The sequence below is a fragment of the Musa acuminata genome, chromosome BXJ3-8 (genome assembly GCF_036884655.1).
Source record: "Musa acuminata AAA Group cultivar baxijiao chromosome BXJ3-8, Cavendish_Baxijiao_AAA, whole genome shotgun sequence".
Lineage (NCBI taxonomy): Eukaryota > Viridiplantae > Streptophyta > Magnoliopsida > Zingiberales > Musaceae > Musa > Musa acuminata.
In genome coordinates, this window is record NC_088356.1 from 660,635 (window position 1) to 1,229,812 (window position 569,178).

Genomic DNA, 569,178 nt, shown 5'->3' on the forward strand with positions numbered 1-569,178 from the left:
ATCTTGCCCTAATGGTTGCTGTCACCATGGAAGAGGTGGTCCTTCCAATTTAACATGAAAAATTTCAACCACTTTGGAGTGATGAGTACTTTGGAAGACCCATTGAAAGAGCCACAAACATTGTGCCATGCATGAAGCTAAGCTTTTCATTCGGAACAATCTTCTTGCAATCTTCTTGAGCAGTTGAGAAGCTGCTGTGTGAGAACTCGGTGCATTCTTCTCGTTTGTTTAGACATCCTGCACCGAGCATAACTCAAAACAATACAAAATGCAGTCACCAACCCAGCAAACTGTATGAAGCAGCAGTAGGAAGAAGAGGAAGAGCAGGAGAGGCAACCGAGTGGGTCCTCATGGAAAGCCACCCCATGTGCATCTCTTGCTCTGCCCTTTTTTTCTTCTTCTTTTTTGTGTGGGTGTGTGGCTTGGCTTGGCCGAGAAATGGTGGCTGTCACACCGCATTGCAGATCTAGTTTAGGAATCAATCCATTCATCACATCACATGATCACCCCAACCCTGTGACTGTCTCCTGTCCCCCTCCACTAGCCAGCCCCATTTCAGCTGGTACTTGTTCTCTTCCCCCATCCACCTTAATTGTGTTTCATCTGACTCGATACTCACTAGGAAAAGCAGCAGCTCAGGTTAAACACATACTGGATCGAGAAGGGAAGAATTCCATCATACTGTGGCTGCTTTAAGTTTGGATTAAGAGAAAATTATTGAGGCATGATTTATATCAACAGTATTTTACCTCAAAGATGCAAACATGAAAAAACAATAATAATAGAAGAAAAAAAATGGAGGAGTATATTCTCATGAGTGGCTTGTATGACCCACAAAGGAAAGAACAAAAGAGTAGGTCATGGCCATGCCCCTTCTAGAGCTGTGTAACATGGGCATCATCTATCATGAAGTGGAGGAAAGGAGTTGATATATGTGGATTTAAAAAGGCAGGGCAGAGGCAGGAGGAGTTTGCAGCTGCTTGACATAGTTGAGGTTTCTTGGGTGCTGCATAAACATTTAGGATTTGGAGCAAAGCTATGAAGATCTTGTTCCAGTGTCCCTGCTGCTCTTGCTTCTGCTTCTTGACCAAAGATAGCAAATCAAAGGAGGCTGAAGGAAAGGAAGACTGAGAGCAGTGAGTTGCTGTACCCTTTGTTTGGCTTCAGATTATGTAAAAAAGCAAATGCTTCAATCTATGGATTTATATTACTAAAGTTCCTGAAAATTATTCAGGTTTTATATTACCTTTTTGTCTTTCTCGATGCCTTTCTTGTGTGAAATGCTGCCCCCCCCCCCCCCCCATCTTCATCTTCATCTGCTGCTCGACTGATGCAAGAAGAAAAAACCATACGGTCTGAGCTGAATTTGGCAAGTCTGAATTCAACATGTGATGATGTTTCTGATCTTCCGAGCAAGCTATGCATCTCATGCGTTTAAGATCCTCTAGGAAGCGCTTGATCCACGCATACTCCTCTTTCGTAAATTCTTTTTTCCTGTCAGGAATTCAGAAAGCAGCATTGTGATGACGGAAAGGAGAATCAAATGTTCAACAACTACTGAAATTGTTCATTGAAAACCTTCGAGGCTACTACATGTATCAGACATGAAGGATTCATCTACCCAATTTCACACAATTCCAAGCCTTTTGTGGCTAAATTTCATGCTGTCTCTCTGCAAGGATGTTGTTCATCAGTGACACAAACCTATCAATGGTTTACGATTGTAAAAGTTAAGATTTCCTTAAATCTAAGTCGACAACAAAGGTTAACATAACATCTCAGGGAATATGACCAAAGGAAGATCATTGAATGGTTGAAATAGAGCAGATCACAGGGAGTGTTTTGCTGGCCATAAATGCATGTCTCAGAAATGAATAGTAAATCTTGACAAAATCATTATGAATATCATCTTAATTAAACAGATAAATAAATAAACACTGTTGCATTTTGAGAGTGCCATATGGTTAGAGGATTTTAGATGCACACAACAGTGTGTGAATCTCTGGCAAACAAGACACAGAAAAGAGGTACAAAGCATAAATAAGATCAAAGCAGCAAAAGGTATGTAAAAGGAATATTTCTGCCAAAACCATCATCATGGAGTTAAAGGTAAGGAAAAAGATTAACCAACAGGATGATGCACTAAGTTACTCTAAAGAACTATGTAAATTAACACAATTCACATATCCTAAAACTTAAAATCTCACTTGAGGGTGTCATATGCCCAATCCGGATGAGGATTACATTAGATCGCTCCGAAAACCCGTCTCGACTTTGTATACGATGACATTCAAGAAAACTACATTGGTGATTGACATCGAGGAAAATTAATGTTATTGGTTATGTTGCATATAGGCCAGATCTCCACTCCATAATCTGCAAAATTTGCATCAACTTTTAGCTAATGAATCTTGTTCGACTGCTGAAGTAAGTTCAGTGCTGCAAAAGGAACAGCACACACAGTGGATTGCTTATTTTAGACACTCCAAGGTTGCCTCTGAATAGAATCGAAGGAGTGTGGACTGATGACCAAAGTCAGTAGATTGTCACTCCGTTTCATAGAAATTCTAAACTGATTTATAGAATCATATTGGAATTCTGAGATAATTACTTTGCTACAGACTTCACATATAGAATGCAATACGATGGAGATTTGTTGCTTAGATGGTAAAATCTGCAATGTAAGATCTTATATTTTCCAAGTCCACAAGTGTAGCAACATCTGATGATATGCTAACATCACATTTGGGAGTAAGTAATAATGTAATGGCAAAGCGCATGATATGCGTATATCAGTGCGTAAAAAGGACATGGCATGAAATGGAAAGGCAAAGTATAATGTGTGTGACATGATATGGACGTGTTAAAAATACATATGATTTGATACAACATGAAAGAGAAAAAAATATGAATAGACATATAACATGAACACGTTTTATGTGTGATAATATAAATTAAATTGATTCATCTTTACATTGTCATAAATCCCATCGGAATTGATTATCGATAGATATTAACATAGGATAGCAGATAAGATTTCTCCAACTAGGAAATCTCTTTATTCTGTTGAGAGAAATCTTCTATTCTGTTGAGGAAAATCTTCCCTCCTAAACTGTATAAATAGGAGAGGGACATATTAATGTATTCAAGCTAAAGCTACTTCAATAAAAACTTCTTCAATAATTATTCTTATCTTCTATTCAATAATATGATTATAATGAATTTTTATGCTTAAGACAAATAGAGAGGATTTAAAATTTCATTCGTTAAATTTTGTATAAAAGGGGAGGAGACTCCTTATATTTTTATATCATATCCGCTTGATGTTTATATCTTTCTTTTTGCAATTATATGGTCTAAATAGAACCTGGATTAAGCCCAACTATTGAAAATATATGTAGAATTGGTCATATGCAATTTAGGCTATCTAAATCATAAATTATTAGGTCAATTAGGCCAATATTTTAGCACAAATAAGTTATTTTAAATTCTAATGAATTTGTTCATCACAATTTCACTTGATAGTACAAAATAATCATATCTGTATCACTCTATACCTCATTTATTCTATTCAATTTGAGAATAGAAAAAGTCTATGTCATTTTTTTATTTCAAAAAAATTGCACCTAGAGTTTATTCTATAAAACCGTTGGATAATCAAATCAATACTTTACTCTTTCTATATATGTTGCGATTGAAAAAAACATATATAGCTTCCCGAGAAGGCTTGTTATATGTGATAGAAGAGTTTCAACTATTTCCATGATAATTTACTTTTTCTATTCAGAATCTCTATAACAATTTATGAATCAAATTGAACTTGGATACGTCTAAAGGATTTATGCTTTGCCCGATGAATATTGGATTTTGATGATGAAATCAATTGATGAGTTTACGATCTAATCTATATTTTGAGTGGCGTAGAGCTAACTTCGATCAGAAAAGATAAATCGAGTAAAACAGGAAATTGGGCTGGAGTGAACATGTCAGAAGATTGGACGTCGGTCGGAGGATCGATCGATGTGTCGGTAGAAGGACTTCATGTTGTAAGTTCGGGCATCGGACCAAAGGATTGGACATTACACCTAGGAGATCAAAAGTTGTGGGAGGTCAACATGCCGATTGGGTAATACACCAAATAAGAAAATGATACGCTGAAGGATCAGACGAAGTATCGAATGAACCAATGACATGCCGGACAATATAGAATTATAGTCTCGTAATCGGTTATCTTAATTGGTCGTAGTTAGTCGTAATTAAGTTGGTCTTTAGTGTAACTATATCAACTTAACTAAGGACCCATTAGGCCTGAGTTAAGATTATTTTAGGCCAATATTCGATCATCCAAGATTAGATGATGATCAAGAACACACTTTTCCAAGCTCTCAAGTGATGGTATCGTCAGGGTGATGGTATCGCCTGATGACAGTACTGTAGGTGATGATACTGCTCAGCACAAGTGGTGGTACCATCAGAATCCAGGAAATCCGAGATGTGATTTTTTTTACTTCATTTTTTAAGTCATTTGAGGTTTATAAATACATCAGTTATTTCTCCTTGTCATTGTTGCTTCGAGACTATCGGTCATGATTAGTGGTTGTTTTGTTTTGTTAGGTGAATCCATTTTTTTCATTGATTACAAGAGGACAATATTACGTGGAGATAACAAAGAAGACCTCTGCTCGAAGGAATTGACTAGCTACCCGTCTCTTCTTCAAGAGTATCCTAGTGAGTCTTATCAGGCACAAAGGAACCAATATTATAATTAGGTAGCATATAAGTTGTTAGCTTCTTAGGTATCCATTCAGTAGAAGAAATATGTCTTGTGTAATTTCTAATAACATGTCTAAAAATATTAGAAGATGAATATAGTCTTTAACATCATTAAAAAAATAAAAAAATATCATGGAGCTATGAAGCAGTAAAAAATTTAATACACACTTTTGTAAATCCATTGTGCTCTTTTTTACTAGTATAATGGAATTAAAAATTTTAGATATCTACTACATGTATAAGGGAAGGTTAAACAATTTTACCCAAATTTAGATATCTACGTAGTCAAAGATTGTTGCTCTCAAGTATAGCAAACAAAACAATGGACTTTGATACGACAGTGGAGGAAGATACACTTATCAAAGTAGAGAATCTAGAAAGTAAAGCTTCGATGAAGTGCGACGATGAGATGATGAGGTTGAGAAGTTGCTTGGAGAGAAACCGACCGAGAAGAGGAAGGTAGCAAACCCATTACCAGTGTGGTCCCGATTGCAAGTGGCATCGTGAGTTGCACCACACCAATAGGAAAAATCTTGAGTTGTAAGATAGCGAAGAAAGTATTTGCTATTACGCACGACAAAAATGCTCGTATCTCATACCTCATTTATTCTATTCAATTTGAGAATAGAAAAAGTCTATATCATTTTTCTTATTTCAAAAAAAAATTGCACCGAGAGTTTATCCGATAAAACCCCCTTCGATAATCAAATTACTCATTTGTTACGATTGAAAAAAACATATATAGCTTCCCGATAGAAGAATCAAGTATTTCCATGATACTTTACTCTTTCTATTCAGAATCTTTATAACCATCTATGAATCAAATTTAACTTGGATAAGTCTAAAGGATTTATGCTTCACTACTTGTTGAAGTTTGGATTTTGATGATGAAATCAATTGAAGAGTTTATAATCTAATCTGTATTTTGAGCGACGCAGTACTTCGATCAAAAAAGATAAATCGATTAAAGTAGGAAGAATCCGATGTTGGGTTAGAGTGAACATGTCAGAAGATTGGACGTCGGTCGAAGGATTGATCGACGTGTCGGCAAAAAGACTTCATGCTGTGAGTTCGGGTATCGGGCCGAAGGATCGAACATTACACCAAAGAGATCAAAAGTTACAGGAGGTCAACATGCTGATTGAGCAATACGTCGAATGAGAGAATGATGCGCTAAAAGATCGAACGAAGCGCCGAATGAACTAATGATATGCCGGACAATATAAAATTTTAGTCTCATAATCGGTTATCTTAATTGGTTATAGTTAGATCGTAATTGAGTTGGTTTCGGGTGTAACCACGCTAACTCAATTAGGAACTCATTGAGCCTGAGTTAAGATTATGGTCCCGATTCCAAGTGTCATCGTGACTTGCACCACACCAATAGGGAAAATCTTAGTGGTAAGATCGTGGAGAAAGTATTAAGCAGAGAAAGGTAGCATTATAAGTGATGATGGAGAAACCCCTCCTAGCTAGCATGGTTTTTGAACGATTAACGATGTCGTAGCATGGTTGATGCTCATTGCAATTCCTCGTGCCCTTCCAAGATCATGGACAGTGGGCTACCAAACGGGGGGGGGAGAAGTCGTCGGACAAAAGAGAGAGAGAGAGAGCTTTAGCAGAACTCGTGCTCGACTACAAAGTAAAGAGTGTACCAATAACAAGCATAACCATTGACGAGATCAAAGTAGCTACGTCCAAGTCTATAGATGCCTCGCAAGTGGTCTCTATTAGGACTCGTGCCACTTTAGACTGTGATAAGTGGCTTCGTAACCTTTTGACAAGTGCGTGTCGTATATCATCATAAGACCAATGTTTTAGGTGTATTCTTCTTAAGAGATTTATGCTTGATTCGTTGTGATGACTATAGATGAACCTCGTTGCTATGATCTAATATTATTTACAAATAAATATTTATAACTAAATTAGAGAAAAATATTTAAAGAAGTATGCTAATGCTTTTTTTTATTTTCTAAAGGAGTTTTCTTCACCTAAGAGAGAGAAAAAAATTCAGAATATTATACCATGAAATTGACATGAGTGTCTAATTTCATTAGGTCGTATATAGTCTTTTTTATCTACTTATCGAATCTGTTTAAAGATATAATATTTTAATTTTACGATATATGTGACACTTCGATTTAATCCAAAGTCGACAAAGACTATGGTTGATTGATGGTCCTCTCTCTCTCTCTCTCTCTCTCTCTCTCTCTCACACACACACACACACACACACAAACCAAGCAAGTTTTTGAGTGCAGTTTGGTGGATGTTGGCTGAAGTGATGTTGCTCCAATTATTGTAAGGTCGAACATTTATCTTGTATCTTTATATAATTGAACGGAGCGTGTGAGGTATGAACACTTGAAGTCCCATGTCTCTCTCTATCAATGTCACACTCAGTGTGTGTAGTTAGTAAAAGATTATTGTAGCCCATTGAGCTTACAGTGAAATTGAGGCAGTGCATATGTTCCATATCCAATCATCACAAGTTTCTTTGCCATCACCATGCAAAATGCATTCCATGCACTGGTCATCTGAGTCTTCTACAAGTCAATTTGCTCTTTCAGATTCATCAGCCTTTTGCTTCTGATGTGAGGTGTGACCCACTCATCCAGCACTTAATCTTCTTTTCCTCTAAAATGGTAAGAAAGTCAAAATATGTCTGAAGGGCTTCATGAATTCTGAACATGGAAAATGTCTGGTTTGTCAACTTGATGCATTGCATGTTCTCCTTCCAATAAAAATATTGATGCTATGAGTACTTCACATACATTCAAAGAGCATGAATTATTAATCCAACATGCTTAATATCAAATTATTGGATCATTCGAATCCAACTCGGAAGCTGTTTAAGCTATCTCTTGAAATAATTAGTCTACTAAAACTTCATCAACGTCACATTTTCCTATGTGGACGCGATGGAACGGTGGTTGAGTAAGTCAGCAACAAAAGGCACACCAAAAACAACGTGGAGAAAAGAAGAGCGCTGTTCTTGCACAACATACACACCAACACAGAAGATGGAGGGAAGAAGAAAGAGTGCCTTCGGACTGACCCCACTTGTCCATGTCCTTATCCACCGGTAGCTCTCTCGGAGAAAGAAATCTCAACCACACGCTGTTCAAATCCACGAGAAACATGTGATATATATACATCAGCCGACTAATATATCGTTTACTTTGGACTCTTTGACTCGGTAGCAACAAAACTTGCCACGTTTCCGTGTACTAAAATCTAGACACATGCATGCATAAAACGCTTAGTGGCTGCCGCTGGCAGTCCCTATCGATCTCTCTCTCTCTCTCTCTCTCTCTCTTTCGATACGCGACATGCCTCGCCCGTTTTCCTCGTGCCATCTACTTCTCTCCATCGCTTGCCACCTTTAAGAATCCATCTCTCGGTGTTCCTTGTTGTGTGATCCGAAGGAGATCGACGAGCGTATGGTGTCGGAAACCATGTCGGGTGTCTCCTTGGAGCATGATTTCCTCGGCATCGACAGTGCCGGAGCTGCTAAGAAACCCATCATGGAGCGAAAGAAGTCCTTCCGAGGTACATCTCTCTCTCTCTCTCTCTCTCTCTCTCTCCTTCGAGTGAACATCTAACCTTGTGTCGGGCCATCTCAGAGCTTCATGGCGAGATCTCGAAGATGAATCCGAATGTCATAAAGAGCGTGATCGCCACCTCCAGTGCAGCGGTGGGGAAGAGAAAGACGCCACTGCCGGTGCTGAGCTCCGCTTCGAGGTAGATAAGGTTCACAAATTTGTACTATTTGCTATTTTCTTCTTTGTCGAGGATATATAAATAAAGAAGCATGCATGGGTTTTCCTTTCAGATCAAAGATGGAAACTGCTCCTGCGGTGGCTCCGTTCACCATCTTTTACAACGGCGCCGTGGTGGTGTTTGATCTTCCACGAGAAAAGGTCACTTGAAGTTTCCCGCAGCTTTTTGAAGTTTTATCTGAAATCGAAATAATTGTTTGATAATTATGGACACAGGCAGAGAATATTCTGAAGCTGGTGGAGGCAGACAAATTTGGCGACCTCGTTCATGCATCCAAAGAGCCTGCAGTGGACGAGGAGCTTGACGTCAATGGAGGTATAAACCATACGTTTGTCATTTTCTGCCAATACACACAACTGAAACTAAAAGAACAACGAGAAAGGGAATTAAATGAGGATGTGATGCCATGAAACGGAGGTATGTTGAGCTCATACTTCATGGCGGTTGGTGCTTTGGTTGTCATGTTCACTGTATGACAGCTGAAACCAGCAACAAAGACTAGAGGGAACGCACTGATTGTTGTTGATGCTATCTTTATGTTATTCGGCGTTCCGTTTCTTTGTAGATTACTTGTAAATGAACATAATCAAAGCTTCGTTCACAAGAATAAGAAGTTTACAGTGGTTTAAACTGGTGATTAGTGTTTGCACAGATTCTTATCACTAGTTTTCTCTCGTCTTTGTTATTTATGCAGGATGACAATAACGTCGACATGATATGTGTGTGAGGGTGGTCGAGAAATGGACATGGAAAGGAGCAGTGGAGAAGCCGAAGAACATGATGATTTGTCATTGATTCTTCTCGTCAGTGGTAAAAATTATGTACTATGGGAGGAAATCGAATAGCGAGAAAAGAGAGTGAATACTGTGGATTTGCTTTTAGTACTCTCCTCATGATTTAAAGGAGTATTTGATATTGATGTCCATGTAAATCCCTTGCTGTTTGATCATAGATCAATTTGCTTGAGCTCTTGTTATGGAAACTGAAAGAAAGAACTCCCAACTATTTCTTGCTTATCTTGTTGTCTTCCTCTTCCTACCTGAAGACCATGAAAACCCGATTCGGACAGCGAACATGTACGTCCTCTGTGCATGATCAAGCATCCTACACATCAGCGCGGATCGTACAGCAACATCGAACACTGCTCTGCGCTCGTGCATGCATAAGCGGCTGCCCGTTTATGATCCATATGTTGAAGTTCACAGAACAGAAAGAAGAAGAAAGCGAGAGGGGGAAATATCCAGCGATGAAATCAGACCATGAGAAGCAGCTCGTCTTCATAGTTCTGATAACCCCCATCCGAGGGGTTTCCCCTCAGATGATGCGTGCTGTGCCTTGGAATCATCTGACCTCTCCGTATCACTCAGAGATGTTCTTCTTATCAACTCAATTCTTCCAACTACTCCTTTATTCTCTATTAATATATCTTAGATGCGTAATACAACTATCAAGCATTCTGGAAAAGTCTTCAGAGATCTTTTATGGTGCAAGAGTGCGAACTACCACAAAGGAGCTGACTTTACAACTTCAAACAAAACACCGATACCTTACACAAGATAATATATACACTATTGATATGTACCTTTTATGTCACTAGAGGTCCCGGTGAGAGCGAGTTGCTACCGTCAAAAATATTACACCAAAGAGATCAGAATTTAATCATATCTATAATATATTTTACCTAATTAAATAGGACCACGTAATCTAATGATTGAAGCATTCTATCAACTCATTAATTATTATATTCATCAAAGGCTAAATTTCTTTGAAAGTAGGTCAGTGTCTTCATAACTTTATTTATTATATTCATGTCATTAGGTGAATCAATTTAATTATTATTATTAATTTTATAAAATCAGAGAAAAATGTAACATATTGCTAATATTTCTTATAATCTTCATCCAAATTGGAAAATAGCATAACGTGTGTTTTTCAATTGTAAACCTAAAACTTTCAATTCTTATTAGAAAAAATAACCATTCTTAAATAGATCAATCAAGATAAGGGTTCCAATATTATACATTAATTTCAATAATTTGTACATCGGCTCTACATTAAGCTACGAAAACATATATTTGTTCTCATCTCTATCTAAATAAATTACAGAGATAATCGAAGGAATTAATTTGGTAGCACAAATTGTGAGGAAAAAATGCTTCGAAAAAGAAAAATACTCCTCAGCTCGCGAGCAAGTTTGTTTGGTCGAGGTGTAGGCCTCGGACCTTTCCTCTAGCGTCAATCTGATAAGGGATCAGATCTTGAGCCATTCCTCTAGTGCCAATTTGAGAAGGACTATTTGGTCGATCAGCTATTGGTGCAACTCGTAGGCTCACGAAGAATTGTCCGAGCGTACCCGTATAGTTTTATCCTTTCAGAACATATAAACTTCAAAAAGCACCTCTAAAGGTAAAAGATACCCGACAGACTTATAAGCTCTGAGTTTTCATACTCCTCGTGGAACTAAATAATTTTATCAATAATAAATTAGAATCCCGATGTAAATAAATGGTCTGTGATGGAATCTTGAGAAGCAGATTGGACTCCCTACACTTAATATTCTTCAAATTATATCTATCACAAATCGGCTCTCTTCTCACATGCTCTCTTTAACCTGTTCCGCAGGAACACCCGATCCGAGAGCCGCTCTCGCTTTTCTTCGTACCCTCCCTCCCCGCATCCCAGGCTGTTCTCGCCATCAGCTTTTCCATCGATTTTGGGGTTCCTCTTCTGCTTCGTATCTGCGGCGTTCCTGGCCGAGAACTCAGGTGATCGGGGAGGATGTTGGACGTGTCTGGGGTTCAGAAGGAGTTGGCAGAGTGCAACCGGAACAAGGCCATCTCCGGGAGGGGGGGAGCCACCTCTCCGGCCCCGTATCCACCCCCTACAAGGGCGGCACCTTCCACATTGACATCCGTTTGCCGAGTACGATTCCCTTTCCCTTATTCTCTCAACAAGAGAAAAAAATGACGAGTCGTTAGGGGTTCCTACGATGGTGGAACGGATCTTATGACGGTTTACTTTTGCTGCTGTTTGTAGATTTATTATATTAGTTTCTTGATGCAAGGCAATGGTTTAGGGTTTTTAGAGTGGTTGGTGTATTGTTGCTTCTTGTAAGTTGAGAGAACTAGTTATATAACAGAATATATAATCTGGAAGAAGAATGTACAAAGCCCTTGTTTTGTTTCAATGATAAAGAGTGTATTTGATGACCATGTCGTGTAAATAATGGAGGGATCAAAGAGGGAAATGGTTGAAATTATTAAGTAACAAGACGAATACCACAAAACTTCTTAGTGTGCACAATCATGCAAATTCAAACTAATAGTATGTGTTATGTCTACTTTTGTTGGATTGATCATCCGTAGTATATTTGAAGTTGTAGCAGGAGCCATATGAGATTCAACAAGGAGAAAGTGACTCGTGAAGTGAAAAGTTAATTTCTCAGGAAAAAAGCCAAACAAAGAGACAACCTTGCATGTCCCTCCAGGCTGCCAAACATAGAAGAAATCATTCAAGTAAAGCATTTTCTAGTGGCCAATGAGGGTCTTGTGAATCCTTTTTCTTTTTCCTGCAAATGTTTTGACTTTTTCCTCTCCAGGTTAAACAGAATTGTCAAAACTTTTTTTGACGGTTCCCTCTTCATTTAATCACTATCTAAATAATGTGTAATAGAATCTAAGCCCCATTTTATGAATCTTAAGAAATATGATAACTTTCTAGTGTCAATGTGCCTTTACAATGGTGTGCAAGAAGAATAATGATGTCAACATGCTGCTGTACGCGAGAACTGATAGGAGCTAAATCTTTGCCCATGGATATGGCATTTTCAGCACCATCATTACAGTAGATCAACCTATATATAAGGTGTGAAAAATTCGTGATAGCAAGTTGCTGCAATTAGGCCCATGCTGTATTCTATTTGCATTTATATGTCTTTATAATTCACTTGTCCTAAACTTGCAGAATTTGCCACTTCTGCCACTTTCGTACCTCCAACTAAGAACTTATTTCTAACAGTTTATGAAAAAATCAAGTTGTGATGTTTATTGTAATTTGGGATATCTTTGGATATGTTCCAATGAACTTTTTCCTTATCTTCCTCAAACTGTAGTTCAAATTTCAGTCATTATTTTCCTTTTAAAATCACCATGATATATAAGGATCTTCAAGTTTTATCAACTTTCAGTGACATTCTGTCCTTTCTCAAAGTAGCAGGGATTGTTTGGACTAGAATTTGTGAGCCTAAATTATGACAGCTATTGCTTAGTTTGTTTTTGTACTGTGTCTGCAAGTCAAACTAGATACTTCTGATTAGTTGGCAAGAACTATCATTTAATTAGTACAAATAGGTCTTTCTTAAACAGAACCACTGCCCCTACACCTGCTAATGTTTTCTTCAAATTGTCACATTAGGTGTGTGTATTGATCTTGGAGATCAAACTGCAATTTGATGGGTATAGCAAAGCGTCTAGGTGGGATAGTACATGTTCAAAATTTTAAATTCTTTTAAAGTGGGGAGGGCATCCGGTAGCTGAGCCAAAGGCAATCAGAAGCCAACTTCAATTCGTGTACGCAAATGTTTTCTTTCAAATAGATGGATTTCTCTTCCTAAATTGACCTTTAAGTAGGGGTGAGTCTGTTTTGGTTTTCTGACTTTTTGAGTCAAAGAACCAGATTGTGGAAAAGAGGGCCGTGATATATAGCAGCACTGGCTTGCATTATATATTTTTTTTGAATCTTTGCATTTTAGTGTGGGCCGATGAAACACCGACTATCCAAAGTCCTGCCTAATAGCTTATGTTGATTTGAGAATTTTCTCTAAAATGTCGACTAATAGTTAAAGGACCTCATGCCCTGTAAGAACCAAGTTTATTCAGAACTCAACTTAGAATGAAAAGCATTTTAGTTTGTAGTTTTGGTTATTTATGTAGAAAGCAAACGGGACATGATTTTTAGTGTTGCATGCACTCTCTTAAGACTTTGTATAAAATATTTAAAATGTTTGTATGCTCGTATGCATCAGGCACAAAAATGATTATGGAGATACATGTATGCTTTACTTTGCATGAACATAAATATAACGTGTTAAGAGATAACATTTATAGCATATATGCATGCATCATAGCCGTAGGTCCTTGTCTTTGTCCTTGTTTCTATGAGTATGATGCATGCCAGATTGGCTTTTTTTTTACTGTAATCATATGATATCTGGAGTTCTCTATTCAAGAAAATGTTGCTAGTTAATGTTATGCTTCCATGTTGTTTCTACAGAGATTATTACTTCCTCTGGTTCCTTAATACACAAAATAAATTATATCTTTATACATTCAAATTAAAAACTGATGTTGGTGGTTTATGTATCTGCAGTTGATTATTCCTTTGAGCCTCCTAAAATGTGGTTCAGAACTAAAGTTTGGTATGGACATTAAATGTTTGGACGATTTTCTTGATTCATGTTTTATTATGCTAATTTCTAAGCTATTTGATTTATTACTAATTTTTTGTGTTCTTTACCTGCATGTTTGAGTCAAGCTATTCCTCTTAGTTGCCCCATATGTGTTAGCATGAGTGCATTTTCAACAAAGTAATTGTGCTACATTATTGAATTTCTTTTTTCATTTGTTAGTGACAACTACTATACCGTTTATAAAATCTTTTCTCAACTCACTTGATAACTCAATATAAAGTAGTGATCTCAATGATAGAGGTGATAGGACAACTTAAATTCGATAACTTAGCATTTAGCAGGTGTCTGTAATCGGATTGACAATCTAATTTTGGTTTTCTTTTAGATATGTGTGCATCATACACTGACTTTTTCCCATGATCAATTCTTATTAATTGATGTCATCTGCCAGTCTCTTGGTAGGTTGACAAGTAAATATATTTTCTTTATTGTTTTATGAAATGCTTTTTTTGTTTTGGTTGATCAAAGCTGAACATGTTATTGTTCAAAGATGAAATGAGAAGTTTAGTTTTTGCAATGAAATTCATGTTTAATATGAAGCCAAGGCAAAGTTGAAAACACCATTGTGTTTCTAGAATAGGTGGTCTCAAGGATGAGCTTTTCTCAGAGAAAGCAAACTGCTGTAATCCTAGTCAAAAAGCTTGATTAAGTCGAGCCTATATTTGTTTCGATTAGTCTTATTTATAGTCTTAGAAAGTAAACCAGATCAAGAGTTTAGATGTTGCAAGAAACAAGGACATAGAGATCTGATGGGATTTAATAATATTCATTTGTTTCCCTCTCAGGAGATTCCTTTATTGAGTCAAGTTCTATTGGTCTTCTATGTTTTTGAGTAGGTGGTGTTCTGTGTTCATGAATAATATACGATGATTTTGTGATGAAAGAATCAATGTACTTTTAGCTGGCGTTAGTTATCTTCCTTCTCTGATGTGTTCTTTGTTTAATGTACTCTGTTAGCTTCAGTTGTATTGTTGCATCAGATCTTTTGAGGCAATGGTGTTGCATCATACTGTTGTTGCCTATATTTCAAACTAAGTTCAAATGTAGATCTGGATTAACTATTCACTCTCAGACCTCAGTGTCGTTAGCATTTGATGGTAACCTTTAATTGAGTGTGAGAGAGATATATATAAAAAGGAAAGGCTAGATGGAGCGGGTGGGAGAGGAATAAAATTGTGTGTAAAATAAAGACAGCTATGAACATGGCACATCACATGTGTATCATGGATGGAAGAGAAGATTGCTTCATATAATCACATATCATTAAGTAATGAGAATTGTTTTAGCCTAAACAACAAATTAATCCTTAATGTTCTCGGAACTCAGTATCGGATATGCCACATCATATATGCTACATTATAGATTGCATCCTATAATCACATATCATTAAATGATAAGAATTGTTTAAGCCTAAACAACACTAATTTTTTTGTAAATTAATCTTTAATGTTCTCAAAACTATGTTTTTTCATTGTTGATCTTCGGATTTGTTTTTGATAATTTTGTCGTTATGATCCAAATCCCATGGCTCATCCTGGCAACCTAATTTTTCTTAGAGTCGTAAGTATTGGTTACCTCAGCTCTATGACTTGCTTAGCTTTTATGTTAATTAAGGAATGAACTTTAGGCACTTTTATGGCTTTGGGAAAGTTCCCTCCATGAAGATTGGAAGCCCAAACTGGAAGTAACTTTCTTCTCTTCTTATATTAGCCAACTCAATTCTGATCTGTGGATTTGTATTTGATAATTTCATTGATCTGATCCAAATCCCATGGTTCATCTTGATCCCGATCCCAGTCTTACGAACCCTCAGAGATTTATGAGTTTCTTAGCTTCTATGTTGATGAAGGGATGAACTTGAGGCATCATTGTGGGTTTGGCAAGTGCCTGATGCAATGTTCATAAGCCAAAACTGGAAGCAACTTTCTTTTATTCTGATCTTGTTGGGGTTAGACATAGATGAGTAATTTCCTTAAGCCAATCATAGTACTCGAACTCTATATCTAGCATATGATACAATTTAACTTCAATAGTTTCAGACAGAGCTTTGCTGGATTGATCCTCTCAGGTGAAGGTTAGTTTTTCTAAAGTCAAAGCCTTCTTTAGCCTACCTTTGTCCCCTTCATTCGACCTCCATCAAAACCCCCCTTCCATAATAGGTTTTTGTAGGACCTGTTTTTAAGAAGATCCAAGGAACTATTGGATTAGGTAGCATTCAAGGAGAAAAGCCTTTTAGTTCTATAATTAGCAAAATCTCATATATATGATTCCAGAAATGATTAATCCTTTTGTTTGAAGGTAAATGTACCTACATGATTTTGTTATTATGTTCAACCCAGGAATCCTATTACTATTTTGTGACAAGAATTATATCTTGATTGTCTTTAATTACAGGTTTATTGTACAATATGATATCATGATATTTTATTTTATTTCAAGTAGTTTTTGCTTTAATTAATATTAATCTCTTTGATGGAATATTAGAATTTTAGTAGAAACTTATTTTATGATGCTTCTATCATGGCATATATTGCGGGAAGTTTCTTTCCAGATGTCTTTTGCATCATATATTGGTTCTAGCATGAGAAATATAAGGGTTTTTGCATACTATTTTCTTGTGTAATATATTTGACAAAAGTCACACCACTTGACTCCAGAAAGTGGACTAAAGTAACAAGAACTTTCTGGCACCAATCACGCCTACATTATTTGTTGAAGGCACCCAAACATTAGCAGTCAACATGGAGCAATCTGCTTGGACATTCGGAAGGATCAGTGGAGCCCTGCCTTCACGTCGAAGATTGCGTTGCTTTCTCCGCAAGCTCTACTGTCAGCACCTGAGCCGGACGATCCCAAAGATGCAGTTGTCGCACAGCAGGTCAAAGAGCACACCTGTGTGTGTATGAAGACTGTTGCGTTCTTTTATGTTATCACTTCTATTGATGTCATTCTTCTGCATCGAACAGTACCTGCGTGAACACCCAGCCAATACGATAGGAGAATAACTGTTGGCATCGAAGAAAAGGTACAAACAGTAGATGAGCAACTGTTCAGTTTTAAGAACACAGGTGATTGGAATCTGATACCTGCTTTCTACAATGGAATCAGGATTTAGCGAGAAGCACGCTGGGGAGCAGCGTCAAAGGCGACGAGAATCAGGCTCTCGAAAGGCTATGCTCCTACTAAAACTCGCGTCTGTACGGTGAGACACTCCACCATCATTCGTTCTCTAAACTTTTCTGCCCATATCAGCCTGTTTCGACTATTAAGTGTGCATTTTTTTTCTTTCACAGGTCAATCATTCTAAATAATTGTTTCAACACCTAATGTGGTCAAAGTAGTTGAGATTATCCAATAATTGTTTGACCCACTACTACTGCTCGGAAGCTACGTCTGCACATTTCACATCTTTAGCAGCCTTATCCATCTAGATATAGTACACGAAGCAGGGCTTTCGATAATGATGTTATGGTTTAGGAATCAAAAATTAGATCGGAGAGAGCATGGTGGGCGCTGGCATGCAGTGGTTGATGGCTGTTGTGATTGCCGTCCACCATGGATTTCTTGATGAGCCAGCCTCGTGGAACAACGCAACAAGGACGCTCTTATCTATTTGGCGGGGAGTAGCATCAAAAAGGTACCCACACGGTGCCTCGAGCTAATCTTGTCTACTTCGTCAGCCAACTGCAATAATGTGATCCTTAATGTCTTAGAAAGTAGACGTCAGGTGGCCTGCAGCAGTACAACCCATGAGGCATGACGCTTGATGTTGGGTGGTACGAATGTCAACAAGTGTTTTCCAGTCTCTCGTAGCTCACTCTTACCTATTAATTGTCGATTGACAGGTGCAAGAAAAAATAAACTATTTGTGAACAGAGACCATATCGAAGAGTGCCTCTCGGTTCACGATTTCAACCTTGCTTTTGTTTCTCGTGTCAAAGAACAGTAAAGAGAGGCGTTTATTTGATGTACCGTTGTCAAAGGGAGCATCAACACCGATCACAGGACGATAGCAACATCCTTCATTAGATGGGACGTTTCCACTGACAAGTGAACTGCCTCGGGAAGAAGACAACAAGGATGGAATTGGGTTGGTTCTCCAGTCCTGCCTACCAAACTAGGAAAATTGAGGCCATGACTTTGGAACCCAAACACTTTACTCAGTTACAACTCGGTACAGTAATTCAATTTAATTACATAAACTTAGTGTGAGAGTGTTTTTTTTTTCATACAAATTTTCATCTATTATTAATGAGTTTGTATTATTAAATAAACTTTGGGGAAGGGTTTGTATTAATGAGTCAAATATTTATGAGCTATGCAATTTTCATCTATTATTAATCTAAATATTGGACAATCATAAATTAAGTAATTTGGTTGGAGTATTCTTGTTCTTATTTACCCAATCCACATGTATATATATATATATATATATATATATATATATATATATATATATATATATATATATATATATATATATATATATATATATATATATAACCTCCAGAATAAATTATTTTCTTATCTATTCCTCTATATTGAAGTTTGGAATATATAACATTGATAACATTTTAGATATTTTACATATACTTTTAACTCAAACTAGTTAATTTAGGATATAAAGATTATAATAAATAGAAGAATATATATGATAAATAATAAATACAAATTGACTCAAACAAGTATGTTATTTTCGAAGGTTCTAACTAGCTTAGTTGATAAAGATTTTAATAATATATCATAAGGTCTTGGATTTAATTCCTGTTTTCATCATTTATTCATTAAAATAAATATATGTTATTTTCAAACTTAACAACTGTAGATTTGCAAACTTCCCATCTCTTCTATTTAAATAGAGTCAATGGAAGAGTTGGTGAATACCAATGTGAAATGTAGTAACCAATAACCTTTGTGAGAACATTTTACCACACCATTACATGTAGTATTCTTCTTTTATGGATACGGAAACGTCCAAAATATGTCCTCTTATCTCAAAACAAAACAAAAAAAATGCAAATTAATGAGGATTTGATTCATGTTCAATAGGAGATACAAGCATTAGAACAACACCTGGTGTAACTCTAGTTGCTTTCGTTCAACCCAACCCAAATTGACTAGCTTTTTGTTTTATGTGCTAAATGGTCAACACACCATTTTCTTAAGCTAGTCAACATAAAGCATGTGGATGGCAAGGAAAGATGATGGCATTCATTCAAAGGATAGCGCTTTTGTTGGACCTTTTCTTCTTGTTGATTGATTCTAAAGGGCTTCAAATGATAAGACCGAAAAAAAGAAAAAGAAAAAGAAAACCTTCTAACCTCCAAAGAAAGTGCTTCTAGAAGAAGTTTACAACTTGGTCTCCACACAAACAGTGGAAAATAGATATTTATAATATTTTATATACTTGCCAGGTATGAAATAACATATTTATCATTATAATATTTTTAATGTGCAGAGGATATATATATCCTCTGCACAATAAAAATCCTCCATCCTTCAAGACACTATAATCATTAAATTCTGCCAACAAAGTGCACTTTCATTAATATTAATTTATTTAAAGTATATATATATATATATATAATATTTAATAAGATTTTTAATTTTAAGTATTAGTATTGTACTAATCATATTAGTGTTTCGAGCATGAATTCATTAAAGCGTGTCAATTTAAAAAATAAAAAATATTAGATATAAAATATGTACCATCTTATACTTGGTATACACGAATACATTTGATCCTTTCTTTTGTTCCTACCTACTTATATGTGATATTTTAAAAAGTGAACGCCTTTCTATAAGGTCAGGGGAAAGAACGAGGAAAATGATTTTATTATATTTCTAATCGAAAATAGAATCTATCATAATAATAATTTTTTATTGAAACGATACTTATGAAAAGATAAATTTCTTATCTTTTCTTTCAACTCAGATCAAGGTGACTAATTCGAACCCATTGGGTAAAATGAGAATATCTCCCATATTCAAAGTTTCATTTTTACCATTAACAAAAACTTGATTTAATTACTTATCAAAAGTGATTGGAATATGATATATATATATATATATATATATATATATATATATATATATATATATATATATATATATATATATATATATATATATATATATATATATATATATATATATATATATATAATCAACTAGGAAGAAATACGAACATCACTCAGTTGTAGTATTTTGTCCGTTGCGTTGTTGACATTGCACCATTAAAATGAGTGGGTTTGCATGACGTATTCGGACGTCTGGTCAAAAGATGGTAGTTGGGCCGAGACAAATCGCAATCAGCACATTGTGTGCCAGCTATGTCCGCGTTGACTTTCCCAAGTGCGTTTGACTCTTAACATGCCATCAGCATGCAAACTGAATCATAACACATTGATTGTAGGGAAACCAGAAAGAAATTAATCGTCCCATGAAGAATAATAATTCATTTGTACTTTCTTACTAATAACTATTTTATTTTTATTTTATTTTTGAGGCCGTCCGACTACCAAACATAACAGCAATGTCCTAAATCAAATAAATTCTTAGCAAGTTTCGATGAGACTTATGTTGGATATATAAGTCATACACGATTGACCTCACGATGAACATATTTTTCCAATTAAGTCTGTCAGTATCCTAAGATGATTTATTTTGTTTTTGGGGCAAGTAATCGATTAATTTTCATAGTATTTATTATTTCCTAATGATGCCACCGCGCCAAAGCACCTCCCGCCACACGTGTGAAGTCGGAGAAACGACCTCTTCCGGTTTGGTCAGTGGACTGCTGCCTTCTCTTCTTGGACTTTCTTCTCTCGATTCTATCCCCCGTTCCATAGGAAATCACCGTAAATACCCTTTCACCACGCTATCGTGCATTATACGATGGTGTTATGATCGTAATTAGATCTGAAAATGAGTCCTATTTGTGTTCCCTGCAACTCCCGTTTAATAGACGAGATACGTATCTGAAACTACCGCTTCTCCTTCCCGCTTCCATTCACAGGAGCTCCGGCGGTGACCGGAACCCGGTCCCCACCCTTCCAGCTTCGAACGAGCCCCTCTGCGGCTGCGCTACCGTCACCTCCCGCCCGCATGAGGGCCCAGTGACCACCATGGGATGCATCTTCGGCAAGTTCACCTCTGGAGTCGGCCTCTTCCCCGTCGTTGCTCCCCACATCACCGCCGCCTCCACGTCCAGGCCCCCCGCGGCCTCGGCCTCGGCCGCTGGACACCGGCACCCCCTCCGCGCCCCTCCTCCTCTGGAGCCTGAGCCCCCTCGCCGCCCTTTCTTCATCCCGAACTCAGCTGCCGCCCCCCCCGCGTGGCCGACCTGGCTCTCTGACGCCGCAGGGGATGTCCTCGCCGGCTTCACGCCCCGTCGCGCCAATTCGTTCGCGATGCTCGAGAAGGTCAGCGCTTCTGATACTATCCCTTGGGGAAAAAAATTTGCTTCTTTCGAGTTGTTGACCAGAAATCCGATTCTGTGGCGGTTGATTTGGGTTGCTAGATTGGGTCGGGGACGTACAGCAATGTGTACAAGGCGAGGGACCCGGTGGGGGGGCGGTTGGTGGCGATGAAGAAGGTGCGGGTGGAGGACGTGAAGGCGGTGGACAGCGTGCTGTTCATGGTGCGGGAGATCGCCCTGTTCCGCCGTCTCGACCACCCCAACATCATCCGCCTCGAGGACCTGGCGGTGTCCCGTATCCCCACCACCCCCTCTCTCTACCTGGTCTTCGACTACATGGAGCACGACCTCGCCGGCCTCACTGCGCTCCCTGGCGTCCGGTTCACTGTGCCCCAGGTGTGTTGTCGTTGATCCGATCAATCCAAATCCCCAAACCCCCTCTCGTGTAATTTCCTTAACAATGTTAATCTCGACATAAAAAAGTAAACTTTAGGGTTTTGGGGGTGCCTATTGCTATTCTTCGTGAGCTTACATTAGAAAGATAGACATTTTCGTCCCTTTTCCTTTCTCATCATTTACACCTCTTTTCTGTTTGATGAGAATTCGGAATTCTTATACTTTGAGTGGGAATTTGAAACAACGATCCAGCTGTCCTACAAGGATTAAGCTTTGTAAATTATGTTCATGATGAGCAAGTTCCTGATATGATCAGAATGATGGCATTCGATATATCCGAAGAGAATTAACAGAATAAGTTATTTGATGAAAAAAGAGGGAGGAGGTCCAGAATCTTGTAGCCTTTTGGTGGTTTTTTTTTTTTTTTGAGTTATATTTTCATTATTTTGTTTGAATTCATCATCAATTTATGAGATCATACATGCTATGTGTTGTTACACACAATGTGATAACTCTTTGTCCCTAACAGTCTTGTGTTCCCATGGGCAATTGGTCTGACTGGGACTGGTTTTACTTCCAGGAAACTAGTGTCAATAGGTTAGGCAAGTCATGTTTACTTGATATTGTATGTATTTTGGTCTCAATCATGATGGTCCCAAGTGCAGCTTTGTTGACTTGATTTTGCTTCCTTTGGTGCCAACAGTTCCAGAAGCATGACCATTTCAAATGGGCAACATAACATGGTTTCACCTGCTGAGATCACCATTTGACTTCAACATATGGGCTTTTCTTTTTCTAGGGTCAAGGCTTCGCCTCGTGCCTCTGGTTTCATTATGGCAAGAGACCAAATAGCACCAAGTTTAACAAGGAGGTTTCCCATAATCATTTCTTAATAGATACACAGATGGCATTCTCCGGTAGACAAGTGACTATGACAGACATAAATTTATGCTTCATTCTTCTAAAATATATAATAACAATGTAGCCGTCCTATATTGACCCTGAAAAGCTGATCCATTTAATGAATAACTTCACTGAATTTTGTGAGAGGTACATAGAGTTGAGGAGATTATAATCCATTAATTGGTGATTGATTGCTCTTTCAATGGAGTATTCATTAAGAGGATTTTTCGCCCGAAACCAAAGTTTTCTAGTTTCATTTTTTTTAATTTTATTCATTAAATTCTTTGTTACAGCTTCTTTTTTTCTTTGTTTGTCTTAATGGCAGGTGAAATGCTATATGAAGCAATTACTCTCTGGTCTTGAGCATTGTCATAGCCAGGGTGTCTTACACCGTGATATAAAGTGTTCAAATTTGCTACTTAACAAAGAAGGAATCCTTAAGATAGCTGATTTCGGGCTGGCTACTTTTTTTGACCCGAACAACACAAAGCCCATGACAAGTAAGGTTGTGACCCTGTGGTACCGTCCTCCGGAGCTCTTACTCGGTGCAACTCGGTACGGCGTTGGTGTCGACCTATGGAGTGCTGATTTTGGCAGAGCTTCTCACTGGGAAGCCAATACTTCCTGGACAGACTGAGGTAATCCATTATCCCAATAATAATTATCATTGTTGGAGAACTCATTAGCAAGGAACTATCGTCATACATTTTCTGCACTATAGCTGAACTATAGAGACTGGCACTAGAATGTGTTTAGATAGAGCTATTTGCTCTTCTGCATATTGTACTTGGTCATTGATAATAATAGTTTATTTCTTTGGACTTAATGTCCATCTGGTTCGCGGTCCGTTTTACCCTTGTTGATGCTAATGTAGGTGGAGCAGTTGCATCGAATCTTTAAGTTATGCGGATCTCCATCAGAAGAATACTTTGAGAAACTAAAATTACAGAAGACGACTTCGTTTGGATCATACAAGTGTTCTATATCAGAAACATTTTCAGATCTTCCACCTTCCTCGGTGTCTCTCATTGAGAAACTTCTTGCGCTTGACCCACTTGAAAGGGGGTCAGCTACTTCTGCCCTGAACAGTGAGGTTAGTATCTATATTTTCATGGCTTTTAATGTGTCTATTTTCTCTAGCATAAGAATATCACTAGATGCATAAAATGTGTAGTTTATTAAAAATAATTAGGGTTATGTGGTGCATTGTTTAGGAATAATAAAAACCTAGAATTATTCGGAGTTCTATCACTAGTATGACAAACATATAGGAAGGCTTGCTGAAACATTGCGAAAGCTACTTCCTTTGTATGACTAGTCAGGAATAACTTCTTTTACAAGCAAAACAATTTGCAACACAAGTAAACCAACTAAGAAATTAGTTTTGGTCTAAAGGCCTTGAACTCATTCCATACGGCACTTGAAAAGCCTTGAATTCAATCTATATGTGACGCTTGACAAGCCTTGAACTCAATCTATATGTGGCACTTGAAGAGCCTTGAACTCAAATCTATATGGCACTTGAACTGTAAACCCAAATTATATTATTATTATTTAACTAGTGTACTAGTTTATGATAATTGTTGTATCTAGAAATTAGTCATTTTTATCCAAGAATAAGGATAATAAATTTGATGGCCTTGCACCATTTTTTAGGGCATTATTAGGGCACAGTTGCTTTGGTAAAAGAAAAAGAATCTCATTGCTACATGTTCCTTTGTAATTACTGTGTAGTCTCTGCTTGCAGTTCTTCAACATAGAGCCCTATGCATGCGATCCATCTGAGTTACCGCAGTACCCTCCAACCAAAGAAATTGACAGAAAATTGAGGGAAAACAGAGATAGAAGGTGAGCACTATGTTCTTGATGATTTATACCAATCAACACGTTCTGTCCAAGAACTTATATATGTAAGCTTTGTTTATGAACAGGAAACAAAGAACTAATGCAAAAGAAAACGGTGAAGCCACTAATAGAATCCGATTGCGTAATCGAAGTTACAGAGGACCAGCAGCTCCATCAACCAGTAGCAAAGTGCAAGCAGAACTTGATGTGAGTATTATTCATTTTTACAATCTGTTTTATTAAGTTGCATGTCAAATATGAAGATCTTCATGCCTACGATACCAATCTGAGGAAGCATGATGATTTTGCTTAATTTATTTGCACAAATTATTCATGTTGATTTTTGAATCCTATTATGTTAACAGTTCTTCTAAGGACCCTCTTGTGCTATTACTTCATTAAAGAATCTTCATGTTTGTTATTGGGAATTTCATGATTGTTTATCAACATTGAGGCTCAAGTATTAGTAGGCTATCTAGAAAAGATGCAATTAAATAGGTGAATCAGGCATCAGATATGATATGTTTATGATTTCTTGGATTGATTTTGGGGAGCCCAATCGACATGGTTAAAACGGGTATAATAAAATGGTATCATACTATGATGTGGTATCATACTCACAGAGTTAGGAATCAGTATAATAAAATGGGTATGGGCTCATTAGAGAAGCATTAGCATTATCTAATGTTGCTACTCAACATGATTGGTATAGGAACATATGCAAGCGCAACAAAATTCTGAGCACACCATGAAACAAGAGGAGAGTGGAAACAGATGACATAATTCTAACTTGTGGAACATGGATTAAAATTATCACCAAAATAATTTAAGCCCACAAAAGGATTTAGATTGTTATTGTTTTGCATTAATGTCTACGGCATAAATCTCATGTTTAAGTCTAAACAGATCAAGGCCTCAGACGGTAGAAAGGTTAGCCGAAACACTTGTGGTAATCATGTTTTGCCTTTTAGTCTTATCAGTGTTCCATCCCTTTGTTTTCCCATCTACAGCGACGGAGATTGATGACTAGTGCTAGCGTTGCAAGAGCCGAGAGGTTCCCACCACCACATCTTGATGCAGCAATTGGATTCTCACTTGATTCGTCCCATGCTGATAGAGAATTTACCACAGTGGATGACTTATTCATGTCATCAAATGTTGTGCCACGGAGAGTAGCAGATGTAACAAGGGAAGATGGAGGTAGAAGAGACCATAACACGGTTCATGCTGGTGTTATCGGTGCAATCAGGCCATACCTGATGGGGAATCTGACAGATCTCGGAAGGAACAGTAGAGCACACCAGAGCAGAAGGGAATCAGCTGTTGCTGCTGCGGCGAACTGATGTGGTTGTGTAGCTGAGAAGTCCATCTCATCTTGCCGGGCACAGGCTGCAGTTCTCGTTCAAATGTCAACTTTAACAAAATGAGGTAGCCCTTCATGGTTTTCCACTCGATGTCTAGCAACATATTAACTTCTCGAAATTGTACTGACAGAGCTAAGGACATGTACAGCCTTCTGTATTTGTTTTTGTTAACTTTCTTCTTTTTTTTTCAGAAAAATAGAAACTTTGTTGCTCCTAAAGATAAATGTTTTCTCATTGTATTCATGGATCGCATTTGCAATAAAAAGAGTGATTCAGAAGCACACCTGCTGTCATCATTTGAAGTAGTTTCAATTAAATCTGATTGTTTTCATGGTTTTCTCAAATAGATTCCTGATTATTATCTCGAGGAAGCCTTTATTCTCTGAAGTGTCCGATTAAAATTGTTTTTTTCTTTTGGGGACAAGCAAGATGGGTTTTAATTTTTTCTGTTAAGCGTCATGCTGATAAACATGACTGATAATATTATCTGTCTTTGACAAATCTTCCTTTTAAAAGTTGGGAATATATTCATTTTATTTTCTGAGGGAATAAAATATTATCAAGAGCTTTGCCAATAAGAGGGGAAAGGTTGGTAGCACATTGACCTTTCGGAGGGAGATTCAGTTTTCCTAACTCGAGTTAGCAAGCCTGGTTTAGTCAACTCCATGGTTGGTTCCATATTCTTATAGGCTATTGTTTTCTCTGTGGTTCTCGAGTGCTATTATTTTCCATGGTCATCGGCATAATGATGCGATCGATGCATGGCATTAATCAAAGCTCGGTGTATATCCTGATGCTCATCATCGTCCCATCTGAGTACATCAGTTAGAAGGTATCACTTTACGGAGATCAAACGGTTGAGACCTCATCACTATTATAGTTGTTGTTTGAGTTACAAGTTAGTTGGTACATTACTACGAGTCTCAAGATTGAGTGGTTAATATCTTGTTTTGATAAGTATTTTTCAAAAAAAAGCTTACAAAATATTAAATAGTGTACAAGACTTTCAAATATGTATAGGAATTTGATATCCTTATCGTCATTTGGGCAAAATGTATCAACTACTATCCAATAAAATCTTACCATCTCTGGATTAAGGTAAAATAATTTTGTATTCTTTCTTGCCTCCTTCAACTTCACTTTCAAATATGTATCCGACGCCCTCTCTCTCATCCACGAAGGACCCCCGCTGGCTAATTGGTCTGGTGATTCAAGTAGTCTTGAGATGATGATTAGTCAGTCACACCTGACAATTGGACCTTTATTCATTAACTACTTTCCATGAAGACACCACAGTAGTGTGAAGCATCCAACCACACCTCGGCATCATCCTCCTTTCCGAGAAGGGTTGTTACTAAGAAACCAAATAAGCTCGACAAACAACTATAGATTGTTTACTGAGGTGATCATAAAACAAAACTAGTATAAGTTGGGTTTGCATGGAATTCTAGTGCAAGTCATTTTGTGACCGCTAATGCCACGTCTGGAGACAAGTGAATAATAAAAAAAAGGTCAGGGAGTATAAAGGCAACATTCTTCATACAAATCAGTCCTCATTCGATAATGAACTGCTGCGACTCCATGCTGCAATCATCATTTTGAAAGGAAATAATGAAGCAAATTTTTCAGAGAATACATCTAGTAGTCAGCCAAAGAATCAAACAAGACATTAGTTTGGTGCTCCTGAGGTGAAGAAAAAGTCAACTATAGATGAAATTTTGGTTGACATTTTATATGCTACATCTGCCTTTGCTATAAGCAACTGATGAACCAAACAAAGGCACCTTTACTAGTGAACATAAATGACAAAATTCTTAATAAATGAATATCAATACACTATCAATACAGCCGAAGATGTTTCTTGTTTAAACCTGCCCTCCCTCTTCGCCCTACAGTATTATCATTAGAATAATGCTACAGATAGAAGGTGGGACTTTGGGGATAAACTAGGAATAGACAGTTTACTATGTACACAAACCATATGACACTGACCATGTCAGTTAGCTCTCGCCGTCCTTCGGATGATACTATAATATGCCCAAATTATGAGAACCCTGCATGCAAGATACAACAATCGTTAGCTGAAGAGAAAACTTTTCCATACACATCATCACATAAAAATCTACGGTTTGACTCTTGGTCCTCTATTAATTAACTTATGCAGTTCAACATCTGACATCATACTATGAACCTGGTTAATGGCAGAATTAATAACTTGATTAATAACTTAATCAATAGTGGTTTCCTCATAATCACACTCTTTGACCAAAAGATAATGAAACCCACAACCAAATTTTCTGAGTTCAGTCCAATATAAGGATGATAAAAGCTCTCCCAGAACTCAGGCTGCAACTGAATGACTCCTTATCACCCTCATCCCCCAACTTTTCCTTTCTCATATAATCATCACCAAGTCCTGTGACTCTTTTGAAAAGGAAAAAAGCAATAGAATAAAAAGATATCAACTAGAATTTGTTCCACTATTCATTGCCAAATCTTTTACAATTTAGAAACTAACTGGACCAAAATAAGATCTAAATTAAATAAGCATTTAGAACAAAGATGAAATTCACCTAAAAATCCTAGTCAAATAAACAACACAAGATGAATTTTACATATGGGTCTGCTTCATTCACACAGTAGGACATGATGGATTTATTATCTATTTGCAATTATTTTGAACAAAGCTAACCCTAGCAATTTGTTGCCCGGACATGGACATTAGAAAGTGATGCGGATGCATAACCAAGTGTCCAATTAGCGAGGGCTATGTCGATACAAGGATGCATATGGGAATAAGCTAAAAATCAAAACGATGCTTATGTCGTAATATTGCAAGAATGTGAAACATTTGAGTTAAAAACTCATGGAGTACTCTAATCATAAAAGATCAACTTCTTATTTTGTTTGTCATTTAATACTGCTTACTGCAATTAGAACATCTCACAATTGCCTTAACTCATGGATAATTGAATGTGTCTAATGCAGCTTATGGGTGTAGAAATAAGACCCACGTACTAGTGGAGTCTAATCTTAGTTATGTGTTTAGCTGTCAAATATTTTTGCAGAATCTTGAAATCGGTGTTTATTCACCGCTTGTCAGATATAACTGTAGTAGATTTTAGTATAATTTGGAGTCCAATGTCATATAATTCAGTTTTAAATTCTAAAAGACTTAAAAAGTTCTCTAAGTCCTTGTCTAAGTGACATAAAGTGATGAGCTGTTTATGATATAAAAAGGGGAAAAAGCCTTTCATTTCTTTTAACACTTTTTCTTCCATGCTCTCTGACCAATTAGACCTTTCTGCCATGACAGTAGTCACTTGCTTTGTAAACTAAATATAATAAAAAGGGAGAATCATTTCTGTCATATCATACCTTGAAACCTTACTGACAATCCAATATAACAAGGAAGTATATCAAACAATTGAGAGTTCCAAATATTCAAATCACAAGATCATTTTATCTATAAATTGCATCATCAAAATGCCAAGCAAAAAATAATTAATTAGGTAACGCCTCTAAGCTTGTGGGCAGTACTTCAAAAGAACAATGACACTAAAGAAAAAAAACCAGTAATTGGAAAAAGAACGTGAAAACATATCACAAGCTGTAACAAAAAATACCAGACAGGTACCTCAGATATTAAAACATAAACTCATATGCCTTCTAGGAAACTATCCCCTGACCTTAAGGTTTTGCAGCTTGATTTACTGAATCTGAAGTCGTTGATGCTGGTCAACTAATTGTCAATGTTATAGGTGTCAGAGGAGGTGAAGAAATATCCATGGTCATGTTCTGACTTATAGGAACTTCCACCAACTTCAACTGTTAAACTAGGAGTTCTTTGACCACTGGAGGGTATAGAAAAACTGCGAGTCATGGCACCTGGGGGAGTAGGTAGCGGCGATGCCATATGCGATGAGATTGATGGTAGCTTGTTGCTTGCATGATGCTCGCGACCTCTATACACCAAGGGACCAGAATGACCAATCAAACCAGAAGGCCTCACAGGTTTCGCTGAAAAAAGTGGAGGCCGAGGAAGCTCATGAAGTTCATTAATTCTTGGTGATGATATAGGAGGTGAGGAACTTAAAGACAACTTTTGAGCCGCACTAAGTTGAGGTGTGATATGAGTCGGCATTGCAGAAAATCTTGATGGATAATCCACCGTAGACAAGGAACTAGCTGCTGAAAGAGTGGGCTTGTTCGGCAGTGTTTGGCTTGTCAATGGGCCAGAGAAAGCTTGTCTCTTGATCTTTTTAGCATCTGAAGGATTCTGTGCAAATTGTGACGTAGAGAGCTCTTCATGTAAGGAAGTTGGTCGACTGAGAGGGCCACTATTAATGTTCTCCTTAAGTACTGAATGTGCTTTAGGAAACCTAGTTGGGCTTGGCAGCAGAACATCTCTGGAATCTTTTCCAAGCATATCTGGCTGCAGAGGTGACGAATGATACAACTGTGTTGGGAAGCCACCCTTGTTTACTATTTTAGATGTAGAAATTGTATTATTTGAGCTTGCTAAAGATGAGTTCTTCACATCGAGTGGTGTAGGTAGAACATAGGTGTGATATTTCTTTGTTGATGCAGGACGCATTTGACTTATTCGTTCTGAAAATTCAAGCTTCTTATCAGCCAAAAGAGGTTCTGACATACTCACACCCCTAGGCCCCCTATTGACATAAAGGTGATCTGCTTGGCTTCTATCCAAATTTTCCTGCAAAGAAAAAGTATGTCAAAACACTTAAAATAGAAAAAAATGATGAACAAATTACATAAGAAAAGTGCTTATTCTAAAGATGACAGCTGCTCCAAATACAAATAGAATAACAATAAGATTTCACTTGTACAAATTCCTCTATATACAATTCAATGTTTCTTTACAACTGCAAACTAAGAGAAGTTCCAAAACTTGCAGATACTGATAATATTGTTTAATATCAACTATATGCTTATACACTTGAGAACTCGAACTGTAGCAAACACAGTGCAAGAGAAATACAGAAGTCGCACAGTCAATATCATCTAGATATTGAGTGGCATGTAGAGAAAACCAAAAGACAACTTCAAGCTGCTTAGTGTGTTTTAAATATAATACCCTACTGCAAGAGTGTGAGAAAAATTTATTCCTATGTTTACTTAATGAAGACCCAGGTTAGTGCTCCTCTGTCTATTGGTCATCATCCTTTGCATGCCAAGATAAGCAAATCAAGGTAAGATAAATGACTAAGGTAGTAAGGTTCATAAAATAAAACAAGATATGTTAAAGAAGTCATGCAACCTCCTTGTGCTTCGCCACCTCAACATCCTTGGAGTGTCATTTCCCACTTTGCCCCAAGGGTCTCATTAGATGTAGATGCTTTTATGGAGTGTCATTTCCCTGCTGTTACCTTCAAGGAGATTAATTCAAAATTTTGTTTGATTTCCCTACCAACGTTAACAACCAATGATAGACTGCTATGAATGTGAAAACAGATGGTGATCCACAGAGCATTGTCTCTCGTACACCTTTAGGCAAATAAAGAGGTACTTCTATAAAGATTGATGAACAAGTTTGACCCCTCTCCCAACTTACAAGAAAATTCCATCGAATTCTGACTTCCCTCTGGCCCAATAAAAATGATGTGATAAGATCTACATAGAAAGTACCTCTTTATTTGCCTAAAGGTGTACGAGAGACAATGCTCTGTGGATCAACATCACATCATTATGACACCACGTGACTGATCCAATCCTTGAGCTTGTCGACGTGCCTCCAGCAACTCCCTACCTAGTCTACAATAACCGTAGGTTTGTTTCTTTCCCAAGGCTACTACAACTTGAACCAAGCTCTTCAATCAGGGGCTTGCTCTTGCAATGGAATAAAGCCAACTCCTCTGTCTCTGGTGTCATGAACCCCTGACCCTAAGATTTCTGTCCATTTTTTGGAAGGGGATCTTAATAGGTCCTCTAATAATTTATTTTCTTGCTCAGACTACTTCTAGTCACTTGGTTGCTGGAAGGTCGCTGATAAGCATAAAACCCCCTTCTCTCTTTCCAGTCACATATCCTTACCTGCAGTTAATTCTTTTTCTTCACTACATTCAGACTGCACTTTCTCATTGAGATTTCTTCTTTCCTCCAAAAAGTTCTTGTCTTGGAATGCTCATGAGATAGGCCAATCTTGAAAGAGACAAAACACCCGATGTTTTTTGCCTCCAGGAAACAAAGTTATGCAACTCTGTTTCTACCATTCAGCACTTCTTTGGGAGACACTATGACTGGATAAACAAAGAAGAAATTGGCTCTCTAGGAGACACTCTAAATGGATGGAACAAATCAACTCTTGGTAAAGAATGACATTAATTATTGAATAGATAATCCTTTTGTGTTAGTTAAATCTTTTTTATCATATTTAGAATATCTAGCTATGGAATAGATGCACACTGGTGTTTATAGACCCCATTAGACTCAGCCTCTCCAAGAATTCCAGGTCAAGTTTAACACCACACAAACCTAGGCCTTCCAATTTTGAGCATTGGTGGAGATTCCCGTATCATCAGTAAGATCTCCTTTCAGAGAAGTTCTGTTCCACCTGAAAATTCTGAGATGAGAGACAAATGCCTCCATCAAAAGTAGCTTCCTGGTTCATCTATCCAATTGTATGTTCACCTGGTGCAACATGATATAGTTCAAATGCTTGTCAAATTCCTCATATACCTTTCATGGGACCTAGTTTTTTTATGATGCCCCCACAGTTCTATGAATCAAATCTACCAAAAAAGCAAGTAATTTCAGGTTTAGACATTTTTTGCCCCAGATAATTAAGCAAAGCGTATGCGCCAGCACTAGAACCATCTTCAGCTACTCAGGTCAAGCCTTTTAAGATCTGGAAAATCGAACAGAAGCATTTGATAAAGAAGAGGACAGCTATATTATTTCTAAAGACCAAAGAGAAGAAAGAAACTGAAAGTCTTTGATGGCTAAAGTATATAACTGCAGATTCAAAGTCATTGTCTTAAAAGAGAAAAGAAAATTTTCCATACTAATCCCTGTTAGAGAATGATGAATAAAGCCTTCCATTCCAGAATCCACAAAGGAGAATACTAATGGAAGATCTCTTAGAGATCATACAACTTTTGTTTTCATAACCAACCACAATAATGATGACAAGTGATGATATTTCAACTATCTGAGGCTGGCTACATGAATCTTCCATACCATCGATCTTTGTGTAAGGTAATACTCCTAGTAAAATCAAAAGCATTCCAATCCTTCTTTTTTTTATGTTACTAGTAAAGTGTTCTTAGATCTCCCTATCTCTCCTGAAACCACTAATTCTAATCAAGTTTTTTTTTATAGCAAGCATGTTGCATATTAACTAGGAATCTGTTCTGACAAAAAAGTAAGGAATCACCCCTCCTGTCCAAAAATTAGCAAAGACATTCACTCAAACTTACACTGCAAGATCATGAGCCAGCATTTTGGATTCTCTTGGGACGTAACTCCACCAATTACAACATCAAGTCAACTTCTCTAATTACGACATCTAAAATTCTTATTTGATCATGTACATAACATGTTTATTGGTTCTCCCTCATTCTAACCTTTATGAAAACTATCACTAATTATTCATGAATAAAAACATTTTTCTTTTTTGATAGCATGCAATCCACATCAATATTTGCATCTCAGTTATACCTATTTCTTGTGCATCTTGCTTCTTAATTCTAATAGTCCAATCTATAAATCATGGTTTTAAAATTGTCTTATAAAATATTTCTTTTATTCTAAGGGCACATAACTCTTGATGCTACTCTCCAATTTAATCATCCTACTTTTACTGTTATTTAATCATCTAATATAAAATCAGTATCTTCATCAATTTCTCCTTTCTAATTTCATACATAATTCACATACATACATCCCACTTTTACACTATGAGCAACGTCTGCGTCAGTCACTTCTTTCTATTTTCATCCCCTAATTCATAAACATACCTATTTAGATCGTGCTTTAAATATCAAGGAATCACAAGTGGCTGAAAAAATGGTTGTAGAAATAAAAATAGTTAAAATAAATATAATAAATTAAATCATAATTACTTGCTTGTTGACTAAGCATTTGGACCTCAACACAAACATCTGCCTATGTGTTTAAGAACTTAAGATGATTCTGATAGCAACACAGTCCACAATAAATAAATCAGCATACTTTTTCCAAGTATTATCTAATGTACATCAAGGACTATAAATTAAAGTAATGTCTTCGTCTGCGTAATGAGTAGATCAACAATAGACATGTCTGACTGTATTCCAGAAGTAATTGGTAAAGAATAACCTTACTGTGTTGACTAGCTTCTTGATTTTGCACATTGTATATGTAGAGCTTACATTTTAGGTGCCTAAGTTCGGTAACAACCTTGATTCTTGCTGGCTAAAGACAACTTATAACAGGTTGAGATATAATCCTACAGCTGAAGTTTGTAGACTTCATATTTGAGAAATAACTTAAACCCACAATTAGCCACGTCTTATAGAAACATGCCATAGAGGAAGCAACAAATGGAACGTGCATATGTTGTCAATCTATCTACAAGATGACATATGATGATTAGTTCTCATTATCATTAGTGACAAAGTTAGGATCCCAGATATAAGAATGTGAAAGTGCTATCCAAGTGCTCATTTTCAGTTGTATTCTCTCCTATGATTCCTTTTTCATTAATTGAATATTAGAATGTGAAATTATCTACGTAGGGAATGATCAAGCTTGATTTTCAAAAAAAAAATATGCATTTCATTAGCTGCAAAGAGCCTTTTTTATTCATTTTGTTGCTTAATAGTAATGTAATTGCATTAAATTATTACAGTTTTGGTAGACATATACAATCTTAGGCAGAATTGTCAGACTGTTGAGAATCTTTCTTGAAATTGGTAGAGACTAGGAGATTTCCCAAATTGATCTAATTGTAAATTAAATCTGCAAAATATGTTACCACCAATGAAACAAACAATAAAAAGAAAACAAACTCTGCATATTTAATAGGGACCAAATCCACTTAAATACTACTTGATGCTATTTGAATCTTACTGCAGATAGTCTGAACTTACAAGTATGGAATTTAAACCATAATGGTTGGACACATTCATGTTGCATCTAAACAACTGAACACTAAAGGCACCAAGGTTTTAGTTCCAAAATAATATTAATTTAAGATGTAGTTGATACTTGTTTATATTTAATATTTTGATCACCTCTCTTCAGATGTATGACTTCAACAGTTGGGTTGAAGATACCTACAATGTTCCACAAATGCATGAAATATACAGGAATCGACCAACATATATTTGTGAATACAATTCCTAATGGCTCAAACAAATTGTAATGGAAGCTATAATGGTTCTCTACTACAAAAAGAATTTAAAATTAATTGCAATAAAAAAGATTATGATATGAAATATCCTACTGTACTAGAAAATAGAGTTTAGTTAACGCCATTCCCTGCATAAAGATTTGACATATACTATAGTATTGGCTGAAAAGCACAAAGGCAGTGCAGGGCACCTTAGAACTTGTTTTTTTGACGTATTATGCAAGTAGGTCAATCAAAGTTCTTGCTTGCTCAAACATTATTGACAATGAATGTGATACACTGGTTTTAGCCTGCACCTGCCAAGAAGAACTTAAGATCTTAAGGAGAAATTGAGTTCCATCACACATCAAAATCTCATGTCTCTGCCAATCTTTTTCTCCCTTTATTTTTAAACCAATTTTTTTTCCTTATAACCATTATTTTTTTCATAATCTGTTTTCAATTTCTCATAAATTCCCCTTCAGACTACACCCTAAAGCTGCAAATCGGGTGGTCAGGTTCGGTTGAAAGTCATTCCAAAGCCAACCCAACACTTTTCTCAACCTTATCCAACCTAACCTGTTATTTGGTTGGAATCATTCCAATCCTAACCCAACCTAAGACTGAGTTGGGCTGATCTTCCGTTTGGTCAGGTCATTTTGAGTTGGGATACTCAGGTCATACACAATCAAAATACATGAGGTCAAAAGCTTAAAGTATAATAGTAACATTACATATTGTTTATATTATTTAGTGTAAATCAATATTTTAAAATGGGTTCAGTCTGTGTTAAATTAAGATAGACTAGATTTTATATAACAACCCAACTAAGTTCATGTGTGCTCAGGATTCCCAACTTAAACCTGACACAAATTTTAAAATAGAAGGAAAGATATCAAACTTTCTCTGCTACAATCCTTAATGTAGATGAGATCAAAGTGTTCCTTAGCTTCCAGAAGTTAAGGATATACAGATATCAGGAACAAGCATATGAGCACTTGACCAAATCCAAGTCACGAGCACCATCTCTATAGCTCAGGATGGGCTCAGGCAATTAAGATATTTAGCCACCCAGGCCAAGAGGTCTTGTTATGCAGAACTTCAATAGCACCAACTCGAGAAAGCAATCCTCCAGGGTTGTCAATTATCCTATGCTATTATTCAGTGAAAATTAATAGTGGCTCCCACAAGGTTTCAAATCTCAACTCTGTCGACATGCACCCAAGTATTGAAATATAGCTTGATGCTGCTACAATGCCATTTATTTTTATAATTTTATAATTTTATACTTTTATTCAATGATACCGATTGATTCAGGTTGGTATGCAGCCTTACATACTGGTACCATACTAGTCTGGTAGGTTAATGAGACCAGTATTAGACCAAGATTATCCTGGTCTCAAATGCAATTTCTTTTTTAATTCTTTAGACCTATGAATAAATTATATTACAATATCTTCATTACTCTCAATAAATTCATTTTTTCTATTATATGCCTTTTTCATGTATAATTTTGAAAGGTCCCAATATTACTTCCAAGAATCAATACTGCACCGAGAAACTTTTTTGTTCATTAATTTTTCTTCACATTTATGTTATACTATGATCAAAATTAAAAGTCAACAAAACCTAAACTAAAATTTCCAAAACATTTCAGCTAACGACTAAGAAGCATGGACACATGCTTTTGGCAGTCGTGTCCTTGTCCAATACATGTCGAACACACGGACACACGTGTCGGACACTCGCATGCGATGTTGCATTCACATGACCCTCACATGAGGGTCATATGCTTCGCAAGAAAAAAAATTTGGAGATCGTCACAAGAAAACATATACAAAGTCTATCTAGAGATTGTTAAATATTATTTGATGTACTCGACCTTTATTTTGGATACTTAAATTTTGATGATTTTAATTATTTTAGTTTGTACTATGATATTTATTTGTTCAAATTGCTGAGTTTATAAAACTTATGTATAAATACTATAAAACTCATGTTAATCGAATATCATATACATATACATACATACATACATACATACATACATATATATATATATATATATATATATATACACATGTGTCCTTGTCGTACCCGTGCACTAGTTTTTTTTTAAATGACATGTTGCCATGTTCATGTCATGTCGTGTCCAATGCATGTGTATGTGCTTCTTAGGCTGACCATTTGTGTGAGAAATACACCTACATTCATGGATGTGGAAGCATAGGTACACACAGATGCAAAACTGATTCACGTTGGCTTAGAGAGACGATGCATAGCCAGCATTAAATGGAATTGCATAAAGAATATAAGACAAAAGGAAGATATTTTATGGTAAAAATTAGGCCCAAAGCAGACAAAGATCTCACCTCCATTGACATTCTAGAATGAGAAACAGCATCTTGACCATGGCCATTTTGTCCATAGTCAAAACTCGCCACTCCATCATCATTGACATCATAATCATCCACCTCCTCATCTGTGTCATCATCCTCAAGACCAATAAACTGATAGTCAATATGCTGTTGTTCAGCAATGACTTTGACATGTGGCTCTACCATCTCTAGAGACTTGACTCCTTTTCTAAAGAAATTTAACTGATTCAACACAGGAAAGACCTATCAGTTCGTGGTTCCAGATAATGATAAATTTGACTGAGTTGAGAAAACAACCTGTGCTGCATGGTGCCGAGTAGCTTGTGTCAAGAGACTTCGGGATTGTCCTTGCTTTAGTGATTTTAAGCGGAATACAAAAAAAGTTGCCTCCTCTTGGAAATCTTCTTGAGCTGTTTGCAACTGTTCTGAAGTAAAATGTTCAACTTTCACATTTCTCAGTGTCCCCTTTTCTCTTTGTGTAGCTATCATGGACCTATACAAGTCCCTGAAGAAGGTAGACTAAATTTGAGACAGTGGTTTTATAAAGTGTAGAAAAAAATAAATAGATAAGTGTATTAGCAATTTAGCATCACACCTTTTCTCATCACACTGACGTTTCATGTCCTGTATTGACAAATATTCCCATTAAAAGATAATTAAGACTACTTGTGGAGAACATAAATTTTGCAAGCTAGACAAACTTTAAAGAAAAAAATGCAGATGCTTTAATAATGTCATAACTCATAACCAACAACATGAAGTTTTGATGGCTTAAAACATATGGGATAAGCAGAGTAATGAAATATAAGTTTATTGCACGCAGGCTATGAAACATCAGAAAGGCAATCTTATTTAGAGCATTTGCCAATAACTTGTATGAAACAAACAGTCCACAGACTCACCACAACGAAAATTAGCATTTTTTTATTTTAACAATTGATAAAACTTCAACTAGATGTAAGGAGGTTAGAATATAAATGTTCTAAAAAATTTGAAGTAGCAACCTGCTGGGAATTATTAGGACTTGTTACTTATGATGTGAAACTCTTTAGACAAGGTTTTTTCAATGCAGACATAGAGCTTACCAAAAACCTAAGCTTCTTCCAAAACCAAGAATTAGAAATAGAAGTGGAATTGAAGGTGTTTATATTACAAATATTGCTCTTTGCCAAAGAGAGTTCATTTAGAATGTGCTATGATCCGACGACAGTTGCGATCATGGAGTCACGGACAGCAACAAAAGAGGAAGACTTGGAGGCAGCAGGATAAATCGTTGACGACGAAGACAGTGAGAGAAATCGGCGGCGGCGGACACAGAGGGAGAAATCGTTGACGCAAACGCAAAAGGAGAAATTGTCAGTGGCGGAGGCAGAGGGAGAAAACGCACATTTAACCGAACTCGATTGCCTTATATCAACTAGGCGCTCGCCCAAAGCATCCAGGCGGCACCTTATTAAAGTACGCCGCCCGACCCTTATATGAGACGCCCGGGCCTCGCCTCGCCCCAGTGCCTTTTTAAATCATTGGTATTAGTGCGAAGCATGGAGAATGTCAGAACTTCTAATTTCACCACTGAAGATCGATTATCGTATTATTGCTCAGAGAAATAAGACCAACAATTACCATATTGTTGTTGGTTGTAAGATTCTCCATAATACAACGATTGTGAATACAATGAGTTTCGCTCTGTGCCTACGTCGTGTAGGCTCTCTAGCATCTACTCAAAATAATTCACTGCCTTCCCCTTCCTCTTCCTCGTGGAGCTCCATGATCTGAATATTGGGTGGTATATATAAAATACTACTCATCGGTCCATGCACCACCCTCAAATTGTGTAGACATGAGCATCGACTCCCAAGCGTCATCGTCATCATCAGTCGAGGAACTGCTATCCATATCGTTGCCATGTCTCTGGATCGAACGGGTTGTTGAATACGACTGATAAGGTGTCTCACCATCTGATTTAATTCTTTCTAACAATGCGACTGATGCTACCGTCTTCCCCTTTGCCTTTGCACGTTGGGTGGACAACTGTGGTGGAGGAAAGGGTTTAAAAACCATTTCCTATGGTTCTAATAGTCAAATTGATCGTTTGAAGTCCCGAGTTATTTAGATGTTATCATAATTTATCAGAGGTACTGAAGTAATGAATAATTTCAAAAGTTAGCAAAATCTGTCAAAGATAACCAGTGTAATTTCTAGTTTGTTCAAGAAGTCAGATTTCTGAGTAATTACTGAATTGTCAAAGAAGTCAGATTTCCGAGTAATTTTGTGTTGTCGGAGATAAAATCTCAAGTAAATTTTTGCATTGGTCGTGTACCAAGTCATTGTCAGAGAAGTCAAAGTTTCAAGAGGTCGTGAGAGATGTCAAAATACTAATAGTCCCAAATATGTCAAAGTTTCCAGAAAGTAGTCAGATATGCAACAAACTGTAAGTTTGTCAAAGCTGTTAAGTTTGGTACTAACTTGTAAAATTAAATTTTGTCAAAATCCTAAGTGGACTCCAAAATTATAAAAATTTGTTGGATATGGACCTCAAGGGACATTTGAAAATGTAAGATCCATCAAAGATTTTTACAAGGTTGCAAAATCCATCAAGGGCATGGACATTGCAAATAACATGAAAGACTATAGAAAAGACATGAAATTTGCCTTTCCACTACATAAGTGAATAAATTATCATATTTCTTGTAATGATTAATATAAGCTCTGTCATAGAGTTGCAGAAGCATTCTTGCCAATTTCAGTCAACTAGACCATCTGAATTGACATTTTATTCATATAATAGAAAAACATTAATTTACAATCTAGAGCACATATGTTTTTTTAATGTCTACAGTCATGTGCAAAAAAAAAAAGCAAAATGGACAACTTACATTGATTTTTTATATCTTAAAAAAGATGTCAAAAAGATATGCTTCCACTGCCATACTTCATATATTTGCAAATAAGACCATTGACCAAAAGATATTCTTGTGCATGGATGTGTTCTCCAGGTATAACTAGATTAATTGCTAAAGAATATCAGGTGAGCAAATCACCCATTTTTCCATGGCATATATGACTGCATGAAGATTCATGTTTGCAACGTCCTTGCAAGAAAGCACCTTAATTTTGATCCTTTTATTGGCATATGATACAGCAAAATGGTCTACTAGTGAGAACCATAGATGGCACAAATCCAATAAACATGAACTCTGTAACAACCATTCCTATGTTGATTAATTAGGTCTCTCCACATCATTGAGGCAATATATAGCAACAAGCCAACAACTCCATGAAATAACAATTGCAGTTGTTCTCAATCTCAACTCATTCTCTATACTAGTCCGATCATAACATGTATCATGCGCACCTGAACCAACTAATTTTCAACCATGCTAAATCATACAAAACTGACAACTGAATAAGAAAAACAAATGCATAAACGATTATGAACTATATCAAATAAATCACCATTTTCTCTCAAATAAAAGATAAGTACAACAGTGTAACCTCGACAGTTTGAAGCTCCTTGAGAAGAGACTCTGATGGGGTTGTTATGGTCTGGATGATATGTGTACGCTAAAAATAGAGAGAAGTTAATTATTGCACTTTAAGTTTGCAGATGCAGTTTAAAATTTAAAAAATTAATTGCCAAAGCACGACAGACAGGACTCACATAACCATCGACAAGTTTCTGAAGTTCGAACTGTGCTTTTCCAAGCATTAACAAAACTCTACCTGAATGAATTAAAAAACTGCCAATTATGACATGTAAGTTACTTTAATAATCATAACAAGATCAATTAATCACACACTTTCCAAGATTTTATAAAAAGCTATTCTAAAATAAAATACCATGTGGATAGATACAGTATCTAATAAATTGAATGCCAGGATGATAATGAACATACTCAAGCAATTAGAGAAAATATATTAGTCAGAGCTCCTTTCACAATTAAGATTGCTATGAAGTTCTAAGTTTAGATGAAATAAATTGAATGCCAGGATGATAATGAACATACCCAAGCAATTAGAGAAAATATATTAGTCATAGCTCCTTTCACAATTAAGATTGCTATGAATTTCTAAGTTCGGATAACATGACCCTTACTATGATCTACAGATTAAAAAAGAGGTAAGGAACTATTCGACACACTTACCACTTTCTTCATCATCATTTAATGCAGTTTTTTCAAGAAGACAAGCACCCAGTTCCCGCAAGGCTTCCGAGAACTCTGAAAAATACACAAATGTCTAAAACAATTCCTTGGTATCCTTAAAAAACTGAGTAAACAAAGAATGACCTTTACACAAAAAGATGAACTGCTTTGACAAACAGATACCTTAAACATCAATTTTCGCAATTCTAACAATATGAGATAATAAATATTCCATGCTGTTATATAAGTTAAACTCAGCTAACTTGGAGCGAACATGTACTAGATAGACAAACTAATTTTCAGAAAATTCAAATGAAGGTACCCCTTGCTTTTTAAAAATTTTACTTATTATAACTGAGAAAGTTCAGTTAATTAGCATGTATAAAATGCACAACAATGATGATTGTATGCCACTTAGATATCTAGTTATTTACGGCCATATTTTCATGAAAAAGTTAAAATTCTAAAAAGAAAAACAATTACAAGTAAAGTATAAGAATAAACTATTTTTATACGTGGAACATGATATCCAGAACAAAATAATTGACATGACATAAAGCATTAAAGAGTGGTTCCACCAACAAGGAAGGGGGAAAAGAACAGAGTGAATAAATAGGAAGAGAACCAGAAAGATAATCAAGGTAGCAAATCTACAAAAGCAGCATGCACTTATTATTGTTTAGATATCAAAAGAACAATTGAATGTTGTAATGCTGATATAAATTGTGACATAAAAAATTCTACCACAATATGCTAAACGCGAAAAGAGTTTTGATTCATAACTAATTAATAAGTATCAGTTGTTTCTTCAGATTTAAATGCCTTAATTAGATATAAGGGGAAAAGCATATAAAGGTCCCAATGGACAAACTTTTAAAAGCCACATAAAGATAATGGATATGGTGATGGATGGATGCAAATGGATAATATATTTAGACAAGGTGTACAAGGATGGCAATGAGGTAGTGGGGTCATGTTATCATAGACTTTCTTGGAATTTCCTAAGTCGTGAGACCCTCTTGCGATAATTGTCGATGAGGAGTCAGCCCAAGTGCAACCTCACACAGGTCTCAGAGGTCATGTAAAACAAAAAGTTGATTGGTTTAAAAAATAAGTGGCAGACAAGTTGCAACAACCGAAACAAATGCACACACTCAATCAAATTAACACACATGGAAAGCAAAGGGAATAGGACTTTGAACAGTAAAAAATATCCTAAGTCTAGAAACAACCATTTAACCAAGTGTACGATCACTTGGCAAGCCTACGCACGATCAAGCTCAAGTTTTCCAAACTGATCACTAACACTATACCAAAGTCCCATCTAACCCTATGCCACACGAGGCATTTTAGGATTCTAAGAAAGCTGACGTTTTGCATGATGTGGCTACCTCAAAGAAATCAATCTGTGACACACGAAAATGGGGTCGTTTTGGCCCTTTTGGTTGTTTGGCAAGTGATCACTACACAGCCTTGTGGACTGTCTTGGCCTAAAAACCTAGGACAAAACACACACGAATAAAGCAAACTACAAAGCTAAAGAAAATAAAAGCTACAAATAATCCATTGAAGGTGTTGTGGGAGCATGGCGACTGTCTGTGACATTCCACCCCACTTATTCTATCAACACCCTCATCCATGATTGCTGGTAAGCAACAATAGCTTCTCCTAACGCCCACCTGGCTTTAGTTATGGAAAGTTTGCTCTCACTACATTAGGTACTCGACCTACTTTCCTCCATTAGATAGCTTCGTCGTGTGTTCCGCCAGGGTGCCTTCAACTTGCCTTTCATGTGATTCTCACATAGGGGTGGTCAAGTTGAGACATTCCTTAATACGTCTTGTGGATCCGAATTTGTTGGGGTGGCACATGTCATGAACTTTGATCTAGGTCAAAAGTTGCAACCAGTAAGATACATTGCCTATTTTGTTAATGACTGAGAAGGGCCCTCAATATTGGTCTACCAATCCATTGTGCAGTTTTACCTAAAGAACCAAAGGGATACTAGTTACAATCTTACCAACATAAGTCACGGACCCAAAGGCAAGGTTCTAAATACCGTACCACACCGGTGTACCAATCAGCTATCAGCACGATACGTACCGAGCTATAACAAGCTATACCGAGCATACTGACACACGATACACTAAGGTGTACCGATTTACCGTCCATACTAGACCTCTATCGAACCGATACATAACGAGCCATATGGTACGGTATTGCCAACCATGCCCAGAGGTCACCTTAAATCTACCCACTTCACTTTTTTTACGACCTTCTCCAAGTATGCCCATGCAATACAAAATGATATGCTGATGGGCTACTTCTGATGCATCTAATCACCAAGGTATGAAGAGTCAATGGTTGTCCAATGATGATTTTAAAGGGGCTCTTGTTGGACACGAAGTTTCGATGTACATTGTAGGAGAATTGAGCTATAACTAAGAGTTTCACCCAATCTCATTGACGAGCACTCACATAGTGCAAAGATATAGATCTAGAAGGGAGTTTATTCACTCAGTTTGGTTATCCATCTAGGAGTGAAGACTTGTGGAGTAGTATAGTTTGGAGCCCAACAACTAGAACAACTTAATCCAAAATCACTACAAGAACCACACATCTTGGTCGTTGATAATATTGTGCAGAACTCCCCAAAACTTCATCACATTCTTCATCAACAAAACTTTGTCGTCACTTCCACTAGGCAATGTAGGGGTGCAATAATGTGTTGCATATTTTGAGAATCGATCGACTACCATGGCTTAAGTCCCCCAACTATTGGTAGGCTAGATATGAAGTCTAAAGATATTATCTCCCACAACCTCTCTAGCATAGGCAATGACTCCAGAAGACCCAAGTATCACTTGGAAATCATCTAATGGCACCACCATCATGTTGTGCGTCCACTCGACATCCTGACCTTGATAGGAGTCATGGGACCCCATTTGATAACCCAAAGATCATGGGACCCCATTTGATGGGAATCATGGGACCCCATTTGATGGGAATCACTTGGAAATAAATAACAGTAAATATAGGCTGCAAAATTGATTGAACAAGGGAATCTTCCTGTTGTTACTGTAAAATTGCAGAGCAACACTTTATGAATAGGCATAAGATACAATAATTACACAAGAAAAGAAATAATTAGCAACAAATAAGAAACACAGAAATAATAAGATGTAGAAGCTGAACAAGAGAACGAAGGTGAGACAAAATCAACCCACTTTAGAGTGATCTTGGTAGTTGAATCTATAGAGATGGGAGTTCAAACAATTCCAACAGACTATTTTGCAAATATCATCTCATTTGAACATCATGTTTGTTGTCCTCGAAGTTGGTAGTTTACTTGCTGCAGCTTCTAACCTGTAATAAGTTTCTGATTTGCATCTTTTGTTTTTGGGTATTATTTTGAAAAAAGAACAGAACCTTTAGCCGCTGCCTTGATTGCATGAGAGCAAAATACTTGTTTTTTGTTTTATTTTATGCAAACTTATAGGTGTCCAGAACCCATAATGCTATTTTCTAGACATACAATCAAAGTCTATCAAGAAAACCACATCAGAGAACACCTCTTCATGAGAATTACAACAAAAAATGATTCTTAATCACCATCGATTAGGCTATTGAATTCTGATGAGAAATTGGGTAAAAAGATGTGATAACAAACAAGACTGCAATTTCTATACCCCCGACAATTATCAGAAGGAATTGAAGATAAGTTTTTAGTTGAACAATTCCTCAGAAACCATCATAAATGTTGATAAACGCTCCTTCAAGTAACTCAGTGTTGAAACAGAGTACCAAAAAAAGAAAGAAAAAACAAACCCACTGATTTGAAGGAACTTATCAACAAATAAATGGTATAAAATCAAACTTATTACCATATGCGCTATTTGCAGTGGCGGCAGCAGCAGAAAGTAAGCTATCATAGCAGTTCTTCATGTCAAGCATGTCCTACAAAATACAAAGCACCAAATTTGACAATGTTAGAAAAATGCAACCAGGAATTTGTTTCTGATTAGACTTTCACAATTCAGTAAGAAAAACAAGCATCATTCATTGAGTTGTGCTCAGTGTTGACTTTCTCAACTCTGGAGATAAATTGTAGCATGCGACTAGCAATAAACAGCTCATAGAGTAATTATACTACCATGTATTTTTTTTTCTTTCTGCTGATTTGTTTGATAAACAATCATTCTATGAGGAGTCATGAAAATATCAAAAGGATAAAAGAGCCAGATAAGTTCTTATGATGGAACCAAAGAGCTATTACGTCGCATCAACACATTTAGACTAAAAACATACTGATGAAACTACTGAGAAAGAAATCGGATCTTCTTAAGAACAAATGATAGATTGAAAAAAATTCGTCCGAAATAGATTCCGTGTCTCCTGTTCTGCATTTAGGTATCATTCGGTTGCGGCTATACGTACCAAGGAACCAACAACAGATGGGAAAAAGCAAAATAGAGAAAGGTACAATCTGAGATAACTAACAGTAAAAGCAAGAATACATTTCATAAAGGGAAGGGTCGAAAGGATAATTATAATCCTTGATAAATCAACACTTTCTAAATCAAAATGAAGAAAAGTTTATCAAAGCTCCTCTTCTCAATGAAGCCGAAGTACTTTCTTCAAAATAGGAAGAGGCGTCGAAGGAAATAATAGCAGTAGGAAACGAACCTGGGAGGCCTGGAGGAGCTCGTCCTGGTGCGCTGGAAAACGGGCATTCCTCTTCTCCTTTTGGTCATGCTTGTGGAACGCGAAGCCCCGTAATTTCCTAAGCGACGATTTCATTTCTGCCCCTTTTCTCTATCTTTCTCGCCCGGTCAAAAACACACGATCAAAGCCCCTTTCACTTTCCCCCTTCCTCGCCCGACCAAATCGATCGATCAAACCAAACAAGAGCAAATCCCATCTCAAATCCCTAACCGGAACAGGGAACCATGGGGAACAAGAAACTATTCGAAGAGAATAGATCGAACAATAGCGAAAACAAACGAGGGTGAATCTAAGAAACCCTACGAGAGATCCCAAAGAAATACGAGAGATGGATCAAATTCCGCAGAGGGCGCTCTCTCGCTCCCATCTCCTCTCCTTCTCTTCTATTGGTTCCCTTTGGTTGGTCAATCGGAGATATTTTATAAGGGAGAAACAAAAATAAGGGAATGTCGCGAAAAAGAGAGGAATACGAAGGGAGAAAGAACGGGTCCTCAACCGGCCCGATCGAACCCGTCCAAGTTTGAGTCGAACCGGTCTCACGCAGTTCAACCGGTCACATTCGGCTTGAGAACATTGATGGGATACGCCGTCACGGGATGTCAACGGTCCTCCTTTGCGGCCGTCCGATGGCGGTGTACGTTCGCGGACTGGATCCACTTCAACGTAGCGTAACCGTCCGTTTCCAACAGACGTTCGATGAGGAAATCGATGGGTGACGGCTGGGCACGACGTGTCAGCATATGATTGGCTTAAAGAGCGCCGGTGACGAGTTTAGTCGAGGATTGTGTCGTAGGGGATGGATGGATTTGGCTGGGAAGAGAGGATGTCTCCGGCGACGTCGATGCATATCAGCAAGAAAAGTCAATGGTATTCAAGTCCATTTATGCCGCTGATTTGAATGATGCTGCACGATTCTAAGAGATTGGACGAAGAATTCTAAGAGATTTTTTATGAAAGAAACTTTGGTCATACAAGCTAGCCTTAATGCTCTTATCTGATTTTTTTTTTCCTACTTCTTAACATTCTACTCGCTTCGGTCAAAAGGAAATATATTTTTTCTCGACACTCTTTCTAATTAGTTGAATTTTTATTGATTATCTTTATAAAAACAGTCTGGTCATTAGCATTTTGGCTGCATAGTTAAATGATTTTTTTTTTTTGTTAAAAGTTGTATCATAGGGTTAGAAGAATTGATGATATATATCAAATAAAATCTTAAATTTAAAAAAAAAATTCAAGTAAAATATTTTTTCTAAGTGATTATCCTAGCCTCATCCCTCTTTGCTAGACGCACACAACAATAAAGGTACGCATCTCTCTAAACCAAATAGTAACGGAGTAGTTCTTGTTGCCCTTACATGAGCAAGGTGTAGGCAATAGCGATAACTCTCACGGCCCTTATCATTCTTGCACTAGCAAAGACACAAATAACATTGCCCATGTGAGAGAATGGGACCAGAAAATGATGGCAGAGCGAAGGGAGGAGAGGGCATGGATGAGGGCAGCAACAAATTTACCGTAAAAAAAATGACGTACGTGCTTAATGCCAAGGGTGAGGGTGTAGAAGGAGAAGGGGAGGATAAGAGGGTAGCAACGAAGAAGTGGTCAAGGAGGCAAAGGGCAATAGCCGCTCGACGCCATGGATGAGGGGAGAGGGGGAGGGGCTCGCCATCATCGATGCTAGTGGTGCTGTCGTTTGTCATTGATATCGTCCATCACAAAACTTTAAATTATTTTTTTATCATTTATTTTTATATTTTCATCGATAATAACTAATATTGTTAGGATAAATAGGCCTAATCATTTCACTTTCGTAATTACAAATATATCAATATAACTTTTTAAAGTATATGGATCAGAACACTAAAAGCAATTAACTACATAGAGTAATATATAGTTAACCCCAAAAAACCATACACAATAAATCTACTCATAAAATCTGCTAAATTATAGTCATAATAATAATCATAAATGCGTGAGAAATTTTACCTCTTATAAATATAATGCAAATATAGGGAGAACAAAAACCTCTCGTCCATATATACCTTTGTGTATATAAATAAAAATAAAAGAGGATTTGAGAATCATCTTTATATAAAAAATAATACACGAAACTCGATATACTATTAGTCTATGATGTGTAGGACATTCAACTCTCAATCATCATACAAGAGGAGGTAAAGATTCTAGGTGTCGGATAACATCCAATCAAAATTAATTTCAATTCAAACATGATCGTTAGAAAAAATTTTTTTTGTACACCATGGATTTTTTTTTAGTATATTCAGATGTCTTATACAAAATATTGTATGAAAGTTGCATGTTCTTTGAAACTTCTACCTTTTACCATTTTGCTAATGAGTGTTTACTATTAAAACACGACTATATAAAGGGATTTTCTTGTATCCAAAGATTTTGATTAGTCAATGTAAGTCGAATCAATTTGACTCGAGTTAGTCTCGCTTGGTCCAAAGCTCAACTAGACTAGCTTGGACAAGTTGAACCCAATGCTTGACTAGGCTAAGTTAGGCTTAAGCTCTTGCCCTTATTTGGTCAAAGGAAAAAGAGCCCTTCTACCCCCTTTAGAGGTTTCAACTTGTAACCATTTTATTATATATCAAAGTCTTTAGTATCAAAATACAAACTCTTTTTCGTAATTTAAGTATACATAAGACCCTTTTTTTTTTTTGTACTTATAGTACTCTACATAATTCATTTTTTCCATTTATATACGATGTATTAATCTAAATAAAAATAAATATCAAAGATGCTTGACGCATACCAAAGTATTCTATTTGTATATGATGCATCCACTAATTATCTAAAAAAATCATATGAAACATCATATGCATTCCAAAGTGCCCAATTTGCTTGTGATGTGTCCATTTTGGATAAAAAAAAATATTCATTTGTGTATGATGCATTCTCCCAAAATAAAAACAAAGCATATAAGTCCTAAACGATTGTCAAAGCATATCTTTTGCTCATTATGTGTTCGCCCATGATAAAAAAAAAACAAATGATGCGGTTGATGCATTCCATTTTCATGCAATATATCCGAAAACATTTGAAATGACTTTTACATCCCTTTCACATGCAATAATATAAATCATTTAACACATCCCAAAGCATCCCCTTTATGTATGATGCATCCCCTAGTGGATAAAAACAACTAACACACCCAATGCATGCTAGAACATCCTTTTGCGTATAATGAATTCTTCTAGAACAAAAAAAATTAAAAAGATATAAACAAAACTCTAGTTATTCGACAAAAAATACGATACAAGATACGTGTATCTTCTATCCTCAAACCAACGTAGGATACAAGATAAATATAGTTTTTTATGGCCTATTCTCCAAGTTTCGAATACTCAATGACCTCTCCTCTTTGAAACGTAATTTTATCATTCTCTAGTTTTATTTGGAATATTCAAGCAACTTGTTATCTTTAAGACGATACCTGTATGGTATCTTGCGACAATATCTCGTAACACTCGTATGTCCTACGCTAATTGATGTCCTACGGTTCATGCAATGCGGAGGAACACGTAAACCAACAAAACCACATTCACAAGTCGAGCGAAAAGCTAATCGATGTCCTTGCTGTTCTATCGAAGTCTGTGAATCATTAAACAAAACTTTTCCTACTTGGATTCCACTGACATTAATGTTGCACCAGCTCAGGTATAAGCTTGAGCAGGAACGAGAGCTCGCGCTGCGAGAAGTCGGGTCTCGCTCTCACCTTCACCTGTCTCGCTTCCACTACTGCATCAGACAAGCCTTCGTGTTCTTCCGCAACCGAGGTTGGTGTGATGAAATCTGAAACAGCCTCCGTTATCTCCTCGACGAGATCCACGATTACACCGTCGATGCCCATCAGATGCTGCATGTAGACGGCTTCAGGAACATTGCTGCAAATGTAAAATCGAGGAAACCGAGTTCAGAACAAGCAAATGCAACCGAGATCGGAATGGTTTAGACTGCATGCATCGCCGGGCATACTTGAGGTGGCCATAAGTCAGGAGGGAAAGGTTGGATGCTTTGATGCTTGACACCGCTGATGGGTTTCTGAACACTCCTTTGACGTCGGAAACGATGCCTTGCAGGCCACTTGCCAGGCACAGCTTGATGGCCTCGTCCAGTGAGTTTCTTCTCACATCATCAGATGTTTCGGTGCCTCCAGTGGTAAGGAAGAAGACCTGGTTCCATGTCACCGTTAAACAGCTCGTCTGCTTAACTCTTCAATTATCGAATGCAACAAAATTATCTACTTACAGGGTAGGCAGTCTGGAGTTTCCTCAACAGCTGTGCCGCGTCAGGTTGAAAGGTCGAGAAGATGATGGGTCTACCGTTTGCATGTTCGTAAACGACCTAACGAAGACAAGATAAGTCGCGAACATTCGACAGGGCCAACCGCTTAAACTTTCTTCGGAGGGAGAGGATACCTTCAAAACCGCCTCAAGAGCATGGGTAAGATCTCGAGCGAGATACACCGCGTGGTCAATGAATTTGAGCTCGATGTTGAAGCCCAGACGCGAGTCGATATTCTCGAATGCCTCTTGCAGCGTGCAGAGGGAGTCGTCGTCGTCCACGTTCCACTTCAACACTCTCCCGTCGTCGGTTTTTCTGAGCAATGATTTGCCAACCTGGGAGAACAGCAGCACGCCCCTTCATGCATGAAGAATCTCATGCAACATGTCACGAGCTGCAATCTTGGTTCGAACAAGTATACCTTGCCGGGCTCTCGTTGAGGACCATAGGAAAGGAATTCTTCCAAGTAAAGATCGGTGACGTGCTTCTCCAAGATTTTGCCCTGCAGGCGCTCCGAAGCCAAATGATAGCACAATAAATGCATTGACTAAGACAAACAGAAATAAATATGGATGAAGGGGAAGAAAAAACGTACAGAATCTTCAGTGAGGATGATATCGTCGTGGAAGATGATGGGGCAGTCATCCTTGGTCACCTACAAAAATGACACTTGATGGTTGTCTTCTAAAGTTCTTCCTCAGCTAAACTTTCTTTTTATTGAAGAAAAGCAAAAGAGACGAAAACAAAAAACAAAAAGATCAGTACCCAAAATTTACATGCTAAGATCGATCTATAACATGGACTAAGACATAAAACTGCCAACGCCGTCAACTCCAAACCAAAACCTACTTGATTGGGTTGCAGCCATGGGAACCATGGAGTTTTAAGGGGAAAAAAAGATCGGACCGGAGAAAAGAAAACCGGTCGCGTTTCGAACCGGGGGGAAAACGAAAGAGGTAGCCGATCAGATCACGCGAATCCAAGCGTCGTTAAAGATTGGCCCCAGCGATTCAGGAGATAGATAGAGAGAGAGAGAGAGATGGTAATCAATTGTACCTGGACGTCGAACTCGACGAAGTCGATGGGGAAGAGGGCGGCGCGGTTGAAGGAGAGGAGGGAATTCTCCTTCACGGCCCTCATCCGCAGGTCCGCTGATTCCAGCGCGTTCATCCCCTTCCCTCGGTGCCCCAGCACCACGAACCCCCGCGCCGCCTCCCTGGGAAGAAGGGCGGCCGCGGATGGAGTCTCCGGGACCTGGTGGAGGCTGGGGACCTCCATCACGTGCACGACTTTGAGAGCCATTGTTAAGCCGGCCGGACCGCTCTCTCAAACTCCCTAAAGATTCGTGAAATCGGACGGACGCTCAACTGGTCGTGAGAGACGGAAGCGCTGTTTTAAAGGCGGACAGGGAAGAGATGGCGGATTGCAAGTAACGGCGGCGTCAGTTGTGGTCGCTTACTTGTCAAAGCTACCTTCCCTATTATTGGCTTGGAGGCATGGACCGGTCGTGGGTCCCGTGGTCCTCCAGCCATGGAGAGTCTTAATAGTTGGGAATCTGATCTGTTCCCGATCTGATCCATCGACGCGTGCATTTCGTGGATGTGGAAGCCGCCTGACCCGACGCCACGTCACGCCGCCATGTACGTTTCCGTCTCGCACGAAACTTGAGGAGGGGGGCAACGACAAGGTCCGCGGGCCGTGGGGGAATGAGGTGGCGCCTGCGTGTCGAGTTTTTGACTCTGACAAAGTTGACCCAGGTAATCAACACGTCTCCCAAAGCTTTATTTGCAGGTCCACCACATCAACAACATTTATTGAGGTCTTTTGGGTGCACAAAGCTGGCTCGGTCGAGAGCTGAAGTGGACGACGCATCATCTGACGACGTAGTTGGTGGCATGATGTTGTCCGAGACAAAGAGAGTGAGTGAGTGGTCACACAGTCGGTGCCATGGCCCTTGCCAACGTGGGAGAGGAGACGCGAGGCTCATCTGCGTTGTGGACGACAGCAAGGATTCAGCTTTGGGAGGAGGTGGCGACTATTCCAAATAATTGTGGCACTTAACGCGACATGCGCAGTTGTTTTCATCCTCGTCATGATTGACGCAGTGCCGTGGACGTGGCAGCCACATCTTGTTTTGTCTTTTTTATGAGTTGGGGTTTGAATTGAACAACCTGGCATTATTAGGGTTTAATAGAGATTCAATTGAACAACTCGTTATATATTTATTAAGATGTACCTATCTAAATGTTATATTCTTAATATTTATCCATTATTAAGATGTACCTATCTAAATGTTGTATTCTTTATCTATTATTAAGACACACCTATCCAAAGGTCACATCCGCTCTCATTGATAAATATAATAATTCATATCAGATTTGTCTTCCTCATTGGCCGATTGGATTTAAGTCATTTATCTGATCATCATTAAATATCATTAATCTAAAAGTCATTTTGATCATGTTAATTCTAATATTCTCTTACTTTTATGTCAAATTTATCGGTTAACTTAATCAATAAAGACCCTGATAGATTATCCTAAAGTCATGATCTCATATCTCACTTTCACCGCTTATCCTTTCAGAAAAAAAGATTATTATACCAAATCTTTCATATAATTATTAAACTTATATATTATTATCAAGTAAATAACTAAAATGAGTTATGACAATTATAAATTATCAAATTGACATATTTCCTTTCATATATCATAACATTAGTTTTGTAATTAATATGACTCATAATGATAGTTTTACTATGGTTCAATAGTATTTTTTAATTATGTCAACTTTCATCTACTTCAATCATGTAAATAATATAGAAATTGTGGTAAATCAGAAACACAAAAGTGAGCTCAAAGTGTGAAATGATCCTTTATAAATAGAACATGATATAATTTAGATTTCAAATAACTCACATCTAATATAAGGTAAGTTTTCGTTTACGTGTTAATAGTAGTATCCGAGTAATTAAATCTCTATGCTTAGTTATATATAGATTCTTTTATATATTGCAAAGCCCTTATATATATTTTTTCAAAATTATATATATATATATATATATATATATATATATATATATATATATATATATATATCGATACATTTTTTTTATAGAGCAATCGTTCAATAATTACATGACATCGATACAGATGTAAAACAGTCCTTATTTAAAATACTCTTCTCATCCACAATAATCATCTGTGATCTCCGAACTTATTTAAAATATAAAAATTAAGATATTAAAAGTAATTAAATATGTAATTAGTTCAAAATATATTTTCCATTGGATGAAACTAAAAGATGCCATTATTGTCTCGAGAAAGAAAGTGTCGATATCGATGCTATTCTCATCCTTTTTCATCGTGATATAAGGGAAGGGATAGTAAGTCAGCGTTGGAGCAGGAGCAGTGGACGCGGGCGCTCCGAGAGTATACGAGGTCTGGAAGGGAAGAGTAAGTCAACGTTCATCTGTTTCGTCGAAGTTTGACCGTCGCTTCTCGAGCTTGTTGTTTGGGGGGTAATTAGGGTTTTCTCGTGATTCTTGCGTAGGAGAAAATAGATAGCTTGACCAAGGCTGCATCTATCTTCTATGTTTAATATCTAAAGTTTCTCTCTTTTCTTTTTCGATTTTATATATTTGAAGAAGATATTGGCGGTTGGGTCACCTGCTCGCTCCTGTATTCTGTCCTGACAAGAAAGAGAAGTTGGTACGGGATTTGTGGTCTCCTCTAAAGGCAATCAGTATTTCGTCTGCAAACATAAGAGATAAGTTGGAATGTGAATTTGAAGTGTCATCTAATTTCTAGTTCTACACCTTGTGTGTGAAATTTAAGTTTCTCAATTTTTGACTTCGTTTGATTGCCATCTAAAATGAAAATCCAAATAGAAACCCCTGTTGTGTATGATTCTGTCAGTAATTTAATTCAGTACCAAGTTCCTTGTTGGTTTTGTTGTGGTGTTTAGTTTTATGATGCTGTCTTATTAATGCGTTAGTTTTTGTATAGTTAAAAAGGAGGGAGGAAACAATTTGCAGAACAGTTCAACTCATTGTTCAGCATTGCATTTCTGTAACATGGTATTCGTTATTGGGATGCTTAATTTCTGTGAACGGATTGGTCGTTCTTCTGCAGTGCAATTCCATTAGAACAACCATAATGTGATAACTAGGATGCTTAATTTCTGTGAGGTCTACTCTGATATATACTAGACAGTGATTTACAACAACAAACAAATACTACAATTGTTCATACTACTCACTTTGTTATTTCATGTTACTTTCAAAGAAAAAGCAAATCAAGAGCACCTTATGACCTACAAAAGGCTTCGTATATCCATTTGGTTTCCTGTTTTGAGTCTCTTGAATAATTGCAGCATCTGAGAAGAAACCAATCTGTATTTATGGTGTATTTACCATGATAGCCTGATACAATACGAACAGAGCTGACCCTATTTTACCATTGGAGAACTTTTGAGTAGATTGAAGATGTCATTGGTGTATCTACGGTCTAAAATAGAAACTTAAAGTTAAACTCTTGGGATTCTTTGTATTCGTCCACAAGCTTTTGTCAATATTTATTGTTGTTTTTCTTTTAGTTTTTTGTGCATCAACTTGCTTTAGTCTAGTAATCATTTTATCGAGAACCTTAAATCCATGACCTTATCTTTCGCGCATTTAGTTATACCATAGCTAGGGTTTTCACGTACTGGTTCTACTTGTACCATTAGGTCCTGTATATTATCTTATATGACTTAGTTTAATTCCTTTCAAGCTCATCCTATATTTTGCTTGGATTTACAGTGCCATAGTAGGTACACCAGAAATCCTTTATTCTCATCGGTTTTCCTTTTGTTTAGTCTTCTGTTGCCTCATTTGCCTTTTCATTATCATTTTATAATGCCTAGACCTATTATTACTTTCTACTTTCTAAATCTGGGTTTTGTATCGAATGCAAAGGAAATATTGTGAAAGAGCAACTGCATTTTCCCTTTCTATATTTTACCAGAAAGGATTCCTTTTATGATACTTATAGGTGCCATTGATATGGCTATGGCAGCATGCCACGAAAGTGTAAAGAATGAAAATAAAGGGTGCAAGGTCTCGGGAGGTCTAGATTGGTGGTGAATGAAAGAAGGAAAAGGAGTGAGAAAAAGAATGAATAGAAGGAAAAAGAAAAAAAGTTACAGAAGAATAAGAGTGGTGAGAGTCTTACATGTCTTTCTAAATTAAGATTGGTGGTGCCAAAGGATCACTGACAATTAAGAAAGCTTATTTGCCTATAAAGCCGAAAAAGGGGTAATGCTAACACTAACCACCATTGAGAAATTGAACCAAGATGTATCATGGTTATTCAGGTCAATACTCTTATGGAGGCCAAACCCCAAGAGAGTGTAGCCTAACACTGCCTAGCTTACCCAATTAACCTCATATATAGTGGGAGTAAATGATTTTTTTCTGAAGTTTTGAGCTAAGCCTAGTACCAAAACCAAGTTATTGTCCCAAGCTTGGTCCTATATATTCTTCGACCTGTGTGCAAGTCTTTGTGGGTTGTTATATTGTTATTGTATAAGTACATTTTGCGTGTAATGAAATGTTGTCGATAAATTTGAATTGATATATCATGTAAACGTTTAAAAGACCTCTCATGTTTGGGATTTTAGAATGGTAAGTTTAGTTTTCTGACGATATGAACTTGTGGTAAATGGTTGGTTTTGCGATTGCATAGATTCTCACACTGATGGATTTATAAGTGTGGTTAATGTTTTGTTAAGTTGGTTTTGAGTTTCTTGAATTATCGAGTGATGTGATGTATGATTATAAACTGCACAGGTTATATATATATGAATAATATTTGAATACTTTTCAGTGTCCTCAAATGTTGGTTTGGATCCTGGATTGATGTTGGTCCTATATATATTTTTACTTGTGCAAGCCCTTGTTATTTGCATATATGTATCCAAATAGAAGGAATTATGTTTCTATGATTTTGTTTGATAATATTTTGGTTAGACAACTGATAAAAACTTTAGACACTGTTATGAACGAAGACCTAATCCGTACAACAACAGAGGAGAGCTAACCTGTACAACAGAGGATCGCATATTGGTGGAGAATTTCAAATAGATTTTCTTTATGAGCATTCCTCCCTCGAGGAACAAGATCCACGCAAGGGAACTACAAGAACAAAGATTTCAACCAAGTTCTGGAAGTGGAGGTTTCATGAGTCCAAACAAAGCAGAGGCGACGGGTAGGAAGCTTGTGACTTGGGATGAATTAAAAGCAGTCACACAGATTCGTGATCTTGAAGGTCTACGCAATGCAAAGATGGAGGACTGCATGGATGATGACCTTGGTGAAGCTTCACCAGATATAACTAGGGGAATTGCATGCTGCACTGCACCATTGGCCTTCCAGTTAGGGTGAAGCTGGAAGCTGGGAAAGAATACAGGAAGTAGGTCAGGCAGTGGGTATGGTACCAGCAACATGGCTGCAGGAAACTTGCATGGCACTCAGACAGTGACATACTTGAAAACAGGGTTCTTGTAGATGTGGGATGTGCATTAGGATAGGCCTGTTGCTCTTAATAAGATTTGATTTGCAAGCAACCCAATGTATATGTAAGTATATATAATGTTTGCAATTGTGATTTTATGAAAAGTTTTTATTCAGTTGGTCCTTTTTCAGGTTCATAGTTTTCTTTTCTTTTCTTTTTGTCATCCAAGTGAATTATATACTGAATTCATTATGTGGCCAGGTTAATTTTTTCTTCAATTTTCTGAATTCATCATGTCTAGACCATATTAGCATGTCACACTTTGCCTTGATCACTGCCTGAAATATATTGGAATATTTGTTCATCCATTTTCATGGGCTGAAGAAGCTTGCACTGAGTTGGTTTCTGTATTATATTTCTATTTCTCCCAAGCTGAGGAGAAAATATTGTGTTGGTTACTGTCAGCTTCTGAGTGTCCTAACTTGACACCACTCCCTTCCGACTTTTTTTTTTTCTTTTCCTTCTTGTTCTGTTGCTTTGTTCTTTCTGCTTTGTGATTAACATGAGTTTGGGCTTTGAATCGTCTCCTTCATCCACCACTGAGATGTTCCGTGTCGCATCCAAACACCATCCTATGTGAATCACCTCTTGGAAAAGTAGAGGCATGAGGTGCATCCTTTCATTAAACAGGATTCCAACATACACATTGTGAAAGTAATACTACCTTTTGAAAAGTTGAAATATTAGGTACATTCCTGAGAAAAACAAGATTCAACATACCTGTCTTTTTCTATGTACAATGACTTTATTGAGAATATCCAATGAATTGTTTCTAAGGCTTCAACTTGCAAAGTCATTAAGTTTTTTTTTTTTTAAGAATATACGTTGAAGACGGCATTCCATCAAAAGATTTGTTTATATTTTACGGTTTGTTTCTTGACCATCGTGACGATGGTTTACACAAGAAACTCAAATTTTAATCTCACTTTTAACCTGACCGAGACACTATAAAATTTGTGATATATATATAAAACGAAATCTCATGATAGGTTTATCCTCCGGCTCAAAAGCGGTTGAGCTGAATCGCATGACAGGCCTATCCTTCCGCTAAAAAACGGTCAAGCTGAATCCCATGACAAATCTATCCTCGCGCTCAAAAGGGGTCGAGCCGAATCCTATGACAGGTCCATCCTCCCGCTTAAAAGCGGTCGAACCAAACCCCACAAGAAGTAGTCCTACTTAAAAGCAACTGAGCCAAACCCCTTAGGTAAACAATCCATCGCTCCAACTCAAAGCGAGCAAATACTCCCACGGAGGGGCATCATTCACCTCACGATAATCGAAACGAACCTACGACAAAGCAACACACGCATCACATAAGCATAGAGAAAGTGACGTCCTTCAAGTAACTCCATTCACTGTTCGAAAGAGAGAAACATGAGCTTCCTTCTCGTTCATTAGGAAGGTAATCCTAATATACTCTCTTTTAACCCTCGTTTATAATAAGTAAGGCAATCCTAACAAGCTATATTCAACTCCCTTTATGACGACCGTCTTCTCTTTCTTAATGATAGGACATCACAAATTTCTATATCTTTGGGGACTCTTTATTTCAAGATCTCAATTACAGCATGCCCTAGCCTTCCTAACCATCTCTGACATCTCGAGCTACGTGTCTGCATTAATGACGGACAACAATCTTCTCTCTTAATTCCTCTATTGCATAGGGTAATGCCTGTGCAAACCACTCGATGCCCAAGTATAAAAATCATGCCCTAGGCCAAGATGGGGCTAAGTAGGCAATAATCTCTCTATTATCTCATTTACACACTTGATATTGTTATCTTTCTCCTCCTTCACCTTGCACTAACTTAAGTATCAGAGGTGTCAAGTCGGGAAGCCTCCTGGTGCAGACCTATCGTGCAGGACTACCGACGACCAGGAGACGACCCCGTCGTCATGAGGCAACCCTATGACCGGAGGACGATCCAAATAAACATGCAGTAGGGAAGATCCCCATTCCTCTGCCCTACTTCTCGGCCTCTAGGTTAGATCGCCATCGGTGATTCGTCTCCTCAGCGGATCATCTATGTCGGTTCGCTATGTCGGCTCCCCACGTTAGCAAGAGATATTAATGCACTTTCGATAATAAACCAGCCAAGTCAACTCACTAATCGATGGGACACATGACATAACAATGACATATCAGTACCTATTAACAAGATGGTGATAGCAATTACTAGTGACTATTTAGGTTAATTGCATGGTGGCCGCATTTGACGGGGATCATAATAAATATGATTAAATGTGATGATATTATTGTCCCCATAATAGTCGTGGTGGGTTAAATGATACATGAACGTGATAATATTGACAGGGATAAGACCACAACGATAACGTTAATGTAGGTGATGACAATGATGAAAAGGATGACAATAATGGCTTCGGTGTCGTGTGAGATTATATATCATATCGATGAATAAAGATATATCTTAAGATATATTCAAATATTATTATAAATCTTAAGATATATTCAAACATGTAAAAAGAAACTAATCTTGGAGGATGTGAGTTAGACGAAGGATTTGATCGTCCAAATTTCAATTCCAAACCAACTCGTTTACGAAAACCAAAGTTATGTTTTAATACAATAGGGAATGTCAGATTCCTAAGAATATATAAATTTTATTTTCTGTAGCTTTTTCTTTCGTATTTTTCTTTCGTATTTTGTGTAGATTTTATTTCGTATTTCGTGTTGAGATTTCATGTGCTCGATGAGACGAAGAACATAAAAGCTGTCGTTGCTCAAAGAGCATAAATTAGTCTCAGTTCATCGACTGATTGGTAGTCCATAGTTTTGGAAGCTGTACATGTTTTGACCCCCCAGAAGTAGTGAAAGAAACTTCAACCAATCGGTGCTATACTCCACGTCTTGTTTCCGTGAGAAACGCATGTCATGTTCTTTGATGTCGGTGCCTCGACAACACATTTCTTGCTACTCTATTCCTCGTTTCAAGTCAACCCTTCTTCTACGCAGACTAACTTCGTGCTACTATACACATGCACAAGTATGCATGACATCATTACATGAATCCTAAGGTTTGCGCTCTTCACGTTTGCTGTCTGGAGTCTGCTTACTGCCTGCGTTCTCTCTTCTTCAAGGAAGACATCTTTTCTTCGTCGATTTTGAATGCCATCACACCGTCATAATTGCATCCGGACAATAATCGAAGAGGATCCGGACGTTTTTGGCAGAATCACCTTCTCGAGCGGCAAAAATGTCAAAGCTCTTTTTTAGGTCAACCGTTGTCATTAATGAGCCACTCGTTGATTTCAGCTGCCGGCCAACCATCAGGGCTACGGAAAATGATGGGAGCTATCATGCTGCAACCGGCAAAGCTCGCTCAGCGCTGACTCCAATTCCATTGGTCCGTCCCGATGGAGAGTGCTGAGTTCTATCAAAATCTTACGGTAAACCATCAAAGTTCTTACTAACCAAACTAGTTGTTGACACGTTCGCCTATCATATCCTTTCACTTATTAGAATTAGGGGCTAAAGAGAAAATTTTGTGTTAGAATTAGGCCATGACAGGTATCTGTGGTTCAATAAATGAGACTTTGGACTTTGCGTGTCTTTACGAAAAATATGGAAAGATGGAGCTGAAGTCAAATGTGGTCTGACGTTGCGTTTTGAGGTGCAAGTAGGCATCGCGTGTGGTGATACTCTTGCAGCACTTGTTTCCATCTCGAATCGTCTTCTTCTTCTTCTTCTTCTTCATTATCAATGTTTTGGGAGTGTGGAGGGACACGACACTGTGATGGAAGCATGCATGTGGTGCATCGCGAGTCGCCGGTAGTCGTGGGAGAATGCTACATGCTCATGCGAACCTCATTCACACATGGCTCACATCGTACGTGCCCTCCAGCTCAGCTGGCGTAAGTGGAGCCCGTGGGGTACAGCAGTCTTCGTTGGTAGTTCCGATGGTGGCGGCTTGGATACCTCGGAGCACATTCTTGGCCATGTTGTATCGACTTTTAAAGATTCGAAGCTTCCCCCATATGCGGTGGGCTTCACATGGGACCCACTGTTCTCGATTCCACATCCTCTCATTGGCGTGTAGTGTCTGCGAGAATGATGTATCAGTGTACATTTATCCGTTTGTCGTTTTGTAGGCGTATGCGACAGCGTAGGATAGATAGGATGATGAGTAGTGCGATACACACAAGCAACGACCACGTGCAAAAGTTGTGGCCTAACTCGATGTTGTGATTGGCGAAGTTTTCGTGCTCCTCATCATGGCTCAATCTGATGCCGCGTCACCTCCGTCGACACTGTGTGGGATTTGGCTTGCAAATGGCACCACCACTCACCACTCCCCATTACCACGCAGGATGAGGAGGAGGAGGGAGACAAGAGGTGGCCCACCACTTGACTCTGGCCCATTCATTATTGATGTACGGACGCCGTACTGCCGACCGGCAGGCGGCCGTGGGTCCCGAAGGGAGAGGGGTGTGGGGTGCATACGCCGCGGGACGGGTGAGTCACGCGGTACGCTCCCATTGGCCGGCGCCAGTCCGGCCCCACCCCCAACCGTCCTCTGCTGTTGACCGCTACCGGGGGGGGGATCTATGCTACGCGCTGCCTGCCTCACGGTACGACTAGAGGCACGAGTCACGGTCGCAGCTCGCGTGTGTACCGTCACATGGTGACGCCGTGTAGTGTACCCATCACGCGTCTCGCGTTCATCCGTCGTGGCTTACGTTGCTGACATCATCCATGATTTACTTGCGTGCTATGTATCTCATCTACGGAGATGGAGACCGATCGAGCTTAGTCAGATTCCTCGCCGGAAAAGTAAACGTTCGTTATACGACACCGATTGAGACCGGATGGGTTAACCATAGAGGGGAGCCGAGCCAAGAACCCTTTGCGGTCTTACCCTCGAGCCACCAACCAGTACACGCGAGTTGGTGATGGAGATTGTGTCTTGGGGGATGCTAAGCTAGATTGGATGTCAAAGAGTACTTGCTGCGTTTCATGCATTTGCGGGACATCAAATCCTAGAGTTGACTAGTCAAACGTGGAAACAGACCATCTTAGCAGACGACATTGTTTGGTGGACCACGATAAGGTAGGCGACCAACAAGGATGCGCCGCATCAGCATGGCTTCACCAAGATGTCACATCGACGGCAGTGGGCACGAGGGGTGGGTAACTCACTGGGGTTACCACAACCTAGGCTAGGACGACATGAGAAGGATACAGGTGAGGAAGAGGTGGTCCAAGGTGGAGGCAGTGGCAGATTCCTTGTAGTGCCAAACTTGGCTCCAGCTACTGTACCTTTCCCCTCGGCCGCCTTGCACGCCCCCTCGCAAGAGGCACAAGCCGATCCCATCCTTAGTGGGCTCGCGAGGGGTTGCCAACAGCTGTTCTCAGGCAAGCATGCAACTTGGGCACGTCACGCTGGATCAGATCGGCCAGGGAGCACCTTGACAACTTGGACGCCCGCCCTCTTCCATGCGTTGGGAAAGTTCACGAAACAAACACGAAGCAGCAGAGTACACCATGTCGGTGTGGTTTAGGAAGAAGAAGGGCTTAAAGGCAGCTGCAGCTGCGGCAAGTTGACGAATGGCGGAGGGAGAGGAGGCTCCGCGAGACTTCGTCCTCAGAAAGTTAAGTCTGAGCTGGATCAGGGGAAAAGATCGGAGCTACGGGATATGGTCGACCCTTATCCACATTGTTGGGTTGAGTAGGGATTTGGCAAGGCCACAGAAGCATGCACTCGGGGCCTCCTCTTAACCACCCTTCCCTTGTTCGCAAAGAAAAAGGACGGCATGCATGCCTTCCATCCACATCCCACTAGTTCAAGTGGCCACATTATTGTTCTTGAACCCTCCTCCATCTTCCGAACCCCTGAAATGGTACCGAGCAAGAGGGATAAAGAGATCCTCAACATATCTATGGTCAGTAAAGGAGGAGGACAAGTGGTCCAGTGCAGGCAAGTAAGTTCAGCTGAATGATATGATGCTTCTCTCACGGTCTCATGTATCCTTGTCACAGAATGATGACACATTACAGTCCCCTCGTCATGAAAAGAAAGGCCTAAGCAACAACGCCACCACTGCCTATTCTTGGCCAACCTATGCATCTAAAGCAAGCTCAATAATGGAACAATGTAGAGAGTATGGGCAAAGCCAAGTGGAAGCCAGAGGGGGAGTTCAGTGCTTCCCCTCCAAACAAGTCCTCGAGCCTTCCTCTCCGTGGTGGCACTCTGCTATGGCCGTCAGGACGTCTCCTACACAACAGCCACGTATCATAAGTCCAGCCTTTTCTCTCTCAAGAAAAAAGGAAAAGAAAAGAACGTGTGTATGCCAATCGTTAATCCGTGTCATTAATGGCATGCTAAGTAAGCACGATCAACTCGAGAAACTTCACGACTCAAAAAGCATGTGTCGTCCATCGATTACCAAACAAAGCTTTTCCGCTTGCCACGGTTAGTGGTTTGATATGTGAGAAGAAACACAATTCTCAGCCTCCGAGGCTGACGAGGCTGCCAGCCGGAGTCACTAAGAAGTCGTAGTTTCGCTCAAGTATGGGTGGAAAGGCAATTATAATTCGAGTGTTGAATCTGCTACCTGCAGCATTCCATGAATTGTGCTACATGGAAACCTTAAGCAAGCTTCATTCCACCAGGTCGTCAAATCAGATGATCTGCTAGCTTTCGTGCTAAACGCTTAAGATGGAGCACGAAGAATGCTTTTTTAGAGATTCCGAACGCTACTTGACATTTTTGCACTTCTTTTAGACAGCCATCCAACAGTAAGATATACCTCAGGAGAACACAAAAGCCATCTTCCAACATCTCCTGATTTGATCATGGCGCCTTGCTGTGACTGGGAGAACAAAAATTCTATACCCTTTCGATCCCCCTCTAATGGAAGGTGGCCATTAACTTCTGGTCCGTGGCGAAGTCGAATTTGTTCATGGATTATCATTTCACAGAGTAAAATGCCAAGCTGGAATCGCAGTGCCTGCCTTCAACTGGCAAGTCTGTTTCACAGGTTCACCGTGGAGAATATCAACGGAAGTTCTTATTGTCTAAGAGCCAGCAAATTGTTTTGGACTAGGCGCGGCATCTTTTGTTGGTGACAAAGAGAATGATGTCAGTAATAGGAAAGATGAGATGGGATTTGCGGGAATATGCAGGTCCTTTTCACATGAAATTGTGAGGACCAAAATCACAAGAATCTTCCCAGTTGTGAGGACTAATGCCTGTTGCCACAATATATGGAAGTCTACAACTGCATGCTTTCGAAAGAAACAAAAGCAGCAGAAGGGATAAAATAAAAAATAAAGAATGACTTACTGCTTCCTTGGTTTTGATCCTACAAGTGGTTTCATGGTTATTGGCTAGTGAGCAAAGCTTCCTCCCAACCGAAGATCTTGATAGGAGACCTTCCGATCCTATCTTTCTTTTCTTAGTTTTGCAAGGAAGCTATCCCATTTTCCTCGAGATCTCGTCCTTCTCATTTCCTAGCGAAAGTTAGCCGCGTTTAATTAGCTTGTATGTGAGATTCTGCAATTGAGAAAGAACGTCGATAAATTTGGAAGACCTTAGATTCTAGACTAAAACCAGTGAAAAAGATAAGATAGCTTTATGGATGAGAATATGATGGGACTATATACCATTATAGCCAAAACAAATCTCTATCATCTTCCTACTCCAATTAATCTTTCTAAATAAATGACTCGATGCTTGCTTTCATACTAATCAAGCAAACACTAAGGTGTAGAGGAGAGAACAAAAGGAACAAGTCTGTGCTTCTTGTCCCGCACCACGTCGAAATAGCATAGTGTATATGGCTTCGAGGATAAGAAAGTAAACACCAAAGAGATAAGAGGGCACACCACCAGGTTTTGGCGGCAGGAAGAAAAAGGCTAGCAATTCTCCTGGCAAATTCTGGTAAGATTAATGCCGTGGGTAAATGGGATGGACAAGTATCATGTCCGAACCAAACTCGCACAGGAATTGAAGAAAGTTCAAGCATTAGACACTGGCTAAAAAGTATTTGACAGTGACCTTTTCCAGTTACATTTTTGGGCTTAATATGAGAACAGTATTTGTCTGTTTATGATAATGACAGTATCAGTATGGTCTCAACTCAAATCTGATTCTGTCTTCAATGCCTGTTTACTGTTTAAACATATCAGAATTTTGAATTTCCTTTTTAATTTTTAAAGTGATAACATCAATCTGATGATATCTTTCTTCACACCTCATGGTTCTTGTGGTTTGTTTAGCCTCACATACAACAACAACCATCGTTTTCCTTCTTTGTTTCCATCTCCTTTTTCCTTCTCATCTCAACTCACTTGTGGACCAAGCTTAGAAACTCTCTACGTACGAGCTACAGTAAGAAAAAATGTGTTAGCAATTGATTCCGACACAAGTGCAGCCTTCTATGACTTGCACAACATGTTTTCCTTGGCTTCGTTATTGTCATGGTTGATGGTAGCGTTGCTTCACGACGACTGAGCTAACAACTAAAAATAGACTGCTTCCCTAGTATTAATTTCATTTAGTTGAGACACTATTCGAATTCACTTCTTTAACTGTTCATTTCTATGATTATATATATTTTAAGTATGATTTGTCTAATATCTTTATGATAGAATTAAACATGTCCAGATATCATAAAGAGATTCATTATATCAAGAGGTCAATGCATTAAAGACTTTCTGATAGAAGAATAAATCAAATTTACTATTGATTCTTGAAAGAGTCTATTGGAGAAGAGTGATTGGTAATATCTATGGAGACTATATAAGCTCCATGTGTTAGATCATGGAACATATAGTTGTCTAAGATTTTTGAGTGAAACATGAAATATTTTCATCTCGTCATGTTCTTCCTCGCATTTCCAACACAAAAATGTCCTTTTTTTGACGTTGACAGTGACATCAAGTTGTGACATTCGATCTTGTTTCTGCTTGCTGTTTACAAGTTTTATACGTGCGATGCCACGACTAACTGCAGTTCTAGACAGTGACGACCTGTGCCTTCCCACTCACATGTGTGAAATACTAATGCTCATCGCCCCCCAGCTCTCCTATAAAATGGGCCTTCGACCTCATGTTCTGAGCCAACATACACACAGCAATTGAGAAGGAGAGGAAGTGGAAGACGGTTCTTGTCTTTCTTCTTCTTAGTAAGGGGGGGAGAGGGAAAACCCTTGCTCGTGCTTCATTTCTAGAGCTCTCCTCGACGAGAAGATGGCTGGCCTATCATTGCAGCACCCTTTGCCTTTCGCCTTCGGCATGTTAGGTGATCGCCCTTTAGATCTTCTCACCCTCCTTCACTCTCATCATACCATGCTTCTAGTGAAGTCCTCCGAAACAATATCCGAGTCACCCATGTACCAATTATTTCTCTCTTGCCTTTTTTCCTTATGCTGTTCATGTAGATCGTCATTAAGTTTCCTCGTTCTTGGTTGCTCGGCCTTTGTTTGTCTCGCTTCAGTGGGAAGTCGTATCGGGTTCTATTCATTCGGCTCTGTCTTCTTTCTGAATGTAGCTACATAAAGTTAGGATCGTGTGATGCAGTGAGGCAGCCACAGTAGAAGTTCTGGAAGGGGAATTTGGTGCATGCACTCTTGTGAACTACCTACTCTTCTCAGTGCTGCATGTGGCATCCGGCAGTGATGCAATGCTCCCGTCATTCTCTATTTCATTCAGTAAAAATAAATATTCGCAAGCCAACCACAACTAGATTTACTTTTGCTATTGCTTCTCCATATCATGCTTTTGACCTATTTCCCTTGCCAAAATCCTAGTGAGTCTATGCATGCGGATCATCATATTTATTCTGCTGCTCCTTCATGCATACATAGCCTTTTGTTTCATGGCATATTACTGACAGCGACGAGATTTGCAGGCAATCTCATCTCGTTCATGGTGTTTCTTGCCCCGATGTAAGCATCACCTCTCGAGTTCTCTTATGTTTCTGTGTGCTGATTCATTTGTGTGTGCCTGCTTGTAATCTGACGCCATCCTTACCCTTTATACGCAGTCCTACGTTCTATCGGGTTTACCGGAAGAAATCGACGGAAGGGTTCCACTCGGTGCCTTACGTTGTTGCGCTCTTCAGTTGCATGCTGTGGATCTACTATGCGTTTGTCAAGACCAATTCGATGCTCCTCATCACCATTAACTCCTTTGGGCTGTTCATCGAGACAATCTACATCACCATCTACCTCATCTATGCCCCCAAGAAGGCTAGGGTTAGCGATCACGAACACATACATCTCTATATATAATTTCTGAAGGCTCTAGAAATTTAATCTTGCGCTACTCGATCTTGAGTTGCAGATCTTTTGCATCCAAATATTCGTCCTCTTGGATGTGGTGGCGTTCGCTGCGATCGTTCTCTTGACTCAGCTAGTCTTTAAAGGCTCCAATCGCGTGACAGTTCTCGGATGGATCTGCGTTGGCTTCTCCATAAGCGTCTTTGCTGCTCCATTGAGCGTCATCGTAAGATCTGAATCAGTATCTCGTTCGACCTATTGCCTCGGTGCAGTCTTTCTGTTCGACTGACGTTCGAAACTGAATCCAATGTGCAGAGGCTCGTTATCCGCACCAAGAGCGTGGAGTTCATGCCATTCTTCTTGTCCTTCTTCCTCACCTTGAGCGCGATCGCCTGGTTTGGCTACGGTCTCTTCACCAAGGACATATACGTTCAGGTAATAATGAAGCCGGACGTCGCTCTCGTTTCTCTTCGTTCTTGCTTGAACACTTGGTTCTCTCGGCAAATGCAGCTTCCAAATGTCTTGGGGTTCGTATTTGGGATTGCACAAATGCTGCTCTACATCATCTACAAGAAGAAGAAGAACGTCGTGGTGGAACCAACGGTGCCTGAGCACATACTCAAGATCGCGGAGCTGATCACGACCCCGGCATCGGAGTTGCAGGTCAGCATCGAGGAGAACGATCGCAAGAAGAAGGGCAACGAGGACGGTGAAGGCGTAGACAACGGAAAGACGGCAGCAGCAGCAGCAGCAGAGGAGGGGATTGAGATCAACGCAGTGTGAGGCATGCAGGCCGGTCTCGAACGAAGATACAAAGAACATTGAAGATGTCATATTGCATCACCCCCACTCCTTCCTTTTATCGATTCCTCTACTTCATAGGCGCCTTAGTTCTTGCTTCTAAAGATTATGTGTCCGACTACTTATATCCCCAGAAGAAAAACAAACAAGTGTAGTGTGTCCATGTATCATCATCGCAATAATAAAGTGCCTGCCTTTTCTTTCTGCCATTAACCGGATTGATACCAGCGCTATCTATCTTAACTCCACCTTCTGTGAACGACGACATCTTCTACCGCTTTCTTGGAAGAACAAAGAAGCTGATGCAACATCATCACTCGGCGAGGAGTGATGCATCGAGTTGGCAGATGAAGGTGACAAGTGCTTAGTAGCACTCTCTCAGTGCTGACATGATCTAACTATGTGTCCCATCCCCCGCTTGTCATGGTTCTCACCAAGCACTGTCCTAATACAAACTACGATACGACTGTAGTAGTTTATATTCACCCCAACTAAGACTACACCAATGTGGACACGAACACAGTCGTCCTCTTCTCGTCGGTGTCATCTTTAGTTTGGTCCAAACGACAGGTTGACCTTGGAACTTCTCAACGAAACCAACGGAGCTGAGAAGTCTACGGCAGGCACATGACCTTGCGTTTTGACTTGTGACCTCGCCACCTAATTACAACATATCAAGACGGACGCGTGCACTCAACCTTTAAGAGGGCTTCATGCATGAAAGGTTGACTCCGAAATCCCCACTCGCCTGCAGTTTCACGTAGTGCTTCCAATTTGAATTGGTTTCCTGTCGTGTCTAATATGTTTCGCATGACAAAAACTTTTGCCATATGATTTGTCCAGTAGTAAATTATTTCCATACGATACTCGCATCGTTTTCATGCGCGATTTGATGAGAACTTCCTGCAAGTATTGCTCGATAAGTTTGAAATTATCAAGTCGAAGTTGATACATTAAACCGTGCAAGTTGACGACCACCTTCTTTTATTGCTTGATAGGTTTGAAATTATCAAGTTGAAGTTGATGCATTAAACCGTGCAAGTTGAAGATCACCTTCTTTTATTGCTTGATAGGTTTGAAACATGAGACCAATAATGCCACTTGTGTTGTCGGAAATGGCCAATTCCTCGTTGAACTTGTGGCCGACATTAAGGAGAGTGTGTTAAGCTCAGCTGGCAAATTGCGGCTGTTCTTTGAGTGTTGAGGCTTCCTTCTGTCACCGGACATTTTCCTGTACGAGATTTGGACGAAGACTATCGAGGAGTATATTCCTTTTTCTTTCTACACGAATTATTGAGAAAATTATTTTATTTTATTACTTTTTATTCTCCTCAAATAAATGCTCTGTCTTTCTGTTTTTCCTACATATTTGTTGTCTCCAAAATGTTGATAACAATAATAATATTATATTTTGTACTTTCATAGAAACGCTGCAATCATATTAAACGATAATATAATTGATGTAGATGTCAATTTGCATTTTTATTTCTAAACTAATAAGAATATCTATCAGAGACTAAGATTAGTTTATATTAGATTTTCAATCAATTAAAATATCTTCATAGATATGCCATAAATAATGTAACCATATTTTTTTAGAAATATTTAAATGAATGAAAAATGAAACTTTAATTGTGAAAATGATAGTGTGAACCAGCATTACAATCATAAACTTTTTATCTTGATCAAACAGGGTGTGAAGATATCTAAAAGGTAAATTACATTAAATCCAATACAAAATAAATTATTTAAATATTAAAAAATTAATTTATCTGACATAATTGTCCTGATGCATATGAATTTTTTAGAGATAAAAAAGAATACTTTTTTATTCATCAAAATATCATTAGGTAGTTCTATCCTAAGGAGTTTTTGTTTCCTATTATGAATTTTAAGCTCAGTTTTTGATGATTAGGAAAGGAAGTAAAGAAAAGATACGTGAGAGGGGTGGAGAGAGAACTAAGAGTGTTGAGTCCTAGGAAGAGTGAGCACCACCCAAAAGAGAGAGAGAGAGAGAGAGAGAGAGAGAGAGAACAAAGATCAATGGACATAAACTCTCTTAGATAAATAATTAAAACTTAAATTAACTGTATTTATAAAATCGATTTGATTTGATTTTATTTTAATCCAAAAATCATGTGATCAATTCGATTTTTTTATAATAATAATAATAATAATTAATCCAACAAGTGAATCAGACCAATTCCTGATTTTTTTTGGGGAGTCCGGCCATCTGATTCTAATAATTATGTCGTCCACCGTAGTATACGTATAAATACCATTAGAAATGGATTTGATTCGTATGGTTCTCAATTCAAACCTATTTGTGATTTGGATTGGAGTTTCAGTCAAAGAACAAGCCAATCAACAAGCAAACCCAAGTATTGATCGATCCTTGTGCTTTGAGGCTATACAAACTCTTAAAAAGAAACAAATAAAAGTTGATTAAACCTCATATAGTCTTGGATCTTAGATCATAATTCATAGAGTGAACTTGCATTTTCCTTCCTCATCACGTCTTTCAACTAAAATCCAGATTACTCGGATAGACTACATTTCTTTAGAGACTCCAAGTTAACACACTCATTATCCATATAATTCATTATTGCAGGCTATATGGATTTATGTTATGTTTATACAGTTTTATGCTAATTGTCAAATGCCTAAATCATTTTACCAACATATAACAATTCCAACCATCACGCCTCTTTAATGTTGTGCATAGCGTCTTACAAGTAAAAAAAACAACAGATACTAAGATCTCGTACGAAATTTAGACAAAAAGGAATTGCTGACAAAGATGCAGATACCGAGGTCACAGAAAGGGTTACCATTTGGAAATGACAATAAATGTCATGCCATCAAATTATGTTATAAAAATAAGAAAATTTTAATGGTAAGAAAACAGTGTATCAAATTATATAGGTAGCAGCCAATTCAATTTCACTGTATCGACCGGTATTTACCAACATGCAGATCGATATTCCAGTACGGACCGATTTCGACTTCAGGGCTTATCCACTGTAGAAAGCTCTGTAGCAATCAAATTTCTTGGGTTATCCACTGTTATTGACAGTTAAGAAAAAGACTGAGACGGGTCTGTTGGTCAGCTTAGTTTTTCTGTTGACTTAGTAGCTTTACCAACCTCTAAGAAATAGAAAAGCAATTCCACAATATTGCAGAAATTATTTGCTATGAACTGGACAGCACTAGTCTATGTGAAGTAATCTAATATCAGAACTTTGCAGTGCAATATTCCAAGCAATGAGATGACATAAGTATACACCAAAAAAGCCAAACAAGTCATCTACTGCAGCATTCTTTCTCGTGTACTAGAAAAGGTCAACTATGGAAGAACGAGTCAGGTTACACGGATGAGTAAAACCATCACATTATGATGAAGACACAAGTCATCACGAAGATCACAAGCCATGCCAAAGTAGGTGGTCTTCAAACTTTCTGAATACACCTCCATGACATGGCCGGTGCTCGACAGCACTCGATGGAATCGTGAATCTATTAAGACATGACACACATTGTTTGGAAGCTGCATTGGTCTAAGCAGAAGAATCAACTGACAAGATGATAAACTCATAAATGCAATTCATAATATTATCATCATTTTTTTAGGTAATTATAGTCTTGAGTTGGTAAGGTATGAGTTGTAGGATAAAGTTAAATAAGTAAGAGGATGAAGATCATCTAAATGGCCGAAATTTCTAGGAAATTAATTACAGTTTAGGTCAGTTGAAGGATAAAATGATCATAAATAAGTTCTTGATCAGTGGTGTTAGCATCTATTTGAGTGCATTAGCAAGAAGTTCTCCCTGACCTGATTTTTGTGACATGCTTCGCATTGATTATAGCTATAGAGACACAAAAACATGAGACTAAAATAAGAGATGATTAGAAAATTCTCAATACCTTCTCCATGTCTTGCAAAGATTGGACCATTAAGAGACTGCTTTCCTTCAGCTGTCATGCTAAGCCAACCATATCGTCTGTCAAATCTTCTTGAAGCTTTCTGTTCTATGAAAAATGACAACAAAAGGTTCAAAAGAAATTTTCTATTATTAGACAAAAATATCAATTTTAAATCTGGCTGTTAAGTGACTGGAAAAGGTACTCAAAACAAGTGAATGGGCCCCTGGCAACAAAATGACACTAGGAAAACACGAGCCTACTCTGTACCATCATCTACTACAACCAGGAAATTAACCAAGAAGTTCAAATTTTCCTACAGAAAAACCGAAACATAGACGCACCTTCCCACTCTTATCAAAGACTACAGTTGTTGAGGTATAAATTATATACAGCACTCATCGAAAAGTAATATTTGCTCAACAGAAAATTTTTTATAAGGTAATCATGTTCTCCATAATATCACAAAAGGGTAAATTGAAGGCCAAATTTAATTTTCACTCAAGATGTATAGTTCTCACTAGCATGCATGCATTGCCACAATGAAATTTATCACTCAAGATAGCAGAAACCAAAACACAACATATGTATAAACAAGCACATAATACACCTATTTTTCTCAATGCAAGTCAGTGCTCATAATTTTACTGGCATCGTCGAATCCCTGCAGCATTGTCGAATCCCTGCAGTAATTATTTTTATTTAAATTTTTAAATTTTAATTCAACTAGGAATCTTATTCTGAGTCATGCTCAGAATCAAAATTCAGAGGTAATCCATGAAACATTGTCTTAAATTTGTTTTGTGGTAATATAGATAGTAACAAGAGGAACTATATATATTTTAATTTATGACTTAAATACATATTTACTGTTTTGTTCTTGTTGTTGTATGACTTTTATATATTAATTTTTTTTTCTCTTCTCTTGTCTACTTTTCATTTCTTTATTTACCTCTCTCTCTCTCTCTCTCTCTCGGAAGCAGTGGTACTCTTCTTCTAATGACTACTCTCCTTATTCTACTTCATTTGTTTGCTTCTTTATTAAAAATAATATTGGTGGAATAAGCCAAACCTACCAGAATCAACCAAAATTGGCTGATTTCAGCCTGAAGTGTCAAGTTTAGTCAATCTCATCTTATTCTCACCCTGTCTATAAAAGTATAGCCAAGTCAAGACTCAAAACTTGAACCAGCAGCTATGTTGTATCTAGTAGACATGGCAGTGGGGGAACAAAGTGCCAAGTCCAAGCATCAGTAAGACTCCTAAATTTAGATAGACGGTGCCTCTTGGGTTAGCAAATGTGAAAGAAAGAAAAATTATCATTAAAAAAATATAAGCAAGATAGGATAAGCACATGGTCTATATGGCATACGATACCAGTGTTGGATGGCTATGGTACGTTGGGTAAAAAGAAGCTTAACATGCCAATATTACATTGGTATGATCGGTATACAGCATACTGGTACAAGGTTGACTAAAAAATGCACATTCAGTTACAACCTTAAAAAATTATGAAGGTCTAATGGGATAATATGAACATATTTGAAAAATACCTGTTTAGCAGAATTTGATAGTGAAGTGTTAGTGCAAACTAATTTATGTAGCTATATGTGGAAATTGTCAGCACAAAGGACAAAAACTAATGGATGAATTCAAATTTTTATTAGCTTAAGAAGAACCAAAAGAAAGGTGTAATATATAGTAGTTCGGCTGTCAGTAACACAAAATACCTAGAAACGATTGGTGAAATAAAAAAACATTTTGTATAACAGGAACAATGTAAGCAACTTTGCAACATTTTAGATGACATGCATTATGTTGGTGCTAAGATTTGTACAGACATAGCATGCTATAGAGCCATATCTATGCGTTCATACATCATATCATACATGGGTTGCAACATGCAAATATGCAATAAATCTTCAATCTGAAACTGAATCAATCGACATACTTCAAGGAATTTTTAGGAACTAATCCAGGTATGCCTTTGACAATAAGGGTTTGAGATCTCCCATCTAGCTTGATCTGTTGAAAACCTTAATTTTGCACCTAAGTTGAGCTTGATTTCTGTTGTAAGGTCAAAAATTGCTGTTGAATGAAGATATGAAGCTTTATGCAACTTACGCTACCTAGTTTAGCAAACTGGAGAAAATTTAAAAGAGATATTGGTATCTGGTGTTATGTTGCAAGTACAATAAAAATTTAATGCAACCTTTTCAATAATGCTCTCCCTAATGAGCTCTCTTTATGCTATCATTTGCCCTGCACGACTTTCCCTCTACTTATATTTCTGATTGATGACTTCTTCTTTCTTTTTGAAAATACTATGCTTGCTCCTTTCAGCCTCTGGATCCTATAGTGACCATCTTGGTGTACTTATTCCTGCAACTCTATGGTACAATTGATGCCTCAGTTTGCATCTCAGTATTTGCACATCTCGGTTGATAAATATACTTAAATTTCCTCTCCAATCCATGCTATATCGAAGGCACTAACTTCTTCATGAAAGGCCTACAAACAGCCTGGCATTTGACTTAGTTTTCGTATGCAGTGAAGTCCAAGAAAAAAACTTGTCAATAAAAAATCTAGAAATGTCTGCTTAGATGGTAAATATGAAGTAGAAAAGGAAGCCATTAAGAACAGCTAAATATACCTCGATGCTGCTTATGGTGGAGTCTCAACAGCTAATTGCTCTAATTGTACCCTTAGTGTGATAATATACTGCCAAAGTTAATGAATTTGGAGATTTAACCAACACAAAAAAGAAAAAAAAGATTGCTATAAGGTTGTTGAATTGTTAAACCATATGCAAATTTAAAATCTTAGGAACACCAGGAGAGAGATATTAGTTGTTATCTAGAGGTAGCCTCTTTCTAGAGAGTGATTAATATTCCTAGTGTGCAATAGGATGGCTCTAGCGTACATCTAAAAATGATGGATGAATTATCATGACAACTATAGAAGTTGGTCTGTCTGAGAACAACAGGCTGGACGAAATACTTACATGTACGAGCTTTGTTTGATTCTGTTGTCTAGGAGCAGCTTCCAACAATCTTATCAAATCGATTTCAGTCTTGCTGAGACCCATCGCGAATACCTAAGAGCAAAGAAACACATCATAAAGAAAGGGTTGGTACCAAACTATTTAACAAGAACGATGCAAAACTGAACTTTGACGAAGGAAAAGAACTTTTTTTCTCTTGAAATCCTGCATAAAATGAGGAAAATAGCATCAAGATCTCTGATCCAAGATCGACGGAACAATTACCCAATGAAGGGTTTCAAATAGCAATAGAGGAAGGCAGGCTCTCAACTGAGCAGCAGACAGATGCAACTGACAGCAACCAGAGAAGTTTTGGTGGGAGAAACCCTAAGGTCTTCGCTTAGGGTATTCTTCGCACAGTACAAAAGCAATTGGTGGAATCGCTCTCGACTGAGGTCTTCTCGCCGATGCGAGAGCAAATCCCGCAGATGTTACCTTTGATGGGACGCTTGCTCAGTCCATTTAATTTAATAATTTGATAACTTATTTATTTATCATCGTGTAAAATCATTATTTCTATAAAATTAAAGTAACATCCTTTTAGTTCCTATAATTTTGATCTTAGATTTCTTAGACTCTTATTTTTAAATCATGTCTAAAATAATATATATATTTTTTCAGAATATAACATAAGTCTTTACCGTCAAGTCTAACTTAATAAACGTTAGAGTCCATGTGACATGTTGATTCATGATAAATTATTAATATAATAATATATAATTTATTTTTTAAAAAAAATTTGAAATATTCATCAATGGCGAGAGAATGCGTCGTGAAAGCGACCATCAGCAGCAACATCACATCATTATTGCCTAGTAGGGTGTCGGAAGCACGTAGCCTCTTCCATGCTGACGACGAGCTCAAAAGTTTTCAGTATTGTCTCAGGTGGGTTTGCGTCAACGAATCCAATAGTAGGTATACAATGGTCTCCTAGCTTATCTTCCTCCACCTATGCGTCTTCGTCCTCATCACCTCTCACTTCCCCATCCCCCCATCACCCTCACCTACCGCGCCTATGATATGGTGGTCCAACTCCTCCTTACCTCTACCTTTGACTTCTCCTACCTTTGTCTCTTCGCGGGAGAGATGACTTATAAGGTATTGTAACTTATATGTATAATTTTTTAAACTTAAATTATATATATAATTATATTAATAATTTATCATGAGTTAACATATCATAAATTCCAACGTTTGTTAACTATTTAAATCAACTATTTTGATTTAAATATTATGAGTCAATATACCACATAATCATATTTTGATATAAAAAATATCAACAATAATCACTATAATATTATCAAATATTTAAATCAATCTTGATAAAATTACAATAGATCATGATAAAATTGCATCGTATTCTTAGGTTTAGTGTACGGTATCAAACCCAATCCAATTTAAGCATGAGGGGAGAAGTTAGAATGATAGTAAGATCGATCATAAGAGAAGCATATGGCTGCGAGACGTAGAAAACTTTTACGATTTCTTGCACCAAACCATTATAAGAAAAGAAATATTTAAATACTATTTTTAGAACAGTTTTGCATTTTCTTGTAAAGGTAATATACCTTAAAAAAAGAAAAAAAGAAGGAAACCAATAAGCATACTTTGAAAGCAATCTTCAATGTCTAAGCTTCGAATGCTGGTCATAACTGGTCAAACCCAAGAACCACATCAAGCCGGAGCGGCCGACGCATCACGGTCCGGTCCAAAATAGTCACCTTACCCTCCTCACGTGACAGGTGAAATGACCCCCTTTTGTACCTTCCTTTCAAACAGCTTCCCGTGAATCTTTTGGGGATCCAAAGTCGAGCATCCTCAAAAGAAAGGAGAGCAATTCCTTCAGTGGCTTGAGTCCACTAAAACACTGTGATCTCTGCCTCCCAATCTCTGAGGGAAGAGAGAAGAGAGAAGAGATAGGGGAAAGAGAAAACAAGCACAGAGAGGCAGAGAGGCAGAGAGAGAGAGACACGAGATGTTCCTGTGCTAAAGACAGCAGCTGCACGTACAATATATCTTCTGATTCAAATTCTTTATCAGCGCCCCGCAGGACGCAGAAAAGCTACTGTCAACATGTGACCCGCAGCAAGCTTCCAAATCAATCACAAGCCCCCGTGAAGCAACACCCCTCACATGTCCTTGTTTCCTTCGCTTGGCAATCCTCGGTTGGCTTCTTCGATCATATGAACCGGAGTGGTAGATCTCGAAGAACAAGAAACCTCTTGCTTTGTCCATCACACCCCCGTTCGCCATGAATCCAGCGACCCTGGTGCTCTTGATTGCGGCTCTTTGCACCGATTCCCTCTCCGCTGAAGCTCTTCCGCATCGCATTCCTCACATCACCGTGCTGGGTGCAGTCTACTGCGATACCTGCGCCTACAACAACTTCTCCAAGAACAGCTACTTCCTGCGAGGTAAAACCCGATGCCATGTCTCGTTCCCTCCTGCGTACGTCATGTGCCAGCTTCGTTCTCTTCTGGATCCCACCACCAGGTGCCGAGGTGCAGATAGACTGCAAGTTCGTCGCCAACTCCACGTCGAGAGAAGCGATGTCGATCACGGCTGACAGAACAACCGACAGATTCGGAGTGTACAAGCTGGAAATCCCCCCGGTGGACGGATTCGAGTGCCGAGAAGGGCGGGAGATCAAGTCCATGTGCCGAGCCAGCCTGAGCAAGAGCTCGTCTCGGCGCTGCGACGTCGCGGGCTTCAGGAGTTCGACTGCGCACGTCGCCGTCAAAGACAGGGAGAGCAACGTCTGCTACTTCAACCTGAACGCATTAAGCTATAGACCAGCCCGGAGAAACGTGCCGCGGTGCGGGGCTAAGGAGGCGGCCATGTCGAGTTTCGCAACTTCGTCCTTCATCTTTTGGCCGATTCTTCCACCATTTGGAATTCCTTGGCCAAGTCTCCCGTTCCCCTTCTCTCCGCTGCCGTTTCTGATCCCACCATCGCTTCCCTTCCCCTTCCCTCACATTTCGTTGCCCGATCCATCCTCTCTTCCTTTCCCCATCCCATCTTGGCTTCTTCCTTTTCTGAAGCCACCGTACTTTCCCTTCCAGTTTCCTCCCATACCTTTTCTAACTCCAACTCCAACTCCAACTCCGACTCCCCCTTATTCCTCCGGATTTCAGCCTCCAGCTCTCGTTCCATCATCAAAACCTTGACGCACCTTGTCCTCCTCAGAGAGGTGTCGCAATCCGGGAGAAACCAAGCACTAGTTAGAGACATTTTTGGAGGTTAATTAGCAGCTTCTTGACGAATTTCTTTCTACTTTTTGTATCCGAGGACAGTGTGTGAGGTAGCTGATCATTTGGGATCAGTAAATGAAGTCACTGGGTGTTGTTGAAAGAACGTCTGTGGTCTTGCGATCAGCTTTTGCTTTGCTTCTCGGTTGACACCGCCAATATCTCAACTCTCACATTAACCAAGCAAGAGACGTTAGGCAGCGGAAAGTATGTAATGAATGCTCAGTGAGAACCCCATAATGAATTAGAACTGAAAGCATAATACGACTACAAACGCATGATAAGATTTAGAACGACAATGAACTAAAATCTACAGCCGATAGACAACGATAATGAATTTACAAGCATGCTTTGTGAACTGAGAGTATAAAATACAACTCAAAAAGGATAAACAGATTACCTACTAGTGTTATGCAATGTACACGGACTTCTCATGAAGAATGAGAGGAGGTGAAGATAGATAGAAATGAGCTTTTCTAACCTTCAAGTCTGATGACCTTCCCTTTAGGCATCTGGTTGACATGGAATGCGGGATTTGATCTAATCCTTTTCCTTGCATCCAGAATGTGGTGTTAATAGAACACGGTTTAAAGGATGCGTCGTTTGGGAAACGCTTTTAAGCTTGAGAACAGAGGATGCGTGGGGAATGAGTCAGATGCTTCTTTGTTGGGCAGATGGCCCATTATTCAGCCATATGGGCCTTTAATTATCCACAGCCCATTTTAGTTTTCTCTCTTTTTATTTAATTTAAATCCTAATTCATTTAACTAATAGAAAGAAGAAGTAATAGATGTAGTTGCATTTGATGGAAAAAAAAATAAGAGAGAAGGAAAGGGAATAAGATAAGGATAATACAGAGGTTATTCTCAATCATTTAGGCATTGTTCTCATCTCAGATTAGATTAGATTTATAGTGAATTCTTACAAAGGTTATTCTCAATCATTTAGGCATTGTTCTCATCTCAGATTAGATTAGATTAGATTTATAGTGAATTCTTACTGTGATCACTTGGAAAGATTTTGGATATTGTGCACGATTATGCAATCCTTATATCCCAGTTATTCTCTTGTTACTTGAGTTTTGGATAAAGATTTGTACTTTCATTATTTTTATAGTAGATTTTCTCTGGTTTACCCTTGATTTTTACCATTGGAGGAATTTTTCACATAAATCTTGATGTCGTATTTGATTATAATTTTTATTTAATTCCGCTATATATTACGATATACTTATATTTATTCATATATATATATATATATATTTTATCTCATCACTTTTTTTTTTTTTTTTATCTCATCACCTTCCGTATTCGAATCAAACTTTAGTAGACAAATTCATGAATCTTTTATCATTCGTATATTAAGTAATCAAATTGGAGTCTTTAGTGTATCGTACCGATTCGACAAATTTGAATCGAATTAATGACGAGCAATTCGAGTTTGGGTTTCGACAGCAATGTTCCTTACTTCTCTTCCCCAATTTATCATCTGTCTATCTTACTTTTTCGTCAAAATCTGTGACATAATTAGCTGGCTTCATTTAAGGTATATTGTCGTAGACAACCCTATTAATATGATGAACAAGCATTTATCTATCTATCTATCTGTTCCAGCTCAACAAGTGTCAATGAGCATTAAAAACCACAGCATGACATGTTTTTTTTATATACTTTTGCATGACCTTTTTTTCTCACAAAAGAAAACAAATAAATACATGGCGGTGTTTATAGCCACGCCAACCATGGTTTATGGTTTTGGTTGGTAACGAAGTGCGTGTGAGTTGACAGAATATCATATTCATAAAAAATATAATCATATTTTTATCATATAAAAATTTTAATACTAAGAATTAAAATCAATTATTTGATTTTATTTTTTAATATTATATATATATATATCTTTATCTTTTGATATCATTTAGAATATATTTATTTGATCTGTAAACATATATTCGAAAGTTATCATGTAATAATTGTGTCAGGAACTGAGTTTGATGGGCTAATTAACCTATCAACTTTGTTTGGTCTAAACCATTGACCAAAATGCTTAAACTAAAATTGATAATAATATACTCATCGTATCATTATAAATCAATTTTAATCTTATCGTGGAACTAATCATCGTGTTACAAATTAGATCCAAGAGTATTGGAAAAAAAATAAAAAGTCATTTTTTATAGTTAAAATCATACTTTATAGTATTTAAAAAAATAAAAAAAATAATTATTGAGGGCTTGAGAAATTAAAAAAATTATAGGGTGATAATAATAAATAGAAGTTTTTTTATTTTTTTTATTTTTTTTTTAAAAAATAAAAATAATGATAGATAGTTATTTAGATTTTATATAAGTAAAATATGTTAATTTTTTAATCATTTAAAGGTATTTTTTTGTTTTTTTGGGGGGTATAATCTTCGTGACACTGTCTTGGCGTGTTCCCACACATCTGCCACCCGCTCGGCATTAAAAGCCTCACGCAGCGCCTCATCAATATCCCACCTCTCAAACCACCCTCCCATCTCTCTACATATCCATCTCCTCCTCACCAGTTGCTCTCTCACATTAAACGTCAGGCCCATCATGGCTGGGATCTACTCTTCCTCCCTCCTCTCCTGCCTCCTCCTCCTCCTCCTCTTGTGCAGACTTGGTCCGTCCGCCTCGGACGACTCACTGCAGGACAAGTGCGCATCGGACATCACCAAGTTGCTTCCCTGCCAGGACTACGCTAGTGGCAGCAAGGAAGAGCCAACGAGCGACTGCTGCAGCTCGGTCAAGGATATCCGCGGCTCCCAACCTGTTTGCCTCTGCTATGTCATCCAACAGACGCACTCCGGCTCCTCCGCCTTCAAATCCCTCGGCCTCAAGGTTGACAGGCTCGTGCAACTCCCCACCGCTTGCAAGCTTGCCAACTCCAGCGTCAGCGACTGCCCCAGTAAGCTACACTATACCATTTACGAATCCTGTCCGTGATATGATCTTGCTATGTATTTATTATTAGCATGATCAGTTCCTCAGAGCATGATTCCTGCCTTGTGATGATATGTTTAAGAGTATTGGAAAACCCTCAACTTATCCGAAACATATTCAAGTCGAGTGGCGAGATCTATCATCTTCTTTAGGGTTTTAGTGCTTCTGGATGCAGGTACAAGTGTAGTTCCTTTGGTTGGGACTGCTTTCAGGCTTGATCTACTTGCCCTAAATTTAACATCCGACTTCCAAATTAATCAAACTATTCCCTTTCATATAGTTCTTTATTTTCACAAATGATAAGTGGTAAAGATGGATTTTGATGCTAATGGTCTTTGGGGTGATCTCCTCTTACCAATTAATGTTAGAGTTAATCCCAATAAATTTACCAAAGGGTAATTTGACAACCTAAAAAAAGACAACAAGAACATCAAATTTACATGGTTCGATTAATTGACCTACATCCATGGGACGAAAGATGTTCCTAGATCATAAAACATAAAACTACTAAATAAAAAAAAGTCTAAAGCAAATAATTAGATTTTCTTGTGATGCATCTGACTTCAAAGCTCAGGCCCTTATTTATAGTTTAAACAGGAGATACAAAACTTGATTTTCTTGATGTGGAATTATGTGGGACTTGTCAAACTAACAATTAAGCTAAATAATATCTCCTCCTCGATTATTAGATATGATTTTGTATTGAGTTTGATAGAAAAATTTTCGAAGAAGATTCTTTATATGTAAAAATTATTAGACAAGATTTACAGTCTTCAACCTGTGATAAGTGTGTCTATTTTAGTCAATATTTTAGATAATTTGTGGTACTTGGAAAACACGAAATCAAGGAATCACACAACTATGTTGCAAAGATCTTTTAAGACTTCAGTGGAATATTATTTAGTTAACGCATCAACCGAGGATTTTGCTCATAATTAGGTTAGTTATATGTTTTTAATTTACATGGGGTTCGAAGGTGTCAGCTAGTTTAACCGATAAAAATCTTGATAGTTAGTTTATCGTAAGGTCTTATGCTCGAATCCTATCTTCACCATTTATCTGGCAAATAGCATCATACGATTGATAAAGAATTCAAGTCAAAGAACCATATGGAAATCTGAAAGGGTAACAGTAAAAGGACTTACAAACAAGGAAACACAAAATTGATTAAATGGAAACTTAATTACAAATAAGGGAACATAAGAAAGCTTCATTTACTAGTAAGTTCTGCAGTAGTGATGATATTTCCCTCATTGTTTGCATCCACACTTGGTCTTGGCCAATTCCCTCTTTACTTTATTTATAGTTCCTCCTTTTACTTGAATATCCATCAGGTATGATCTGTCCTTGTAGAACTTCATATATCACCAAAGAGATCAGATAATGGTCATGTGTATACCTTCTCATGCATTGGATGGGGTTTTCAGTAAATACTGCAATGCTAAATTCATCAAAGGAGGCATCACTAGTTGAAGATTAAGCTGTCTAGTTATTGCTGCTACCAATAATGACAACAACAGTTGTTGACATGGATGTTAATTTTGCTCCAGTCTTGCAGCATCATGTATGTTTGGTCTGCATCTTCCTTCTCACTCACTCTCTTGTGGTCCTCTTTTTTGCCAGAGCTTCTCAACTTGTCTCGGAGCTCACCGGATTACTCTATCTTCACAAACATTACGACAGGTTGGGTCTCGTAAGATCTACACACCTTTAAGGCTAATCCCAGCAGTGGCTTCAGATCAACTGCATCAACTAAACTTCCTTCTCTTTCATGTTTGTCGCATCGCAGCTAATACCACCTCCAGTGGATCCGCAGATGCGGCACCTTCAAAAGCATTCATCCACAGCATCTGCCTCTACGGAACCTTTGCGATTGGATTAGTCACAGCTACCTTCTTATCTATTTTATCTTAGCAGCTGAATCAGTTCCAATGATCTTCTTAGTCGTTCATGTTGTTGTTGTCGTCGTCATTCAGTTGTTGATGTTTCAGCCAGAGCAAAACAATCCGTATTTGTTCAGATTCGGACTTGGATTATGACTTTTAGGAAAAAAGACTCTTTGCAGCAGTTGATTATATATTCTTACAGCATATGTTTTCATGTTTCAAGTTGTGTGCAATGAATGCATGAGCATCAGAAGCTTGTTTATCTTCCTCCATGCATTTCCGACGATGTTATGAATCAAACAAGAGCAAGTTTTTGCTTCTTTCTTTGGGTTTCAATAGTTTTCTCGATGCTATACTATTACTCTCCTAGCTTTCTTGATGCTATATACTATTTGGCATGTCTTGTAAAACACAAATCCCTTAAAACGTGATATTATCACATTTGTATGCTTCGATACAACAAGCATGTGAACTTTAAATGATCATAAATCATATACTTTGGAATACTTGGTGGGTAGTTTGCGAATCCTTACCGTGAGGAAGTCGTTTAGATGTTGAATCTTGATATGCATAAATGTCTATGTGCTCTTGTCACTTGACAATACTCTGTAAAACATCATGAGATGTTTCTTTCTCCAAGAATATGTTTGTTAGTTACATTCACTATTGACACTTATAATGATATATACTTCTGTGCACCAAATAAATGTCAAAATTATCGAACAACAAAGATGATATTTTTCATTCATGCATCAACATATCCATGCTTCACAAGACATTACTGGGACTTCATCATTAATTAATGGAAAATGTATCATTCATGATTTGATAGGTGAAGAACCTCATGATATAGTTGACAATGAATGCAATGCACTCTACCACTCAAGTTGACAAAGTGATTTATAATTTTAATGCAGACAAGTTCTTAAAACATAGTTCACACTATGGATAGACTTTGACATGTCCTACGCACTTTGTGACTGATTTATTGACGACCTTCTATTCAACCGAATAATCTAAAAATCGATCCGCCTTAAACAGGACTTCACAAAATGACAATAATCATCCGCCTTAAATATGTAACCAAAAAACAGGTAGAGTGCCGTACCTGAAATTGCATCCCTTGCATACAATAATACATCAAGTGTCATATAAGTAGGACTTTACAAAATGGTTACCAATAAACATCTGCCTTAAATAAAGCATTTAAGGCTGGATTAGGTAGTGTTTAAATAATCATCCACCTGAAATTCTAAAACGTTTGGATGTAGTGTTTAAATAATCATCCACCTTTCTATAAAGTGTTTTGAGATTCTCAGTAAATATTGCTGGATTAGCTAGAATTTCAAAAGCTCAGTTAAAATCTAACTATTCTAGAGTCAAGTCTTTCCTAGACTACAACTACCAGATAAAGTAAATCAGGGCAGGCAGTTTATATCTTAGAAATAGCTCAAATCCTGGAAAATAAAAATAAAAAAAACTAATTATACAGTCAAATAGAGTCATGCTAAACCTTGACTTTTCATATTACATCATAACTAGACCTTCTAGAAGGTCTTCAATGATTCAGGACTTTGGTTATATCACCAGTTCAGCCTCCAACCAAAAGACAAATGAAAAAATGGACAGTATCTAAATAACAAGGATAACAAGCATATGTCTCAACTAGCAACATCGCAAGATAGATGAAGATGTCTACAAAGTTTGTAAAACTAGCATTACTCCAACAAAATCACAAGAAACATATTCTTCAAGTATGACAAATAAACTCCAAGTAGATAGCATGAGGCATTCACGCATGGCATGGATACATAGCATCCTAGACATCTACTTCTCAGGAACAATAACTATTTTAATGTCAATGTAGCCTGTTTTATGGATGATTACTTCAAATATGAATATTGGGAAAGAAACTCAATTAAACAGAAAATATGCATGGCTAACAAAACTCTTCTAACGTAATCTTTTCAGAGATATAATGAATCTCATTAAGCAGCAGAAAATTCATGAATGGTAGGGCCATACAGTCCACTTCCATTTTGTAAATCTGGGAACAAAGACAGTAAAAACGAAAAACCTTTTTAAGCTCTTCGGGTACAAGGACACCAAAAAGTTCAAACTGAGATTAACAAAACACATTAAAGAAAACAACCTTTGTTCAACGTAAGGTTGTAAAGCAATTCAAAAGAAACAGAAGGAAAGAAGGGTTGAAGATTTCTCTAAATTTTTTTAAAAAGAATTGAAACATGATCAATGCGGTCTTCGGAGCTGGTGTACAACACCACCCTTCTAAAGCAAACAGCATCTACAACAGATTTCCAACTACCTACCAACAAGTAATAAACGGAATTTCTCTTTAATTGATAAGTTTTATATTTCTGTTACAGAAATATAAAACTTACCAAGATGAAATGGCAGAGCACCTCACAGCATGCTTCCTTTCACAACAGTATCATAAATAATTACTGGGTATTAATCTCTTAGAAATTATAAATGTTGTCAAATTTGCTTTAAAATAAAGACTCTTTTTTGTAGTAATCCATTTTAATTAAAGCTCTAATTATGCAGTACTATTTTGATGGTTTTCTATACAAATTACTTCATAAAGCAATAAGTTGAACAGATTCAATCACAAAGTTTCTCCTAGTCACAGTCGTCACTTATAAATCATATAAAGACCTCTGGAAACATTATGAATATCACAAAAAAATCTTTAAGGACATAGGACAGAAACAATGCAGAAGCCATTTCTGTTATAATGTCACATATGCCAATGTAATCTAATGGGCCATCAAGGCAACAAGTATATATTTCAATGCAATCTTCGACCTGATCCTGGCCCCATGGGAAAGAAGGAAAATTTATAAATACAAATGGAAAATAGAAAGCAGTGGCATTTAATATACAGCTATGTGCAAGTCATTTGAGTATGGCCCTGAGCTTAGCAGTCTAGAAGCTCCAGCCTACAAAAGAAACACAATTTTGAGCTTAGACAATTGCTTATTAGCTACAGGCAGGAAGTATATACCTAGTATGTCTGAGAGCTATCTTTGCATCCTAACAAACTTCTCGTCAGAGTTGCTTGATAACAACCATCACAGATTATCTCAAAAAGATCATTCATCTTGCATCTTAGTCATAGTCACCACCAAAAAAAAAGGTTGTGATACTATCCAGCTTATTATAACTTTGATATTTGTGACTACAGCTTATCTATCTGTTCAGCAGCTTTCATTACTGCATCTGTTTCCACCTCTGTGACTGCTTGAAGAAGCTCCAAAGGAGTTGCTGCTGGGTCCAACTCATGACAACCTTTTGGAGCATTCACTGCTTCTTCACCTGTCAGTGAATAAGATGGCACTTGATGTGAAAAACGAAACATCTCTTCCTTCTGTATCCTTTTTACTTCCTTAGGATCCAGGTGACGGTGGAACACTGTTTTAAATCCAGCCACTTTCACTAAGGGGATTACAGTTACACCCAGTTCTTCACTATAGTCCTCAAGTACTTCAACCATGTCATACTTGTAAATGACATCATCAGGAGTATGCTCATTCCATTCCGGGGACCAGTTTCCATAGAGGACCCAGATTTCACCTTTCTTGGGAACTATTTTGATAACACCGTGAGAGCCCTTTTCCCACCTAACCTTGTGAGAGAAAATATTAATTGTTTCATTGACCTCATATTTGCCCACCCTGAAATCACCACAGGTTTTTGCAAAACCAGAAGCAATCCAATTTAGAGATCCAAATTCGCTGTTGGACTTTGAAGTGAGAAAACTCATGCACACTTTGAAAGGAGTGAAGGAAATAATTTTCTGAATCAGTGCATAATGACGAGGCATACCATCTTCATCATAAGTGGCCCACACCTGATCACTTTCAAAAGATTTTTCCGAACGATCATTATCAAAGTCATGAAAATCTGAATCAGGAACATCCATTGACATCGGTTCATTAATCTCGTTATCTGAATCACCAGGATGTTCATTTATTAAATTCTTCTCACCAATACATTGTTCGGCATCATTCTTAGATTTGTTCAACAATTCCTCATCGGTAAAATCACCATGAACCGAATCCTTTATCTTTACTTTGTCATCGTTGCTTGGCTTTTGTCTATTTTTTTCACTTTCTTTCTCTTCTTTTCTTTCTGTGGTAGAAGAATGCCACTCTCCCAATTTGCTATGAATTACTAACTTCGTCTTCTCAATCAGCATGTTTTGGATGTCCAAATGTGTAATATGCTGACTGAACTTGTTTTCCATAGCACTCATTCTAGATTTGGATAACTCTACAGAAACTCCATCGACACATTCGACACCAGAAACACCATTATGTTCCTTGCATAACCCTCCATTATCATTCCCAACATCATCACCATTGCCCCTTCTTCTTTTGTTAGGTAGACTATCACTGGAAGCAGCATTGCGCTTGACAGAAGCAATAATGTTCCTTTTCATGGCACTATTCTTCCTGCGAAAAGCCTCTGCTCTTTTGGCTGCAGCTTGTGCCTCTTCACGCTCTCTCCTGACTTTCTCATATGTTTGATGGACAACATTTGCAGCCTGTGCAGCAGCAGTTGATGAAGCAGTTGCACTTGCAACTCCTGCTGTTCTGGAAAAAACGCCCCACTGGAAGTTTTGGTTATTATATGAACCCAGATTTGCTCCATGTTGAAATACAGAAGCTCTCATGCCTGAAAAGCTAGAGTTATTTCTCCCAGGACCATACACATTTTTGGTGTTATGGCTAGAATTCTGGTGAAACTGCCGAGATGCAGCCCAAGAAAAACTAGGTCGACTTGTGGGAAGCACGGTCTCCGATGCTAGGAAAGGTTCATGACAATTTGGGCAAAGAAGCTTGTGATTGAGATACAGACGGAGATATTCATACTGCATCTTGCAGCGGTTGCAAGATGTCCAGAATGTATTGGATTTTGGCAGCTGAGATGAAGGATGGGCTGTAGCTCGAGCTGCATTACTGCTATTCTTTGGGCCTCGTACCCTTGATGCAGCACTCTTGGCAAAATTATGGAAGCCATTGCTGGTCTTAGGAATAGTGTAATTTTTGGCCTGAGAGTACCTCTGACAGTATCCTTTAACATTAATCTTCTGGTCATAGATCATTCTCCTTGACTTATCTGACAGTACAGCCCACGCCTCTGAAATAAGCTTAAAGGCACCTTCAGCACCAATCGACTTGTTCTTGTCAGGATGAAGCTGGAGAGCCAACTTCCTGTACTGTTTCTTCAATGTGTCTTCGTCTGCTGAGGGATTTAAAGATAGGACTGCGTACCAGTTCATCTCGCCAAACACTTTGCTCTCCGAAGCCAGATAAACATCTAACGTTGCTATCATTTGACTGATGCCCTCCAATGCAGGAAAGAGATTCTGTGCCTTGGTGGCAAATTTCTTGGCACCTGATACATCCTCGGCCATGAACTTTCGTTCCGCTATCTCTTTCGCTCTGAAGGCCTCATCTTTATTGCATTCCATTCTGGAAACTTCTTTACCTGACACAAACCTTCCTCCCTATTAAATCTCACCACCTAAGGCCAATTAAAACGTAGTGTTCAGCTCCATAGCAGCTAGAAAACATTCCTTAAGAACATACTCTCCTCCGCCTGAACAAAAGGCAAACAATGAGAAACACAACTGAAAAGCACGAACACAGCATTGCAGGATTTTCAACCATGAAGTCCTACTGCCCGCCAACATTCATCCTAAATTTAACAAAACGAAGCCAAAAATTTTATCAAAATTCAATTTTTAATTTATTTTTAACAACATTGTTGCCGCTAGGAGGACGTGCACGAACCCCAAATCCACTGACATTACGAAGAATTGAAAGATTTTGAGTTGAACCATCTTCGTGCCTACCAGAACCCTAGCGTCGACAAACTCCATACTCCCAAAACACCATAGTCAAACATGGAAACAACCGTCAAGTACAAAGCAGAGGAGCAAAGGCAAAAGCTTCAAAAAGAATCCGACAAAAGGCTTAAAGAGCAACGCAATGGTCAGAGCCTAGGGTTCTGGAAGCACGGAGCAGCGATCACTTAGTAATCGGTTCTCCCAGAAGGTGGGACGCAGAAACCCTAGACGGCTCAATCTCCGGCCACCGGGCGCGGCCGGAAGCAAAATTTGGATCAAAAGCGAACTGCAGTGGAGCAGAAGCGACCGAGACGTTACCCGATTGGAGAACTCCCATTAATCCACGGGAATTTGAATTGCGAGGGCTGAATGAAAGCAAAGCAAGCTGTTCTCCTATTCTTCCCCCAAGTCGAAAATTGAAATACCAACATGCCCAAGAAGAGCAAAGGGAAGAAGAAGAGGCATTTCCTAACTCAACCCCAACTGAAGTTAAATTTTAACCCTAGTTGTGAAGAAAAGGAAGATTCTAGAGAAACATTTAATAGGTATCTATTTTTAATGATAAATAAAGTTGAAGTGCATCTATTTTCTATTTTAGTATTTAATTTTAAAGCGATGAAACACTTAATACTCATTTCAAGCACAAAATAATATTTACTTTAATTATTAAGCATATCCTATAAATAGGTCAAAAGCATCGTCGGCGAGTGGAACTAAAATAAGTCCGTTTTGGTCACATGTTTTCCACGTGGGAACAAACCTTGAGCCTCACTCACCCTTGTAATTCTAGCTGGAGTTGAAAGCTCTTTATGGATGCCTATTTCCATCCTTGATGATAATAATTGGTTGTTTGAGAATCCTAATTTTTCTCTTGAAGATGTTCAAACATCTTATATCAATGATTATTCCTCTCATTTTGATATTAATATTTATAACAAAATTATTAGAATTATTAGAATTTTCCTTTTTAAGGAAAATTCTACAATCTTTTTTGAAAATATCTTAACATTCCATTTCAGCATAGAAATGAGTGATGGAGGATGACTAAAAAATAATAATAATAATAAAAAGATACATATATTTTAAATTAAATGATATATATGGAGTCAATGAAAAGCTATTAATAAGGTCAAATTTAACTATGCTAAACCATTGATCTTACTTATTCTTAGGTTGAAGCTTCCTCCTATGAAGGGTCGAATGAGGTTAGGTATGCTCCTATCAAATAGGGTAAGCCTAATTTAGGTTGGGTTAGGCTGAATATTGATATATTTTATAATTATATTTAAAGTGGCTTATTCATGTCTCATAAATATTCTAAGTAATCTGACCAAGCTTCATGCCAGATGTGATGGGATTTGTTAACATTACCTTCTATAATTGTTAATAGATCGGAGAAAAAAAGCTAAATTTTAAGTGAGATGTAGCACTGTAGGTAATAAAAAAAAAGAGTACAAAATCTTTTTATTATCCCTTTTTTTTCTTCTATTTATGATCACATTATTTATATTTTCTGATATTATGATAATCAGATGTATATGAGATGTTTAATCAGCAAAGTTTTAGATTAGAATCATGAGGAAATCAAGGGAAGGTGGTGGCACAATGTTTCAATTGGTACTATAAATTTCCTCAAACTTAATATTTCCTAAAGAATTTAATAAGTCGGAGATCACCTCAAAAATTTTCTTTTTTGCCTTAATATAACACACATCGAGTGAATCATATTTTAATTATTTTTTTACACTTTAGTTGATTTAATATTATGGACGTTTTGATAGTTCTTTTTTCTTTATAGTCTTTTTTATGCATATAAAAAACTGTTATTTTTTAAAAGCCTTATTTAAAAGAAAACTTAAATCCCCTTTCGAAAAATAATCAACTCTTTTGATTATTTCTTTTATTTCATATTATGATAACTATGTGCCTAAGGTCAAGATTGACGCGGGACATTACATCAACTTGACATTTCGGACCCGGATACAACAGTCGCTAGCTCCCACGCTATCCGATATTGTACAAGATGGTGTTGCATAGCACAGAGCTGCTCCGAAAAGACGGGAACGGTTCTGCACCAACTTGTTCAATACCAATCTCCGTGTGGGTGACTATGCACATTCGGAATCGGATCAAATCGTACTGAAGCCTTGATCCACAATAGTTTCCTTATGCTCGTTCACGTCCAAAAGAAATCCTAAAACTAATGTTCTTCGTTTCAAACATGCACGAGGAAGATGAATGAGCATTAAGGCAACTGAATTCTTCTTTTCAATCTTTCTTCAGAATTGCTCGAGTATGTGTAGAACCTAATATCAAACTCCATAGCTTTTATAAAGTCCAAGCACTGGTCAAACTCCGGAAACAATAATATGCTCTTTCAGCAGTAATGAGTGTGTATATATATATATATATATATATATATATATATATATATATATATATATATATATATATATATATATATATAGAGAGAGAGAGAGAGAGAGAGAGAGAGAGAGAGAGAGTATTACATGTGCTTCATCACAGTGTTGACTCGCGATTTCCATAGAGGTGGGCATACACGACTTTGGTCCTGTAAACCAAAATGCTGCTGAAGATAACTGCAACAACGCAGAATCCAGACATCAACAGGGAAGAAAGAAAGAAGCACTCAGTTCCGTCGCACTCGAGTGCCTTCTCCTCGCCCAGACTTGCTCCGGTGAGCGGCGAAGCCGAGTTGTGGTGCATCCGAGCCTGTCTTGATGCTTCGTAGTCGTACATGCCACTGACGATGACGCCGGAGAACACCAGCGAACCAGCTGGATTTGCCACCGTCAGAAAGTTGTACAGTGCTCCGAAGTTCTTCAGACCAAACAGCTCCGAGGCCGCCGCCGGCACGATCGACCAGTGAGCGCCGTATCCGAGCCCGATGAGCAGCGTCCCGACGTGCATCGCCCCCGGCCAAGCCAACGCAAAGCAAAGATGGCCTACTGCCATTAAGACTTGAGCTACTGCCAGTGCCGCAGGCCTCGGGTACGCGCGATCCCTGCTCAGATTCACAAGCGTAAGAGATGTAAGACCATAAAATTACGAGCGAAGCATTGTGGAATCTGAAGAAGAGCAACATTTCAAGAACTAATTGAAGAAAACAGCAGATGAGAAGAATTTTATTGCATTGACAGCAGCAAGTGCAATGGAGAAGGCATTACCTGACGATAACCTCAGACACATAGCCTCCTCCAATTCGTCCGAGGAAGTTCCATATGCTGATCATGGAGACGAAGATGTGAGTGTCCTCGTACCCCAGAGACTGGCTCATCTGCCCCAGGTTATCGATCACCGTCAACCCGGATCCTGACCCCAACAAGAGAGAGAAAAATAGCAACCAAAAGTCTGCTTTGATCAGTGCTTGCAACAGGGTGAAGTCCTCCCCCCTGTGCGGACCTCTTCTCCTTCTCACCCTCACGGCTCCTTCTGCTGCAGCTTGGAAAAGCCTTGCCTGTAGCTGCACGATTCGCTTCTGCCTCTCCGATTCAGGGAGCGAGTCGACTTCCATGGGCTTCTCGTCTTCCACCTCACTCAAGATTACCTCTGAAGGCCTATCTGATCCATCTCTTTCTCCTTTCTGATGCTCTGGTAAGAGACACTCACGAGCGAGGTCAGGTTCGTCGGGATAGAAGGTCATGAGCACAGGTATTGCAACAGGGACTGTGAGAACAGAGAGCAGTATGAGTGTAAGCAAGATCGTAACAGCTGGGCTCAAGTCAACCATATCCTCGAGCAGCATGACACCCATTAAATAAGCAGCGAGGAGCAAGCAGACACTATAGATGAAGGTGAAGCTCGAAGCATCGGAAGACCGCACTTGTTTGTGGCCTCCAACAGGTCTAACGATGAACATCAAGGCGATCACCACCATGGCTGGCCCAACTGCGAGCATAAAGATCAGAGCCGCGTGATCCGGTGTGTGTACGATGGCGTAGATTTGGGTTATAATGGCACCACTCAGGCCTGCAAATCCCTTCAGAATGCCCACGACGGGTCCCCTGTTCTTGGGGAAGTTCTGCACACAAGAAACTAGAGCAGCAGTATTGTAGTACGTCTCCCCATTGTTGCCAACAAAGATGAGGATGCACATCTGCATCAGGAACACCAAACATACATCAACTCGACACACCAGAAATCAACAAAAGCAGCAAGATCGATAAGAAATAAAGCATGGTACAGTTCGGGAACTGCAAGTGCAGAAGATTTCGGCTATCACAAGAACAGCATCAAACAAATGGATTGATGAACGTAAACCGGCAAAGAGTTATTCAGATTATGTTCACCAGGAAGAACACGCGGATCTACTGAAGAATTCAGATAGGATCAAATTAAGAATCATAAGATATGTTTGGCAGAAAGGATACCGAATCTGACTTACCACCCACAGAGGCAAAGCCGGCACTCGCCCTGTCACGACGAGCCAAACCAATCCGTAACCGATCAGATTCTGCAGCGCGCCGATGAGCAGAGCAGCCCAGAGGGGCAGGACCTCGCAGAGGGTGCCGGCCAGGAACCCGACGCTGTCACCGAGGTCCTTGGCCACTCCTAGGCCGGCGATCTGGCGCTGGTTGTATCCCAGGGAGCTCTTTATCACCGGTGAGATGCTGCCGAACAGGTAGCCGATCCCTGCCCAAGACTGCATCCACATTGCCGCCACAAACACCAGCCATCGGTTGTTCAACAAGGACTGCAGCCTTCCGCGGAACCTGCTCATCGTCGCTCACCTCAGTAAGCTGAACGAATCGAACCAAAGATGAGACCTTTGGCCCTTATCAACGGTGCCTGGACCAGAGGCAGCAAGGGAAAATGATCGTGTCGGATGCTATCTTCCTTTTTCGTATTCAGATTAGTTATTCTTTTCCTTCCTCCTCGGTCATTGCATTTGATAGCTTCGGAAGAGAAGAAATCCGGGTGAGAAAAAAAAAGAAAAAAAAAAAGAAAAGTTGGATCCTTTGCTTCGTTTTATAAGCTCGAACCTTTCCCTTTTTCTTCCTATTTTTCTACTTTGTTCGTGATCGAACAAAGAGTTCGCAAGCGAGTAAAAAACAGAGGAAGTTTCGGAAAAAAGCTCTACTCGTCTTGCTCAGAAGGGATAGCTAATGTGAAGAGTTCAAATCGATTACAAGCAGAACATAATTCCTTGTTTCCTATTCAACTATTTCATCGGAGCTCGCTATATCTAATCCAACATTTCCAACTTATCTGTTTCACCAATTCCGAACCACTTCATCGTCGTTGCATCCGAAACGTGTTACCTCCTCCAGTTATAGCAACAGAGAGAGAGAGAGAGAGAGAGAGAGAGAGCATCTACTTGTCAGTGCATGCTTGAATTGACAGGAACAAGTTTGCCTGTGAGCTGTGGCGATATGATCCTTACACCGCTTGCTCCCTCTTGATTACATCGCACAAAGAAGCCACCTGCGGCTTCTATCCACGAAGACTAACATGCCTCGGCTACTGTAGAGTATGGAGCAAAGCAGTACCGCTGGAGTGAGTTGTGTGTAGAAGCTTGCGCAGCAACGAAGCTGTCTGTAGGGCACATTAATGGTCGAGGGATTCGGTACTTTCCTCGCTTCGTTCTCTCTAGCCTGGGTAAGACGTAAACGGAGAATAGCCAAAGCTATTTCTCGGTGAAGATGATGTCATGCACCCACACCCGGGTAAAGATGATGATGATTGATTGAGGTAGAATGTGGCGGCGGAGAGATACGTCCTTGCATCAAATCACGAGGTGGTTCGGTGATGTTTGGCTTTAGCATCACAGGGTATGTATGATCCACTGTATTGTTTTGGACTATTTGTCTGAGGATGACACACTAATGTTATCTCTTCGTGATCTTGGCAATCAAATTTTTGATTTATGTAAATGATTATCTTGTGATCATTTGATCATATTTTATTTATGTTATTTATTAAAAGAGATCCCGTTAGGATTTTTTTTTTCTCACACATCAATGAGACGATATATCTCATGATTTATTCTATTTTAAGTATCAAGTCTATCTTAATTTTAATTTATTAAGATTCAAGTCGAGCTTACAGATTGAATATCAATATAAATCAAAAGCATAAGATATTAAGTTGTAGATCATACTCACTATAAGTCATTTGATTACATCATTTGATTATTCTTACTCTACATACATAAATATTTTCACTAAGCATCACTCTATTTTTCTCAACTTTACAGTATTCATTCCAATATTTGATCTTTGATGTGTAATGACTATATCAATAAAACATTAGTTTTAACGTATATATTTAGATTTAATTTATCATTTTTCAGTAAAATCGTATAGATATACCCATCATTCAAAGCGAATAATTCTGCGCCAAATAGTATTTTGGAAAGAGATCCATAAAAAATGAGTCGTGATATATCATTCGTTTGCCGTGTTGTGGCCAACACCATGAAGACCCCGAACAAGTAGGACCAGAACACAGGTAACCCATCAAGTATTTAAATCGATTGATGTTTAGTACACAGGTGTCGTATCATTGTTGCTATGGTCACATGAAATCTGGATCAGACACTTTTCATGGTTTGCATTAATCAGTACCACTAAATTAATTGTAGTAGAAATATGGTAGAACTCTTAATAATATGAACGAAAATAGAAAGCAAGAATAAGAATAATAATAATAATAACTATATTGTTATTGTGTTTTACAATCTCTTTCTGAGATCATAAATTGCTGGTAACAATCAGCACTTCACCAAATATCAGCAACATGCAATTATTTATGCTAATATCGGCAGCTGCATCATAAGATGGATAAATATGGATGCATGGTTATATGTAAAGCATATGAACAACCAACAGTCATCCAAGGGAACAACATGTTTTTTTCATTATTCGACTTTTCGAAGATAAAAAGAATTATATTTTGCAGGTAAATAAGTAAACACCAAACAAAACCAGGCAATAAAAAAAAAAAGGATAAAAGAGAAAGAGGAAGGTTGTTAAAATCTTTTACTTAAATTTGATATGTGTATCTTTCTATTTTTTGTATTAATTTTAGATGTCAATTAGGATAAAGACATGAAAAAGATTTTAATGCATATTATGGGTAAATAAAAGAGCAAGGCTGTTAAAATCTTTTACTTAATTTTTATACGTTGTATGACTCTGTTTGATACTAAACTTATTGTAACTCTAGCAATAATGTCTAGAGACAACATTCGACGCTTGCTTATCAAACACATGGATGATGAAATCACATTATCAATATAAAATTATTAATCTAAATTCAGTGACATCATCATTACGTCATATATGATCCTTTTTCTCTCAAATAAAATCTCTAATTGGTACAATGATTTAAAAAAAAAATTAAATCGACTTCACCAAATCAAACATCTCATTTTTAAGTTTCTTGATAATAGATTTTGATAGGGAATTTAGAAATAGATAATATATGTCATGTGTGATGACTTTTTATATTTCGATAAGAGAAAAAAAAAAAAGTCAAACCAACATAATATTATTATATATATATATAAATTAAAATAAAAATGACTGGTACATCTTATATTCCCATTTGTGTAGGAATTCATGTCACGTAAATGTGATCAGAACATGGAAATTATGGCCAACAACAATTGAGAATATATATCAATTTTTGCATAATTAATCTTTAGATCAGCAGCCATCAGGAGGGTTGAAATCTTGAATGGACCAGAAGAAGACTGATACTGAATCAAATATAAGACAAGAGCATTAAAGGGATGGATTTCAAAGAAGATCAAAAGATCTAATTGGGATAGGATTCAAGATCAAGAATGTTGAACCATCTAATTAAATTTTCAAATGGAAAATTAGGATATAACTATGGTTATCATTTATAAAGCGAAAAAAAAAGGAATGCAATAAATATCATACTTAATATTTTAATGCAAAAAAAGGAATTCAACATCAAGAATGTTATCATTTATAGATAAATTTCGAGTTCACATCAGCAAATTAAGCTCATGGGTAAAACTGAGCTAATTATATTATTATCTCTTTATAATTATTTTTTAATATTTTAATTTATATTTAATATTTAATATTTTAATATTTTACTCTTAATAATTAAAGGATCTTAATATCGTATAAAGATCGAAATATTAAAGAAACTAATTATAAGAGATAATCTATAATTAATTTGATAAAAATATAGGATACGATATTATCCTAAATATGATAACACCTGATATCTTAATAATATATAATCGAGACCTCATCAACTTAACAAAGAGTTAGTAATGATCGACACCTCAACGATATGTGATCAAGATGAACATAAATATTAAATAATTAAAAGATATTTACACTATATTAAATTTTGAACGAAGAAAATAATTATCAATATTAAATAATCGAGTATTTCAATACTCGAAAACCAAAGAAACGATTTGTTTGTCATTCTCCAGTAAAAGTAAAAGTGAGTTGCCAAGAAAGCTAATAATTAATTAATTATTTATTTAAATCCTCTTAATAATTTCATTTGAGGAGGGGTGGGTCAACTTTTGGCTGTGCGAATCATGTGAGGTTTAGTAGGGAATGATTCCATCGACTTGGGTTCGACAGACCCCATTTCATCCTGGCTCCTCAGGCCGCCACCTCAGCAAGAATCGGCGCACTTAGAACCATATGTAGAGAAACGTGGCTTCCACCCTAACAAGCATATCCATTAACCCCCTTCCCATAGTCGAATTATTCTTATTTTATTTGGTAGACGACCCCCTCGAATGCACCAATTATATATACCCGAGGTAGTCCATCTCTCCGACTCCTCCGCTCTTTGCGTTGGTGTTAGGATTCGTGCTTCTGATCCGATCCGGAGATGCGTGGCGGCGACCAGCAATCACGGCTCCTCTACGAACTCTGTGCCCTCCTCCTCGCCGCCCTCCACTCCTCTCCCCATGACGCCCCTGCCACCCTCTACCCGCCCGGGCCGGTGTCGCCAGCGGGGTTCGCGTCGTTCCTCCTCGGGGCGTCGCTGGCGATGATGCTGGGCGGGTCCCTGACGTTCTTGATCGGGTTCCTGCTGATGCCCTGGGTGATCGGCCTCTTGATGCTGTTGTATGTCGTCGAGATCGTCTCCAGTTTGTCCGGCTTGGGCAGGGCGATCGTCTGCCCGGATGCCCCCCTCATGGATCAAGGAAGTGTCAGGTATATATCGCTTTCTTTCTATTCTTTTTCACATCTTTCTTTGTTTCTACGATTGACTGTGGTATCTCTCCTCATTTGCGTCTGTTATGCCCTATTTGTTTGTCTCCGTTTTACTGTTTATAAGCTGCGTCTTGAATTGGAAGTGTTCTGACCTTTGGTTGGATTGTTCCATAATATGTTCACTGAGGGTCTCAAATCCTCTTTTCGTATATGGATAGTGTTAGTGTCAATTTTGTTCGTCAACTGGAGATGATGAAATTTATCCAATCTGTATTTTTGAATATAGTCGTATGAATCGGGAAGAGTTCCACTTTAAGATAAGGAATGATTTGAGTTCCATCACTTGAGGCGTTAGGATAAGGAGTTCCACTTTTAAGTCGTTAGGTGACTTGATCGGAGGTCAGTCATTTTGAGTTTGAAAAGGGTTCAGTCGTCTGATCTCCGCTCGAGTCCTACAAAACTTGTGGTAAGGGCATGTCCAATAATACCCTTCTAACTCAATTCGTGGGGTCAAAAATACCAAGGAGAGTTCCAGAGTTTAGAACATGGAACATGTATTTGTCATCGATTATAGAGTATTAAGTGTTTTAATGCGTATGTCATGCTGATATGGCACTCCAGGATTTACTAGCTAATCGTATTCTATGTGTCGAATTCAGATTGACTGTGAAAAGCTGACATATCATTTAGCGCTCCCATTGCATTTCTGGGTATGGGTTTATTTGTGCCGGAGTACAATATTTATCTCGGGATCCTGATTGTTATTGCTTGCATAAAAAATGGTTAAGAGGTGTCTCAAATGCTTTTGTCATGGGCAGATCCATCGTGCTCAAGAGATGCTAGTGCATCGATCACATCGAATGTATGTGTATGTCCTAAGGGGACACATTGCACATTGTAGTTGCCTTTTTTAGTTATAGTGAGCGCATTGGGCACTTTGGATTCTTTTGTTTAAGATGGACACATTAGGTGCAAGGAGATATTTTGCCCGATTATGACACATTGAGGTGCTACAAATTCCTTTGTTCGAGATGGCCAAATTGGATCAATTTTGTCATCTCGAGTTGTTGGCTGTACTATGGAATTCTGCAAATCTTATTGGAAGATATTGGGGATAGTTTCTATAGTGCTTTCACCATTTTTCATGAATATGTGATGTTGCTTGATGATTCGGTTAAAACTTTACTGATCTTTATGAATATATCAATGATTTTAGACCCATATCTTTGTGCAATGTGAATTAGAGAATCTTGACCATACCATTGCACAAGGATCTAAAAGAATCCCAAATTTCCTCTTTGGTAAAGGGATGTTGCTTTGATGACCAAAGTTGATACTAGAAAATAGAAAGAAACTTTTGATGGGTGAAGAGGAGGGTTTTGATCTCTTAGGTCTCAAATGTGATTTTTTTTTCCTTTTAAAGTTGTATAGCATTTTCCTTTTGATAGTGAAGAAATCTTGTAGGAGGTATTTGCATCTTGTTTTTTCTCTAGTGGTCTTCTACAATCTGTTCAAGAACATTGAAGTCCCTGCGTAGAGCATGCATCTCCGGATACCATTTAGACGTAACTCTATCTGCAATCTTCTTGAGTAGGGGGGATAATCTTAACTGGATTGAAGGCAAAAGAAGAGGACAAATGTCAATAGTAATTGAGCTGACTATAACGTGTCATTTTATTTTTATGCTTTTATATGATCACAATTTGATCTTTAAAACTGTTCTGTATGACATCAAGATATTTTTAACGAAGAACTCTGATATAAGAGATTTTAGAAAAAAATAATGTGACTTTGTTCATAAAGGTGGTTATAACTCCCATAGGTATAGCATTAAACAAGTTATATAATACTGAGAAAATATAATGAAATAATAATTTCAATATTCCAATTATTAAGTATACTATAATGATTTCCACAATGATATGAAAAAAAAATGTAGGAATGGGAGCATCATGACATTCGATGAATTAGTTGGTACTAAAAATGTCAAATATTGTAATGAAATTTCCATTGGTGAAAAGAATTTGCTACTTGAATCACAGAAGATGTTTTTTGACCAATAACTACGTGAACACATATTATATCTTATTGTGCATTGGAACCCATGGCTGTGGACTTGGATCCATTTCTATGAAACATATTCTTTACCAAATGAAACCCTCGAGCATATGAAAAAACTGGAGAAATGCTTTCGTTGTTGCTGAATAAGAAGTCACTGTGCTTTAATTATCTCAATATTTGATCAGATTTAAGTATTTGATGGTTTTATAAATTTTAAATAGTTCTTAAACCTTCTGTTTTCACAGTAAGATTTTAAGATTACAAGGGATGAAACCAATTCCTGATTCTTCCTCTAGCGAATGCAATAGCAAGTTATAAATGTACAGATTTGTGTTGGATCGGCACAGCATAAATAGGAAATTGATGGAATTTAATAGTTTTGAAATTTTATTATGAGTTAGCATCTAAAGCTTGTGATTCTAGGGTACACTTGCAAGAACCAAGGACTTGTAAGATGGCTGAAATATTTACAAATTGAACACAAGTAATAGGATCAGACTTCATGTTGTCTGGTATTAGGTGGACTCGGTAAATCAAGTCAAAATATTGATAAAGTGGTTAATTCTGTCTTATTTTTAAAATTCATTGATGCAAGAAAATCCGTATCTCATAGGACAAAACCCCATGAATGACCCCACTGAAGGGAGAGCGCATCTACATATATCCACAATCTGAGGCAAAAGAAGTAAAATATTCAAGCCGAGTAAATCTGGAAGAGATGAATAATTATGCTTACAGCATGAACGAAGCATCTTGCAAAAAATAGACCCACAGCCTGGGTTAAATATAGACAAATCCCTACGAAGGTAAATTTGGATCATCACAAAAGCAAGAAGAAACATTAAAAGGATTTATTGAGTAAAAAGATGCAAATGGTCACATTTCATTTGGTTTGACTTATGTGACAATGCTAATTACAGGAATCAGACATCATGAAACGTGATTGGCTGATCACCTTTTTGGTATCAGTAAATTTGGATCGTCAAGGCTGTTACTAAGTGATAATATTTAGTTGACGACAAGTAACACTGTGATGATTGCATTAGTGATGGTATGTGGATTATGTAATTGATAGTTCTGTGATTGGAGCTCTTTTTTGGGTACAATTTACTTGCTAGATTGTTGTGTCATCTTGGAGTACCTAATAAGAACCCAAAGTAACTGTTTTAGAGGGTGACTTGGTTCTGTAGTACATTGAGTTCCCAAACAGCATTGTTGGTTACACCTGAAGCAGTACATCTGAATAACTTGAAAATGTATCAACTGATAAATGAATTAACATATGTTTGATTTAAGTTTGTGAAAAAATTTCAAATGCAACATGTTCTATATTTCAATTATATGACAGCTAAGAAAAAATATAATAGACTGATCGGAAGGCTTTTATGTTTGTAGTCCAAGGTTGTGTGCTACTATGATGGAGTTAAGGCTCCTAAAGCGGATAGCATCTAATTTTTGTGGCTGAATCTAAATGATTTAGTTTGACAGTGTTTTTACTACATGTGTTGCAATCAGTCTGAATTTACTGCTTCTGCCATATTCTGAAAATTAAGAAAGAATAGTTTCTTTATAGAACTGTTGTGTTCTATAATCATCTGCACTGTTGTGTTGTTTGTTGAACTGCAAGTGGTACTTCAGGAGGATAAATGAGTTCAACCATACATGTCTGTAGCTTCAGATTTAAATTGTGAATATTTAATGGCAGCACTAATATCAGGCCATCATACTGTTGTACCACCACGTCTTGGAGGAGAAAAGAACAATTTGTGCAGATATTATAAAAATGATAGACATCGACATGGAGTAAATGATTGCAGTTTGCATTAATCAAGCGGTGTTTAGAATTGCCTAGGATTTGAGGCATAGATCACACTTCAGAAAACAGTCATTAAAGAAAAGGTCGGTGATGATTTATCGGTACAACTTTTTTGACTTCATGGTTACTAATGCATTGGCCTTTCATACGGGAAGGCTTGCGATTTCTTAGCCTGATCAGGGAAAGAGTTCTGCGTTCTTGTACTTTATTTATTTATCAATATTTTTCTCATTCATCTGATCTTCCTGATGATTTGGAATCATAATACAAGTAAAAAGATTATCAAAATGAAAATAATCAAATTTTCTTTTTGATCGAAAGGCTTTTTATTCAATAAAATAAGCATAGCTTGCACAAATGTCCTCTCGGCATGCATTTGTTTTCACATGTTGGCATTATTTGACTGCTGTGGCATTATTGTTTTTGGAATTCCCTAATTATAATATATTTATAACGGACTTTTTTTCTTTCTTGGGCAGATCAACTATTTTCGAAGCTGCCAATTGATTAGATTTAAAACGACAACTGATTGTAGAATAGCCTCTCTTAGTTCCTGCTGGATGCCGGTAGTTATTGCTGGGCAAGCATGGATGTGATCTGTACAAATCTAAACCAGTCATAGTATCTGCTCTGCCTGGGCTGATATATTTGTCCTTGTGTTCTCTTAACTACCATGTAACTGCTATTGCTCCTTTGCTATTTTTTTTTTGTTTTTTGGAAAACCACTTCTGCACTAGTTGGTATGTAAAAAGTTGCACTTTTTTTTTTTCTTATTTTTTTGGAAAGGAAATCTATTAAAGCTTAGGCAGGGGCAACAAAACCAAACAGGTCAATCAAACTTTCTACCCTTGGGTTCATCACAAATTAGTCAACCTATTATGTGCATCTTGGTTCGAACTATAATGCACATGAACAAAAAGGTTTTTGGGTCCTTGAATAGTCAAGTCTTCTTACGAAAATTGATTCATTCTATATCCTTGATGATATACCTGACACTTAAAAAAGTAAATGATTCAAGATTTAAAAAGATCCATCACAATGGATGTTAGTTATATTTGCAAAACCTTGCTAGTTGAATAGTCTCCTGAGTGAGTATACATCAACTCCCTTCAAGCTTGTGAAGAACTCATAGATAGTCATCAAGGGTTTTCACACTGGTGTAATGGTTGCGATGGTGGTTCTCATTCCGGTTTATCTATCGAAAGTTCCCAAAGAACATTAGCTACAGAAACCAAGAACACCTCTTTCTCAATACTATCATTCCTTGAGCTTTCCACCAACTAGTGTCCAATATACCAATTATCAAAATCATTAGTGTCTAGGTGTAGAAAATTTGCTAATTTATCCCATAATTGTCTTGCAAAATGACACTGAAAAGGATATGTCTTGCAGATAGGGGCATAGTAGGTATTTGTGAGCAAAGAATGCTAGCAATCAATATAATATGAAATAGGTAACATATTCCACATTATCTTCCATATGAATATTTTAATCTTGGGGGTAAACCTTTACGTTCCACAGCATCATCCACCTAACTTAACTAGTGATCACTCACGTCTTGGGATCTCTCTATTTATTTCTATTTATGATAAGATTGGTAAGGGATTCATATTCAAGAAGAATCATCCTAAGATTATCATGAGTGTTAATATTCCCTTTGAAAGCAATAAAAAGATAGGGAAGTAATGTTAGTCTAACTAACACTATTATAGGCTTTAGAGATGTCAAGTTTCAAGATAACAGGAGGGATTTTGTTGTGCGACTTGAATAGACTATATGCTAACTTATTAGCAATAAGAACGTTATCATGAATATATTTGTTAGAGATAAAAATATATGAGGTTTAGTCAATAAGTTTATCAAGCAGGGGTGGTTTTATTCTATTAGCAAGTACCTTAGAATTTTATAGAATCATATTGCATATGACAATAGGTATAAACTCCTCAACTTTGAAGTAATTGACTTTTTTTTTTTTTTTTTTTTAAAGTATAATGACAAGATAAGTTCTACCCAAGCATTCGAATGATTAAGAATGGAGCCATGCTCTTGAAAATTGAAAACCAAAAGACCGGGAGTCATTGATTTTATCCAAAAAGCTAAAGTGAAATTTAATATTAAAACTATTAGTATTGAGATGGTTGGGTTGAGGATATCTTAAACAAAGAAGTTTGAGATGTCCTTTTATTCGATGATAAGTTGGCCCTCACCGTTGAGAATGGAGTGAATAAAGTTTTTATGTTTTATATTCTATTAGTGAGGGTCCAACCATCTTACGTAAGTAATGACACGTGTGACATAATATGAATTTTTTTTACTTTATATATATATATATATATATATATATATAAAATATGAGAATCAGATCGTGATGAGATCATAATAATAAGAATGATTCGTCTTTAAATATATATCATAAATAATCATGATCATAGGTTACTCGAGAAGGTCATCGTGATAACCGGATATACTAGTGTGTTATATACCCGTCCATATGATGGAGGTAGGTAGTCTCATATCTATTTGTATGGAGACATTAGAGATATAGTGCAGGTGCTCATTGGAGAATGAGTTCATCGATTGATTTGCTCACGGAATATTGAATGGTTAATGATATCTCATTGTTATATAACGTTTATGTTGTCTCAATGGTTAATGATACCCATTTATATCTTTTTATATATAATCTCTCATAAATTCTGATAAATTTTGTTCCACGCTCTTTACGTCTATCTAAAAAAAAAAAAAATTAAAGCTCTTAATTTTTTAATTTATTTTTTAAGAGATGAAATCCTTAATTTACAAGGAATCCTTTTCCTCCGATTGAAATTTTTTTCAAACATAAAAATCCTTTTTGAGCCAATCAAATTTTACTAAAAAAGAAGTTGTTGCTAGTGAATAATTCCAATAATACAACACTCAATCAAAACATCATCCGTCCGCTTCACCCCAAATGGACCAACACAAGTAGCTTTGAAGTCCACCACACCCAATCAGCCACGTCCTCGGTCGCTGAATCTATCCAACTAAGCCATTGAAAACCTGATCATCGATCTGTTCCTTTCCAAAGCAATCAGTCTTTGGACGAAATTAATTCTCAGCTGCATGTAATAAAAATATTACAATATTATTATCAGAAACATAAAAATCATGGCGACAACGAGAGCGACGAGATGTTGCAATCCTATGCAAATCGATGGACCAAAAAATGGAGAACAGTTGTGGTCTCTTAAAACAATGCCATTTCCTTTTCATGGCAGGGATGCATGTGAACACATTTGCATTAGTTTCTCCGACGAGGACCGATCCCTGCGTCCACTGTCGCCCTAACGGGTCCGCTACGTATCCATGATAGCTACCTTCTCCTGCGAGTTTGTGTTGCAGCTGTCCTCGTTGAGGTTTCTGCGTGCAGCCCTTCCCCCACATCTCCTCCGCAACAGGAACGTCTTTTGTCTGCCATCTCATGAGGTGGACATTTCTGCATGCATTTGTCATGCTGTGTGAACGAAACATCAGATTCAGCCAGAATATTTCTTTCACAGGCTCCCTTGCGGCTCTTGCGAGAAAGACGAGTACTCGATGGACAATTATTAGCACGGGTGCGTACGAGAATATTTCTCGGGCACTTGCGACAAGGATGAGTGCTTGATGAGGACCCACCTCATCCTCCATCATTAGCTTCGCCTAATCGGTGGAGTCTGCTCTCACACGCAAGATTAAAGTCTAAGTAAAACAGTGGTAGGTTGGCACTGAGAACTGTGTCTTCTTTATCATACATCCGTTCTCTAAACGAACGTGTTTTGAGGAAAGCCATGAATCCGGTGAGTGTGATGATAGATGCAATCATTTTATTTGCTCGTCGTCGTAGAGAAAGAATCCTAGAAATACTAGAAAAAAAGAGAAGAGGCTATGCCACATTGCCACTTGTGTTTAGAGTGAAGGATTTGAAATATGTGCATATAAATGAGGAAGAAAATGATGAAATAACTGCTCTTTTCTGCTTATTTTATTTCTTTTATGCTCATCTTTTAGCATGAAGTTTTACTGCTCCAATCTTATAATTCCTAGTGTGAGGAGATTTGCTCGAGATGCTCCAATCTTATAATTCATCTTCATCAAGATCGATGTCGGATGAGGTTCTGATCGTGATCCTTTAGGTATTATTTAAATTAAAAGAGAGGAATGATCCAACCTCATTGACTAGGTCTTGGTTTACTTATTATTATAGTCGATCCACTAGCATTTATAATTAGGAAGACTATTTTGTGTAATAAGAAAAGTTTTAAATATTTTTTATTTAGATTTTGATGACTTGATGGACCGTAGACTTTTTTTTTTTTTGTTGACTAAAATGCTATGTGTCAGTTCTAATATGAGGAGACGAACATTTCCCCTGTCACCTATCCATTAGTGAAAGTGTTTGAATGAAACTTGATATTTGCTGTTTATCATGAACTTAATTGATTTTACCTAAATTATGTGACACATTTACGTATTCATTCACAAAGATCAATCTTTCTGAAACCTCCTATGATTTCTTAGGATTTACAAAAGAAAAAAATGGATCAACAAGTAATCATTTCAACAAACACTTTATAATCAATATAAATTACAATAATAGATTTCATAAGTTCTAAACATTCATACAACAAAAGATCCAAAATAATACACTATATAATAATCTATCCATTCATTCTTCGTTGTTCTCGTAGGTCAACGTTAACATCAACCAATTCCTACAAAGACCTAACTACTCTTGGACTAGAAAAAACCAAACAAACCAACCAACGTAGGACTTCGTTGGATCTAATGGCCAATAAAAAAGTGTTAACAAGGAAGGAGACCAAGTGTGAGATAGAGAGAGATGACAAGGGCTTTGAGTAAAAAACAGTTTGAAGGCTTTTATTTCCTTCTAATCTAATCTAATCTAATCTAATCTAATCTAATCGGTGACTTATGGTTAAAATAAACTCCTCAAGTATCACGTTGGCTTAGAGATAACTAAAACAAATATGCACAATATCCGTGATAGAAATTTAAGAATCAAAATACTTTTACATAAAACTAAACATATTTTAGGTTTTTCTATATGTTAATAATCTTTTATTTTAGTACATCTATACATTCTTGCTTGATATAAATAAATTAATTGTTAACCATGATTTGAAGTAATTAATCAACATTTTTCTGACGCCATATTGAAACGGATTTTAATAGATACACTACATTAACATTTGTAACTCCATATATATATATATATATATATATATATATATATATATATATATATATATATATATATATATATATATATATATATTATATGTATACCTTAATGCAAATAAATTGGGGTATAAATATGCAAATTCTAAAATTGGAAAGGATAAATACGTAAAAAGGAACCCATTATAATATATGGAAGTGGTTGTGAAGTAACGATCGTCAAAAGTTAATGCAGACTTGGGTAACCATCCACTTGTCGACTCTCTCTGTCTCCCGCCGTTTCTGTGTTATTTCTCAGGTATAGGTATTAAATTTGTATTTGTTTGAGACCCTTCTGCCGTTGCCGTCGTTCTTTCGTCTCTTCTGCTCTGCCCCTTTAATTCACGTTTAGAAGAGAGAGAGAGAGAGAGGAAGAGAGCGAGAGGGGGGGCGAATTTAGTTGTTTTGTGTTGGTTTCTCCTTCCTCCGCGCTTCTTCGGCGCTTCCCCTTTGCTTACTCACCGAGTCGGTAGACCACTGTTGGACTCCGCTGTTGTTTCTGCCGTCGGGATTTGATTCCTTTCCCCGCAGCTTCAGCTCCCTGCGATCGGATCCGAGGCCGACTCCCGGAAGCCGAGGATGGGTATGATCCAGGCGGGTTTGTTCCAATTTCTTTTTCTTTTCTCTTTTCTTTTGCTTTTAGGCTATGGCTGCTCCTGTAGGTTTCTTATTTCTGCGACGAATAAGAATTTGAGTGGAGTTTGGTGGATACTATCGGAACAGGAACTTAGATTCTTCTTTGTGAATGGTTTGGCAAAGATATTGATTCCTTAAATAACGTCGGTTAACGTCCAAAATTTCGACTTTGTGACCTTTTTGCGAATTGGTGCTCATCTAGTTCGCCTTCTTTTTCACTGAACCGTGGATCACAGAAAAAATGGTCCTGAAAATTCAAGCTATGATCGTGCTTCCGAGACTATGGATGTACTTCCTAGTTCTGCTTCTACTGCTTTTGAAACGGTCAATGAGTACCTAAATAGCTTGAATTTTGCATGTCTTTGATTCTTTTCTACTTAAATTAGGGGATCGATTTCACTTTGTTTCCTGAAATTTGATTTGTGTCATTGACATCAACCTACCTGAGTCGATGCAGTTTATCTCTGCGCATCAGCTGTTGTAATTAGTAAGTGACAGAATGCTTATGCGCTGGACGGTCAACTGGGGGAGAATACTTAGGTTGCTGAAATGTATAACATGTGAAGTCAATTAAATCATCCAGCCATCGTGTAAACATTCCAACAGAATTCTGACATATAGGCACGGTCAGTCTAGGTTGGCACTTTTTTGCTTCTTGCATCCTTCACTCTTTGGGGACTTCTGTTCATGCAAGCTGATTGAGTACGTACATATCATCAGCATCTCAACAATTCTTTTAGATAGGTCGAGGATGTCAAGTCAAATTAAGGAACAAGTGAAATTAGATTCATAATTTGTGGAACATTTTAAGTATTTTGTCATAATTAGTACGGATTGACTGAATATTGGGATTCTTCAAACAAATATAAGTTGTTTTCTCTCGTGTTGTTACAGGATTTGATATAAATAAGTTAAGTGAAGAAGCCCAGTCCCGGTGGTTGAAGCCTGTAGAAGTTTTATATATTCTGCAGAATCATGAAAGTTTTAAGATCACCCAGAAGCCTCCTCAGAAGCCACCTAGTAATGCACATACTCTTCCGTATCTTATATGTACATTATGATGATGTGCTCAAATAGGGTCATCTTCTAACTACGTCAGCACGGTGCTGATTTGATTTCTTCTGACAGGTGGTTCTTTGTTCCTTTTCAACCGTAGAGTGCTTCGTTATTTTCGTAATGATGGATACTCGTGGCAGAAAAAGAAAAATGGTAAAACTGCTCGTGAAGGTCATGAGCGTCTTAAGGTATGTGTTGATAGCCTTTCGATATATTGATGCTTTTATTTTATTTTATTTCAAGTTCTACGAGAAGTGTTTTTTCATAATAGAGCCATAAAGTTTCTGCAGAGTTTACCTTGTAGTTTATCCTTTACTGGTCATACTTAGCTTGTCTCCTGTCGTATAGCTGTTTATTGAAAAAATAATTTATAAGCAAAACTGTTACACAGCTTAAAGATTTAGCATCTCAGCCCAAAATTTTATCTTCTTCAATGCCGATTTAAAACCTTGTAGAAAATAGAAATAACTTGGATAGTGCCACCATATCTATTACCTTTCAATGAGGTAATAGATATGGGAGTTAATTTCAAATATACCTATTAATCTTGCATTGAGGAATCTTTTAGACTGAAACAGGTGATAAGGACCTACAACTCAAAAATTAACATGAAATTCAAGCTTATTGAATTATACTGAGGTTTCCACAATGAGTACCTCCATAGCAAGGTTTCGGATCTCGACCATACCAGTCTGAATCAGTATTTACCGGCATGACCAAGTATTAGTGTTAGAATATATAGCTTAACATCAGCATGATACTGTTTATCCTTGTTTTTGTTATTATTTTATTCAATGATATCACACAATATAAGTTAGTATACCGGTATTGGACCAGTCCAATAGGAGTATCAGATCAAGATTTAAGTTCTTTCTTCATAGTATGAAACTTATACATAGAAAATAGTCAGTACTCAGCAGTTATAAAATCGAGTTGTGTGTTTGGCACTAGTACCATTTTTAACATATCACAGAACTTATTACAGTTCTTGTTAGTTTCCTTGTCCTTTTTGAAAGAACTAGATCCATATCCATGTTATCATCTGGGGTCAAGTTGTTATTCATCTTTCTTCATTCTTTCTGATGGAAAAGTTCTGATTTAGTTATAATTTTATTACCATTTAGTTAACAGCAGTAATACTACTGTTCTTGATGTGCTTTTTATACATCGTTCTTGTTATATGTCCTTTCATGGCTAGGTTGGGAACTCTGAAGCAATAAATTGCTATTATGCCCGTGGAGAGAAAAATTCTTGTATTCAGAGGAGGAGCTACTGGATGCTGGATCCGTAAGATTATCAACTCTAAGTACATCTGGAGAACTAGAACTATTACTATTACCTCTCCTTTTGTAATTCTCATCTGGATCCTGCATCATGATAATAATATCTAATTTTAGCATAAATAGGATCTAATAATATCTGATTAGCTATTGCCTATTATGAGCAATCTTCCCTGAAACATGAAACAGTTGCCAAAGATTTAGATACTAAGTAGTAATGAATACAGGCCCATTTTTGTGATAATACTAAAGAATGCCTCATTCTATGTTTGGTATATTGTGTCATATGAGGTTGGACCAGTCAATATTGATCGGTTTGGTCAGTATCTGAATCCCTAATGAATATCAGATGACGTAGATGCATTGATATGTCAAATCTTGAAAACTTTGGTATTATATGACGTATATCTGACAGTAAAAAAATATATTTTGGGCACATATATTATAATGACAAATCTTGATGTTACTTAATGCTGTTAAAAATTTGTAATTGCTTATCATGATAGATACTAATAATTAATAATGTGCCATCACTAATTCATTCATTATGAAAGAAATGGAGATATATTTATTAAAGAATATAGAGAAATAGAAAGTATGATTCAGTATCTAAATCCTTAACTTATATTGTATGATAAAGATGTATTGATATGTCATATCTTGAGAAAATTTGTTACTAGATGACATTAATCTGACAGAAAAATATTTTAGGCACATTTATTATAATGACTATGCTTGACATCACTTAATGGTGTTAGAATATGTAAATGCTTATCATGATAGATACTAATAATCAATAATGTACTACTACTGTCTCTAATTTATTAAAGGATGAATCAATATGTGAGGCTCATGTCGATGTGGAATCCGAGAATAGTCAATATACACAATTTTATCTCTATATTCATAAAGAGATTATTTCTAAAATAGTGTGATAAATTAAATATGTCTGTACACAGCCCATCCCTAATTTATTCATCATGAAAAAATTGTGATGTAATTCTTGAAGCAAAGATTTTAATTTCGAATAATACCGTCCGTACTGCGCGGTACGTATCGGTCCACCAGTAAATTGGTACACGAATCGCCTACTACCGGGCGGTATCAACCTAGCTACTCCTTGGCTGCGGCGAGGGAAGAAGAAGCGTCGAGGGAGAAGAGGGAGAATGTGCTAAAAGAAGAGGGAGAATCTGGAGAACCTCGATGCTTTCCGATCCGACACCACCCTCCCCCGACGATCCTGATCCAGAAGGTAATGGAGAGGCGACGGCTTGGCTTCTTCTTTGTTGAAGGCTGGAGATACCTGCCGCCTTCGTCGCATTCCTCACCGAAGGCCGAAGGCGTTTGTGGCCTTCGACACCTTCGCCAAACGCCGTAGATGAGGAGAAGATCTGTCTTCTCCTCGTCTGACGCGATGAGGAGAAGAAAAGGAGATGACATGGCCGAGGTAGCATACGCCTCCTTTTTTTTAATATTATATATATATATACACACACCGGCCGGTACACCCTAGCATATCGGTCGGTACGCTTGTACCGTATTGTATCGAGCAAAGCTTGAAACATCGGTACGATACGAAATTATGAATTTTGTCTTGAAGAATATGGAGAAATATTTTTTGATATGAAGTAAAAAAGTGGCAATTAAAGAAGAAACAATATAATTACTTTGCATGCTTATATTCTATTTACATTATAAGTTAGTTCTGGCCTTTTAACCCCCAAATAAATCCAGTGTTACTTGGACACTCAACTGGACCTGAGATGTATTAACTGTGTTGGATGTGGATCCAAATGTTGGATACTCATCAGTCATGACTTAAATTCAATTTATAAAGTGAAGGAAGTGGACTTGTTCAGCATTTAAGCTTCTTTGAGTGCCATCTCAAAAGATTTCACATTCTCAAAACATTGATACAATAAGCATCATATACAATCCATCAAAGTGATATCTTTTTAAGCTGCATTGGATACTCAATTATATGTTTGACTTTCTCATTTACTTATCTTTTTAAATCTCAAAAAATGTCATGTGCCTGTGAATATAATCCATATTTTGATACTAATTTTTGGAATGTGGATTATGGCTTCATGACTTTCCACAGACATCTTTGAAGTGAGAGGATTGATAGATAGTTCAATGGCTCTTCAATATATATGCATCTTGAAGTCTGTGTTGACCGTTGATCATGGCTGACCAAGTTCTCTAGATATCATGTTAATAGTGGATTTTCTTTTTTATTTTATCTTCTGCTTCAGGTTTCTCCTCTCTGTAAGGTCAACTGTGGAGTTGTTGTTCTGCTAAGTATATTTTTTCCTTTTTTGTTCATTGGAGTGATCAGTTGCAATTTTTGGTTCTGGAATTTAGCTTGGGTGTGGATGTATATAATTCTGTGTACACTCACTAGTCCTTCAGTATATAATTTAGCTTGGGTGTGGAAATATATAATCATAGCCGAATTTGCAACTGTGACAACATCCTAGCATAGCCGTTCCTCTTTATTCTGGTAGAAGTACCAATCTTTTTTCATAATTGTATTTTATTTTCACTATATATGCTAGTTTACATCCCATGGTGGTATTGTGATTGAATTCATGGTTGTTTCCTTCATACTTCACTAAGAATAAATAACAAGATAGGACTAAGAGCTTTACTAAGTTTGAATAGCAACTCAATGGGTAACAGCCTGTGGTACTAGAACAAATTCCTTTCTATTGAAGTTACACTAGTTGGTTGAACTGATTTATTGTCTAAACTTGATCTGGTTTTGCAACCATATTGCTGTATTCACAGAATTTTTATAGTGTGTTTACTTGTGTTCAGGGCCTACGAGCACATAGCTCTTGTACATTACAGAGAAATTATTGAGGTTTGTTATATTTTCTGCACATACTTTTTTTTTCCGTTGTTTAAATTATAATTTTCTGAAATGAGTAAGGTAGATGATAATAATTTATTCAAAAAAAGAAGCGAGTGAACTTAGAAGGGGTCTCAGAGTAAACACTTCATCATAGGAGGCAATCAAAGATCAAAATGTCTATTCCTCAAGCATGCAGCTAAGAGACAACCTATCCTTTAGCACTCTCCTTGGAGACCTATTTTCACATTTTTCTGTGAACCTTTGCATGAATTCTGAAATGCTACTTGATCAGTTGGTTATGCTCTTCAGTTTTCAATTGTTCTACTTAGTATTGGTGGTGCTACAGAGTATCAAATAAAACCTGGTCAATCCTGTGAATTTGAATTTATATAATTAAATTACTTGACAATTGGATTAGATTTTGAACATTATATGATTATTTGTATCTTTGTTTTTTCATTGGAAAAGGTGGCAGGGCAAATGAAGTTATGGGTTCCGTAACCAACTGGAAAAAATATATTATTTTTATCCTATACAAACGGGAATGAAAAACAGGTATACCTTTTCTAGAAATATGGATGAATGGAAGTTTAACTCCTAAGCGAGTACTTTCCGATGATTCTTATGATTTAATTGGTTTATTTATCTCTTCTCTGCATGAAGAGGAAGAGGATGTTAATTCCAAAAATTATAAAAACAGTATACCCCTTTCAAATAGGTTAACTAATCTAAACAAAAACAAAAAAGAAATTCCATTGAAATTTATTTTTATAGACCAATTAGAATTACCTTCTAGTAATTGTTTCAAAAGTCCAATATACACAAATTCTTGGACCTTTTGAATAAGAGTAAAGAAGATATTATGAGAATTGAATATTTTCACATAGAAGATGTAAAAGAGATATCAGAAACTCTACAAAAGCATTTTGCAATTGATTTACTTAAAAATGGGTTTTCATTTAAAATCCATTATAATTATTTCATCTTCTTTTTCTATTTTTCTTTTTTAATAAAAATATAAGGAAATATTTATAAAGAAAAAGAAGAAAATTTGTTTTTAATCGTTTTGGCACAAACCATATTTTTGTGGAATGATCATAATCAAATTAATGTATCTAAGGAAGAGGGATTTATATGTGAAAACAAAATGTGAATGACTTCAAAGCTTTCTAGCTGTAGCCCTCAAAATGATTATGAGTACAAAATGTGAATAACTTTAAAGATCTCCAGTTATAGCCCTTAAAAAGCTTCCTAAACGTCAGGTCAAAAGTATATCTATGAGATATCTGAACGTTGAGTGCAAGCAAAATATTTTTCATTATCGAATGAGTTGAGGGTTGAGTCTACTATCAACTGGGCTGTCATCATGAAATCTATAAATTCATTTTGATTCTCGAATTTTAAAATATGAATACAGAACTTTCTAATAATGGTCCTCAAAATAACTGGAAAGATATTAGATTAAGATCAGCTTTTATGAAGATTATTTAGAGCTCTTCTGTATTCTCTAAACTGAAAGTCGAGTGCAAATTTTCTTACATAAATCATCATTATTATTATGGTTCTCATTCCCTCTTTGACGTTAGCATGCTGCTATGAAACAATGTTTAGTTGCAACATCAAGTGATTTAACTATAGTTTTCTGTGCAATCTAGGGAAGAAATGTGCCTGAATCAACCTCAAGCATCTCAAATGAATCTTCTTTGACATTGAGATATGGTACCAGTGTCAGTAATGATCAAGCACAATGTTTTCCTTCTCACACTAGTGAATTTAATGAACCTTGTCAGAATTCGTGCAGTCCAGGATCAGTGGAAGAAGTTAATTCTATATTTGATAGAGGAAGTAATGGAACAACCCTGTTAAATGGAATGGAGAGATCAGAATCTTGTCACGAGTTACGGCTGCCAGAGATCAATATAGCACTGAGAAATATTGAAGAGCAGTTAAGTTTAGATACTGATGATGAGGATAGTTTTGTTTGCTCCAAAACGGAACTACTTCGATGCAGCAATCAAAACGTGGAAACACATGGTTTACAGATTCTGAATCATGAAACAAGAAACCCCCAAGAGGAAACACATCAAAATTCATTTGATGAATTTAAACAAATGTCAAATGGTCATATCGAAGATAGCATGCATAATCTGTTGAATAATTCAGGTATGTGTTGTTTGATCTAGTTGGATAAGTTTTGATTGAAATTTCTCTTGGTTAAGGTAGGTAGGTATATATTATTTGGTGCTTGATTAACTTAACTAAAGAAAATAGTTCTACACAAAAAGAAAATTTTATCAGAATTTAGGAATCAATCCTTTTGCCCTTTATTAACTTAGTTTAAACTTTAAACATTTATCAGCGAATGATTTAACTGCCCTTTATGATAGCTATTCAAATTTTGAATTTTTTTTTTATACTAGTCAATAACTATTAGCAGTTGATAGTTTTCTTCACTATATGAACTTGTTGCTGCTTTTAGTTATATCTTTACAAAGAATGAATTCCCCAATCATGAAAATTTTATTTAACCTGCCAACTAGCTAATATTTGCATATTATAAGCTTCTGAGTTTGACATTGACATTTTATACCTTAAAGATGGTCTAGTTCCATATGATCGATGATGGTTTTGTTTTTACCATTGAGCATCAGATAATCTTAGATGGCTTCATGGATCTCCGTTTCAGCAAAGCTATTCTTCTGAAGCAGATTATTATGTAGCTAACCACAGTTGTATGAAGCTAGGGACGGATGAAGCTCCCATTTCAGCTGAAAATAGTGCATTTGCCTCCTACCATTCAGATATATGGTATGAGCAGAGTCAATTTGAAGTGCCTTTTGGAACAGAACCGAGTTTGACTGTGCCACAAGGACATCTGTTTACTATACGTGAAGTCTCTCCTGAATGGGCATTTTCTTCTGAGAATACAAAGGTATTGATGAAGTCGATTCCATGACATTATGTAATGTTGTGCAAGCATGCTAGGAGTTGGAAATGAAAAATCAAGATCCACAGGATATTTTTCTCATTACAATTGTGGTTACATATATATGATGATAAGTATTTAATTTAATCATGTTTAATTATGTCTAATTGTACTAACAATATGAAAGGACCTAGATAATGAAATAATGATGCAGAATATGCATAGCTACTTTCATGATATCTTATGCAAGAACAAATTATATGGCAGGAAGTGTCACAACCTGGGCTTGATGGCCTAACTGACCTATCAACTTCGTTTGGTCTAAACCATTGATCAAAATAATTAAGTTGAAGTTTATAATAATACATTCATCATAACTTTATAAGTCAATCTTAATCTTGTTCACTTTCGATATGGGATTAATCGGGGGTGTTACAGGAAGTGTCTCAATATGTAATAAGTTTATTACTTTATAATGTGTACTTTTAAATATTCAATTTTGTATTAACATCTTAAATATAGTATAATGTAATTCAGATGTAAGAAAATATGAAGAAAGATCTAATACATTTTACTTCAATGTTTTATTTATGACCAAATTTTAATTTTTTGCTATTATGACATATTCCAATTATTCTTTATTTTGTATACATAAACAATTGAGCATATGAAAAATATTTGGAATTGCTATCCTTTTCTACTACCAGTTGGTTTGAATTCTCATCTTTAAGAGAGTAATTTGTTAGATAATATTTCTTCATTTCATCTCAACTGGATATCATAATATTGCAGGTTTTAATCACAGGAAACTTTCTTTGCAGTCCTTCAGAGTGTGCATGGGCTGTATTATTTGGAGATATTGAAGTTCCACTTGAAATTGTTCAGGATGGTGTTTTACGTTGCCGGTCTCCACAGCATATGGCAGGAAAGGTCAAACTGTGCATTACATCTGGCAATGGGAAACCCTGCAGTGAAGTACATGAATTTGTATTTCATGAAAAGCAAGAAAGAACAAGCTCCAGTAGAGCCTTATCTCCAGCGGATGCAATAAAAAGCTCCAATGAACTCTTGTTGCTTGTCAATTTAGTGCAGATACTTTTCTCTGGACATAGTACTGTAGTTTCTCAACTGGAGCGTGAACAAGAAGTCAATCCTTCATGGGAGAAGAAAAGACTGAAAAATCAGTTGGAGTTGATCATTGAATCAATCCTAGTTGAGTCAGAGCCTCCAGAAGTGATAATAAATTTAGTTCTGCAAGAACTATTAAAGAATAAATTGCAGCATTGGTTAACATCCAAACATGAGGGCAATCCTGATGAGGGTTCTGTGTTGTCCAAGCATGAGCAATGCATCATACACATGATCTCTGGCTTGGGATATCGGTGGGCCTTACACCCAATTCTTAACTCTGGCACGTGCATAAACTACCGTGATTCAAATGGATGGACTGCACTTCACTGGGCTGCTAGATTTGGAAGGTGACTGAAATCAATGAAATTATTGATTCCCTTAGACTGACCTAGAAATGACATAGTCTGTCAAAATAATTTAAAGGAGAAGATATTGACCTAAATCATAAAATTTCAAACTAACCTCTAATAATTTTGCAGGGAAGAAATGGTTGCTGCACTGCTTGCTGCTGGTGCTTCAGCTGGAGCAGTCACAAATCCAACCTCAGAAGATCCAGCTGGCAAAACACCAGCTTCTCTAGCTGTTGATAATGGTCACAAAGGTCTTGCTGGATATCTTTCAGAAGCTGCACTAACTACTCATCTTTTTTCTCTTACAACTGAGAAAACAAAGATTTTGGAAGGGTCTGCTTCTATGGAAGCTGATAGAGGTGTGGACAACATATATGAGAGAAGGGCCCACTTGCAAGGTGGGACGGAGGATCAGCTTTCACTAAAAGATTCATTAGCAGCTGTCAGAAATGCCACTCAAGCTGCAGCCCGTATACAAGCAGCCTTCCGTGCCTATTCTTTCAGGAAGAATATACAAAAAACTGATATACTTCAAGGCATATATGATATATTTCCTACAGAAGTCCATGGACTTTCAGTTGCATCCAGGTCGCATAAAACTCTTTTTGGTTATCATGATCAAAAGTTTGATAAAGCAGCTGTATCAATTCAAAAGAACTATCGACGTTGGAGAAGACGCAAAGAGTTCATAAAACTGCGTGTTAATGTTGTGAAGATACAGGTTATTGAACTTTTCATTTTTATCAATTCATAATTGAGTTATCACTTGCACAAAATTATTGAACATAATTTTTATCCGTGGAAGAAAATTATGTTATTTGTGTGTGTGTGTGTGTGTGTATATATATATATATATATTGTAAAATAAATATGACCAGATTATTTAAAGTTCAAGAATCTTAATTCCTGATATTAGTTTGCTAGAGAGATTGGCACTTGGAGGTAGTAACTATGGAAATATAATTGTTTGTAAATCAAGTCAATTATAGTGCATCTGAGGCATGAAAATTGATCCTTGTACATCATACTTTTTTTTATCAAATACCAAGTTCTTAAACAATGTTGTACCTGAGTTTAGTGTGCTCACAAGTTTTCAACCCATTGAGAAGAAAATTAAAACTGGAATCTAAAAAATTCTTGCATCTTCAAGTTGGACAGAGTACTTGATGGTTTTTTAGAACTTTTAAAATCATTAACATGGTAAATTATTTTAGTTAAAAGGATGGTGAGTATATACTAGTTGGTTGCCCTTTCATTAAACTCTCAGGGAGTATGTGTCACTTGGTGTCGCATTCATTTTATTTTCTGTTTTCATTGGCAGACTCATGTAAGAGCTCATCTAGCAAAGAAAAAGGAGAAAGAATTTCTTTGGAGTGTTGGTATACTAGAAAAGATCATGCTAAGGTGGTATAGAAAAGGAGTTGGCTTACGAGGGTTCCGAGCTGAACTGGAACCTATTGATGTGGAGGAAGAAGATGACGTAATCAAGGTTTTCCGCAAACAAAGAGTCAATAAAGCTCTGGATGAAGCTCTATCAAGGGTCATATCTGTGGTGGATAGTCCTGAAGCACGGTTGCAGTACCGCCGGATGCTCGAAACCTACCAACAAGCTAAGGTATAAAAGTTAATATTCATATAACACCATATGCTTTCCCAACTGCTGTAACAAACTCCAATGTGGAGGTGGTGATATACCATTGAACCAGCATGAAGAATGAAAGGTTCACATATATCATGTAGTATGAAATTTTGCATTGACCATTTCTATTGGAATATTTTAACTATACTATCGGATCTTAATAGCTTTGTCAAAAACCAGGTGATTAGCTTTGACATTGTGATTGCAACCAAAGCACTAGTGTCTGGGCTCTATTAGAGTATATAAGCCACATGTTAATGTGGATTTGTGCTAAGCAAATAAGCAGATTCTGTTTTCTCTTGCTGTTGTTTTCTTTATTTAATTTTCAGTTGAGACAAACATGTCCTTGGAGGTCTTTGGTTGCACAAATCATGAGCCAATGAAACTGAATAATTCTTAGTTGGGAATCGAGAATTTGAGGTCCAGTTATTGGTTCTTATTTCCTCCAGAAGAATCCTAGGAACACTTTGATGGTTCTCAAAACTGTCATAGGGATCCGATTTGCAAACTGGTTGGCTAGGTTAGCAAAAGATAACAAATATACTAGGGTTTGGGTTGGGAATCCTCCAGCAGAGCTGGACTTTTTGGTTCACTCAGATGTGAACGATGATGTTTTGCATAGTTCTTCCTCTTTTGACTAAAGTTTAATTTTTTTCCTTTTGAAAAAAAAACTGTCATAAATGTTTTATTGAAACTATTGTCTACCTATTGAAAAATGTAAAGCACCTTACAGAGCAAGTAGCGAAATACAAATTCATGACTGCTGCTTCCCATGTTCTTTCCATCTATTGGTTCGCATATAACAGAGCTGACATCTTATTACGAAGTTTTCATTTTTACCCAAAAAATTAATTGTGTTGTTGGCAGCGATATCTATGACAACAGTTTATCTTTTTGTGGTCTGTACATGGATGATAACTTATGCCTTTTCCTTCTCTTTCTGTGCAGGCTGAGCTAAGTCAGTGTGGATAATGTAACCACAGATAACTTTGAGCGTGGAAATACCATTACAACATATTTCACTTACCCGAGAAGATCGACTGAAGTTGATCAAACATGTAGATATCAGTGTATGTAATAAAAATGGCATCTTTGTTCCCCAGCAAGGCAGTAAGCTCTTCATTTTGTTAGTGCAAATGCATTCTAGTGGTTGTGATGTGTATAACTGTTTACATCAACATATGTTTGCTTGTTAGATTAATCTTTGTATTAACGATGTGTATATTTATGTTCTCTCAATTTGTATAACCATTCTACAAAAATGGATTGTAGAATATTATAACACTTTTAAGTGATATAGAATATTATCATGTGAATTTGTCTCTCCTATCCTCTTCACAACAGTATCAGTTAAAAAGATTAGCTTATAGTAAGTACAAGATTTAGATGGTTGTTGTTTGGAGATGCCAATCTTCTCAGTATCTTAAGATTTCCTTTATCATTCAGAACTTCATTATCTGGCTATCATGTCCTTTTCCAACTATTCAATGATGTGAACTTTCATAATTGTGGTTCTTAGAAAATAAATTATTGCAGGGATGGAGAATGAGCTATGCCAGTTAGAAAATTAATTTTATATTTTGAATGCTCACCGAATTCGTTTTTTTTCCTTCTTCTTCTTTTCTTATTTCCTTTTTAAGTTTCCTTGAATGTGAACATTGAAGAAAGTACTTAGCATAAAAACAAAATTAAAGGAAAAAAAAAAAAACATGAATCACCACTAAATTAACAAAAATGTGTTGAGCTAGCAAACAAGATTTAGAAGAGGGTCGGGCCTTGGAAGAATCAAAGCAGCATGCAGTACAAGGTAGGATGACAGACATAGGATGCTGCCCTTGTTCCTGCTCTTAACATGTAATTTATATGGATGTAGCTGGTGCCAACTTGTTATAATTCTTGTGTTTCATGTCTTTTCAGGTACCTCCAACGAGTAAAGCACGAAGTTTGGATGAGAGATCGATGTCGAGCAATATGATTCCTTACATGCTTCAAGCAACAAAGAAAGAGATGAGAAATAGTCAAACACTCCCACATGTTCAACTTGCAGGGTATATCTATCTTTTTTAGTATATACAAATATTCTAAGATGGTGATTGATCCAATATTTTTTAGGAGGAGATGTTCTTTGGATTTGTGGAGGGAAGCATGACATGTAAAAGGAGCTACAGCTCCTGTTGCTATGTATGACACCTTCTCCTCTGCTAGTGCTCATTTTCGTGCTTCATTTTATTCTCTTGAACATGATGCTTTATCATAGATCACCAATACTTACAGTGGGCCACATGATAAGTTTTCTAGGAAGCAATTATCACAAATAATAATAATAATAATAAATGCCTAGAAAACAACCTTCCATCAATAACACCAACATCCACCTTAATTGTGATTAATTGGTCAACTTACTTCTATCCCTTAGTATAAGCAACTGGATAGAGTCATGGCCTCATGATACTTTAGTGATGGAGATTTTGGTTATGTGAGACACTGATTTGAAAGTTACATTTGAGCCACCTAAAAATTCAAGAAATAGTTTAGTTAATTATCTGCACAAATTATTATGTATAAACATATTCTTAAAGGGATGAATTTGTTTGAAAAAATTTACTTTTGTATCATCTATATGTGATATTAGTCTATAACATCGGTGGCTTCTATATTAGTAGCTTCATGATCGATTTAGTAGAGGGTGTGTGTTTCATCCAAATCCTGATAGTATGTCTAAAGATATAAACATCTCATTGATTTTTAATTATATTTCAGTCTAATAGCATAGTCTTTAGCATCACTAAGTGAAAAATTACAGGATATCAAGGAGATTTGAAGTAGTCGAAACTTCAATATATATGCTCCTTTTTCTTAGAGAGCTAGTCCATAACTAAAGGTTTCCCAATACCAATAGTAATAGAGATGAAAATTTTAAGAATCGATGTAAGTAAATAGAGAATATTTGAATAGTTTTACCCAAATTAAAATTATAAAAGAAATTGATCCTCTCAAATTGAAAATCATGATCCTAAGATCAAAAGAATTTATTTTGAATTCTAAGTCTCAAAGTAGAAAATAAAAAATCTAGCATCCATCAATAGAATTTTCAAGAAAATAAAAGTTTTACGAGGCTCAATTCTTGAAAGTGAGGACGAGAGGTCTAAGAAGGAACAAAATACAAAATACGATTTAGGAACAAAACAAGACTCAACATCATCCAAAGAGCGACATGCGAATAACATTACAGTATCACATGAGATGCATCTGTGCATGGTAAAAGGTGAGACCATCCGTCGAGACCAATAAAATCTAACTTGGAGGAGATCAACGGTGAGGAACAATCAGTGATCACCACAATCACTAATGAGGAACCTCTACGAACAGCAAACAGATATAGAAGAAAAATTATTTTTATTTATAAATAATTAGATTCAGAGGCTAAAATTTTAAAAATTATTTAAAAATAATAATGATTTATTTAAAGAACTTATAAATATGGTAATTAAATAAGATGTGATAATTGATACTAATAGTGAAAGGAGAGAGAGAGAGAGATTCTGAATAAATTTTTACTAGAAAATAAGAATAAAAATTTAAATAATGATGATTTATATTAATATATTACCTTGTACATATCTCAATGACCAAAAAAAAAAAATTCCTATAATTAACCTCACATTGTTGGAATTTGGTTTATGACAGGACAATATCACAAAGAAGCAATTCTTGGTAGAGTTTTCCTCAAACAGTAGTACTAAGGAGTAGATTTCCTAAACCATTATATTTTACCAAATTATTTCTAATTAAATTTAGATTCCACATCTATTGTATAGATCTTGCCCTCATCAATAATCTAATAATCTGATAAATTAAGAAGAACATGATTCCTCAATCAGTGCACTCACCAATTCCTAATCGACAGGCCTTAAAGTATCTATCGGATTCATCAAAACAAGATTAAAAAAAAAAAAAACACAGAAACATATAGGAGAAAAATAATTGCAAAAAACTAAATTTCATCATAATTTAAAAGTCATAAAATATCGATTGCCCTCACTAAAATGCCTAAAATATATAATAACTGTTTCACTTCCTACACATGAAGAAAAAAAAAATTATCCCAATCTAAACAAAACATATCAGAAAATTGTCATGCTTTTCCTGAGTAATTTGTGGCCTTTAACAAACTCTTACCCAAAACCTAACTTAATTCACCTTCTCCACTCTAATTAATTAACACCAGCAATAATTATATTTGGAGCTTTTCAAGTGAAATCCACTGCCCATTTCAGAAAACCAACCAACTTTTCTAGTTGCAAAAAATCTGGCCACAGATTCTCTTACCTGAGTTAGTTACAACCGTTTCGATTCATCGGCAGTAACCGCCACAGTTAATAGATTCTCAAATCTATCGTTGCATATTGCGCGGAGATGGTCTTTGTTCTTGCAAGGATACTGTTAATAATATATGGATGGTCTTTTATTTCCTTTGGACTAACACAAATTAAGCCACTAAATCTGGCCTCCCATGGTGGAATCTAAGACGACAACCTTCTTGCCTAATCCTAATGAGGAGTTGGTCAAGACATTAATGTGGTAGGGGTGGATCAAAACTCATAGGTAAAAGCTTTGATTTCGTTGTTATGATTCTGGTGTGACTTCAATCCTACCGTGTTTCCACCACCAGATGACGCCCTTCTTCCATGGAAGGCAAGTTTCATGTTGGTGGTATCTTCCTTTGCGGGAGTCTACTCCGAGTCGTCCACGTCGGGATTCGTATTCTCAATACAAGTCATAGATACGATGGTTGCTTCTTCTCCGCCTATAAGAGCGCCTTCCTTCGCCGCTCGCCTTCCCCTCGGCCTCGCTGCGAATTCGCAAAGCGACGATGAACACCAGAAGGGCCTCCCAATGCCTGAGACCCCCAACGCAGATCAACGACCACGCGGCGTGCAGGAAGCCGTGCAAGAGGAGGCGAGGGCCGCCGACTCTTTCGCAGGGTCTGGAACCCTGCGCCCGGAAACGGCCGTGGTCTTCGGCCGTGCCGGCGCCGGCAGCGACGGAGGAGGAGAGCGTCGATTACTTCGACGGGCTTCCGGATGATATCGTCGTGTCCGTGCTCTCCGAGCTGAGCTCCTCCGCTGATCGCCCGTCGGATCTTATAAGCGCCCTTTTGACGTACGACTACTAATCTGGCTCTTTTTTCGCTTCTCCGACATGTTTGATAGGCTAAAATTTGAATCTTTGTTCGATATTGTGCATAAAAAACTGATTTTTGTAGTATCCTGCGGCAGGTGTAAGAGATTTCATGTTCTGGGGCACCGCCCTCTGGTGTTGTCCAAGGCCGGGGCCAGCTGCATCGCCGTTCGAGCCAAGTCATGGTGCGATTCGGCTCACAGATTCCTCAAGCGGTGCGTGGATTGCGGGAATCTCGAAGCGAGCTATGTTCTTGGGATGGTATGTTTCTCGGTGAACTTGTGGTATTGGAAGTGAAGAACGTTTGGGAGTTGGATTCAAGTTTTGGTTTTTCTTTGGAATCAGATTCGGTTCTACGCTTTGGAGAACAGGGGGAGCGGCGCGGCGCTGATGGCCAGGGCGGCGATCGGATCGCACGCCGCTGCGCTGTATTCGCTGGCGATCATCCAATTCAATGGCAGCGGCGGGTCCAAGACTGACAAGGATCTGCGAGCTGGCGCCGCCTTGTGCGCCCGTGCGGCGTTCCTCGGACACGTCGACGCCCTCCGGGAGATCGGCCACTGCCTCCAGGACGGCTACGGCGTCCGCCGAAACGTCACCGAGGGCCGCCGCTTCTTGATTCAGGCCAACGCCCGGGAGCTCGCGGCCGCCGTCTCGTCCTGGCCCGCGTGGCAGGAGCAACGCCGCCAGGCTACCGCAGCGGCGGGCATAACGTTGCCAGGGTGCTGCCCGCTCCTCAGCGACTACGGCTGGAGCTTACCGGCCCCGGAACCGCATCCGGCGAACCAGTTCCTGGCGGAGTGGTTCGGGGCGAGTGCCGGCGCGGCGGGCGAGGGTCTGAGGCTCTGCTCCCACCGTGGCTGCGGGCGGCCGGAGACGCGGCGGCATGAGTTCCGGCGGTGCTCGGTGTGTGGCCTCGTCAACTACTGCTCGAGGGCGTGCCAAGCCCTGGATTGGAAGCTGTCGCACAAGGCCAAGTGCAACCCGACGGACGGATGGGCCGCGGTCGAGGGCGGCGCTGCCACCCACTAAAAGAGAGAGAGAGAGAGAGAGAGAGAGCAGTGTTCTTGCCACTTTTTACATGGCTCTTCTTTTTTTTCCTCCATCCATAGGATTAAGCTTACTCCCAATAATTCAGGTTCCATCAATCTCTCAAATATTATGGCTGTTCTAATTCAATCTGAGGTTTCCTTATGAATATATTGTGATCCCTGATCCTTAAAAGGATCACCATGCTAGAAGCAAGATTAGAGTGAGAGAGATTGCATTCTCATATAATTTCCACAGATAAAGTGAAGAAGCTTCCCTAATTCAAGATTGATCGCTGACAATTCATGACATCTGCATGTAAAAAACAGTGAGGTTAAGGAGACGGTGGAGCTACAAGGAATCCAAAGCTGGAAGAGAGATCAGCATCCAATACTCCCACAACCCACCAACCTCTTCTTCCTCCTCTCCTTTAGTTATCGAGGTTATTATTGTTGGTGGTCAAAAGAAAGAAAAACAAAAAAACAAAAGGTGGGATTTGGTTCCCAGCCAGCTCAAAAAGCCAATCCAACTTCCCCATGGTCTTTCCTTATCTTATCCCTCAGTGAATTCAGCTCCACCAAAGGGTCAGCAAGTGGGAGTGGTGATGCTTCTTCTACTTGTGGAGCTCAGTGATGAACTGATGGGATGTGAGATGCGAGGGTGAGCACTGACGCACCCCTCTTTCAGATTCTTTCCCACCCACCTTCCCGTGTACTGTCCTCTGCCTGGCTGCTTTTTTCCTTCTCTCTCGTTCCTTGTGTTCTCTCTCGTTTCCTTTGGACTATTCTCGCATGGCGATGCCACCAGTTTCTTTCATGGATTAATTACAGAGAGAGACAAGAGGAAATGAGTTGCATGTTCTAATAGGCCTACCGTGTCAGAACTTTATTTTATTGGGTATCCTATGTGAAGTATACTGTTGACTTTGTCTTCCTACTTAAGAATAATGGATTCTAGCGTTTTAGGTGTTGGCATAGAAATCTAAAGGCTGTGTGACAAGATGAGGGCACAAGGTGGAGGAGGATGGAGGAGGGCGTCCAAAGGTGGGAAGGTGGTGGTCAGTAGCAACACTATCATGTCGCACACCATGACATGAATACTGTAGTTGGAAAGAGAAAGGGTAGTGTGTGTGCGTCTCTCATGCTTCTGTTCCGTGGGGTTGAGTTACAACATCCAAAGTGCTTCCACCCATTCATATCTCAAAGTCCTTGATGAACACAAGGAATCACTAGCCAAAGTACCTTGATTGCAACCATGAACAGTAAATGTTCTCATCACTTAATTCTTGTTATCTCGAGGATAAGAATTTTTTCTAGGGTGCATTTGGTAACATGAAAAATGGATCAAGGATTGAGAATTAGAATTGGCTTTTTTTCATCATTAATATTATTTTGTCAACATCGAAATCCTTTTATCTTGTATATGCTTAGACTAATAAAAGGTCCATAATTACATAATTTTGACTTACAATTTGTAAGGGTGATCACTCTCAAATTTACAATTCACTGTCATAATCTTTATATGATCATACAAAGAAAACGCTCTGATTATATAATGATTTTTACGCTGAAGGAATCGCAAGACATTTATGTATTAGAGATATTTGTGAGTCAAAAATTAAAAAAAGAAAAAAAAATATATTAGAGTGTTTATTAAAATCTTCAATTATGTCACACATAATAAGCAATTTATCTAATTTCTTTGTGGAATAATAGAATACTTTTTGAAGTAATATATACTTAGAAATGTACTACACAATATTGAGTTCCTACTTAAGCTTTCAATTGTAATTATATGCAACATATTTCTTTTGTAATTTTTATTCTTAAAATCAAATTAATCTCTTGAAAGTTACATAACAATTATGTAATTCCCATCCTAATTTACAGTAAAGATTCAATCTTGTTTTAATCATTAAAATAGACCTATTGTGATTCAATGGTTCATTAAGAAGATGGCCTTTTTTCAAAACAAAAATAAAAAAAATATAAGGCAAAATTAAGCAAAGAGAATGTGTTTTTCTTCAAAAAACACACTAGAAAAAAAATATCATAATCTTTTATCTTATCTCCATTTTTGTTACAAATTATAAATTATGTAACACGACGATCTACTAGCTTATCATGTTCCTTTGCTCCACCTTTATTTACATTAGGCTATATAATTCAGGTTATAACCATATGGAAAGAATTCCTTTTCTTCCCAAATACTAGTCAGTAGCTATATGATGTCATTTGAATTAATTTCAATAATATAACTTTTTCTATAGTTCAACCAAAACATTCAACATTAATTATATACTAAAGATCATACATGTTAGTAAGAGAACAAGAAAACGACTAACGCAAGAGTTAGTGTGATGGCAAGCGTGAGAAGGTAAGAAAGATCTCAATGAGCATGAGTAACACTTTGGATGAGGGGGATTTAATGGCACCGAATTAATGAATGAGAAAGCGACATATGATATCTATAATGATCATTTAGTTGCATCACCCACAAATCTCAACTATGTCATTTGATGTTACAACTCAATGATCAATTTCGAACATAATTGTCTATCTTGTCATCGATATATCTCAAGTGAAATAGTGCTCAATTACTCACTTTATATAACCCATATGAGAGACCTATCAACCTAACTAAGTAAAAGGAATGTATCTCCTCAATATTATTCAGTTATCATATAAAATTTCTCCTTATGTTTATCTGTACTTTTAGGTACTAATTTTATTCTCAAGGAACACATAATTTGTAGACATCTATACTCTACCTCAATTTTAGTTGCCTCGACAAAAACCAACTCTATATCTTATGAGGAAGCCATCTTGAATCGACTTGTTCCTATTTGTTTAATATTTTGATTTGTCATATGTCTCGGATTGATCTTCAAAATTGGCTCCATCCAATGATTTTTTAGAGAGGTCAATTATTTTTATTGTAAAAGATTTAACTAATAAGATCTTAAAATCTTTACCCAATATAGTGCTTGCTAAGGCTGAGATTAGTGGTGATATATAGTTATTGCATATCCAGTTTACAAACAAGATTAAAACAAAAAAAAAGGTTTAACATAATAAATAAAACTTGGAATTCCTTATTCTCATGAATGGCAATTGCCTCTTTCTTCTAAGCAAAGTGAATTCATCATCAAGGCAGAAACTTTTCCATTACTAAGGGGGACCAACAGTGCATAACTTGCATGTTGTTGAGCAAAACCATTCATCTCAATCTCACAAGTAAACAAACAAATGCCTACCATGCTGATTCAGTCACTTGTGTTCCTTTGATACATCTTGTAAACTGATGCCATAACAAAACCATCCACCATAAAGGATGACCAACTCCCATTTGGGTGTAGTAACACCACGGTTGCCTGAGCAAGATCTCCTTTTTACTTGCTTCAAGCTCTTGTTCATTGATAAGACACAGATCATAGCTATGACCTAATTAATACTATTTAATTTGTTTCTGCAAAAAGAAACATATTAAAAACTCTTCAGATTATTATTATTGTTTAGGCAGGCAGATCATTGTCTTGGTAAATCCACCTGATCATTTAATTTTTGGTGGTCAGGTGAGCTCAACAAATGGCCACCAGTTAGCCTCCTGAACCAACCATACCTACCAACCATCTACTGGTCTTTGTCCTGCAACAGGAGGTCAGTCATGAGCTACCACCCCTAACCTATCGTTAACTAATGTTTTGGCCACCCTCTCTCTTGACTCCAAGCGTGATCATGGGGTCACAGGGTTAATGGCCTCTGCGAGGCCAATGGTGGGTGCAGTTCTGTATCCTCCTCAGTCCTATCACTGACTTGCACTGCATGTTAAGAGCAAAGAGGGAAGGACCAAAAGAGGTGGCATCTCCGAGTTGTGTCACCTAAACTTAGAGCCCAAGAAGGACCCCATGTCATGCAAGTCTTGATGCCCAATTAATCACCTTCCTTCCGGGTTCATCCTTGGAGTGAAGGATCAATAAAGACCCAAGTCAGTGAGTTTGGTGCGGGGGAGGAAACCAACACCCCATGTTGCACACCAGCAAGCCTTTACTGTCACCCGAACAACCACCTCATGATGCTCTCATGGTGTTTCCACCATCATTATTAGCCCTTTCTTCGACGGACCGCCGTGTTCCCGGTCGGGCCCGATGGATGCCGATGCCATGAGGAGGCGAAGTTATATTATGACCTGTTCTTAGAGTTAGCTTTGCATGGGAGCATGATACCTAATCTTCCTTTATGGTGTCCCATAATGGCATGCTGAAAGAGCTTCAGATTCAATGCTTCAGACTCGCACAGGATCCTGCACACTCCCATGATTCCCATTTCCAGATTAGAGTAAGGGAGTAGGTGTCCAAATAATGCAGCAACCAGTGACACTTTAGTTGGCTAATAGACCTTGAGTTTATTGGAAGGGATGAAGATCCTCGTGATCCAACTAAACACAAGTATAAACAAAACGATGGTTGTCATCAGAAATCCTGCAAGCTTATTATTGCCACATAATGATGTAGTTGAACTCTGCAAATGGAAACAAATCATGTATCTTGCCCAAGTAAAAAATTGATATCTTATTCCGACTGCAAGCTGGAGATCTGCATTGCAGAAATCTTCGGATCTGTTGAAGGTTGACTTTAAGATCTTATTCCACCGGCGCTTGATGTTGCCAATCCCAACTCCACAGGCCCCATGTCAAAAAGTTCCACCACCTAATGTCTCAGTTGTGAGGCACTTCCGAAGGTCGAAGAGATTTCCCGCTCTTCTTGTGAGAAGAAGAAGCCAATGGAAATCTGGGAAAAGAATATATATTCTCATAGTGTTTGTCCAGAATTTAGCACCTCTCTTTCAAGACATAATAGTTTTTCTGGCAAAAATGAAGAACAAGAAAATAAAAGAACGGAAGTGGGAAATTCTAACGATGATTGATATATAGTTTTTTGTGTCTTCCATGTTCTTGAATCAGCTTCTTTTTTCTTCTTCTTTTCTCGTTTCACACCTTTTGAAATGAATTTATTAACTACATATAATGGACTTTTTACTCTCACGTTGGAGCTAAATATAAATCTAAAACTCAAGCTAAGAAAAGTATATGTTTTGATGTGAATGCTTTCACTTGTATGTTGATTACAATCGAAGTAGACTCATCTGGATTTAGTTGTAATCTATCTAAAACTGGGTTGGATTGGATTGTTCTTTATTCGGGTCATCGGATCAAAGTTGTGGATCCAGTATGCGGTCCAATTGCGTGCCCGGCCCAATATTAGTTGTTCGGATCGGGTTATGATCCGTTTTTGAGTTGGATCGAATAGGAGGATCATTCGTCATTGGGTCGTCGGATCAAAGTTGCGGATTTCAATCCAGTCGTCGCAGATTGGGATCTGTTATCACTTGATCCATTTATGTGCCCTGCAAAACTAGGCCCGCTAATGCCACACAAAAATAAAAGTAATGAGAATCTAGTCGGATCTCGGGTTACATTGGTTGAACCAATAGGTCAACTCAAGGTTCGTCGTACTACCGACATTTCGAACGATATCGGTGTATCGGACGGTATATCAAGGCGTACCGAACGATATACCCTGATGTACCGAACAATTTAATACCTTTTTCATATAGCAATGCTACAGTAGTACTGTGTAGTGGTACCGAGTGGTCCGCATACCAATAACCTGTTGAACCGGTACGTACTGTCTGATACGGACGGTACGCTTCGGTATGACAGATCTTGGGTCAACTAGTTGGACAGGAGATTTAATATTCTTAAAAAATAAAAATAAAAAATATATTTCGATCCTTTAAATCCAAATCATCGATGGTCGGACCGGTTGAGATCCGATGGCCGATTTTTGGGGCCCACCAACCCGTCCGGTCCGGTCCAGTGCGGTCCAGATTTAATAACCAGAACAAAACCCTAAGGGTCATGGTGCTCTGGTTCTCTTAAATCCCCTGAATCCAACGAAAGCCCGATGGAAGGGCTTGTCGTCGCCGAGTTCGTCATGGGAGACCGAGAGGAGGAAGTGCCAAGGGTAGCGGAGGAGCTATCGGAAGATGAGGAGGACTCGTGGTCCTCCGAGTCGGAGGTGGGAGAGGCTTTGGACTGGCTGGACCTGAGGGATGGACCCGACGGCGAAGGCGCGTCGGCATCCTTCTCGCTCGCGTCCTCGCATCGCCCCAACGCCCACGGCGGCCTCCTCTCCCGGCCCCTCCAACCCCTTTCAAACCGCAACCAGAAATACTCCACCCACATCCGGGCTAATCCTTTAGAGGTGTCTTTCGGTCTCCCTATTTTGAGTATATTCTTTCTCTTCTGTTGATCGATTTGTTGATGGAAGCATCTCCTTCGTTGGCAGAATGGTAAAACTTTGGATTGTTATGTCGTTTGGTTGAATTTTCAGTAGAACAGTTTCATTTTTTCCCGACAAATTTGCTTTCTCCAAAGTTATGGATGTGATCGTTCGATTATGAAGAAGTCCACAGCTTGAGGTTGCCTGACCTTCAATCTGCATGTGTTGACTTTTTGAATTAGTTTATTTCCCTTTTTTTGTTTATTGTACTATTTGGTCTTGTTTTTTAATCTTAATTTCTTCTGTAACGCAAAATGTTTGTTTAGGAATGGGAAGGAAGAACGGACGTGGGCATGTCAAACTCGGTGACGACTGCAATTAGGGACAGTGTTCGAGATATGGCGATAGGTAGAACAAGGAATACAGAGAAAGCTGACAGGGCTACTGTTGAGCAGGTTAGTGTTTCGTTAGTCTTTTTTTTTTTCCTAGAGAAGAATGTAGTCTATATATCTAAAATTGAATTTAAATATTTCAATTTCTATGTCAACAAATTGAAGTTTTGACATTTTTTAAGCATATGCTTACTTATAGGAGGCATCACTGCATTATTTACGTTTCCAGGAAAAGAAAGCCTATGATTTGTTTAAGTTCTTCAATATTTAGGATTTTGATCATCCAGTTTTGTAAAAGTATTGTGTTTGAAGCAATGGAAGGTGTTTGGAACTGTGACCTCGTGCTTTCCCCTTTTTATGTGAAATATCAGGAAAACATCATGTTACATGTTCACAACATTAGTTTAGATAAATATAGCCGATTTTACTGCTTTTTAACTATTCAAGTGACTTGTGCTGATGGCGTCAAGACATTACTTAACTTTTGAACTAGCAAAAGGGTCCATTTCTTGGGAGTATTTTCCTTCCACTGTTGTTCACATTTGGTACTTTTCAGTTTTGTCTATGGAAGGAGAATGATTCCTATTATCTGGTTGATGTGGACCTAAAATGGACAACATCTTGGCTTTTGTCTGGTTTTACTTCTCTTGAATATGTTGTTACTGCCACTGGATTCTTCTGGGCAAATTACCTGTTCATTTGTCATTCTGAAACCTTGTCCTGATTGGTGCTCTGGATTCTTTCACCTTCTATTGCTATTCTGGTGATACTATGTGTGGAGTATGTCTTCTTGTCTCAGAACTTGCATGTAATGCCCAATCAACTAACTATATCGTTTCTACTTTTTACTAGCCTTTCATTCTTCTTGATATCTGCACTTGGATGAACTATCTCTATGTCTGTCTTGAGATAACATCTCTGATTGGCAGGCCATTGACCCTAGAACTCGCATGGTGTTGTTCAAGATGCTGAACCGTGGAGTCTTCCATGATATTAATGGCTGCATATCTACTGGTAAAGAGGTATGTCTTTAATCTTGAAACTTATAGTATTAAAATTTGATTTTTTTTTGTGTCTATTTGAATAAAAAAGGAAACAGATGGACATGTAGAACTTTGGAATTGCTGCTACAAGACAGAAACCATACTTGCAAGATCAGATATGTGTCAAGTTTGGCTAGGGACAATACAACCGATATCGGCAAAATCACTCAACTTGAAACTAAAATTATAAAAAATCATAAACTGGCAAAGTAATAAAAATATCAAATATAATTTGGAAATATTAAAAATTCTTATACCCCCATATTTCCTGACTTTTAGAGAAGACATTAGATCAAAATTTAAAAGATAAAAACTGCCTAAAAGATTATAAAAAAAAATATATAATAAATCATTACAATCAATAAATATTTGTTCGTAAACCATTCATATTAACTGTATCAGACAAAGACATATATAAAAGATTCAAAATTTGTGCACCTATAACTTATTATAGCAATGGAAACTGCAGTTGCTTGGATGTCTCTGAATCACAATACAGATAAAGATAAAGCAAAGACGAGAACAAAATTCTTTGAAAAGAGTGCTTGTGGAAGCTGAAATTTATCATGAAAATGTATGATATTTCATTTGTCTAGTATGGAACCTATTTCTTTAATAGGTTAAAGCTACTCTTTGTCCTGCCCTTTCCTCTTCCATTGTCATTTTCTCTTTATTTATTAGTGATGAAGAATAAGCCTCACAACGATGGTGGCAAACCACGTTTTATGGTTGCAATGAATAGAGAATGAATTAATAACATCCTCTCCTTTGTTTCACCATGATCTAGGTTTTGTTTTTGACCTTTTCCACCTTGACTTTCTCTTTCTTTTCCTTCCCTTTCACAGCTCTCCTTTTTTCTTACTTTGAGACAGTTGAATTGCTTAGAATTGGCCAAAACCAGTGTGTTTGACTGATTATAGGTGATTATGTCCGATTTCCAGCTATAAAACCAAGAATGGTTCCGTAATGAGATATTACAAATATGGATTAGGCATATCATATATGATGACTATGATAAAAACCTAGTAAAAGGATTGACAGTCTGTTTATAAATAATCTTTCTAGTTCTAGAAATCCTAGATAGCATGACTTTTTTTTTACACAGGCAAATGTTTATCATGCAACAAAAGCTGATGGTCAGGAACTGGCAGTGAAGGTGTACAAGACATCTGTTCTTATTTTTAAGTAAGGAATATCTTAGACTGAGATCTTGTTACATTTGAGTTTTATTTTTCATAGTGCTTTTTCTTTGCGCTGAAACTTCAAGAAGGTTCGGTTTTGGTGGTCAATAATAATTTCTGATTGGTAAAAATGTTCCTTTGTATGATCATAGGTATATTCAGTAATTATTAGCTATTTTTTTAATTCCATATGAGAATGATAATTAGATTATGGTGCTCAAGCTGAAACGTTAAAATTAGGAATTTTTGAACCATTCTCTTGATCTACAGTTTGGATGCATGAGCCATGAACATACACCTTGAAATATCAAATGATTTCTTCAATTGCATCACTCTTTAGATGACAACAGTTAATCCTTAAATGATACTTGTCTAGAGATGCAGATATTTAAATTTGACATTGAAATAGAATGGCACATGCCATAAGTGGTGTTGACACTAAGGTTTGCCATTGCGCACAAACTGGTATATATTGGTCAATATTTGTCACAAGACATGGATCGCCATTTTTCAAGCAGTCCAAGTCCATTACAGGGTTTACCACCTTGATAGTCCAGTGCTTTTATATTTTTTATTTAGTGCTACCTCTCTCTCTCTCCCTCCCTCTCCCCCTTTCTCTCTCCTTGCAATTTCTCTTGCCTCATGCTCACCTCTCTCGTGTTGCTTGCTGTTCCTGCCACCCACCACTGTCAGCCCACTGGATGCTCCGCCTCCTCCACCCTTTGATACTGTGGTATGTACTGGCATTATGTGTCAGAACCATATTTTTCAGGCCATGGACTGGCACAGGCTTGGTATCTGAAATGGGAAACTTTGGTTGACACATCTATCAAGGAGAAAAAATTTCTTATATCAGCAAAAAATGAAGTTGTAATGACTATAAGTATTCATAAAGGAGTGATTTTTCTGATTCAGATGGAAGCAGCCTAGTCATGGAACAAATGAGCTGCCAAATATAGACTTACATCATTTACTAGGATCCAGTAATTGCCTGATTGTTTGAATATAGGATAGTGTGTTAGTTAATGAGGTTGTTTTGATACCATTGCCACATTGTCATATAGGTGAAAATGGGAGCCATTCATGTACATAATTGTTTATGGTGTCTCTTGGATTTACTTTGTAATATTTGAAGATTCCCCTTCATGGTCATTCATGATTATATTTTCATTGTTTGGCTTCAAAATGGTTCAGTGTGCTATAACGTGCTCTGCCTTTAAATCTACGTGAACTGTAAGATGCTTATCGTGTGATGGTTGATAAGCAGTTAGGAGAAGAAATTGAATTTTTTGGTATATAGTTGATGTTTACATTTTATATATTGACATCTGTTTAGGAGGCACTTCTATGAATGGTTTAGAACCGAGATATAGTTTGAAGTACAGTCATCTGTGCACAAAGCCTCAAACTATTGTAAGCACTTACTATTTGTCATATAACAGCTCTTATTATTATTTTCTAACTGCAGAGATAGGGACCGATATGTACAAGGGGACTACCGTTTCAGAAATGGTTACTGCAAGAACAACCCTAGGAAAATGGTAAAGACTTGGGCAGAAAAAGAAATGAGAAACCTCATGCGGTAAGAGCCTTCCTATTACTGTTGATATGTATTATTCTATTTAGATAAATTGTGCACTCTCTTAACCATATATATATATAAAATAAATTAATTAAATTAGTGATGTCAAAGTAACAAAGCAAAATCATGTGGATATTCCCTTGTTACTTTGTGTGTGGCATGCTGCATTGCGTCATATTCTAAATAAGAAAGAACAAGACAAGATGCATAACATGAAGCGGCGGAAATCTAAAGATAGCTGGGTGATATTTTTTTTGCAGAAATTCATTAATTAGATTTAGATCCTAGTTATGTAATAATTTTTTCTGGACTGGCAACTCTATAGCTGTTTTATTTATGAATGCTCCTCTGTCCTTGTAGAGTAAAAGCTGCAGGAATTCGATGCCCGACACCATTGCTCTTGAGGCTTCATGTTCTGGTCATGGAATTCATAGGTGTTTATATTTTCTTCTGATTTTTTTTCTTCTAAAGTTGCAGTTGTCAGAATGTCAAATCTCTTCTTTTATTATTATTTTAGTGCTGCTATTATGATATCTCATTTGCTTTTCATATTGATTTAATATTTTTTTAGTTGGTTAAATATCGCAAACATCATGAATAATTGTAATTAATCCTAATTTGTAATGCAGGAAAAGCAGGCTGGGCTGCACCTCGCCTTAAGGATGCTGCATTGTCCGAAGATAAGTTGCACGAATGCTATGTGGAGGTATCTGTCATAATCTGATGTTTCTGTATTATACTTATCAATTGCTTCACAACATAGAGCATATTATCGTCTAGCTGTTGCTACTAAATGCCACTTACAACTTTTTAAAACAAGCTAACAGTGGTTTTAGAGAAGCAACAAACTTAGTTGTTTACATGGTTCTTATATTTGATCTACAATGTTACTTCTTAAATTCGTGTAATATAGAAGTGCTTTTGATGATTGTGCTGATCATCAAATTTAATATTTCCTAATCTAAAAGAAGCTGCAGGCTAGCAGTTGTGAAAATAATTATCACCACTCATTTTTCAGATTATTACAACAATGCGAACATTGTACCAGAAGTGTAAATTGGTACATGGAGACTTAAGTGAATACAACATACTTTATTTTGAGGTAAGTAGTTTCTGTTCCATTAAACCATTCTCATTACCATCCTAAATTAGTAATAAACCAAGAATATTCATATTTTCCTTCTTCTCATTTTGTAGGGTCACTTGTACATAATTGATGTTTCCCAATCAGTAGACCTTGATCACCCTGGTGCTCTGGAATTCCTGAAAGAAGATTGTGTTCATGTTTCAGTTAGTAATATGCTTTGATGAGTTGCCAAGCCCCTTTTGTGCCTGTCTGATATTTTAGAATTGTGCTTTTATTCGTGTTGGTTGCAGGATTTTTTCAGAAAAAATGGAGTGTCCGTAATGTCTGTCAAGGAATTACTTGACTTTGTCATTGATGCATCTATTGCTGATGAAGATGTGGATGATTATCTAGAAAAGGTACTTCTATGCCCTATATAGTTAATCTTTCAAAAATTGCCTAATCAGTGCCTTATCATCATCATGTTTGTGGAATAATTTCAGATTCAGCAAATGGTTTTAGAAAGAGGAGAGACAGTTAACCAAGATGAAATTGCACCTACTGTGTTTGTGCAGGTATCTTATCATCCTTTCTTTTTTTTTTTAACGATGCTGGTACTTTATGTGTTCATGCAAAGCATGGCATTAACCAAGCAAGTTCTTGGTACTGATATTTATAATTGCTGCTTAGATATCCCTTCAAATTTCACATGATGCATTCCTTGTTTCTTCAGACAAAACGTGATGCATTATACCTTCACATACTTGTAATATCATACATAATACATAATGTGATGACTATGAAAATACATTGTTGTTGCCTCATTTTTGTCCCATTCTTACCCTTTTAAGTCCTAGATTAGTCAGAGGCCCAAATAATCGAATCACCTTTGGCCTGTGGGATAACTTAATTTAGGTGCAAATATATGGCTCTTCCTATTTCAACATAATTTCAGTAGTAGGATTCATGATGATTTGTGTAACTCTGCTGACTTGATCTTCACTTCCTGTTGCCTGTTATTCGCATGTTTCACTATTTCAAGACCGTTGACTATGTTAAAAAGTGTGAGGAGGATCTAGTTCAGATGGCCATGCTCCAACGGCCGTCGTTGGCATATCAGCTGAAAGCAGAAGAGATTTATGATCAACCTTTGCTAGGATTTGTACATACTAGAAATGAATGTAACCAACAACATCAACAAATCTCAGATAGAGCAAATGGTCCCTCAAATTTGTTAGAGGATAAGCAGACAGAACGACCTATCCAAGGCACTGTTGAAGTCGGAACCGAAGATGAATCGACGTCTGAAGAAGATACCGATGGGGATGGTTCGTCGTTTGAGAGCGAGCACGAGATGGGCCCGGAGGAGAAAAGAGCTGCTCGGAAAGAACACAAGAAGAAAGTTAAAGAAGAGAAGAGAGAACAAAGGAAGAATAAAAAGTTCTCCAAGGCTGAGAAGAAGCGGCGAAAGAAATTGGCTAAAGCCAAGTGTCGAAGGTAACTTCTAAAGACAAGTATAACACCATGCTGCGATCATTCTTCCATGTTTTTTTGGTAAGAGTTTGTGTTCCATGTGGTGTTATGCTGAGCTGTTTATTTTTTTCCCACTTTGGTAGAACAATGAAATCCTACTTTTGGTTTCAAGAGATAGAATCTTACCAAAAAAAAATTTATCATCTAAACTTTCAGAACTCAAGTATGAGACAATTACTTGATAATTTTTTCTTCAAAGGCAACATTCGATTTCCGAGAGGCAGTGTTCCTTGGGCTTGACGAAGTAAACCCATCCACGAGAGGGGAAGTCTAGATGGTAGGGTTCTCAGATGGGGCAGAGAAGGGAGAAGGATATGATGATCATTTGGTAGGAACAATGAAATGCTTCGAAATCGGTTGGGAAGAAGAAGGTGAAGTAGTAGTAGGTTAGAGTGGTATGTCGACAAAGTAAACTCTCTTTTTCTTTTTAATTGCTAAAGCATGAATGTGTGTTATCAAAGAAATGAATAATATCAAGTTCGATCACTTAATGAATAATAGTCTTAAATTTAGACAACAAAATAATCCATATTCCAAATCAACATTTATTACAATCAATTGACAACTAACATAAAACTATATCAATAATGATCTTAATCAAATTTCGATGATGATGATAAACAAAAAATTTCATATAACAAAAATTAAATATTTAAGACCTACAATTTTATTGTTGTTATTATAATATTTTAATCCATCTTTAGTCATCCGATCAATGGTTATCCACCCAAAATGATTGGGGTACAAATTACCCTTTTTTAAGACTAAATAAGAGGAAAAAAAAAAAAAGAGTTCCACAGAGTCAGTTGGAAACACCGCACTAACGACCAGAATATTTTGGAAGCATTTATCAACTTAGGGTAAGCAATAGTTGTTCATGGCCACTACTGTTTCACCAGCATTGTCAGTCTGCTGTATTGAGATTACTCAGAAATGCCAAACTTCGGCATATTGCAAATAGAAACCTCTCTTTATCAATATGACAAAAAACAAGACAAATGCGCCTACTAAAGCAAATGATGAATTGGACTTGAGATGATTTTTGCCACAAGGGAGCAGCAAACTAGAAAGCTGCACCCATTAGTATTCTCCGACAATCACATTAACACTGCCTTCATGTTCACTTCATGATCAATTAGTATGGTAGAATCTTCCCCTTGCAGATGAATAAAAACATCCGACATCTTTACCTTGGAGGCGGGGGAGGACCATGTGATTTGGCCAATCCAACCCATACGACAATACCAACCGCAAGAATTACCCAGCCAAGGATGTCGTACTTAAGGTCACTGCTCTTCTTCTTCTTGGGTGCCTGAGATTTAACAGCAATAATCAGAAACTGCAAGCCTTACTAAACTTTCATGAGTGTGTTGTTTGAGAGGACTACAAACTGGAGCTAATCTCACAAAACTTGAGCAATCCCTTTGAAAAAAAAAATTAGAAGGGGATAGAAGATTCATTTATACTAACTCAATTCAACATAAAAGGACCCCTATCAACTCATTTATACTAGCAAATAGAATTTTTCTATAAAAAAATAAAACAGAGATTATGTTGAAGTCATAACATGCTGTCCAAATCTGGTCCTGGTTAACTGAATAGAGACCGAATATGATAAAAAATTATTTCCTAATATCCTGATAAAAACATCTCTCTCTCTCTCTCTCTCTCTCTCTCTCTCTATATATATATATATATATATATATATGACCTATAGCTAATATCATATGCCCCTAACTTCTAAATATTTGACAATATCCAATTTTTTAATTAAATATTGCCCAGTTTTCTTTATTTTTTTTATCAGCATAGAAATGGCTCTATTAATCTAATCATGATTGCAAAGACACATAACATAAGAAAGAAACATCTACTCCCCACTTTGTCATTCGATTAAGCTTCGAACTCGCTCATGATACTACATTAGTTTTGACGCATGTTTTGCAGTGTTAATGTACAAAATTGACCACAAATTTGAGATCACCCTATTATTCTAACTCCCGGTTGCTGGTAACAAAAACATGAAAAAGTGCAATGTCTATAATATAATTCGCTATTGATTATATTTGAATTTGGATATCTCCCATGAAAGCAATGTACATCATCAACCCTCATAAGGCCTTGTGTTGGTGGGAGCCTTGGGAATTGGGCTGCCCCTGTAATCAGTTGGGTCCTACATACATATAACTTGACCTGACCCAGAATATATGCTACAGGAAATGCTTTCTTTAAACGGGATGGTAATGACAGATCTTTTAGAAAGACGTAAGCGATTGTGCATGTATTCTAGAAGAAGAATTGCATTTCCTTTTAGCGGATTGTATTTGGACATAAGAAACTGCATGGGCAGTCTGGGTGCATATTGGTTAAAATCAAATCTGGATGTCTGTCTAAAGCCCAAGTGAACTAGGTCCTGTATAATTTGACCCATTAAAAGAGAGAAATTTTAAAATAAAATCACGGTGAGATTTATCAAAATAAAGTCTTTCATAAAAAATTATAGTCATGGTAATGCTTTAAACAAATCCAAATCATCAAAAATAGACAAAGGCAGTAGGATATATCAGTTCTTGTTTCACCAGCAAAGGATGAACTACTACAAATTTGCACATTGAAACTGGTGTTTTTAAACAAGGGGGAATTCAGCAGCTTTATAGTCTTGTTTCACCAGCAAAGGATGAACTACTACAAATCCAAATTATAGTCTTGTTTCACCAGCAAAGATGACTATTAGCAGAATTTACCAGACACCAAACTGGTGTTTTTAAACAAGGGGGAATTCAGCAGCTTTAAAAAAAGAATAAATCATATCATTTGCCCCCCACATCAGACCTCACGTAAAGAACTAATCTACATGTTAAAGTACTCAAACGTGCAGCATAAAAGCAAAAACATATTACTAAACATGAAAAGTGTTGAAGAAAGAAGAGAAAATATCAAGCAAAGATGATACTGCATTTATCTAACTAGCAGGCTGACATGCTAAAATGTACTACAAAAAAAATATTTTCTTCAGAGGAGCACAACAGTACCTTCACATTTGAAGCTGAGGTTGTTCCCTGTGAAGCCTGTTGACTTGCCATCTGCCTTTGGAGCTCTAGATGTAATTCAGGTGCCTGAGGAAAACGTTTAGGCTACCTTTCAGATGAAGATTGTGGGATGATACATATACTGACTAATCTAGAACATGAAATAGCATTTCCTCATACCCTATAAAGTTAGCCATACATCTCTATTCAGTTTTTATTTCTCAATAAGCATGACAAGCAATCTCCAACATGCGACAGACTGATACAATCAACAATCAGAATAAGTATATATTAACAGCATCTCCAAATGTGGAGTTTCTAACCAATAAGAAAAACAACCACCGAAATTAACAAACTTAACAATGGGTGAAAGAGAAGAATGGAAAACATGACAAGTAAATTTATATCTAGTTCTGAACCAAAGAATTTTATTCCGTTATCAGAAGACAGAAACCTACCATTGTAAAGTTCCATATATCCATAGATGTGCAAAATAATTAAAAGACAACTTCAAGGCAACTTGTTAAAGAAAATTAATGTTGGAATTATTTTAGAACTTTAGAGGGCTCTATAATACCATAAGTTGTTGCAGAGATGAAGAAAGAAGCCAAATAAAACTAATCTTGGGCTTTATTGGAGATTCTAGGGCTTTACCGAAGATATAATCCCTGCAAATAAATTTGATCATAATTGAAGATCAATACAAAGAAGAATATTTATCAATCAAGTCCCAACAAAAGGAAAGATTGTTTGTCAAAACAAATCTGAAAATGTATCTTCCCCAAAGAAGCCAAGAAAATCTGATTAGTATGTTGGATATATTTCCTTGATTATATTCTTTCCTTATCCTTCTTGTACATTGGGTATCTATAAAAGGGGGGAAGGTATTGTAACATGGAATATAAAATACTGGCCAAATAAATGATATTCTTTGTCTTCCCGCATTACATGTGGGTGGCCTGAAGTGATATCCAAAAGCCAGAGGAGATCAGGTATTTATCCCTGATGGGGCAATGACATCATTGACATGTGTTAAAGTCCAAGTGTAAGACTTCCACCTTAGCCAGTTAATCCATAAGCCAAATGAGTGATAGTTATCTTTTGTCTCATGTAATTTTCCTTTTTCTATCCTCGAACTATAAAATCCTAGGAAAATGAATATCTGCTTTTGTCCAAGAGCTTTCCATGCATCGTCCTGCATTATATTGATATCAAAGAATGTCTTTTGAAATCCTTCCACAGCATTTTGCCACATCATGTTGGTATAAAGTTTGTAAATTATCCAAGATATACTACCATTGAAGCTGATCCACATTTCAATTACATGAACCTGAGACGTGTTCCTGCTCTATAGAAGGGTATGATGAAGGAGGTATTTTCCTTTAATGTTCAAAATAATTTTATTTATTTAAGTTGCTATAGGACAACTGTCTCTGAGCTACTTGCCAGAGTTGGACTATAGAAGATGACCGGAAATACAAATCTGGTTAAAGATATCTGGCAACAACAAAAAAGAAAGTAGCTAACTAAGAATCTGATTAAACAACTAGCAGAACTCATTAAACATCGAATCCTTTTGGCTTAGTAAGCTAAACTAGATCAGCATTGCAAGTAACAGATAATAAATGATGAAAAACCTTGCCTATTATGGAATCTGCTAGGGTGAAAGTAGGTCAGATTACAACTTTACAAAATCAATTCATTCCAAGTGGAACCGGACAGGGTTAAAAAAATGAATTTTCACCACATTTCATATTTGTACCTAATTTTGCTACCTGAAAGGCTGAAACATTTTGATATGAATATGGATTTGGGTTTGGGTTTAGTTCTACCCATTTATGCATATCAAAATTGGTCCTACCCAGTCCCCACATAGCAGAAGTCATGTGCACCAACCTACCCTTTTTATCTAGATATCTAAATGTTGAAATATAGTACAAAGGGTTAAATAAAATCTATAGTGACCAAAGCAAAATATTCTTGTTTGATTTTTTTCTAAGCACAATATTCTTTCTTTTCTCTGTCTTCCTTTCGATCGTTTACAATTTTCCTTATGGTTTTTGTACCCAATAAGCATAATTCAGAGGTTTGAACTAGTATCCTACATATTGGCTGGGAGTGTATAAAATTTCTCTCTAGCACTTATGCAATAACTATCTCAAATGCAATTTAAATCCAGATCTATAATATATCTGATTCATATCCATATATGTTTTAAAAATACAAGGTCAAAAAACTTATATCCATCTAGTATGGCTATTAGAATTTATGCAAGATGAAGTGGACGGACATGGTTCTTCTGATATTCGATCTGCATCCAGATTGTTTTTACCCCTAAATCCACTGGATTAAACAAAAACGAAATTCCTTGAATAATTTTCAAAACATTAATGATGAATTATTATGATTAAACAAATGATGAAGTTGCGTGGAATTTGTGTGGTAAAGATCGAAGCAGGACATCCACAAGAAACATTCTCCCATGACAGAAATTGTGTGGAAAGTTGAAGTATGTTCAATTGTAGATATCACAATGAGATACTACTTTGAATTAATTTGTGTACATGTCTATAAACAAGATTCTAAAACATGCTCTCATTCCAAGGAAACACATATTACCAAAATTTATCATGTCAAAACTGACTTGTTCCCATGAGTATTCAATCATTAATGACAAGATCCAACTACCAAAAGACATCTTATATTCAACATTGACAGTCCTGCATAATATACAGAATATTGGTCATATCCAACTGCTCGCGAAAGAAACAATAGGATCAATATTCTATCCCTGACAGAATGGCTACTAATTATATGCCACTGAAGAAGAATTTAACAGAGAGCTTCCACAGCAATATACAGTCTTCAATATAACATATGCCCTTTCAGTTGCTTCCTCTAAATAACAAGGAATATTTGTTTACAGAAAAAAAGCAAGAACCTATAGATGCCACCGTTGTGCAATGTGAATATTAGAATCAGTGGTACAAGGATGGATAGAGAGAGAACTAATAAAATGTTATTAAAAGGAAATTAAAAAGATTTGAATGTTCGTAATTAATTAGGGATATTTCCATATTCAACTGACTTCAAAAAGTTGGAGTATTAAGGCTTGTTATTGTTGTTGTAGAAAAAGAAAAAAACAAACTATATAGTACACATTTAATGCTTAATTTCACACCTCAAACTAGTTTGTGCTATTTTAAGTAATAAATACAGAATGACCAGGTATCTCAATTGTGCAGCATTCCTGAGGCACATTAGCTCATTTCCTACACAAGTTTGATTTTATATATATATATATATATATATATATATATATATATATATATATATATATATATATATAAGGTAAGTTTTACAATTCTGGCACAAGAAGGATATCTGGTTACCATCAAAACAAGAATTTCTTTTATCACTCTACCTCAGACAAGAAGCCAGAACCACGGAACATAAGAGAAAAAATAACTTCATAGAACCAACTATCCTAATCGATGGCTGACAAGGAAAAAAAAAAGCAAATGCTGAATAATATAAGTAAAATAATTCTGTGAACCAATTGACACAGTATTGTCTCAGTATATGCAATTGATTATATATATATACCTTGGATGACAAATCCAGCGATTTAAGATACAACTCGTTTCCAGGATCCTACAAGAATTTGAAATCTTAATGCACCAAAACAAGTAGAAATACTTGAGAGAAATGACTGGATTGGACTATTTGTTTGTGCAAACGTTACCAACTCCAGAGCCTGTTGGAAACATTGAGTTGCCTTGTCAAAATAACCCATAGCTGTCTCGCGATCCTGTGTGAAGAATGCATGAGAAGTATGGGCGTTTCCCAAGCACCACAGAGTGTCATGCTTGCTCGGATTCACCTCTAAGGCTGCCTCCAGTTTTGATATAGCATCTGCAAAGCACTCAAATTCGTGAAGCCGAGATTTCTCTTCCCCCGAATCAAGTTCGCAGAAAGCTACTTTCTTATCGCATCTGTCAGGACGAATCTGTTCTAACATTAATATTACGAACCTTTTACCATCTTTATGGAGTCGTCACCGCTCTGAAACGAGGACAACTCAAGAAGCGCTCCTCCCCACCTCGTGAGATTCTACGAGAACATAAACGTGATTCCATTACCAAGAACTCCGCAAGGAACAGTCAGGAACACACAAGAAATTTGGTCTCGGAAGCACCAAATAAGTCGAGACAGCAAATGACGCCATCAAAACCGATCATTCCAAGCGCCGAAAGCCCCAAACACACGGGCAAGAAGAAACGGAAAGGAAGGAAAGGCGTCGCGACTCACATCGGCATCGAGGGGGTTACTGGCATAGGCCGCCTCCGCGGTCTTGCGGGCGTGCTCGAAGAAGAGGAGCCGATCGAAATCGTTCTGCTGCAAATCCATGGGTGGCAAACGACCGAGAGGAGCAAAGGCCGACGCAAAAGATCACCTGAGCCGCCCCCTCGCGTGGGCGCTGCGCTCAAGAGGGGATTAGGGTTTATCGAAAGAGCGGCGAGAGGTCAGAGGTTTAGCAAGTTTCCGGTTACAATTTCAGTGGGGCCGCTCGTGACGCCACGATGACGGCGGCCCGCATCGGTTGGGTCGGTTTATGAACGGTTATTTTTCCAAAAAAATAAAGATATTAAATTATTTATATAAATTCGAAAAGAAAGAGTTGACGACGAAATCTCGGCGGTCAAAATCATCTCCCCGATTCTATGGTGACGTCATGTACGAGCTTTACTCGCAGTGGTGTTTACATCTCTACTAATCCGTTTGAAGCTAATCACATTACATCTCTACTAATCACATTAGCTAAGACAACAATGAATATATTTAAGATTTTAAATTTTGTTTAAGATTTGTAATGGTTTTTAGCCTCCTTTAGGATAAGACACCATACATTGTACTGTTCACACATATAGAAGAACATAGATACAATAATAATAATAATAAGATCAATGCATATCCTAACATTAACATCGATCATCAAAAGGACGAGATGCAAACAGAGTCAAAGCCTCATTTCATCCGTCTTCACGTGAACTTTCTTCCATGTTCTATGAGGCCGAAGACACTCGTTCGTACGTCAGTAGATCAAATTTGTTCTCGTTAGAGACGTCGATGACTATGAACCGATGCTGCAAAATCTCCCTTCGTAGGATGAGAAGAAACCTGAAGGAGTTGTGGGGGGGGCAAAGGGACTGCATTACAAATCGCAAGGCTTTTGAATGAGACCTGCTATGCTTCTTCTTACCCTCCTCTCAACAGCAAGATGTGCAACAAGAAAAGCATGAGAACCATCTGGATTCTCCTGCAGCCGGAGCTTCTTTTGGTGTTCCGGTCTGCAGCGGGAGCTGCTCTGCCTTCTCTGGCTGCAGTGGGTGTCCAGGTTCCCCCTTGAACGAACCACTTTTCCTTTCACCTGTCAATCTGTCTCAACATTCTTTAGTTTGATCACCCAAATCTAATTCCTATTTCGCAGCTTCATGTGCAGCGTAGTGTCAAGAAGGACGAATTGAAGTGCATGAGAAGAGATCGTACATTGGAAACGCAAAGGATTCAGCTGAGCTGCGAGATAAGCTGGGGGGCAATGCTGCTTGCTCAGCTGGACGCCGCTCCTTGTGAGCATGTTCCTCGGCGTTCGCTGCCTCCGCTGCGGCCTGTAGCGCACCACTTTCCGCGTGGACCGAGTAGGATGCCATCGGACTGACGACATTCTCCTTGGAGAAGCTGGAGTTCCCTACATGGATGCTGAACAACGACTCGTTGGAGGCCACACTCCACTCCATCGGAGTCGTCGACTTGGATCGTTCGAAGATGGAGGAGGGAATTCGATTCGGGTCGGCCGGATCTGACTTCTCCATTACCTGAACCGGAGGAGACTGCCTCGGTTCGAGAATGTCGGATTGAGGTAAACTGATGTCAGTAGGATTTACAGAATCATTTGCACTTGTAGCTGCACCAGCTTGAGTTGCTTGTCCTCGAGGGATGTCTCCATGTTCAGGCAGTGGGGTTGACATGGTGAATTCAGCTTGGTCCGACCGGAAGAACTCCTCCTCCGATGATGACTCATCAGAAGAGGTGGAAGATGTTTCTTTCCTAGTGTAGGCTGCGCGTGTTAATCATCCTCGGCGACGGTGATGTCGATGTTCGGTTCCTCAGTCGAATGTTCTTTTGCTTCGCCCTCTGACCTTCTATTTCTACGGCACAGCACACTACTCTCTCTGCACAAGTTCAAATACTTGGGTCATACGTACGCTTGGCAAGACATGAAATAAGAATAAGATGAGGTCAATTAACAGATTCAATAGCAGAAATAATGTGCAATAAATAAGAAGATAAATCTCCAATGTGTTTGTTCCAATGCCATTAAGAATCATATCATGCTTGACTAATATAAATACAGTATGTTTAGAACATACGTTGACAATGCCAAAAAGAGTTGGTGAATGAGCAAAGGAGATTTATTTGTCTTCGACATAATCTTGGAGTGCAAAAGGGATAAATCGAAAACAATGGACTTCTTCAATCCTCGAATCATTATCATGAAATATTGCTCAAGAACAATCCTGAAATAATTGATTGGAGAATCCAAGACTTGTGGATCCACAACAATCTTAGAATCGATCTCTGTCGAATTAGCTAGCTGCTCAGGAAACAATAACATCTCTATCGACCCTCATCACCTTTCAAACAAATCGTTAGGAAACATGAGCATGCAAACGCAAGTTTCTCCATCATGCAAAATAAGATAAGATATTATCAAAGGTGCTGCGAATCCATGAAGAAGAGAGAGAAAGAGAGAAAGAGAGAGAGAGAGGGAGAGGTAAACTGCCATTGTACGAACCTTCAGATTTAGGATCAGAATCAGGAGTTGGACGGTAAAAATCACAGCTTTTTCGCTACTTCTCATTCTTCGTTCGACGACAGGGAACGAAATGGGAGAGGGGGGAGCGATAGAGGGGAGGGGGAGGCCGAGCGATGCTTCCGGTTCTGCTCTTGGGGATCGGATCCAAGATCACTCTGTAGATACATATCTTACAAAATAGTTGGTTGATCTGATCTCATGCTCGTCTGTCGATCTCCAACCGTCGGCTGCGGTAGCGGGTCGACCGTAGGCCAGCGTCGTGTAGCAGATCCGCTGCGGGGCCCACGTCAGCGGGAGACCCGTGGGACCCGGACCTCCACTAGAGAATTTTAAAGGTCGCAATAAACCACACGATGAGAATATATATATATATATATATATATATATATATATATATATATATTCCTTATTTGATCAAATAAAATCAATTTTATTTGATTTATGAAAAATTTCACTAGTTTCATATCTAACACATTCCTGATCCAATAATAATGAACATCAATATGTTTGATTTGAGCATAATATATGGAATTCTTACTAAGATCAAAAATATATCGCAATGGATGATAATATCTCTCTCTTGCTTCAACTCTAACCTGAAATGACTCTTGAGTGATGTTTCAATCATTAACATAATCTTTCTTGTAGTATGTTATGATTCAGAATCAAGAGTTGGTTGTTCTTGAAATTTAGATTTATGATCCGGACTGACAATGATACAATTTTGATGTTCTCCATGAACACTATAATCACATGTAGTCGAGCGCTTTTCGTATATAATTTCTTCAATTCAAACATGACTAGTTGGAATGAATACAATCTTGACAACTAAAATCTCTTTTTCCTTTGTCAACTTCGCAGTTGACTTGGTTGCATTTCATTGGTCAATCTAAGTATCTACTTGTGCTTCATAAACATTGTATATTCATTAGCAAAGTAATTTATGTAAGGCTGATCTATCTTGATAGTTCAGCAACCAACTGTAGTTGCTCTTGAGGCAGCATCGATTCTTGCTAATTACCAACCTCCAAGAGAAGAATTTTGACACCTATTCTTGAGGTTCTTGGACATCCCCCCCCTTTCATCATGAGTACTTTGTTGTGAAGAGGTACCTTTGATCATTGTAATAAGAGAATCCTCTGCAAGAACTTGGGAGCCATTTCTCATTCATGAGATCAAGCAACCTGCAGTCTGTACCAGAGATCATCCATTATAACATCATCTTAGCTTCAGTGTGAGTAGATAACCACTTCTTCCCTTTTTGCAATCATGACTTTCCAACATTCATTCACAAAATAATTTTTTAAGCCATCATTATCTGATCTATCAGCAGAGATCAAGTTGAAATAAAGTTGAAATAAGAGATTCAGAATGTGTGTCACATTCTTGAGAGCAATTTATATGTCTGAGACAAACATCACCTAGACTTACAACTTTAGCAAAATGCCACATTGCCACTAACTAAGCCAATAAAAGAACTCCATGCAAAAACAGCCAAACAATCTGTCTGAACCAATGACGACCAAATTGTTATTACAGCTCTACTTTTTCTCAACAAAAAAATGTCATCTACTATTCAAAACATTCACAAGCAGCAAAACATCACCTTCCAGCAAAAGCCTTCTCATATTACTCCTATGAACCTCCCCTTGAACCCTCTAAATATAGCAAAGGCTTATGTAAAACCTTTCTGACATGTAAAACAGTATCGAATTTCCTGCATCTGATTGTGGCTTTGCCTGGAAGATCAATTCGCATAGTAAATTATACAAGAAAAAAAAAATCCTTCATTTATCTGATTGCTTGTTGTCTACATAGGGGCACTATCTGAAAGTGCTTCAGTTTATTCAACTGCTCTTGATCACTTTAATACAACCGGGAAGAAAACCATTCTGATGTTACAGTAAGGGAGAAAAAATTGTTCACTCATCTTGGAAGAGCTCAGTTGGAATCTATATCATAAGCTTATCATCATGGATTGCAAATTACGGACCAATATATGTACACATGTAATCAATGTATACTTCGGCCCATCAAGTGTTGAGAATTTTTAATTCCGCCAGCCAGTGTAGACTGTCATCGTTTTTTACTCCACCAGTCCGGGATTTTTAATCTCCTGTTCCGATGTACTGCAAGATTGGCTGCGGGAAGTTTATGCCGGATTTGCCGCCATATCATGTTCACAGCATCTTCCTCTCTAGTTGGGTATTGGAACTCATAGTGGTGAGAGATATTCTTCAGCCTCCTCCACATTAATATCCACCTCTCTTTCTGGATCTGCCGGAGCTGACCCACCATGTAGCCAGGCCGAAGGGCTTCTTCCGCAGAGAAGAAAAGGGAGAATTCACTGTAGTCAATCTCATCCTCGAAGGGCAGCTCAATCCGGTCACTCACAATTACAGGGACACAGTGACTTACGATGGCATCAAACAGACGGCATGACGAAGGAGTGTCCCCAGCAGGGTGCAGACAAAACTTGGATGACCGCATGCCTTGCGAGGACTGGTATATCAGAAGCAAGAGAAGTTAAATATATTTATTGGGAATAAACACATAAGAGACTTCAGAAATCCATCAAACTACAAAAACAATGATCATAGATATATTTTTGCAAGGAAAAACATATAAGGCGAACAAGATATGCTACCAACAGTTTTTCACATGAGAACCAAATAAAAGTTCTAATAAAAGTGCAAGCAAGGTTTGCCGTACCGGACTGTACCGCCCGGTACGGGCGGTACGTACCGGTCCGACAGGCTAGCGGTACGCGGACCGCCCTATACCGGTCTGCCCGTAGCAGTGCACTGTGCTCGGTACACCTGGGTGTACCGCTCTGACACGGACTTAGCTGGTTTTGCCTAAGTCGTGCGGCACCCTTGCGTGTCCGTCCGCAAAGGTCAGCCTCCCCGAAGACTCCCATTGTCCCTTAGGACCAACAAAAGAGAGAACAGGCAAGAGAGAACGCCTCAATTGGGATCCACAAGCAAACATGTCCGAAAAACACTTCATAGACAATGCAAATTACAAACAGACTTTACAAGCTCTGAACAGTGGCACAACAAAGGGTAAAATGGTCCATTACAGACCGAAAAGCTCTCGCACGTGTCCACATGACACAACCTTTATTTACAAGCCTAAAGAGGCCACCACCCAACTAAAATGGGACTTATAAGCCTTCGGCCGCCCCTTTACATTCTGTACAGGGCATGAACATGCCAAAAGATACGGACACACATAAGCATTACATCCAACATCTTGTTGAGAAGTTTGTCCGTGACATTCTCCCCCACTTATCCCTTCGACGTCCTCGTCGAAGCCTTTGTGAACACTGCAACTCTTCGCCTTTGCTGAGTCTTCAATCTTCTGCTCCAGCTGCAATGCGCCTCCTGGCTCCCAGCTGCTCTCCGCTGCTGTTTTTGAGTAGTCGAACCTTGATCCGCCATGCTGCTTCAACTCACCAATGACTCTGACTCTGGTGTGGGGTTGGCTGAGTTGTGTTGATCCTTGTTGATTCCTGCGGATCTCCCAGATGAAGGAAAAGACCATCTTTACTGCGCCAGTCTCTCAAAATTCCCACATGCTGCTTGAACTGGGTGGATGCTTGTTGGAGCTTTAACGAGCATCGCCTCGCAAACTTCTGAAGTTTTTGGGTCCTTCCTCCACAAAATCTGCTCATTGACTCTTCTTTCAGTTAGTTGTCACATCCAAGTAGGTTCGCATCACTTCCGCTTTCGATTGGCATTTCGTTGGGAAATGAAGCGGACAATCTACTCTCAGTAGCACTGATCACCGTTGGTGAGGATTTGACAACTATTGTCTTCCATTATCTTCGAAGGGTCTTTGAACTTGTGCAGAGCTCCTCTGCTGGATAGATAAGAGAACTGGGGTACTCGGTTTCGCCCATTCTCTTAAGAGTTGAGAAGGCAAAGGTTACTTGACTTCGCCCGCCTCCTCGAGGTTGTACTTCATGCATCGAGCTGGTTACTGGCCTTCGCCTGCTCTTTGCTCACACTTCTGAAGCACTTGAAGTGTTTGCACTCCTTGCGTTGAGTTAGTTACTGTGATTCACCTTCTCAAAGCCATTGAACTTCTGGAATGCAGGAAGTTTCCACCCCAACTTGGAGTAATTCTCTGATAGATGAGGTCGCCTCTGGGATTGTACCGTCTTCTCCATCAATCCTGCCGCCTACTCTACTGAGTAGCAAAGGTACAGCACCGCGTACTGCCTGCTTCGTTCCTTGGTCGTGCACTCTTGCATGACCCGAAGTCCTTCACTTACGGCAATCTTGATGAGAAACTTGTTGACACCGGTCTTACGAAGTTTCTTGGCCTCTGCCCTTCAGCCTTGTCTCGGTACTTGGAGATTGCCTCTGCATGCTCCACCTCCTCGGCCCCTTTCACGACCAAACGCTCTCCCTCCGTGAGAGCAAGGGATCAATGACTTTCACGGAAGTCCCGCCTCTGCGGTACCATGGCGCTGCCATGCCCATGGCCCTACTATCCGTCTCCTCGCATCTGCATCCCTTTTCTTCACGATCAGTAGATATGTCTCTGTGGCACTCCTCGGAGTCCACCTCCATTCTGACTGATGCTTGATTTTGGGTAGCTAAGTCCCTCTGGACTCGTCGTCGCTTCCTCGCCCCTTTCGACCTCCTGCTTCAACACCTCTGTGTTCTCCAAGCAGTCTGTTTGGTCGATGGAAAGACAGACTGCAACTCCCATGCATGGCCTCCGCCATCGCGTTGTAGGGTTTGCACCAATTCTGTTCTCCTTAGCTTCCTTGGTAGCAACGTTCGCTTACTCGACCTTGTCCTCTGACTTGTCGGGCTCCCTTAAGCGAATATGAGCTCTGGAGCAGTCCAACTCTCCAGCTGCTTCGATCATACCTCTGCATGATCAAGTCCCTCCCATGGGACTCACTGGTACTTGCATTCGAACTTTTCCCTTGGTGGAACCCAGCCCCCATATGCTGATGACCAAGGTTTTCATCCGATGCAAAATTCGGTGCACGCCCGAAAGACCCGCCTCTGCGGTACCATGGCCTTCACTCCTTGAATCCATAGCCCTTCTTGCCGTCGTGTTGTTCACCAAAGCGGAGCTCCCAGTAGCTCCCGATCATACCTCCATATGATCTCATCCCTCACGGGACACAGTCGTGTGTATCGCATTGCCACGAACTGTTCCACCACGATCCGCTGCACCATGTCGCCTCCTGGTGACATCTCCATTGCATTCTGATCCTTATGGAATAAACTCGAATTGTGAACCCTCCATGTGTGGCCTCTGCCAATACATCGCAGGGTCTCCTCCACCTTCGATTTTGTTCGCTCCTTTGGCAATCGACCTTCATCCACCCACTCTTGGGTCACACCTAGATGAAGCACCGCTCTAGGACAGTCCGTCGCCTAGTAGCTCCCGAAGTCCACCGACTTCACTGTAATTTGTGCACCATTGTCTGGATCCTGGGCCTCTGCCCCTACCAGCACAATCTCCGCTGCGCACCGCTTCCTTCATGGCAACTTCGAATGACAACACTGTGGCATATTCTTCAAGAGTACCCGCCTCTGCGTCCTCTTGCCCCGTGCTAAGGCCTTCTGAACTCAACTTCACCTCCGCAAATTGAGTCACCTTAGTTCCTTCATCAAATGCTCCTCCGAGATAAGGTGCATGTGCCCCGAAGCTCCCTTTGTCTTTGGCACCACGCAAGATGAGTCCGCTCCGTCAGAATGAAAGACCCATGGAACAACATGATTCTACTCTTGCCTCTGCAAGAGTTCATGTCCTTGACCTCTGTCTAAGGAAAGCACTGTGCCTCTGCTCCATGTTCCAACTTCTATGCTGGCTCCCTTCATGCGGCTTGGGTACTTCGCCAAGTTACACCCAAGTTGCTCCGCTCCTCGTTTCTGCATTGAGTCGATGGTGGCCCTCGCGCCCACCATTCCACGGGTCAGCCCTCCCTTGAGTCCGATCTCCACATCGACTCCAAGTGTGCCTTCATTTAAGTTGCTTCAGGTCGCTCCCCCACTTAATCTCGCAATGCATCCACCAATGCATTCTCTCGAGCGAGATCATGCGACGACTCCTCGCCGCTTGCTCAGTCCATCGAGCTTCGTGGAGTTGTTGTTTGTTGAGGTACTCCTCCTCAACATGTGAAGTCCGTCTCACATGATTCTCCCTCTGGAGAGCTGAGACTTATCCCTCCTGGATAACTATCCCATTGGAGCAACATCTCTCTTCGTTTCGAAGACCACCATCCCCTTGGACTACTCCGATCTGCTGAACAAACTGTGCATTGTTCTGCCTCCTGCAAACGCACTTGCTAGATTGCAACTCCCCGTCAATACAGCCCCCACTGCACCCCTCAAGGCCTAGCAACATGCTGAACTCGTTGCACACTTCAGCCTCCTACGGACGTATCCTTCACATGCCGAAGAGAAAGTTTCAATGCTCCATGGCGCCGAGTCTCGGCCGCCTTGGGATGGCCACGAACATTCCGTCGTCCGCATACAAGCCCATGCATGAGTACCAAATTCTTCGAGTTAGCAATTCCCCTCACCTCTGTGAGCTTTGCATAACTCTTCTGGTCGTTGAGCAACTCATTCCACCTTGGATGGTCTCATTCTTGCCAAGCGCCTCGCTTGCCTAGAGCACCATCAAGTATAGTTGTCAACGTTGAGCCGTAGCTCAAACTCAGCCATCCCAACCTTTATGTGCTCCAAATTCTTCCAAGCTTGCCTGTTCTCGTGGTGCCTCTTGCGCGAAGGGTTGGCCATTCCTTTGAATGCCAATCTCAGATGCCCGCTCCTCGAAGCGACTCCTTTTCCCTACATCTCCATGCCCGTTTTCCCTCAAACGGTCGCGCGTGTGCTGACTGCCCTCAACGCAGCCCCGCTAGGTCCCCCACGTTTGCATGTCAAGTGTTTCTATGAGTGCTTGTCCGGCTCTGATACCATATGACACGGACTTAGCTGGTTTTGCCTAAGTCGTGCGGCACCCTTGCGTGTCCGTCCGCAAAGGTCAGCCTCCCCGAAGACTCCCATTGTCCCTTAGGACCAACAAAAGAGAGAACAGGCAAGAGAGAACGCCTCAATTGGGATCCACAAGCAAACATGTCCGAAAAACACTTCATAGACAATGCAAATTACAAACAGACTTTACAAGCTCTGAACAGTGGCACAACAAAGGGTAAAATGGTCCATTACAGACCGAAAAGCTCTCGCACGTGTCCACATGACACAACCTTTATTTACAAGCCTAAAGAGGCCACCACCCAACTAAAATGGGACTTATAAGCCTTCGGCCGCCCCTTTACATTCTGTACAGGGCATGAACATGCCAAAAGACACGGACACACATAAGCATTACATCCAACATCTTGTTGAGAAGTTTGTCCGTGACAGCTCGGTACACCTGGGTGTACCGAGCGGTATACCGTACCGTACCGGTACCGAGCCCGGGTCGAAACGCCGGTACGGTACGGTACGGCGAACCTTGAGTGCAAGCATGCCATGAATACAAACTAAAGCTTAATCTTAGGAACAGGATATGGGCAGAGAAAAAAATCTAACAAAATTTATTTACAATAAGAAAGGACCAAATCGTTTTTTCTATAATATATACTTCATACACAAATCAGAACTACACTGTAACTGAATAAATACCCTCATACATCAGGAGCTTACCAGCCTAACTAGATTAAGGACTAACAACTAAGGTGATTTAACAGTCCAAATGTAGTTACCAAAGAAGATATAACAAAGTCTGCAGCTTACTGCTTTTATGCCTTCGCCAGTGGCAAAGCTATCTTCATACAGCACATCATCATATTCTTTCAAAATCTTTGCTAGTTTGGAACGAACAATTCCTTCCTGTACAAATTGCAAGAATATTTAATGAAAAACAAACATAAAGGGCTAAAGAACCAACTTAGTCAGTAGAGGCACACTGAAATTGATGCAATCTGAAAATAATAATAAGACTTACATCCTTCCTAACTGTTCTTCCTCGAAAGAAAAGTAGAGTAGGACGGGATTCAAATGGATCAGGAGGATCATCTTCCAGATAAGAATCCACGACATGCACATAAGGTCCAACAACATCTTTGCCAAGGAAAGCTAAATTCCTGGGATATCGCCCAAAATCTGCCACCACAAGAATGGATGCATTCACCTGATCCCGCAGAAATCTGAAAGCATTTGGGTGATGCATGGGGATTACATGGTCACGACCCACAGAGCGTTCCCAATATTTGGATTTCCTTAAAATATCCAGGAGGTCAATCTGCATACAAAAAACATATAGGAGATTACAAGAATTTCTTTTCCAAGGAATAGTACTATGATAATGACAGAAAATCAAGCAGTATATGGAATTGATATAGGCTTCTATTTTCTTTTCCAATAACACTAATATCATCTATATGAAAACTTAGGATGAAGATATCACCTCATCTGGATCAAAGAATTATGAATGAAAAACAAGTCATAAGCAATTAAGCTTTTGTTTGTACCTGCTGGCTAAGGAAACTCTGATTCATAAATAATATTGAAAAGAGAATTCAACACATCAAAATAATAGCATATTAATTACCTAACATTTTCTACCTTCTCATTAGCATTGCTGTGTATGAGGCATACTGCAGAAAACAGGTAAAAAGGTCAAATCTCAAAATTACACAGCTGACTTAAATATTGTTTAAACATTCATCAATTAGTCTACTGAGCTCAGGTTCCATAAGATAAAACAAGGCTCAATGCTTCTGTTTTTCAAAATATCATCACTAATGTTAAGATCATGCAAGTTCTCAAAGACAAATTTGACTTGAACCATCAAAATGTATCAGATACAGTTTCTTCAAATTAAGGCACAGATAGACTTTGGGTCCTAACCACATATTCTGAACAATAAGCCTATAATGGAAAAGTTCAAGGGCATCCATAAGTGCTTAGTTTGCAACAGGCATCTTAAAGGTGTGTTGAGTCTTTTGAAACGATAAGGCTTGAAGAAAATGTTCGAACTATCAAAATGATAAAGCTTGAAGCTCTGCAAGGAGCTTTCTACATGCTTCGTAGTTCCTAGCATTGCCATAGTCACATACAACACAAAACCAGATGTCTCAATACTACAACTTAGTTCCAAATCACATTTTATCCTAAATATTAATTCTATGATTTAACTTTTACAGTCGTGTAATCATATTACACTAGATAAACTTATCCTCAATTTACACTAATGGTATTATCCATTGGCCCAAAAAAATTTCAGCAACTAAACCAAACACAAAACCTTGCTTAGGACAAAGTAAACCTAAACCCAAAAATGCCAGCAGAAATTAGCAGCATAGGAACCAATTCCAGTTCCAAATTACTGTGACCAACAAACTGTCACTAGAAGGAACTCCTTTGGGATTGAAGGCTAGAGCTAAACACTTTGATAATTTCCAATCTCATTAACGAAACCTCCTGATATAAAAGGTAGGACTTGAGTAAATCACAAATCTAACAGACTATTCTTGGAAGGGTTTTAACTAAGGTTTTAAATCTCAGTCTGTCACTGTTTCTATAATCCACTAAATCAGTATGGTACCAGTGTCTTGAGGCAGCATAACATCGAATGCCAGTAAAATAAGAAGTAAGAAACTGATACCGACAAGTATCAGACTATATGATCCGCAACTGGCCCTTTATTCGAATGATAAAATACCGGTCCATCGGAAACCCATATTTGAAACGTTGGTTCTAACATTATTAAAATTCCAAGCTTCATTTAAATTCCGTAAGTGTCAAGTGTCCTGTTCTTAACGTTCAGAACTTTAGTAGGTTCCTTGAGAATCAAGTAACGTGAAGACGAAGATTCTAATTGGAAAAGAAAGGGAAGGCTAATATAAAATAAATTTAAGTCGGTTCCCGATAGATACTCGTTTGTACTTTACCCAATTATCAAAGATTGAACAAATATAACGTAACTACCACTAGGAGTCCGATGAATCTCAAGCAAAATTGGAAGACACAAAAAACCGAAGCTTTACCTGCAGCTGGCGATCAATCTCAGTATCCGGATCAGTCATGTTATGCCCATGGGTATTGAAACTAAGCGACGAGAAGAAGGGCACGAAGAAGACGTCCGCCACGTCCCCATCAAGAACCCTAACCGCCTCGGCCCCCTCCCCGCTCCCGCCAGGCATTAGCGATACCATCATCCAGTACTCCACGCTGTGTTGCTTCTTGAGCCCGGAGGTCTTGGGCCACGGCGGGAACCCGCCGACTCCCTCCGCCGCAGGCACCTCCCGATGAGCGCCGCGACCGAGCATCCCGAGGTTGAAGCGGCGCGGCAGGTCGTACATGAAGACCCTAAGAGGAGGCGGCCGGGCCCCGCCTCCGATGTCGGAGCAGCGGGGACGGAGGGAGGCAGAGGATGGGAGGGAAAAGGAGGAGAAGGGAGATCGGAGGTCAGAGGAAAAGAAGACGGAGAAGGAGACGAGAAGGAAGAGGAGTGCGGCGACGGAGGCGATGGCTTTGGTGTTCGCCATGGGAGATCCCCTCGCTCGAGGTCCGTGGATGGGCGAATTGGGGGAGCTGCATTAACGTGAGCATGTGGCATGATTATAAAGTGCGACGGGACACGATGTCCAAATCGCTTGCTTGTTGTCATTTGCACGAGTGTTTTTGTTGCCGGAAGCAAAATAACTGCAACAAATCGCCAAGAAAACAAAAGTAAATTGCCAAGACTGTCTGTCTGAGAGGAGACACGCTGATGGTAAGTGTTCAACGGTCGATAATTTCGAATAATTCACAATAATTTTATTTACGGATCATTTTGCCGCCTACTTACTAAAATCGTATTTATTATAGTTATTTTTAAAATAATTTTAGATTCAGCAAATAAATCATTTCTTTTTGTGCTTAAAAACCCTACTTTCCATATTTAATAAGGGTTTAGGACATGAAATCTCAATTGATAATATATATATATATATAAATAAAATACCTTTAAGAAAGTGATTTTTCATCAAAATCCAATTTGGGTTAGAGCAGTGGAGTATTACACAATATTTTTTAATAGAATTATTTTGGTTTATAGTATTTTTTTTTTATCGTTGAACATTATAATTAGATAATGTCTCATAATTTTTTATAAATTTAAATTAATTAAGGCTAGGTTATTCCCTTTTTCAGTATGATTATAAAGTTTTTATTTCAGTAATTAAAATCACTATAACCCTATATAAAAACATTATAACATGTTCAATTGAAACAAAAAAAACACTATAATAGTATTTAAAAAACATTGTAATCAGTTTGGTTTAACATCAAACCAATTTGATTGATTCGATTTAGCTGGGCTTCGGTGGAAAACTCAAAACATATTAATATAAATTTCATATGTTTATATTTTTAAACGGTATATGAGAAAACAAATATATCAAAATATAATATTTTGAATTATTAGATCATCATAAAATAAACTAAAACTTATAAAAAAAATTAACCTAATCATAAGACATTTAAACACTAATTCGCTTAACGTTAGAAAATGATGTTTAAGAGGATCTAACAGAGTATTACAAGATGATTTAATAAAAGCCCGAGTTGACCACATATCAGTAGCTGTCAAAAGAGTAAAGAAGTGCTCCATTCGAGGAAACATTGCCATCAACCACTCAGCTAGATACATCAATGTTATGAGACGTTCAAATTATGTTGGCAGATCAAGAATCAAGGAAATGAAGACAATTTTGTGAAACTTTGATAACCTCGTACAAGCTAGATTATAACTCTGTAAACAAAAACCAGCCACCCAGAACTCCAAATTATGAGAAGTTCAAATTATGTTGGCAGATCAAGAATCAAGGAAATGAAGACAATTTTGTAAAACTTTGATAACCTCATACAAGCTAGATTAGAACTCTGTAGACAAAAACCAGCCACCCAGAACTCAAAATTTTAGGCAAGCTTTGTTAGCTAGACTTCCATGTAATATATGTCAGAAGCCCAATCAAACATGCTCTCGATACAATATCATCACAGAATACTTAACCTTTGGTGTGCTGAAAATGTCAACACTGCTTCACAGTCCAACAAAACAATGCACGGTTTATTCATAAACATATCTGGGCTTCCAGATTTGGCAGTCAACTTGGGACTTAACCTGTATATCTGATATAAAATAGCAAAGTCTTCCAACCAATGCATTAAGCACCACCTCAGCTTGCTTCGATATTCTTACAGACAGGGAGACAATATGACGATGAACTGGCAACGGCATGCAACAAGATTTGCAATTATGATACTTGATCAGGTTTTAAAAAGCAATTATCCACCAGCAGCTGCAATCACAATTAGATTTTTCATCCAGTAAAAGTGGTGTCTGCTTCATTCTGATCAGCTGCTTCAAGGCTGCACAGCTTCGAGAAGCTTCTCATAGACTTGTCTTGCCGATAAGTCCTCAATCTGAAATAAGCTGCAAACTCTTAGAATATGCACCACATGAGCTTTATGACTCAAGTTCTAAGTTTGATGCATGTTTGCACAATTCAACAAAAATTGACTTGCAATTCTTTTATTCAAGTGAGACGTGTGGCATTTTAAATCACAAGTCAAATCGCCTAGAAATGGAAATGACCGCCACCTTTATATCTGATCTACTAATAAATGAGTAGACATCTTACAGCTCCAGGTGCAAGCAACCAAATGGTCCGATTACATTGACTCTGGTATTCCAAAAGGTCTTTGTTATTATAAATTTTATACAAGATGATTAATGAGATTCTTCCTGCATATTTAAAGCTCACAATACAATTCGCCGAAAGTAGCAGCAGACATCAAGAAAGTTATAACTTACAATGAGAAGCTTTGATTTATTGTTCCAACCTCTCTGAAGGGTCATTTGACTCAATCTTAAGCCCAACACCTGTTCAGGAAGCAACTCAGGAATGAATTGTATTTCAAATAACAGAAATCTTTATAAGAAAAGTTAGGCCAATAAGATCATCTGATGATATTTTAGCATTCCAAGGTATACTGCACACGTGTGTTTGTTCGTGTGTGCATGAGAAAATGAAGCATAGAAAAGCCAACCTTGCCCATGAATTCTAACAGCTCACTATTAGCTTCTCCTCTGGCAGCTGGAGCAGCTACAGTAACTCGAACATCATCAGCATTAACTCCTGATGAAAAATATTAGTAGTTCAACATGAGTTAGGACTTACTCTGAAAGTTATGGAACAGTTCAATGAGGACAAGATTTTGGATATGGAAAGCTTTTTGGTAATCCAATGCAAGGGCAGGTTCTAAATATATAGCACAGAGAAGCAAAAGCAGAAAATCAGAGTACAGTATACAAATACATGTGGGTTCAAGTCCTGACACATTATCCCCCTCTGACAGCCAGTAACCATGTTATATTTTACATCATCCAACTGCAGTCAGGATATCATGGATACGAAGCAACCCTGGGCAGTTGACACACCAGTAGCAAAGATTTAAATCTCAATCTGATATTGGTTCTATGAATCTAAGGATCAGCAGAGTAATGGTACACCAGGTGGTATACCAACCAATAATGCCCCATATCACAAAAAATCAATAAAAAAGAAATGCTGCATAGCAGTTGGTATGCATGGTATTGACTGGAATTTGAATCCGTCTATAGTAAATTACATCAACTAAAGATCAATTTGGATAGAGAAGAAAGACTTAGTATTCTTGGCAAGATGCATTTCTTCTTTCGATTCTTTTAAAATTTAATGTCAACATTTTTAATAATCATTGAGTTGTACGACTTCTTTTCCCTCTGTTTATCAAAAGCCCTATGTGGAGGTTGAAAACACACCAGCAAGATATTAAGTCACTAGAAGAAATTATACTGTTGTGACCATAGGGAAGAGGATAATGGAAAAGGGTTCAATGAATGTAGACATTAAGGAAGCAAATGATGGAATCAAACCTTAATACTATTATAGATCTTATGGTTTCAAAATAGCTTACCTTTAAACCCCTCAGTTTTGGGCATCCCATCAATGAAAAAATGGAATTTGGTACTCCAGATCATAGGGTATACCTGTTTAATGGACTGAAAATACCTCAAATTTGAGCAGAAAATTAAAAAACATACTGTCATTACTATGATACCAACAGGTTTGAAGGACCAAGAAGGGGAAAAGAGGTAAAATAGAAGAGGATAGACAAAGATGAAGAGAATTATATAAGGAGGAAGCATCAACTTGATGGAAGTCTAAAAGGTTCTCCACCAACAGATGTGGGGCCTGCCTCAGTGACTTTTACCTGCACAAATAGGTTATTGACACTAAAATATCTCTCAATTTAGTCTAAATTATTGATGCTTGCCCATGACATCCGTATCCCTCTTTAGGCCACAATAAGTTGGTCAAAATTTGTTTCACATGGGTAGTGCTTAAATAGGTGCTCCACATCAAAAGCGCCAAAAGATCATTCTTCTTTTGCTTAAGAGGAATCATCTCTCTAGTTGTGGGACTGCAAATTTGTGACACTAATACAACTCAAAATACGGAAAATAACAGAGATCATGCCCAAGATCAAATAATAGTTAACCTCAATGGCAATAAAGTGATAAACTATATGCTGCATCAACAACATAGACAAATAAGCAAACAAGATATTTACTTGTTATTGCTGAACGTTGTGCACGGTCTTCTACTTCTATTGCAACTTGAACAAGACCACCCTCCAATTGGGATATGCAAGGGGGAACAGGAGCATCCTGCAATTATTTTGTTTATGTGGAAAAATGCTGTTACAAAAGGATGATGAAAACTAAAACATTGTGTTGCTTCATGCAAATTATTCACAATGATCTCAGAGACAGTAAATTTAGCTTTAATAAAAAATGAAACAAGCATGCAGTGTCATAACTGCCAAAAGGACACTTCTCTGAACACAAAGTAACAATATAGCCTCCAACAGATGTAAAATCAAACATGACATGAAAGTCAAACCAAATTCGAGTTCTGGATTCACCTAAAGAACTACAGTATAAAGATGTACAGAATGAAAATTGAAAAAGGTGAAAGATTTGCTACAAAGAAACAAAACAGTTTCAAGGTTGTAAAGAAAATTATAATTTTTTGAGAGATAAGGAATCAGACTACAGTATTAAAAAGCAAAACCAGGTATGGAAATAAGTATGTTAATTTTGCAAATCAACAGTGTAACACTCACTTAAGAAGACATTACTATATATAAGTTAAGTTCCCAGTTTCTTAGCAGACTTATCACATACATAAACACTTCAAGATAAAGATGAGCTATGTTAATTTTGCAAATCAACAGTGTAACACTCACTTAAGAAGACACTACTATATATAAGTTAAGTTCCCAGTTTCTTAGCAGACTTATCACGTACATAAACACTTCAAGATAAAGATGAGCTTAATCTTTGTCAAAAAAAAAAAAGATGAGTTGAATATCCATGCCTAATTCAAGATTATAAACAAAATGGCACAAAATGCAGTAGACAAATTTATTCTGCATATGTGCAGCAAAACAAAATAAAAAACAAACCGCATAGGATGAAGAAAAAAACAGAACGTTCAGCAACCAAAAATTCAAATGATTATATCAAGCTGAATTATGCAAATGGAGCTAAGCATCATAACAAGTAGGTTCAAAATTTAATCAGATCCACCCTCCCAACGAACAGGTTAGTGACAGGTTGGAGAAAATCTTTTAGACCAAAGCACTGCTAGAGTTTGAGAAATTTCAAAAATCATCCAGCAAAGAAATTTTTTTCGTGGCTAGAAGAATATTAATAAAGATTTTTTCTATCTAGCAGTTTGAACTTTCTTTGGCCTTTGTTTTTTTTTTTTTTCATTTCTTCCATTAATGAATAATTATTTCATGAAAAATTAAATAAAATCTAAAATTAAATTCCAGGAAATAGGCTTGCCTGGATTAAATTAAGCTGAACCAATGTCATACATTAACCAGATTGATAAGTGGACAAATAATTCTGTTATGTTCAGGTTGCCAAATGAACACACTAGTTTGAATACTTAAGAAAATGATGGTATTCGAATTATAACAAGTGATATTAGACTCCATAAGGCTGATATTATACAGAATTAGGTCAAAGATTCAAAGGTATACTTTTAGGGGTTTATTCACTATCTGTACAGATCATGTCTTTGAATGAATATAACCACTCATAATTTCAGATTATGTTATGATCATTATATTAAACAGTTTATATGGGTACTAGATAGAATAAAAAATGACAAGACATTCACAAAATCACCAAAAGATCAAAAAAGTTCATAAGAAGTGCCAAATAAAGCTTGAGATACTCAAAATCAGCAAATCTAGCCCCAAAACATTGTTGGATGTGGTCTGGATTTTCCCAGTGTCAAAATCACCCACATCAGTAGCACATTCTTATATTTTGGAGATTCACAAGGAAGCCCCATCCATTCATAACTCTCAAGGCCTGATTATGTGATGCAGTGAATAGTATATTTCGTCAAAAAACATCATTGTTGTCCAAACAGTAAAATTTGCTGTAGCTGACCAAAATATTGAAGTTCAAGATCAATCGTGGCTGTAACCATCCATTCTAGACCCATCCAAAACTTAAAAACTTGTCATATTGAACAATATTCTAGGATTTCACTAATGGCATCACATTTATATACTCCAATAATATGACATACAGAGCAAGATAGCCAGAGAAATAAAACTGACATATATTGTAAGGACAAGAATAAAAAAATAAAAGAACCAGTACTAGTGGTAGGAATAAATATGTCATAACAAGGTAACTAAAAACTTGCCTGTGGGTTTGTTTCTGCAGCAACTGAGCTCAGAGCACCATCAACAATATAAATGAAAGTGGCATGCTCCAAAGTTTCTTCTGAGCGGTAACAGACAAAAAGTTCACAACCAGTACAGCTCATGCGAAATTGCTTTTCTAATTTTCCTTCACCACTGCAATGAAGATCCATATGCTCCATAAGCTCATGATCATCCATATAAAAAAAAAAACCAGAGTTTCAGGTATTGACCAGCAGAAGCAAGTCACAGAAATATTATACTCGCCAAGAGAATAGGAAGCCACCAAAACTTATAACCAAGGGGAAGAGAATAAAAATGAACCCAATCACTACAATGAGAAGCGTTCCATTCTGTAGGGGGATCAAATTTATGAAACATTAACAAAAAATAAAAAATAAGTGGACTGGCATAAGAAGTAAATGATATAGATGCCTCACACTTCGAATTTCAAACTTCAAAGCTATACCATTATTGATACATTTGCAAAAAGCCAAATCTATGCAAGCAATGTTAAGCTTAAAATTTTAATATTCTACTTAAGATTTTAATTAGTGTGAAAAGTAAAGTTGATAAATTAAGACTGCAGAAAGCACATACATCATGGGAAAACCAGTAGATAATAGGTCCTCAATCAAAGTTATATATGTATCGTGCAAGACACTTCAGATTTTCATTTAGTATTCATGATATATAAATATACTGTTGTTAGCCCCTTTTGAATACATTCATAGGTCTAACTTTTCTGGTTTCTGTTGACAACTTCATTGTGAAGCTAACCCACTGAAATAGTCTGTACTTCATTAAAGTGGTAGCTTAGTCTAGATTTCTCAATTATAAGCAAGTTTAAGATATGCACACAAAAGTATCATCCCAGTAAAAATACAGACCAGTAAGAACTATGAGATAGAATAATAATCGTTAAAAGACACAGAAATCAAAGTACCGTTTTAGAAGAATTTTTCCTGCCTCCTTAACATTGAGCCTAGCAAGATGTTTTGTCTTATCCAGCACGTGTGCTTTGTCAGTCTTGCGCTTTGGCATTTTCTGCAATTGAGTATCTTTATAACAAACACATCAATATAAAAGACTACCAACAAATTGATCTAATGGGAAACTGCAAAAAAAGAAGGGACAATTTTCTATGATATTTTAAGTTTTAACAACAGGTGGATTTGAGAATGGGACAAACAAGAAATCCAACAGCTGAAACCGGTTTTAGATACAGGAAACATGGAGCACCTTAGATATACAGATTATAATTTTATACATTCGTGTCAAATTTATTTTCTTTTGACCATTCCAATGTCAAGGGAATTGTAGATGATTGCTTGTTGGTTAAATGACCTTAAACTAAGAAAAACACAAAAGTCATGCAATATTCCTACTACTTTAAATGGACTTTTATGTTGTCTAAACTTCTCATTGCTAGTAATTTAGCAATAGATGTATAAAACTCCAGTTAGGTTTAAAGCAAATATGATGCAAAGATAATTTTTGTGTGCCTCTTTTTTTTTTTACCTTAATATGCTTTGAAGTTACAGTACCTAGGGAGACAGAAACATTTTTACAGAGAACATGGGTTCTGGACAACAGTCATCTAAGAGTTATTCAGATGTAAATTGGCAACATACTGTAAACAAAGAACTAGTAAAGTCACCACATTAATCAAACAAAAGTGTCAACATGTACCCATCACCCCTTCGGAGAAACAAAGAAGAATGAAATTACTGAGTGATTCTTTAAGTAGACAAAAGCTCTCTGAAGAAATTACAAGATTGGAGGATGTGATATGTTGTTCTCTTACTTTTTGACAAAGATAACCAAGCTACCAACAAACTTTGGATCCATGCCCAATCCCCCAATATAAATTTCTGTAAATATAATAAGCTAAAAATAGTTACAAAGCCATATCTATTTTTAGCTTTGGACAAACAAGCTTTTTCTCAAAGTACACATACTTCCAATAAAGCCAAACTAGTGTGCAAATGCACTGGTCTGCCCCTCAAACTCCAAGTCATTCAGCACACTCATTTTTACCTCATGCATGCCAAAGGAAAAGTATGTCAAGAGCCCAGCAAGCCGAAGATATCTTGCTTCAAGGGCCAAGTCAGCCTAAACAAATATGGAAAGTACTTAATCACTTGTAGCATGAAATGGATGTAAAAATGTCTTAGCATGAAATAGGAGACAGCAACAAAAAGTGATAAGAATCCGAAATATGGAATGCTACAAGCATCAAGACATTCAAAAGAATCACTAGCCTTCAAAATCGAGAGCCCACGTTTTCCAATAGAATTTCAAGTTGAACACAAGAAATTGTACATCAAAACATCACGAATTGTCAACAAATTTAATACGTTAGAGAGGAACATAATTATCCACACTCTTAATTTCTTCTTCACCATCCATTTTCGACATCGTTTATCAAGAAAAATAGAACTTCTTTAGGGAACAAAATATGAGAAACTCATCCATTTTCCACTTCGTTCAACGAGAATAAGCTCTCTTAGTGGGAGTCATCGATTTAGAAGCAGAACCCAGAATCTTGGAACCAAAATGAGTGGTCAAGGGCGATGAGGATCGGAAACCCTAGGAAAAGAGAGCGAGCGAGGAAGGGAAAGAGCGGACCAGTGATGAGGACGTGGGAACTGCAGTGCTTGCAGTAATAAACGAAGAGATCGGAGTTGGGCCCGTCCGGCGCCGCGTCCTCGCTCGAGTACGTGTGCGTCGTCCGCTTCGGCATTCTTCGTCTTCTCTCTCTCTCTCTCTCTCTCTCTCTCTGTGACAAAAGGCAAAGGGAGACAAGGGAGCGGTGGGAGAGGCTTTAAAGGATCGAACCGGGCCGAGGCAATAGAGAACCGGGCCGAGGCATTGACAATTTAATTTTTTTTATTTATTTTAATAATATTAAAGACTATTATGATTGAATTGAAAGTGGATCGAATGTTTGTATTATAATATTTTTATATATGTCTTTAGGAATTACAGAAAATATGTTTCATATACTAAGTAAATTCTCAAGAAGCTAATAACTTCTACATAATATTATATTTTTTTATCATTGAAAAAATGTTCTCACCTTACAGACTAGCCAAATAGTCACTTATTACGACGGACAGTCTCAAAATAATGATAACTAAACTTTTAATGGATTCGGGGCTCTCGTTAGTATCGATGTGAGCGATGATTTTAAGGCGAAGATGAATGATAGCCAAAATTTGATATTTCAAAATTTTTATTTGATTTAAATATCCACTCTCTTACTTCTTACATTTGTAAAAATTAATATATATTTACTAGACAATTATGTTAATTTTTATAAGGTAATCGAAGAAATTTGACATGCTTCTCTTGCTAACCAAAGTGGATAATTTTGCACTGGTATATTTATCCTTGTTCAAAAGTTATGGTCATGTAAGTTTCTCAAGAACAATTCTTCTTTACTTTCCTCTATCAAAGCAAAACTTTATGCTATTCAAAATGATCCTTTGATGAGTCTACCCATCATATCGAGTAGCTTCTAGGGTAAGTTGTAGTGGTTATTGGAAGAAATATTATCCTTTGTCATGAGATTATGCATAGCTATCAAATTAAAAATGAAGCTCCCAGCATGAGTTTGAAGATAAACTTACACAAAACATATAATCCTTTGGTCACTTACCTAGTTTTTATGGATGATCTATTTATTTTCTCTATATTAATATATCTTCAGCTGCTATACATAATATTCTCACTAAGTTTGTAGAATATTTTGGGCTTTTTGTATATCTACATAAATCCAATATTTTCTTTGTAGGTTGCTCTAATGAGCTAAGCATTCTATTTTAGATCTTTTCAACATGCCCATTGGATTTCTACTTGTTAGATTTTTTAAAGTTCTACTATCCATGATTTTATTGGCTCTATTCTCTCATATATCTAAAGCCATAAGAGCATATCCCTTTCTTATCAATGGTTCTCAAAGGCAAAATTATATGCTGGTGTTCTTCTTTCTTATTTCCTAAGGTAGTGACCCTTGAGTAACTTATGACTCGAATTTTTTAGAGAAGATACTCTTTTAATATCCAAAAGAAAAAAATAGTCTTGACATTCATAATATTCATACCCTCCATTAGGTTTTATCTAATGTGATATTTTTAGACCATTGCATTCAAGAAAGACTCTATATGGATTAAATAATTTTTTATTAGATATTTAAAGTAATAATTTATTTGGATATTATATTTATCACTCATTGCTTATTAGAATTTTAAAAATATCCTCTATAGTAGTGCTAGCTAATCTTTTATCTTACGTCTTATCGGTGATGCATCTCACTTGTTATTATATATATATATATATATATATATATATATATATATATATATATATATATATGTAAATGAATTCTATCATAATGTAAACAAGTCACTATTAATATATTTGTCTTAATATGCAACACATTCAATGTTTTAGGCTATAACCTTTATGATTGCCAAGGAAATACAATAATAGCTATTTCTAATAATTGTATAACTCAAGAATTCATTTTTTGTCATGAATTATAGGCTATTCATCATGATGTGTTAGAGGTGAACACAAATCCTTCAAACTTATCTAAGTTTAGTCTAATTAAAAGATTGCTATAGAGATTCTGAATACAAAGACTAAAGTATTATGAAAATGTTGGACTCTTTTATCACAAATTATAAGCTATTTTCATGATACAATTTTTTCTTTCTTTTAGTGGAAGATAACCATATTTTTATACTAGTTTGTCTAGTCTACCGTCCAAGTTACAATGATGGAGATATTAGCTAGGATGTATTTACACAAACATTTTGGTATAGTCTCTAATTAGGTTTTAAGTATAGAGCATCGCCTCACTTATTTTGATAACTTTATTATTTTTTCAATACTTATTTTCATCTTTCAATTTCCTATACTTAACGAACATGTCGAAGGATTATCATTTCAAAAATATTTTATAAAGTGATTATAATATTATTTTTTATCTTTTGATTTTGTCTATCAATCCCACTATCACACAAATTCAAATAATTATATATATACATTGCAAAATATTTGATAAAGTCTATTTGTTGTGTTTATATTATTTTAAGTTAACAATAGATGGATAATCAAGAATTTCTAAATGGATACTAAACGAAAAAATGTCAGGAACAACAAATATATTATTTTCATACCTCGGAATGATAGAGATTTAAGAATCCATCAATTTCAAGTCACCACAGGAGAAAATGCCATACCAGAGTGAAATAAATCATCATAATATTTATCTATCACAGACAACCCGAATCTCCAATTTCGGCCGGCCGCAATCCGGTCGAATATGTGGGGTCGAACCAAGTGGGTGGGCGACCGGTTCGACCGCACGCGTGCTATTAAACTTATCCGCGGGTGAGTATACCTCTGATCCCGCCTATAAATAGGGCTTGGCTGAATCGAGATTTAAAGGAGCGGAAGGGAGACAACATAGCACATAGGGCAATGTAAGCTGTTTCAACTGTGATGTTTCTCTTTGTCTTCGGGTTTTTTCTCTGCTGATTTGCTTTCTTGGTTTGTGTTTTCCTCGCGACCAACAGGAGGGCTTCGATCAATCGCCCTCCGACGCCCGATCCCGATGAGGAGCCCGAGAAGGAACTCACCCTTCAGGAGATGATCAATATCAAGGTATCGTGTTATTTACTCCCTATCTCTGATGAATCGCACTATAATCCTTCGAGGAAATAGAGAGGCGAAGGAAAGGATGGAAAAGAAATCGAGGTTTTAGAGTTTTAGGTGGTGCTTTTTGCTCTTCTATCGGGATGACTAGGAGTTATTTGTAGAAATTTGGGCTTATTGATCAGCTGGTTTGGTTTTCTCTAAGTTGATAGAGAGTGGGGAGAAGGAGAAATTGATGGAGCTTCTGAGAGAACGGCTGATCGAGTGTGGATGGAGGGATGAGATGAAAGCCCTCTGCAGGTTTGAACTCTCTTTTCCTTTGTTTGCATATCTGATATGTCGAATTAAGTGTTTCTTCAGAAAACATATAGCTTATAAACAACGGTGACTTCAATACTCTTCGTCTGGTAGGGCATCTTTAGGTACAAATTCCTTAGCATGCTCTGTTTGTTATTGTGTCGACTCTGAGGTGCCTCCGGTCATCTATTGTTACACATGTTTGTTTCATATCCTTTACTTTGCTCTTTTGTGATGGAAGAAGGTCATACACCTTTTACTTTTCTTATTAGAGTCAAGGATGTAATGTACATAAACGATGTTGGAAGAACAAGAACTATCTGTACCTAGGATTATATAAAAAAAAAAATCATATATTTGAACTGGAACTTTATTTTAGTTAGTCTACATACAGTCTTGAAGAAAGTCTGTGGACTCACCCTAGTGGTTTATTCCCTTGGTCCCCTTGTCTACCCTAGTATTATCATCTCGCATAGGTGCTTTTATGTCATTCTCATGGGCATTGTTCCTTTGGAGACTTCATTAAAGTAACATATAATTGAAGAACAAGAGGGTCTGCAGCAGCATGCTGGGCTTGGTCTGGAGACGAGCATATGGGAAGTGTGCATGAGTTGGAACTATACTGGATAAAATAGTCCTGAAAACCAGTGGTGACATATAAGAATGTAAAACAGTGACTGAGGAGGTCTTTAAGCAAGGGGTCCTTGCTGAATGGTGCAAAGAGAGGATCTTTGTTATCTTCAAGCTTAGACGAGATTAGGTTAAACGACCCAGAAAGGGTTGAACTTTTTTTTATTTACTTTTTTTTTTAGCTATTTCTTGTTACATGTAAGATACAGATGAAAAATATTTAAACATGTATTTCAGATTGATTTCAGTCTTTTTGCAGAAGGTATCGAGCATTCACGTAGTCTTGAATGTATAACATTACTTTGATCCTAATTCCAAAATTTCACATTTTCCTTTCAAATGTTCTCACTTTGTGAAAATTACATGGTTAGCTACTTTAAATAGCTAAACGTAAATGTCTGTTTATACACGATCTTCGTTGTCTTTAAATTGATTGTGTAGCCATCGTGAAACATCATATGTTTCTACATGAATGTGTGGGCTTCTATGGCAGAAAATGTTACCTCAACCTGTGTTTTCCACAAGAGAAATTGAATTTCTTAGCACATAATGAAACAGGAGATATTTTTCCAAAATGTTGTGTGTGCTCTGGAAGCTTCTGATTGATCCCTAAATTAACCACACTAGCTGCTTTGTCAACTTGGTGCCAGAGCATGGGCAGATCTTACTAGGTGACATTAGAATGTTCTCTAACCAGTTTAACTATTTTAGATTAGGTTTTTTTCTACATGTGGCCGTCCATGTGCATTGTTATTTCATTATTCTAAAATAGCACTTTCAAGCAAACAGCCAAGGTCCCACATGAGAGCTGTGTGGCCATGTTGGCAGACAAATATTAAATGTGCACAAAAAATGACTAGGAAAAAGACCAACATCACTATCGAAAAAATGAAGTACAATAAGTGTAGCATATTTTGTGCTCATAGTATGAGTATATGTCAGTCGAGTTTTGTGTTTTTAAAGAAAAAAAAACTTATTTTTATAACCAATGATTAAGTGTGTAAGATTACAATTAGTATATTTATGAACCATATATCTAAATGCTGTAATTTAGGAGCAAAGGAAGGAAGACAGCAACATAGCAGCCACATTTCAGCCATCTGGTCATCATTTTTTTCCATGTGGCCTCTTATCCATTTAGTTCATTTGTTTAACTATATATGGATCTGTCATGCATGGATGCATTTGCAATCTGTATCTATATTTCTCAGAATTTACGTCTACGTCTGTTTGTTATAAATGATACAAAAAGTTGATACTTGTCTTTCTCCAAGGGCATATGCCAGGAAAAAAGGAAGAAATAATGTCACAGTTGATGACCTTGTACATGTAATCACCCCGAAAGGCAGAGGTGAGCATTTCTACGAGGAATTTTTTTGTCATTTAGTTAAAGGTTCTCCATGTACAACCTTGTCTTATCTGGTGGTTATTCTGCAAAAGCTTGTGCACTTCAAGGTCTGAGCCAGGAATGCAATTTCTGCCTTGAGATCTTTTGATCAATGAACCCAAAAAAAATCATGTATCCATCTGTATTATTCTTTTTATTTCATAAGAGAAAATTAATTTTAAGTTAGCTTTTGTTACTTAGCAGACAACAAATTTGTTTTTGTTAGACTGTCATGCATTCATAAATTAATGAAAAGCCAATATGCTGATTGATTGTGGAGTTTGAAATGGGGAAATCATCCTTCATTATTAAGTCTTCGGTTTGTCTAGTTGCTTTTTATGGATTGTTATATCCTGTCAAATGTAGCATGGTTGGTTTTCTTGTTGTGCTAAAAATAGATATATTTTATTATGTACCTGTAAAGAATGTTGTGATCCAGTAACAAATATCTGTGCTTATTAATCATGCTTCTAATATGGTACTACAACCGCTGTACCCTCTTCAACTTTGGTCATGACCACTATGCGATATTATAATTTCACATTCTTCTTCTTCAGAAGGCTTAATGAATTCATTATTTAAGTGATATGGTTACATCACTAGTCATGTTTACACTTTTTTTTTCCAAATCTTTACACTTTGCCTTGCTGAAGATACACGGTTCAGTGAAATCAGATCTTCTTTAGCCAATATCCAATTGGTTTCTTTAGGAGTTACCTTGTTGAATTATTCATTTATGGCGTTGTTTTCTTTATACTTCAAATTCTATCCATTGGGTGCGTGCATGCTGTCTATAAGCAGCTTTAAAAAGTTGGTTCACACGATAACCTTGTTGAGCATGCTCTATGATGTTTTGTATAACTGTGATGATAACTTTATTCTAACAAAGAACAGCGACCACTTTGCTTGATGTCTGGGTGAGTTGCTCTGTTAATCTGGTAGCAGAGTGGTCAGCTCACCCCTCATAAGACATTTAAATGCGTTCCTTTTATGCTTATACAAATTTGGCTGTGCCTGTGATGCAGCATCGGTGCCAGACTCGGTGAAGGCTGAACTGTTGCAGCGAATCCGATCTTTCCTGACCTCAGTTCCACTTTGATTTGCTTTGGACTGGATATATGCTGATAGGTTAAAGTAGTTCTATCAGATGAGATTGCCACTCCTGTAATCTATGAAACTTGAAGTGTGTCGAACCTACAGGTTTGTTAGTTATCGTGACTCATACATGGCTTGTAACTGTTAGTCTTTCAGAATATTACGGGGTCCCATTATCTATAAAATGTTTTCTGTGGAGTTGAAATGGGTGGAAAATGTTAATTAGCTAGAGATTAACATTACTTTTGTGTCATAATAAGTGTCATAAGTAGTAACTTACAGTAAGTAGTGGATCCTATATGAGTGTGTAAATAGATATGCTAAACTTGAGGATCGAGAAAGATAAGGGGCCAAACGAATAAAGAAACAAATTTAGTCAGTACTTTAAAATAAAAAGGAGAGAGAGGAAATATTAAAAATATCATTGATTCTGGTCTCCGTCAGACTCACACATTGTCCAAAGCTCTAAAGAACTCATACTTATGCATGAAACAAGCAAGGTCTTTAAGATCTTTTGATTTTTGTTTCTTGTTTCTTTTCCAACTAGTTAGTCTTTCAGGTTGTCTTATCATTGAGCCTTGCACGAGGCAATATCTCTATTTTAATCAAAATTATTTAGAAAAATCAATATTAATCACTTATCTCAATAATAGAGTCATTATCAATTTATTCTAATGGACGACAACGAGTCGAAGCCATCACAATCAATTTAAACGTCATAATTATCTATGTCTCTTCATCATTATCTGGCTTTGGGTTGGGTTGGGTTGGGTTGGGTTGTCTGCTGTGTTCATATGCATTAAAAGTCATAATTATATCTTGGTCATTGGTTAAGTCTTTTGGTTAGTGGGTCATTGGTTGGTAAGTGGATCAACCGATCCAACTCTATATTACGTGAAAAATATAAAATATACAAATAATATTTAATAAAAATTATAAAATAGAAAGAGGATGATAAGGAATATAATAGAGTTTCTTCATCTTTATAATATAATATAAAAATATTAAATAGTTTGACTAAATGTGTCGAGAATCTTGTTCTCTATTTTTTTTTTATTTTTTTTTGTGATCCGATCGAGATGTCTGATCCGAGATTTATCAATATGTTATAAGCCATCATAAATAAATATCACTTTCAGGTAGTAGTAGGTCGGAGAGACAACTTGGCATGGCGATTTAATCTGGACGCTGTTCTTAATGCATCCGTAAAGTTGGGTGAGGCTTCATCCTCAAAATGATGTTAATTAATGCCATGCAGCAGCGAGTCAGTCGCTATTATCTTTAATATTCTCATATTTTGTCATATCCTAACACTAAGGTGGACAAAAGAACAATCTGCAAAGTATGCCAACAAATATGTACTTGAAAGCATTACTAAGTTGCAGTCTTCCAAATGATACAATGATAACTAAAGGATCATTTGTGGCACTTTGTTGCCATTAACAACTTGTAGTTCTTGCAAGGAACTAAACTTCAGATTCCCTTATAAAGTTGATTGTAACTTGATGGTATAGTTTGTTAAACTAAAGCATGCTCTTTAGTTAATATATGGAAATTTAAGAGGAGTATTAATCAGAAATTCTTTGATCAAATCAGCTCACAAACTTCATGCTGAAGCCTTTAATGGACTGATAAGAGCTCATGAAAGACTGAATTGGACCCTCTTTGGCATGTATTGGTTTGAATTATTGTTGAAATAACAGTTGTTATGACGTTTTGAGATTGAATGCACTCCTGCTGCATCACAACCTTCATTCCAAGAAAAAAAAAAAAAAAGTCAAATTATAGTACCCAAAATAATCCCCATTAGATATGACTTGAGACTTATGATGTGAATTACTTACTCACCATCCCAAGAAAAAGAAAAACTTATAGGTCAATCAATGCTAGAGCAGAGTGACCAAGCAAAAAAAAAAGGTTCCTCATCATTGTAAGAATGAAAAGAGGAAGATGAGAAAGAAACTTGGTGTTTTAGTCCTACTCATTCTGTGTACATCATAACTGGATGAAAAGTCATAATCAAATCAATTCTATAAATTAAGAAATCTAGAAATGTCAAATCATAACAAGTACAAAAAAATATATATATGATGATCATATCAAGGGATATAAGATCCCTTTTTAACATAATAACTTTGACAATCATCTTTTTTTTCATCAATAGTTTCAGCAAAATGCAGAGTGCATCTCAATGTCTGTTAACATATGATGCCATGGAATGGGTGCCATGCCCACCCCCATAACCTTTAAATCCATTGAAACACGTTTCAGTGCCACTGCCAACTTCATCTTCTTAAACATTCCTAGATCCACTCAAACAGGTGACTCTGGCCATTGCCAGCTTCATCTTGACTATATTCCCCCTATCACAAAGGATTGTAAGAGTAGATCACACAAAAGCAGCAGTATTATTAATATTAATAACATCATTGTCGACGCCCAAGGCTTCTATCAATATACAGTTTTGTCTTTCACATGAAAGAAATCAATCCTGAATTCCAAACCATCTTAATAGGATCTGAAATGCACAAAGGATGTTTGTGCATCAGTTGGCAAACAGTGTGTATGCTTTGATGGATTTCGGTGAAGACAAACAGAGGGGTAAGTAAGAAGGAAAGAGGAGAAAGAAAATACAAGAGAGAAACGATAAAGAAATTACACACAACTGTCAGAGTTGCTGCGGACTGCATGCACAGAGGAGGAGGCTGATGATGCCAAGTGGAGAATCTTTCTTATGTTCAGCTTTATCAAACTTGCCAGAACAAGGGACACTTGCAATCTCCTCCTCTTCCTCCTGCATGGGGCAGCACCCTTCCTGACACCAAGTTTGCCCTACACTGCTGCTCGAACTACAACAGAAATGGGATGACACTTCTGACCTACTATACTTATATTACAACAGGAAGATGTGTTGAACCATGGTTTGCTTCTTTGACGTTTTAAAGAACGATGTTGTCGTTCCATTGGAGAGGGTAAAAGAAAAACTTTTATTTAGAGTTTCTTTTTTTTTCTTTTAATTTTTGCGTAGATATTTAGTCATTCACATTCCAACACTCAATTCTTATTATTGCCCGATGATTGTAAATGACTAAATGTTGGCATATGACTAACAGGTGCATCAAGGGAAAATAAAAAAGAACTTGCCAGTACATGTTAGTACACCACAAGGGTGCTCACGTGAGAACTTTCGTGAGTGAGACGGACGTCAGGTCGGGATAGGTCGTGAGAGTTGCTGCCTATTGTTGCATCGCTAGCCCCTACACTCAAGCCAAGGTCGAGAAGAGTTTTCTTCGATCTTACCCCTCCAAAGCTTAAGTTAGAATTGAGTGGAATAAGAGTCGGTCGAATATGTTCAGCCCCACAACACTGGTCGGGCAATCGACATTTATACCTGTACATGGGAGTTGATCGTATGGGGCGGGACGACGCTATATGGTGTCGTCCCGAGCTTCCTAGGGCGGCTTCGTACTCGACGATGCTATCCCGAGTTTCTCGAGGCAGCTTCGTACCCGACAATACTGTCCTGAGTTTCTCGAGCCAATGTATGGTGGCCTCTTAAATCTTTATTAATGCTGTCAAAGGATATGTTAACAAAATATGCCCCATCAGTACCTATAAATTATACGATATACGAAACAGAATTTAATTTTGCACAATACGTTGACTTTTGCGAGTACTTTCCCACGAAAATACATGTTAGCAAGATAAATGAGATTTTAGCTTACTATATGAAATTTATAATTTGATATATATATTTTTTTCTAAAAAAGAATTAAAATTAGGAATTCAATAACTAAATGACCTTTGCGTGCTTATTATAAAATATGGAAAATAAGGTGGAAGTTTTCTGAAATATGGATAAATTAATTTTTTTTTTTTAAGTTTGAAGGTTCTGTGTTTGTTTCAATGTTAAGAGAATCAAATTAAATTAGTCAATCAACCATCTTAGCTATTAAATATTTTGATTATCGATAACAAGGTTTAGGATTACTATTTATCCTTAAAAATTATAGTTGAGGTTATTAGTCATTTCCTAATAAAAAACAATCTTTTCCTAATCCAATGATATTTCATAACACACTCCTTTTGAAGCTCGCATATATATATATATATATATATATATATATATATATATATATATATATAATTTAAAAATAATAAAAAACCAGGGACACAGAACATATTCTTCTACCAATAATACGAAAAGATAATAACTTAAACCTTATTATCAATTAATTTATTATTGTATGTAATCTCGCGTTTGTTGAAAGGAATATTACGTGGTTGCGAAGATGAGAAGGGTAAAATCGTAACTTACTCGATCAAATTGACAACCGCATGTTTGTGGCTCATTAAATCGCCTCCTTTTCCTCTTTCTTTCTCTCTCTCTTTCTCTGGAATAAAGCAAAGACGCGAACGGCAGCGCAGAGCTGTCTCCGCCTCCCTCCACTCCTCTCGCCGTCTCCAAGGAAGAGGTAAGTAAGAAGAAGGCAAAAGAAGAGCTTTTAAGGGCTTCGATGGCTTCTCGAGTGGCGTTCCGGCCGGAGCCTATCCTCTGCTTCTCTCCCGCGAGGAGCAAAAGGAATGCCAGATCTTCCAGGGTCTCCATGGCCTCGACCATTCGCTCCTCCTCCGCCACCAAGTGAGATCCTTTCCTTCTCGTGATCTATCCTCGCATTGGATTGAACGCTTTGACGCTCCTTGGTGCTATTTCCCCGATCTGGTCTCTTAATTTCCTCTTGCGTGAAAGGTCTGGCTCGGGCGATTTGGATGCATCCAACTTTTTAAAATTTTCCGGGTTTAGGTCTGTAAACTCTTTTTTGATTCAGGTTACTACTTTTTCTGCTGTTTCTCATTTGTGATTGGTGGAAAGTTGGCAACTTTACTCCTTCCATGCTATCAAGATGCCATTTCCCTTATCTTTTTCTTTCCGTAGTCGACCTATCGGTGTTCCCTTTCTTTTATTGGGTATTAATTTGGGTTTATAGTTCTTAATGATTTTTCGGCACCGGTTTCGTGTTGAGTTCGTGGCCTCAATTTTGTGAAATTTAGGCGTTCTCCTGCCTTAGAAGATATTTTAGCGGTTTCCCCTTTTTGTTATTGTCAGGCGACATATTCGTTTTCGCTGGAATGACGTGTTGTCTTTCTGTTTTCATTGTACTCTAATGATTAGGAAACAACATAGGTTAAGCTTTTGTTGAAGTTAACTGATATAATTTCAACTGATCTTGTTAATGGTGATAAATGCGTGGCCTCGCGATTCGGAATGGTTAGCGTGTACTAGATGCAGATTTCTCGTGGCATGTCAGAATACGTCTTGAATCTATTCAGAATATATGTGTTCTTGTTCCTATTTAATGAATATGCTTCGTTTTTTATTTTCTTAGTTATTCTGTTGGGTCGTTTTGGTTGGTAATTTAATTGCACATGGCCAAATTAACACCTTTTAATGTGTATTCTAATCAAAAGAATCCTCTTAGTTGTCCACAACAATGCTTCCTGTACTGATCCTAACTTCTTGGATGCTTATTATAGCAATCTCTTCATGTCACATCTGTCTTTGTTCGAGATTGAGAATTATTGTATACCATATGAACAGGAACGCAACTTTCAAGCACTTATGGAGACATGATCGTTCCATTAGACAAGTCTGAATCTTGGCATAAATTTGCTTGTGTTATGTGTGATAGATCTCAAAGCGCATGTCTCTGTCTGTCTTCATGCATATTTTTATTTGTTCAATCATATTAAAAAAAAATTGTAGCCAGTGGTTCTAGCTCAAAAGAATGAAATAATAGGTGAGACACCTTACATCATATACTTCTTGTGAAATATGCTTTGACATTTCACTTACCAGTTCTAGTTATGTGGAAAATTTATCTTTACCGTAACAGCAAGTGCATGCCACACATGCAGAAAAATATTTTGCTAGGATAAATACTTGATATGAGATCAACTGGGCACATTCTAGCATAATATCTTCTTTTGTTTCACAATAAATGTCACCTTTCTTCCATTGGCAAATTTGGACATGTGTTGCAGTCAAAATGGTTGATAATGTCATGGTTCACTTTTTCTTTCACGCTCAATCCGAACCATGAATTATCTTCAGCACCAATTTTATAGATGACCAATTAGGCTGCTCCCACAGTGGTAGGTCTTTGTTGGTTTTAACAGTTTTTATGTGTAGGAGCCTGCAATTTGTTAACAATGTTATCATTTGTCGTTTTACACCCTTAAGTCCTTTATTACATACACCATACACCAACGAAACAAGTCGTGGATTTTTTGCACTCGTAATGATGTTATATTATGAGTATAATTGCATTTATATGGTGGCATGCCATCCATATTGTAGTCCAGACTAGAGGACTTTAGAAAGGTATGTGACCTTTAGAGGATACTCTTCTTTTCTTTCAAGAATATTGTACAATCTTTTATTTTTTGGAATCTTGTACATTGTTAATTATAGTAATCAAGCCTATTATATGTATAACATTCAAGCTTGTCCTCTAACTAGGAAGTCTAGATGACTTTTGATTCCCTAAACCAAAAAGATACAACTACTAACCAATTTACCTAGAGATTGGAATTTTATTGAAACTCAAATGCTCTCTATGATCATCTTAACTGAGCTTTAAAATGATTATAGGAAAAATATGGTGAAAATCACTACAGAAAATTTGCTAAACCTTTGTCAACTCTATAAACAAAAGCCATAAGCAATTGACTTGTCCCAAATAAGCCAAATCTGATAAAAATTACCCCTTGGATCATTTCTTTTCTCCTTCCATGCAGAGATCTCATCGTTGACATTTTTGATGCTGGAGCACTTGGTAATCCAATTCAATCACTGAAATACAAGAATGAATACCAATGGTACATGAATGCTTAAATACATTATATCTTTGAAGGAATATGGCAGATCTAATTCAATCTTCCTGATTAATTTTCTGATTTTATTGACTTCAGGTGGAAAGGAAGGGATGGATTCCTGTACCATCATCAAGAAACAATCACTTTAATAAATTCCAGCTTATTTTGTTCTAAATACTCTACTAAAATAAAAAAATTGATGGGCTGTGATTTTGAGCTACTGCATATGTATCCTTGAAAAATCCAGAAATCTGATATACGCCCTAGGAAGTTGCAAATGCCATTTCCTTGCACTAACTTTCACCAACTATCAGTACTTTATCTTTAACTAGAAAAATTATATTATGTTATTTCTTAGATTGTCCTAATTGCCTCTGTTTATATGTTCCTACTCATCCCCATGCTTCTATGCTAACCCTCCATTGTTCTAGATTGGCTTGTTTGAATTCACTGCTTGCAGTTGATCTTATCATCCATCAATTTGACTGCCCAAACCTTATTTGCTGCTGTACTTTTGGATCAATTCAAGTTTTCTTTTAGTAATATTACAGGAAGACTAGTGGATCTTCAAAGAAAGAATGAAACTGAAGGAAAAACAGAAGTTAGAACTGTTGGTGCTTGTGAGATGGAAAGATCTGAGGAAAAATATCATAAGGGGTAATATGATAAATTGATTGATCTATATTTATTTTGGGACAGTTGATTTTGTGGCAGACATTTGTTGAAGCTTTTAGTATTTGTAGGAGATCACATGATGTCCTCAATTTTGTCCAGGTAAATATAAAAGTAGGTTTGTTTCTAGGGGTACATGCATTGGCCTTGTGCTTGTGGGGTAAGAGACTGCATCCATTGACCTACCCATATCTTGTGTTGGCAGGAGCCTCATCCAGAGATCTACTCTTTTAACTTGTAGGCATGCACCTAATTTTGCCTGACGACTAATATCTTTGATGATAGTACCTCTTGTCAGAATACCTGCTTTGATCTTTATCTTTGTTATCTGAATTTGTCTGGGAAGGCATTTTTCAGTTTGATGGGTGACGATATTCATATTAAAGCTTATGCTTTTCTCTTGTGCCTTACCAAGCATCCCTTTGACAGACTCTCTTCTTAGGTAAATATCCTCAGGTGTTGTATCAACCATATAGAAATTCTTGACGCCCTTCACTAGACTGTCGATCTCTTATTTCATTCTACGTTAGTACCATGTCTGGGGAAGGACCAGTTGCCATTTCTGAATTGACATGAAAGGATTAAAAGTAGGAACATGAAAGATTCTGAAGCCAACTGATGCATCCTGGGGATACGGCAATCATACTATATGCTTTAGAGGTCAATTATTGATAGGTCATTCAGAGCAGCAGCATAGTTGCTATTATGATAGTAAAAAGCTTTAGATACATTATTAGAAAAAGGAAAGAATTAAAAGAAAGAAAGAAAGAGGGAGATGCAAAAGGTGCTCTGCTTTAGAAACAGAGGAAGTTTGAGAGAAGATATATGTGACCTGAAAAAGAACACTTTCTTTCAGAATTTGTATGGCAGCAAAAACCTATATTTTCATATTAACTGGATGACCCTTCCCATCAAATAGCACAACTAGTTATTTTTGAAGTCTTAAAAATTTAACTATATATCTACTATGTACCAAATATGGACCCTTATCCAAATTCAAAGGCCCCTTACTAAATTATAACAAATTCATTGGGCAGTATCAGAAAGGAAGTAGAAAAAAAATTGATTCTACATATTTCAATTTAGATTCTAATCGAGGAAGTCTGGATTAAATATTCAGATATGCGTTTGTGCTATTGGACCATGACCATAAGTTGGTAGACAAAACTAATGTAAACTAATATATTATAGTTGGTAAGTGAGCAATTTTAACTTGCAGCAAATCATTCTCTCTATTGAAATAATCAAACAAATATCATCAGGGCATCAATCTTATCTGTTTTAACTAGGTGTAACAAGTGACTTTTTTCCCATATGTGTTTGGAGAAATTAGAAACTAAATATTTGCTTACATACTGTTATCAGTTCTGTTTTGAAGTACATACTATGAGTTCATTGACATTTTCCATGAACTGACTACTTAACTGTTATCTCTGTTATAAGCAAAAGTTTAACCTTTCGGGATCACTCCTCTGTTTCTAATGACTGACTAGTTGTTTGATTTGATAACAGAAGTTGTTGCTTATAACTTGAATGTTATATCGGGATGCAAAGAAATCTTGCATTTTCTAGAATCTTCTATTGATGCGAGGAAAATGACTGATGTACTTGTACTACTCTTGATTTCATGAGACTATGTAACATAATCATGACAAAGTTGGATAGTTTATATATTCTTTTGTCCTGCAATGAAGAAAGCATCCTCGGTAGTGTATCTGTGATCAACCTCTTCACTTCATTGTATATGATTGTTATTTTAAGAACATCACAATCATAATCAGAAGCATTTACAATTTGAACTTTGGTGTATTCTCTTAAAATATTTAGACTTGTCTCCTCTGTGTTTTACTTATTCAATACTTGGATGGTGGCAACTGTTCTGTAATATTTACACTTTCCGTTTTCTTGAGTTTTTAATGTATACTTGTCCAACTTCCAGCTTTATGTGTGAGTAATTTATTCAATGATTCTGTTTCAGAACTAGAAATTATTACTTCTCAAGAATAGTAATGATACTTACGTGAATTGGATATGATGAATTTACTCAATAATATTTTAGGCATCATGATCAAGAATCAATAATCTGTGTTCTGAACAAATTTTGTCTATTCTTCTAGGGTTGAGACTCCAAGAAAGCCCTTCACTCCTCCTCGTGAGGTACATGTCCAAGTCACTCATTCCATGCCACCTCAGAAGATCGAGATTTTTAAATCATTAGAGGATTGGGCAGAAAATAATATACTGGTGCATCTGAAGCCTGTCGAGAAGTGTTGGCAACCACAGGATTTTCTTCCTGATCCTTCATCGGAGAGTTTTTATGAGGAGGTTAAGGAATTGGGTGAGCGGTCTAAGGAGATCCCTGATGATTATTTTGTTTGCTTGGTTGGAGACATGATCACTGAAGAAGCTCTTCCTACATACCAAACAATGCTAAACACTCTCGATGGTGTCAGAGATGAGACAGGAGCAAGTCTTACGTCTTGGGCTATCTGGACTAGGGCTTGGACTGCGGAGGAGAACAGACATGGAGATCTTCTCAACAAGTATCTGTACCTGTCTGGAAGAGTGGACATGAGACAAATTGAGAAGACAATTCAGTATCTTATTGGTTCAGGAATGGTAAGATTTCTTTACGTTCTATGTTGCTAATGCCTTCACTGATTTTTAAGATTTTTAATTGGGGTGCATTCCTTAACTAAAAAGAGCCATGTTGATAAAAGAAATTGAACCAATAATCATGAAACTAATATGAATCCTACATTTATTGAGATGAGGCCACCTTACGAACTACTGCATTTAACTTTTGAGACCCATCATACGTAGGTACGAGGCTTTTCACCTTATTGTCCGGAAAGAAAATAAAAAAGAACCCCTAAATTTTCTAATCAACTGCTTTTCTCCCCAAGTTGATGAGTAGTTGATCATCAAAATGGCATGTCCATCCGTTGCCTAGTGTTTTGTCGTGATTGCTTTGGGATTTGAAAGTGCTTTGGCATTTGCAGGATCCTAGGACGGAGAACAATCCATATCTTGGTTTTATTTATACCTCGTTTCAGGAGCGGGCAACCTTCATATCCCATGGGAACACTGCCCGGCTTGCCAAGGAGCATGGTGATCTCAAATTGGCACAGATATGTGGAATCATTGCATCTGATGAGAAGCGCCATGAGACTGCATACACTAAGATAGTGGAGAAATTGTTTGAGATAGACCCAGATGGCACTGTTCTTGCATTTGCCGACATGATGAAGAAGAAAATCTCAATGCCTGCTCATCTGATGTACGATGGTCGTGACGATAACCTCTTTGAGCATTTTTCGGCAGTTGCCCAGCGGCTGGGCATCTACACGGCCAAGGACTATGCCGACATACTGGAGTTCCTTGTCACAAGGTGGAAAGTAGGTGAGCTAACTGGCCTCTCTGGTGAAGGGAATAAAGCCCAGGACTTTGTCTGCACTTTAGCTCCGAGGATCCGGAGGCTTGAAGAAAGAGCACAAGGGAGGGCCAAGAAAGCACCGGCCATACCTTTCAGTTGGATCTATGACAGGGAAGTGCAGCTATGAGCATCAAATAGAATGTTAAATCGTCCTTTCGATGCTGTCGATTTGCTATTTGTGAAAGTAACTTCAAGTCCATGTTTTGTTTTTCTTCTGTTCGAGTAATGGATGAGTTGGGAGGGGAGCTGTAGATTCTCTTCAAGCTATCAAAGTATCATCTTATGAGCAGGTGTTTGCTGCATAAGTTGGTTTTACAGAGATGGACAGGTTCATGTCTTTATGCTTTCTCTTTTGTCCCCTTTTTGCCCATGGACAAGTGCTGTTGTTTGTCTGAGTGGAATAATTGATGCATATGAAACATAGCCTTTGCTCTTTTCTGTCATCTTGTTGAACTTAAAATGTTGTGTATGTTTAATATCCACAATGGCATGTCATCATTGAGCACATCAATTCCTTTTTAGAGTGACTGCCAGTATTTTTACATAACCAAAGCAGGATGGCCTACCAATGCTTTCACCAAACCAAACCAAACCAAACCAAGCCAGAGTGGAATTTTTAAATTGATTATTGGTAAATTTAATTTTGGAAAAGAAAATTTGTGTGAATGGGGGGGGAGTCATGGTATTTATTTGACCATGACTTGAAGCTTAATGTGATTCAAACATAGGTGTTTCTCTGTTTGATTTCCAACAACATATTTATTTTAATTTTTCAAAATAATAATTTGTACCCAATAAATACAAATGCACACCATTTTTTTTTATTAACTATAATTTATCTTATTTCTAAGGTGGAAGGATTAAGCACTTATTTTATTTTTTATTCAATAATGATAAATATTTCTAAAGCAAAAAAACAACTTCTCTTCTTACATCATAATGTGCAACCTTTTTATGTCATCTTCCAAAACCATCCATCCTAAGCAACTTTTTCAACTATAGTTTGTCTTAATTCTATAGTGGAGAAAGGTTTGAGAACACTTTCTTCTTTTTTTTTTTTTGTTCAATAATGATAGGTAGGAGAGAAGCTTTTATTTCTCTGTGCAACACTGATAATTATTTTCTAAGAGCAAAAACAAACTCTCTATTTGCAGGTTTAAAGCCACCTACATTATCTTCTCTCCTTGTTCTGAACTATATGCGCATGCATATATATATCATGTTGTGTTTATGTTAGGACCCTTTTTATAAGCTTTTGAATAATGTTTATTGAGTCTGGTTAGTCTAGTTGTTTATTGAGTCGATTTGGTTCAGTTAGAGTCAAGTAGAGGTTTATTTAATATTTATTTATTATTAGATTTCAAGTCCTGATGGACTTTGGGTGGAACTTTATAAATAGGGATGTAACTGCTTCTTTTCAGTAATCAATGAAAAATAATATTATGTCTTTGGACAAACCCTAGGAGGTCGATCCCCTCGAAGTGATCAAGGAGGGCCGATCCCCTCGAAGAGATCAAGGAGGGCCGATCCCCTCAAAGCGATCAAGGAGGCCGATCCCCTCGAAGCGATCATTATCATCCCCATTTTTCCTCTTTCTTCCACGATAAGACTTTAGGGTCTTATCATTTGGTATCAGAGCCTACGATAAGACTTTAGGGTCTTATCATTTCGTATCAGAGCCTACGATAAGACTTTAGGGTCTTATCAGTTTCCTTGTGGAAGAATGGACGAACACTCTGCTCATAGAAAATATGAGAAATTTGTCACATTTCCGGCAAATTAAGTGCTAGATTTGTAAAAGCAGCCTCACAAGTGCCATTTTGGCACTAAAAAGACAGACAAAAAAGTGATAAGGCACAACAGGCAATCAGAGATGCAATGCCAAAATCACCCGCATATGGATATAGTAATCTGAAGCCAATAGAAGCAAAAAGTGAGGGAAGAAGAAAACATAACTAAGAGTTGGGAAGAGTTGGATGATATGTTCACTTAAGAAATTGGCGAATTCTCGGAACACTTGCAAGACTTTAATTCAACATTTTATCAGATGAAACATAAGACAATCGCTAGATCGTCTCAATAATTTCACATCTAGCTTTGATAGATTTGTCTCAGCACTCAAAAGGCAAAAGAACCAAGTTTCTGGGTGTGCCAATTCATGCTGTTTGTGCAGGCACTCAAGCCATGGGAACTTTCCCACATACTGAATGAAACCCGAAGACTCATAAGAGTTTTGGTGTGAAATCAGATTGCGAAACAGGTACAGCTGCTTAATTATATTACATACAGCAGAAAAAAACTTCAAACACATTTGGGAACATTGATCTTGAACTTAATTGGACATGATCTAATAATCAAACATGTAAAACCATCAAGTAAGAATTCAGGAACACATAAATGGGATTAGTAGGATGCTCTTGCAGCACAAGAAAACTACACCTGAACTTGCACTACTTGGATGATGGAAAATACACACGATGAAAACTTTTCATGGTAAGTTGCCTCCTACAAGTTGGGCATTTCTTCTGTGCCTGAACGGAGGCTTTTATGCATTTTAGACAGAAAATATGACCACAAATAGTTGATGCTGGCTCAACCAATACATCCATGCAGACAGGGCAGGTGAAGATGGGTTCCCGTGTAAGTACCTTAACAGGCTCCGGTTTGGATTTAATCACATTCTTTCTCTGCAATTTCCAAGTCAGAATCTAGTTAAAATCTTTAACTACAAGTTCGATCAATAGAAAGGAGAAACAAAAGGCAGATACACAAAGGAAAATAAACTTTTTATGGTTGTGGAGGTGGATAACTTAAAAGTTATTGATTAAGCAACTTATGTTATGACCAGCAACTGAATCACAAAATATGCGTTGCAGCATCAGATGATAGTATTCCAGTAACTATTTATGCCACAGTTACCTTAGAAAGGTCAAAGTATCCCATCTACCTATCATAAAAACACTCAGAGAGGACTATGCTCTTGCACCAAGTCCCAAGAATCATTCGTTCCTACAATATTGTTGAAAAAAATATTCATAGAGAACTATGTTCTTGCATCAAATCCCAAGAATAATTTGTTTCTAGAACATCGTTTTTCCAAGGCAATGTGATATTTAGACTAGCAACAACCAAGGAAACCTTCATCTCCTAACAGAAAATTCAATTTGATGCAGCAAGAGGGATGGTTTACCTTCAAGCCAAGGTATTTGATTTCTCATCAACCAGACCATACTGACTGGTTCAAAAAATTTACTGGTACAGGCATGAACCAGTATGCGGACTGCTCCATTTAGCGTAGTTTGGTCCGGTCTGAATAAAAAAAAATACTTAGGTCTCCTTCTCTTAGGGCTCACAATTAACAAGTCCTCTCATCTCTATGCTTGAGTGGCCACTTCCACCCAATCACCTGCCACCTGCCCATCAACCTCTTTTATGATACTTACCCTCCTAAACCTTTTCTCCTCTCCTCTTTCTCCACTGCCTCTTCTAGCTCCTCTTCTTCTTCGTCCTCCTTTCCCTGCCTTCTTCCTCCTTCCTCCCTCCCTACCAACACATCGGTACCCCGATACGTTCTAGTGTACCATGTGTTGTTATGTCAGAATGGATTGGAGCTGTAATGGTCTGTCCATTGACCAGGATGGGTCTGATACCCAAAATTGAAAACCTTGCTTTGAACCATATATAAAATATTACCATTTACCTTGTGATCATAAAGATAACTTTGACTATGCATTTTTATTGTTTAATCTTCTTCCTTGTTGATTCCCAGCATGACATTTAATTGTTGACACCAACAAAGACTTTGTCACATCTTTTCAGAAAATGTGAATCTTTCAAGATTTATCATCGAGCTAGGTTGTAACTCCAAAGTACAAGAATCTTGCTTGGTTCCTCTTAACTTGATTTCTCACATAGCCCTCAACCGAGTTCAAGAAAGCGAAAAGATTCACACAGCCAAGTTCAAGTAGTCAAAAAAGAATGGCTTCTTCTTCTTCTTATTGTTGTTACCCACATACCCACAAAAGGTATACATGCCTTCGCTGGACCGAAGGGAAAAGATTCACACAGCCAATTTCAAGTAGTCAAAAAAGAATGGTTTCTGCTTCTTCTTCATATTGTTGTTACCCACTTACCCACAAAAGGTTTAAGATTCAAGCCTCCACTGGACCAACAATTTAATAAGTGACAATACACCAAAAGGCCTGACAATAATTTTCTTTTTTCAATTGTAAAGGACTTTGTTCAAAATGCAGAAGTCAACTTATATGGTTGAAAGATAACCAGTGTTGGGCAGTTTCAAACCATACCAAGTACCATTATGGCAAACTTGCAAGGGCATCGTACTGGTTTGGCCACCGATTGGTGGCACCGGACCGAAATTTAAAACCTTTTCTACATGACATCTTTCAGATTCTTGTTTGTAGGAATTTCACTAATTACCAGTTGCATAGCAGCTGCAAATAGGGAAAAGGTCCTGACTTGAACCCTTTTACAGGACAAATTTAATAATCTTTTTTTTTTGTGTTAAGAATGCTATAATAGCTGATGTGACACCACTACTGTTGCAAGGATGCAACATGCGAACCATCTTGACAAAAGACAGAAGAGACTACTCCACAATTTAAGCACATAAGGATTAGCATTTGGTTTGGACAAGTATTTGGTTGAGGGCATGTTTATGAATGATCCAGGTTAGTTATCTAAGCCTAGCATAAACTTGCTCTGGATAGCAGGCCAGTTGTATTAAATCTTACTTGCTGAAGCACTCAAAAGTAGGTTACCTCAATCGATTAATTATTTCAGTACTTGCAGCATGACTGCATGACTAGCAAAAGATTGATGAACTACGAGTCACATGCTAGATATGATACTAGGCCTTCTCATCCTATGCATGTCAATTGAAGTGCCACAAGACATTTAGATACTGATAATCAAAACTATATACATATCATGTTACAAATTTAATAATGCAAAGGGTGAGACGCTAGTGTCTTCCTGGGGAAACAACTACTCATTACCCTTTCTAACATGCTACTCTTATCGTTCAACATGGTCTATGATACTGCTGCACCAAATTCCTTCAACCATGCAATATATTGATCAGAAACACCAACCACCCAAAATGATGCTGATAGAGTTTCCAGTCCTTCAATTAATCAACTGTCACATGATATTCCAACAATGGAGCTTCTCAAGATTCATATTACCATGAGAAGATTCTGAAAGAAAAAGAGACAAACATCATGAAGCCAAAAACCAAGAGAGTAATTCCAACAATTGCTATTCTTGCCTTTCACTTAATAAAGAATTAGGAATAGATGCATTGATAGACAATTAACTCAAAAGAACATACTCAAAGTGATTTGAGAGTTTGAGTGGGACTGTGGGAGCAGATGTGAACTAAGTATGACTATTCAATTCTTTATTACATAAAGGGGATAGAAAACCTGGATAAAGATAGCTAATGAAGTGGATTGTTTTCTCAACAAGAAGCATGAATAAGCTTCTAATTAATCCCTTGAGACCTGTAACTCATAAGCTCAGAATACATCCTTTATTGAATGAATTCCAATGAACTCACAAAAGAGTCAACTCAGCTAAAATGAATACCTCAATTCTTTCTCCTCTTTTTTAATTTTGCATTTTCAAGAAATGCCACCCAGAACAGAATAAAAGAAAACACAAGGTTCATAACCAAACGATCAAGTTCCCTGACTCCTAACTAAACATTCAAATATATGTAACTTATGTTCTTGCGAAAGCAATTCCATTTCTTAAACCCAGTATAGAAAAATGTGATAACCTATTGCCATCTGTACAAAAAAAGAAGAGCTCATTTCATGAATAATGATTATTAGCATAATAAGAAGTCAGAAGTTAAAAATATTAAAGATCATTTAAGGTGTAGTCTAGTCAAGTGAAGAACTTTGATCTACTAACCCTCCAGAAAATAAGCAACCAATGTCATTTAGATGAAATACAAATCGATTAAATTGTTTACCATTATAATAAAAGAAATAATAGATAGATAAACAGAAAATTATATTTAGTATTGCAAAGAAAAATACAGAACAAACACATTTACCTTGGCATTATGCTCCTCTTCCAAATCAGGATAATGATCACAATCAATAGCTGTCCTGCTCATCGAACTTCTAGCCCGCTTATTACGAGTGTTCATAGGTGATTTTGCCACTTGTTCCTCTACAATAATGACTTAAAAATGGACAAATGTCAGGCTAACACCAGTAACTGGATGAATAACAGCAGATATGACAGTAATAATAGTAGACACAGTAACAATAGTAGACATTAAGAGCAGACCAATCAAATTTCTCAGGATGTGATGTTTTTCTATATCATAATTTGCAGGAATATACAATTCAGTATGGATAAGAATCTGCAGTAGCCAAAACAATTTCTTTGATATCTTGAGATAGATCAACTGGGTTGCCAGAAACAAAAAGGGGCTAAAATCGGCTAAAGTTACCTAGGTCCTAAACCAATAGTGATTGGTTCTTCATGATTCGAACTGACTTGTGTAATAGAAGAAGTTAAAGATGAAGAACGAAGAAAAGCTCAAACTATACCTTACCTTAGGGGCCAAAGAACCGCTAGATTATTTCACCACCTCTCACCCCCATTTGATTATTTTTCTAATAAACAAACTACTCCCTAAAAATAAGCCACATAATATTGATAACTATCAAATCATCAGTAGATATGCTTAATATTGATATATATTAATAACAACCGCACGAGTCCTTTATTATCACTTCGATGCGGTTGCTACAGTACAGTTTTATAAGTTTCTTAACCTTTTTATTTTTCTTTGATTTTTTTATTTATAGTCTAATAGTTAGTATTATCTTTTTTTATTTTAAATAATTTTCCAACTTAAATGGGAATCCTATCCAGCCATTTGGATCATCACTAAGCAGATCACACAGGCTATACCAGGATAATGTCAATATTGTGAACCTTGAAACAAAGAGAATCACCAATGTGCTTTTTACCTTGGAAAATCCTTCAAGGAACTTGTCATTGTCAATGGGTAAGACATTGATACGATAATCATTATCAGTTTTCTTTTCAGTGCAAAGGTACATTCTTGTCCATCATAATCACCCTCATGACATCCATCCTCCTCATGATGTACAATATTATTTCTACCAAATCAGTAAATCTAGGAAGAGACAGAAAGAGAGGAGGAGTTGGAGGACAGCCAAAGACCAAACATCGAACAGCTAAAAATATTCAAAAAAACTATTAATAATTACCTTTTACATACATGCAAAAACTTTCTTTATATTGCCTACCAAATAAGCTGTTTTATTCAGTTTGGATTTTAAGATAAAACATTCTGATTACAAGATTTAGAAAATAAAGATAGACTGTACACTTCTATTTCCTATTATTTTCAAACCAGATCAAATCAAACGTCACAAATTATACAATGGCTTATATTGTTAATTTTATATTATGCTTTAATTCCACCGATCACCTTTAGTCCCTCTACTTGATTCATTGTCCACAACATTCTCATTTCCATATGATCACACAAAAATAATGTCAATATACATCACAAGAATGCTAGATATTAAGTTATTCAACCATTGAAATTGATCAATATAAATAGACAGTATAAATAATCTTCAAGTGAAACCAAAGTACAACATTTCTGTGTGGTTGAGTAACTCGCCCTCGTTGGTCAAATGCCTCAGGAGTCAGGCTACTACCTGACAAAATAGTTTTTTCAAACAGTAAATATCATGTCTCTAGACAAAAAGAATGTGAGACTCACAGCTTAAGAATGTACTGTTTAGCCCTCCAGATTCATTTATCCAACTCACAGATCATTAAAAAACCTGTATCAATCCTTCAACCCAAAAGTCAAATTTATTTCAGATTTTGACACAATAAATTTCTCTCAGTACAACCTATTGCAAACCTCAAATGACATCATTTTTGCCCTTATACAATTGATGTTTACTTCTAAACAAAACAAATATGAACTTGAATTTAAGAAATACTTTTAACTTACTGACGATGTCAAACACTTTTAATGATCTTCTTAGATGTGTATGACGATTAAAAACTTAGTATTTCTTTAAAATAATATCTATGCACAAAAAGCAAAAGGTCATTTAAGAAATAAATAACCACTACAGTATGAATAAATGATTCTCACAACAAAGAAAATTTTATTTTCCAACTAGCACATGCCTCAGTTTATTTGATTCCCACGTACAGCAGTTTCTGGCATATACTGACCTGGTTGTCTCAAATTTGTTTCCAGGTCTTCCTCTAGGATCATTGTCACAGGCTGGTTCCTTCTGAAGTGATTCCTCCCCTAAACCGATAAGAACAAAAATCAAATGAAGAACAGGGGAAAAGATAAGATAAAGAAATAGATCGAAACAACAATCAGCCAAGTCAACGTAGGAGTTACAGCATGATGATAAAAGAAATAACAAAAAGCATAAAAAAAACCCTTAGAGTTAAACAAAAAAATATCATAATGTTAGCGAATATCATGCTAATATATGAGGGCTTTATACTATAACTTCAAAGATTAGATCAAAGTCAAATCTGCTAAAAGCAAATAAGTGTTAGCTTACCTAGGAACTCAATATACAACATAATATAGTACATGACTGCAAAGATAAGAACATTGCTCAAATATCCTAAAAACCAAGTTCTTCAATCTACTCAGAATGATGCAATTTACAGTACACAAAAGTACACAATAAATGTTCAAATATGATAAAAGCAAGCAAGAGTTTCAGGCTACACAGGAATTCAAATACAAAAGAGAAAATTACAAGAAAGTTGAAAAGACAAAGGTAAGACAGTTAAACTCCAGAGATAAAATAAATATTCTGATGCTAAAAGCAAGTGTCTTATCTTACGAATTCAAATACGACAGAAAAGATAATACAATTCTGCATAGACAAGTATTCGTATATAATAAGCCAAGAGACTAGGAATTACCAGGGGTAGCCCTCTCGAGGAAGAAAGAGTCACGACCTCATCCTCCATCAATTCTAGATCAATAAAATCACTGTGTGAACGGTCACTTGATGGTGCAGAGGACCCTTGCTGCTGTTCACTAGCAGGGCTGGGATGAGGAACAGCGGAAAAAGATGTTCCTCGAGAAATCTGTGGATGTCTAGAGCCAGAAGTGCCATCACACTGCTGGCACTCCACCGGAGGAAAGTTCAGATCCAAATTCGGAACCATCTTAGCGTGGATACCATCCCTCGCGTGCCTCTTTGAACCCTGCCTTGATGGTCCAAGGGTGCTCATGTTCTATATCAATACAGTAAAACCTAAATTTCCAAAAGCATCACAGCATAAAAACCAATCCAAAATTTTCATCGAAGAACAATTTGTGCAGAAGATAGAGAAAAGACAACTTTTTTCGCCTATTGTTTTTTTTTTTTTTACAATTGGAATAACGGGAAAGAACAGCGCCAACACTAATCGTATAATCGATAAAGAAAATCCAAATAGCCCAAGTTCTTCTCAAGAAAAATTTCTCAAAACAAAGACTCGAAATCTACAAGAAGATTAGAAGAACAAAAAGAGAAAGGCATGACAGGCAAGAAACAAAAAGGGGCAAAAGAAATTGAATCAACGAAATAACAAATCCAAACGTGAATAAAGACAAAATCTTAAAAGATTCAAATAAATCCCAAAACGAACTCAGATTTCGCCGGAGAGAAACACGGAGAAATTTCACCCACCAGCACCGATCGAAGATTCGGGACGATCGGGCCGAGACAAACCGGGGCGCTGTTCCCTAATTCTTCCCTAGGGTTTTAGCAGACGATCGAGATGGATCGAGGAGCTGCGAAACGGAGAGGGCGAGACCAAAAGTTTGATATCGTGCTCATCCCTGCTCACGTCGCCGGTTATATAGCCGGTTCCGTGCCAGACCGTTGGGCTGATGTGAGCGCATACGTGGCCCGGTTTTTTGCGGTCGCTGGATTTGCTCCATCTGGACCACCTCATGAGATCAACGGACCATATTGGCGCAGGGCATACACGTCGAGTGGTGGATGGAGGAGCCTGCAAATCCTACGGCTCTCGTAAATTTCACAGATACGACATTTAAAATAATAATAATAATAATTTTATTTAAAATCTTTTTTTCATCTATTTAGTATTCACAACCCCTTTAATATTGATAATATTTTTAAAAATAAAAAAAAATATAATTTTAGTATTTATATTATCGATTTTATATATTTTTCCATTCATTCTTCTCAATAATCTCTTATTTTATCCTACACCCTATTGTACCCCTAACATTTATCTTCCCTTTCCGTCTGTCTTTTTAAAACTCTACAGGGGTTTCTTCGTCCAGGTTGTTGCTTAAATACAATTAAAAAGATTCATCTATTCCTTTCAAAAGATGATGAATACATAATTATTTATAAAACTTCTAAATCCCAACTCCTAATAGTGTTTCTACTCAAGACTCTTACTTCTAATTAACTCAAATGCTTTTCTAAGAAGCAATCTTCAAACTAATTCTAACCTTAGTCGATCTCTTCACTTCTTTAATAGGGATCGATTAGGTATATTTTACATGAAAGTCCTAACACCCACCTACAATAATATATTGATCAATATCAACTAAACAATCGGTCGATGGGGTTTTTTCCCGGCAAAGAAATCAGCAATTGTAACCCAGTGATGGTGATGGAGTGGATCAGATCAAAGAAGTGACAACCTTCCATCTTGCCCGGCACATACAATTCAATTGGAATTCCCAAACCAAAACTTCATTAATTGCTTAACAAAGAGCATCTAACTGCTCGAAGAACTATTTTCATCCACGATGCAACATGAATCTGGTGGATTTATGATACCAACTCATGAAGACACATTGAGATAATCTGCAACATTGTGATCTTTGTAGTGTCACAGATAAGAGACTGGACACAAGCAATGCCATATGACCTACTCTCCATTGTTTGATTACTATCAGAAGGCACAGCATAAACAGAGATTGCACCTCTGAAGAAATCCGGCACACACAAGCAACAACAAAGTGTGTTGTTCCTCTAGTGGTTATTTACAAGACCAAAGCTTCATGATCTATTAAGGAGCTCTTTCTACTTTCTGCACCAGTGAAAGCACCAACAACCCTGTCAAGAGAACAGAAGAAAGAGGATGAGAAATATGTTGATCAGAATTCTACCAATAAACTCAATTTTTACATGTTTTATACATGAAATTGACATTCTAGCAAGCAATGAATAAATTTGGTTGAGATTACCAATAAAGATAGGCAGGCATGCGAAGGCTAAAACACTTGAATGGCTTTAACAACAAACTAAGGTTAAAAGTTGATATTTCAGGGGTAGAACGTGCCAAACTGTTACTCATGACTATATCTTCATGGGCTTTACATACCAAGGAACGGTACTCAGAAATAATATCTGAGGTCGAGTAGTATTTAGGCTGCCTCTTACTATATCATATGGAATTATTGGGGTGTCACAATCTACTTTAATAAAAATCCTGACAGCTTAATCAGATTTCTACATATGATTCTCGACATGGAGCTAAATCAAGACAACTTCCATCCACACTATTTTTCGCATAACTTAGTAATGTTACTCCCGTCGTTAGACTTAAGATTGACCACGTCTTGGATGCCAAGCTAGCTTTGATTATGTTGACTCACACAAACAGGCTCATTCGACTGCTCTAACAGCATCTACAACAGTCAAAAGATCCACAAGCTTGGTTAATTACATAGAACAGGTCTTTCAGGCATGGTACTTAAACCCAAGTTATCAATTGTGAATTATCAAGTTTTATAGACAAATTAATTTTTTGTCTTTCTAGTCTTAAAATTCACATCCTTTTAAGTGGTTTATCTTCACCAAGCCTTTCATGTGAAGTATGAACTAGCACCACATGTCAAGACTCCACATGAAGTAAACAAACTGGAATGGCATTTGTTGGGCACATTTAAGTGGAGCATGCAACACTTGTATGATGAGCAAGTAATAATAGTTATTATACCATCCATGAGAATTTCAAATTTTGATGATTTACAAGATAGATAAGAAGACAAAGATATCAGCGGTTACATCTCAAACCTGAATTAATCAATTTATAATGATTAAAGCAGCTATTCCTGAAACATGAACTGGATGCAATGCTCAAGATGCACACAGATTTGAATATTTAGATGGAAACTAATTTAACCATGACGAACGTCTGATGTGAACAAACCAAAGTAGGGTGTCAAGTATTTCATGTTCAAGTGTCTAAAAGTCTTTTAAGACCAATAAGAATTCTTTCTCTTAAACAACTATCTACTGTCTATCTCAGCAAAAATGATAAACTATCTACTGTTAATCTCAATATTAAAGTAGATAAACCGGAATATACAGCACCCAGCCAGTATCAGCACCATGAGTATTGAAACCATATAAAGAATTCTGATGAAAATTTTAACGACAGACATATGCATAAGAATATATAAAGTCACATACTGAGGGCTCATGGATGCTATCATGATCCTTGTCATATGTCTTATCGCTTGATACTTGAGAAACTTCAGCTGACACTCTTTGTTTCTCTTCCATCACACTGTTAAATATGCGTGAATAACCATCAGCTGTAGAAGGATTGCTCTCATCCCAGTCACCAAACTTGGGAATAGCTGACCCCTTGCTCATCTGCTACAAGAAAGATCCACTGGTATGAATTTGACTATATACATTTTGTCCCAAATTATCAATTGAATGAAACGTTAAACTTACTATTTTATCATATTGAACACCAGTCATCCTCAATTTTCCTGCAGAGCTCAAAGTGACCGCACGGCTACCTCCTGACAATCCTTTGGAAGAAGAACATGCACCAATCTTCATATGATAATTGGGATGTGTTGGAGAGTGATTGACTCTGTAATCAGATCCATCACATACTCTACCAGTCCTTTGATAATCACCTGAAGTTGTTTGATGAAGTGAGTCTAGGGTGAGTTTGTAAGCCATAGAATTACGATGGAAAGGTGAATCATTAAGTTGATGAATACCATCTTCTCCTCTTAAATGTAGCACACCATTAGCTATTGAATAAGGTGAAGTCCCAAGTGATGGGGCATGAACTGTTGGCATCTCTGTATGAAAGGCATTGGGGTTGTCATAATGATGATTCATTTTCTTTGCTTCCAATTCACTTCTTTCCCTGAGAGCCTTGTCAAAAAACTGTGAGTAATTAAGACCACCATCACTTCCCCAATTTCCAAATTTAGGAATATGGGCATGTTGCTGCAGTAAAAGAGAACAAAAGATGATTATTTCTTCCGGGATGAGAAGATCAATACAACAAACAACAAGCCATAATGTCCCAGCAGATAAAGATCTATCAACCAAAAACTACCATTTTAAGTAGAAATGGTAACAGTTTGGGTCATTGTTCAACCAGTTGTAGTGCTATAAGTCAAACTAGTTGAGGTGCTTATATGTACATGACTTTTGGTCAATAAGAATCAGTGTGTAAATCTTAGTGACAGAAAAATGGAAGCAAAAACAAAGTATACCAGATCTTGAAAGTAATCAGAGCCACAATACACCCATTAAATTCTCGTCTTAAAGACTTGTCTTAGTTTCTTAAATATCATAGTCTCCATAACACATTTTTATCAAGGTTTAAGTTTCTTTCCGAGACCCACAGCAGTCCCTGGTTGGCCTGCTGTAAATTTCAGAGTTCAAAAGAGCTACATTCATCCAATAAATCTTTCTACAAAATTGGTCTGAGGTCATTAAAGCTACATTGGTGGATAAGCAGAGGTGTGATGCCTCGAGTGAATGTGAATCACAAACTACACCTGCACCATGAGCAGGAATGTGGCTCACCGGAAATTTTAGAGGTGTGGAGCTTGTAGTGTATGTAGACGTCCCCTTGGATTGGCATGATTCAATTTACAATATTTAATTTCCTTAGTATATCTTGTATGCAGAAAATCTAAAATTAAGAACCAATACCAGTTGCAAACAGTGTCTAGAATACTAACTTTCATTCATTCAATGACGAGAACAAAAAATGCAAACACAACCCTCACAATGCATCTAAAATCCATTATCTCTGTTTTATAAACATCAAACCTAATTTCACATGCACAAATGACTAGTTGCTTATAGATAATTGCAGAACCACCAGACTTAACCCGGCAACAACCATATGATTAACATGAAAGAAACAACTTCACGCTGAAAAATCTTCATCAAGAACACAACATATGCCAGAAAGCCTCAGAGGAAACACTAAGTTTTCAAGCAAGTCTAGAGTTCAACTCGACTCTTACAACTAGCACCTGGGATAGCAGGTTTAACAACTTAATCTAGCAGGACTGCTGTGATCATAACAAATGCTCCCAAGAACTTCCTATTTCTTAGCCATCATCATGGATATGCAAGTTGTCAACTGTATTCGGGTGTCCCAATTCGTGATCGGTGCCAGACAATGAATCCCCATCAGAAGAGGAAATTGGAAGGCATCAACACCAATCGCTAACTCGTTATAAAAATCATAAAGCTCGAATTCAATCCCCGAGGAAGCAGCACATTAAAAGTCGAATTTAACTGATAGAAGAACATACACATTAAACTTGAAATTTCACATGATATCCGGAGAAATCATAATGAGAGCGAACCGAAGAAAAGATAAATAATGGTGCCACCAAACCCTATCGATTGTGCAAAGACTAATCAAGAACCTCCTTGATACCCAAAAAAGAAGTACGATAGATAACATCAACAGCTCTCTTGTAACAAAAAAGAAGTCGAAAACCCTAATTATCTGCCAAAATCGGGACTTTTTATCATTTCCACCAAGAGTTTGAATCAGGATAACATCCTAGAAGGCGTTCAAGAGGCCAAAAGAGCACTCACCGACATTTCCTGGACACGCTTGCCGAAGAGCCGAAAAAGAGAAATCCCTTGAAAGGCTAAAAGGCGCCTTCTTTTCACTTCGGTGGACCTCGTCTCCTTCCTTCTCGGCCTGCAAGGGGCAGAAAATTTCGTCAGAAGATAAAAAGGCCACCTTCAGCAGCAAAGCAGAGGCGGAGAGTGAATCGTTGACTTGGATGCCACCGCCGACTTGTTTGACCAGGCGAAGACTTGGACCTTTACTATGTCCGTTTGTACTTTATCGAGAGGCAATCATCAGAGCCAAGAATGGAACGCAAACCTGAAATAGCGATTACGTGATTTCGCACTCTTGCAGACACCCATGGAGAAGAGCTCAGATTCTTCGCTTTCTAACAACAACAACAAAGAAATCCAAGTTCGAAATCCGCACTCTCAAGAAAGACTCGTATGTTTCTGGGTAACCTTAGGATGTCTTCGACACCACACTCACCGCAGAACCGATTTATGGAGAAACAAAGGGGGGGGGCTGAATCCATTAAAACATACTCGGTCGGATACGGTCTTGAATCCTTTCCCTATTTGAATAAGGAATCCTTTTCTCCCTCCAATATAAAGATCCGCCGACCGAACAGATAATGTATTATTATAGCATATATTTACCAAAATATAGGTTAAGCACTCTTAAGTGGGATTAATATATTAATTTGTTTAAATAAAAAATTATGTTCAAAATATTAAAAGTTAAAATACTTTTAACATTTTGTTAAAGTTAGAGAGAAATAAAGATTTTAATTTTTGGATAAACATTCAAATCCCATATATAAGTGCTCTTGGAAGATGCTTTGTCATTCAAACCCCATCTAGGTTGCTAGAAATATATAATTTTTTTTTATTTTATAAATAATTTTTTTTTTATTTTATAATCTCATATATGAGTGCTTATATGTCATATTATGCTAAGAGGATGTCATCTACAAACATTAGATGGATAATTTTATATCCTTTAATATTGAAGAGATAAATACTTTTCTTAAGCATAGAGGATGAGAGAAGATAGAAAAGTGATCACTAATCTTGTAGGTCTCCTTTCTACATACATACATACATACATATAGATACATATAATATGATATGAATCATGTACTCGTTAATTTTTATTGTTAGATTATATGGTCCTTTATAATTGAATAAGATTTTATGCTTACACCATCAATTATTCTATATTATTACAAGTTGTTGTGCTGTGCTTTGAGTCTTATAGTCATACATATGGTCAAGGATGACTAAGTCATCAAATGATCACTGTAATGACCAATTTTAAGCTCATAATAAAATATATGCACAAGTTTCCACTTAATAATATTATTTGTAAGGTCATATAATGGCTTAATCATGGACTATATCTTAGAAGCACCATTTAAAACTGCTTTGAGATTTTTTTTAGAATCTCATAAGTTATTTTATCTTATCTTGGATTAATATAGTTCAAATTAGAAGGTGTCAATTAATCCGATTGATAAAGATTTTGATAGTATATATATATATGTATATATATATATATGTATATATATATATGTATATATATATATATATGTATATATATATATATGTATATATATACATATATATATATGTATATATATATATGTATATATATATATATGTATGTATATATATATGTATGTATATATATATATATGTATGTATATGTATATGTATATATATATATGTATGTATATATATATGTACATATATATATACATACATATATATATATATATACATACATATATATATATATATACATACATATATATATATATATATATATATATATATATACATACATATATATATATATATATATGCTGTCTCCATCACTTACCTTTTGTAAAAAAGAATAATTTAAATTAAAGTATAACATAAGTATGTCAAAAATAATTCTGACATAAAATATAATTAAAATATTATTTTAATTTAGAAAATACAATGTGCATTCATTTATAGATTACAAAAAGTTAACTTGATAAAGTTATAGCCAATTGGTAAATAAAACTAGATTTTTTGAACACTTAGGAACACCCAAATCTTATTTAAAACTTCAAGGATGTGAATTTGAGGTTTGAATGACTGTTAACTTACTTTTCAAAATTTTATATTTAATTTTCACATCATTTGATATTCCTAAAAATTTATTATTATTATTATTATTACTATTATTATTATTATTATTATTATTATTATTATCCTATATATATATATATATATATATTAAAATAGGGCATCTCTTTTGTATATGAAAATTCATAAAATTTCACTGAAATTTACTCTAACATTTTTTAAAAACTATTTTTAATTATCTATATCCACTAAGATCTTTCTAAGAAACGTAGGGTTCCAAATAAAATTATTTTGCGTCCTACAAAGTCATTCTACCAATATTTATATAGAGTTTGACTTTATTTTCATACTTTGTTATCTATTATGGCAGCTGACTAAGATAAAATTGATATTAAATTAATTCTACGTTAAAAAATGAGAAAATGGTTTTTTTCCCCTCAATTAATCGCCTAAAAATCTACGCGCGTGACAATTGAAAAGTTCGGTACGGCGTCAACTTCCCGCGACATCATCCGATCAATTAATCGGCACGATTGATCGCCGAGGAGATGACCTGGCCAAGAGTCGGGAAACGCGCCCCGCTGTCGTAACGAAAGAGAGGTCCGTCGCTGTTGTCTCCCTCCACGTCGACACCTCTCTAAATCGGTCGTGCTTTTATTAGACTCGTTCCAAATGCCTCGCCTCGGCCTTCCCCCTTCTCTGCTCGAGCATTCCATCGGAAGCGAGAAGAGGTAATCCCTCTCCTCCTCTTGGCTTTACGCTTCTATTTTTCCTTGCTTAAACCTTTAATCTTGTGGCAAGTGTTGATGCGAGTTTGGCTTAACATGTAAGTCATGTAAGAATCGTTTTGTTCTTTCAAAGATCCTGTTGGAATTTGATTCTCGCAGATTCTTGCCTTTGTTTAAGTAGTGCAAGTCTCAATCTTGCTGCTGTTCCTTATGGAATTGGGGGGCTAAAGGTGTTAATGTGAGACATGAGGGCTTCCCTTTAGCCACCACTGATGTTTGTGGAGAATCTCGGGGTTTTGTTGCCATGAAGCTGGATTGTGTTCACTCTAGATACGAAATTTGATGTTTCGGAAGAATGTCATGGTTTTGTTACTTTGGAATTGATTCTCTACATATTAAGGGTTGATTTGATTTGCACCTTTCCTTTAGATTCTGTCTCCTATATTTGATTCCTTCCCTCTTGATAGAGCATGTGAAGCTAAGCCTATCTGGATCCTTGCTTTTGGATTTTGCTTGTGTTATAGGTCCTGTAGAGATTTGAGGATGGGTCACAGATACGGGGAGTAGCCTGCTAGTGTGGGGAGCTTGAGCCTCACTGCAAGTGATGGAAACTCTTCCTGATGTCTACCCTTTAACAGGGTTACAAATTGGGTAAGCTGCTTGCTTTAATTATCGAGTCCTGAAATTTGGAAATTGTTGCTCATCTCCTAAAACATTTTTCTGCAAGAAGTTAGATTTTGCTTATTCTTGGACTGCTCTAGCCCAAAATTCAAATTGGCATATGATAGTGTTATTCTATCAAGTTCTTTTCTAAAGGATACTTCAAATAAGAGTTCTACTTAAAAGTTGAAACTTTTTTTGCTTAAAAAAATACTCTTTCCTTTAGCTAGTCCTTGGATTGCTTGTTTCAAGGAAAAAGTTGCCCTCAGATTTCTGTCCAGACGGCATACATGCGCTTCATCTTGATGGATAGCGTTCATGAACGTATACCTAATATGGATTTTTCCTCAGGGACATACAGTCCTATGTGTCTCAGGCATTCTTATATGTTGCTCCCTTAAGCAGAAGACTCCTTGTTATGGTTGATAACCGGCCCTGGTCAGAGAACAAGCAGTCTAGCTCAACAAGGATATGGCAATTTATGGTCACAAAGGTCTGCCCTATTCACCCTTCTTTGTTGGCACTTTCCGCTTCATTTCAAAGGATCATCGCTCATTTTGCTACTTAACTTTCAGTATAGGATGTCTCCATTTATGAACACTAGGGTAGCACAAAATACTTTAGATTTAGGAAGCAGATGTGACAGTCATGATGGTCATCAGTCTTACCATGATAAATCCAAGAAGTTCTACCGATGGCTTCGTTTAATGGATTCTTCTAAATTGCAAGAAAAGTACTTGCATGCAGTCATGAATTTGAGCAAATCACTCCATGGCTTTATAGTATTTGAAGTGGCATGGAAAGATGTGCATGGTATCAATTACCTAAATGAACTTCAGGTATCAATCATGTAACTCATCTCTTTGTCATGTTGTTATCTTTAGTTGATAGGAGAGTTATATCTTGTTTTCAGACAGATACATCTTTAGCACTGGAAGTGAGAACCATGAAGAAGTGGGAATTCTTTGATCCCGAGCATGCCTCAAGTTGTATATCACATTGGTTCTCAGACTGCATATCGGAAACTCAATCACTCAAGGACTATCTAAAAAAGTTGACTGACCTGGATCTTCAAAATTCCAGTTCGCGATCCTTATCTGGTCTTGAAGATGTTCCACATGAAAAAGAATTCTCAGATGCACAAGAGACTCCCTTCAAACCGAAAGATATGGACACTGATGGAAAAGGACTATGTAATAAGGAAAGTATCCAGTATGAGAATGACTATATTCCTGACCAAAAGTTGTGCACGTTAGTACCATCTGATGAAAAGAAATCATTGATGGACATAGATGCGAAGGATGATGCTCTTATCTCACCTACTAATTATGCTGATACTCTAATACTATTTCGATTTAATGACAGTTTACTGCCATTCAAGCTGAAGCAAATTATCATGTCTGATATTAGGCTTCTAACTTTGCTCGAGAGTGGTCTTCCTTCATGGGTTATATTTTTCCATTCCTATCCTCTGTTCTGTCACTTCTATCGCCCATGGATGCGGCTTCTAGTGAAGACCCTTCATGTATTGGTATCATTGGTGACAGTCATCATTGGGTTTTATGATTTGTACAAAAATGTACCTCTTTTAAAGGCCACAGCAGCTCGCCTTTGCGGTCCACTTTTTGATTGGATAGAAGCATGGGATATGGTTACTCGGATACAGTACCTTGGGACAATATTTCTTCTCCAAAATGTCCAGAAGAGCATTAATTGGCTTCTAGTGATGGCTCGTACAATAAAAGCGATACTAACAGTGATATCAAAGCCATTATTTGGTCCACTTGCAGAAATCGCAAGTTTCATCGCTCCTTTGTGGAATGTGTTTGCAGATATTGGTGGGCTATTTTCTTCAACTATATGGTCTTCAATGGAATCCTTGTACAATGTGATCACCGCTCTTGCTGAGGTTTTCTTGTGGCCATTTGAGGTTGCCTACATATATGTCTGCACTACAGGTACGCCACAGCTACTCTATTTTTTTATCAATTTTCGTTTCATATTGTCTTATACAGCTAAGCTATTTTGAGTATCATTGTCTTCTTCCTCTTCCAATTTCAGCAACATTGGTTTATCCGATCTTTTGTTGCATCTGGGAACTTTGTATTCTTCCTGCTCGTTGTGGTATGACTTTGGCAAGTTGTGTCCTGTCTTTACTATCAAAATCATATTACTTGCTAAAGGATATTTGGGAGACTATCAGTAGCACTTTTGAGTTTTCATATCTATCAGAGACGGAACAAAGTACATTTGATAGCTCAGTTTTGCAAGAGCTATGGAATGATCTCTTTTCGCAGGTTTGCATCTAAACTGTGATTCATCAATTTGATGTCTTGATATAAAAGAATTGAACAGAAGTTTCTTATCAGGTTTTTCGAGCCATTCGAAGCATCATAAATGGTCTTCTAGCATTTTTTATTTCATGCAACCGGCACCGCCTAAGGTATCGACAAAATTTCATTCTGCCTTAATAATTTTATTTGGGCTTGATCAATGCTGGGTTGACAATAGAGGCATATATCCCAGTGTCTGTCGTGTCATAGCTACTAGACGCATGGCATAACAGTTTCTTCCTTTTATATGTGGAGGATGGATGGTCGTACTTATCGTTCTCCATTGCATCAAAAGCCATACCAATTGATAAAATGATAAGTTGGGTGATCAAACGTATACAAAATCTGGCATTTGGTCTTATAAACAAGTTGTAAGAAAGATCGCTAGACTTGGCATGTCTACTCAAATTCAAACCTTGGGTGCTAGCCAAAGCCACATATATGCGCTAACATTTGGCAAAATCTCGGAAAGAAGGGGTAGAGTCCGTGTGTTTGATCTTTTGACCTGCTTTTATACCATAATAGAACTATAGTCAGATAATCAGTTTTCTACTAGCTTATAATGTTGCTACAAAAGATTCACCTTCCAAGAATTCAAACAGCTAGTTCTATTGATATAGTGAACTTACAATTATCCAACTTTTCAAAGCAACTTCAATATGCTTTTGACAAAGACAACAAACATAACAATGCTAGATTGAACATTATTGGATTCCGAGTTTCTTTAGGAACATTTAATAGTGAATTATCAAAATTTATTTAGCTATGAATTTACTTTCAATAAATCTCATGAGTAACTCGGTCCTAATGCAGCTTGTACAACCACATGAGCGCATTCCTTCATCACTTAGCTGGCCTCATCAGAATGACACCTCATAAACGGCATTGTGGGGAAGCACGACAACTGGAGCATAGTCATCAGGTAATTGCCAGATTATCTGTGACAATAAGCAAATAGACCAGCAATTCATACTTCAAATTTGTTTGCTCAACATAAAATTCTGCCTAATCTAATAACAAAATCTATTTTATTTCAGGAAAATCATCATGAATGTGATCTCTGCAAGTAATTTCCTCCACTTCCAAGACACTGTGCAGTGAATACATGAACTGTGTAGGGAACCTATCAAACTATGCGTTGGACCTGCAATGAGCAAAACGTGTACCTTCATTTTAGATGTAATGCTGCATATCTGTACCTATGCATGTAAATACTGCATTTTTTACCTTTCTTCTACCATGTAGTAGTTACCATATGCAGATGTCAAAGTCTTGTAGCATTAGAATTAGAACAGTGCATAAAGAAAAATGTATATGGCACAAAGAAAAGTGGATACAGAACATTGTAAATGAATAATAAATGCAAATAATCCATTTGATTTGAGTTCACAAAGATTATGTGATAGCAATGATCATTGTATTTCACAATATGCTAGATGAAAGTATTACTTTCAAAACTACTGGTTGGATTGCTTTTGAGCTAGAATTTGTATCTCTGTTCAATATTGGTTTTGGTGACTAATTAGATCAATATAGTACCAGTATATAGGATGACACATCGATCCGTATCGACTGAAAATGATTTCTATGATTTGTTGCCGATCTATGATTGGACTGATAAACATCATTGGTATGAAGTGGTATGACTTCCTTGTTTTTGAGTTTTGACCCTAATAATATATCTAGATTTGTTTGTTTGATAATGTGATTTTACCATATACATCATGCACTAAATATCACCTATTCTTTTCATCATATACAACTATCATATAAGTATGTTCTTGCAACATATGAATAATAATAAAATAATAATAAATTTCTATATATTTTTTTCCCAAACCGCACAAACCTTCATTGCACACCCACCATAATTTTCCATACATAGACAATCAACTCTTCTACCCGGTAATATGCCTACATTATACATAGTTTATACTACAAATATATATATATATATCAATTTGCTAGACATATAACTAAAAATGACAATTATAGACTATATGTAAGTGTTACCTTACTTGTTCTTATAATAGATTGTTCTATACGTCAACTTATCATAAATAAAAAGAGCCCACTGATTCTTCAGTGAAAGGATTAGGAATAATGTGGCATGTACTTCAAGTACAAAGTTAAGTGGGAAGTTGATTAATGGGATAGCTACGTAAAATCATCGGTCATTATCCCTTAGTCAAAGCTTTGACTAACATATCGAGATAGTGACCATCCATGATGATATCAAGTTGGCGCTGATGTGGATACATCACCTTATAAAGTATTTGATAGGATGTGATCTCGGATTGTCATGTGTGAGACCCATAATCAAAATTTAATCAATTACTTCTATATTTTTTAATAAAAATAAAATTAAGGATAAATTCTAAAAAGAAAACCCTATAAATTATTACAGAAAGCATCAACTTTCAAAAATTTTCACAAAGAGCTCTTTTTTCATAAATGATGATTTTGCCCTATTCACTTTTATCGTTGGTCACCTCCACATATCGACCACGCTAGTCCTAGCTACCTCTACTGTTAGCTAACTCTACACTGACCACGCTAATATGATCTTGCTTACAAGAAAGAAGAAATGAGGGAGTCGTTGTCAAAGAAGGAGGGGACAATAGGAAAAAAAGGAGGAAGGCCGACGGACAAAGGAGGAGGGGGCCATAAGCGATAAAGGAGGGTGGGTAGGCCCGCATTTGGAGGCCGCCAAGAGCACGTGATTATTCGAGATAAAGAGGAATGACGAATCCAACAAATGTGACGATATAGGGCGGAGGCGATAATGAGTCCAACAGATGTGACAATAGCTCTAGCTAAGATAAGAGTAAAATGATTAAGAAAAAAATGTTTTATGAACATTTTTAAAAGTTGGGTCACTCTATAAAAATTTATCAAAGTTAAGATTTTTTAAAGCATTTGGACTAGTTGTTGTATACAATAAATTATTTTAAAGCATTTAGACTAGTTCTTGTATACAACAAATTATTTTTAAGAGTCAAAATTAGTAAATATTTTTTTAAAAAAATTAAAAATAAAAAAGGTTAGAGACCTTTTAAATTTATTTTTAAGTATCTTAAATATTTTTATATTTTGTTTGTTAAATTATATAAATAGTATTATTATTACATTACTCTTAACTTTATAATAAGATAAATTGTTTTAATTATTTTTTTTTATTTTTTTTATTATATTTAATAAATTAAATATATACAATATTATTTTTAATAAATATGAATGTTATATATATATTTAAATTATTTAATATTATTTATTTTGAATCGATTTAAATTTTAGATTGATTGAACAAATTAAATTGTCTTAGTTGGTTCATTAAAAAGATGAAAAGAAAAAAATAGCAGCATTTAATGGGAGTGAAAAGAAAATGGCTTTTAAGATTTAAAAAAAAAACTACTAAAAAAATATTCTTATCGTTTTGAAAAGATAGTGAGTGTTATAGTGAGACTTTTCGAAAGTTAAGATATTAATTTTTTTTGGAAAGAAAAATTCCTTCTTTTCAATATAGATAAGATCAATAGGGAATCTCAAACTGGCAAAAAGAAAACACACCATCTTTTCGTACGACTGCAAAAAGAGAAGCGAAAATAGCATTTTACACTTCCCCGTGCCTCCGATCCAACGGCCTATCATTTTCGACCGAGAGATCGTGACCGTCCAATTCGCACATCGGAGGCGCGGAAAAGGCGACTCCATCGGTCACCTTCCGTTGGTCCGCAGGATTCCCCACTACGGCGGACGTGAAAACTTTATGGATTCGGACTCTGAATACCGCCTTTAAATCCGCGGGCTACGCATCTCGCCGTCGCTCGACCTCCCCTCCCTCGTCTTCTCCTCCCGGTAACCAAGGTTGGGAAGCCAGAGATCGATAGAGGGATGTCGGGTGCGGGGCAAGAGGAGGACAAGAAGCCGGCGGATCAGTCGGCGCACATCAATCTCAAGGTCAAGGGGCAGGTCCGATACCTTCCGTTTCCTCTTCTTCGCCCCTTTTTCTCTGTTTTACTTATCTCCGATGCAATGGATTTCTTTGTGCTATGTGATCTTCTGCTTTTTGGTTGCTAGCCTGAGGATTCTGATGTAGATCATCTCGCCTTTTTCCATTAAAAGATTTGGTGTTTCGTTGGCGTATTGAAGCGTGGTTGTTGGCGATGGAAATCTTCGCCAAAAGATTTGACGTTTTGTGAGTTGCTTGGGTCTTTGGAACGATGCTTATGCTCTTATTCTAAATTTGAGCGGCCCAATGCACTTGGCTACTGCCCATGAGAAGGTCTACTGTCAAATTAAGTCTTGAACTTGAGACTATGGAGTATGCTGGATCATATCAATTAGACATGTTCTATATCTCAAGCTTAAATTCTTTTACTTCCATTTCGTTCGTGACTGTTGCTTTTCGTTTCCCGAAAGAAAAAGCTGACTCCTTTCAAATACTCTTAACCCTATATTTAGAACTGTGTTTTTCATGAATTCCTCAGTTGCTATATAGATTTGTCTCGTCCAATGGATTGGGGAAGAGTGTATTAAGTTTCACAAAGCTGATCTTGGTTCACCGAGGACATTGATATGTCAACGAAAGTAGTGGGTCTGCAGATCCACTGATTGAGTTTTATGCTGGGTTTCATGTAGGATAGAGTGCGTGTGCGGTTTCTATCTTATCTTCGGTTGGGGTTAAACAACATTAAGTTCAGAGTAATAACAGAATTTAACTGGACGGACTTGATATTTAAGAAATATAATATGTTGATATAATTGAACGAGGACATATTTGGTAGGTGTTCTAATGCATGTATAATCTGATTATTAAATACTTTGTTGTTCCACCATAATTGTCGAATCTATGTGCGTAAAGATCCATGTAGGCTGGCCTGATGACCTGGATTCTTGGCTTCTTGTTGTTGGACAAGTTATCCAGTCTTGTTGACCCACTTGTCAATTATGCAATAGAACTTTCAATTAGTTAGAATATATTGTTGATCCAATTGAAACTTGGCCTTATTTTTAAGTGAAACTTCATATATAAAGCCTGAAGAGGCTAGAGTGTATGTGCAGCTGGCAGAATTAGGTAGGTGAAGAAGGGAAGTTCATTGAGTAGTGGTTTGTATCTAGGAACCTTGCTTAGATCTTATGTTTACTACCTTCTTTGCGCAAGAGATTTAACTTTATGATGCTGCTTAATAATATATGTCAAACAAAAAAATGGTGGAATTATCTGAACATATATAAAAAAACCATTTTTAATTTTAATCTACTGCAATTTTTTTAGGATTTATGGCACATGTATGTGTCAACATCTTTGAGGACAAAATAAAAAGAGTTTGCAAGAGTAGTGGCCTGATTCTCATATGTTCCATCCATGAAAGTATCAAAAAACTTTCTCAGTTTCGCAAGAAAAAGTGCAGGCAGTTTGTTAACATCTATGATTGCTTTGAAAGCATTATGTCAGAGGTCTTGGTATCAGTGTGAGACTGAGCACATTGAGGACTATGTTAATCAGTTCATTTATTTTGTATCATGTTATTCTTCGAGACAATTTGGTTGTCATCAACTGTTACATGCTAAGTGTTTGAGGCAACTCGTTGCTCCAATAAACATAGTGGTCAGTATTTATTGGAGCCTTCCACTTTTTGTTTGATATTTTGGGGTGCTAGAGAAGTCAAACATTAGAATAAGATATATAATTTTTTTGCGTTAAACTCATAAAAGAGTGTTGTACTTCAAAAATTGCAGAAACTACAACCAACTGATGTCAAAATTACAGAAAACACACTGAAGGAGATTGTAGAGCCATATTTATTGAAGATGCAGAAAATTAAAGATAGATTTGTTTGTGTGAATTCACATTATCATAATTAACTGAATGTTCAAATACATGAATCATATTGTAATCTAGTTCTTTCACATCCATTTTTTCCTTTGTCTTATTTAAGTTTTAAGAAATTGGGTTAACAAGTTTGGCAGTAACTGGATATCTTCTTAATATAGACACCAAAAGCATCATGAATTGGATATATGAGCGGAATCAATTTTCCAAATGTGACTATTTGTGACTAACTATGCTTATGCCTGATATTGTGATTTGTGTTATAGATTTAAAGTTCTATAAGTAAAATTAGTTATTAACTTACACTTTTAGGTAGTAAAACTGATAGAACTATTTGGGTTTCACAAATAGTTATCAGAATCGGATTGGAGATTGACCCAAGTCAAGTCTTAGCACATTGGATTCTTGATTGGACAGTTGGGACAATTGTTTGGACCACAAGTTTCTTATTTTCTGAATAATATAAAAATATATTTATTAACTAATATGAAATGTAAGAATAAGATTATAAAAATAATTTTATAAAGAGCAAACACGTTAAGAGGGTGAGAGAGATAAAGATACTATAGTTATCCTCTCTTCCATCCATATAAAGAAAAGAAGACTTAAACAAATACCCTTTAGAATTCAAATATATTTGATAATAAATATATATCGAGAGTGTTTAAATCTTTCTAAGGCTTAAATGGTTTACTTAGTAAACCAAATCAGTTTAGAGTGAATATTTATTTTTGTAACTGTGCTTGAAATAGATATTAATGTATAAGATTTTTTCTGTCATTATAGCTATACTTGAAACAAAGATTAATGTATAAATAAATTTTTTTTTTTAAGTAGTAGATTTGATATAGAGATCAATATACAAATGAAGGAAAAAAAAAAACAGAGAATACTAGAATTGAGATAGGAATTAATGCACAAATGTAGTAAGAAAAATAACCTTATACAAAATTAAATGGATGGGCATAGACCTTTTGAACACAAAACAACCAGTTACCATATGAACTACGTGTTGGCAATTCGGGTAAATTTTAAGATTATTTGAAAATTTAGGGTATCTCAGTCTTTTTACAATCTAAATGATCTAACTAGTGGACCAAACCAATCAGGGGTTTGGTTCCTGGTTTTTCCGGTCTGACCAGTCAGTTCGGTCAAGTTTAATATCTATAGTTTGCCTAATAGTTGCATACCTTATCAGTGCAAACAAAAAAAAAATTATTTTCAAGTACATGTATATTATTCTTTAATGACTCTAGAAACAACTAAATGGTAGGGACATCTTATTTTTTACTTTGTGCCTGTGATGTATGGTATTTATTTTGTTCTCCCTTAAAATTATATATTACAGGAGCATTTTGTAACATATCTTGATTTTGATATATAGATATGCTTTCGTTTTTCTAAAAAAAGGTTATTCAGTTTATGTTTGACCGCTATGAACTTCTGCTAAAAGTTATTCATATTACCACCTGAAGTCTCTCCATTTCCTTGTTCTACCACCTTGATTATTTGGATGAATATTAACCGACACCACATGGACTGATTTTTCTAATCTTGTAGCATGAATTTTTGCTATGGAGTGTCACATCAAACATCTGCTAATTGCTTGCGGGTCTTGTGTTCCTTAGGATGGAAATGAGGTTTTCTTCAGGATTAAGCGCAGCACTCAGCTGCGGAAGCTCATGAATGCCTACTGTGATCGCCAATCGGTGGACTTCAATTCCATTGCTTTCTTGTTTGATGGCCGTAGGCTAAGGGGGGAACAGACTCCTGATGAAGTAACTGATCACTTCGTTATACATCTTTTATTCTCAGGTGATTTCTTCCATAATTATTTTACTTGGTTCTTGCAGCTTGAAATGGAAGATGGTGATGAGATCGATGCCATGTTGCACCAAACTGGTGGTGGTGGTCTGCTGTGCACAGAGATCACTATGTTCTATTTAGGCTAAGATTAAGAACTCTGTAAAGACAGACTAGCAGCTACTGGACGTAATGATCAGTTTTACAGTGTGAACTACTACTATTTGTGGATGAATTAATAACATAACAGAGACAAGAAGTCTACGTTTGGGATGTTGTTATTTCCATTCTCCTTTAGTAGTTGTTCTTTTTGACTTATCAATACCTTGTTCACTTTAAGTGTGATTTGGTGCTAATAATTGATCTTAAATAACTCATTGATTGTTTTTTTTAATAACTAATGATTATTGAATACACCCATCGGGGCTGTTGTTAGGCATTCGCTTTCCGTCATGAGCGACTAAAAACTATGTTTGAACGAAAGCTGATATGGATTATTGTTTTCAGTAAGAAGCTTCTTGGATGATCCGAAAGACATTGTTGATCGATACCGATATGATACATGTCGCGCTTCCTCCTGTCTGTCACGACGGAGGGACGGCCATAGCGAGACAAAGGTTTTCCCATAAAAGCTTCCTGCAGAGCATACGACGACAATTTGATTAATGCCACTGGGGATAGTTTGCAACAATTGGAAGCTTGGGAAGGGAACAGAGCAGTGGGGGGGATACTGGGGAAGTGGGGCCCTGCGTCCTCGCTGCTGGCGAGATAATGGGGAGGTATGGATCCACGTGACGCGTCTTTTGACCACGCCACGCCCCGTCGCGGTAAAAAGCGATGCACGTCCCAAAACACAACACAACACAACACAACAAAAGAGAAGCAGGACCTTCTCCACCTGACCATTCCGTACTCACGTTCCCAGCTGTGTGACGACTGGACAGCCATCATGTGGACCCCACGCGTGGTCGCCGCGGCACCGTTCCGGGTACTACTTGGGTGTCGGACGAGGCGTATCAGGACTTTCGAGACATGGAAGCGTGCTTCGCGGGGCCCACTTCCCCCCCCCCCACGCCTCCTCGTCTCCCCCACCATTCTTCTATCAACGGCAGCTTCTGCCACTCGGAGCTCACGCGCTAATTCGGGTCTGTTACGCAAAGCCCCGGATCCGATTAGCAAGTCTCCCAAGGGTAAGGACTCGATGCCGGAACTATCGGATCCGGACCATGCCCTGAACCCGTTAACCGAACGAGTCCGCTCCGAGTCATGGATGGGGTCAGGTAACGGAAATATTGGGTTAGGTCGGGAATCCCGGATCCTGCCGGACCAAAAACCAGCCTAAGATTTTACAAAATATACCAGAATGCCATCGTGGCTCAAGCAGCGCTCATCTGAGACAAATGGCAATGATGTGAATTGTCGCGAAATGTGCGCTTTAAGTTTGATCCAAAAAGGCCATTACCCATTAAATCAAACACAAATCATGTAAATTAAGTCGCTTCTCTTTCTCGCCCATTTCTCACCGCCTTCGAGAATAATATTCATTTACCGTTTACCATTTTGGATTATTTTCCAATTTTGTTTTCCTTTTTTAACATTTACTCTCTTCCATCAACCGATCCATCCACTGGTCGCTGTCAAACAGAGAGACTGAGTGAGAGAGAGAGAGCTGAGACGGAGAGTGATGCTACCTGCAATCCCGGCCAATTTTTGTTGATATTCTTATCGTGTTTGATCCTTCGATTGTGATCGGTAATGGGCTCGAGTCGTTCTGGGGTTTGAAGGCTTCGAATCGGAGGACGATGGAGTTCGAGGATGGCAATGGCAATGGCAAGACCAACAAGTGGGTTTCTGTTATGGGGTTTTCTTTTCTTCTATGCTTTCTTGCTTTATTTGTCGATGGTACTGTTTGATGGAACTTCAAGACAGAGATGGTTCGAAAGGCGATGCATGATTTGTAGCATTGGCGGTTCCTTTCCGGGTTGGGGTTTTCCTGTTTGGTTTTCCGATCTTGGACTTCTTCTACCGTTGATTCGCCCCCCCTGGTAAATGGATCGGATGAAGATTGAGATCGGTGGTTCTCGCGATGTTTTTTTTTGCTGCGATCGTTTCACAAGTTCGCGAGTTTTCGATGTACGGAATATGTTTGATTCGTTTGTTCCTTTTTTTTCCCCCTTTTTTAAATTCCTTTTTTCGTCGATCCGTATTTTACGAATCAGTCGGTACATGAGAAATGTTGCTATTTCGATTCTCACGTCCTTCAAATCCAAGCCCTTTCCCTTGTTGATTCATCCTTTATAGTTGTCATCAACCAAGCAGTTAGTTCCTGCTGATCTTCCTTCCATTTACATTGATCTTAAGGTACAATTTGAGTATTTTACCTCTTGTAGATGCATTAGAATTTACCACGTTGTTTTTGATCGTCTTTGTAGCTGTGGGATGTGGGAGTGGCAAGGAGATGAATACAGTCTTCAGAGAAACACGCGAAATGGTTTCTTGCTGTCTCATAACTGTATTCTCTAGAGGACCTGTCATGGCTTTGCCTCTCATGGTTTTCTATTCAGCAGAATTCTCTCACTTGTTCTGGGATGAAGTATGCCAAAATGAAGATGATCTGTTATACATGCTGGATGAGCATACTCCCATTAAAGATTGTGCAGATCTGGGACACCAAGTTTCTGATGTTGGAGGTACAATTATCCTCTGTGATGCTTGACTTTGTAAATTACTGAAAATTTCATAATTAGGGGGAAGTTGTATTCAGATGAAACTACCAAAGGTTTGGAAGAATGCAAGGATTCTAATCAACTTAAGAGGAGACGCACGCTCCAGTTCACTACTGATACCAATGAGGCTGCAAACGACCAAATGACCTCTACAGTTTTCAAATCTAAGGTTGACTTTGTTATTTACTTCTCTTATTTGAAGGAATTTTGTTAATTCGTTTTAAGTTTATGATAACTCAATCATATATTTATTCAGTTGATGGAGAGCTCCATGATGGAAGATGGGATTTCAGAGAGTTTAGAGTGCACCACACAGTGGACTTTGGGCTTCTCAGGTTTGTAGTCTTCTACTAATATGAAACATTCAAGTCCTTTAAATAGTTTTTCTAAGTCTGTGCCTTTATTAAGATGATAGGTCTGCCATCAACTCTGACGGGTTGGATCAGTCATCAGATGGGTGGCTAGTAGATTACCTGAATGAAAGCGAGACACATTGCAGCCCTGATGAAAAGTCTGCCACTTTAATGCTCTCAATTTATCATGCTCAGCCACCATCATTTTTATTTTAACATGCATTTCTTAATGTCATTATCTGGCTTCCTGCAGGAACAATATTGTAGCCTTCAATCAGCAAGTTGATATTTCTGGTTGGTAGAACATAAACTTCTGCATGTGTTGCAAACATTGTGTTGATATTTACTGATTTAAAGTAATTTAATTGTGAACATAATTCTTTTTCCAATACTAAGACATGATTGACTCTGAGAAGTCTATCTCATCATTAGCTTGTTACTTTTCATGTTTCTATCCAGAGTTCTACAATGATTCACCTGCCATGGAAACTGACATGGTGCCAGAGACTCCTGCTCCAGCACATCTGAAATTCTTTAATGGTGTGCTTGGTACTTGAGTTTGTTCTTCTATTTTTGTTGCTTATGCACACTTTGGCTTGTATAGTCATATATTGTTTTCAAAATTTACTCTTAACCAGTATGTTTATTGACCTTTTCTCATATCAGGTAAAATGTCATATATCAAAGGGCCAAAAAAGTTGACTACCTCAATTGCTTATCCTTTTGCTCTTATTAAGCCTTGTGGAGTTCACGGGGATGTGACTTTGAAGGACATAAATCAACGGATTCTTGCTCCACTGCCATCAAAATCAAAGCTTAAGAAGGATGAGGATCCATCCATTTCTTATCCAACCTCGGCTTTCTCTGGGAAGCCTGTGGTTGTCAAAACAAAAATACGCACTGAAGGTGGACAAGGTAGCATTACAATTATGAGAACGAAAGGTTGAGTAGATATTTGATAGTCTTTTGAATATTTTGTTTGGCCTTGCTCATGTGTATCATCATTTGATGGTTTGCATGGTAAGTACTTGCCAAGTACTGTAGAGATGCTAGGCTTTTTGGAATCTTCTTGTGGTGTTGAATTTGTCAGTTGGAGTTATTTGTTGAACTTGTTTTTTGGGGCTTATTTTTCACACTTTCAGGTGTTATGTAATGACAGTTGTTGTGCATCTAATGATAGGAAACTTTTAATGTGTTACATGTATCTATCACCTTCTACTTGAGCTGTTTGAGTTGAACTTTCTCTAACCGATCTGAGAAGCATTGCATCAAGAATATTATCGACATTGTAGGATGTTCTTTGGTGCATGAGTTAAATGTGGTTTGCTTGGTTGCATTCTCCCTATTGCAGGAAATCTGCTTATAGCAATTTTCAGATAAGTTTTCTGAATTCAAACTAAGACAAATGAAGATACAAATATCAAGGAAGCAGATTCTTCTGTGATAAAAATTCACTGGTCATCTTCATCCGGTATCGTTCAGTTTTCACAAGCAATAAAACTATGTTTTTCTTATCATTGTCAGCTTCAGAAATTGCCCTTAAACCAATAGAAAAAGAAACTTGTTATGTCAGTTTTGGTGGATTTTTGACATGATAAACAGTAGGAAAATGTATAATTGATTTTGCTGAAAATTGATAGCAAAGCTTGTGAATTATGAGATGATAACGTGGTGCATGGAATATGGTCTGTTATACATGTTAATGCTATGCTATAGAGACAAGCCTGGTATTACTACCTTATCCGTGGTAGCTAAACATCTTTTCTCAGGAATGTTTTCAATTATCATCAAACCCTTCTATGATTATGTATTTATGTTCAGTATATTTAGAGTGACATAAAATGTAAAACTGAAAATATGTTTGATCTTTGAAATTTCCATTCATTAATATTTCTACAATGATCAATGCCCTGGCAGTGACTTGGGGAGTGATTTTCTGTGTTACTGATTCTTGTAGGTGAATTACTGAAAGAGTAATATGGGGTTTGAATTTTTCTAGTACGTCCATTAATATATCTTTATCTTTGTTTTAAAGTATCATCTATCGGTATGATGTAGACATATTCAGTTTAGGTCTACATTATTCCATTTTAAGTTTGTGACATGCTGAATGCAGGTTTCAGGGGTGTTCGCATTTGTTTGTGACTTTTGTAGTGTTTCTATTGTTACTTTTAGAAGTTGCTTTTTAGTATCTAGTATCTGGACTTATACTGATGCTTGGGAGCCTTGCTTTATGTATAATTCGGTTTAAAATTTGAAGTCATTATGATTCAAGTTTAGACATTTTAGAGGTATCTTTACATAAGTTTTTGTTGAATTACAAATTTGCAATACAGGATTTTTTTTCCATAAGTTGAATTAGGACTTAAGTAAATGTATATATAAACTGGTATACAACGTGTCATATTGGATTTCAGTTTGATGATTGAAGGCTGAAGTTTTGTTGGACAATGATATAGTATCTCTCTGTTTAGTTTTTTTCATTTTTTCTCTTTTCTTTTTAATCATTCATATACAATGTACTCCATGTTCAATTATTTTGATCATAATAATGAGTGGTCCTCCCGTTGAAGCCAATGAACCACTGTATCCATTAGTTATCTCAGAACTACATGACCTGTGGGATTATAACATTCGTAACATTCGATGTCATTATGTGCCGGATAGTTTGTATGTCTAAGTTGAATGGGACAAAGGATTTTAATATCATACTAAACTCTTTGCCAGTTGTCGCTTGGACCGGTTTGTACGTCAATACAAATATATAGCAATTAGGATTGGTTGGTGTTAATCAGGGATAAAACAAAATGGAAAAAAAGGATCGCGGGGAAAACAGTTTTGTAGCAAGAGAAGTAAAAAACTTTTACAGCTACTGGATCAGAATTCTCATCAAATTGGAAATGCAAATTATTCTAATTCTTCTTGTCTCCTCTTCTCTCTTCTTTTGGGACCTTGAACTGAAAACACAAATTTTAGAGGTCTTTATGAACCTTGATTATTAATTTATACTATAGACCAGTTTCAGGTGAACCAAGATACAATTATAGAGGTTTTTATGAACCTCAATTCTAAATTTATACCATAGACCAGTTTAAGGTGAACCAAGATACAGTTTATAGGTTTTAAGGTCATGCAACCTGGGGTTCACTGTTAGAATAGGGTGGTCTGCATACTGGTCCATTATTGGATTGGTACATACTACCTGATATGAATGGTATACAATGGAATTGAAAACCCTGCATGGGATGGAAAATCTATGTGAGATAATGGAGGAAATAGTGTGCTGAGAATCTGATGGATGAAGACCGCCTAGCCAGTGTGCCAAGAACTTGTCATTCTTTTTGAGGTCATTTGTTTTGTCAAAAGTGAAATCACTTCATGAATACAAGTCCGAACAAATGAATCTGGAGGTGTTTATTAGTTGAAATTCAAGTTCCAATGGATCCTATGTTGTACTGCATGGAATTTTCATAAGGCAATAGTGTGCTGAATGGTAAATCTGTGTGAGATAAGTCAATAGTGTGCTGAATGCTATACAATGGAATTAAAAACCCTGCATGGGATGGTAAATCTGTGTGAGATAATGGATGGAATAGTGTGCTGAGTCTGATGGATGAAGATCACCTAGTCAATGTGCCAAAAACTTGTCATTCTTTTTGACGTTATTTGTTATGTCAAAAGTGAAATCATCTTTTGTTCATCAATGCAAGTTCAAAAGAATAAGTTCTGCAGGTGTTTATTAGTTGAAATTCAAGTTCCAATGGATCCTATGTTGTAGTGCAAGGAATTTTCAGAAGTCAATCCCATGTTGGTTTAGTTACATTGATTTTATTATTTAAGCATGGGTCTGGTCTTTGGTAATATTGGAAATGATTATGTCAATTTAGGTTGGGTTGATTTCAAAATCTCTGGGTTCTTATCATTAGGATAGGTTCATTTTTTAAAGTTTGGCGGACTTATTTTTTCGAAGTTGCAAAATCTTTGGGTTGGCAGACTGATTTATAATTGCCTTTCGATGCAAGTATCTGAGTTTGGCAGATTAAAATAAATAAATGTTTTCTGACTCTCTGGAACTGTATTTTGGAGTTGGGCGCTATCTAGCTTGAGGTCAAGTCTAATGTAGTAAGCTCTTTCCAAATGTCAATGGCTGAAGTCTGTCTCCACTTTCATAGTGCTAAATGCTGTCATATCCACTTTTGAATGATGTTCACTCTGTATCTCATGTTTCCACTGAAAGCAACTTTTTTCCCGGATAAAGATGTTGAATGATGTTCCTCTTTGCAAGAGTCAGAAGAAGCACAAATGAAAGATTAAAGAAGCCTTTGAAAGAAGTGTTCATTGTGGAAGATCCAACCTAGTCATAGAAGAGGTTATGTAACAGGAAGTACTACAAGGAGATCCAGGATCAAGCAGCAAGATGCAGACCATTCTTGATGAAAAGTTAAATGAACTATCAGGTACAACCGATTATTGAATTCCAATGGTATGTGTTCATGGATCCTTTTTCTTGGGCATTTGCTACAGAAGATAGATGCTCTCATGAACATTTGATGGTGAATTCTGTGCCAATGTTTATGCTGAGAGTAGTTCAAATCAAACAGTTCGAGCATTGGAATTCATTATCTGAGTTTTATTGTTTAGTGATAGGCTTGGGTTAGGAAGATCACAAGGACATGATTCTGCACAGCAGAGTTAACTGATACAAGATTGGTTCAGGTTATGTGGAACAGAATATCTTCCACAATGGATTTTTGTAAGTGAAACCTGCTTTGTGCTGAATGATAATGTTGGACTGTTTACTGCAATTCACGATATTAGATTCTGATGCTGAATAAGTAGGACATGATTTGTAACACCACAAATTCTTTGTTATGCTTCGTGGCTTAAAGATTAAATAGCTTTTGAGCAGCATAGCATGAAATTTTAGCACTTAAGGTCCCCTTACAGACCACTGCTTAATGCAGATTGCAGTTTGTTTTTGCTGGTAGGGCAAGATAGGTCATATTTGCAGATATTTGCTTGATGCTTGAACTTGAAGATGTGTGCTTGTACTTTGACCCTTAAGAAGAATACAGGCATAGGCTTTCCTATTTTGTTTCTGCATGTAGGTAAATAAACTCTTGGTGGTGCTAGAGGCTTATGACCTAATCTGAAGGCATCAGCTTGCCAGCCACTACATATCTATCCATGTTTGTTTTCTAATTTTTCAACTTGATTTCTTCTTTAGTTCCTAGTGGAATAAAAGTTCAAAACTGCCTAAATGATATTTTATCTTGTTTAATTTTTCATCAATGCTATGCTTCTTAGGCATTCAATTTAATACTTTTGCTTCTTCTTTGGAAGGCCAATTACCGAATATGGATTGTTTAAATTGTAGATGTAAATGATAAAATAAGCCTTAATTCAAGGTACATATGTGCCAAAACTGTTTTGCTGTTTTTTGTTGTTTGAACTATTCTAACCTAGTCTAAAATTTTTGCACTGCAACATAACTACTTTTGTCCATTTAACATCCAATTTGGAGCTTCTGTTTATTCTTTCTTAACCTTCAATATTCATGACATACATTAACTAGATATTTAAATTATTTCAAATTTTCTGGTAAATTTTGACTCTTTTCTGATAGGACTCAAAAGTTGCATGGTGATTTATGATCGTGTGCTTCTCTCGTTTGACTGACACTTGATGCTTATAGTGATAACATCTCTCTGTCTTTGTCTCTGTCTCTCTCTCTCTCTCTTTTATTTTCCTTAAGGGTTTTTATTTAGTGAACTATTTATCTCTTTTTCTCTTCTTTCAGTGGTTCTTTTGAAACTTTTGGCTGGTCTGAGAACCCTCTACTTCTCTCTCATGAGTTAGCAAACTAGAATAATTTAAGGTTTAGTATCTCAATTGTAAAACTAAGTGCGTGATGTAGGAAGCATTTTCCATATTTAACATGGTTCTTTTTATTCCTCTCTATAAATCGCCATCTCTTTTTTTTATTATTTATAAGAAAAAGCTACTTGTCAAATAATTCTTGTTGAGTTAATGCTACAGTAAGTCGAGCTTGATGCTGGATCCATTTTGCAGAGCAAAATTTATTTGGTGTGGTTTTTATATACAAGCTTAGAAGTTTTGATTTCTTGACTGTTATCTGATTTGTACTCTTTTTTATGCTATCTTCTTGCTTTATTATTGTCATTGATCGATGAGTGATGCTGAAGTCCATGTTAAAAACGAGACATGGTTGACACTAATCGTTATTAATTACCATGGAAGCACACTATATCTGTACTCTTAGATTACATGACATTCATTGTTATAATGTTGGATTTTGCTTGTTCAAGAAATTTATCGGTTCTCGTCACACAAACTTAATACTATTGAAGGCTTTGTCACGCCGGATCGCCTACACCCACCATTATTGTTCTTGTTGATTCCGGGGCAGATTAAATTTGTAGTTCATCTATATGCTCTCCTGATAGAACCCTTTTCTGGATGAGTTGACGAGAACCAATTGTTCGATCTGGTTCCTAGTCTTGAAACCAGATGGACAATTTGTCACTTAAAATTTATAAACAATTAGGAAAAGTGATATAAACTTATTATAATCATATTATTATAGTTATTTGGGTAGCTATAACATTTATCATATTATTATTATAACATTTATCGTATTAGTAAAACAATATGACATAATAACATAAGTTATCATCAGACTTTTGCCACTTAACTAACAGGTAGTTGTACTAGCTCATTTGGAGTCTATAAATATTTCATAAATTTTTGCTTAAGTACAACATGAAAGTAGAACAAAAACTCTTAGATTCTAAGATTATAATCTCTTAAAGTGTAGAGTCCCTCATCCTAAAGTTTAGTGATAATCCTAAAGGAGATGTGTGGGAGAACACTTTCAAAATAGGGGTGTGAAGATTTTCTCCTAAGCTTGTGAAAAAGAGACAGAGTTATAAAGATAGTTGATCTTCACCCGTTGAAAGAATATTAATAGTAAAAGCCGGTGGCCTCGAGTGAAGAGGAACCGAGAGTGGATATAGGTCACGACGATCGAACCATTATAAATCTGATTTATATTTACTTTATGCTTTTCATTTACATTGCAAACTGATTTCTTACTCTCACTACGATTACGAATGTATTTTCAAGTTAATATCTTTTCGATATGGGCTTTATCGAATAAAATTTTCGAATCATTATAATTTTTACGAAAGCACTAATTCATCCCCCTCCCCCCTCTTAGTATCGATTTCGATCTATGAAGGGGTGATGTAGCAGGAGATAAAAGGAGGAATAAGTGTTTGAAGTTCCTACAAAGGATGTCGCTACGAAGAGGAGCATAGGTTACTCTAGCCCCTACTATCAAAGTGGGGAAAATGCCACCATCGTTTGCCATCATCGCTACCACCTACAATAAAGGTTATATTTGTTCATTGAAATCATTACTTTTTATCTTCCTTACCTTTAGATTTAAATCCAACCCAACCCACAATCCAATTCAATTCATTGAAAGGATTCGATATGAATCAATTCAATCTAGACCGAACCAATTCAATCAAGTTTGAATCGGACGGATAACATTAATAAAAAGGGTCGAACCAATTAGAATGATATTTTTAAAATTTTAAACAAAAGAGGTACCCTAGTAAATAAAAAAAATATGGCAGCACAATATGATAAAGTTTTTTCTCAGTAAAATACCTTTCTATGTATATATAATAACAATACAGATATAACATTAATAATCTTTAGGTTCCAATACTGAAACCACCAAGTCAAGTCTTATTAGTATTATTATTTTTTGGCACATAAAGTTTATCATTTCATTTGCAATCAAAATAATGTAGAAATCAATTGAAAACAAACTTACAAGAGAGAGATATGTGCACTTGACATGAATCAGAATAGTGAGCTCTGGATGAGCATGAGAGAAACCCCAACAAATAAATCAGCATCCAACAATGTGCTCGTTAATATAATATATTAATCCCCCATAATGTGTTACATAATTATTACCAACAGATTATTCTCCCATCTTCATGGATTATAATAACCCAGCAAAAATGACATCAAATGGGACACCTAACAACAGTTTTAACACATCATCAAATTAAATTGGACACTAATCTCCGCTTCCTTATATCCTAACAAAAGAAATTTGCTGAATTATTATTATTATTATTATTATTATTATTATAAGAAGGCGCAATTGAGAGAGAAAGATAAAAAAAAAAGAGTTTTGATGGCAATCGAGAGAGGAAAGCTGCTAAAAGATGTCGAGGATCTCGAGGATGTAGCCATTGCAGAGGGGGCAGTTGCCGCGGCTGACCCACAGCTCACGGGAGCAGAGGCGGCAGAAGGTGTGGCCGCAGGGGATGAACGCCGCCCCCTTGTGACGCACCATGCACACGCAGCACACGTACAACATCCCATCTCCGGCCCCCTCCCCCTCCTCCTCCGCCACTTCCTCTTCTTCCTCCTCGTCTTCCTCCTCCTCCTCCTCCGCCTCTAACCCTTCCTTTCCGCTTCCGCCCCATTGCATGTCCAGTAACGCCATTAATGACATCCTAGCCGGCTGCTCCCCTCCCTCTCCCTCCCCGTCCCCCTTCTCCTCCTCATCATCATCCTCCTCATCATCATCATCATCATCATCATCATCCTCCTCCTCCTCTTCCTCCTCCTCCTCCGCTCGCGCGGCGGCCAGCGGCGACGAATCGTAGGTACCGCCAGGAACGTACTTTTGGCCGCCGCCGAACTCTGTGTTTCCTCCTGCGCTGCTGACCGCGGCCGCTTTCTCCGAGGCCGCCGCCATGACCGTGGGTTCTGGGACGGGAGGCTCGGAGTTCCGAACGGAGACGGAGAGAGAAACAGAGCGGTCGCGGACGGGGTTGGATCGGGAGGAGACGACGAGCTCGGGGTCGGAGATCGGGTACGGGTTCCTCACGGAGACCGAGCGGGAGACAGAACGGCCGAGGAAGGGGCTGCGGCGGGAGGGGACAACGAGCTCGGGGTCCGAAATGGGGTGAGGCTGGGCCGAGGACGCCGCTGCCCAGGCTGCGCCGGCGCGGCGGATGCGGTCCCTTAACGACTTCCATTTGGAGCCGCTGCCGGAGGAATTCCCGCCCGCGGCGGCCGCATTCGCCTCGCGCACCTGCTGGATGACGTCGAACAGCCTCCTTCCGCCGCCGCGGAGGCCGCCTGAGGCCGTGGAGCTTTCCCTCTTCTCGCACGTGATAGCCACCGAATCGCTGCTCTGGCGGCAAGATTGGTCGGTCTCGTCCTCCTCCCGAACCTTGACGTGGTCTCGGGGATCGGAAGAATCAACGTTGGACAGCTGCTCCGACATCATCATGCTGCGCGGCAGCTCCCTTCCTTCCATTCCAAGATCAGATTTTTACCAGAAAACCCCGAAAAGATTAAACCTAAAGTCGATTTCCAGCAGACACAGAGTACAATCTACGACAGAAGCCCAGCGATCGAGCTCGAGATCCGGGGATGAAGAAGCCTGCATCAAACAAGATTGCATCTTTGCCGACTCAGTCCGCGGGCGAAGACCGCCAACATCGATAGAGCAGGCGTCGCATTGTTTTCCTCCGAGACCAAGAGAGCAGCCAAAAAATCCGATCTTTTCATGATCCAACAACAAAGACGACATTAGGAAGAAGAGCAAGGAAAACAAAAGAGTAATTGGCGAGAAAATCGAACCTTACCGAACGAGGGAGGGGATGAGATGTCGAGAGTGTGGCCTCTTGGGGGATCGTCGTCGAACGATTAATCCAAGTGCTTCTCCGTGCCGTCGTCTTCTTTCTTCTCTTCGCTGTCGTTTTAAATCGTGCGGGCAAGAGACGTACACCATCTCACTCGTCCTTTCTCTCTCTTCTCCTCCTCCTCCTCATCCTCCGCTGTGGCTGGTGGTGGTGGAGGACAGAGTTGTCGGGGGACGGGAACGGGTCTTCCGCTGTGCTCTTCTACCGGTTCGCAACGATCAACATACGAACCGATATTACTAGCCGTTACGGCCGGTGGCTGCATCAGACGTGATTGCAGGTGCACGATGGACGGTCATTAAAAGTGCTTTGATATATATAGAAAAATGTTAATAATATTTTTTTCGAAATATTAAAAAGATTAAAAGAGAATAAGTCGAAATTGCGTATATATCGTTGTAGTGATGAAATTGCAATCCGAATATGGAAAGAGAGAGAATGAATACGTGGCAACTAAAAGACTTATATATATCTCATAAACTAACTTTAGGTAATTAGTAAGTAGCGTTAAGAGTGGATTTTGGCTCATCTAATCCTTTTTCTTAAATTGGTCTCAAGGTTGAACTCGTCGAGTTGAACATTCGAATGGACAAGTCGGATAGATCGAACCTAAGTTATTTAGTATCCCTTAGCATACCTATATGACGTATCTTTTAGTATACCTATATGACCTCTTTTATAGTGGGCGCGGGGGAGGAGCGCGTTTATGTGATATTACCATAACACATCAACGCGCGAATCATAATGCAACTGTTCAAATTTTCGACGGTGAATTACTAGAAAACCCATTCGACCGACGGTGAAGTTAGTATTTGTTCAGTTGCTACTGAGTATAAAAAGTATGTAAGAACAGTATTCATTTCAAAGTTGGAGAATCAAGTCATTCCTAGAGAGATCGCTTTGTATGATGTGCAACCACTGGTTTGATGAAATCATACTATCTCAAGACAAACATATCAGTATGTCCAATGAACATTTTTTTGCCATCTCCGAAAGCTAGAATAACATATTTAGTAGGTTTTGAGTAGACTCGTCCAGTATGGTAGAACATAATGGCCATATCGCAATCAAACTTGGGAATCATCAGAGCACTACGAGGCCTTTAAAGTCCCAATCTATCCGATGTCTACTTCTTTATTCTACTGTTTCAGATAGAAAAAGGAGACAGATCTATGATGGCAAATCTCAAGAGTGAATCTGGATTTACTTTTTGTGCAAGTGCAGAGAAAAAGCAGTACAGAATCTATAGATATTGTAGACACCCAATCTGAAGCCCCTTTTCTTCACTGGTCATCAAAAGCTAAATTTAGTGGAATCAAAAAGGCTAATGATCTGAAATCATGAAAAGAAAGAACCAAAGTAGAACAAGAGGAACAAGATCACATGATCATGCACAATGGGTCAAAAAGGCTTATGCAACACTTCGGTTTCACTGTTGCAATGCAGTTGAAAAGTCACAGCAGAACAGTACATTAAATAAACACTGCTATAATAATGTGTTCAGAGATTACTTGAGAACTCACTGCCAGAGAACCAAGATTAAAACATACAGCATCATTCATCACCTCAGATCTTGAACTCATCAAAGAAAGCTGGAGTTAAATGTAACAAGGAAAAGAATGAATTTACTTCTACAATCTTGTTATTACCTATGCTTCTCTTCAGGTTTTGTCAAAAACAATCTTGTTATTACCTAATCAAGGCTCATCTGTCAGCTCACAAAGTTTACTTCTACAAAGGTTCCCTGACAACAACTAATAGAATTTGACCTCAAGCTACAGCCAGCCAGCAAGAGTAAGCAAAGCATGAAAACACTATGGATTAATTTCCTTTACATGTAACCTTATTCAAAAGACCAGATTGATTCAGCTCATTGAGCTTAATCAAATGGAAGAAAGGTTTCCGGATTTCTTAATAAGAAACTTCCTAGTAAATTCAACTGCTCATCTCTGATGAAACAGGTTATGGTTGTACCGGTGATGAAAATGTGCTTCGTGACTTCATCGCCTAATGCTATCATGCTGTTAAAACATGATGGAAAAATAATGACAGATTTCTGCATTTTGTCGGAACAGATTTCAATGACCAAGTTCCCTTCAATAGGTTTAATTCTTTGAGGATGCCAACATGTAAATGCCGGTTTCCTGCTTGAGCCCTCTTCACACTCCAGAGGACACCAGAATGGATTCTATAAGACTTCTTGTGAATTAAACAGCAAGCTCATTCACATCATTTTAAATTGAAAGCCTTCCAAGAGTTAGTGCCGACGACATCAGCATAACAAACAAATTCCAAGTCTCATAATTTCTGGAGGGAACATTAAGGACAAGAAACCACTTTTCCAGGAAAGGAAAATTTTAGAGCGATGCTAAGTTTACAAGTGAATTTGTAGAAAGCTCGGTGGTCCTTATAGTGATCTAACTGAGCTAGAATGTCACCTCCACATATAAAATATAAAATCTACCATTTCATTTTACTACAATTAGCTTAGTTGTATGCATCCTAACTTCCAATATGATACATGATGATAAGGATTGTGTTACTTTGAATCTCCTCAATCACATACCTGCAGATCAGACATCTCTGGTGACTGTGTCACCGGCCTCTTTCATCTTGACCTCCTTGAGCATCTTTACAACCTCGAGCATGCTGGGCCTCTTCCATGGCTCATCAGCTGTGCATGCCCGGGCAACCGCAAGCACCTGCATCATCTGCTCCCTCCAAAGGCCACCAGTTGACAAGCATGGATCAAGCACCTCAGCCTCCTTTCCCTGCCCTGCCATCCACCTTACCCAACCAACCAAATTTCCACCACCTTCCATTTCCTCTTCTCCCGTTGGAGGCCTTCCTGTCAGCAACTCCAACATCACCACCCCAAAGCTGTAAACGTCTCCTTTCACGGTGGCTTTCATTGTGAATCCATACTCCGGTGGGATATACCCCAATGTCCCTGCTAGATCAGTGCTGACATGCGTCTCGCATGCACTGATTATACGTGCAAGACCAAAATCTGAGACTCTTGGCTCAAAGTCTCTGTCTAGCAGAATGTTACTGGATTTCATGTCTCGGTGTATGATGTGAGGCACAAAACCATGGTGCAGGAAGGCAAGGCCACGGGCAGATCCTAGACAAATCTTAAATCTTACAGGCCACCTGAGCACATCAACAGCATCAGCTCGGTTCCTCAGCCATATCTCGAGGCTCCCGTTTTCCATGTACTCGTATATCAGGAACCGTTCATCACCAAAGACACAGTACCCGAGCAGTGGAACAAGGTTCTGGTGCTTCACTTTCCCAATTGTTTCCATCTCAGCCAGGAACTCCCGGTCACCCTGGAACTGGCCTCCTCCATAAAGCCTCTTGATTGCAACCATGCATTCCTCAGGCAGAACTGCTTTGTAGACAGTGCCAAAACCACCATCACCTACAATGCGAGCCTTGCTAAAATTCTCAGTAGCTCTCAAGATATCGCTTAGAGTTAGCCGCAGCAGAGCATGTTCAAATGTGGCTACATTGATGCTTAATGGTTCCTTCAACTTCTTTCCCAGTAGCTCATCACTGGAGGCTGGCTCAATGATTGCTGAGTTGGCCTTGTCAGCAGAGACATGGTCCAAAGACTTCTGCCTCATTGCCCTCCACCTAAGAAAAACAAATAGCAGAGCTACCAATCCTATAGCTGCACCAAGAGTAATACCCCAGACTGAGCTTTCAGTTAGTGTTGGAGATGGTGGATAAGGTACAACAGGAGAGGAAAGGATGTGGTGTGACAGACATGAATTCACTAAAGCACAATCCTCTGAGTACCTGTCTAACTTGTTACCAGAAAAGTTGACAAAAGAAAGTCCAGTGATACCACAAATGCCACAAGGGATATCACCAAGAAAATCATTGTCAGACAGGTCAAGATAAGTCAGATAATCAAGTTTGGAAAGTGACGATGGCAAACTTCCAATGAGACTGTTGTTATGGAGATCAAGGACTGCAAGGGAGGTCAGATTTGACACTGACTCCAATATTGCACCATTTAAATTGTTGTTGCTGGCATTGAATATCAGAAGGGAGCTTGTTCCCCTAGCAATGCTGCCAGTGAATGGGATTGGTCCAGAAAGTGAATTCTGGCTTATATCGATATCTGTTAATGTCTTGATATCAAATATAGACTTTGGAATGGAACCAGTCAGCCTGTTGGATGACAAATTGAGCTTCACTAAGCTTGGGAGCATCAAACTCAAGTCACTCGGAATGAGATCATCAAATTGATTGTTTGACAAGAGAAGACCTTGGAGGTTCTGCAAGGGAGAAAGCTGAGCAATAATCGGACTAAGAATTGGACCGCTAAGAGAATTGAATGACAGATCAATGAAGGTCAGGTTCGTTAGGTCTGCCAGCTCAAGAGGGATGCTTCCATTGAGCATGTTGCCTTGCAACCTTAGTTCCTTTAACACGGAACAATTCTTAATGGCTGCAGGAATCTGACCTGTTAAACTATTGTAAGAAAGATCAAGCATACCATAATGCTGTGTGAACTCTGAATCAGGGAAAGCAACCTGCTGAAACCCAGCACAGATCTCACAGGGAATATGACCAGAAAGTTGGTTGTTAGACAAGACCAAATTGTCAAGCAACTTCAGCTGAGATATGGCTCCTGGAATTGAACCGGTCAGATTGTTCGAGCTCAAATCCAGTGCCACCATGTTTGTGCAGTTGAAAAGCTCTGGTGGTATCTCTCCAGATAATTTATTTCCATGAAGAGACAAATTGGTGAGGTTGCACAAATAGCCGATTGATTTTGGTATAGTTCCTTCAAAGAAATTATTGTCCAGTTGTAACCTCTCCAAAATGTCACTAATGCTGCTTGGAATGTGACCATTAAGCTGATTGTTGCTCAAAGATAATTCCAGAATGGTCGGAGATCTCCACAGCTGATTAGGAACCATTCCAGAGAAGTTATTCTGTGATAATTCCAGTGTCACAAGGGGAAGCTCACCCAAATAGCCTGGTATTTCACCATACAAGTTATTCCCCACTAGGACCAAATCAGTGAGATTAGAACATTCTTTGAAAGTTTTCTCAATGCTGCCAGTCAGTTTATTCTCCGATAAAGAGAGAGACGACAAAGACTTGGCATCACATATCTTTGGAGGAATCTCTCCTGAGAGTTGGTTGGCATCAGCAGAGAATGAAGTCAAAAATGGCAGATTCAGTGGAGGCAAAGATCCATTAAAAAGGTTCTTGCCCAATCTTATGGAATTCACCATCTTCCAATTTGAAATCCAGGTGGGAATGGGACCTTCCAGATGATTTCCTTCTACGATAAATGTAGTAACAGCATCTAGTCCAGCAAGGCTCCCAGGCAGAGGACCTGAAAAGAAATTGAATGACAAATCTAGGATCTTTAGATTTTTGCAGTTTCCTAGCTGTGCTGGTATAGACCCACTTAACCCAGCATCAGCAGCAACCAGGTACATAAGGTTCACCAAATTTCCAATAGCTTGCGGTAGTTCCCCTTCAAAATTGTTCTCTGAAATGTCTAAATTTGTCAAGTTTCTCAGGTTAGAGATTTCCTCAGGAACAATTCCTGTTAACTTGCAACTGTGGACAGAGAAAACTTTGAGCATCTTCATGTTGCCAATCTCTACTGGAAGACTCCCAGTGAAGCCATTCAGTCCCAGCCAAAGTGATTCCAAACTTGTCAATTTCCCAATAGTACTTGGCAGAGCTCCTGTGAAGCTGTTGGAAGAAAGGTCGATGGTTATAATATTTCCAAGTGAACCAATGCCAGGAAATATGGACCCAGACAGCTCATTTCCGCTAACGTCCAAGTGCAAGAGTCTCCTGAGGTTTTCCATGTTGTTAGGTAGTGGCCCAGAGAAAGAATTCGCGCTCAAATCCAGATACTCCAGATTCTGTAAGTTCCCTATATCAGGTGGAATACTACCTGAGAAAGAATTCCTTGAGATAGAAAGCTTTGTGAGACCTTTAAGATGTCCAACTATAGTGCTCAAGCCTCCAGAGAAGGAATTGGTGTCAAGCACAAGTTCCCTGAGCATTTGCAGGTTTGCAAGTGAAGAAGGAAGGACTCCAGATAGATGATTCTTGCTTAAGTCCAGGGACTGTAGATTTTGCAGATCTCCAAATGTTTCTGGAATATGACCAGACAGGTCACAACTGCTAAAGTTCAGTAATCTGAGATGTCTGAACTCCCCAAGACAGCTCGGGATTCGTACGTTAAGGGGCATGTAAGATAAGTCTATAGCCTGGACTGTTGGACCAGCACAAGTTATGCCTGACCAGTTGCATGGAGTTTCCACATTGAACCAGCTAGATAGGAATATTCTTCTTTCAGCAAGTGAATCTCTGAGAGTGAACAACTTCTCGATATCACCAGTGTAAGTTGCATCCGAGATGGGCATAAAGAGAATGAGGATGATGAAGAATGAGAAGGCACGAAGCATCTGAGGTTTCTTTCCTCTTGTTGACATCCTACGCAGATAACTTGCTAATTCCAAATCGATAAAGTCTGATGTATAGAGGACTTCAGCCTCTAGATTTAGGAGGCGCTATCTGGATAACTAAAGCAAAATACATTCAATATGATGTGCACAATACATTCCTTCCCTTTCTAGCTAGCTGTTTAGATCATAATTTGTAGAGGAAAGAAAATATGCAAAAAATTCAAGAAGAAATCCATAAGAACTACCAAACTACTGCAACTAATTACATCGTAAAGCCACTATGTTTTTCTATCATCTTAACTGAAATAATTAACTCTTGTAGCATGCATTGTGAGCATACAGGAAAACTATGAAACATAGTTTGAGGAAGGGTAATATATAGTCTAGTACACAAGATAATGTGTGAGCAAAGGTAAATCAATGAAACACATATATCCATCTGCAAGAATCTACTGGATGGCTAACAAGAACTCACTTTTTAGTTTGTTGACTCAGCCATTCATCCGTAAAGAGATTTATTTAGAAATCCCACTAATGAAATAATGCAATTTTGTTGTCTTCCTCAATAAAATGTTTGAAGTAAGACAAATATACAGCTTAGAGGTTAATTCATGTTTTCAGAAGAAAGCAAATATCAAAACTTCGACTAGGAAAATCAAATACATAAGAAAGAAAGATATGCAGTAACGACAACAAGGAAAAAAAAACCAAACATGAGAAGACGACAACATTACCATTTAATTTTGCTTCCAGAACTTAATTTTGAGCTTGGACATACAAATTCATCAACAGCCCCGTTGAACAAGCCTCATTCCTGAGAGTAAAAAGGCAACAAAAGAGTATTGAGTACCATGTACGAATTGAACACCTGCAATCACCATCATCTAGCTTCAACAGTGCGCAATGGATATGTAGGAATCCACTACCATGACTACATACAAAACTAACATAAAGATGGCATGGTAGAGACCACCAGTTAAGCGAACACAACCAGAACTCACAGAGAAGAATGTGATCTTCTTAGCTTTCCACCTCAAGTTTTACATTCCTCACGGAGACTCTGCCTTAAAATCCGGAAGCAGAAGGAAAAGGAAGCTTATGTGAACAGTGGCAAGCAACGGAGGTAATCCAAAATATCAAATAAAATGAAAGGGCCCACGAGAGGAAGATGGTGGCTGGCGGTAGGCTTTGGCAACTGCTTTACACAATGAAGTGAAACTGAACCAGCCAGCATTAAGTCACCTCTTCCCTCACAACACCACAACCAAGCATTAAAAGACCCTTTTTTATTGAAAGCAGAAGAGGCGAAAACAGCAGCTATAGTAGAACCTACCACTCCACTGTAGCAGCAGAACAAAAGGCCACACCACACAAGTCTCCCTCGGGGCCAGCTGGAGGAGATGGCCAGGAGAAGCTCCCCTGAGCCGCATTAAAAGCCGGCTTTAAATGACAGCTAATAAAAGGAATACCTCCTAAGCCCGGACAAAGAGAGAGATGAAAGAGAGGAAGAGAAAGGAGTCTCTCACTACGCTACTCTGAGAGCTCTCGAGGTAGATGAGAACCGGAGTGGGGGAGGTGTGCTTCTCGACCAGTCTATGCTGCAGGAAAACATCGGAATCCCAGCACAAGCCTCACGATGGCACCCACCGAACACTAACCGGAGTGGTGTTGTGGTTCTCGGAAGGCTCGGGATTGGGAAGACGCGATGGGGGCGAGAAAGGTGCCATCTTTATGAAATTTTATGCGCAGAAACGACGAGAAAAGCGATTTCTTTCTGTGACAAGAGAACAAGAATCGGATAAAATAATGACACGATTGGGATAAAATAATGACACGATTCGCAGCAGTGGGATGTTCTCATGGTTCTTTATCGGCGCACTACGAGATTAAGATAAAGGCGAAGAATCTATGCGCAAGTATAAAATAGGGGGGAAATGATCGAGAATCCGCCCATTAGGGTTTTTTTATTCGGGTTTTGATCGATTTGGGAGTGTACAAAGAAAAAGTGCCTTTTCTCTCTCTCTGTCTCTCTCTGTTTCTCTCTGTCTCTCTCTCTCTCTCTCTCGCGTCAAGAGGAAGAGATTTGTGGGATGAGGAGAGAAATGCTTGGATGTTGAAGACGAGAGAAACTCTTGCCAACGTAAGAACAAACTCGTTCCGCAGCAGAGAACAAAAGAGGCAATCTTTTTCGTAAAGAAGAAGAACAGGAAACGTCTCATCGGAGGGATAAACCAATATGAAACCGGTCCAGCAGACACAAACCCCGCAAAACAACGGATCGGATCGAGCCGCCATTGATGAACAGCGGCGCGCAGAGCGAGAACCACTCACCGAGCAGCTTCCGCCTCCCGGTCATGGAGATCGAGACGTGGGGCCCTCCGGAGCCGGCCGTCGCTGCTGCCGGGTCCCACTCGTCCGTCCCCACCGTCTGAAATCTCCGCGCCTACGTAGAGCGAGAGAGGAAAGGCGAGGAATGTGGCGGTTCGTTTGCTTGCCTGCTTCTTCTTCTTGTCTCTCTGCGTACGGTAAACTTGTGGTGTTTCTTCTCGGGCATGGGAAGCGTGAAGGGGAAAGGGTTGGAGGGAGGAGGATTCCCTCAGCTGCAGGCCAAAAGAGTTGGTAAGCGAGACGGTTATTGTTTGCCACAGCGACGACGACGACGACCACTCCTGCTGAGCTCTGGAAGCAGTACGGTTGCCGATGCAGCGCAGGTAAAAGTGTGTCGAGCTGAAAGGTGGTTTGTGTGTGTGTGTGACAGATCTCCTCACGAAGGCTACGGCGAGCGAATTAACTCCTTTAATGTGGGCTAATCATGGCTCCATTAATTAACCATGCTTTAATTTATAGGCAAGGAAGATTGTGGGAAGAACAGGTGAGAGTGGATTTGGTTTTCTGAGAGCATCCAAAGTGGTATATTAATTTTGATGAAAGAAGAAGGTCATTAAAATTGCATAGACATGTTGGAAAATATTTATAAATAGGTATAATTAGCGGTGCCATGAAAAATTAAATTAAATTACGAAAATTTTAATTCCCAGAAAAACCTTTGAATCTTTTTGTATTTGTATCTCATATTTTTATCTACCCCAAAATAACCCTTATGAGATGAGCCAAAAAAAAATTGATCCATCGGCTTAGATCGATTTATAAGTTGATTAAGTTCGATCATAATATTTTATAATAAGGCTGTAGTATTTTTGATATTTTCATGAAAATATTATTGATATGGTATATTTCAGCACCATCCATGTGGCAGCAGATAGCGACCACGATAGTGCTAACAAAGGAGTTCCAAGTTGACATGATGCAACACCTCGGACCCGAACGGGACGACCACATGCCCTCGTGTTGTTTGGCATCAAACACTACATAGTCGTTCTAGAAAGCTTGGAACGATGCTGCATAATACAAGTCCGTACAAGTCGATTGGTGCTCGTCCACAAGGTACAAGTCAATCGTTTGAGGAGTCGACAACCATTAATGGACCATGTACGATCGACCCCCCTTCGCAAGTATAAAAGCCAACCTCCTGACCAACGCTAGGGGGAGGACTTGGAGCATTCAACTCTTTTCAACACTAACTTAAACTTTGGATAGATCGAGTCGGGAAATCTCCCTCTCGACCTCGACCTGTGTGTAGAACCTCAACATTAAATTTTTTTTTTACTTTCTTATAAATTGATCTCTTTGTAACTAAGAGAGAATTCAAGTATATGAATTGTCTATTTGTAACTGAAAGAGAAATTAAAAGAATATAAATTGATCAAAGTGTTTTTTTTTTCTTTTCTCTGTCTCTCTTTCTTTGTACTTTTGTATATAATAATAATAATAATAATAAATCTAAAAATATTATTTTACTTTAATATATATATATATATATATTATTTATTTTATCTCTCTCTCTCTCTCTCTCTTTGTCCTTCTTTATCCAGATTTGGATGTACATACTTTAGGATGGAGTTGGGTTTTAGTGTGTAAGGTTTAACGTGAAGGGTTTAAGCTTAGCATCAATGGCGTTCTCTCCTCTTGGAAAGATAACCTCAGCACCCCTATCTCTCTCTCTCTCTCTCTCTCTCTCTCTCACACTGTGGTCAGTACGTTGTCTCTTAGGCACGTACACCTGCGGTGATCATACCCCTTCTCATGCACGCCTCGGTAAAACCATCCCGCGTTTCCCAGTCCGATCGTGCTCCTTCTACTGACCGCCGGTCGGTTCACGTCGTCCGCCCGATCATCTTCTCCACCGCACGTACGTACGTACGCGATAAGACCAAAGCTCCCATCACCGTTCCATGCACGCATCTCGAAGCGACGCAGGTTGGTTGATTTGACACAATTCCTTTTCTAGGTGTTTTGTGCAGGCAGCACCTCCTCCCAGTGCACTGGTCACTGTTCAACTGCTTCCCTCACCTCTCAGGGGGGCACAGCTTTTTTGCAGGAGGTTTTTAGACACAGAGAGAGAGAGAGAAGACTGAAAGGTAAGGTAATAAAGAGACAGAGAGAGAGAGAGAGAGAGAGAGAGAGAAGAATGAAAGGTTGTGATAAGTTCCACAAGGCAAGTCGTCGATGTCGTTCTCGCATCGCCATGATTAGTATATCGTTGTTGCTTAGTTGAAAGATCATGTATCGAAATCATCAGACGAGACAGATCAATTTGATAAAGAAAAATTAGGAAACAAATACAGAACTAATCTCATAAAAAAACATATAGTTATGAAGTCTTTGAATGGATTTATAATATTTTTGACATCTCTATCAAAATATTATAAGTTTATTTAAAAGTATTATAATCAATACAAGCAAACATAATTTTTTTTATTTGTTTATGTATAAGAACAATTAAATAGGAAGATTTTTATTTTTTTCTGAATAAGCTTATATTATATTTGACATATATATCAAAATACTATAAATCTATTAAAAATATTACTATTTTTATATTATTTAATTGATTAATTCATCGATCTCATTGGCAATCCATCACAATTCTCTTGCAATAATGGTCTCATTGGCTATCTTGTACGTGTTACATAATGAGTTGCAATTTCCGAGGAATGGCTTTAGTTCCTTCTCAAACATGGCTAAGATCGATAACATGTAGATGTAATCCTTTTTGGTTGCACTTAGCCATCATTGCAAGAGGGCTCGTCCTTTTATGCTACCTGATTTTTAGTAAAAAAGAGAATAAATATTTGATGCTATAACAATATGTTAAAGTACGAAATAATAATGATAAATAATAGTCACCAGTGGCAAGAATCAATGTGAAATCATCGTTCGAAACTTCGTTCGCATGATAAATAATAGTTGCATTGGCTCTTTTACTAATGCTTATTGAAGTATATAAACATATATATATATATATATATATATATATATATATATATATATAACTTTAATTTAAAGAAATAAAAATCAATAAGCAAAGTATTTGTTCATCACCATAATGTCACAGACTTAGTTGGTTTTACCTAAATCATGCGATCCTTACGTGTCTGTCCGCAAAGGTCAGCACCCCGAAACCTCCTATGGTTCTTTAGGACCTAAAGAAAAAGGGGGTTAGACAAAACGTCTCACTCAAGATCCACAAGCAAATATTTCAGCAAACACTTTATAGACAATACAAATTACAAATAAACTTTATAAGCTCTGAACGGTTGCACAACAAAAGTTAAAAATAATCGACCGAATATCTCTCGTAAGTATCCATAATACACAATATTTATTTATAAGTTTAAGAAGACCACCAAACCCAATTAAAATGAGACTGTTAAGCCTTCAACCATTCCTCTGTGCAAAGCATGAATAAACAGAAAAACATAGACATATATAAGTATTACATCAAACATTCTGTTTAGAACTTTGTCCGTGATAATAAGCCGAATGATAGTTACTGAGGCATAACTATGATATGATGAATAACATGTAAATAGCTTGATCGATTTTGGATGAAAATTATAACTCAGTTTTAATTATTAAAGTTTTCATTAATATAAATATATGATTTTGGATGAAAATTATGAAGATCTCGATAAATTTTAAAATAAACCAAGATAAAAATTATATTTTGTCTGTCTTAAATTTAGGTATAAATATTTTAAAAATACCCTTAACATAGATAATCATTCGTTATGAATGAATTATAATAAAAAATAATGAGACATTATTCAATTGCAATGATAGTTTTTTTGGTTCACTACTCAGAAAATAAACTCAAAATATTGTAACTTTGGTCACAAGTAGTATAATATTAGAGTAGTTTAGCTGAAATTAGATTTTAAATAGGAAACCACATTTTAGAAAGGAAAATATATTTCTTTGGCAACCATAGAAATTAGAGTAAAACCCAAAACTTGAGACTTTTCTTGGATAAATTGTCCTTTTTATTTTTCATAAAATATATTGGTTGATTGCCTCAAAAAAGCCTAAAGACCAGTTTTCTTTTGTTGTAGAGCACCCTCATGTTTATCTATTCCTATGGACAGCTTAGTTTTGTCTCACTTTATGATTTTAATAGTCAACTTTATGTGCTATAAACCATATGTTCAGATGGATTTGGTTTGCTTTAGAGATTGGTGGTTCATATTGGGTGGTATATTTTGGGTTAATGGTTGTCTAATAGATGAATATAATAATATACCTTATTCTTTGAATGGTTTGAGCAGTTGTGAGATGTGGTTGTTGTCCTTTCATTTAAGCTGAAAAGAACACATCTTTCTCTCTCATTCAAGCCAATGAGCCACAAGAACACTGTTGGAGTATAATATTGATGTATGTATGAATGCCCCATCAGAGTTGATTGTTACTTCATACTTTTAGTATGATGATCCTTCTGCTGCTATCTGAACCAGGAGAACTTACTGTGGTTGTAATCCAACTTGTCGAATATATATGGCAGCCTCTCTGGCGCCATGGGAGGACTGGTCACTATCTGAAACGAAAGGAAGGAAAGCCATGGTTCGGCATCCTCATGCTGCTAAGAAAGCATCCACAGCACTTTGTGATCTACAGTTTTGCCTCACTGATGTCCTCCTCCTCTCATAGCATTTACTACCTCAAGCCATGTTATCTGTACAGATCTTGTATCCTTGTTGGATGAATTCTCTTTCTTCGAGAAAACATACACTGCTTTCGAGAAAGCCTTGTTGGAACAGCTTCTGTACTTTCTTATCATTTGATCAAGTTTAACGGATGAGTTCTGAACTGCAGATCACTATGAGAGTGATTTAGTACTGATCCTTATTTATCGATACCAGTCATCGGTGACCATATGATCCCCTCTCGGTCGATACAATGATACTGAAAGATACAAGTCGTATCTTCCGACGTCGATGGATGTGGAATTGGTAGTGATCCGGCCTTGAGTTGCCTTTTCTGGTTTCCAAGATTCGTGCGGTGATCTGATCGGCTTTCTTATAGCCGTACGTGTGCCACGGGACCATGTCACGTGATTTGTCACGTGGGCAGATGACATCCAACGCCGCCGCCGTCTCTTCCTTTCCCACGTGCTCGTCCTCTCCCCACTCGCTCTAGCGAGTCAGTTGGCCTGCTGCCACAAAAAGTCACAAAACCAACCGATCGCGTGTTGCCCCGGCGAGTCGACTCGCTCGCCTTGATGTCAATTTCATGAAAACCCGAACTCACTCGATCCCCGCAACCAAAACCCGCTCGATGCCAACGAAGACAACACGTTTACCATTCATCCACCGTCCACGTGTCTCATCGGTCCATCGAGTCCGTCCAAACTTGAACGCACGAGAATTCGTTATGCGGACGCTACAGGTTCTGTGCCCAAGCCATGCTTTGACGGAGGAGAAAAAGAGAAAAGGAAACGAGAAGTTATAACGGTGATTGTTCTCTCTCCTCCTCCTCCGAGCTGTTCTTCTTTCCCTTCTTGGAGATCACAAACCCTACAGAGAGGGGTCGAGAGAGACCGGTGGAGTCGAAGAGCTTCCGAATCAACTCGACTCTTTGCCGCAATCTGTCTTCCGTTCGATCCGACGTCGGAGCTCGATCTCTGCTTCTGCCGCGCCTCACCCCCTCGATCCGCGTACCTCGGCCCTGTTCCCCAACGATCTAGGGTTCGATCACCGGCATGGCTTCCGAGCAGTCGGCTCCCGTCGGATCTTCGCACCCCGCTCAAGTGGTAACGGTTCTTGATCCCTCGCTCGATGTGGGTTTCTTGTCTTTGGTTCGATCGGGTGGAGGGTTGTTTATTGGACCTGAATGTGGTGTGTGGTGATAGGTCGGCAACGCCTTCGTTAATCAGTACTACCACGTCCTTCACCGTTCCCCGCAGCTCGTTTTTCGCTTCTATCAGGAGGCCAGCAAGCTTGGGCGGCCGGACCCTCAGGCTGAAATGAGCTCTGTTACTGGCATGGATGTAAGAAGTCACCCAATTCTTTGTTCTTTTGCCAATTTTAGAGTGTGGTTGATGTTGGAGGGACAAAAAAAAAAAAGAGAGAGAACTTTGCTGGTGAGAAGTGGGGATCTGATGTACGGAGTGATTATTTATTGAGTTTTTGTGTCTGATCTAACCTCTTTCAAAATTTACTGATTTGACATCTTTTTACTTGGTGCTTTATTTGATTGATGGTAAGGCAATCAATGAGAAGATACTTTCCGTGGACTATAGTGAATTCAGGGCAGAAATAAAGACGGTGGACGCACAGGAATCTCTTGATGGAGGCATTGTCGTGCTTGTCACTGGTTACCTTACTGGGAAAGATAATGTTAAGAGGAACTTTACTCAATCTTTCTTCCTTGCCACTCAGGATAAGGGCTACTATGTCTTAAATGACATATTTAGATATGTCGACGATGGTAATGACCAATGGGAAAGTGGTGCTTTGACGAGTGGCGACCGTGCACCTCTTGCTCCTGAGCAGGGTATTGACGGGACTTTGGAGCAGCAACAAGGTTCTATTATAATTACTTACTGATGCTAAGATTGTGCTAATGTCCTTAACGTCCCTTTATTTTCATGGGCAGAAGCTCCTCCAAAACAGGATCAACAGGTAACTGAAGCACCAGAAGAAGTGGAACTGAATGAGGAGGAGGTGTTCAATTCTCCAGAGATTGAGGATGCTCCCACTCTTGAGGAGGAAGCCCCCACGATAGAAATGATTGATGAGGTTGCCAAAATTTCTCAAACTGTGGTTGCTGATTCTGGTTCTGCTGCTATCCTGGAAGGGGCACCAAAGAAATCCTATGCTTCTATCGTAAGAGTTTGTCCATAGGAGTTCTGACTTTCTGGTAACTCTTTGTTGCTCACTTTACCAAGGTTCGTTGTATCGCGGTGTATTGCTCGGTACCGGCGATACATACCAATTTGATAGTGGACCGGTATGAGCGGTATATTAGTACACCTCCATGTATCATGTGTCGGTATGCTCGGTATGACTCCATATGTACCATACCAGTAGCTGGTTGGTACATCGGTACGGACCAATAAGGCGAACCATGCACTTTACAAACTTTCGCGATCTGAAAATTTTCCTATTAGTTGCATACATGATTCTATTTCAAATAATGTCTATACTCGTTTATTAATTTAACTTGATAAGTCATAAAAGAAAACATGGTTAATATGGAAGGCAACCAATGAAATTGATGAGACACCTTATCTATGGCATGGTCAACAGCTCTATCTAGAATTTGTCTATTTCGAAGTTCTTATTAGATGCAATTAAAAATTCAGTGAAATTTACTTGTCACCCGAGCATCTATAATCGAGAGTGTTTGGTTTTAGTGCTTCAAGTTTCTCTTCTGATACATTAGAATGTTGAGAAAACTCATGCTGAAAATTTTAGTATATTGATACGACATGGCATCTTTAGTTGACTTTTATATGAAAAGCTTTTTGGACTTTCTTGATGGTCCTATTCATTTATAACTTATTGTTACTAGAATTTCACAATTAAAATTTGTATAAGCAGTTAGCGAAATAGATTATTAGTGTTATAGGACTTATGCTCTACAATTTGACTTAGATGATTATATCGGAAAGGAGCTTTGAATATTAAATGAGATGGTCTCATTCGAAGACTAGTTATAAGGATTTTTCTTGAGCAATTTAAATGATCACATAAGAAAATAGTGGGCAGAAGAATGGTACATGAAAGTTATAAATAGAAGTAAAATAATGAAGCAGGTTGGATTTTGCGGTTATTATGTCCATCTCATAAGTGTTATTGACTTTAATAAAGAGGTGAACATTTGATTACCAGTGGAAAATTTACATTGAATATTTCTTTTGACTATATTAGTAATTAGATCTATAAGCAAGAGCAGAGACATACCCGGTAAAGACTTACTGCTAAATGTTTTAGATTTGTGTTTTGAGGAATAGAAGAGGAAAAGAAAAGTAAATAGTCCTTTTTTAACTAAACAATGGAATTTAAAAGCAAACAATGTATTGCACATCAAAGAAATAGGATAGAGAAGGAAGGGTTGTGGACTTGTTCAAAAGAAAATGACACTGTATCCTGTGGACTTTGATAATTTATGAGATCAGAGAGGTGGCAGAAGAGGTTTTGGAGAATCTAGAGGTGATGGTGTTGATTGACTGTCGAGTAAGAGTTGGTGGTCTGATGATGAAGTTTAAAAGTTCCAAAAAATTGAAGAATTTGAGAAAAAAGATACTGTTCATGATGTATAAATAAGTTAGAAATAAAGCTAAAAAATTGTTAGCATGATTAAATATAAATTTTAAGATAATTAACAAAGCATGGTTAATATATGGTTGCATAAGGAGTGATGATCAAAAGGCAATGTAAATGATAATGTCCTATGAAAATGATTTATTTATAAACTATGTATTATCATGTTGATAATTTTGTTCTAGGGCTAAAAATAGTGAAAACAGTTAGAAATGTTACGTGTGTCCAAAAAATTAGGCTGGAAAGGCAAAGGACCCATAGAAAATAAAAGAAAGGGCAAGTGTGTAGGATTTGATGATATCTATATAGATGTTTGGGAGAGCTTGGCAGATCTAGGTAAGCTTGATTAACCCTTTGACAGAACGTTTGAAAACAAAGAACAACTATAAAGAATATCTTTGAAATGGCTCCAATATCAGGGATAACTTCATGAGCCAAACTACAAAGCTTTGGGAGAGGGTGATCAAATAAAGACAGATACAAAATGGGAATTTCTGAAAATCAGTTTAGTTTTATTCTTGGAAAATCAACCATAGAATCTATTTACAAAACTTGCATATGGTTTTCATTGATTCAAAACAAGTTTATGATAAAGTTCCTATAAATATAATGTGCTTGGTTTTAGGGAGGAAAAGAATTTCAAATAGTTATTCTGAGGTAATCAAAGACAGATATCATATATGATAGGTTAATTTCCAACTTTAGGAAATTGGTGCATGGATTGTGTGGAAAGTTTTTATCATTATAGGATTATATGACAGATTAGTCTTAAATCTGTTAGAATATGTTTCTTCTAACCAGGACTTCTATACTTCGAGATAAGATCCCAAGCTGCAACCGAGGTTCTAAAATTAAGAGATATAATCTATATTAATGCTGAAAATGAATCACAAACTGGACTCAATTGCCTTTGAGGTTTTCATGTCCGCTTATTTGAAATACATGGCAATCAATTTTTCTTTGTCTCTTCTTTGCTTCTCCACTTGGCCTATCATCATTGGGCCTATTTGAGGCTCTAGTGCTTTCCAAATATTACCAGCAGAGCTTGATTCTTGATGGTAATGGGTCTGCCTGGTCCTGTCCCACCTTGGCAACCTCCACTCTCCTATGTTGGTTAGAAAAGGGCTGTTTTTCATTTTTATTTTTTTATATTCTAGCTATTGGTCAAACCTAGGTCGTTTATGGACTGTCATAGAGACCTTTCTTCAACTTTTAAAGGCTTTAGGATTCATGTAAAAATACAATTACTATGTTGAACTCGTTCAGTCTCTTCTGCTCCACTTAGAGTTCTTGTTTGGGCTTGGATGATAAGCCATCCAGCTTGTATGAGCTCTTTATAAGCCGCTTAGTGAAATGTCCCTCCTTTAAGGCTGGCCTTATTAAGCTTTAGTTCCTTAAGTGTAGGGATGTGCCCTAGGTCTTCACTATAAAAAGTTATATTATTTTTACCCAATGGATGAAACTACTTGGCTTCCCACTTGTGTATAATGAACTTTCATGTTTATATGTTGTATACTAATGATATTGTTTTGATTTATAAGAGTCAAGTTGAGATAAAATATACATTAGCTATGGAGAGAGAATTTAAAAGTTATGGATTTTGACCAAGTAGAACTAAAGATTAAATATATGAAGTATAACTTTAGTGAGTAATACCATAAGAGAAGACTCGAACACATTATTTAAATTGTTGAACGTAAAGTTTCCAATAGCAAAAAAATTTGTTATCCTAGATTTATTATTCAACAAGAATATAGTTAATAGAAGGTATCAATAGGGTATACTCGGTGCACGGTCGCACAGGGTTTGAAGAGGATCAATATATGTAGTCTTACCTCTAAATATAGAGAGGTTTTCCATTATTCAAACTCTGGTCTCTTAGGTCGCAAAGGAGTAATCTTACTATTATATCAAAGCTCACCCTTACAAAAGGTATCAATCACAAACTTATGGAAGGTATCAATCACATACTTAAAGTAGAATCATTAAGGTAGAGAGTTGCCTCCTAAGTGTTGTATGATCGTCGTGTGCCTCCTAGATTAGAGGAAAGATTATTATAGTTATAACTTTTAGGGTCCTCACATAGTTCATGACTTTGAATGCTTAATAGTTAGAGAAGTTAGTGTTGGGAAATGAGGTTGTCAAGATGGATTTTGGATGTTGATGTTACCAAAAGAGTAGAACATGCTTATAATTATTTGGACATGTCGAAAGAAGACCTATAATTGCTCCATTCAGGAGAGGTAAATAAAATTAAGGTTTGACATACCACATGAAATGGTATGAAGCAAGTGGTATATACCGTTTGCCAATTAACTGATACATGGACCAACTTATTTCGAGCGGTATGCTAAAATATAACTTGGTAACCATTAGTATGGGTCATATATCAGCCCATATGGTCGAAACTTGTCTATGTCAGCCGATGCGGATTTGTACCAATCATAATTGATTGATAGCGACCCAAATATGGTATAGTTTGGTCCTAGTGGTCAAATTGACTATTGAAGCCTTTTTTGGGGTTTTAAATCCCCTTCCTCCCCCTCTATTATTCACTCTCAATCGCTCTCATTCTCTCTCTCAGTCTCACTTTGTTTCTCACATTCTTGTGATTCTTAATCGGTGGGTGCAACTTCCTTCGACGAAGGTCCGTGCAACAAAGATGTTCCTTGATAGATCCCAAAAAATAAATTCAATTTTTCCTTCTTATAACCTAGAATTTTTATTCATTTATGGCTTAGATTCACTTTATTCTTATCTAAATATACAAATAAATTCGGACAGAAAAACTCTAGAAATATTATTTTTTTTATTATCTGGTCATTTTTTGATTTTTTCCTAAAATTGGTAATTACTATTATACCAACACATGGTACACTGGTACCAATCAATTCGGTATGGCACGACGGTCCTTGAATAACATTCAAATTAATGATAAGGGGCCCTCTATGGTACTAAACGATGGGGTAGAGGATTTGATAACTCTTAGCTTGAGTCGTTATATGGCCTCAATAGAGCTTAGTGTCAGGAAAAGATTCATCTAAGCAATCCCAAGTTGCTGGGGATTTATGGCTTGTTGCTCCTTGGAGACCATGGTTTGAGTTACTCAAACAACCTCTCTATATTTACTGTTACACAGTTGTTTTAATTCTAGAACGGTGCAAGTTCTACTAAATGCATATCTATCTTTTGGTTGGAAAAATTAGTATCTTCTGCAAAACATTGTAAAACTGCATCACTTGACACCATATTATAGCCCTAAATTTCTGTTGATACTGAACATATTGCTAAATAGGTTAAAGTCATGAAAGAGAATGCTCCTCCATCAGTTCCTGCACCTGTTCCTTCTAGATCTGCAGTTGTCGACATCGATCAACTGGCATCACCAGTTCCAACACCAGCTCCTGCACCTAATAATACTTCTGCTGGTTCTACTGCTGGTGAAAGCAACAGTACACAAGAGTCAGAAGGTTGCAGAAAGTCTATGGAAAAAGTTATTTTGTGGCTTTCTTTTACATCTGTATTTTCTTTCTGATGGTCAACCGTTATCTTCTCAGTTGATGGTTATTCAATCTACATAAAAAACCTTCCTTTGAATGCCACTCCTGCACAACTTGATGAAGAATTCAAGAAGTTCGGACCTATCAAGCCTGGTGGCATACAAGTTAGAAGTCATAAGGTTTTTTCAATTTGTATATCTGCACTTCTTTGTCTATTGGCTTCTGAAAGTTTATTTCTTAAACTTGCTTACAAAAGGTTAACCATACCATAATGCAGCAGCAAGGGTTTTGCTTTGGCTTTGTGGAATTTGAAGTGGCTAGTGCTGTCCAATGTGCAATAGAGGTATTTGTACATATTATTGGTCCTATCTTCTTATATTTTTGAAAAATATATCAATGTGCTGAATAGAAGATTATCTTTTAATTAATTAAAAATGAAGTAATTTTTTAAGAGAAAATAATCTTGTGAATGTAATTACTGAAGTTAGCAACTTAGCATGGCCATGGTTGAAGAAATTGAATGTAGTGGCTGCTAACATAGTTCAAATCTTTGGCATCATCTAGAACTGACTTCAAGAAAATTTTATTTTAAGTTGATGGATTAGGCCTATCTGAACTTCTGAAAGATAATGTAACCTCATGTTTGAGAAGTCCATATCTAGCTCTTCTTATGGTTGAATCAAATAAAAAAAGAATCTTGTTAAAGACAGGTTCATGATACAGGATCACAACATCTTTCAAATGCAGGATAATACAACCTACTAGGTTGATGAAAAATAAAGGATAATTAGTATTTGCTCAAGTATAGTGCACCACTTAAACATATATAATTTACTTATATGTTGATAGGAATTCCAACTTTTGCCATACTGGTTCGGACACAGGACAAACACATGGAGGTTTGAAAGTAGATTAAAACTTTAATTGGATTAGGAATCGAGAACAAGGCTACTTAAAAATATGCAGAGGGTTTCATATATGCAGTCTTGATAGAATCAACCCCCCATTGACAAATTCCATCAAAATTATTTAATTTAGGTCTTGAAATTGTCTGTAATCAGTCAGGATCAGTTGATTTCATGTTGGACTGGCTAGTCCTTTATCGACCAGAAGAATAAACTCATTGGCAAATTCACAATCATATTGGCCTGGATTGGTCAATCTTGACCAAAATCAGTTGGATCAGCAGATCCTGCCTGTATCATACCCCTATGGTATACTAGGGATTCAGGCAAAGAAAACAAAGCAGAAAAATTGATAAGCAGCTTTTGTGGAGAAAGGATATCACTTTAAGTTGGTTGTTTGTGCCTTGAGACCATCACTTTTGGGAGATCCCCATTGGATTTTCTACATTCTAGAGCGACTTCAAATTGAAGATTAGTCTAGAATTTCTTTTTGTTTCACCAGTTTTGGAAGAAAATAAAATTTTCTGTTTTCTTGTGCATGTTCATTGTCTCGAATCTTTTGATTTTTAATATGTTTGTTCATAAATTAATCCTCTCATAACATAAGCCTTTTTAGTTACATGCTTTCAAGACTTTGCCACAACACTCGAGAACTATAAACACTGTACTTGAGAATTATAAATATTGTACTAGGCATGTTTGACTCCAACAGGACTCTGAGTAAAAATGAAGTCAACTGAATATATTTTTATAATGATTTATCTAGTTGTCCAGCATAATTAGAAAGATGTTTTGATCCTCTGGGACTTGCTAATTTTAAGAATTATACGGCTACTCAGAGGAGATGGATCTGATCTTCTGCTGTAAAATTCCTTTCATATTTGACCCTTCCAGCTGGTGAGAAATCCTCTCATATTAGAAGTAACACCTCTAACAAACATTCTTTTAGGTATAGGAGGAAAGGCCACCCAAAATATCAACTAAAAATTTCAACTACTATTATACTGGCCACCCAAAACTTCAACAGTGCTGAACATAAACCTTTATACTGGCCAACCAGGTCCAGATCTTGTCAGAGCTGGTTTAGGCTCAAATTGCGATCATGATCAAGTCTAACCTGCTCCACAAAACCAACAAAGACTCAACTATCTCTATTTAACTTTCTAAATCACATATAGGAATTTAACACTATAATTGCCCAAAAACTTCTGAAGAAAATAAGACTAAAAACCATGACTAAACTAGACTTGAATTAATCAAATCCCTTCAAATTTAGCTGAGTCACATCAATAAACCATTTTTCTTCTTTTGACTGATCTGAAGGTATGTATGATGCAATCAATGGGCTAAGCAGGCCCAAATGTAGAAAAGATGGGGAGAGGCAACAAAGAAAACAGGTGTAGTGCAGCTGTCAAGTAACCTATAGCCATCAATACCATTGTACACAAAAAGGAAGAGGCAACATCATGGCTAGGGTAGCTGTAAAAAATGACAAAACAATGAAAAAATAGGAAAGCAAGAGAAAATCTTTAAAGTATAAAAGAAAAGGAATAAAGTTAAGCATAGAGGTACCTGAATAATTAAAAAAATGAGGAGCAATGAACACGATGAAAGGCCAACAAGGAAAGGAGAAGAAAACAAAGACAAAATAACAGAGAGAACCGGAAAATATTTAAGGGGTGAAGAACAACATTAGCTACTCTAGCATGAGTAGAAGAAGAGATGAATATCACGCTCCCTCAATGAATGATCCCCATTTACAATAAATCTAATCTACACTACTTGAAGGTAGATAACATTATGCCTATGAGGCACATCTTTCATGTGCCTGGCTAATGGTACATGATACTCATTAAAGCATTGGATTCTTGACTAAAGGCACAATAGTTGAGCCAAGGTGCCATGTGCCTCAGTGTTTCTTTTGCGAGGTGTTCAGAAACCTATTTTTGTCAGTCTATATTTGTGCTCAATGGATACAGTGAGCTGAAAATATTCACTATGCACTACATAATACGATGTATATTTGTATCTAAATCTTAGCTAAGAACATATACATTATTATGTGCACAATAATTGAAATCTATACATGGGAATAAGGTCAAAAAAGCCACCCATACCGATTGGTACAAGCCCAATACCTATTAGTACGACAACCAGTTGGGATGCAGATTGGATGATTGTTCCATTAAGTTTGATATGGAATGTACCACCCAGAAGCTCATCATACCAGACTTACGAGGCAGTAAGCAGATTGGTACTGATTCATACCGAGGGTAACCTCATCATTCAGTAATGACATCAGTCATTATTTTTTAATTTGTGGTAGTTGTCGTTTCTCTTTCTTTTCTTTGCTTCTTTCCTTTAATTTTTTGTTTTCTTTCTCCTCTGTCTCTCTCTCTACTCCCTCCCCTCATTTGCCTCCTTCTTGCCTGGATTTCCTACCTCATTGTCTGAGTTACGGCCTCATGCTCCTACTAGTTTGCATCCTCCTCCATATATCCCTCGCCTCCTCCCCTTTTTCTCTCCCTTTTTCTTCTTTGATCCAAGCATACTAATCTATACTGAGTGTAGTTTTGTTGATCTGTGTCACTACCGTATCGGTCTGGTCATCAACTGGTAGTGGCACTGGACTGAGAATTTATTGGTTAAATAATCATAAACATCAATAATGCCTTGAAGATTGAGGGAATGCCATTAGCAACACTGACCCATATAATTATTACCTGTACTGTCAGCCTTTCAGGATAACTGCTTATAATAGTGTGTCATCTGAGGAAGCTGCAATGTTATAACGTCTAACAAAGGTTGCTGTACATTGTCAAAAACACCACACATGATAGTAATACATAATCTTTTTTTTTTCATTGGATGCCAAGATAGTATTTCTATATATTCAATGAGATTTAGTTTCCATATAGCATATCTTTTGAGGACCTACCATTTTAGCAGCGGTTATAAGATTGTGAATCTCAATTGACTAATGAAAATCAAGGCTACTGCTTGATTATAAGTAGCATTTATCTGCAAAAACACTAATAAAATTCATCTTACTATATGAATGGTTGTGAAACGGTCAGAAAAAGGTCTGGTTCATTGCCCAAGAAAACAAGTGTTCATGGTTTGTTAGTCACTACTGTGTATTGGTTCAAGCCATAAGTCTGCCTTCCATTATGAAGCACACTCATTTTGCCTTCTTTTTAATTGTTCTGAATTAATGAACTTTCACAATTTTTTTGGCTTAAATGCTGCCATCTTGTTGCTTTTAGGTAGGCACAATATAGCCAAATAATCATACTATCTCATATTGTACCAAGGATACTTGTGGCATTCAGCACATATTGAAACACAGTGAACCACATAAATCTTCTTCCGATCCATGACAATCATGCTAAAGCATGAACAATCCAACTTTTAGCCTACATTCGATAAGTAGTTTGCAAAATGGTATGGCATGCCTCGTATTGCTAGAAAGGAACTGGATATCCTCATGCCATGAGATGATATCCTTGTGTCATAGGGCTAGGGCCTAACTCCATTTTGCTGTGTCATAAGCAGTACTTTTCCAATTACATTTCAGGTCTTAGTCATTCTAGCCAATTGATTCATGCACTTTGCCCATGTCCTCCTTGATCATATCAGATATGCTAGTTCTTTACAAGTTTTAAGAATGTCTTTTTTCAAGATCTATTAGTCTTCAGAAGGTATACTTTGTCAATGTTCAATTGTTCCATAAAAATCTGCTCATGTTGGATTTGTCTAATGTTAGATCAACTAACTTTGATATCTTATTGTTACTTTCAGTATCATCTTTCTCATGCAACAGATAAATATGTCCAAGCTTACTTTTCAGCAGTAGCTTTCATCTTCCACTACAGCTTAAATTATGGCCACTGTTTATATTTGTCACTCAATTGTTATTGTCTACATATGACTAAAAGTTTGTTCTTGGTGTTTACAAACTTCAGTTTGTTATAAAAATAAGATATGCTGTTGGATTGAAGAAAAGCAATCAAACTTAGGTTATCTACTACAGATAAAAGGATATATATCACAAGTCAGGAATTTTCATATATATATATATACATATATATATATATACATACATATATATATATACATACATATATATATATACATACATATATATATATATACATATACATATATACATATATATATATATATATATATATATATATATATATATATACTGAGGAGAGTTTTAAATTTGCATTGGCTTGATTGTTGATTTGATGTTTGACAGGTTTTATTTCTTTACACTTATTTGAAACTTATGTTGGTAGTTTATTTCACATTTCAGGCTTCTCCCATAATGATTGGAGGCCGCCAAGCTTTTGTGGAGGAAAAACGGCCTAACAGCTCAAGAGGCAAGTTAAACGGGAGCTGTTATGTTATGTTTATATAAGATTAAGTGGAAGTGTGATGGCTATTGTTTTTGAAATATGCATTTACACATGCTGCAAACTTTAGTGTTTGAAACTGCTTCCAGAAATTACCAATTTAGGATGTCAATGCTTGTATATGTTTATAGCATTATGCATCTCTAGTCATGCATTGTTCATAGCTAAGCTTTTTGTATATTCTTTTGAACCCTGGACACTTCTCTAGGAATTCTTTCTAGTACGTTGTAGTGAAATTGTTCATTTGCTTTTGTGCAGTTAGCAACAGAGGTAGGTTTTTACCTGGCAGAGGAGTTGGATACAGAAACGATGGAATGAGAGGTCGTGGAAATTATGGTGGCGGGAGGGGTTACGGCAGGGCAGACTATGGTTACAGGTCTGATTTTGGCCACAGAGGTGGTGTCAGGGGTGGATATTCCAACCGTGGAGGTGATGTTGGATATCAAAGAGTTGACCCTGCATCTGGTGGTGGACGTGGAAACCGAAGCGGGTCAAATGTCAGCAATTGGTCTTCCAGAAATGTTGCTCAAGTTCCTGCTCCATCTTAACACCTCAAAATAAAGAATAACTAGCGTAGCAGTTGTAGGGTATCTGTTCTCAACGTTTATAATTCATGGTGAGGTTGATCATTCGAACACACCTCTCCTCCCTATTGCTTTCTGGTCTCAAGTCTCCTGATAGCTGTTCCAGAGGGATCATATGATTTCATGTTTCACTTTTCCTTTTTTTCTTTTTAGCCAAGCCTCACAAGAGACCTGCTATGACCTGTATCTACTGATGTAGGATGTTGATATCGTCAAGGACACCTGCAAACATCTTTGGCTCCTCTTTTTTGTTTCTTTGGATCTCTCTTTCCTGTTATTTCTAGGCTACTATGTCATTATCTTTTATCTTTCTTTTCTTCCTTGCCTGCCTGCTGGATTGTAGTTATTGTTTTGGTGTTCTTATGCTCATTCCATGTTTCTCTTTTAGACGTGTCATTAAAAAGAAAAGAAAAGAAAAGTAAACTTGAGATACAACACAGGGTAAATCATCCTTCAAAGTTTTGAGTGCTGATGACACTCTCTGAAGTTTGATCTTTGGCTTATTATGCCCTGTTATGGAGTCTTATGTTTGGTCAGGTGGGCGGGTGGATAATGAGCAGTGGTTGGGGTTGAGATCCATAGACTCATTTCTTGTTTTATTAATCAACTATTGAATGTCTTCTTTATTCTCATTGATTATTTCTCGAGTTACCCTCTTTTCCCTTATCTTGTCCATTCCACGGTTTAATTTTCGTCATCCTTTGTTGTGACCATTAACTTCTTTTGCGAGATTTTAGCGTACGTCAAAAAAGAATGTTAGTTTGTTTTAATTTTTCTTTTTATTCATCCTAAAGAATGTTGGTGATTGCATTTCTTTAAATTGTAGCAATACGTAGGTAACTTACTGTTCGACAATCTCAAGAATGTAAAGTTAAAGAGAAGGAAAAAAAAATAAACTAAAACAAAACAAAAAAAAAATCAAATGGTAAATTTTATGTGGGAAAATTGATTATGACACATGCACAATTCATATACGGATCATGACATGTGGATTGTTATTCTATCATCATTTTGTTAGGTTGTTATGATAGTTCCACGAGTTATTCCTCGAGAGTGACACCCTAATCATCATCATAACAAGTTAGAAGTTTTATGAGTTATCATTTATCCATCCATAAGAATTTGGGTCCTCGATGTGTAGGGAACTAACTCCTGTGGACACTAAAAGAGAGCAGTGCTGAGAGTAGAGGACGTCTTCTTCTTCTTCGATCGACCATAGGATAAATGTGCTTATATCCTACTTTGGGAATCCAGTTTAGGCTTCTTTATGATGTACTTACTAGTTTAGCCACACAGTTGTTGCCACGCGGACACGCTTTCGCCACGCGACGCGTGGTCTGCCTTTACGCTGTTCCCGCTGCCACCATCACGTGTACCGTCGCGCGCGCTAATCGGACGGCGGCCATGGCTCCTTCAGCCACCTGGCTCACCGATCCCACGCGTGTCACCATCTCCCCATCACAGAATCTCCAACTCCCGCGTCGCTTCCCTCGGAATTCTACTCGCCACGTGTAACCCTGGGATTTAAACGACCCCCATCCCAGAGCAGCAGCAACACCGAACAGGCAACCGAGGCTTGGCCGCCTGAGCTACGTGTCACGGAAGCACACGCGTCGACTTTGGAGCATCCTCCTGATGTTCCTCGTCACGTAGCCGATCGTGGAAGCGTTACGTGACGTAACGCAAGGGGTGCGAGGGAAACGCCGCCCCCCCCCAAGAGAGGCCCCTTACGTGGTCTCACGGGAGCGCATCGTATCGTCGGACCGACGACACGTGTCGGACTTCCCTGGCCGCAACGACGTGTTTATTTAGCCCGTCCTTTTCCGTTCGGAGTTCCCACGAAGCTTCTTACTCTGTTTCGAGGCGAAGCATCAGCAAACCCCCGAGGAAGTCCCGAGTGGTCATGGAGTTGTTGCCTGCGAGGAGGGCGGCGTCAGCGGACCCGAAGGCGGAGGACGGCGAGGGAGTCGAGCTCACCCTCGGCCTCGCCATCGGCGGGAGCACCCGGAAGACCCCCGAGCCGAGGAATGAAGCGGAGGGTCCCCGTAAAGGTGGGATCTTTGACCTCCCGGACGGAGCATCGGCGGAGGATCGCGCGGCGATGGATGCCCAGATGCTGCGGTCTAGGGCGCGAGATCGGGCGGTGAGGGAGGAGGAGGCCTTGTCCGGCGACCGGTCGAGGCCCAGCCGCACGGATGGAGGCAATGGCGTTCGATGGCCCCGCGTTGCCCCTGTCTCCACCCCCAACCCTAACGCTCACCCTAATCCCTTTGGGTTTGGCCACCATCACCCGTTCCCGGTGATGTACCCTCACCAGCAGGTGCAGTACGTGCCGGTGCCCAACGGGTTCGGGTTCCCGTTCGTGATGCCGTGCTGGGCCCCGACCATCTCGGCGGTGGCCGGCGGACTGAACCGGCTCGAAAGGAAGGTGTACCAGCCGTTGTCCGGCCGTGGGTTCCCCGTTCAGGGGACGGCTGCAGGGCCGTGTGATGGTGATTCCAGCGGGAGTAAGGGGATCGAAGCCGCCAAGGTCGTGAACACCTCGCTCAACTCGGATTCATCCGGGAGCAGCTCTTCTGCAATCTCCGATCGCCGGAGCGGATCCTTTGGAGGTATAAATTTCTCCCCTTTCTTCGGATTTCAATTACAACTCCAACAAATCTGTTGTTTTGCCTTCCTTTTCTCTTCAATTTCCCTAATTCAGAGTCAGATTATATTAGAAACTCGAATGAAATCATTGTGCAAGAAATCGATTTATCATCCAAAATCTAGATAAAAAGAGGCACCTTTGTATCATGGTAGTAGTCTCATGTCAACAATTCACGAGCAATGTAATCCGAACAAATTTCTTGGACGATGCAGGAGGAAGCATCAGTAGCGGCGACTCCAGGAGCCATCGGAGCCTTCAAAAGGCAGAGAAGCCTGCAGCACCGCCATCGGCGGAAGGAGGTAGCGGCAACAACGCACTAACGTCTTGCTTGACGTCGAACGCCAAGCCGGCCAGGTTTGGGGCTCAGCTGCAGCGCGCGGGCTCCGTAAACAAGTCCGGGAAACCGTCGGCCCTGCCCCGAATGCCGCTCGTCTCAGCCACGGGCGACGCGCCCCACGGGAGGACCATCCACGGTCTCCTCTACCGGTGTACCAAGTCGGAGGTGAGGATTCTGTGCGTTTGCCATGGAAACTCGTACACGCCGGTGGAGTTCGTCAGGCATGCTGGTGGCGCCGACGTTTCGCAGCCGTTGAAGCGGATAGTTGTGGTTCAACCAGGGTGGTAGTAGATGAGCAAAAGTGTCTTCTACTTGTAGTAGTTTGAATTAGGGAGTGGTTGCAGTGGGAAGGGCAGTCATGGAGGTCTGTAAATATCTTCAGCAGCTAACGTCAAAGAAATTTTAGCTTGTTGTGAGCTACTTTGGAGCATCTTCTTCCAACCCATTTCATTGCTCACCACTCACTAGCAGTATATATATCTATATATGATTTAAATGTGTCGACAGCAAAAGCACTCGGAGAAATACCAAGTCGGACATAAAACGGCAGTTATCAAGTCACAGTCATACAGGTTGGAAGCCTTTTTGTAGGACAAAGCTAGTGAAGGAAACAAATGCCAGAAAAAGAGTGTCACAGCCATGTAATGTTTAGACACAACAAGACTGGAAGCATCAATTTTGATGAAGTGCATGGAGAGAGAGAGAGGTGTACCAACTGAGATGGACAACCACCATTAGAGATTGGGATTCAGAATCAAGAGAGGTCAGGAACAGCAGCTGGGCATGTTGTTATTTCCAAGGAGTTGAAGAAATGGCTCTGTCTTGAATGCTTGAAGCCAGATAGATGCAGATCTTGAGATGTTTTAACACTCGGTCGGATGCTTTAGACCATATATGTATGTGTACATTCACTTCCGGCCCTTCTTTTTCTGCTGCTTAGCTGCATGCGAAGAGATCAATCATAAGGCCAATCTTAAAAGAAAAAAATGATTAATAAGCAAAGAGAATAATGATGATTTGGTGATTCAAGAGGAGGCAGGAAAGGCCCCAGCATGGGACCCCTACCTACTGAGGCCCTTGCTGCCACCCAGGTAGGCGAAGCAGGTAAGGCTTAGCTCAGGTAGGTTCTCTCAAGTAAAATGACAACTATATTCTATAACATAAATAATAATAATAACTCGAATAAATTTACCCAATTTTCTCTTAGCCTCAGATTTTGCGAAAAACTCCATCCATTCATCAGTTAAAACAAAAACATCTTCTTCACCTTCTGGTACTTGGTTCTCATTCCATTCTTGTTCTTGTGACCTGCTTACAGAAACACCGGATATCAACGGAGTATGAAAACAATTGCAGATTTTACAGGCAAAATTATGTCACCAGGAGTCTCGCAGAATAATAAGAATCATCAATCAAGGTGATAAAACAACAATCTTAGGATTAAGCTGTCTGAAGGATGGGTATCCATATTTTAACTTGGATAAAGATGTGAGGGAAACATCCAATTTCCTGATATTATTTATGGATCTAAACCATTTAAGTCGTTCAAGTCATTACAAATTTTTTTCTAGGCTATCTGGTCTTTTGACAAATCAGTAAACATTGGCATTAAGAGCCCCCTTGAATCCTAATAATACCATCCAATGTCATCCAAACCATATATTAGATATAGATTGGACTCTATTTTTTGTTCTTAAGCTTCCTCTCACTTAATGTGTCCACTTTGCCACTCAAACAACCATAAACCACCCACAGATATCGAAGTTGTGTACTTGGCGCCCTTGGACAAAATATATTAGATACAGATTGGACTCTATTTTTTGTTTTTAAGCTTCCTCTCACTTAATGTGTCTACTGTGCCACTCTACAACCACAAACCACCCATCGATATCAAAGTTGTGTACTTGGCATCCTTGGACAAAATATATTAGCTATAGATTGGACTCTTTTTTTTGTTTTTAAGCTTCCTCTCACTTAAATGTGTCTACTTTGCCACTCTACAACCACAAACCACCCATCGATATCAAAGTTGTGTACTGGGCATCCTTGGACAAAATATTTTTCCAAACTGGTAAAAACATACTCGGATAATTTAGTCATGGAAATTAGAAATTGCATTTAAAGCTACCTTAATATCTAGCAACCTCACAACACTGTAGAAGTTCATCTTGATTCCTTTTGTCAAGCATCTTATGATTTTTCTCTCTAACCTTTATGAATAATGAGTAGAAAACAGATGGTAATTATGGCTTTTAGCCATCAAATTTAACTGTCCCATGTTATTTTCTACAAGATGGTACTCATTGAACATGTTTATTCAATCTTTGTTTTGCATAGTCATAGTCTTTGTTTAAGCAACTAGATCATATCAGGTTCTTCCCCAATAATCAACTGCTCAGTTTATTGGTGATAAGTGATTCTATCTAATGGCAGAAGCACTATCAATCACCATTTAGTCATTGACATGGTTGGACATGTCCAAACATGTCCCTTTTTTAAATCAGGTTGGATATAACATGGCGTGTCGAACTATTCCTCACTACGAGAGGACTGCGAAGGCGACATGAAACCGGGATTCCTCACCATGAGCGGACCGCAGAGGCATCATGAAACCTTCGAAATCCTTCTTCCTCACTAATTTCGAAGAGGATTTCTTACCTTCTACGTAAGGATCGCCCCTTCTTGCTCACCGAATTAATTTTGTTTAGATTTTTTATTGCTCAAAATGCTTATTTTGATTATTAACATATTATTAACGTATTTTATATTTTAGTTTTTTTATCAAATTACTAAGTCTATAAAATTTAAATATATGGGCGATTTCCCGAAAATTATTTCTTCTTTCTCGAATCCTACAAGGAAACAAAGTCGCTGAGATTTTTTGCAGCTGTGATTGCCTCGACCAAATTGGTGACATTCCTTTGATACAGTTCCTGTTATACCCACGGCTTCAGGCCAACGAGGAAACTGAACAGCTTGTCCTTCTTGAACATGTCTTGTATGTTTAGCAATAGTGTTGAAAACTACTATAAATAATCTCGAACGAAAGTGCTTTGGCGGAGTTGTCTCAGCTTCCTTCTTGCGATGAACTCAATGTTCTTGAGTAGGAACTGAGTTTTCAACTCCTACTTTAAGTCATCTCATGTGTCCACTCGACACCGACCTTGTTGGTTCTCTTCCCAATGTGTTCACCATCAAAGTTTTACATCACCATTCACTCCCACATTAAGAACTCTCATAAGCAATGTAATTCTGGACGTGAGTTCCGTGACAACTTTGTGTAGGTGCCGCGCAGAGTCTTTAGTGTCTTTAATCAATCAATCTACTCAAGACTCGACCTTGTCAATCCAAGAATTCACCTCCTCTTGTGAGTGAGTTCTCTACCCCAAGAAGCCTTCATTGGCCTTGGTAGAGTTCCTCTAAACTTGCTTCAAGAATATCAAAGCGGGTTTCAACAGTTGTAAGTCTCTCCTTATGACTTCTCTTTCCAGCTGGCACTCTGGATTATGCTTCCTCCGCTCGTGGAGAATAACCAACTTCTCGTTCGCCATTTTCACTGTCGAGCTCCTCTTGAGCAGCTCCAACAGCTTATGAGCAAGTCTGCACTTGCAACCCATCTGTAGCTGCTTTGAACAATGGTCCAGCTTGTCCCGTCTTGCTCGATTCACCATGGTGCTTCACCATGGCAAGATTGCGAACTTTTGCTATTTGCTCAAATTGCTTGCCTGCTTTGATGCCACAATATCACGGACTTAGCCGAATTGCCTAAGTCGTAAAGCGCCCTTGTGTTATCCGTCTGCAAAGGGTCAGCCTAGTTACAATCTTGTTCAGGTCCCGAAGGACCTGTAAAAAAAACAAATTGATTAGTTCCAAAAATGAGCGACGGACTAGTCCCGATGTCTCGCAAAAAGGGCAACTTTACAAGCAATTTAGCAAACAATTGGTGTATAAGAAAGAAAAGAGAGGAAGGAGAAAACAAGGACTTTAGAAGACAAACGATCAGTCGCAAGTCCACAAACGACTGAGTGTCGGGTGCGTCAACAAGTTCCCTAGGCTTTATGTGTGAACTTGTGAATCCAATCAACGCCCAACGCTACCCCAAACCCTCATTTAGCCCTGTGCCGCTCGGGTGGTTCTAGGGTGCTAAGATGGCTGATGTTTCCATTCCACCACAGCCTTCAAAAAATAGGCCATGGCATGCGAAAACTAGCTATTCTCAGGGAATTTTGTGTGTTATGGTGAGCGATCGCTCTACCGCCCTCCAACTATTCCTGCTCACAGTTTATAAGCAAAACACACAAAAACATAGCAAAACATGTTGCCAAACATAAGTACAAACAAACAAAAACGACGAACGATCCATTGACGAATGTATTGCAAGTGCACGACAACCGACCGTGACAATACACCAATAGGATGATTATTGTTGACTTTATTCATGGATGTGTATTTGCTTATATATTTCAGATTTGACTTATAGTGGTTCCAACTCAGCGCATTGCTGAAATTGTTTTGTTTTATTTTTTTATTTTCAAAGCAACCTCCTAGTAGGACTAGATCATATTCCGATGGAGAATAGACATTCCACTACTGCTAGGTAGAACTAGTTGGATTTGACATCACTTATGTTAGATAATAAAGCCTATGGCTATTTGTTTAACTTTTATTTTGATGAATAAGTGAATTGTAATAGATTTTTACAGTTTATATTCTCAATAAAGTGATGTTGACATTTTGCTCTTGATGTGACCCATGAAAAGATGTTGTAATCCTGTGTAAAAAAAATTCCAAGGTGTGACAATTCTTTTAAACTGTTTATCAAGAAAGAATAAACCATCAAAATGTTTAATTGGGATTTTGAGATGCTAGATCAATGTCTTCTAGATCCCATGTTAATTAAGCATGCCTAGCAAAGTCTAGGATAGGCACTTTTCAAAACTATTTGAAGCATGGATAGCACATTACAAGTACCCCATACAGTGAATTGATACAATTTGGTATTTCTACATGCTAAATCTTGAAAAGATAAAATATGTTATGTTTCAAAAATGAGTACAAATATGAGATAATGATACAACATAATGCAGATATGCCAATACATTAATTTTGGTGTAGGGGAAATGAACAATATAGCATGGATGTGATCATAAAAATATGTTAGACACAATATTATATATGACAAAACTTGAAGCATAGTTATTGTGTTAGAATAAGTAGATGGATATGATGGTAAATAACAAAAACACTAAAATATCCGAAAGTATGTATCATGAAAGAAATTATTTTATTAACATGATACTTCAAGAAAGAGAAGAGGATAAGAACTTTGGATAAATGAAGATCACCATTTAAATCTAATTGATCACAATTTGATGACTGATATAAAAATCCCATATAGCTAATCGTATATGTATCTTATCTAATTAAAAAAACATCGCCGATTGAGGAAAAAGGTTCTCCCAAGAATATCCATGAGGTATCTAATTTTAAAAAAAGGATGATTAAGTCTAAAAAGTATCATACAGTATTGTATCCTCTATAAATACATATATATGATATGAATCAGCATGATGAGTAATTTAGATCATTTCTGTTTCATAATATGGCAAGGCATGAATATAACCATAAAATACAATATCATATATTGTACAATACATGCCAAAATTTTGCATTCATTTGTGATGTTAGAATATATATATATATATATATACACACACACACACACACACAGAAGTCACTAAATAGAATCCATGACCTGTTCATCTCTTGATTTATAGCCATATTACTTAAAGAATACAGAGAAGATAAAAGAAAAAAGACTGACAAACAAAATGACTATATTAATCTTAATCTGACAATTATTACATACGACATTAAACAATCTATCCAATCATGTATAAATGTTGTCTATAATAAAAAAAAACAATACATATGAAAGAAACAAATATTCTCTAAACTCCAAAGAAGTATCTATAAAGCATTGTCAAAGCATCATAATGTAGGATCTTTCTAATAACTATTTCAGAAATCAAATACACTGAGAAAGCATCCAACATGTCTTCTGATATGACTTAAAATTGTCGCTTCTTTGGATGCAAAAACTGGACAGTTGTACTGTGACTTGTTATTAACTTGTTCTGTGAAAAGTTAGGAAATGGTAAGTGAACAAATGAACATAATATGATTATTAAACAATTTTTTCACATGAATGATTCTTCCTGCTACATGTGCATTCCAACCTACTGTGTGAATTATCAAAAAGAAAAAAAAAGACACACACACATACCTTGAGCTTTTCTTGCTTTCTGTGCCCCTCTATGATTACTATGTTATTCCTGTTTCTTCTCAACAGTTCACAAATATTTGCACTATAAGTTGCCGATTATAAGTTCCGTTGCTGAATTTCAATAAGGTTTCAACTGTTGCCTCTTCCCAGAAAATCAAAATAAAATATCAAATAGAGAGTACGAGTAAGAGTGAGTTCTGTGATTCTCAACATATTGATGTTATTGCATCTACAATAATTGTAAAAGAAAGAAAAGTAGGAAGCTACCCCATTATTAATAATTTTCTGACAAATGTCCAAGTCTACAAATAAGCAGTTTCCCTTAGCAGTCTTGTCTATGGCTCTTGTTTTCAGCATCACATCATTGTTTCTTTTTTATAAAATAAAGTTCATATGACAATCTAAAATGTAGCTTCTGCATCAAATGTACATTTACTTTTCTTTTTTTTTCCATCTTGGCCCAAAAATTAATCAAGAAGGCTCGAAGCACCAACATTTTTCAAATAAAGGTTAGTTCAGTAGAACTACATGGCCTCATAATTTCTTCAATTAAACTAAATCATTCTCTTCCAAGGCTTAATAGGAGATCATACATGAAGACAGACCCTTTTGCTTTCGTAAAAATTTGAATCATTCCGAAGGCACGATTTCCTCACATGAAAATCGGCTAAGTGCAATTGCGAACTATTAGACACCCAAAAATCACAAAGTACAACTTATAGATACCTCAATCTTGCAGTAAAGATCTAGTTCTCATATATTAAGGCAATATTAAAGCAAAGAAGCATCAATTAAAAGGGCTCTTTTTTCTAACATCATAGACAATTCACGGTCATACGTAGTCCAAAAACCACAAAAGGAATTCTTGATAACCACAATCTGGAACCAAAGCATAAAAGCATCGGTAAAGAAAATGAACGAGTTCATGGAATGCGAAACCATACTCAGAAGCAGGAAAGTCGACAACTTCGGCAGCTTCCGGTCTCTCGGCTCCAATATGGCTCATCGAGGATTGGTCCTGGACTAGGTGCGGCGAGGTTCTATTTGGAAGAACCTGGGAGAAGCTGGAACAGGGGATGTGGGGAAGAGGGAGGTGATGGCAGGGAGGAGGGAGGTGAGGATTGGGTGAAGCGAATCGGGGGAGGAGATGGCAGTGGTGGTGACGACGGTGGCAACTGCACGGACAGAGTAGGACGAGTGGGATATGGTGGTGGTGATGGTGGAGAAGGTGGCGATGGAGGAAGTCGACCGGGGGTTGCATGGCTTCCAATCACGGCGAATCATCGATCCTCTTAGGGTTTAATGACAGCTCAACCGAGTGGCCGGTGAACGGATCGTTGGCTACGGGTGACGCTGTATCAACTTTCCCGATCTAATCCACGATTTTGCTCACGACATTAAGACGTGGCAGGGACAAAGAGGCCCCACGCACCTGTCTCCGTTCATGTAGTAAGTAAAGTCGGGGTTCAAATCATTTTCCTTGGAAGTCGGATCCACTACGAGAACCCGCATTTTATGGGGTGGCAAACATGGACCCGAAACCCGTTTCGGTTCAAAATCCGGGTTCGGGCCAAAACAACTCGTTTGATTCAAATCGGCTTCGGAAGTTAAACAAATATGTTAATATTAAGCTTCATATTTGGCTGAAAAAAATAATGCAGATTATTCTTGTAATTTATTTTTTCATTGGTTTAGCAATCAGACCAAAAATTCAATTTATTATATAACACAAAAATCTTCGATTAAAACCAAAGAAATATAAAAGGATTTTTCTTCATATATATATATATATATATATATATATATATATACAATTTTAGCATGTATATTTATATAGAAAATCTCCACTTCAATCCATTTCCAAAACATGAGATACATACACTACTCATGTAATATAAATGCAGGTATTAAACATGAGATACATACACTTGAATCTACAGTCTGTCTCTCGTATAATTCATGTGTGTTCCCATTAGACTCATCAGATAATTAAAGAGACTATATCATAGGAAGCTACAAATCCTAATTAGACTCTGAATTCTCGACTTCATTATATATCTTAGTAAGCTAAGAATCTTAATTAGACTCCGATTAGTATTCCCAACTTCATTATACATCATAATAATAAGCTACGAAGCCAAATTAGACTTTGTCTGGTATTCCTCCTAACTTCATTATATATCATAGTAATAGCTATAAATCCTAATTAGACTCGGTTTTTAGTATTCTGGACTCCATTATATATACATGGCAACTTCCTCCACCGTCTCCCATGAACTTGCACCTCTCTCTCTCTTTCTCTCTATGGATAGATCTCTCTCTAATCTATCTCATTCGTTAGACGCCATGGTGTTGGAGAAGGATGTGTGCGGCGCTGCTGGCTGCGGGATCGTCGACGAGCCCGGGATAGTCAACCTGTGCCCCGCCTGCTTTTGGGAGTTCATAGTGGAGAAGGAACCGCAGTGTCCGGCGGTCAGGCTCTTGCGTCCCGCCGCAGCAGGCGGAGCGACTCCGTCATCCGCGTCGGAGGAAGCAGCAAAGGAAGAGGTTCCGTCCCCAACCGGCGCAGCGACGAGGTCGGACGGGAGGAGGACCGTCGTAGGTGCGGCGATGCCACGGCGTTCGATGGCCCCTCACCTTCGTGGGTGGAAGCGAGCTCGCATCGCTTCTGTCATAGCCGACTCTTTCCTTTAGTTTTCGTATGTCTTCGCTGAATAGAAGAGTGTGGGCAGTGATCTCGTTTTCTCTTGTTGACGTAAAAATGCTACCTTTAGCAGAAGAAAGCTTTTTATTTTCTTTGTTAGGGCAATCCTTGCAGCCTTGAGAGGGACGAAGGTATTGATTGATACAATGCATCATGAGTCCCCATTTGAGTACATGCCAACAAAATTTCTAGGGCTTGACTTCCTCGAGCAATCAAACCAACCATGTCTGCTAAACCATTGACTCGATTCGATTCTAGGTCAAACCAAAAGTCTACTCCTAATCTCGTCACACGATTGTAATGAGCGAGGGCTTGTCTTCGTAGAGATTATAGATTATGTTTAACAGATTTGGCCTCCTGAGGTGTTTTGGTTTCCCAATAGCTCTATCGATAGATTCTTAAATCGAAATAGGAAACGTCCATATCTTGTTAACCAAGAAATCCCAAATTGAATGGTATTGCTAGTTTTCGTCACTGCTAATGTGCCTCTAAACAGCATGATTTGTTCGTCCATAACAGTAAGTAAAACAAGATATTAGATATTTTTGGTCGTAATCACAGTGATAATAGAATTTTTCGAGTTAATTAAACATAAGGATTAATTAATTAATGAGATCTTATCGTGTTTTCCGTAGATAATTTAATATCACTGCTTTTTATTTTTGGACGGTGATCAAAGACCGAATCACGCTTTTCCCGTCAGGTTTGACATTATCTGCCACGTCACCCCTGATAAATTTCCTGGAGATCCAACTAGACAGTGACTGAATGACGCTTTTCTCATCAGGTTTGACATTATTTGCCACGTCACCCCTGATAATTTTCCTGGGGATCCAACTAGACGGCGTTTTTGATGAGATAAACCTCTCTCTCGGGTCGTGAACGGTTGCGATTCAACGCGGTGTCGTCCCCATACTCTCGACTGCTTGTTTGGGGGTAATGAATGCCCCCTCTCTCCACCCCACCTCACCCCCTCGCCGCCCTCCTCCGCTCCTCCGCCCGGCGCCGGGATCGCACCGCTTGCCGAAAGCTCCACGCTCACCTCCTCAAGTCCGGCCTCCACCAACGACGTCCCTTTCCCTCCGCTCTCCTCGACGCCTATGCCAAGTCCGGCTTCCTCGCCGATGCCCGCTGCCTTTTCGATGAATCCTCCCACCGAGACGCCGTCCTCTATTCCGCCCTCCTATCCGCCCTCTCCCACTCCGATCGTCCTTCCCAGGCGTTGTCCCTCTTCCGTCGCATGGTTTATGTGGACGCCGTCCCTCCTGATGGATTCATCTTCGCATCCCTCGTCAAGACCTGTTCTCGTATCGGCTTCCTTCGCCTCGGCAAGCAAGCCCATGCGCAGTTCCTTCTATCTTCATTCTATACGGATGATGTTGTCAGGTCCTCGCTCGTTGACATGTATTCTAAGTGCTGTGCTGTTGATGACGCTCGAAAAGTCTTTGATACAGTACCAGATAAGAATCACGTCTGCTGGACGGCTATGGTGTCCGGATATGCTTCCAATGGTCGGAAGTCAGAAGCTTTGGGGCTTTTCTGGCAGATGCCACGGAGGGATCTCTTTGCTTGGACGGCTTTGATAGCTGGGTTCCTCCAAAGTGGTGATAGTTTTGATGCCGTCAAGTTGTTTGTGGAAATGAGGAGGAACCAAGTGGAAATTGACGATTCTTTTGTTCTCTCGACGGTTGTTGGTGCTTCTTCTGATTTGGCAGCTCTTGAATTGGGTAGGCAACTCCATGGTCTAGTGTTGGCACTTGGGTACAAATCAAGCATGATTCTGGGAAATGCACTTGTTGACATGTATGCAAAGTGCAGTGATATTCGCTCTGCAAGAGCTGTTTTTGAAGGACTTGTCATGCGAGATGTTATTTCCTGGACAACTATGGTTGTTGGGGAAGCACAACATGGTAGAGCCGACGATGCATTGGATCTGTATGATAAGATGGTCCTTGCTGGGGTGAAGCCAAATGAAGTGACCTTTACTGGGTTGATTTATGCTTGTAGCCATGCTGGACTAGTCCAGAAAGGCCAGGAGTTGTTTGATTCCATGGAGCAGGATCATGGCATTAGGCCCTCGTTGCAACATTATACATGCTTGTTGGATCTTCTTAGTCGGTCTGGGCATCTAACTGAAGCAGAAAATGTCATTAATTCAATGCCATATGTGCCTGATGAAGCTAGTTGGGGAGCTTTGTTGAGTGCATGTAAAAAGCAGGGTGATACCTCAATGAGCGTAAGGATGGCTGACCGGTTGTTGGGGTTGAAACCCAAAGACCCTTCAACTTACATCTTGTTGTCTAATACATATGCTGCTGCTGGCAAATGGGATAGTGTGGCTAGCGTGAGGAAGCTGATGTCTGAAATGGATGTCAAGAAAGAGCCTGGTTACAGTTGGATTGACTTGGGCAAAGAGAGCTGTTTGTTTCGGGCTGGGGAAGTGCCATATACTCTGAGACATGAGATCATCAGATTGCTTAATGAATTGGCCAATGAGATGAATAAGAGAGGGTATGTTCCAGATACAAGGTCTGTTATGCATGATGTGGAAGAGAACGAGAAAGAGCAACAACTTTTTATGCATAGTGAGAGATTAGCTGTTGCCTTTGGGCTTCTCAAGTCAATTCCAGGAACAACAATCCGGGTGATTAAGAACCTTCGCATTTGCCTCGACTGTCATAATGTTCTAAAATTGATCAGTGAAATTACTGGGAGGGAAATTGTTGTCCGAGATGCAAATAGGTTCCACCATTTCGAGGTTGGAAAGTGCTCTTGTGGAGATTTCTGGTGACACCATATCTTGTAATGCTGTAATAATATACCTGGTCATAAGAAAGCAAGCATGCTACAAGTTTCACCATTAAGAGCTTCAATTAAAAGGTATTGCTTATTGATAGATTTATATGTCTATAGATTTATATTTTTTTTTGTTTTAAGTGATTGATAGTATTTTCTTGATGCTGGAAAATGCGTCTTTTGGAATTTGGCTTCTGGGAGTTCAAACTAAACTGGGATGTTGAGTGAGATGAAAAAGTATTATTTTATTGATAGCAATTAAGAGAATCATATAATTTAAACTTTATTTGATAGTTGATCTGTGTATAGCTGAAGAGGGAACATCAACTGAAGTTTTGTGTGGCTCGCTCAATGTCAAACTGTGGCCCCATCTATGAAATATTAGTGTGGATGACATGGGTTTATAATGTGTAGGCAACTAACTTGTTTCCAGACCCTGCATTGGTGGGATCCTCGTGCATTAGATACGTTCTTTTTTTCAGATTTCACAAGATAACTATGCTAGGTATCCAGATCAAGAAATTCTATTTTCTTATTTTTAGACCATGAATAGGACAAGGTGGAGTGTGGCCCTGGATGCCACCATAAAATTTCTACTTTATGACCTGTTCCCCCACTTCATCTAGAGCTCCTTCATCTTGTCTTGCATATTGGCATCTTTTCACTTCTCATATTTTATGTTGAAATACAATTGTTTGTCATTTTAAGATAATGCTATTGTTGATGAGTGATTGTCCCAGGCTTGTGCTTGATTGATTTGCATGGTGCTATTTTCTTATGTGCTTAAGATGATGATGCTTTAATCGAGTTTGCTATTGTGCATGATGGACACCATAGAGAATCATATTCCTTTAATTTTTGGAATCATAAATCACTTTGTGGATCCTCATGATGGGGATTGATGATGACAATTGACAACCATTCATTTTCACAAATAGAATGCAGTTCTTATCTACTTGTTTCACTGATTGCCATTGTTGTTCATAAATGTCATTAATTTTGATGATCTCCATGTCATGATTGATATAGTATCAGAATTTTTTTTTGCAAGTAGAAAGAGTTATAGAACAAGTTGGTGAAGTTTGTCTGATTGATCTTTTCAGCACATATTCTTGAAATAGAAGCAGGAACTTTTTTCCTTTTGCGAGAAAGTGAGTAGTGATAAACTCTATGGGTAATTACTTGTGGAGTGAGCATTAGGGCCTATCTCTACTAGTGATAGGTTTCGAGTCTTTTGGTAAATATTTGGTATTCTTCTCGGATGTGTATGAAATTTTCTCTAAATAACTAAAAAAAGATTAAAACATATCTAAAAATCTATTAAGTTGTACTTCCTGCCATATTGTGCAATAATCATTAAAAGATCACCCTAAGACACAACTGAGCACCCCCTCCTGTGAGCATGCTCAAGAAGAGATTGACTGAGAGATTTTTTAGTTTCCAAACAGGAAATATGGATGAAATATAAAAACAAGATGGATTGCCAAACTATATTGCCTAACACATCTGCGAAAAATTGAAATTTTTCATCAAATACAAAGAGTGCATTTGACTCGTTCTTTCATACAATTCAATGATATTTTTAAGAAGAGTTCCAAAATAAAACAGCAGCAAGATAATGTTATAATTATGTTCCTATAGGAAACTGAGTTTTATTTTAGGTCATATGGTGGACTATGCTGTTGAGTTGCTTAACAACAAAATGAGCATTTTCTTCTTGGTCTTCATTTTTATCTTGTACTTGACTTTGTAAGAAAATGTAATTCTGTAGTTGACTGTAATAATGCGTTCTATAATGTAAAAAACAGTGTTTCTCTCTTAGAATGTTAGAGCCGGCCTGATATCTGCTAACTTGATGTTCCATTGGCTGTTTGACTGTAGGTGCTTAATGTCATAAGTTTGCCACAAAAATGCTCTCTTCTGTTATCAGAAAGGATAAGAGTGCAAGTGCATGATACGAAAAAGAAATGGGAACATGTAAGTACTAGCATGATGATTTTTTCCTTTGAACTCATGTTGAACTTCTATAACAAATGATATGTATATATATATCATCTGCCACATTCTTCTCTCTAAGAAGGCAAACACTGTAAATATACCTCTGTAAATATCTTTTTTTCTTTTAGAACTATTCTTTTAAGGAATTTGAGCCACAGTAGTATTACAATAAAGTTATCAATTCAACACTCATTGGACTAAAAAACTCAAAACATATCATATGAATGTAAATACTTTCACATAGAACCATATTCTTCAACATTTTCTCTCTTATATTTCAGTGCTTAAACTCATATACATCTTTCAAGTTCATAGTGTAATTTTTTTTCACCTGACTTTAGTGTCACCTTATAAGTTTAGTTGTAAGCCAACTCCAATATATATTACTAGACTTTTCTAATCCTTAGCAATAAAAATACCAATCTTTTACTTATTTGTCATCTCACAATAAATATGCAATGCATAGATGACCAACAATATATATCATAGTTGAATTGCAACATTATGATGGATCTTACTAACAAATATTGAGACTGTGCAGTTTAATTCAGTATCATTGTAATGCATATTTAACCATTACATTAGTTCCTGATATGAAACTTGATTCTTCACCTCTAATCTCAAATCATTACTCATCATTTGTCTCATTTGTATGGCCAAAAGGATATGGACATGAAGCTAATTAATGCAGTTCCACCTCTACATTGATTGTTCCTGGCTTTACCTTCATTGGTCTTTCTCTTTAGACATCCTCCAAGAAGTTGACAAGCTGTCAACTATAAAGGAAGCTTTATCTGCAAAATTCATCATGTTATTTGGCGTCAAGCTGGAAAGTGAAAGGAACCTCTAATCATAAAGCATATCAGTGTATCCCTCCCTCCCTTTAAAGATCATTCATAAACCTATCGTTAGAGAGTACTTTTCAGTAGTCCTGTCTCACCGACAAGGCTTATAATATCTTTTCTAGGCTTTCTTCCATGTAATATCTGTTAAATTAATCAGATTATGTATTTTTTGCTAAAAATTAATATTATCACATAGTAACTTATTCATCCAAAATCACTAACTCAATATGTTTAAAAAATTCATATTAATAGACTCATCTAATCCTATAAATCATCGTAATTATTTTTTATTTTAAATATATTATATTATCGGCATATTTATTCGAGGACTCGATATTCTATCAAAATTATTATGCTCTAAACATCTAGCCACTAAAATTATGTCATGATGTATCTTTGATGTCATTCATTTGATCTATGTATGAGATTTACGAACACGATAATTAGAAGAGGTGGGATGATTAATATTAATGGTACGAAGAGAGATAGAAGAAGATGTAAAACGATTTCAGTATAAACTATAAATAAAAATTTAAATACTCTAAATTTAATTAAATATATAATTTTTTATATATCTTAATAACGATAAAGGATCACAACTATCGTTTGTTATATGCAAATTTATGTATGAATAAGAAAAAAAAATCTTCCGTACACTTTTGACCTAAACAATGCTTATATCTGAACTTAAATATGTATATGACAATGGATAGCCATGAATTAAATGGGTAGAAGGTGAGAATGGTAGTTGACATTTCAGCTTTACAAGATTGTAATATCAGTGGCTCTAAGAACTAAGGTTTGTAATACTGTACCGTATCGATATTTTGATCTGAGCTCGGTACCGGTACAGTATGGTGTACCGAGCACTGTAGTACTGTTATAGTGTCGGACCAGTACGTACCGCCCCGTACTGGGCAGTACGATTCAGTATGACAGACACTGCTAAGAACACAATAGAATAGACATGCAATGTTGGAATTGATTTCTTTTAGGTAAAGTGTTGTTTATCTCCTGCATTATTATTGTCTAAAGCGGAAGAAAAACTACAATATTCATATATGTCATAATATAAAGCACTCAAGTTTGTACTTTCTTACTAATCTTTAATGATATTTCTTTTGTAACTTCTTAATTTTATCTCACTGCCCTTACTTACCTCGATCGGAAGATATATTATTATTATATTTTAGCGAGAAGATAATGCATTGTTATTATCTTTTAGCGAGAAGCATTGAGATCAAAAATTTGAAGGACACATTCATTTCAGCTTTGTAGGCATGAATAGGTCTAATCTTTGATTTGGTACATTGAATTATGGTCATCCATCTTACATGATCAAATCGATATATATAACCTTTCTCATTTCTAAAGTGTTGTGGCATGATGTACATGATCGAGAAGAATTTTTTTTCGGAATACAAGATATGTTTGTATGTCATTTTAATCTGTTCTCTACAAAAACTACACCATTGTTGCGTGCCAAAGAAAACCCATAAGAAGATAGATAGCGTATTCCATCTTTACTTTGTGAGTTCAACATCAAAATATACCTTTTTATATTGTTAGTTTTGTAATAATAATATTATTATTTTTTCCTTGGATGCTATTCTAATGTGGCATATCCAATAGATACTTAGTCATGACATGCTTTGTCATATATATATATAAGCCTCATGAGTCTTGATTGACTTTACGTCATATGTCAAGAATCATTTGTCAAAAATAATTATCAAAGCATTTGCTTGTGCTTAAGGAAAATGACTTGTCATGGAGTATAATGTTAATATCACGACTTCGGTATGTGTTGTCTATATATAAATGATTAAGTAATGTCTCATATATAGATAGTGTTTTGTTATAAGTGGATGCATTAGGTACGATGATTGTATGGACACATTAGATTCTTTTTATCATATTTTAATTCTTTGGTAATTTCAACTATGAATTCTTTTAGGTTTATTATATATAAGATGATGCTTTGGATTTTATTTTTTTTATCTCGAGTGATTAGATAATTTTTTATCCTTTTTGGTTCCATGACTCATATGTCCGTCGGATCTTCTTTACCATCGGAAACGTATTTTGGAAATCACATGTTTCGAAAATGATAAAATCGTACGAATATATCCATAGTCTAAAATAAATAATTTCTTACGAGCTAACGGGTCGTACCAACGTCGACCGATCAAATGATTCGTTCTAAAAAAAAACAAAATCATACCAAATGACTTGCCCATTGGAAATGCCGTAAGCTTACTTAGCAAACAAAGCCACGTTGCAGCGGAAGAAACAATGTGCTTCTTCTAATCGACGGCCGCTTCCTCTCGTCTCTCTCCCTCTCTACCACCGTGGAAGCCACGTTCCGGAGTTGCTTTCACGCCATCTCCGTCTCCCCTCTCATCAACTCGTCCACTGTCCTCCACCCCGCACCGTTCACCGCCCGTTGCGCCACGTTTCAGTAAGCCATTCGCCCAAACCAGGGGTCCCGGCTCCTCCGGCCAATCACCACTCGACACGCCTTCGAGGAACCTGTTCGCTGGTGGAGGCAATTATATAGAAAAGCAATGCGCATCCATCCTACAGAGAAAGATAAGCATGCGAGGTTGGTCTCATCACACTAGCATAAAAATGTTGTGGTAGCCAAAGAATTATCGCCAATATCTTACCGAGTATGGACGAGTAGGCAATTAATTATTTGGAATGGTGTTATAAGGATAGGGATTAGGTTGATCGCCATCAAGAAATAAGGTTTTGGATCCTCCATATGGTTGGTTGATTCATTCATTCATTCATTCATTCCTTCCTCAACAACAACAACAACAAGTTTATCTATCTTTCATCATTCCAACCACAAGTTTCCATATAATTGCATTGTGGATGTGAGAATTGTAGAGAAAACAACCAATTATTATTTCATTGGAATTGAGATTTTGACATGAAATGATACATGTTATAAATTTATCTCTAAAGATTACACACTTTGGATATATTATTTATTTTGATTCAAACCATCACTTTAAAACTATTTTGATATGTCATGTAAAAATGACAAGCCTATTTAGTTTACTATTTTAAAAATATTTTTAACTCAAGTTAATTGTTAAACAAATGTGATGTATGGTGGATCTAAATATATGATGGATGTTGAAAATTATATCAAATATGTAGGAACAAATACACTATTTCTAAGCTTTCCAAGGATAAAAAAATTGTTATATATCATTATGCCTTTTATATTTATGAAAAACCATATATATATATGATATGATATGATATATACCATATATTTATGTGCCCATTAGGATGTACTTCATGAACATTCATCAACCAAGTCCAAGTTTATTTTAGAATAACTAAATCAAAGTAAAATGCTAAATTTATGTAATCATAGTCAGTTTAAAGATAAATTAATGTAAAAAACTTTAATTTACATTAATATTTTTTTTAAAAAAAAATATTATAATACTAAAATAATTAAGAATGATTCAGATATCTTATATTTGTATATATTTAGTTAATAAAGACAAATTAATCTTATTAGGATCACAAATGCCTAAAGACAGTGGTACATATATGATCTTGATATTTGGAGGGATATATAAGTATATACTAATTTATAATGAGGATATATATATATATATATATTATTTTAATATTCTTTTATGCACCATATGGCCATCCAAAAGATGGTGATCAGCCAATAACTACAACTAGATGTTAATCTTTCATTATCACTGGATTAATATATGCTAAGACTCCTCCTTTACTAAGTCTACTTGATCTTTGTTTTTGCTTTTTATTTACCTTGCGGTCCTCTCACTTTGTAGTTTCTACCACCCCACCCCTAGCGTTGACCACCACCAATGGTTGACCTTATTACTTTCTCATCTAGATTTTGCACCTCAAGATGACATATTGACCATGTCCATTGTCTTTTGGGTGTTTGAACACTATCCAATGTATCACACATTGACCAATTGACCAATTGCTCTTCCTTTTCCCACCACACAAAATCTTTATGAGTTCCTTTCTTTTTCTTAAAACATTTTAATCATTTATTGGAAAAGCACAAGTCAAGAAGATAGATTTAGTGTTATCATACATCATATATGAATTCTTTTTGTTTACAGTGAAAATTATATGATGATGACTTAAAGAAAGGAAATAAATATAACATTAATTATAAAAAAAATAGACAAGTCAAAATTCAAGTTCAAATATATATATATATATATATATATATATATATATATATATATATATATATATATATATATATATATATATATATATATATATATAGTATGAGTTGATTAAATTTTAGTGCCAAAAAATAATTAAAATGGATTGAGAAAAAATATATATAGGGACAAAAATTTCTACATGTTAGTCATTGATTAAAGTGATATTGTATTCACCTAAATCATTACAACAACTAATTATACACTTTAAATTAATCCAACTTTTTGTTTTCTGATTAGCCAATTTTCTTCCACAAATCAAAAAGTGTTTTTTTTTCGAAAATATTAATAAAAAAGAGAGTAAAAAATTTAAGCCCACCCAAAGCCCGCATAACTTTGATATGCGACGCTCATCATTGCAAGAACCACCCGCATAGTTCCTCAATGCGACGCCATTATTACAATAACCCCCTAAATGACTAAAACACCCTTACGTCCCTTCTGCTGGTTTTTGCCTTGTGGTTTGCCAATCCCACTGCGGTCGGTCGGTAGTTTTATGGATTTCTTAGTCTTTGTAGGTAATTTGATAATTGTCGTATATAGTTCATTTTATTTATTTATTGTGTGGGGACCTATCGCTTCGCTTCCTCCGGTGCTTTCCACCACCCTCGCTTTCATCTTCCTCTTCTGCGCTCCTCCAAATCCCTCGCCTTTGTCTTCCGATTGAAGCAACTCCCCTCCTCCGCCTTCCTCCGAGATCGTCTCCTGCTGCAAGGTCGGCCCTTCGAAATCGTTCCTTGATGTGCCCCCGCCTCGATGGTGCGCGATCCCCTCCTCCCTCTCTGTTTCGGGTTCTCTCTTGGGCTGTCATCGTGTCGATGCATTGTGTTATTTGGGGCCGGTTTTGATCGGTTCCTCGATGACTTGAAGCCTCTTCCTTGCCTTTTTTTATTCTTTTCCCTTGGTTTTAAAGATCGAATTTTTCCTTCCTTTGATAAAGATGTTATACTGGCTCTCGAAACGAATCTTCCTCGATTGCATTTTTTTTGTCGCAGTTGATCTTGGCTTTGCAATCCGAAGGTTGCTTCTTTTCGTTTAATCGGTAAGTCACGTGAGAAAGAAGTCTTCCTTTTTCCCCCTTTCCGTGTTGCTGTCGAGTGAGTTGCAACGTCTTGCTGCTTATTCTTCTTTTTAGCTTTTGCTGTTGGAAGTGAATTCCTTCTTCGTTTTCGCAATCGAGTTGGTTACGTTGGATTCGATGGACTCGTCGCTCATGCTAAAATCTTGATGTGGTATCGTTGGTACGGCAAAAGGGGATCGGTCTTGGTCCACCAAATTGAAATAGATTGCACCGTTTTTTATTATCATCGACAGTTTTTAAGCATGCAAGTGAAAAAGATTATATGAGAGAAATTAATAGTGTCTTAACCTTTTCTTCTTCTTCTTCTTCTTGCTTGACGATGACTCCTTTTTTTTCCTGTTAGAAGTAAAATTCTTTTCTTGTTTGGGGAGTTGAGTAGGTTGTGTTGGATTTGATGGACTAATCTATCGTGCTAAAGAGTTGTTGTATCGTTGGAGCGGTTAAAGGGGATCGTTCTTGATCCATTAAATCAAAATAGATTGGACCCTTTTGTTGATTGAGAACGTTATGTACGGTTTCTTAAGCGCATATTTAATGCACAAGATATGTGAATGAGATTACTCGTGTGATTGATGTTTTCCTTTTTTGTATCCCTTATATCTGTCTATATCACACATTGATATGCTGGGTTTGGTAGCTGAATCTATTTCAAATTAATGGATCATAATTTTTTTAGCTTGTACTTTCTATTTTGAATTTATGCTTGTGATTTGGTCACACTGCAGGTCAATTATCCCAGTTCGGACCAACTGGGAAATACTTCCAGATAAATGGACCAAATCTGCTGTAGTTTCAGGGTATCTATTTGGTTGGGCACTTTTTTGGTTGTAGTGTTGGGGGAGGTGTTGCATACTGGTCTTGTTCGATGCAGATGATAATAGTTGATTACATCTTGTGGAGGCTGCCATAAGCATGTCAATCATGTTTTGGGTGATGCATTATCACTCATGTCATGACAGCAGTTTTTTTTACAGCTATGTAAGTACATATGCAATCGGCAATGCCTACCTACAAGTTGGTGGAATTCACTGCGAAGCTGGTACAGAGCCTCATATTTTAAGTTCTTTGGGAGTTAAGTGATAAGGTCTTTCTTGTTTGCTGGGAAAGCTTCATTATGGAAAAGTAAGTAAATCACCACTGCATTTTATTAATCTAATTTTCATGTCAGGCTGGGGCTTATATTGTTATTTGCTGTCGATCTCTTTTAGGTATAGATTGATAAAGGAGATTGGAGATGGAACCTGTGGAAATGTTTATAAAGCACTCAATAGAGAAAATAGTGAGATAGTAAGTGCTGAACTTTCCATCAGATGAAGGCACCTTCTGAGCAACACTCAGCTTACCAGTTATCTTTTATTTTCAGTTGTTTTTTTCCCAATATTACATGGTATATACGAATCTGCTGTTGGAAATGGGAAATCAACGAAAATGAAACTATTCTATTATTACTGACCGAGAGTCCATTCTTATGAATCTATAACAAAAAAAAATCGCTACATCTGATGAACTTGTTGTCGGATAGACCAAACTGAGGAATGTGTTTGGCATGTGTTTTAAAACATGATGAATGGATTGGCATGCAGAACTAAGGATCTAGAGAATTCTTTTGTCTGGGTCATCCAGAACCTCAAACAAATAAAAAGCCTTGGCTAAAGCACAAAAACTGTTAAAGGAATGTTTCATCAAGTACACCACTGGCAGCACCCACTTCTGCTGTTTATTCAGCTGGGCAGACATACAGAGAGTCGCTACTTGAATGATCTCTCTCTGGTCCTCCATGTCACCATGTCACTGATTCCTTCTGGGGAATACCTTCACCCCTTATTTCCTGGTTGACTCATGATAGACCTGAAAGTAAACTTGGAAATTTGTCTTGATTGCTAGAATGGGTTAGCATCTTGTTTTGTTTTACAATCAGTATTTTTGAATTAATTTGGAATCATTTTTGTCAGTAACATTTTCAAAATTTTAGATAACTGATATTTGTTTGGTCACTGAATCTGAGAACTTTATGTCAGGTTGCCATCAAGAAAATGAAGAGAAAGTTCTACTTCTGGGAGGAATGCATGAATCTACGTGAAGCTAAGGTGTATCTCATGTTATTTTTTGGAACCTCGCGATACTGCTTTTGTGGCTTATTCTGAACTAATCATGTGGTTCGTGAAATTTAAAGAAATTATTATGTTTTGGCAGTCTCTTCGTAAGTTGAATCATCCCAACATTGTCAATTTGAAGGAGATCATTAGAGAAAATCATGAGCTTTTCTTTATTTTTGAACATATGGTGAGTGGTCTACCTTTCATCTTGAAGTAAGAAGAATTATATGTTTGTTTCAGTAACAGGAAGGATAATACCATGATGCTGATTTAGGAAGATGAAAGAAATTGGTTTTGTTTGATCTGGGAACTTCTTTAAATTTTTAGAATTTAGGACTCACAGTGTCTTTTTTTTTTTATAACTTTTTCACACTGATTTAGAGTGAGAAACAGTTAGCATATTATAATAATCTCAAATTGAAATCTTTAAATATCTGAAAGTGTCTGTTTCTAGTCACGTAGTTTATCTATTCTGTTTTTTGACCTTATAACCTTATACAATTTAGATATTCTTCATATCTGTAGTCTATCTCCTTCGTATTTGTAGTCTTTTCGAAATTATGCTTCTATTGCACCCTGTTTCCTGGTCAAAGCTCACACTTAATTAATCGGGCCAGATTGGGCCAATGCACCATAGGTCTGGGTTGAAACTGACATTTTTTAGTTTTTTGTAATGTGTGCAAATACAAGATCTTTTCCTTGTAACAAGATTTGATCAGCCATTACACTCTCCATGAATGTTTTCTTCCAGGAATATGAGGTTATTATACCAATTGTTATTTGTTCCATCGGACATTATCTGATATGAATACCAAATTTCATCATTTTCAATCTTCTAAATTTCCATTGTCCAAAATCTCATTGCTTTTGAATTTATGTGTCCAGGATCATAACCTATACCAGGTCATGAGAGATCGGCGAACTCCTTTTTCTGAGTGGGAGATACGGAGCCTCATGTCACAAGTATTGCAAGGTCTTGCATACATGCATAAGAATGGATACTTTCATCGGGATCTAAAACCTGGTATTTGTTCAGTGTCATTTGGTCAGATTATGTTGTTTGCAATCAAAAGCTTACAAGGTACTCATTGCTCTCAGAGAATCTTTTGGTGACTCGTGATTTAATCAAAATTGCGGATTTTGGATTGGCAAGAGAAGTAATGTCAGAGCCTCCATATACTGAATATGTTTCTACAAGATGGTAAAAAAAAGTCATTCAGTTGATATAATAAGTTACATTCCAGCAAATGTAAACTGACATGATGATGAGTTACTGTAGGGTTTATAATTATCTGACTGGTAGTTGATTATTTCTGTCAAGGTATCGGGCCCCTGAGGTGTTATTGAAATCTTCGTCGTACACCCCTGCAATTGGTAGCTAATGATTGTTCCTTGCTGGTTCTTCTCTCATTTGTTTGTTCTTGATTTTTGATTTTTACAATTTGTCATTCTTTGTTGGTTTCATATGTTCTCCATTGATATAAGATCAGTACTTTTCCTGCATACATTTGACATAGTTCATAAGATCTTAAAATATATTTTTCTCATTTAGACATTGTGTTCATAACTTCATATATGTTGGTCCCTGGAACTTGGTTGCCTAGGTCAGTTTGCTTTTACCAATGAACTTGATAGGATTTATAACCCAGGAAAATCATGAAATATCCTTAGCTAGCTTCTACATTTGTAGTGTCCAAGATTTTTGACCATTTAATATATTGAAGAGATACGGTAAGCTTGATTCAGTGGACCAGTTTTGGAGTTTCTCAGAGAAACAAGGTGTATGAAGTGATCTTTTACTTAATGATTCACTCTTTTGAGTGATCTACATCTCCTTAATAATTTAGCAAAATATTTGTTTCAAAGATCTTTTACCTATTCATTAAGCCACTAAAAAATTGAATTGTACCTAACAGATTGGTACGAGAAAATAAGTTTTAGAACATACATACATGAATTCTCAATTGCTGATGTCAACATAAACATGTTAAATGGGCAAATTTATTATTTCAACTGCACTGGTACTTCTATCTCCCTTGTCAAATGAAAAAAATTGTTCTGCAAAGCTTTCTTTTTTATGCCTCCCAGTTTGAGAGAAATCCCTCTGAAATCAAACAATTATTTGTGGGTATTTTAAAAGATATATGCTACTCTGAACAGCATGATCATTACTTTGGGGCTGCTAAGTATATTAATTTTAGCTTTTCATATCCACCCTCAACTCCATTGCTGGAGTTGAGTTTGCTTCATCTACATGACTATTATAATCAATTGATGATCTTTGGAATTAGATGGAATAGTTTTGTGGGCATTGTCTTAAACCAAACATTAAAGTTCTTTATGCCAAGCATAAAGTATATCAAGGTGAGATTGCCATGCTACATGGGTGCTTCGTATGACACAAATCTACTTGTATCAACAAGGATTGTAACTAGTAATGCATGACCTGCACCCAAGTCTCATAATTTTTTCTTCATGGCAGTATATGTGACTGCTAGTTCACAGCAAGACATCCATCCAAAAGGTGGAAAATGAGTTCTAGTCGACTCTTTCGCGGTATCTGATGATGTTGTAACATCCACATGTTTGAACCTTCAATAATTCAGCTGACCTTTGTGACATAATCTGCCCAGGGTACATACAAATATAACAGTACATGTAAACAGCTGATTTACGAAGTTCCAAACTGAATTTCTACATACTAGTAGTCAGTTGTTTGCTCTTGAATGGTCATATTTTGAAGTGAATAAGTTATAGACCAATGTTTTTACAGATATGTGGGCTGTCGGTGCGATACTAGCAGAGCTTTTTATGCTGTCTCCACTTTTCCCTGGTGAAAGGTGAAAATCCAAACCTCTAATTCTCAAGTAAAAGCAAGCATTTTTGAACATTGATAAATTCTCCAAATGTACGCATGGATTGACATATAAGATGTTGAAAAAATATGCTTTGTCACTGTTGGTACATGTTGCCACGTATATCTTATTCATCATTTGGTTTCTCATTGATAGAACTTTTTTTTGTAAAGTGTTGACCTCTAATATCTCTTGGTGCTTTATTTTCTGCATAATTTCTGTCACTTATATAACCCATAGGTGACTATGCTCTTCATTTTTAACTTTCCAACGATGCTTATCTTCCTGTAAACTACACAAAAATCTTTCTTTAAGTTTTGATTTAAGGCCACTACAAAATTTTTCTGCTTACGAGTACTCTGAAATTTCTTGTATACGTGGGCTACTTGATGCACACTAGAACCTGTACATATTTCTGTTCCCCGAATGTCCTGTTTACTTAATTCTCACTATTTTCTGCACAGTGAGATAGATCAGATATACAGAATATGCACCATTCTTGGGACTCCAGATAACTCTGTTTGGCCAGAAGGGATGGTCCTCGAACGATCTATCTATTTTAACTTCTTTCAGGTGTAAATCTATGTATTTTCCAATATATTTTAGTTCTTCGTTGTGTTCTGTATATGATAACTTTGTTTTCTATCCCATGAAATAGTTTCAGCCTGCCAATCTCTCAGATATTATTCCTAATGCCAGCTTGGAAGCAATTGATTTGATCCTGGTTGGCTCTTCTAATTCTTATTTCCTCTTATGCTTCCATTTTATTTATAAGTTCTGGATCATTCTTTTACAGTAATGGTATTTTCTATATGTAGCAACTTTGCTCCTGGGACCCACAAAGGCGGCCAACTGCCGAGCAGTCATTACAACACCCTTTCTTCCATGTAATGTCCCAGATACTCGATTGTGCTTTGACTCTAATTGAGACAGCTCTCATCTATGTATGTCCCTTCAGGTTGGCACGTGGGTTCCATGTCCTCTTCAGGATTCTTCTCAACTAAAGAAAAAACAAACTGGTGAGCTGCCAGTGAAAAATGATTTGAAGGTAATAGGCTTACACACTGATATCAAACTTATTCACACTTTTGTTTTTTGTAGGAGATAAGCCAAAGCTTGAATTGAATCTATGGGATTTTGGCACAGAATCAGACGATTGCTTTCTTGGTTTAACATTAGCAGTCAAGCCTAGTATTCCTGACAGAGGTGATTTATAATAACCCTTGCCTTTCCTCCCAGGTTTTTTTTCCATAATATCTCAGTAGTGATTCTTTGAATTTTGATTTTCAGACAGGGAGGGTATATTATTGACCACTAATTATAAATCTAGTAGATTCTGTCTAAACTCTATATGTTGATAGTTAACCAGTTTTATGTTTTTACTATGTGGTAAATCCCGACATTATTGGGGTGGAAGAGAAGTTCCCAAAATATATTTTTCATCGCGGTCTTCCTATGATTTTTCTTTCTAGTGACTTAAGGGCTTAGTTCCTAGAAAGTTTGTGGAGATTTTTCATCTCTTCCTTGACTCCTATTGGAATTAATTTGATGTAGCTTGTAATTTTGTTTGTTCATCTCTATTAAGTTATTGTGCTTGTGCCTCAGTTCTAACTACTTTTATCTTTTTAATTTTCTTGCAGAGGTTGGAAACCATGTTTTGCAACAACCAGGAGAGGTAAATAAGCAGCAGCTGCGCTAGACATATACAAGTTCATGCACGCACTCAAACAATCCAAACATGCATGCAAGAACAGATTTGCATGATTACTAAAAGTATCCATATGCTGTCTTCTGATCAACCATCATTTCTGCAATTTTTTTGCATGCAGGACTTCTTGTTTTACACCAGATATCAGGACCACTCTAGTCAATCAGGTTACTCTCACTTCTGATTGTGTTATGTGCAGATTACTCTGGCTAATAATTGGTAGTATAAGTCAATGAAATCATGAAGGAGTGGCTTCAAAGGCTCAATTGGGGATCTGTTGTTTTTTTGGAACTTTGTTTTTGTTTAGAGAAAGTGCAACAATCGATCGTCTATTATATATGGATACTCTCTCTTGTGTAAACGAGCAAGTATGCTAATATGGGCATCAACTGGAAAGCCTCTTTATAGCTTCTAGGGCTGCCGAATTTATGCAGGAAGCTGAGGATATGTGGATTTGACTATTTGTCTGTGTTGAAGTCAAATTTAGGGCCACAAATCTTGTCTTTCATGGCTTCTATGAATTGGACATGGTTGCTCTAATGATAATAAGTGAATGAAAGTTGGATCTTGTTCTTAGCCATTTCATTCGTGCCCTATATTATTTTATGGCTTATCTTTTGGTCTCTCTCTCTCTCTCTCTCTCTCTCTCTCTCTCTCTCTCTCTTTGTGCTTTGGTAAACAGCTAATGCTTCACCATTTCTTTCCTATTTTACATTGATCAACAATTCTATTATATAATTTGCAAGTTTCCATTTGAAGCCACTTTTGTGTCATCTTGATGACTAGAGTATGAAGAATTTGTGTGTCATCATTGTGTTCTTTAGCTTGTCTTGGCCAGATTCAACTTTGCATTGCTATAGTCAATCGTTTTCTTCACCTTCTTCAGCTTCATTGTGTGTCATCATATCATGGCCCTTGACTGCTTGCTTTGCAATGTAAAGATCTCATTAATTTTGTTTGCAAATATTTGCTTTAAGGACTTTGAATATTCAAACTCCATCAATGTCAATTGGGGGGTTGATGTTGGTCAATTTCTTTTGAACATCCATATATTTGTTAATTGGTTCATGTTACTTTATGCTTTGTTTACGGTATAATTATTTAAGTTATGCACCTTTTTAATCGGTCCTTGCTTATCATGGGCTTTTATGTACTTGCAATTTTACTTGAATGGAATTGGCTACACTTATTTTGTAAATTTTAGGAGGATGTTCACTTGGTTCTTTTTTTCTTGATCTGGTTCAGTCTTTTGGCCCTTGTTATCCTCAGATCATAACATCAATGATGTGAGAAACATATCTTCCTTACCATCACCATACATGCTAAGCAGGTAACGTTCTTGTGATTTCCAAGCACGATATGCTTGAATGTTGGTCTGTATGCTTGATTAATTGGAAAACTGGTTCTTGTCTTGCTTGTTCTTAGCCAAGCTTCCTTAATGACGGTTGGCGTTCCAGAATCATCCGCGTTCGCGTTCCCTGCAGTGCAGCCAAACCTACTGGACAACAGCGCATTTGGACCAATGATGTCTCTTTCTTCGCCCATCCAGCATGGTCGCTTGTTCGAGTAACCACCTTTTGGACTTTTTCTTTTTCTCTTTCTTCATCTTTTTTTTTTTTTTTACAATTATACAAAAGATTGGCATTTGAGACGGTCAAATAAGCGGATGAGTAGATGTGGAAACTGTTGATGTAGTTTGCTATTTTTGTAGAGAATGATCTACAGAATAAGAGACCCTTCTGTACATATCAGTGAAATATAACGGAACTGTGACAATCTGATGAATGATAAGAAGAAGATTCATGTTGGACCTTAGATGTGTACTCTTTTCAGTTCTGTGGTTTCTTCAGATGCTTTTGAGCACATTTCTACTGGTTTATGTAACACTTAAATTGCCAAAGTAGTTTCATCAATGGTGATTGGGCCTGGCACATCCTGTGAATTCTACCAATAGATTTGCATGTTGATTGTGCCTTTTCACATCCTGTGAATTCTACCAACAGATTTGCATGTCAGGATTCAACATTTAGTGGCATACTTCAGCTGTGAGTTGGTCTAACATGAATTTGTGCTTGTATCATATTTTATTTTAAGGTGGCAAAATATTGAGGTCTTCATCACTGGGTGGATCATCACCCTAAGAAATCATCTTGGTCCATGAGGAACATCAACAGCTAGCTTTCAGCATCAGATTTGTCTTCCGTAGGATTATGGAGGATGTTACCACTGCCAACATCCTGAGAGACCCGTGGATTGAACTTGTAGCCGATGTTAATGGATGGATGTAGGTGAGATGACCAACTACACATTTGTTTGAATGTTCACGGTTGGATCGATACTGTCTGTACTTGAGATTCTTTTTCCATCGTTTGCTGGTTGAGAGGAATCATAGAATTCATATTCCCAGTAGACCTTATGATGATTTTTGGATTTAGTGACCCAATTCTTTGGGCTTATTTGTCTTCGGATGGTGCCTATCAGTTTATGAATGTTTTGAGTCTTAGAACAGGAAAGAGGTTTGGCAGGTTGGAAAATGATATGACAGCTTCCAGTGGCCCTAAAAATCAAAATTTTTTCTATGGAAATGATCTTGGAATGATGCCACTTTTGCTGCTCCCTGCAGGTTCCGAGTGACCTCGGACCCGAATGCGGCCATCACACGTCCTCGTACTGTTCGGCATCGTACTAAGTCATCGTCAAACAGCAGAGCTATTCTGAAAAGCTTGGAATGGTGCCACACGACACGGTCCGTACCCTGACCGTAGGGTATAGATCATTCTTACGAAGAGTTGATAGTTATTAAAGGACCATGTATGACCGATCCTTCTTCGCAAATATAAAAGCTAACCCCTTGATCAGCGCTAGGGGATAGAGAACTCACTCTTAGCCCACACTGACTCCTTATCATTAGTCAGTGGAACATCTTAATCCACTCTGTGAGCCTTGCAGCTCATCCCACCTTCTTATTAAGTTCTTTTGATGTTTATAAAAATATTTACTTAAAAAAAAAGAAAGAATCACAACTTTTATTGTCATTGAGCTTTTTACAAAATGATATTATTTTCAACAATTTTATTTTTATTTTTAAGGAAAATAAAAGAACTCGAACAAACATAATATCAAAGTAGTTTAGTTTTAATTTTTTTAATCAATTAATAAATGATGTTTGTATAAATTTAGTCAATTTTTTGTCTTAGATTTTATTTATTTATTTATTTTACACTTGGGTTCACATGTTAAACTAATTTATCGTATAATGATGGATTAATTTGTTTTACTAATCTAAATATCTAATTACTTCGATAGGTAAGCACAGACTTAAGCCTCGTAGAACTCATCGATCCACTAATCATTTTAGCTTGCCAAACATACCACATGGGTTGTCATAAATGGAATTCCCATTGAACAGCCAGGCAAGGCAAAGGAGGTGGGTGAGTTCAACTCACTCTCCACATTCCCATCCCTGTATCCATGGCCAAGAAAAGGTTGACAGAGAGAGAGAGAGAGATGCATGTTTGCATCAACACATTACATTGACCTTCAAAACAGAGGCCATCACCCTTCAATACTGGTTTGGCCAATGAGACCATGGGAAGATGGATAAGTTAATTAATGCTCATGTGAGAGAATAGAAGGCATTTCATATAATGTTTAAGTCATATACATAAACTGGGAGATGTCTTATCTATTGAAGTTTTTGTGAGTTTTATTGAATAAACATGTTTCTTGATGATAGACAGACATTCTTTTCTCATTTTATTCATTCAAAAATTTTGATCCCTCTTTCTCCACCTATATGTTATCTGCATGTCTTATTGATGTTTTCTATTTTCTATTTTCTAAATGGATTGATGTTTTCTATTTTCTAAATGGTAAATAATTACTTGATTGGCTTTTCTCTTTCTCATCATCATTCTCCTGCAGAGAAAGGTCACATTCATCTCAATTCAATAAATCCAGCATCTCTGACAGGTGTAGTTTGTGGACTGGCTTTTAGGATTGATGCATTTGTTGAAGAGAAAGGTCACATTTGCAGACAACAATTTGTATCATTATCTGGCCTCTACAGTTATTTTTATAGTTTAATCTGGCTTTTAGGATTGATGCATTTGTTGCAGCTATGTCTACTGTTCTTGCAGATCAAAGCTTCTCTCTCTCTCTCTCTCTCTCTCTCTCTCTCTCTCTTCTGAGGGATAATCTAATGTTACAAATTTGCTGCAGAGTTCTGAAGCATCATGAAGTGAAAATATTTAGCACAATTCTATCTATTTTAATAGGAAGAATCCTTCTGCTAGTGCCAGTAATGTCAAGATTTCTGGACATCAACTTCTTTCTTTTCTAATGCAGCAGACTCAAGCTTTTGTTCCAATAACTTCCTAGTCAGAGAATTTAATTGTAGGACAACATGCAGGCATCAGAATTGAGGGCAAAATTTACATTGATCAGCCTCATACCTTGCATATACAGAGCTTGGTACTAGGTTTATTATTATTTTTTTTTTCTACAACAAATATCAGAATAAATTCTTTATTAGAGAATAAGAACAATCAAAAGCAGATGAAAAGACTTGGAGAACATTGCAGATTGCATAGGAAATTTGGTATACTAGTCAAACCTGTTCAGAATAAGGAGCTCAAGGTCTCAGTTGTGCACTCCATTCAGTATGCTAAATTTGAATGCAATCATTCATGTAAGTTTAGATGCCAATCCAAAAAACATTCCCTGCAGCTAATTTGGATCCACCACCTGCCTTTCTAGTAAACAAAAAACAAGGAAGAAAATACTTGAATTGCAGGCCATAATTAGTGAAGGCCAATCCCAGTCTTACACAAGTCAAAATAGCCTATGAGATCCAATTTGGAAATGCCAACCTCATCATTTTCATTCCCAATGTTAATTGGCATAAACAATTGTTTTATTGTCTCATACATATTATGATCTGATACAGAAAGTAGACAGGATCATATGAACATGTTATAAATGAAATAGAACTGTGTAGATTTACATCCAACAGCAAAATCTCTTCTTCTTCTTCTTCTTCTTCTTCTTCTTCTTCAGCAAACAAACTTAGTAGAGCACTAAATTGAAGAAAAAGAAGTAAAAGAAAGAGAAACCATGAGAGCCATTCTTGTTCTGTCTTGGCTTCTCCTCCCATTTCTTATCCCTCGACACCATCATCTTCTTCTTCATGGCCATTATTATCACTAATCTTTTAGCTAATATTGCTTCTGGTAATGATGAAGATTAATCTGTGATTAAGTAACATTACAACACTGCATATGATCACGCCGACGCTGCCGCCCCCTCTTCTTCCTTGTCCTCCTCTCCGGCGTCCTTGTTGACCACTTTAGGAGTCTGTACACCGTAGTACTCGACGTACCACTTCACGAACTTCCTCAGCCCGGTGGCGAGGTCGGTGGTCGGCCGGTACCCGAAGTCCGTCTTAGCCAAGCTGACATTGGCGTGCGTGAAGGGCACGTCGCCGTTCTGCGGCAGCGTGACGACGTTCTTCTTGGCTTTCTTCCCAAGCAGGTGCTCCAGGATGCTTACCATCTCCGCCACCGGCACCGGAGAGGTGTTGCCGAGGTTGTATACCCTGAGCTGGGCCGGGCCCCGCTTCTTGCCGCCGCCGGGGACGCCCGTGCTCTTTTTGGCGGTGTTGAGGGCGCCGAGGCAGCCCTTGACGACGTCGTCGATGTAGGTGAAGTCGCGTTGCACGGCGGTGCCGTCGGGCATCCGGAAGAGGGTGATGGGCTTCCCGGAGAGGATGCTCTTGGTGAAGGAGAAGTAAGCCATGTCGGGGCGGCCCCAGGGGCCGTAGACGGTGAAGAAGCGGAGGCCAGTGATGGAGAGGCCGTAGATGTGGTTGTAGGTGTGGGCGATGGCCTCGCCGGCCTTCTTCGTAGCGGCGTAGAGGGAGGCGGGGCGGTCGGTGCGGTGGATCTCGGAGAAGGGGGCCTCGGTGTTGAGCCCGTAGACCGAGGAGGAGGAGGCCCAGACGACGGCTGGCTGGGGGTCGGCGTGCTTGGCGGCGACCTCGAAGAGGGAGACGAGGCCGGCGACGTTGGAGGCTACATAAGACTGGGGGTTGCGAGTGGCGTAGCGGACTCCGGCCTGGGCAGCCAGGTGGAGGACGTGGGAGAAGGGAACAACGTCGAACAGTTTCGCGAGGAGTGCGCCGTCATTAATGTCGGCCTCGAGGACGAGGACGCCGTGACTGGAGAGGAGGGCCTGGCGGGATCGCTTGAGTGCGGGGTCGTAGTAGGCGTTGAAGTTGTCGAGGCCGACCACGCCGTCGCCCCGCCGCTTCAGCGCGAGGGAGCAATGGGTACCGACGAATCCAGCGGCGCCGGTGACGAGGACGGATAGGCCATCAGGGCGGCGGGGGGCAGCGGAGCGGCGGACGTCCCGCTCCCAGTAGCCGCCGCCATAGGAGCCAGAGGAGAGGAGACTGCGATGGTTGGAGTGAGGAGAGGAGTAGTGGGAGCTGGAGAGGAGGAGAGGAGGGTAATGGAGGAGGAAGAGGAAGATGAGGATGAGGGCGGCAAGGATGGTGGCGCGGAAGAGGAGGTGGGAGGAGGCCGCGATGAGCTTGGCGCTGCTGACGCGGCGGAGGAGGTAGCTGTTGTAGCGCTCCAGCTTGGAGCTCTTACTCGTGTCCGGCGGAGAAGCCATCATGTAGTATCAGCGCAATATTGACAATTGAGTTAGCGCCCCTCTCTCTCTCTCTCTCTCTCTCTCTCTGATGTTGAGATGGGTGCTGGAGAAGGAGGAAGGAAGAGAGAGGAATATAAAGAAGCAAGTGAGGTGGGCTGTGTGCGTGTGTGTGTGAGAGAGAGAGAGAGAGAGAGAGAGATAGAGAGAGAGAGGTGGTGGGAATGGGGTCGAGAGTGAGGTTGGCGTAGGTTGGATGCCACTAGCTCTCTCTCTCTCTCTCTCTCACTCCCTTTTCTTATTCCTTTGCCTTCTTCCTCACAGTCTTTATCATTTGCATGTGCATGAGAGACGCATTGGACCAGCCATCTCATTATTGTCTATTACTGTTACTGTTACTTGTACAGAGGTGGAAGATGACAGGTGAGAATGGAGACTGTATCTGATGTTACATATACAGGATCTATGCATCACATAAATCCAACCGCTTCAAGCTTAACAATGCAATGTCTTTTCATACTTGTCTCGAGCAGTATAAAGGATCTTAATTACCTTAGATATGTACAAATATATTATTATTATTATTATTATTATTATTATTATTATAAAATTACAAATCTTAATTATTTAGGATCGGTTAAATAAATTTTTTTTATTGATATCTATAAAAAATTATATATAATATCTTTTTTTAAGTCTACTTCTATCTCTTTTCGTATTAATAATATTTATTATTTTAACTTTTTTTTTTCTACTGCATCTCAATATATCCAAAGCATATACTCATGTCATATTAGATTTTCTTTTCTTTATCCTCTAAATATCAAATTATTATGAATAAATTTTTTTTTTTTTTATGTAACTCCATATATCTGTCTTAATATTCTTATCTCGATAACATAAACTATATATATATATATATATATATATATATATATATATATATATATATATATTTTAAATACCTAACATTGAGATGCATAAACCATTATTGGTTTTATAATTATCTTATAATTTTTTTTTAGTCTCAAATCACACAAGACTTTCTTTTAGTCTCATTTCACATAAGCCTCTTAATGTCGTTTATAATTTTAATCATTCTAATTTTTACTCTATAAATAATATATTTATCGGTCTCTCCATTTTATTGAATAATTGATCCAAAATACCTAAAGCTTTTAATTATATAATTTTTTATCCTTTCAATTTAACTATATTCTATATTTTATATATTCAGTCTTAATCCTACTTAATCTAAAACCTTTAGTTTGTAAGATTTATCTTCGTAACTCGAGTTTATAATTAATTTTACTTAAACTTTTATCAACTAAGATAATTAATATATTCATCTATTATCAATATGAAAAGGTAAGGACTTAATATAGATATAAAAAACTCACTACATATAATTCTAATACTAGTAACTATATTATCATACATATATTTAATAACATCAATATAATTAATAAATATATTTTCTTTTCTAATGTCTACCAGAATAAATCTCTACAAACCGTATCATAAACTTTCTCTAAGATAATAAAAACTATACATAAATATTTTTTATATCCATATATATTTTTATTAATTATCTTAATAAATTAATTATTTTTAGAGATAAGCACAAAACATAAAAGCCTCTAATACATAAAGTAACTACAAGACAATGTCAAACATGGATCATTGTCCAATTATAAAGGACAAAATATTAATTAGCCAACCGTTAGCTGGTATTGCCTTTCATGTCTGTCTAACATTAGTTATGGTACTTGTCTTGAAGTCACTGTATTAAATAAATATAATATAATACAAAAAACGCTAATGCTATTTCGGTCCAAAGAAAACAAGTTACAGTCTGTATGATTTGAAATGGGTAATTTTTCTATAAAATACTTATATTTTAGATATTTTCCAATCGATGTCTTCCATTTTATTTTTAAAATAAATATTTATAATTTAAATAAAATCTAAATTACTCTTCAATTTATTTTTTTGTCTATTATAATGTTTTGACCACTACAACAAAAACACTACAACGACGAAAGCATAAAAATAAAATCAAAATACACTATAAATCATTTGATATATTATATTATGATCAAATAGGTACTTATAATATTTTAATAATAATAATATCAAATTAGCGTGTTATAGTATTTTAGCCACCAAAATGAAAATAGTATAAAACCTACTCAAAAATATTATGAATGATCCAAATAGATTCCTAGCCTTAACCAAACCAACTATAAATCTAAAAATATAGTATAGTGTAGGAGCAAGGTATTTTGGGTATTTTAATTTATAAGTATTATTTAAGAAAAAAAAAACAAAAGAGGAGATATCAATTAAGAAATACCCAAAATCTAAATATTTGAAAACTATATTAATTTATATATAACTTAATTAGTGATAGTCCTCAATTCATATTTCATATTTAAAAATATATAAGATATGTTATATTTATTTATGGTAATTTTCTTTTCAAAGGCATGTGAACCCATCAAAAGGATGTCTCGGAACAATTCAACAGGTGATTGACTACACGAACAAATCAATGTCTTGGATCCAACCAAAATAATACCCAAATGGAAAGAATAAATACTCCCATGCCATAGGGATGCATAGTTTAAGCAACAACTGATCATAAATGAACCACCTACTAACATTCAAGTCTCATATCTTCCTTCATATCTTGTGAATCTAAATGGTCATCATCATGGCTACTACATCCATCTATATTTTCTCATATATATATATATATATACACACACATATATATATTAGGTAACATATTAATTATATCGTTTCGATATATTTTTCGTCTCTTCTTCTATTTTTTTCTTGCATATCTTAACTGGAGGTATTGGAATCTCCTTCACAATACATAAAACATAAAACATAAAACATGGAACTTACTTCACTTAAAGAGAGGAAAAAGTGTAAGCATCTTGTGAATGTATAGATAGATATCTATACGTAGGTTTCATCAACACTATATTAACGTTACTGATTTCATTATTTAGATTGAGTTAGGACCAACATATAATTCTCCTCAGTTGTCCTTACAAATATGCTTATTACTGAATGCCAAATCTTTGAACGAGAAAAAAGAGATAAGAAGGAAAAGCTCATAACTTTCAAGATTTATTCATTTAATATCTATTTTATTTTATTTTAAATATAGTTGATGTGATCAATTTTGATTATCAATCCGACTTGTTGACTAGATCGATGCTTATTTTTTGAATTGTCATGTGTCTGTCGGAAGAGATAAATTAATCGAACCTCGATTCATCGAAAGCAATGATCATACGTCGAGCACTCTAAATTTCTCTTGCGTGAAGACAGCTTAGACGAGGTTCTTTCCAGCTGAGAACAACAAAGAAAGTACTGAAGATTCATAAACCGGTGCTCTGTGATCATTCTTTACTGATGGCTTCTTTCTGCATGCTGAGAATGAATGATAAGCTTTTCCCCCACTCTGCAAGCTGGTCGGATTGCATCTCTCTTTACTCCTCGCTCCTGCAGCGCCGCACCGTGTGACCACCATTATTGCACTCACTCGATCCGGTTGTTTCCTTTGCTACATGTTGCTTGCCACATACTTCAATGTATTGTAAGATTGGATGGATAGAAGAGAAATCATTAGTCTTAATGTTTCATCTTATAATTTTTTATATATCTAAGACATTAATATTTGAAAGCTTACTTTATAAATATTTTAGACTTCAAAATATTAGTTTAGTGGAGTCCTATTATGATGGTGCATTTATTTAACTTATAACCTGAAGACTTACTTTATCGACTTAATTATAAAGTTCTAACTTCATCATTTTAACGAGTAACAAATTATCCTAAAAAAATTATATAACAACGAAATGAGCCTATAAAGCAGAATTACAATGTTATTTCAGTGTTTTGTTCATAACAAGCGAGAAAAGATTAATTGGAGCATATCAATGACGTAAGGAGCATTTCAGAGCATATCAATGACGTAAAAAATGTTACAGAGAATATCAATGACATATGAAATATTTTGGAGCATATCAATTACGTATGAAATGTTTTAGAGTATATTAATGATATATAAAATATTTTAGAACATATAAATGACGTATAAAATGTTTCAGAGCATATAAATGACATATGAAACATTTCAGAATATATCAATGACGAAAGAAAATTATTTTAGAACATATCAATGACATATGAAACATTGCAGGGCATATTAATGACGTATAAAATGTTTCGAAATATATCAATAAAAAATAAAATATTTCATAATATATTAATGGAATAAAAGGTATTTGATGTTCCATTCATTTCATTCTTTATCCAAAAACATTCATACAAATGTTTATACTCATAATTTACTTACTCAAGTGTTTTTGGTGTCAGATAAATTACTTGGTGAAGAAGACTAGATTCAAAATCCACCGTAAGTCTGACTTAGTCTTTGCCGTATAAAGAGCACACCGTAGATATAGAATAACCCGTCAAATGGTTTTTCTGATAGTGGCATTGGAAATCCAGCTTTGACAATCTTTGATAGCTGAAATAATTCAGAATATAGAGTGCAGAGGTGAATCATGCTTGGCTTCCTGCTGATGTGAAAATTCATTGCAAATGCCTCGATCCAATTCATTAGAATTCTTGAATCTAGCAATTATTATTATTATTATTATAGAGACAAGTGGAAGTTGATAGATATATATATGGATTTACGTGCGACAGGAAAAGACTAACATATGGCCACACATTTCTTCTTAGCTTAACTAAGGTGGAAGATGCATCATCAGCAGTTCATTCCTTTTCAGGTTTTTTCCCACTTCGTTCCCCGGTGTGGTGGTGTATGTCTCCACGATGGGATTCTCTCAAGTCATTGGCCATTCCCAGACGCCAACAAACGTTGTTAGAAGAAAACTGGCAGCATTAAGTGCAGTTCCATTCATTCATCGGGGTGTCCTCTCGATTCGTCGGCACAGCCGCGGTAGTCAGCGGTGGCGTCCTGCCAAATTCCGGTGGCTCGTCAACACGAAGGGTGCAACGTTGCCGAATCCACTCGTCTCAATACTTCCGATCGAGTATGATTTGACCAAATCGCCTTTCTAATGTGGTGTTGGTAGTTATTCACATAATAATCCCCTTTACAGAGCGAATGTACAGAAGCCAGAAAGTTGCAAGTACTACTTTTTCTCACTGGTTTGACTTTGATGTGGATTTCTTACAAGTCAAACATGCCACTATTTGAGATCGGGTACATAAATTTTTGATAGTCCTTTTGATTTCAATTAAAAATATTTATAATATTATTTATAATTTATAATAAAAAAATTTAGATTTTTTTTTTTTACTTGTATGTCGATTGACTATCAAATTAATTTTTTTTTTCTTTTAGAGTTTGGACTCATATGATTGTAGAATCATATCATTACTCATGGTCCAAAAAAAAAAAACTTGTGTATCTTTGTTTTTATCCTAGATATGCAAAACACAAGATTTAGGACCATTATTAGTCCTAAATCTAGGAAAAAAACAATAATCTTATGAATATTACCATTCCCAAAAAAAAATCTTAATTTGCCAGCTCACAGCTAACCCAAATCTAATAATAGGACAAGGCATCTTGACACACCAGAATCTATTTCTCTCAGGGTTGTCGGGCACCGAACTCTCGGACCACTTGCCATGCCACGATCGACACCGACTCCTTCCACTATATCGATCCACCTTAACGAATTAATTAGAGAGGAAACGAGTGTTGCGGACCATCGAATTGACTGAACAACCTGCAGCCTCTCTCTCTCCCATAATGCTTCTTCATCTGATGATGGATCTACAGAAGTTTCAGTACTGATGGAATAAGACACCTCAACCCACAAGAACAGATTTATAGAGTATAGGCAACCCCATGATAAACTTTTCATTTGATTATTAATGACAGCTGAACTTTACAATCCCAATAAGCAATTTCTTCCTTTTTTTTTGTTTTAGCTAAGATAATCTTTCAATTTGATCTGATCTTTCAATCCATTTTTTCAAACATATGAAGCCTCAAAATCATATAAATTTTAAGCACTGGTGTTCTCTCTTTTTTCCGCATATTCTTATTTTGTTGTTTAAACAAAAATAAAAAAGTTCACTTATATATATATATATACTTCTTGACATGATTTGTTTGTAGTCAAATCTTAAGGTGCCACTAATGCCAAATTACCATCCATTATCACCCACTGGAGCTTAAGATCACAGAACAGATAAACTACTATGAACACCCAAGTTTGTAGAAGAAAGGAAAGCAGTGTGAATCAAAGCAAAAGCAAAAAGGAAGAATCAAAACAAGTCGAATAGCCTCAGGTGATGCCACTCTACTGTGAGTTGGCATGGGACACACCACTAGATTCTCGGACACAGAAGGAGACTTCAAAATGTCTCTTTGTGACATCAGTGCTTTGTCGGTAGAGATTGCAGAGCCTTGGACCTCAAATCCGCCACTCGAGAAGTCCACAAACATACAAATGCAAGCCTCAGATAAGTCGTCAGAGTTGGACTATGGCAGTATGAGAGTTGACGGAGGAGGAAGCTGAGGCTTTTGTACCTTACTGCACATGTTGTCCAGGAAAAGGTGAACTGTAGCTGCTGATTAAAGAAATCAGTACTGCACATGCCCCAAACTCTCGATTTGAGGAGGAATTGGACAAAACGAAGACAACCAAAAGCTCCTGTTCTTCCCAAGGCTTTCCACCCAGTAGTTGCTTGCTAAATTAATCCTCCACATGTTCAGATCTTTCCTTCTGGATTTCCTGTAAAAGGAGCTTATAATTTTGTAGTGGAACATGAACAGAAGTTTCTGTTAAGAACCCAACAATGAAAAGAGTCACAAATGGGATTAGGATGTTGGCCACTTGAGCATGGAGAATAGTCACAGTCATCTGTGTCTTTTGATGGAGTCATAGGCTCCACTTCTGTGGTTGGTGTGGTAAAAGGTGATCCAGATTGGGTTGTGCAACCTCTATGGCAAGCATTTGGGTTCCTTCTATGATTCTAAACAAGAAGAATCTAAGAATGAGGTAGACTGTTTTTTAGTAATTTTAGATGAAGCAAGATTTTATCTCAAGATCTCTTTACCCAGATAGGTATTTACACCATCAAAATTTGCACAACTGTCTCTTTCTTCTTGAGAACAAGAGCTGCAAGTACTCAAACTTAAACCTCATCAAGAAGAGGATGATACCACTAGGTTAAGTCTCTGTGGGCTAATATTGTTGCCCTTGTGTTATCTTTAATGTTACAAGTAGATAAAGTTTCTCCTTGAATCATATATAAGCTTCCTCCTTGGAAACTCTATTAATGCAAAGAATACTTACTTCAGAGCTCTACTCTACTGATGCATGCTGAATTATGTGGCAAATATTTGTTTACAGATTTGGCAAGTACTGACCTAGTGGATACCACATGCAGCAGAAAGCTTTATGCTTCAGTAGGACATAATAACATGGGTCATTTGACACATACATCTGGGGAAGGAAATCTACTTGCTTATGTGATCATCTTGTCAGGTTGATTATTGTGCTTCCTGCTTGTTTGGAGCAAGGAACTTCACTTTAATCTCCAAGACAATTTCATATCCTCAACCATAATCCTCACACAACCTGTGATATATCATGTATCAAGCTATTTCATGTCCACCAACTAATGGCTCCACAGCACCCCCATCCTTCACTACTACAAACTTCAACTCTTATCTACCTGAAATGTGCATTTATCATCAGTAACCCCAATAATTTAAGGTCATCAAGATGTACCAGCCACCAACCCACATAACAGCTATTTGGGTTGGTCCTCATGAGGCTGCTCTAATTCAGGCACTTGAAAAGTGTATGCAATCAGATAAAAGCATTCTAGCTGAAATCTGTAGGAATGCCACTCAACACATCATCGAGTAGAACGAAAAATAGCACCAATTTGGTAAGTAATATCATTCTCTTCCAGTAAAATGACGAAAGGAAAATAGTTGTTTGTTCTCATCACTTCCAGTGAGTAATGATATAAGAGGAAAGCAACCTTAAAACTTAAATGTAATAACTGCACTTGTTCTCATCATCTCAACAACAACAACAACAACAAAAAGATAATACTTGAAAAGCATGAAAAGAAAAAGACTTACGCACACACTTCTGACAGCATAGAATGACACTGTTATCTGATGGAAGGCCCTATCACAAGTGTAGATTTCTGCAGAAATTTCAGTATTGTTTCAGAGCTTTGATTGTGTCAGCAATGTGTCTATCAAGTAACTGACATCAACTAAATTATTGTGTGATGATGAATATAACCATTGACAAGGTGCAGATTTCAGATGCAGTGTGAAGTATTAGCATATCCCCAGTCTAACAGAACAGGAGTTCAGAAGAGTCGTCTCAAGCCCTATCAATCCATATTTGAAGCCAAAAACAGAGAACTGAGTAAGGGAAGAGATATTTATCCCCAAATAAGCTAACATATTCACATGCGGTACAAATTTAAGATGCACAATTCATCGTCAACACTCTTCATCTCTCAGCCAATACGGAGGAGAGGTCCATAATCTGATTAAATGGGCCAATATTTGCAATAAACAGCACAAAATCAATGAACCAGACTTGTCAATTTAGGCAATGTTTATATCTATCAATGAGTTCCAAAAAGATAAATAGCCAAAATAAATATTAAAGATCTACAGTGAAAATTTCAGTGAAACAGAGGTAATGCGCAAGGACTCATGAACATTGACTACCTGTAAAGAATGTATTTGCCATTTTATTAGCAGAACACGATACTGATATTCTAATGCTTCAAGTGGGATTCAAATGAAAGGGAAGCTTCAGCTTGCCAAGGTTAAGTTCTATAACATATTCAACTCTTTTGAATCAAAAAATTCTGAGATCACAGACTAAATAAGGTAGCTTGAAGATCTATCTCACAGATAAATGCCAAGGCACAAGAAACTAATATCATCCCAAGGAGAACTAAAACATTTGGGGATTCCCAATGCAGCAGCATGGAACGATAAGCATGTTCAACACTGCCAGAAACATAATTCATAGTAGAAGATAGCATTCCTTAATTGGGAAAAGGACATATCATTGTAAACAATCCATAGCAGTCAAATTAGCCAAAAAGATCGAGAAAGTCAAGAAATATAATATTTTGTTTTGTTCAAAAGACAGTTCTAAGAGCAGATAAGCATAACATGTTAAAAGGAAAAAAGATAAAGGAAAAAGAGAGCATCAATTGCAATAACCACCAAATCACTGAGAATCCATAAAACACCAACTAAAAAATCCATCTTTGAACGATGAATAAACTAACATTTTGATCCCAAAGGATGGATCCTACAATAAGACTAATGAAAATACAAGAAAGAAAAGCCACATTTACGAAACAAGATTGAATAACATGTATTTCTCTTGAGACACAAAAAATGAACAATATATTAATTAAACATAATGATTAGCCATGTCTTATACAACTATTTCCCTCCATAAACAATATCATTGGATGGATGCTTTAGATACCAGATTAATACAAGTGAAAATCAATTTTCTTTAAGATTATTCTTCAATATTATGCAAGGGATGATGTAAAACAAAGTCATTTTCTCGAATTTGATGTTGAAGGGCCCCTAAAGCCACAAGGCTAGTGAATTTTTGAAAATTTAATAGAAAAATGATGGTAGCACCAAAAGCATACGCTTACTTGGCAACTGGATTCTATTTCCATTCATGAATCATTCTTGACATGCTTCTTCAGCATGAACAGGAAAAATGTATCATCAAATCTAAAAATTTTCAGATGTAATCAAACAAGATCACACCTCAGAAGGAGTGCTATCTGCAATTGTCTGCAAAAATAAATTCTTGACTCTTGGATCAGTAGAAAATTGACCCAAAACCGAAATTCTAGCTGTGTTGCTTCTTACTTTCTCAATCCCTCTTGATATCATGCAGATATGGTGGGCTTCCACAACAACCATTACTCCACTATTGAAGATAGAATATACTGCTTCTGCTATCTGCCTGGTTAATCTCTCTTGCACTTGAAGCTTGCAAGCAAAGGAACGAACAATTGACTGCAAAACAGATTGCTCGATACATTTACCTTCTTGTTTATTCAAGTAGACTACGTGAACAACAACACCATGGAAAGGTAGGAGATGGTGCTCGCACTGCGAACAAAAAGGGATGTTCAACACAGATTGGATCTCATTCAGGCAGGTAACATTTCCATCCATCACACCACAGGGACTCGTTTTACTATGATCATTCAGTCTTAACTCCAAGTTAGCACTCTTAAAATTCATAAGCCATTGCACATAACGATATGGGGCGCCCACGAGTTCTTCCCGTAATGGATCATCACCAAGAGAATGGAGAATGGAAGCTACTGCAGCCACCATGGCAGCATGTGTAACTCCAGTCTTGGAAGAAGTCTTACCATTTTGGGTGCTCCTTGCGCAATGCCCACTGCACAAAGATATCTCCAGAGACCTTGATGAACACCAAGAAGAAACAGGAGAGAGGTTTGCATCTCCTCTGGTAATGTGCACACCTCTTAACTTCAGAAGTGCCAAGAAGTCATCCCACAAAGAGCTTCTCTCTTCCTTAAGAACTCCAGAACTTGAAAAAACTAAAACTTGTTCCCACCCTTGCATATCTAATTTGGATGGGTATGTAAAGGTGGAACTGCAACTGTGGGCTTAGGGAAATTGAATGTGCCAACATCGAAGAGCAACAGCAACACCAGCCGGCTAAATGCTGTTGTGCAGTGCTGAACAAACTTCATTTTCCAGCCTTTGTGGGTCTTGAAGCCTCCTTGCATATACATCTGCAACTCGGGACAGCTTGCTTAGGCCCACAACTCGCTTTCCAGATGGCACATAACCAACATGGCACTGGATACTGAATGGAAGCAAGCAAGATTCACAGTACAAGAATAGATTGATGTCATGAACAACAACTAGTCCACCAGCTCCTCCCACGTGACCTTTCCAGGCTCCAACCCAGCTTCTGGAAACAAGGCACCTCGTACAATGTTGTTTACTTTCTGTTTGTAACCTAACACAAAACGAAATGGACTACATAAAGACTTCAGAGAATTCAAAATTTCTATAAGATCAATGATTAATCCTTTCTTAAAATGTCATGTAGTAATTGTGAGCAACATATGCAGCTAAGCATGATGCAACTGACAGGAGATATATGATTTAAACATCAAATTCTTAATGCACAGAAATCCTCCTGCCAAGGAAGCATGCAGTAACTAATAAACATCTGCTAACTATCAAGTAAAAAGAATTGGCAAAATTAAAGAAAATAAATTAATATCATTCTTATGTTTCCTGTGGTATTCAAGGGTAAGGAAGCTTCAGCTAGCCAAAGTTACGATCTCTAACAGACACACATCCTTTGAATTAAATAAATTCATGAGGATCACAGAGACTAACAATACAAGATCTATGTCACAGATAAATAGCAAACAACTGACAGGCAGTGCATTCTTGAAACATAGATAATTGACATGGAAAAACATCAACCAAACATTTTTCTGCAGAAGTAAATTAGTATCCAAAATTATCAAACATTCTGAAAAGGGTAGCACAATCTCATGAAACACGATAAGAATGTTTAATATTGGCAAGTGGCATAAATCGCCATAGAGCATTCCCTATTTGGTAAAAAGGATGAATCACTATCACAAACTCCAACACTCAAGTAAGCAAAAAAGATGACCCGGTAATGAGAATAACACTACATGGGAAAGAAGATTAGATTCAAAATCTACACAAGATAACTGCTAAGAGCTCAAGGGTACAAGCACCCTAGACCACAAAATTTTCTTTTTTTTTTTTGTATACATAAAATGAATGCTAAAAGTTCAAGTGTATAAGCCCAGAAGATTTTTTTTTTTTGTGTAAATACAGAATTTATAGCTAACAAACAAAACAATTGTGAACCATTTTATTTGTACTCAAATTGAGGAATCTATTGCGGATCACTTTCTTTCTGTCCCAGTAAACAGAGCACCAAGAATTAATAAGCAGATGAACAAACTAAAATTGAACATAAAGGGAACGGCTTGGCAATAACTCGCAACCCCCGAGAGCGACACCACAGATTCAAAGCTAAAGGTTCCATATTTTATAACAAAGAAAGAAAAAGGTCCTCTTTTTTCCTTCAAGACACGATGCCAATAGTAAACATGCAGATCACGAAAACAAAGAAAAAGGAAAGGCGAGATTTCTATAACCACTCAATCGCCAGGGATCCACGAAGGGGAAGCTAAAAAATCCATCTTTGCACAACGAACAAACTGAAAAGTCACGCTCCGATCCCAGAATGACCGAGCGACACCGACCGACCAATAGATCTAAGCAAAGGAAAACAACGGATCTGTAAATAGAAAGCGAGCACAAACCCGTGGTTCCTTCACGGAACGCCTTGGCCACGCGATCCGCTCGGGGTCTTCCCCAAGGCTCTGCAGCAAGACCCGCACAGCGTCCTCCATCCCCGACTCGCACCCCATCTCTGCCGCCGCGGCCGCCTCCAATCCGGCCCCGTTCTCGAGGCAGCCAGCGTCAACAGACCCCATGCCGCCGAGCCGACGAGTGAGACAGACCTCTAGATAACGAAGGACGCAGGATGGCGAGGAGGAGAACCACCAAAAGGCCTTGCTACTCGAGGTGTGTGGATCGACGCCGCCTTCTCTTACAACGCGATCGATTAAGCTACGGGCAGAACAGAACGCATCCTTCCTATTACCAACTTAACTATCTCTCGTCTCTAAATTTAAGTAAATTAAAAATATTAAAAAATAATTAGAAATTATTTGGATTCATGGAAATAATAAAGGACAATAATTAATTAATTATTTTTTTTTGCTCTTCTTATGTGAAAGGATATATATAATATGACAAAGAATTTTGATTTTTTATGAACGTAGACAAGATTGCGATAATGAGATTTTCATATTTGATTCCAAAGTATTTATTTTCCCAACAAATTATTGAATTGAATAAACAATATAATAATACAATAATGTAAGAATTTTGTTGAGTTACTCGTAAGTTTCGATCGATAGGACATAGAGTGGTCCAACGGATTCACTCGTTGGATCCTTTCCTATATTAGTTTTAACTAAAAACTAAATTATATATATATATATATATATGTGTATATATATGTGTATATATATATATATACACATATATATACACATATATATATATACATATATACGGAGATCAACTCAGAAGGGACAAAGATTTGAAACTGGAAACACTACCACAAGAAAAAACATTTGATATAATATTCTAAATCCATCGATTAAATATACGGACAAAAGCCCTGAAAATTTGCACCATTATTTTAATTTATCGCGATCAAACCTGTAAACAAAATATAGTACAATAAGGATACTCCCCCTTCCCACCCAAACAAAAAGAGAAGAAGCTAAAACACCTTAAAATTTTGAAGTAAGCGACACAAGGGTGAACAGTAGATCGATGGATCGATCAGACAGACAGTGGACGTTGCACACCATTAGAGTTGGATCCATCAGAAGGTTTTGTAGGGTTCTTGGACTTCCTCTTGAGAACTATAAGCCAGGTAACAGCCTCCAAGAACAAGGCAACACCACCAAGAATGCAAATTGCAATGATGTAACCCACTGTCCATTTATGATCAGTACTCAAGATCTTGAGGCCCTTGAACACATTGACAATGCCCAAGACAATGACAGTGTATCCTACCAAGTGATGGTAGATGTTCCAATAGAATCTGTACTTGTTATCCTTACTCGGCCTCATAAATAGTGCAAAAACCTATTAAGCAAAAGAATTAAGCCATAAGAAAAATCAAACCATCAAAGATTTTAAAAATTCAACAGAAAGAATCTCAGTAAAAGTACTTAAGTTCTTGAGAAACTAAACATATTTCACCACTGTCTGCTAGGTTGAGCATATGGGAAAATGCATTGTGTGTGATACATATATAAGAGCATATGCCAGTTTTTGTTTGCACATCAAAAGAAGAGATGTTTGTTCTTACCTGTAAGGTTGCAAGAGAGAAAAGGGCTATGCCAATGTTCCGGTGGGTGGTATACTGGATACCCTTAGATTTGCTTCCGAGATTGAGGCCAGTAGCCCAGCCACCAACTCCAACACCATAGCCGATAATCTGGCACGATACATGGAGATAAAACCATGCAGGGTCTGCGGACTTGAATGTTTTCAGATATCTAGCAAAGATCGCACCAATCGGAAGCAAGATCCCCCAACTCACAGCGTTCAAAACTCCATGCACCTATATAGCAGGCAATTACTGAACATTCAGATGTGTTTGTAATCATTGTAATAATTAGGAAATAGAAGCATCAGTACCTAAGCAGAGTTCAATTTAGCTACTAGTAAATCACGATTGGGTTCCAACTACAGACATTCTTGGTTTGTCTATCACATTCAATTTGATATCCTCAAATACCGTAGATTGGTTTACCAAACCTCAATTATCTTTTTTGTATTGTTGCATTGTAATTAGTCCATCCGCCAAGTCGTTTTCCTAATTATGGCAGTTCTAGCATGCAAAACCTCTGCTAATGACAATAATATATTTCCATTTCAATCAGAAATATACAGATAATCATTCCCAGACCATACTGGGATGGGATTATCGGGAATGCCAAACTTGAAAGGCACGATATCAGCAGTTAGAGCATGCTATAACTTGGTAAACGACAACAATATACTTCCATTTCAATCAGTAATGTTGAGAGAACCATTCCCATTCCATATCAAAATGTGATTGTCTGGCATGATGCACACTTTAAATCTGCCACATGCTTGAAAGAAATCAACCCATATATGTACTGATGGAGACATACAGAACATCTATTTAGAGAGCAGAGTTGAAGGATGGCGACTGGTAACAAGAGTTATAATAACATATAAGGAACAGAAAAGATTTACCCATTAGAACCTTATTTACATGAAAGACATATTCCTGAATGAATTATGGTGATAAGAAATGAAATTTTCTCCTTTTCAAACTATAAAAAGTGACAAAAAAAGAAGATTGCAGATGCAGCACAGAATTACACAAGAAAAAATTGTACAAAAATAAAACAAAATAGTAAATTCTCGAACTTGATTACAGAAGACCACAGTCAAAGAGTGGAGAAATGGAGTTAAACAGTGTGTACACGAAATGAATCTCTATTAAGAGTTCTGGTAATAGAAGATGGAAAAACAGCATTGTGCAAACATAAACAAGCGAGAGCTAAAATTTGAGGAAGAACAACTGACAGGGGAAAAAAAAGGAAAAAACACTCTTACAAGTAGACAACACTACATCATGTATCGTAAAACAAAGCCCATGTAAACAATCAAACCACCAGAAAATCTCACAAAAAGGACGCGAGCATATTATTTTCCATATCATAAGTTCGAAAATTGAATTTTTGAAGAAATAATAGAAATTAGATTCATATTCCCAATGGAGTTTGTAAAATTTTCTACCAAAAATTTCCTCTTAAAAAGTTCATTTCAATATTCTACCTAAAATATTGACTTCGAGTCGACCAAAAGGAATAACTTTAATATACGTCAATTGTCTCCCTGCCAAAAGAGAAGATCTTTTAGGGAAATAGGAAGAGGGTTCGCAAAAATTTTACTCACATTCCTTTTTCTGGTAGTGGAACCCCCGGACAGGGAGACCGCTCCCTTAACGAGATCCACCGTTCCTTTGGACTGCAGGTTGTCCTGCAGGAAGTCGTGCTTTTGGGGAACCCCATTCGCCACCGCCGACCCCACTTGCCACACCTGCTTCACAACCGTCGTCCCTGCCGCCAGCTTCATCTTCCCGTAGAGCCGCGTGACTCCGCCGGAGTATTCGGCCGCCAGATCCCACGTCTTGAAGTCGATCGGCCCCTTCGCGATGGGCCCGAGCCCGGTGATGTTGTACGTCTGCACCCCCATCGCTCCGTCCGGCTGGTGGAACGCGATGAGGGCCTGGGACCCAGTCATGCCGTCGCCGGTGGGGTTGATCGCCCACGCGACCCACCCCTCCGGCTTCGCGGGCGGCGCGACGAACGCGAGGGAGAGGGTGGCCGAGGCGTTGTCGTAGGACCAGTGGAGCGAGGAGGAAAGGCGGGGGAGGTCGCTACAGGCGGCATAGACGCGGTTCGAGGAGAAGGCCACGGAGGAGCACGCACCGGCAGCGCCTGCGTATCCTACGGCGGAAAGGAGAAGGAGTAGAGATAAGCGAAACCCTAAAGCGGCCATTGGTCCAAGCAAAGCCCTACTTATCATCCTCCTCATCATCATCATCTTCTTCTTCCTCGTGTCTCTCTCTTTGAAACGGTGGAAATGGGATTAATAATGAAGTGAGGGGATAGAAGCAAATAGAGGAAAAGCTTCAAACAGAGGCCTAATTATACTGTGGATTGCCAACGGTGGTGGTAGGAGGGGGAAGGAAAGCTTAAAGCTCGCTTTATAGCGAACTCACAAGCGGGAGGCGGAAGGGTGGAAGGCAACAGTGTGTATGTTGTTCTCGCGGGAACGTTGGAGTAGAGGAGTTACGAACGCGTGGGAGACATTTATTTGCTGCTAATGTGGGGGCCAGAGGGATTTCTTGTGCCTGTTCTGCTGCTCCCCGTGGAAACGGAGGGACGCACTCTTGGCTGCATTCTTTGCGTCCAAAACGAAAAGGAAAAGACACCGAAAGCCGATCACACAGACGAACACCCGCGACGGGGCCCACGGTGAAAAGAAGGAAGAAAAGCAACACCCGGGTGCGTGCACGTCACGCTTGGGCGGGCGCGATGGAATCGTAGGTGGGGAAAGTGTAGTCTTTGAGTAAATATGAAATAGATGGGACAATTGTGGTGGAAAGTGGGGAAAAGTTCTACTCACACCTGCCACGCGGGGCCCGGAGGAGAGACGCATAAGAGCGACCCACTAACCATTCAGGTGGGTCCCGGTTATTCTTCAGGTACGAGGGTCGGAACGGGTAGGTTCGCGGTCAGTTAAAACTGGAAGAAGACGGAGGACAAAGGCGGAGGGGGTGGAGGTTGTACGACGGTTTGGTTTGACCTTGAGAATGACGTCCGTCTTCCGAAGTCAACTATCCATCCTCACCCACTTACGTCAGCGTGACGTCGGCATGACGACGATAACCCGGCATTGCAAGTTTGTAACGCCTGTGTTACAAAGAACGATGAAATAAATGATAATAACAGCTGCGGTATAAGGGGAACTCAGATGAAGAGACGCGATGCCTCGTTCAGTGATGCATGAATCCATCCAATAAGGTTAAATAGACTCGGAATACCTTAAAAAATGTAGGATTATTAGCAATATATAGATTCCTAACTCGGCTGGAACATTAAGAAAGCATTGCAAACATAAGAAATAATCAACGGTTAAAATATGATTACTCTTCAAATCGAATTTACGAGAAACATTTCAAGCCATTATGTAGACTGCAAGCATGCAACTGTTACTTGTTTTTAAATGATCTATCAACTAAATTAGTCAGCAGCAAACAACAGAATTTTCAGCTCCGCAATACAGAACAAAAATGAAATAGTTGCCGAATACCATAAGTCAATCCTGCAACAACCTCCTTGTTTAGCTAAAGGAAATCTTCATATGGATTGAGAATACAGAAAATAGGAGACGAACGAAGCGAAGCGACAAGGATGATGGCATAGCATACTGAGATCAACGATTCGCCTTGGCAACTCGTTCAATCTCATCCTTTTTCTTGATAGCATAGCTGTCCGAAACATGCCATTATAGTCAGTTGATGTGATAACAGTGCATTGGAAAGATGAGAAGCTCTTGAAAGTCTTACCTGTTGGAAGAACCCTTAGCCGCATTAATTAATTCATCAGCGAGGCACTCTGCAATCGTCTTAATGTTTCTAAAAGCACTTTCGCGGGCACCAGTGGTGAGGAGGTAGATTGCCTGGTTGACTCGCCTCAATGGTGAGATATCAACTGCTTGTCGTCGAACGACACCAGCAGACCCAATTCGAGTTGCATCTTCCCTTGGACCACTGATATGAAAATAACAGCATAAGAAATATGCCCATCTCCAAGAATTAGCACATTCAACCATAGGAGCAAAGCACCAGAAAAATACAGCAGTTAATATCTAGATAGAAATTCATAACCAGAAAGCAACAATTAAAAAAGAACAATTATGACATCATATGCATCAGAGAACCTCTAGTGTGCTATGGTCAACAAATTGATTGTGGCATCAAAAACTAGCACTGCAGAGTACTGGGCAGGCTCTAAATTGAATCAGTATAAATCTGCCAAGTGAATTTTGACCTTACAACGTCAAACCAACTCCAACAGAAAATAACTACAGTTTACTAACTTGAAAACAAAATTTCCAACTTGGTGAAACACTCCCATTCCCAAACTGTGCCACTGCGACATGCGACAATCAGCACAGGAGGCTTCCAAGTAAAGATATCTATGCAAAGTTCAGTTCTCTTCTTGTACTCCCATGTGGATGGATCACAGTACTGTACCAACAACCACAAGTCGCTAGACAGACATATACCCTGCTTGCTTGAGAATTCTTTGAAGTGAAAAAAAGATGGTTTTGGTCTCCCTGCAATTGGGTCAGCAAAAATGTAAACTTTGCTGAGATGACGTTTACCATTTTCCAAATTGTTACCACTAAAGTTTCTTCAATCCTCGATGGTCACTTGTAGCACATTCAACTAGTACCAAAGCTACTTCTCAGCTGTAAATAAAAAATAAAAAATCTAGTTGTGCCAAAATGTTAAGGACGAACTAGGAATTCTGTCTGATGAAATAGATATAACAAAACTTTTCTCCTTTCGCTAAAAGAAACTAACGATTATATGGCAACCAAATATTAACTATCTAATGTCCTTTTCAGTAAGACATCATGCTCATGTTTTGCAAGGAGAGATATCTAGGCTCTATTTAATCTCCAAGGAACATAAAGAAGCGAACAAGCACACAACAATAGGAGAAAAAAAAGGTAAAAAAATATTTGGTTGGCATAAGGAAATAATAAAAGCCAGGGCGAGAGAAACCCTTTATATACAATTCCATTCTAGCATTTTCATTTTCAGTGGCAAGTGGCAGAAATGAATTTCCTACCATGAACTTGTTCTCTCATTTCCTATAGAGTTCCAAATAACTAGGTATTCCATGAAATAATTGGAATGGAACAACGGATTGAAATTTGAGAGAACTTCATTATTTTCCAGAGAGTGGACGAATAAATAAAAACTAGAACACATCCCTGATATGCATGAGGACACAAGCTACTAAAATTACAGCTTGTTGTTTCTTTATTTTGCTACCTTTTGTTGGTCTCAAACATGTATAGTGTGCATCCTTCTCAACAGTAGTTAAGAAATAGCAATTAAAGACTTGTGCAGAATGATGTAAGTTTCCTCACTTGTAAAAGATGCTCATATGTATCAATGAGATTTAAAAATTAGCTGAATTACCTGTTAATGATTGCATCCACAATTACTTGAATTGGGTTTGCATCGGTAAGCAAATGAATGATCTCCATTGTATGTTTAATAATGCGAACAGCCATTAGCTTCTTCCCATTGTTACGACCATGCATCATCAACGAATTGGTAAGTCTTTCAATAATTGGGCATTGAGCCTTACGGAACCTCTTAGCCGAGTATCTTCCTGCAGTATGTGGAAGATAGGTAGCATGTTTTGGAGGAGTCACTGCAATGTAATCTGCAAGTGAAATGTCACTGACCTGCATTTTGTGGAGAATGGGATTAATCTCATTACCGATAGCAGATGTACTAGGAGAACAAATTGAGATTGGCGTTAACTTAAAGCAACAAATGGTGAATGATGATTACTAGTCTTAACAGGCAATACACAATTATCATTGCTTGGTTAAAGCATAATGCATTAATAGGGCCATGGGACTACATCATCCCTTTTCATTTTGGGTGTACACAAACATTTCAAGAGCAAGAGGGCAAGTCTTAGTGCATGGTAGAGGTGAACAAGACTGCATCATTCCCTTGCATTTTGGATGTACAGAAACATTTCAAGAACATGAGGACAAGAGTGCCACAACAAGATTGCTCATTTCTGATCTAGGTGACTAGGGTTCAAGCCATCAAAATAGCCATTTTGCTTGCAAAAATAAGGCTAAATGCATTGCTCATTCAATGAGCCGCCCATTTTTTTATCAACATTCCAAAAACATGCTGAAAATTCCAAACCCCTTGGAACACCAATTAAAAATATATCAGGAAGTAAATATGAAGCAACAGCATTCAAATACACAACATTACATGCAGATACCATGGAACCAACTCCAGACTATTTGTGCCAAAACTAATAGACCCAAGCTTATAACCCCAGAGCTGTATAATAGCGTTCTCACACTTTGAGCCCCTTCCCAGAAAGATTAAAAACGACATCTATGGTCAAAATCCACGAACCTGTAATCAACATTTACTCCTAGAAATGCTTCCAACTAAAGAAGGATCAAAGATTGTCCCTTTCATCAATGTCATCGTATACCCGTCCACAATCTTACCAATCCTTTCAATTATCTGATAAACAAGAATACTGACAAATTTCTTCTTAAATCTTCATTGTAAATCGCATTTTGGATTAGTTCACCGCCTTGAACTTGAAAATGTTGTATGGTTGAACTTTCTTCACACTCCTTGTGTTGAAACCAAAGAAGAAAGAGCTTGTTTCCTACAGAGCCTCTTGCGGAGGAAGCTTGCCAGAAAACAAGAACCACCAAGATACAACCATTTTAACAGACAAGAAGAAAAAAGAATCAAAAGTTTTGTGCGGTAATAGAAAACAAAACGAAGAAGTCTACGAGCTTCCTCATCGCAAGTACTTCAAACGGATTACGGACACGATGTCGTAATTCAATTCGATCTTGCACCGAAGCTGTTAATCGTATCATCTAAGAGTAGGACAACAACCGGGCGCGGCGCGACTAGAAGTAAACAGAGTAATATGAGCCACGCAAAAAGGGTCGCTTAGTAGGGAAAGATGGAACCTCGACGTCGTCGAAAGACCAGCGGTTGAAGAGTTTAACATCCTGCTGGATCTCCATTAGAGAGACGAGCGCAGCTACCCGTTTTCAAGCCCACGAACGAGAGCGAGGAGAACGAGCGCAAGCGATCGAGCGGCGGCGAGAAACCTACTGTAGAGGGAGGGAGAAGGGGTTTGCGTGCTTATGCTAACGACCTGACGAAGATCCAAACAAACGGACGGCTACGATGGATCCACGATGCTCACTGGCAATGCCAAATATAAAAGGAGATTAATATTTACCATCTCTTTTTGTTATTTAGCACCCAAATTTTGAATATTTCTAAATTATTTTTTTTTATATAAATAGACGTATATTGTTTTAATTTATAATTTAATTTTAATAAAATCTTTTTATTCTTTATCTATAACCTCATTTCTTCTTCTCCTCCTAAATCTTAATCACGAGGTAAATGAAAAAAAAGACAAATGATGAAATGGGATGAATAGTTTTGATGTTTATTACACTGATTTAATATTTTTTGGATTATGTATATTTGATAGTAGTCCAAAAATATATCATCTTATTAGTTAGTTATATTAACATAAAAGATATCATATTCTGAATCTTTGTAAACTACTTAGTTAAGTGCATGGGTAATAGGAAGAGTCTATGACAATAAGGTACATAGGCAAGGGTTGTGGGAAAAGAAAATAAAAATAAAAATAAAATTAGAGGAGTTATGAATAGTAAAAATATTATTTTATTATATTTTAAAGAAAATAGGAATAGTAAAAGATTGTTAATAGTGAAAAAGTATATATATATATATATATATATATATATATATATATATATATATATATATATATATATATATATATATATATATATATATATATATATATATATATATATATAATTTGACTTGCCAATGAATGTCGATCACAATTCAGCTTGATAAAATGATAAAAGCATACTCCGAAGGTAAATTTTGGCTGCAAATTTACCATTACATTTAGTGGACAAGTATGAAGAGATGCTTTCTGCTTGATGTGAAATAGTACAATCTAAAGCAATATTTAACAAGTTAAGCTTCGAAAAGTCTGAACAGGTGAGCTAAACAACATAGAACAGATTTCTGCTGGATGATAGTGCCTTAGGTCCTGCTAACTATGTAGAATGTTCAATTAGAAGTACTTGTCTGTCACAGGAAATTTTGGCAATTTATTGCTGAAGATTGGTATCTAGAAACTTGAGTCAAACAAGAAAGAAGAGTTTTCTTTTTTTTCGCTAGCATTTGCGATGTGGTAATTGCTAATTACAAAAGTCGAACAAGTCTATTATTATTATTATTATATTTTTTTATTTTATGATAAATATATATTATGATGTCATTAAATATGTATAATGAGGATTAGATTATGATAAGATCGTGACACATATTGCTAAATATTCTCGGTCATATGTTATATTCAAGAGGAACATCGAAATAGTTAGACAAACTGTTACGTTATATATTTGTCCATACGATATAAATAGCTGATCTTATAACTGCTTATGTATGGATATTAGGGATATAGTGCAAGTGCTCATTTGAGAATGAATTCACTAAATGATCCATTTATAAAATGTTGGATGATTAGTGATACATCATCATTTGATAGTGATTAGTCATATATATGATCATTAGACTTGAGACACTAAATATTTTTTATTTGAGTACTTTATTCTTTGATACCAGACTTATATGTATGAAAGTTTCAAATTTAGTACAATTTGTCGGAAGTGGTAGTCGACCTTATGAATACAATTGAGTGTCAATAAAGGATTATCTACTCTCGGTATCATAAGAGGAATATTTTGTGTATTCTCACTTAGGCAAATCCTTAGCCAAGGTTAATTGGATCATGATAAATCCAATAAGCATAAGATTCAAAGTAAGAGAGAAAGAGTTGTACGAAAGAATCTGATTAAAATAAGTTTCGTATAGATTTCATATGGGCCTTACAACGCCATGCCCGGTATACGATCTCTGGGATATTAGATGGATGAAAGACTTTAGATACACGATAACTAAGGGCAAATAGGTCTAATAGATTAATTCCTCCTGTACCGTCTAGGGACTATGGTGTAGTGGCATATTACATTTGTAGTCGATGAGTTGAGTCAATTATTATGAGGATAATAATTTACTTAGTCAGAAAGAGTTCTGACGAGTGCAACTCACAGCTAGCTTGGTATTAGGCTTAGAGGGTCACACATATATGGTGGATGACGCAATGAATAGAGGATTATATATGCGATTTCCAATAAACCCCTATTTAATTGAATCCAATAAGAACTTATAATATATATTTGGATAGAGATCTAATTTTCATTAAGCTAGGGATAATTAGATGGAGATCTAGTATCCAATATGTCATGATAAATGGATGAAGATCCAATACCTAATATGACAGGATCGATTAAGTTAAGAGAGCTCTCTATAAATAGGAGGGAGACCAAACGGTCATGGGCTAAACTCCTTTGGCTACCTACCTCTTATCTTCTCCTCCTCTTTCTTCCCTTACCATTAGCCCCTATTTGGGGTGTGATGACAGTAAGAAGAGTCGACTTTTGTTGTTACGTGCATAAAAGTGAGAAAAGAACGTGCTATGAGAGGAGATCTGTCGTCATTTCATCCATGTGTGGAGCATCGCTAAAGAGGAGATTGTGAGATCTCCTTCATCATCATACTTAGATTTGTAATATTAAGATATCTCGATCTCTCTTATGTTAGATCGTCTCATGTATCTTATATAATTTTTGATTTTATGTAAGCACTAAACATGTAGTTCTCTATGTAATTTCTCAACAGTAATTAAAATGGTCAATTAGCAGCGGTACTTGTCAGTCACAGAAAAAGATTGGCGGTTTTTCTGAGTTTGTAAAACAAGATTGTATATTTTCTGAATCATGAACATGTGAGTCTAATGACAAAGAAGAATATATAGAATGTTCAAATGGTAGAAGATTTAGGAGAAGCTAATTAGGTTTTTTTTTTTTTGCTAAATAGAAGTAAATCTCTATTGAGATATATTGCATAAATGATAAATCTCAAATTTGAATTGACGTGTAAGCGTGATGTGCGTTAATGAAAATTCTTTTTAATGTCACAGCAAGTTTTGGCAGGCTTTTTCAGATGATAAGAGCACTGAACTCCTTTGAGACTAACAACAAAGAAGAGTTATTTTTCTGCTGCATGAAAGTGCCTTTAGGCCCTGTTAATTGTATAGATTGTTCGATTAGCAGAAGGATACACGTCTGCTTTCTCACCGCCCCCTCGAAGACATCTGGCTGAGGACACGACGAGCACGATGAGGCGCCGAGGGCGACGACGACGGCGACGAGGTCCGTCGGGATCCATCATAGCCCATGCATGCGCAGGCCTGACGTAGAACATCCATCCTTGCCATGGATTATCTGTATCGTTGCACCCGAAGACACAGGAGGGTGGCCATGTGATGGTGATGGTGATGATGATGATTCCCCCATCAAGAGGACCACTTCATGCATGCATGATGTCTCGCCGTAAGTGAACGTACGTATCTCAGTACAGACAAGCACGCATGATGTCTCCGCTTGGAATGTTTGCCACCTATCAGGTAGGACATGCCCTTTCATTTTTCCATGTATGATATTGCTGATATGACTCCCAAGATTCGCTCAACTGGTGGCCTATCACCCAAGTGTTGCTGTGATTCAGAAATGTATCCCTTCCACGAAGATGATGAAAGTTGAAGTTGCCACTCTTCAAACCCTAACAGGGAGGATGAACACCAGTTCAAACCCTAATTCCCGAGGACAAAGAAAAGGGAGAAGCAGTGGGTGGCTATACATGCGTGTATGCAAAACCATCATCCCCTCAAGTTCAAACCACCGCTGAAGGATTCAGTGCTTCCTTGTGGCAAGGATTTTTGAGTGGTGGCGGGACATGAAGCTGTTGACCAGCCAAGCCCAGAGAAAGGACCAGATTTTTATTGCTCGGTCTCAAACGATTAAATGATTCAGGGGGAGGGGGGGGGGGGGGGCGTCATGCATTTCAGTGCGTACATGATTGCAGGAGAGATGATAAAAGCTTGTACGTTGACATCTCCATGAATTTACTGTTTTTGCAGCACTGTCTTCCATCAGAACAACATATTAAATCTTGTCCACATTCTCCAGAGACAGATATTAAATCTAAATCTGACTTAAGTATGCTCAACACAAATGCACTTTGATGCAGTAAACAGTTTTTATGTATTTTTGCAGATTATAGAAGTCAGGGAAGATTAATATCTGACGACAGTACTGTAGCTTTTATTCCTATCTATCTTGCAATTAAGGAAGATTAGCTTCTCGGCTTGTCTGCAGCTGAGACATCTACTTGGGGATACTGCTTTACCAGTGTATTAATGGATGCTCGGCCTGGTTGCTCTCCAAAAGCTTAGACGTGGGTTCCACTACATTTATTGGTCCCAAAACCTAGTACAGTTTCTTATAGTAGTTATCTACGTTTCCCTTCAGAAAACAAAAGAACCACAATAGTTTTATGTCGATGGTATTTGTTGGCTGGTTGTGCGACTCTCAAATGTCATGCATTTTAATTACCAGGGAACAGTATGATGATACATGATAAAATGACTGCAGTATGTGGAGATCATCTGAAAGCCACTTCTAATAAGATAGCACATGACTCTCTACAAGTTCTTCAAGAAGTTTTGTCTTATAAATAAGGTAAAAGAAAAATGTTCATTTATTGTAGTGTCACAAAATACCACAGCATTCTTTTGGTGTCAACTGCAACATTAATACTCTTAGATTAGGATTCTGCAGCTCTATCTTTGTTCATGGTGCAAGCACAAGAGTTCTAAGCTACCAAACTGCAGATATCAACCACAACATTAAAAATATCTAAGCAATAGGAAGTACTAAACTACTTGATAGAAAAGAATTTAATGCTTTCACAGTTCCTATCATTTTTTCCTTTTTTTTTTCTCTCTCATTATGTACAATTACTCCTTTTCCATTTATTTTAGCACCATATAATAATGTTAAGATAATCTCCTGGCAATTTCTCCATCTTCACAAAATATATTACAGCATTCTTTTGGATTTGAAGCAGGAATATTGTTTGTGCAGAAAAGATAGGTTTCTAAGAACTGCTTTACCTTGAAATGAAAAAGTACGTAGAGCAAAAGCAAGTATTACCATGAGATCAAAGTGAAGATGAACAAGAAACTCATGATCATGTAACGTAGGGTAACTCAAATACATGGGGGAACAAAAGCCAATATGGTCTCACTGAGCTCCACGACGCAAAGCTGTTCAAGGTTTGGATGGGTCACCCGTGGCACACGCATCGGTAACGGTAGGCGCTGTTCATGGGGTCGCCGGCGTCCACCGGAACTTGCTCGGCTCTGCACTTGAGTCGACAACCTTTGCACTCGTTGTAGGTGCACGTCGGAGCTGTGGATCCTATCATCAGCCTCCTTGTACTCCGATCCCTCCATCTCCATGACCCTTCTGTGGTTGCCATCTCCTAAAATATGCACAATCGTGATACATGAATGTTGGTACCAACAATACAAGCTACATTTAGGTTTACAGTCCTACCGGTGATCTGCTGCCATGCTTTGGTGGAAGGAAACTTGTGTGAGCTACTTGTCCTGCAAAGCCTGCAATAGAACTTCTGAATCAAATGTCGTTGCAGCAAATCTTTGGAGAAAGAGAAGGAAAAGGAGTGGTCGTCAAAGAACTTGGAACCTGGTCGGCAAAGAGCACAAATGAAGACCATGGAGAAGAAGAAGAAGAAGAGGAAGAAGAGAAAGGTGTTATCGGAGGGGTTCTTTGAGGCCATATCTACTTCAAGATGCGGCAGAGAGGAAAGGAAAGATGGTGGAGTACAGTGGAAAAGAACAAGCAATCGCAACATATAAGGATGTGATAGTGGTGTAACTGTGACGCACTGCGATAGACTTCACGTCCCGTTGCAGCTCCATGCAACCAAAGCATGGAAGGGTCCCCCACCACAGACGGAGTGCTCTCATCAATTACTGTCGAGCAACCGGCTGATGGATCAGCACGCTTAGTCCGATCTCCAGTGCGCAGAGTCGCTCTCATAGCTGCTCGAACTGGATGGTCGGCGTCAGATCGGGTGCAGACTTTATTTCTAGAATCGATCCAAGATAAAGCAAGAAGTTTCTCTTCCTCCCTCGTTGCTGCTTCTTCGTCGAGTTTCTGGATACAAGCCCAGGTCGAAAGGAGATTTCTCGACTCGACCCTTCCAAAACTCAAGTCAATGTTAGGTGGAGTTAGAAGGAGTTGAGATATTCAAAGTTCGACCCCTTACGTTAGTCAGGAGGTTGGCTTTTATATATGCTAATGAAGATCAATAGTACATGTTCTATTAATAGTCGTTGACTCCTTATACGGTCGACTCGTACCTTCCGTGCATGCATCGATCGACCTGTACGGATCGATTCCACACGGCATCGTTTCGAACTTTCCGAAATAGTTTTATACTACACGGTACCATGACCTTTGATAGTGTGAGAATAGATGATCATTCCATCCGAGTCTGAGATGTCACGTCAACGTAATGCACCATATCAACTCTGAGACTTCACGTTGGCATTGACGTGACTATTGATTATTACCACGGGTGATACAAGAATATACCCTGTCAATTACCAAACTGCCCATCGGTAATTAATTTCCCATGTTTGTCTCCAGCTCGCTAAATATGTTACCTGTTCTCTCTTTGTTTTCTCTTACATGATAATTGAACTTTGCATGAATGTTCATGCATTTATATTGACTTCATCTTCTTGCTTCGGACATGATCTACAACTCAACTGTTGCTTCGATCAAAATATCATCCAAAGGAGTTTTGATCTTCTATCTTCCAAAAATAAAGAAAAAAAAGACAAACTTTGATCTTGTTTTCATACAGTATATATTATTCTTGCATTGGATGCTGTCCACTCAAGTCACAGGCGCATCAACGTGAGCACATGTTTCAGATGGTGGTTGTCAGCAAAGGCAGGATGATCCTGTCTGGATTCGCCTCGGATCTCCAGTACATGAGTGAATTAATACTTGTTTTTAAGACTTCTACAAGACCAGGATTCAAGAGGAAATGTGATGATGCCAAGACAGAGGGGGAGTCTGCAGCTCTATGCTAAGTTGAGCTGAAGTTTGGCAGAAAGCATATTTATTACACTGCTGTCTAATGCCTTGATTCCGTTGATCGTTAAAGTCTCGTCATTAGATACAGTGCAACCACAAGAGCTCTAAGCTATGAGACTGCAGGAATAAACTCCAACGTCAAGAATATCTATCTAAGGAATAGGCAGTGGATCATTACAGAGGCATTAAAGCATGTAAACTCTCATAAAGCAGGAGAGATTAAGTGTGTGTTTCATGGCTTCTGAAGCTTCATCGGACAAAGTACAAATTGTTTGCTGCTGCTGCTGTAAAGCGAAGGGTGACGTGGTTAGTCAAACTGTGGGCACAGTTGACTGTGTCGACCAATCTGCGAACACGAGGAATCCAAACAGCATGAGCTACATGGACCAAGTACAGCTTCATCTGCTTCGATGCATGGCTTGGTCGACTCGGCCTCATGCTCGCCGGTGTCCTCCTCCTGCGTGATGGCAGGCGAGTTGAAGATGCTCTGCGCCCCTTCATGGCCGGTTCTTCGCAGTGATAGTACTCGACGTACGCAGGGCTGGACGCGTCCCCCGGTCTTATTATGTCTCGTGTCTTTTTGTGCTCAGCGTCGATGCAGTCTCTCTCTCTCCGTCTCTTCTCCTTCTACGTATAGAGATGGGTCTCCCTGCACTGGAGTCACGCCAACGGTGGAGATAAACCCACCAAGACTGTGGACGGTTGTGATGAAAACACATCGACATGAATCGTTTATTCTCGTGAACAAGTGCGCGAGACCACCAAAAGCCTCCGTCTCCTCCCACTACTCTTCGTCTTCCTAATCCTCTGCTTGGACCACGATCGCTGTCCTCCACCTTTCTCGAGTCTCCAAACCTGGGCAGCAGCAGCAGCAGCAGCGGCAGCAACATGCGATGGTAGCTCCCGTTCCCTCGCATACATCATGAGATATCAGCTGCAAAGCTACAACTTTATCAGCATCAGAGCGCACTACATACGCTCTGCAGCCCCTCCCTCTTCCTAAGCTGTGCATGCACTCTGTCTTTTCCTATCTAATCATTTGCAGCGACGATCCCTGCCTCAGCTCCTGCCTCTCTCCTGCTCTCGAAGGAAATGGAGGTAAGCAAAACGACTTGAAGCGGCTTCATCCCTAGTTCGTGCAGTGTGATGGTTTGATGTGTCTGCTGCATGCGTAGGATGTGATGACAAGGTACCAGGTTCCGGCATTTGGTCACTGGAACTTCAGCTTCTACGACGAGATCTCCATCTCTCAGTACTTTGAATCGGCGAGGGAGGCTGGTCTGGTAAGGCCTCGTCTCTTTGGGGGAGATGGTGAGGATCTCTTTCGGGTGTTGTCACCATACAAGAAAGATCAGCAGACCGCAAAGGTTGGATCTTGACATTGATTCATTGCTGGGTCGGGTGGTTTTCCTTTGTTCTTAGTTTGTTCGTTCATTGGCCTAAAGGGGAAGAAGGGAGGAGAGAGAAGAGGAGGGGAGAAGATGAAGTCCTGTGGGAAGCAGGAGCTTAGGAAGCCCAAGGCTGTTGACGAGGACCTTTACAAGATACCTCCAGAGACGTTTGATCAAATGCCAAAGAAGGCAAGTCCAAGTTTTCAGCTACAGTCTATTGACTCTGCCAGGAATTTTTGGATCTAATGATATGCTTGGAAACCAATTTTTTTCCCCTAATTTCTATAATTATTTTTCTTCTCTTTATTCTTTTGCAGAAAAAATTGTTGTCCAATTTTTGTGCATGGTGTCTCTGCCTCAATTGCATTGCCTAGTGCTAGGGAAGAAGGGAGCAGCTTTACAAAGAACTGGTGTTTCTATAATCTCCTTTTATTCTGTTTTTCTCTTCTTTTTTTGCCTTATGTAATGGGTGTTGAGTTCTCTGCTATTAGGAATGTGATCTGAAACTCTTTATGTTTTTGAAGGATTATGTAGCATTGTTCACAGGAATTATTTGGCTTCTTCTATTGACTTTTATTTATCATCTAACATTTCTTTTTTTTAGTTTAGCACAGAAATTGTGCTAAAGAACTAAAGAACTAAGGGATCATCAACTTTAGGAGTTGGTAGACATCAATAACATTTCACTGAAGTAAAGGTTACCTTGGCATATGAGTTTAATATCCTTGTTAGTGTATGAAGATTCTGGTGTTCATCCATAAAACATTGTCAAGTTTTCAACTCTGTTCATTTGATGAACCTTTATTAAATGTTAATTTTAGCAAGCTAAGCTTTTTTTTCAGTCTTAAATTTCATACATATGTGAGAATAACATTCTTTTTCTGACAGAATTTGTGACTGTCCATTGTTTCAGAAGAATGTAATGCATCAACCTGATGATAATTTTGTATCATAGAGAATAAGAACATGTCCAACAGCACCAGAAAGAAAGAGAAAAAAAAGCAGGCTAATGAAGCACACAAGTGGGTCACTTTCCAAGAGACACTTGTGGATTCTAGATTTAAGTATCTCACATGATCCAACTTTAGATTTTTCATCATGGCTATATATGCATTAATGACTCACATAGTCACCGGTATGCCACACGACTTAAGCAAATTATTAAGTTCATGATATGTTCAAATATATTATTTATTGTTGCCTAATAAACCTTATAGTTGTCTTTGTAGTGTTTATTGGGTCGGTGTATCGGCATAACAATAATGATAGTTTGCTCATACATTCGCTTGTTAATTATTTTTGGACACGACCTAAAGTTAAAGATTCTTCGACTCCTTCCTATGACTTAGACAAATGGCAAATTTGTGATGGATGGTATCACAAGGAACCACAGCAGCTGAAGAAACAAAATTTAAATTCAAAGTCTTCTTTTTCTTGATTCCTCAACAGTATCCTTCTGTTCTCTTTATGCAGCATTCTCTCCAGTCAGATGTTCTTGATCCAGCTTTTGATATCTTCTCTTTTTATCTGTCACTTTTGCACCCTTACCAAACATTTGCTGTGGTGTAATCATTGGAATTAGCTACAATCTTGATCGAAAGATGCTAAGCACCTTTCTCTTAAAGATGGAGAAGGTGATAGCAGGTTTACAGAAAAGACTCGGGGATTGCAAGGATCGAGGGGATTGAACTCTCGACCCAATGCACAGCAGACAAAAAGGAAAAGTTAGATACCAGTGGAAACCTCAGAGAATGCAAATGAAAGAAGATAAATCAGCAGGATCTTCTTCAGTTCATAATATTCTCATGTCTTTGCTGTGTTCAGTGATATCAGTCTTTCTTTTTTCTTTCCCCTCTTTGCATTGTACTTTAAAGGAGTCAGAAAGTTCAAGTTGTGTGTATGGATTGAAACCTAATTTAATTCCCCAGTAGTTTAGCTTTCTCTCTGCTTCTGTTATCTTCTTCATCGAAGCAAGTGCATGCATTCTCTTTCTCCTCAGAAAAGCTCTATGACTGCAGAGTCAACATAATGCAAATGACTGATTGAGAAGAACTCTTAAAGTATCCTCAAAAACACAGGGAATGCATCTCAGCCTCATGTTTCAGTTCTCACCATGAGTTGTCCTTTCAGCTCAAGAAGTGGACCTCCATGTTCCTCCAACAACCTACCCAATCACTCAAACCAAATGCACACAGCAGTAAGTGGAGACTTGACTCATGGTCATGCTGCTACCTAAGAACTTTGATGAGCAAAGAATAAAGCTGGAATCTTTGTGTTGGTACTGCCAAAGCAGCTTTAGTTCCTCTTTACCTGTTGTGGGGATGGCTTTTCTTTTGTGCATTCTCACTCCACTTCTTTATCATCAGCTTGTTGCTCAAGTCCAATGCTGGAGTGAGAAGATCAAACTCTATATGGTCATCATTAGAATTTGAGTCCAAAACCAACTCCAACTTACTTAAGCCTCTTGAGATTTGTCATTAATCTAATAAAATCCCAATAGCCTTTCTTTCTTCAAATGAGAGCAATAATTTAGAGGAGTAAAGCTCAAAGAAGTAGTCCTGTTTGGCTTTCATATCTAGTTTTAGATGCTGCAGTGTGCTGATGTGGCATTTGCTCATTCTCTTTTCTATGGTATCTCTTTGTCAGTATCGATCTTTGAGAAATCATTTCTCACTCTTTTGACATGACTCGAATCATTAGCCTTTATGATTCCACATCGGTGATAAGATGGTGATAAGAAATGCATGGGGGGCTCTCTTGAGGCAATTGAGCTTTGTGGACCCAAATAATTCACATGCAAAAAGTTCTATCCTTACGTTTCTTCTAAGAATCAGTCATTTCAAAGCATGGAAATAAGATATTTGCCCTTTGATATCTAAATATTAGATTTATATTCATTCAGACAATTCAAATCGTTAGTATTAATTTGAGCTTTAATGTAATTATAAGAACGATTAACTGACAGAGATATACTGAAATGACATACGTGCAACTTTTTGAGCGTTTGTATATATCTGAAACTTAAATATGAAGTAAATACAAAAATTATTATGGACAAATTAATATTCTTAAGATTATTCTGCCAAAACAAAAAAAAAAAAGGAAAATAAGTATCAAGATGAAATCAAAATGTTGCCACTATTGCTTGTTGCCATCGGTAGAGAAACAATCAACACTCTGTTCTTAGTACTTCCTGTCAATCAAACAATTAATTGTTCGTTGCGAGCAAACTGGCATGACAAAGAACTTGAACCTAATTTACGGATCTAACAAAGATCATTTAAAATGCATGAAAAGAAGATTCCATTCAACAATACATAAAATGAAAGGTAAAGAAACTATTTTCTTCCGAGGTGCATGAGAGATCAAATTATGAATTTGATATCTCAATAAAAGCCTTGATTCTTGAAATCAAATTTCGTACTCATCACTTACACTTTGCACAAAAAATAATAATAAATGTTAAACTCTGGCAACAACCATGACTCTTAATCAACCATGGTCTGCATAATTCACCAAGAATCAGTATTAGCCCTGTTAGTCAAATACATAAAAAATTTTGATGTTGGCTAACAGCATAAAATGACTCTGAAATTTGATTTTCACTGGATAAGTTTCATGGACTAAATTTAAGATCAACAATTGAAGTACAAATTCTAACTAACATAGATGATGATCCGTTTATTGGTAAAATAGCATACCTGTGACAATCCATACCTTATCCTGTAAAGATCTGAGAAAAAATTGCGTGAATTTGATGCAATTAACTAAGTTTCCAGTTCAAGTTTTGCAGGCGTAAAAGAAGCAGAAGCAATGGCATATACCAAGAACAAGACAGATGCAGTCTAGGCAAAATGCTAACCACTATACAAGAATATATTTTGCTGTTTCACAATATAAATAAGACAACAGGAGCAAAATTTAGGGTTAGCCTATACAACAATCATAGCAGCTTGACTTCTCCATCAAATACATTTCTTAATGAGCAACGCAATCACAAACCCAACTCAAAAAGCCAAAAAGGAAGATTGCTATTTGGATCAGTTCCCTGCTCCAAACATTTTTCTATCAAGGTGTAGTAAAACGAGAACAAAAAGATGTACACACTGAGTCAGATGATATTGTCAGAATATATGACCGCGTCGGAATTATCTACCTCCGCTATCATCAGATGAAGACTCTGAACCAGAGTCATCTGAAGTGGAGCTGGAGGTACTCTCTGATGAACTTCCATTTTCTCCATCCGAAGACACTGATCCGTCCTCTGTGATTGGCCTCTTTAAGTACCAGTACATGATGCTGGCAGTAAGAGTAAGCATCATCTTTTGATTCACCTGAGTGAAGTAAACCATAGATAGAACACGATGATGTTATCGGTGGGTAGTTTAAATAAATAGTAAACTGGCTTTTGTATCATCCACCCAATGAAGTTACCTCCAATATATCTTTTGGAAGTAAAAACACAGAGCAACCAAGCTTCCTTGCCACTGAAATAATATAAGAGGCATTCATTTTCTTCTCTTCATCTGCATTTGTTCCACAAATTAGACCTTAATTTTTCATGAGTAATAAAGATATATGTTTGTTTATGTCCAAGGATATTGATAAGAATTTTCAAGTTCAAGCAAGATATTTCCTTGTGAATTTCTTAGATAATTGAACAGAGACATGGAGATATCTCGCCTGAATTGTCATCTCAACCTACATTAGATCACAGTCTGCCATACAGAATAAAGAAGCAACTTGCTGAAGTTTGCATCTTTCAATTTAGAACAATTTTCATTCTCCATGGCCGAAAGAAATATGAAATTTGATATATGTTAAAGAAAAGTCTTCATGCAGAGCAAGAAAAGTTGGAAATTAAGGCCTGGTATGAATTTGGTCAGATGGATGAAACGTTGGTGCAATATATACCAAACCCCTCGAGCAGCCCACATCAGAAACCAGATGCAATGCAAACTTGATGGTCAATTTTCTAAAAATTAAAAGAACAGTCACATGAGGTTCCAACTGACAGAGGGGGTCTGGGGATGGTTAATTTATGCATCATTTGCTTTGTCAAATTCTAAATCTACCACAGAAATAAAGAAAATGTATACCATGGGGACCATGAAAAGCTGCTTTCATTGGTTTTATATAAGATATAGAGCAGCTAAAAAAATATATTTAAAATGCTTATATGACACATTATTAACATATTTAAAGCTTGTAAGATCCAAGTTCAGACGAGTAAAGTTACTCAGAAGCACATCAGAACTAACGCTAAAGCGATCTACAAGCATATTCAGGAGAAGGAATTGGAACCATACACAGGGTTAAGCAGGCAAAAGCAATTATAATTATTGATGATTGGGAACAAGAATGAGTCATGTTCATGTATATAAAGAGATTTCCTATATCATATGGAAATAAAGTCATGTTCATGTTGATGCTCTGAATTATTACACAAACCTACTACAAATTAATATGGAAATAAAAAAGCTCCTTTCTCATGTATATAAAGAGATTCTTATTTCACAAGAGATATTATTTTTAATAAAACACTCTATGCAAATTAAAACTGTGACCATAACAAGCCACAGTTGTGTATATAGATCTTCAATTTTTTTTTTTCTGTCACTGAGCTCTATGGCAATATCAGTTGTCAAACTAAAAGCCATCAAAAACCTTTATGCTGCTTTTAATTAATGTTTCCTTGATCTCCTCTTTACCTTTCACATCAGTATTACAAAATGGCGAATCACATTTAACTATTGCATCCATGAAACACATATCTTACCAAATATTTCTGCTTGGTCTATGCCGTGTTCGTCTACGTCACTAACACTTCATCTTGGCATATGTCTGATAGTTCAAATAACTTAAGACACTTGTATTATCTCCACTTATTTATATTTTGTATCATTCATAAGTTGCACGTACTCTAAGACATGTTGAGGATTGACAATAGATATGTAAATTAGACAGATTTACTTCTCAATGTTATATATGTTTTGTTTGAGCCCATGTCCATATCCATGTGTAATAGAGTCCATTGTCTCTTTTAGAGATGTCCAAAAGATGACCTATAACCATCTAGCACAAAAATTTACTATAAAATTCAAAGAAATGCAACTAAAAATGATTGAATGTACATTACAGAATGCAACACCAAAAAATGAGACATTTCAAAAGTCATTATTCATTCACGTGAGTACAACTTTGGGCATACCGCTTTGTCCTTTAGTTACTAGGTTCCAATTCACAGCTCGATGCTCAACAGCACTTAGCAAATCAAGGAAAAAAATTCCACTCGAAAGACTTCTATCCTGCAAATTCGGGAAAGAGGATTGGCTTAAGATTGTTCTATGTAATAAAAAGTAATACAAGAAATATTGTTAAAGTTCTATCATAAGCATAAGAAGACAAAGTCTGAAATCAAACTAGTGTAAAGATAATCAATCTAACATTTTTTGTTGGCATTTCTTTCTATCTGCTTACTGCAGAATGCAAAACTGAGAGCTATGTTTTTTTCTGCAATATGTGATCAAATGTACAATGCTACTAAATTTAGCTAAATAGTCATCAAAAGAAGGAATATAGTTTGTACTTCCCAAATATTTATTGGAACCTAAGAAAAGCAAATCATAACATAAAACCAATATTCCTGTAAGTACTAATAGATGTACAGAACTATAATTAAGATTTAAAAGCTTTAATGAATTAGTAGTATGAGGAGAATTTCTAATAAAACCATAAACATGAAAAAAAGAGCTTCAGTTGTTAACATCAGAGGGAGATTCTAACGAAACCACAACCAAGAAACAGAGTTCTTTACTTATTAACAGCAAAGAAGTTGTGTAAGCTTCTCTTTTTCTAATTAAGGTTATCATTCTATTTCAGGACTTTATGCTATGATCAGGAACAAGTACACCGAATGTCAACAAAGCCTTACAACTGGGAAATGTGGAATACCTTAAAGCTGTCCAGCCGTGAGTACCTTCCAGAATCCTTTACTTTATTGTTAGCCCAGTTCAATATATCAATGTCTTTTATCTCCTTTTCACGAGAATGGAATCTCAAATTTTTCAAAAGTTGGAGGATGTTGTATCTCATCAATTGCCACAGAAAAGCTGGAACAGAAGTATAAACAGATTTAGTAGACTTTCAAATCACAAACATATATTTTAGATGCTAATAAGCCACTTAAAGAAAAACTTCAACTGGTCCCATGATCAAGCTCTACTTTAAAAAATTAGTTTGATATGCATAATTTAATTTTAATGGTCACTTATATCTATTTTTAGGAAATCTGCAGATGTCTTACCCAATATGAGTTTCTTGTTCCCTTGTACAATGTCATGTCCAGCAATGTTAACCAGGGAAAATTTCAATTGTTTCCCAATTTTGACTACCTGATTACAGTTCTCTACTTTCTTGAATAGCATTTTTATTGGAGGTTTGTTTGCAGACTTCCAACAAACTATTCCTGGAGAGACCTTGTCAAGGACCTCTAGAAGGAGCCATCTGCATGTTAAATTATAAATATGTCATTAGGAATGCCGGCTCCAAAACGCTTTAAAACAATATTTAACAACTAGCAATAAGAACTATAAATTTTTTACCCATTTTTAAGATCTTCAAATACATTATTTATATTTGAAATTCCAAGACTGTTGATCCATAATCGAAATGCTTTTTCCTCCCTTGAAACTTGTGGATCATCAGAATTTGCTTCAAGAAATGTGACCTGCTTCATCTGTGATGATAATCCATTCCTGTAGAAAATAAATTAGATCTAGCTCTGCAAAAGGTGTAGATGAATATTTGCATTTGTGGGTCTCTCAAAGGTCAAAGACCCACCAAATACTACACATGTAAATAAACATTAAATTCATACAGCTGCAATACACAGCCCAAAAAGTTAAATTACGATGTTTCATATGGAATAGGAATATATATTAGACAAAATTAATAGTTTTACAAATTCTATTATTTAAGTTTCTGAGAATGTTGTAAGTTGTATAAAACAATATTGTCCATTTTGTCATAAAAAATTGCATAAGGTGAACAACAAAGAAAGGAACAAAAAGTGAATGTTATTTCTTAATTTATCTTGACATGCATTCAACAAGATGTGGATGCAGCATTTTTCATAATTAATGAGGTACTAAGTATATATAGAATACTTAGTAAGCCACATTTCTCGAATGAAACACACTTGTATACTCTTGAGAAAAATAAGTCTACTTGTAACTAGTAGAAATCTCTCCTACGACAAACATTATATCACAGGATAAGAAATAAACGTGGAAGTGATGACTCATATTTACCATTATCGACTCAATCAATTATTCACTAAAAATTCAAGTTGATAGAAGGTTTTAGTGGAGGATGAATTAAGATTTATGATACTCAGATTTATTCCTTCTTGATCATATCTCAAAAGTTTCAGCAATCTATGCTTGTTAGTTTATTTAACTTATCCATTAGAAATCAAATGGTAAAACTAAAATTAAAAACCTCTTCATCAATAAAATATGTTAATAAAAGGTATAACCCTCACTTGAAAGTGACTATAGAAAAGGTGAAGCCACACAAAATGCTTTTAACCCATCTGTTTATGGTAACAGGTAATACAGAATATCCTATTGAAAAGAATGTTTGAGGTGTAATGGCATGCCAAATTGGTACCTCTATCAATTATAATATTAAGAACAATGTAAAAAGTTACATGAAGGGGAAAAAAAAGAGAGGCATAGTCACCACATTACCACTAAAACCAATCATAGAAAAAGTCTGCATGACACTTGCTCCTCTTTGAAAACAATGCATAAAACAAATTACATAATAAATAATAACAAGATGGAGAAAATGAAAACTATATATGCCAGAACATCTCAAGTTCCTTTCTCATGTATAAGAAATAGTAGGATTTGGCAGCAAGATGAAGATTGTTCATGGTCCATTCCTATTACCTGGAAAATACTACTGTTTGATTGATTTCAAATGCACATATAAATCTCTGCCTTAGCATCATTTTCTTCATGTACCATTTCTATCATGGTGTAACAAAGTATAGCAACAGTCTACATATATCATTTTATCTCATTCTAGTACATTCACATGTGAAGAAAATATGCTCAATTGTTTCCTCTTGCTTCCTACATAACACATGATAGATCCATATTGTTTCCATAAAATGTTATCTTTGGTGCTGGACCTTCTACAGTGGATAAGCCAGAAAAATGCTTACTTGAACTGGGGTTGTCATTCCAAACTTGGCAAACTTATCATGAAAACCCTATTTTCATGAGTGATGGTCTAAATTTGGTGATATTGCTGAAAAGATCTAGAACTCCACCCACCACCAATTGCCATAGCCTTGTGCTATACATCCTAAATTTTGGGTTGAAAGGCAAGAAGAATAAGCAATTATCTTGTAAGTGGAACTTGGCTGATGATGTTTTCACTGAGGACAACTATATTAACATCCCTTCCGAGCTAGACATGGATCTGGGTGATTCTGAGTGTCAACATAAGAACAGATTTAGGTTAACCATTAATGAATTTCACTTTTGAGCTATACTTAGTGTTGATAGGTATATGTTTTTTGTGTCATTAGATTGAACATTTGGTATTATACCCAATTTTGAAACTCAACTCTCTTTATATTTCATCAGCATATGAAAAAAGATAATTTGCAGTTTTATATGGATATCACATGATTTTTCTTACTTATATTTATTGACTACTTATACACATAGTTTATATGTTTATGTGTAACTCTTAGTTTGTCAATGGGTTATCTTCATCTCAGTTCATGTTTATATTTCAAAATATTCAATTTAACTAATAAAATTAATTATTCTTAAAGTGGGTCATTTGCTTTATTTTTGAGTCAAACATGTTTATGTGGTGTTGATTCTAGGTTTCCATCATAATCATGTCCTTTTCATGTTGGCTTCAAGTAATCTTATGTATATATGGCACTAGTGCCCCTAGGTGGCTACACTTCGATTTTGAAGGCATGGACTAGTACTTAGGTCAATACCTAAGACATTATTTGCAAAAAGTCAACCAACTGATCAAGTAGATAAAAATTTGAGTGCAAAACCATCCGCATACATAGTAATTAGGGACAACTGTGACAATTGTAGAGTATAATTATTAGCAGCAAAAGGTGAGCTTCTGTAAGCGTAAAAAATCCTCAAGATCACACTAGTTAATGATTGTGCTCCCCACCTGTGCTCTTTCTATAATTATAATAGCAGGCAATGAAGTCTAAGTATCTACAACATAAATATTCTCAGAAAAAATGCAACAACCAGCAGAATAGGTTTTGCAGATAAATTTCTTTAAATGTACACAGTATACCTTCAAAGAGAAGCATGTAAGGAATGTACAAGCAACATGCAAGCATGTTAAGAAAATAATCAAACTAAGCAGCTTAATGAAAATCTTGGCCTCTTCTTTATATTAGCAATTTTTTCTACATAAAGTTATCTCAAAATATTTAGATTATAAAAAGGCCAATGACCCTTACCTTTTCTGAAAAATATGCGCAACAAAGGCAAGGTTAAGATTTGGTGAACCTTCAACAATGTCTTTAGGGGTCAGATATCTTTTGCAACCAATCCTATCTGCATGTTCAAGAACTAATTTTGCTCTTTCAAGAAGATCTTTCACTGTACTTGGATAAGGCTTCCTACTATGTTCAGGAGCCAAAACATTTAGCAAACATGCATAAGCCTCTCCATCCTGAAATAGAAACAGATGATATGACCGGATTAGCTGTTACTATAACAATGGTACCCATGAGTGCAGAATCGACACTAAATCATGTTTTCTGTCACAAACTGAATTCATATCGTCATGAAGAATACAATGAAAATGAATGTAAACGGAGTAGAAAGGAGGAAAAGATAGGAAGTTTTGAGATTAGTTATCTTCAAACAAAAGTTCTCTTTGGAATTTATAATTAAAACGTAAAGAATCCTAGGATTGTCTGGTAACTACTTCAGGCTTGATTTAGGTCATTTCATGAATTGGCGTTTAGATGTTCTACATGTGGTATATTGAGAAAAGGCAAACAAATAAAAAAAGGAAGAAAAAGAGATGGGAGGGGTTGGTTGGCAGAGTGATGGCAACAGAAGGATGAGGAAGAGGACTGAATAGACTGAATGAATATCTAAAATCTTTATATTGGTTGTACCTTCACATCTGATGAAAAGTTGGTTATCAACCTCCTGAAGCCACCTTTCTTGAGCTGAAAGTTCATCCACCTAAGTAAAATCTTCTCGGGTGGCAGACTCATCAGCTCTTCAACATCCTGTGAATCCAAATGAACTTAAAGATAGTTTAGAGCTTTACCTTGGTGAAAAGCTTTCAACCGCTACTAATCTTAAGATGTAATAGCTATAAGAAAAAACATATCAAGTACCTTGCTGTCATCAACCAACTCTACAAGCTGAGGAGTATTCTTCAGGTTAACATCTGCTAGAAGTTGAATCTGATAGTGATATTATCAGAAACACAGGTTAAGATCCATTTTCCATCATAGTAGTTGGGAATTCTCCGGTGATCACTAGAAGACAACAAAATAGATTTTGCTTATGCATCAGAATAGAGACATACCTTGATAATTTGAGATATTAGTCCAAGCACAAGGTGAGGCTGAAAAGCATAAACAAATGATAAGCAAATGATTCACAAAATCACTTTGGATTAAAGATAATGGCAGAAGGTTAAAGAAGATAATAATTTCAGTATGTTATAGGCTACAAAGTAATAATAACGATTCAAGCCCTTAGCACAAAATGAGCATAATGATGCAAATAAATTAATGTGAATTGCAAAACCTATTTAGTTTCAATGCAAGTCTGTTTGTGAACTTGAGTTTGCTTACATATAGAGTGAAAATGAATATGTCAATATTTGCCACTATCTCATCCACATGATACATCATGTAATAGTGGACAACCTCATCTAATTTAGTATTTTCTAAGATTTTCCTATATACTACTGCATAGTGGGCCCTAATAGAAGATACAATGTACAATCAAGTATTAGCCACTACAGTGAGGTCAAATATGGTAAACCAATTATGAATAATAAAAATCCAACCAAATGATAGAAGTGACATCATTGAAAGAAAATTGGATCAAAATATATGGTCAACAACTAAAGTGAAACGTATTCTGAATCTCAAACAAATTAGACCAACTGCATGATACTTAAGAACTCCAATATTCAGAAATAATTTTCAACTTCATGCCTAAAAAGTTTGGAACTATCAAAAAGTCAATGTGTTTAGACATGCTAAACATTTGTACAAGCAAGTGCTTGCGAGACTCAATGGAGTAGTACCTTTCTGACAGCCATTATCATCTCACTTCTGTACCAAACAAGTTTAATCAGCAACAACATAGGACTATGACACCGACGGAGGTGCCCGTTTTACATCTCCTCAGCAATGATTTAAGAAGAATTTATGAAAAGATCAACAACTAAAATCCTAATAGAAAATTACATGGCAAACAAATAAAACAGCTTAATTTGCTGATATATATATGTATATATATATATCTATATCTATATATCTTCATCAGTGTAGAATGCTCCTGAAAGTGTTACTCTTTCACTTAAGATGCACAAGATTGCTATTTGCTTTTTGCTTGAGAGATCATAGGATCCTAACCAACCACCATCTCATCTTAAAGGAAATAGCAAGTGCCATATGTCAGTGGCCAAAGCAAATGCACCAAATGTTAATGATACTCTTACACCAAGAGACTGCTGCCATAATAGAAGCAAGCAGAGGCAATACAAGAGTCAAAGTCGAGTATTTCCTGAAAATTGAAACCACGGGAAACTTTAAATCATGTTGATAATCGTTTGCCGATCTCAGATTCAAGTAATAGCAGTTTATGCAACAACAAAGATGCTAAGGTACTCTTGCTCCTATGAGAACAGTAGGAAAATAATGATCAGAGATACCTTCACAATTAATCAAGGAGGCATTTATTGAATTATACAAGTAATAAGCAGACAACAAAACATAAGATTCATGACAACTATGAGTAATTCCATTTTGAACTTTTGAAGGAAAAACAAGGACCAAAGCATACTTCAGTGGAACATAAGAACATCTAAAGCTGATTTGAACCAACGGTACTGACAGGCAAGAGATACTAACCCTCCCTTCAGCTAGGTCCTGCGTTCCAATATTAACCACCGTACACCCAATGGCCTTGGCTGAATTAAGAAACAGCATAAGGTTCTCGTTCTTTTCCCACAGGTTCAGCACTCTCTTCGTGTTGATCACCCGCTCGTCGATGGTCCCGGGGACAGCCAAATTGATAAGTTTACTTCACAGGCAGAACAAAAACATCAATCTTCCTCCCTAATCGACAGACTTCAAGAATAGCCAACGACAAAGATAACAAGGAGGGCACCGAGGATCACCAGAGGAGAACGCCATCCTTGGCTATCTCGAACAGATCATCGGTCGTCGGATCGATGGGAAGGTACTTCTTGAGGAAGGGATCCTCGCCAAGGTAGTTATTGATATGGGAGACGTAGGAGGCTTTCTCGGACTCACTGATGGTGTGGAGCAGAGTGGTGGTGGCGGCCTTGAGGAAGGCCGATGATGAGTTCTTGGCACCAACCCGCCCTTGCATCTTCAGATACACCTTCAGGAGAATACACAGATCCATCTTCGTAAACCGATCAAAGAAATTACTAGAATGCATATCCGCCGAAAGAAGAAGAAGAGTGAAACAAATAAATAGAGTAGAAACAGACCCGAAGGAAGAGCTCGAAGTCGACATGATGGTCGAGGTCGGGATAGGACTCCCTCAGGAAGGCAGCCCGCTCGTCCTCGGTAAGGCAGTCGCCGGCGATCTTCAGCCTCGACATGGTGGCCGATAGATCGCGGAGGGTGAGGGACCCTCGGCCTCCGCCGCTAGCAAGGAACTAGATTTTGGACGTGACAGAAGACCGCGATCAATCGAAACAAGGTCGGCGAGAGAGAAACCGATCCAAGGAATAGGCGTCGTCGTTGGCATACCTGGGATTTGAGGGAACGGAGCTCGACCTGGGTGAACTGGTTCTGGAGCCATGGATCGGAGACGACAACGCCCTCAAAGCCGGCCATTGATTTTTCCTGGGGATGTATTGTTCCTTGGCCGGGTAGGAGGGATCTCCCACCTTCTCGCTCTGCTTCTTCGATCTGGTTGTGGGAGATGGCGAGCAAGGGGTCTAAATGGAGGAGGAGAGGTTGGTGGAGGAGAGATGGGATAGCGATGGCGTGAGAGAGAGAGAGAGAGAGAGAGAGAGAGAGAGTGGGGCAGTCTGCAGCTCAGAGCTCAGATTGAAGAAGAGAGAGAAGCGAGTATTGTAACGGAAAAGTGGAGGTGACGCGTACGGAGCGTCCGAATTCAAATACTTAATCGCGACTGAGATCTCGAGGGACATGCGAACGCATGACCATGGACGGTAGATGGAAGTGGGAGCGGGCGAATCGGACGGCGTCTATTGATTTGGCACAGCGCTCCATTTTGAAAGTTCACAGGTTACGACTTTTGACACGGCACCATTTCGAGAGGATAAATGTCATAATTATTATGACTCCACTAATATTTTAGATACAAAATTTTATTGAGTAAGACTTTGTGTCGAAACATTTTTTATGTTGAGATACCCAAATTAGTTTTTTTATTATTTTTTTAAGAACTTCAAATCCTCAATAATTAACAAAATCTTAACCTTTTTATATTATCATAATGCTAATATTTTAAATATAAAGATATTTTTATGAAAAGGTAAATCATAAGAAATAATTTTTTTGATTGCTTAACAAAATAAGACCACATAAAATTTCTATTTAACTGTATCCTCATAATCAAGAAAAAATGTTCATATTTGTTTCTTAATTTTTCGTTAATCTAAAAGTTCTATAACCCTTTCCGAGTGAGTTATTTATAAGACAAATTATATTTAATTGAAACCTTACCAAATGATATTCCCAACGTAATTTATGCCTATTTCTTCTCTATGAAAATAATTGAAAATGTAAATTAGAATTCTATTGCTATAAATGGGTGACAGATATTTTTATCTTGAATTATTATTTTATTTCTTTTATGAAGTTTCAATCATAAATCCTATGTAGTTTCTATGTAACCATTGATTCACTGGTTTCAGCCATCAAACAACATGATCGAAAAGATAATGATCTGTAAAATAAAGGAGATTTATTGCAGGAAAACTTCAAATGTAGCAGTAGAGGAGAGTTAAAGGTGTGGATAATAATTAAAAGGGGTCAAACACACAAATTTGTACTTAATTATTCATTGCTTCCCTCTTGCTCGTAAATTAATAGGCGACAGCAAAATTAGTCCATTAGTTTATGTAAAAAGGGAGATTTAAATTTTGCATGCTACTATAGCTAAAACTCATATAATATGCCTGTTATAATTACCATTAGGAGCTAATTAAGAAAATAAAATAATCAAATGATGCATTCAAAAGAACAAAAATAAAATATTGATTCATGGGGTTTGGAACGTATTAAAAAAGGGGTGTAGATAATTTCGATAGAATGAGTTTTGTATATATATATATATATATATATATATATATATATATATATATATATATATATATATATATATATATATATATCGCTCCAAGGTTAATGATTTTATATTTATTATATATATTTTTTATAATTTATTTTAAGTTAATTTTGTTAATTGAAACTCTAACTTGCATTACTGCTAGTTAAAGATTTATTATAATATTAAAAATTTTATGGATATTACTTTTTTTTAACTTAAACAAATCAATGATAATGGCATTGACATACATAAAGGATCATATATTTGGTGTTATATATGTATATATATATAATTCTTAATAACAAATAATTTTTTTTTCAAACTTTACAAGGATATATATAAGATAACAATAATAATAAATCTATAAAGTTTTAACTATTTGTGATCGACTATATGAGTCTTTTATCATCATTGAGATCTACAAAAATATTATATTATATTTTAAATTATATTAAAAATATTTAAATATTATTAATAGTAATCAGCAAGTCAAAAAGGCCAAAGAAAAGCATTCAAGAATCCAACCCTTTGTAGGAAAAAAAAAAAATCAAATCCCAATTAAAAAATAAATTTATAATATTTTAAAAATAATATATACATTATATTTTAATATTTAAAAATAAAATATTTTTTAGGCAAATTATCCAATAAAAAAATAATTCAGCTAGAATTTGCGGATGTTTAATCATTTCCTAATTTAGGTGGCAACTTCAAGTGTCAAAGATTCTCATTAAAAAAAAAAAGACATATCCATGGATTTTAGAACTTTTTATTAATTTATTATTCAATTGCAATAATAAACTTAAAGAATGATAAAAAAAAAAGGGTTTAACTTGATAGAAGATAAGATTTCCCTAACTATATAAGGAAATCTCTTTTTTGTTGAGAAAAATCCTACATTTTGTTGAGGAAAATCTTTTATCGGGACGTGTATAAATAGGGGAGGGACGTGTTAATATATTTAAGCTTTAAGCTTTTTCGCTTCTTCAATAATTATTATCTTTTATTATTTTCATCACAAGTTACACATAAACATAATATTTTTGTATGTCTAGAACCAATTAGATGAATCTTCTAAGCATAATTTCCACTACTTGTGTCAAAAGAAATCATATTTGTCCATGATTGATCTGCACTTGGACCGACATTGTTCCTTGAATCTCATATCTGTCTCCTGTTCGAATACAGTTTTCCTCTTTTTGTTTGCATGATTCAGTTAACATATTCAAATTTAGTTCTTTTCAATGAAAAGAATAATAGCAAAACAGTGACAGCCATTATCTCTTCCCAAAAGAGAGTTTTGAGTGTCATTGGTCCCTTTTTTTTCTGCAAGTAAAAAAGATCGATCGTATGTGCCGTGAGAAGATGTTTCTCCGAGTTGCTGTCTCACTAAAAAGCATATGAATTCCGGAATAAGCTTCAGGTTGGGACAATGAATGGAAACAAGTGCGTGCATGTTTCTGCTAAAGATCATAATTTTGCCAGTTGCTAATGTCTGCTTCTCCTTTATGCATATGGGGAGGTGGGAGGTAGTGTTCATGTGGCCCATCTCTGCTAAAAGAGGAGAGTGATGGCAGATGGGGTTCTCATGTTCATCATTTAGCAATAAAATTTATATGATGCCAAGCGAAAATGAAGCTACATTTGCATCAAGTTAAGTTATTCACCAGAGATTACTTTCTTTTACAAGATTTTTTTTTTATACAATATATATTAATACATTAAAGTTCTACAAACAAACAAACCTATTGTGTTTTGTAATCTCCTTCCAAAACATCTGCTGCAATTTTAGATCTTCAGTAGAAAGGAGTCTTTTGGTCCACAATGATAGATCAAAAATTGCTTCAAGTACTCAATTTCTTAACATCTCTTGGAAAGATGATGGTGATGTCCAATTGATATTTGTTATGATCCGACAAAAAAAGATAATTATATCATTAACTTGATAGAGTTAAATAGCTAATCTAAAATGTTTAAACTAAATCTAAACTATAAATCAAATAAAGTCTTCTCTTTATGTCCAATATCATACCATCAACAATTTAGATATAGCATTGTCTCTGAACCATTTCATCTCTTGTTTCCAATCCAGTTTTACTTGTGGCCATATATTTTTAGACAAGTCATGGATATATAAATGTTTACCCTCACAAGCCAAGAAAAAGGATTTTAGCATGCCTTGGTACTACTATATTGCATCTCATGCATTTCTAATGCTGAAACAATGTTTAGCTTCATTATTATACATCTTCACATCTGCATGTTGATTGATCTCGTATCTTTTAGTTTCCTCCTCAAAAGTAGCCACATTTGATGCCATTGGAAGGGAAGACTCAGCAACCATTAGTCACCAAATTCCTGTCACTTGGATGGGACCAAACTGTAGCCTAGGGTTAGGTGCAACCAAGGATAAATGTGGGACTGCCACAGTGACCTTGCAAACTTGATAGCAGTTCCCCTGGTTGAGTTGAATCCTTCAGTGTGGATGATATGCATCACAAATGGATAGATTTAGAGATCAAAAGAAATCAAGATGATCGTTCCAAAAAAAAAAAAAATAAAGGAAGAAAGCAAGAGCATCTCTTAGATCTCCATATTAAAAGACAATGAAAATTCTGCATGTTTGTGTGCTTATGATCAATAACCATGGACTTCAATTAGGACCTTTCCAGTGCAAGTGAAAGCCTATCCATCTTCGCTATCTGGTAACTAAGCTTGCTCCTACGACAGCTACCAATTTGCTTTCAGTCTAATAAGCTCAGTGGTTATTTCATGTGCCCCAGTTGCCAGAATATCGATTTCATTGGAAGCTGAGGAATGTTTGTCTTGCAGCAAAACAGCTTGAAACTGGTAAGAAAGCTCACTAGTAACTCTTCTTTGTGGTCCTATGACAAAGAAGGCAACTGGTGGAAAGGCTTTTGGATATCCACAGCTAGCTAGCTAGCTTAGTTTCTTACCCAAGAATCCAGCTGAACCTTTTCTTCCTCATCCATTTGGAGGGCTTATCACCAAACATAACTTTCAAATGATGAAGTTGATGCCTAACATGTCAGATAGAAGTCACTTATACTAGCCAAGGAGACTGCCTGTGAATCCAAAATGGTTTCTGAGGCCAGTAAAGCCATCAGGAGGACACAGGCAAGTCATCCTTGGCTACCAAAGATGGACTCTTATCTCCATGTATGACATCCCTTCATGGTTAGTGATGATCGAAGTCGCAGCTGTTGCTTACCTATTTATACAGTGGGGAAGCGAAGAAAGAAGTCAGATGGGTTGACAACGTGGCTCACCCATGGCCTTTTGTTTGCAATCAATCCCTGGCTGTCTCCTGGATATGTAGAACATATTCTTCTGGTGATGTGACACAAAAGGGACCATATCGGAATATTGGCATCAATCCTGCTACTTGATTTCTTTTGGATAGGAGATCTTTGAAGAGAATTAGAACAATCTTCACAGTTTTCATTCAATGAACAAGAAGAACAACTCCATTGAAAGAAAGCATGTTTATCTTTCTAATGCCTTTTCAAATGCATGATTCCATTCCAAAACCGACCATGCAAACATCAAAAAGTCTACTGATTTGGACTGCTGGCAATAGGGTCAATTGTGTACATAATTATTTGTGATCAAATGTTATATAGAAGCCCAAGTGAGGTAATGGATTAAGTAGTAGCATGGTTAGTGCTTGATACCTTTTGACTATTGAATTCTGATCTCATTGTAATTTATTATAGAACATAAGATTGATCTCTTCCATATATGCCTTCTGACTTTTGGTTATTTCACAAAGTGAAAAGTCAGATGTGCCTAGAAATATAAATGAGGTTGTGTTTAGAATATATTTATATTCTTAATATACAGTTGAGAAAATTGATTTGAATGAATATATAGTTTTTGAATGTTCTGAGTGTTTGATATGAAAATTATATTTTAATATATATTAATGTAAATATTTTTTGATAAAATTATATTTTAAAGGTCCATTAAATATTTTATAATAAATTTATCCTTCCAATATTTTATTATTAGAATTAATATACCGCTTATCTGGTTAGGTGTGTCGATCCCCAGCTTGTACACATAGTAAAAAAGTCATGTCTCAACAATATATCATAAATATAGATATGTCAGCCCCATATTACGTTGGCTTGTCAACCAAGTCATATATGCTATAATACATGCCCCCACTTCTTGAGCTAAAGAGTATTGTGAATCCAAGTCAAAAGTACTATTTATTTAAGGTCCTTTATTGGTGCAAAGGACTAGGGAGCAATGGAATATCTAACCTCAAGTTTCCCATGAAGGTGGCACTAATCAGCATGCCAAACTTAACCTACTTGACTCGGTTGGTTGACTTGGTCTTCCCAACTTAGTTGGCTCGACTCAATCATCTCCATATGTTCCTTGTTGATCCAGTATACTGTAAGTAGCAACGAAGTAGGAGGGTACGATCGATCAAAGTGGCATGATGAGGTACAACAAATAAGTTTATCATAGTAGCGATATGGTTTCAACAATTACTAAAGCCTTATATGAGGGTAAAGTAGGTTGGTGCTTTAATGAACGACACCATACAAAGGGTTAGAAAGTTATGCTTGGTGGCACATTGTGGGTTAGAGGACCAAACGCAGTGGCGCACAAAGAGTTAGAAGGCTGGGTGCAATGGTGTGATGAGGGTAAGTCGACTAGGCATGATGGTACACAAAGAGCAAGAAGGCTATGTGTTATGACATAATAAAGGTCAGATGGCCAAACACGGTGGTGCATGGAGAGCTAGAAGGCTAGGTATGATGGTGCATGGAGAGCCAAAAGACTGGGTGTGGTGGTGCATAAAGGGCCGATAGGGCCACATGCAATGGCATCGGTATTGGAGAGGCCAAGCACGATAAGGCATAGAGGGCTAAAAGATTGGGTGCAATAGTGTAGGGAGAGCCAAAAGGCTCGTGCAGTGGCCCACAAAGAATTGATAGGGCTACATACGATGGCGTTGGGGCTGGACAGGCCAAGCATAGTGAGGCACAGAGGGCCAACAAAGGCATGAGCCACACGTGCCCTTTCCTTTGGCAAGCATGAGAATCCAAACATATCAGAAAATATCACTAAGCCCACTTACAATCATAGGAAAACATGGTATGGTGGTTTCTCATTACATGCCCTTTATGTAAATCATGGCGAATTCAGCATGACTTCTCTGATGATCTGAATAAACATTGGACTATTAGGATTGCCCCACATGTCCCACTCTTCTTAAGGCAGTCTAGAGCTGAACAGGTAGTTGGCTAGACGAAGCATCATCCTTGATCTCTATAAATAGTCTTATACTACTTCAAATATTCGTCATCTTATCTTGCAACTAGAACTTGTAACAACACCTTTAGAGTTTCACAACAATCTCAACTTCCAAATGTCTCCAATGTTATCCTTTAATACCTTGGACTCGGACAAGTCATTGACCTTGTCACCATCCTTGATATGAGTAGTGAAAGATTTAGCCTTAGAAGGAGCCGAGTCAGCCATGGTGACATAGGCTACCCCCCATCACCCCCCGTGGTATGGCTTTGGCCCCTGCGATGGAGTCATTTAACTTAGACTACATGATGTTGGCCTCTGACCTAAAGATGCTTTAGAAGGTTTATCACATATCGATTGAGTTTGACCTTATGTCTGCTTGGTCAATGACAGACCCTATATGTCGCATCATATGTTTTGCATAAGCATAGATGTACTAGAAGCAGGGCTTCGTTCTCCCCTCCACCCATTTTTTATTAAGGCTTTTAACTATTAAAAGTTCTCACTTGCTCAGATGGCATCGAATTTTTAGTGCTTTCTTACTGCATTTGTTGGGAATGCATGAGGGCCTAGATTTCCCCCCACATTGACTCTCCTATTTGCCTACTATAGTCTATGCTTCAAGGTTTTGCACATTTCCTCTCCGCCCGACTTGGTTGTTGGGTCAAAAGGGGCTCTCATCTTTTGTATAGGTTGGAAAAGGAGATTTTTTTTATTCTTGCGAGAAATGGTTGACTGATCAATTTAGATTTCTCCAATCAAAATTTTTTTGATGCCATCCCGTGGTTGCATGTCTTGCATGTGAACGATGAAATCATGCCATCGAAAAATAAATGCTATATCACACCACTTACACTCAAGATGGGAAAGAACTCATTTCATTGATCTATTTTTAATTGATTTGTATTGTCACGACCTAGGTCTGATGAGTATGCTACGATAACTTTAGCTTAAGCATTTTATTAGTAGTTTGGACCAAACAGAGTTATTGGTCGATTAGTCCATTAGACTCGAGCTGTGACATTTGGTATCAGAGTCGACCTAGTATTTGGGCATGGTGAGAGGGCTCGAGTAGGAAAGGGCTATCTGTGGATGGAGTCAGGGAACTCGTGGAGCCACCATTGGGCTTCGCCTTACATGCACTATGCTAGGGTTCGATCTGGGTTATATTGGGCATTGACAGGGACGTCATGCTAATTAAGTGGGGGATATTATAACACCCTCAATTGGTCCTACATCAGAAGTGGACAAAGACTAAGATTGACTTATAAGGGTTTGGTGAGTGTATCATGATAATTTTAGTTTAAGCATTTTGATCAGTGGTTTTGATCAAATAGAATTATTGGCCAATTAACTTATTAGACTCATGACATGTATTGTCTATTTTAATAGACAAAGTACAAGAAAAGAAAAAAAAAATAAAAAAAAAATTATAATTGAATCAAATTAAATATATGATTTTATCTTTTCTTTCAAAGAGATGATATTCTTAATTGATATGTTTCCATATTCTCAATTAAACTTTCATCATGATTAAAATATTTAATCATAATCATAATTTAATTTTTTTAAGATTTTTTTCATAATTTTTTTCCTCGAATAAATTAGAAAATTAGATTACAATTATTGTGTATGTTGCCATGTGACAATTTGTGATATGCGAAATAACTCATAACTAATCAAATTTATTTAAATAAGAGATAAATAAAATTGGTTCCTCGTCACTATACAAAATTAGCTAAAAATATCAAAATAAATTAATTGATAAAGTTATAAGTATAATCCAAGGGTGACAAAAGAATACGATCACTTAAGCTAGCAAACATTTTTCTCATAAATGTTGTTATCTATCGTACAAAATCATGGAGAGGATTATAAGAGCTGTAGAGAGTATTTTTGGGGACAACACTACCTCCAAACTCTTTAGTTGGGAATTGGGACTTACTAGTAAGCATAGATATGCTCAAGATATTAAAAAATCAATTCTAGCCAAAGGAATCTTTTTATCCTTAACTATAGTAAATCTTTGCCACAAAGTATAAAAGAATGATACCTTGAAACACTTAAAACACTTAATCCCACTATGCAGACCATTAAGGGGGAGGGTTAAGGAAGCTGAGAGGCATGAGGTGGAAGATCAACAATAAAGAGGAACTTTGGATCTCCAACATTTCTATCAACAAATGTTGGGCCACCTTCTATAATGTGCTTGAATTGAGAGAGTTTTTTTTTTATTTTATTAAAAATGGTCAACGAAATAGTGATTTGTTTTTGAAAGTATTTCACATTAAAATTGTGGATAGAATCTTGAATATTTATATTTTCCTTGACCCTAATGAGGATAAATGGCATTGGGTCCTTTCGGTGTTATGACAATCAAGAGTATTATGAGTGAGAGGCAAACCTTCAATGACTAGTAGAATACTAAGGTGAAGGTTACTAGCAATCTATTAATCTTTCACATGATTTACAAAGCTAAATTTGAATCCGCTACCTATATACTTTATTTGTTTTTGTTTTCCCCTACTACCTTAAGCTATTAGTGGATGATCCAAGTTAAATTAAGTCATCCTTTCGATACATCGAAGGATGGTTTAGTAGAAACCGGATAATCGAGGTGCGAGGGTTGGATAAGAAAGCTCGAGAAAAATCATTGACTTTATAATTGCTAAGTCATTATAGATCATTTGGAACAATCACAATAATTATCATTTTCACAAATGCAGTGTAACTCTTATTCTTTTACTTTAATGATATTAAGAGGTGGAATGAGCTTGAGGAACATAAGGGGAATATGATGGAATCAAGAGAGTTACTCACAATTCTATTCCATATAATTTGAACTTAGAATGCCATGCTTCCTTCAAAAGTATTGTGAGTTTGCATGCTTTAGTTACATTATGAGAATGATCATTAATTACTGTTGGATGTGGGGTTAGACGACTTCATTCAATCTTGCAAAAGGAAGTATATTATATATATCCTTCAAGGAGTAAAGCTGGCTCACATGAAGGGTTTCCTTTGACTTAAGAACAATTCTCAATAGATGATCAAGTTCTTGAACACAAATTTGGAGGTTCCATGGCATGTGAATAGCATTAGAAATCAACAATCCATCTTTTGCTGAAAATGTCACTGTTGTTCAATGGAAACAGTTGAGACTCGAACGAAACATGGAAGCAAGCATACACCTCTTCTATCTCAAACAGTGACACAACAATGTGTCTCTTCTCCATCACTGGTCATATTGTTCTGAGACAAATTTCACATAGACATAGAATCAAGAAAATGTGAAAAAAGTGTCGAAGAATTGGTGGGACTATTTAGTAAACATAACAATCATTCTTAGCATTAATTCAGAATTATTTAATTAATTAGGTTGGTTATATATATATATATATATATATATATATATATATAGAGAGAGAGAGAGAGAGAGAGAGAGAGAAAGAGAAGAGAGAGAGAGAGAGAGAGAGAGAGAGAGAGAGAGAGAGAGAGAGAGAGAGAGAGATAAAAGTAAGCCAAATATCCAAAGTAAAGCTATGATTTGGCAAATAAGAGTAAGCCACCAAGATCAAACCTGAGTTCCATGTCAAACTGTAGTTTGACAGAAGGAAGATGAGATGAGCCATCAGGTACAGTTGTGGTCCGACAAAAGAAAAAATGGATTATACTATACTTAATCCTTATGCATATGGTGGGGTTATACATCCCTACGCATCAGTTTATGATGATGAAGCTGAGGTCTAACATGAGAGATAAAGGTCACTTAGAGTAGCCAAGGAGACTGCCTGTGAAGCCACAATGGTCGTCTGAAGCCAGACAAGACCTAAAGGAGGACACCGGCAAGTCATCCTTGGCTACCAAAGATGGACTCTTATTTCCATGTAAGACATTGCTTCATGGTGCTGTGATGGATGTGGTAGAGCTTGCTTGGCTATTTATATTGTTGGCAATGGAAGGAAATCAGGTATGAAATTATTGCCTTTAGTCTGCAATCCTTGAAGAGATGTAGAACATATTCTTCTGTTCTGATGCCAAGAGGGGCCACTCTGGAATATTTGATACCAACCCTCTTGCTTCTTTTGACAGGAGGATGACAGTGTATCATTATCTACAAAGAGAATGATAACAATCTTTACATGTTCCATTCAATAAACAAGGAGGAGAAGAGCCTCACAAAATCCATTCAGTAAACATATGAAAGTATGTATGTTTGCTGAACAAAATATAAGTTCTGACATCTAATGTTCCTTAGGAAGGATATGAAAGCATTCAATCACAAGTTTGTATATGGCAGAAAAGGGAAGGAGTTGACCAGCATATATGGATAAGATGATGCTCAAAATAATTCGAGCATCTTTGCATAAAAGAACAGGCAAGGAGGCCTTTGAGAGATCTTATCATATCCTTTTTAGTGCTTTATCGGATTCATGATTCCATTACAAAAGTCATCTTAATGAATATTTCAAAAAGAAAATTGACTTTTTCTTTTGTTTCTTTCTTTCTTTCTTTCTTACTTTTTGTGCCAAATCAGTAGAGATCTTGACTGCTATGGAGCTTGGGACAATTTAGGGTTTATCAAATGATTGTGTTTGGAGTCATTTATTCCTTGGTTGAACCAGTGGATAAGAGGTTAAAAAAGATTTTGGAAATAAAATATAATATATGTTATGTTAATAATACAATACATATAGATAATAATTTCAGTGATATAGTCAAATAGCATGATTTAGATGATGACAAGACAAACAAACATGCTGAGAAATTTTTTTCTCTTTCATATTAAATCCTAATAATAAAAATAATTAAATCTCCTTGAGAAAAATTCAAGTATTTTTAATAATAAATAATGGTATTTCAAGATTAAAAAGAAAAGTATATATGAAAGGTATATAAACATAAAAAAATCATAGTGCTTTTGGATGTATAGATAATTTTCTGTGAAGTAAAAAAAAAGAAGATAATTAATATACAATTTTAAAAAGGTAATTGAGGAATGAATAAATAATACCCTGGAAATAAATTATTTAGATTAATATCAGAATTGAAAACAAATCAAGTCCTAAACCTCTATCTATGAGGTACTTATTTCTTTTTCTATTTAGTTATTTGAGACAATTATTTATATTGTTGATAAATGAGACTCTTAATGTACTAAAGACACTTAAACAAGGAAATATTGGCCTGTATGAAGCAATTCACAAAAAGAAAATTTTTTCCTTACTTTACATGCCAAATCTATATTTTTGCTCCTCTTTGATATTAGAGTGAGAAGGACCCAAATGCATACCTATTTGACTAATTAGGATAAACATGTAATGTTTGTAGTTTGAGAATTTTTGGAAAATTTAAATGTGTCCAATATAGAATTTGAGTTGGACTAATTAGTAGTAGGTTGACATATAAGTTCATAACTTAATAACTTGACTTGGAGGTTGTATTGATTTGATGGATAAAATAAATTTTAATAACATAGGAAACTTGTGCTTTGACTTAATGAAGGTGATCCACCAAAGTCAAGCTAATGGTATATCATAATTAATATATTTGGATAAATATGATCCGAGAGGAGAGTTCGAGTCGAAGTAAGTCTAATTCGACTCAATTGAAGTTTAAGTCAGACTCTAAATTGATCTCGAGCTAATCGAACGAAGCTCAAGCTCGAATTCAAGTTCAAGAACAAGATAAAACATAAGTCTCAATCAAGTTCAGTTCAAATTAAATTTCGATACAAATCTAATTCAAATTCAAATCCAATATGATCAAACCCAATGAAAGCCTAATCTTAAGCTTTGACTCAAGTTGTGGCCGGCCAGACCAACATAAGCTCGCATTGTAGCAGACCCAATTCAAGTTCTACTCGACATGAGAAGACTATACGATTTCTACTCGGACTTAAAGATTGACTTGCACAACTAATAAGAGGGAGAACTAAGGGGCATCATCATCATCCTAGAGAAGAGAGTCCTAATCCAATTAGGATTACTTGGTTAGGACTTCATCCTTTCATCTATAAAACAAGGGGTGCATAACCCCCTTCAAAGCATCTCCTAAAAAGACATTCAAAGGCTTCAGATGATCCAAAAGGTTCGTCAGTCTTCTTCCAACAGCAACTCTCGATCGAGTTCTAGCAACAATCTTCTAAAGTTAATCAGCCTAAAACCTCAGTTCTAGCCGAGGGAACTGTAGAGAAATAGAGGGAGGCATTGTTATTCTTATTCCAATAGCAATCAACTACCCTTCTTCCTCCAACCAACAGCCATAGTCTTATTTGACTTCTACCAATAGCCACAGCTTTGTCTGGCATTTATTGTCCATCTATTGTAACCTCAGGCAGAAGTTCTTGTGAGGAGAAACAAGGAGGAGAACCGAAACCAATAGTAAGTTTTCTACGTTAAGCAACCTGCTCATTTAGCGTAAGAAGTCCGAGCAATTATCGCTCCCATAATCTTTGCTCATTTTAGGTTCTTTGATATCATACAATAGATGTTGGTTTCCTTTTAGTGTTTTTAGCTTTTCTACTACACGCTTTCATCTGCTCTACAAAACAAACAATCGCTCGGTGAAAGACTCAAACTTCTTGAGTCTAATCTAACAAACTAAAAATAAATCAAGTATTTTAGGTACTATAATTAGATTTAAATTACTCGAAGAAGTCCTAATTAGAGAGAATTTACTATAAAAATAAAAGTATGATATTCTCTCTAATACAAGAAGAAACAAAGATACCTTCTCTCTTGTAATAGGAGAAACAAAGAAAGAGAAAAAAAAACTCACAGATATTGTTTAGTAAAATGGAATGCTTTGCTATAAAAATCGTATATATATATTTATATATAAGATTTTAAGTATTTAAAAAAGCATCGAATCTCTAAGAGACATTTGGATCTTTCTCCCTATCATGATTACTTAATGTGAAGTTCATCGTCGTACGATGATTTACGTCACAAATCTTGTCATAGCTTAGAAGAAATCTTGTATAATATTGCTTATCAAAAGTATTGTGGCTTTGCATGATATTATGTTTGTTGTATGTTTTCTAGACTTTTAGATCCTAATTTGTGTCCTTTGTTTCCTATGTTTTGAAATAATAGGATATGTCCATGCAATACATCTTACTATCTTTTACTTTACCGCAATATCTTTTTGTTAAACTAAATTGTGGTTATATCATCAAAGTTTTTATTTCTATATTCTGCAGAACTGAGGGAAAATTAGTAGTAGTTTATGTGTCATTTTCAGTCTCTAGCATTAATTAACTATTGAATCATGTTAGTGATTGTGTTAGCTTATCTCTCCATTTCTTTTTTGTTTTCTGTGAGACATTTTCCTTGCTCTGAAATTTTAGTATTGGCCTTCTGGAAGAGACATGAATTCTTTGACAACACCACCATGAGGAAAAAGAAAAGAAGAGCAATAAGAAGATCTTGGGGTTGCATGTTGGATGCTTTACATGATAGGAGACAATCACTACAGACTAACTATTGAAAACTAGTGATATATGTGTTGGATGCTTCTTTACATGAGTGGATTATGGCCATGGATTGACAATTAGAAATCACAAAGTCACATTTGCTTCAAAAGAACACACACACACACACACACACACACACACACTTCATGATGTTAAGCAGATGTGTGTTCATTATCTTGTTGTACATTAGTTGTTGCTTGAATGGTCAGTGTGTCAAAAACAAGAGCCACCAATTGATAGCTCTACATCAACCAAGCTCTTACAAAGAGACCTCAGTCACTCATATGTTGAATACACCACTTTATGTATGATGCTTGATTAGACCTTTTTTATAAGAAATTATTAATATATATTTTTTGTATAAGTTCCCTACAAGGAGCTGTAAGTCACACTGGGATATACAAATCACTAACATGATATGCCAGTATATATAGAAATTATGCATTTGCTTAGACTACAAAAAGGGACTAACATGAAGATTTGTTATAATTGAACTAATACATTCTGCTGATCTCCTACTGTCGAAATATATAGGTTTACATTGTCCATTGTTGATGACATTAGCAAACTACAACAATCCATCATAGTTGTTATATTTTGCTAATGTTAACACAAGAATATGTGAATATGGAGAAACTTCATTGCTGTGGCTACAAGAAATTGTACAACATGACAATATTTATGAAATTATTTAATTAAGAATGCTATTTTTTTTTATTCTTTTGTGCTGATTTATAATGTAAGGGAATGGATGAATCAATCAAAATTTTAACAATCAATAGAATCGTTATCTCTAAAATTATATATATATATATATATATATATATATATTATTACACTCATTCTAAAATCAAAGGATAAGCATTTTAAAAAAAATATTTTTAATTTACAATAAAAATCAATATAACATTTTGGTGGCACAAAATTCTATTTACATTACTTTTTGTGAAGCCAAAAATACATCTCATCATCTGCTTCAATTAGATGTGTTTTTTTTGTTACTTTAATAAAAAGGTTAGCAATCTCACCAATCAGAATAATATTGAATACATCAAGAAAAAGTTTCACTTTTGTTTTAGTGCATCCCAAAATAGTGTAACACTATTAGGGCCCATTTTTTAGGAAGCACCAAAATTGATAATTAAGCCACATGATGATCACTTGAGTCGTCAACCGATTTTACTGATTTTTTAGAAAAATAAATGTTCTTCCAACTATGAATTGCATGTTATAATAATTAAGAGTTTTAGCAGGAATATTTCATTCTCAGTTAATGGTGATTATATCTACAATCTGAAAAATAATAGAATGTGATTCATGCAAGGCATCAATTCTAAAAGCATCTAAAAAAATTGTAGTTTCACTAGTGAGTCAAACAGAAGGCCTTATATAATTAATAAAGCAGATGCATGTAACATGTACTGCTTCTTTATGTAGGTCAATTTCTAAATCATTCTCATTATGTCAAAGAGCATATATGCTTTTGTAAGCTGAAAGAATTGAATTAAAACAGACTATTGGAGAGTGAATTGACTTGAAAAATCATAAAAGAAAATAAAACAATACACATAAAGAAAACTATGGATTAAGATGAATTATTGTTCATGTATATCTTTCAAATTAGCTTTCAAAGGGGTTATAAGGTAGACATAAAGAAATTTTACTAAGATACATAATAAAGTGCAAAAATAGAAATCTAAGATAAGTACATGCAGAGTTGAATTGCATAACAAAGCACAGTTGATATGCAACAGAGTTGACTTTAATGCATTAATTAATTTGAGACACTTAATATGTAGGTCAACTCCCTGCACCAACTTTTGATTATAATACATCGTTTCCAAGTAATTAAACTAAGATTACCGTTCATTTATGAAAGCTACAATAATAATAAATGGATGGACTATATGCCCTGTGATGTTTGGTGTTGAAGACAGTAAGTTGAGATGATGGTTTAAGATAGGAAAATAGGTGTCTTGTTTATGCATGACATTTGTGCTTTCTATCACCTTATCCATAATAAGAAACTAAGGAAAGAACAAAGACTAGCTTAAGCGAAACCACCAAGTGGAGAATCAAAGTCTGGGGGGGGGGGGGGGGGGGGGGGGTTGGATTGACAGCAGCACACTAAGAACCAGCAGGTGAAGTCCCACTGGGAAAAGGTGATGGAATAACTTGGTGGGTGGGGATGAACTCCAAAAACAAGCAGGAAACCCTAGAAAAGGTCGATCCCCTTGTTGTGGTTATGTTGTCCAAGCCTTTGAGAGCACGAAACAACCATTCCTGGCATGGTCGATGGACCCACCACCACCACCACCACCACCAGCCCTGCTGGGACCTACCGAGGTGAAGAACACTTCCCCCTTCCTCCTCCTCCTCCTTCTTCTTCTTCCTCTCTTCTCCCCACCCTGCAAGACTTGCAGATGTCCATCAGAAAACTTAGGTGTGTGTCACTTATCAGTCATGACAAGCACACAGATGGCTGGGACTGTGACAGTATTATTATCTAATCTCAACATGTCTCGTTTTGATTCGAAGAATACCATGTCTTTATAATTAAGTACAAATTCTAAGGTTCATGAACATATATTTTCACTATCAAACAAACCATGCATAAATCATTCTATTTTGCGGTAACATGTTGTAGGTATGGAGTACAGGCCTTATGTAGCGAGCGTATTGCACTTACCAACCAGACCATCACGCCTGCTTTTTTCTCTTGATCACCTCTCTCTTGACCCTCTACCTCAAGCCATCCTAAGAGGAGATCGAATCCATGACCGTTTGCATGAGCCTCACCTGCGTGGTTAGGCACCTTATGTAGTCCGCTGTTTCCTCGAGCAGCCTGCAGTAGTCCATGCCTGTTCCTCCGGGTACCAGCTTGCGAAGAACCTCAGCTCGATCGATCTCTATTACTACTTGAGGTCTCGCGATCCTTGGCCTCCTGGGAAGGATCACAGGCCTGGCTCTTCGGCAGCGGAGCTTACGGAGCAAAGCGCGGCTCCAGGCTCGCCTGTGCCCGGCGGAGTACGCCATCGACGCGTAAGCAGCGCGCCTTATTCTACGGCTGCGGCTGGCGACCGAGGTGTTGCTTGCGGTCTGCTGTATACGAGAGAGGCATCTGAGGAAGTGGGCGGCCATCAAGGGCTTGGAGGGGTGAAGGTTCCGATTAGGGTTACAGTATCCACTGTAACTCTTTGGTTCCATAGGGGAGGAAGGAGGACAGTGAGAGAGAGAGAGAGAGAGAGAGAGAGAGAGAGAGAGAGAGAGAGAGAGAGAGAGAGAGAGAGAGAGAGAGAGACGGAAAGAGAGATGGCTATAAAGGGATCAGAAGATAGGATTGGATGGATATATAACGAGGTGAGGGGTCTTTTTAAGGTACGGTTTCTTAGGATTGCTGCTCTTCTGACACACAAGAGGGTCCGGCTTGATCTCAGAGACACAAGGCAAGGGAAAGGGGAAGGGCAATCCCAACTCTGACACACGCGTCAACATGCAGAGATCTCCTCCATTTCGTGGCTACAAAACATGCATGGGTGGCAAGAGATGGCACAGTATGTACATAGGAGAAACACTATTAACTCCTTAGCCACTATATGAATAGCCTAAAGAAAGAGACAGAGGGAGAGCAAGAGAGAGAGAGAGAGAGTCTTTTGAGGAGGAGGAGGAGGAGGAGAAGGTAGGAGGAGGAGGAGGAGGAAGAAGGAGGAGTTGGAGAAGTGGGTGGTGGGGCCATGGGAGAGCAAACCACCACATGAGTGCACATGGAGTAAATGACCCACTTGGTGGGGGTGATGGGAACAGGTTTTCCCCCTTAGCTTTCTGCCTTTATCACGGCACTTGGTTTCTTCCTTTGCCTCTCCGTTTGGTTTCACGTCCATGACATACCCATCTCTTTCTCCCTCCCCTCCTTCCTTCTCCTCCTATCACAAAAATATAAGAAAGAAAGAGAAGAAGAAGAAGGACAAAGCTCATCCTCCCCCTTACTTCTTCACTGTGTACATGGTGGTGCACCATAAATTAAATATATTAGCAACCACAACAATCATTATTCACCCAACTCAGAATGTTTGATTTGGGTGTTACATTTCTTAATTGAATCTTAAGAAGAAGAGAATTTATTTCTGGATAAGTGACAATGATACCAGTTGTTTTGATGGGTCAAATCCAGAACAGCAAATACATCAAACAGTGCAAGGCAGACATTTATGGTGGTGCACATGAGTTTTGCTTTCATGTGTGCTTGCATGACAGACTCAATAGTGCAATGAATTGTGATGGAAATTAAATTCTCTTTCTTAAGTTTGTGGGAAAAGGACAATGATCAATCTCGAGATGGATACGTCAATTAGAACAAGATCAGTGTTCTTGATTCTTTTCTCATTGAAACTTGTATTTCCTCCTCCATACTCGTATTCGTGTCAATCAACTAAATGAACACTGTAAATGGATGCTGATCCAAGCGGATAGATGAAGCTTCTCAAGTTAATATTTTCATTATTATTATTATTTTAATCATCTTCTAAGTATTATAACTTACAATAACAAAAAATAATATATGGCAGGAAACTAAGTTTAATCGTAAAAGAGTTAATAGTTCTTCTTCTCTTATATCATACATACATACATACATACAAGATTTATCTCTATTCAAACACAACTCTTTGTATACCTTCTAAAATAAGCTTAATAAATTTACACATTTTCTTTCGCCCTCTTTAGAAACTCTATAGAGAAACGCAAGAGCACCGAAAAATAGTTCACATCTTATAATTCAATTTCTAATTCTAATTCATCAAAGAGTTTGAATCTAATCACGACTCCTAAAATACTTCCAACCTATACGTATGTACAGTACATGCATAGACATGATCGTGAGTTAAATCATGTAGGATTCGTCGAGCAACTTAGATGTGCCAAATGGAGCGGCTTTTACTTCTCGTATAAGGATGTGTCTGATTCGATTGCTGCCGACGTATGATTTGGGTGTGATCTGTCATGGATTTGATTTCTTGGGTGTCTCAACTACACATCGATGGGTAAGAGATAAGGTTAGAGCAGTAGTACTAAAGAGTCAGCTTCAATCTGTTAACGTTCCACATTGCTGGAAAAGGTGACACATTAGCTTCATTGTATTATACGCACTAAACACTGCTGTCATGGAAAAGCATGTGTATGGTCCAAAAACATTCTCTCAGGTTCACTGCATTGCTGGTGCACATGCAGATTCTTCAATTCGATTTCTGTAGTTTTCATGGCCCTAAATGTATGTATAATCTTGTGGTACATGCATTTAGTTCCAGGAATCAATATACAAAGCTCACTGCTGTCCTGCTAACCTATATAATTAATTCACTTGGCCAAGTTTTGGACCACGACTGTACTAATAAAGCCAGGCAAGGCATATTATCTTCTCTTGGCCATCAGACATAACCACAATGGATGTGTTGCTCACAGTGGTTGATTACAGCTGAGGTTGACATCTTGAACATATCAAACTAGGGGGAGGGGATGGAGCAGTTTGAAGTTGAAGCTGCTAAGTATATATCTAAATCAATGCAGCATATAATATATGTTTCAGTGGATAAAGATTATTCCAAGGAACAGCAGCAAGTTGTTGATGAGATTCTAATTAGATTGACATTTGAAGTTGCATAGAGGTTTGACACGGTCAAAATTAAAATTGATTGTCAATCTGACATGATGAAATTGATCTAAACTAATCCTTTTTTTTCCCAGTATTATTGCCTATGGAAGAGAGAGAATTTAACTTAAGAACAAAAAAATACATCTTCGAAAAATTAAATAACAATTTGATCATTGTGGGCATAAAATGTCTATAGAACTCAAGCCTAGTTTAGTGAATTCAAAATGAAGATATATCTGAAAATTAATTATATATAGTGTCGGCTATGTTGATTTAACGAGGGATATTCTTTTTAGGTATTACACTAACGTAACACGTCAGACCAAATAGTGACTAGTCTTGAGTCTTGGCTCGCAAAATAATAATAAAAATAATAATAATAACCTAATAACAACATAGTCAATTATCTGTGCATCTATTGAAGATGCCTTCAACAAGAGAAAAATATTGCTCCAACTTTTGTGAAAGAAGGGCCAAATGGAAGAAGGAATAGTGTGGACATAATTAATTGTATTAGCAAGTTGACCAGTGTAGGCATCCAAGCAATTCCCTCTCATTTATGGAATCTCTTGCAACCACAAAAGCACCTTATGATGATACTTATATTCTGATTAGCTTACAAAGTAAGCATAATATGAAGTCTTTTTGCCCCACACTATCACCTACCACATATATTAGTTTACCTTATTTTTGCCCCAGAGAAGGGTTATTCACATATCTATTGTTTCAAAAGTTTGGAAAAAGTGCATTTTCTCCAATCAATTTTAATAGTGCTTCATATTATATATCTCCCACAAATATCCATCCAATGGTTAATCACTAATAATCATGATTGGCAATTGTTAGTCTGAATACAAAAATTAAAATACACAAAATATCTGATATACCTTTACAATTCTTACCATCTTAATGAAACTTTTAGTAATAATCTTAGGTTTGATAGTCAAATAAAAATTAACTACAAGGGAATATAGTTTGTAGTTCTTTTAGGTCTTTGCATGGATATACATACTATGTTTAAATCTAGAGAGATATATATAAAAATCATTAACTTAAGAGGAATATATAGATTCAAAAAATAAATTAAATTTGTCTTTTATGCTACTCTATAGAACTCAAATAAAGGAAGATAAATGGGCACTCAAGAAATTAACTTTCAATGCAGTGCTCCAAGCAACCTGAGAACTTAAGAAGAACAATCTTAAATATTTATTTATTAATAAGATCAATCATCCAAATGATAATAGAATTGGATATCATTTGGTATATATTGATATACTGTTAAATAAATTACATATATATATATGAAAATGATAAAGAGTAATTGATATGGAAATATGCAACCTTGACAAGGGAGTACAACCCTCTTGTCCGAGGTGGTTATCATTTCACCCATCGTAGAATGGACGTATGACCTAACACATAAGATAGGAAGGGTGATATGATTAGAGATTGTTGCATGACAGCAAAGTAGATGGTGTCCAATGGTTCATCATTTAAGAACTCATCGTAGGCACATGCACGTGTACGTGACACATTACCAGATCGATCCATCACCATGCAATGTCCAAATTATTTTGATTGATGGATAGTTTAGAGAGAAGTTTATATATATATGTATATAGATAGATAGAGAGAGATAGAGAGATAGATAGAGAGAGAGAGAGAGAGAGATAGAAAGAGAGAGAGAGAGAGAGATTTATCAGCCGCAAAAATTATACGGCTAACGAGTAATAATTGCAAATGCCATCGATTTTGGTTGTGCATAAGGGTTGGTGTTGAGTTGGATCATGAATCCCAATTCATCAATCAGTGCATTAGTGTACTGATCCGCATGAAAGATGATTCCTAATTTGAGTTTCTTAAGGATCAGCAGAGATCTGAAAGAAATGAGTAGTCTGTGATCACTGAGATGATCCAAATTTTACTTGGAATTATTTGATGATAAAGGGTGCTTAATGAAACCCGAATCAAATTATAGCTGACCTCAACTTTGATAAAGCACACAGATCATCGTCTATGATACATCGAGAAAGAACTCCATACAGTACAGTGTAAGGCTCTCACCAATGATGTCTACTAACAATATGAGCTGAAAAAAGCTAAATGCCAGCCCTAATTAAGGGGATTTCATGACCTTAATTAACTTAGGATAATAAAGGTTGGGTTGACTTGATTGAATTTTAGCCCATATCACAAATGGCTGTTGCTAAGATCTGTCCAGTCAAAATCCATATGAACTACACTAAAGTCTATTCATTGATAATTGCCCAGTCAATCTGCTTTCTCAAAATATAATATATACATCGTAAGAAGAATAAAAAAGAAAGAAAGAATATGGCCTAAAGTTGTCCACAGAATTTTTCTCAAGTAATCTTTCACAGCATTATTCCTATCCAAAAGAGGAGAATAGTAATATGGGATTCTTATGGCATGCAAGAACAATTAGATCCACATGACTAAGGAGATTAAGAACTTAGGTTTAGGTTCGATATATAAGTTTTGATTTATGAAGAAAAGTTTCACATTAAATGTCTAGTTATCTTGGTAGGTATCAAGATCAGATTCATGACAAACTGAGCTATTAACATGCAGGTACATTACCTTGTAATCCAAACTGAGGACGACAAGATAAAAAGGACATAACTTGCACCAGGAATATTGGAGCTCGAATCATGCTTCTCACTTGTTCCTTTTAGGATTTACAGATATGTGGATGAGGAAGACGAGAGTGCTGCACATTTGGCTAGCTTCTTGTTTTTGTGAAAGCGAGGTGATCAGGATGCACACCGATGACGAAGGAGCTGTGCTGTGCTGTGCCATGCTGTGTGCCGAAACTACTGATGTGGACTGAATGAAATGTTGGGAAAACCCATGCGTCTCAAACTTGGACTCGCATGTCTTTGAGAGTGTTCATGGGAGACGATGCCAAGGGCCTTTGATGGACCATTTACTAGTGGGAGGAGGAGAGATCTCGGGGGGTCGTCGAATCACAGTGGTTTCACATGGAGCAAAGCTCCCAAAAGTTTCTTGCATCACTTGGCCTTACCTGCATGCGACAAAGAGACTCGAATAGCCACATATATAGACAACATATCAGAGTGGACAACGTACCCGAAAGATGTGTCAGAGAGTGACTAATGAGTTAAGGTATTGATAACTTTAGTCAATTTGAGTCAGTATTAAATTGAAACAAAGTTTATTTATAATAAAAGTTATTGGACTTAAAGTTGGATCAAATTTGGGTTATTAAAAGGCCAACCACATAGCCTAAACTAAGTTAACAATGGAACTACCTATGACATTGGTAGTATTATCAAAGTCTAGTTTTGCAATTTTGTGTCAAAAATTATGACAGTAGCATCGTGAGAGTCTAATATTGTGACTTCGTATCAAAAATTATGATGAAAGTACCATAAAAGTCTAGTATTGTAATTGCTTCAAAGATTATGATGGTAAAACCATTCGGAGTCAATGGTACTACTATTTGTACCCTAAAATATCTAAATTTTAAATTTTGGTTCAATTTTGAAAGATTTTTTAGGGCTATAAATATTCTACTCAGGCCTGGTTGATAGAGCATTTATTTATGATATTATGAAGCATTGTAAATCTCTCTTTGAGTATCGTTTGAGTCTCCTCTCTCTTGAGTATAATTATTATACTAAGTATAAGAGATGAGAGGTCTCTTGTAAAAAAAGTGAGTGTAAAAGCTCTCTCGTCTACATAGACAAGGAGAATATTGTAATAAGGATAATTAATTTTCACCCGTTAAATATAATATTGATAGTTTAAGCCAATGACCTTGAGAGAAGATGAATCGAGGGTAGATGTAGATTAGGAAGATTGAACTACTATAAATTATTTGCATTCTTTCTCTTGCTTGTGACTTTTACTTATGATCATTTACTTTACTTGCTACTCTTATAGGCACTCCATGATTAAGACCCTAACACTAATAGTTATGAAAAAGTTTGGATTGGTTTGATGAAATTTCAATGAGTTAAATTCAAAAATTAATCACCATATAATCATAAAATATGAGAAAATTGATATTAAACATCATCTTACAATTATCTCTTTGTAGTTTTGAAGAAGTTTGGATTGGCTTAGTGAAAATCAACTCGAGTTATATTTGTTCACTAATTTAATAAAAAAATCTAAATTTAAAAATTAATCATCATATAATCATAAAAATTTTTAAAAAAATTGCTACTAAGCATCTTAGAATCATATCATATGTGTCCTTGATAAGTATAGATTAATTTAGTAAAAATTAACTCTAGTTACACTCACGGATTGAACAAAAATAATTCACCAAATAGGTAGTATTATCACCTAGGCTTTTTGTGGTACTATCGAGGGTGGTTTTATCACCAAATAGGTAGTGTAACTCGAATATAATTCAAGTATAAATAGGTAAATTATCTCTAAACTATCTAAATTTCTCTATCATAACATGATCCTAACATATTTAGTATCATTTTTATTTTTTTTTATTTTAAGATCATTAATTATTCAAATAGGAGATTGCCACATTGAATCTATGATCGAGTGTAACTTAAATGTAAATAAGAAAATTATCCACAAACCCATCATAATATATTTAGTATTATTTTTTTTTATTTTAGGGTCATTAATTATCAAAATAAAAGAATTCTATATTAAATTTGTGATCAAGTATAACTCGAGTGTAACTCGAATATAATCCAAGTGTAAATAAAAATATATTCTAAAACATATCCAAACTTCTCCAAAACTATTATAACATGATTGTAACATATTTAATAACACTTTTTTATTTTTAATTTTAAGATCATAATTGTTGAAATAGGAGATTTCTATATTGAAGTGTAAATAGAAAAATAATCTCCAAACTTATCCAAAGTTCTCCAAAACTATCTTAGCATGACCTTAATATATTTAGTATTATTGTTATGTTTTTAATTTTAAGATCATTAATTATAAAAAAAAATTAGATTTATATTTTAAATTTGTGATAAGGGTAACTTGAGTATAACTCGATTATAACTCAAGTATAAATTATTGAACTATCCCCAAACCTGTTCAAATTTCTATGCTGGCATCATAATATCATTCTAACATATGTAGTATTACTTTTTTTTTCTTTTCTAATTTTAGAATATTTAATTGTCTAAATAGGGAATGTGTGGGATTAAATCTTTGATGAGTGCAATGTGAGTATAACTTGAGTGTAATGTAAGTGTAATTTTAATTTTCTTTCTAAATCTATCTAAACTTTTCTATAACAACCATAACATAAATCTAATATGTTTAGTATCATTTTCTCTAATTTATTTTAATTTTTAGATTATTTTAGAAATATTTTTTAAAAAGGGCACTATAGCTCTAGGTTGTACTATTACTTGGTCTAGGATAGTATCACCACGCTAGGTCAGTAGAGCACTAGGTATAAGTAGTATCACTGTTTATCTAGCAGTACTATCACCCCTGGATAGTGTTATACTAGGGTCTTGAGTGAAATTATGATGAGTATAACTTGAGTTACAATAAACATAACCAACCAAAACTTGTCAAAAACTGCTATGGCATGAGTATAAATTTTTAGTATTATTTTTCTAATTTTTACATAATTTTAGTGTAATTAATATGATTTTAACATGCAATGATCCGAATGTTATGTTATAATCCTATCCTATCCATAACTCGAGTTAAAATTCACCCAAATCAAAATCAAATTATCTAGAATTACCATAATATGATTCTAAATTGATAAGTACTAATTTTTTATTTCTTTTGATAATTTTAGTCTAATTAATGAAATTTATCATGTAATAGGATATAACTCTCTCCCCTCAATCTTTACTACTCCAATAGGATATAACTTATTAGATTCATCAATAGCAATCATCATCATCAATACACCAAGATATTTTTTAGATAAATGTGCTACATCTCAACTGATAACTCGTTGAATATACTAAATAAAACTATACAAACATGCATCAAATGCCCAAAAAACTTAACAAAAATATTCTTCCTCCATAGTCATTAAATAAATAGTCATTTCATAGTCATGATCTTTCAACTCTCATTGAAAATGTATAGACTCACTATAAAATCCGTAAAAATCTCCACAAACTTCAGTCAATGTGATTTCATATGCTAGATATGCTTTTATATATGAAATTACTAGTCTAAATCTTTTTTGAATATCTGTAATGATCATCTTCAGTGTATAATGTTTATTTGTAAGAATCTATTCTTTAATTTATTTAGCTATAAACTTGTTAGTGCAAGATAGATGATCTTGATTTCCTCTAAACATATTACATTGATATTTATTGATGAACTTTGTTATTTGACATGTATTATCTCCACAAGCAACTATTATCCATCCACAATGCTCGACTTTACATCATGCTTTAAGCTTGTAACTTCTACATACTTAAATAATCATTTTAAAATTCATCCTTATAATATATTCTTACAAAGCTCTTTTAAACTCTAAAATATTAGACTTATATGTCAAATATCATAATCAAAATTTTATATTAAATATATAATATGAATAGTCACAAATTATTACATGTTCAATGTATAGGCCACTGATGACAAACTCATGTTTATATGAATTGGGAGTTAAATCACTAAGATTGATGTCTATCTTCTTCTATGATTATATCCTCCAATAGGTTTTCATACATATCTAAATTGAATTCAATAAAATTATTGATAATATCATATGCATCAAATATATTCTGACCTATATCTTCTTGACTTCTTATCTTATTCTCTACTCAGCCCATTCTTTCTCAAATATCTTATAATTATTTTTATTATCATACATTATAAATATCTTATTCAAATCAAAGTTGTAAATTTGAGGTTGCCTAGGAGAAGATCCTTCAATTTAGTCTTCTAACTCATGACCACTTCTCAAAACAAAGTTTGATATTTGAATTTATCAAGAGGTAGATCGTTCAACTTGTTTATATATCGAATGAGCAGTTACTAAAATTACTTCCGATTCTAATATTGACAAATGTAGTGTTTCATTAAAAGTATCCATATCATCTAGAAAACCGAATATTTCATTCAGAAGTAATTGATTGATGAGCCTATGCAAGGCTTCGTTGAAGGCAATAATGTCCATTAGGAATAAAGATATCAACAATGGCCACCTCTTAGGATGTTGGTAACAAATACACTATGGCTCTATTGCCTAACTAGTCATCAAGGCTTAATAGATGGCTTCATCGATGATAACGACGATGGACACCAATAGGAAAAAGAATATTGATGTTGGCAACTACTCATCACCAAGGCTCAATCAAAAGCCACAAACATAATGACCAATAGGAAGGTGGACAATGCCAATGACCAATTATCGATAACTAGGCTATACCTCGATTGCTCCACTAATCGTTGAGGCTTAACGCTTAACTAACAACCACAGTAATAACAATCAACAAAAGGCTAACATATTATTGGTGGGAATGTGACATCAACCTGTTGCCTTGTTCTTAATGACCTCCTATGATAACGATGGAGTAGAAAGCTGACGACGATGACACTACTACCTAAGGCTTAATACGAACACCCAACCCCCCCCCCCCCCCTCCCCCCTCCCCCCTCCTTCGGCAACAACAATCTATTGTTGTTTTTGCTTAGGCTAAGGCTCGTGCTGACGCTAGGTTAGGTTCCTATTGGTGATAGCGACAAAGATCGCAACGATTGTGACCACCACCGGTAAGAAGGTTGATAATGATGAGACATTGCTGTTGCATTGGTTGAACGGGGGTAGCGAGATGATTAAAAAAAAAAGATAGTAATCTAAGACTTAAAATGAATAAATCAAATACTTCAACTTGAACTGACTAATAGGAATAAATCAAATACTAGTAAAAATCAAATATGATAAATTACCTAAAATGAAAAAAAAAAAAAAAAAAAGCTTTTTCGATAAAATGCCCTTGAGATGCCTTCGGCGGCCAAGCAAAGCGTCCTCCGTGTTTAGGTGGGTAGGCAAAGCTGGCCAAAACACTAAGTGTTCTTCAAGTGGAGTGCCCTCCTGCGCTTCCAACAGCCCGCGTGTCTGCTTGTACTACGTGCTCCCTCTAACCCAAACCAACAATAAATGCACCACCACCAACGCCTCCTCTCCTTCTACGGTGAGAGACCACAGGAGAGGTGTTCGACGTCGGGGCCCCGCCCGTCCCCACCGCTGTTGTGGACCCTCAGCATCCCTTCTTTCTTCTCCCCTTCTCCTCAGAACCGGAACAAACACCTTGTGGAACAAGAAAACCTAACTCAATATGAGCCTCCTTCTCCTATTCTCCTTCTTCTTCTTCTTCTTCTTTGGCGCGGCCGTCACGGCGGCGAGCGGCGGCGACGGTGGCAGCGCGTACGAGGTGCTGCGGTCCCACGGCCTGCCCATCGGGCTGCTGCCCAAGGGGGTGCGGGAGTTCTACGTGGACGGGGAGGGGCGGTTCGAGGCGCGGCTGTACGCGCCGTGCACGGCCAAGTTCGAGAGCGAGGTGCGGTACAACGCCAGCATCGTTGGCACCATCTCGCCTGGCCAGATCGCTGGCCTCTCCGGCGTCGCGGCCCAGGACCTCTTCCTCTGGTTCCCCGTCCGCGCCATCCGCCTCGACGACCAGGCCTCCGGCATCATCCATTTCGACGTCGGCGTCGTTGACAAGCGCTTCACCCTCTCCCTCTTCGAGTTCCCTCCCGACTGCGCCCCCGCCTTCGTCGCCGAGGTTCGCGTCCACCTCTCCTCCATCGTCCCCAATACTTAGATTTGTTCGATCTGTCTTGGCATTTCGTCTAACTCCTTTCTTTCGATCGGCAGAGCCAATCCGGTGAGCTCCACTACCGTCTCGATCAACTCGATCCTCAACACGTTGCCGTCTGAAACGAGCCCTGCCGTCCCCGTTAGTAAAGGTCCTAAATAGCTTGCCTTTGGCTTGCTTATGTGTGCGCTTCTTGTGTGTTGCGGACCTGTGAGGCTCTGCTTTCATTCGAGCTGAAAGACTGCTCTTTTTTTGGTTGAATGATGATGGAGTCGGCACCCCCAAAATGTGCAAGCGATCCAATGAAATCGGATGAGAGAGCATCCGATGTTGGTAAGAGAATCGAGGGCTATTCTTTTTCCAACCAGTGCATTATCATATCAATGCTTATAACAGTTCTTAGTGGTGATGATACTATCGATTATGCCGGTAGAAGACCACATGTATGCAGTGGAGAGTCTGGGACTTGATACACTGCAAAATGTTTACCTTCTTGTATTTGTGAGTGAGTAATGCATCGAGTTTTTGTGTATATGCAGGAATCATTTCTCTGTATGTAATCTATAGGCAATTATTGTATCTGAGTAATATATATATATCTTCTCTTGATTGCTGAAATGTATGGAATCAACTAATGATCATCAAGGAATAGTGAAATCCGATGGAGATGTGCATGGCAAATCAAAGATGATGAAGTGATACTTGTTCTGAGTCTGAATGGTATCCTGGTGCTGGAGGTCTTGTGGGTTTGCTGGTGCATGTGAATTCATCTAATATTTAGGGCATTGTTAGGCAATTATGAAGGGACAACATTGTTGAGGTATCTTCAGCAATGCTGTACTGACTGAAAATTGTTCAGGTATTTCACCATGTTTTAGCTAATCTAAGTTTTTGTTTGTACAGACAACAAATTTGTCAGTTTTCAGAGGCAATGAGAGGTAAAACATCCATAAAGGCAGAAATTTTCATACTTTGTGATTAATGGATGGAGCTTTGCTTGAATGGTCTAGTCTTATTGTTCGCATATGAATCTTAGGATATTAGTGCTTGTATCATGCAGCTCTTCTGATGATTGTTTTTTGTTTTCAGGATGTCTGCAAAGGAACCAGAAGGGCAAACCCAAGCAGTATGAGCGATAGCATTCAAATGTGGGTTACTAACTTAGTTTAGTAGCTTGTCTTCCACTTTCATTCGTCAGGCAGTTCAGACTAACTTGCGGAGGTCTTGTAGATGTGCTGGTAGATGAGAAGTTTTCTAAAACTTAGGACAATGTTGAACCGACATAATTTATTCCAGATTTCAGTTTTTTGATAATTTTTGGCAATGACAAAACGACTGAAAATTGTTCAGGTTTTGTCACCAAACCTGCAGGTAATATAATTCTTAAGACCTCATTATTAATGGTCATATTGACAAAACTTAATTTTCTCTGTTTCAAGTTTTCAGGAATGATTTGAGGTGACAAAATATATGCATGGTGCCAGGGTAAGCAGAATTTTGCTACTTTATGGTAAATTGGGCAGAACTTTGATGAAACTCTCTAGTTTAATTGTATTTTAGTGAATCTTGGAACCCAAGTGCTTATGATATGTAGCTACTCTGATGGCAGGAGTTCTGGAAGGGAATTGGAAGAGCAAATGTGTGCTTCAAACCTTGCCCTTCATGGTTGATCTCGAATGAGCATCAGGTGTTTGTGTCTGCACCAAAATGCTTCAACTCATCTTTGAGAATGAATTGATAATTCAGCCAGCTATTTTGGATCTGTGCCAATGCGGCTAGTAGTTGAAGTCTTATGTGTTTAATCTCTGCACCTATCACAAATTATGTCAAATGTCACATCTGATTCTTAACACACACACACACACACACACACACATTGAAATCTTCCAAGAGCTTCAAGCTGGGAATATCAGGTAACATATCCTGCAACTGGGTAGAAAAACTTGAGAAGCTTGTGATCTTAACGTGAACAAAAACACTAGTGTTGTGATTCTTCTTTCCGCTCTACTTCTGCAGATGAAAATACTTGAGAAGCTTGTGATCTTAACATGAACAAACGCTGGTGTTCTTGTTGTGATTCATCTTTCTGCTACTTCTGTAGATGGACTGGTTTCCTCTGGTCGTCGAGAGTTTCATCAAAGTGAAGAAGCTGTGCTCACGGCTCATGAAAGCCATGAATAGTACTTTTAGTGAGTGAATCAAATGATGTGCATTTTTAATGTGGCAAAGGTGACCAAAAAAAGTTCGGATCGGGTATGATTAGTATGATTTTTATAGTTTAAAAAATGTTAAACCCGGATCTGATTCTGATCCGAATTTAACATGGATCAACTCAATACCAATTGGTTTGATTCAACTTGTTTAAATAAATAATCAAATAATATAATTGTTGTACATCATTACAAATATGAAAATTCGATCAGAGTCCAACTGGATCCTATCCGATTTTAGTACCTACATGGTTATTCGGACCCGACCCGAATTTATAACGGGACAAGTCTGTGAAATCCGCATTTCATGCTGCATCCGAATCCGTTATTTTTGGATCAGACCGCGTCAATGAGACTGGTCCGATAAAATATCGCCGCCACTACGCGCCAAATTGCCCGCCTCTCTGCGGGTGGAACGAACCGGAGGCCCAAATTTCCCGCAACACCCTCGTCTCCTAAGAACGAGAGCAACACCAACCGCTCCAACAGACTCTTACAGGGGTAGATCCGTCATATCAACATCCATCTTTGGATCCTATATTTCTCGCCCCATAGCCACACGCTCGACATCTCACTTCGCCTTGTGTCCACAAAAGCGCGCGCTCTCTCTCTCTCTCCCCTTCTCTCCCTCTTTCTCTCTCTCTCTCTCTAGAATCGCCAATGGCGCTTCGGATCGCCCTCTCTTCCCCCTCGATTCGATCGACCACGTCATCGCCGTCGTCTTCTTGTGGCAACCACCCTCCTTCCTCGCTGAGCCGGTTCCTGGGCTGCCCCCACGGGCGGTCCCCAGGCGAGCCCCTGACCGCCTCCGGCCGCAGCCGAAGGGCCGCCGTCGTGGCGACGTCGAACTTGGAGACGGCCGTGCCGGCCGTCGGGCAGGTCACGGAGGTCGACAAGGACACCTTCTGGCCCCTTGTCAAGGCCGCCGGCGAAAGGGTCGTCGTCCTCGACATGTACACCCGGTGGTAGGTTACGGCCCGTTCCTCCCTCTGCGAACCTAATTTCTGTCTTACGATCGATTGATTTGCTGGCCAACATCGATGTGAAACTGGATCTTTTGATATGGTAATGACCAGCATTCCGTATCGTCTCGTCGGTTGGGCTACTTTTGATTGACATCTTTGATGGTATCAGTTAAGATCCATAGTTGGATCAGTAAGTAATTTTAATTTTTCTCTCTCAATAGATGTATGACAATGTATTTGAACCTCTTAGAACGCCCAATTGACCTTATAATTGCAACATTTAATTCGAGCGTTAATGATTATATATCAGTCGTTTTTAGATTCCTTATTTTTAGTTGTAATTCAAAGGAAGACAGTCCGTTTAAGAATTCTGAATAGCTGAAGCTGTTGGAAGACACTTAAATTCATACTAAAAAGAACTTTTATGTGGTGTCGATTCTACTTGAATAATTTTAAGGTTGTTCTTCCCAAATCCTTGTTTTTTCAAATCCTTGTTCTTCCCAAAAAGCAGCATGTTCTGATGTTGGTATGTTCTGAGGTTGGTACTATGAACATTGCATATCCTTTTTTTTCAAATCCTTGTTCTTCCCATAAAGCAGTATGTTCTGAGGTTGGTACTAGGAACATTGCATATGCCCTAAAATACCCACTTTATAAACTTTATAGGAACCACAATTCCTTATATTTGGAACTATGACTTCAAATTTTTGGAGTTGTGATTCCATCTTTGATAAACTGTATTCTGTACTTTAAGAAATATGGCAATTCTTTATTTCTAACAAGTCTGCCGAAAGTGGAGTTTAAAACCTTTCTGCTTTCCATACATAAGATAAAGTTAGTTTAAATAAAAGATTGCCTGCTTTTGGATCTTCTGATCACAAGGCAGTCCAATATATATATACTTATACACGTCTCCTAGGCGCTCCCTGCCTTTAAACCATGCCACTCCCTATAAGATGTATCTACCCTTGTTACCAACATTTTGGTCCCTAACAAAGATTGTTACAAATGTTTTGGTGTGGTCAATCCCACAGGGTATATGGTTCATGTCCTAGCTAAGTTGTCTGTCTGAGACAAAAATTTGATTGGATTCATCTACATAAATACAGTGGCGTCGATTCTTATCAGAATTTTTGAACCTGTACATTCAATCCACAAGTAAAAGATTTGAAATGTTTGATAATGATCAGTCAGTGAACAATAAATGTACCATGCTGAAGCCAAATTTTAAGGAACTGGGTCCATCACCAAAATAATATTTTACACAAACAACAAGCTGAGAGGTCTAAAACTATATTGAGGTTAGTTGCATGAGTCTTGTTTTTCTCACCATTGAACTCTGATGAGGGTGGCAATATCACTAGTCAAATTAAGATTCATGAATTTTTTTTTTTTTTGTTAAAATGAGGTTAGACTGTGACAATGTATGCATCTTACTGTCCAAGAAGAAAATTTATTTTTGTAACTTGAATCTAGTCTCCTAAGCGTAAATGAGCAACCTTACCATTGCACTAAAGCTTGTCAGTATCAAATCTTTTTTGTCATTTCCAATAATAGGCCTTCGTCTTTGTCTTCTTGGATCTCTAACCTAAATTGTCCACTCTACCTTAGTTGTTCCAAAATGACAACTTTGTTTAAACTTTTCTAGTAACCTACACATCCATCTTAACATTCTCGTCTATACATCCTATACATCTATATTATTTCTTAAAATGTGTTGACCTATAAGTAAGCAGCTGATCTCACAATTGCATTGGGCTAAGTTGTCAGAATCATGCTACCATTTTAGCTTTTGTTACCTAAAATTGTGCTAAAGAAGTTTAGGAGAGGTTACTTATATCTCCACGAGGATGTGTTTGTAAAGAGTAATTTGCAGGGTCTAATATGCAATGAACATTTCCTTGATATTGTGCATATGAAAAACTTGTCCATGTATGCCTTGTTTTGAAATTGTAAGCCTGCAGATTCTCTTATTGGTACAAGTTTCAAACCTGTCTTGAACTAGTAAATCTTTCGAATTTTGTACTTCATTTATTAGGCTGATTTATATATGGTTGATGTATATTTATTTCCAATTACATATCCACAGAGAAGTTCAGCCTATGCATATTTGTCAGAGAACCATGTGAAAATGATGTCTGGTGTGTGACATCTCAATTTTTTACTTTTCCTTTAAAAGTTTCATTACAGTTGGTCAACTGTTGGGTATAATTTGAAAGGATATTGATGAAAAAAGAGTATTTAAAAGTTCCTTCAATAACACAATAGACTTGTTCAGAAAAGAACTCACAATAGGCACTTTCTGGTGTTGTAAGTCCCAATTTTAACTCCATAGTCTTTGGGCTCAAAGAAATGAGCATATGTATTTGATAATGAGTTTTAACATGAAGGTCTAATGCATAACAAGAATATATTGAAACTAATTTAAGGGGTCTAATGTGTGACAAGGATATGTGAATATTAACTTAAAAAGGGTTTAATGTCTAACAGTATAATTTGCAAGATTATACGTACAAGAAAACATGTTACATCCTTTAATATATATGCTAGAGCATATATGCAAAATATTTACATGATTATATATGAATACATAAGAAGGGTATTTTGAACATAGAATGATTTCTAGAGTAAACACTCGTTGCAAAAATTCCCAATTCCATATTTTGCCATCACTTGCAAGCTATTATTTGCATCTGCTTGTGGGTTGTCCAGTTCATCTATAAGTTGCAGCATTGTTTTTCCCGTCTTCTTTAATCGGTGTGAATTGTCTGATGTGAGGCTTGCACATCTAACAACATGTACTTTACATTGCCTGAACTACACTAGCTATTCTTGATATTTATTTAGAACTCTAGATTTTGTTGTTTAGTTTTGAAGAAAATGAAGATATCTAGTTAGAAGCTCATTTTTCACCAGTCTCTTTAAACATGATTAGTTTGTTTGTTCAAGGTATGATCTATGGTATCCTACGTGTTGCAGAAGAGCACATTCATCTTTTCCTTTTTCCTAGTTGGTGCTATAAATCTTTGTGGTGCAGGTGTGGCCCTTGCAAGGTGATGGCCCCCAAATTTAAAGAATTATCCGAGAAGCATCTTGATGTTGTATTTATGAAGCTCGACTGCAATCAAGAAAACAGGGTATGCTGATGCTATTCTTATATGGGGTTCTCGCCTTCTACTTAATCCATTCTGATCTTTGTAATTTTCATTGCAGCCCCTTGCTAAGGAATTGGGCATCAAGGTTGTACCGACCTTCAAGATTCTCAAGGATGGCAAGGTGGTAAAGGAAGTGACAGGTGCCAAGTATGATGATTTAGTTGTCGCCATTGAGACCACGAAATCAAGTTAATATTTTCGTACTTATTTACACGCTGCCGCCAGATTATCGAGGACCAATATGCTATGATTAAACATATGAAATTTTACGTATTATGAACTATTACCATCTGTACCGTTTCGTTGGCTGTAAAAAACAATGAACAATTGTAGGAGAGATGAGAAAATGACAATGTCTCTCTCTAGTTTAAGATACACTGGAGTCGTGCAGTTGATGTAGCTACCAGTGTTCTTTTTCTTGCATGTAAAAGACTTGATGTGAGATGTATTACTACACTGGTTTGATGGAGCATGGTCTTGCATTTGTAATCTGTTCTATGTTCTCTACAAGAACAAGCCATCCAATGCAATCTTGCACTACGGTTCGTCTCAATGCAATCAAATAATTCATTGGACAAACATAAAATGCTCGTGTAAATAAATATGGTTTTTTTTTGCGGATAGATACCTTAGCAGATTGTGATCACTATGACTATGTCAAGAAAAATAATTAGGTTAGGTCGAATAAAGACAGTTAAAAGAAACAATTATATTATAAAGATTATATTATCACCACAGATTCTCATGACTAGCTAAAACATACGAGACATGAGTGGCAGCAATCGGATGGGATGTCATTGCGATGATGCCTATCAAAGTGCCACCAAATATGTCACCATCGCAAGCTAAACTCGATATGAACCGAATGATACATTCAAGAGATTGCTGTCACCACAAAATTGGAATTCGTGTGACATGACATGGGTGGCAATAAGATCCGATCCGAAGCTATTGCTATCCGCACAGACTGTGATCGCTACCTAAACTCATGGGATAAGGGGTGGCCATCAAATCCCATGCTATCGCAACACCACCATCATCATCACCATCACCAATATCACAAATATTGGCCACCATGTTCCACATGAAACAGTCACTAACAGAAATCCAACTCTTCGTCTACAAGCCAACATGGCAGCATATGAGTGGTTCGCTACTAATCATCATCCGGATAAGAGACCTTCTCAAACAAAACAAAACAAAACAAATGTGTGTGTACATAAATACACATACATCATTTTTGTGGTGCAAGCAGATGGGATAACAACCCTTATCCTCTAATTTAGTACCCATAAAATCTCAAAGTCTCAATATTATGATACAAAAAGGAACCCATCAAACATATATCATTATATATCTTATAATTTTAAAGCTAAATACCACAATTCCTTCTTTTTTTTGTTTCTATAATTTTTACTCTTGTTAAAAGACAAAGTCTCCTAAAATAAATATTTTTAATAGCTTTGGGGTAGCTACTAACTGTTTCTTTGCGATAAATCCAATTCCTACTGGGCTCAAATTAGTGACCATGATAAAAGGAATTTAGTATCACAAAACAGAGAAAAGCTGGCTCTATAATGAGCACCTACCAGTAACAGGAAGTCAAATGGTGGTGTGATGCCACTGCTAACATCTTGTGGGGTTTACCAAGTATTTGATTTCTATATGTGCACCTAAAAGACCCAGATGAGTTGTTTCTTCCTCTACAACTCCATTATTGCCCTACAGAAGAAAGATAATATAACAACAAAATCATCAGTTATTCAATCAGAGCTCTTTGCAAGTAATGTGAGCTTAGCATATATAAGTGTAAAATTCAGATCTTTCTTCATGGAAATATGCCTGGGGTGGTCATACCAGCCATGAAGCTATTAGAAGATTTCTTCTTGAACAAAACAAGGCAGAGCAAAGTGTTATAGTTACCAACATCGGGAACAGAAGGGAAGGCTCCCTTGGAAGTGCAAACTCTAGGACAGTAATGCTGCACTGCAAAGAAGGGTTCACCCTCTTTTGAAGGCTACAATCAATTGCTTTGCTAGCTAAAAATTAAACCTTGCTTCTGCAATAAATAATGGACCAGAAATATTTGGTACATTTTGATTTAGCCACAACCAAAAACCCATCGTAGCAAATTCTTTAGCAAGGGAATCATATTTTGACTGCCAAAGCAAATAGAATCTAAAATATAGATAAATTGACTAGAATTAAAATCTATGTGACACAGCAAAATGGTCAAAAAGATAGAAGATAAGGAAGATAAGCAACACAACTCAACTTCATAGTCTCAAATGTGACTTGATGTTAACCCGAGAACATGAAAACAACTAATTATTGCAACTCAGAGGAAAGAGACATTTTTTTGTGACTAAATATTAACTTGAATACTCACACCAATTTATCATCAACTAATTCGCTCGCAATGTTAGCTTCCACTAGACTCCGCAGAAACTAAAAGCAAAAGGAATCAGAATTTGGGCCTTCCATCACGTTGCAGGGAACTTTTAAGGTTCGATGATGAAAATTGGCTGCATATAGTGTGCCAAGAAAACAAAGTCAGCATTGATGTGTATTTAGTTAAGAATGAAATACCAAAGTGAATACTAACCTGGTCTATGCCCACAGGTTTGCCATCTTCTACCAATATTTCAACTACTGTTCCAGCATGATCAGCCTGCACAGTGAGGGTCATTTCAAATAGTGATGACAATATTTTAAACAGAAAATGCTGACATGGTGTGATTCATCAAAGATACAGTGTACTTTGGGCATTTGGTTGCCAACCAGATGTCTGGGCTAAGCAAGAATACAACATGCACATGAAAAAGGTTGATTTTAATTGGATAAGAAAGCTCATCATTAACATGGCCAAATTAATTATAAATTGAATTTAGAAGGGTGAAAAATGCACTGATGTCAAACATATGGACCATTTAGCTACATTATCAAATACAAAGATCTACTTAGCATTGTCTATCGGAGTTACAGATATGATCCTAGTAATGAACAAACTGCTGGATACGGCAAACTCCCACTGTATGACCAGAGGAACATAAAGCTGCTGTGGCTCATTCATCATGAGACAATAAATTCATACTGGGTGTTTTGCATACAATCGAAAGCTTACCAAGTACCTCAAATAAACTAAGATGATACAAGTTTCTTCAAACACCAAAATCAAGAAAGGTTAAGAATATTATAACGAGCAGAGAGATGGAAAGTTTTAACTGGAGTCTTAACTTGTAAAATATGTTCCATCATGCAATCAAAGCACACAAGATCAAATCATGCCAAGATTAAATTCTTATGCTTTCACTAAACTTACAACTTCTCAAGATAATTATTTCTTCTATGTCTTGACTATTAACAGCGGGGAAAGGAAGCGTACAAAATGGGACACATCAGAAGGTAATAGATGAATCTGTAAAACGCAAATAGAAAATTTTATTTTTTGCTTTCGTATATTTCTAGATTTTGCCTTGAATCTAGAATAATCTGAGCATGTTTTTCTAAGCTCAAATATATCTATAGTATCATGAGGATTGTATCAGCATACATTGTCAACAAGACAAACCATGCAGAGAAGTTGACTTTTGATATAATTCTAACTCATCATTTCAGAGTTCTACTGCTCTTCTTCTGTACCAGGTATCTAGTGGTTTTAGAATCTCCATTTATAAAACACGCTCTAATGTTCAGTGGGATCCAAATTGATTTTTAAACATGATATTAGGATATTTAACAGTTGGATCATATTAGATGTTGAGGCACCTCATATAATATTTGCCTGCACAATGGAGATCCACATGAAAAGACATTCAAGAGGTCAGAAAACAAATAAAAAAATTACAAACACATTAAAGAAATACAGACTGAAAGCAAGAATAACCAATTACAGGTTCCATTTAAGTTCCAAACTAATCATTCATAGAGTTTTCTGAAGATCAAACCAACAATGGGAAGAAAGGCCACTCTTTGAACATGTTATTTGAAAAACTCTGTCTTGATTGCTACATCACGTCCTATCAACCACTAGAGATGCTTAGTATTGTTTGAATTTCGCCTATAAATTGACAGATTCTATAAGGGAGTGTAGCAAGCATGAATCTTTTTCTACCGTTATTGATGATTTATTTTGAAAGCTTATTTTGCTAGTATTTTCTATCTTAATAATAGAAAGAGTATGCCATTGCCACACCACATTAACAGAGCCATACTTGCTAAACCTCATAAATATGGTCATTTCTATGCACGAATTCAAACTCTAATTCTACTACTTGCTACTTATGTGGTTGTTACAACTTAAAATTAGAATCACAGCGTCAGGTACAAGTGCATTGGTGCTAAGATGCCAAACCATAATGTAGAATGCTTGAAAAAGATATCACTCCAGGAAAAAAGTAAAAGATTGCATTTTCTTACTGATAAAAAGCTTCCTGAGAAGAGACAAATGTCAAACGGTCAATATATTGCTTGTTCTTAACAATCCATTCTTTCCAGTGTTTTCCTCTATGACAATCATACAAGGATTTTGGGGTTAAACAAACAAAGTTATGTAAGATTTTTTTTTTCCCCGTAGTCTCTTGTACAATTTGCACTTGAACAAAGATCCTTACTTTGCTTTCACTCATTTTGGCTCACCCTCATCAACAGAAGCAACTTCCTTCAACGAAGGACCGCGTGACAAAATTATTCCTTGATAGATCCAAAAGGACAAAGCTAAACTTTTATTATTTATGGCTAAGATACACTTTATTCTTTTCTAAATATAATTTATATATAATAAGATAGGTTTTTTTTTATTTCAAGCCATTTTTCAGCCTTTTTTTGGAACAACAGTATCAGTGTATTGAGACACACGATATATCGGAATGTATACAATGTTCCAAGTGTTCTCGCAATAGCCTTTTGGGGCATATATTTAGGGAAAAATCAGCAAACTGAATCAGCTTGCTAACATTCAATAAAATACATTATGTACTCTAATGTACCAATCCAATTGAATTAAGTTTCTAAATAAAGAAGACAAGAATTTCTTATACATTGGACCCTTCCTTAATGGCAGAAATTATCAAATAATTATCAAAAGTAAAAGTACTACTGGCAAGAGATCATGTATATGGTTTGAAACAGGAATACAATTAGTTCAAATCCAATATGGGTAAGCTTTCGTTTTCCCAAGACAGACCATATATAGAGAATTAGTTTCTGAAAGTGAGCATCCATATTTTTCTCTTTATAATAAGTAGATTTGAGAATAATTAGCTAAGAAAGCAGTTCCAATTTATATCAATGAATTGGCTTCCTGAAATTAGATAAAGTAAACAAAATATAACACACTCTACTATTCCAATTTTGCAAAGAATATTCCAAAACCAGAATGTTTCAAATAAAATGGTAGAATAAAAACAGCCTAAGAAGGAAATCTTACTTCAATTTCATTCATCAGCTTCATAGCTTCAATGATACACAGTATTTGTCCCTTGTTGACTTTGTCACCGGGCTACCAAACACGTGAACAGATGTAAGATGTAACAGCATGTTAGACAAAGATTATTTTATATCATTGGATATCATAGGCATTAATCTAAGCTTTTGATCACCTTAACGAAAGGGGGCAAGCCTGGACCAGGGCTTCGGTATAATGTCCCTGCCATAGGACTCTTGAGAGGAGGATGGGATGACTTGGAAGCCTTAGGGGCAGATGAAGCAGCGGCAGGTGATGGGAGGGCACGGGCAGCAGGTGGTGGTGGAACTTCTGATGGAATATAAGCAGGAGCAGCAGGGGCTTGCATGACAATTGGGGCTGGTGCTGGAGGCTGAGGCAAAGCCTCCTTCTTGCGAATGATAAGTTCACAATCATTTTGCTTCAGCTGCAATTCAACAATGTCTCTTGAATCAACAAGCCTGCATCATCAAAGACGTGACCAAAAGCCAATTTTTACTGTATGCCACAGGGGTCAGTTGAAAGAAGAAGAAACAAGCAAACTGATTGAGGGATATGTCTACTCACTTTACGATGTTTGCAACTTGAGTCATAAACTCAGATATCGCCTCCTCGGATAGTGGAGCTGATGGCAGGGATGGCTTTCCTGCTTCCGCATCCTGCCCTTTGGGTCCTAAAGCTTCTGCTTTGGTCTTAGAAGTTGCAGCATCATTGGCAGGTCCTCCAGCAACCTTTGACAAAAGGAAAACAATTTGTCCGAGCCTGGACCAAAACATAAATTAAGTTGAAACAGTTTATGTTAGAACAGTGCTTGCCTCATTCAATTGGGCCTTTGCGATGGCAGAACGGTCTCTGTAAAGCCTCAATCCCTACAATATGGAAACCCTAGTATAATGATATGTATCCGTGAAACACAAAAGGAGGAAACATTTTTTGGGCCCAAAAGAAAGCACAATTCCAGATTGGGCTCCAACATCGGAAAAATAAAACAAACATCAATGGAATCTGACGTCGTTCAGCTCCAGAAATCAGCAAATCAAGATGATGGATAAGAAATGATCGTTGTTTGAGAATGTCAGCATTTCCAATGAAATCTGAGAAACCGACCAAACAAGCAAAATTTTCTTTCTGATCTACAAGCTAACAAATTAGACCACTCGTCAAGAAACGAGAAGAACAGAAAACTCCGAAATCTACGTAAAAGGCGAAGGTTCGTTCATTTTCTTCAGCATTTGATTTTTTGCCATTACGGAAACCAAATTAGAGAAGATAAAGAAGCTTTCTTGTTCGAAAACCAGCCGAGATCTAGAACAGGGGATAGATCGAGAGGAAATGGCATAGGAAAACGGGAAGAGGGAACCTTGGCGGGGGCGAGGAGAGGCTTCTTGGGCTTCGAAGGTAGAGGGAAGGAGACCGCTGTCGGGCGGCGGCGAGAAGAGGCTGAGGAGGCGGAGGCGGAGGCGGCGGCGGCGTAGACCTGTGGCGCGGCCGCCGGTGCTGCGTGAAGAGAGGACGAGGAAGCCATCGCTGCGGGGGGGCCGATCGGGAGTGACAAGTGGAGGCGAGTTTGGGGATTTAGAGAGTGAGAGAGCGAGGGTTAGTTAGTTACTTGATGCAGCGTCGTTTATTTTCGACGGACGGCTGTGATTCCATCATCTGATGGGTTACCAACGGCGAGTGATGGATCTCATTTTTGGAATTGTTAATATTAGTCCCTAACTCTTACTTATTTGCATATTAATTTTCCTTTCAATATTCGCCCGTTCTTAAACATTAATATTTTACAAATTAGTCCTTCCATTATCTCCACTCGGTTCGTAGGGTTTGGTTGTGGCCGAAATGACCAATTTACCCCTCCCTCTCACTTTATGTTCTCTCTTAAATTATGCTTAGGTATTGGGGATTTAGTGGCACATTTCACAAGCATTTATTGAGGTCATATTAAGACATAGAACAGTGTGTTTATTTCTTGAAAACTATTGCACCATTTAAACGAGGGTGATTTCTAGAAATGAAGAGGCTGAGTTATTCAATCTGAATAATATAAGGATGCTTACTTGATGCAATAAATATTTGATATGAATGCTAAGGATTTTGTTTCTTTGGATGGATATACTCTATTTTTTGCCTTCAAATAAATTAAATTCATTAGTTTTTAATTTAATAAATTGATCATAAAAGTAATAACAATGGCTACTGATAATCTCAAATGTTGAAAATGTAGCACAAGTTTGTAAATGATTATGTGACAATTTCCAACATAATAAATGGATTTCATGAATAGCAATAATGCGCTTTAGCCTATTCATAACAAGGATGTTCTCATTATCTATAATATATTTATAAGTAAGCTTGGTTGATGATTATGCTGTTAATGAGAATGATCATAGAGGATAATCCGTGTGTAGACCTTTATAATAAATTTTAATATGAGTAAACTATAAGTGATTCTCTAAGAACTCCTCAATATACTGATGAAGATAGACAACATAATTAAAAAGGTGAAGCACTCAATTCTCTATACAAGTAAGACTAGAAAAAAAAATCTCTTTAAAATGATAAAAATAAGGACAGATCAGAACAAAGATCGATACTAAAAATGGATATTCGAATAGGAACTACAAAGAAAAATCTTTTGATAATACATGAATATTGAATATCAAAGTTTATCTCGTAATTCGTTATATATTTTCTTAAGATTTAGCGAAATTTGCAATAGACGAGAGAAAAATGATTATCGTAATAGTCCACGTCAACCATGCTCTTCCTGCACTGTTTGACCAGCCATGACACTTGACTCGACATTATGAGGGATGACCGCGACACTCTCTCAGCCGGTTTACATCTCTCTCTCTCTCTCGCCGGCTGCAAGAACAAAGAGAAACATGGTGACGAGGTGGAGCGAAAAGAGCCCCGGCCTCAAGATCCTGTGGCTGTGGACTCTGGGAACTGCCGCAGGTACGACTCACTTCTGAATCGCCCACATTTTTTGCTCTCTTCTCCGTGTAAAAAAGAGTTCGTCGAAAACCCTAATCAGATCATGCCCTTTCTCCGATTAGTTCTCATCGCGAACGTCGCCACCACGAGGTTAAGGGACATGGATAACCTGTTGAGGGATGAAGACGCCATCCGATCCCAATCCGATTCCGCCGCTGCCGCTTCTTCTTCCCAGGAGCGAGTCATTGCAGATGAATAGCGGTTTTCTGGTATCGCCTGAAATCGTTTCGCATTCTTAGGCTTTCTTTTTTTTTTTCTCTTGTTTCTTTTCGTTTTTGCGAAAGAGAGTGGAATCGACCAAGATGTAATGATGCTCGTTTGTTGTTGGGTGGAGTTGGATCTAACATGATCTCAGATGCGCATGGCTTTCCTTTATGTACTTTCTTTTTTGCATTTGGCAGTCTGTTAATTCTGCAAGTTTTGTTGCTTATGCGAGATTGTGCGAAATGATTTAGGTAATCAACGATAGGCAGAGAAAAAACAGAAGAGAATTTGAATGTAATATATGTTAATTAAAGTTAAATGTTTTCGAGTTTAGCTTCATTTTTGGGATAATAATTATGTGAAAGTTGGCTGGTTTAAGTTTGAAACTATAAGAGAATTATGAAGAATTAAGTAAAGGGAATAAGTAATAGTATGCAGGTGAAACTTTCCTTGGATTGGGGATGATGGTGTGAATTCCAAGAAATCCAGTAGAAGCCAACAAAACAAGTTATGTATGCCGTCAAGCAAGAAAATCTGGGACTTGACACAGCATAGGAGGTTGTTGTGGACAAACATGTATATAACTGGTAGGAAGTATGGGTAGTATTCTTTCTTATTCAAATTTTGCAAGTTAAAGCAAGAGAATTTCAGTTAATTTATAGACAAAAAAGCATTTATCCAACAGGGAAAATGCTTGTAAGTGTGAGAGTGTAATAAATGACCGACAAGCCTTGGCGCCTATTAGTTAAGGATTTTCATTGGATGCCCTTCACTGTAAGTTTTCTTTTATTCAACTTACACAAGATGGAAGGTGCTATTTCAGGTTTGTTTTACCTTCGACTTTTATCTGTATCTCACTATTTCAGCTTATGCAATATTGTATTCGCTGTAATGTGGGTCTTTTCTGTCTTAAACTGAATTGAGTTAGTTAGGTAGGATATCACTGTAAATGATTTTAGAGCTAAAATCGTAGAAACTTATTGCATGTCTCTACTGTCTCCAATATGATTCATCCTACTTCGATTATTAGAGATTCTCAATTAAATGTCTGTATCAAATTGAAAGTTGTTATTGGTTCTTTTTGCTCAGGTACTCTGTCAAAGAAGTTCATTCATTGTTTTTTTTAGGTTTTCCTTTTTCCTTGTAAGTTGTTGGTTTTAACTCCTAAAAGAGATTGAGCTAAGATGAAATTAGTTTGTTGCATCCGCATCATATGTCTAAATTTATTTGACTGGTTATTCTCCTCTAACGTTCTGGTTACAGTCTTGTAATTATAGCAAAATTCTGATCCAGTATATGCAAAACTGTATGTGATGATTCTTTTCTATTTTTCAATCATACATAGATGTTGAAAGTGTCACAAGCAAGTCTCCATTTAAATAAGTCCTATTATAAAGGATAGTCGGTTGTATATAAGAAGTGATCAAATTTGAACTCAAAAGGGTTAACAGGCACTCTTCACTTCTTTTTTATTTTTCTCTTCTGATTTCTTTTTTCTTTCCTTTTGTTTTTTGTTCTATATTTTGTTCTACTTGTATTACTTATATTATCTGTTTCATCATCAATACCTATTTCCTGAACATCATCCCCTCTCTCTTTGCTGCACTCTGGTTTTGTTTTCTACATAACCCATCTCTATATACAAATTTGTGTGACTTCAAGATCTGTAATAAAAGATGCAAGAGTGCTTCTGAGAATCGAAGTAGATGACTTTGGCATATAACCAACTCTACTGATTTTATTTTACGATTGGATGTGTTTTTTTATTTGTTGCTTATGCAATCACGTCTCTGTTACTGCATTTGCAGTAAGTTTTCCAATTTGTTGACTGGACAACCCTGTTACACTGATTTATGATGACTATCAACACAGTATCTCCAGCTAACAGTGTGTTCCACTTTATCTTCATCTCTGCTTTCTTATGTAGTACTTGTTTATCTTGATGCGACATGCTGACACATTGTAACTTTAGCCTTGTTTACCTGCATGCCACACTATAGTTTACTATCTGTATTCCATCTGTGTGTATATGCTTACAGCTTTTGTACCTCTATGTGCATGTTAAATGATAATACTCATGTACATAGACAGAGGTACATATCAGTGTAGGTAGGTCTTGTTTTAAAACCAAAAGATGAATTTTGCTAATATTGAAGAATATATAATGTGATGTGCATCTAACGAGTAGAATATAATGATTTGAATATTGAAAGAAAAATTGACAAAACACTGGGACTCTGTGTTGGATGAAGATGGAACTGAACTAAATATTATAACAATTCAATGTATAGAACTTTTGGATATATTATGAACAGATGGGTATATATTGAGGTTGTAATTGATCGATTTATCTCTATAAAATTTGAGAAAATTTCCTCTGACAACATTGCATTCTATCCTAAACATTGCCGGTTTTGAGAATGTAAACTCTGTTAGTAATAGTCTGAAGGAGTGACCAATAATCAGATCTTGGACTGGGGGAAATCATTCTCATCCAGGAAAGTTGTTTTTAAGTGAGATTGCAAGAGTTGGTCTAACCATGACTTTCAATTGAGGAAAACTGCTCTCTTTTGATGTAGAAGAAGGCTTATCTAATAGGAAATCTTAGGGGCCTCAGAAATTTAGTAATTTGCAGGAAATAATCACAAAAGGTGAGTGTGAATTAAAATTTAGAAGTAACTCATCTACACCTGATTTAGATATTAATTTTCTTGTAAGCATATTAGGGGTATGCTAGCAGAAAAATGTTGAAGAGCTTTCTGATCCCAAATCCCAAATCAATCAGATGATATGAAGAATAACTAAAAGCAAGCTGTACTAAAAAATAACATCAGGAATATAAAAACATCAAAATTCAGCTATTTTCTTTTGGTGTTGCCTTGTTGTGTTGACTGGAATATTCTAGCTAATAAGGATTGCCTTTTGGTCGGTTTGCCTGTGCAAACTAGCACAAGCCAATTTTAGTCTCACACTGCCAAGGATTTGTCATCAGAGTCTCAGCAGGAAACAGCCTCATGCAGACTCCTTTTGAGTATGGAAGTACCAACAGGCATGTTTGGTACTGTTGATACGGTAACCTTCATAGCAATATCTGATTTTTTATATCCTCTGAATGAACGTCTTCATTTTCTGTGTTTTAGGGTCAACATAGTCATGCTTTTTAAACTGTATGCTTTTCTGAGAGTTGTGGAACCATTTACCAAGTCACATACATTGGGCATTGCGTTTTTATGATATCACAGTTTGTGATAATTGCAATGTACATTTGTTTCCTGGTTAAAGTAACATATTAAGTTGGGGATGTTAAGAGTTACAGGACTTATTCCCTTTCTGAATCAAAGAATAGCAAGAAGCATATCATAGTTTTATTCAATGTATAGAGAATGGCCATCTGAACTAAATTATGTTTTCATGACCATAATTTAGTTCAAAGTTATGTGGACATGACCATAACAATCGTCACTATCTATATAGAAATTTGTAAAAGACTTAGATGTTGCTTCCACAAATATGATTTTGTTGGCCAATGAAAATGTTATGATTTTTTTAAATTTGTTTGATTAAAAAAGAAACTTGAGGCAACAAAAAGGTTTCTTGTTGGTGTTCTATCTTTTCAAAACTAATCAGGAAGTTCCATCAGATCTGAGGTAAGATCTGGAATTTATAATGCAATCCTGCAGAATTCTGCACTGTGATGACATTTTGCTCCGTAATCAAGAATATTTTTTTAAATCAATTGGTTTGTGGTAGATAAGTCCAATCATTTATCTGCGACCTAAATCTTTTGGAATGACTTAAGAATCTGATCCATTTTAATCAGTGTGTATTTCTGTTCATAAACATCCTAATGAGGAATGTAATTCAATCTAGTGTTCTTTTTGTCATGGCATTGTGATATCAAGAACACTTGGATATCATGAAGCTGTTCCTTAGTCTCATTTTGGATTTCATGAAGTTGAGTATAATTCTTTGTTTTTTCTGTTTATCCAAGTGTTTCACCTTACCCTTTTTGTTGCTTTGCAGCATGGGTTGGGAAGGAGGCAACTGTAATCCTATGACCTTGTGATGAACTTGATATCTGGAAACCCAAATTACTTTTCTATTTAGATTTTGGCAAGTCAATAATTACCAATCCATGAAGCTCCTGTCTACCATGTTATTAAAAATATTATCTTGTGAGATGGTATATGGATAGCACTATTTCTCTGTTCAAATGCAAGATTATGTGACATCCACCTCTCCAAGAAAAATATATGTGATCAGCCTTCTTTTTTTTTTTATTGTGTTACTTCACAATTAAAGTCTCAATTTTATGATGTAAATTAGATCAGAGTTTCTTTTAATGGGTTTCAAATCCATTGCTTTAAGTTAGCTGATGTCCCATTTCACCCCCCAAAAACTAAGATTTTCTTGAACCAATGAGAGTTTATTCCGAACTTTTTCTGTAATTAAAATGATTGACAATTCAGGCGGCCCGGCCCAAGATTACAGATGAGGCCCATCATACGGTTCAAGTTTACCACAGAGAGAAGAAGAGTGGTGGAGGCGGGACCGCCTTATCTGATGGATTGAAACCCCCGCCATTTGTTCGTCTTCTGGCTTCTACGGCGGCCAAGGAATTGAATCGAGCGAGCGACAGATCATCAAGGGACGCTCTCCTCCCCACAATGGGCTGACCGACCCAAGTACGCCGAATGCCGCTGCCGATGCCTTCCGCTGCGCTCTCCTCCGCCCTCTCCCCGCCTCCATCTCCCGGTGGCCCGCTCGGCCGCCGCCCTCTCCTCCTCTCAACGACGTCGGCTACGACTTCGAGCTCCTCCTCTCGTCCGCGAGCTCGTTGCCGCCTTCTCCGCGCTCGAGGTATCCAACCCTTCTCGTCCCTCTGTGCTTTGATCGTTGTTTTGATCGTTTTGTCTACACGCCGCGACTCTATACGACGTACAATTCCTGGACTCGTGGGGATTGTCCATTGCCAGTTCCTCATTAAAACTATTTCCCAATTTGATTTTGCCCCGTCGTTTCACTACGATGTGATTCAAATTTCACTCGGGGTAGGTCGAGCGTGTGGAGAACGTCGATCGGTTCTTTATTTAGACTTGATTTAACCTGAGCTTGGCCGTGTCGACTGCATGCTTGATGTTTGATGAAATGGTTTTCTTGGTGTTGGTCCATTCAAGTCTGGGTTCTACGCAGTACAAATTTGATTCCAATGGTGTAAGTCTTGGACTGGATCCCATCTTCAATGAGTCTGACCGGAACTTTACATTTATCCTTTTGTAAGATGGTGTTTGGTGTCGTCCAGTGCTTAGCACCTGATCTTGGTGTGGTTGTTGAATGGAGAGCAACTTCTCTTCACTGTCATCTTTGGAGGGCAACTGATTTTTCTTTCCCACAACTCTGCTCTCCCTGTCGATGCCATCGCGCCCCGCACTCCTTGCCGACACTTCCCTCGCACTCCCTACCGATGCCGTCATCGATCGCTACCCCACGCTCTCTATCAATGCCGATGCTCCCCCCTCGCACTCGCCGCCGCCTCGACAATGTCCCCCAAGAGGTATAATCCATTTGCAAAGGGATGATATAGAAATATTAAAATTTTTTAAAATGGGGTTATAAATAGAGAAGAAGAGGAGGAGGATGAAAAAGGAGGAAGAAGAAGGGGAGGAGGAGGTGGAAGAAGGAGAAGAAGAGGAGATAAAAGAGGGTATTTAAGTTCATCTCTAAGGGGTGGTTTAGAAATATTAAAAAAAATTAAAATTAGATTATAAATAGTAAAGAGGGGATTGCCAGTAGTGATCTCCTTAATTATTTCTGTGACTTGAACTCTCGTCATCCAAATCACAAATACTTGATAGGAGTACGTTTAAACAATAGAGACATTATTTTTGTTACTCGAACCCTCATCATCCAAATCACAGAAGGGTAATCTTAATATAGTACCAAAGCTTGCCATTCATAGTAAGAATTATTTGTATGAAATTGTGGGACGGGAATAAGTGAATCAGCCTCATTCTGATCCTGATCAAAATTTTCCAAGGTAAAATTGGTCGAATACGATCCAACTAGACTAGATCAGGCCAGTGAACCATGTGTCTGGTTTAAAATTGTCATCCTTACCAAGCAATGAGAGGACACGGAAAGGTCAAAGGACTTGTTATGCATTTGCTGCATATAGATATGCATATGTATCTATGTACATAGGCCTTTGTTATTGCACAAACTTGCATTTGTATCTAAATGTGCGTGCATGTGTGCTTGTGCTTGTGCTTGTATATGCATGGAGCTACATATGGCAATGCTTCCTGAAATGAGAAGCTTTTGCTTTATGCTTGATGCTTCTTGGCTTGTTGTTTCTTTGTCTATAGTTTCTTCTGAGATTTCTAACAAGTTGATCTATAATCATACAGTCGTGGATGGGTCTAAAGAAACTGAGACATCTTTGGACTTTGCAAATGAAAGATCTGAATCTGACAAGCTAGTTGATAGCATGGACTTTGGCGAACTCTGCAATGAATTTGAATGCATTAGTAGCCCTCAGGTGGAATCAACAGCTAGACAACTCGCTCGGGATATACTAGAGATGCGAGAAGGAAATCGTGCCCTAGGATCTTTTTCAGTTTCTGTCAAATATAAGGTAATTATTCTGGATAACCTATTCTAAATAATGAATAGTTATGAGATTAATCTGTTCTGGTTACCTGGAGAGCTTTCAAAAATTATATTTTTTTTGTTTGTCTGGATTACATTGTATAATTTGGAGAGACCATCAGAATTCTCTTTCAAATTTTTAGTGACAAGAAGTGGTAAAGAAAGTTTTTTTCTTTTCTCATGTTCCAAAACTGTTTAATAATGACATCTTGATGCCTTTAATTAATGATTATTTTAATCCTACAAAAATTAGTTCTTCCACCTTTGTAGATGTCTTCAGTGAGGTGGATGTTTTTTCCCCTAGTGGCTTAACATTATGGTTCATGTTTCTATCTTGTGGCTTTTCCATGATTTAACTGTTTTAGTTTTCTTTTTGCTTCAAATATGTGTTTAATTTTCCGAAATGATAACCATAACATTTACCTTTGGTATGAGTTGCCTAATTTTCATCATCAAGTGTAGAATCCTTCACTTGCTTGATTATTTGGAACTAATAAGCATTGTGATTCAGTGATCATAAAGAAATTTATTGGTTATCTAAATCAAGGTTGTGATCTAGTTCAGACCCTGCTTTGATCTTTGTTCCGCAGAGAAGATTAATAAATTAAGTCCACTTGCCTAACTATGAGCAGTGTTATTTATAAGCAGAAAATTGTTATATGATTGTGAAACTTGTCCTGGATGTTTGTTGTTTTTCACCAAAAAATCTATTCATTTCCATGCCTAGGTATCATGGTGTAGACTTCATGTTGATGCAGGATCCAGTTAGGAGCTTCGTTGGGCGTGAAAAATACAAAAGACCTCTTTGGGCAACTGATGCACTGGAAAATCCATCAGTGGTAAGACTTTGTACTGCTATTATCTCTTTATAATTTTGATGGTTTGCACCATTATCTTTTACTTTATTTTAATCTAGAATCCAGAGCCCATTGGTCAGGGATGCCTGAATCTATAATTCTTTGAGCTGTCTTAGTTCAAATTATTCCCCATCTGCTTAGTAGCTTATCGACAAAAAATTGCAGTGTCAATAAAACTGTGTTACTGCTGTGGGTGTCAGTTTCAGTTGTTGTTACTAATAAGCACAAATTTCATATTTTTGTGAGCAGAATGGCAGTTGAGATGCATCTATTGAGCTTTTAACTGTGATGCATGTCTCAGACGGTGCAGGAAATGGTAATGTTATCGACTAGTGTACTGAGCATAAAGTGGACACTGAAAGGGAAACCTAAAAACCCTGCAATTGCAAGCATAGGAGGAGACCTACAAGTTGGAGTGGACTCCCGCTTCACTTTAAACCAGATAAGTGGCCAAGTTATTGAACATGAAGAGTCATGGGATTTGTCTCAATCATCTCCTGTTGCTCAGTGGTATTTCTGGATTTCCAGGAGATTGTTCTCCGTTGTTGAATCTGTCAAAGATACTGTTGATGTTGCTAAGAATACAGCAACACGCTTGTCAACCCAAAAAGAGGACTTGGAGATCTACCCTGACCCTTCTGGTGATCCTACAAAGGTAATCTTTTCTGCATATTTCCATTAAAGTTCCCTGAACATGTATCTTCTTGTTTTGGCAAGCATGGAAAAAATGTCTCATTCAACACATGCACATGTAACAGTAGTTTAGCATAAGAATGTATGTTATGATAACTGCAGAAGTTGGTTGCGACTGATGCTTGAGTATATATGTATATATATATTTTAAGACTAACTATGAGCTTTTTTTTTTTTTAAGCAAAAAATTTTATTGAAGTTAGAAGAACACAGCTAGAGAACTGGACAATCTACAAGCATTGTCCTCTTTACAGAAAAATGGAGAGCCAAGAGGTTCTCCCAAAAGAGCAAGCTCTAGGTATATAGGTAAAACATGAAATCTGCATAGTGTTCATCAAAAGCTTGACATCAGCAATGATACCACAGAGAAACCAAGGAGTTTCCTGAGGGCACATGCCTGAAAACTAAAAATGAAGATTTGACTGGGCAGTTGCAAAATCTGACCTTATTTCTATTAAGTCGAAGGGATCATATGTCATAGGAGATGACAGAAAGGATCTGGGTGATCTTGGCTTTGCTAAAACCTTCCTCTTCCCTAAGTCAAGTACTCATAGACCAGGAGCCAAAGAACTTAAAGCGAAGCCTAAGTTTGCTTTGAGGTAGGTTCCAAAAAGTAGTAGCAACAAGGCATTCAAGAAACATATGAAAGGACGAATCAACGTGCAGCTTACAAACAAAGCAAGCTTCTAACTAGTGGTGGAGTAGGTGTGCAAACAAATCAGATGTTAGGAGGTGATTTTAGGAAGTTTCCAATGGAATTGTTTAACCTTTGGTGAAATAGAAAGCTGTCATATCACCTTCCAGCCTTGTCAGCCCTCATCTCCAGAGTTTGATTTGATATACTGATAGGCACCCCTGGTAGAAAGAGAGGCCAAGGGATTGGATTACCAGATCCACTTATCATTATCGGGAAATATGAATTCTAAAAATTCTTTCAATTAGGGAAGGATGAAAGAGCTGCTCAAGAATAGAAGCATTTCAAAAGTTAGCAATCAGCAATCAGAAACTGTACAAAATTGGAGTACTCCCCCACATTAAACAGTATAGGCCAGTGACTAATAAGGGTGTTGTCAATCCAAGGGTTGTTCCAAATATCGGTGTTGACACCATTACCAATCAGCTTCCTAAAGCCTCTTCTAATGCTCCTGGTAAGGTGGTTGATGTTACGCGTGGATTGAGAGAGATTCATTGAGGCAAGGTCAATCCAAGGGTGAAGTTCCCCCATATTTGGTTCTAAGAATGTGAACGCGAAGAGTATATGATTTGTTAAGGATTGACACGATTCGCTTGGCACAAATGGACTTGTTGACTGTTAGTAGGTCACGAAGGCCAAGACCCCCACAATCCTTAGGTTTAGAAATGGTGTCCCAACTGATAAGTTTCATACGGGAGGAAGGGTTTGAGTTCCAAAAAAAATTCCGAGCAATGTGAGTCATATGATTAAGGATGGAATCAGGGATATTACAATTGAAAATAAGGTGGGTCTAGATAGAATTTATAAGTACCATCTTCCTAGCCTAGAAAATAAGACCCTTATACTATCCTTGGACCTGAGAAAGGGCTTTATCAACCATGACGTTTTGAAAGCTTAAGGGAAGGTAGCCAAGGGAAAGATATGAGCCAAGGTATTTTATGGGCTAGTGCCCTTCCCTTATGCCCAGCGAGTTGCAACCAAGTGTCTGGAGGTAGGTAACACATTCTTGGAGAAATAGATGTTGGATTTGTGGAAGTTGACTCGTAAGGTTGGTAAGCTTTTGGAAGATACCGAGGGCCTTAAGGACAATGGAACAAGATTTTGGATTGGCATGGAAAGCAATAAGAAGGTTATCGGCAAACATTAAATGCAATATGTTCACCCCCTTTAGATTGAAAGGGATAATTTGCTTTTGAGCACCAAATAAAGATATTAAGGAGGAGAGGATATGTTGAGCAAGAATAAATAGGTAGGGGGAAAGGGGGTTCCCTTGTCTAATGCCTGTGCTGGAACTAACCAATTAGAAAGAGGTCCGTTAATTAAACATGAGAAGGTGGGCGAGGAGATACAAGCACGGGGATCCATTTGGTTAAACTAGAGGAAGTTCATATGGTGAAGAGATTAAAGGATCGCATCCCAAGAGAGAGAGTCAAATATCTTTTCAATATCAAGTTTTAGGAGGACAAGGGGAGACTTGCCTTTCGATTTAGAAATAGTGTGGACAAGTTCATTAGCAATAAGAATATTGTCATGTATAGTTCTGCCCTGAACAAAAACTGATTGCTCTGAACTGATAAGATTTTGGAGGAAGGGTTTGATCCGGTTTGCTAACATTTTGGATAGGAGTTTGCAGACCACATTGCAAAGAGCAATGGGTCTAAAGTCCTTAACCCCAGGAGGGTTATCTTTTTTAGGAATAAAGATAAGTAGTGTTTTCCCCAACTCAAGGGGAGACAATAGTTGGAAGAGTGAAAAGCAGAGAATGACCATAGAATGGAGGTCTTGAGTTTAAGCTAGAAATGTCGAGAAGATTCAATATTGAATCCATTGGGACCTAGGCTCTTCCCAAGGCCCATTTGGAACAGGACAGTCTCAATTTCCTAGAGAGAAAAGGCTCGGTAAAGGCTAGAGGAGGATGAGACTGGTAATTGAGGAAGGGTTGGGCACAAGGATCAATCAATGGGATTGTTGGGGGGGTAGAGGCCCAAAGAGAAGAGTATCCCCGGGCAAAGGAGGAGATCATCTCCCCAAGATTATTGGTGGATGTGTCATCCTCCTTAGTGAGAAGAGTAATTTGGTTTCTTTTGTGTCTGAAGGAAGTCATTTTGTCGAAAAACTTAGCATTCTTATCACCTTGCTTAAGCCATTGAACTTTGGTGAAGTTGACGATTAAGGATCATAAGTTTATTGTGGAGGGATGGAATTGGCTAAGTTCCAAATCAGAGAGGGATTCACAAGAATTCTTTAGTTCCAGATCAGCTAGCTCCCTCATGGTTTGCTTAATAGAGTCCTTCAGCTTGTCGTTGTTGGCTCTTTTCCAGTTTGTGAGGGAAAGGCTAAGGGAGGAGAGGTACTAGTGGAGACCCAACATGGGATTAAGGAGACAGAGATCTGGAGAAGAGTTGAGAACAAGATCATTGATTTCATCATTCAAGCCAAAAGTTTTCAAACCTAAAGATCGGACGATGTCTAAAGGTGACAACCTGATGTCCAGCCTTGAATAAAATGGGGGAGTGGTCAGAGAGGACCTTGGGGAGGTGGGAAATAGAACACTCAATAAACAAAGAAATCCAACTTTCATTAGCCAAAGCATAATCTAAGTGAGCATCAATTTTATCTCTACCAAAATGGCTATTGCACCATGTAAAACGATTGCCAACAAATCCCAAGTCCAACAAACAGGTTCAAAAAAGGAAGTACTTCAAATCCAAAACAGAATGAGATAGAGTGAATTGACAACCACCAAGCTTGTCCTCCAGAGAGGCAGTGAAATTTAAATCTCTGCACAGAAACCATAGAATCTCAGACAATATACTAATGGAAAGAAACTCATTCCATAAAGCCTTGCGCAAAGAGGGAAAATTACTTGCATAAATGACTAAGAGAAGCCAAGGGGGCATTCTTTTGTATTGTAAAACTAAATTGAGAGCTTGAGGGTTTCTACTCATGGTTTCTATCCACTAAGGTGGCTTTGAGCTTGTCCGATATCCACAGCATCATAATGCTGCTAGATTTGCTGGCTTTGGCTTTCCCATTTGTCGGATAAAAGCCCTGAAACCATCCTCCTGCAGATGAGTTTCTAAAAGGATTAAATAGTTCAAGTGATAATTGTGAATAAAATTAAAGATGCCATGGCTGAGAGAAGCCAAGCGGGCATATTTTCATATTGTAAAAATGGAAAGAAATTACTTGCATAACGGGATTATCCACACAAGTTTGTGTAGAATCCAAGGCAATTGCCCTCTCCAACTATTTCTTTTTTTTTTTCTTTTTATGTTTGAGGGAAAGCAAGAAATGCTTTAGACTTCCCTGAAGGGGGTGCATCCGAACTTTGCTGGATGGTTGGATGGCTCAGTGATGACAAACCATTCTACCCCTAGATCACCCTCCAAAAGATCACCATCCAACAAAGCTCCATCTGCTATCTTCTGAAATGCAGCGGTAATCTTGTCCACCAGAGCATATATAGGGGAAGTGGAGTTGGATGTGAGGGGCTACCTTAAGGAGGTTTCGATAGCATGGGGCTGAACCTTGATCTGGAAGTTGTCAATCAAGAGGGAATGTGATGGCGGGACATTGTATCTATTGAATCCAGAGGGGCAAATGGATTGGAAAGAGGAATAGGATTCCGGTTTTAGTAACAACACGGGGGAAGTAGGAAAAGCGATTAGGGTCCTAATGAGAACCAAAGAAACTTCTATTAGTCCAACACCCTGACCATGTGGCATGCTCAGGGACCGCAAGGGTTGGCAACATAAATTGCCAGCCTGGAACCCAACAGGCGCTTGGCTCACCAACAGAGGAGGGGTGGGACTTGAGGGAAATATGAACTTGGAGTTGCAACATATAGAGATTAATAATCCAGTATATCGAGAATATGTAGTTTATCATATTTAGGAGAGAAAGCAAGTGTAAAGTGTTATAAGAGTTCTATTACTATGTTTCAAATTGGGCAAAACAAATTGAGCAACAAGCTATTTATGTTGCATTTGATCAGCATGTCTTGTCATGAAGAACACAGCATAGTTTGTCACTGGCTTCAAGGGTTTGAGAGAAGTAGCCTTAAAGTATACTTCTTTCCAGGCCTTATATTGGTGGAACCATCTTTCACTAGTATGGAAATGTTAGTTCTGTTAACCTGTGTGATGATATATCCCCATAAATTATTGTAACTTATTTAACTTTATAATAAAAATTAGTAATTGATAGTGAAAGCTAAAGGCCTTAACTCTGACCTGCAGAGTTATCAGCTTCCTAAACTGCAGACATACAACTATGTAAGAGGTCTAAGAAACCCAACACAAGCATAAGCTAGATGTCTCATGGGATTCCTCAGAGAAAGAAAAAAAGTAGCAAGAGAGAGAGAGAACGAAAGATTGCCACTTAGAAAACTTGTTGGTAAGAACATCAGGATTGAAACTTCAAAGTAGTATTAAGCTAAATGTCACTTAATCATCTGTAATCTTTGCTCACATTATAACTGGTCCAGTCATCTATTTGACATTTTCATTTGATGCCCCCCATGATGCTTTTGTGGATTGCCATTTTGATTTGGGTTGACCCAACCTTTATATGCAAGACTTCAGAGCTTCTCCCTCATTAACTTGTATTTCCTCATCCCTTAACTTATAGTTTTTGATGTTCCCTCTTAGAGGAACCCTCCATGGCCTCCATTATTTTGTAGGTGTGTGTGTCTCTGTTCCGCGTTTGATTCACCTGACACAATCCATTGGCAATCACCGATATTTCTTGCTCATATCATTGTCCTACATAGTATAACTACTATCAACTTCTTGTGAACATGGAAGGTATGCAAGAGTGCATTCACTGTGAGGCCATTTGTTCTACGTACGTCTTGCTCATATCATTGTCTTACATTATTATCTTACATATCAAAGAATAATTAGTTAAAAGTATATCGGTTGCAAGTACTCTCGCATTAAGGTGATGCGATAGCTGATCAAGCCCATTGATGTGTAATGTACATTGAAAATGTTAAAATTTACTACTTAGATTCATTAATCATGAAACTGACATGTTATTTACTTGGTTCAGTTCTTTCAAAGGGATGATGACTTGCAGAGAGATGCTTATCAGATTGCACTCTTCTTGGCCGTAATATATCTTGTTGTACAGTTTCTGAGGACGACTCTTTAAATGTGTAGTTGACTTCCGAACCTCACGAAAATTTTTCAAAGTCAAAATCCAAAAAAAAATATATGTCCAAAATCCAATCATGTATGTATCTTCAACCTTCTATTGTATTATAGATGATGATCATGTTTTCTAATTTCTATACGAGAGGACATGTCAATATATCCTTCGAAGAGTTCATCAGAGGATCACAATGTATGGATGGATCTATTCTTGCAGGGTATAATTGTATAGAATCGTTCTAACACTGTTTTTTACGACATGATCAAAGCTCGGTGCGATATTTCGCATCCGAGGATAGCACTATATGGTTGCTGACGAAAGAATTGTCTGCACGGCAAATGTGACAAGTACCAGTTATAATAGACTGAAAGCCAACGTGTACTTAATATCATGTGGGAAGAGGAAGAGGGAATCCACATCCACATTTTAGCTGCAATCCTAAACACGACATGCCCGATTATGAAGGTGGAGTAAGCAACAAAATTAATAAGTAATAAAAAGGAGTAATCAACAAAATTAGTAAGTAATATAGATAAATAATAAATAAGAGAATATATCGGATTTATAGTGGTTCGGTTGACTTACGTCCACTCCTGATTTCTCCTCCGTCAAGACCACTAGTATTCAATAATGATATTCTTTCAATGGACGAAGACCAACTACTCTTTTACAACTCTTTGTCTTTTTCGTTCAGGAAAAAACCTTTACAAGTCACTCACTCCTTTAAACATAAATCTAAACTTAGAATAAGAAGAGAACTCTCAAAGGACTATAACAGTATTTTCTTATATCACAAGTGTTTTTTCACTTTCCATACTTTGTCAAGTAGGAAAATATAGAGTATTTATAGGCCCCAAATGACTTCAAAAATAGAGCTATAAAGTGTCTTATCCCGAGTTTCTGGAGTACTAGCGATACCATCGCCTGCTCCCCTAACAATTGGCGGTACCATCGCTTACTCCCTTGATAACTTGTGATACTATCGCTAGTCTGAGCGGTATGATCACTTGACAAAGCCTCGGAGATTGAGCTCCGACAATACCATCGCTTGACAACATTAATTGTCGACGGTACCTTGCCTAGTCCGAACAATACCATCGCCCAGACAAATTCTGGGAGGCCGAGCCTCAAGCAATTCCAGCGGTGTCATCACTTGACGTGGGTCCAAATCACTAAATAGGTCAAACAATAGGCCCAAGTCAATCCTAATTAAGACCCAATTGGCTACTATTTCAGTTAGTACGATTACTCTCAAAACTAACTCAAATTAAGATCAAACTACGATAATTAAGGCTTAAACAATTACAATACAAGCAATCTTAGTTGTCTAATATGTCGTTTGTTCATCCAAACTCCCGATGAACTTCCGACGCATCGTCCGAACTTTCGATTTCGATATATCGCTCGATCTATTGACATGTTGATTCTTGCAACATCCGATCTTGATGCAACGTTTGATACTTCTGACTCGATATCCGATCTTTGACTCCGACCCAACATTTGATTATTTTACTTTAATTATTTTATCTTTTCATAATCATAGTTAGTCCTATATCACTTTTATCATGAATTAGATCATAAATTCATCACTTGATTTTATCATCAAAATCTAAGATTCAACAAAAGATTCATTGTCCTTATAATTCCCCTCCTTCCATAGCCGAGGGCCCTAAATGATATGGCATTGGTCGTCGGCCAGCCACCACACACCCTACGCAGATGCTTTCGATAAATGAAGACAATCGAAGTGAAGATAAGATTCGACGGTCAAAAACTTTTTAACATCCTCATGTTCTCAAAGACTTTCATCAGATTCTTATCAAAGATTGACAGGATCCAAATATATGATAAAAAAACATTTACGTAAATAAACAAACAAGATACTCTATGCAAGGACGCACCACAAAACACATTCCCAAAGAACAAAAGGGTAAAATGATTCTCGTGTCGAATCCCAGAATATCCACACAAGTCTCCGAAACGAAAGCTAGGCGAAGGTGAATATTAGAGAAGGGAAACAGCACAAATCTGTGATAACGAGACAATTCTTTTGATGCATCTGCATCAAAATGACCTCAATCACATCATCTCTTCCGAATAGCACCATAGTTTCTGGTTACCTGCAACATACAAGAAACAGGAGGACCATGTAAGCATATTCTGCAAGCATCGAAATATATGTGGCCAAACTTGTGGAACTGCCAAACTGAGTTCTCGTGGTACATTATGGTCTTTCAGGTTTAAATAACTTGCACAATTAATCAGAATGTGTTTTTGTTTCATTTTTTCAGGGTTTGATTCGTTTATATACCACTGAGAGGTGATATTGGGTAAATTTTCAAGGAGACCGGACTTAGATGATGCACATCCACAAAATCTTATTGATCTTAAAACCAAGATAATGGCACGACATAATCAAAATTTAGAAGTGCCATTTCAAAACTCCTATGAGACAATGCGTATAATGCAAAAAGAATTAATGTTCCAGGGTACACATGATGTGGTCTCGTAACTTGTTTTTCTCAATCAATCAGGCTTGCCTAATTTGCAGAATAGAAGACGATCTGATATCAAAGTACATACCTGAGGCTGAACTTTCTTCAGTCTAGTTGAGATATCATCCTCATCGTCATCGTCATCGTCACCATCCTTGTTCATAAGCATGCTCTGGATAGAAGTAAAATCTGATTTCCGTCCCCTCTTTGCAGATGATGTGGAACCTCTACCTCTTCCTCGAGGTGCAGCTCTTTTCCGGCCTTTGTCTTTCTTAATTTCTTCAGGTTCCTTAGATAAGGAAAAGAATTGAATTAAAGTTAGAAGCATAAATTGATATTCGAAAAGTATAGACAAAGAAAGGGAAACAAAAACAGAACGCACAGAATTCTCAACAAGATCATGTAGTTCGTCCCTCTCTCTTTCTTCACTTGATGGAGAGTCAATTCCTTCATCCACAATACTTCTAGTCGCAACAGATGCAGAGCCTGATGTTGATCTACAAGTACAGAAAATGGAAAATTAATCATGTGTCGGAATAGATGAAACAAAATACAGTCACGGAATCCATGTATAGAATATAGGATTTAATGCAAGGTCTGTCATACTGAAGCGTACCGCCCATACCGGGCGGTACGTACCGGTCCGACAGGTTACCGATACATGGACCGTCCGGTACCGTTACAGTGCTACAGTATAAAAAAATGAAATTGTTCGGTACACCAGGGTGTACCGCTCGATACGTCCTGATGTACCGCCCGGTACACTGGTACCGTATCATACCGAGCCTGGGTCGAAACGTCGGTACGGTACGATACGACGAACCTTGATTTAATGAATGGTGCGTAGCAAAAATGACTAGAAGCAGAACAGAAAAATTCAAAGTTTTAACATAAATATATCATCTGACAATCACATGGCACAGAGCATGCTGATTGAAACAGTACCTCTCAGAATGGCGGGTTCTCATAGTTCCATCTAGAGTCATCTGCTTTAGACTGCTAGAACCCCTGCCCCTGCCTCTCCTGGAAGCCCCACCTCTTCGTTGGGCAGACTTTGAAATGGAGAGCATCTGCCTGGTATCCTCTTCATCACTAAAAGTAGGGCCAGTTGCATTCTCGTTTCTAGTGCCCTGGATATACCGACATTTGAAATCATATACAAGAAACAGATTGTTCGTGTATTTAACTTTATTAAATGTCTGGATTGGTTCATGCTATGCAACCTGAATGTTCTGAGAGCCTGTTGTTGTTCGCATGCTTTCCTTGGAACGCAGTGACCTTTCCTTTACTCGTTCCTGTAGAACAGACATTTACTAGGCAATAACATCTATCTTTACTGATCATTTGGCCATCCGGTGAACATGATTAATAACATAATGCACATGCCTGCATGCACTCGCCCACTTTGACAATAAGGTTCTCTTCAATTTTTAAAGTATCTGCTTCAGCAACCAGTTTGTTCTGTACAGACCCAGATCAATGGAATTAGTAACACTTATCCAAGCTATAGCAATTGAAGAATGCACAATTCCAGTGTTATCTTTCAAAATAGAAGCAAAAAAGATTACTCGTGTTTCCTCGAGATTATTCTGCAAGCAAGAGTAAAAAGCCATCTTGTCATCCTTGCTTACAAAGTCGTGCAATGCAATATCCAAATCATTAACTGGAAGTATCTCCATTTTCTGCACAAGCAGTTGCATTCACAAACAAACGTCATTGGATCAATGGCCATAGTCATCTACTATAACAAACAAGGTAACCAGGAGGTCAAATGCAATTGTTGGACTTCCAAAACAATTTAAGAAAACAAAAGGAAAAATTTACCTTGTCATCTTTTAGGAGCAGAATTCAAAATACCAATGCCACAAAGTAGATATGGTTTCGAATTTATTTTGAAATAAGATAAGCAAATAATCGTTTTGTGATGCATATTCAATATCCCACACATTTTAGGTACTATACAAATTTGGCTACTTCTACTGCCATGGTCCCTGAGAGGGGCCAAAATACCCATTAACAAGATTAATACTTACATCAAGAGGAAAGATCTCAATCAAATCAGATCTGAAGAAATGACTGTAGGAGGGAACCACCATTCTTTTTTTTTTTTCAATTGAGTAATTAAAAAGAAGTTGGATTTATATAAATTACCACGCAATTATTCATCGAGATAGCAGTAGGAGGGAACCGACTCTTAGAAAAAGAAAACCAGGTAGGTCTTGAATAGTCTTTGTCTAACTCATTGGACTATCAAGTAAAATTTTGAGGGTACAAATGAGGTACGAGATCGCTCTAGATTCTTATGCTACGACATAGAATAGGACAAACCACAGGTTTTCTCAGCTTTCTATTTGCAGCTTAATAACATTTCAAATTTCATCACATGATCTTAATGCAATTTTCAAGTCAAGAAGTCCTTTCTTCTAAGGCAAAAGTCAGGTTGCTGTTATTGCTCGTAGGCCCTTCTGATTCAGGCTATCACAGTATATTTCTTCTCTTACTATCAGGAATCATATTCTTTTGCTCTACATTCCATTCTTTAACTACCTTGGTCAAGGTTAAAATTTGTTCATTGCAAAAAATTAAACTTCATAATCTAATGTAGAACCCAAGTTTGTAAATAATTATATGGATCAGATATTGAGATAACAATGTCCACATTCATTTTCTTTTTCCAACAAACAAGCATATGAATCAGCTTTTCTGAACAGTACTAAAGAAAGCATATTGGTTATGTACAAAAGCAAGCATATGAATCCATGTGGGACCCTATCGACAAGCTGACAGAACTAAATCATATATAAGAATATAGAGCAACATCTAATATTACAAAAGATCATGTAAGGTACAGGCTGTAACTTGGACATGAGGCTTGTTGAGGGTTGAGAATCTTGACCAGACACCAACTTGTATTTGGTTTGGTTAACCCACAACTCATCCCAAACCAATTCAGACTAGTTTAACCTATTCCCAGGTTGAACCCAATAAGTCTGAAGTGTTTACTATATATTTGTTTAGTTTCAGATTTTATTAATTATTGGTAATATAGAACACATGTAAAGTGTAAACCAACCCCTTCCAGCCAGACCTGACCCAACCCACTGCCAAGAGCCCAGCCTGAAGTTTAGGTTAGGTAGGATGCAAAAAATTTCACTTTTGCTAAAAATGGGGGCCTAAAGTCTCGAATTGTTAGGGGTTTACATCATGGTTCATCTTATCGGTTTGTATCGGTGTATCAACCAACTATCGATACGATATGCACCGAGCGATACCGAGCATACCAACACATGGTATATGGGAGTGTACCGATATACCACCCATACCGGTCCACTGTTGAATCAATACGTACCCCCGTATTGAATGGTATGCTACAGTATGACAAACCTTGGTTTACATTAAACCTGGACCACCTTTCCCAATCTGCAACTACTAATATGAAAAAGGTACCTTTTCCTTACATAACACCAATAACAAAATGCAAGAAAATCTCTCAACGTAGATTGTTCCATAATTAAAAATATCTAGAAGCTAACCTACCTACTAGATTTCCAGGAAGTTATTCTCAATATTAAGTGAAAGTCCTAATTGACAAAGTTAAGAATCCTATTTAAACTTACAAGGAAGTGGTTAGCTCAGATAGATCTGCAACTACTTATAAGTGTTTTAAACAAAATAGTTCTCATAATTATGACATTTAAAATTAATAGTAATACTTTCAGTTATATCTTTGGACATTGAAGAATGCACATCCAAATTATTTAAGCTGTATACCCATTCCTTGTATCTAGAACCTTTTACATATCATTATATCATAGATTAGTGCAACAGTCATCTCATATACTAAGAGTCATAGCGGCACTAGCTGCTCCGTACTTCAGTTAAAGCAACAAAACTTCACATAGAATAACTTGAAATTTCCACACAAAATTTTCATATAATAAATCAAAAGATAAGTGTCATGGCTAAGGCTCATGAGGATAAAGGTAAAACCTGAATAGAAGTGGCTTTTAAAAATTTAGGAATTAAACAAACAACTACACATCCATTTGTGAAACAAAATTGTGCAATTGTTATAAGATACCAGTAATTGAAGTCAACAACACAAGAATTGGAAAGTTCCAATAAAAATACCAAGTTACTTTCAGCAACTAGAGCCTCAATGTTTTGTTGATTTAGTTCTTCTGGACGAAGTTTTTCGGACGCATCGATCTTTTCTACAATAAAATGAGAGATATTAACTCAAGACAATATCGTTGTTCAGAAAATGATGGAAACAGACAAGGATCTCATGGTAGCTGTTCAATTTCAACAAAAAAATTGCCACTGCAGAAAAACAAACAGTATTCAAGAAAAGAAGAAAGCTGCTGCTAGTAGTTTAGGAAAATCAATGATCTGCGTAATGCGTAAGGAAACTTATAATAGACAAAATGGACAGGAGATATGGACTTGAAGAAAAAATATTATAGTTACTAAGCACAAAAAAAATTAAGCACTTATAGTTTGAAATGTCAATCGAGCAAAAACGGGTCTCCTTTTTTAAGTTAGAGCATACAGAAAATTCCATAGGAACTTAGAAGAACATAGATATGAACCATGTATAAGAATGTTGTTATGGTGAAGTTCAGATAGGCATAGCAATCGACGAACTCAATAGTATAGCACCTGGAGCACCATTATGATGAAGCTAGAAGTCCCTACAATAAACCCAAGTAAGTTATGAATTGGATTTCTCCAACTGTGCATGTAACTTCTAAACAAAGTGAAGAAAGACTTGGTAGATCCAGCACTAACAGATCCCACCATTTGCAAAATGAATCTAAAGAATGTATTGCGTTCAGATCAGTGATTGCAAAAGGCGCTCGGGCGAGGCGAGGCGAGGCCCGAGCGCCTCGCTAATGACCCAGGCGGCGCGCTTCAAACAGGCGCCGCCTGGGCGCTCTCGATCCAACTAAATCGATATAACCCCAACCCTAACCCTAACCCTAACCCAACACTAACCTGCTGCCGCTGCCGCTCTCGATCCCGATCCCGATCCCGATCTCGTCGCTCGCTGCCGCTGCTCACGCCTCCTGCGAGCCTTCCCGCTGCTCGCGCCTCCCGCGAGCCCTCCCGCTGCTCGCGCCTCCCGCGAGCCCTCTCGCCTCCTGCGAGCCCTCCCGCGAGCCTTCCCGCTGCTCGCGCCTTCCGCTCCCTTTCCCGCTGCCGCTCGCCGCTGCCGCCGCTCGCCGCTGCTGCTGCCGCTGCCGCCGCTCGCTGCCGCTGCCGCTGCCGCCGCTCGCCGCCGCCGCTGCTGCCGCTGCCGCCGCTCGCCGCCGCTGCTGCTGCTGCCGCTCGCCGCTGCTGCCGCCGCTGCTGCTTCCTCGTTTCTCCATCAGGCTTAGTATACTCTTAATATTAAGTTTATTTGAATTTTGAAATGATTAATTTTTTGTTAATAGATTAATTATATATTATTTTGATTTTAATGTTATTAATTTTTATTTATTTGAAATTATTGTTAGGTTTCAACATAAATGGCAAGTGCAGAAAGCAACTCAATAGAGTCTCCAATGGTATCAAAAAAAGATCCTGCATGGAAGTATAATTATTTGAAGGATCCGAAAGATCCTAATGCAGTGACTTGCATATTCTGCGATAAGACTACCAGAGGTGATATTTTTCGTGCAAAACAACATCTAGTAGGAAATTTCAAGAATGCAGCAGCTTGCAAAAAATGTCCACCTGAGGTAAAAGAAGAGTTGCTGAATTATATGAATGAAAAGAAGACACAAAAGAATGAATCTTATGGGAATTTACCAGAAGACAATGTTGAACATATCAGAGATGAAGAAGATTATTCTACGAGTATTAACCCAAGTGAAAAAAGAGTATACGACAAAAAGGGAAAAGAAGTTATGAGTACTAAGAAAGGTAGAAAAGGACCGATGGATCTATATATGCTTCAAGGATCCCAGAAACAACAAGGGCAAGTAGGAGGCTCAAAATTGAGACAAACAAATATAAGTGATGCTTGTGATAAAGAAATAAGAGGAAGAACAATTCAGCACATTGCTCGCTTCTTCTATCAGGCTGGTCTTCCCCTTAGTACAACTCGTTTAAACAGTTTTAAGGATATGATTGAAGCTATTGGAAGATATGGTGCAGGATTAAAACCTCCAAGTTATTATGAGATGCGAGTTCCATTGCTGCAAAACGAGTTGAATTATACAAATGACTTGCTAAAGGGTCATAAAGAATCATGGGCAACACATGGTTGCTCTATTATGTCAGATGTTTGGACTGACAGGAGGCGCAGGAGTATAATTAATTTTATGGTTAATTGTTCTTTAGGGACTATGTTTGTGAAGTCAATAGATGCTTCATCTTTTGTAAAATCTGGAGACAAGATATATGATTTACTTGACAACTTCGTGGAAGAAATTGGAGAACAAAATATCGTTCAAATCATAACCGACAATGGAAGCAACTATGTTTTAGCTGGTAATATTCATCTTTTGATTTTGTTAATTATTTTATCTTCAATTAAGTGTGTTAAACTCTTAAGTCTTATCATTTTTGTTATCCTTTGTCTCAGGTAAATTGCTTGAATCAAAAAGACAACACTTGTATTGGACTCCATGTGCAGCACATTGTATTGATTTAATGTTGGAAGATATTGGAAAGATTTTAGAAATCAAGAAAACCTTAGAAAGGGCAATTTTTGTTGTTGGATTTCTTTATAATCACATTGGAGCTTTGAATATGATGAGAGAATTTACAGGGAATAAAGAATTAGTGAGACATGGTGTTACCCGATTTGCTACTTCATTCTTGACATTACAGAGCGTGCATCGTCAAAAACATACTCTGAGAAATATGTTTACCTCTGAGAAATGGGTGACAAGCAAATGGGCAAAAGAAGCAAAAGGCAAGAGGGCTGCTGATATCATCTTAATGCCATCCTTTTGGAATCATGTAGTTTATATATTAAAGGTAATGGGCCCTCTTGTTCGAGTTCTTCGGTTGGTGGATAATGAAAATAAGCAATGGGATATATTTATGAGGCTATGGATAGAGCAAAGGAGACGATTAAAAGATCCTTTAATGAAAATGAAGAAAAATATGAGAAAATTTTTACAATCATTGACGAAAGATGGAATTGTCAACTTCATCGTCCCTTACATGCAGCAGGATATTATTTGAACCCTGAATTCTTTTATAAGATTAAATCTGTTGGATTTGATGCAGAAGTTTTGGGTGGGTTATATCAGTGTGTTGCAAGATTAGTTCCCAGCATTGAGGTTCAAGATAAGATTATTCATGAATTATCTTTATATAAAAATGCTGAAGGTCTTTTTGGAATTCCAATTGCTGTTCGATCTAGGACAACTACCTCTCCAGGTATTAATAATTTGATATAATTAATTATATATATATTATGTTACTATGTTATTGCTAATAATAACATAAATTTTGCAGCTGAATGGTGGAGTCTATTTAGAAATTCCACCCCGAACTTACAGAAATTTGCTGTCAAAGTACTTAGTTTGACATGTAGTGCTTCGGGTTGTGAGCGAAACTGGAGTGTCTTTGAGCATGTAAGTATTACTAAATATTTTTTATTTTAATTAATTTATTTATTTAGATATATGTATTAATATATTTTTAAATTATATGACATGACAGATTCACTCGAAGAGAAGAAATCGGTTAGAACATCAACGATTGCACGATCTTGTTTACATAAAGTATAATCAAGCTTTGAAGACTCGTCATGATTTGAAAAATAGATTTGATTCAATCTCATTGCAAGATATTGATGATTCAAATGAGTGGTTAGTAGGAGAAATGGGTGCTAACTTGCAAGATGCTGAAGACGAGCTTGTATTTGAAGATGATAGATTGACGTGGGGAGACGTGGCAAGAGCTTCAGGTGCTGGAGAATTACAAACATATACAAGACAGATGTCAAAGAGAAAAATGAGTACAAAAGCATCAAGCTCGGCTCCTGCTATTGTTGAAGACATAGAGAATGAAACATATCTTGATGAAGAGGAAGGAATCGAAGAACAAGAGGAAGAAGACGAATTCAATGAAGATGATTTGTGTGAAAATGACGATAATGTTGAACAGCTTTTGTTAAGGTTCAGATTCCTCTTGTTTATCCAGTTATTCAGTAGACACCATGCCATTTTCATCTAAATATAAAAGGATAATTCAATGATAACGAAATTATAATAATGAAGCACTAAAACAAAAAAACACTGTACATGCAATACAATCAAATATTAGTATGGAGTACGATAAAATTAGTACCTTCAACAGATTGGCGTTTCTTTGCAGCTTTGGAAAAAATGAGAATGTCTTGTGGATTAGCAACCTATATGTAGGAAAAAGTTAAGCATTAGCATATAAAGATTACTCATTAATATTGGTGTAGTCACTCAATTTGGACACTGAACATACCTTCCCTACGTATTTCTGGCCAAATCTCTGAGGGTTAATCGTTGAAAACCCAGAGTAATCAACCTATAAGATGAACTTACACACTTTATCTTCATAGAAAGGCCAAGACAACTATAAAAAATCAAAATAGAATATTGTCCACATTTTAAAAACAGAAAAGTGTTAAAGAGGCAGAAATGTATGTGTTCTCACAAGCCAACAACAAACATTCACATACAGAGGGTGGAGAGAGAGAGGGTATTGATGGTGCAACAACCCAAATTATCTCAGGCCAGCCAGATACCCTAGTGAACATGTTTTAGGTGAATTTCCAAGGCCTTAAAGAAGAGATTTATAGCAGATATTTCAGGTGTATTAAAGACAAACAGTAATGAGTTAATATATTACAAAGAAAAAGAACAAAAATATTAATCAATTCTACCTTTATTCTCACCAAGGGTAGTTTGAGCTGTGATCTACTTACTGCTCTTTTGCTACTTTTGTCAATCAAATTTCTCACCTAAGAAATTGAAAGCTTGCTGAGATTAGGAGAACAAGCATGAAAAAAAGTGGTTACCAAATGTTTCAACTTAAATAAAATTTAATCTGATGCAACTTTGTTTCAGAAACAAGATAATTTCTCCCTACCACTTTGTCCAGATGTTCAAGAACGGATGCTTGATCATTGGGATCAATGTCAGCTTCGTCTTTTAGGACAACCTAAAATGTTGATGAGAATATTTAGAGAAATGGATGTCTTAAACACATGATTTGCAATAATCGAGCACCTTACCTCAGCATACTCAAAAGGCCTGACTGACTTTAAAGGTATTTTTGTAGGTCTGTACTGACTGCCCTATATGCAGAAAAATATAGGCATAATCAATGTCACAATGGCTACACAAATGAAGAAGATAAATAAAGACAAAACAAAAATCTTCAACAGCACCACCTTAATCTCCAACATAAGTACATGCTTAGGCTTTGCTTCCCCATCAATCAATGATGTCGCAACTGAAGAACCTGGCTGAGTAATATGGAAGCCCATCCCTGGTACTTCCTGTGTAATTAACTAGATTCAGGAATAGCCTCTATAAAGCAAAATCCGAGGATGAAGCATACAAACTTTAATACCTGTGGATCAACAAGGCATTCATGTTCATGGCCCCACACAACAAAGTCTAAGAAACGAGGTAAGAAGTGTTCGTTTATTGCATTCTTGGGATTTGTTTTGATTCTATGGAGACAAAACAGGACAATCAACCATGGTGTAATCACTAAGTGATATCCAAGAAGAAAGTATCAAACATTTTACATGATAATTCAGAGAAATGTATAACCTATTCTGATGAAGAACCAGGATATTAAACCAATTTGACACAGGACATGCTTCTTGGTGTCCTGGCCTTATCCATTGTACTGCATGTGGTGTCTGTACATGAATAAATAACATCAGAGGTAGAACAGTATTCCTCTACAATATTTAAGATAGACAACATATAAGTTGCAGCAAGAGTACCTGAAACATTCTATTGAGCCGTTCATCACGAATATTTCCAAGGCCGTATAAGGCTACTGAAGTTGTTCCCTGAAATATTATAAATTATTAAATTGTCATCAACACCCAGCCTCAAATCTAAAAGTACTCACCTTCCTAATAAGTATAGGATGGAGTGTTATTTGACCAACACCAGAGCCCCCAAGGACCATTTTACCAAAATAGTTCACAAGATTGCTTGCAGAGAGGATATCAATGGCAGAAAGGTTATCCTGTACAAGATTATGGATGATAAATAATGTTATTTTGTTAAATACAAAGCAAATTTTGAAACAATGTAGCCATCAAACATCAAAAGGAAGGACTTCTTTAGAATAAAAAGTGAACGTCACATATAAAAACTAAATAAGAAACCTCTGGTCGATAATATTTTTTTCCAAAAAATCCTAAAAAGGATACCATCACATGCAATGAGCTTAGGAGCTTGGATAAAATCTAGCAACTAAAGCTAACTTGACTACTTGAGGCTCTCTATCATACATCATCTTGGTCATCCACCCATGTATAAACTAAACAGTACATGTTCAAGAAAATGAACAGAACATTACATAGTGTTTGATGCAACCATGAACCAGACAGATGACAATGCTGGAAAGATGAGTCTCAAACAAGATAACCATAAATTTTCTTTAATGGCACAGCACAGCTCTGATTACAAAACACCAACAGTTCTACTTTTCTTAACAAGAGGTGTTAATTCTATATTTGATCTCAACTAATTAATGAGGAACTCAATAAACAAATTATAAACCGTATAATAGTTGCAAATTACAAGCCACTTGTGCTCTCTGAGATGAATGATTCAACCATACACAAAGAATAGCATAAATGTTTATCATATTGAACTTCTTTATCATACATCTTATAACATGTTGCAAAAAGATTTCAGAAAAAATTAAACACCTAAGAATGCATGTGATCCAAAGATGATTGACCTGGAAGCAGCTTTGCGATTTGAAATAAAAGCTTTTTGGTACCTTCATTGTCTTGCTATGAGATTATATGCACTTTCGCAGCTTTTCTAGATGGAGATCTAAAGGTTATGTATGGAAACACTATAACATAAAATTGGAACTTTTAACATTTGTTTCCTTTTAATTAAATTGGAACTCATGTAGTGTTATCTTATAACTCATTCTTTGAACACAATTAAATGGATCATGACCCTGTACTTCATGTAATCATGATAAAATAGACACATTATTTGAACAAGATCTGAGAGACATAAGGCTTCACACTGTACCACTCCAGCAGGATCATCATGATTCCCATGGATAGTGAAAACCGGTAACCCAACATTGAAATGAGGATCCTCATAGTTGACATGGCCAAATCTGCAAGTACACATAACAAAAGCTTAAGTTTACAAGTATAATGAGAAAATAACTTGATTCTTATCCAAATTGTACATCACATTTATAAGTATCATCGAGTTGATGATGATGTGCAAAACATATGCCATGCAGGAAAAACTGGTTCACGTGAAGTTACTAGCATTGTTCATTTTGTTCCCTTCAACTCTATAGATCGAATGCAATTTTTTGTGGATGTATATGATTCCTTCCCTCCTTCCTAATATAAAAGCAAAATTTAAGGCATGATGCACATCTAGAAAACTCCTTTTTATAACAATATCTTGAATTAATAGATTTCTCACAAACCTTTCATGAATGACAACTAACATTTTACATGTTGACACTATTAATTTGACAAAATAAGAAAGAGACAAATAGGCATCATACACATTCTGGAAGTTCACTGTCTGGTCACTAACAACTTGGAACTGCACCGGCCGATCATTGAGACAGTATCTCCTTAAAGTTTCAATAGTCTTTACTAAAGTTGACCTTGAAGGCTTATTCTCATGAAACAGATCACCTCCAAGAAGAATGAAATCTACCTGTAGTCAAATCAGATTAGTCAAAGTCACTACTCTAATAAAGCAGTGGCAACATTTCATGCTATGTTGTCTATCTAGAAGAGAAGCAACCTGCAGTTATAAGAAGAATGATATGGTAACAAGAAAATGAACTTCAAGTTTCAACTTTCACAGGAAGAGAGAAATGGTCTAAGCAACCATAGTGACCTGCCATTAAATGTACCACTCAGGAGTACAAAAATAGCAGCATAAAGTAGACAATTTCATTATGTGTACATGTAAAGAAATAGTATAACACTAAAAGAGTATCATATTTCAGCAAAAATAGCAACTTTCAACACAAAGGTGGTCACAAGACAAAGTTAAAAACCTTGTTTTGCTCAGCTATTGAGCAAATCTCCTCAAATGCCTGAAACGAATCAAACCTACGTATTTCATCTTTCTCCAAATAACCTAGATGACAATCAGTTGCAATAAGCACTCTGAGCATATTGCTTTTATCATCCCTGCAATATTTGTAAGATAATTAGCAGATAGCTTAACATATGCAAGAGAAATAATAGTGAAGAAAGCAACGACAACAGGGTATAAGCATGTGTTGTGCTGATGACAAATATATCAGCATCAAAGGACCAAAATGAATTTTAATACACATATAAAACATAAGAATATTTGACTTGCTGAATTTTACTCAAATTTCAAAATTATAAATATGACCTATCATGTGAAGACAAAAAAAAAGACTAGCTTAGTTTTCATCAGCTGCATCAGAAGATCACAAAGGATCACAGCTTACATTTTCAAGTCTCTCGTGTGCAGAAAGCCTTGCGATTCTCCACCGCCCTGCACTCATAGCAACCTTGTTATAATTGTTATGTGTTAACTATTTTTCTAGAAAATAGTGCTTAAAACAGCCAGTAAACGAGATAACGCAAGTCCAACAGATACAATCTCAAAGCCTTCACATGACCTCTTAAGAAACTCTAATTCATCAAGTCCTATGCATAGTAGACAACAACATTCAGCTAACAAAACAAAATTGTATCTATCTACAAAAACAAAACGCAACGGTGAACCCAATGCCCCAAGCACCTCTATCTACAAAAACAAAAGTGTACAACTCTATAACATGAGAACCTCCTTGAAAACCTACAACACCAACATTGAAGCAGCCGCAACGAAAGGGTTCATCGCCAATCCTCATATTCTACCGCATTCCAACCGTCTAACATAGAACGTAAAAGAATCGGTCCGAGTAGGAAGAACAGCGAAGATTGTAACAGAAGCGTATCGATGAAGGGTTTATACAACCATAGATTTGCACCTGAAAAGGGGCTCTTTCCACCAATAAAGTTCCGAGATCGAAAATAGTATGGAACATCAGTAGAGGTTCTATGAGAGAGAGGGGAGAGACAAGGAAGCGATTTACCAGTCGCGGTGCAGCGGCGCCGCCCCTCTCGGAGCAGGAACTAGGAGAAAACGACGACTCAGCGAGCAGCGTTCGAGGGAACAATGCTCCGGGAAACACACATTTTGAAGCGTGATGTCTTCCGAGCAAACTGCTTTCGCTACCGGTTCACCATGTACCCTACATCTCACCTGCCTGGATATTTAAGAGCCTCATGTGGGTCCCGCTGTTGTTTCCGGTCAAGTGGAAGCTGTTGCGTGGGTTGGCCAGGAGTATTTACGCTAATTTACGACCCCGTTGGGCCCGATCAGAACCGACGGCCCACGCGTTGGACCGATCTAATCCAGCGAATAAACCCAAACCGGCGCTCTTGTGAAGGAAAGCGAGGCTCCGATACAGCCACCGCAGTGTTCTATTCACATGTAGAACTGCAACTGTCTCGTTACACACAAACTGATGTGCATGTCATGCGGTGACTTATCATCCGTTCAGGCTGTAATAGCTATACTAAATAATATATCATCGTCTAGAGATAAGTGAGAACTATTTCCACACATGTGAGAACTTCATTAATCATCGAATCGATTAATTACTTGGCCTATTTATATAGGATAAGTGCATCAGAGTATGCATAGGTCATGGTGTCGTACAGATTATTCGCCAAGACGCAGATGTTCATCAGAAGCCAGAAAAGGCCAGACACGAAACTACTAGCAGGAAGTTTACCAAAACATCTCTGATAATAATAATATAACCCTAGCATTAGATATTTACCCATGCCATATACCCATGCCGACTCTACATGTAGTATTATTCACTCACCAAGCATTAGATATTTAGTTTTTGGTCAGAGCATTCAGGGAAATTAAATGACACACCGTGGGCAATCACTTTTAAATATCCATGACAACAGAAAATACATGTGAAACTCTCAAGGAAAAAAAAAATCATGTTCAGCACTGTCCCCCTATTCTCTCTAACATGTTTTGATATCACCAGTATCTTCTGGAAATGATCAGCTGGAGACCACCGAGGCCTAATAAGCTGAAAAAAGGCAAGTGAACAGGACAGGGTTAGACTGTAAGTTATCTGAAATCCTCAAGATTATAAATAGCATGGCATTGCCCACTGTGTAACAGAATCAATAGATTGATTGTGAATCACAAGAAAAACTAGAAAAGAAAATCCAAGGCAAACGAAACCATAATAGATCTTTACATAATCAGATGATTCAATAAACAAGGTAACCGACCTAGTAGGGAAGAGCAGGAAAGAAAAAAAAAAGTGATGTACCTCAGAGGGTGGTGCTTCAGGCAAGACTGCTTAGGCAGATGACTTGAGATTCAATAGTCACGGCCAAAGCTATATCTTGTGGTCATATGCTTCAGTCTACACTTAACAGAGTTTATCACCCTCGTGGACACCACAACACTATGTAAAGGTAGCTTATATCTGCAGGAATGCAATTGGAAAGAGGAGACACTGAAAAAAACAAATGCTTACTGCCTAGTCATATCCAGATTATATACATGAGGTGGACAACAAACCACTTGTTCCAGATTGCAGAAAGTACTGAAATTGCAACGGATGAATGTGACTAAAAGGATCATAAAATATAATATATGAAGCCATTTTTCTATTAAAGTCAATAATTAGACTAAATATATAGGTCAGAAAAATTACTCAACAGTTGACTGAGTTATGCAGTAGGATCCTTCCTGCAGTGGAGAACTTATGTATTTCCATCCTAATGCTCACTTTTGAGAAAGGATGGTGCTCATCATTGACTTGGTGAATCCTACATACAAAAACAGACATCAATTTACTGCTGATACAGTGGGATCAAAAACCAACACCTGCATTTGCCCCAAATGTGATGAACTCAAGCAACAACAACAGTAAACATATACATATATGCTACATCTCTTCCAAAAATATCTCTTTGCACGAATAAATAACAGTCTAAAGATCTCAGCAATTCATAATCATATTATGGTGACCTATAGCTCCCAAAGTGATCACAGACAAATCTAAAAGGTTCGTAGATTTTTTTTCTCAGATGCATCAAGCAATCTTTAAAAGATGAAATTCCAAACAACAAAGCAGAAGGCTCATCTAGATTGATAAGTGTGAACTATCCACCACTTCAATTAAGTTGTTTGAGCCTAGAGTATGGTACATGAAGAATTGAAGACAAGAAAAGAATACCATTAATTTGATGAATGCAGACCATAACTTCTACTCAAGGGTTACAACTGCTAGACTCTAGAAGAGTTGTCATGTTAGGTTTAAGTTCTACTTAACATGAACAGGATAAAATTGAAAACTCTAAATGTATAATACAATAGTCTCCATGAAACAATGAGTTCCAACGAATGTCCTACGAGCAAATGGAGTTTTGCATAGGTAAATTCAGAACAAGTATAAAGTTGCCTAAATTCAGTTTACCTCTTTCCTCGACCCGCATTAGCTATCTAGTTCCTAAATCTACGCTCAACTATAAGATATGGCATGGAAAACAATGACATCCACAATACAAGTCCTGCTGAAAAATTATACAAACTTTCATAATGTCATACATCATAAAATTAACACTAGCCAATCTTGATACGCTCAACATGCAGTCCTAGAAGATATTATGTAGTTTAGGAAGCAAAAGTTAAAAATTAATTAAGTCGAGAATAAAATCTCAACCATGATTATTGAGATTCACTAGTTTGTTGATCAGCACAAAAGCCTAACTGGAAAATAGCAAAAATGCAAGTTGAATGAAAATTTATGAAAATTGATTAGTCACATCCAAAACAAAGTTCCAATTAAAAATTATTAAGGAGCAACTAAATGAATATTGATAATTATGTTCTGATAAAAGAATAAAGTATGCATCGCATTGAAAACCCAAGTTTCAAAAGAAAATTATTGAATGATTAAAAAATTGTTATAGATATTAGGCCTAAAGTGAAGGTAGGGCTAGAAGGTTTGAAGTCTCAGTACAATATCTTGTCGAACTGTTATGGTACTGGAAACCAAGGATTTATGAACCTGCATCATTGAAAAAATAGTTTTAAAAAACCTAGTATATAATCTAGCAGCAATCCTTGATCGAAGTAGTAAATACAGATCAATACATGCTGGTCCAACCAGTATTTAAAACCTTGTGGCATGTACAACATTATTCTAATTTTTTCTGGACTTCAAAGCGTTTCTATGGTCTACAAAACCAAAACCCTCAATTATATTTAATTGAAGGAAAACCCTTGGCCATTTTAAACTGGCAAACACCATGATGCTGACAAAGAAAGGGCATGCCTTTCTCAAGTTAGAAGTGATGAGGTGGTAGATATGAAGCTTAAACCACTTTGTCTTCTCAACCTCTCAACAACCTAGAACTAGAAGTTCCAAATCTTTGGTGTATTGGGGCATCACTATCAAAAGTAGAACAAATGTTAACATTATCAAACAAAGTTTGTTGTTAGACCATTTGTATGTTGGCATCTCATCTTACAATTCTTACCTAGTGCTGGATTAAAAAATAAGCGGTAAGACATTCAAATTTCAAACAACAACAGAGAATTCAGATCCAAGCAGTAGGACGTTCCCAACAAGAATTAATGTACTAAGATAGTATGAATCTTCTAGCATCCAAACACAGATGGACTAAAATGAAACATTACAAGGAAAAATCATTACAGCAGTAAATTGCAAATAAACTAACAAAATCTAATGAAACAGATCTTAGGAGCAGAGGTACATTTAATATGTGTGGATATGTAGGCTTGAGTTATTATGCAGACTAGGTGAGCAGTACCTCCAATGAAGTCAACACACGCTCAATTCTGAAAATGCAGATAAGGAACTAAACTTGTCTGATTTCCTGAGAAGCTTTTGTAAATTGCAACTCCCTTCAGCAAGAAACAAAGATTACATGATAAAGGCCTCACAAGCGCATGTCACCAAAATCAAGTTCAAGATACCAAACAATAAGAGTTGAATAGAAATTGTAAGTCATCCACAGAAAAGATATTGTTGAAGAGGTGTACCTAACATGAAGCATACAGAACCAAGTTTACAAGATGATAAAGATGGAAGGTCAACAATTTGAACAATATGACACAGAATTGGAAACAAATTAAAGCTATATACAGACAGTTGCCAAACTTTGGAAGACGAGAAAAAAATGGAACAGCCTAGACCAAGGTTGTCCTTAGGGCAGGCTATTTCATGTCATAGTCAATTGTAGTTCAGATATACAGTCTTGATGCACTTTGTGCTGAATATTTTGACTCTTGCTTGAGCTGATGAAGCATGGAAAGCAATAGAGCTTCTTGGTGATCTTTCAAACACATGCATGAATATGTCTGCATTGGAAGATATATTCAATAAAACCAAACACCATCCATAAGGCGACGGATTTTTCTTAACACATTCTTCTAGCCCAGGTTTGAAACTCCGATTATCATTCTTTATGAACTCACTGCCTTTAATGATGCCTTTCTTTCACTTAAAACTTGTAATTTGCCAAATCCTCTTTTGCAACTTTGTTAGTTCCTACTGCCTACCATTAAAAGCTGAGGTATTTTGTCCACATGTTCTGTTTAGCACAAACCATGTTATATCATCATTCACCACTCATATGCAGCTTGATCAAAACTTCTAAACCTCCCTGTATGTAATGGCATATAAATGCATAGACATTCCTGTGTGTTCTTTTTATGACTTTCCAGAGAATGCATGTCCACATGTAAAAGCAATACTTGCATTTATATATGTAAAGTCTCTAATTCAATATCACAATGCAAACACACAACCAATTTCCATGATAAAATTCAAACAAATTAAAGATCTTTTAAAATCATATCCTGGAGCATGTACGATCCTCAAAATTAATGCATAATTATCCAGTTCAGAACACTGCAATTTGTTCCCTGTAGTGATTCGAACTTTAATGAATTCAAAAGGAGGCAAAGAAGCAAAGTACAAACAAGAGCATCAGTGCAGCAGAATAGAAAATTTTACTGTTTGTACTATGTATCAAATCATAAGAATATGTAGGTTAGATCTTTTTAAAATTCTTGCAAACACAATTATACCGATGAACTTGTCAGAACATGCAAAACTCATTCTCTTGCTAGCCTTAAAGAGCATCACAGTATGAATTACCTTCTCACAAGAAAGTTATGATCACTTCCTTTGACACTGGAAGCAGCATGTCCCATCGCACCGACCAGTCAACTCTTGCAAACACAGTATGAACAATCAAATGTGATTACACAAAAGCATAGGCAACATTCAGTTAATTCTTGGTATTAAATCCAGCCTTTAGGAGCACATTTACAAAGTGCTAATAAGAAATATGTTACATATACAAGTCTCAGAGGGAATTGATCAAACTGAGATAAAATTGATATCCCACACCTTGAAGGATGCACTGTATAGTTTGTGCTGCTGAAGTAAAAGAGAGTGCCCCGCAAGAGATATTGTTTGGGTCCCAAAAGGAAAATAAAATCCTTTATCACCCTCCACACGATCAGTGGCGCTGGCTAAACAACATTGTCAATCACTCTGGCCATAACAAACTTGTGCAACGTCCAGCAATATATGTATCACCTAAGAAATTAGTGATCAGGAATAGATGACTAAATGAGCAGGCAGCACTCACAGCCGAGACCCTGTAAGTGCTCTGTACTTGTCCTCTAACCAAACAGGGTAGGAAGACCTAGTTCCCCTTGTTGCAATTCCTTCATCCTTTGCTCTGCAAGTGGATCAGGGCTCTTCGTTACTCTTCGTAGACGCCTGAAAATGAAATGAGACAATTCAAAATTGGGTCACACACAAGAGGAAGCGAGGAAGACCACGTTTAGCTGAGGTTTGTTGATTGAACAACTTTAGGCACCTGTCTTGAGCATGCTGAGCAGGATAAGTAGGCATAAATTCCTTAGATTTAGGCAATGGAACCTCACAGAACCAACGATGATTAACGGCAGCTTCTGCTGTTATTCTCTGTGTCCAAAATAAGCCAGCAAACATTCATCAGTAGAGAACTAGCAATATCAGAACTGTCTCTGGTAAGAAATTTGATTTACTATTTCAACATTTACCTTCTCCGGGTCATAAGTCAGAAGTTGGTTTAGTAAGTCAAATCCAGCTTCAGACAGGGTTGGACATCCAGAAAAAGAAGTGGGAGGAAACTTTTCTCGTAGTCTATTATACCTATAAGAAGAAAGAAAAAAATTACTGATGACCGAAGAACATAAAAACTGCTTCACCTAAGTGCTAGTGCCATCAAAGCTTAGGCATGATCATCCAGAGCTCGAGGCCTGGAGAAAGGTTGTGCTAATAAGATCACAGGACAAATAACCACTATAAATTATAAATGCATGCAATAATCAAAAACAAATTGCAGAAGCCTACACTTGGGACTTACGGCTGCTTGACAAAATTAACTTTAACGCCAGGTAATTTGGCAAACCCAGGCCAAATCTTCTCGTTCGGGGTACCAAGTGTCTTGAATATCTGCAGGAAAGCTGGTTACATTAAAAGAGATATACAACCATATGTCAAAGTGTGCTGAATGAGAACGGTTGTATTAGAGAAAAATACCTTGTCAAGTTGATCAAACTCAGTTTTTCCGCTGAATAATGGTTCTTTTGCTAGAAGTTCAGCCATTATGCATCCTAAGGACCACATGTCAACAGCTGTTGAATACTCCTTTGCTCCTAAAAGAAGTTCTGGGGCTCTATCATAACAAAAAGCAAAGTAAGCCTGAAGTGATCAAACTAATTCAATATAGAAGCAATTGTGGTTGACTATGCCATAAAATTAACGTATTGACAAATATTACGAAATTTAACACTCGCCACCATCCCATGAAACAAGAAGCAGAAGAAGAAAAAAAAGTAAAAATACAGATCATGACCATATACCTGTACCATAATGTCACCACCAAGTGAGTGTAAGGTTTCAGTGGGCTGCCGTACTGGCGAGACAAACCAAAATCACATATCTTCAATTCTCCACGATTGTTTAAAAGGATATTTGATGTCTTCAAATCCCTAGAGGGAAGAGAAGTCATTCAGCAAACAGAAATACAAAGGAAGAAATAGAGGCAATAAATGCTAAAGCTGCAAAATCTGGAAGTACCTATGAAGGACCCAATTATCATGAAGGTACTTGACACCTGAAAACAGCTGCAACATCAAACATTTTACCTCACTCTGACTAAACGGCTGCTTCATAGTCTCCATCAGCCCTTTTAAGTCATGTTCCATATATTCCATAACCATAAAAATACTGTCAAGGCTGCTACCAACAACAACCTCCTTAACATCCACAATTGAAGGATGATGAAAAGATAACAAAATATTTATCTCTCTAAGTGAGGTCAGTGGAAAACCCTCCCTCTCCTTTTCCATTTTCACTTTTTTCAATGCCACTATCTCCCCAGTTTTTTTGTCCTTTGCTCTGTACACAACACCATAAGTGCCTTCGTCTATTTTATTAAGCCTCTCAAACTCATCAACACTTCTACAACCTTGCAGCATGTTCATACATCTTTGAGGTGGTTGTGATGGTACCTGCGTCTTGGCTCTATCAACATCAGTTTCAGAGTCAGTATCAGATGATTGATCACCAGTGTCTGCATTAGATACATTGCTGTCAACATTCATATGATCATTTCTTTCAAAGTAAATCCCCCGGTCATCATTTCCATTCTCTCCTTCTGAATCAGATAGCATGGACGGATATACCCTAGAATTTTCTCTCACAATAACCTCACCTAGCTCAGGAGTTGGCGTTTTCTTTTGCAACTGTTTCCCTACTGAATCAGACAAAGGTGTGATTTTTCTCTTTTTAAGTGTAAGATCATCCTTCATCAATTCATCCTCTTCATCATCAAGCGCACTGTTTCCATCTGCCCATCTGGAGAAAGAAATACTCCGAGCTGGTGCAAGTTCCTCTTCATACTCATCTAACGACCAGCCTTTCTGTTCATTATTTGCCAACTGTTCCTGAGGAGGATCTACAGAGACATCTACATCTAAGGGCAATGCATGCCCTACGGCTGGTCGAACAACCTCAATGGAATGTGGCGGTACAAAGCCCTGAGGCAATGGAGGCGGTGGAGGCAGGGAAACATGTTCAAGCTTGTTACTCTTACCACTGGAAGTAGCCACAGTGGGTTGCTTATTATCAGCCCTGTCCCAAATGATTGGAGAGAATTTCCTCTTCCCAATAGACGCGGAATAATCACCATTCTCCTGAGAATCATTCTCTCTGATCTTTGAAACAGGTGCTTCAGCATCATCCGATCCACTCCCACTGGACAACTCCCCAGTCTCGCGGTCGACGTCTCTCCCAGAAAGTTGGTTTATTTTTCGACTACGACCGCTTCCACCACTCGAATTGCTCGACAAGGGAGAGCGGTAGGAGCCATTCGCCCCTCCTCTCACCCTGATGTCTCTTTGTGTAATACTAACCCTATCACGTGCCTCCCGGCCACGGTCCCTATCGCGACCTCCATCACGGAGACGATCGCGATAATAATCCTTCCTCCTATAGGCTTCTACATCTGCTTCCCGAGCCCGGACCTCGCGATCTCGGTGACCACCATGTTCACCGGCTGCCATAACGTGAGAAACCGCCTAAAGTGGGGGATGGGCCGGGTAATCAAAAGAAACCCTAAAAATCGAGAAAGGGGCGGAAAGCAAAGACAAAACCTAGAGGAGCGAAACGCTAGAATTCACCCAACGAGGCCGATTATAACCACCACCACTCCCAACCCCACCCCCTTAAAAATCTTTCAAGATCAAAGAATAACGTGGAGAAAGATTGACTCGACGTCGAATCGATTAGCAAGAGGCGAACTCCATCAAGAATCGACGAACCTGACGCGTAGCGATCGCGGCAAAGAGCCCGACTGAGATGGAATCGAGCAAGAATTCAGGAGGGGAGGAGGAGTGAGAGACCAGCACGGAAACTGACCTCGAACACAGACCGAACAAGGATTCCGCGGGCGCCGACGGAGACGAGGGCGAAAGGTTGTAAAAACCAGAGGATAAACGCAAAGGTTCGATTCTTATTATTATGCAATTCGACTTGTGCGTCGATGCGAGGAGAGGCCGCCGCAGGCGCCGACCGCGAAAACGTGTGGGCCCTCTTTGGAAGCTCACGTATCGGTCGATCCATACCTTGTATCAATTCTTACCCGACTTATTCACCTGTGTCTGTCCGGTACGACTGATAGAGTGGAAAAGAAGTCAGTGGATGGCATGTTGGGTACGACTGATGAGAGTGGAAAAGAAGTCAGTGGGCCGGATCTATTCTCAACCCGGTTTGGAGTCGGCACTGATAACTCGAGTCAATCCGATAACTCGAGTCATCGCTGGGTCCGATTACCCGACTAACTAATGAACATGACACGGATCCGGTACGGTAGGATCCGACTCGTGTGATGGTTTTGCTTTTGGATCTGAAACCGTTCTGCAATATGCAGTTTTCGGATCGACCTCACAAAACATGATATTCTCATGTTTAATATGACTCGACTATATATTATATATCATCAGTAAAGACTGTACTAAAATTTGAAATAATTGTGACAAATAAAATAGTAATTAAGAAAAATATGATTGATGTAGTCAATTTGACCCTCATTTTCAAAGTGGATATTTGTCACATCAATAACAGCCAATTTATTAGAGTGTTGAAGATTCCAATGATGGCCTACTAGCAACTTTCATGAACGGTAGCGAAACCTTTTTTTTTTTTTTTGTGTATTTAGATCCATTTATCATGGTCTATGAGTCAGTATGGCTAGGTCTACGGGACGATATCGAGAGCCTACTGCGGGGTGATATGGATGATGAGATGGCCTGACCCTCAAGAAGGAGTGTTGTTGTTATTGAGAAGCTTAACATAAGTAGGTTTGCAAGTAATAGAAAATTTAACCATAATTTTCATGAAGGAGATAAGTATTTTCTAATGACTGTATTAAAACCCTCTCTCTAAGTTTCAAGCCAAATGTCAATAATACATCTCAAAACTCCAATCCACTCTTTTTGGATTATTAGTTTCCAAATCCAACTATATTGATTGGTATTGATGTTCTTAAATGTGAATGATACTATATATGACATGAACCAGCTTAGATCAGACAGAACCATTCTTAATAGAATAATAAGAAGGATCTATTAGTATTGATATTCCCAAATGTCAACAAGATCATATTTGGCATCAACCAGCTTAGATCACATGTAACCATCCTTGTCAAGGCAAGAAGGATCCTTTTGGTGTGTAAGGCATATCTTTGATAACTTTACATGATGTAACAGTGGGGCCAACAAATTAGATTTATCCCTCTCGAGTTGTCACCTTTCTATTGAAGGAATTATCTAATCAACCTCTCAATCCCGAATAGGATAGAAATATGAGTTCAACAATAATTAAAGCCTACATAAAAATAGAGTAAAATACAAAATCAATCAAAGTGAAAGAAGAGACCTACTTTTCACATTTGTAATGATAAAATCATTATAAGAGGGAGAAAAGAATTTTACTTGGAGTCACCATGTTCTAATACACTTGAAAGAAAATAAATCTCTCATTCACACCAAATAAGAAATATTTTTTTAAATATATTTAAATATAATATCCAAGTCTTACACATATTGAATTATGATCCGTATATCATAAATAAAAATAATATATATTATTCATATTTAGTAATATGATTTGTGATGTCTATGTTTTATAAATACGATAAACATATGCTCATATTTTTTTAATTTTAAAATTAAAGTTTATGCTTCCCAAAATATGTTACTCATAATATTCTATGAATTTTTAGTTGTGCATGCATAAACATCAATATCTACTTTATGTATATTCTAGAATGAAAAAACATAATTTTTTAGTACAACAAACTTAAGTGTGCTAGTGGATTTAAATATGAGGCTAGATTATGATAATAAACATACATATAGTGATTAAACATAATTATTTAATTTTAATCAATATTGAGTGAATCTTAATGTTTGAATAAGTTTGATCATGATTAAAGTAGGGAAGCTTGAGTCTAATCATATATGCGGAGGATAATAAGCTATTTAAATATGGTTGAAGTAATTAAAAATTAAATAAAAATATTAATCAAAGATGTGAGATTGAATAATAGTTTTAAAAAAAATATTATATTTGTCAAATCAAATTAGATTCAATTGAAGTTAGTACAATCTTACAATAATAATAATAATAATAATATGAAATTAGGTCTAACGAGATCGAACCCTAGACCTCAAGCTAACATCTTAAACATCTCTATCTTATTTTAGCCCCATCATCTTTACCACGATGATAACTTATAATTTTTTTTCTCCTTTTCTTTAGTCATTCTCTCAGTTTTTCTCATAAAAGTTAGGAAACTTTAATTCTAAGGAAGGTTAAGGTAAAAAAAACTCAATTCTTCCCTTATTAATCCTACGATTTTGGTTTTACAAATTATAGCTAGATTTTTTTTTCAACTATTTTTTAGTAACCTAAATTATAAATTAATATTTAATTTTATAAATAATTTTTGTATAAATCTCTTATGGTTCTAAGCCTCTTGTATGACTTTAATTTAAGATTAATATATAAAGTTACGAGGGTCCAGATATTTTTATTTTCTATGAATAAATTATATTCGAGGTGAATTGACTTACTAATATAATTAGGTTATGCCATTTTGATATATCTTAATAGGTAAATGACATAATGTCATGGGCAAAATAAAAGGTAAATGGAGAAGTGATGAAGTCAAAGAAAGACAAATGATAATAATGAGGTTGCTAATTCATTTTTTTAATCATGATTTGATTGTTGTCGACTAGGGTTATATCGATGATAATCGATAAGTGATGTTGTTACTTAGACATTTCATTTAAGGTTGTGATGATAGTGATATTGCTGTTGTGATAGTTGAAGACTAAGGAGAATAGTAGCGGAGAGAAATGAAAAGAAAATAATAAATAGGGTTGAGCCTTGTACCCTTAAGGATTTCCTTCTCATTTAAGGTTTACGATGACTATAAGCTCTTAACTATTTATTTATTTATTTATAAACTCTAAAATATGAGATTTATAATATTTTTATAAGGATGATTGTCGTGTTTCCATTCTAGAAGAAAGTGAGTATGAATCTATAGGATAAAGATTAATATTTATCATTTGATGAGTTTCATACATATTATTCTAGAGTGGTGGGTAGGGATCCGTAAGATGAAGATAAATACTTACTCTTATATGAATTCCACATAATATTCTCTTCTACAAGCGCGAGGGGAGGGGAGGGGAGGGGATTATAGATTCATATGATGAAGACATATATATCAATTTCAAAATCCTTTACCATGTGCATTTTATGATATATGTTTTGACGATCCCATATAAGCTCAAGCTCAAAGCTTCATAAAAAATTATCCTATGTTAAATCTTACTATATTATAACAAAAAATAAATATATGTAGAATAATTGTTCTTGAGTATTTATGATCCTATGACTCAAATATAATAATCCAAAGCTCTTCATGTCCTCTCGTACCAGTATAATAATATGATGGTGCTACGATCCCTATCACAATTATATCAAAATTTTTAATAAATATCATCGGTTAGCTAGATTAAAAAAAATTAGACCAATCCATAGGACATCTAATCATTTTTGGTGAGTATAAGTGAAAAGAAAAAGCTATATTTTGCTCAATCAATTGTTTCCAGAAAAACTCTACTCAAAAAAAGAATAAATAGGTTGCATTTTCCTCTTTAATTGGTCACGTAAAATATTTAATAGCAAATCATACCAAAATAACGTTTTACTTATGATTCATATATCTTTTATGCCATTATTACATGCATCCGTACTCGAAAGCCTTGACATTGTGAGTTCATAAGATGGCAATCCAAGTACGGTGCAGGCATGGATCCGAACTCCGGAAACGAAGCTTACCGAACCAGTCGGGTCGGATCGGGGCGGATGGCGTTTCGGATCCGATAGCGGCCGTTCTGAAATCGCAACTACAAAATTAATCTTGACTGTTCGATCGAGCGTACAGACAAGAATGTGACGGTCAAGATTGTGATCCGAGATCTATAAATTAAAGGGTAATAAGGCACGGCTTCGCCACTTCGGCTCTCGAAAGCGATCCGTCTTCGCGTCCGTCGTTGGGCTTCATTTGCGTTGTTGTTTCCTTCCTCCGCTCTTCATTTGAGGCTCGAAGAAGGGGAAGAAGGCGGCGAAGGGGAGCGAGGGAGAGAGGGATAAGAGAAGAGAGGGGGTTTGCGCTCTCCGGGGTTCCATCGAGGCGACGGGAGGCGCGGCGCCAGCTCGAGATCCAGGCTTCGTGTCGGTTCCTGGAAGCATTTTTCGCGTTCATTTCTCTCGTCCCCCCGCCGCCTCTGACATCTTTCCCCGGGTTTCGCGGTATTCGATCTAGGGTTTTTGAGGAAGGTGGAGCCATCGGAGCTTCGGTTTCATTTATTGTGGCATTTCGAGCTTCTAGGCTGCTCTCCTTGGCTGCGGTTCTCGGAGGCCTGCAGAAGGGCTAGGGCTTGGGGTTTTGATTTCCTGGAGGCAGGGCGGGGGTCGACTTGCCTCGATTTCAATCAGATTTTGGTTTTTAAATCGTTGCCGTGACCATTCGGTGGAAGCTAGGGTTTTTGCTGCCAATATTCTGGCAGTTATCGATTTGTTTAAGCTATGCAGGACTGAGTATCCAATATTGCCAGAAAAAGTTTTATATTGAAGTCTCTCATTGATGGATCTTGAGCTATGGTTTTGTCCGAAATAAGATACCTTTATCATTAGTGAGAAATAATCATTATGTGAATTTTGAATGGTTTATTTTCTGAATCCAGTATTCAAATAAGTCCGCCTATTTATGAATTACTTTATGAAGGCTATTTCGTTCGTCCGGGAGAATTGGTACTGTAGCAAGATTGAAATTTTGAGTTTGATATTTTATTTTAGTCTACAGTGCTGAAGGACAAATACTGGAATTTATTTAAATGCTGTGATGGGGAAAGCACAAAAGTTCTCAAAAGGATACCCTTCTGGCTTTGGTCCGGACTACCATCATGTAGGGGATACTATGGGTGAGTCTGAAGGTTTCGGTAGCTGTGGTCGTGCCGGCTCAGAGGATTCTTCTGCCCCTAAGAGGAAGTGCATAAGCTTGAATGCGGACAGATGTGACAAATTTGATATCCCATTTGAGCTATTTTCACTTTCAAAGATGTCCAGGTCTGAGAAGAAAGACTTGGAGGTGAGACTTAGAAGGGAACTCGAGCAGGTTCGAATGTTTCAGAAGAAAATGCTCTCTAGCAATGCAACAGGCACTAATGGGGTTGCTTTTTCATCCTCCAGTGATGGGTATGTAAAAAAAGGGGATCCGTTGGGCCAGAATGGTTCAAATTTGAAGTGTGTTAACTCTGGAAAATTTGAGATGGCAAAGAAGGTGCAACATACAAATATAATTAGCAACCCATATTCTATTCTAATGAAACAGTGTGAGACACTTCTCAAGCGCCTGATGAGCCATCAATATGGATGGGTATTTAACACTCCTGTTGATGTAGTGAAGTTGAATATTCCAGATTACTCTCAAGTTATCAAACATCCAATGGATTTGGGAACCATCAAGACTAGGATAGGATTAGGTAGCTATTCCAGCCCATGGGATTTTGTTTCTGATGTCAGGCTTACTTTCACCAACGCGAAGACCTATAATCCACCTGGTAATGATGTACATATTATGGCAGACACTATGAGTAAGTTCTTTGAAACAAGATGGAAGCCGATTGAAAAAAAATTGGTTGCTGCTGATGCTGCTGCTAGTAAAGAAGCAGAAACTCCAAAGCCAGTTCTGCGGCCAAACAAGAGGAAATCTCCCCCTCACAACAATAATATTATCCTCCCAGAGGATGTGAGGCCGAAAATGACAATTGAGGAGAAACAGAGCCTAAGTAGGCGCCTAGCATCTCTAGGAGACATGCCCGAACATATGGTTAACTTTTTGAGAAGGAACAATGCAGTGAGCCATACTAGCGAGGATGAGATAGAGCTTGATTTAGATGCAATGAGTGATGATTTACTATTTGAATTAAGGAAGCTTTTGGAAGAATATTGTCTTGGGGAACGATTAAGGGTCCAAGCTAAAGCTGAGACTTATGAAGTTGAGGTGTGTATTCTGTTGTATTGACTCGTTATATGGTTAAGTACTAACATATTTATTTTTATTTATGATTGCACATTTTCTTTTGTATGTGCAGATTTTAAATGAATCAGGACTTAGCAATTCATCGATGCATGCTTGCAAAGGTTAAATTCTCATTTTAGCTTGACTATGAAGAGCTATATACTTGAGACAAGTTTAATCTAACGGTTCTTTTATTGCCTTTCATAATTTGGCAGGCAATGAACCAGCCGAGGAGGATGTTGATATTGTTGGCAATGATCCTCCTGTTTCAAGTTATCCTCCTGTGGTGATAGAAAAAGATGCTATGCTAAGAAGCGGAAAATGTAGTAGTTCCAATAGTTCAAGTAGTGATTCTGGTTCATCATCCAGCGGTTAGTGTTGCTTCTGATTTCCCTTTTGTCTTTATTTTTATCAGAAGTTCTATGCTCATGATATGTTGATTCATAAAATCAGCGGTGTTCATGTCTTGCATTTTGAATTCTTTACATTTTCATGCCATGCTGTGCTTCACTTTGTTGACATTTCTAAGTTATACTATTCCATGGTTGCTTTTACACTTTCATGGTATTTTGGGAAATTGTCTCTTGGACCTCTCACCCTATGCCCTTTCTTTTTGAATCTCAACTTCTTACTTGTTTGTGGAAGGAGCTTAGAGGACATAAATAGCATCACCAGATCAGCATTTAATATTTAAAAATAAATAAAATTGATAAAGAAAGAAGATACTCCAGATTTGGTTTACTCATTCATTTTTCTAAAATGTTTTTCCTTTTTTTCCCCCTTTCTTTGTATATTTTGATTTCTGTTGGTATTAGTCAGTCCAAGTAAACCCTTGCAATAATTTCCAAGTAAACCCTTGCAATAATTTATAGGGAGCAAGTGGATTGCCTGTTCCATAAGGATATCAGCTGATTTCGATCCAGTATAGCTGGATCTCTTTGGGTTCTGTGATACTTTGATCTCTATTGTGCTGTTCTGAAAAAAAAAATTCAGTGACATAAGATATGACTGTCACAGAGAATAAAATGAACCGAAAAGGAAGCTTTATTTCTTCAGTGCTAGTAGGGAGTTAAACACTCTCATTATTATATCGCCATAGAAGAATGCACCCATATATTAGTTATTCTCATTTGTTATTGGAAACTTAATAAAAGAAACTTATGCGTATATGCCTGATTGTTTGATTATATGTGTGGTACACACTTAAGAAACACATGCATGGGCCATGTGGATTTATTTTGATAATTAAATATTAATAAGTTATAGAAACCAATTTATATTCTCACTCATGTGCTAAGATGGTGCATGTAAAAAGGATCTTTTATGGACAAGGGAAAGGCAGCTAATCAGGAGAATGGAAGAAGCACTTAGGCGAAGAGGAATGCACATAAATAGAGTGATCGAAAGAGAAGATTCAAGTTGGCATGTCTGTCACATTCCGGGCCTGATGGGCTAATTGACCTCTTAACTTTGTTTGGGTCAAACCACTGTACAAGATGCTTAAGTTAAAGTTGATAGTAGTACACTCATTAAACTCTTATAAGTCAATCTTTTGTTTTGTCCACTTTCGATGTGGGAGTAATCAGGGTGTTACAATGTTTGTTTCTTTTCTTTCTCCTCATTTCTCTCTTTCCCACCACTTTTTTCTTTAGTAACTTAACCATCCATGACAACAATTCCATCAACAGAATCTCCATTTTAGGCCTATTCAAGCTTATCGTATGCTTTATTACTTCTGGCTGCAAGGATGAGAGGGACAATCAGCCTTGGAAGGCTTGCCTCATCATTCAGTTGAAAATTTCACAGTGAAAGATCCTAATATGCATTGTGCTGTTGTTCATCTCTTTCTTTGATCTTATACCAAGTTTCATAATCGGTAAGACTTAAGAGCGTGGATAGTCTTGTTCCTACCTAACAGTCTGACATCTATTGTTTCCACCTTTTTTTAGTGTCACTTGTGAGATTAGATTTGTGCTGCAGTCATGTATTCTTGTATTTGTACTGGCTTATCAGTCTTGTATTTTTTACTAGGTACTATTTGTACAAAATCTTTTTGTTTCACACCTGAATGTTGTTTTCTCAAATTTGAATGCCTAAAAGTTCCTACCAAATTCTAAACAGCTCCTTATCGTGGTCTACATGAGATTTGGACTAGTTGATGTCTCCACAAAACCACCCTCTGTCCTTATATGCTTCATTCCAAATTTCAGTTGCTTAAATATCTATCAAAGTTCAGTTTTCTTACCTAAAAGGTAACTCACACCAAAGATATGAGTTACTTAAGGTCCTATATGTGTTTCTGCTACCTTCTAAATTCTAGGGATAGCTTACTCAATCGACTGTTTGGATTTCCTTCATCGTTGTATTCCCTTGACTATGCTTAGCAAAGAATGAGATATTAATGAAATGTATCAAACTTTTGTTCTTTTTCTCAAAATAAATTTAATTATGGTCTCCTATTTGAATTTTCTCCAGTTTCACAGATAACTAACATCATTCTTTTGAGTTTGTTAAAAGTTAGGAGTCCATAGCTATGTAGGGTGAATTTGAAAAGATAGATAAAACTTAATTGTTTATCACTTGTTTTCTTCTTTGACGTTTCAGTTTATTTGACTGGTGTATTTATGATCTCACACTGATATAGCTATTTTTGAAAATGGTTGTCACCCTTCTACCTATCATCTAGAGTGCTCAAATTGCATGTGACTTACTCCAAGACTCATGGATTATTATATTCATGATCTGCTCCCTAAGATGTGTATCCTTTATCTTTCTTTTTATTGTCATGCTTGAGATTCGCAATGGAACTTGCCATTTTTCGATGCAATATTTAGCCCATTTAGAGGTCATCTTTTATGTTACTTAATTTCAGCTATTGGGTCTTGTAATTCTCTTGTTTTACAAGTATGCAATCCTTTGATTGAGCCAACTCAAGTCTTTTCTTTCTAAAGACTTGATAAAGTTCTTGTCAAAGAACATATTATTTTCTTTTGTTCTTTATGTTTTTGAACTTCAGTGAATTACTTGAAAAAGAGGGGAGGAGCAGAAATGAAAGGAGATTATTTGATTATGACAATAAAATTTATATTTAAAATTATATGTTCGTATCGGTGAACCAATCAATCATCGGTATGGTACGTATCGAGGTGTACCGATATATCATATATCGGTACACCTGGGTGTACCAATGGTATGGTAAAATTATTGAAAATAGCTCCAATTTTTTTTTTAAAAAATAGAAAAAATGGATTAGGGTTTTTAAGTTGAAAATAAATATAAATTTAGTATAATTTTAGCAAACATAATCTAAATTAGGAAAGAATAGTGATATATCTTTTTTGGGCTTTGCGAAGTAATTTTGCGGTACGTTCCGGACCTTCCTTTCGTGAATATTGAATTATTCATAAAAAAATGATTTGAATTATTAGATTATTTTCTAAACAACTTAAACTTTAAGATTCAAATGAATCAATTAATCAATCGATGGATATACTTGATTCTACCACTAAAAAGAACGACATGACTCCACGGGTGGTGGATCGAGATCCTTGATCCCATGTATCTGTATATCAATTTAAAATATTTGTTGGACCCAATCTTAAAAATAATCCCATGACATAATATATTGATATACCGTATGCCATTGATGCATCAATGTGGAGACGATCGTAGTTTGATCGTCGTGAACCACATGTGTCCGAGGTGGCTCCTAAGTTAAGGATGATTGTGGCATATATTGATGCAGAGCATGGAGAATATCAGAATTCTACTTTCACCATTGATCTGCTACTTCGTATTATAAGATCGATTATCATACTGTTGCTTGGAGAAGTATGATCAACTATCACCGTACTGTTGTTGGTCGTAAGATTCTCCATAATACGATGACTGTGAATACGATGAGCTTCGCCCTGTGTCTACGTTGTGTAGGCTCTGTCGCATTTGCTCAAAATCATCCATTACATTCCCTTTCCCCTTCTCCTTCCCCTTATGTGTATAAACTTGACCACTACCTCGTCTAGCTCCATGATTTGAATATTGGGTGACATGTGTAAAAGACTGTTCTTCGGTTCATGCACTACCCTCAAATTGTGTAAGATGGGGCCATTGACTCCCCGACATCGCCACCATCATCGGTCGAGGCATTGTTGTCCATGTCGTTGCCATGTCTCTTAGCCGAGTGGGTTGTTGAATGCGATCGATAAGTTGTATCATCTCCCGATTTGATTCTTTCCAATGGTGCGGTTGTTGATGCTACCGCTTTCCCCTTTGTCTTTTGGGTGGTGGTTTTGGGCCCAATGGCTGCCCAAGTTCCCACAAGGCCTGGGTAGGTGGTTGCCAAACTTTCAGATGCCTGCTTTTTTCATAGGCAGGTATCTAGTAGTTTCCAGTTGTGATGTGGAGGACTGCAGGATTAGGATAATTTTAAAGCATCTTTAGTAATTAAATGTTAATTGAATTTTTGTTAATATGTTATATACTAGTTCTCATTTGGGACTTAATATGTTATATACTAGTCACAGTAGTGACTGCCGAATACATTTGTGTGCTTGATGTTCCTATTTAGGTGTTGTTCAGTCATGACATATGATCGTGTCCTGATTGCTGTGATGAGTTTGTATGCTTTATATCATTTGGGATTAGCACCTTAGTATGATGATCTCCAGAAAAGCACCTGCATTAGAAAATAACAAATTTATATATCATATGATATATGGAAATTTTTATTTTTATAGAAAAATAACAAATAATATGTATCATAGATTGTTTTTAATATCTAATCATTGATTACCAAAGATTTTTTGTTCATAATGAGTATTCAGATATAAAAGGAATTTTTTTAAAGCCTTGTCGAGAATAGAACCTGTGACTAGAGATAAGCTTCTCATAATATTGGAAACTAAGAGTTTGATTATGGGCCCTGATCTGGCCAATATATTATCAGTGCACTTGTACCAACAGTAATCATTGGAATAATTTTGGAGTTTTGACTTTTCATGTATGAGAGACATCATAGACGGATTATGACAGTTCATTTTAAATAGGCAAATGAAAACCAGAAAGGCAATGTTACAGCCAGTGTCAGTTCACTGCAAGTCTGCATGTTAAAATTGGCTTATAAATGCAGTATATGGTATATGGTTCTTCAGAAAATATCACAGCAAGTTCATTTCAGGTAATCTGGTTCACCAAGATTTGTTAGGTTTGGTGGCTGCTGTGTCTTTTTTTTTGCTTTTACTGTTTGCTTGTTTGTTAATCAAGTGAAGGTAAGGGTTACCCAAACTCAGGTAGGTTAGAAAGTAGATGCATGAATTTAGTAACTCCAATAACAGGTTAGTTGTTTTTCTATCTACTTGTTAGATATCTTATCATTCGCCGTACTGCAAAAGTTGTTTCATTCTGTGTTTCTTGCTAAGTATTGATGCCACCTAACTTCTTGTTAGAGGCCCAGATATTTTCCCTGCAAATATACTGTATTGTTATAGGCTTTTGATTCTTTGCAGATTCAGATTCTGGTAGTTCCTCTGAAAGTGAATCAGACAATAAAGTTACTAGTCCCAAGAAGGATATGAAGGTATTTAAAATCCATCATTGCTTTGTGGTACAAAAACTCAAAACTAAAAGCATGGTTATTTTGTGTTATTTTCTCCATTATCATTTAAAGTTTTACTGAGAATTTTTCCTTATTCATTTTGTTACTTACTAACTTAATTTACTTCTTGTCCATTCAGAAAAGTATTCTGTCCGGGCAAGCTTTGGACCAAGAAATAAGTGATTTATCAAATCCACGTGATGGAAACAGTGAGTTATAGTTGTTGCTGTCTTCAACAGTTATTCTATAGTATAATTTTTCAAGCTTACAGATACTCATAAAGCAGGAAATTTAGATATGGTTCTTATCTCTGGGCCCTAAGTTATTGCCTGAATGTATGTAGTGTTGGCTGCATGCAGGAACTTCAGAGGGTACAAATCAACAAGAACAAGTAGCGCATCCAAAACCTGAATCTGTTGTGATAGAACAAAACAGGGAGGGTAAGCAATAATTTAAAATGCATGTGAAATGAAAGGTGTTTGAGCATATGGATATGATATGCATGAATTGCCTTAACTTCTCGACATGGAACTAGGGGACAATGCTCCATCTGAAAGGCAGTTCTCCCCTGAAAAGCTCTATCGGGCAGCTATTCTGAAAAGTCGCTTTGCTGACACAATTCTTAAAGCTCGTGAGAAGACTCTAGATCAGGTTGGTTACAGAACCTGGCCTTTGTTGCATTGTTATATTTTTTACTCTATTGGTGTGTTTGTCACATGAATTCCCTTTTTTTTTTTTGAGTTTTAGGGTGAGAGTAGAGACCCAGAGAAGCTTCGACGTGAGAGGGAGGAGCTTGAAAGGCAGAAAAGAGAAGGTACCATCAACTTTCATAGACTGCCTGAATCATGATTTTTTGTGTGTTATGCATTAACACTTTGTCTTACCTTGAGCTCAGAGAGAGCCAGGCTGCAAGCAGAAGCTAAAGCTGCTGAAGAGGCTCGACGTCTAGTTGAAGCAGAAGCTGCAGCACAAGCTGCAGCAGAAGCTAAGCGCAAAAGGGAACTCGAAAGGGAAGCAGCACGTCAAGCCTTGCTACAGGCAAGTATTGTTTTCGGCATACATAGTCTATGTGGCATTTGCTCGCTTGTTGCTCTTACCTCGTGTGATACACAGATGGAGAAAACCGTGGAGATAAATGAAAGCAGTGTATTTCTTAAAGATCTGGAAATACTTAGAACTGCTCCAGGTGAACACTTACCTAGTTCAGTTGGTGAGACAAGCCCGGATCGCTCGCCAGAGGGCATCAGTGGCTTTCAACTTGGGGGAAGCAACCCTTTGGAACAGCTTGGTTTATACATGAAGGCCGATGATGAAGAGGACGAAGAAGTTGAGCCAAATAGTGCTACTGCCAATGATGCTGAGGAAGGAGAAATTGATTGATGGTTTTCAGCTCTGGTTACTATGGTATGCCTGTTGACTAAATTTTGATGAGGTTAATTTATGCGCCATGGCGTGGCATACTATGGTGAACTAGGTAGGTGTATGTTTGTCTGAATATTCAGACACCTTCAGTTTCTTCAGACACGCACATCAAGCACTATGAAGATACATGATTGCTGTATGAAGAATGTGATATGGGTGATGTAGGTGGATCTTGTTTTAGTTTATGGCTTGTGGTTCTCGCATCTTCAAGGTTCATGGCTCCAGTCCCATTAGATGGATCGGTGTACCTCTTCAGGATAAGGACAATATCATCCGGTGATGGGTTGGGTATTTGGATCTTCCTTGGCCATATATTTGAATCAGGGGAATTAGCATTTGCATGCATCAGATGATATTAGCCCAGAGCAACAGGTGGGTTTTGTAGATTTTTGTTGATATTACAATTTTGCTTGTGGCCCCAAAACTGTACAAAGACAAATTAAATAGTCAAAAGAACTGTTTCTAAATCTTTTATTCTATCACCCACATTCATCTGGGGTTCCCTGCTGGACATATGCCTCAATTGAAGGTCATAGTTTTCAGATCTGAAGCGGATAATATAACCAAGTCTCAAAGCATGTCGCTTTTGGTTTTTTTTTTATTTGTATTTTCTTTTACTTTTTCAGCCTTCCTAAGATTTTGCAATGTTTCTTTTGATATCTAGATGCTTCATTGTATTCAAACAGGTGAAAAAGAATCCCAAAATTGATTGGTCTTTTAGCATCCCTGGCCGATGTGGTTCCTACATTTTTGTCATGTGGACCTGGTGGAAACTGAATCCATAGTATGCTGTTAATGTATATTGATTTTGTCGTTTATGTGTCGGGCCATTGTTTTTGTCTTTCTATTAAGTCTTAGCAGATCAATCAAAGAACAACTCAAGCACCAGAATTGTTGGTCCAGAACTCAGTGCTCTCTGTTCTTGTCGGTCTGATTTTAATATCTTCATGTTTATAGAGGTTCTTCTGCATGCTGTTGCTTTCTTTCTGTCGGAAAACTATTTGATTATGTTAAAAATAGAAATGATGATTGTGGAAGGTTGTTGTTTTGGTGGGAGTCGAGGATTTCATATAAATTGGCAAAGCAGCTTAAAGCTAGACTGTTTTTGTGATGACAGAGGACTGGGCAACATATCTACATGCATGTGCTGATGGGAAAAAAAGCCGAGGAAACTGATTTGATATTTCTTGGATTCTGTCTGGTTGTATCTCAAACACATGAAATAACATGTGGAGAATATAAAGGTTGCAATTTTTTTTATTTATTTTTTATTTTTTTGTGATTTGAAATCGGATGCATATCTGATGTTTAGAGGATAGAATTTGGAACGTGGAATTCAAAACATCAAGTCTATGTATGATCGCAATCTATCCAACTCTAGTTTCTAGTTGATCTCGATAAGTGGAATTTTTTACTGGTTAGGTTTAGCTAATTGATATCTTAAAAAATATATTGGATAAGGTTTTCAACAAAATAAAAAAAAAGAAAAGGGATTTCTAAACCTCATAAAACAAAAAAATCTACATACGTATGCTGGAATATGCTAACATACGTATGCCTCAGTAACACCGTCACCGAGCTGCGCGTGTGTAATCCTCAAAGCTGCATATGATAGATATCGGGCCCACTTCCCAAACCTATACATACTCGACTCCTCCGAGCGATCAGCACTTCTCCCATGTTTGCTCAAGATCTGGCTGCTCGCGTTCGAGCTCGATCACTTCGCCTCTCTGTTCTATGAGGTACTTGTGATTTGTTCCTCTTCTTTTCGTTCTTGTTTCTCGATTTGAGATTGTCGACCGCCCAATAGAGCCTTTCTGATGTGCTAAGAACAACATGATCGGTGAGTCCAGAAAGAAGGGGGAAATGGATGGAAATCGTCACATCTGATATTTCTGAACCGCATCCAGGGAAAAGACGAACTCTTTCTGAGACTTGGCCAAGCAATCAACGAACCAAGGTAAAATCTTGCTTTTTGACGGGTTCTGCAAGGTTCTTCATCTCAATGCTCTGTGATTTGTTTATGTCATTGGCTATTCTAATCGTTGGTGAAGGCACCCACCCCCACCAAATAGGAATGTGACTTCTATAACATGATCTTGAATACTTGGATGATTTTTCTGGACGGAAAGATGCAATGCCACCTATGTTTCATATAATGTGCGATATGAACCCTTCCATTTTGAGTGGAATATATAATACATGTAATGCTTGGATGTTATGCTACATTAGTTTGTTCATGAGATTGCTGTGCACAGGTCGGAGATCGGGGATATCCAACCCAGTAGCTCACTGAAGTTGCAGTCAGGTTGATATGTTCTCGATGGAAATCGTGGAGGTAATTTGACTCTCAGGCTATATTATTTGAACATTTCCATCCTATTTTTCAAATGCCATATCCAAAAATTACTTACCTTTATTTGTTTTTTAATTATTGTTTTAGTAGTTGTATTGCATTTACCCTATATATTGACTGTTAAATGACATCCTGATGTTTCATATATTTAGTACTGATCAATGCTAGAGAAATTGAACAGCTGAACCTTTTAAAATAGCACCAACAGGACTATAAGAAACTTGAAACTGCATTAGAAACCGAACCAAAAATGCAGACTTTTGTTTCATGTGATACAATGGTCTGTTTTGTATGATAAAATGGTTTCGTTTTGTCGGAAAAAAGAGCTCCCAGATCGATTGATTATATTTCCATCTAAATTTGGATAAAATTGAAACTGCACAAACCCGTAGCACAAAGATGACATGATGGTGGCAACCATATTAGTTAACATTCTGTAGGATGAGGAGGAAGAAGTTATAGTTCTAGCAATTATCATTTTTTAAGGTCTACCACACCCATGAGATATATAAATGTTGAGCCAATGTCAGAGGTTTGACCAAAGGGGAAGGAAATTGATGAAAATGGATATGCGGACGATGAAATTTTTAACGATGACAAGGTATAACAAATGGAGGTGATCATAATTAAATACAAAAATATGTCTATGAAGAGAATAACTGAGATGGAATAGAACTAGTTCACATACAGACAACCATAAAAACAGGTATGAGATGTTAGGCAAATGAGATACAAGAAGTGACTTTTAGTACAGACTTGTACCTGGTGTGATGAACATTAATTTCAGAAGATAGATACATGGCTGAAACTTTTGGAGCATTTTAATCTCAGATCAATATACCAGGAAAAATACTAATAATCTACCAAAAGATCTGCAGTTTCGGAAGTCTTAAGTTCTAGCAATAATTACTGAGAAGAAACACAAAAGCCATGTTCAATGCCACAAAATCATTAGAGATGGAACTATTTTTCTGATTTCTTTTATTTATTGGCCATGGAACCTCTATCTTCTGCTCCAAAGCCTCATTGTGCAACAAGTCTTCCATCCTTCCTGAGAAGGCATTACTTTTAAGAAAATATCCAAGATAGTACGTCAATTGATAGTTCGACAGACAAGAGCAAAAACTTGTGTCAAACTATGACACAAATAAACATGAGTTAGCAGTTTTTTCCACAGAAAAAACTAAGGGACAGATTGATGATACCTTCTCCAATCTATTTATATATATATAATTTCTTTAAAGTATCAAATTAAGGAACTATGCATCAAACGTGAGGCACTTTTGCACCAAGCAGGCACAGTTTTGTCTTGGACTATTTGTTGTGGTTATCGTCACTCTTGTGACTCTAAAACTTCAATTTTCTACTTTTATTTGGACCAGTAAATCATGAGTAAAATTGGTAAGTCTTGGCTTGAATAATGAGTTTCCTTAATCCACCAATTTGAGCCAAAATCATCAGTGTTACTCCAAGTATGATGCAGATCTGAAGAGTGCAAAAAGATCAGCATAATTTTATAAAATGCGCTTCAGATGCAATAGATTTAAGGGAACTCACTTACCCAATTAATCATCCAAGGCATGCCGAACCTTCTTGGATTGTACATGGAAAGCCACGTTATGCAAGGAAGCTGCATAATAATTCATGAGATCCATTTGGTGAATTTTGCACAGCACTCAAATGCAATTAGTTGGGTTCATGAATGCTTTCAATGATTGGTCAGAGACAATTGTCTGCTGAATGAAAAAAGAAAAAGAATTGTTCATGAGTTAATTGAGCTCGCAATGTTGTTGGGGCAAAAGCAAAACCTCCCAAAAAAATCCGAAGTAGTGCACTGAAGAAGGGAAAGGTTATAGCAATGAACATTGTAAATGCTGAAAAAACAGTTAGCAGATATTAGTATGCAAATAAAATAGAAATACTGATATGGCCAAAATCAAGCAGACATTACTAACATAAGCTGTTCGTGCAATTTAGTGAATAACTAGATTCGATGGTTTGGGGGTTTTCTAGCTCTGTAATGTGGTGTGGAGTGTCAACCAGCATAGCACCCAGGAGCTATCCGGGTGGCATATGATTAGATGGGCCTTTGGGGTAGTGTTTAGGGCTAGTTCGCTGTTTTGATTCATAGTAGTGTCATATAGGCACTTATGGGGATTTTTGGCTATGACGAACTATCTTAGACCTTTTGCCATGCAATTGTTCAGAGCCTTCGAATTCTATATTTTTTATTTGCATTGCCTATCAAGTGTTTGTTGAAATGACTGCTTGTTTGATCTCGAGTTAAACACTTTATTTAACATGTCTTCTCTTTTGTTGGTTCTTAAGGGACCATAAGAGGTTTCAGGGAGATTGACCCTTTTGCGGACGGACACACAAAGGTGTCATACGACTTAGACAAAACCAGCTAAGTCCATGATAGATGGTATCGGAGCGGGACAAGCACACATAGAAACACTTGACATACAAATATGGAGGACCTAACAGGACTGCTTTGAGGGTAGCCAGCATGTATGATTATTTGAAGAAAATGAGCATAGAGACGTAGAGAAAGGAGTCACTTAGAAGAGTGGATATCCGAGATTGACATTAGATGAATGACCAAGTCTTCGCGTGAGAGGCACCACAAAGGCAAGTGAGTTGGAAAGAATGCATAGCACATAATGGTTGTGATGGCTAAGTTCGAGCTATGGTTTAATGTTGACAACCAAACTTGACGGTGCTCAAGGTAAGCAGAGCGTTTGGCAGAGGATGAGACCATGCAAGGAGGGATGTGTTACTTGACGTTCGAAAGAGTTGTGCAAAGCTCACAAAAGTGAGGAAAATTACTAACTCGAAGAATTCAGTACTTATGTAAAGGCTTATATGCGGACAATGGACCGTCCGTGGTCATCTTAACTAAGGTGATTAAAACTTGATTTCATGGAGCATTAAAACTTTATTTTCTGCATGGGAAGGATATATCCGTATGAGGCTAAAGTGTATAGCAAATTCAACATGTTACTAGGCCTTGAGGGATATGATGGGGGTTGTATTAGCGAAGAGTTATAATTTAACAAGCGTGTTTACGAGGGCGAAACATTGCATAATTTATTCAGCTAGGTGGAGTAGTCCAAGTTGATGGTGGTCTTTGAAACTTTCAGAGAGAAGGATACAAGAAGAAAAGTTACTCCAATTCGACAAATATCTAAGAGAGACAAGTCTTAATTTTTTAGAGAGAGAACCATGTGTAACGAACCACATATGTTGATAAAGTGTACCTCGAGACAATAGCCCAATAAAGCTCAATAAACCGAGCTAGCAATAAAGAATCGTTGCATAATCTCGTATGAGGTGATGTGTTAGTGGACGTGTTGCGAGATCAAGTGGGGGAGTAATTCAAGGTAATACTGAATGAAGATACACTTAAAGTCGATGTGAAGATCGGATTCAATGGAGGACTGACTCATGAAATGGTAGGTGCGAGGGTCACCATCAACTTAATACCAATAGAGTAGCAAAGCAACTTAGGTGGAACTTGGTGAAGTGCCTAAGTCGCATGAAAAGAGTCAACATAGAAGATGGAACATAGAGTAGAAGTTCGAAGCTTTTCCTGGATAGAGGTCAAGAACATAAACTTTTGCAGAGACAAGAGCGAGATCATATTGTTCCATGGGTCTCTCGTTCTAATAGAGCAAACTCATTTTGCATGGTGTTAAAGTTGAAGGAAACTTCGAGGCACACGTACCTTATCTTGATGAAGCAATTGACGAAGGGACAAAGGCAACTCAACTTATGTGGACAAAGTTGGGACTAGAAGGCTTTGACATGGGATAAAAAGACATGAAAATAGATACTTTGGAAGAATTGTCATTGTGCGTGTTGAAGAACTTTTGGTGTCTCGTGTGGCTATCAATTATATAGTTCTTTGTTATGCTCAAAGGCCATCTTCGAATGTGATGTTGGGGACGACCAGACTTGGTTCATGCCCGAGATGGGAGCATGCTGATCTGACCCCAAAAGCTATTGTGGATGATTTGTCGATGTGGATCCGGGTAACCGCAGTAGAATCACCGGTGACTCATAGCATATGTTTCTTGGTGACAGATGACTATGCCTGTGTCGGACCATCCATAAAAAGAAAAAGAAAAAACACCTAAGAAATTATTTACACACAATCAGTTTATGCATAAGCTAAAGATTGATGATGGTTCATCGCATTTGATAATATTAAAGCAAACAAAGAGTTGATAGACTTCTGAGAAGCTCCATTATTTATTTCTATGATATAGGAAGTATACTGTTTCTGATGTTCCATTTATATTCTAACTTCGTATATAGCAGTCTATGAATAGAAACTGTAGTCCTGGGCCTCGAGAATGATCTGCCTCAGTCCACCAATAGGAGACAAAATCATCAACATAATCCCCAGGATGATGCAGATCTGAAAGGAAGGGGGTGGGAATTCATGAGATTATGAAGAGAAGAGATGAAGTAGGTGAGTTGTGTTTGATTATTACCCAGTTTGTGATCCAAGAGAAGCTAAACCTTCTTGGCTTGTAGATGGCAAGCCAGATTGTGCAAGGAAGCTGTGAAGGATTCAAACCCATTTATAATAGAGAAGAAGACATCGATGTTTATAGTCCGAGAAGGAAAGGAGAGGAGAGGAATGGAATGCTCACAAAGTACGTGGTGGGGGCGAATGCGAAGCCTCCGAAGAATCCGAGTAGTCCTCCAAAGAAGGGGAAGGTTATGGCAATGAACATTGTGAATGCTGCATATGAAATCACGCAAAAGAACAGAATTAGAAATGGGTTTTTTTTGTGCCTAAAGAGCAGAGGAAATGTGAGTTGAAGAATATGAATTACCAACGTAAACTGTTCGTGCAATCAAACGAAGGGTTAGGCCGGGTGGGAAATGAAGTTTCTTGACGAGCACTGTCTCCATCATATCAAAGACCGGCATGGCATAGATCTGCATGGATGATAGATTCAATTGGGCGATCATAAATTCCAAAAGCTTACATGGTTAGCATAGGATTCAATATATGTCTCCATCAAATTTAAATTAGTTATCACAACATAATTTATGCAACTTAAATGTGTGAATATTTCTAGGAACGTAGTGCAAAAAAAAGCTTCGTACCTGATAGCTTCCAATGACGTGAACGACGACGAACATGTTGGCCATGACGATCAACCATCGGGGCTTATTCAAGGTGATAAGGATGTTGTCCTTCACAGCGTTGCCGAACGCCCAGTACCCAACCAAAGCCACCGGGAAGTAGCAGAGAGCCACCACGATGTAGGCGACGATGACGCCCTTCCACATCGGCTTCTTCGACGGCTTCTCCGGCGTGGAAGGGATGGTGGCTTGGATCTCCAACACCACGTTGTGCCCCGCGTAGGCGAAGGCGACGTTCCCCAGCGCGCTCAAGAAGTTGAAGACGGTCCCCGCCGTGCTCGAAGCCCTGTAGCCGTACTCCACGTCCGCCTGCTTCCCCTTGTCCGCCGAAGCTCCCCAGGCGATGGTGGAGTAGCTGGAGACGATCGACATAAACGATCAGCCAAAGAAGAAGAAGAAGAGGAAGGACCTGACGGTAGCCCGCGGCGCGGTGCAGGCGAAGGACCTGAGGGACATGACGGCTGCGGCCAAGGAGACACCGGAGATGGAGTTGAAGTTGGGGAGCTGGGACAGGACCAAGTGGACGGAGGCGAAGATGATGATGAAGTAGGTCTGCTTGATGGGTGTGCAGTCGGGGCAGACGAGTTCGTGGAACTTCTTGAGGGATTTGCCGCCGGTGACCATGTAGACGATGTCGACGCCGACATCCACTACCAGCTGCTGCGGCACCACGATCCACAGGCCGAGCTTGTCGCCGAAGGCATGCTGGCCGAGCTCGTGGTAGCGGTCGAAGCGTTTCCCGGGCACCATTTCATGCATCTCCACCATCTGCCACAGAGTGTACAGTGTGATGATCCATGACACCACGAGCACTACAATTCCCGGAGCCCTATTTATTTCAAGAGAATATGTGCATATGTTAGACAATGACGGAAAAGGTTAATAGAATGTTTAGATTCTATTAGAAGAGAGATGCAAAAATAAATCAATCAAAATAAAATTATCTAAGTTAATAGAATGTTTAGATTCCTTATGAAGATTCCAATTTAGAAGTTACCATCCGAGTTCAGACATGGCATACGGTAAGCTAAGAACACCAGCTCCAACCATGGCCGTCACATTGTGGAAGGCTGAGTACCACCACTTGGCATTCCTTGATGATGTGATCGGGAGCCAATCATCAATAGACTTCTCCTGCGCTGTCTGCGTGTTATCAAAGATAATAAATTGTAAAGGAAGCAGTTCGGCAAGAATGCTTGGATCATGACACATTCGTTCTATTCTCTGTGAAGGAAGAAAGAAGAAGATGAGGCATAGGTCACATAGGAGAAAGGTTATCCAATCCTACATATATACCTTGTTGTTGTAGCTGCTGCTATGGGCCTCGGGGAGTGAAAGAGGTTCTGTATCCATGGATAAACCTCAGGTGAACACACTACGGTGGAGTAGAGGTGGAGAAGGAAGAGTGGGATGATGGAATGAAGCAAGATTGGATAACAGCATCAATACACGAAAGACTGAGACGTGGATGGACTTCATGTTTCTTTCATTGGAATATATGGCGATTTGTGATTTGCAGCAGTCATGAAAGCTTACAAGAATGCTTTGATCATGACACATTCATTCTATTCTCTGTGAAGGAAGAAAGACAAGAAGAAGATGAGGCATAGGTAACATAGGAGAAAGGTTATCCAATCCTACATATATACCTTGTTGTTGTTGTAGCTGCTGCCATGGGCCTCGGGGAGTGAAAGAGGTTCTGTATCCATGGCTAAACCTCAGATGAACTCAGTATGGTGGAGAAGGAAGAGTGGGACGATGGAATGAAGCAAGATCGCATAACAGTATCAATATATGAAAGACTGAGATGTGGACTTCATGTTCATTCATTGGAATATACGGCGATTGCTAGGGAAAAAAAAATATATATATATATATATTTTAGATTTTTCACAGAAAAATACCTCTTAGATTTAGACAGAAAATATGATTTATCATAGATTGATGTTCTTATAATTTTGAAGATATCAAAATAGCATGGTGTCGAGATCGAACGTCGTCTTCATCAATTAACTTTGTAAAAAAATAAAAATATAATAAAAATATAAATATCCAATTATAGTTCACTATGATGATGAAAACATATAAGTATAGACAATAGTGTTTAATATAAAATCTGATCTTAATATTTGTATGAATATATTAAAAAACACCTTCACAACATACAATTAATTTGCTGATGAATCGAAGCATGATTTGAAAATAGAGCCGGCAGGACACTATGTTTCGAACTATTTTACATTGGGTTGGGGATGCCGCCGGCCAAATACTATATATAGTGATGGGATTAGAACATCGGCAATCCATCCATTCATCGAGGGGAAGGTCAACATAGAACAGGATTAGATCGGTAAACCTGGTGATGATTTCAACAAGGACAGTTGGTCTTTTGTCCGAAACTTGGAACAAGTTCATTGTTGATGTAGCTACCACATGACACTGATGACATGACGACGATCTTGAAGTAAAATAATAGGTAAGAATCAGAATCTAAACTAGTGATTGAATGATGATAATTATACAATTTCAAGTCATGAAATTGTTGTATGTGAATGGTTTGGGTGACGACATCTTTGTTCTTTTAAGTTGACCACTGAAACTCAAGTAGATTGTACCAATTAACCGATTGGGTGATAGTATATTTCAACAATTTATAAATCAAATTAGATGTAATATTTTTAAACTAATTATAGATTATCTTCTGTAATTAACTACCTATAGTATTTCGGTCTTTACACTTTCAAAAATGATATTGAGATATCTATACTTACGAACGTGAAACATTAAAATCTAAAAATTAATTTCACAGAATTAAAAAATCAAAAGAGAGGTTTTGTTGGATCTCAATATAACTTTTGAAGATAGAAGAATTAGAATATTAAAGATAACTAATTACAAAAGATAATATATAATTAACATAATATTTTTTTTATTATTGAACTAAAGATATTGTAATCAATTTAATTAATTCAAAATTTCACAAACACTAATTATTAATATTGTTATGTTTATTATAGTTTCATAAAATATTTTAGAGTTTTGGAATTAGAAACAAAAACATGAAAAAAAATGACTTTTATATAAACCTAGAAAAACACTGTAATCGTTGAATAATGACTCAAAATATAATATAAATTAACTTATCGAATGTAAAAACTTAATCTTTATATTTGTGAGTAGGGTGTCATCTTAAAATAAATACTGAAAACCTATATAAAAATATTATGACTGATTTAATTCACTTTGTGCACCCATCAATGCAAGATTGGATGTCATATTTTTTAGGCTAAAGGACAAAAAGAAGAAACCTTTATGGAAAAATTGAAAACCCAAGGAATTTTAGGATGTATACAAATCAAGGGATATTACATCACAAAAATTAGAGAATATCAAATCCATTTTGTATGATAAGATTAAGAAATATCATATCAACTTTTATATAACAAGAGCATGGTTAACCATAGACAAGGGATACTACATCCCCTTCTTAACTGAGAGGTCTACAAAAATACCACAATGTTCGTTTTGAAGAAAAGAAAATAAATAGTTAGAGAGAGAGAGAGAGAGAGAGAGAGAGAGAGAGAGTTGTTTAATGTGCATATTTTTTCTACTAAAATCCATTGATACTACAAATATTATATGTATGGATTAATACGCACTCTCTGAATTAGTATTTTCCAAGTTAATTTTCGATGGATCAAACAGAAGAAAATAAGGAAACCAGAGTTGTTTGTAGTTCTTAATGGCTTGCTAAAAATGTCGGAAGTCACTAAGAAGATGTCAACTCGAACAAGTTTTTGAGTGGCTTGATATTGAAATGGATGTCACCAACAAAAAGCATTCTTGTTGTTAGGTGTCCGTCACATATAAAGGGTGTGAAAGGATTGGTATGACATGAAAAGTCATCAAAAAGATTTATTCATGGATTTATTCATTGCCATAATGTATGTATGTGTTGAATAGCAACATCTCACAGCACAGCATTTGTATTGATCTCATGTAATGCTACAATTTGCATGTTGAATGCAGCAGAAATTGATACGAAATGTGTTAGTCAACGCAGAAAACATGGAGGGAGAAAAGTCAACCCCTCTTTGGAGTGGATTTCATGTAACGTAATGCATCAAAACGCAGATTCGTGTCTCCATCGGAGGTGGATGAGTAGAACTGAGCTGCTCCATTCTTTGTCTGAAATGTGCGAACCTCCACTCCTCTTCTGCCTCCGACGATAACTCCACTAGAGCGCGCACGTCGTCCCGGAACGGCAGGCTGCCTTCTCGAGACACCCACCACCTTTCCCTTACCCTTATAATAAACCTTGGCTTTCTCTTTGTCATCAGCTTCTTCAACGCTGACGTTTCCGCCACCTCCGGCCGGGACGAAGTCCTTCAACGTCATACGCTTTCTGGCTGGCCTACTGGAGTTATATTCGTGATACGAATTTTTCAGGACCAACAGAAACCATCAAGATTACGCTCGGAGAGAGGATGTCTAAGGGCATTGGAATTGCGGAGAAAGGAGTTGGATCATCTGCTGCTACCTTATTCTGTTGAAGTGTTAGATTGAAATGATCAGAGAAACAATAGATCCGCTGCTCAGGACGTTGAATCCACCACAGCCATTCCATGGCAAAACAGCGCGGTCTGCAGATCAGAAAGAAGCAAGTTTCTCTTCTCGTTTCGGATTCTCACACAATAGTCTCGGATACTGTACATTAAGGTGCTTGATATACATAGCTACTCCAAGACATGGAGTTGTCTGAGGAAAGAGGTTAACGGGAGGGGGTGGATGCTACGTGGAAGCGAGGAGCACAAACGACACAAGCCAAGAGGAGGATGGCGGAGGAGATGGCGTCCTCCTCCTTGCTGAAGCAGCTCCTCTTGAATCTGCAAGCCTTCCCCTTGTTGCATTGCAGCCTCGCCGCTGCTGGCTTCGCTTCCGCCTCCGCCTCCTGCCGCTTCTTCTCCATGAGCCTCTAACCTCGTACGCCATGGATCGAAGTCACATTATGCTTCTTTATAGAGCCACGAGCGTGGAGAGGATACCATCCCAATTACTTTCCACTTACTCGTTCTTAAACCATTCAATCTAATAATAATTTCATTAAAAAATAGTCATTAAATTAACATTATAATCAAGTCTCTCTCTTTTCTTATTTTTTTAAGGAAAAAATTGATGATGTCCCTAATAAAACAAAAAAAAATTATCAACAAAATAGTCGGATCATCATAGCATTTTGGAATCTCTCATATTACATAAAGCTAAGTAAGTGAATAGCTTCGAGTAACCTATGAATTGGGATGTTCTTCGAACAATCATTTCGGCTAGTAAATCGTCTATGATAATATAAATTAAATAAAAAAATAAACTTAATGTAACTCCTTCGTATCAAACTTAAGAGTCATTTCCATGATAGAAAAATAATATCCAATAGACGAGTTTGGACTTGAAATCCTGCGATAAAATGCTTTCAGTGGTTGGAAACATGTTATTTGTAGTGGCAGAGCTAAGAGTTCTTCAAAGTTTGTGGTTGCCTACACATTATTCCTCGGTTATCTGTCCTACTCTTAAGGTTATTTGTGGTATCCCTTATGAACACATCATGGATGGATGAGAGAATCCTCTCTCCACTTTAGGCTAAGAAGATGGAGTGTCCTCTCCACATAGGAATACGGACACCAACGATGATAGATGGAACATTAATTAGCTGGTTTCATCAATTCTTTACGGTGGAATAGAGTCCTCCTCACTCACCCACCCAAAAAACAAACAATCACAATTGAAGTGCTCTTAATTAATGTTTTCTGAAAGCTTATGGACATGATGGTGACAATTCCACATGGTCATGCATGATTCCAATGACTCCACATGGATGACGTCCTACGAAACATGCCATGGGAAAACGATGGAGCTCCGATCTTACACAGTGAATGAACATGATGATGATTCCCATCTCTATTCCACCTTAGCCACTCAACTGTCACGAACAAACTTCTAAACAGGATGTTTGATGTAATGCTTATGTATGTCCGTGTCTTTTGGTATGTTTATGCCTTGTACATTTTAATTGACAAGAGGACTAATAGTCCCATTTTAATTAGGTTGGTGGTCTCTTTAGGCTTGTAAATAAAGGTTGTGTCATGTGGACACGTGGGTGAGATTTTCGGTCTATAATGGACCATTTTACCCTTTGTTGTACAACGGTTCAGAACTTGTAAGGTCTGTTTGTAATTTGCATTGTCTATAAAGTGTTTTTCGGAGATGTTTGCTTGTGAATCCCGATTGAGACGTTCTCTCTAACTCGTTCTCTTTTTTGTTGGTCCTAAGGGACAATGGGAGGCTTCGGGGAGGTTGACCTTTGCGGATGGACACGCAAGGGTGCCGCACGACTTAGGCAAAACCAACTAAGTCCGTGACACAATGCCACCAATATAATATGTATTCTTTGAAAATAAATATATAAAGATACATACAAAAAAAAAATCAATATTTGAAGAATTAATTTGGATATATGAATAGCTCATCGAGTTCAAAAAATACTTATTTGTTGTCTTTTGCATATGACACATGATCAAGTTTTTTCAGATATTTATATTTATTAGACTTATTCAAGTTAGATTAGAATACATTTTAATCACATTTGTAGTAGGGTAAGTAGAATCAAATGAGTGCATGGATGGGTACTTGATATGGAATTAGATAAGATAAAATTTATAAGTGGTAACAATGAATTTCTATTTGGCTTGGAAAATATTTTTGTTAATTTTATGGTATTAATTCTTTATGAGATATAACATGTTAGTTTAGAGCTTTGCTATCATTAAAAATGTTTTTGAATTAAAATGTCAAATTTTAATAATCAGTGACCAAACTAATTGTAGGAATTAGTTATTTAAAAATTGGTTATTGATCAATTTTTGTATTTAATTTTATCGAAAACATATAGGACGGTAACTTTTTATTTTTGTTATTTCTATTTTTAATCATAAATTTATATTATAATATTTATATTATATTATTATTATTATTATCATCATCATCATCATCATCATCATCATCATCCTCATCATCAGCGGTGTAGTTGGAGAATGATCTCCAAAACCTAAATTTTATTTAGTTCTTTGATTAATAATTTGTATCTTAATTTTTTTCCAAAAATTAGATTATGATATTATTATATAAAAAATTATATGATATTTTTCCCCTAGTAAGCTTCCAAATTAGACTGAGGTAGAGAAATCTTGTGCCTATAATTTTGAGTTAGATAAAGTCTACATTCTCTGCATCTGATTTTGGCTTTGGTCAAATGTTGTTTTTTTAATGTCAAACTTACTTTCTTGGAAATTTATAGTGACCAATTGCAACTAAAGGCTTTATGCTGGCTTATTAGAAAAGTTCATACATGTTTTCATTTCTCAATAACAAGAGTCAAGAATGTTCTTTGTCCCTCTTTCCACTCTCACACATAAGTAAGCATCACAGTTTTGAACACATGTTTTCTAGCATATAGTTCTCATAGGACATATGTAAGCATCATGAAGAGGCATGATCCTTAAATAAATTTGCAGTGTTTGATACAGACAAAACATTTGGAAGATTACTACTAATCCATTGTTGTTGACATTTAGGACACTTTCCTTTGGATTAGGGATGTTGAGGTCTTACCAAACAAGGATATGCCCTACAAAGTTTCACATACATCCATTGCCATTCTTCAAATTCATGAACTTATAATATATACATGAAAAGAAAGAGAACTAGTCCAAATCATTATGATGTAATTGAGCCACATGGAATCAGGAAGTTAACCCTCTTTCATAAATTAGAGGACTATCATATGACAAGATGACTGGGGTTTAATTTTATTATCTCTCATGTAATATTTTCATGTAATCTTCATTTTTTTTTTACTTTCTCTCTCTTCTTTTTCTTTTTATTAATTTTTTATTTTCATTATTATAAATAAAATATGACATTAGTATTTTGTTTCTTCTTTGTGCTACTTTTCATCTTTATGATGCTGAGTTGCACTGGTGCTCTCATAATTGCATGATATTTGTTGGTTTATGCATTTTTATAAGCAAGATTTGAGATGGGATGAGATTTGTGCCTCACCTTATTATTGCCATTATTATAATTGATATCTCTAGAAGATAATTACTTGTCAAAATAAGATATTTCTTCATGTATGTATACTCATTAGATTTAAAGTAATCATGATTGATGATTTAGTCGATCATCATTTATCTTCGATCTGACCTGACAAAATTGATTTCAAGTGTTGTCATATATTTTCAATGTAGGTAGAAAAACTATGTATGGTGTACATCTGACAAAGTCTCTTTGGCCACTAAATAATTTTTTATTTATTGTAGGAAAAAAAATATGTAAAAAGTTTGAATATCTAGATTTGGTTTAATGTATACAAAACACACATAGAAAGATTAACTTTAGATACATGAGAAGACCGTCTTATACGCTTAGTTTTATAATTATTATTGGTTACATAAGAATAACAAAAATATTATCTTTAGATATCATGTAAGATGTTTCATTGTTGAGTGCTCATGCCATGCATGGCCTCCGGAGTGATTATTGATTGTTGTCTTTTTATAGACATTTGATATATATTTTTTTTTTCTTGATATAATGAATATTTTTTTTGATAAAATTAATCTCTTTATGACACTTGAATAAGTTTAATTTCAACATTACGTTGATCAAGCAAATAAAAGTCGAGCTGTAAAATTTGTACTTGAAGAGATTGTATGGATCAAACAAAGATGTGACAATAATATAATCTACTTTTTGTTGTATTTCCTTCTTCAGTTGACTGGAATTTGCTCCAAATTGATCATTTTCTTCCTATGTAAGTCTGGTCCTTTTTCTTGCTCGGTTTCCTCGTTTCATTTCTTTATCGCACTACTTGAGAACACCATATAAACCTTCGCATCGTTCTCCTTCGGTCGAGTTATCCGTAGAGCCTGGGTTCTCCTCTAATCGGTCCCTCCACAAGCTTCCTATTATGTCCGGCATACCTTCAGCTTGGGCAACTCTTTCGGCCACTATGTTCATCAAGGCATCACTGGATGCATGCTCGTGCAGGAAAGTCATTACACTGTGTCGAGATGTCAACACTGTCAGTCCAATCCTTTAATGCATAAGGTTGTCCACGCAAATGCTTAGATAGTAGAAGTAAGCGTCAGGTCGGGTTGAGTTCGAGCCTCATCTCTCGAGGGTAGTCTTCTCCTCTCGACGAGTTACTTGCTTTTTCGTCAACGATTTCCTTACTCGACCCTTCTGAAGTTTAAGTTAATGTCGAGTGGAGTTGGGGGAGAGTTGAGTGCTAGAGGTCTCTCTCATTGACGTTGGTTAGGGGGGTGGCTTTTATACCTGCGAACGAGGATCGGTCATACATGGTCCGTGAATGGTTGCCGACTCCTCGGGCAATTGGCTTGTATCTTACGTGTAAGCATCGACTAACCTGTATAGACAAGTGTCGTGTAGTATCGTTTCGAGCTTTCTAGAATGGCTCTGCGGTATGCAGCGCCGACTTGTTCGGTGTCGAATAGTACGAGGGCAGGTGATTGTCCTGGAGATCTTTTATTAGCACTGTCATGACCGTCGACCGCTGCCACATGGAGTGCTGAAATATGCCATATCACATTGAGGTTTGAAAATAACTTCACATAAAATTTCAGATATGGGTTGTGTCTCGTGATCCAATTCATATCTCTTCCTGGATTCACCAACGAAGCTGATGGTTCCTATCAGCGGTTGTTCCTCAGAAGCAGGAACGACCTCCTCTTTTGTAGATGAGGTTTAATCGGAAGGTTGAAGTAGTTGATCTGCAATCTCTTTTAGGACGTTCGATTCTTTCTCATATCATTTTCTGAAGTTATTTTCTTCGTAAATTGTATGGATATATATCCAGCATCCACATTTCTATAATGATCGAGCCAGTTATGTATGTTAGGGTACGAGCATCACTCACCGGAAAACTTAGTAGTCTGCAGGCTTTGTTGAGTGATTACGTTCTCCTCGAACAAGAAACCTCTCGAGTCTGTAATAACGAATGATGGGCGAGCAGATTCCTCCGAGCTATGCCGACACACTCTTTGTTTATGATTTCGACTCTTTGGAAGATTTCAATAGCAAGATTCTCCCTCAAACAATGTACACGAAATGGTGAGGATACAACACGCACACAACATTGTTCCTAACGAAAGTGTAGTATATCCGGATTCCTCCACCATAGACTCCTTGAAGCAACCAAGTATTCCTGGAATAATCTTTCCCTGTTTCGCTACGATTAATCATGCTTACGCATCAAGCATGATTAATAAACCACTTCCTTGTGTCAAAAAAGTCAATACCACATCACTTCCTGTTGGATTCTGACCATGTCAAGAAGGGTGTGACCAAGAATCCTAATTGTTTTGTCATGGTTTCATTAGATTCTTTATGGTTGATGGCCGGCTTCTTGTCTCCCTTCAGAACTCGAGGAAGCTTTTTTATTGCGAGAGATGAGCAGTGTTCCCTGATGGTGAGAAAACGAGTGGTGAAGCATATTGTACTCCCCATTACTGCTGGAGTTATGCTGCAGCGAAAGGGAGCACGACTATTAAGATTGCTGGTTCTTCTCACCGTACGGGATTCGTGTTGCAGTAGCTTATGCCATTGACGTTGTCGCCCAATTATGTTCTTTTGACTCATGTCGATACATCTTTCGATACGTAGATGCACAAAGTGACCGACGTTTTGCTGTTGTCTTGACGTCGAAGTTTGTCAATCGAGGAGCAGAAGTAAAAGCTTTACTTGTGCTACGATTTGTTAGCTCAGAGAGAGAGAGAGAGAGAGAGAGAGAAAGAGAGAGAGAGAGAGATATTTATAAGCTTTACTTGTGTTGCGATTTGTTAGATCTGAGAGAGAGAGAGAGAGAGAGAGAGAGAGAGAGAGAGAAAGAGAGAGAGAGAGAGAGATATTTATAAGCTTTACTTGTGTTGCGATTTGTTAGATCTGAGAGAGAGAGAGAGAGAGAGAGAGAGAGAGAGAGAGAGAGAGAGAGAGATTTATAAGCTTTACTTGTGTTGCGATTTGTTAGATCTGAGAGAGAGAGAGAGAGAGAGAGAGAGTTAAGCTGCGATATCCAATGTCTCCTGCATGCTACTTGAAGCCTCAAGAAGAACAACTGCAACAGTTGAATTACAATGAGGAGGGGATGGGTGACAATGGCGCCGAGCTCGGCCTATCGAACATGGCTAAAATGGATCTGCATCCAGTCTGCTTTAACCTGCTTCCGTGGGATCATGCCTCGTCAGCGTGGTTTTCTCCTCCGCTGGAGCTCATTCGGCAAAGGAAGAAGCAGCGGACCACCAACAGCGTCGCGGCCATCACCGTCGTCGGGGGAGATGATGTTGATGACGACCGCTCGGATTACGCCCGGAAGCTTCGTTTCCGCGATCTGCTCCGCACCTACAAGCAGAGGATCTCGGCGTTGGAGGTGGTCGAGGAATCGCCTGAATCCGATGGGGTCTTCGAGGACGGCAGCGGCGATGGCATGAGGCTGGTGCAGTTGCTCATCTCGTGCGCCGAGGCGGTGGCGTGCCGCGACCGGGCGCAGGCGTCGGCGCTGCTGTGCGAGCTCAAAGCCAGCGCGCTGGTCCTCGGCACTTCGTTCCAGCGCGTGGCGTCTTGCTTCGTGCAGGGCCTCTCAGACCGCCTTGCGCTCGTGCAGCCGCTCGGCGCCGTCGGCATTGTCGGCCCCGCCACCGTCCCGCCGCTGGCGCTCGAGAAAAAGGCCGAGGGGCTGCGCCTCGCCTACGAGCTGTGCCCGTACCTCCAGTTCGGGCACTTCGTGGCCAACGCCTCCATATTGGAAGCCCTTGAGGGAGAGAGCTCCGTCCACGTGGTGGACCTCGGCATGACCCAGGGGCTCCCCCATGGCCACCAGTGGCGGCAGCTGCTCGATAGCCTCGCCGGCCGGGGCAGCCCACCGCCCCGCCGCCTCCGCATCACCGGCGTCGGCACCCGCGTCGAGCATCTGCAGTCCATCGGCGACGAGCTCAAATCCTACGCCGCGAGCCTGGGCATACACCTCGAGTTCCTCGTCCTGGAGAGCAACTTGGAGAACCTGAGGACCGACGACTTCGAGATCGAGCAAGGCGAGGTCGTCGTCGTCAACAGCATCCTGCAGCTGCATTGCGTCGTCAAGGAGAGCCGAGGGGCGCTCAACTCGGTGCTGCAGGTGATCCACGAGCTGTCGCCTGCGGTGCTGGTCCTGGTGGAGCAGGACTCGAGTCACAACGGCCCCTTCTTCCTGGGCAGGTTCATGGAGGCGCTGCACTACTACTCGGCGATCTTCGACTCGCTCGACGCCATGCTGCCCAAGTACGACACGAGGCGCGCGAAGGTGGAGCAGTTCCACTTCGCGGAGGAGATCAAGAACATCGTGAGCTGCGAGGGGCCGGCGAGGGTGGAGAGGCACGAGCGGGTGGATCAGTGGCGTCGCAGGATGAGCCGCGCCGGATTCCACCCGGCACCCATCAAGATGATGGCTCAGGCGAAGCAGTGGCTGGCGAAGTTTAAGCCTACTGAGGGATACACCATTGCCGAGGAGAAAGGGTGCCTTGTGCTTGGTTGGAAGTCGAAGCCCATCATCGCAGCTTCTGGCTGGAAATGTTAAGACATCGAAGCACTTCATCCTTCTCATATTTGGTTGCTGCTGCAGCAGTAGCCTATTGTTCTTAGTTGCAGAATTCCACCACTACTGCTACATCTATTTCTATCTATCTATTACTACTGAGTGGTTAAGAATAAAGAACAGCTACAAAGTGATGCCTCTTTAAGAGAAGTACTTCCCATATCTTTTGCTGCTAATTAACTTGACCTCAACAAGGATTGTATGTTCATCTAGCAATGTTAGTGTTTGAGTTTGTGCATTGTTGCATCAGTGATGGGTCTCATATTCGAGTTCACGGTTTAATGTAATGGAAATATTTTTTTTAATGTTTGAGTGTTTGAAGGTCTCTGGTATTCGCATTTTAGTCTGTTTAATACTGGTAAGAATGTCCACTTGATCATCGACTGAGAGAAAATCTCAGTCTAACAATTCTCATGATAATTTAGACAATATAATGGACAGCAGAAAAGCTTTTCCAAATTCATATATTAAAATGACATCTTACCTCGTGTCTTTTATTTTGTTTTAACTTTGCGTAGATTTCTTTCTTTCGACTTCTTCTCATCCAAAATTATTAGGTTGAGACTGACATGAACTCAATTTATTGGTCTCGAAACAAGCAATTGATTTGTCAGTAGATGGAACGAGAAGAAATAATTCCATGAACAAAAGAACAAGGGAGCAGCAGTAGTTGATGATATCAACTAATAGAACCTTTTATTGAAACGGAAGTACAAACTTGTTCTACAACTAATATTTTATATAAGATCATTCCAAAGAAGCATCTAATTTAGGCTCCACAGAAATCTGGAAACAAGAATCTTTCATTGGTCGAGGAAACCAAACTAGGAACCAAGTATGCTTTGGGCTCTCAGAGTTGTGATAATGACTAATGGCAAGGAAGACCATAGCATGCAAAGTTGACATATTCCAGTGATCCACGAGACTAAGTCACATGTCAGCAAGGTTGACAAAAACTATACATAGACAAGCTTCAAAACAAAGAACAGATTCCTCGATGCACGTTAAGCAATCCGATTCCTTGTACAAAGAAGATGGACAAGACAATATATCTTGAACTATCAACTACTAATAAGGTATCACATTCATTCAAGACCTTAATCAGGACTCATTTACAACGAAATGGAGACTGCAATGAGAAATACTAGCCATAAACAATCCAGAAAACACTAATGGGTAAAGCAATTGCCTGCAAATCCCTAATAACATCAACTTTTAGATTGACAGCCAAAAGCATCAGAAATTTATCGGTCATGGTCTTCCTGTAGTGACTAAAAACTTTTTGCTGCTTCAATATTCTTTTCAAGCACGTCCCACGGACTGTGTGATAACTTCTCGATCCTCGAGGACCTGATAAACCAGACAACACCGAAGCATTAAGGTAAGACAACAATTACGAGACATCGATATTGACCATGATATCATGTTAGACTGAGTATGTTGAGCTACCACATAGAAATGGCACTAAACGGACAGAACTTGATGTGGTATGGTTCGGGGATCAATCGCAGACTCCCTGCTTGCAGCTTTTGAGGCAGCAATTTCTTCAAGGCGCTTCCATGTGGCTTCCCCTTTCGACCTGATTTCCTTGTCTTTAGCTTCGTCTTCCTCAAACTTCTTCAAGCACTCAGAAACCAGATCAGGATCATGATCAGTGAAAATCTTGCGGACGTTGAGTGTAAGGCTCTGAACAGCCTGGTTCCAGTGGCTCTTCGTGTTTTTCTCCAATGCAGGAAAGATGATAGGCAATATAACCTTGCTATTTTGTTTAATCAAGTTCTCTATATGATCGTTATTCCAAAGGAACAATGCTCTTTCAGCCACCTGCATAACGAGCAACAGAAGATTCAAGACTGGACATCCATCCCCAACTCTTAAAACTATGACCGCATTCTATGGCACGTGGCTTGCAGCAGAATTCTAATAACAAGGCAGCACGCTGGACCCAGGAAATCCAATTAACATTTGGGGACCATAATTACCAGAAAAAATCAGTCAACTTAGATTTATTCACTTTTATGGCAAACTTAGTCATTCTTGTATACCACATAGCTATAGGTATAATCGTTGACTATTGCCATATATTCTTCATCCAAGTTGAAATACGAGGACAAGATACATGCCAAAGTTGGAATTACTAAAGATGGGCCATGTGGTTGAACTACAGTATCATCTGAGAAATGTTCTACCTTTGTAAACTTTACATCCTATAGCTATCTATCCCATAAATCGGCCATGTGGTTCCTTCAGTAATCATTCATCAACAAGAATAATCAACACTAGTATTAAAAGAGAAGGAAATTTATTTAGTGACAGTTAATTTCTTGATGCTGATTTTGATGGTAATCATTCTTTATAGATGAATGATGCCAAAAACAGTGGCGTAGATGTGTGGGGCATCAAGCAAGGAAATTTACATGGTGATCACAACACAACAGCATGCTGTGTTCATTGACACCCCTCATTCCCCATGCTCCACATTTACAAGGCCTATTCTTCTTATCAAAAAATAAGAAAAATTTCTCAGACCACCATTTGACTTCAATATAAATAAAGTGGTCATATATGTATTGTAAATATGTAGTGTCTATCACAATACAAAATTTTGTTTTATTCATATACTACCTGACTTATTCATTTAGGTGGAAGAAAGAGTCAGTGAGCAAAACTAAGATTAGTACACACCAACTAATTGCTTTCTTTTGTGTTTAGACGAGGTGTTGACTTGAACATATCATCAGAACCAATACATTTTCTGTATACTTGCTGATGTATGATAAATTTATAATAATCAGTTTTTAATTCCAAAAATTGAAGATGAGAAAACCTGATTTGTAGGGAGGAAGTCCACAAGTGTGCAATTCAATCATACAAAGAAATATTGGACACTTGGGCAAATTCAATTACTACAACAAATTTCTCTTGATCACTATCAATCATTATATTCTAGTTGAGATTTTTATCAATTGTAAGACTTTATAATTAGCAATAAATTGTTATTTGGCACAAAAAAGATCAATTAGTTGAGAACATCTATATGTACTATGTAGTATGGTTGATAATTCATATTACTATTAACATTGTCACCAATGAGATGAATTCCGTATATGAAAAAATGGTGAAACATTGTTAAGATCAATAAAATTAAAAAAATTTCTTATGACACCTTGGTGATCAACTGGAGTAGGTTTAAGCACTCTATGGCCAAGGGAAAAAGTAGAAAAGTACAATACATGAATATGCTTGTGCACCGGGAATATCACATAGCAAGATATCTAAGACATCATGAAACATGGAACAGGAATGGAAGCATGTAAGCCCAACCAACATACTGTCATTGAGCAATGCAAACAAGGAGTTCGATGATTGTCCATGACAGTTTTCGGTTCTTGTTTCTCACTGTTTTCTTATGTTTTCGGTGTTTTCTTCATGGCAACTTGTACGGGGTAGAAACACTACTATCAACCTCATTTTTGTTTGTTGTCAATGTTTTTATTTCATGTATTAATCATGTAAAAATCAAAAACATTTTTTGCTATGCGACGTTGCACAAAGGGGAAAATGGCTCAAAACAACACCGTGGGTTGATTTCTGGTTGACATCCTAGCGGTGTGAAACGTGAGTCATCTCAACACCTTGGAACCCCTGGGTGGCACCGAGGCAGATGGGGCTTTGGGTATGTCTGAGGGGTGATACAAAGTTTTTAGTGTGTCCGTTTTCTGTTTGATGAAAGTGCTAAGTGAATATTGGACCTACATCTGTCTTCGAAGCCCCCTTTGTGTACGCTCGTTCATCCTATTTTCGAGACCCTTTCGTTCCTAATAAAAGCCGGTTGCTTTGTGTTGCTTTGGATCCTGGTTATCTTGCCCTTTTCGTGCATGATGATGGCAAATTACCCTCACATTCGTTTTTTTAACTTTTTCTTCATTGTGCAGGTCCTTTGTGGATTACACGAGGTTTTGCGGATAGGTATCGCTTGGGTGCCGCACTGTCACGGATTTAGCTGGTTTTGCCTAAGTCATGCGGCACCCTTGCGTGTTCGTTTGCAAAGGTCAGCCTCCCCAAAACCTCCTATGGTCCCTTAGGACCTACAAAAGAGAAAACGGGTTAGAGAAAGCGCCTCACTCGGGATCTACAAGCAAACATTTCAAAAAACACTTAATAACCAATGCAAATTACAAACAGACTTCACAAGCTCTGAACGGTTACACAACAAAGGATCCAAAATGGTCCACAACAGATCGAAATCTCTCACAAGTATCCACATGACACAACTTTTATTTACAAGCCTAAAATAACCACCAAACCCAACTAAATTGGGATTGTTAAGCCTTCGACCGTCCCTCTATATGCTGTGCAAAGCATGAACAAACGAAAAGACACGGACCTACATGAGCATTATATTAAACACCCTGTTTACAATTTTGTCCGTGACAGCATGCCTTAGGGAATCCCAGCTAAGGATGTGACAATACTCTAGATGAATGTATCAAACTTATCTCTAAGTCTAGATGTCTAGTGTGGATAATAAAGATTCCAAAAATCTTTAATAAGTAAAAAATAAAGCCAACTACGTAACTCTACATAACGAAGGAAATTTTTCGGCCAATCCTAACATGCCTCCAAACTAAAGTTAATTGTGTTTTATATAATTTCTTTGCTTTCCAATTCCTTGCATTAATTGTTTTACACAAAATACGTTGTGTCCACAAATTGCTTTGGTTACTCCAACATAAGCAAGGTGCTAAAGTAAAAACAAGTTGTAAATTCCAACTTTGGGGTCAGCTTGATTTTTCACACGAAACTCTACTTAGCTCAACTAGTTAAACTGAAAGCGTTCACTCCCATATTATTCCTAGTAAAAACCTTTCAGATTTTTTCTTCCATTTATTATACCTAATTGCACTCGTACATGTATCCACCTCAAAATTCTCATCTCGTCCTACTGCTAACTGATAGGATATTTCCCTTCTTATCAAGGACCCTCTTTCTTCAAGAGAAGGTATCCTCCATGAGACATTTAATACAGGACAGGAAGAAGAGAAGACATAAAAAGGAGCAACACAGAGTATTAGTTTGATAACTTCAATTCAATTATATCTTTAGGGCTAACAAGACCTTTATCTTTAAACACTTTTTCCTGTCCTCTCCCAGACCTAAACAAAATAGGACTTCATAAATTTCATTAATTTCACGTCGCCACAAAATCTCCCAGTTACAAGTCTCTGTAACTCATAGAATATGACTCTAGATGCATTAAAAAATTACCTATAAGAACAATAATTGAAAATATAATATTTCTAATCCAAATTAAACTAAGCCTCATTTCATGATCCAAACAGGACTGGGACCTTTTTTTATGACCTAATTTGATCTTGACATTGGTCCTAACTTGGAGGAGGAAGAGATCACTTATTCGCTTGGATGAAAGATGTAAATCAGATTGTTGGCGTATATCCAACTTTTTGTTGAAGTCTCTCATCCTGGATTTTCAAGATGGTTTACCCATGACAGTTTGAAGCCTTAACAAGTGCAGCAAAACTTTTAAGTAAATTTGATCCGAATTGGTCAAAATTTGCACCATTAAAAACTTTGGATTAATCCAATCCAGGCTACACCAAATTTTCATCATAATACTATTTAAATGATGATAACCTATTGGATTGGTACAGAATGAGATACTGACATTATACTACCTTGTACCGCTTGGTATCATTGAATTAATACATAATAAAACTGCATAGTATATCAAGTGTATCAACATGTTGATACATATGCTTTGATGAAATATTTCAAACCATGTATCAGAGCACGTAAATAATTTACTTTTATTTTGTTCAAAGGAGAGCAACAATCATTCAACACTTTGAACTCTCTACATTAACCATCATACTTCAACCTTATTAAAAATATCTTCATCGAACTCTCCTTCCTGTTGATTAATTGATCCAATATATAAAAAAATCTATCAACAGTTTTCGTGCATCTACTCTTATCTATAAGTTACTAAAGCTACAATATATATATATATATATATATATATATATATATATATATGTGTGTGTGTGTGTGTGTGAGTGTTGTACATCGAAGTGGTCCAAAACTGGTATATAAGTTCATCTCAGTGGCACATGTTTAGAGTGTATTTGAACTCAAATCTAGTATATAAAATATATTGCTGTAACAAATAGCATACACCACAGATTGCAATCTTATGCATCTTTGATAAGGTTACCATTATGATTGCAAAAATATAAGACATAAAGCTCAAATTTAATATAGATATTGTTATACTACTACATATCTATAGTTCTAACACCATAAACAACTCCATCATGCATATCCTTAATCACATCAATGTCAGACCTACAAAACTTTAATTTCTATAACCCACATGATGTGCAAAGAAACTGTACTGGGGACTAACAAAGAAGAAGAGAGAAGAAAGGAAAATTAGGAGGGAGAGGAGATAATAGGCAGCCTGAAATGGAAATAACATAACCAGCTACCCTTATTCAGAATCTAGATTACTTTGAGTCTTGAGTTAATTTAAAAATAAATTGCCATTTAATGAAATCCTTACACATTAAGATTTTTTCCTAAATCTAAAGATGTCCAAATTTAATATATCTATACAAAGTAGATGCATAAAATAATGCAAACAAGGGGCAAAAATACTCCAAAAGTAAAAAATTAGTAAGATTCATATTTAGATAAAAAAGGGGCATACCCAGTACACATAGCTCCTGTCAATGCAAGGTCTAGGAAGGGCCAACGTACACAGCCTTACTTTTAAAGATTTATATTTAGATCCAAATACCATAACCTAGACTAAGCTAGACTTAACCTTGTCCTTAGTCCACAGGCTTGGCTTACAACTGAACTGTCTTAACTCAAAACTTCATCAACCTTGAGTTCAAAATTTGAAGCCCAAGGTGGTAGCAGTTGTACCTTACAGTGGCTTGGTAGTTAGTGGACAATAAATATAGTGCCTAAAATCATGCAATTACGTTATACTAGTAACTAAATATTCAAGTAGAATAGTTTGAAGGGGATCTCTACCACATCCCACTGAAGCTGGAGTATGGCAACATTTTAGGCATGTGGGTGGTTTGTCGACCAACTTAAAGACAATTTGAGACTTCCAAAACATCATGGAGCTCAGGATCAAAAGAAATACGAGAGTCCAAAGCTGAACACTGCAGGACTTCTATATTGACTTAAACGACTTCATTGACTTGCTTGATGTTCAACAACCATGAAGGTAACACTGATGCACAAGGTGGAAATAAAAAGAGGAGCTAAAACAGTAATCCTGATTCAGCAAGTCAACCAGTCACCAAACCCCACAACTTAAACCAAGTAATCTTTAGATCCATGTGGCGCATTTAAATAGGATTTTCCAATCCCAATCCTAATTGTAAATCAAATCAAGAGTCTTGGGAGAGTACCCCAATCTTGTCAAGAAGTTCCTGTTCCTAATTAAATCCTGATTATGCGATAGGATCTCAAAGGAGTGAATATAGTAACACTCAGAATCCTGATTCCTGATAACAATCAGCACAGTCCCATTGGGAGTGAAATCCAATAACGTTATTTGACCGAAACAAGGAAGAGAGAATACATGCAAATTTTTGGGTTATTTTAATCATATTTTTATTGCAGCATATTGTAAATAGAATTAGAGCTTTAATAGTTCATGAATAAGGAGGTTTGAGAGCCCTAAAAAAATCTTAACACCCATTCATTATCTTTTTGCAATTTTTCAATGATTTTCAATGATAAAATTAGCCTGTTTTAGTATATTTAATCGCTAGAGGCTATTGTCAACAAAAAAACATTGTAAACAATAAACCTATTAGGGAAAATGAAACAGAGGTTGCTCTGTGAAATTGGACTTCTTTTGTAGTCTAGATAGGGAATGTGTTTGAGAGTATTATTAATAAGGAATCCTGTAAGCCCCAAAAGCATATTGAGCATGGAGCTTCTTTTTGTTGTGACTCCAACAATTTTCAGCAAATCAAGTATTTAACTTTTGTTTAATCTCTGAGATGAGTTTCTCTTCCTCGAACTAGAGAAACCTGAACTAGAAGGAGCTACTCTGAACAGAAAAATAATGGAGAACAATGCATTAAAAGAATAATAACGTATATTTATTATAAAAATTAATACTAATCAGGTTATACAAAGATAACAATGTAGCAACTAATTATCTATAATGTCACACAAAAGCCCAAAATTTACCCACCTGCAGCTTTGAAGAGAGCAACCAATTCCTGTATGCTTCTTTGATCACCATGTGGTCAAGTGTTAGGTAATGCAAAAGTAGCAATACATTAATTTCATGAGATTTAAGATTAATCTAGAATTCCATGGCATCCCCCATTTATTATGACAACTTGTTCCCCAGAGTTCTAACTACCTATGATCAATTCTGACCAGTTTCGATTAATTTCCAGCAAAAGGGTGAGAGATTGGACAAAATGAGATCATCCTTGGTTGATACGAATATAAATCATGTGATGTATTGCAATTGACTGATACGACAAACTATGTAAAGAATACACCACATGTGACCTTGAATTGTACTAATCCACTAATCCCCATCTCATACTTCTGTTTCAAAATGATCATCAATTATAGGAATTCCAATTGTAGGCATGTGCCTAGAAGTTAAAAGGGAGAACTGTATGGAAGAGAGTAAGCAACAAAATGCATCAGAAAGTCTACCAAATAAAGAACTCCTTCAAGTGCAGTAAGAAAATATGTAACAAGCACATGTATCATGATGAAACATAAAACAGCAGCTGGTGAGTGACTAGGAGGACAATGCAACAAAAGGTGACCAAGGAAGCCCAAGTACTAAATGCTAGTAGAAAGGCCCGAAATGTGTCACTGAATCTTCCCTTAAATAAAGCATTTACTAGTTTAAAACACACCTTGATGCTGTAGCTCTGGCCTAGATATTTATACAGCCAGTCAACCTTAAGGTTCCATAAAGCCTTGCCCAAAGACTAGGGATTTATAATAATATTCATCATAATTATACTAATAGCTGACTAGTGAAGCATTGGTTTTTTTTTCAAGAAAGTTACAAAAAGCATAAGTATGGCATCACCAAACAAATAATAATTAATAACATCAGTATCATAAGTAAATTTAAGAGTAACAAAAGCGTAACATGCATACTTGAATAAATATATTCAAATGCAAAGCAAAAGATGTATCTTGTAGAAGCATTCATTCATATGTAACTACATATGGTACACCAACATATATGCATACAAGTTGAGGTCATTTGTGCATCCATATGAACATAGCAAAAGCCATATGCCTTATCAAACAGAGAAATTATCGAGCTCTACGAGCAAAAGATATATCTTGTAGAAGCATGTATTAATATGTACAAGTTGAGGCGTATGGTACATCAACATATACAAGTTGAGGTCATTTAAGCATCCATGTGAACATAGCAAAAGCCACATGCCTTATCAAACAGAGAAATTATTGAGCCCTAGTACTCAGCTAATCTGAGTTGCTTATGAACAAACAACCTTGGCATCTTGAAATCTTTCTGATTGATTCAGGAAGTTGTGAGAAACATCATATGGAAGCAAACTCATTCCATAGAGTTAATTCAGTTGGAATAAGATGAACAAAAGAAGACCAATTTACAAAAGAAAACAAAGTGCACTTCCACAAGACTCACAAAGAAGATGGTAGGATAGCATTAAGTGCAATGAACCTTTTCTCTTGCATGCAATGAAGTTAGTTCCATGATTTTAACCATTCAACCACTGAAAATTTAGATTATACACAAGCTTAAGAATAAAAAATAAACACTTATTTCCAAGCGTTCAATGAATAATATGAACCTTAATTAACAGAACCTGATTAAACATAGCACGTGAAAATTCATTTTCCTATTTTCTGTTTCTAAAACACCATAATCATAAAAAAATTGATATTACTCTCATCAAACAAATTTGTAAACTACAACTTTTATTGACCAATAAATGACATTTGAAATATATATTTACATTATTGTGGAGAACTACTGTCATAGTTTAACCAGAAGCTGAACACTACTGCCTTAGGTCAACCATAAGCAGAAGACAATGACCCAGTGCATTCAAAAGGAGTATTAGCGTTGACAAAATAAACTAACATTCCATGTAGATATGACATCCACATAAAGTATCACAATGAAGTTTCAGAATAGCTAATACAAGCAATGCCATCATGATAACAACCTAGAAAATGTCTGCAAGGATCATACCAATCCAATTATGATTCCTACAAGAAAAACTTCCTTCTTTTTTAGGGTAAAGGGGGACAACAACAGAAAAGCTATGGCAGGAAAATATAATCAGAATGAAGCATAAAATTCATAAATTAGTGCATGATCTGTCATTAGAAGTGAAACGGCAAGGATTGGTACCTGAAAGTGAGAACTGTTCAAGCAGCGAGCAATCTGGCGGAACAGTGGAACCATACATCGCTGGAAATCTGCCGGCTGAGTTGCTTCTAGGATCTCTTCTAACTCTCCTAAGAACATGACTTCCTTTGAACTATTTGTGATAGGCCAGTATTTCAACAAGCCCCTTATAACAGTATCCGCAAGTTTGCAATCCTTTTCAATAAATTGTGTTATGCAATATGATAACTGCTGATGGTACATAGCAATGCACCTTGGCTTATGAAGTGGGATTAGAGCACGTACAAGGAACAATTTATGCTCTTCCTTCAGTGGCAATGCAAATCCACTGATAACACTTCCCAAAATCTCCAAAAGCTCTGCAATCCCATTGTGCTTTTCTGTTTCAAAGATAAACTGATAAAAAATGTTGTTAATGGCTTTTCTAATGAATGGCCTGTGCACCATAAATTTACCATAAATTCGGTGAAGTATCGTCTTTAGGTACTCCCTCTCTCTAGGGTCTTCAGAATCCAAGAGATCAAGGAGCTTAAGAACAAAGGAGTGATCTATATATCTCTTGGCCAGCTTAGCATCAGTCTCTGGAGATGCAACAAACCGCAGAAAGAACTCATAGACAATCTGTAAATGTGGCCATGCAGGGTCCATTACAGGATCTTCCTCATCTGCATCAATTTTTTCCAAAACCATGTGCTCTCGAGGTGGAATAGTCAGGTTCCTAAACAAGTTGATGGACACCATCTTGGTAGTCTCTTGCATGACATTCTCTGGAAACTTTCCACTTGCTGAAGTCACATAGTCAACAAGCTCTAACAATGTCTGTCGTTTTATGTCTTTCTCCTTCAAGTTCTTTGCCGGGTCAGTGAAGTCGAACACAACACAGCACAAATCCAACTTTCGCATGAACAAGCTCTGCTTCTCAGAACTTGTGACATCCTTAAAGCTTGGCAATGCTTCATAAACTGGGACCACATAATTGCCATTCGGCCTCGAATTAACAGCTGGAGCATACTTGTTTAGTTGATTTATCCCAGGACTCGATCCAGGAGGGATCTGATTACTAAGATTTGTGATTCTACCGGCTTGCAAGTCCCCATTTCTTGAGCTGATTGAAGATGATGATGATGGAGGAGTTGGACCAGTAAATGAATCACGACTATCCGATGACTTTGATGGCTTTCGGGGGAGCCGGTTTAGTATCTGTTTAATCATGCTTGCAGGCAGGCAACTGAGTCGGAGAACAGAGTATGGGGCCCTTGAGAATGTGTCTGAGGACAAATCGTTTATGAATAAGGGGTTATTTGGCTGGCAGACACTGCTTGTAGCCTCACAGGCCTTACTTTACCATCGTGCATTAGATAATAAAGGGAATTTACGATGAATTCCTTGACAAGTTCCACATTGGTTTCTTCATGACCTAAAGACATTCACAACAAGAGGAGAAATTTCTCTACACAAAGACCCATTACCAAGCACAGATGAAACCGAAAACGTAAAAAATTTTCCACCTTGCTTCTCTCAATTCGTCAGACTGGCGTCTCCGGCGCAATCAAAGAAGACGGTCCCAGCGCCTAAATCAACTGCGAAGCTTGATTCAATCAAAAGGCCTCGAGCCGATTCGGAGGTCCGGAACGAGCTGGTGGCGATCTGGAGTGTTCAGGACAGCGTTTTCAAGATGAAATCGAAGGTAAGATGCACCGAATGACGAAGTCAAAGACGAAAAATTATTATAAGAGAGGCCATCTCCGGATCGAACAAGAAAACCCCATAATTGCAGAGCGGAAAATATCTAACAAAAGGCTACCTTTATCTTATTGGTGCTCCAGAAAGCGGACTTTCCACCTCGCTTCTGATCGCCCGCTGCCGCGTTGCTCCAATTGGAAGAGGAGGAGGATCGAGAGAGAGAGAGAGAGAGAGAGAGAGAGAGAGAGAGAACAAACAATACAAGGAAAAAGGGAGACCCCCCAACCCTTTTCTTAATTTCCCCCCTCTGATCTGTGGAATTGTTTATTGAGCCGATTAGGATGACCAGCACGGAAAAGAAAAAATAAAATAAAATAAAAAGGAAATCCCCCAAACGAAACCACGACTCAGGAATTGCTGCTACTCTCCGGGCCTCCAAAAGTCAATGCGGCGGGGCCCACCAGCCACCTCACCTCCCTTTCCTCTGATTGTATGAGTGGCTCGAGATGGGCAGCCCCGGGAAGGCAGCAGAGCTCTGCTCGACTGGCGCGGTGGGGATGATGATGACCGCCTCCACCTCGCTTCCGTTCGGTTCGGCATGACGACAGCAAAGAAGCTTGCTGGGGATGTTGGCGATGCAAGGCATCACGAAGGAAGTCGGTTCCGCTTCGCTGGACCAGCTGAAGCCCACCACATCCAATCCATTTGCCGCTGGAGAAGATGCTGATGAGCATAAGACTGTTTGACCGTCGCATATTTAACGAAACCTGTCAAAGCTTGTGACAGTAGTGAGGCAACAAAGTTCATCAACCATCAACTTACTTGATGGAAAATCTCATCTACATGACCTATAACCTCAATAAAACCATACTAATTTATTATTTAAGATTCTTTAATTATTAATGATTTGATAATATAAAGGTCGTTCTAAAGTTTGGAAAGATTAAAAGAAAAAAATCAATTAGTTTTCTCACTGGAGTATATGAACAAACGTGCAGTCAATACTTAATTTGAAAGCCACGGACGTTTTCGAGATGCTCCCTAATGTTGGGGCTCCCTATGAAAATGCTCTATATTAGTACGATAGAGTCTAAATAAAAGATCAAGTGTGGGAATCTCTTGTGGTAGATGCGGGGGCCCAAAAGCCGACTCCCTGTGACCTACCATGTTAACTAGTAAAGAAATAATATACAGGGCGGAAAGCAGTTAGTACCTTTTCTTTTCCCCACCTAGCATCAAAGTCTCCTTTAGCTGTTCCAAGCACTGAATAGAACAACTCATCAAAATGAGGTCGTTAGTGGCAGAAGGGACAGCAAACGGTACCTGCCTTGCTCACTGCTTGATTTGAATAATGGAGGAACCCTAACATAACACTGCACCTTAAAAGAAAAAAAATGGATATATGATTAAGCCCTCGGCAACAAAAGAGACAATGAATTTGGAGTTGGAAGCAGACCCTAACATAACACTGCATCGTAATGAATATGAAGAATCACAAGAAACTCCTGTTCCATCGTGCAGCACTTGTTAATCTCGGACAAAACCTGGTCACTCATCAAGCAATCTATACCAAGTCAAGCGCTCTCTGAGTCAGTGATCATATTGGCTGTGTCGATTCCATATAATTAATGCCATATAACATCAAACGACTGATTTAAAAGCAACAGCCCATTGACAAACTTCCAGACCAACATTTGAAAAGATTTCACAAAAAAACAAAAACTCATCGGAATCATAATCTTGGAGTCATGCTCTGAGAAAGTTCAGCCGACTTAAGTTAATGTTGGAACACATTCAATGAGTATGCATGCCCTTTACAAGCTATTTCTGGTTTTGCTCTCAATAAATGAATGAATTGCTGGCTCTCTTCCCAAGTAATCTGACAGAATCTCAAGGGAGTCCTTGGCTCCTCCTGGAGCTAATACCTGCATAATAGTGATCATACCAATTCTAGATATTGAAATGAAATCACAAATTAATAGGACAGAAGAACAACTAGTCTAGAATTGAATTTAGTAACAAATCCTTTGTAATTTTCCCATTATTTAAAAGCCTAAATTGCTAGAAGAAGGTAGATCTTTCCAATTAACATTTTAGTTCTAGGGCTAGTTATACTTTAGCATATATTTTCCACTGCTAGTACAGAAGTTATTTAACAAAACTAAAAAGGCTAGCATATGGTCGACTGCCAACAGCTGCATATTTATGTAAAAAAGGTTTGATGATGATGCATAATGGACTTTCGTCCATGAAAAAGCTTGGAATAGGGATACATCACAAGCATCTGAGACACACACTCAACCACTTTAAAGAATTTTTAAACTAACATTCATAAATATATGAAATTGAACCATTTGTCAACCTTTTCTTCCTCTATGGCTCACTAAGAATTTAGTGATTTAAAGTGTTTCTGCATTGAGAGACTGTAGTACATTAAGAATTCTGCAGATAAGGAATATCATTTGCATATATACCGATTAACAATAAGTAACATATATAAATGACCATAATTTGTGTACCCAGTTCCTAGAGCTCATATGTTCTTTGTTTAAAGGATATAAATCTGATTTTTTTCAATCAATTAAACTCCTGTAAACAAAAAGTCTTGTTTACAATATGAAGAGTAAGTGGATGCCACAATGCCAATTCATTCTGCTCTTTAGCATTATCCACGATATAGATCACAGATAGTGTCATGCAAGGGACTTCTGTCACCGTATACTGAGATCATAATTGAATATATTCAATGTTTTTTTCCAGGTCCAGAATATTCCGTAATATATTACCATTTAAGATGCATCTTTTTCTCCTATAACCTCACAAGACAAGGTGTTTATCATCAAAGATCATCCCGTCTCAAACAGCATGTTCTGTTTGTGTAAACTTCAATTCTCTGATCTGTGAAATTGGACTGGAATGATTGGTTTTTAAGATTTAGTTAAGTTTAGAGTCAATTTTTTTTTTGGCAAAAAGGCATAGATGCAGTTGAAATTAGAAAAAAGGAGGACAGTGTACAAAGCTCCCGCCAATGTGTAGCAACAGTCAATGTGAGTTTTACTCGCACAAGCAGAGAGGCTACTTCTGTGAATATATACTTAAAATTGATGTAAAAAATTATAATATAGCATAGGCTATCATTATCACAACCCACTGCAACTAACAAGCTAACTTGAATCAAGTATACCACATTAATAAAGTCCAAAACACTTAGCTCAAATTATTAGGAGCAAACTACTCGAGTTTGTTGCATGAGAATTGATCATTTGCAAATTTTCTAATATTAGATTATGAGAATACTGTGATCATAGTTTGCAATTTCAGCTGATTTTCATATGGTACAACACCACATAGTTATCATCTAACACCAATCTGATTTAGACCATTCATTGACTTTATAGTTCAAATGACTAGATCAAACTTGATTAGATTTAGCAAATTTTAATCATTTTTTACTGATTTGATAACCAGAAAAGAAGAAAGGAAAGAGTAGGAGTGGTAGAAGAAGGAAGCCCACATGCCCACCACCCACTCCGGTTTATCTCCTCCTTTTCCTCCTATCTTGACTAGATTTAGCAAATTTTAATCATTTTTTACTGATTTGATAACCAGAAAAGAAGAAAGAAAAGAGTAGGAGTGGTAGAAGAAGGAAGCCCACATGCCCACCGCCCACTCCGGTTTATCTCCTCCTTTTCCTCCTATCCTCTTCCACAATGAACTGTGGTATATTCTGACACACCAATGCACAGTATGCCTAAATGGACCAGACTCATATCGGTCCAACCATGTCAATAGTCAAAATTGATTCTAGTTACTGACTAAAGACATGCCTGAAAGCCCGGGTAACCGGTCATGTCCCTGTTGGAAAGAAGCTTCGACCAAAACAAGACATCTTGGTTGAAGCTTGAATCCATTGTAGAAATAGATCAAATCTAACTCCTAAATAATGATCATTTGTCTGATTGAATAACTAGAGGGTATTTTGACCAAACATTGTTAAACTGCTATTCTTTTGGAAATTACGTCTAATCAATATTAGACAATTACCTTATTTCTGAACTGCAACCCTGCATACTGATTCAGCAAATCCTCCTGAAACTTTGCTGCAAATATGTCAGCAGCAACAACCTGTAAGATCAACGATTCATTTGCAATTTCCTTTTTACTTCAGACAGAAAACATTTTTGCTACAATATTTTTGTAGGATGTATTGATTGGAATCAGAAATAACAATTTCTTGGATCTGATAGCATTGACTAGATTCAATTTCTTGGACATGATCTAACAAATTAAGAGTCTAATATGAAAGACAATTATGAAAGTCTAACTAAAAAACAATCTAGGTTAAACATGAGACATCATTTAATAGATGATAATTAAACATTTACTGACAGTATAACATCACAAATTCATAAGATATTGAAATATATGGCTTTTGTAAAAAATAGTTTATAAAGAAAAATTCAAATTTCGAAGTTTCCACAAGAGGAGTTCTGAGTTATAGTGCGAGTCAATTCTATCATATGAATTATTTTTTTAGTTATTTTATTGGTGAATCGAGGCATGCTGTACCACAACAATCAATAAGTACCAAGCTTCATTTTAAGGTTCAAAGGAATACACAAGGGTGCAGAATTCTCGCATAACACAATGACAAAATAAAAATTTTGTCTAATGTAGTATCAAACAGAACAGTCTTTATCCTGATTGCTGATTTATGAAGCCATGTGATTATGAAAGGAAAAGAGAGAACCCAAACCTCACTCCAAATATAACTGTAGCAAATGGCTTCAGAGCCAATAACAATTTGGGGGAAACAAGAGGCTGGGTTGGTCCCTTCCAAAAGTGGTATCCCCAGCATTACCTAGAATAAAGCAGCCTGTGTAAGGAATTATAAATTGACCAACAGAATAACAATTGGTCCAAGTATACCTTAGGATGTAAATGCTTTAGTAACTCTAATATGTCGACATTTTCACTTGAATGTATAAACTGATCTATGAGACCTGCCAAAATGAAGAGCTTTCAGCAGCTTTAGCAGTATGGAAATCATGGGACAAGAAACAGTAATTTGTTCTAATAATACTAACTGGAGAGCATATAGAAATGACAAACAAGCAAATTAACTGGAAATATCAGCCCTTAAGACCAAGGACTGCTGTATTGCTCGAAACGATATGGTATATGCGGTACATATCGGTCTGGGCATGGGCCGATACACGAACGACCACCCCCGTTTCGGGCGATCCAGTTAAAATAATAAAAAAACAAAAAAAGTGCTGGGGCCCTATCCAACTCAGGATTAAAAAAAAAATCGGGCTTGCAAACATGAGCCCTCTTCTTGCGTACAATGCCGCTACTCCTCTTTTACTTTCTTCTTTTTCCTCTTCTTCTTCTTCTTCTTCTTCTTCTTCTTCTTCTTCTTCTTCCTCCTCCTCCTCCTCCACCGCTTTGTCTTCTTCCTTCATCCTTTTGTTACTCCATCACCCCTTCCTCTTCTCCCTTCTTTTCTTCCTCACCGAAATATCAGTAGGCACCAACGTACCATGTGTCAATACACTGGTACTGTGTTAGAACCCTTGCAGATTCTAACTTGGGGTTGATCTCTTTAGGGGATCGATCTCCTTGGAACTCTAGAGGGGTTCCTCCCTCCAAGTTGCTGCTCAAACGCGACAGAAAAGATTCATCTATTGCTCATCAAAAGAGGATGAATACATGGCTATTTATAGGGTTTCTAAACCCTAACTCCTAATAGGACTCCTACTCAAGACTCATACTCAATTAAGACTCCTACTCAAGACTCCTAATAGGACTCCTACTCAAGACTCATATTCCTTTACAACTCCTAATTCTTCTCTAAGAAATAACCTCCAAACCCTAGCCGGTCTCTTCACCTCTTTAATAGGGATCGGCTTAGGTAGGTTTTACATGAATGTCCCTCTCAATTAGGACTCTCCTAGCTAGAGTCCTAACAGACCCTAAGTTGTTAAATCAACTGCTATGTCATCAGATATATCTGTCACTGGCCAACTTTGCTTGAAATAGGCCAGGCTGCCTACAAGAACCAGACAGGGCTGAAAAAGGTCTAGATCAGCTTGGTCCAGGCATGAGCCAGAATCAGACTCAAACCCATTTAACTCCACAACTCAAACAATGGCCACAAAATAGGAAAGGGAAAAGGGTCCACACAGCTCCATCCAAAACTTTAGTTAGCCGAATCCATAAAAGATTCTGTTCCCATTGGTCCAACATCATGAGATGAGGAGTACTGATCCAGGATGATATTTCAGAACTATAGAATTTTTCTTAAGACTACAATCATTGAACCAGTTATCAGTCAAAGTTCGAAATTTGAACAGTAAACTTTTAGAAAAGAGCAATCTGACACAAATCCACATACAGATAAAGCACCAAAATCAGATATTTCAGCATCATAATTCACACAAGCAACAAATAGAAGTTCAAATTGAAAAGGAAAGAAATGATGAAAAAACATAAAAGGCCAATTCACTTCATTAAGATATTATTGTATAGTATAAGCAAAGAAAATAATTTCCTCAATGTAGTGATTGAATACTTACATAGTAGGACTTCTTGCTTGAGCCTAAGGCCAGAAAACAAATCTCGTTTTCTCCTTAATGATGTACACATACTACTTGTGACAGATTTTGTAATATCCTGTATGTCAGAAATGTACAGATTCTATAATAAAAATAAACTTCACATATTACTGCCAAGAATTACCACATGGACAATATAATAATGCAGAAATTAAAGTATTAGATTTCTTTTATGCATTTCATGTTGGATTAAAGAATAAAACGATCACCACTATGATATTGCTATTTCCACAAGATTATTTTCAAACTTGCCTGTCACATAGTATTTAATAAGTGTAACAAAGATTTCATACATGGAAACATATGATAAGGCTGGACAGTAAATGCACGTATTGCTGCATCACTGGTGAAAACCCTAGAGACAGTATGTTGGTAGAAACATGAGTGGGGATATTTTTCAAATAAGCTTAGGTTTGTTAATTTTCTAGATGTTCTTTCATGTAACATGATAACATCAGAGATGACTATAATCAAGCTGTACACTAAATAAAAATGCTTGCATCCATTGCTTTCGGCTTATATCCTAACTTGCTTGTAGAAAAAAAAATGTGTGGTTATAAAGCATTAACATTTTGGCACCACATCCTACACCAACTACCATTGAGACCAGTTGTATGTTGGTAACACCATTGCTTTCAGTATATGAATCCTTGCCAACGGGTTGCAAAGACAGTGCAAGCAGTACCAGCACAATGGCTGGAACCAAAAGGTGGAAAAATAGAAAAACTTAACTAAAAAGTAGAAAGGTAAGTACATAAATAGTTTTTAAATTAATGGGTCAGTCACATTTTGGTTCTAAACTTCAACTTTTATTAATTTGGAACCTGTACTGTGATACTGCAAATCAAGTCCTATGGTCAACTTCTGTCAAAAGGAATACTTATCTGGATTCACCAAATGAACTATGGGCCAGAGAGATTTTAATGCCACATCAAATCCTAGGAAGGAAAAGAAAAAAATGAAGATCACCTCCTCACACCTCCCCCTCCTCTCCAGCGGCCGCCGCCGCTGCCACCTCATCTTTCAAGACACAAGTCACTGTCCTCATTGCAGAGAAGGGAAAGAAGGGAGAAGTTGCAGATCATCTTCTCCCTACTCTATTCTTCAAAGCTGGAAACTGCCATCATTCAAGAAGATTGGAACAAGGAGAGGAGCCTTACCCTCTTTTAGATAATGCCGAACTTGAGTCACATCTCAAGTGTGGGCCCAATCTATAGCCAGAAGAGGGAGGATAAGTTACCTCTAGGCTTAGAGACACCTATGAGAGAGTGAGAAGAATACAGGGATGCCCAATAGAGAATAGTGGATAATACTGATGGTCAAACAATATGGAGAGGAAATGCTACTGGAACATCCTCCTGCTCTCAGGGTTGACAGGTCATACACTTCAGCATTCCTCAATATTTGTTACAGAGGTTCCATTAAGTCTGTCATGGAAGCTGATGACACAACTTATTGCAACTATCGTTAAAGTAAGTGGACTAAATTCATTCAAATTAATGTATCTAAAATGAAATTGGCCTTATAATTCAAGGATCATTAATTTATAAGAAAACACCTTCTTTCAGTTTCAAAGTTGAGGACTCATTGAAGCTGCAACTATGAATACATTGATTGAGATGTATAGGAGTGAAAGCTGAAACAGGAGGTACCCATGGTGAGCTGAATGATGGGCGGTCACAGAATGAGGAAAGCGGAAGAGGAGAAAGAGGATTGATGTTACCAGTTTTAGGGCTTTCAAGACTTGAAACTCTTGAAGTAGGTTTTCCATTAGGTTTGACTGAATTCAGTGAAAATCAGTCAATCTAAAGATAATGAACCATTTCACAGCATATCACCTGAAACCAACATATCCAACCACCCTGATCTTGGTCCACAATTGCCCTGATATATACCACTTGGTACAAACAAAATGGAAAAGAATAATAGTATCAAGATCTGGAAATAATCAGTAAAAACATATGTTATTTTGAATTAAAAGATATTCAGGAAATAGACAAACATAAGATATGCTTCAGGTTTTATATGTTTTAAGATCAAAAGTCAGAACCCAAACAAAATGAAAGCGATATATTTCAAAGGATTCATATAAATAACAAATTCAACATCAAGTCAAAAAGACAAAATTTGAAAAGCAAGTTAAAATACTTCATAGTTCATACAAAGATAAATGTTAACTTCACCTGGTAGTAACCAGACATAATTTTCAACGAGATGCTCTCATAACACCTACCATGAAAATTTTTCATTTAGGAACAAACACATGTCATCACAAGAAAATAGAAATTGTAGATAATGCACCAATTTACCAAACTCACCAGTTCTCAAGAAGCTTACTAGGAACTTCAATAAAGTCAGCATCTAATCGTAGTCCAGAAAACCTGGAAAATGTTGCACGAATGCATATATGATGGACCTGATATTTATCATAAAACCACTATGTATCAAACTATCAGTTATTCTTGGATAAGCAAGGAGTTGTGAAAAAAATTAATGAACTTCGTGCAGTGAACATGGACATAGTCCTTGGATAAATACTACAAACGCTTCAGGTCATCAAGATTTTAAGTGCTTAGACATGCATGATACATCTGCAATTCGAAGTAATCTATGAACGTAAGTGTTTTGAAACAAGAATAGTGATTTCATGTATGGTTAACAAATCCATGCCTGGACGAATCTATACATACATATACATGACAGAGCACAGGCTCCAATGCCAACTGATACAAGACAAACACATGCACAACTGTGTGTCTATACCCCTTGCACAGCATGCGACTTTACACCAGTGCCTAGGCAGACCATCCATCCCAATATGGTTGCAGAAGTCAACACATCCCAACATAGAATCAAGACAGCAAGGAAGTTAACAACAATAATCACTAAATTATTTTAGTACACAAAAAAGGAAGATATATGTTAAGAGAATAATTGTAACAGAGCACTTCATATAAAATATCAGCACAGCTCATGCTGGTATTCATTGGGAGGCACCTATCATGCTAGCAAGCCAACAGGCATGATTCATGAATGCAAAACGACCATCATGAACCCTTTTTTTTTAATTTATAGATATACATGCATCATGACATACCGAGAAGATGACTTGTGCATGAAAGTGCTAGTTAGAACTTAGAACTGTCAAACACCATCAAAGGACATCATGTATACAGCTCTATTATAATAGCATAATGACCCGTAAGAAAATTTTGGCATCTCATGTTCTTGAACTAAGCATCATCTAAGCAACAGTACAAAGTAAAGATTCTGCCAACCATCCCAAAGATATCCAGTAAGTCTCCAAATGTAACATAACAGTTTATTGTCAACCCAAAAATCTATTATGCAAATAACTGGAAGGAGAGGCGTAGTGGACGAGACTCAAAATGCTCAATCCCTAGTGATTACTAATATGCCACTCAAATATACTAGTCTATTCCTATTTCATCCATATATAAAGGGCCACTGAGACTGGACATTAAGATTACTTAGCAGCATATTGCTTCAGAAATACCAAGTATGAAACAAACCAAGAAAACAAAATTTGAATAGATTAGTTAAGATCAAATACCACATGGGTGAATTCATGGAAGAAAGTAACAACTTCTGAGAACCGCAATAGCACAGGATTATCATCTATTTGTTTTGGACATTGAGAAAGCAGTAGCGCAACTGGAATCTACAAAGCCAAAAGAAACTTAATGTGCCAAGGTAATAAGTGTGCAGATCATAAGAGACAATTTCATGCACGTAAAATGAGAAAAGAAGCATCTATCAATTATATGACATTTTACTGTAACTTCAGTTACAGTAGCATGCACATGATTCTACAAGCATAAGCAAATTATAGGAAATAACAAAAACATTACCACAAGGAACAGTCTATCTTTTAAATTGGCTATAAAACTTCTGTCGTCATAAAATAATGACAATAGATGAAGGAAATAAAGAAAAGATGGCAATCATATTGCAAAATTTAAAACACAACAATGCCACAACGAATGATGTATCTTATAGAATTCACTTTGAAATAATAAGTGGTTCATGGTTATAACTTTAGTGACATTTTTCTTGCATAGTTAATTGAGTCGTAGTTGAGTTTTCAATACAAAATAACTCTTATCTGGGTCCTAGTAACAATCCAGTTAGATAAAATTTTGTAAAAAAACCTTCTACAACAGAAACTCATTTGTTACATGCAATTATATTCATGAATGGAAAATGGCTCGATCAAGCCAAAGAAATGCTTTCCTCTAGTACTCTCCTTGTTGTGTTTTTCTGTGCTCTCTATTACTTCAAAATCATCCAACATATATTCCTACTAGACATCAGATTTAAATAGCAGAAAAAATCTAAATCCAGGGGAAAGAGAGAAGAAAGAATAAAGAAAAGACAGTTTTTTTTTTGGCAAAGGATAAATGGTGAAGGTGGGATTCGAGCCCAAGACCTTGCGATATCCTCAAGGTTTAACATATTGGTGCTTTCATGTTGTATATTGCAATAATTTGAACACTGATCAAACCAGTCAATCAAAAATGAGGCATCTGCAGCAACCACACAAACAAGGAGGTGATAGCGATCACACGAACAAGGAAGCAGCAGCAACAACAACACAAAAGAGGTGGAAACAGAGGAGAGATGTAGGAGGTAGAAGAGGAGAAGAGGAGGTGGCAACTGGGATGGTTGAGAGGAGGAGACAGTGGAGGAGGTGATGGCAAAGGAGGCAACAGAGGAGAGAGAGAAGACAGTAAAAAAAAATAGCCTACAAAAGTTGTCAATAGATTATTGAAACAGAAAAAAATAGACCTGGAATCTGCAGACGATAGGCATATTGCCCAGACTTACTATGTGGTAAGTTCACTATTGAATCAGACAGGATGAAATTGCTTAATCCACACACCGATCAGCCATTGGACCAATAAGTTTCAATATGTATTTGTACTAAATAATAAAGATGAAATTAATGACAATGGGATTAATGCCATAGAATATCCTATTTTCTTAAGATTTAACATATCGGTGTTTCCATATTATACATTGCAATGATTTCAGTACCGATCAAACTGGTATGTACCGACCAATGTTTATTGGTCTGACCAAGTACGGATATTGAAACATTAACTTGACCAGTATATATAAGTTCATTCTCTTATTTGTTATTATTTTACTCAATAATACTCGGTGAAACAGGTTGCTATAACGGCCCAGTTCCCAACTAGTTCATAGGTTACCAAATTCATTAGGAACCAGGATTTAAATCCTCAGTACCATGTTGTATTGGGGATACCTTCTACCTATCCAGGCTCGACAGGAAATAAAAAGCTCAAAAGAAAATGTTTATGGTTCCATTCAGTCTCAAGTTCCAAATTTACTCAACAAGAAAACCAGAAAAATGATGTTCAAATACAAAAAAGTTAACTTGCAATAGTAGTGTGTTCATAATGACCTAAGTCATGCAGGAAGAATTGCATCGGAAGAACAATAATCACCAAATAGTTGAAATTCCACAAAGATAATAATAATAATAAAAAGGAATCACCAAATAAGAACGATACTCTCAATGCACTCAAAGAATTGCACTTAGATAAGAAACAAAAATGAAAGCTGATATACCTGACGGGTGCCATTAGATGATAAGTTACCATTTTGAAGGGCCAAAACACAAGTATGGGCATATTTTCCTTCTCTACAAAAAAATATATTTCAGTTAAATTCCTCGATTAATTAAGAGGTGAAGATTCAGGGTGACAGAAAACCAACCTGGAATGAATGTCAAGGTAAAAGTAACCCAAAAGCTCATTAGAGCTGACATCAGTAACAGAGAAGAGGCACACAGTTTCATGCCAAACCTCAACATCTTTATTTTCCTCAATTCTTATACCTACAAAGAAATTAAATAAACAACCAAAAGGCTTGTTAATCATCATCTGAACAATAATAACCTATTTTATTCATGAGCAATTTTTGTACTGAACAAAAAAAATTTAAGTACACAGCAGTACCGAACAGATCTTGAAATATCTTAAAAATGCCAGACATAACCAAGTTGACAGGAAAGTATTGTTTAACTTCTCCAAGGTCAAGATCAAGATGCTGTTCCTCGGCCCTTCTCATGTAGTACAATAAATCTTCCATTCCAAAAGGTGAATCCCCATCCTCCCTTCTCTAGATCGCCAAAAATAAATTAGCTACCAAAGTGAGAAGAAAAACACAGCAGCAGAAAATAATTAAGCCACCTTGAGATCCTTGAGCACATTAAGTTCTTCCATTGCCAAATCACTTAAATTCTCTGAGATATCTTCCAAAAATTCAAAAACCTGAGGTTTATTCAGGAAATTTCATTAAGTTTCTTTGTGCAGATGATTCAACTAGAAAAAAAAACTCAACACAAAATATGACAAAAAATGGAACGTGTAATATTGTATGTTGAGGGTCCAGGTATAACTTTTCATCTGTATGCATAAGTTCTTAAACCTTAGCCAGTGTAAATGTCAAAGTAGAACACCTGCCTCATGGGACTTCAATATCAATGTTAATGGCTACGAGATCAACAGGAAGTGCATATCCAATTGGAACGCAGTGGTTTAAAAAGGTAAAAATTTTCACAATTGTTATTCCCATTGACTTGATTGGGCAAGTCTATTCAAGAAGAAATGCACATTTGCAAGATCAAAGATAACCCCTGATACAGGTTTTCCAAACCAATGATTATATCACCAATTTAACCTTTAGAAGGAGTTCTTTCTAAGACTTAAGAATACACAGAGACCAGTAGACAACATCCAGAAGCACCCCATCACTTTCTCCAAGAATCCTGATCATCTAGATACAACATGCCACTGCAGTGATTGCACCAAAAGTGCCATTCTACGGTGCCCACTATCAAAAAGGTAAGAATTATGTATACATAGGAAGTGCTACCCTTTCCAATCTAACTTCAATGATCTATTGCTTACACTAGGCATGGATTTCCGTCCAGTCCTGATTCACTAATGAAATAATAGTATGTAGATTGCCTGTATCAGGTAGGAACATGATGAATGAAGTGCACCAGAATACATTGACTGGTACAGACTGACATGGATTAATTAGAGGCTGATACAAACCAAAACAGGTTATTAAAAGTCAATAGGAGCCGGTAGCAACCAGTCCAGGTTGGCTACAAGTCATAGTTAGATAAAATATGTTTTGTTCAAATCAATGGCTATGATGTATAATTTAATATCCAATTGTGCATTACAATTATTTGCCAAACTTATCAAGTCAGTATGTATTTTTTTTAAGATATCATGCTCATAATTCTTTGTTATAGTCCTAGATGACATGTATGATTGTTAAACTTATCATATGATATGTTGCTAATCATGATGAAGGTTCCAAATACTAATTGGAATGTGCAAAGCAACCAGCATTTACTGCTCCAACCAAGGACCGATACCAGACCATATGGCTCTGTACCAGTTGATACTCATTTTTAATTATGGTTTTAGAGACATCAGCCAATAATACTAGGTATACCATCCAATATATAATTTAGTAAGATGTCAAAACCGGTATTGAACCAAGACTTCAAACCTTAGCAATAACCATCGATTCTTTTTTGTCCATTTTGACCATACCAACAACCATATCAAACTTACCATCACTCAAAATATGGCACTGGTGTCATGCTGGTCCAGGAAGGTAACACTATGGTTCTTGTCCACTATAGAGCAATCCTTGGTACTAGATTCTGTAATAGAATGAACAGACTTTCTATAAACTCTGGAACAAGGATATCATATAACTGCATACAAGCACCTCATATCTTGCTTGCAAATATCATTCCAACAAGTTATTATTTCAAAACCAAATATAACTACAGAATATGCTTAAATCAAAATAGGATCACTAGGATTTCACCATACAAAAATAACATACTGATGATGATAAATAATTCTTATAATTTAATATCCAAAAACAATTTTAAATTTTACATGATTGTAGCTAAAAGCCCAAAACTAAATAAATCAAGCACAAACCTTTTCAGATGTCCTGGCCATTCTAGATTCAAGAGTGAATTCAGCATAGTTAGAATAACCAAGCAACTGAGCATATTTATGGCGTATCTGGACCTGATGATTAAACAAGAATATAAAAATCAAAAGTACATATGAATACCACAAAAGTTAGGAGGGCAAAGAACTGCTTGTTTCTTCAGGATGCATAATATAGGGAAAAGTATCAGGTAATATAGATAGTAAAAAGCAAACAAATTGCTGTTGTGATATTCTTACAGCCACTGATGGCAATGAATATAGCCATAGAAAAATATATCTCATATAAACCTCCAATACCAAGATCTAGAGCACAGCCTAGGTCATTCCCATCCAGCTAGCTTGTCACTGATTCTGACATGAAGCCTCTAGAATAGAAAGATGATAAAGTATCATAGACCCAGTCAGGCAGCAATTTGGTCGTTCAATAATTGCAAACAAGGCCATCAAGATCCAAGTTGCATTTAAGACAAAAAAACAGATGAACAGAATCTAGTAACCTAGCAAGTTTGGGCAACAGCGAAGGTCAACGGCTGTGAAATAAACAGCCCAAGACAAAACCATATGGACGAGGTAAAGGTGAGGAAAAGAGAGTTGATAAGGAAAAGAGGAAAATAGAAGACAGGGACAGTGGATACTAAAGAGTGAAATTATTTATATGAGCAACATGCATTTTGATTTCACTTTAGATATGTACTTAACTTCTGACTACAGTCAAGCTGATTTTCTAAAGGTTAGAGACTTAGATTTGCTTGAGAAGGAAACAACTGAGAGAACAAATAGTTTAAGTTGAATTGAATCAGATCCTGGTTGCAGTTTAGAATCAGTTCATCACCTCTGGAGTATAAGAAAAAAAAGAATCCCAGAGTTTCAGACTCCCACATTAAGTCAAAAAAATAGTGACTACATAACAAAGGCCTAGGGTTGCACTTGCCACCACTAAGCTTAACTGTAAAACTATCCCCAGCTTGCCATAAAGCAATGCCAATGTCCAAAGTGTGCTAGATCTTGGTTACTGTTAAATGTTAGTCATATGTTGAAACTTGTGGATAATTTCATCATATTCACCATGTTTCATAACTCAGGATCTTCTCCAAAAACCTTGCAGACTGTGTAAATCATGTATGTATGCATATGTTTACATTCTTCAAAGAATATCCATGCAACTATTATGAGCGTGTAACAGAAAAACTAATTTTAGAATATTTCAGATCAAGAAACTTGATTACATTATCCTATGCCGTTTAGATGGAATTCCTTGTCGACGGGAGATCAAAGGTGAACCTAATGGACACCAAGGCTCAATTTGTGTGCATTGCATTTATCGGGGTCTCATAGCTTCAATCTCAGACACCCAAGAGCATGTTCTATGCCTTCCTAAAAAGTCTAGGGATATGGGCATAACTGAGCTAAGTGTCGAGCCTTTTTATGCTCAAGCTTGGCTTGACACTAAATTTCAAGCTTAAAATTTTGATATAGTTCAAGCTTGTGATACATCGAGCATCTTCGCAATTTAAATGTGCACTTCTTTGTTCATGCCTTACATGATTTCATTTGACTTTTGATCTAAACTCCTTTATTCATCTCATATTATAAAGTTTGATCCAAACTTGAGCATATTGATTTTCAATTTGCATATTGAACGAAAATATAGAAAAGGAAATACAATTACATTCATTCCAAGTCATAATAATTAGTTTTAAGAAATAGCTAGATCATAAGGTAGCATTAATTGAACCTGGCATTATTGCACTTCCATAGTCATAGAACCACTCCTTTTTCACATAATCATACAAGAAAAGGTTACCTATATATTTCGCATATGAAGGCCTTAAAAGAACAATGCAAATTCATAATATTCTAAAAAGCACAGAAAACATAAAATAGTACAATTATGATATACACACGTGTGTGTGCATGTATACACATATTCTTTCAGTTTCTCAGGACAATACATACATACATACATACATATATATATATATATATATATATATATATATATATATATATATATATATATATAAGACTTTCATGCCAAGACTGATCAACAATACCCAAGTTCAAACTCCTCCAGAAATTAAGTTGAAGCTTGTTAAATTGTTCAAGCTTGGCTCATTTAGATTCAAGTCCCCATTAAATGGGTTGATTCAGTTATAAGCCCTACCTGGGACCATGAAAGTTGCACATTTATATAGTAATTCTGCAAATCATTCATTAGTGACACAAATTAATTTCATATAATCTAAACGCATGGCCTGTGTAATCCCAAAGATAAACCATGACCTATAAATTATTGGATCTTTGACAAAGAAAATATTCAATCATTTGATATCTGATATCTGTGCACCTCACTGATTGAGGTACAGGCTCAAATTTTGCATCTCTGCTGCACTAGCCTCAACATCATCAACATGGTTTAAACACTGATCAAGTACTAGTAACAAACAAACCATACACCTCAATATAGCCCAGCACACCTTTCTTTTTTTTATTTTTCATTATTTTATTCAATGATACACAAGGTTCGATATACCGCCTGGTATGATTCGGTGCAGATGGCATTTCTTGATCAGGCAGGTTACCGGTACACAGACCAAGGTAAACTGGATGGTACGCCCATACCAGACAGATACAGGTTGATACCACCCTAGATACAGGCTAGTGCACCTGATACAGAACAATATAGACTGTACCGAGCAGGTTCCTTCTTTATTTTTTCAGCCTTTTTAAGTTTTTTATTGTGTAACATGGTACATATTGATGTACTAAGTGTTGGTACACCAATACACTGGTACAGTACCTGTCTGAACACTCATCGATACAATACTGGTAAACGAAATTGTGAACTTTGCCAGGAGAAGGTACTTGTCAGTATAATGCTTGATATCTCAATATTGGGCCAATTTAATCGGTTATAGTAATAGTCTTGTAGATAATGGCATCAGAATGGCATTAAAAACCTTGATATTCAAGTTTTAAAGAGACCAAAGTTAATAACTAAAACATATGCAAGGCAAAAAAGCTAATAAACCATGGCCATCAACAAGAACCTAACAATGACTCAAATTCCACTTTGAAGACCTTGTTCCAATTTCTTATAAATAATCTATATTTTGCTATACTAACAAACTATAAGTGAATAACCAACTTTTAAGTATATGAGGCAGGTTTGCTGTACCACCCAAGTCGGTTCAGTACAGGCACTACATACTAGTCCAACTCGCCACCAAGAAGCGGCTCGCCCAAGCCCCCATCGGCACGCCCAAGCGTATCATGTGTCGATACACCGGTATAAACCGGTATGTAACATACCGACAAATCTCTGAGATGGGTCCCGTATCCGAAATGGCAAACCCAATTATAAGGTATATCAAAATCAGCACTTCTAAGAATAATTTAACCTAGAAAGCAAGACTCCAGCATATTTTATTTCAGTCATAATGGACAATGAAAGATACGAGAAAAAAAAATTCTATATTTGTTAACTTGCAATTGACAAGTGTACAGCAAGAAGACAGAAGCCAGTGACAAGATTGTAAGTGAGAATGTGAGATAACACAAAGACCAGGCAGTTCCATGACTAATGTATCCTCCTTGTGGCGAGAACAACAATGACTCGGAAAGCAAACAGCAACATAGATTAAGAACATTAAGAATCTTATGAGCAGAATAAACTTCAACACTAATGAAACACATACATCTTGTTAATGAATTAAAGTAACCGATAGTAAAAGAACTTGCAAATTTATGAAAGAGGAACAAAAACTACAAGATTTTCAAATTTAATTAAACATTACCAAATTTTCTAAGATATCAAGATTTTCTTTTCCACACCTCTGGCCATAAGCTACAGCAATTGACTTTCGTGTAGCCCTTATCTGCAAGGATATAAGAATGAAAACAAGTGAAAGAATGAGTCTATTAATGCATGTATGAGATATCAGCATAAATTACTAAGACCTTTATTTAGAAATATGGGGTTAAACAAGGAGAACAAGAGAGTTATCTGCTTGGTTTTAAAAAATAAGTTAAATTTTGAAAATAAGGGTGGCCAATTCCAAATACAAGCACACAATTTCATACTGGCATAAGAAAGCATATGACATTGTAACATAGGTATGTGTTAAGTATAGCCATTTGACAGTTCAGTCACATAAATATTGTCTGCAAGAATGAGTAGATCTAGCGATAATATGCAGATATTGAGAACAAATAGCATAATAACGACTTAGCAAGAGCAAAAGTAAAATGTGGCCCAGTGCATCAAGCTCCTTTATTTACTTGGCAAGTAAGAATCGTCAATCACAATAAGACAATAAAAGTATCTTGGAGTAAACAAAAGCTCTTATTAGTAAAAGGTTAAACAAAAACAAAGTACACAAAGCAAGAAGATAAAAAAGAAGAAATTATAAAGAAACAAGGCACTGAATCAGAACCAATTACGATATACTTACAAACAAGGACTGTGATCTTGTATCAGGTGCCTGTACCAGTCCTTGGCCAGACTGATACATTCTGAAGGCTCAAAGAAGAGGAAGGAACAAATGGCGTTGGATGAAGGAGGAAGAAAGAAGGAATAGGAAAGGAGAGGAGGTAGTCGAGGTGATCCGTATGGTGTTCAGGTTTGGGTTCAACGATTCGTCGAGCCATCATCTCTCGAATGGAAAGTTTTAGCGGAGGAGTTGCGCCTTTTATACCATAAACACAACTTAAAAAGGGGAATTAATCTACTCGTGTAATGAATTTAAAGTACCTAAAACAGGAAACAAAAGCAAAGATTTTTTTAGAGAATTGCCCAAAAATTCTCGCTCGACATGCCAGACAGATCACAACAGAACACTTGTTATCGGTTCTCCCTTTCTTTCTTCCTCGACCTCTCAACCAACAACACCCTTGTTAGGTGCTTAAGAAGAGGTTGATTATGTTGCAGTTGTTGTTACGTTTTCAAAAGTCAAGGATGAAAATGAAGCATTGTTGTGATAGCTCTCTTGTGGGCAAATGTGCAAGCTGTGTGACTCTCGGTAGAATAGTCTGTCGATTTGGGTTTCTCTGAGTTTCTGCCTCCACCTGAGGTTGCGGCAAAGGGTTGAAATTCTCTGGGCGAGACCAAGGCATCTAGATAATGTTGAAGGAGAGGACGTCAATGGTGGAAACAACCTCCACATCTACTGGAATGCAAAACAGGGAATGACCGCGACGGGAAATAGAGAAGCAATGCCTCCCTTGTCTTCCTCACTTCTTCTCTTTTGGAACTCGAGTTTTAGGTGGGCAGGAGGCTTCGAGGCGATGTTGAATTCAATGGAAAAGATGCTTTAAGTCCTTTTGGTCGTTGTTGGTCGCAGAGGAAGGACCAGCAGCGTTGGGGACATTTGTTGATCTCTCATAGGTTCTCCAGGAGGTTGTGAACAAGAAGACGTTGAGACAACAACGTCTTCATCTTCTTCTATGCTTCCCTTCCTTCTTCCTCTACCAAAACTTTCATCTGAGAGAGATTGATCGAGAGAGAGCACATGAAAGGGTGAGAGACAGCCCAAGGGTGAGAGAGAGGAAGCAGGAGAGTGCAAAAGGAGAGAGCAACAGGTAGAGTGATAATTTGGATGGTGGAGGCAAAAAGTGCTCAAGGGTAAAAATTAAAGGAGAATTGTACAGGATGTTAAAAGAGAAAAAGGGAACATTATTAATAAGCCAATTCCTTAGGCTTGTCCCGTTGGCTTGGCATTTCTGCCTGAGTCAACCCACCATAGTTTGGCTTGATGGCTAAGTTTTGCCATATGCAATCTTTTGTGGCTAAGTTGTGATGAAATTTTTACAAGCCAACCTCCTAGGCTTGGCTTAATAACTTAGCTATTTATGCATAAGATGACTTCGTATGACTTAGTATGATGATTTCTTATTAATGTGCAAAGCAACCTCTTAGGATTGGTTTGTGGCTTAATTTCTAATGCATGGACCACCACTTTTTGGCTTCACTACTCTACTTAGCCTCATAGTGATGGAGAACCATCTAGCTTTATAAAGGATTTTAGAAAAGTTTATTCAAGGGAAGGAAACCAGCAAAAAAGGTCATTAATTAGTTAACCTAAAAACTCTAGGAATTGTGTGAAAAATTGAAGAGTCCTTTGCTCTTTCTAGGTGCTAACCTTGGGACTCTACTTTCGTATTAAGTGCACTCTTTTTCTTCGCTGCTATAATAACTTGTCTTAAAGTTGTTTAGGTCTCCTAGAACTAGAAGTCACATTTTGGGTTTCTAATAGACAAGCAAGTACCCTAGGAGGTTACTCTTGGGAATCATTGTCTACATTGATTGTATTAAAGCTCCTAAACCCCTATAAATAGTGAGCCTTGTCAATGGATCAAACACTTCAGATTTAAATGAAAAACTTGAATCTTCTCTACTCCTCTTCTAGTCTCTTACTCTCCTCTCTAATCTCACTCCTCTCTTGCTATCTTGCTCTCTAGCTTTCTCTTTACTTCTCTCTACTCTACTCTGTTCTACATCACATAGATTGGATATTTATTCATGAGCCAACCTCTCGCAGCTTAGCTTTCTCTTAAGCCAAACTCTTATGACTCCCATGGCTCAGCTTTTTCATATTTTGACTTCATGTCTTGGACTTTTTAGTCATCTCTCTTACTGCTTGGCTTCTTCTCTGCCTATTGTTCATAAGCTTACCACTTATAGCTTGGACCTTTTACAGTTATGCTAAATTAGAACCAGCTCAGTAGTATTCATATGTTGACTTGTTATTGCTCAACTTTTCTCTTTCTAGCCACCTTGGGTTGTTTATTGCCATTATTTTTAGTACAACAACAACACCAACATGGCATTTATTCATAATGCTCAACATTTTCATAGGCTACCTTAGATTGGCTTCATAATAAAGGGGTTGACACTATTCATACACCAACCTCATATGGCTTGGCTTCTTCCCTTGGTCAAATGTGGACCAGTTTGTATCCTTTCTCTTTAGAGTGGCACCAACTAAGACTTGGACCCTCATGGTTCAACTACTTCAAAATTTTGGAACTGAATCAGGTCTATCTTTGTTTTTATTTTCTTTTACAAAATTATTTAAAGCTCACAGCAACACACAGTCCATCTTGCTTATTTTTGTCTGAATCATGGCTCACAGGTAATTCAGGGTTCTAGATGACTTAATTTTTATCTCAATATTAACAATTGTAGGCAAATAATTTTGGAGAAATTGCTTTATAATTGCCAGCACCAATATCACCTAAAAATGCTTGGGACTTGCACATATAATTTGGCATTAGACATCAAAACCACTATAGCATCTATTACAGCCACATTTAAACATTGCTATCAGAAAATTTCTATGCACCAGAAAAAGCCAATTTGAACAAAAACCTTTGACTTTCAAGATCCATTATGCTACAGCTTACATAATAGTTCAAAATGTACATATGAGATACAATAAGCTTGAAAAACCAAAAGAGATATGAATTCACTATCAGAATTATAAATATATATTACCTTACAATGCTCAAGTATCGGAGTAACATTATGACTTCTCAAGAAAACTTTCAGTTTACCATCTTCGGTCTTCTCTAAGCTCTAAATAAAACAAAATGAGGAGAAAAAAGCTTAGTGCAATCACAAACCCAAAAAAAAAATGATGAAAGATATACAACATATTGCTTCCAGAAAAGAAAACACTATATGTTAACAATCAATATGCAGATACCGCATAAGGAAATGATGATGACGTCATCACTGAGAACAGTTGTTATTTTTTGTTGCAATTATGAACACTGAAATTTTTATCCCAAAAAATTTAGATTACATTACATTAAAGTTTCAATCACAAAAGGACAATGTAATGAACAAGGCTCCAGCTATTGCAAGGACTATGTGAAATTTAGATTTCCGAGGGTTTCTCGGAAAATGGAGAAGCTGTTTCCACCATGCAAATATTTGTTTTGGATTCATATCCAGTTTCAGTTGGTAGTCTGAGACTAAAAAACCGTTTCAGTAGTTTCAAATTTCAATGGTTTCAGTAAATTTAAATGGTCAGAGTGATATGCCTTAATAAATTTTGAAAAAACAAAATTAAAAAATTTATGGATAAAAGTTTTGAGAAAACTGGAGCGGGGGAGAATTCTCATTTATGATTAATGAATTAAATAAAACACTACCAATTTAAGAAGTTACATTAATTTAGATGGTAAACTGATTCATTTATTGTCTAATTCCTCAATGAACTCTTTCCCGATGCCACATCTACTAACAGATCATTAGTCTAGCACTTCTTCACCTACCAACACAGATTCCCCATCAGCAACAACTAACAATAGGTATATAAACCCAGAGCTCAAGCAATCGCTTAGAAATCTAAAAATGTCCAGTCAGGCAGTCACCAAAGCTGGCCTCCTGTTGTAGCAATAGGACATTCTTGGGAAGGACCGAGTAAAATTCCTCTTTAAGTAAAGCATGATGCAATTAGGTAGAATCACAGTATAAGTGACACATTGAACAGTATAAGTGCATGATATATATCAATCATGATATTCACCTTCACCAAAGAAGTTGGTCCTTTTAGTGGCGACAGTATTACAGAACTATTTAGGCACATACTCAAAAAAGCAAAACACAAAAAACAGGGAAATGCATGTATCAGTCGAGAAATATAACATAGAGTCATAGACCATATTATCGACTAATTCTGACACAACATTTCCAATCGGTACAGTTTTAGTCTAAGACAATTTGATCCTGACTGATTTCTCAGCCTTATAGCCAAAATTTGAGTGAGTCAAAATGAATGAGAATTGCTTGAGTTTGGCAAATTATGGGCAGTTGAGAGGCTCAAGAAAAGAAAAAGAGTGTGGAAGGGAGGAAAGGTGGAAGAAGAATGCCAAGGTGGAAGAAAGGCAAAAAGAATTATGACTACTTTTTCCCAGAAAACAGAACTAAATTATATTAGGAAAGAAGTCTCATGCACCCATCTCTTCTTCTACTTGAAACAGAGAAAATGCTGCTACAATTGTGTTGATTGCTCACTACAGCCATCATTATTTATCATCTGGCAGACTGGCACCATCATTGTAATATTCATTGTCTACTGCTGGTAAAGGAAAGATATTGGGAGACGAAAGGCGAGAATGAAGAGAACATCATAACCGCAGAAATGGAAAATCTAACAAAGAAGGGAGATGTCATTGGATTCGTGATTAATCTCAAATTTTGTGGACACTCTTCAAATAAGATTCTTTCTGGCTTTGTATTATCTAATACTTCGTTCATATGGTGATTACAAAAGCAACTAGGTATAGTCAGTTCCATCAATATCTTCAAAAACATAAAAATTATGAATCATATAAATAGTCAGTTCCATCAATATCTTCAAAAACATAAAAATTCTGAATCTTTTATATACATACATACATACATACATACATATGTGATATAATCATTTTAAATATATATATATATATATATATGTGATATACATATATACTAATATAGATATATATATATATAGTTAATTACAAACACTGATATAGATATGTGATATGATCATTTTTTAAAAAATATGTAACATAATGGTTTTAATATATAAATCTTCATTTTATATGTCATCTATTATACTTTTTTTACCTTTTGATGGCATTCATCCTTTCATAAAACTATATAGTATATAACATATGAAGGTAAAAAAATTTAGCACATAAAATCTATAATTTTTCTCAAGCTTTATATTATAAGTTTTATGAATTGCATAAAATTATTAAAGGATAATTTTAATAATTTTAGTGATCACGTAATATAAAGCTTATAATATAAAGCTTTATATTATAAGCTTATACTGAATTGCATAAAATTATTATCTTGATTGATCCTGATCACGTAGATTTAATCTGATCAATCCTGTAGATTACAGTTGTACCATCCCAGCCAATCTGCATACCTACCAATCTGCAAATTATAAAGTATAATAAAAACTAAATCTAACTTGAGCCATATGCCTCTGAGAACAGCTCAATTTTTAAACCTTAAAAAGACAAATTAAAATTTTCTAATGTAAGACAAGCCTGTAAATTTCTAGATACAATATAGAACAAGAATTATGAAAGAAAAAATTCCACATATTAGAAAAGAAAAGCTATATTACTGGAATTTAATAGAAAATTCTTTTCATGAAAAATATCTTTAAACTAACCTTGATGAATTGAAGAGGCATTCCTGCTAGCTCTGACTCGCCCAAAAGAAGAAAACTGTTATCCATACTAAGATTTTGGGCGTATTGCAAACTTAGTTCTTCTATTCGTGCTCCCAAATTCTCCAATTCTTTTTTCTTGCTTGGAGTGAGATTAACACCATTCCGCTCGAACTCTTTAACCTGTCACTGAGAATGAGAAAATCACTATACAAACTCGAAGAAGGGCAGTTGTTGATAGCAGTAATACCAGAATTGCTAGAAAAAAAGAAATGCTTATGTGGAAATATATGCAACCCTCAATATAAGAAACTACAAAAAAAGGCACCCTAATTTTAGTTGTACATCAGACTTGCAACCCTCAATATTGAAAATCTACATTTGCATCCCCAGAATCCAACTTATTTAGTCATGAGGAAATACATAAAACTATTCCCAATGCTGACTCAAAACATACCACACCCTAATGATTTTCGTAAAAGAACAAAATGCTTATTAATGTTAAAAAAATTAATGATTGTAAATGTCAGAAAAAATCTGATGGTATTTGTGAATGTATTAGATAAAGGGCAATTTTGTGTTTTCATATCATAGTAGCTCTTAGCATCATCACCAAAAAAGACTAAGCTCTCTCAAAATCATAAATGCAAGCATAGTATTACAAATGAAATAATGAGGCGACAAATCAGCAGCAATATCCCAATATTTTTTATCTCATTCTAAGAAGTACTATTCATCCAACAACATTTAATTAAATTGAAAAACATATCAATTTTTCAGAAAAGCCAAAAACTCATCCACTAATTTGTTCCAAGCATGTTCTCATTAAATCTGATGAAAGTGAAGCAAAAACACACGAGATGAACAAAAAAGAAAAAACCAACTAAATGTTATGAAGGAAAAAGGAAAGATAGTCAGATGTGCTATGTTTCATGTAACAAGCCATGACAAAATGATTGATAGATCCTACAGAATACTGACTCTTTACTCCATCGGTACCAAATATAAGGCTCTCATATCATCCCCTTGGACTCATGGCTTTCTTCCTAACTTTTTTGACTAATCACAAAAAAATGACTGACAAGCCTTAGTTAGTCACAAACTAATTCCAATCTGAAGCACCATGATTGACCATATTCAACCCATAAACTAGTTTCTGAGGCAGTAGCCTAGATATACATGTATTTAGGCCAAGTCAGCACTTGATGTGTTACAAATTGTCTCCTCTAGATGAGAAAAATTCTTCGAGAAGAGTATCATTTCCAAAGAGAGATGAAATTTAGAAAGAGAGAAGATGACACTAATAAAGCTGAATATAAAATCTCAAGTTTCAAACTAAATCCAAGAGGTTTATTAATAATATAATATGCATGGATCTACCTTGTCAAAAATCCTAACCCAGTAGTATTGCTACAAATATGCACGGATCTACCCTGTCAAAAATCTTAACCTAGTAGTCTTGCTACTTAATAAAGTACCAATTTAATATGTTGTTATCCCCTTATTAACATGCTTCTCCCTGGGAAGGGATTTGGTGTGATTGACAGCCCTTCGGAGATGAACAGCCATGATAGAGTAGCCATCCCTAGTCCTTGGAGCTGGACAACCATGATAGAGTGGCCAACCATGATAGAGCTGGACAATCAATGTAGGGCCCTTTTTTGTGGCCGATCAGCATAGGCCTGCCACTGGACCCTCTTGTGATGTTTTTGAGATTGAATATAAGAAATAGTGGTGTATGATCACCTTTTATCATTATATGATCATTAACAATGTGATCTTATGTTTAGAATTTTTATGCCTTCAATTAACAAATATGCCACACTGCAAGATGCTTATCATCAGGATAGCTATTCAGAACCTTAAGACTATTTATTTCATTGATTATCACTTAAAACCCATATCTCTAAACAAGCTTTATATATATTTATTTATTTATTTATTTATATTTATATTTATATATATATATATATATATATATATGTCAAGTAGCTAAACAGTAAATCCATGTTGACTGTTGAGTATAAAAAACAAGGAAATCAATAAAGCACATGCAACAGACATTTAGAAAGGTAGGCAAATATTTAATAGAAAGAACAGTTATTCTGAATTTAACAAAAATCATGTACATGATATATCCATGCAATCCAATAAAAATGATAAGATGTGCCAGAGTTTCTTTACCAAGCATTGGGTGTATCGTTTTGCTTCATAGCCTAGCCATTCTCCTCTATCAGCAAAAGCCTTAGTGACACGATATACATCCTCACGCTTTCTGGTTACCTTGCATGAGAAGTAATAGCAGTTAAAATGCAAGACAGACCCAAAAAAATCCAAGCTACAGATTAGCCTATTGTTCTAGACCAATAAAACACAGAATATCAATGTTAAAAACAATATTGTGAAATAAATTAATTATAATGCCCTTCACTTATCTTTAATTATCCAGCAAATCAGTCTAAAATATCCATTGATCAACTTTGAACTAACTAGAATCATACAGCAGCATACATACACCACTCTGTAATAACATGATAGATCAAAAAGTTACATTTGTAGCCACACATATATTGAATCTCAATCATATGGATGTTGATACACATCATTTGAAACCCAAAAAAATTGCATAGAAGATCCTGTTATAAAAGGCAATCAAATTCCTTAGACAGATTCTTCTGCAATCAAGCAAGATCACATTACAAAATCAAAATAAACTCCCCATGAAGTGGCAGAAAATAAAGGAAGAAAGAGCAACCCAGTGTGAACAGGCCTAACATGGAGCTGAAGAGTATAACTTTCTCCTTGCCTCCAACATCTCTAAGAGAACAAATTTCTAAAGCATAGTGTACATTAATATAGACCAACAGTAGACTAAGAGGGTAATACATCGCACCTGCATGTTAAAAAGTGTAAGTTCAATCGACTTTCTGCTTCTGCACTTGCTTTGCGAATATCATTTGAAGTAGAAACCATTTTTGGAAAGACACAAGATTGAACTGATGAAAATTGATGAGCTTCTAGTTCTGCCAAAGGGGCGATAACATTCGTGTAAGAGACCTGCAAAAATCATTAAAATTCAATAGCAGCTCTGATAGTATAATAACTTTTGAATTAATGCAAGCCCGACATATTAAAATAGTTTCCGGTCTACTTCTGACAGGAAGTCAATCACCACCAAGATGAATTAATCATTTTATTTATTATAAGTTACCATTGTAGAGACACATATCACAAGAAAAAGATTCATTAAGATAAATAATGCAATAGAAGTTATTAAGGTGTGGAATAAATTTTGCATTTTATGATAATTTATATATGCTGACCATAATCAATGCAGCACAATTTGTAATAAAGCAAGTTCCTAAATAATTGTGGACAAAACTTGATTGTGGACTAAGATTAAAAAAAACTGTAAAAGAACCTCATTTTATAACAATTGATACCACTCATAATCAAAGCAGTGATTCATGGACTTGACAGGAATTTAGAGATATATTGAATAAAAAAAGAAGGCTTCATACTCTAAATAAAATCATACATAGAATGAGATGGTAATTTCGGAAAAGATCCAAAAAGAGATTATACTTTCTCAAGGGGAACTGATGCAACCAAATCATATACTTCTTTTGATTTAGCAATGATCTGATCAGTTAACCTTTGAATTTCTGAAGCAGATAGGTTGACAAGTACCCTTGACCCAGGAACATCTGCCATTTTTTAAAGAAAACAACTTAGCATTGTTTATAAGACGACATTGATTCTGTAATAGAGAGCCCTTTAAAATCAAAAACCACAATTCTCTGCACAAAGCATCTTAGAGAACTAGGTTGCTGCAAACATTTTCACAGAACAATCTAATCTTTATAATGTTAGAATGAGAAAACAATATTTAACAATATAAAAATTTGTGCTAGTTTGCTAAACCATATATCTAATAATAACCATTCATGATTTTTTTTTCTCAATTTGTAATGACACTGCCATATACACATATTTTCAGGTGACATAATTTTAACTTCTCTACATTATGAAGGAGAAAAAATAGCACAATATATTTTTCAGAACTAATACCAATTAAATTTCAAGAATTATTTATTGGCAATCCATATCAACATCTATGAGTCTACGAGATTTTGCATAAGGAACTTGTCTAATTCTATGGTTTTCATGCCACCATTTTCATTGAATCCAGATCATGCTTATTAAAACAGATCATGAAACATATATGAACTATCAAATTGCAGAAACCCCCTAGCAGATGATACATGTTCATTGAACCTCAAAGCTAATGAAACCAAATTTAAGAGATTGGAAACAACTAATATGATTTTCATCCATACCACCTGATCTCATTTCAAACTGAAAGCATATGACTATCTGGGAAAGACTAAAAACAGTAGGTATTTATAGTCATGGTGAAGAAACTCATATAGTAGAAAAAAATTCACTGAGGACGTCAAATTTCAAAAACAAGAAGAAATTTATATCATATCAAACATGATTTGCATGACTTGTCAAAAATGATTCTCCAATAATAAGTCCAAAGATAACTCTGACTAATAGAGAATGTTTGAACTAACACACACTTTCTGACAAGACCAGCTGGAATTGCCCCACTAATTTGGACCTCAGGGAAAACATTCCCACCAGCACCACAATTTTGATTGAAGAGCATGCTATAGCATCACCTCAATCGATCAATCATCTCACGACACTTCCTAAGAAGTCCAGCATCACAACCAATAGTCCTTCATCCAAATATCATCTAATCACAAAAATATCCTGCTGTCGCTAGAATCATCCTTATATTAACCTCATATTTTATGAGAAATCCGCTTGCATTTCCCAAAACTTTTATTTAAGTAAAACATTAAACCATGAAATACCGAAACTTCTTTTCAGATTTACCACTGCATGCTAAAGTTTCTTCCCGATCTTCTCCGTCCTCCGGACGATAATACAGGAAACGAAGATCAGCTACCTAACTGCCCATACGTTGCAAAGAAACTCCAATGTCGATGAACATTCGTCGGAGACAACATAAAGAAAAAGAAATCGACATTGCAAATCACCAGTAAGGTCATCTGCAATTTGCCGAGAAAACCCTAACCCAACCCAAAATTCGCCAAGCATAGCAAAGCATGATCCTAGTTCTACTGCATTACGCCAAACGGGGAAGAAAGGACGAGGCACAGAAGGGCAGGTTTCAATCCAATCCCGAAGACCAAGGGATAGACTTCTGGCACCTGGCATCTTCCTTCTCCTTTGTCTGTGGGCTTTGATGGCGGAGACGAGGAGTTTTAGACCGACGGCGACGAAGGCAGCTGCTCCGGTGACGACCAGAATCCGCCGCTCTCTCCTCCCTTTGGCCATCGCGCAGATAAATCGCAGGAAACGAAGGGTGAGGTGGGGAGGGAGGAGGGGCGGGCTATAGAGGAGGGTTTGAAGCCGCTGGGGGATATGACTTGCGAGCGAGGTTCAAAGGTCGGAAGCGATATCAACCGTTGATTTGGAATCGACAGGCCGGATCTTCTCTGATATGGTTGGTGATGCGGCTTCACTGCAGCCCGCCGGAGCTTACGAGGATAGAACGAGACAAATGAACCGATGCCGCGGATAAAGATGTAATGGTTCTGGCACACGCCGATTGATCTTCTTAGGTGACACGTGGCATCGTTATTATAAATAATTTTTTTATTTAGTTTTTATTAATATATTTTTATTTAATTTAACAGCAAAATTAGTACTCAGTGAAAAATCTTGAATTGACTAATTCAAATAATATCTCTTGTTACATTATTCATATCCAAATAAATCCACTAAGCATCATCAATTAGTTATCTTTTTTAAATAATTTTAATCATTAATCTTTGAGTAAATTTAAATAAATCTTTTATTATATTATCTGTATCTAAATGAATTCATTCCATATTCTATATCAGACTTATTTTCAAATATTTATTTCATCAAAAGAATAAATTAATTACCATTAATTTTAATTAATTTGCATAATACATGTTTTTTGCATTATCTATGTTTTTGTACAATTCCACTAGACATAATCAGCCAATCATCTTTCTTTTACTTTTGAGAAAATCTCATTATAATTCTACACCAAGCTCATTTTTAAGTGCATGCATTATTAGCACGGGACGATATCAAAATATGCCCTATCAATCATCATCATGAACTATGCTGGAAAACTATTTCTTTTATATTGTCGAACAATTTCTTTTTCATTTGTTTAAGATTGTTTAATTTATTACTTTTTTTTAATAATTTAGATGTTTACTACTTATAATTTTAAACTATTTTATATATTTAAAAATTAATTAATTAAGCATGTTGTTTGATTAGTCGACCCACTCGTTGGACCAATGTCCCAGTAATCCTAGGCTTGATCGAATAACTTTTCAGGTGGATTCTCATAAGCATGAGAGGTATAATTCTAAATTATATTTAAAATCATTCAAACAAAAAAGAAAATGTAAGGTTTTTCTCGTAAAAATCTGATTTGATTATTTGTGGTTTCAGTGACAAAGGTGAATTAAGTCTCTCTTTTGTTGATATTAACATGCAAAAAATGAAGAGATAATATTTATATATATAAATATGTGTGAGATAATAGATAAAGAACATAAAGCAGACTCGGTTTAGGCATACTGCCAATGAATTCATTGGTTGTCTTATAACAACCTTTGGCGTCATCATCAAAGTAAAAATTAGCAGTTTCCTTGCTTTATTGTTATTAGACGTGGACAATCTGGAGCAGCCCAAGTCCCTCTCCCGGCCACCCATCCCCTCCTTCCCCACCTCACTCGGCTCCTTCCTTCTCTTACCTCTCCCCTGTCGGCCAGGCCGGGGACGCGCGACCAATTGCAAGTAGACGAGGAGGAGGTGGAACTGATCACATGCAAGAAATGGCGACCAACGGAGCGGAGGAGCAGGCGGCGTGCATCGTCGCCAAACCTTTCTCTAATGGCGTGTTCTATCACGAGGAGCCCCTCAGAGACGCCATCCCCCTCTTCATGTTACAGATCATCATCACTGTCCTCACCTCCCGCATCATCTACTTCCTCCTCCGCCCCCTCAGACAGCCTCGGATCGTCTGCGACATCATCGTAACCCTCTCGCTCTGTCTTCTTCCTCCCTTACCCTGATCTCTTCTATTCGTGCATTGTTCCTTGATTTGCTTCTGTGTCTAGGGTGGTATACTTTTGGGACATCCGATATTGCCGTCTCTGCTTTCCCGATTGCCTTTCTTCCCCCGTGGTACGTTCGACCACCTCATACAGAATTACACGGAGATGCTGTTCCGACGAGATGCGCTGTCCCTGACCCGCACCATGGCCGCTTACGGCGTCATGCTCAAGTTCTTCTTGATCGGTGTCAAGATAGACCCTCGCGACGCTTGGCGATGCGGGAAGAAAGCCTTCTTCATCGGCTTCTGCAGCATGATGGTGCCCTTCGTGGTCCTCCTCCCGTTCGGTCGGCTGTTCAAGAGCCGGGAATATGTCCGAGAGGACAAGAGTACTATCAGCGTCGTGGATGGCATCGGGCAGACGAGCGTATTCATCGACATTGCCGCGACGGTCAGTGCCTCCTCCCCGCCGGTGTTGGCGGACATCCTCACGGAGCTTCGGCTGCTCAACACCGAGCTTGGCCGCCTCGCCATGTCGGCGTCCATGGTCAATGAGCTAACCAGGTGGACCATCTTCGCGGTCTTTCCGGTGGTCCAACTGAGCTGGAACAAGAACGGCGTCATCGGAGCACTGCTGGAGCTGGTAACTTCCCTCGCCATCGTGATCTCCGTTTTCGTCATGATCAGCCTATGGATGCGGTGGATCGTGAGGAGGACCCCGAAGGGTGGCCGCGTTGGGGAAGTGCACATCTTGATGGTTATGCTGGCTGTGCTGGCCATGGGCGTCATGAGTGATGCCTTTGGGCTGGGGTTCATGGACGCGCCGCTGATCATGGGGCTGTTAGTGCCGGATGGACCGCCGCTGGGAATGGCGTTGGTGGAGCGCTTAGAGCTCATATCGACGGAAGTACTGCTGCCGGTGTTCTTCTTGGGCATAGGGTGGGCGACCGACTTCGCTTCCATCCATCAACCCGTGCCGCTGCTGTGGTTGCTGCTGTTCATGCTCGCGGGGCATGTCGTCAAGGTCCTCGTCGCCGTGGCGCCCGCCGTCTATAGCAAGTCGTCGATCCGCAACGCCGCCGTGCTGGGGCTCATGTTGAACTTTAAAGGTCTGGTGGAGCTCATGGTCTACCTCAATTTGAAGAACGTCACTGTGTGTATACCTTCCCCTCTCCATGTATGTATATATACAATAGAGTTGACCAATTTCCAAGTAATCGTTGACTATGATTCAATTTTGACTTGAGGAGACCTCGCTTAATGTGATTGGTGAACATATCGTGCAGTCTATGTGTGTGGAGTACGCGCACTTGCCATATCATTTCTGAGGTGCAATTAGCTCACATGAAGCTGATCCTTGCTGTCCTCTTCTGCAGGCGTTGAACCCTGCAGGCTACGTGGCTGTTGTGGTCGGCATCGTCATTGCCACGGCCATCTCCTCGCTGCTGGTCTCCATCCTCTACGATCCCCTTAGCTCAAGCGGCATGGTGGGCAATCGAACGCTGCAGCACCTCAAGCCGCACGAACAGTTCTGCTTCGTCGCCTCGGTTCTCAACGAGGGCCCCGTCCCGATGCTTCTCAACCTCGTGGAGGTGTCGTGCGCCGACGAGCAGAGCTCGGTCTGCGCCTACGTGCTGCATCTCGTGGAGTTGGGCGGCCGGGCGAGCTCCAGCCTCATCGCTCACCGGAACCACAAGGACGTCTTCGTCAACCTTGGTCAAATGGACCGCGTTCACAACGCCTTCATCAACGTCGAGAAGAAGAAGGAGGGGGTCGTCGTCGTCCACCCCTTCACTGCCATTTCCCCCTACGCCACCATGCACCAGGACATCTGCTCCCTCGCCATGGAGAAGAAGGTTCCTTTCATCATCGTTCCATTTCCGAGAAAGGATTCTGGAGGCAGCAGTGAGGTAGATCAGGCAGCTCGAAGCATTATTCCCCAGGTCCTCTCACAGGTTAGCTTAGCTTCGCCAAGCCTTCTCTTCTCCCATGACTCGACCGGAAAAGGAGTTACACGATGGCTTTCGATCTTCGTCCCGTAGGCTCCATGCTCGGTGGGCGTCCTCATCCACCAGACTCTCACCAGCTCCAGGCCGCTCGCTCTCGAACACTTCAACTACTGCGTCAGAGTCCTCTTTTGGGGCGGCAACGACGACCGGGAAGCGCTCGCTTACACTGCACGCCTGGCGCGGCACGCAGGAGTCCGCATCTTCGTCAGCCGGTTCATGCCTCAGGTCCACCGGAAGGAAGAAAAGGAGATGACATGGGACGACATGATCTTCAAGGAGTTCACGAGGGCGAACGCCGACAACGAGCGGGTGGCGGTGGAGGAGATCGCGGTGAATGACGTCAACCAAATGATCTCTACCATCCGATCCATCGAAATGGAGTGCGACCTGGTGATCGTCGGGCGGCGGCAGTGCAGCGGCTCGTTGCTCGACGAGGCGTTATCGGAGTGGACGGAATCGCCGGAGCTGGGGGTGGTCGGCGATATGCTTGCCTCCTCCGATTTCGCTAACTACTCGTTCTCCGTTCTCGTAGTCCAGCAGCATGGCTCATGATCACCTGTGAACGCATTCAAACATCAACCCAACACCGATACAGTTGTTATATAAGTTGATGGTTTCCTAGTCTTACTGCTTTTGAATATAATGTTATCATAGACCAACCAGATCGGTGTATGGACTATCGGCATGCTAATAATTATGAATTCTTTATTTTTTTTAAATTAAAAAACATTGAGGATATAAGAAAATAAAGATCCTCAATCAGATCATTTATTCTATCATGATCTTCTATTATGCTCGCGTAAGATTGAGCTTTTATTAATGATCTCAATCTTGGATCGATGTAATTGAAATGTTTTACAGACGAGAGATTTTGTGAGAGAATCTGTATCATAAGTATGTATGTATTATGATCTTTAGCCATTTGATTTTTGATGAAGTGGAATTCAATGACAATATGTTTTAAATAGCGAAAGACTCGTTTTACCGCTTACCAATGCATAGTAAAGGGCTTGGGTCTTCATTCACCTTGCTGCCTTCAAAGATAGTATTGCCGTGCGAGTCTACGATCCAGAAATCAACACCTGCAAAAGGATTCTGCATTGGTATAGGTTCCATCGCAAGAAATACTAAAGGGTGAGGGAGGACTGTTTTGAAGAGGCAATGAAGAGCTTGAGGGGGCGGTTATCATTTAACCTAAGGGATGACATAACCCTAAACCGAATGGAAAGGGGATGGGATCAACGATTGCTGAATTTGGTGTAATTCCTGTCCTTCCATGGGAACGAAAAAGAGGTAGCAAATGACGAAGAATGTTAGAAGCATCGGTACGTCTATCCCACTGTACTCCCTTCTTTAATCATTCATCATTAGATTAATTATTCATTGTTAACACATAAACTCCATCGATTGGTGAATTAATCTGATTGATTCACTGTCAAAAATGTTGGTCCATTCTGATAACTCATCCTGGCTAACTTGGACAGCAAGCATTACAGGGAAAAACAAAGAAATCTATAGAGAGAGATGGTTCGTCGGGAACGACTTAGTCTTCGAGCGATGAAGCTTGATTGGGGAGCTGAGCGGTCCCTTATGTTGGGTAGCCTCCGTGTTACGTCGAAGACCTTGCACAATAGATCTGGGTCGAGAGTGTCCTAACTCAACCTCTTCGATGTTTAAATTAATGAGATAGAAAGGGAGGTTAACAATGTAATAAGAAAGTGAAAAGTTCTTCCTTGCTTGCCCTTGTTTGGCCAGAGACTTATTTTTATACTTGAGCACTTAGTGGCATGGACGAGTGCTTATGAAGGTCCCCTTTACCTCATATTGACGAAGACATTTAATGAGGGTGGCTTCTTGACGTATGCCCTTAGGGGCATGGCTTAGGGTGGATCGTCGGGATGGCTCTTCCAGCCTAACCCCCTTACTTTTTTGGGTTATGCAAGGCATGGTCCCTATGTCGACTGTTTGAAAGAGAAGGTTTGTCAAACCAGGCTATATCACCATCCATTAATGAGGGGGCATGATCCCCTTCTCGATTGTGATGCCAGGAGAGGGTCTTGTGAGTCTATTTTGAGAGGTTGGGATAAGTATTGTAACCTCATGCTGACGATTACGGGGAGTATGTAGTTCCTATGCCAGTGCTTATGTGTTACTTCCTTGGCCTATATGGCAAGGAGAGCTAATAGTATCATTAAAGAAGAATTTAACCCCAATTTAGATCAAAGAAGGTTCAATAAAATTTTACAAATGTGCAAAAGAATCAACTCCCCTTTAAAAACATATTATCCAAGAACAAATCAATAACAATATCAAGTTAGAGTATTACAATACGAGCAGTCTGCAATATTGTTATAAAATACTTATTATTAGAGAAAAATTTATTTTATTATAAAAAAATTAAAAACAGAATGCTAATGATTTAAATAATTAAAAACTTTTTAGATAATAATTTAATTGATTTGTATTATCTAGTTTAGATAGGATCATGATAAATCCTACTCTAGTTCAGATGATGACAACCTTCATCCATTGTATCTGAAGTCCTACTTACTTGAAACTTTGTCTGTTTCAAGCAAAAAACTCTCTGCTAGGAAACATGTGGATGAGAATCCAAGTGCACGCAGAAAGCTGAAGACATTCTTGAAGACAAATTTCAGAATGAGATTGTGGCAAACTAAATATAATAATCTACCAAGAGCTCCTCTTTTTTATGATGCTTAGAACAACTCTCGAATCATTTGGCATTTGGTGGGTAAGTTCAAGTAGGATGCACAATTTGGACCAGATTGACATTTCTTTCATGATATCTCAGGTATTGGTAAAGGAAGAAGGTGATGGAACCAAGGCAGCATCAAGTATTGTTTCAGCTAAAGGATTTCAGATTTGGTTTGGCTAGCTATATATCAATCCTTGAATCCTGGAAAGCTGCAAGACAATGTCAACCATCCATTATTCTTCTACTTGAATAGTAATTTTATTTTGTATGAATTCAAAAGGTCTGCAAGAGGTAGACTTGAGCTTTCAAATGACAAGAGCTATTAAGACACATTTATTGTTTATTTAGATGGTTAATGTTTGGCAACCATATGGTCTAAATAATTAAGCTACACAGGCACTTAAACACCCCTGAGACATTTTTAGAGCCGTGTCTGATGTGGATCATCGTCACTGTTCCCAGTCCTCAGTTGTTTAACTCCATAATTTTCATTGTTTAGAGAGAAGAATACTGTAAACAAAATAATAATATGCCTGCATGCCTAGTGATGCAATGAGGCTTCAGAAAGATTCTGAGGTCATGGCTTCTACTCTTCAGAGAAATGTTTAGGTCAGTTTGGTGCCATCAAAGATTACAATGTCAGAAGCTTATAATACATACAAGTTCAAGCAGGATAAGAAGTCATGTTTGTCATCTCCTCTATTTTCTGTCAGTTGATGAGCTCAACAAAGGCATCTTGGAGTCTGCAAACTACAAAATAATGCTAAGCTATCAGGATTGAGAAAAAGGAGAAGAATGAGAGTAAATTAAAGATCAACTTGCATAACCAAATTCAAGTCAACTTTTCAATAAAATTATTGGTTTTCTTCAACTAATCCCCTGGTGTGATAACCTATGCAGGCAATGAGCCTTTACAGCTCAAAGATGCTGGCTGAATTGGTGAAGTGTCAAAGAACCTAAAAAGTTACTGTGAGAGTACAATGGAAGTGTTTGGCATTAGCAACACTGTTACTTGTATAAGATGTGTTGATATCTTATTGATCTTTTACATGGAAGAAGTGAGAAAGTTTGTGGCCAAAGTGAATCCCACAGGCAAATATCACATTTTATTCTCATTATATGGTGATGAGGAGGCTTATAACGGTTCCGATATATGTGCGTTATATGGGTCGTAACGGGCTCGACCTAACCGAGGTCCAAACCAATGTGGGGGATAGATAGCCCACGGTAAGTTTAGACCGGTGGCGGGCGGCCTAGCCATGTGGTTCGTGGTCCGGCTCGGTGGCGCGTAGCTGTTCTACCTGACAGATCGATACCCAAAAAGTGACCGCTGCTGACTTGGTGGTCCCATAGAAAGTTCTGTGGGGGTGGGAGAGCGAGTGACGGGTTTGGGGGTGAGTATAGGGGTTATTTTAGGGTGAGAATACCAAAGCAGCTCGCGGCCACAGGTTTTGACGAAACCATCGAAGAACGGCCGAGCCGACATGTTGCGATCTCCTGTCCCCAAACCCTACCCTGACCCGTGCCCATCGCGGCGACGCTGACCGCATCCTTCTCCTCTTCCTCGATCTCCTTCTATTAATACCCGCCGCCCTGCTTTCCCTTCCTCCTCGATCCGTCTCTCTTTTCTCTCCTACGCTCTATCGCGCCATCGTTTCGTTCTTCTTCCGATCTCTCTCTTCCTGAACTCGAAGATGTCTGCCTACTGCGGCCAGTACCACGGTATGATCCTTTTAGATGCCGTCGTTCTACTTGTAAAGCCTCGTTTTTTTTCGTTGTTTTGGGGATCTTCATCGAATCCTTGATTCTGCGTGTCGTAGAAGAGCAACTTTTTTTGGTGGATTTGATTGTTTGGTTGGGATTTTTCGTAGATCTGAAGCGTCTTGCTTGTAAAGAATCGTGTTTTTCCTGGTTCTCGATCAGATGATCTTGGATCTATTCTTGTACTGTCATAGATCGAGTGAAATGTCGAGAATCCGGATCTTAAGGTTAGGCCACTTGGAATTTTTATGGTAGTCTTATGATCGTCTTGTTTTGGATCTGCTTTCTAGGGTTATTTTCCGCCTCGATTTATCCTTTTCCTGTTATAGAGTTGATTTGGAGCTAATAGTAAAGAAAAAGCAGGTTTTCCCCCTTCTCTTTTACTATTATATCCCGTCTGTTCTGAGCACAGTAGCTATTATGCACATCCCTTTTCTGTAGATCTCGAACATTAGTTTGAAACATTAGATTTTGTTTTCTCGATCAAATAAATCTCGAGGCAGCCTTACATTTTCTTAACGTCAGTCATACACACTGTGGTTCTTTCCAAGCAAATGTCTTTTTTCATTGCCTTTCCCGTCCTTCGCTTATGTAGTATAATGCATCTAAAACTTGTCACTCTGTTCTTGTTGTCATCATGTAAGAAAACCTTAGTCGAACCTTTACATTTCACATGCTCTAACCATTTATGTTTTGATTTGAATAACAAGTATGAATGCTGTCCTCACTTATGGACATAACTAAGTAACACGTAATAGGAAATAGGCCGATGTCTAAAAGATTGATTAGATACTATTATCCTATAAATGTTTGGACGACTAGTGTGATAACATCATCCATCTCTAGCATATTGCATTATCTGCATGGTTGTCTGTGTGTTTTGCTGGAGCCGAGGTGGTTAGATAACCCTAGTCAGAACATAAATAGAAGTTTTACTTGCATTAGATGATGATGGCTTATCCAATCAATGATTTGCCTTAATGCATGTTTACTTTTCGGTATCGTTGTACATGGATATATGCATTATCTTCTTGTGTGCCATGAATCTAAGTTTGCATTTTCTTCATGCTGCAGATGAGCTTATCGCCAATGCTACCTACATTGGCACCCCAGGCAAGGGTATCCTTGCTGCTGATGAGTCCACTGGCACAATAGGCAAGCGCCTTGCTAGCATCAACGTGGAGAATGTTGAGGAGAACCGCCGCTCTCTCCGAGAGCTTCTTTTTTGCGCTCCTGGTGCCCTCCAGTACCTCAGTGGTGTAATCCTCTTCGAGGAGACCCTCTACCAGAAGACAGCCAGCGGGAAGCCTTTTGTCGAAGTGCTCAAGGAGGGTGGAGTCCTTCCTGGTATCAAGGTGGACAAGGGCACCATTGAACTCGCTGGTACCAATGGCGAGACCACTACCCAGGGTCATGATGACCTGGGCAAGCGCTGCAAGAAGTATTACGAGGCAGGGGCTCGCTTTGCCAAGTGGCGTGCCGTTCTGAAGATTGGTCCAAATGAGCCGTCGCAATTGGCGATCGATGCAAATGCTGATGGGCTGGCACGCTATGCTATCATCTGCCAGGAGAATGGCCTCGTCCCGATCGTAGAACCAGAGATCCTCGTCGATGGGCCACATGATATCGCGAAATGTGCTTATGTTACAGAGCGGGTGCTTGCCGCTTGCTACAAGGCGCTAAACAACCACCATGTTCTTCTGGAAGGATCTCTGTTGAAACCAAACATGGTGACACCAGGGTCAGAATCCGCAAAGGTGGCTCCCGAGGTGATCGCAGAGTACACCGTGCGAGCTCTCCAGAGGACTGTTCCTGCTGCTGTCCCTGCAATCGTCTTCCTCTCAGGAGGGCAGAGCGAAGAGGAGGCTACTCTGAACCTGAACGCAATGAACAAGCTGAAGGGGAAGAAACCATGGTCGCTGTCCTTTTCATTCGGCCGCGCTCTGCAGCAGAGCACGCTCAAGGCGTGGGCTGGCAAGGAGGAGAACGTCCAGAAGGCGAGGGCCGCTCTCCTCACAAGGTGCAAGGCGAACTCCGAGGCAACACTCGGGACGTACAAGGGTGATGCTGCCGGAGGAGAAGGTGTCTCCGAGAGCCTCCATGTCAAGGACTACAAGTACTGATCAGGCTTGTTTATTCTACCCGATGAGTGTTTAAACAATCGCATTAAGTTCAAACTAATGCTGGTCCGGGGGGATCTTTAATCTTTTGCTGCTTAAGATGTTGCTTAATAAGTTGGGGGGCGGTTTATGCCTTCAACTTTTACGGTTTAGGTCTGTTATCCCTCATGCATTTTGTTTTACTTGGATAATGACTGATCTTGCGGTTTGTTCCTCTAAAAATGATTGTTGCTTGATGGATGCTTTTTTTCTCTTGGACTCCTCTTTCGACTGGAAATGTTAATGTTCTCGTAACTCTGTGGAGGATTACCTACTTTGAGGAGCTTGCTACCCATCATCTTTCGATTGGATGGATAAAAAGTGGTTTTGTAGGTCGAACCACTCCAACCACTCCATTGTGTTATGTGCTTTTCTAGTGGTGATCAACACAAAGGATGACGCTATTTTTATGGTTAGTAGATCTTGTGGCAGTAAGATTTATTTTTGGTTTTCTTTATCTTTCTTTCTTGTGCAATATTTCTAAGACTCCCAACTCTTTTTGTGTCGTTGACCGAGTGAAGAACATTATTAATATGTATCCAAGTAGTTTGATACTTTAAAATGAGCCGTGTTCCTGAACCCAGCATCCGTTTGATCAAACTTCAAAACTGATCATCTTGTTTAGAGAAGAAGACAGGTGATCTTATTATTCACCCTTCTATAATAACTGTGTTCAGCGAGCAATATATATAGCAGGAAGTCGATAAAATCCAACATTCCCTATTTAAAAAATCTGTATTCTTTTGAGTTCATTCCCTATTTCCACTCGTAGGATCATAAAAGAATTTGATTTCCACAATATGCCGAACGTAAACCACTCTATACCACTCCTTTTTGTAAAAGCTATTTTGGCTTCAAAATACCTTTTACAATACCAAAATCCAAAATCTAATTACAATTGAAAATATATTTTTGTATCTTCAACAATAGATCCTTTATTCATACTTATTTAATTGGAGGAATCGATCCGATTCAAAAAAACAAAAAACAAAACGTTTCATGACTCCTTATGCATAATCCAATACATTACTACATCTCAAAAGAAAATCTCAAACTGGAACTAAAATCCAATACATTGATTATCAGAGATCCTTTTGATAATCAATGTTGTGTTGATCCATAGAAGTCCAATTGTATTGGTTTTGCCCGACGAATTATGCAATCTAGTCCTTGTTATGGTGAACAACAAACACTGGCAAAAAGTCCATGAAGTGAAATTGTTCACCAATCCAAATTTATGGACTAAACATGCGACTGACAAGTACAGATGAGATGATTAGTCAATAAGATGAAATAAAAGGGGGAAAGATCATACAATTTTGTCTTAAATGAATGTTCCTATAAATAATACATGCAGCAAACATTACAAACTCTCCATGGTGAGCATGACCAGACACCATAAGAGTCAATAGGTTAAATCAGATCTTAAAAGCCTAAAGAGGATGAAGGAAAATAAATACAATGCAGTGCATGAAAAGGAAGGAGAACTGGAGTCTATTTTGCAGCATATTGATCTAACTAGATATCGTACTTCTTTGGTTGGCGCCAATGCACAATACTTCTTGACAAAGAGCTGAGAAATGAAGATTTAGGAGTGAACTGCTTTTTTCCATAGAGATGCTTCCAAGCAAGATCAGAGTAGGTTGGACCATTTCCCATGGATCTTTCAATCTGCAATATATAGTTGACAAAAGAACAATTATTTTCGTGTTTGCCAATTACTATCTATATCAGAGCAACGTTGACTGAGAAGGCAAGTGAAAACAACGGAATCTGAAAACAAAGAAAGAAAAGCATCTGCAAGTTCTTTTGATACCGAGGAAAATGTGTTTCCAGAGGTAAATGAAATGTTTTAATGTAATGATCAGTAACTTCCAATTTCAATTTGTTTTGCCATAGCAATTAGAAAACATAACGAGCTTATTAAGTATAAATGCAGTGGTAAGAGCCAGTGGTGGCTGCAGATTCATTTGATAATGGAAATCAAACTAATTCGTAACTGATAGTACCACATTTATTAACAGCATCTCAATGCATGATTTTTTCCTTTATGCTTTTCTGCTCCTACATGTGATCATTTGAAGATATGGAAGATACATGTGATCATTTGAAGATATGGACAGTGGCATAAGTAATGGAATCCTGTGATCATTTGAGTCACAGGATCCGATGTTGCTATAAATCTTAAAATCTCACAACCTCTTTCCCGTTATCACATAATTTGTATTCGTTAGGTTTAAACCATTATAAAATCAAACACATTTAAGAAAAAAGAAACTTAAAAACCAAACTAAAAATGAAGTTTGAAATGGGAAGAAAAGAAATCCATATTTAGCCTAAGAAAAAAGAGGACTTCAACAAGTGATCCGCATTTTTACGTTTCATAAAGAAAAAAATCCGCATGGCAATGGTTGGTTGCTAATGCCAATAATCTTGAAGCAAATACATTAATAATAGTCTGTCCACTTGAGGGGTAAGGATATGTACATGTAACTTGCCAGATTCCACATGGTAAGAATTTCATGCATGGGAACTAAAAATGTTAATATTAGCAACTGTTAATGACTATGGTTATCTGCAGAATGATTTTTACATGTAAACTATATACAAACATACAAAAGAGCTATAGTAGAAGATTTGGTAGAAACTGCCAGAAGTTCAGCAATTTGCAGCAAGAGGCCAAGGATCCAAGTCCAAGATCAGCGTTCAGTTATCAAGAGCAAGTACTGTGATATTAGGCATTGTTTAGATGAAGAACTTCATCACTGACATTGTATCAGAACACATGGACAACATTTTGGGTTTTCTTTTGTAGATATATACTAAGAATAGATTGAAAATTAGGAATACCATATAAATCTTATACTCCGTGTGTTTTCTTTCAACAATCAAATTGTTCAATATAATTCTATCCAGGGTTCTCAATTTCAATATGTACTGTTTGGTACGGGCGATATGTACTAGTTCTGAGAGGATACCGGTACGTGGACCATCCTCTACCGGGCAGTACCAGTGTTTTGACTGGTACCGAGGCATACCGACCAGTATCGTCTCGGATTTCGACCGTTATCGAGGCATACCGATCGGTACGCCCGGGGGTGGTAGGTGAAGGTATTTTTAAGATTTTAGAGTGTACCATCAATACGCCCTAGCGTCCTGACGATATATACCGATACATACCGTACCGAGCAGAGCTCGGTACGCCGATACAGACCGGTATTCAAAACCCTGATTCTATCAACAACAAAGGCAGCATAATCTATGACATCCACCTAGCACCCCAGAAAACCATCCAGAAAACCATGCTTGAGGTGAAGACCTAATAGATAAGTATTTTTCTGGGCATCTTCTTTAACAAAACATTTGTACATTCTAGTTTTAGGTTCTTGATGACAAAGTAATGTCTATATTGGATGAGATCACCTATTCCTTAAATAAAGCTATGAACAGGTTTGACTTTTCACAATAGATTTTGAAGCCTAATGATTCCTCTGGTATAATTATTTTTTGAGCAACCAGTGGTGTCGAAAAAGTCTATTAACCAAGGTTCTAAATACCAATTCAATTCCAGTTTTTGCAACTAATTGGATCAATATAGTACTAAGATACCAAGTAGTTTAGCAACATATACCACATGGTATCACTTAAAAAATAATTATTATATTATACAAGTAGTAGAGAGTTTAACAGTTATCATGGTTGGACCACAGTATCAGTCGGATGTACCAGTCCAACTGGTAATTTAAACCATCCTATTAGCTGGTGTCAAAAATCAACAATTAGAAAAAAGTTGGATCATGATTGGTATGTTCATAAAAATATTTAACTTCTAAATTTCGACTTCCTTTCATGTAATTTGTGCCTTATGCAGGTACAAGAATTATTGTCCTGTATCTTAGCAATTGTAGATGAACATCTATTAGAAAAAAGATGACTCATGGAGGCATGTTTATCAAAAATTTAACTTCTACAATTTCGACTTATAAGCAAGCATATGCCTTATGCAGGTAAAAGTATTCATTTGCATGAGTTATAATGTTAATGCAAGTACTTGTCATTGTCCAAATAATATGTAAATTGTGTCCTCTTGGCTTTTGTTGGATAAGTTCTCAATAATGGATGAAAATAAATAGCAGTTGGAGTTAACTTTATCTAAATAAGAAAAAAAAATTAGAAAGACCATAATTCACCTTGCTTATTTTCCCATTCTTCAAGTGGTATCGGACACCAGACCAATTTATCGATTGTGAAAAATGCGAACGAATTGCAGAGATAGGGTACAAGAAGTTATCCACAAGCATAGCAAGAAATACCTGCACAACAATGTACAGCTTATATCTTACCTAAATATTCCACATAGATACAATAAAACCTAGAATCATGAAATTAAGTTGCAAGAGAAATGCTTACAAGTCTCCAATCATAAGAACCAAGTGAGACTGTTGGCCCTTCTGGAGATAACATATTGCATAATTGGATCTCCACCTTAGTCAAGTTCCACATTGAAAGGAGTTCTATAATAGTAGATACAAGCAAGCAGCTAACCAGCAACAAGCCTGAACATTTGCAAGTGGATACATCTTTGAGTATTAATTAACTCAAAATATAAAAGAAAAGCTACTGTCAGCATTCCTGTTTCATATTCACCATCAATCAATTTTCTAATATCTGAAGAACTAAGGAAAACCATGCTCACCACAAGATGAGGCAGATGCCTCAGATCTAGAACCACTATATGGTGCTCTTAAGGCTGCTGCAAGATGTATCAGTGCCATAAAATATGGCCAAACAAATCCCCAGGATAAATAGCAATGTGAAGAAAACAAGGCACGGTTCATCAGCCAGTTAACCCTCGATATGTAGGATTCAAGAACAAATGTTTGCTTTCTTAGGTAATTCCAGTATCTACATGAAAATGATACCAAAAAATGGTGAATAAAAGTGCATCAATTATGAGAAAAATTCCAATAATGAAGTTTACAAACCTCGAGAAGCTAAGGTCCCTTGCAAGAGGGTGGGGGAAGACAGCAACTGGTGGTGACCAAATAAGCCTCTTATGTTGCCCTGCAAAATAGAGGTTCCATGCTTATTTGAAACTAAAGGTGATGTAAAAAGACATCGGCTCGCAAGGTCAAAATTTTTTATCTTCGAATTTTTTTTCTTTTAACAATGAGATACAACTTAGGATATAGAAAGTCATTTCAAAGAAATAATTCTAGCAAAACTATACCACCAAATGGAAGAAATATTCAGTTGCAACAAGCTGAAATTAATTCCATTGTTTTCCCTCACTCCTTGAATGTAAGTGACGACCCCAATGAGCATGAGCTAATATAAGAAATATGGTTTTGCCAAAATAAGTTCATATAATTCTGCATAGTCAAGAAAGGTGAGTCAATTGACAGAACCATATATATTGGATTTTGCTTAGTTTAGGCACTTAGTTCCATTTAAATTAATATTTTGTGGAACCTCTACGATAACTATTATTTTGGAAGATTATTTCCGTATTTTTTAGTATCTTAAACTAGTGTGCAATGTTCGGGACATGCAAGTCAGACTCGGACCTGTATTCAAGGATTGAATTCAACAAGAAATCAAGGATACACAAGACATATAGGCCAACTTTCATTATTGCATACGAACCTTTCATTATAGATACAAGACCTAAAGCCCTTCCCCCTATCAAACTTACAAGGAGGACCTTGATATATCCTGTGCCCTAAAACATATATAAAGTGCAAGAAACTGGGCTAACAAGCCCCTACCAGTTCTCTCTCAGACCAGAATTGCTTGATATGTTTGATATATTACTAAAATTGTGAAAAATTAGCAGTGGTGCTAGTGTAATTTGGCATGGCACAGTATACTGTGTACAATTAAGATGTTGGACCAGTACGATATGTTTTAGAACACCATGATGCTTGAATCCAACTATATTTTTTTCTTCATATAGGTGTAATCTTATGTTTTGAATACGAAAGAATAATCCAGATCAGCATCTTTTGTAAGTTCTTCTGGCTTCAGCAGTACCTACAGACTAGAAATTAGATAATTCCAGCTCAAGTAGTTCACAACCTTAGGCAGCATTAAGCCCTAAAACAATTAATACACAAGCAAGATACTATAGTTTGGGTCTTATACATGATCTTGCTGTAGGGATCCAATGACAATGTCAAATTGACCTCCATCAAGCAATTAGCACAGTTTACTGACGCGTAACTTGATATAGCTCTCTCCTATGTGGTTAGATACTTTCATCTTGAACATTTTCTTGGATTTTAGGTAAGAGGAACCAAATTGATATGTGCAAAAGCTGTTTTAAGTTTTAACTACATCATGTCGATAGTCTTGAACTATCCTTGGAGAATTTAAATTTTATCTAAAACCAGCTTGTCTCCTTGAAAGAACAATAGCAAGGATTAAAAAACTGCGACTAGCACGTACTGACCAATATTTATGGGTCCAGCCAAGCTGGGACATGAGGACCAGGTGAAATTGCCTAATCTGGTTTGAACCGGAGCTTACACCTGGTATGATTACCATAATCTGCATACCATTTGGTTTTGATGGTTAAAACCAGAGATACCAGATGGTAAGTCTACCATCATTATCCCTGTCTTTTCTTTTCTTTTCGACAGCTTTAGCCTTCCTTTTCTTTCTTTTTCTCCCTTTCTCCTATCTCTTTCTCCGTTTTTTTCTCTCTTTCATATCTCTCCCCTCCTCTTCCTCCTTGCAACCGCCTTGTCACCCCCTGTTCCATCACCACACTCCTCTGCATCATCACTGCTGCCTCTTGTGCCCATAAAGATCGCCATTTCCTTCTCCACTTCCCTCCCTCTGCTTCTCTTCCTCCTCCTCCACCACCTCTGCCTCATCCTCCATTCTTCTATCCCCCTTTCTCCTGGTCCACATGGTACTGACTGAAATCAGAATTGGTGCTTCAAGGGCTGTATCGGTCAATCATAAGAGCCTGTATTGGTCAAACTTCCAATCAGAATCGGCAGACTGAAATTTTAAACCTTGAACAAAGATCCATTGATGCAGAAAATTGAAGTTTTACAGAAGAGCCTGTCACAATTGAGTATATAGATATATACATGAAGCCATTTTTCACTGAGCATAGATACATATTTATGTATGTACTAGTCGTACTGATTGCCCAAATATCCGGAAGCAACATTCATTGGATTTCAAATGCATCATTAATCAATCATAAGACAATACATAAACCATTAGCATGACAACTGTTTTGCCTCTGAACTCTCAAGTCTGGACATGACAAAAATTAAACGATTGTTTTATCTATCAGTTTCATATGACAAGAGAAGAAAATATGCTTCAGGCATCCTATTGGCAGACATCTTAGATATTTTATCATCAGAGAATTAAAATGTAGACCTTTGCTGAAATCAACACAATTAAATTGCCAATAGGCTTCACTTATGCAATACAAAATTATAATAACTATGCAGCACAAGTTCAGTAGGTAAATATAATATGCTTCAAGCATCCTATTGGCAGACATTTTAAATTTTTTATCAACAGAGAATTAAAATGTAGACCTTTGCTGAAACCAACACACTTAAATTGCCAATAGGCTTCACTTATGCAATACAAAATTATAATAACTATGCAGCACAAGTTCAGTAAGTAAATACTAAGTAAAATAGTCTCGCGATAACTTCATTTGCAGAGTCAGAGGAGTTTGACACTAAAATTTTAATTAGAAAACTCTATGAATGATTACCAGCAATGGCTGCCAGGGTCATGTCATCCGAGTATCCACCATCTTGAAGCCCACTCACAACTCCATATAAGTCTTTCCTAAAGTCTTCAGCATGCATCTAGAATAATGCCAATACATAAGAGTTGCATATCAAAGTTTAGTTAATCCCATGTAGCTATAACAAAGAGATAAGATGCCAATTTTACCATCATGCAGCCTCCCCACAGAAAGACAGTCCTTCCTCCGGTTGCAAATCCCATGGAGCAAGGCTAAAGAAATAGAGAAACAATATAATGTGAAGTGAGAAAACAAATTCTGCAAAATAGTAGAGTACTGATTTCTATTATTGAAGTTAAAAACAGGATAAACATAGTTAAAAGGATACTTCAATGTTGATATGTTTTGTGGATAATCATTGGTTGTAACCACAAAATACAAATCATTCATAAAAAATGTAGGAGGTGATTAGATATGTAGATTTAAGATCATATGAGAATCAACTTAAAGTTTCATCTCTTTTCCTGAACATAGCAGCAAAAAAGAGGGGCTGACATAATATAAAGGTCAATTGAGGAACAGATACTTTCATTTGAAAGTTATGCTCATCAAATCTGCCAGAAACCTTCCAAACTATTGTATAGAATATGAACATGATCTTCTTAAAAATCTAAACCTGTCCTTGCAACATATATATTGGGAAATAGCATTGCACTTTCAACTTCCTTCAGAAGAAACAAATGGGATACTGAAAGTTAAAAAGAGAAGGATTTCCACAAGTTTGTAGTCTAAGAAAGCCATAACCAACAAGCTTTTTCATTGGAATTTTTCAAATATAATGAATTCTAAAATTGATTTATGGTGATCTTTCAATGGATTGAAACTAGTATAATCTATGGTGGTGAATTAAGATAATATAATTCCAAGTGTGATTTTGGTTAACCAAAGTCTGATGATGGAATGTTTTGAAAGTAATAAACATTATCGTTACATATCCCAAGCATGGGCATTATGTTGTCACAAGACTCACAACACTAAGGGAGGCTTGCAGTAGTAGGTGAGGCAAACAAACAATAGCATGAATCAAGATGTCTTGATACGCAGCTAAAAATTTGGGTGACACTAATCATTCTGCTCAACCTCATGACACAAATTTCGTGAAATTCTAGAACAAGATGATAGTTTGTAAAGCATGTGAGACTGTGGAAAATGCATTTTTCAGACAAGTAATGGATAAACTGCTTGAAGAAGTTTTTCTTGAATTTTAATTCACGACGGACAAGCATCACCCGTGCTATGTGCCTATATGTCAATATCACAAATTCAATTAGATTCTGAGGGAAAATTTTCCTTTTCAGAAAGGACCATGAAGAGACACTTGACAGGTGTGTTCCTTGAGTGATATTATTTGTATTCTATGGTCTCTTCAGTTGAAAGGTTATAGATCAGTTGATTAAGTTACCATCATTAAAGTTTTGAATGTCCCAAAAAATTGTTAAACAAGAATCTTAATAGTCACAGGGGTTAACCGATGCCTCATCAACAGTAAGAGAAGGGGACAGAGAGAGAAATTGAGAGAGAGAGAGAGAGAGAGAGAGCAGAATAAGAATGTTTAATTTAATTTTTGTGTCAAATGACTTATCTAAGTCGGTAACTTTAACTTACCAGCTAATGTATAACTATAATTAGCTATTAAAAATAGGAGTCGGCAGCCACAATTAGGAATAAGGAAGTCTTAGATAAAGTTTTTCATTTTAATGCCGATCGTAAAGTTACGTAGGCAATATAGATGAATTTTGTCTATAAATATAGGTATGAGTATGTAGCTATTACCAAGTCAGTTTATAGAGTTGAGAAAAATTATCTGAGAGAGTTATGTCATGCCTCTTCCTCATTGATCTACCTTTCATGCTTCTAAAATTTTCAAAATTGCATTTCATTACCAAAGTCTTCATTCCTTATAGGACTATATGGATCATGTCCTGTATTATTAAGAATAACATCTACTTCTAGTCACATTACTTTGCACTATTTTTAAGATCATACCATGATTTGTCTGCCTCTCCCTCGGCCAAAACCTCTAAACAAAATTAACTCAAATTTTGTTATAAATAAATTATATGGCCTCCTTGGACATATTCCAGCTGTCTTGAATTATTCTCTCTAGTCATCAATTAGAACAACATAAAACTCATTGTAATGCAAAACTCAGTTATTCCTTAGCCAGTCAATATTAACAAGGTCTTTACTTACATAGGACAACCCCATGTCACTTGATGACTAGCATGGACTTGTGTATGATATGATGGAAATAGGTTGATCAAAAAAGGAGTTGAATAAATTAAACAATTTTTTTTTTTGTAACATTCATATTGTCTTGTGCTTGGAATGAAAAAATTAAAGAAAAAGGAGTTAGTATCATCTCTGCCAACACAGACTACAAAGAAGATTCTTCCAGCAGCCCTACAGCATCTTATGCATGGGGAAGCCTCTCATACCTAGTGAAAATAAGTTTTCATAGTGAAACATGCAGGCAATATGCACAGCATGGTATCTAGTAATCCATTTTAATCTCATGACCCTGTTAAAAGTATAGAACTTACAAAAAAAAAGAAAAATAACAGAAAATGAAATTTCGGATATACTCATACCATGTGATATTCATATATGCAGTAGCTTCCTAAGTTTCCTGAGGGCAAATCAAGAGGATAACCCGTTTGAATGAAAATCTGCACAAAAGAAAAATATAATTCAATTTGTACATGGAAAAGAAATTAAAAAAAGCTATAAGCTGACAAAGAGTTATAGGTTTATAACAGTGATGTGTCGATTGCAACAAATTTAGTACCTCAGGATTTTTCTCCATTTCTGATGTAAGGGCTCCTATTGATCCAGGATGGAGCCTAACATCATCATCCAGGAACAACACGTACTTGCTCTCTTTATGCATTCTTTCCACACCAACCTGCAATAAGATTGCATGATGCTTAAAAGTCACTTTTCATTTGTCATTTTAGGAACAAAGAAACTCATTGATGGAGGACAGCAGAAAAATATCGAGTTCAAAGAGAACCAAAAGTGTCAAGCATCTGTGAAGTTTAAAAATCATGGCTTTACCACCTCAAAATGGATTTTTTTTATTGACTAGTCTTATTTTAGATAAAAATTAAGAGCAGCCCTTTGTTAAAAATATCTGAGACTATACTCCTTTTAGCCACGCGAAAGTTAAGTAGGCGATAACTGCATCAATAGCAATGGCGGTTTAGAACCGCTATTGAAGTAGCTGCTATTTTCCTAAAATCACTATTGTAAATTGTGATTTTTCCATAAACTGCAATTGATGATTACAGCTGAAGAGATGGTTTCCACATCATCCAAAATGAGGCCACTTCAAAAAAATTTTCATGAAACAAGGACGGTGTCAAACTTTATTTTGATAAAGAGGCTAGAGAGGGAAAAATTACTCATAATGCAATTTTTTCATAATAACTCTGGAGAAATATATTGCAGTCAAAAAATTATTTCCAAATCTACAAGAAGGTTCTCGATCCAAGGTCCAAAACACCAATTCAGAAGAGATCGAAACTTAGGACAATATTTTAAGTTGGAACTTGGAAGTTTATGCGATGCATACATAATGAATCATGGATGGAGGATCCTTATAATCCAATAGTTTCTTGAATCAAAAGGCACAGGAACCATAGTGCCGGAGTCTGTATATTCTTTCAATCCTAGCAGCATACAAGACCTCAAATGTAAGCTTTCCACATTTATGTGAAACATATATTTTAAAGGGTTACATATGGTAAATCCAAGGATCGGCATTTTAGGTACCGAATCCATTTCGGTGATCTTGTTGGATCAGTACATACTGGTTAGTACTGATGTTTTGTGTGTTAGTACACCAGTACATACAAGGAGAAGAGGAAGGGGCAATGAAGGAAGAGGAAGGAAGAAGAGGAGATGGAAGAGGAAGAGGAAGAGGAAGAGGAAGAGAAGAGAAGTACCTGGTAGACATTTGTGTGCGGTGATGGTGTGAAACAAGGTCGCATGATGTATCCTGCTGTGTATGTCAGACACGATTAGAGCAATGGCGACAATGTGCAGCAAGGTGACCGTGTGTGAGACGCAACCGCTTGACGAGGTGGTCCATTTTGGTGGAGAAAGTTGCGGGCTATGATGTCGTGTGCAGAGGAAACTTCAGATGTGTCCATTGGTGGCGAAGGAAGTTACGGTCCTCTCCCTCGATGGTAGAAGGAGCTGCACACAGAAGCAAAACGACGAAGGGAATTGCACACGAAAGCTAGACCTTTGGATGTGTTCGTTGGCGATAAAGGAAGCGTTGAACCTGTGCGTTAACAGCAGAGGCAGCGACCGCACATATAGTAGGTTGGTTTATGGGTCGGGGTCGCGTGGGGGGAGGGTTGCATAGCTTTAGTAAAGCTATTTAGCTTAGTTGGTTCAATTGGACCAAATAAGATACTGTTCAACCGAACCAGACTATCAATTCTGGTTCAATTGATTTGCTTCAACCGAGCGCTCGACGCTTGGGTTCGTGAGTGCCCAAGCGACATGCATCAGCTATTTAGCTTAGTTAGTTCAATCGAAACAGACTATCAAGTCTGGTTCGGTTGCTTTGCTTCAACCGAGCGCTCGTCTAAGGCGCTTGGCGCTTGGGTTTACAAGCACCCATGCGGTGCTTAAGTGAAACGTGCCGCCTAAGCAAGCCTTGAGGTGCTCAAGCCTCGCCTCGCCTCACCCGAGCACCTAGGCAAGCACCCGGGCACCTCTTTAAACCATTGCTTGACACACAATGTTACTAAATATATATTTTTTTAATATGAGTGTAGATGATTAAGAAACAACATAAATAAAAAAGTTGTATCACTTAGATGAGAATATTGAGGTAATGTATGGAGGTAATAGGAAAGATAGGAAAAGAAATGAACAATTAGGCATAGCAAAGAAAAATCATTTAAAATGATATTTTCATATACCAGGGAGACCTACAGATGTTTTGGTTAGAAGAAATCAGCCAATTAATATTAACGATATAATAAGAGGTAGAGGGAGACCTAAATAAAGTTTTACTAGACACCATAGATAACGATTTAAATACTCTTAATTTAACTAAGAATATATTTTTTTATAAATCTCAGTGATAAGAAAATATTCATGTGGACCTTAAATAATCAAAACATTATCGCTTGTTGTTGTTGTCTTTGTTGTGGTTGTATTAGCAGCACATAAAACTGTGCTTAACCCATATGTCCATATTTTAGGCTTTATGTGGCTAATCAATCATTCCAAGGAAAGACTCAAAACCAAGGAGATGGAAAACATAATTCAAGATCATGGAGGTTCTAATGGAAGCATGATAGATAATGTTTACCAACTCAACTTGGTACAGAGTTTCAAACCAACATGAATTATGCAGTGGACCTCACTAAAAAATGATAAGACGAGATTAAAATAAATATATGTAAGTAGCAATAATATGTAAATGTGAGTATCACTGTGGAACTTATCAGATGTTCAAAAACTTCCAGAAGGAAATATTACAGGTTTTCTAGTAGGGAAAAATGTTCATATTAAAGGCAAAAATATGTCATGAGACAATTGGACACAACAAAAGAAGCTTTATTTTTCTCTTTCTATTAATCTTAAAAAAAACCAGTATATCTCCTTTATTACCTCTAACCCCTGTCGTTATACATAACATGATTTTACTTGCCCAATTCAGTTTATCAAAGAAAGTGCTGCTGAGATGCATTAAGTCAAATATGTATCTTCAATTCAACCATCCCAGAATGACATACCTTACTCAGACACTAATAGATTATAATAGTTTATCTGGGTTTGAACTTCAGACAAATCAAATAGCTTGTCCTGAAGAAATTTTGATAAAGAACTTGATTCCAGAGCTTCACCTCTCTGACTTTCCATTAAATAATTATAACAGTTTTCTTTCAGCAAGTAGTTTCTAATAGACTTGAGATCAAATTATAACTACAGAAGTAGTTATCTAATAAACATGTTTTTAATTGTCCACCAAACTAACATTCCAAACTGCATGCTCTATGGTAAGTGCTCGTGTATTTGTAACAAAGATTCTCACACGGTGCAGCCCTACCCTTGTTAAATAATGAAGGATGAATCTAAAACAATAACTTGCTATGATCAAGAAATAAAATGGAATATCTTGGTTTCTACAGAAAGAACAGAAAAAAAAACTTTTAACATAGTATATACCAGAATATGCAAGACATTAATCAGTCAGAGATAACATAATACTTCCGAAATGCTATAAATTATATTAATAAAACTGTAACTTACAAAGCTGTGACAGTATAAATGTTTTGGTTTATGGAAGTAAAAATTGATGTAGGGAAAGAACTGGCATAATCTTAACAAAGGGAGAGGTTTTTTCAGATTCCTATTCTATCGCATTCGATAGTTCAGTATAATCATATGAAATGTACATGTCCAAAACTTAATCTAAGGCTAGTATATCAATCTTGCTAAGAAAATATTGAACCTTATATTTCTTTTAATACTTATAGCAAGGAAACGTATAAAAAGTCAAAAGCACAGACAAAAGGAAGCTTAAAAGCAGTAGTCTCTCGCCAAAATAATAGAATCACTTTACATACTAACTGATTATGAATCTTCTGACTGCATGTTGTTGACAAACCAGCTACAATAACCTTTGCATCAATGTTGTCCTGTAAATTATGCATGCATGACTTTTGGTCAGGAATTTCGAAAGGATGAATAGACATTTAGACAAACAGTCAAAAATAGATACAAGTCAAAAACCATATAAATGAAACTTTACTGAGCTTTTAACCAATCACTATGACATGCTTTTTCGGATATTAAGTCCTGCAGATGTCAATATCCACCAAAAAATGTAAATCTGATAATTGTAAAGAAAGATCATATGAACGGGCAGTATATCTCTATTTTATATAAGACACTCCTATGTCATCTAAGAATTGAAGAATTGCAAGTGAATGGATGATAAAAGAAGATTAAGTACGAGGTTGACCAGGACGGACTACATCCAAACATAATCATGTATATGCAGCAATGTAAATGTTCCCTACTCCAGTATTACCACCTATGAAGCATAACAAATTTGAACAAAACCACTTAAATTGCTTATTATCCCACCCAAAGAAACTTTAGTTATCCTAAATGCTAAGACCCTCAAATTTTCAAAAGTTAAAACAACTCTTAGTATCCCAAAGGAAATGCCCGCGAAAGGTAAATTGAAAATTAATCAACAAAGGAACTGTCCTTAGCCATAAGAAGCACAATATACAGGGACACATATCCAGGGAACTGTCTTAGCTGTAAGAAGCAATATATGCAGGGAAGCATATCTACCTGAAAATCTGAAATGAGCAAAGACACAGCACGGTAAGCTGGATCATCAGTACTTTCAACTATAAAAAGAAACTCGAGAGGTCCTCCATAGAGTGAAGTGATCTGCATTCATAGAATTTGTCAATAGTACTTTAGTTGAGTGAGATTTAACTGATGTGAAAGGAAACCATCTCCAGATACAAATGAGCTGCAAAATATGAATGCCACAGATAAGTTGAAGGACCTATATTTCCTTAAATTCATGTACATTTACATTTCTATCGACACTTCTTTTTTTGAAATACTATATAACTCACTTGACTTCTCCAATTTTGCAAGTTGTGTTCTCCAAAGCCTTTCAGAGGCATGATAACTGACACTCTTGGCAAGTTCACCTGAGCAGAGTGCTCGAGATCATTAACATCTTCACAGATGAATGCAAAACTATTGCCATTCACAATATTAAGCTTCATGCGCCGGATAACTTTATTCCTGAGAATAGAAAGAAACTGCATAACACGTGCTTCTATTTGTCACATAGCAAAAAATTGCATAGCAAGTATCTATAGTTATCTTGCTATTGTTGAAGAAAAAATTACCTGATATAGGCAGCACAGGCCCATCCAAGAGCAAGGGTTAAACAGATTACACAACCCTATAGACACAAAAAAAGAGTTCTTAGCTGCTGTTTCTTTAACAGATCATCAATAAGAAGCCCACATGAAATAAAGAGAACATGGAACTAATGTAAAAGTAAAACCATATGATAATAGAAAGAGCCAGGATAAAGGTAGCAACACAAGAAAATAGTGACAGGAAATTGAAAGATGCCCTTTCTAACAAGGATGACTACATATCAAGGGAGATAAGATCCTTAAAGCTGTTCTAATATTTATTTATAACCGAAGCAATAAATAAAGACAACTTAAAACTCATATGTTCCTAGGGCTTTTAGGAAGACTTGTGACAAAAAAAGGTTCTCTTTTGAATCCCAATACATCATACCTAAAGAGACCTTTAGTTCTCCAAACATAACTTCTAATAGCTTAATAACTTTCCCGACCCATATTATTCTTAAATATCGACCGGACCAAAATTTGACTCTGAATACAATGCAAAATATTTAGTGATAAAAATCCATCCAGAAATTACTGAAGAGCAGGGGTAAAAACCTCAACTACATCCCCAAAAGGCTGGGTGAAGAGCCTTTGTCAGCCCTCTCATAGCTCAACTAAGAGGTTGATGAAAGCCTCTTTCTCAACTCCTATTTCAACTAGAAATGAACCCAATTTATCCTGTTAGAGCTGGATACTTCTTTTTCTCCTACACCAAGTAGGAGTGAAGTATTAACGACTCATCCATGCTGGATCGTGCGAGCTGGACTCGGCTGGACAAGTCCATGTAAGGGCTGAACAAAAGGATTGGCATCCATTGATTGGCTGGAAGATGCTGGAATATACTGAAATAGGCTAATTATTGGCCAATTCAAATGAAGAAGATTGTCCCAATTATATCAAAAATGGATTAGCTTGGGATATATATCTTGGGATGGAGTACTTCAGACGATTTGTTTAACATCCATTATATCTTGTCTGATAGGTCTATCAAGCAAGATCACGTTAGAACTACAATATAAAATAATCCGGTTTTTGATAAAATAACTAACAAATTAGGTCTTAAAAGTTATAGAGAAAATTTTAGAAAATAGAACCCAGAGGCGCCGAAGCTATCCTAAAGCTTGTTCTGCCCCTCGTGCAGATTAAATTTGCAGCCCAAAGATTCAACCGAGGTTCATCTTCTACATACACTAACTTCAAGAGGTTGACTGGTTTCTTCCAACTTGAGCAACGAGAAGTAGAAAAGGTGGCAGAATTGAGAAAGACGCACAAATAATCACTTATTTTTTTCCTTACAATTCCTTTTAATTGTGTCCCTTGTCTCGCTAGCTCAATCTACTTGTCTTCCATGAACAAATGAATGCACCATGCAACGCCACTGCCTATTGGTCAAACACAGCTCCTCTCCTAGTTACCAATGCAACTGGGTGAGGAACACTCCTTTCCACCTTTACCAATTCATTTGAATGAGCTCTTCACAATGATACATCCATAACTTAGTTGTAAGTGTTTTCAACGCATCCTTTGAAGATTCCATGGTCACACCATCAAGACCAATTACGATTGTGAGGAACACTCCTTTTCCACCTTTGCCAATCCTTTTGAATGAGCTCTGCACAATTATACAGTGTTCTCAATAACTTAGCTGTAGGAGTGTTTTCAACGCATCCTTTGAGGATTCCGTGGTCACACCATAAGACCAATAACGATTTATGTTAGAGGAAACATCCCCGGGACGTATCTTTCTCAAAAAGAATCCGCACAAACTTCCTGTCAATTCAAAAGAAGAGTCTCATTCTGGACAATCAATCTGACTTCAGATACCCAGATCTGCCGACAAGTTAACCATTGACATCCAATAGAGCACAACAGTGAACAATGGACGCCGAATCAATTCAAGTCCCCAAGCAAAACCGGAATATGAACACAAGAAAAAAGAATAGAAAAGAGGATTAAGAAAATAAGAGACAGTTTCCTCATCATAGCCGCAACTCCATTAATCGGCATTAAAGGATAAAGAAGTACCAAGTAAAAGGACAACGGGGGGGTGGAATATGATTGAGGGTACATATGTTCTCCAGATCCGGAGGCAGAGAAACGGAGGACAAAGAAAGGAAATCCCATCCAAAACCGACTAAATGCGCCTACCTGGATCTGGATGAAGATGGCGAGGGGGCTGCAGCAAGCTCTGCTCGCCGCGGCCAAGAGCGCATCCAGAGCTTCCAATGCGGCCATTTCCTCCGCCCGTCGAAGTTTGTATTGGGCCCGCAGCACGAGCCCTAATCGCCAACGCACTATAGGCTCTCACAACTCCATCGGCACCCTCTCGTCTTCCTTCTCTTCGGCCTCAACGAATTAACCGGAGGGCTAAAAGGAAAATAAAAGGAATAAGTAAGCATTGAAGTAATGTATAGATATAACGCACAGGTAATATATGACAAACGCACGACGTATCTTCACGCACGTATGATACGCAGTGCGATTCACTGTTAAGAGCCTTATCTTAACGTTCATTATAAGGCCACGTAATCAAGTAAAAGGCCCTTGTAGGGGATGTGCGAGGCCATGGCTTTTCCAACGGCATAAATGGGCGAGTGAGCCGGCGATTGCTGATGGTGTACAGGGATTGGTGCAGGGCGCCACCGACGGGGGAAGCGTGCAAGGCGAGATGGATGACGACGCGTGTCCAATACTTTAGAACAGAAGCACGGATCAGCTGTTTGACACGAACAGAATCCACCATTGATCCGCCGGTCCACCGCGAGAAAAAGTATATAAAAGCAGCGGCCGCATGAGAGGGAGAAACCCGAACCCTGTGATAGCGTGAGACAGAGGATCCTCGGGCCATTGTGAATGGGGGATTGGGGATTTGGGATCTTGGAAAGAGATGCTTCAAAAAGATCCGAATCTATGTAAATAAATGGCTGCTATTTTCTTATGCCTTTTTCGATTATATTAAATGATGGTTAGGATTATGCTACTCTTTTATCATAATAGATGGTTAGGATAATCCAGTTGATGCCATCACGGAAAGTACTTTCACCAAAAAATTCAAATGTGAAAGGTTTCGATTTTTATGTAAATATCTCATATTTTTTATATTTTGAGAAAAAATATAAAAAAAAAAATATGAGATATTTTTATATGAGATTATGAGATATTTTGAGATATTCTCCATAAGGGATTAATTTTTATAAGATTTATGTTTTAAAGTGTATAAGAGAATTTTTACATGTAAGAAGTTGTATTCTATATGTTTTACCATTAATATTAATTATTTTATATTTTATTTTATCTAACGATAACATCTCTATGCCTCTATAGAACATTTGTATATATATATATATATATATGTATGTATATAGCAATCAAAATTTTTACTAGCTAAGCTGATTTACATACTAAAAAAATATATCGAATTAGATTTTAATTAATAAATAGGTCATATAAAAATAAATTTATAAAATGAGGATTTGACTCCTCAACTTATGTTAGGTAAGTATGATAGATGATAGGATGTAAGTGGGTCAGATACAGTAGTAGTTTCAAATGCTTGATTGGTAAGTGGGTTTCAAATCCAATAGTATATTGGTATCATATGATTTGATAGGTTGAAAGCTCTTCCTTATTAGCTTAATAAAATAAGACAATACAACAATTACTCGACATGATCATAGTGATTTGATTAAGAATAGTAATCAAACATGTGCAAAAAAAAAAAAAACTCTAAACTTAATCTACAATAAATAGAAATTACATATAGATCATGTAATGAAATGAAGGTAGCATCTTCAAATCATAGGACTTGCCAAGACTCAAGCATGGGGAAATTATTATCTTTTTATATGCTGATTAATCCTAAATTGTTGCATTAACATTAGTTTACACCATAAAACAAATTACTTAATTTAACATTTGTGTATGATTTTATGAAGCTGAGATTAATCAACAATTTCAAAAGCCTAAAATACTATCATGTAAGTCTGAATTCCTTCCATATTTGTGCTAGTAATCAAAGTATTTTAACAAACATGCAAGCAGAAAATGTTGAAGAATGAAATTTATTCCCATCATCGTATAATTTTTTAGAAGGTGTATAACACACTTTCATGTTTAAATGGTGAAATCTTAATTTCTCACTTAATGTAGCTTAATCATGAAATAATTACACTGAATATTTTTAATATAAATTTCATGATATCATTTTTACTATTTAAGATTATTGTTTTACCTTCATCCTTTTGACATCAAAATCAAAAAATATTTTATCTTCTGCCTGAAATGATAATAGACAATCAAATCAATTTGATTACCAGCTTTGGCAAGAGGTCCGGGTTTTCTAGGTAGAGAAAACAAAGCAGAGAGACAAACAATCAATATTCATAATAAAAGGAGGTAAAACACAATGCAGCAAGGTTTTGTTCAGCATATAGTTTCTATGTACCAGTCAAACTTTTTGTACCAGTGACAGACACACTGGGGGGAAGATCCAAATTCCACAATGGAATTCCTAATGGTCCATCCTTTACAGATAGCATCATTTGCAGCATTGATTCCAGACAATGTCAGACAACTTGGATCTGCATGCTATTTGGTGCAGGAGCACACACAGTTGAGAACTAGTAGCAGAGATGACATCTACTAATCACATGCAGTTCCTTAGCAGAATATCTTCAAAGTAAAATGACCTCTCAGATCTAAACTTTGCATAGAGGCAGCAATCATCATCATGACTTGGCATGAATAAGCCAAGTTAGTCACATGGGTGACACCCAAGATTGAGGCATGGCCAGCTAAGCCATCAACTTTGAAAACCAAGTAAACCAGCAAGGCAGATCACCCACTCCATCCATCTCATATTGTCTTTTGACACAAGGTTTGATAGTGGTTGGTGTGTCAAACAGCCATTCATGGAGCTTCCTTCATCTCTATCAAGAATCTACATGCAAAAATCGAAAGAAACACATCTATGATCATGATGGTTAATTTCAAAAAGCGAAAGCAAATGTTACCTGGCAATTATACATATCCATGTGCGGAGCCATGACCGCGTTGATCACGTCCCAATCATGTTCTGCCAATTGCAAATAGATGTGCTAGCACACTGGAGACAGGACAGGCAGCATTCAGCACATGCAGTCACAATCAAGGACTCATCCTGGAGGGAGCTCATTACCAATTTCCTGGCTGTGTACAAAGGCATCACATGTAAGCTATATCCCAGAAGATAAGTTCTAGTGTGCCATAGAAGCTGCTGAAGGAGTGCATTAGGTCTGTGAGAGACCACAACACTCCAGAAAACATTTCAGAATGATTATGTCCATGTAAAAAGCAATTTTGCATATGCAAATTATACTAAAAATGTCAAGGACCAACTTTTATGAATGGCTTCCATGTACATGTATCATATGCCCTGTGAATCTTAGTCATGAATATGCTGAGGAAGGAAAGTAAAACAAGGAGGAATCAACATGTTTAATGACCACAACATAAGTCTTTTGGGGCTGCAAACCAACTATGAAGCCAATACCAGGTATTGTTATAGCTAAAATTTAGGAATCACAATAAACAGATTTCCTTCCAACTATGTCAAAGAGGACCCAAGAACGAACAGTTTCAAGGATAGACAGGAATCCAAAACATAAATGTCCAGAAGCATACAATACAAAATATCATATTGTTCAAAAAGATTCCAGTCAACCATACTTTGTGAGGAGAATTGTAAGAAGAGATCCTTTTTCTGGGGACTGCAGATAAATTAGCCTTCGATACCCAGCAGATTCATGAAAGTTGTGCTATCAGTAAGATCAGAGAGTATGATTGCACTGCCACAGCTAGACTTCTTCATCTCCTCCTCAGTAAATATACCTGTACATACTCCAATTGCAAGCGCTCCTCCATATTCTGCAGCTTTGATGTCATTTGGCTACAAAAATATGGGAAAGGTAAAATGTTAAAACACTGAATCACAAGTAAACACATTTCTAAAAGCTTTAACTAAAGAATTTCTTTTATAATGTGTGCATCCATACATCCAACGAATAAAATCAAAATGTATGCAATACCTAGTATTTATATTCAAAATCAATAACAAAGTGCTTCAAAGAAAAATAATGGCACTGTCAAGATGATCTACTATATATACAAAAGCACCTAGAAAAGAATTGGCCTTTTCATCATCACCAAAAATGAGTAAATTCAACATAAGTTTAATGTATTAGCATTAGTGTCTAACACATGAATATGTTGAAAATTTTCTGCGTTTTGTGGCATTAGATCAAGATAATGTTCGGCATTCCAATTTTACACATATCAGATTGACTCTGACCGTGAAGTGTTAAGAATAGTATCTACAATAAATGGTTTTCATGGCATAGGGTACATGTAAACATTGACAAGTTACAAGCATTGGACTTTGATAACTTCAATAAATGCGACCTCCCCAATTTCCAAAAACAAAAAAAAAATACACGAAAAACAAGCAACATGATGTAATTGAGTTATCATACTGTCTCAGTTCTATATTATCTGAATGAATAGCAAACACTTAAGCTGCAAGCTCACTTTACTGAGTAAACAGTAAAATGGAAGAAGAATTAAAAGGTAAGCAAGAACAGTTGGTGATTCTCTAACTCTTCATAACATTGAAGCATAACATGTACATTAACTCACCAGTAAGCCAAACCCCCCAACACTAGTTTTACACAATATGATATGTGCCATTTTCTAAATGAAGATGTAATTCAATTTATGGGAATATAAATGTGACATACTGTATCTCCAACATGCACACGTAAGTCAAATCCTGCAGGACATAGTTCTTTGGCTCTGTCAGCTGCAATCTTCACTAAATGCCCTCGATCAATGTGATCACTTCCAAATCTAGCAGAATATGTCAATACTGAAATATTAGCCGAAAAAGATAACCCTGAAGATCCATATTAGAAAAAAGAATGATAATAGAGATCACTACTCTTTTGACTCACCCTCCAAAGTTTGGAACTGTAAAATATTTTCTGATGCCCAATCCATCCATCTTCATCCATGCAATCTCTTCTAGATTGCCTGTGACCTATGACATAGCAAGATTCCAGAAAACTGCTGATAAGCATCTTGCAATTCTTGTATCAAGAAAGAGCAAGATAGAATCTAGAGTTTCAGAATCCAAAGGCTTACTGAAAAGCACAGCAAACTAACAGTAACTTGAGCTATCTTACCAAGAAAATTGTTGACCGAAGATGTAATGAGTGCAGGCATCAAACAACATTGAGTAGAAAATAAATCCATGAGAAAAACATAAATCGTATAACCAGATAAAATACTTGATAGAAATTTCAGAGCATGAAAAACAGTTGAAAGCTCAATGTTCATAGTGAATGTAGATCAAACAATTTGAGAGCTCCGAAAATCAAGCTGAAGAATGTTAATGTTCCGATTGTTGGTTTACTGGTTAATTTTCCAACTGCATACCATTGCTGAAAAATCAAGAAATTGTTTTTTTGCAACATCTAAAATACAAAGTAAATTTGTCACATAAACATTAGCAAGTACATCTAAGGTAATGGAATAATAGATGTGGCTGATGCAAAATCCAAGAATCCATGAGACATACGAGGGATCAAGTTTGTACGTGCTGAGTCAGAAACGTAACGCTAGTTATACAAGCTTTGCTCTTGTCAACTGACGGAGGGACTTCGAACTTTCGACAATAAATATCAACTTGAAGAATAACACAGAAAATGGCTCCATGGCTAAAAGGAAATTACAAGACATTGAGGCATAACTGACCATGAAAACATAAACGGTATTTAGGTAAGATTCTTGTCTCACAAGCAAATACCTAAAAGAAAGGAATTAGCCACAAAAGGACTCTACAAGTGAGAAAATGATCCTTGGCTCTTGGTAGCGAGAACCTTGCTTAAGTCCTATATCTTGATGATTTGGAATCTTCATAGGGAGAACATTCCTAAAAACTGGAATCATGACTTTTAATATTTCGAATTATGATGCCATTCATCCTAAAAAGTGAACAAATCCTATAATACTAGAGTTAATGAGCTTATTTCTTTCTATATAAGCTGTTGGATACAGAAAAAAAAAAAAAAAGAAGAAAAGTTAGATCCAATGATACATCACTAATTTTTAGATCTTCTCCTCCTAAGGCAATACAAGTGTTTAACATTTGGTCAAAGACACATATATACATATACACATAAATTATACGACTCATTAACCCACCAAAGATACATATATACACACATATCAAACTATTCATTGGCTAACACAGTGTTGACGTTTGCTTTTAAAATAATATGAAGAAAAAGTAACAAAAATTTTGCAGGTCTCATGTACAAAAATAACTCCCCTCCTTGACTTTTCTAATTAATATCTTGAATTTGACTTCGTCCTTAATTATGTTCAAAGTCCCTAATTAACATTTAAAATTTCCATAATCTATGACAAACTAAATTGTCACCCTAATTAACGATTCTTATTACTACCCTAAAATGATGTCTTGCCCAAATAAGTATCTAAAAGCCTCTGAATAATATTAATTAATATAAGAATTCTAATTAACAACAAGAACGGCATAATTAATGCTCAAAATTTAAGTTTATATATATATATGCTTCCGAGGAACCTCTACCACTGTTTTATAAACCTTGTTGTTTCCTTGAATCTGCATCAAACTTGAATCCATAACCACATAGGCTTCGAGCTATCAATTGCTGAGTAAAATATTATGAAGCTTGAGCAGCAGGAAACACAAGAACCAAGACAATGCAAAGTGATTGCACCTAGCCTCTAGACTAGTGGACATTTTTGGAAAAGAAAAATTAACCACAATTCCTTTTCAAGTGGTCATAAACCTGCAACAGGAAGAGCTGCAAGGAGAAAAGGATGATTAAAAAAGCAGTCAATAGACTCAATACTAGCAAAAGTTAGAAAAAGAAAAGTCACAATAAAGCAGAGCACAATAATCTATCCCAACTAGGGACAAATTTACAAAACTTATAAGAAGTGAGAACTGCAAATTCCACCTTATAGAAACACAAGAAACAAAACAAAACACTATCCTACATGTAGCGAACCAGTTCGTTATGTAGTAAACAAGAAAGTAATCAACAACCATTTCTATTGACATTTAAGTATAGGTTTGATATTAATAACCAAACAAATAAGTGGCACTCCAAAATATTAATTTAAATGATGATCCAGAAACTGAAGCAATGATTGCATCTTCTCAGCCACAAACTAGATTAAACATACACAATATGCAAATTGATACAACAAGTTAACAAGCCTACCAGTCCAATAACCACATTACTTGAAGACAAAGCATCCAACAAAGAAGCAACACCAGGAAGAACCTCAAGCCCCTCTCCAATTTCTTCAACATGTTCTCTAGCATATTTAAGCATCTCTGTCTTCATATCAGGAAGTCTTTCAGCAGCCACCTAAACAAATCAGTTAGTGAAGAAGGCTGAGGGACAGAGAAATAGAAGAACATCTTAAGCAGCCACCTAAACAAGAACAGTTGATAAAGAACATCCCAAAGTTTTAACTAATAATACTAATCAAAATTTTAGTTGGCATTTGCTTGGCATCTGGGATTGATCGGCCCATACTTTACAGAATCCAAGATGTTCAAAATAATCTAAGCTTCTAAGACCTCTACTTCTTCCTAGGGACTAGAAGAGTCCAAAAGTCTTCTATACCAAAGGTTGCCATGAAATCTTCTGTTTGTTAAATTGCCAGGTTTCTGTCACAAAGAAACGCATGTAGCTGTTACCAGACTTGAAGAATATGTCCTTCAAAAATAAAAAAAAATAAAAAACACAGAAGGGTGCAAAATCAGTATCTACCAAGTTCGATCAGATAAATAGAACAGATGAATTGATCAGCCTATGCTCAACATATAGAATGACAACCTGCAGTGTTGGATGTTTCTTCAGTTGCCTTCCAAGTAGGAATTATGAATATGATAATTCATATCTTTGACAAAATCTTTGTGATCGCACAATCTTTCAGTGGGTCCTTTAAATAATCTAGTTTTTTCTGAAAAACATCATCATTTTCACACATCAAATGATAGCACCTAACTGCACAAATACACAGATTTACCATTTCTTTTTTTTCCTTTCAAGACTTAAGTTTATTTTCATCTTTTCAATGTTTTAAACATCAGTTCTGGTTTAAATATTTCTCCATGGTTTTTACTGTAAAAGATAATGCAGTTTCTATGATACTCAAATTAAGCAATGAAAATCATATAGTAATGCAATGGACACATTGAGGTACTTCATACTCTTATTTTGTCGTAAATAATAATCATGTTCAATTGCATAATAAGTTCTAAAGAAAGATTTGCAATGCAAGTTGAAGGAAATAGACTTCAAAACAAATATGACTCACGAGATGCCACTACGTGCATCTCCATCAATGTGCAGGATTGAGCATGTGCAGGATTGTTAAGTGATAAAACACTATGCTGAAAGAAACTAAAACATTTCAAGATAAGAGTACCTGCAATATGTTACAAGTGTACAGAAACAGCCATAAGCCCAACTATTTGAGTAGGTTACATAGAAATTTTCCTATTATCGAGCCTGTTGATGGCATATCCAAGCCATGTTATAAGGTTTTTTGTCATTTTATCTTCAATAAAAAGATACCTAATTGTTCACAATAGGAAACATTCTTACTATATCATTTCTACTAAACTGACACATCCATCTCAACATACTGCTAATACAGGTGCACAAAGGTAAGCGAGCTTTAGAACATTCAGATCCGTACACTACAAGCACGTCTCACTAGAAAAAAAAAATCCGTGATCTACAATCTAAACAAGTTCTTGGATTTATAGTGTTGCTCTTAGCATAAAGACTGAAAAGGAAGCTATCCACTATTTAGGCAATATTTTTATTCTTAATTAGTCTTCAACCATATAGTGTCCATATAGTGTTAGAAGGCAGGTTTTGATACATTGATTCAATAGATTGAAACACTTTAAAAAGCCTAAAGCATTTACTTCTGTTCCCATTGCATCAGATGCGGTTCACAATTGCAGGCAACAATTAGAATAACCCTAATCAATAACTCACCCATTCAAGGTTTCATCATGAATCCACTAATTGATTGAACATGGTGGCAACAGACATCTATACTACAGGGAAATCACCCTTTACAAGCCATATTTACTCCTTCAAATCTGTCAGTCTTTGGCAAGTTATAAAGACTTTTGCCTTTTTCTCATGGTATATAACCTTCTACAGAACCTCATGAAAAAGAAAGTATTGTACACACACGTTCACACACAAACACACAGCACACTGATTCTTATTTGGAAGTACCTTCTCAGGATTAGTGGTGTAATATCTCATTTTATGAAAACACTAAATCTGTTCTGATTGAATTTTCAAAATTAGCATTGAACTCTTTGATATTCAATGCTATCCAGGTCTACGTTTATTCGAAAGGGAGGCACTTGGAAAATCTCTTTTGTGATGAAGAATTGCTTACAATGAAACAATAATAAATATTGAATGGATCAGTGTTAAACATGTAGTATGGTCCTAATATGAAGTGACTATTTGGTATGTTACACTCCCAAAGTTTTAGTTTTTTTGTAGCTTTGATGTTCCCGCTAACCATTTTTAGTAGAGGAGCAAGGAATATTGTTTATAAAGTTACTATTTCCACTATATCATCCGAAAAATAAACAGAAATCAGATAGTCAAATAGGACTTCATAATAGATTATCTGATTTTTTTTACTGATTTAAAGGGAAGTAACCAAATGATGTTTCTCTTCAGAATTCACCAAACTGAACATTCCTAAACAAATCCTCCACCTTATTAGACATCGACCTGCCAGAACTGAGAATGAAGAAGAAAAACTTATCCACATTATATCCGTCATAAAGCTTCAATTTAACAACTTGATTTAGTTTTAGAAAGAAAATAAGCATCCAGTAGTATTCTCTGCAGGGTTTACTAGCAACATCATAGTAACGGACAAGAAAACAAAAAAACAAAGAGTTCTGAAGCTACCAACATTGGAAGATACACCATAGTGAATGGCTGTATTCACAAGTATAATGGGATCTGTTTGGCCATGATGCTGCAGACGAAATAAAAACGAGTTAGAATAGCAGACAATTCAACCATAAACACTTGAGACGACAACAGCAATGGATGACAGGAGAATCAAGTGAAGTTCAAAATATCCTAGTGATAAGCTGTTAATTGCTATTTCTTTTTCCAAGTGCTGTTGACAAATTTTCATTTCAAGTTCTGTGACACGTAGCTACACAGACATGATAGAGCTTATGGTGTTTTGTTGGCAATTTTTTAGTGCATATATCATGTACAGTCCCAGTTGAAATGACTCCACATTCTCCGGATGAGCCTTAAAACTCAATGGTAAAGCTATAACAATATTATATTTTCTTAAGCAAGCATTAGAAGACATAACGCTAATGCTTAAATCAGATCATGCACATCAGATTGATAACTGAAGTGATAAACAGTTTGATGGGGATACAGCAATCCCTCAATGCATATGTCACGTACAATTTCTGTTGAAATGGCTCCACATTCTCCAGATGTGTTCTCAGATTCATCAGTAAAGCTATAACAAGAATCTATTTTTTCTTATGAGCAAGCATTAGAAGACATAATGCTTAAATCAGATCATGCACAATAGAGAGATACCCGGAGTGAGTCTTCTGATGCTTAAATCAGATCATGTACAATAGATATATAACTGAAGTAATAAAGATTTTGATTTGAATTACCAGTTCAAAAGCTTAGCTTAAGTTGCCAGGAAAAGACCAAACATTTATTAAGTTATAAAATTCCATCTCACATGGTGCTGACCAGATTAGGCTTGACGCATGAAGTATGAACCACCCTCAAGTGAATGGTGCAAGATAATTAAGGAGGTCACTACATAACTGTTGATTAAACACACATAAAGAGGGACAGATGTAGGATTCAAACTCATAACCTACTTCGATACCATGATAAAGATTTTGATTCTATTAACATATATCCTAGAGGCCTAAAGTATTAGGAAAATACTCGATATATTTTAAAACCTAACATCGACAATAAAAAACAAAGAAAAAAAACCAAATCAGAGTTATTCTAAATATTCTCGTCTTCAAAAATGTAAAGTAAATTTCTGATGAGAATCAACGACAGCATTTCTACTCCCAACAGCAGGATCGAAAGTTCGATCCGATGGGATGCCGCTCTTTTTTTTTTTTTAACCAAAAGGGACGTGATGTGACATTGGACACTTTGGTCATCAAGATCACGAACCTGGACGGCGTCGATGGTGGCGTTTTGGAGGCCAAAGACGCGCAGGAAGGCGTGAGCGAAGGCCTGGCGATGGAGGTGGTTGGAGGCGCTGCCGGTGCTCCGGATCAGCGTCCCGTCCACGTCGAACGTCACCAACACTCGCCTCCTCGTCATCTCCTGCTCCGCTTCCATCTCCCTCGTACACCAACAAAGTGCCCCCCGTCACACCGTCACACCGTGATCCGCAACATCAATTGTTAACATAAATCTATTCGTTAAAATGTCTTTGGCCCATGGGCCGAATTAGCAGGCTCAAATGATGTCACAAATATGGATATTTCCGATGTTTTGTTTTTTTTCAAAAAATATTTTTTTTATTTATTATATTAAATAATATATAATATATTTTTTATATGGATTGGAACATAAAGAACTATCAGTCGTGCAATGTCTCTGCAAGACATCCTAAGAGACTGTTGCACAGTTGATAGATCGTCTTGTAAGTCGATTAATATAATGAATAAAAATTATTTTAAAAAACATGTAACATATATACTAACCACCGTATATCATATTATTATTTTTATTATTAATAGTTGTTAGGGAAAAAATATTATTGATGTCTTCGTTAGCATAATATATCCTAATTTGTATGAGGTTGGGGATGTCTTCTCAAGTCGATACCTTCAATGGTTAAGTCAATACTGAGGTCTTTTTCTTTTTTTCTTTTTTAATCTAGAGTTAAAAGTGTATTTTTATACTGATATCGAGGAGAAAGAAATCTCATAAAAATTTTAAGGGGAAGATAGTTCGTAACCGACTCGAATTGTCATGAGGACTTTCGAAAATATTCATGCGAATATTTCATTAGGGAGTCAGTTTGTAATTGACCTGAGCTGTCCTTAAAATTTTAGGAATATTCCTATGAATATTTCGCATGAAATCAGTATGTAATCGACCTGAGCTGCTCCCTAGACTTCCATGAATGTTTTTATGAATATTTCGAAAAACAAGATAGCTTGACAACTCAATAACTAACCCAAGTTGACATTTAAACTTCTATCCACGTGAGCAAAAGGGCGTTAGTCTCATGTGGCATTGACATGGTGAATAATGGTTAGCCAAATTTATATTCTCTATCATGATCGAGATTTTAAACTTTTAAAATTTTTAAAAATAATAAATTTAGCTAAAATATAAAATTATATATATTTAAACATCCTTAAAACTTTAATATTTTATATTTATCATTAATATTTTAATTTTAATATATATTGATGTAAAATTTTAAAACTAATATAAATATCATTATAGTTAATAGGCTAATTACATGTAGTTAGACCTCTTTAGCATTTCAATCCATAGACTTAAAAAACTTATATGAGAATCCTTATATTTATAAAAATAAAATAATTAATCCATTTATCCTAATGTTATTGATTTTATTAATCGAAAATGCAGATTGTGACAACACGTGCAGGAATATCATGAAAATGATAGGCAAAAGGATAATTTTAATATCTTAATTATGTTTTCTTTCTTTTTGGTAGGAGTGGTGGACCATGGTGTTGTCGGGCCACTAGTGGATATTGTGGTTGTAATCGAAAAGAATGATGCAAGGATGAATTTAGAGATGAGTCAAGTGGAGTGCTGGAGGTGGAGTTGACAGACTTCTACGATTTCTTGTGCTTCTTGTGAGGGGAAGAGAGGAAAAGGAAGAAGAGAAGAGAGAACAATAACGAGAGATAAGGTAAAGAGAGAGGAAAAAGAAGATAATGCAGATGTCACCGCTATGCATTTGAGGAAGAAGACAACGAACAACCCTTGACCATTTATCGTACGATAATCTAGAGCTTGTAAAATTCATGCTTGTAATTTGCATTGCCTTTCAATTGTTTATTGAAATAGTTGCTTGTTGATCTCAAATTAAATATTTTTTTCTAATCCGTCGTTTGTTTCATAAATCCTTAAGGGATCGATCACAAAAGATTTTAGGAAGATTGATCCTTTACAGATGGACACACTAAAGTGCCGCACGACTAAGACAAACCAGTTAAGTTAAATTCGTGACAACCAAATCTAATTGACAGGATTCTTGGATTCTTGGATGACCAACTTGTTGTGTCGTCATGTTTTAACTCGAGTGTCTGTCGTATAATTAAAAAACATTTCATTGGCTTTTAGTTCTATTTTATTGCCTACTTATTTAAATTAATAACATTCTAACCTGTTTATGTTTTTAATGAGAAGTTGGATTTTATTCCTGGTCTCAGTCGCATGCATACTTAAAAAAGAATACAGCACGAACTGCATGGTCGAGTACATCATAGATGCATGGTCGATATCATCATAACTGCCGAGTACATCATAATATCATACCGTAAAAGTTGCAAACCCTGTACTTGTAATTTGTACATAGGTAGCGTAAGTGGCATGCCTGTCTCTTCCTTGTTTGACGCACTTTTTCTTCTATTACATATTATAGCCATTCATGAGCGAATTAGAGCAATGCTGTATGAATCATTGCAAATCATGTTTCTTGCTTCATCCATGGTTGATATCCAATAGGATATTGTGTGCGATTTGTGAGTTTGGTTTAGGGGTAACAACTCCATGCACATTTTTTGCTGCAAAGTTTATGGTGATTTTATGTTATATCAAGCTTGACAAATAAGAACCTGTAAATTATAAGTGTCTTGGTAAATCACAGAGAGACAGAGAGAGAGAGAACATACTCCTGTAGTAAGTGAGGTCAACTCTTCTTGTTGTCCCGGATTTGCTGCGAACTCCACTGCCATAAATTCTGCCCCTGGTAAGAAGCTTCACTGTCAGAATTCAGACTAAAACTAGTTGAGGTTAAAACGAGCGTATCAAAGGATGAACATTTGAATAGCAATGAAAAAGGAAACAACGAAAAATTAGAAATGGTTGACATGTTTGGAGGACCATAAGATGCCTCATGAACCGAAGTAGGTTGATGGTCATTGTCATAATAATAATGGAGACGATACAGCCACACACGCATTTTATCGAGCACCTCCTGCGCACGTACAAAGTGGTTTTCTATCTCACAACTTCAAAAAAATATTCTATGTTGAGTGTTTTATAAATTAATTAATATATTAATAATAAGCCTCAAGCTTAAGTCGACGAATGAACATTATGTACATCAGTAATGAAAACATAATTTAATTTAATTAAAAAACTTTATAAAAATATTTCTTATATATATATCTTAAGGGACGATTAAAAAATCCGACCCGATTGGCCATTCTGTAGGAGGATCCTATCAAAAGTGGATCCGCATGCAATCCCACTTCGCAGAACCGTCTCCGTGATTCCATTCGATTACCTGTTAGAAACCGGCATCCGCTTAAAGTGAATTCCATCCTGTTCCTGCGGACCATCACACCGCACGCATGACGTCCCAACGCATTCCCAATGCCTTTAAAACTTTTGGAGCCCAAGAGAGGCGAAGAAGGCGAGACCAAGTGAGAGAAAGAGGGAAACGTCGTCGTCTTCTCTGTCACTCTCTTAACGTCATCGGTCTCATCCTTCCTCTCTTCCTTCTCGTCCCATTCCCATGTCCGTCCCCAAAAAGCCCCTCCTCAAATCCTTCTTCCTCCTCCTCCTCTTCCTCTCCTTCCTCCTCTTCTTCCACCTCTACCTACAATCAAAGAAAACCCCGATCTCCTCCGCCATCGTCCCCTCCTCCACCGCCGCGCTCATCCGCATCCGACCGGGCTTCCGCTCCTACGACGACTACATCAAGCTGCAACTGAACAAGACCCTCAACCCCCGGCTCCGCCACTTGTGGGCGACCCGCGACTGGGACCGCAAGGTCCGCGTATTCTCTCGGTTCTTCGCCGACCTGGCCGCCGAGGGCCTCCTCTCCAACGCCTCCGCGGCGCTGTGCGTCGGGGCCCGCCTAGGGCAGGAGGTGGCGGCTCTGCGAGGGCTGGGCGTGGGGGGCGCGCTGGGGATGGACCTGGTGCCGGCACCGCCGCTGGTGGTGGCCGGCGACTTCCACGCGCAACCCTTCCCGGACGAGTCCTTCGACTTCGAGTTCTCCAACGTGTTCGACCACGCGCTGTACCCGGAGCGGTTCGCGGCGGAGGTGGAGCGAACGCTGCGGCCGGGTGGGGTGGCGGTGTTGCATCTGGCGGTGCACCGCCGCGGCGACAAGTACTCCGCCAACGACCTCCTCGAGGGGGTCGATGGCCTCGTCGCCCTCTTCAACCACTCCGAGGTGGTCCGCGTCCGCAAGATCGACGGCTTCGGCCTCGACACCGAGGTGGTCCTCCGGAAGACGAACACGAAGAGTAACAAACCAACAACTAAATCAAAATAGAGGTACTCCTTCCTTCCTTTCTTATTAATCTTCTCATTTATAGAACAAGAAAGAAAACTAGTAAGTAGTTATGGTATTGTTATCATTGGTATGGGTGATGATGAGGGCGTCATTTTGGGCGGAAGACGGGGCGTATTCTTAGGCTTTAACATTGTAGTGGGGTTGGTTGTGCTATTGTTTGTTGTAATGATGGCTTTAGTTGTTTGTTGATTCCATTAGTGTAAGAACTAGACAGTGGAGAGAGAAAGAGAGGTGCAGCGTTTTGGCTTTTGGAACTTTTGAGCATATTGAAGTCATCATAGAAAGCTTCAGAGGTCTGAAGGAGAATAGGATGGAGAGGGAGAGGGAGAGGGAGAGAGAGGTGAACCAGCTGGGTTTTGGCTTCTTCTAGCTGGCGACGAGAGGAATGCTGCACGGGTTTGGACAGCGTGCATGTTACGCCATGCCAAGCTGCCGCCCACGTTATTTCCGATTGGATCGGGATCTGTCACGGACTTTAATCCGTCATGGCTTATCATCAACAAAAATAACAACAACAACAACAATAATAACAATAATAATAATAATAATAATAATAAAAGGTGTCTGTCCACTTGCTAATCATATAATATTTCTGCATGTAGGATAATTATGGTTTGTCGCTTCGAGTGAAGGTTTTGTGGATTAAAGCGGCTCATTCATTGCTTTTTCATTTTGTTCTCGTGATCTGTTTTCTTTCTTTTAGCTGCTATAATCCTGAAAGCTGTTAGAACCCTTGCAGATTCTAAACTTGGGGTTGATCTCTTTAGGGGATCAGCCTCCTTGGAACTCTATAGGGGTTCCTCCCTCCAAGTTGCTGCTCAAAGGCTGCATAAAAGATTCATCTATTGCTTAAGAAAAGAGAAGGAATACATGGCTATTTATAGGGCTTCTAAACCCTAACTCATAATAGGACTCCTACTTAAGACTCTTACTTCTAATCAACTCCTAATAGGACTCCTACTCAAGACTCTTATTCCCTTACAACTCCTAATTCTTCTCTAAGAAAAAACCTCCTACATGAATGCCCATCACAATTAGGACTCTCCTAGCTAGAGTCCTAACAGAATGTCCCTCTCAATTAGGACTCTCCTAGCTAGAGTCCTAACATTTTTACATGAATGTCCCTCTCAATTAGGGCTCTCCAAGCTAGAGTCTTAACAAGTCGTCATAGTTCTCCCAAGTGGCATCTTCAAATCAGCCCTCTTCAAATCAGCCTTGTCCTCGAGGCTGATGATTCATGAATTCTGGGAATTTGATCTTTAAGTCGTCATAGTTCTCCCAAGTGACATCTTCTTTTGGTAGGTTCGCCCACTGTATTAGCACTTCATTAGTGGGTCGTCGTCGTCGAGTCACGATCCGTCGATCAATAATGGCACTTGGCTGGGTCTGGAGTTCTCTTTGGGTAGTCATATTTGGTGGGTGACTTTGGGCTGTCTCCAAGCACCTGGTTAAAACTTCCGGTTGGCTGTTGGTTTGTGAGTGATATGTCGTACTCCTTTTCAATTTAGTACCCTGCATATAGAATAACTTTGTCCAAAATCTGCTATTGAAGATGCAAGTAGAATTTGTCACAAGCACAATGCGTCCCTTATAGTGCAATTCTTTTGAGTCCCAATTGTAATGAGCCATGTGGCTTGGTGCTTCCTCCAATTTTTTTATAATCTTACTAGTATCTGAATCTTCCTGCCATTCCATCTTAATATCCTCAAGGAAGTCGCTGGTCGGAAGTGAAACGGTCGAAACTTCAACTTGCTCGGGTAGCTGCGAAAGCGCATCTGCAAGAACATTCTCTTTCCCCTTTTTGTAAGTTATTTCAAAATCAAATCCACGAAGTTTTGTTACCCATTTTTGCTGCTCGGGGGAAGATATCTTCTGCTCCAAGAGATATTTTAGGCTTTTATGGTCGGTCTTGATTTGAAAGTATCGCCTGATCAAGTACAATCTCCACCTCGTTGCTGCGCGCACAATGGCGAGCATCTCCTTATCATATGTTGACATATTTTGATCGGAGGGAGATAATGCCTTGCTAGTGTATGCGAATGGTCGACCATCTTGCATGAGAATGGCTCCAATTCTGACTCCAGATGTGTCGGCCTCAATAATGAAGGGTCGGTTGAAATCTGGTAGTGTTAGCACCGGTGTCGTCGTAATGGCTGCCTTAAGTTTGTCGAAGGCAGCGGAGGCTCTGTCCAACCATTGGAAGACATCTTTTTCTAGTAAGGAAGTAAGTGGTGCACTGATCTTTCCATAGTTTTTCACGAACTTGCGGTAGTAGCCTGTTAAACCCAGAAAGCCATGTAGCAATTTTATGTTTCTCGAGGTCGGCCAGTTTTGCATTGCTCCAATTTTGAAGGGGTCCACTGCCACACCTTCCTCTGATATGATATGCCCAAGATATTCCACCTTTTGTTGAAGAAAGCAAAAATTCGTGGTTGTTGTGTGTTCAAAAGGTGGTTTTCCGTATGTCTTCTTCGCATGCTCGTATTTGATGATACCCGGATCAAAGGTCCAGCTTTGTAAAGATTTGTGCTCCCTTTCATCTAGCAATTCATCTACTATTGGAATAAAGTATTTGTCCTTGATGATTATGCCATTGAGAGCTCGGTAATTAACACATATTCGCCTTGTTCCGTCCTTCTTGCGTACAAGTAGCACCGGCGAAGAGTAGAGGTTGCAACTTGACCGAATAACTCCTGTTTTGAGCATCTCTTTTATAATCCTTTCTATTTCATCCTTCTGGAGATGTGGATACTGATATGGCTGAGCATTTGCTGAAGATTTGCCTGGAAGAATCATTATACAATGATCATGCCGACAGGTAAGAGGTAGGTTGCGCGGTTCGTCAAATATATTTGAAAATTTAGCAAGCAAAGGAAGTAGATTTGGATCTTCAAATTCTGTTGGCTCTCCCTTAGTTTGCTGCTCAAGTTGTACCAAAAAGCCGCTGCATGCTTTATGCAAAACATTCTCCATTTGTTGTGTGCAAATCGTTGTTATGTCGCCCCCACGTTTCCCGTGCAATGTCACCTGTTTCTCCTTACTGTAAAATTTCATAATTAGTTTCATAAAATTCCAAGAAATATCACATAATGTCGTCAACCATTTAATTCTGAGCATGGCCTCATGATTGTTAAGAGGGAGAAGGAAGAAATCTGCAATTATCTCTTGGTCCTGCAGCAATAGTTTCTCCTGCAAGCGCCTATGATCACAATTCAAAATCCGTCCGTCGGTGACCTTAACATCAAACCTGCAGCGATTCTCGATAGGTAATGATATCCGAACAGCAAGCTTACTATTTAGGAAGTTAGTAGTACTGCCCGTGTCGATGAGAACAGTGATTGGTTGTTGTTTGAGAAGGCCTCCAATTTTCATCGTTTGCGGGTTTGAGTAGCTAGCTAGTGTATGTACCGTAACTTCGGTCGGTTGTGGCTCTTCTTCTGCATCTTCTTCTTCATGTTCAAGGCTCTCTTTTGGATGTTCAATGACCTCTTCTTCTATCGGTTCAATCATAAGAAGTCCCCCTTTACTACAGCGATGCTCACGGCTCCATGGCTCGTCACAATGCCAACATAACCCCTTCGCATATCGCTCCCGAAGCTCTTCTCTTGTTAACCTCTTTAGTGTAGGGACTTGGTCGACAGTAGGGGGGGCTAAGGGCTTCGATATTACTGGTTGAGGAGAGACCCTAGTCCTCCGAGCTTCATGGTTCAATTGCTCCTCTTGATGTCGTGCAAAAGAGATGGCTGCCATAAGCGTATACGGTTGTCGCGCTTTAACTTCTCCTCGGATCTCCGGCTTCAAGCCCTCAATGAAGGTCCACAATAGCTGTTTTTGAGACCAATCATGATTTTGATTAGATAACCTTTCAAACCTGGTTTGGTACTCTTGAATGGTGGAGGTTTGTTGGATCTTTGCTAGTTGTTCATCAATATTCTCGTAATCGATTGGTCTGAAGTGAATCAGTAGTCCTTCTTTGAATTGTCGCCATGAAAGGACTCCATAAGTATGTTCAAACCAGTCAAACCACTGTATAGCATCCCCTTCAAGATGTATAGCTACAATTTTCACCATAGATACATCCGCGGTTTTGTGGTACCGAAAATATCGCTCCGCGCGCGAGATCCAACCAATCGGGTCTCCTTCCCATCTAGGGAAGTCCACTTTCATGCATGGATAGTTGGGGTTGGTCATAGAGCTTCCCCTCTCTTGGAAGTCATATCTTTGGGGTTGGTGTGATTGGGCAAAGCTCTCTCCTTGATGTGATTTCTTCGGGCTTAGTGGTCGGCCCAATCTGAGTTCGGTAAAGAGCATCCGAATCTTATCCTCCATTCGCGCCTCCAAGGCTTCGAATTTAGCATTGATTACCTCCTTAGATGCCATAATATATGCCTCCAAATCTATGATATTAAGATCTCTCTTTTGTTGTTAGGTTAAAGGCATGTATAGGTTGAGAGAAGTGATGGTCAAAAGGGTTGGTGGATTGGTGGATGTAGGCTACGATTTAGGCTTGTTTTGTGGTAGTTTTGGGTGCAGTTTGAGGGTGTGGTTTAGTAGAGTTTTAGGGCTGTGGTTGAAAGTTTTGGATCTGTGGTAGATGGTAGCAAAGGTTTGACAGAAATCCGTGGAAGTTGCAGCAAGTATGTGCTGTCTTGTAAGAGTAGAATTGTCGTCGAAGAAACAACGGTTTCTCGACGTAATTTCCACCAAAAACTTGAGAGAATTGAGGAGGGAATTGATAGCAAAATCACAGTTTATATGACAGCAAGGATATCTAATTTAATCAAGAAAATTTCGGCAGTATAACAGCAAGGAAATTGGTGCAAGTTGCAATTGCAGAATTATCGTCGAAAAATTTCAGCGGGTTACGATGAAAATTTGCAGCAACATAAAATCATTTTTAGAGATGAATTTCTTAATAGATCAATCTTAGATGGAAGCCAAGATGATCTATGAAGTGTATAAGAAATTTCATTCAAAAAAGATTACAAATAGATGGGTTAAGGCAACGATATGCAGCTGAAATTTTCTGCAGCATAGATTTTCAAGTGCAGCAGATTGGACATAAAAGATCAGTAGTTTATATTGAGAATTTTTCGATGAAACCAAAGGGAAATCAACTGTTAGGAAGTGTCAAAGATGTCATAAAAATTTTATAGAAATTTGGATAGAAAAAGCATAGTAGCAAGATCAAACAGATGGTGCTATGCGGCTTGAATTCTGCAATTCAAGTGCAGCAGATTGGACATAAAAGATCAGTAGTTTATATTGAGAATTTTTTGATGAAACCAAAGGGAAATCCACTGTTAAGAAGTGTCAAAGATGTCATAAAAATTTCATAGAAATTTGGATAGAAAAAGCATAGTAGCAAGATCAAACAGATGGTGCTATGCGGCTGAAATTCTGCAATGTATCTTTCGTCGTAGAGATGAAAACTTTGTGACGAAAAGTTTATGCAGCAATATAGGAACGATTTTTTTTTTTTTTTGGATTTTCGAATAAGGATAACTAAATTGCAGCAGCAGTAAGGTAGGAAACAACCTGTTGCAATTCACGGGGAGATCAAAGGATGATCCGTGGTGGTGGAGATGATGGCGGAATTCGGTGACGATCTTTTAAGCAATTGTGGGAATTGCTTTGGATGGTTGTGGAGGGTTGATGGATGGCTGTGGAAGGGCAGCGAGACGCCAAGAACGCTGCTCTGATACCAAGTGTTAGAACCCTTACAGATTCTAAACTTGGGGTTGATCTCTTTAGGGGATCAGCCTCCTTGGAACTCTATAGGGGTTCCTCCCTCCAAGTTGCTGCTCAAAGGCTGCATAAAAGATTCATCTATTGCTTAAGAAAAGAGAAGGAATACATGGCTATTTATAGGGCTTCTAAACCCTAACTCCTAATAGGACTCCTACTTAAGACTCTTACTTCTAACCAACTCCTAATAGGACTCCTACTCAAGACTCTTATTCACTTACAACTCCTAATTCTTCTCTAAGAAAAAACCTCCTACATGAATGCCCATCACAATTAGGACTCTCCTAGCTAGAGTCCTAACAGAATGTCCCTCTCAATTAGGACTCTCCTAGCTAGAGTCCTAACATTTTTACATGAATGTCCCTCTCAATTAGGACTCTCCAAGCTAGAGTCCTAACAAAAGCACTTGATTTTTATCATCTGTATCCAATGATTCCTGAACCGTTTATTCCCTGACCGACGTAAAGTTATTGCGGAGAGAAGCTTTGCTTCCTCCCCAACACATTGAATGGGCGGTCACCAACAGAAAAGACGACTCATTAAACCTCGATGAATGTAAGGGAGGATAAATAGGAATTTTAGATATCTTTCCTTTCAACATTTGGAAATAGTATATTTGTCACTTCAAATATTTGAATCTTTTACTATTCATTCGATAAATTCAAGTCAACTGTCGTTAATCACAAAAAAAACTCATTAATCACAATTACCATTATTTTGAAAAATATTAAAATTTAACTATATACATTTCTAATTTTTTCATTATGTTACCAACCAATTGGATTAACTGTAGTAACATATTTGTAAGTTTTTTGAGTCTTGCATGAATGTATATACAAGATACAAATTTACAGGAATGAGCATATATATATATATATTGGTGTCGTATTCAATTGTGTTGTGAGTCGCATCTTTTCTTATGCATTCCTTTTCATTCCTATTCTCATATTTCCTATGTTCTGCTTGCGATACGAATGGTTTCTTGCAATTATTTGAATCATATTTACTTGCAACCGATGTATGGATCGGAGAAGGTCACCTATGACTTGGGAATTCGAGGATTCTTTGATCGAGATGAGGCGTTTGGCGACGGGATTGGAGCACCGACACCAGGATGATATACTTGATAAATAACATGATCAATGTTTGACTTTTGTGGTTTAATGCTTGCGTCTTTCTTGGTATCTTCAGGGTTTGGTGGTACCAGCTTTCTGTTACGTGGCTCACATGGGAGTAGACACTGTAACGGTTGAGGATGCTTAAACCGCGTTGTTCGTGACACCGCAGCTGGCTTTTGGTTGGCACTTCAAATGCCTTTCTCACTTACTAACTCTTGTCGTTTGTATACCTTACAAATGATAATTAGGCAGGATGAGATTGATCATCGGATTCTACTATCAAACCCTCTAACTTTTAACCAATTAGTTTAGTTGATAAGTTCCAAAATTAATCAGATTAGATTATAAATTCTTATTATTTAATAAATTTTATAGATCATTATTAAACCATAATCTTGTAGTATTAAGATAAAATATCCTTTATGGTTAGGGTTAATTTTATTAGCCTATTATCAAATAATATTTTAACTGATATTCCTAAAACATTCAGACCTCTTGCATAAAAAATACATCTCGTATGCTAAGCTAGTGCTCTATTATTTGAGCTACATCCCTTACTCATATTAGTTAAGGATTATCTTTATTAGCCTATTTATTTTATCGAACAAATAATATTTTAATCGATAGATCCTAAAAAACTCTAATGATCTCTTGCATAAAAAGAAGACATGGAGATGCGGGGTATCGATCCCCATACCTCTCGCATGCTAAGTGAGGACTGTACCATCTGAGCTACATCCCCTGCCCTTTAATTTTAAGGATTAGCTTTATTAGTCTATTTATTACCTCGAACAAACAACATTTTAACCAATAGATCCTAAAAAACTCTGACGATCTCTTGCATAAAAAGAACACATGGAGATGCGGGGTATCGATCCCTGTACCTCTCGCATGCTAAGCGAGCGCTCTACCATTTGAGCTACATCCCCTACCTCTTGCATGCTAAGCGAGTGTTCTACCATCTGAGCTACATCCCCTATAGATCCTAAAAAACTCGGACGTTCTCTTACATAAAAAAAAGACATGGAGATATAGGGTATCGATCCCTATACCTCTCGCATGCTACGCGAGTGCTTTATCATCTGAGCTATATCCCCTATTCTTATTAGTTAAAGATTATCTTTATTAGCCTATTTATTTCCTCGAAGATCCCCGTACCTCTCGCATGCTAAGCGAGCGCTCTACCATCTGAGCTACATCCCCTACCTCTCTGTACCTCTCGCATGCTAAGTGAGGACTGTACCATCTGAGCTACATCCCCTGCCCTTTAATTTTAAGGATTAGCTTTATTAGTCTATTTATTACCTCGAACAAACAACATTTTAACCAATAGATCCTAAAAAACTCTGACGATCTCTTGCATAAAAAGAACACATGGAGATGCGGGGTATCGATCCCTGTACCTCTCGCATGCTAAGCGAGCGCTCTACCATTTGAGCTACATCCCCTACCTCTTGCATGCTAAGCGAGTGTTCTACCATCTGAGCTACATCCCCTATAGATCCTAAAAAACTCGGACGTTCTCTTACATAAAAAAAAGACATGGAGATATAGGGTATCGATCCCTATACCTCTCGCATGCTACGCGAGTGCTTTATCATCTGAGCTATATCCCCTATTCTTATTAGTTAAAGATTATCTTTATTAGCCTATTTATTTCCTCGAAGATCCCTGTACCTCTCGCATGCTAAGCGAGCGCTCTACCATCTGAGCTACATCCCCTACCTCTCTGTACCTCTCGCATGCTAAGTGAGGACTGTACCATCTGAGCTACATCCCCTGCCCTTTAATTTTAAGGATTAGCTTTATTAGTCTATTTATTACCTCGAACAAACAACATTTTAACCAATAGATCCTAAAAAACTCTGACGATCTCTTGCATAAAAAGAACACATGGAGATGCGGGGTATCGATCCCTGTACCTCTCGCATGCTAAGCGAGCGCTCTACCATTTGAGCTACATCCCCTACCTCTTGCATGCTAAGCGAGTGTTCTACCATCTGAGCTACATCCCCTATAGATCCTAAAAAACTCGGACGTTCTCTTACATAAAAAAAAGACATGGAGATATAGGGTATCGATCCCTATACCTCTCGCATGCTACGCGAGTGCTTTATCATCTGAGCTATATCCCCTATTCTTATTAGTTAAAGATTATCTTTATTAGCCTATTTATTTCCTCGAAGATCCCCGTACCTCTCGCATGCTAAGCGAGCGCTCTACCATCTGAGCTACATCCCCTACCTCTCTGTACCTCTCGCATGCTAAGTGAGGACTGTACCATCTGAGCTACATCCCCTGCCCTTTAATTTTAAGGATTAGCTTTATTAGTCTATTTATTACCTCGAACAAACAACATTTTAACCAATAGATCCTAAAAAACTCTGACGATCTCTTGCATAAAAAAAACACATGGAGATGCGGGGTATCGATCCCCGTACCTCTCGCATGCTAAGCGAGCGCTCTACCATTTGAGCTACATCCCCTACATCTTGCATGCTAAGCGATCCTAAAAAACTCGGACATTCTCTTGCATAAAAAAAGACATAGAGATATAGGGTATCCCCGTACCTCTTGTATGCTAAGCGCGCTTTACCATTTGAGCTACAACCCCTACCCTTATTAGTTAAGGATTACCTTTATTGCCTATTTATTTCCTCGAACAAACAACATTTTAACCAATAGATCCTAAAAAACTCTGACGATCTCTTTTATAAAAAGAAGACATGGAGATGCGGGGTATCGATCCCCGTACCTCTCGCATGCTAAGCGAGCGCTCTACCATCTGAGCTACATCCCCTACCTTTTGTATGCTAAGCGATCCTAAAAAACTCGAGCGATCTCTTGCATAAGAGAAAGACGTGGAGATACAGGGTATACATCCCCTATAGATCCTAAAAAACTCGGACGATCTCTTGCATACATAAAAAGAACACATGGAGATGCGGGGTATCGATCCCCGTACCTCTCGCATGCTAAGCGAGCGCTCTACCATCTGAGCTACATCCCCTACCTTTTGTATGCTAAGCGATCCTAAAAAACTCGAGCGATCTCTTGCATAAGAGAAAGACATGGAGATACAGGGTATACATCCCCTATAGATCCTAAAAAACTCGGACGATCTCTTGCATACATAAAAAGAACACATGGAGATGCGGGGTATCGATCCCCGTACCTCTCGCATGCTAAGCGAGCACTCTACCATCTGAGCTACATCCCCGTACCTCTCGCATGCTACACGAGTGCTTTATCATCTGAGCTATATCCCCTATTCTTATTAGTTAAAGATTATCTTTATTAGCCTATTTATTTCCTCGAAGATCCCCGTACCTCTCGCATGCTAAGCGAGCGCTCTACCATCTGAGCTACATCCCCTACCTCTCTGTACCTCTCGCATGCTAAGTGAGGACTGTACCATCTGAGCTACATCCCCTGCCCTTTAATTTTAAGGATTAGCATTATTAGTCTATTTATTACCTCGAACAAACAACATTTTAACCAATAGATCCTAAAAAACTCTGACGATCTCTTGCATAAAAAGAACACATGGAGATGCGGGGTATCGATCCCCGTACCTCTCGCATGCTAAGCGAGCGCTCTACCATTTGAGCTACATCCCCTACATCTCACATGCTAAGCGATCCTAAAAAACTCGGACATTCTCTTGCATAAAAAAAGACATAGAGATATAGGGTATCCCCGTACCTCTTGTATGCTAAGCGCGCTTTACCATTTGAGCTACAACCCCTACCCTTATTAGTTAAGGATTACCTTTATTGCCTATTTATTTCCTCGAACAAACAACATTTTAACCAATAGATCCTAAAAAACTCTGACGATCTCTTTTATAAAAAGAAGACATGGAGATGCGGGGTATCGATCCCCGTACCTCTCGCATGCTAAGCGAGCGCTCTACCATCTGAGCTACATCCCCTACCTTTTGTATGCTAAGCGATCCTAAAAAACTCGAGCGATCTCTTGCATAAGAGAAAGACATGGAGATACAGGGTATACATCCCCTATAGATCCTAAAAAACTCGGACGATCTCTTGCATACATAAAAAGAACACATGGAGATGCGGGGTATCGATCCCCGTACCTCTCGCATGCTAAGCGAGCGCTCTACCATCTGAGCTACATCCCCTACCTTTTGTATGCTAAGCGATCCTAAAAAACTCGAGCGATCTCTTGCATAAGAGAAAGACATGGAGATACAGGGTATACATCCCCTATAGATCCTAAAAAACTCGGACGATCTCTTGCATACATAAAAAGAACACATGAAGATGCGGGGTATCGATCCCCGTACCTCTCGCATGCTAAGCGAGCGCTCTACCATCTGAGCTACATCCCCTACCTTTTGTATGCTAAGCGATCCTAAAAAACTCGAGCGATCTCTTGCATAAGAGAAAGACATGGAGATACAGGGTATACATCCCCTATAGATCCTAAAAAACTCGGACGATCTCTTGCATACATAAAAAGAACACATGGAGATGCGGGGTATCGATCCCCGTACCTCTCGCATGCTAAGCGAGCGCTCTACCATCTGAGCTACATCCCCTACCTTTTGTATGCTAAGCGATCCTAAAAAACTCGAGCGATCTCTTGCATAAGAGAAAGACATGGAGATACAGGGTATACATCCCCTATAGATCCTAAAAAACTCAGACGATCTCTTGCATACATAAAAAGAACACATGGAGATGCAGGGTATCGATCCCCGTACCTCTCGCATGCTAAGCGAGCGCTCTACCATCTGAGCTACATCCCCTACCCTTATTAGTTAAGGATTACCTTTATTAGCCTATTTATTTCCTCGAACAAACAACATTTAAACCGATAGATCCTAAAAAACTCGGACGATCTCTTGCATAAAAAAAAGACATGGAGATGCAAGGTATCGATCCTCATATCTCTCGCATGCTAAGTGAGCGTTCTACCATCTGAGCTACATCCCCTACCCTTATTAGTTAAGGATTATCTTTATTAGCCTATTACCAAACAATATTTTAACCAATATTCCTAAAAAACTCGGACGATCTCTTGCATAAAAATAACTCTACCATTTAACCGATAGATCGTAAAAAACATGGACATGCAAAGTATCGATCCTCATACCTCTCAAATACTAATTAAGCACTCTACCATCTAAGTTACATTCACTCCTCTTCATGGTTAAGGATTTAACTTTATTTGTCTAGTACCTCTCACAAACAACAAAAAAAACTTGATTTAAGCTATATCCCCGTACCTCTCATGCTAAGCGAGCACTCTACCATTTAAGCTATATCTCTGACCCCCTATGATTAATTTTATTAGCCTATTATCTCTAACAAATAATATTTTAACCGATAGAAAAGTTAAGTATTGGACAAACCCTAAAAAACCCGGACGAGCATAAAAGAAGATAAGAGAGAGAGAGAGAGAGAGAGAGAGAGAGAGAGAGAGGACGACTTCGTAGCACCCCATGGCAGGGAATTGTCGTTTGAGGACCTTCTACTGCTGAGAACAGGGAGGAAGTGGTAGCGGCATGTCTAGTTGGTGCCGAAGACCGGAGATCGGGCGAGCGACTACGATCACCGGGAGAAGAATCGGACCGTAGACTTGGATGATTGGGGACGGGAGGGAGTGACATATAAATAGACATGGGAAAGGTGAGAGATTTCTGATCTGTCTTCGAAGAGAGACTTGGAATTTAGGATATCGGATCCTTCACCGGGACCCGATTCTCAATGATCCGGATGATTCTTAAATCTAAATCAGAATCCGAAACTCCTACAATCCAGATGATTCTTAATCTAAAATCCGAATCCGATAATTACGGATCTAAGACGCAAAGATATAATACCGTATAATTATCACCTATATTTCAGTTATTAGGTTCAACGTTGATATTATACGTTGATCGTACATGACGACAATCTTATGGAAATAATTTATTACTCTAGTTTGCGCAATAGGTGCATTGTATTCTTCCCAAAATTCATCAAATGATAAAAGGAGCTTATTTCAAGAACCAAAAATAATGATTTTGATGAATCTCACGATCATGAAAACTCAGAAATGTTCACATGCAAAATCGATCTAATAATTACTCACCATACTTGCATATTTGTACTAAGAATATCAAATCCATTTTAGTTACGCTACGGTCAATACAAACATGTTTACTCGTTTACTTGAATACCTTTATTTAATCCTTTTCTAGAACATGTTTCATGCTTTCATATCTCGTTATGGTGTAGTTTCTTTTCTATAAGCATCCACCAAGTTAATATCATTTCACTAAACCAAGCAAAACAGGTCAACTTGTTAATTGACCAAAATTGGCATGAGTCAGATGTGCAGAATCACCTGCTGATGCTCGAGTCACATTCATATTCAATCAACAAAGTTAGTTTTACTATATAAACAAGAGGGCAGTTCCGGGCATAACTCGGTAGAAAAATCATTTGAAGGATGCTACAGAAGATTATCACCACCTGCAGATCTCTTAAACCGATGTAACATTCCTGATAACAACATTTTGCTGTGAGCAAAATACAATATCATAATTGAACAAGCTTCACAATGGGAAAGAATAATAAAAGAATCAACACATAAGACTCTCAATATCCCATGCTGTCCAAAAGCAAGCATGATCAGTCAATAAATATTCAAGAACATAGATTACAAACCAGGAGATGCATAAGTTTGTGTTGGTAATGCAAGCCATCATCACTGGGACTGTAGTTGATAGCATTTTCTCCATGCAGGCCTTGCGATATCGCAGGAACAATGCTGAAGTATCAGCAGTATGTGCAATGGTGCCAGTTGTTGCTTGTGCTTGTCTTTGATAAAATGATCAGTTATTAGCCACCATTCCCATTTTGTAATTTTTTAGCAGCTGAGTAACAAATCATAATCCCACCTGAATCATGTTGCAATAGCTTACCAGTAGATGTTATACAGCTGTGGCCTACATCTAAGAAATGAATCAAATGATGACATTACAATGCTGCTTCATGCAGAATCTATTGTACATCACCAGGGCAGCCAAACAGTTGGATTAAATAAAGCCCAGAAATGCTTCTTGCGGTTTGGAAGATGTGTTACATATTCAAATCAGCAACAGTTGTACATGTCAATACATCCCCTTAAAGATGGGACTAGTACGGCATATGCTTGCTCCATATTCATCATAATCCTCTTTTGTATGACAAGACTGAAAAGAAGTTTAAAAGAGTAACCTAGGTTTAGCTTAGTACAGTTCCAATAACCACGCAGATGACAAAGCAAAGGAACATTTTATTGAGCATAACCCAAAAGATGAAAGATCAGCACAAGAAAGCCGATTCAAATAAAAGAATCTTAGAGAGAATGGTATCTGTTGCTACAAAATTAACTTGCATTTGGTAAATTCACCAGTACCATATAGCAGGATATGGAACTAGAATCAATAGTTGAAACTTCATATATGTACTAACAAATATTCTAAAAGCTTCCAAAGAATAATATATCAGATGATAATATCTTTAAGATCTAGGAATTGACAATTCGATGGGTCATTAATAATGTTCTCAACCCAGGGAAAGAATCACCTGACAGCTCAACATGTAGAATGAGACCCATAAGTTTCTAGCACAGGCCTAAACTCCCAAAGTTTTAGTCAAGTTAAGCAGAGACGGAAGGTTATAGAGGACACAACAGGCCCACTTCTGTGGCAATTAGTCAAACTGGATCTTCGGGTTTTTAAGTAGCTACTTTAGTGCATATAATCTCCTGACTTCTGAGTTTGCAGAATAAAATTGGCTGGATCATGCTGGAATATCCCTAGTATCTTCCATTGTATTAAGTCTATAAAAAAGTTTAAACTAATTCATATGTAGTGTTTTATGTAATCTGGCAGTAGTTAGTGCATTCATAATATTAGGCATATTAGAAGTTCACACAATTAGTTTGCTAATTTATTGAAGAAAAAAAATATGCTAGTCATGTGATTAGATGGCATTGAAGGTTGTGATTCAGAATATGAAAAGCATGTGTTCTTTCAAAATTATAAAAAAAATGAAGCCAGTGCATGACAATCTAGGAAGTACCAATGTATGCATTACTCTTATATCTAGAGAGATTGCATCTTTGACTTGAATCTTAATTACCTATGTTGCAAAGGAGAGACCTTATTTTTGTACCAAGATCTCCCTTCCTCTAAAAAATTATGGTCCACAATAAAACATAGCCTTCTTAACTTGCCCATAATAAGATACATCGCATATTTAGCTTATGGCCCACGCTTAATGCATTTATTCCTGATCAATAAAAAGACATGTTGCTGCAACCTAATTTTTTAATCAATTAAGACAAGTCACCTACTTAATTTCCTAAATGCAAAAAAGCATGCTGTCAACTTAATTTGGGGACAATAAGACTTGTCAACTAATTGCAAACAATTAAAGATATCACCTAATTAATAATATATGGTTAAATGATCAGACCAATCACAAACTTGAACTCATGATCCAAAGGGAAACTCATTATCTATTACCTAAATTCTCTCTTGCCGTCTGCTATAGCTAATTAAAATTTTGACATTCTTTCGCCCAAAAATATAATTCAGAATTAAATCTAACATCATGTTATATAGTGCACGGACATGTCCAAAACAACACTGATCCCACATAGCCTGTGTAAGCCAGAGATTCAACATTACGAAATTCTCGGCTCTATCTAGACTTATCCGTTAGAAAAATAGCTGAGTGGTACCAATCTCTCGTTTTGACAATTCCAGACTATATACATTAAAAGTAATTCCAAAGGAGAAACCAGGTCATACTAAATTTGCTATTGGTTCTTTTGTTACACAAGAAAAAAAATTGCTCTATAGAATTGTTAAATCCATATCCAATCATGTCATAAGCATTTTTTTTATTCAGTTATGAGTACATTTCACTGAAGCTATTCAGTAGATATTCCATATTTATGCAAGCATGTATCACACTGCATTCTGTCATGTCTACATGATTGTTCTTTGAGTCCATTATGCCACAACCAACATTTATCAGTAATCAACTGTAGAATCATAATTATCAATATGAGAAAAGAAATGGACGAAGATGGACAATTCAAATAAAAATTATACCTCATGAAATTCAGGTAGAGATGCAACTACAGAACCTCCAAACCAAACTGCAAACTTCTGGACAGGGTGACTGACAACATTGACCTCCACAGGATGAGACTGGGAACAAAAGTAAAATGGTCATAACTTGAACAGGAAACTGTTATCTTAGTAAAACAACACTTACTATGACATCCCCACCAAGGCGAGCATTGGATTCAGCAATTCGATCATCAACTATCTTCTTTAAATCCATTTGCAATCTTTTCTGTAAACCTTTGAACATGGTTGATCCCCCAGATAAAACTACGTTCTTAGACCAGTTCCAAAAGTAAGAGTTAATAAGAAAAGAATACAACTCATCATATCATAAGTTTTCTTGCTATCTAATGACTTTTCTTAATAAAGTATCTTGAAGTATGTTCTACGTTATTACTAGATAATACCTTATATAAGCCCCTCCTAGTGTCGATTGGTGCTGACTGAACACACATATCAATTACATCAGGTAAGGGAGTTCTGAAATCATCAACACAGATTTCAGGATGAAAGAACACCTGCATGAAGAACTGGATGTTTCACAAAGAACTCTACAGTAGATAGCATCAAATATCTTTAATCAAAAGATGAGAACAAGAAACAAGTTGGTTTCAAAAGAGTTAATATCCTTGAATTCCGATATCCTAGTACATAAGTAAAAAAATGATTAACCAACTAGAAATTAAGTTTTTTTTACTTAGTTACAAACTTGTTTCAGAGTTATACAAGTAGCAAAAGTAATATCAAAGCATTGACTAAGTCTATGGGGTTCATCCATGCAAGTGACAAACTGTAAAGGAAGAAGGCACCATGAGATTGATAACTGCCAAGCTGTCTGCAACATTCTAGAATACTTGATAAAGAAAAACTGCAGCCTTTGATACCATCTGGATGCTTCAGCTCTTTTTGTCGCAATGATGGTTCTTTGTGATAAACAAGCATAAAAAAAGATCTAGAGCTTTTCTTTTATTTCACCAACGTCTTACTCATAAACATCTGAGAATCCTCATTTGGAAGCAATAATCAGCAATTTTCATATCATCCATCTCGAAAGGTAGCACATGTGTTTGGGAGCTTTTGGAATACCATCATCATCTTTTATATAAGCCATATCTACCTCAAGAGATAGGCTCATCAGTATCTTAATTCAAAGCTCAAACAAATTCCAACAGTGGACTGCACATTGTCCTTATGGCCTTGTCCCACAAATTACTTTAAGAGTCATTCTCTCCTGAACTCCAAATGTTCCATGTGTTTAAGATTAATTTGGAGGTCAAACACAATTGTTTAGCAAGTTTACATAGTATGTTAAAGAAATTATCTTCCCACAAAACTGACTCACTTACAATTTCTTTAAAATTAAACATAAGATTATCTAGAAACAACAAAACTGTCGGTGCACAAATTGTTAAACAAATTACAGGGAAGTGTTAACTGCACCAAAACTATACAGCCAGGTTAGCTAATCAATCTGTCTGGCTTCCCTCAAAACATGGAGAAAAAGAAAATATTGATCCTTTTAAAATATTAATAATGCACCAGAGAGGCTCCAACTCCAAAGCTGAAGAAAACCTCCCTTGCAAAGTACCTATGGACAAGGTTTTAAATACTATCCGGACTGGTATATACCGATCAATATTCTCGATTTGACCAGATACGACCGTTGGCATGTACAGCTCGATACTATTCTTTTATTATTTTGTTCAATGGTACTTAGGTTGGCATGTACAGCTCGATTTGACCAGATACTATTCTCGATTTGACCAGATACGAGCGTTGGCCTTGTCCCACAATATTGCTCGATACCACTCATTTACCATTACAATGAGAACATCCCCTAGAAGGGCTTTAGCAAAATAAATTTCCTATAGCCATAGCACCTTTACAAACCAATGAAGACCAGTTGCAAAACAGACTCATTCCTATTTTTCCAAGTCTGCAATCAAGCAAGGCGGATTAATGATCTAACTGGAAGGTCTTAGATTGTTTATTTCTATCATTGGCCTTCAATAACTAGTGTCCTTCTAACCAAGTGTCTTTAAATTCTAAGTCATGGCTAGACTAACCAATCTCCACTGTCGAAGATTCAAAACATTCTCTGCTTTTTTACACTTATTAATCCTCAGAAGAAGGTTACTGCAGATGTTAAGCATACTACATCTGCACCTGAAGACTAAAAGGCATCAGAAGATGTAGACATTTTTAAAGAGCCTGAAGCACCCAGTGTTGATTTTATAACAATTAATGAGTGCTGTTGAGAATCAAAATCAACAAGATCAAGATCCTTTCTCAGTTCTGGAAGTCATCACGGAACCATTCATCCAAGAATCTTAACCTGACAATAGGCACATTCAAGGATTTGATGCAAGATATACCATCATATTAGAACAAGTGGCATCCTGTTTCCTTGCCAAATTAATGTAAAACATGGTAGAACAAAGAATTATAAAGGGAGTGAAGGTAGATGATTGTGATAGGGAAGATGATAGTTAGAAGCACGACAATTCTCTAGAGAAACGAATAGCTATGCCTATCAAGCCACAGAGAATGAAGGGCAAAGAAAGGAAAGGATTTTAGTGGCAAAGACAACACTGAAAAGTAGGATGTACTTAAGATATATAACAGATAAGACTTGCTCTCAAAAATGCTCAAACCTGAGTTTTTTTTCTTCACCATTAGGCCCATTGCCACATATTTTAGGTCAATTGGAGGATAGATTGCAATCAGATCTAATTGGTTAACAACCAAATCTGATCAGTAAACAACAAAGTTTGATCAATCAGTAAACAAATACCTGCCTTTACTAATTTATCCCCAAAAATCTAAAGAAAATGCTTAAGAAATACGAAATTTATACCCTGTTAATTTTGACTCAGAAACATAAACATAACTGGAAACAAACATGACTTGACCCCTAAACTAAATCTAATTAGACTTGATCAGTGGTAAATGGTTGCATCGCATGGAAACTAATTTCCCCTTTTCACAACCTTTGAGTGTTCGACATAGCATCAACATGGTGGTCCATGCCATGCCACAACTGACCATCATTGTGCTGGTACTGGTCAGCACAAACCACATGCTAATCCATACCGGTCAACATGCATTGTTCCAGCACAATACTAACATATGTGCCATGCAAAATCTAAAACCATACTATTAAAGTATTAACTATTAAGTGTAATTATGCTATATTTTTGCCTTTAAAGCATGTGTCATGCTAAAAATGAAACAAATGCAAGAAGTGTTTCAACAGCTGACAGTTGACAAATGGCTCTATTGGATCAGATTTTAACCAGCTTAAGCAGTAGAAAAAGTGACATGTAAAAGAGATACTATAAATCAGATGTGAACAGTTCTGTTTAATTGTTTAAGCATGTTTCCTGAAAAGATCAACAGCTAAAGGGCATTAGATGATGTTTTAACAGCTCTGGATCTTCAGATAACAAAATATTCTGAAAAAAAAACAGAAGATTAGGTACTGCTGAATAGAGAGAACATTTTTTTAGATTTCAGAGCCCTTCAAAGAAGTTCCATGTTGCCATGCATCTTTGACAAAATGCTTTGCTTGTCAATATGCATATTATATTAGGTTGTAAAGAAAAAAACAACTTCAAGGTATTTAACAATATGTTCAAAAACAATAAAGAAAATATATAGACATATATAAAATTTTATTACTTCAAAATATATAATATAATTCTAATTAGAAAGAATTGTTTAGAACAATGATTTTTGAAGGTCTAAATAAGTTAAATTTGTGTGTACTTCCTTCAAACGTTATGGTTAAATTTTAAAATGGATAATTAGCACTGTAGATAATGGCATGCAAATAATAGCCTATTTAAGAGAATGGGAACCATTTCGAAAAGAAAGAATATACACGCTTTTAATACACTAAAGGTTCTGTTAGTCTTGGTATAACAGGATTCAGAATGAAAATCAACCTCAGGTCCAAGAAAGCGCTCATAACCAATGTCAAATGAAAACGGCACTCCAGTCATTGGTTTAACACCAGTCCATTGCTTGATGTACTTCTCAGGTTTTTTGTCATATTTGCTATACTCCTGAAATAATCAAAATATTTGGTTAGAAAATTTGCATGCAATAGTTATAAAAAGATGCATATGTTTTTCGACTATAAGTGTGCTCATAAAGGAATAGTATGAAGGAACATATTAGTTATTCAATGTCCAAAAAATACTAACAAGGGATGCCACTTGTTGATGATATCATATGTGAAATGACAGAAGAAAATATCTAAATGACAAATATGACTTTTATGATAAGAAGATAAACCTTACAGTCTCTAATACAGAATAAAAAAATGTTGCATCTACAGCTATTTCAAACTTCTAAACAATCAAGAATTCAAGATGAAGTTTATATTTAAGTGTTTTCATAATGGAGGGATCAATACAAATGTTACTTCCAAATCAGCTTTTGGAACTATGACTACATTAGCCATGACTAGGCTAATTTTAACCACTTGCTTACATGATAAATCAAATATGTTTTTTTAGGAATAGACCCTTTTCTGAATGGGGCTTCTCTTCTTTGAGGAAAAATGGAATCTCCAATAGACTAAAATTAGGATAAACCTAAGTTACCAAAGAGATGAAGCTCAGATAACCAAAGTGTAAGCATGCCTTTGGAGCCAGCAGTGACTTATTTGTGGACCAACGTCACAAACCGCTACTGAACAGAGCACCCTCCTACCAAACCGTCTTGGCCAACCCCTTAAGGCTTTTGGGGATTGATGCCCGACATTCTCTCCTGCTGGAGGTAGTTCTGGCTGATCTTATCCTAGTTGGACAAGCCTTTCCCTCACCGTGTGGTTTAGGAGAGACCTCTCTGTATCATCATCAAGCAGTTGTCTTCCCAACCAAGTAAGGCTGATGTATAATCATCTTTCCTTCTCCAAATAGCCATAGCTATCCCAAAATATGATAAGCAGATGTTCTCTTCTCCAATTGGGTTTCAAAGTCCTCCCGACTCTTGTGAATCACCAATGCTGCCCAAAGTTATCCTGGTCCAAATGAGGGTAAACAGATACTGTCTGAGTCTTGAAAGGAGTTGTGTAGGCTAAGTCAAAGATTGGCTTAGCCTCAACTAACCCCAAAAGTTACCAACCATCCACTTAATTTAGTTTGCTATGCATGGGGCTTGAGTTAGTTGATACATTATTTTAGTTTGTTGTATGTATTGAATTACTTAGATTTTTTTATTATATTAGTTAAGACATTTTGGTCTAGCTAAAAGATGAACTTGTGCAACTAATACTAAGAACAAAGGTGATAGAAGACCGTATTGTACTCATTGATCTTCTTTTGTTTTCAACATTTGTTGATGTATTCTGAGTAGAAATGCTTAATAAGAATTCTACAGGTATATAATCATGCCAGCAACTACACATGGAAGGCTGAGCCCAGTGCACGAGGTTCCTGCCAGTCTGGCCAGATAAGTGCTTGTACTTGTATAATGGAATGCACAATATTTGCAATGTACAGAATCACATAGAAACAGAAAACTATTAAAAGTGTCCAACCAAAGTTAATCAAGGTCAGTCCACATCCATATTTGTGAATGTAATACATGCTCATGGATCATATAAAACCAAAAACTGTGCTGCATAGCATGATAGGACTACACATCAAGGTGATTTGCAATCCTAGTTATATGACGCTGAGCACAGAACGTGGCTGTCATTGCACAGCATTCAAAATTGTGGGAACAGTAGCAAAGTTGACATTAAAAAGCACCCTATAGAAACATAAGATGTTCTCACTGCAAGGACACTAAAATATGATGTTTCTTTTGAAACAATCTGTATCATGTCACATTCAGATTCTCACATGGAACAAATCACAGTTTAGTTGGCTGACCTGATATATATCACCATTCTAAAATAACATCCATCAACTTATTTGGAAATCCTCATAGTATTTTCCTCATGAGTCTCAGGATGAAAATGATCAGATATTTAAAAAAAACTAAGATGAGACAAACTCTATGACATGATTAGAAATTCTTTCAGCTAGTACTTTAAATTTCATCAGTCAAGGATAAGCAGCAATCATCACAACAGCACAGATGCCAGAAGAACATTTTACAGGGAAATAAAATAAAATCCTAATTTGGAATGGGAAAGTTACCTTGATGATACTTGATGAATTATAACAGTACATTTCCTTCACCTTCTGAGCTATTTCAAAAGAATCTTCAGGTGGAATAAGCTCTCCCCTTTCCTATACCAAATTTGAAGTTTTAGCCAATCGTGATAGTATATTATGAGACCACCTCTCTTTTAATCTATGACAGAAGGATTAGGTTGGCTCACTCTACTTCATTTGAAATTCAAATAAAGCAAGTACAGGAAACTATACATTGCACGAGTAGTTTTATAAATCCATCCAGAGATTAGGTACTATGAGAGACTCATTGAACTTCTCACTCCTGGTGTATATTATCCATAGCCATAATTTAGTTAGTTTTTAGCTGTGACTTCATTAAAATTAAATTTCGTAGATAATTCCTTTAAAAAAGAAACCAAGTAGATCGATTTTAACATTTAATTCATCTAACACATCATATGCCACGACATGACTAGTTTCTGTCTTGGTATCATCTGCATCTCTTTTCAAAGTCATACTATAGTGTACTAACTGATATAGTATATTAGGATAAAACATATTACAATAGCAATAATATCAAGTTAGATTCCCAGGTAAATCTTTCTCCAGTGAAGTCCAAAGCATGAGTAATTTTCACCATGCTGGTAATGGGTTTGCACAATTTGCCTGGGATCCATATCAACTGGCATAACTTGAACATGTGCAAAAAAGACTGCTGACACACTCAGCATGGCAGTTACCCCCATGCCAATATCATCCCAGCATGACCAAAAATTTCAGCAACTCCTAGAATAAATCACTCTAAAGTGGTTCTCTTAAGGCTTGAAATATGTACCTTATGAATTGATTACTTGGATTACCATTTTAATCATGTTAATCAATACGTCATAAAACTAGTAGCGAATCGAAGACATGAGCTACACAAAATTCACTTTCAATACTTAAAGAGCCTCTTAGTTTGAAAAATGAGGAGAATACAGCCTTACATTTTCTAAGATTATTAGAAAGTAGAATAAGCTCAACGACAGTCCATTATTGAACTAAGGTAGTTAAAGAAAGCACCAACTTAGATGACACTAACTGCTCTTTTAAGTGCTTCACATGATTGATAATCTATGTCATGGTCCTATGTGCTAAAATGTCTCTAATAAGAATTTTGAGTAGCAGCAAAACATCACAGAAGGTCTCTGAGTTCACAAAAAAGAAACAGAGACATGCACAAGATGAGAAGACTCAGAAAATCCTAAGTGCAGGGTTAAAAAGAAGGGGGACTGGATGACCCGAAAATGGGTGGTCTATGTCCCAGTTCACACCCGGAGATGGTTGACATGAATAGGTCAGTGTGATTTTGAATTCCACGGTGCCTGTATATCCACATAGATGAGGCATCTGCAGCCACATAGACAATATTTTGGAATATTGTAAAATGTTGTTCTCTACGAGGTCTAGCTAAGCTTGAAAGTGAGCTAAAGAAAGAATCAAGTCAAGATGGTAAAGTCTTATACTCAGGTCACCTAAGAATACTAAAACTAAAGATATAAAAAATCAGTTCTTACCATTTTGGTGACACCTAGGTTGCATAAGAAACTTAACAGTTTATCAGCAATAACCATTAATACAATTCTGACCAATTATAGAATTGATATTTGACATCAAATCCTTTCTATGTGGAATTCTTGCTAATCATGGATTTTCAAATTCAATAAGATTAAAAAAGAGTTCAACAAATGTTATAGACTGCGAAATAATAGTAATATGAGATATGACTCGTTCTAACTCAATAACCATGACAAAGGAGAGGCCATATCCCTAGCTCCATAAAACGAGAGAGCAAAAAGAAATGATAACCCAGTGCCATTATGTGAAGACGTAAATTCCCAGATGTAGATGTTGCAGCAGTATATCCATGCATGCTCAGATAGCCTAAAAATTTCATGCATGCTTATAACAAGACTATCCATAATGACCTTACGGATCAAAATGGTGGTGAAGAGTCTCATACCCGCAGAAGTTGTAAAACAAACTGCGTTATATCACTGCCAGAAATTGGAAAAGATTTGATGCTACTCCCAATAATGTAGCCATCTACAACTGGTACAACATGGGTGGCTCCATCTCCGATGTCAACTACAACTCCTGTCATTTGAGGCTGAGAAAATATACCAATACATCTTAAAGAAAATATAGTGACTTTAGGCATCTGAAATTCATAAAAGTTTTTTTTTATGAATATTAGAACAGCATGGTAAAAAGTTACTTGAAATATTATGAGCAGTAGGAAATATGCAACTAAGACAAGGAAGTTTAAATGTTCTGAGTAACAAAACAAAGTTTGTTCAATAACATGGTGAACGACCACTGGTGACATGCTCTTTGCTTCCAGAACCTTCATATGTCATTCAATAATCAATCACTTGAACAGTATTTTCCTTTCTTTCTTTGGTAGAATGTTCAAAACTTCAATGAAAAGATATCCCCAGAATAAAGTATTCCTAGCTCGATACATTCTTGATAGTGTGCTTCAGCATCATTATCAAACAAAGACTGATTTTAGGATGGAGATTCATTTTTTATCATGGGGTTAGCCTAACTTGTCGTCATCTAAATGTTAACATCAGAGATGTCTTAGATTCTGTCCAAGTGGTTTCAAGAAACTTACTGAAATGATATTTCAGAAATGTATAATGCCAACGCACACCACCCTTTCTACCCTTGCAGAGTGGTTGCTTGGGAAATAATGTAGCTATGCAGTAGGCAAGTGGCTTTCATAAAAAATTCAAAATCTTGCAAACTCAAGAAAATCATAATCTCCAAGGACAGACTAAACTTCTACCTACAATTCATAACTAAATAGTAACGTTCCATAAAACTGAAAATGCATCATAGAGGAAAAGCTTTCCATGACACAAATGAACAGTCACAAGATAAAACAGGTCTGGCCACAGGGAACAATGACAGAGAAGGCAGGATAGAAAAGAAAGTAGTACAACAAAGAATGCAGAAAGTCATTATCATTCTATAAAAAGCACCAATAATCTACAAGATGAACCAAGTTCATCCTCGAGGAATATAGAATTTTCAAAGTAGCCAATAGGACTAAGATTCATTATGCTACTGTCATGAGGTAAAGTTTGAGGCAGCCAAGTGATGCCACAGCCTAATTTATGCCAGGAGCCTTCAAGAAGGCAATTCAAAAACTAACAAGCATGGAGAACCTTTGATGTCAACAAACATGAGGAAATGGTTGAATGGATCTCCGTGCAAGTATTATGGTCCATATGCAATTTTACAGATGATCATAACAAAAAGATAAACATGCAGAAGGAACAAGCTATTACAAGTTATTGGGTACCACCGCCCACAATGGTGCTGACAAAGTTCAGAGAAACTGAAATAGCTTTCCACAAACATAACGGAAAAGGAACTATTTTCAAAATGGAAGCATAATTTACTATCTAAATCTATTTACATTATATGAAGTGAAAATTTTATGCTACATCAAACTATACTCAACCCATCTTTAAATCTTCAGTGTATACACAACTAACCTTGGGGGTTGAGCACCCAGCAGAAAGGGCAAGGACAGGCTGGAGTGCTATATACATTCCAGGGACGTTAAATGTTTCAAACATGATTTCTCCCATGTATTCACGATCTTCTGGAGAGGTGATTGGGCTCTCCGTCAAGAGAAAATAATGATCCTCAGGATCACAACTTAGGTAATTATAGATACACTGTTGCCAAAATTTTTCCATAGTGTCCCAGTTTGTAACCTGCAAGCATACTATTAATTCACAAGCATAGTCTAGGTGATTAGATATTAATTTCAAAGCACGACTTTTTATAGTGATGCCATGGAAGTTCATGCAGAGCATGATGTCCCATGTCTCAATTTGCAGTACTGGGCAAGATGCTCAGCTGAGCCCAAGACCGCATACTAGTTGTGGGCACATGATCAGCACATGTAACAGCACGTGCTGTGCCCAAATGTCATCTCATGTGATAATGAGATTCTTATTTTTTTTAAAAGTATAAACAATAAATATGTACCTTACTGTGTTGTATAGGATAACTGAGATTGTAAATTCCACTAGCACGAGACTGTGAGACAGCCTCTTCTCCAATAAAAAAGTCGAGATCAGCCATTATTCCAGAATTGTATTGTGCTATATAATTTCCCATATTGCGACCTTCTGACTGATTCAAGAAAGATTCATTGACAGCAACAACACTAGGAATGACAAAGCTTGGTTCAACATTGCCAGCAAAACCTATTTTGGTGTACCTAATGCAAGAAAATCCATATTGTCAAGATAAAAGCGAAGTAAAATCTATGAAGTTATGCATATGTTAGTGGTGCATGTAAGTCTATTACGATATTCTAAAGAATACATGTATCTAAAAACAAGAAGCCATAAATAGATATCACAAATGACATCTGCATCTGCACCTAGCTTCAAATATAAAACTATTTCAAACAGCTCATATCATAGAATTGAAGAGAAATACAGTAAATTTCAGACCAAAATCAAGAACCATAAGCATAGAAATGACTTAGTACAGGGTTTAGGCTGTGTGCATTAAAGTTTAGATCAGGTGAAGTGTCCACAAACTAACGTTTTCTAATGCTTAATTCATGACATCAACGATTGTCTTGTTCAATGGAAAACGTTAGCACAAGCCAAAATATTTCGTTAGTTGGCCGAAATGATAACTAAAAGTATAAAAGTATAAAATATTATATATAGGACAATCTAGTGTGCAACTCCTGACAATTCAGAATCTAACGAAGATAAGAGGTATTTGAGATTGGATTCACGATTAAAATACTTGACAAATTACATACAAGGAACAACCTTGGCACACCCCTAAAAGAAATCACAAAAAACATTATATCAGAAATAAAAAATTCATCCTAAAGATCAAAAATATATACATATTTTTACACTTTGTAAAATATCTGACTTTTCAAAAAAATATTGAACTAATATACAGAACATAAAAGACTGCATTTAAGATAATGATAAAAAAATGATGCTTGATTCTCTAAAGAATAAGAATGATATCTTTACAAGAGATAAATACAAAGTACAAAAAATGGTATATATATTTTGGAAACAAGACTTAAAACTTATCTGCTAATAACTTTGAAGATAGAAACAAACCCAAAGATGATCCCAATATTTTTCAAGTCATTATCTGTGTGAACAGCTGGATAAAAGGACAGATAAAGAAAAGCACTTCATTTAACAAGAGTTCACATGGGCCTCCTTTCTCTATAATGGCATCACTATTTTCATAAAATTCTCCATCGTCCCTGTCGATTTTCCTATCTTTTCATATATGAAAATAAATGGAAAATATTACAACAATGGTGATAGATAACATATGCAAAAATGATAGCAAATGCAATAGTAGCAGTGTCTCCTCTGTTTCAGTCGTAGTCATGGCTTTCTTATCTTCCCTCTCCCTTTTTAATTTGTATGTATTAGCTGAAGTAATCAGCACTCTTACAATGGTAGCCAAATAATAACTTAGATATCATCAATTTTTTTGTTGTGTTTCCTATTAAAGAAGACCTAAAAATGTTCTGTCATAAGCTAGAAACTATTACATAATATACTTCTAGAAGCTTTGTCATTTTTGTTCTTTGTAATTCCTTAGAGAAAATAAATTATACCCAACTGTTGACAATGAAACAGTATTGAATACTGATAAGGGACCATTTGGTCGGCTAGCCATTGGTGCAGCCCGTAGGATCGCGAGGAATTATCCGCTTTGGGTGATGGGCATACCCGCACGGTTTTGTCCTTTCGGAGCATGTGAACTCCAAAAGGCGCCTCTGAGGGTAAGGGAGACCTGGCAGACTTATGAGCCCTTGGTTCCCATACTCCTCAACCAATGTGGAACTAAATGGCCTTATCAGTGCTCCCTCCCGTAGGGGAGCCAAGGTGCAAGGCTCGGGAGCGAGTTTGCTCGGCCGAGGTGCAAGGCTTGGGCCCTCCTTCTAGCGCCAATCTAATAAGGGACCATTTGGTCGGCCGGCCATTGGTGCGGCCTATAGGCTCGCGAGGAATTGTTCGCTTTGGGCGATGGGCGTACCCGCACGGTTTTGTCCTTTCAGAACTTGTGAGCTCTAAAAGGCGCCTCTGAGGGTAAGGGAGACCTGGCGGACTTATGAGCCCTTGGTTCCCATACTCCTCAACCAATGTGGTACTAAATTACCTTATTAGTGCTCCCTCTCGTAGGGGAGCCAAGGGCTCGTAGCCGAGATGCACAGCTCGGGAGCGAGTTTGCTCGACCAAGGTGCAGGCATCGGGCCCTCCTTCTAGCGCCAATCTGATAATGGACCATTTGGTCAGCCGGCCATTAGTGCGGCCCGTAGGCTCGCGAGAAATTGTCCGCTTACATGCCCCGAAAGTACAAAACCGTGCGGGAAAGTCGATCGCCCAAAGCGGACAATTTCTCGCGAGCCTACGGGCCGCACCAATGGCCGACCGACCAAATGGTCTCTTATCAGATTGGCGCTAGAAGGAGGGCCCAAGCCCTGCACCTCGACCGAGCAAACTCGCTCCCGAGCCGTACACCTTGGCTATGAGCCCTTGGCTCCCCTACGGGAGGGAACACTGATAAGGTCATTTAGTCTCATATTGGTTGAGGAGTATGGGAACTAAGGGCTCATAAGTCCGCCAAGTCTCCCTTACCCTCAGAGGCACCTTTTCAAGCTTACATGCTCCGAAAGTACAAAATCGTGCAGGTATGCCTATCGCCCAAAGAGAATAATTCCTCGCGAGCCTACGGGCCGCACCAATGGTCGACCGACCAAATGGTCCCTTATCAGATTGGCGCTAGAAGGAGGGCCCGATGCCTGCACCTCGGCCGAGCAAACTCGCTCCCGAGCCGTGCACCTCGGTTATGAGCCCTTGGCTCCCCTACGGGAGGGAGCATTGATAAAGCCATTTAGTCCCACGTTGGTTGAGGAGTATGGGAACCAAGAGCTCATAAGTCCGTCAGGTCTCTCTTACCCTCAGAGGCGCCTTTTAGAGCACACATACTCCGAAATGACAAAACCGTACGCCCATCGCCCAAAGCGGACAATTCCTCACGAGCCTACGAGCCGCACCAATGGCCGACCGACCAAATGGTCCCTTATCAAATACATATCATATACCATTAATAAGTTGATGTAGCTTGTCATACCAGCCTCGATTTAGTGCAAGTGGAAGACTGTATTCTAAGGCATAAAATTCATATAGAGGTAGATATAATTTTGACTTCTTATATACAAAAAAAAGAGACTCGGGTTCACCGATTCTTTTGAGAATATACACATATACACACAACTAAATGCACAAAGCATGTGCTTGATTTCTTACTAGGATTGCTTAAGTAGTGCAAGACCTAGGCCACAACCGCTCACAAGGGCCAGTCAAGTTGTCAACAACATCATGATCACAGAAATTCTTTCAATTGACAAACCCAATGTTATTGCTTGGACTTGTATGGAAATGACTTGCTCGCATAAACTTTTATATCCTCTAATTTTGTATCGGTCATGCAACTCCACTGTCCAACAAGATCTAGTCATAATCGTTCATTTCATTCCTCCCACTTATAAGGATCATGCAACATTAATTAGTTGGATGCCAGCTCCTACTCACATCTATAATAAAATCAGAAAACATAAACAACCTCTACGGCAGAACTTGGACCCCAAAATGCCTAAGGCTGAATTCTGGTCCCTTGCTGTGGTAAAAAGGCCACTAGGAATATATATCCGTATAATCTAATTACACGATTCTTTGTGGTAATATAAAAAAATAAACAGAATAAAGAAAACAATAGATATGAGAAAGTTCAACTAGCCAACCCTAGGAATCAGACCTCCTCCCCTTAGAACCACACCAAGAACTAACCCCAGATTACCAGTCCCTAACAAATGGTTTGCTAATAATGTCAAGATTCAAATCGGTCAATCGGGCCCGCGGTTTATGTAGAAGCTAACAATCACCACGATGGTCGTAATGGAAGAATAACAAGGATGTTCCGCTTACAGCTCTAACAAGAGCGAGCATTCGATCAAACAACCTGTTCGAGAAAATGTTTCAAATAGGGGAATTCGCATGCCAAGACAAGATCGAGAAGGGGGAAGTACCCGGTCCCGTTGTCAATGACGACGGCGGGTCGAGAAGCGGCGTCCATTCGAGGGGGACTGCGATGTGGATCCGCCGCCGAGATCCGAGAGGGGCTCGGGGCAACCGCTCATGATAGCCGGCGACCGGCACGGAGCGTGGCGAGTAGGGGAGCGTCGGGGCGGCGGCGGCGGCGGGGTAGGGGTAGGGGGAGATCGACGATCGCCGGGTGATCAATCCTTCCTCTTCCAACCTCCCCGATCGACGGAAGGATGGTTAGGCAAGAACGAGACGGCACGGACTTGGTCTTCGCTTTCGCCCTCCCTCTGCGCCCGCGACGTTATCGATGTTTACCAGTTCTGATCCGCCTTCGCGACTTGCCCTCCTCTTGTATTCTTTAAACGAGTAGCGGGAAATAAAATAAATAAATAAATAAATAAAAATACCACGAGGGGAAAATAGTAATATAAAGCACAGACGCATTGTCACCACAGATAAAAAAAACCACTAATTACATTATTTGAATCATCTCAAAAATTAAAATATTTAAATAATCATAATTATTGTGAGAATAATTTTTATATTATATTCATTGCTTCCTCATCATCACAAAATATCTGATTTTTTCTTATTATTCTTTTTTTCAATATATAATTATTTTTTTAATATTAAGTCCGGTATCTAACTAGTTCCTCAGTAATTCAAACAATAACTAAGTGAATTTTTTGTACTTAATTATTTTTAGCATCTCGATCTCTATACTTTTAAAAATTATAATGGGATCTTTATCTTTTATGAAAGTAAAATTCTCAGACTCTATCTCACTTTAGTTTATCACTAATCACATGTAGTATTTTCATCAGTAGAATCAGCGACGTGAGGAGAAACGAGATTAAACATTTTATTTTCATCTAATTTTTAAAAATATAGAAATTAAGATACTAAAGGTAACTAACTATAATAGAAAATAATTATAGGGGATAATATATAATTAGCCCAAGATCGATGGATCGTTATCCAATTTGATTCTAATAACCATAATACTAATATAGAATACAAGAATATATTTTAATGATCTAATATGCACGTTCCTAAGATCAACGTTGAAATCCAAAAGTGCTCAGTGCATGAGGTGGCAGGTGGAAGAGATGGTGGTTGCGTCCTATAGTAATATGTCAACAGGGCCTGTGGATGGTTGCAATTAACGTGGAAATCGAATGTCCAAATTGGGGGCGTCATGACAGGGAATTCCCACCAAGGGATGGAGCATCTTTTGGGGAATACGTTGTATTTGGAAGGTTGTGTGATCGGCACTCGTTTGACCTGATCGATTCTGAATTAAGGATTCGAATCTTTTAACGAAGTTTGCATAATCTCTGAATACAGCTATTTTGATGAGCCAATTACTTGTAAAATTTTCAACAGTAGGAAACTTCTTGGAAGCAAGTCTTTATTGTCATTTAATGACCGGTTCTGATACGACTAATTTTAATCGTATGAAGTTAACGAACCTCTATAGTCGTGGTTGAGGTGTCAACATGGTTTAGTCTAATTCTCGATGCTCATGATTGTCGTTACAATAGGACCTTTGTCGGGTCAGATTGAGCCATAAGGAAGGGAGAGATTTCCCGACTTCACCTCTCCCAAAGCTAAGTCAATATCGAGTGGAGTTTTTGTAGAAAGGTTATCCCCCAACCTGATGTTGATCAGGGGGCTTTTATGCTTGCACTCGAGCGTCGATCGTACGTGTTCTTACGATGGTGACCGACTCATCGTGCGGTTGACTTATACATTTGTGTGATCGTCGATCGACCTGTATGGTACGACATCGTGTGGCACCGTTCTAACCTTTTCGGAGCGACCTTCGATCGTACGATACTATCTTATACGACTTCGAACGGCACAGGAAGGGGCCGCCATCGTCCCAAGTATAAGGTGATATATCTGATGCGATGCTCCATCTTAGTCCCGAGGCTCTATGTCTGTGCTAACATGGTTGTTGACCGCATCCATGAGGACAATACCAAAATATGCCCTGAGATTACTTATAAAATTTTGATGAGCCAATTACTTATAAAATTTCCAACGGTAGGAAACTTCATGGAAGCAAGTTTTTATTGTCATTTAATGACCGGCTCTGATACGACTAATTTTAATTGTATGATGTTAACGAACCTTAGCCATGGCCGAAGTGTCAGCACGGTTTAGTCTAATTCTCGATGCTCATGATTGTCGCTCCAATAGGGCCTTCGTTGTGTCAGATTGACCCCTCTGGAAGTTAAGTCAATATCGAGTGGGGTTTTCGTAGAAGGGTTATCCTCCAACCTGATGTTGATCAGGGGGCTTTTATGATTGCACTCAAGGGTCGATCGTACGTTTTCTTATGATGACGACCGACTCCTTGGGCAGCTGACTTATACGTTTGCGCGATCATCAATCGACCTGTATGGGATGACGTCATGTGGCACCGTTCCAAGCTTTTCGGAGCGGCCTTCGATCGTACAATGCTGTCTTATGCGACTTCGAACGACACGAGAAGGGGTCGCCATCGTCCCGAGTATGAGGTGATATATCTGATGCGATGCTCCATCTTAGTCCCGAGGCTCTATGTCCGTGCTAACATGGTTGTTGACCGCATCCACGAGAACAATACCAGAATATGCCCTGAGATTAAATTGTTGAATTATGCATCTATCCTAAATCATGTCGGATAAACCTTGTATATAGTAAGAGGAAAACAACCGTGTGCCACTTTATCATGGTCTATTTGCATTTAGTGTCTAACCCTTTAAAATCCCAACACAAATTGATGAACCTGAGTTTATGTTTTCTGAATTTGCTAGACAATTCAATTTAAACTCAATATATCTATCATCTGATTTTTGTTCTCTTTTAATTTTCATCTCATTCATACATGAAAATTCTCTCACCATTTTTTTTCTATTTATATTCAATAATATGATATTCAATCGTCTATTCCGGTCAAATAGACATATTAAGGAATTTAATGGTCTATTTCTAATATAAGCAAATCAAAATATTATATGGACTTTCTTGGCAAGCTCCACATATACCATCTCAAATTATCCACCCACTAATGTTTAGGGCAAATATAATTTTAGACAAATGTAAATAAATTTTACTCTATTACTTTTTATATAAATTGATAGTGGTAAAAGATTAAAATCTTTGGTATAATTTATTCTTAGTAATTAAAGAATAATGGGAAGATGTAGAGATGAGACACTATCGTTGTGCATTGTAATATATATATATATATATATATATATATATATATATATATATATATATATATATATATATATATATATATATATATATAATTACAAGTCAATTGGAATAGGTACATTGTACCCTATGAGCTA

The 569,178-nt window shown here is 37.4% G+C and overlaps 50 protein-coding genes, 4 long non-coding RNA genes, 10 other non-coding genes and 3 pseudogenes across 127 annotated transcripts; 29 read left to right on the top strand and 38 right to left on the bottom strand.

The window, feature by feature from the left end:
* Positions 1-8,155: 8,155 nt before the first annotated feature.
* Positions 8,156-9,570, top strand: LOC135644753 (protein TIFY 9-like). 2 transcript variants are annotated; one of them, XM_065162629.1, is made up of 5 exons: positions 8,167-8,325; positions 8,400-8,517; positions 8,609-8,696; positions 8,772-8,871; positions 9,251-9,570. In XM_065162629.1, the coding sequence occupies exons 1-5, from the start codon at positions 8,217-8,219 to the stop codon at positions 9,253-9,255; spliced, it is 420 nt and encodes a 139-aa protein (XP_065018701.1). In that variant the 5' UTR covers positions 8,167-8,216; the 3' UTR covers positions 9,256-9,570. The 2 variants fall into 2 exon arrangements, with proteins under 2 accessions (XP_065018700.1, XP_065018701.1); XM_065162628.1 differs by lacking the exon at positions 9,251-9,570 and having other exon boundaries at positions 8,156-8,325; positions 8,772-9,233.
* LOC135645662 (ubiquitin-conjugating enzyme E2 27-like) lies at positions 9,297-18,141 on the top strand. The gene is made up of 6 exons (XM_065164287.1): positions 9,297-9,366; positions 11,179-11,478; positions 13,924-13,972; positions 16,742-17,048; positions 17,132-17,225; positions 17,317-18,141. Exons 1-4 carry the CDS (start codon positions 9,297-9,299, stop codon positions 16,998-17,000), a joined length of 678 nt encoding a protein of 225 aa, XP_065020359.1. The 3' UTR covers positions 17,001-17,048; positions 17,132-17,225; positions 17,317-18,141.
* Positions 18,142-20,913: 2,772 nt separating this feature from the next.
* On the top strand, positions 20,914-26,232 carry LOC135645251 (probable serine/threonine-protein kinase At1g54610; annotated as a pseudogene). The gene is made up of 7 exons (XR_010498705.1): positions 20,914-21,447; positions 21,546-21,839; positions 23,068-23,380; positions 23,617-23,835; positions 24,490-24,590; positions 24,674-24,794; positions 25,598-26,232. The product of XR_010498705.1 is annotated as a probable serine/threonine-protein kinase At1g54610 (transcript).
* A 1,512-nt stretch (positions 26,233-27,744) lies between these two features.
* Positions 27,745-46,937, bottom strand: LOC103994408 (uncharacterized protein At2g33490-like; annotated as a pseudogene).
* Positions 46,938-49,925: 2,988 nt separating this feature from the next.
* On the bottom strand, positions 49,926-52,248 carry LOC135645427 (glycerophosphodiester phosphodiesterase GDPD1, chloroplastic-like). Its single transcript, XM_065163788.1, has 7 exons — positions 51,904-52,248; positions 51,443-51,502; positions 51,269-51,349; positions 50,982-51,182; positions 50,812-50,907; positions 50,539-50,735; positions 49,926-50,447 (listed from the first exon to the last, which is right to left on the bottom strand). The coding sequence occupies exons 1-7, from the start codon at positions 52,147-52,149 to the stop codon at positions 50,201-50,203; spliced, it is 1,128 nt and encodes a 375-aa protein (XP_065019860.1). The 5' UTR covers positions 52,150-52,248; the 3' UTR covers positions 49,926-50,200.
* A 1,937-nt stretch (positions 52,249-54,185) lies between these two features.
* LOC135644442 (uncharacterized) lies at positions 54,186-57,530 on the top strand. The gene is made up of 2 exons (XR_010498478.1): positions 54,186-54,301; positions 54,493-57,530. It is a non-coding gene; the product is annotated as an uncharacterized LOC135644442 (long non-coding RNA).
* An 8,970-nt stretch (positions 57,531-66,500) lies between these two features.
* LOC135644582 (bidirectional sugar transporter SWEET14-like) lies at positions 66,501-68,642 on the top strand. The gene is made up of 6 exons (XM_065162285.1): positions 66,501-66,666; positions 67,276-67,312; positions 67,411-67,621; positions 67,710-67,871; positions 67,961-68,080; positions 68,156-68,642. The coding sequence occupies exons 1-6, from the start codon at positions 66,615-66,617 to the stop codon at positions 68,426-68,428; spliced, it is 855 nt and encodes a 284-aa protein (XP_065018357.1). The 5' UTR covers positions 66,501-66,614; the 3' UTR covers positions 68,429-68,642.
* Positions 68,643-71,182: 2,540 nt separating this feature from the next.
* LOC135644489 (uncharacterized) lies at positions 71,183-75,834 on the bottom strand. Its single transcript, XR_010498488.1, has 4 exons — positions 75,636-75,834; positions 75,372-75,464; positions 72,371-72,475; positions 71,183-71,479 (listed from the first exon to the last, which is right to left on the bottom strand). It is a non-coding gene; the product is annotated as an uncharacterized LOC135644489 (long non-coding RNA).
* A 1,696-nt stretch (positions 75,835-77,530) lies between these two features.
* LOC135644328 (proline-rich protein 4-like) lies at positions 77,531-78,764 on the top strand. Its single transcript, XM_065161805.1, has 2 exons — positions 77,531-77,824; positions 77,904-78,764. The coding sequence occupies exons 1-2, from the start codon at positions 77,662-77,664 to the stop codon at positions 78,575-78,577; spliced, it is 837 nt and encodes a 278-aa protein (XP_065017877.1). The 5' UTR covers positions 77,531-77,661; the 3' UTR covers positions 78,578-78,764.
* Positions 78,765-81,168: 2,404 nt separating this feature from the next.
* On the top strand, positions 81,169-83,731 carry LOC135645205 (non-specific lipid transfer protein GPI-anchored 1-like). The gene is made up of 3 exons (XM_065163368.1): positions 81,169-81,588; positions 83,247-83,306; positions 83,413-83,731. The coding sequence occupies exons 1-3, from the start codon at positions 81,237-81,239 to the stop codon at positions 83,535-83,537; spliced, it is 537 nt and encodes a 178-aa protein (XP_065019440.1). The 5' UTR covers positions 81,169-81,236; the 3' UTR covers positions 83,538-83,731.
* Positions 83,732-86,353: 2,622 nt separating this feature from the next.
* LOC135644509 (uncharacterized) lies at positions 86,354-89,850 on the bottom strand. 3 transcript variants are annotated; one of them, XR_010498496.1, is made up of 3 exons: positions 89,706-89,850; positions 86,538-89,137; positions 86,354-86,472 (listed from the first exon to the last, which is right to left on the bottom strand). XR_010498496.1 is itself a non-coding variant. In XM_065162142.1 (2 exons), the coding sequence occupies exon 2, from the start codon at positions 89,007-89,009 to the stop codon at positions 86,712-86,714; it is 2,298 nt and encodes a 765-aa protein (XP_065018214.1). In that variant the 5' UTR covers positions 89,010-89,137; positions 89,706-89,850; the 3' UTR covers positions 86,354-86,711. The 3 variants fall into 3 exon arrangements, 2 of the variants coding, with proteins under 2 accessions (XP_065018214.1, XP_065018215.1); XM_065162142.1 differs by having other exon boundaries at positions 86,354-89,137; XM_065162143.1 differs by having other exon boundaries at positions 86,354-89,062; positions 89,706-89,816.
* Positions 89,851-91,888: 2,038 nt separating this feature from the next.
* On the bottom strand, positions 91,889-94,272 carry LOC135644495 (protein NUCLEAR FUSION DEFECTIVE 4-like). The gene is made up of 3 exons (XM_065162103.1): positions 93,793-94,272; positions 92,576-93,504; positions 91,889-92,412 (listed from the first exon to the last, which is right to left on the bottom strand). The coding sequence occupies exons 1-3, from the start codon at positions 94,126-94,128 to the stop codon at positions 91,908-91,910; spliced, it is 1,770 nt and encodes a 589-aa protein (XP_065018175.1). The 5' UTR covers positions 94,129-94,272; the 3' UTR covers positions 91,889-91,907.
* A 3,907-nt stretch (positions 94,273-98,179) lies between these two features.
* LOC103994164 (uncharacterized) lies at positions 98,180-103,222 on the top strand. Its single transcript, XM_009414488.3, has 2 exons — positions 98,180-98,572; positions 102,929-103,222. Exons 1-2 carry the CDS (start codon positions 98,244-98,246, stop codon positions 102,954-102,956), a joined length of 357 nt encoding a protein of 118 aa, XP_009412763.2. The 5' UTR covers positions 98,180-98,243; the 3' UTR covers positions 102,957-103,222.
* A 4,707-nt stretch (positions 103,223-107,929) lies between these two features.
* On the top strand, positions 107,930-120,902 carry LOC103994163 (calmodulin-binding transcription activator 4). 4 transcript variants are annotated; one of them, XM_009414486.3, is made up of 11 exons: positions 107,930-108,306; positions 109,239-109,364; positions 109,473-109,588; positions 110,599-110,687; positions 113,504-113,549; positions 115,196-115,703; positions 116,342-116,472; positions 117,259-117,944; positions 118,077-118,668; positions 119,269-119,562; positions 120,535-120,902. In XM_009414486.3, exons 1-11 carry the CDS (start codon positions 108,288-108,290, stop codon positions 120,556-120,558), a joined length of 2,631 nt encoding a protein of 876 aa, XP_009412761.2. In that variant the 5' UTR covers positions 107,930-108,287; the 3' UTR covers positions 120,559-120,902. The 4 variants fall into 4 exon arrangements, with proteins under 4 accessions (XP_009412761.2, XP_009412758.2, XP_009412760.2 ...); XM_009414483.3 differs by having other exon boundaries at positions 108,021-108,306; positions 116,192-116,472; XM_009414485.3 differs by having other exon boundaries at positions 108,021-108,306; positions 116,285-116,472.
* A 3,310-nt stretch (positions 120,903-124,212) lies between these two features.
* Positions 124,213-125,967, top strand: LOC103994161 (F-box protein At5g50450). The gene is made up of 3 exons (XM_009414482.3): positions 124,213-124,749; positions 124,866-125,028; positions 125,113-125,967. The coding sequence occupies exons 1-3, from the start codon at positions 124,460-124,462 to the stop codon at positions 125,797-125,799; spliced, it is 1,140 nt and encodes a 379-aa protein (XP_009412757.2). The 5' UTR covers positions 124,213-124,459; the 3' UTR covers positions 125,800-125,967.
* Positions 125,968-131,729: 5,762 nt separating this feature from the next.
* LOC103994160 (uncharacterized) lies at positions 131,730-139,039 on the top strand. Its single transcript, XM_009414481.3, has 12 exons — positions 131,730-132,061; positions 132,406-132,534; positions 133,401-133,493; positions 134,620-134,699; positions 136,164-136,277; positions 136,638-136,711; positions 136,907-136,983; positions 137,296-137,379; positions 137,475-137,567; positions 137,655-137,762; positions 137,847-137,918; positions 138,386-139,039. Exons 1-12 carry the CDS (start codon positions 131,762-131,764, stop codon positions 138,842-138,844), a joined length of 1,683 nt encoding a protein of 560 aa, XP_009412756.2. The 5' UTR covers positions 131,730-131,761; the 3' UTR covers positions 138,845-139,039.
* A 658-nt stretch (positions 139,040-139,697) lies between these two features.
* LOC103994159 (mitochondrial import receptor subunit TOM20) lies at positions 139,698-146,466 on the bottom strand. The gene is made up of 6 exons (XM_065163328.1): positions 146,217-146,466; positions 145,940-146,018; positions 145,651-145,820; positions 145,512-145,559; positions 141,909-141,992; positions 139,698-140,188 (listed from the first exon to the last, which is right to left on the bottom strand). The coding sequence occupies exons 1-6, from the start codon at positions 146,313-146,315 to the stop codon at positions 140,063-140,065; spliced, it is 606 nt and encodes a 201-aa protein (XP_065019400.1). The 5' UTR covers positions 146,316-146,466; the 3' UTR covers positions 139,698-140,062.
* Positions 146,467-150,147: 3,681 nt separating this feature from the next.
* Positions 150,148-159,368, bottom strand: LOC135645177 (probable arabinosyltransferase ARAD1). The gene is made up of 4 exons (XM_065163306.1): positions 158,810-159,368; positions 156,766-157,062; positions 156,555-156,650; positions 150,148-151,284 (listed from the first exon to the last, which is right to left on the bottom strand). Exons 1-4 carry the CDS (start codon positions 159,308-159,310, stop codon positions 150,859-150,861), a joined length of 1,320 nt encoding a protein of 439 aa, XP_065019378.1. The 5' UTR covers positions 159,311-159,368; the 3' UTR covers positions 150,148-150,858.
* Positions 159,369-160,627: 1,259 nt separating this feature from the next.
* On the bottom strand, positions 160,628-168,377 carry LOC135644808 (UPF0235 protein At5g63440). Of its 3 annotated transcripts, XM_065162721.1 has the most exons (8): positions 168,216-168,349; positions 167,625-167,699; positions 166,531-166,631; positions 165,587-165,740; positions 163,425-163,521; positions 161,859-161,947; positions 161,623-161,691; positions 160,628-161,231 (listed from the first exon to the last, which is right to left on the bottom strand). In XM_065162721.1, the coding sequence occupies exons 2-8, from the start codon at positions 167,631-167,633 to the stop codon at positions 161,172-161,174; spliced, it is 579 nt and encodes a 192-aa protein (XP_065018793.1). In that variant the 5' UTR covers positions 167,634-167,699; positions 168,216-168,349; the 3' UTR covers positions 160,628-161,171. The 3 variants fall into 3 exon arrangements, with proteins under 3 accessions (XP_065018793.1, XP_065018792.1, XP_065018794.1); XM_065162720.1 differs by lacking the exon at positions 167,625-167,699 and having other exon boundaries at positions 166,531-166,645; positions 168,216-168,377; XM_065162722.1 differs by lacking the exon at positions 167,625-167,699.
* A 2,650-nt stretch (positions 168,378-171,027) lies between these two features.
* LOC135644746 (transcription and mRNA export factor ENY2-like) lies at positions 171,028-174,865 on the top strand. The gene is made up of 5 exons (XM_065162621.1): positions 171,028-171,079; positions 171,173-171,260; positions 171,457-171,551; positions 173,453-173,529; positions 174,591-174,865. Coding segments are annotated over exons 1-5 (336 nt in total). The 5' UTR covers positions 171,028-171,077; the 3' UTR covers positions 174,665-174,865.
* A 4,172-nt stretch (positions 174,866-179,037) lies between these two features.
* Positions 179,038-186,087, top strand: LOC135645483 (stearoyl-[acyl-carrier-protein] 9-desaturase, chloroplastic-like). Its single transcript, XM_065163885.1, has 3 exons — positions 179,038-179,302; positions 184,326-184,827; positions 185,211-186,087. The coding sequence occupies exons 1-3, from the start codon at positions 179,178-179,180 to the stop codon at positions 185,769-185,771; spliced, it is 1,188 nt and encodes a 395-aa protein (XP_065019957.1). The 5' UTR covers positions 179,038-179,177; the 3' UTR covers positions 185,772-186,087.
* Positions 186,088-187,970: 1,883 nt separating this feature from the next.
* LOC135582187 (uncharacterized RING finger protein C548.05c-like) lies at positions 187,971-195,538 on the bottom strand. 4 transcript variants are annotated; one of them, XR_010498610.1, is made up of 6 exons: positions 195,394-195,538; positions 194,639-194,976; positions 193,919-193,997; positions 191,730-191,860; positions 190,663-190,863; positions 187,971-188,331 (listed from the first exon to the last, which is right to left on the bottom strand). XR_010498610.1 is itself a non-coding variant. In XM_065162799.1 (5 exons), exons 2-5 carry the CDS (start codon positions 194,885-194,887, stop codon positions 188,095-188,097), a joined length of 696 nt encoding a protein of 231 aa, XP_065018871.1. In that variant the 5' UTR covers positions 194,888-194,926; positions 195,394-195,538; the 3' UTR covers positions 187,971-188,094. The 4 variants fall into 4 exon arrangements, 3 of the variants coding, with proteins under 3 accessions (XP_065018871.1, XP_065018870.1, XP_065018869.1); XM_065162799.1 differs by lacking the exon at positions 190,663-190,863 and having other exon boundaries at positions 194,639-194,926; XM_065162798.1 differs by lacking the exon at positions 190,663-190,863 and having other exon boundaries at positions 194,639-194,956.
* A 943-nt stretch (positions 195,539-196,481) lies between these two features.
* On the bottom strand, positions 196,482-201,025 carry LOC135645256 (RPM1-interacting protein 4-like). Of its 2 annotated transcripts, none has more exons than XM_065163449.1 (6): positions 200,870-201,025; positions 200,572-200,680; positions 198,714-198,948; positions 198,436-198,626; positions 198,166-198,354; positions 196,482-196,803 (listed from the first exon to the last, which is right to left on the bottom strand). In XM_065163449.1, the coding sequence occupies exons 1-6, from the start codon at positions 200,911-200,913 to the stop codon at positions 196,771-196,773; spliced, it is 801 nt and encodes a 266-aa protein (XP_065019521.1). In that variant the 5' UTR covers positions 200,914-201,025; the 3' UTR covers positions 196,482-196,770. The 2 variants fall into 2 exon arrangements, with proteins under 2 accessions (XP_065019521.1, XP_065019522.1); XM_065163450.1 differs by having other exon boundaries at positions 198,166-198,351; positions 200,870-201,023.
* A 2,324-nt stretch (positions 201,026-203,349) lies between these two features.
* Positions 203,350-207,779, top strand: LOC103994403 (uncharacterized). Its single transcript, XM_009414724.3, has 9 exons — positions 203,350-203,402; positions 203,924-204,050; positions 204,411-204,552; positions 204,635-204,898; positions 204,973-206,017; positions 206,121-206,356; positions 206,429-206,502; positions 207,206-207,314; positions 207,430-207,779. Exons 2-9 carry the CDS (start codon positions 204,004-204,006, stop codon positions 207,460-207,462), a joined length of 1,950 nt encoding a protein of 649 aa, XP_009412999.2. The 5' UTR covers positions 203,350-203,402; positions 203,924-204,003; the 3' UTR covers positions 207,463-207,779.
* Positions 207,780-210,205: 2,426 nt separating this feature from the next.
* On the top strand, positions 210,206-214,304 carry LOC135646105 (small ubiquitin-related modifier 1-like). Its single transcript, XM_065165258.1, has 3 exons — positions 210,206-210,364; positions 213,857-214,006; positions 214,082-214,304. The coding sequence occupies exons 1-3, from the start codon at positions 210,287-210,289 to the stop codon at positions 214,178-214,180; spliced, it is 327 nt and encodes a 108-aa protein (XP_065021330.1). The 5' UTR covers positions 210,206-210,286; the 3' UTR covers positions 214,181-214,304.
* Positions 214,305-215,553: 1,249 nt separating this feature from the next.
* On the top strand, positions 215,554-218,308 carry LOC135582258 (protein XRI1-like). Of its 10 annotated transcripts, none has more exons than XM_065163480.1 (9): positions 215,554-215,874; positions 216,464-216,522; positions 216,596-216,721; positions 216,796-216,926; positions 217,014-217,092; positions 217,166-217,268; positions 217,364-217,404; positions 217,570-217,659; positions 217,777-218,308. In XM_065163480.1, the coding sequence occupies exons 1-9, from the start codon at positions 215,834-215,836 to the stop codon at positions 218,055-218,057; spliced, it is 951 nt and encodes a 316-aa protein (XP_065019552.1). In that variant the 5' UTR covers positions 215,554-215,833; the 3' UTR covers positions 218,058-218,308. The 10 variants fall into 10 exon arrangements, with proteins under 10 accessions (XP_065019552.1, XP_065019554.1, XP_065019546.1 ...); XM_065163482.1 differs by having other exon boundaries at positions 215,556-215,874; positions 216,599-216,721; XM_065163474.1 differs by lacking the exon at positions 215,554-215,874 and adding an exon at positions 215,896-216,076.
* Positions 218,309-225,373: 7,065 nt separating this feature from the next.
* On the bottom strand, positions 225,374-227,092 carry LOC135645663 (uncharacterized). The gene is made up of 2 exons (XM_065164288.1): positions 226,818-227,092; positions 225,374-226,732 (listed from the first exon to the last, which is right to left on the bottom strand). Exon 2 carries the CDS (start codon positions 226,484-226,486, stop codon positions 225,374-225,376), a length of 1,113 nt encoding a protein of 370 aa, XP_065020360.1. The 5' UTR covers positions 226,487-226,732; positions 226,818-227,092.
* Positions 227,093-229,152: 2,060 nt separating this feature from the next.
* Positions 229,153-236,201, bottom strand: LOC103994149 (leucine-rich repeat receptor protein kinase MSP1-like). 6 transcript variants are annotated; one of them, XM_009414457.3, is made up of 4 exons: positions 234,856-235,237; positions 234,663-234,748; positions 234,064-234,143; positions 229,153-233,446 (listed from the first exon to the last, which is right to left on the bottom strand). In XM_009414457.3, exon 4 carries the CDS (start codon positions 233,354-233,356, stop codon positions 229,448-229,450), a length of 3,909 nt encoding a protein of 1,302 aa, XP_009412732.2. In that variant the 5' UTR covers positions 233,357-233,446; positions 234,064-234,143; positions 234,663-234,748; positions 234,856-235,237; the 3' UTR covers positions 229,153-229,447. The 6 variants fall into 6 exon arrangements, with proteins under 6 accessions (XP_009412732.2, XP_065018205.1, XP_018686166.2 ...); XM_065162133.1 differs by lacking the exons at positions 234,663-234,748; positions 234,856-235,237 and adding an exon at positions 235,661-236,201 and having other exon boundaries at positions 229,153-233,438; XM_018830621.2 differs by lacking the exons at positions 234,663-234,748; positions 234,856-235,237 and adding an exon at positions 235,661-236,201.
* A 4,961-nt stretch (positions 236,202-241,162) lies between these two features.
* LOC135645928 (nuclear transport factor 2-like) lies at positions 241,163-253,514 on the top strand. Of its 4 annotated transcripts, XM_065164838.1 has the most exons (9): positions 241,171-241,475; positions 241,575-241,712; positions 241,930-242,218; positions 242,321-242,550; positions 247,286-247,460; positions 247,548-247,669; positions 247,768-247,833; positions 252,717-252,787; positions 253,079-253,514. In XM_065164838.1, exons 1-9 carry the CDS (start codon positions 241,425-241,427, stop codon positions 253,362-253,364), a joined length of 1,428 nt encoding a protein of 475 aa, XP_065020910.1. In that variant the 5' UTR covers positions 241,171-241,424; the 3' UTR covers positions 253,365-253,514. The 4 variants fall into 4 exon arrangements, with proteins under 4 accessions (XP_065020907.1, XP_065020908.1, XP_065020910.1 ...); XM_065164835.1 differs by lacking the exon at positions 253,079-253,514 and having other exon boundaries at positions 241,163-241,475; positions 241,930-242,248; positions 252,717-252,836; XM_065164836.1 differs by lacking the exon at positions 253,079-253,514 and having other exon boundaries at positions 241,163-241,475; positions 241,930-242,248; positions 247,771-247,833; positions 252,717-252,836.
* Positions 253,515-254,544: 1,030 nt separating this feature from the next.
* LOC135644410 (ninja-family protein Os07g0602900-like) lies at positions 254,545-256,795 on the top strand. Its single transcript, XM_065161953.1, has 2 exons — positions 254,545-256,012; positions 256,263-256,795. The coding sequence occupies exons 1-2, from the start codon at positions 255,304-255,306 to the stop codon at positions 256,673-256,675; spliced, it is 1,122 nt and encodes a 373-aa protein (XP_065018025.1). The 5' UTR covers positions 254,545-255,303; the 3' UTR covers positions 256,676-256,795.
* A 108-nt stretch (positions 256,796-256,903) lies between these two features.
* On the bottom strand, positions 256,904-264,007 carry LOC135644411 (uncharacterized). The gene is made up of 3 exons (XR_010498469.1): positions 263,618-264,007; positions 257,580-257,695; positions 256,904-257,327 (listed from the first exon to the last, which is right to left on the bottom strand). It is a non-coding gene; the product is annotated as an uncharacterized LOC135644411 (long non-coding RNA).
* A 2,254-nt stretch (positions 264,008-266,261) lies between these two features.
* On the top strand, positions 266,262-270,359 carry LOC135645061 (pentatricopeptide repeat-containing protein At4g14050, mitochondrial-like). The gene is made up of 2 exons (XM_065163120.1): positions 266,262-268,257; positions 270,055-270,359. Exon 1 carries the CDS (start codon positions 266,321-266,323, stop codon positions 268,166-268,168), a length of 1,848 nt encoding a protein of 615 aa, XP_065019192.1. The 5' UTR covers positions 266,262-266,320; the 3' UTR covers positions 268,169-268,257; positions 270,055-270,359.
* A 5,483-nt stretch (positions 270,360-275,842) lies between these two features.
* LOC103994143 (cyclin-dependent kinase F-3) lies at positions 275,843-284,815 on the top strand. 3 transcript variants are annotated; one of them, XM_065164520.1, is made up of 19 exons: positions 275,843-276,019; positions 277,067-277,138; positions 277,316-277,463; positions 277,550-277,628; positions 278,360-278,428; positions 278,535-278,624; positions 279,323-279,461; positions 279,536-279,638; positions 279,759-279,811; positions 281,211-281,277; positions 281,757-281,865; positions 281,951-282,016; positions 282,111-282,179; positions 282,251-282,311; positions 282,394-282,498; positions 282,933-282,967; positions 283,122-283,167; positions 284,246-284,330; positions 284,426-284,815. In XM_065164520.1, exons 3-19 carry the CDS (start codon positions 277,456-277,458, stop codon positions 284,568-284,570), a joined length of 1,329 nt encoding a protein of 442 aa, XP_065020592.1. In that variant the 5' UTR covers positions 275,843-276,019; positions 277,067-277,138; positions 277,316-277,455; the 3' UTR covers positions 284,571-284,815. The 3 variants fall into 3 exon arrangements, with proteins under 3 accessions (XP_065020592.1, XP_018686400.2, XP_018686399.2); XM_018830855.2 differs by having other exon boundaries at positions 277,067-277,463; positions 284,270-284,330; XM_018830854.2 differs by having other exon boundaries at positions 275,844-276,019; positions 277,067-277,463.
* A 3,137-nt stretch (positions 284,816-287,952) lies between these two features.
* On the bottom strand, positions 287,953-289,802 carry LOC103994141 (UDP-glucuronate 4-epimerase 6). Its single transcript, XM_009414448.3, has one exon. The coding sequence runs from the start codon at positions 289,676-289,678 to the stop codon at positions 288,284-288,286; it is 1,395 nt and encodes a 464-aa protein (XP_009412723.2). The 5' UTR covers positions 289,679-289,802; the 3' UTR covers positions 287,953-288,283.
* An 8,874-nt stretch (positions 289,803-298,676) lies between these two features.
* Positions 298,677-302,443, bottom strand: LOC135645413 (GTP cyclohydrolase 1-like; annotated as a pseudogene).
* Positions 302,444-303,040: 597 nt separating this feature from the next.
* Positions 303,041-306,159, bottom strand: LOC135645104 (cytochrome b561 and DOMON domain-containing protein At4g12980-like). The gene is made up of 3 exons (XM_065163182.1): positions 305,367-306,159; positions 303,742-303,996; positions 303,041-303,515 (listed from the first exon to the last, which is right to left on the bottom strand). Exons 1-3 carry the CDS (start codon positions 306,015-306,017, stop codon positions 303,207-303,209), a joined length of 1,215 nt encoding a protein of 404 aa, XP_065019254.1. The 5' UTR covers positions 306,018-306,159; the 3' UTR covers positions 303,041-303,206.
* Positions 306,160-307,192: 1,033 nt separating this feature from the next.
* LOC103994138 (small ribosomal subunit protein uS7) lies at positions 307,193-310,915 on the bottom strand. The gene is made up of 4 exons (XM_009414446.3): positions 310,752-310,915; positions 309,196-309,467; positions 307,546-307,749; positions 307,193-307,467 (listed from the first exon to the last, which is right to left on the bottom strand). The coding sequence occupies exons 1-4, from the start codon at positions 310,806-310,808 to the stop codon at positions 307,413-307,415; spliced, it is 588 nt and encodes a 195-aa protein (XP_009412721.1). The 5' UTR covers positions 310,809-310,915; the 3' UTR covers positions 307,193-307,412.
* A 7,986-nt stretch (positions 310,916-318,901) lies between these two features.
* LOC135645412 (uncharacterized) lies at positions 318,902-319,907 on the top strand. Its single transcript, XM_065163755.1, has 4 exons — positions 318,902-319,040; positions 319,118-319,309; positions 319,388-319,522; positions 319,651-319,907. The coding sequence occupies exons 1-4, from the start codon at positions 319,035-319,037 to the stop codon at positions 319,705-319,707; spliced, it is 390 nt and encodes a 129-aa protein (XP_065019827.1). The 5' UTR covers positions 318,902-319,034; the 3' UTR covers positions 319,708-319,907.
* A 3,272-nt stretch (positions 319,908-323,179) lies between these two features.
* On the bottom strand, positions 323,180-333,630 carry LOC135644846 (fimbrin-2-like). The gene is made up of 14 exons (XM_065162770.1): positions 333,384-333,630; positions 333,119-333,289; positions 332,780-333,006; positions 332,511-332,682; positions 330,950-330,988; positions 330,756-330,824; positions 330,528-330,644; positions 329,859-330,073; positions 326,938-327,090; positions 326,640-326,839; positions 326,288-326,445; positions 325,545-325,641; positions 323,768-323,859; positions 323,180-323,667 (listed from the first exon to the last, which is right to left on the bottom strand). Exons 1-14 carry the CDS (start codon positions 333,468-333,470, stop codon positions 323,482-323,484), a joined length of 1,983 nt encoding a protein of 660 aa, XP_065018842.1. The 5' UTR covers positions 333,471-333,630; the 3' UTR covers positions 323,180-323,481.
* A 27,806-nt stretch (positions 333,631-361,436) lies between these two features.
* LOC103994135 (uncharacterized) lies at positions 361,437-362,749 on the top strand. The gene is made up of 2 exons (XM_009414443.3): positions 361,437-362,098; positions 362,191-362,749. The coding sequence occupies exons 1-2, from the start codon at positions 361,652-361,654 to the stop codon at positions 362,251-362,253; spliced, it is 510 nt and encodes a 169-aa protein (XP_009412718.1). The 5' UTR covers positions 361,437-361,651; the 3' UTR covers positions 362,254-362,749.
* A 2,164-nt stretch (positions 362,750-364,913) lies between these two features.
* On the top strand, positions 364,914-368,933 carry LOC135646149 (thioredoxin F1, chloroplastic-like). Its single transcript, XM_065165356.1, has 3 exons — positions 364,914-365,306; positions 368,344-368,443; positions 368,520-368,933. Exons 1-3 carry the CDS (start codon positions 365,002-365,004, stop codon positions 368,652-368,654), a joined length of 540 nt encoding a protein of 179 aa, XP_065021428.1. The 5' UTR covers positions 364,914-365,001; the 3' UTR covers positions 368,655-368,933.
* Positions 368,934-369,956: 1,023 nt separating this feature from the next.
* On the bottom strand, positions 369,957-375,483 carry LOC135644118 (biotin carboxyl carrier protein of acetyl-CoA carboxylase 1, chloroplastic-like). Of its 2 annotated transcripts, XR_010498437.1 has the most exons (8): positions 375,265-375,483; positions 374,720-374,773; positions 374,472-374,635; positions 374,062-374,365; positions 373,890-373,961; positions 371,067-371,132; positions 370,851-370,986; positions 369,957-370,183 (listed from the first exon to the last, which is right to left on the bottom strand). XR_010498437.1 is itself a non-coding variant. In XM_065161573.1 (7 exons), exons 1-7 carry the CDS (start codon positions 375,427-375,429, stop codon positions 370,963-370,965), a joined length of 849 nt encoding a protein of 282 aa, XP_065017645.1. In that variant the 5' UTR covers positions 375,430-375,483; the 3' UTR covers positions 370,691-370,962. The 2 variants fall into 2 exon arrangements, 1 of the variants encoding a protein (XP_065017645.1); XM_065161573.1 differs by lacking the exon at positions 369,957-370,183 and having other exon boundaries at positions 370,691-370,986.
* Positions 375,484-381,584: 6,101 nt separating this feature from the next.
* On the top strand, positions 381,585-391,334 carry LOC103994132 (uncharacterized). Its single transcript, XM_009414438.3, has 5 exons — positions 381,585-381,965; positions 383,513-383,739; positions 384,512-384,592; positions 384,912-385,265; positions 391,053-391,334. The coding sequence occupies exons 1-5, from the start codon at positions 381,800-381,802 to the stop codon at positions 391,152-391,154; spliced, it is 930 nt and encodes a 309-aa protein (XP_009412713.1). The 5' UTR covers positions 381,585-381,799; the 3' UTR covers positions 391,155-391,334.
* A 1,612-nt stretch (positions 391,335-392,946) lies between these two features.
* LOC135644090 (double-strand break repair protein MRE11-like) lies at positions 392,947-407,072 on the bottom strand. Its single transcript, XM_065161524.1, has 23 exons — positions 406,940-407,072; positions 406,307-406,353; positions 405,881-406,016; positions 405,374-405,531; positions 404,875-404,965; positions 403,724-403,843; positions 403,593-403,661; positions 403,414-403,505; positions 403,208-403,310; positions 403,026-403,133; positions 402,867-402,929; positions 402,722-402,793; positions 402,516-402,593; positions 402,095-402,157; positions 401,945-402,008; positions 397,781-397,863; positions 395,218-395,331; positions 395,036-395,110; positions 394,873-394,944; positions 394,595-394,779; positions 394,032-394,146; positions 393,738-393,938; positions 392,947-393,274 (listed from the first exon to the last, which is right to left on the bottom strand). Coding segments are annotated over exons 2-23 (2,100 nt in total). The 5' UTR covers positions 406,309-406,353; positions 406,940-407,072; the 3' UTR covers positions 392,947-393,238.
* Positions 407,073-407,655: 583 nt separating this feature from the next.
* On the bottom strand, positions 407,656-415,993 carry LOC103994130 (cyclin-dependent kinase G-2). Of its 22 annotated transcripts, none has more exons than XM_065165439.1 (12): positions 414,059-415,992; positions 413,842-413,970; positions 413,519-413,654; positions 413,343-413,431; positions 413,017-413,128; positions 412,812-412,918; positions 412,578-412,711; positions 412,334-412,454; positions 412,079-412,152; positions 410,727-410,820; positions 408,212-408,716; positions 407,656-407,962 (listed from the first exon to the last, which is right to left on the bottom strand). In XM_065165439.1, the coding sequence occupies exons 1-7, from the start codon at positions 415,543-415,545 to the stop codon at positions 412,612-412,614; spliced, it is 2,160 nt and encodes a 719-aa protein (XP_065021511.1). In that variant the 5' UTR covers positions 415,546-415,992; the 3' UTR covers positions 407,656-407,962; positions 408,212-408,716; positions 410,727-410,820; positions 412,079-412,152; positions 412,334-412,454; positions 412,578-412,611. The 22 variants fall into 22 exon arrangements, with proteins under 22 accessions (XP_065021511.1, XP_065021510.1, XP_065021509.1 ...); XM_065165438.1 differs by having other exon boundaries at positions 412,334-412,458; XM_065165437.1 differs by having other exon boundaries at positions 412,526-412,711.
* A 4,088-nt stretch (positions 415,994-420,081) lies between these two features.
* Positions 420,082-429,666, top strand: LOC103994129 (transcription factor GTE9). The gene is made up of 10 exons (XM_009414431.3): positions 420,082-422,126; positions 422,218-422,266; positions 422,360-422,515; positions 427,649-427,719; positions 427,877-427,946; positions 428,097-428,177; positions 428,273-428,388; positions 428,485-428,551; positions 428,633-428,775; positions 428,851-429,666. Exons 1-10 carry the CDS (start codon positions 420,966-420,968, stop codon positions 429,115-429,117), a joined length of 2,181 nt encoding a protein of 726 aa, XP_009412706.1. The 5' UTR covers positions 420,082-420,965; the 3' UTR covers positions 429,118-429,666.
* Positions 429,667-435,709: 6,043 nt separating this feature from the next.
* LOC135644619 (lysine histidine transporter 1-like) lies at positions 435,710-437,824 on the bottom strand. Its single transcript, XM_065162353.1, has 7 exons — positions 437,676-437,824; positions 437,124-437,507; positions 436,640-437,033; positions 436,363-436,468; positions 436,177-436,268; positions 436,015-436,083; positions 435,710-435,938 (listed from the first exon to the last, which is right to left on the bottom strand). The coding sequence occupies exons 1-7, from the start codon at positions 437,726-437,728 to the stop codon at positions 435,840-435,842; spliced, it is 1,197 nt and encodes a 398-aa protein (XP_065018425.1). The 5' UTR covers positions 437,729-437,824; the 3' UTR covers positions 435,710-435,839.
* Positions 437,825-447,750: 9,926 nt separating this feature from the next.
* Positions 447,751-449,620, top strand: LOC135644990 (GRAS family protein RAD1-like). The gene has a single exon (XM_065163002.1). It carries the CDS (start codon positions 447,831-447,833, stop codon positions 449,361-449,363), a length of 1,533 nt encoding a protein of 510 aa, XP_065019074.1. The 5' UTR covers positions 447,751-447,830; the 3' UTR covers positions 449,364-449,620.
* A 733-nt stretch (positions 449,621-450,353) lies between these two features.
* Positions 450,354-461,065, bottom strand: LOC135646021 (serine/threonine protein phosphatase 2A 57 kDa regulatory subunit B' theta isoform-like). The gene is made up of 3 exons (XM_065165075.1): positions 459,823-461,065; positions 450,831-451,205; positions 450,354-450,731 (listed from the first exon to the last, which is right to left on the bottom strand). The coding sequence occupies exons 1-2, from the start codon at positions 461,029-461,031 to the stop codon at positions 450,846-450,848; spliced, it is 1,569 nt and encodes a 522-aa protein (XP_065021147.1). The 5' UTR covers positions 461,032-461,065; the 3' UTR covers positions 450,354-450,731; positions 450,831-450,845.
* A 2,023-nt stretch (positions 461,066-463,088) lies between these two features.
* On the bottom strand, positions 463,089-491,878 carry LOC103994127 (probable thimet oligopeptidase). Of its 6 annotated transcripts, none has more exons than XM_009414425.3 (20): positions 491,586-491,869; positions 489,925-490,046; positions 489,233-489,396; positions 488,524-488,614; positions 486,343-486,522; positions 483,657-483,737; positions 479,959-480,039; positions 476,144-476,236; positions 474,359-474,439; positions 474,125-474,287; positions 473,883-474,003; positions 473,736-473,808; positions 471,694-471,801; positions 470,438-470,535; positions 470,303-470,348; positions 468,081-468,177; positions 466,432-466,505; positions 466,259-466,363; positions 465,547-465,627; positions 463,089-463,427 (listed from the first exon to the last, which is right to left on the bottom strand). In XM_009414425.3, the coding sequence occupies exons 1-20, from the start codon at positions 491,710-491,712 to the stop codon at positions 463,317-463,319; spliced, it is 2,097 nt and encodes a 698-aa protein (XP_009412700.2). In that variant the 5' UTR covers positions 491,713-491,869; the 3' UTR covers positions 463,089-463,316. The 6 variants fall into 6 exon arrangements, with proteins under 6 accessions (XP_009412700.2, XP_009412703.2, XP_009412702.2 ...); XM_009414428.3 differs by having other exon boundaries at positions 489,995-490,046; positions 491,586-491,665; XM_009414427.3 differs by having other exon boundaries at positions 488,524-488,622; positions 489,995-490,046; positions 491,586-491,649.
* Positions 491,879-493,144: 1,266 nt separating this feature from the next.
* Positions 493,145-496,041, top strand: LOC135645664 (cation/H(+) antiporter 15-like). Its single transcript, XM_065164289.1, has 4 exons — positions 493,145-493,460; positions 493,545-494,633; positions 494,857-495,435; positions 495,523-496,041. The coding sequence occupies exons 1-4, from the start codon at positions 493,251-493,253 to the stop codon at positions 496,039-496,041; spliced, it is 2,397 nt and encodes a 798-aa protein (XP_065020361.1). The 5' UTR covers positions 493,145-493,250.
* A 3,636-nt stretch (positions 496,042-499,677) lies between these two features.
* On the top strand, positions 499,678-502,322 carry LOC103994126 (fructose-bisphosphate aldolase 1, cytoplasmic). The gene is made up of 2 exons (XM_009414424.3): positions 499,678-499,927; positions 501,041-502,322. The coding sequence occupies exons 1-2, from the start codon at positions 499,900-499,902 to the stop codon at positions 502,087-502,089; spliced, it is 1,077 nt and encodes a 358-aa protein (XP_009412699.2). The 5' UTR covers positions 499,678-499,899; the 3' UTR covers positions 502,090-502,322.
* A 1,079-nt stretch (positions 502,323-503,401) lies between these two features.
* On the bottom strand, positions 503,402-520,216 carry LOC103994125 (uncharacterized). The gene is made up of 14 exons (XM_009414423.3): positions 519,988-520,216; positions 517,822-517,877; positions 517,540-517,714; positions 517,244-517,345; positions 516,505-516,576; positions 512,700-512,816; positions 512,503-512,580; positions 510,061-510,123; positions 509,876-509,972; positions 507,111-507,189; positions 506,822-507,030; positions 506,536-506,681; positions 506,316-506,438; positions 503,402-503,796 (listed from the first exon to the last, which is right to left on the bottom strand). The coding sequence occupies exons 1-14, from the start codon at positions 520,072-520,074 to the stop codon at positions 503,644-503,646; spliced, it is 1,557 nt and encodes a 518-aa protein (XP_009412698.1). The 5' UTR covers positions 520,075-520,216; the 3' UTR covers positions 503,402-503,643.
* A 1,985-nt stretch (positions 520,217-522,201) lies between these two features.
* On the bottom strand, positions 522,202-531,382 carry LOC135644767 (uncharacterized). Of its 3 annotated transcripts, none has more exons than XM_065162656.1 (8): positions 531,171-531,382; positions 529,900-529,965; positions 527,148-527,297; positions 524,826-524,911; positions 524,613-524,721; positions 523,708-523,765; positions 522,852-523,026; positions 522,202-522,778 (listed from the first exon to the last, which is right to left on the bottom strand). In XM_065162656.1, exons 1-7 carry the CDS (start codon positions 531,339-531,341, stop codon positions 522,896-522,898), a joined length of 771 nt encoding a protein of 256 aa, XP_065018728.1. In that variant the 5' UTR covers positions 531,342-531,382; the 3' UTR covers positions 522,202-522,778; positions 522,852-522,895. The 3 variants fall into 3 exon arrangements, 2 of the variants coding, with proteins under 2 accessions (XP_065018728.1, XP_065018729.1); XM_065162657.1 differs by having other exon boundaries at positions 522,202-522,806; XR_010498586.1 differs by lacking the exon at positions 522,202-522,778 and having other exon boundaries at positions 522,888-523,026; positions 523,546-523,765.
* A 2,047-nt stretch (positions 531,383-533,429) lies between these two features.
* Positions 533,430-534,617, bottom strand: LOC135644302 (uncharacterized). The gene is made up of 3 exons (XR_010498441.1): positions 534,502-534,617; positions 533,885-533,958; positions 533,430-533,776 (listed from the first exon to the last, which is right to left on the bottom strand). It is a non-coding gene; the product is annotated as an uncharacterized LOC135644302 (long non-coding RNA).
* On the top strand, positions 534,591-542,671 carry LOC135644300 (uncharacterized). 2 transcript variants are annotated; one of them, XM_065161767.1, is made up of 2 exons: positions 534,591-535,502; positions 542,461-542,671. In XM_065161767.1, exon 1 carries the CDS (start codon positions 534,733-534,735, stop codon positions 535,498-535,500), a length of 768 nt encoding a protein of 255 aa, XP_065017839.1. In that variant the 5' UTR covers positions 534,591-534,732; the 3' UTR covers positions 535,501-535,502; positions 542,461-542,671. The 2 variants fall into 2 exon arrangements, with proteins under 2 accessions (XP_065017839.1, XP_065017840.1); XM_065161768.1 differs by lacking the exon at positions 542,461-542,671 and adding an exon at positions 542,304-542,453.
* A 2,129-nt stretch (positions 542,672-544,800) lies between these two features.
* Positions 544,801-544,873, bottom strand: TRNAA-AGC (transfer RNA alanine (anticodon AGC)). The gene has a single exon. It is a non-coding gene; the product is annotated as a tRNA-Ala (tRNA).
* A 241-nt stretch (positions 544,874-545,114) lies between these two features.
* Positions 545,115-545,187, bottom strand: TRNAA-AGC (transfer RNA alanine (anticodon AGC)). The gene has a single exon. It is a non-coding gene; the product is annotated as a tRNA-Ala (tRNA).
* A 137-nt stretch (positions 545,188-545,324) lies between these two features.
* On the bottom strand, positions 545,325-545,397 carry TRNAA-AGC (transfer RNA alanine (anticodon AGC)). The gene has a single exon. It is a non-coding gene; the product is annotated as a tRNA-Ala (tRNA).
* Positions 545,398-545,534: 137 nt separating this feature from the next.
* Positions 545,535-545,607, bottom strand: TRNAA-AGC (transfer RNA alanine (anticodon AGC)). The gene has a single exon. It is a non-coding gene; the product is annotated as a tRNA-Ala (tRNA).
* A 327-nt stretch (positions 545,608-545,934) lies between these two features.
* Positions 545,935-546,007, bottom strand: TRNAA-AGC (transfer RNA alanine (anticodon AGC)). The gene has a single exon. It is a non-coding gene; the product is annotated as a tRNA-Ala (tRNA).
* A 241-nt stretch (positions 546,008-546,248) lies between these two features.
* Positions 546,249-546,321, bottom strand: TRNAA-AGC (transfer RNA alanine (anticodon AGC)). The gene has a single exon. It is a non-coding gene; the product is annotated as a tRNA-Ala (tRNA).
* Positions 546,322-546,458: 137 nt separating this feature from the next.
* On the bottom strand, positions 546,459-546,531 carry TRNAA-AGC (transfer RNA alanine (anticodon AGC)). The gene has a single exon. It is a non-coding gene; the product is annotated as a tRNA-Ala (tRNA).
* Positions 546,532-546,668: 137 nt separating this feature from the next.
* TRNAA-AGC (transfer RNA alanine (anticodon AGC)) lies at positions 546,669-546,741 on the bottom strand. Its single transcript has one exon. It is a non-coding gene; the product is annotated as a tRNA-Ala (tRNA).
* A 137-nt stretch (positions 546,742-546,878) lies between these two features.
* Positions 546,879-546,951, bottom strand: TRNAA-AGC (transfer RNA alanine (anticodon AGC)). Its single transcript has one exon. It is a non-coding gene; the product is annotated as a tRNA-Ala (tRNA).
* Positions 546,952-547,088: 137 nt separating this feature from the next.
* On the bottom strand, positions 547,089-547,161 carry TRNAA-AGC (transfer RNA alanine (anticodon AGC)). The gene has a single exon. It is a non-coding gene; the product is annotated as a tRNA-Ala (tRNA).
* Positions 547,162-548,879: 1,718 nt separating this feature from the next.
* LOC103994121 (actin-related protein 3) lies at positions 548,880-566,001 on the bottom strand. Of its 2 annotated transcripts, none has more exons than XM_009414420.3 (10): positions 565,816-566,001; positions 561,711-561,945; positions 561,209-561,433; positions 559,663-559,809; positions 557,682-557,774; positions 555,474-555,593; positions 551,934-552,044; positions 551,675-551,800; positions 551,509-551,607; positions 548,880-549,594 (listed from the first exon to the last, which is right to left on the bottom strand). In XM_009414420.3, exons 1-10 carry the CDS (start codon positions 565,860-565,862, stop codon positions 549,514-549,516), a joined length of 1,284 nt encoding a protein of 427 aa, XP_009412695.2. In that variant the 5' UTR covers positions 565,863-566,001; the 3' UTR covers positions 548,880-549,513. The 2 variants fall into 2 exon arrangements, 1 of the variants encoding a protein (XP_009412695.2); XR_672441.3 differs by having other exon boundaries at positions 548,895-549,594; positions 551,675-551,793.
* Positions 566,002-569,178: the final 3,177 nt, after the last annotated feature.

Excerpts from the sequence above, each read along its gene's own strand:
- LOC135644753 (XM_065162628.1), top strand. The coding sequence starts at position 8,217 with ATGGTGTCGGAAACCATGTCGGGTGTCTCCTTGGAGCATGATTTCCTC. Across the intron at positions 8,326-8,399 it reads GCGAAAGAAGTCCTTCCGAG|AGCTTCATGGCGAGATCTCG; the intron begins GTACATCTCTCT and ends GGGCCATCTCAG. Across the intron at positions 8,697-8,771 it reads TTGATCTTCCACGAGAAAAG|GCAGAGAATATTCTGAAGCT; the intron begins GTCACTTGAAGT and ends TTATGGACACAG.
- LOC135645662 (XM_065164287.1), top strand. The coding sequence starts at position 9,297 with ATGGACATGGAAAGGAGCAGTGGAGAAGCCGAAGAACATGATGATTTG. Across the intron at positions 9,367-11,178 it reads ATTGATTCTTCTCGTCAGTG|GAACACCCGATCCGAGAGCC; the intron begins GTAAAAATTATG and ends CCTGTTCCGCAG. Across the intron at positions 11,479-13,923 it reads CATTGACATCCGTTTGCCGA|TTGATTATTCCTTTGAGCCT; the intron begins GTACGATTCCCT and ends ATGTATCTGCAG.
- LOC135645427 (XM_065163788.1), bottom strand. The coding sequence starts at position 52,149 with ATGGCTCTCAAAGTCGTGCACGTGATGGAGGTCCCCAGCCTCCACCAG. Across the intron at positions 51,503-51,903 it reads TCGTCGAGTTCGACGTCCAG|GTGACCAAGGATGACTGCCC; the intron begins GTACAATTGATT and ends TCATTTTTGTAG. Across the intron at positions 50,736-50,811 it reads AACTCCAGACTGCCTACCCT|GTCTTCTTCCTTACCACTGG; the intron begins GTAAGTAGATAA and ends ACATGGAACCAG.
- LOC135644582 (XM_065162285.1), top strand. The coding sequence starts at position 66,615 with ATGGCTGGCCTATCATTGCAGCACCCTTTGCCTTTCGCCTTCGGCATG. Across the intron at positions 67,622-67,709 it reads ATGCCCCCAAGAAGGCTAGG|ATCTTTTGCATCCAAATATT; the intron begins GTTAGCGATCAC and ends CTTGAGTTGCAG. Across the intron at positions 67,872-67,960 it reads CTGCTCCATTGAGCGTCATC|AGGCTCGTTATCCGCACCAA; the intron begins GTAAGATCTGAA and ends TCCAATGTGCAG.
- LOC135644328 (XM_065161805.1), top strand. The coding sequence starts at position 77,662 with ATGAATCCAGCGACCCTGGTGCTCTTGATTGCGGCTCTTTGCACCGAT. Across the intron at positions 77,825-77,903 it reads GAACAGCTACTTCCTGCGAG|GTGCCGAGGTGCAGATAGAC; the intron begins GTAAAACCCGAT and ends TCCCACCACCAG.
- LOC135645205 (XM_065163368.1), top strand. The coding sequence starts at position 81,237 with ATGGCTGGGATCTACTCTTCCTCCCTCCTCTCCTGCCTCCTCCTCCTC. Across the intron at positions 81,589-83,246 it reads CAGCGTCAGCGACTGCCCCA|AGCTTCTCAACTTGTCTCGG; the intron begins GTAAGCTACACT and ends CTTTTTTGCCAG. Across the intron at positions 83,307-83,412 it reads CTTCACAAACATTACGACAG|CTAATACCACCTCCAGTGGA; the intron begins GTTGGGTCTCGT and ends GTCGCATCGCAG.
- LOC135644509 (XM_065162142.1), bottom strand. The coding sequence starts at position 89,009 with ATGGAATGCAATAAAGATGAGGCCTTCAGAGCGAAAGAGATAGCGGAA.
- LOC135644495 (XM_065162103.1), bottom strand. The coding sequence starts at position 94,128 with ATGAGCAGGTTCCGCGGAAGGCTGCAGTCCTTGTTGAACAACCGATGG. Across the intron at positions 93,505-93,792 it reads CGGCTTTGCCTCTGTGGGTG|ATGTGCATCCTCATCTTTGT; the intron begins GTAAGTCAGATT and ends TTCCTGATGCAG. Across the intron at positions 92,413-92,575 it reads GTGTCTGAGGTTATCGTCAG|GGATCGCGCGTACCCGAGGC; the intron begins GTAATGCCTTCT and ends GAATCTGAGCAG.
- LOC103994164 (XM_009414488.3), top strand. The coding sequence starts at position 98,244 with ATGCGTGGCGGCGACCAGCAATCACGGCTCCTCTACGAACTCTGTGCC. Across the intron at positions 98,573-102,928 it reads ATGGATCAAGGAAGTGTCAG|ATCAACTATTTTCGAAGCTG; the intron begins GTATATATCGCT and ends TTTCTTGGGCAG.
- LOC103994163 (XM_009414483.3), top strand. Across the intron at positions 117,945-118,076 it reads TGGGCTGCTAGATTTGGAAG|GGAAGAAATGGTTGCTGCAC; the intron begins GTGACTGAAATC and ends ATAATTTTGCAG. Across the intron at positions 119,563-120,534 it reads AAACCTACCAACAAGCTAAG|GCTGAGCTAAGTCAGTGTGG; the intron begins GTATAAAAGTTA and ends CTTTCTGTGCAG.
- LOC103994161 (XM_009414482.3), top strand. The coding sequence starts at position 124,460 with ATGAACACCAGAAGGGCCTCCCAATGCCTGAGACCCCCAACGCAGATC. Across the intron at positions 124,750-124,865 it reads CTTATAAGCGCCCTTTTGAC|GTGTAAGAGATTTCATGTTC; the intron begins GTACGACTACTA and ends ATCCTGCGGCAG. Across the intron at positions 125,029-125,112 it reads CGAGCTATGTTCTTGGGATG|ATTCGGTTCTACGCTTTGGA; the intron begins GTATGTTTCTCG and ends CTTTGGAATCAG.
- LOC103994160 (XM_009414481.3), top strand. The coding sequence starts at position 131,762 with ATGGAAGGGCTTGTCGTCGCCGAGTTCGTCATGGGAGACCGAGAGGAG. Across the intron at positions 132,062-132,405 it reads TCCGGGCTAATCCTTTAGAG|GAATGGGAAGGAAGAACGGA; the intron begins GTGTCTTTCGGT and ends ATGTTTGTTTAG. Across the intron at positions 137,568-137,654 it reads AAGATTGTGTTCATGTTTCA|GATTTTTTCAGAAAAAATGG; the intron begins GTTAGTAATATG and ends TGTTGGTTGCAG.
- LOC103994159 (XM_065163328.1), bottom strand. The coding sequence starts at position 146,315 with ATGGATTTGCAGCAGAACGATTTCGATCGGCTCCTCTTCTTCGAGCAC. Across the intron at positions 145,821-145,939 it reads CTCCATAAAGATGGTAAAAG|ATGCTATATCAAAACTGGAG; the intron begins GTTCGTAATATT and ends AGTGCTTTGCAG. Across the intron at positions 145,560-145,650 it reads TCCAACAGGCTCTGGAGTTG|GATCCTGGAAACGAGTTGTA; the intron begins GTAACGTTTGCA and ends AAATTCTTGTAG.
- LOC135645177 (XM_065163306.1), bottom strand. The coding sequence starts at position 159,310 with ATGGCGAACACCAAAGCCATCGCCTCCGTCGCCGCACTCCTCTTCCTT. Across the intron at positions 156,651-156,765 it reads GAAGAACAGTTAGGAAGGAT|GAAGGAATTGTTCGTTCCAA; the intron begins GTAAGTCTTATT and ends CAATTTGTACAG. Across the intron at positions 151,285-156,554 it reads CTGGCGAAGGCATAAAAGCA|TCCTCGCAAGGCATGCGGTC; the intron begins GTAAGCTGCAGA and ends CTGATATACCAG.
- LOC135644808 (XM_065162720.1), bottom strand. The coding sequence starts at position 168,330 with ATGCCGAAGCGGACGACGCACACGTACTCGAGCGAGGACGCGGCGCCG. Across the intron at positions 161,692-161,858 it reads TGTTAGAATTCATGGGCAAG|GTGTTGGGCTTAAGATTGAG; the intron begins GTTGGCTTTTCT and ends CTTCCTGAACAG. Across the intron at positions 161,232-161,622 it reads ATAAATCAAAGCTTCTCATT|ATTGAGGACTTATCGGCAAG; the intron begins GTAAGTTATAAC and ends AGCTTATTTCAG.
- LOC135644746 (XM_065162621.1), top strand. Across the intron at positions 171,261-171,456 it reads AGGAGATGATCAATATCAAG|TTGATAGAGAGTGGGGAGAA; the intron begins GTATCGTGTTAT and ends GTTTTCTCTAAG. Across the intron at positions 171,552-173,452 it reads GAGATGAAAGCCCTCTGCAG|GGCATATGCCAGGAAAAAAG; the intron begins GTTTGAACTCTC and ends TCTTTCTCCAAG.
- LOC135645483 (XM_065163885.1), top strand. The coding sequence starts at position 179,178 with ATGGCTTCTCGAGTGGCGTTCCGGCCGGAGCCTATCCTCTGCTTCTCT. Across the intron at positions 179,303-184,325 it reads CGCTCCTCCTCCGCCACCAA|GGTTGAGACTCCAAGAAAGC; the intron begins GTGAGATCCTTT and ends CTATTCTTCTAG. Across the intron at positions 184,828-185,210 it reads ATCTTATTGGTTCAGGAATG|GATCCTAGGACGGAGAACAA; the intron begins GTAAGATTTCTT and ends TGGCATTTGCAG.
- LOC135582187 (XM_065162798.1), bottom strand. The coding sequence starts at position 194,953 with ATGAGCACCCTTGGACCATCAAGGCAGGGTTCAAAGAGGCACGCGAGG. Across the intron at positions 193,998-194,638 it reads CCTCGAGAGGGCTACCCCTG|GGGAGGAATCACTTCAGAAG; the intron begins GTAATTCCTAGT and ends TTATCGGTTTAG. Across the intron at positions 191,861-193,918 it reads AACAAATTTGAGACAACCAG|TCATTATTGTAGAGGAACAA; the intron begins GTCAGTATATGC and ends TCCATTTTTAAG.
- LOC135645256 (XM_065163449.1), bottom strand. The coding sequence starts at position 200,913 with ATGGGTGTCTGCAAGAGTGCGAAATCACGTAATCGCTATTTCAG. Across the intron at positions 200,681-200,869 it reads TCACGTAATCGCTATTTCAG|GCCGAGAAGGAAGGAGACGA; the intron begins GTTTGCGTTCCA and ends TGCCCCTTGCAG. Across the intron at positions 196,804-198,165 it reads ATAGCATCCATGAGCCCTCA|GGTTGTTGGTGCTTTCACTG; the intron begins GTATGTGACTTT and ends TTCTCTTGACAG.
- LOC103994403 (XM_009414724.3), top strand. The coding sequence starts at position 204,004 with ATGGAAACTCTTCCTGATGTCTACCCTTTAACAGGGTTACAAATTGG. Across the intron at positions 206,018-206,120 it reads CATATATGTCTGCACTACAG|CAACATTGGTTTATCCGATC; the intron begins GTACGCCACAGC and ends TTCCAATTTCAG. Across the intron at positions 207,315-207,429 it reads AACTGGAGCATAGTCATCAG|GAAAATCATCATGAATGTGA; the intron begins GTAATTGCCAGA and ends ATTTTATTTCAG.
- LOC135646105 (XM_065165258.1), top strand. The coding sequence starts at position 210,287 with ATGTCGGGTGCGGGGCAAGAGGAGGACAAGAAGCCGGCGGATCAGTCG. Across the intron at positions 210,365-213,856 it reads ATCTCAAGGTCAAGGGGCAG|GATGGAAATGAGGTTTTCTT; the intron begins GTCCGATACCTT and ends TGTGTTCCTTAG. Across the intron at positions 214,007-214,081 it reads GGGAACAGACTCCTGATGAA|CTTGAAATGGAAGATGGTGA; the intron begins GTAACTGATCAC and ends TGGTTCTTGCAG.
- LOC135582258 (XM_065163474.1), top strand. The coding sequence starts at position 215,931 with ATGGTACTGTTTGATGGAACTTCAAGACAGAGATGGTTCGAAAGGCGA. Across the intron at positions 216,523-216,595 it reads TCAGAGAAACACGCGAAATG|CAGAATTCTCTCACTTGTTC; the intron begins GTTTCTTGCTGT and ends TTTTCTATTCAG. Across the intron at positions 217,660-217,776 it reads ATTCTTTAATGGTGTGCTTG|GTAAAATGTCATATATCAAA; the intron begins GTACTTGAGTTT and ends TTCTCATATCAG.
- LOC135645663 (XM_065164288.1), bottom strand. The coding sequence starts at position 226,486 with ATGGAAGGAAGGGAGCTGCCGCGCAGCATGATGATGTCGGAGCAGCTG.
- LOC103994149 (XM_065162133.1), bottom strand. The coding sequence starts at position 233,356 with ATGTCAACAAGAGGAAAGAAACCTCAGATGCTTCGTGCCTTCTCATTC.
- LOC135645928 (XM_065164838.1), top strand. The coding sequence starts at position 241,425 with ATGGCTTCCGAGCAGTCGGCTCCCGTCGGATCTTCGCACCCCGCTCAA. Across the intron at positions 242,219-242,320 it reads ACCTCTTGCTCCTGAGCAGG|AAGCTCCTCCAAAACAGGAT; the intron begins GTATTGACGGGA and ends TTTCATGGGCAG. Across the intron at positions 247,670-247,767 it reads TACAAGTTAGAAGTCATAAG|CAGCAAGGGTTTTGCTTTGG; the intron begins GTTTTTTCAATT and ends ACCATAATGCAG.
- LOC135644410 (XM_065161953.1), top strand. The coding sequence starts at position 255,304 with ATGGAGTTGTTGCCTGCGAGGAGGGCGGCGTCAGCGGACCCGAAGGCG. Across the intron at positions 256,013-256,262 it reads CCGGAGCGGATCCTTTGGAG|GAGGAAGCATCAGTAGCGGC; the intron begins GTATAAATTTCT and ends TGGACGATGCAG.
- LOC135645061 (XM_065163120.1), top strand. The coding sequence starts at position 266,321 with ATGCCCCCTCTCTCCACCCCACCTCACCCCCTCGCCGCCCTCCTCCGC.
- LOC103994143 (XM_065164520.1), top strand. Across the intron at positions 277,629-278,359 it reads ATAGAGAAAATAGTGAGATA|GTTGCCATCAAGAAAATGAA; the intron begins GTAAGTGCTGAA and ends ACTTTATGTCAG. Across the intron at positions 284,331-284,425 it reads TCACCATACATGCTAAGCAG|CCAAGCTTCCTTAATGACGG; the intron begins GTAACGTTCTTG and ends GCTTGTTCTTAG.
- LOC103994141 (XM_009414448.3), bottom strand. The coding sequence starts at position 289,678 with ATGATGGCTTCTCCGCCGGACACGAGTAAGAGCTCCAAGCTGGAGCGC.
- LOC135645104 (XM_065163182.1), bottom strand. The coding sequence starts at position 306,017 with ATGATGATGATGAGGAGGATGATAAGTAGGGCTTTGCTTGGACCAATG. Across the intron at positions 303,997-305,366 it reads CCACTACCAGAAAAAGGAAT|GTGCATGGAGTTTTGAACGC; the intron begins GTGAGTAAAATT and ends CCTGCTATATAG. Across the intron at positions 303,516-303,741 it reads TCTCTCTTGCAACCTTACAG|GTTTTTGCACTATTTATGAG; the intron begins GTAAGAACAAAC and ends TTTGCTTAATAG.
- LOC103994138 (XM_009414446.3), bottom strand. The coding sequence starts at position 310,808 with ATGGAGATCCAGCAGGATGTTAAACTCTTCAACCGCTGGTCTTTCGAC. Across the intron at positions 307,750-309,195 it reads GTGGATGCAATCATTAACAG|TGGTCCAAGGGAAGATGCAA; the intron begins GTAATTCAGCTA and ends TTTTCATATCAG. Across the intron at positions 307,468-307,545 it reads GCTAAGGGTTCTTCCAACAG|CTATGCTATCAAGAAAAAGG; the intron begins GTAAGACTTTCA and ends TGTTTCGGACAG.
- LOC135645412 (XM_065163755.1), top strand. Across the intron at positions 319,310-319,387 it reads AAGATCAGCAGACCGCAAAG|GGGAAGAAGGGAGGAGAGAG; the intron begins GTTGGATCTTGA and ends ATTGGCCTAAAG. Across the intron at positions 319,523-319,650 it reads TTGATCAAATGCCAAAGAAG|AAAAAATTGTTGTCCAATTT; the intron begins GCAAGTCCAAGT and ends ATTCTTTTGCAG.
- LOC135644846 (XM_065162770.1), bottom strand. The coding sequence starts at position 333,470 with ATGGCCGGCTTTGAGGGCGTTGTCGTCTCCGATCCATGGCTCCAGAAC. Across the intron at positions 333,007-333,118 it reads ACTTCGAGCTCTTCCTTCGG|GTGTATCTGAAGATGCAAGG; the intron begins GTCTGTTTCTAC and ends ATTCTCCTGAAG. Across the intron at positions 332,683-332,779 it reads AAGGATGGCGTTCTCCTCTG|TAAACTTATCAATTTGGCTG; the intron begins GTGATCCTCGGT and ends CTGCCTGTGAAG.
- LOC103994135 (XM_009414443.3), top strand. The coding sequence starts at position 361,652 with ATGAGCCTCCTTCTCCTATTCTCCTTCTTCTTCTTCTTCTTCTTTGGC. Across the intron at positions 362,099-362,190 it reads CCCCCGCCTTCGTCGCCGAG|AGCCAATCCGGTGAGCTCCA; the intron begins GTTCGCGTCCAC and ends TTCGATCGGCAG.
- LOC135646149 (XM_065165356.1), top strand. The coding sequence starts at position 365,002 with ATGGCGCTTCGGATCGCCCTCTCTTCCCCCTCGATTCGATCGACCACG. Across the intron at positions 365,307-368,343 it reads CTCGACATGTACACCCGGTG|GTGTGGCCCTTGCAAGGTGA; the intron begins GTAGGTTACGGC and ends TTTGTGGTGCAG. Across the intron at positions 368,444-368,519 it reads ACTGCAATCAAGAAAACAGG|CCCCTTGCTAAGGAATTGGG; the intron begins GTATGCTGATGC and ends TTTTCATTGCAG.
- LOC135644118 (XM_065161573.1), bottom strand. The coding sequence starts at position 375,429 with ATGGCTTCCTCGTCCTCTCTTCACGCAGCACCGGCGGCCGCGCCACAG. Across the intron at positions 374,636-374,719 it reads CAAAGGCCCAATTGAATGAG|GTTGCTGGAGGACCTGCCAA; the intron begins GCAAGCACTGTT and ends CTTTTGTCAAAG. Across the intron at positions 371,133-373,889 it reads AGCTGATGAATGAAATTGAA|GCTGATCATGCTGGAACAGT; the intron begins GTAAGATTTCCT and ends CTCACTGTGCAG.
- LOC103994132 (XM_009414438.3), top strand. The coding sequence starts at position 381,800 with ATGCCGCTGCCGATGCCTTCCGCTGCGCTCTCCTCCGCCCTCTCCCCG. Across the intron at positions 381,966-383,512 it reads CCGCCTTCTCCGCGCTCGAG|TCGTGGATGGGTCTAAAGAA; the intron begins GTATCCAACCCT and ends ATAATCATACAG. Across the intron at positions 385,266-391,052 it reads CTTCTGGTGATCCTACAAAG|TTCTTTCAAAGGGATGATGA; the intron begins GTAATCTTTTCT and ends TACTTGGTTCAG.
- LOC135644090 (XM_065161524.1), bottom strand. Across the intron at positions 403,311-403,413 it reads CTGGTTCTTCATCAGAATAG|AATCAAAACAAATCCCAAGA; the intron begins GTTATACATTTC and ends TTGTCTCCATAG. Across the intron at positions 395,111-395,217 it reads ATAATCTCGAGGAAACACGA|AACAAACTGGTTGCTGAAGC; the intron begins GTAATCTTTTTT and ends GGGTCTGTACAG.
- LOC103994130 (XM_065165439.1), bottom strand. The coding sequence starts at position 415,545 with ATGGCAGCCGGTGAACATGGTGGTCACCGAGATCGCGAGGTCCGGGCT. Across the intron at positions 413,129-413,342 it reads GTTAATTTTGTCAAGCAGCC|GTATAATAGACTACGAGAAA; the intron begins GTAAGTCCCAAG and ends TTCTTCTTATAG. Across the intron at positions 412,712-412,811 it reads GCTCAGCATGCTCAAGACAG|GCGTCTACGAAGAGTAACGA; the intron begins GTGCCTAAAGTT and ends TTTCATTTTCAG.
- LOC103994129 (XM_009414431.3), top strand. The coding sequence starts at position 420,966 with ATGGGGAAAGCACAAAAGTTCTCAAAAGGATACCCTTCTGGCTTTGGT. Across the intron at positions 422,516-427,648 it reads TTCTGGTTCATCATCCAGCG|ATTCAGATTCTGGTAGTTCC; the intron begins GTTAGTGTTGCT and ends GATTCTTTGCAG. Across the intron at positions 428,552-428,632 it reads TGAAAGGCAGAAAAGAGAAG|AGAGAGCCAGGCTGCAAGCA; the intron begins GTACCATCAACT and ends CCTTGAGCTCAG.
- LOC135644619 (XM_065162353.1), bottom strand. The coding sequence starts at position 437,728 with ATGGTTGGAGCTGGTGTTCTTAGCTTACCGTATGCCATGTCTGAACTC. Across the intron at positions 437,034-437,123 it reads GCAGCCGTCATGTCCCTCAG|CTACTCCACCATCGCCTGGG; the intron begins GTCCTTCGCCTG and ends GATCGTCTCCAG. Across the intron at positions 436,084-436,176 it reads TCGCCCCCACCACGTACTTT|CTTCCTTGCACAATCTGGCT; the intron begins GTGAGCATTCCA and ends AATCCTTCACAG.
- LOC135644990 (XM_065163002.1), top strand. The coding sequence starts at position 447,831 with ATGTCTCCTGCATGCTACTTGAAGCCTCAAGAAGAACAACTGCAACAG.
- LOC135646021 (XM_065165075.1), bottom strand. The coding sequence starts at position 461,031 with ATGATTAAACAGATACTAAACCGGCTCCCCCGAAAGCCATCAAAGTCA. Across the intron at positions 451,206-459,822 it reads TGAACAGTTCTCACTTTCAG|GTGGCTGAAAGAGCATTGTT; the intron begins GTACCAATCCTT and ends CTCGTTATGCAG.
- LOC103994127 (XM_009414425.3), bottom strand. The coding sequence starts at position 491,712 with ATGGCCAAAGGGAGGAGAGAGCGGCGGATTCTGGTCGTCACCGGAGCA. Across the intron at positions 470,349-470,437 it reads AGTAAGCTTCTTGAGAACTG|GTGTTATGAGAGCATCTCGT; the intron begins GTGAGTTTGGTA and ends TTTTCATGGTAG. Across the intron at positions 465,628-466,258 it reads ACAGTTATATTTGGAGTGAG|GTTGTTGCTGCTGACATATT; the intron begins GTTTGGGTTCTC and ends TTGATCTTACAG.
- LOC135645664 (XM_065164289.1), top strand. The coding sequence starts at position 493,251 with ATGCAAGAAATGGCGACCAACGGAGCGGAGGAGCAGGCGGCGTGCATC. Across the intron at positions 493,461-493,544 it reads GGATCGTCTGCGACATCATC|GGTGGTATACTTTTGGGACA; the intron begins GTAACCCTCTCG and ends TTCTGTGTCTAG. Across the intron at positions 494,634-494,856 it reads TCAATTTGAAGAACGTCACT|GCGTTGAACCCTGCAGGCTA; the intron begins GTGTGTATACCT and ends CCTCTTCTGCAG.
- LOC103994126 (XM_009414424.3), top strand. The coding sequence starts at position 499,900 with ATGTCTGCCTACTGCGGCCAGTACCACG. Across the intron at positions 499,928-501,040 it reads CTACTGCGGCCAGTACCACG|ATGAGCTTATCGCCAATGCT; the intron begins GTATGATCCTTT and ends TTCATGCTGCAG.
- LOC103994125 (XM_009414423.3), bottom strand. The coding sequence starts at position 520,074 with ATGGCCGCATTGGAAGCTCTGGATGCGCTCTTGGCCGCGGCGAGCAGA. Across the intron at positions 516,577-517,243 it reads TGCTCATTTCAGATTTTCAG|GACAACATTGATGCAAAGGT; the intron begins GTAGATATGCTT and ends CATAATTTACAG. Across the intron at positions 507,031-507,110 it reads AGGGACCTTAGCTTCTCGAG|ATACTGGAATTACCTAAGAA; the intron begins GTTTGTAAACTT and ends ATTTTCATGTAG.
- LOC135644767 (XM_065162656.1), bottom strand. The coding sequence starts at position 531,341 with ATGGAAGCGGAGCAGGAGATGACGAGGAGGCGAGTGTTGGTGACGTTC. Across the intron at positions 524,912-527,147 it reads GTAATGTGGTTATTGGACTG|GTCACAGGCAATCTAGAAGA; the intron begins GTAGGCTTGTTA and ends GCTATGTCATAG. Across the intron at positions 523,766-524,612 it reads GTGTGCATGTTGGAGATACA|CCAAATGACATCAAAGCTGC; the intron begins GTATGTCACATT and ends ATATTTTTGTAG.
- LOC135644300 (XM_065161767.1), top strand. The coding sequence starts at position 534,733 with ATGTCCGTCCCCAAAAAGCCCCTCCTCAAATCCTTCTTCCTCCTCCTC.
- LOC103994121 (XM_009414420.3), bottom strand. The coding sequence starts at position 565,862 with ATGGACGCCGCTTCTCGACCCGCCGTCGTCATTGACAACGGGACCGG. Across the intron at positions 551,801-551,933 it reads CTAGGAGGGGCTTATATAAG|AACGTAGTTTTATCTGGGGG; the intron begins GTATTATCTAGT and ends AACTGGTCTAAG. Across the intron at positions 551,608-551,674 it reads GCCTTGGTGGGGATGTCATA|TCTCATCCTGTGGAGGTCAA; the intron begins GTAAGTGTTGTT and ends TTTTGTTCCCAG.